The following is a 573,830-nucleotide window of genomic DNA, read 5'->3' on the forward strand; positions in this document are numbered from 1 at the left end:
AAAGCTCATTAGGATTCTGAAATGAAAAGCACTTTGGGTTTTTTTTTTTTTACTGCCAGGTCTTGAGTTTGCTGCCAAAAATGTGTCACAAATTGAAGCCTTTGACGTGTTAAAAAGCGGTTAGTGAAAGGTGTCGACTCTTAAACCCTCAGAACGTTCACACAGGCAGAAACAGGACATCAGGAGCTATTGTTGTCCATCGCAGCCCGGATGGTTCTGCTTGATTCACCGTGTTTTCTAGGTACGCGTGAGGCCTTTCACTGAACACGTCTTGCGACATGTGGTGGAGAGGAAACTGCTGTGGTTTTGGTTGCTGCGGAAACCAGGTGAGAACATGTGTGTGTGTGCGTGTGCTCTGGCGATGACATCACACATTCCATGACGTCGACGTGGCAACAGTGGGAGGCAGAGAGGTGAGGAGGCGAAGAGAGACACCTCAGCGCTCAACTGATCCTGTTTGAGCCGCAAAGATCTGTGTGGGAAAATAGTAAAAAAGGGGGAAACCCTGCTGTTCCCGATATTACCCGTTTGTTCCTCATGTTTTCTGCTTGTTCCACTGGTTCACCCATATGATCACAATGACACTCAGTGAATTATTTAAACAGTAGCTGCCCATTTTTCATCCCTGCATCATTATATGTAGTGAAGAGTTCCAAATGACTTCTGTTTACTGTAATTTACATATTTAATAACTTCACGAGTCATGCAATGTTGACTGCAAATTAAAGTAAAGTCATTTGTGTTTTATATTCAGCAGTGAGATGCTTTAAAATGCTATTAGAGGCATTAAAGTGATTTTTCCATGTCGGTATAAAATACTGCAGAGGATATTTGATGCATATTTTATCTTTTTATTTTCTTTTCACACATTTCCTGAGTATGTTAACCCTCGTTGACCCGTTGCAAAGTTTGAAAATGTGGGGGAAAAAAAACATATTTTTACAGTGAAACTTCTGATGTCCACATTTCCAACATTTTTGGGAAATTTTTGAATTTTTTTTGGTGGGAAAAAAATAAATGTTTCTTAAGAACATTCACAAAAAAATCAACCAAAATCCAGTGAATTTTGCTGGATTTTGGTTGATTTTTTTGTGAATGTTCTTCGAGCAAATATTAGAAATTTTACTGATGTATCTGTAATCATTTTAGATATTTTTAGGATTTTTGGAAGATTTTTGCTCATTTTTTGAAAATGTTTACAAGAATTTTCTTGCCAAATTTGGGGCATTTTTTAAAATAAATTTTTAAACGAAACTTTTAAGGAATTATTGGAATTTTCTTCCTGAAGGTTTTGCAAATTTTCAAAAAACTGGGGATTTTTTATTTTTTTTGCTGAATTTTTGGATTTTTTTTTCAGACAAGGAAGCAATATTTTTTTGTGCCCGTAAATGAACACAACAGGAGGGTTAAAGGTTAATTCAGGTTTGCTGTGTGTCACATTATTGTGGCTGCTGTGACTTTGTGAGTCAGACTAATTATATTCTCTTCTAGTGAAAAGCACAGTTTCCTGTAGCAGTTCTAAGAAGATGAACAAATCATTTTAAGCTTTTGTTTTCTGTCTGCCTGAAGGTAAAGACATACTCATTGCTGACCTCATCACCTGCGTGTTCGTTTTCACATGCTGGTTTGTTTATTTGTGTCAAGCAGGTTAAGTTGGGATGTAAAACATAATCTTTCTTTCATCGTTTTATGTTTTTTTTGTGTTTTTCTTTCTGTTAAGCACTTATATGCTATATGGATGAAGTTTATTATTAGAAAGTTTTTCAGATTCATTAGTGGTTGCTCCACAGCTGGGAGGGAGACATGGAGAATTTTTAAGTCTGGCATCAACGCCACAGTTTTCCTCATCGGTTATCAGCAGAGCAGTGAGCTCAGGAGCACCGGTAGCTTCCAGAGATATGTCGTCTTTCAGGATTTCCTGTCGTCTCTCTGCCTCCGTCTCCGAGTCTCATCTTCCATCTGACTCCGCTGCTCATCTGTGCACAGCTGAAATGACTAGCGATTATCTTCATGATGTTCCACGACTGCATTTAGCTGCAGCGTTTCCAAAAAAAGTCACCCTCCTGCAAACCAGCATGCAGAGAAGACGATGCATGTGATTAAATCAGATGCAGATGAAGTCCTGAATGCAGTCAAGACGTCAAGACGTCAGTTCCAGGCAGCTAATTTCTGTTTCCCCTCAGTCAGACTCCAAAACAATCGTTCTAAAATGATTAATATAAAAATAAGTGTTCTTGCTGTGGAGAGTTTCCAGTAGTCGTCCTTATATGTGCCGCTTTGTGTTTCTCCAAAACAGAATTTTTCAAGATTTCAGCCGTTGGAAAACGATACGATTGAACAGCCTTGTTTGAGGTTTGTACAGTACCTTCTTCCTAAAGTTCTACTAATTCTAAGAGATTAATGGGAAGTAGGCTTAAATAAACTGGAATTATACTTTAAAACTGTCAATTAGCATTTTATTCCACAAAAAAAGCAGATTCAAAGCAATTTGTCTTCTGACTGTTACTTTACACTTTGACTTACAGCAGTACAGTAGGATCACATTTATACCCATTAATAGCATATTTTTCTGCAATGAAGAAAAAGGCGTTGTTAATGACCATAATCTGCCAGAATAATGAATAATCAGTCACTTTTCAGTTGAAACTTGTGTGTCACATTCAGTGGTTTTTACGGCCTAATGTTTAATTACATTCATGCAGAAAAGTAATTTGACTGAAGAACAAAGAGAACCTGTCCAGGAGACAGACAAAAATATTAAATGTAATAGTAAGCTCATTTTCAATATTATTGCCTCGTGCAGCAATTTTAGTTGAGCGAGTCGCCTTATGTTATTAGAAGATGGAAAAAAATGTGAGATTATTCATGCAGGGCTACTTTCTGCCTTTAAACCCCTCAGATACTCTTTTATCACCTGCTTCCATCTCGTTTAACAGATCCAGAAGAAGCTGCCTGGTCGGTGGCTGTGATTACACTTTGATTGGAAGAAGCTCTTCCAAACCCTGGAAAGACTATTACAGACGCCATTCAGGTTCAGCTCGAGCTCGCAGCAGGTTTGTGCTGAGGATGAACCTCTTAAGCTGCTTTTCACAGCGCTAACAAAACAGCAGTATGTCCTGTGATGAGCTGATGAATGGCTGGTCAATGGATCTACAGGAGGCTTTGGTGCTTTAATCTCACCACGTCACCGCTGGAGAATGGACGAGAAAATGAGTGATAAGGAAAACGTGTGGGGAGGATATGCTGCTGTGGCGCTCTCTGGAAAGGACCAAATCACAGCGTGCACGTTAGCAACATACGGCAATTACTGTATGGATCCGCAAAAGTGCAAAGCCTGCTAGCTGTCTGGGAGGGTAATTGAATGGATTTGTGAGTAAATGAGCGAAACCATCCTCTTAAATTAATCCTGATTTGCATGCATTCAAATACATACTGTCATCAAAAACAATGTCAATAAAACGCATGGACTGCCAGCCACTTACCAGCAACACCAGCCCTCCTTTTTTAGTCCGTATTAATCCCCCTCTCCTGGCCCAGGGCCATGGCGGGAATATGTACTGAAGGAAGGCCACGTGCCCTCCCTCAGCTGCCTCCTAATCTCACCCCCAGCCACCGGCTCACTTCGACCCCTCGGCCCTGCCTGTGCGGTCCAGCCAGTCTTTTTCCTCTGGTTCTCTCCTGCCCCCTAAAGCACAGAGAGCAGCATAAACTCTGATAGTCACCGGTTGATTTCCTGGAGCATTTGTTTGATTATTTCTCCAGGATGCAACGTACAGCTTCATATGGATTCCCCTTTAAAGCATTTCGACATGATGAACTTTACATTACAATAAATTGTTTGGCTGTAATCTTCCTCATTGTTGCCGTCAGTTGATAAAAGAGGGAGAAATAGCGCTTGGCAATCAAATATTCCCATGTCGATGGTTCGCTGGCGTGCTTCTTTGAACCTTCCCGATTCACATGCATTCCTCTCGCAATAGGAGCTGTCACTTTGTGTGGACATTGTCCCCTCCGTGTGTGTGGCTATAGGGAGCGTCTGATGTCCACTCCGGGCCACTTGTCTATGATGTGAATGGGAAGACAATGAGACCCCCAGTGGCTCCCTCTCTCCGTGACCCGCCTGGGGTCTGATTTGCCTTGGCAAGGGGGACAGAGGCCCAAAACAAAGCTGAAGGAGTCTCCAGTGAAGGGGTTCAGAGGTCAGCCCCAACGCCCAGCTAACAGGTCTGTCCTCTAGTTTGGGCTCCTAAATGGGGAAGAGACACAGAGGCGCAGAGACAATGGGATAAAAGGAACCTCCAAAACCATTAAATTCTGAGGAAGTGATGGCCGTGAATGATGACAGAGACTGAATAGGGGCTCTTGAGGTGGGAGGTACGCTCCATTAATGACCATGGATGCTCCATTATGGCAGCCCTGGGAGGTGGTGTTGAGGTGGTACATTTTTCCCCATTAGGCCTCTCTTCTCCGAACGAGGAGACAATTCCAGATTGATGCAGGAATCCCGGTCGGGCCTGCGCAGACCCCCGCTGCGAGCCCTCAGTGCGTGGGGGACAACGCGACACCACACGGGCCCCTCCGGAGGCAGGACGAGTCAGATTTCTGTTTGCGTCATGTCAGGCCTTTCATAGCTCCCCCAAAGAACACTTTGATTGATGGACTTTCCCTTTTGCATTGAGACAGGATGTGGTCATATAGTTCATGACTTCAAAGTGTGCAAGATAATGGATCCGCTCCTGATTGGTGGCAGTTGAGCGTTGTCTAAGTTCTCTAAAGGCTAAAAGGGGCCCGTGATGTAAATGATGTTTCACTCATTACTCTCTGTCAGCGCTGATTTCAAGGACGAATCGTAAAACCTACAGTAAAGGACGAGACAGCTGAACACACACTTATTCCTCCATAATTTATTCAGGTGTCTACATTAAGATGATATCACCGGCATATGTTGCTCTGCTTTCCTTGGCATTAAGTGAACTCACTGTTCATCAGTTCTCTTAAGCTCAATCTGTCTTATGGGGACACGCTTATTATTTCTCAGATGTAAATGCCAAGTGTCTAATAAATGCAATATATGTAATGAAAGCCTCACTGCAATATTATTAAATGTTCTCAGCCACCATAAGATAAGTGAGTTCTTTATATGTCTGAGTACTGGCAAACATTTTACTCTACTTTCTCCTCCTCTGTGAGGTAAAACTCATTTTCCTTTCAGTTGTTTTCAACTGCTGTTTAATTTTAGTCATTTTCAGTTAAAGAAAATGTCTGGAAACAGCGACTTGAATGAAACAAAACAGCAACGGAAAACAAGTGTTGCTGTTTGTTTTCATTTCTTAACAATTTTGTTGTCATTTTCAGTCGCTGTTTGCGTTTATTTGGTCACTGTTTTCAGTTCTACAATTTCATTCAGCAGATGCTTTTATCCATCTGAGAGTAGAAACAACACAAGGAAGGATCTAGTCTGGAAGAAACAACCTGGATAAGAGCCATGAAACAAGCTGTTTTCAGTCATTGTTTACTTTTAATTCAGTCACTGTTTGTTTTCATTTTTTTGTAAATGTTTTCCAGTCATTTTCATTAACTGCTTACTTTCATTTCAGTCGATGCTTTTAGTCATTTTTAGTCACTGTTTGTTTCCGTTTATAAGTGTTTCGGCTATTTTCAGTGACTGTTTTACTTTTGTTTTGCCACTATTTTCATTTTTTCAGTTTTCATTTGTAAGTGTCAGTCATTTTCAGTTTCTGTTTGTTTTCACTTTGCCAGTGTTTTCAGTTTAAGTCACTGTTTACTTTCATTTCAGTCACTGTTTTCAGCCACTGTTTGTTTTCATTTTGTAAGTGTATTTCAGTCATTTTCAGTCACTGTTTACTTTCATTATGTCCTTGTTTTGAATTGTTTTCAGTCACTGTTTCAGTCACTGTTTGCTATTGTTTTGTAGCTGCTTTCAGTCTGTTTCAGTTGTTGTCTCCTAACACTGTTTTCAGTTGTTTAGAGTTAGTTTACCTTCATTTCAGTAACTTTTTCAGACATATCCTGATTCCACTGATTGCTTTTATTTAAAATGAAAAAACTACTTAGTTAAGTTTAGACACCAAAGTTCCTTTGTAAGGTTTAGGTTTATTTTTAGCTGTAGTGTTTTGCACCAGTTCAGTTGTTTTTAGTCACTGTTTAGTTTCATTTCAATCATTCTTTCCAGTGGTTTTCACTCACTGTTTTCAGTCGCTGTTGGTTTCATTTCAGTCACTGTCTACAGTCATTTGCAGTCACTGTTTTCCTTTTTTTTTTTGTCACTGTTTTCAGATTCAGTTTACTGTCATTTTCCATCACAGTTTGCTTTTGTCTAAACTAGAACAGTACTCAGTAAAGTTTTGACATCAAAGCCACTTTGTTAGATTTAAGTTTATTTCAGCTGTTGTTTTTGTCAGTGTTTTAATTTCTGTTTAGTCGCTGTTTTTTTTTCCCATTTCAGTCACTGTTTCCAGACAGTTTTGCATTGAAACATTACTAAATGTTTTACATGACTACAGGATAACAGATTTCTTTCTATGTCTGAGTAAATTTGCTCTCTTCTCCTTTGTGAAAGAAAATCTCGTTTTCCTCCTGAAACACTTCCCATCCCTCCCTCCACCTCCCACTTCCATGACTTGGACCCGATCCTGCAGCTGTGATGTCAAAAATAAAATTTTTCCTGCCTGGATCTTTTTATATTCCCACACCCAGACACTTCCGATCTGGGAACACTTCATCGCAGTGAAATGCTTGTTTCTGAAGGCTCTGGTTTTTATGATTTACGTGTTTGTTTTCATTGTTTTCTTGAATTTTGTGAATTAAAGCAGTGCCTGTCCTCAGCTCCTGAGCAGTTGGTATTATCATTTACTATTTAAGGGCACCGAAACGCAACTCAAAGCATATTTTTGGGCTTCCAAAATCCTGGTGACCTACAGCTCAATGCTGCGCCTGAATGCCTCCTTTATAGACTCACACTGAACCCTCCATGTAGACTTCTGCTTCAGTCTTTACTCTTCTATATTTGGTTGCTTGAAATGTTGTTCGTCTGAGATTCTGTCTCAATCTAAACTTTATTCAGTGAGTTCAAGGGTTGCACAGTAAACACTTAGTAGAGTGCCAGCTAAACAGCAAAATTAAACTAACTGAAACACAGCGTCACAAAAGTGTGCAGTAACTGTAGCAGTCCCCAGTGAAAAATGAATTATCTTCACAATATACACTAGAAAATTGAGAAATAGCTGTTTTCTGGTCTCAACTTTACTGTAGTCCTATATGTCCACTTCACGTGACATGTTTTTCTTTCACTTTGCTCGTACAAAAAGCAACAAAAACCGCAGCAGGAGCTGGGAGGTGATGTTGTATTTAATTAACATTCACTAAGGACAGAGAAATTTAAAGTAGGACTATTCCTTTATGTATTAGTTTTACACTGATGTGTTTTCAGTCATTGTTTTTGATTACTGTTTAGCTTTGTTGCTGTTTTCAGTCATTTTTAGTCCCTCTTTGCTGTGGTTTACATTAGAAAACTCCTCGGTGATTGTTAAGTCATCAAAGCTACTGATTCCAGATAATATTTGTTTTCTATAGTAGTTTTCTATCACTGTTTTCAGTAATTTTCAGTCACTGTATGCTTTTGTTTACATTTTTAAAAAAACCTTTTGGTTAAGTTTAGATACCAAAACTACTTGGCTAGGCTTGCATTTGTTTTCAGTTGTTGTTTTCAGTCACTGTTCCCAATCCATTTCAGTCACTCTTTGCTTTGGTTTACACTGGCAAAACTACCAAAGTTACTTGGAAAAGGTTTCTTTTCAGTCGCTGTTTGCTTTCATTTTAGTCACTGTTTGCTTATGTATTACACTAAAAAACTTTTGCGGTTAAGTTTTGACATCAAAGTTCCTTGGTTAGGTTTGTTTTTAGTTGTTGTTTTTTTTGCCAGTGTTTTTAGAACACTTCCGTCACCGTTTTCAGTCATTTTCAGTCACTGTTTGCTTTAAGCTAAAAAACTCCAAACTCCTGGACTCCAAAGCTACTAGATTTAGGAAAGCATCGCAGATTAGAATAAAAACACCTCTGCCAACACTAATCTCAAAGCTCTGGTTGTTTTCTTTGTTCACAGGGTAAAGACTCAGAAGAATAGCCAATAAAATCTCTGTGACATCCCACAATTTTACAGCCTTTATAGTGAAAATATCCTGTCATTCTTACATTTCCCTTGGGATTGATAAAGTATCTATCTATCTATCTATGTATCTATGTATCTATCTATGTATCTATGTATCTATCTATCTATCTATCTATCTATCTATCTATCTATCTATCTATCTATCTATCTATCTATCTATCTATCTATCTATCTATCTATGTCACACTGGGTTGGTTACTACATGTAGTACTTCAACCAACCATCTCCTAGTTGTAGCTTCATAATTGACTTACAGCTAATAGAGTAATATTAATCATTCTGTCTAACATAACAAGAAAGCGAACAAGCCTATTTCCCAAAGGGAACTACTCAATTACTATCTTTGTTCTGTTACATAATCAGACTCATTCATAACGTTAACAAACAGGAAGACAACTGATTGCTTAATGAACATTTCCATACACAGCCCTTGGGTTTTCCCCTCATCTGACTGACAAGGCACTAGACTCCATGTTTTCACTCCACAGAGTCTGTGTATGTTATCTGTACATTCAGATGTAAATCCAGATTCATGTTAAAAAACAGGAGCATGTCTAGACTGTAATTATGCAGCCACAAATAGCTTGATTTAGGGAAGCCAGCCAGATGTTTTACAGTAAGACACTTTAAAAGCAACACTTCACAGCTGGCTGTAACTGCTCAACAGTGCTGTCAGGAGGGCTCCACGTGTTTTTTTTCTGTTTTTTTTTCTTTCCATGCAGAAAAATGCACCAGTCCAGCCAAAAATAGGCATTCCACAGTGTGAGGAATTGCTTGCAGGATGATATTCTATAGCGGCTCTCCACAGCCACACGTGGCTCAAATCTTGGGCGGCAAACTTTGAGCACAGATAAGGAATGTGGCTCGCGGTCGCCAGCACAACACATTTAGAGCACACTTGGGCACATGCATAGATCGGGGTCAACAAAACAACCAAGCACAAGCTCCATGTATGTCGGAGCCACTTCTGCACACTCCTCCACTCCTCCTTCCGATGGCACTTTGAAGAGAAAGTGCACTACAGACTGAAGTGCACTTACGACATCTTTGGGGTTAAGTGCCTCGCATGTAGCTGCACAGAAATTAGATGCTGCGATACCGGAGCGTTTCTAGATGTAAAGCCAGGGTTAGCGAGCGTATAAACCAGTGGCTTTGTCTTCCAGTAGTTGTTCAAAAAGCAGCAGGAAGGCGCAGCGCATCCATTGGCATGAGGATTTATCTGATCAAAGCGAGAGCACTAAACCTTTCACCAAGGGAGCGCTATCCATCTGCAGATGGAGATCCCGGCTGCTGACAGAGTTAAACAGGCCGCACTGGGACCGACGGGGGCGAATCAACCGGACTGTTAACTAGCTGTAAGCATGCTAATATGCTAATGTTCATATGCTAATCACAATTCCCGCATTGGCTCGGGGATTTAACCCGAGTAATGAGCAATTTAACAAGGGTCAGGTTTCACCTCTGGGACAGGCAGGAGTGATGAACACAGCTGATTCAGAGCTACACCGACTGACGTAAACGCTGAGATAATTATACTACAAGACACAAATATGTTCAAGCTACCCTCGAGGAGAATTTACAGAACATTAGAGTGACTGCAATGCAAAACCTACTAGTTAAATACACAATATTAACCTTCTTGTTGTCCTGCGGGTCAAATTGACCCATTTTAAAGTTTGAAAATGTGGGGAAAAAATACTTTCACAGCGAAAACGTCTAAATTTTTATCATTTTTTTGGGGGAAATTTTTGAACATTTTTTGGTGCAGAAAAGAAATGCTAAAAAAATGCTTCAAGAACATTTGGGAAAAAAATCTACCAAAATCCAGCAAATTGCACTGGATTTTGGTTGATTTCTTTCTGAATGTTCTTGAAGAAAATATTAGAACTTGTGCTGATATATATGGTATGATTTTAGATATTTTTAGGATTTTATTGGAAGATTTTTATTCATTTACATTTTTTAATGTTTTTTAAATTATTTTTCCTAAATATTTTTTAATAGAACTTATAAGGGTAACTTTTAAGGAATTATTGGTATTTTCTTCCTGGAGATTTTGCAAATTTTTATAAATTTTGGGGATTTTTTTTTTGCTGAGCTTTTGGATTTTTGTCAGACAAGGAAACAACTTTTTTCGGTGCCCGTAAATGAAGACAACAGGAGGGTTAAAGTAGTAGTTTTGGAAAACATGCAGCACCTCTAAAACTCATGAATTGACACCCAAAGCCTAAAAAAAATGACAGGTACAGGGAGACTCTTAAAGATTCTGGTGGACAGATGTGGACCGAGTCAGGCTAGCTGTCCCCTTGTTTTCTCAGGCTCAATGCTAAGCTAAGCTAAGCTAATCGGCTGCTGCCAGAGTGTTGTGAAATGTGCACATATTAGAGTGATATTAATTGAACTCTTTGCAAGTTTGCAAAGAATGTCTTGACCCTCTGAATCCCAACCGGTTCAGTTCATTTTTCTCTGCGATATGAAGCCCTTTACCTCAATGGAAGCAGCACAGCCATGGCTAGAAGTAGAGAGAACACTGTCTTCCATACAGTATGACACACTGATTACTATACAAAGATATTTTACTACTTATATTTTTAATTTGTTTCCATGCTATTCTCTTATCTGCTCTGAGTCAACACAGCCTGCAGTTCAGCCAAAAAAATCTCAGAATTTTTTTTCGCACTAATGGCTTCATGGTTGTGCCAAAAAGCACAGAATTTAATTTATTTTTGGTAGATTTTAAAATTAGACATGTAGAATAAAGTGATTTTGATTAAATATCATGATTTTGATTATTCTGATTTTCCCAAAAAACACTTGTGAGTAGTTCAAGGTCTGCTGGAAAGTTGAAAATTCAAGGATTCTCTCTGTTTTTACAGTTTCTGTCTGTAACAAATGGTGCTATTTTGTGCAAATTAAATAAAAAGTACACTTTAAAATGCTTTAAAAATGTGGTGGTAGATCAGAGTAAAATATTAAAATGTTTGTAGTTTTTAGGTATACGGAATGTAAAACTCAAACAGAAACATGAAAAATAGTCTGTTTTTGAAGCCCTCCACAGTGGATGCTTCTTGTTTGAGGGTCTTTGTTTGTTAATTAAATTGGGAATTTGCTTTTGTGTCCAGGGCACTGCAGCATGCATAATTAAATTTTCCATCCATAATAACCCCAACCCCCACCCCCGTGGCTGGTGTCATGGCCCAGGAACGGGTGAACTGGACTTTCTTTGGATTCAGCTGTAATTAAAGCGGACTAATGGACAATTGGTTTGGTCTAATTTGCAGGACAGCACTGGTCTAAAACTCACCTTTGAACCGCGGGGCTTGACACCAGTCTGACCCACTAGTCAGCAGGGTGGAGCGCTCATCCATACTTTGATAGGCCTTTGATTTCTCAAGACTTGTTTGCACTGATTTGACAGACGCGCATTCATCGGTTATGTTGTCGCATTAAATGGTTAAAGTTGCATCAGTGACACGGGCGACACAACCTTGAATCCTCCAGTGATTTATCAACCTGCCTTCTTGTTTCAGGGCTGTTTATAATCCCATCTTCCTGCTAAAACATACATATATGAAAGGAGACTTTAACTAGAAATCTTTCCCAAATTGTTCCACCTTCATTTACTTTTTAATTATGCAAAGATCCAGATTAGATCCTGCAGCTGTCTGTGGTGTTAACCTCCAGACTGCAGAGGTTAAACTCCCGACTGGAGCTTTTCTCTGTGAGAGCAGTGAACAGTTTTTATTTCGACTCCTAAACCTCTGCTTCAAAATGCATCACATGACATATGACTTGCATGTATGGAAGTTAAGTCAAATGTCTGCTGACACCCTTAATGTTAGGAATGACGATGCCCTTGCTAATAAAGGCAGCACTTTGTCTTCATTAAGGAAATCTGACCTATTTGTGTTGTATTTCCTGCCTTATTAAGGTCTTCATGTCTGCTCATCTGCCCTCAAAGTCTCAGGTCTGAAAGTAAAGGATAAACTCATTGTTATTTTTTAACCCATTTAATTGATTATTTAATCAAGACAGAGTCTATATAACTCATCATCTATATGAGATTATACATCCGCAACGTACAGCTGCTAAACCCACACAGCCTCCAATGGAGTGCACTAACATGCTCATTAGATTTGTTTCACATTAAATCTTCTCGATTCCTGAAGGAAATCGCCTCGTGTCGATAGCAATCCGAAAGATTTACAGCCTATTGAAGACGCGCGTTAATGTATGGACATGTCATCAGATGTTCAGTGTTTACGGTCAGAGCACACAAACACAAAGCAAGTCGTCTGGAAACAAATGAGCATTAAACAGCAATCGAGGTAAACAGCTCCACCTCCCCACCCCACCCTGCCCCCCCACAGGCGCAGATTGTTGCGGGCGCTCGTTTAAAACGCTTTATAGGAAGACCAACTACAATTAAAAACAGCCCCGGGGAGTTTTTGGGCGGTTATGAGAGTGCAGGGATTAAAAAAACGGATGTAAAGGTTTATTTGGAACATCCTTTCTGACTACATTTTACATAGAATTTTGCATTGAGGTGATAACGGTGTATTTTATCAGCTGTTCCTGGATGTCAAACACATGACAGCAGTGCAGAGATAGCATAGGTTGTCATGGCAACCAGGTGAATCGCACACACTTGTCATTGTACTCCATGTCCCTGGCCAGCCTCCAAGAGCTTTACATTATTGTGTATTTACATCCGTTGTTCAAAGTTGCGCTGAAACTGAAACCGAAATCCACGTGACGAGACAACACATCAGGAAGGAGCAGCCTCACGCTTATTATCCGCTCCCATCCTGACAAAAGAACAGCTCCAGAGAGACGCAAACAGGAACTACACACACAGAATCCTGACACGTGCTGCTACAGAACAAAACCTTATTTACATCGACGTGCGTATGCTTTTTTGAGTTATGTCGTTTTCTGAGAAAAAAGTGCATGCTTGCAGGACCACATCTGGACAACAGCAGCAACAGATAGTCATCTGTTTCTGCAGATTAGCACGAGGGTTAAGTGTACCAGCACTGGGAAGACGTTTCTTTGAAATTAAAGGATGAATGATCCAGCTTGCATGGCCTTGATTTATGTGTAGTGAGCAGTGATGTAACTGGATGGATATGCACGTAAAGGTCCTGCAGGCCATGAGAACGCAGAGCCAAAACAAACACAGACAGATACTTGCAACAGCACATCAAGAAGTCACAAATTATCACCAGGAGATTCAAATTTTAATTAAATTTTGTAATCTGTGATTCTTATCTGCATTTCTATGTCTTCTGGAGGCTCTAAACTCCAGATCCTGAGCCTAAAATGCCACAAAAAAAGGGAGTTTTCTTTACTTCTTTGTGCTCTGTGGTTTTCTCTAGCAGCATGTTCTCCCGTACATCCCCCTATAGCTGTGGCTGTGGGCTTTTTGCGTGTTCAGTTTGAACAGCAGGGCTTATATCCTGTGTGAGTTTTGAGAAGCTGCCAGTGTGTGCGGACTGACAGCTGATTGCGCTATGGTTTAATCTTGTTAGGGATTTTCAAAAGTGCTGCGTCCACTCAGATGTGGAGATAGCAGCGCCACGCAGCCTTTGTGTGCAAAATTTCAACGCTCCCAAAAAAAAAGAAAAAAAAAAACGGGGGACAAAGGGCCCCCCTGGTGATGTCATTCCACTGTCAGCAAGCAGGAGGAGAGAGGGGGCCGGGACAGGACATACTGTGACCATCACTCCCCCCTCCATCAGCGCCTCACCCTGAACCAACGTACCCACCCTTTCTGTGAAGTTCAAGATCGAAATCCGAGTTGGTCGCACATAAATTCCAAATATTCATTACTTTAAATATCCCAAATCCGCCCACGGAAACCCAAATCCCCACAATTGATGCATATATGTCGTGCTTCTTATGATACGTGTCACTCAGGCAAACTTCCAGTCGTATTCAATTACCGTCAGTGTCGTGAAAGTGCAGCTGCCCGTTTGGATGTTTTTCCTTGAACTCCTATATTTATCAGGCCAGTGTCTTATCTGCACTCAACTCGCTGCCCATCCACACGTGACACAAGCTGCAGGATGCTGGTTTAACCCTCCTGTTGTCTTCATTTACAGGCAACAAAAAAATACTGGTTCCTTGTCTGAAAAAAAATCCAAAAATTCTGCAAAAATTTCCCCAAATTTCTGAAAATTTGCAAAACCTTCAGGAAGAAAATTTCAATAATTCCTTAAAAGTTTTATTTTTAAAAGAAATGCCCCACATTTGGCAAGAAAATCTTGTATATATTTTCAAAAAATGAGTAAAAATGTTACAAAAAAATCCTAAAAATATCTAAAATGATTACATATATATTAGTAAAACTTCTAATATTTTCTTTAAGAACATTCATAAAAAAAATCAACCAAAATCCAGCGAATTTCGCTGGATTTTGGTTGATTTTTTTGTGAATGTTCTAGAAACATTTTTAATGTAGCTACTCTGGTGTGACGTAAAGAAGGCCACACTTCATACTGATGTGTTTTGACCTTTACTTTCCTGCAGTCTGCTGACACCGTGAAAACCAGGACAAATAAAAATATGCAAACATGTCACAATTATGCAAAAAAATTCACATGTATGATTAAACTCCAAACTAACCTTCCATTGCTACGCAAGTCCCACATGTCAGTACAACACTGTGTCAGACAACACATGTGAACACAAAATAGAAAAACTATCAAAACAAATACAACCCAACAGTCACTTCACCTCTCAGACCGTGTAGAATGCCGCTCTCTGAAGCAACAATGGCGTTCTGCTCTGTAGCCGGGCTGCTACGACCCCGTGCTAAACCGCGGCCACGTGGCTTTTTAAAGGCGTACATTCACCTCTCTCATTGTGGACAATTATACAAATTCACACACATTTAAAATAAACACAGAAAACAACAACAAACTTGAAAAAGTCGCTGTCTTTTGACAGTTACGGTTTCTTTCAAAATGCATGCTCCCTCATAGCCTCCTCTGTGTGCTCAAGTCTTTGGACAGTTACATTTAGCATTGCTTTATTTCCACCACAAAATGTTCAGACTTCTCAAAAATGTTGAAAATGTGGACATCAGAAGTGTCACTGTGAAAATATATATTTTTTCTCCACATTTTCAAACGTTAAAATGGGTCAAAGACAACAGTTTTTTGCCGATACCTCAGCCAGCGTGCGAGTGTTTAATTCCCAAACATATTAAAGCCATTAGAGGCGTAATGTAGTAATGAAAGTTTATGGGTGCAATTTGTAGCCGTGGAGATTTTCTGCTCGCTAACTCACGTGTACGACATCTTTCGCTGACCTCTGACTCAGCTTAACCTCAACCAAACATGTGACACAAATTGAGTTTTGGCCTTTTGGCACTTGTGTCCTTTTTCACTTGTAATATGAGTTGTGTGAGGAATTGTTGAGCCAGCTTTACATTCCATGAAAACAGCTTCATAAATCTCAGCTGTGTGTGTGTGTGTGAACGCAGACAGATGTGTCCTAACTTAGCAAACTACACTGCGCAGCAACTCCTGTTTCCGAGAAACTGTACGTCACTGACTTCTCCCCATTTTTAGAGGGCGAATCAGGAGACGTAGCGCTAGCTTATGTTACAGTACGCTGGGACAAATATACGGGGATGAGCTCGTGTTGCCTACAAGCAGACATCTTACACCTGGTTTCAGATATAGAGCAGCGCACACATCCAAGTATTGAGGGGTATTTATGGGCATGAGTCATGTATGTTCATCAGAATCCGCCGTACATACGAGTCTTGCTGGAAACGTGTCAGCTCCTGTGGTGTCCCGTTTAAGTTCAAGTCTGTCCTCGCGACTGTAAATCATTTTCCCGCTACAACATCAGCAGGTCCCACCAAGCGGAGGCATTTACACAGATAAGATAAGATAAGATAAGATGAGATGAGATAGACTTTATTGAGCTCACAAAGGAGAAATTTACCAGAAAAGGACAAGCAGCCGGTGCTGTGAAAGTATGGCGTCCGACAGATAAAAGATAAACATCCCCTGGGGCCACGGGGCTTGAGCTGTGAATGGTGCTGGTATGCTCGACGAGCTGCCTCTTCCTACGCAGATCACCAGGAAGCTTTAACTCACTGACCTCCAAACTGTCTCTGTCTGTGACCAGATGCAACACAGTAACTCACCGATTCATATTCTCATTCTGTGTCTGACGCATCAGTTTGATCTGCATAGTTTCTCATCACAGAAATATTCATTCAGGACTTCATACATCATCACTTCAAAGTGCAGCTGCAACAAATAACCAGTTACTCGTCAGTTGTTAAATGAACTGACGACAATTTGGATAATCGATTAATCGGTTTGAGTCATTTTCCAAAATTCCAGGTGGGAATAAAAACTGCCAAAAACAGAGAAAAAAACAGAAGCTGTGAGAGCTGCTGTGACTGACTGCTACAAGCCCGTTACCGAACTCGAACCACATATATTCTGTGAAAATGCGAATTATAGAGGAAGAGGTGTGTTTAGGCCTTAAAACAGAACTTGTGCAACATATATAATGCAGATATGACTCATTTAGAGTAAGAAGAGCAATAACTCACGCAAAGAAAAAAAAAAAGATTTAAGGATGTCTCGATAATTAAGGTGAACTAGTCAAATAATCTTACAAAGCCAGCAAAAATGAAAGAGAACCAGCCAAACTGGATGAAATATAAGAAACGGAGCCAAGACAAAGCGGTATTAAATTAAATATTTATGAGTCCAGCAAGGAAATAACTATTAAAAATGTGTTTTAAGGCTGAATTTAAAAAAACGAGACAGTGCCAGCTGGCTAATATTGGAGGATTGCTATTAAACTTTCACCTTAAAATGAAAGAAGTGCTACCCTTGCATTTAACAGCTGAAGCACAGAAGAAATATATTTGAGGGAAAAAAAGCTAATAAAACTGCTGCACAGTCTCCAGGTTAAACACACGGTTAACCAGGAACTACGATGCCAGCCTATTCGTGGAAGTCTCCTCAGCGTGAGGGTACGGTGACGTGGGCGAACGCTCTTTGGTCACCTGTTGGAGAGCGTTGGCCGATGACTTCACGGCACCTCCTCATGTGAAACCCATCGACGGCTGCAGGAGGCTGGGCTGGCTCGCCGTCCTGAAACTTAGAAGTAAGAGAAGAGTGTGGGAGAGAGAGGGTGGCGTTGAAACCTCTCATTCTGATCATTACTAGAGCAGCCGAGCGGAAGCATCGTCTCAGGTTCAGCATGACAGGGAAGCGGAGGGTCTGTGGTGGGTGTGCACACGCAACCCGGTCTCACGGGGATTCGTGAAACTGTCACGTAAGTTTTAGTTTCGGTTTCGTGCGCACCAACACGATTTCGTCATGTTTTTCGTGCCGCTCACCACGAAATGTTTTTCGCTGTGGTAATCACATCTGAAAGTGGTTTATACCGGCGGATTCATGACGATCTAAGCTGGCCATCGGCGTATACTGCTTGTGTGATTGCGTTTGCGGCCGCCGGCCGCCGGACATTCTTGAAATTCCTATGCAAATTGGTAAGTGTACCACCGGCTTATGGTTAGGTTATGGTTAGGTTATGGTTAGGGTTATGGTTAGGGTTATGTTTAGGGACGATGTCATGCAAAATATAGCGTTGGATTCGCCACGGTTTTACATTAAAAATATAATATACACATTCTTTTGAAATACGTTCTGAGTGGCACGAAAAGTCCGCCGTTTAAAATACATTGGTGCGCATTTCGTGGTGAGCGGCACGAAAAACATGACGAAATCGTGTTGGTGCACACGAAACCGAAACTAAAACTTACGTGACAGTTTCACGAATCCCCGTGAGATCGGGCTGGCACACGGCTTCAACCAGGAGGGCTACAAGAAAAACTGTATGCTTTTTAATAAAAAAAACTGAGCCCTCTTCTGGCATCTGGACCCAATGATGACATAGCAGCTCAAGTCGAGGCCCTTTATTGACTGCGAAGTGACGGTATTGAGACAAGCGTAATGCAGGGGCTTCTGTTTGCAATAAGTGCCTTTCATTTATATGAGAAACAAGGGGCTTTTGAAGTGGAAAAAACACCACCTCTGCAATGCGTTCGTTAAAAAAGTTATTACACTTTTCCCCTGAAAGTTCATCATCGGGGTACCGAGTCACAGCGGTTCTAAGCAGGACCCCTGCACTGCACGTTTTACCCTCTACAAAGAGATCCGATGCGGACAAAGCCCACGTTTTCCCCATAAATACCTGAATTTGGCCAGTTAATGATGCCTGCACAAATGGCCCCCAACCAAACTAAACAGGCCCGATTGCTGGTTAATTTATTGGAGACAAGCGCCATACCGAGATCAAACGAGTCACTCTCGCTGGTAGCACCTTCACTGCAATGAATTTGCTGACCCCACAACCCTGTGCATTTTTCTGTAAGGGGCATGAGAGGCCGAGAGAGAGTCGCCCCGAGCAGGAAAAAGGGGGTCGGCTCACATGAGGTTTGGATTTGTACGATGCTTGTGTAGCCCAATAAATCAGCTTGTTAGGAAACTTTCTGTACACACACAGAAGCTGAGAAAATATCCGCATGAGAGCCAAGAAGCTGCAGGAAACACACACGACTGACAGCGATGTGTCCTGGGTAAACATGTCGCATTTCAAGAATGCAGTCCTCAAGTATTTCCACCTGAGATAAAAATACTGCATGCATGCACCCACTTTCTAAGCAGCTTTTTTTTCTTTCTTTTACTGGGACTATCCCTGAGTCAAGATGAAGCTTGAGTTTCATTACGAGACAGCTTTAATGACTAGGTTCAGGGCTTGGAATTCCCACAACCTGAACATATGAGGAGGATTTAGTTTGGCTCTTTTGTTCCTGACATGAAACGGCACATTGTTAACCGTGGCCTGCAGGCATAGTGGCCAGAGAGCACTGCAGCAGGTTAGGATCAGCAGCCTCTAGTTGTGCAGGGATTTGGTGTTTTATTAAAAAGTTTGGATGTGGCTCATGATTAACTAGTACTACGCTGTAAAGTATCCACATAAATGAAACTTTTGGACTCAATGCAGTCTTCCACAAGTTGAATTTTAGCCATATGTTACCTGGCCTGATAGCTTGATGGTTATGAGGGTTACAACAGGAGTGTAAACGCCTTAAAGCAGTGGCTCCCAGACTTTTACTGCATGTCGTTTCCTTCATGTCTTTCCCTTTTCACTGTAACGGTCCAGTAAGGGTCACAAAAGTCATTAAGTAGAAAACCAACACAAACCAGGGAAATCACAGAAGAAGCAAAATCAACGCTGAATTCAGTTTAGCTCAGCTTTCAGACATCTACACACCAGTGAGCTCAAGGCTAATTCATTGTTAGTGCATCTGTAAAGGTCTGTGTGATGCACATTGTGTCATTTAATGGCAACTCAAACTGCACCGAAAACTAACCTGGATGCTGGTTTTGTGCACTACACGTACGTATGTCAGAAATGCATTGGATTCCATAAACTGTGGAACACATTTTTGTCTTAATTAATCGGTCTTCCCCACCGAACGTCACCGAATTAAACAACAGGGCCATTAGACAAACTGCAAACACAGTAAAACAGGACATAATACACCCGCTGAACCTCACCCATAATTCAAAAGTTTGGGGTCTCCCAGACAATTCCATGTCGTCCATGAAAACTCACACTTTTATTCAAGGTTTTTCTAATCATCAATTAGCCTTTCAACACCTTTAGCTAACACAATGTAGCATTAGAACACAGGAGTGATGGTTGCTGGAAATGTTCCTCTGTACCCCTATGGAGATTAAAAATCAGCCGTTTCCAGCTAGAAGAGTCATTTGCCACATGAACAATGTATTTAACTTTGAGTATGATTATTTTAATGCTATCTTCACTGAAAAAAACTGCTATTCTTTCAAAAATAAGGACTTTTCTTAACTTTTGAACGGTAGTGTAGATACAGAACACTGAGATGCAGACGAGCACCACTAGACAAAAGCCTGATCCCATCTATTATAGCCACCCTTAACAAAAGGCCAAGGTGATCTGCCAGAGTAAAAAGAACACTGATATGTTGAACACTGAATCTCGTTTAAAATGGGCAGAATTTGGAGTTTGCACATTGAAACGTGACACTGAATCAATGAAACAGACACTCATGAATTTTTTTTAGCAGTGCAAGATCTTAATCAAACAGAAATTTATGTCACCACAGAGCCAAATAACACAAATACTGTATGCAAAACTTGTTTGTCACTGAGGTGTTCTGCTCTGCGGTGTTTTCCTGACCTGCTGTTTTGAAACAGATTTATTGGAAGTGATAGCTGTGGAAGTCTTTTGTTCAACCCCTGCCTGGTTTTGAGGACAACAAACACTCTGTGGCCTCCAGATCTTTTCTCAGTGTCAATAAAGACAAACTGTCACGTGCACCGGCCTCTCGCTGCTTCAAAAAAACACACTCCGAAGCTTCCTTCTGCGTAGCAACGGCCGTGTGTTTGTCTGCAGTTTGATTTGATGTGGGTGAATGTGTCAGGGTCACAGTCAGGTCTCCACCCCGCTGGCCACAGACCCCATTTTCATGGAAGACCCCCCTCTGTGTTATTGAGACATGCTAGTCATCTCCATTATGGAGCGTAATTAGGTTGTTGTGCTTATTAACTCGCATTATCAGAGGAGCCCTGAGATGTCTCCATGCGGCTGCTGGTGCGAGCTGGTTTTGCAGATGGTTGCAAATTCGTGTTGGCATCTTGCTCCCGGATTGGCAGGAAGACACAGATCAATGCACATTTTGTTTAAATTTACAACCTTTTCATCTTCCTAAAGCAAAACATCAGTGCGATTGCTTCTTTTTCATCCATTTCACTCATTTAGAAGTTGAATTATTGCCACCGTAACAAAAAAAACTGATTGGCTTCAGTTTATTTATGCTTTTGACAAAGACTTGACAAGAATGATATTTCATCACTCATAATACTTTTTATTTTTGTTGAAGTTCCTTTTAATTATTGCCACTTGATGATGCAATTGTGAATGACTGCCTTGTAATTTCTCCTTGGTGCTGCATTCAAGGGCACTTCTGATGTCCTAAACGTGCCAAACAGTGCTGCATTCAAGAGCTGCCACGTTAGAAAAATAAAAGCCAGGCAGCAAACAAGACCTCTAGAGCATATTTTAAGAACCACGTGATTTTTTTGAGGGCTTTGCAATAAAATATGAGTTTAATGAACAAAATCAGGGCATTTAAAGGGTATTTCATTGATTTAGTGTTGCAAAAAACACAGCGAATGAGATATCTTGACTTTAAATTCATTCAGCTAGAATGTGCATTTCCAAAACTTGGCATCTTTCAATATGTTTCCCAAAATGCAATGTGAGCATCTGTGTCTGTTTTTATTTGCAGGGTTTTTGTGAGAGATTCAAGGTCGCCGCTCTTAAAGACTCCTCGAGTCTATTTAAATGAACAGAACGACTTTGACTATACCTCGTTCAAACAGAAAACATCTGGAAAACAAGTCTGAGCAAAGTCTGTTCAGATGAGTCACACATTTCTGAGATATTTCTGCTCTTCGGTTGAATTCTGCGTAGATTAATAATAGGAGCCCTTTAATTTCAGCCCCGTCTTTCTTTAATGAACCTCCCACTTCGGTTAGTCTGTACCAAGGTGGTCCAAACATCCCAACATCTGGCCAACTTCCTCTGCAGTGAAGCATTAAGAATAAGTGGGGATGTGGATCAAGCTGCGTCTGAGTGAGATTTTCACACTCTTATTTCTAGCCAGGAGAATTTAACCCTCCTGTCGTCCTGTGAGTCAAAGTGGCCCGTTTTAAAGTGTGAAAATGTGGGGAAAAAATATATTTTAACAGTGATTACCACATTTTCAACTTTTTGGGGAATTTTTTGAACATTTTGTGGTGCAAAAAAAGAAATGTAAAAAGAAATGTTTCTTTAAAAATGAAAGAAAAGAAAATATTAGAACTTTTACTGATATATATGGAATCACTTTAGATATTTTTAGGAATTGTTTTGGAAGATTTTATACATTTACATTTTTATTTTTTTATTTTTATTTCTTGACAAATTTGGGGATTTTTTGTTAAAAATATTTTTTAAGGGAAACTTTTAAGGAATTTTGTTCCTGAAAATTTTTCAATTTTTTTTATAAATTTGGGGAATTATTTGCAGAATTTTTGGATTTTTTTTTTCAGACAAGGGAACAATTTTTTGGTGCCTGTAACTGAAGACAACAGGAGGGTTAAATGAACTTTGTCGGTCACGTCTGAATTAAAAATGATCTGGTAAATGAGTGCAGCGTGTTTGATAGAAACCTCGATCATTTACAGACTGATGCATTTGATCAGTTAAGCTCTCAGATAGCAGCTCGACGACTTCATCTAGATTTAAACACTCGATTTGCTCTTTTTAAAAGAACGGTAATGTCCTAAAATTGGCCGATTTGCCAAATGAGACTTTTTAATTAGCCAGCTAATAGCTGTACCTAATGAATCCATAGCTCTCTGCTCTCACAGAAATACTAAAAACCCTTATTTCTCTTTCTTGTACTTGTTAGGTGCCGTTTCAGTGAAATCAATTTGCCTTTAGGACAATACATAATTAAAATATATTAGTTTCCTGTTGTTGAGGTGCTCACACAGGCAAGTTCTTGCACTCGCTAGCGATGTGCAGAGCAGCTCTTCTCTTTGTTCAAAATCACTAGAATCAACTCATTTAGAAGATTTGCTCAAAAGATGCAGTCATTTAGTGGTTGACCAGAGCATTCAGTGAACTGAAACATGACCCCCGTGATCTCTGGATCCCAGAAGTGTTGACAAACTCCTTTTGTAGTTATTGGCATTTTAAAAGTGTCCTCACTGAATATTGAAGATGAAAGCTGGTTTTTAATGACCTAACTTGCCGACTGTCCCTCAAGGCTCATATTCACAATGTAGGACAATCGATCAATAATTTTGTTCCTTTGCATTGAAAATTGCAGTTTTAGGTGCTTATTTTTGGGGGTGGGGGGGGTTGCCTTTATTGCAGTGCAGTTGAACAGTTGTAGGAGGACGTGCAGCAAATCTTGCCATAGGTGGGGATCGATCCATGGCCGCTGCAGATCTTTGCAGTTTATTAGTGTTGCAAAATGCACTTAGACTTACTCACAACCGACTCAGAACTCAGGTGAACTGAAAATGTGTTTTTTTGTGTGGCTTTTTGTTGGTTTTATTAGACAGGCAAGGAGGGAAACGAATGGGAGGAAGACCTGCAGCAAAGGGCCATGAGCTGGAATGGAAAACAGGTCACTTTGTCGGGGACTACAGTCCCTGTTTAAAGGTGACCAGCTCAACCAGTTGAGCTATCCGAGTGCCCCGAACTGCTTTTTTCTTTTGAATGAATCATTCCCGAACAACTTCAGAATTTATGGCGTTTGATAAAATGACAGCATGTCCGGTCCTGGAAGTGAGGAATCATGAAGCCCATGTTTCAGTCCACTGAATGCAGTTGGTGCTCCTGCCAAGTACTGGATGCTCTGCTGAGTTCATCTTTCGAACAAATCTTCCAAATCAAAGGTGTCAAACATAGGGCCCGCGGGCCAAAACCGGCCCATCAGAGGGTCCAATGACTTTGCAATGTGTAAAAAAGATGCCAAATTTCAGGAGCAAATCAAGCAGTGAGACACTTTTGCACCCTAAAAATGTAGTTCTGTGAAAATGAATACTTACTGTGGAAATATTTAAAGACACTGAACGCTGTGCATTATAATGGAGTTTGCATGTTCTCCCTGTGAATGTGTGGGTTTCCTCCAGGTACTCTGGTTTCCTCCCACAATCCAAAAACATGATGAGGTTAATGGGTTATTCTAAATTTGCCCGTAAGTGTGCGTGTGATAGTTTGTCCTGCTTTAAATTCCTGTATTGTTTTTAAGTTATTTTCTTGTTGTTGTTGTTTTTCTTACTGTGAAGCTCTTTGGTCACCCATTGGGCTGTTGTAAAGGGATACATACAGATGAACTTTGATTGATTGATAATGTCAGTGAGCAGCTTCAGTACCAAAGGCTTTGGTTTGGTGGAACCCTGTTTTTGATGCAGTGCCACGACATTTTTTGTGGAAATTTTCTACATTAGAAAGGCAGGAGGGTTCCCAAAAGAGTTCCCATTTAGATTAGCATGTTGTAGTGGTCAGGATTACTACACATATGTAGAAGTGCATGTAAATTTTAAATATTTTCTCGCTCTTGACAAGCTGTTTTGATCATAAAGTAAAATACTGTAATGTTTAGCTCCAGATACCTGTGACTAAATGTTTTGTACCTTTGTGGCTACACTATGATCTGCAAGTTTTAATGTGTAAATGATAAACTGAGGTGTAATATTGTTGAAATTCCACAAGAAATTTCAGGTTGTTCGTAATATTTTGCTAAAAAGATTGAAGAATTTATTTATTTTTTGCACAGAAACTAAGGGAGCATTTTGGAGTTGTCATTATTTCTAGGTTATTAAGCTGTGATTTCACTGGTGGGAGATCAAATTGGACTGTATGTGGCCCCTGAAACTAACAGGAGCTTGACACCCCTGGTCAAAATGAACTGATTCTCCATAAGGAACTGCTTTGGACATCACTGGCACGTGCAACAGCTTCATCAGGTCTACAGAGTCCCTCCAAGATGGGCATGCTACATATTTATCACTATTTGGATAAAATTCTTCTTGTCACTCAGTCAAAGGTTCAGAGTCGATACAGAAATGCACAGGTGCAAACCTGAATGCCGTTGCCCCTCCTCAATGTGGGCAACTCTATAATACCAAGCTAAGGTCGTCATCCACAGTCAGACCTGAAGGATACAGTGTACGCCAGTCCGATGCAGGTCTCTCTTATTGACTTTATGAAGGAAGAGCCGCACCGGATCCTGGTTCTGACCTCGATGGAACCTGAGGAATGAGGAGCCGCCTGGCAGGTGAGGAGACGAGCACATGAGTCCCGGCGGTGGTTGAGTTCATTCGCTCTGGCGTCGAGCCCAGACCTCGGAGGGGAATGTGCAATCATAACAGAGTTTGCTAGAGAGTAGAAACCTGAAACCTGCTTCTTATAGAGTGTCGCTATAAAGATTAGATTTATCTTACCAGGAAACGGTTTGAGATCTGATACAGGGGGAACTTTTTTTTTAATCTGACTTTTATTTAATCAGACAAACTGTATCAGGAATATTTGATTACATGGTGCTTTACAGCCACATAAGATGCCCACGGACAAAATGCGAAATAGGTGTGAATATTGATGGATATATATGTATTCAGTAAATAAAAAACAAATGGAAGACAATACTATGAGCCAACACCAGGCCAAAACTGGTTACTACAGTTGGAGGAAGCTCAAAGGAGGCGGATCAGGAACAGATGGTGGTTTAAAGAAACATCATGGAGGACATTCTAGTCCAACATTAGACCATCTCCAGGAACTACCTCCATACCGGATCATTCCACACTTCAGGATTCACAGAAAGTTTTTATGTTAACGTCAGTGATGAGGAAGACATGTGTCTACTCAACAGTATGTACAGACCCTCATTTCCACACGTCTGCCTCTAACCCACCATAACTAGGATCCTTCCCCAACTTTCACCTTTAGTCGTTTACCAAAACTGCAACTTAACGCTGATTTATTCGCCACAATCATCCTGTAACCTAAACTGTGCACTGTAAAAACAAAAATCCGCAATTTTACAAAACAATTCTGCTCTATTTTACTGATGTTTTCTGCATTTTTTAAATACACGAAAATATTAATAAAATTACAAAAAATAGACAAGCAATTCACATGTTTAATGTAAAACAACAAGAAAACTCTTAACTGTGAATAATCATAAAACAGCCACTCTTAAAAAGAAAACAGATTTTTTAAAAATATATATAAAAAAAGACTGACTTACAAAGTATTTCCCTTAATTATTAAGTTGTTAAATTAATGTTTAATGCTGTAAATATTTCAAAAATGAGATAAAATCAAAGACAGTTAACAGAATGGGAAGTATTAGTTGTTTAATTTTACATAGATTTGTTGTTGAATGATATTTTTTCAAAGATTTTTCTTGCATATTTGAAAAATATTTCACAAATTACTGTTGAAAGAATGTGTTTTGTTTTAATAAATATAACAATCCTTCATTAAACATTGCAAAATCCAAAAAACACACGATTTCATGTGAAATTAAGGTCACATAATGTGTATTTATCACAAATGTAAACATTTTTACACACGTGGACAAAATTGTTGGTACCCCTCAGTTAAAGAAGCAAAAACCCACAATTCTCACTGAAATCACTTGAAACTCACAAAAGTAACAATAAATAAAAATTTATTGAAAATTAAATAATCAAAAACAGCCATTACTTTTGAATTGTTGATTGACATAATTACTTAAAAAAAACAAACTAATGAAACAGGCCTGGACAAAAATGATGGTACCTCTATAAAAGATTGAAAACTATTTGACCAGAGTGACATGATTAACTCAGGTGTGTCATTTAATTGACATCACAGGTGTTTCCAAACTCATAATCAGTCAGTCTGCCTATTTAAAGGGAGACAAGTAGTCACCCTGCTGTTTGGTGAAAAGGTGTGTACCACACTGAACATGGACAACAGAAAGCGAAGGAGAGAATTGTCCCAGGACATCCGAAAAAAAATGATAGACAAACATCTTAAAGGTAAAGGCTATAAGACCATCTCTAAACAGCTTGAAGTTCCTGTGACAACAGTGGCTCATATTATTCAGAAGTTCAAGACCCACGGGACAGTAGCCAACCTCCCTGGACGTGGCCGCAAGAGGAAAATTGATGACAAATTGAAGAGACGGATCGTTGGAATTGTATCCAAAGAGCCCAGAGCAACCTCCAAAGAAATTAAAGGTGAACTCCAAGGCCAAGGTACATCAGTGTCAGATCGCACCATTCGTCGTTGTTTGAGCCAAAGTGGACTTCATGGGAGACGACCAAGGAGGACACCACTGCTGAAAAAAACTCATAAAAAAGCCAGACTGGAATTTGCAAAAATGCATGTTGACAAGCCACAAAGCTTCTGGGAGAATGTCCTTTGGACAGATGAGACCAAACTGGAGCTTTTTGGTAAGGCACATCAACTCTATGTTCATAGACTCAAAAACCAAGCATACGAAGAAAAGAACACTGTCCCTACGGTGAAACATGGAGGAGGCTCAGTAATGTTTTGGGGCTGCTTTGCTGCATCTGGCACAGGGTGTCTTGAAAGTGTGCAAGGTACGATGAAATCTGAAGACTATCAAGGCATTCTGGAGAGAAATGTGCTGCCTAGTGTCAGAAAGCTTGGTCTCAGTCGCAGGTCATGGGTCTTCCAACAGGACAACGATCCAAAACACACAGCCAAAACACCCAAGAATGGCTGAGAGAAAAGCGTTGGACTATTCTAAAGTGGCCTTCTATGAGCCCAGATCTGAATCCCATTGAACATATGTGGAAGGAGCTGAAACATGCCATTTGGAGAAGACGCCCATCAAACCTGAGACAACTGGAGCTGTTTGCTCATGAGGAGTGGGCCAAAATGCCTGTTGACAGCTGCAGAATGCTCATTGACAAATACAGAAATGGTTTAATTGCAGTGATTGCCTCAAAAGGTTGTGCAACAAAATATTAAGTTATGGGTACCATCATTTTTGTCCAGCCCTATTTCATTAGTTTGTTTTTTTTAAATAATTATGTTAATCAACAATTCAAAAGTGATGGCTGATTTTGATTATTTAATTTTCAATAAATTTTTATTTATTGTTACTTTTGTGAGTTTCAAGTGATTTCAGTGAGAATTGTGGGTTTTTCCTTCTTTAACTGAGGGGTACCAACAATTTTGTCCATGTGTGTATTAGATGGTTATTTTGTGCTATATTCCTGTAATGTTTTACAGTGCACCAAAGCTGTCATTTAAAAATTAAATATAAATACATGGCTTTATATTAAAAAGAAAATGATCGAAGGTCAAGTGTTGAAAGCCACAGAAAAGCCAGATACTAAATTTAAAAAAATCAGTCATAGAGAGATTCTAACCTTCATTCACACTTTTTCCTGATGTTTGAACATTTATGCTTTTATGGTATTCATGAACACATTTAAAAGCTATTTTACACCTCTGATTTTAGCTCAGTCATAATAACTGTGTGTCTTTAATTTGGTTTTCCCAACCAAAAATGTAACACGTTTACAAAAAAAAGGAGAATGCTGATCATTTCAAAAACCTCGCAACAGTATTTACTTTCTGTTTACTTTTCTGTTTGCTTTCTGTTTTTCCTCTCCGTCCCAGTTGCTTCCTGCAGGATAAAACAAACATCCAGTCTCTGTGAAGAGCAAATGCGATGCTCAGACTGAATGAGCTTCTCAGCACGATGGGACTCGAGGTCTGCTGCTTAGTGTTTGATTTCTACGTACAAACCTGTGAAAGCTCCCTGTGGGCTGGTAGAAGGAGATTGATTGCGACATCAATGCAAACCACTGAGGTGCTCTGATGGAAACACTGTTTAGTGTGGGAGAAGTCAAGGTTAAAAGACTTGTGCCACAGTGGGAGCAGAGGATGTGGGAGTGGCACTCGACAACAAGCCTCCTCAGACAACAAAGAGGCGCAGACGCCGTCTTCTGACATTGCTGATCTGTCATTTACCAAAGATCACCCCAGAGGTTCTAGCCGTGAATGAAAACGTCAGATGGAATCTCTGTGTGGACCTAAACTGAATTTCAACAAGTTCAGCTGTAGCTGCTTTTGTTGAAACCTTTTTGTCCTGATATATATCCTCTGAAAACGGGCTTTAAAACGTGCCTGAGAGATGATAAAGGCCGTATCAGCTGATAAATGTTCAGCTTCTGTTCATGGTTTGGAAAGTTCATCAGGGATATCTCTTTGTGATGCAAACAGATTTAAGGTTAACCCTCCTGCTGTGTTCATATACGGGCACCAAAAAATATTTTTTCCTTGTCTGAAAAATATCCAAAAATTCTGCAAAAAAAAATTCCAATTTTTTTTTAAAAAAACTTGCAAAATCTTCAGGAAGGAAATTTCAATAATTTCTTAAAATTTTCCCTTAAAAGTTTAATTTTAAAAAATTATCCATATATGGCAAGAAAATTCTTGCAAATACTTTCAAAAAATTAGTAAAAATCTTCCCTAAAAAATCCTGAAAATATCTAAAGTGATTACTGATATATCAGTAAAACTTCTAATATTTTCCTTGAGAACATTCACAAAAAAATCAACCAAAATCTAGCAAAATTTACTGAATTTATCATTTCTTTATTTCCACCAAAAAATGTTCAAAGATTTCCCAAAAATGTTGAAAATGTGGACATCAGCAGTTTCACGGTGAAAATATTTTTTCCCCCCACATTTTCAAACTTTAAAACGGGTCAATTTTGACTGGTAGGACGACATGAGGGTTAAATGTGCAAAAATATCATGAATAAAGTGTGCTAGATTAAAGCCAGAACATCAGAGGATGGAAAAACGTTGCTTTGACTGCACAGCCCTTTAACTGTTAAGCATATTAAAGTCAGACAAATCCACCGTGACGTCACCAATTGGTGCACTGACTGTCCTTTTGAAGCCTCGACCTTTGACCTTTCCTGTCACCATGTAAATTTGTTGAAACCGAATGTGACAAGCAAAAGGGAGATGAGAGAGAGAACTGTGAATGCCAATATAATAGCAACCTGTCAATCCCGATGTAGCCACATCCTAAAACACAGCAAGCTTTAAAGTCTGTTTTCCTCTTAAAGGGACCACGAATTACAAAAAGAACATCATGCTGCATTAAATAAGGCTTAGAATGAGTGATAGAGACCATAAATGTGTGATAAAAATGCTTACTGAAGGAACAGATTAAAGGAGAAATAGCGCTATTTTCTCACTGACTTCTATATGATATAAAAGTACACATGAATTATGCTTAAGGCTTTTTAACCCTCTGAACTCACTGTGGGATCATTTTTCACTGCAAAATAACAACCTGTCCATCTATGAAAACAACAAAACCATGGCTAGAAGTACAGACAACTCAAAAATGTCTCATGTGCAGCAGGAGACAGTTATAATACCAAAAATCACACAAAACACACACTGAATTTTTACGAAAATTTAAAAACCTGAAATCAAAATACAACATTTTCATAAGTGCCAGCAGGCGTTACCCGTACTGGGAAAATAATTGGTGAAGCTACAGACTATAAATATTTCACTACTTAAATTTTTAATTTGTTTTCATGTCTGTCTCCGTTCTGCTCTGTGTGAACGCTGCCAGCAGTTCAGATGAGGAGTCTCTGAATTTTTTTAATGTGGCTGTCGGTCACAGCTGAGTCACTCATGGCTTCATGGTTGTGGTGAAGCACACAGAATTATTTGTTTTTCGCAGAATCAACTGAAACTGCAAGGTTTGTTTTTGCCAAATTTTAACGGAGACATGTAGAATAAAGATGTTTTGACAAAATATCCTGGTTTTAGGCATAGATTTGGCAAAATTTCCAGACAGAACCACATGCCACACTAAGAAATGTTGAAAATCAGATTGTTTTTTTTGTTTTTAAAGATACTGACTCTAATAAATAAGGGGATTTTGGTATTTTTGTGCTTCTTAGTTTGTTTTTGGACATGATTTTTAAACTTATCTGCAGGTTCAGAGAGTTAGAGTTCAGATTACGTCTCATTTTAAAGTAAAACAAGAACTGCCATTCATAAATTGTCCTTTTCACACTTTACACTTCATTTTTCACAGTATTTTACAGCAAACATGTTCATTGATGTTTACATTCCTGACAGCTTTTTAAGACATATGAAACTTTACTGTTGTGTGAGGGGAAATTATAGCTAAACACAAAACAAAATCAACAATTAAAAATGCACAATAAACTCTTTAAAAAACACAGTATTAAAGTATAGCTTTATGGCATGTGAGCTTATTGGAAAGTTCAAAGGAGAGTTCTACCAGTTTAATATACATATGAACCTATTGTAGAGGTTGTCAGGCTTTGTTCAATAATTTGACAGCTTTAGGGAAGAAGCTGTTGGAAGAGGTGGTGAGGAAGGCCTCGTAGATGCCACCAACTACAAGCAGCTGTGTCCAGATGATGTTTCACAGATCCTGCGGCTGCTCGGTTCTCCTCAACTTCCTGAGAAAGTGGAATCATTGTTGTGTCTTTCCAGTGACAGTGGAAGAGTTTACGGAGCAGAAGAAGTTTGAGGACTGTGCTCATAAATCCTGTTTTTGATCTCTGGGTTTCGTTTGGCTTCTCCGCCCTCTTTGAAGCGTGTTTTATTTAAATGTGAGGATGACTGTGGTGAGAACATCTGACTCTGGGTTGAGGCTTCTGAAACCTTTTCCTACATGTGCAACAAAGACCAGAACCAAGTGTGGAAAGGTTTTGGTGTGAATCTCTTCTGACTCCTCATTCCTTTAAATTTCAAAGAATATAATGTCAGGACAGCTGGTAAAGCCTCTTTGTACTTTGTGTTTGTATGCACACGTTCCAACTGTCAGTGTAGATTCTCGGCTATCCAGGTTACGGTAATCCTGGGAGCTGCAGATAAAAAAGCAGCTCTTTTAGATTCTTGAAGAAGTTTCACCTCTAATCCAAGAAGCTTCTGCACATCAAACTGAACTAGAAATGAGGAAGCCTTGTAATTAAGAGAAGTCCAGTTGCTTTTCTTATTGAAGCTCCAAAGACTTTTAAAATGCTAAATATTTAAAAGAATTTGAAATATATCAAGAAAATGTTTACTGCTAAGGCATCAATGAGTCTTGGAGGATTACGGATTTGCCTGTCAATGGTAACCTAACAGGCCAAAATGGGACAAACAGTCACTCCCACGTTGGTTACAGGTTTAGTCTGACACTGGTTTGTCTTTCTGGTTTAGTGTCTTCCACCAAGCATCTCTTTAAACTTAGAAAAGGCTCTCTGAACATCCAGACAATAAATCAGAGTACAGAGTGAATACATTAGATCCATGTCGATACCATTTTGGAAAATATTCTTCACTGTGACCTCCTGACCTTTCTCATGCCTTAAAAATATTAAATAGTTTGCATCAGTCGTTATGAGTTATGACAACTTCAAATTAATTATGTTCAACCAACAAACTAGAAAGGGATGAATAAAGTATCTATCTATCTATCTATAGTCTATTTATATATCTATCCATCTATCTATCTATCTATCTATCTATCTATCTATCTATCTATCCATCTATCTATCTATGTATCCATCTATCATCCATCCATCCATCCATCCATCCATCCATTATTTTATCATCAGTAGAAAAAAACAAGTGTTTCAGTTGATAACTCACAAAACTTAAGTTGCTTCAACTATTTTTTTCACATTATTTAAAAGGAATTCTTCAGTATATTGTGCTTAATTTTCATAATTCTGGACACAAGTTTTTACGTTGACAAAATTTTTAAAAATAAGTTGCAGTGTGGATCAGAGAGGGGATTTTCAATCTTGAACTCAAGGAAAAGAAAACCAAAGTTACCAAGCTGATTTCATTAAGTTATCTCAAGCTGAGTTCGTTTTAATTCAACTAATGCGGAAATTTGAGTTCAAATTACACAGAATGTTAAGCTTATACAACCTTTTTATGTCAACACATCCATCCATCCATTCTCTATACACCGCTTTATCCTCACTAGAGTCATGGGGGGTGCTGGAGCCTATCCCAGCTGACTCGGGCAAAGGCAGGGGACACAGTCTGTCACAGGGCTACATATACAGACAATCACACTCACATTCACAACTACGGGCAATGTAGAGTAACCAATTAACCTCAGCATATTTTTGGACTGTGGGAGGAAGCCGGAGTGCCCGGAGAAAACCCACGCATGCACAGGGAGAACATGCAAACTCCATGCAGAAAGATCCCAGGCCACCCCCGGGATTTGAACTGAGGATCTTCTTGCTGCAAGGCGAAAGTGCTAACCAGTATACCACTGTGCAGCCCTATGTCAACACATCAAAAATAATGTTGTAGCTTTAACAGCCTTATTTGAATCTGTAAATTATATTTCTATGCTACATCTTTCAGGCACATATTTAATGAAGTGGTGAGAATAGGAGCGTACATGAATCAGACCATGACTTTTTCTGCACCGTTTCCATTCATTGATTGGTTTGACTGGCATTGTTTGAATCATCTCACCAGGTTTTCTTCATCTGTGGCGTTGTAATGGCAGCAGGATGGAGACATACCACCACCAGCTGTTTATCTATTGATGAGTCCGCTCTTATTACTGGCATCTAAGCAGTGGATTTTCTGGAAATTTGGATGGAAACCTGGATCTGTCAGACATAGTGGAGGTGTATTCTTTTAATGTGTGTGTCGGGCTTCAAAAGCTCATGTAAATGTCTGAAAACCCCTATTAAATATAAAGTAATAAAGACAGTCCATTTTGCCCACTTCCAGACTCACCAGCAGCAGCAACCCATTACTGGCGAATCCCTGGAGGGGTGTAGATATGTGATAAAATCGGTCTAAAGCTTCAGGCTCTGATCTGTCTTTTACCTTACTTCCTTCTGCACCCCTTTAGCCCCACTGAGCAAACAGACGTTAACAAAAAGAGACTCCGACGGGGCATCAGGTTGTTGTTCCCAGAAACGGGGGGAAAATATATGACCAGCGGGCACTGCCACACATCAGACACAACGTAAGCATCATGCGCCTCGGCCCAGACAGCCACATCAAACGAGCAGAGCGGATGATTCCTGGCCTCCCTGAAGTCTTACTGTACTCTCTCCACATCTGCCTCGCTGAGCATCTTAAATGGATCTGCCCATTGACCTGAGCAGGCTTGTAAATCACTGTGATGGCTTCCAGAGGTGGGTTCTCCGCAAGGTAAAAGGGTCATAAAAATCAACCCTTCCCCTTTTTATTCACCGCCTTTAAAAAAAAAAGAAGAAAAGAAATGGGGACGCCTGATGCACCCTGATGAGATTTGTGGTTGCATGAAATATTTCTTGTGACAGTGTTGTGAGTGTAACCACCAAAAACTGACCCGCCTCGCAGATTGCATAATGATGATAAAAATGAATGATTTATTTCCTCCATTTCAGAGCATCTTAACGTCGCAGGTGTTGAAGTGCTTGTGAGGATCAGGATTCAGTTTGTGGGAATATATTTGCACTCATCAGTTTGTGTTTTCCTTTTGTGCCTTTGAGCACAAAAACAGCATCGGTACAACAGAGGGAAGAGGGAGTTTAAGTCTTAATTGGAAACAAATGAGGCATGAACACAAACAAAATGTGTTTGCGCCAAAGAAATCAGCTGATTAGCGAGCGAGAGCGGCAAACAGCGATTGTCTCCTGCATGCAGACGTCAAATAAAAAACACAGACTGATAAATGAATCTCATGATGTGCTAACATGAGATGGACTTTGTCAGATAGGTGCTAAAATGATGTTGGAGCAAATTGGGAACATTTTTCATCATTATTTCCTTTCACCAGTACAAAAACAGACCCTAAACCCCAAAAGCATTATGTTCCAGTCACCGTTTCGGCTTCACTTTCCAAAGTTTGCATCGCCGCTCTGTTATGGTTTGATGTCAGCAACTGTTTATCTCACGGTGTTTAACTTCTAATATGTAAACGACCTCATTTTAACGAACGTCAATTAGCATTTACATCATGAATTTAGTTGCCAAGTCAAACACTACACTCTCACACTTTGGTTTAAAGACACCCTCTGGTGAAAATCAAGCTCTTTGCTATGTTAACATGTCCATGCTGTTATTTTTATGTTAAGGAAGACACATCATGAACAAAACATATGAGAAATTCAGCAAACCAATGGTTGTTTCATATGCCACAAACCATATAAACAAATGTTCAGCTTGCATGATTGGACTATACATGTCATTATTATTCTTCCGGTTCAGTTACCAGGTCAAACACTGATACCTGCGTCATTCCATTATTGCAGTTTTCTCTGTTATGTAGTGTAGAGCAGTTTTAAAGTGTTTGAACAGAGTTGTGAGTGAGCTAGTGTGTTTGAGCAATAAAGGGTGAGTGTAGATCTATGGCATTATAAGGCAGGGAGGGACAACTTTAAAGGAAAACACTCCTAAATATGTAACTTGGGCACACAGAGATAAGTTTGTAGGGGTTTATTCATTGATCAGAGAAAACCCAATAATTTAGAGGAGGTAATTAGCAGCAAAAACGCTGCATCAAAGCAACAAACGGAGGCTTAAAATGGATCGTTATTCATAACCATTTGTATGACAGTTGACCGTTAACTAAAATGTAATTGTGGCGACAGTTCTGCTCTCTGGGTGAATTATTTTCTACAAAAGTGATCAATGTTACATTTAGAAAGAGGAGGTTTGATGGCTGAAGTCCCTCTACAGACATTGATTAAATCCCTAAAAACTCATCTCTGTGTATCAAAATTACACATTTAAAAGCGTATTGTCCATGAAAACACTCCCTTTCTGCCCTTAAATGACTTAGATGTAGCTCTACACTATTACTTCCTCTGTAGTGTGCAGATTTATAAAATCTCTTACTCTCTTTCAGCCGAATCCTCCCCACTCGCTGCACCTCAGCACAAACACTTTAAAACTGTAAAACTAAAACACAGTGACACATTGTAATATTAAAGTAATTTAGCCACATGGGTTCAAACTGGACACTGATTCTAAAGAAGAACAATGATACAGAAAGTAGCACTCTGCAAGTTAGGATTAGGATTTGTTCCTTAGCTTTGTTCCATATGAAACCCTGGAAGTCTGAATCTGTGTTTTTGAGGCAGTCTTTGTCGTTTAAAGGTGAAAATGGTCATCCATGGTGTCAGCGGTTTATTTCACGTATAAAACACACCATACAGACATGCTAACAAGGTAAAAAACTTGATTTTTTTGTTGTCTTTCAGATGCCAACCAAGCTTCAACTAGTTTGGGCAGCTCAAACTTTAAACCACATGTCCAATTTTAGTCTTTAGAGAGTGACAGAATATGCCCGTCTTTTTTGTTTCTTTAGCCTTTCTCCCATCGTTTTGTGTCATTTTTACAACTCAGGAAAGGCACTCTTCTAAATGGTAGTGTCTACAGATACAGACCCGTACCCGTAGCCTGTGGCCTACGAATACGGCACTTTCCATTTGCCAGACAGATACGGACCCATACGCGAGTCTCGCGAGTCAAGAAGCTGCTAACCACTGCAAACTGTTGAAAGGTAAGCAAAGGTTAAGGTTAGGGTCAGGTTTAGGGTCCGTACCTGTAGTACCGATGCTACGGGTCCGTACCTCCAGCGTCTACTGGGAGTCACGTGACCAGATCTCGCATATCTGATTGGCAAATGGAAAGTACGGGTCCGTACCTCTAGCAACTACCCTTCTAAATGATGGTTTTCAACAATAGAAGAACCACAGAATGATGCAATTTTAGAGGGGATAGTGCTTTTAACAGGTGACTTTTTGTTTCCAAAATAAATCTGCTGCATGCGTGAAATTTATTTTGTCTGATAATCAATATAAGCTCTTTAAATTGAAGCAGGCAAAACAAACTTAGTGCAGTAGTTTTTTTGGGGGGATATATCTGCTAATAAGGCCACTAGGTCAGCTCCCCTCATCATTAATAATGAAGGAAGTGATCATTTTAGCTCCCACCAGCCGGTTTGAAGCTGGCGCCCACTTACAGTAGTATCCAGGGTACGCAGCAGAAGGTCAAAGCCTGCAAAGAGGCCAGGTCTGAAATATGCCTGCGTTCAGCCTAATGACCCACAGCACAATTAACACTCCACAGCTCAGCAGGTCAGAGTGCGGATACGGAGGTGTTTATTGGCTGTTGGCTTGGCTCCCCTGGCGGACCCTGTCGCGCCCAGCTGATCATCTTCCAGACCGGAGCTGGAGGCGCTCCAGTCTAACACATGCACAGTACAGTGGAGCCCAGCAGCCACACAGAGGGAGGCTGACACACATAGCAGCACAGAGGGACCGATGAGACGCCTGAAAAGTGATGCTGAGGAGCTATTTTCATCCTCACGCGAGAGCTTTTGTTTCCCTTTTTTCAGACACTTTCTGTCAACAAACTCTTGCCACGAACAGCAGGCTCGAGGATGCTGAAGATGTGGAGGCTGACATGCACTGCAAAAAGTCAACATCTGACCAAGTCTATTCGTCTTATTTTTAGTCAAAATGTCTCATCCCACTTGATTTAAGATAAATTCACTAAACAAGCAAAATTTCAGTTAGATATAGGGACTTGTTTTAAAACAATGCATCTTAAATATCTTTTTAAGTCAAACAGTCTTGAAATTGTCTTGTTATTTTACAAAAACTCGAAATAAATTTAACCCTCATGTGGTGCTGCAGGTCAAATTAACACGTTTTAAAGTTTGAAAATGTGGAGGGGAAAAAATATTTTCACAATGACGCTTCTGATGTCCACATTTTTAACATTTTTGGGAAATCTTTGAACATTTTTTGGTGGAAAAATTAACATTTTTTTGTGAATGTTTCTTAAGAACATTCACAAAAAATCAACCAAAATCCAGCGAATTTCTTAAAGAAAAAATTTGAAGTTTTACTGATATATATGTAACCACTTTAGATATTTTTAGGATTTTTTTTGAAAGATTTTTACTCATTTTTTGAAAATATTTACATGAATTTTCTTGCCAAATTCGGGGTATTTTTTTAAATAAAACTTTTAAGGGAAACTTTTAAAAAATTTATTGGAATTTTCTTCCTGAAGTTCTTGCAAATTTTCAAAAATTTAGGGAACTTATTTTCTGATTTTTTTCAGACAAGGAAACAATATTATTTGGTGCCTAATGAAGACAGCAGGAGGGTTAATACATCTCAAATTAGGAGGTTACATGAAAGCAAAAATCTATTTTTGAGTGAAAAACTGTTTTGTTTTTTTTTTTAGCATATCTGGCTTATTTTAAGACACCTAAGCTTGACAATCCTGGTAAAACAAAGCTTAAAATAAGTTTCCCCAGCTAATTTTAAGATCTCAATATTCTAAATATCATATCTTATTTCAAGAAATCTCACCAAGCCATTTTTCACTTGTTCTATTAGCAGATTTTTTTCACTTATTTCTAGGTAAAAGTTCCTTGAAATAGGTTTTTTGTTCTTGTTTTGAGAGGGGCATTTTTCCAGTGTGTCTTTTTTTAGCATCATGGTGTGTTTTGTAGAAGCTGTTGGGGCCACTGGAAGCAGATTACTGGTCAGCATTAACGCAACTGGAGATCACCCTAAAGTTATATAATCACACATTCTGAGCTTTCATCACCTCAGCTCACATCCCACATGAGATGTCTGCGAATTATAATGTGACTGACCCATTTTCTGGCTGTAAAGTCGTGTCTTTTCCATCTTTACGGGCCTAATGGAGATGAGCTGCTAACTGGGTGTGACGGTGCTTCAAAGTCACAGGAGCTGTGTGACTTCAAATCCTTCCGTCCTTTATTGGCTCCGGAGTTCATGCTGTGTTTACTCGCTCGCAAAAGACAGAGGAAGGACGTTTTGTTTCGGGACAGCTGTTTAAGAGCTGTGCACAGTGGCGTGGGCACAAGGGCAGAAAACACCTGCACTCACGCACATCTGTCCCCGAAGATTCCACTCAGCTCGGCTCTTATCTAATCACGAGGAGCAGGACAGAAACCAGGGGAAGTCCCCTCAGATTTGAGCAGCTCGGTTCAGTTTTTCTTCCTCCCATGTGTTGATTGTGCAGACGCTGAATGTGCCAGACCCCGAGAAGCAGGTGCACCTCGCCGAAGCCAGATTTTAGACCCACTGTCTCCTAGCAACAACACCAGAAGAGGAGAGCACCACCGGCTCCGAGGGCTACTGCTATTTACCAAAACGTCCTCTGGCTTTGTTGGGCTGTTTTGATAAGAGAGAGAGAAAAAACTAGGCCACCGGTTCTTGTGGAGCAGACTGAGCAGGTTTACAGACAAATGAGTGTGTACTTGTTTTACTGGGCTTTGCAGCAGTTGTTGAGTATAAATGAGCAAAGCGTGCTTGTTAGCTTTCATCGGGCCACGGAGACAAGTTTTTTTTTCCCCCGGCCAGATGTCCTGCAGGCTGCCACTCCAGTCAGTTTTAATGCAGCTCATTATGCAACCAACACACTGCTGTCAGGTCATCGTGGTGTTTACTTCATTTTTTCTGCAGATTCTCACTATAAAAGTATTTACATTTAAAGTCAAACATCCAGGCTTTTAAAATAGTTTGATTTCTTGGATTAAAGCTGACAACGATTGCAAAATCAAGGAAAAAAGATCTCAGGATCTTTTCTCAGTGTTATTTCATCTCTGTATCTTGACTATCAACACTATTTATTACAACTGTTAATAGATTTTATTCCAAATTTACATTTTTATAACAGATTTAGCTTGTTTGGTTTTATATTATTGTGTTTTGGTGTATAAGTCTATGATTTGTGAAATACAAGGTGCTCCAAACACTGAATTAAATTGAATTAAAATTAGCTAAATTCAACTTAACTGGATTGTTGGTTGAATTATTGGAGTGAAAAAAAATCTATGTCCATTTGATGACATCAGAAAAACATTTTAATACATCATTCTGTCAGTTTCTCATAATTTCCTCAACATAACTGTAATTTTGAGATATAATTATGAGAGAAATATGACACATTTAAATACAGGGGTTCATTCATTGACCAGAGAGCTGCTTTAAGCCAAAAACAAATGAGAACTTAAAATAGCTTAGAGGAAGCAATTAGTCACATTTGCAGCAAAATGTATTAATCCTAGTTATAGTAATTAGTAGCATAACCAAGAGCATATTTTAGTGAGTTCACATAGGGTCAGATGAACATGCAAAAAGTGTTACTTTGGTTTAAATGGAGCGATTTCTTCCAAGTAAACAGTGTTTTTCCATTAATTAATAGTACCAAATTGCATTCTTCTTTCCTGGAAACTTTGCAGGAAATTCTGATGAAAATAACTGACCTCTGTGATTCTCTGAAAACTCTCCAGCTTCTTCAACTGCATCTAGAAATGCAGATTATCTGAGAGGTCAAAACGCAGCAGCCTTCCTCAGTTCACGAACCCCTGAACAATCAGTGGCCTGCAGGTGGAGCAACTCATGCTGTGCAGCCAAATGTTGTTGGAAAACCCCAGAAGTTTATTTTAAATTCTGGTAGATGTGCCAGAATTTCCAAAGATACTAAATGTGGCAGGGAGGATTGCACATAACACTGGGTGCAGCCACCGAAATGTGATGAGTTTAAATATGGCACTCATCATAAACATCGTTTATCTTCAACAGTACAAAATATACCTGGATCAAAGAAGAGTCATATATGTGTCTTTTTGGGCCCATACCCACATTTGTGATGTAATATTGCAGAAACAGCAACGCTCACGGGCAAAACGTACACTATTGTATATAGTTTGCATTGAAAGGCAACACAAATGGGCTACCATTCCAAAGAAGGCTCATAAATCTGCCAAAAATGACACACAAGGTCATTAAGATGACGACAACAACAATGTAATGACTGCTGTGAGGCAAAGGAATGTGATTTTATAAACATCTCAGGCTCTGGAAGTGTTTTAAGTCTCTAACAGCCCAACGTGGACGACGCAATCCATGTTACACCATGAAATGTTATCCATTGTCATCATGCCTTTAGCAGAGAAGCCGGTGCTTGATGTGAGTGCCAGCCTTTCTTTCTTATTGTGGGCCATCCCAGCAGAGATTAGGGGCCTGGGCAGCTGAATGGAGGCAAGAGGCAGCTTTTTTTTCTCTCTGGATGCTTTCACTCATCATGAATGAGCGTAATTCTGGGAAATGTGCCCCATGAACAGCGGAGGAAACCCCTAAATCCAGCAGAGCTCCCGAGGGGATCTGTCTTTGACAAACAACTTCCCCCATGAGTGCAACCAAGCCCGCGGATCAACGAGCGCTTCTAATAAAAACGGTGAAGGCGGGATCGTGCAATCTGAAAGGAAAGGTCAACTAGAAGTGATGCTGCAGGTAGTTTGTCTGCACTCTCACGTATAATATTTTGCTCCCTGATAATACACATAGTGTTCACAAAGGGGCATAAAAGATTATTTACAGCCTGTGCAGAGCTGTTTTATTCCTTTGTAGCACCTGAACAGGGAATAACAATAAAACAAACAGCATTTACAGTTCTAGCACATTCCCGTCTCCAAAGGTCAAACATCAAAAAGCTGCCGAATGAATGACACTGACAGATGCTGTCAATCCTGGCAGGGGTTATACAGCCCGCGGTTAGCAGAAGGGCAGGGGGTTTAGGACGGAAACAGACAGCTGAGTGGGCCCGATGTTCTCCAGAGCCTGAACAGCTGAGACCACGAGGGCCGAGGCAGGCAGCACAGAGCAGAGCAGAGCGGCCTCTGGGACTCGGCTTTTTGATGAGGAAAGCCTGCTGAGGGAAGGAGATGAAGCCTGTCTGCACACTTAGAGCTGCTCCTTAAGCCGAGTGGAAGCCATTACCCCAAAACCTCCACAGAATTGACAAAACGCTGAGAGCAAAAAGAACTTGCTTACAGGCACTCAGCTAATAGACAGCTGCGCTCAAAATAGAAGATAGGAGGCTCTGCGCTGTATCTGGAGAAAACAATGCACAAGCGTTATCACAAACAAGCCGTCCTGCATCTATTTCACCCGTAATTTTTGAAAGCGGTTTACAGTTGCACAACAGATATCCAGCAGTTGAGCTATCTGCAGCAACAAGCAAGTTGAGATTAGACAGACTGCACATTTCTGTTCAACAGCCTTAACAGCTTACATTCAATTCAGGAGAAGCGTTCACCGTGAGGACCTCCTGTTCCTGCAGACCAACGAAAAAAAAATCTGATTTCCAGAGTCAGGAATGCTAAAAGCTCTAAGACATACTTCATGGTCGGGCATCAAAGGATCTTGGAGGTACTCGAATGATCAAGCTTTCATCTCCACTCTGCTGGTTAAGTAAGCCTTGAGTGAATGATGGGAACACTTTGCACTGGCAGAAAGCAAAGCGCTTGGCGTACAGCAGCTCTATTTTTCATGAAGTTTGCAGAAAAACACAAATCTGACCTCAGGAGCAAATGCGTTCTCAGTGAACTCTCCCTTCACAGTAATATTAACACCTAAAGAAGTTTCACCTACAACCCTCTCAGGACAGTTTGGAGCACCGCAGGTAGCGTGGGATGTAAGTGATCTGAGCAGGGCCTCCAGGCAGACCAGACCACCTCAGCACAATAACTCACCGAGGGTCAAGATGAGCGCTCAGTGATGTGCTCAGTTACTCTCCCACCTCAGAACATGACCTCTGTCGGCCAGGATCGCTCCACTGGGTCCACTGTCCTTCCTCCTGATAGCTATCTGAGCAGCGACATCTGTTTTCAGGCTGTATTTACTAAACTTGGACTGCAGCAGATTCACAGGATCCCAGGAGGCTCCTTGTTGGGTCTAAAGGGCATTTCAGCATCCACAAGCCATAAAATGAGGCATGGTAGACATAAATGGGGGCTTTACGGGCTTTAAATGAGGCTGTCACATGCTGTGTAGTGTGTTAAAGTCTCGAAAATATTAGGGATACTTTTCTCTTTAAAACCGGTTTCATCAGTATTTTCTTTAGGACAAATGAAATGGATTTGTAAAGCTAATGCAATATGGTTGCAGGTGAACATATTCTTTGTTTTTAGCCTTTTACAGTGTAATCTTCAGTAAGAAAATTATCTAAATATCAGTTCAGCTACACCTAATTTTGCAAGAATATTTTCGTATAATTTAACCAAATTTTAAGACACTGACAGAGGTTTTGTTGCTTGGTGTTATTGGTCTGTTTGTCAGGTAACTACAACTAGTTAAATAATACCTTTTTGCTGCTAGCATGAAATCAATGCTGTCTTCAATGATCAAAATACAGACTATAATTGACGTTAAATAATGTGTGTTATGTTAGAAATGCTAACATTCTGATTAGGTTTAACACACCACTTATAAATAGCCTAAATAAATGATCTAAATACAGCCTAGCTAGCATTTGTTACGGTTAATGTAATGTCAACTTGTGAGCAATGCTAGCAACATTTCTGTTAGTGCTATAAAATCCTGTGAGACACGCTAACACGCCCTCAAATAAAATTCAAAACAAACACCACTTGTGTTGTTGATATCTGTTTTTTGTACTTTCTTTTCATCTGTAACACAATATTACCCCGTACAACAAGCTAGCAACAAGCTAAAAGCTTAAATGAACATTTAACATATTGGTACTTTTTGCACGTTGGCTAACAATATTATTGTCTTTAATAAATGGCATGAGACACATTCAACATATTTACTGGAATAAAACTGAACTTGTTAATGTCTCTTTTTGATAATTTCTGTATTTTCCTTGAGTCTGAGACCAACAAAATACAGGGTGACGCAAAAAAGGGAACTTTTTAACAGTCCAATAAAACTAAGAGTGATGGAAGAAAAATCTTTTATTCATAGTAATTGAAACCTTAAAACATGCCATTTAAGAAACAATGATGGAATTTTCATTTAAAAAAAAAAGAAATTACATCCTGTAGATGGCATCCTCCTGTACAAATGCATTCTTGAAATCTACCTGGGGCTATCTCAAGAGTAAAGTGTACACGACTCGACCAAGAACTCTGGATGAGTTAAAACAGAGAATTCAGGATGAAATTCACAGTATCCCAGCTGAGATGTTGCAGCGGTCAATGAGGACTCAACAGCAGATTTCAAGAATGCATTCATACAGGAGGGTGCCATCTACAGGAAGTAATTTCGAAAAAATGAAAATTCCATCATTGTTGCTAAAATGGCATGTTTTAAGGTTTCAATTACTATGAATAAAATATTTATTCTTCCATCACTCTTGGTTTTATTGGATTGTTAAAAAGTTCCCGTTTTTTTGTGTCACCCTGTACCATCATGTACAACCAGCTACTAACAAGCTAACAGCACATGTAGGCTAATTTATCAGCCTAAATGTGCTAGTAGCTTGTTGATTAGGCAAATGTACTAGAATTTTCCAGCATTTTAGTTAGCTTTCCAATTTTGTCAGACACATTCAACACATCTACTGGACTAAGATTAAACCATATAGTTGCTCTTAATATATATTTTTGGTATTTGCTGTATTTTCCTTAAATCTGACAATGTCAGCACATAAATCAAGGTACCAGTAAGCTAGCAGCACATTAGCTCACAAGCAATTTTAGCATAAAATTTGGTAATTTTTTTTTTTTTAACTTTTCAACCTTCTCTACAAACAACAGACTAAAGACAAAGTCAGTATTTTTGCTGATAATACTTCAAAATTTTTCAGCCTTTCAAAACTATTGCTGTTAATAGACCATGAAAATAAGTCTTAAATAGGTACACCAACAGTAAAGATGCACAAGAGATCATTTTATTCAAGAATATTGCGGAGCGAGAAGTGAGAAAAGCATTAATCTCTGGCAGTTAATCATTTTTAATGTTTACATAAGTGCATTACTGCCACAGCAGAAAAAGCAACACTCATCAGTATCATGGCAAACCATGGAAAGTTGGTTTGAACAAGACAAATTTTGTGCTTCAACAATTCATTTCATGTTATGACATACATTACCACGCATGACAAGAACCTTTTCGTTTTCTACTGATGAGTGATCCGTTTTTCTGTTTCTGTTATGGCAACAACGCACTTCTGTATTCATTAAATCTAAAATAAAGATGAGTTAAAACAGGTCAGAACATGAACTTGTGCTTTTACCTTTGACCCATTTACCAGAGGGCAACAGCTAAATCACATTTGAATCGTTTTGTTATCAGAAGCAACTCATGCATCGTACGCGTATAGTGTGATGGAAGCATTTGTTGCAAAACAAAACAAAGTATTATATCCATGTGGGTCACATGCAAAACAGGTTTAAATGAGGCAAATTATTCCATTAACAGATAATAAGTGGAACAGCGCAGAAAATTAAAACAGAGTGATAAAGTCACATTTTGTGATTGGTGTGTGTGTTATTCGCTAAGAGAGATAATTTAACAGCATTTCTTTGCTTGGTAACAGCCAGTCTTTGCACTTAACGATGATTCCAAGGATGAAGAGGCTGCTATGGCCGACCATCTGGACGCTGGACGTTGCAACACTCAGAGGTGAAGGATCATCTTTGGAGGAAGCATACTAAGAAGAGACTGGATGATGCAAGAGATTAATGTTGGTGAAAACAAAAGCAGACAGAGAGTTGGGTGTCGGCTGCACCACCCTCCAACTGCTTGTTGTTTAACCTGCCATAGAGGAGGTTGGTATAAGTGCATTTGCTGGAAACACGCTCTAGTTCGTCTGAGATGAATGTCTTTGGACTTCAGGATGAAATGAGATCAAACCTGTACAGAAAGCCTTGGAATTGAACCCCACTACCTTCCTGCTAATGACTGCTCAGCCCTGGCGGGAACACAAATGAATAATAAATCAATCACTTCACAGAGGTGCGAAGGCATGAGTCCCGTAGGGTAACAAATGGCTCATCAGAGCGCTGTCATCCCCGCTGACGTGGCCATGGAGAGGTGGTAAGGCCTGACCAGAGTCTCGCCATAAGATAATGAGAGGAGGTGATCGGGCTGCCAGATAAGGGTGAAAAACTCTGATGTGGCAACAGTGTCTGTTGGAGTAAGGGAAGCGTGTTGTTTTGAAAACAGGAACACAGGTGGTTACTCATGGCTGCATGCATGTTCAAATGATACACAAAACAGGTGGGTTTGCAACGGCTCACCTTCAGGACCACATTCCAGGTAAACATCAGTTAGAGATTAACACCACCGAAGAGCAGCTAGACCATATTCAGCTCTTACAAAGTGATTTATCTTCTAGTCTGAGTGAAGCAGAAGCTGATTGGTTAAAATCTGACTTGATCCGGTCTCCAAAAATGACTGATTTGAATCTTCACCTATTCCTGGCTCACCTGAGATGTTTGATAAGTGAAAAAAAGGCAGATAAATAAATTATCTGGAGATCAAAAAACAATGCCAACTGACACACAAACACACTCCTCCAACCTGCTCCTCTAGTTTCTACTTTATGTACCTAAATGCTGTTTTACGATTAATCAAAATAAGGCAACTATTATAAAGTGGTAACTACTAGCTTTATTAATTGTTAATGAATCATTTATTAAGGCTTTATAGATCACTAATAAGAGGCAGCCAAACTGATGAAAAACATTCTAGTCTTTCTATTGCTGGTAATTCATTAATGAAAGTTTTAAGTGTTTTTTGCTCCAGAGGTTAAAGGTTATTGGGTCAATGAGATTTTGCACAACCTGGAGACCCAAAAACCAGCTCCTATTAAGTGCTTAACACAGAACTACAATGCATTAATGAATGATGTATGAACCATTAATTCAGAAAACATTAAAGAGATACCAGTGGAAGCAGAAGAAGACGCTCAGTGAAGCCACCTTGAAAAGGTACAAGCAGCAAAAATGCAGCGGTTAAATGGAACGGAAAAGGACCGTCTGGATGAGGAGCATTTATTTTCAGCTGGGTGTGACGGGGTGCCGGGAATTAAATGCAAATATTTACTTCCAGCTCCGCACTTCCATTAAAAACTGGGGTCGCTCTCCTGCAGGGATGCTCAGGTCAAGGAGACCTTGGCGAGGAGACGCATGGAAGCGATGCAGATGTCTTTGAGGGCCGGCGGGCAGCTCACAGATCCGGGCAGCGACGAGGGGAGATCTGTCTGACTCTGCTGTGAATAAAACATGCCGAGACATGTCGGTAGCGACGATCGAGGAGGGCCCCTGCATTATTCATGTGGAGTAGCAGGCGAGGATAAGGTGGAGGTTGGGAGGGTGTATCAGAGGAAGGAGAAGGAGGAGGTACAAAAAAATAAGGAGGAAAAAAAAGCAGGGTGATGCGGTGTGCAGGGGCATGTGAAGGTGTAAGGGTGTTGCCAGGCTGTATGGACCAGAGAAGGTCGTCCGCCCAGCAACCGGGCTCAGCAGTTATCACCTCCCCGAGGCCGCTTCACACACAGACACCGATCTCCCTCTTCAATATCACAGGCTGATAGAGCGAACAGCAGTTTATGGTTTTGACACATTACTGGAGTCAAGATATTAGCGGAAGTTAAAGAGCAAATGTGCAGCCACGTTTAACAGCAAATCAATACCTTTACATTAAAAAGCCCCATTTGTGTGTGACAGAGAGCGATGAGGATGTCTTCGGCAGGGGCGGTGTTATCCCAACCTCGATAACCCCAGAGACGGGGTTCTCCCATAAGAGCTGAATCAGTGTTTTCCCTCTGCAGCGCAAAGCAGAGCAGAGGAAATGTGTTCCAGTCAGCAGCTCTTCTCCCAGTCAGGGAGAGGCCGACAGACAGCGCTACGAGCCAAAGCTGATGCTACTGCACCACCTGCAGGCCCAGCACCACATCTAGTGTGTGTGTGAGTGAGTGTGAGTGTGAGTGTGAGTGTGTGTGTGTGTGTGTGTGTGTGTGTGTGTGTGTGTGTGTGTGTGTGTGTGTGTGTGATGCAGTGTGTGTAAATAAGGCCACATGATCTTGACATTGTGAAGTTTCTCTGCCATCGTTACCGTATCGGTCAAAAGGAAAATAACACCAAAGAAAAATAAATGACTTCTTCCCACTTTGGGCGTGACCTGCCGTAGATGTGAACTATGTAGTGCTATGATGTGGAATCACATTTTTAGAAGAAAAGGTTCCTTCTTCTTCTTGTTTGTTTCACTTATTAGAATATTGCAGGATAGGAAGATGGCATGTGTAGCTGCTTGTGTCCGTTCCTTCCTCCTGTGACACGCCCTGCAGAGTTATATGTCAGGGATGTGCTGCACTGCACACACAAAAAAAAATGCAGTGTTAAACTACAGCAAGAAGGGCTGCAACTGATGATTAATGTCATTATTGATCTATCGTGAACGGAGTGCAAAAAGACGCCGTCAAAAGAAATCCCCTGAGGGTCGTTTCTTTAAAGAGAAGCAGTCAGTTTGCTAATTTTTGCCCTTTTACTGCTTTAAAATGGCTAGAATACGGTGTTTAATATCAAAATAGCTGCTTAATTGATTAATTGAGGAATTAGTTCAGCTCTTCAAGCGAAGAAATAACTGACATCAAGCCCTACGTGCAAAACCCAGTTCACCCATGAGTCTTTTTATAAGCTGGACGTGCTTTGCCGTTCCCTTTCTAGTAATGTAAGATAACTCTGCAGCACGGAGGAGGTGGAGAGGAGCAGCGTGGCCGGTGCCAGCAGGGCTCGATTACAGTAATGTGAACGCTCGGTAGCAGCTGGAGCTCCTCGGCTAAAGTCAGCAGCGCACTGCGCCGGCTGACACACCCCTCCCTTCCCTCGCAGCATTAAACATGCCCGCGCTGCCTGGTGTCTAATTCAATATAAATACACTCACATATCAGCCTTTGGGGGCAACACTGCAGAGCCAAAAGCACAGATTAAAGCGATTATCAGTGACATAATCTGAGATATTTTAAAATCAATAAATCTTCTTTTCTTTGCTCTCTGGCTACAGGCCTGAGATAGTGATACTCATTGATTTTTTTTCCAAGCACTGTGAAACTATCTGATGATGCAAATTTCATCAGCGGATGCAAATGCATTTGTTAAACTGATTGGCAGCTTATCTGTTCGGCATAAATAACACCACAGAGACCAGTCAGCTGCACAGAGTGTAAGGTAACGAAGTTTCTTTTTTCTTCCGATCACAGTATTCCTGATGACGCACATCACAAGAGAGGAAAACTGTTTATCTTATGATCCCGACATAAACAATACTTCTGTGATGATAATGAACTGCCAAGACTGTTTTGTTGTGATCAAGCGGCTCAACACAACACATCAAAACATCCCAGAAATCATGTGAGAGTGAGAAAACAAAATGACACATTCATCGGATTTCATGACGAATTACATTAAATAAACTTTTTAGCTTAAATGCAGACACTTTGGGGAATAAATATTAATTTTTCTGGTTAAAGTGAAGAGAAAAGACTGATAGCACTCTCATCAAGCTGTAGTAAGGAGACAGTTGGCACAGGTTGGCATAAAGGCTGGACACAGAAGGAAACTACTAGCCATAAATAGCCCCAGATCCATTCATCTGTTATTCAGATCATGCATTAGGCCCCAATAATAAGATGATATTGCATTTTGGGTCCTCTGTGTGTTTGGCAAGTAGAAGATCTACGTTATACTATTTGACAATTGTACATTTTACAAGGCTATGTGAGAGAGAACAGAGTCAGGTCTGTCAGTGTTGGCATCTGGTGGAAGCCATTTATCAGATTTACAAAGAACCAGGCAGAAGGAGACTGAGGAAAAGTTGCCTTCTGTTGCTGTAGTTTGAAAAGTCTAGTTGGCTACACTTGGACAGATTTAACAGACAGCAGATTTAGCGTGATTATTAGTAGCTATATATTCTGTTATTCTGTTGGTTATGGGATTTTATGGGTAAACTTTCTTCTCAAAAGCACCTGCTTCTCTTCTCTTTACTATTCCAATTATAAGTAATAATAGGTATGAATTTAAATAACTTAAAACTGGTGACTTTTTTCTATATCTTATAAGATGTTATGAAAATGTGTAACAGCTGCATGCTCATTTTCCTTTTTTTAATGCTAAGCTAACCGTCTCCTGCTTCCAGTTTCATGACAGCAGCATCAATTTCTGAATCTCACTTTATCCACCAAAACAAACACTCTTATTCCTCAAAATGTCGGACTGCTGCTTTGTTACCACCTGCGTCTTGTGTTTATGATGTTCTGTTCTCAAGCTAAAAGTTTTACTCGCTCCATTTTCTCCACAGACGCCATAAATGTGTGCAACAGCTGCATACTCGTTTCCCTTTTCAATGCTAAGCTAAGCTAACTGGCTGCCGTCTCAAAAAGTGTTACAAGGGTCCTCCAGGATTTCCACACTGTCATGCCCAGGACTTCCCATTACTAAGAATAAAAAACAGAACCATTTCACAATTTCACCTGAACAGGGCGAAACACAACAACTGGGTGAGACCACACACAGCCGGCCTGCCGCCTCCTTCTGTCGGATATTACTCAGTGACAGGATGGATGGAGACAAACCTCCACGCTGGAGACGGCGACCACAGTTGCACAGTCATCAGGACTCAGGGTTATGATTTATGGTCCGGCAGAAAGACAGAAAACGGTCGACTCCCTTCAGGACCTCCCTCTGAGGAAATTGCAATAGGCAGGGGGCATTAAAACTGCAAGTGGAAGTGAATGCGGGCATGACAGTTTTGTATACACGGACAAAAAAATAATAATAAAAAATCTCAAAATCCAAGCCAGCCATTAATCTGACCAGGCTTTGAGGTTATTCTTAGTGTAGAATGAGAGCATATATTGTGATTGGCCGGTCAAAAGTGGAAAATATCTTTGAAAATGTAGCACCTGCATCTAAAAATACACTTAAAATTTATATCAATCCTTATTTGTACTAAACTGAGGGACATCTTTCTGAAAGTATAGATTGATTCCACCTTCTTTTAAGCAATACTTGTGGTTATATTCATTGTTTTTTCATTACCTTCCATAACCTTTTGGCTTGCCAGATTGTTAAAAACCCATTTGGCTTCTGTTCATCTCCGATAAATTGCTGTATCCATTTCACTCCCTAAATTATTAAGAAGCTGCCATTTAATGGATGCTGATCCAGATGTTTCCAGAAGGTTTAATTGCCTTCTTGATGAATTAAAGTGTTTAAGTGATTAAAAAGACAAAACAAGAAGATGATATATAAACACATGCTGTTTTTTAACAGTCTGCCATCCAAAAAGTTGTGATTAATGCTCTTAAAGGGATTCATAAATTAGTTATTTACATTAATTAAAAGCTATAAGCCTCAATAAACCAGTGGTGAAAATATTTATTCAAGTTTTAAATGACATTTTGGAATTAAAATTGCATTTTATTATTATTTTAACTTTATTTTACTTCCAGATTAACATTAATAATACAAAACAGAGTTAAATAAATGCCAGCGTAGACATTAAAATAAGACTACATTGGCCACTGTAACGCATTTAATCTAACTCTGGCTTTAGCTGGTGTAGTCTTGAAGTGTTTTTGGTAATTTAAGTGTATTTTAATGCTATTTTCTGAGATTTTTATGACAGCAGAGTATCTCTGCATTGCAGAAATACGAAAAGATTTGAGTACTTCATGTCACATTAGGAGCAAAGACCAAAATATATCTACTAAATTCTGGATTTTCACAACAGCAGAAACCAACTGTCGGCTGGTAAAGAGCATAAGAAGACCGCAAAAAGCTTCTGTGATCATTTTAGATTTAAACTTAAAGCAGAGGCTGTGCCACATAGATGTGTCACTCTACGTTTGTCCAAAAGTATGATTCTGGATAGAGCTGCTCTGATTTGGAGCCGCAGCGTCCTGACAAGCTGCCGTTTGCACTTTGCGGTGCGTCGACCTGCAGCGGGAGGTCAACACGCTCGGCATCTTTTCTGTCGCCAGCAAGGAAATGACAAGCGCTGAAGCCGCATCTCACACTTTCTACTGCGTCATCTGACAAAGGCGTGAAGGGTGGACATGTGTGTGAAATATAAACAGCGACACCGTTGTGGCACACAGCGGGAGCAGCACAGGTGTGATAAACAACATGGCCGCATGCCGTTTAGGTTAGCGTGGTTCACACTCTCTCAGATCAGCCCTTGTAAATAGTTACAGTGCTGCTATGACACGTCTGGTCTGATGTGAGGCGAACTGATGACAAAAATATAGAGTTCAACCACCTGAGAAATAATAAACACCAAAGAGTCACTCCGTTTAGCATGCTAACATATTTATCACTGAAGACAAAGTACAGCTAATGGGTGGAATTCAGTTTGCAGATACTTGGTCTTAAAAGTAAACAGAGAAAAAATTCACAGTAAAAACTTCCACATTTTCAGGAAAATTTTTTGAACATTTTTTTGGTGGAAAAAAAAGAAATGTTAAAAAAAAGTTTCTTTAAGCGAGTTTCACTGGATTTTGGTTGATTTTATTCTGAATGTTCTCAAAGAAAATATTAGAACTTTCATGATACATATATAATCACTTTGGATATTTTGAGGACTTTTTTTCCAGAAGATTTGCATTCATTTTTTGAAAATATTTACATTTTTTTTTTATTTTTTGTTTTTATTTATTGCCAAATTTGGGGATTTTCTTTTGAATAAAACTTTTAAGGGAAACCTTTCAGGAATTTTTGGAATTTTCTTCCTGAAGATTTTGCAAATTTTGATAAATGTAGTGATTTTTTTTTTTGCTGAATTTTTGGATTTTTTTCAAACAAGGGAACAATATTTTTTGGTGCCCGTAAATGAGGACAACAGGAGGGTTAATTTCATCCACTAAATGTTGAAATCAGACCCTTAAGCATCACTGACGCTCAATAAAACCAACACGATCACATTAAATTAACTTTGTTTCATCAACTCAAGTCTGAACTTTGACTCTCTTTAAGCCAACACACACAAAAAAGTCCGGAAAGTATTTAGAGACATTTCAGTCCAAGAAGTGCTGAGCAAAACTCCATTATCTGAGGAAGACTGTGTGGTATAACTGAAAGCTCCAACAGCTACTAATGGAGCTGCAGGTCATCATTAATTGTATCTTAATCTATGCACAAATGATTAAAAGATATTAGGATGGTTCAATTAAACTCATAAAATAATCCTATTAATAGAAAAACAAATGGATTAAATAAAACTAGATAAAATAAACCATTTTCAATGATCGTATTTAATTAAAAAGTGGATAAGTTTCTATTTATTTTAGGTTGGAACAACTTTTAAAGACACTTCCAGCCTGTTTCTCAGATCCTCTGCTTTTTCCAGCACCTTAGAGAATAAAAACATTAAAAATAAAAGGTGCATTTGAAAAAGTTTGGTGCAAGACCTTGAAGTGTCTCTGCTAATTCTCAACAGGTTATTCAAAGGGGAAAAAAAGCCTGTACAGACATTTTACAGCTTAACAAATGCCTTCATTATTGACTGTTCTAGCAGTTATTTTCTAAGCTGAATAGATGCATTTTGCTGGTAAAATGTTGAACAAAATGTCAGTGGAGGTGACATTTTGCCATAAAATTCCAAAAGTATTTTCAATCAGTTGTTAAAATAGCTGTAAATTAATTTCCTACTGAATCAGAATCTGCTTTATTGTCATTTTACAGTGTATAAAGAAACTACATAAACAACATCCTGGGCGTACATATATGTATAAAAAAGGTGAAAGTATTGATTTATTATTGTTCATCAGAATATTCACACCTTCAGCAGGAACTTACACAAAGAAAATAATATAAAAGTGCAGTTTATCTTATTCAAATAATTAAAAACTGTCATTTTTTTGGATTATGAAAGGATCGGATCACTTTAAAATGTGATTATGGTGTTTGTTGTTCACTAAATTAGAAATAACAGGTTTCTTTGGTGTGAAATGTTCGCTTTCTCTGACAGTGTTTTAGAGGAACTTGGCCGGTGCCCCCTCACTGAAGTGTAGCAATACCTCCACTGACTCTTAGTTCCTGATAAAGCCTCGCCGGAGCTTTGCCCAAGCAAATAGTCGTATCTGCTCAACGGACCGAGATTACAGCACCCTTGGTTCACTTTCGCTGGCATGAAACGTGATCCTCAATGAGCCGTTGATGTTTTGACACGACTGATTAACTAAGACTCCGCCGATTAAAGCAACGTGCAGGAGGAAGTGGGATTGTTGGGGGGCTCCTGCATCTGTGTCAGTGTGTTTGTGTGAGGGGGAGGCTGGTTGGTTGGTTGGCAGGGTGGCGGGGTGGTCTCAGAGGATAGCCGTTGTCTTTCTCAGAAAAGTGAACTTGTCTCACCCAAGAGACAGATGAGCAATGTGTTAGGGCCTTGTGGTTTAAGGACAGAGCACAGTTCTCAGGCTGCTGCGGGGTGGGGGGGTTTTACTGGAATATAAGAAGAAACTCTTTCCTCGGAAATAACTGACAGTTGTGCTGCTTCACCGTGACACATAATAGTCCGAACGTCAAACTGTCAGGCGGCGCTCAGACTAAAGGTGAGCAGGCAGAGGAGGCACGTTTGTCCTCCAGAAGCTCAGAAACGTGAATATTTTTGCCATAAAGCAACAAGTTGTAACACAATAAAGCACACAAAGTCCTGAAACCTCTGCGTGGGCATGAGAAGAGGATGTTATCTGTGAGGTGTGACCAGCAACATAACTCACTTCCTGTGTTTTTCCCTGCCGGAGGGCCCCAAGAACACAAAGTTCTGCCACTTATCTTTGCCACAGAAGAAGAATTTCGTCAGAAATGTCCTGTTTTCTACCAATGCTGCTCATGAAAGTTAATGTGTGCCTGTTTTGTAATTGTCCCAACTGTTTCTAATCCGTGCAATCTTAAAAACTGCCAGAGGGTTTGAAAGTCATGTGTACATATGTCAGAAAGTGTAAAAACAGAAAAAAATCCTTGGAATAATTTCAACTTTCCGATTGTCCTTAAAGTACTCATCTGTGGAGTGTCATTCCATTGGGAAAATTAACCAGATCTCAGCTTAAAATTGTGATATTTCATCAAAATCACATTATTCCGCATGCCTCATTGGAAAAATGTTAAAAATCAACCATGTGCATTAATCAGATTCTGTGAAAAACAAAAAAACAACTGGTGATCTAAAGGTGAAGTCGACTGTGACCAACAGAACTGTGACAAAAATTCAGAAGTTTCTTGGCTGAATTGGGATGAACTACAGGCAGTGTCAACACAGAGCAGATAAAAGTATGTAAAATGTAGTAAAATACCTAAAGCAGGGATGTCAAACTCATTTTAGTTCAGCGGCCACATTTAGCCCAGTTTCATCTCAAGTAGGCCAGACCAATCTTTACTATATAATCAAAACGACAAAAGTCAGATTAAAAAAAAGACAAAAAAAACAGCAAAAACAAGACAAAATATTTAAAAAAAATGAGACACAAAACATCAAAAAAGCAAGGCAACACGAAAAAAAACAGAGACAAAAATTAGACAAACAAGTTACAAAGCAACAAAAAATAAAAGATAAAAACGAGACAAAAAAAACAAAATGGCACGCAAAACAACGAGTAAAGCAAAACACAGAATGACAAAAATAAGACGAAAAATACAAGCAAGACAAAAACAAAACAAAAATGAGAAAAACTTGAGACTAACGACAAAAGTCAAACAAAAAAACAACAAAGACGACAAAATATTACAAAAATGAGACACAAAACATCAAAAAAGCAAGGCAACACGAAATAAAACAAAAAAATAGACAAACAAGTTACAAAAAAACGAGACAAAACAAAATGGCACGCAAAACAAGTAAAGCAAAACACAGAATGACAAAAATAAGACAAAAACACGAGCGAGACAAAACAAAACAACAAAAAACGATAAAAACTTGAGACGAACGACAAATGTCAGACAAAAAAACAACAAAAAGAAGACAAAATATTACAAAAATGAGACACAAAATGACAAAAGAACAACAAGCAATCTAGTATTTTACTTTATGATCAAAATAACTCTTCAGGGTGAAAGTAAACAGGATTGGGTCCACAGGTTTGTTACACAGAAAACCCCGGAAGTCTGAATCCGTGTTTTTGAGAATGTCAGCGGTACACTGCAGTTTTATGGTAAAGATGGCTTAAAACTGCCAATTTTACACATGATGTATCTTCTGGCACATAAAAAAACAATATGGAGATGTTAAGGTGAAAATAATCTTGATTTTTCACCGATGGGGATCTTTAAAAAGAGAAAAGAAGAAAAAACTAAATGAACACCAATGTGTCCTTTCATAAATCATCTTCAGAGCATCAGATGAGGAATACCTTGATTAAAAACGGCCGTTATTCCTCCTCTACAGTCTCACAGGTTTGGCAAATCTACGACAAAGAGCACTAAAGCCGCTCTCATGTTTTACCTTTAATTTGCCACCCAGCTGTGTGTAGAAAAGACAGAAATAGAAAAACAACTGTCACGGTAACGACCAGCGTGACATAAAAGATAAACCGGGATCTTATTAAAATCCAAACAAATCCACACGGAAACGGTGCAAGAGTCGACTTTCCAACTGGGTCAGCGCCGAAAAGTGAGAAGAATATTTTTTTTTAATGTGCAGAAACGCAGGTGCAAGGAGGGAAAAGGAACATAAAACGGCTCAGACAGGAACCTACTGTGATCAGAAGTGCAACACATTTCATTTCTGGCGCTGTGCCTCTTGGTGTCTGTAGCGTTAAAATTATTATTTTTTTCCCTCTTCTTGGAACCAAACAACTCCTCTCCTGTCATCCATGAACATATCAGCTCAGAATGCAACGGAATTATAACAAAAGTTCCTTCAAGACAGGATGCTTCTTAATTTTTGTACCGTGAAGGCATTTTTTTGTTATTAGTAAGTTATGCAAGGAAAATAATGCAAAATTTAGAGGTTATATAAAGAAGAATCTTCAAAGCCATAAATTTCAAGGACAAAAGAGCAGCAGTCCAGACACTCAAGGATAAGATCCCACTCAGGAAATATGCCTCATATGATATAATATTTGCCTGACAAGGACCTGAAAGATCAAGTGTTGCCTCATTAAATTTTAACTTGCTTTAATACTAAAAACATCTTCAAGGCCATTGTCTTTTTACCTCTCTATGTTGCTTCTTTCCTGTATCTTCACTGCAAACCGTCAACACCAGTATTGAAGAGAATATCGTGAAATTATTCTAAATATGAACAGCCTCCAAGTTAAATAAATATGCATGAATTCACTCAAACTCACAGAAATGCAAATAAAAATGAAATAAGTTTTACTTTCGCGGCACTTTCTAAAATAGATTCATCAAATAAGTTTAAGGATTGATTAAAACACAACCTAAAGGGAATTAAATATACAACAAAAACATAAGATAAAGACAACAAAAAAGTAATAAAAATGACTTCTTGGCAATAACACTGACTGATAGCAACATAAAGCTGCAGAAACTCCATTTCTTTCACTCTTCATTCATTATATTTAACAAAGTGAGTCAAGAATAAAGAATCTGTAAACCAGGGAAAAAAAGCACAAATCTTTTATCTGTCATGTTGTTTTTCTCCTTCTATTCCCAGCTTTCAAAATATAATCAGAAAAAGCAATTGTCAAAAATCTCCTCAAGGCCAAGGATGTATTTCAACCTGGGAAAAAAATTTAATTAATAAAATGAAAGATTTCCACACCTGTGAAGGCTAAATAAACAGCCTTAAGCTCAGCAGCATCACTAGTTCACCTGCATTTCTCAGTAGCATCGTAGTAAAGGTGCTCTGCTCTGAATCACATGGTAGTAACACAGTTTTATTGATTAAGCAGGCCAGTAAGTAACTGTTGTTAGGGTTGGAAATAAAACTAAAAGGTGATGATGCCATCGCCCTGCATGGACACAAATGTGAAGCTGACTGGTGTAGTCTGCTAGCAGCTAACAGCTAACCCCTAGCAAGCTACATGTTTTTCACTGTTTTCAGGCAACAAATTAACAGAATTAAACATTAAAAATAATTGACTAACATAACTTCTGTTGGAGTAAACTCATTTTGCCATGTTGGTGTAGCTTAGCTTGCTACATTTCTCTGAGGGCAGCTTTAGTTATGTGAAACCTCGTTCAAAGCAGAGTAACTGCTAGCTTATATTGTCTACGTAGCTTTGCCAGAACTGTTTGGGCTCTATGGATCAGGGACACTTGGAGATATTTGGAAATATAACAAACTGCTGCATAACTTGGAGGAACCACCAGTATTAAATTTCTCTCAGGGGCGTTTCTGGGAAGAAAACGGACGCCATTCTCCTGCCATTTCGATGTTGTCGAGTAGCAGTCTTCTCTCTAAAATTGCCATCACTAGGCAAATTTTTGCACAAGATAGCACAAACATATCCCTGATTGACCCTAGCAGTCTTTCTTTTCCCACTGCAGTGTAGGATCCTGACATTAACTGCAAATGCACTAAAATTACAAATAATAGCTAGTACTCAGCATGACTTCAGCGCAATGACCAAACAGGAAATACAACAAAAGAGGTTTCCTACATTGGTCCGTAAGCCAAAACTATGTTCAAGAAAGCCAAGTTAAAGAGAACGTCCATCAGTGAAAAATGACTTAACAAGAGACAATCTTCTTCTCTCCAATGTCTCAATCAGCAATGTAAGATTCACCACATTCTTCATCCATCAACTACAACTTGATCCTCCACAACAACTGAGAGAGAAAGGCCAAAAGGGCAGAATAAAGTGCAGTTTCTGTAGATGCTAGCGCCACCTCTCGCCTGTCTTGAGTTCCTGCTATGGAAAGCTGCCGCACAAATCTCCTGGTGTCCATCAGCAGTTCAAAGCAACATATGAAACAGTCTTTACTACCACCACACTTATAACAGTCAGTCTAAAAATTTATCATATCAGTACCAGGCAGCCTCTTCACCGCCATGGTTTTACATTCAGCAACCTTCAAAAAAAAAACCAAAAAGGACAACAGTTTGCGTTTTAACAGCACTGGAACTTCCACTGTTGTCTTCATTTACAGGCACCAAAAAATATTGTTCCCTCGTCTGAAAAATATCCAAAAATTTAACAAAAAAATTCACCAAATTTATAAAAAAAATCCGCAAAATCTTAAGGAAAAAAAATTCTTTAAAAGATTCCCTAAAAAGTTTTTTTTTAAAAAATGGCAAGAAATAAAAATTGAAATAAATAAAAAAATATAAATATTTTCAAAAAATGAACAAAAACTTTCCCCACCAAAATCCTAAAAATATCTAAAGTGATTCCATATATATCTGTTAAAGTTCTAAAGTTTTCTTTAAGAACATTCAGAAAAAAATCTACCAAAATCCAGCGATTTTTGCTGGATTTTTGTTGATTTTTTGTCTGAATGTTCTTAAAGATTCATTTATTTTTGACATTTTTTTCTCCACCAAAAATTGTTCAAAGATATCCCCAAAAATGTTGAAAATATGGAAATTTTCAATGTGAAAAGATATTTTTTCCCACATTTTGAAACTTTAAAACAGGTTGACAGGAGGGTTAAAGCACCACTTTGTTATATAAGAGAAGCAAAGAATAAAAAGAAATTCTAACATAACCCTGCAGCTTCCACTGTCAATCTGTAATAAAATCTGAGCTGCAGTTTGGAGGTTTGATGCACTTTCATAAACTTGATCAGTAGATTTTTTTTTTTTTTTTTTTTTAAACTCCAGTCACACCTCGGAGCTGCGCTGTCGTGATCATGTTCAGGCGTGATAACTGCGAGGGGCTCAGAGGAAAGCTTGACTCGGTGTTAAATTAAACACAGCAGCCCTCCCCATTCATCTGGATGGCAGAGCTGCCGTCTGCGCCTGCAGCAGCCCACGATGCAGGACGAGCGAGAGCTTCTGCATGCAGGGTGTGAGAACAAGGTCGCCACTGCCCACTGAGGAGCAGAAGAAGTCAGTCACGAACAGGCAGCCTTTCTGTGAGCTTTCCATGCTCTACATGCATGTTTAAGCCGCATTTATTCGTTCTAAAGCATGCAACAGAAGCTACATGCCTCCACTCTGACGTTTTTTTTATTTTATTTTTTAAAACAACTCTCCCCCTCAAGGACTTCAAACCCACCCAGGTAAAAAAGTAATATACTGTAATGTACTAAAAATGTACTTAATTTTCTGAAAGTACATTTCTAGCACATTTTGACTTTATGTGTTAAAATAAAGTTAACCAAAAATATACTATAAATGTATTAATTACAAATATATTATTTCCTCAGTAGTACTTCAGTTTACTTAGATAAAGTACACTATTTAGTACTAATACTTAAATTCATATTAAATATATTCATATAAAATATACTAACACTGAAATATATATAAGTGTTTGATTAGTATATTTATTTATTCTGTACTTCAAATGTGTTAAATATAAGTTTAATGTCAGTGTATTTGCATCTACTTTTATCAAGTGCACTTTTAGCATCCTTTCAATAAGTTCACTTTTATAACACCTTTTTTCATATCATTGTTAGCACAGCAATGTTAAAGTGCACTTAAAATAAGTATATTAATAATTGAATACTACTTCAGTGGTAAATTAGTGTATTCTTCATAAGTACACTATAAACCAGAACAAATTCATCAGTATATAGCCATTTCTTTTAGTGTGCTAAGATCAGTTTAAAAGAATGTACAATAACAGTTAATTTCTGCAGCTGACCTTGTCTCTTCAACCTTTTAAAATAATGTATTTTACCAGCAAAATGCAACAATGCTGTTATGTAACAATACCTTTTCAAATTCAAAAAATATCCTTACTTTTCTATTTCAATTTTAAAATGTTAGCAATTAGTGCTATAAAGTATTTGGATTACTTCAACACCACCTTTGTTTTATGCAATATTTAAAAATCCATCCATTCTCCAAATTTAATGGTGAATTTTGAATAAACATGAACATCAACAACAGAGCACCTTTCAATTGGCCATGTGCTTTTATGTAATGCAGTATTCACCAGTATTTCTAATAAAAAAACAGTACAACCTTGTGTATTTCTTATCATCACATGGTACTTATTCCAAAGCTTGGATTGTTTCACTTACATTTGACAGCAATCAGAAAACACATTACACTGATGAACATATTAAGATGTGTAGATAACAGGAAAGTTGCTTTGCTGCTTGACAGAAAAATGAATCTTTTGAAAGTCTTTGATTTTGCATGAAAACAGTCTTGCAAAAGTATTCACCCCTACGATTTTGTTTGTATTTTGTTATACCACAACTGTTATAGTATAACTGTTTAACAGCACAGTCTTTGTGTGTGCTTGCCCATGTGCCTTATCATTTTTACAGATTTAATACTCTGAAGTTGCCATTTTTGGACATTGTCCACTAGTTTTAAGGCACACCAAGAATACACACTGATATGTAATCCCTATTTCTTGCAATTTGGCAGTGGTTTCAGCAATTTTTCTCAAACTTCCCCATTAACTATTTAATCTCTCTCTACATTATTTGGTAGAGGAATAACATATTGTTTGTCTCTTGATTGGATCAAAACACATTTCCTGTGGAACAGGTCAGTGGGCACCGCATAAACATTCCTAGATTCTGACACCTCAGACATAAAAGTGGAAGCAATGTTCAGTTGACTATCCTTGCAGAGCTGTCCATCAGTCTTCACAAGCTCCTTTACCAATATACAGTGCAATGACAAATCGCCTGCTCTGAATACTGACATGCAAAGAATTCTACATAATTTTCCATCCTGTAACTCCACTGTTGAGTTGATCCTTTTTTTAGACTTCTGTTACTGCTGGAATGATACAGTACGCCTTTTACAATGAAACGGTGATAACAAACAGTGTTCGATTATAACACTTAGCAAGTCTTTGATAGTAAGTTTTTCTAATGCTGACAGTTTGTGATGACAGGGATTACCAAAAACCCTGACATTTTCATCCAGGCTAGATGAATTAGAACTTGATACATTGCTGTTTAGGAGATGTGAAAAAATGCATTTCACCCCTTCATTAGCATCTACCATGTACTTTTCGGCTTTTTGTGTTAGACTCCTCCAGCAAAGAAATCTTTTAACTATTTGCTCTGGAACGTGTTGTCCCATGGAAGTACTGTAACAAAGTGCCATTAAATGACTCGAAGGAAAAAGCTGATGTGGCCCACAAAGGGCCCCAGTTCCTAACACTTGCGGCAAGGTGTGTCCAAAGATGGACACACAGACTTTTTTTTAAAATTTAATTACTCTTTTTTTTCTGTTCTTTTTTTTTTTTTTTTTTTTTTTTTTTTTTGCAAGAACGTAGAGTCTGCGTCTGACAGACAATTTTCAATGTCAAAATTGAAAATTTGCCTGTGGCGGACATTTTTCAAATTGACCCTGAAGTACTCGTGGCGCTGTGCTGCCGCTGATTGGTTACCCCCGAATGCAACCTGCTTGAATGTAGATGCTGAGGGAAGCGTTGTTGCAGTTGAGTTACAATGGCGCAGTTCAAGTTCGGGATGTTTTATTTTAGGGACAACACAATTCACGTCGAAAGTACTGACATTGTGACACCTCAGTACAGACAGCAGCTCGTTCAGGTATTAAAACGGCCGGACCTCTCCAGTGAAGAAGGATGGATACAAGTGTGCTGGGGCACCAGGAAAGCACCTAAAAACAAGGTGGCCGCAAAACTGCTCTTACTCGGAGGTTTGTATTGCTCGTGCATGGTGTGAAATATCTTCTGAATAAATATTCTTTCTACTAATGACTAAGATAATAGGCAAACTTATCATTCACAAGCTGCACTAGCTAACTAACTAGCTAGCTAGGTGTTAGCGGCAGACGGCAGCTAATGCTAGTGTAAATGGTGCTAACTTAGTGCAACTTCAGATGAGATTTTGTGTGAACATTTGTGAGCGTGCTGTGTGGAGAATGTTTAGCAATAATTGCCCACTGTAAAGAAAGTAACAATAAAAAATTGTACAAATTAGTTATGCTAGCACTTGCCAGCCACTACTGTTAGTGATGATTTGATAAAGAATTTGCCAGTGGCTCATGCTAATGAATGTTAATGTTAACCTTGTATGTAATTTAATTTTATGTAACTATGTTTATAAAAAGACCTAAAGTGACTTGTTGTGTATAATCTTAGATTGACTGTGGTGCATTTCACGAGACATACAAAATATCTAAAATATTGAGCAATGGTTTTGACAGTTTGTCTGATGTATGGTTGTGGTTACAGACAACTACAAGGAGTTGATGGGAAAAAAAGAAGCCTTCCTCCAGGATGAGGACATCTGGCACATGGCAGTTGCAAGGATCTCACCTTGTACCACAACACATGATGGAAGCAAACCAAAGGTTATTTTTGTTGCTTGTGTTGGTAGTTTCTTTAGAAAACACACTTTAATTAATAGTTATAGGCTATTGTGTAGCAACTAGGGATGCCACAATACCACTAATTTTATAGATAGTTCTGACGGCATTCAAATTTGTCTATAACAAAGTCGATAACAGTGTTGCCAACTATTTTCAGTGGGAAGTAGCTAAAGCCTGCAGGAAAAGTCCTGGATGTCGCGAGATAACGTCACGTGCTAATTTGCATATATATGATGGCATGACTTTATTACATATATACAAAATTTAAAAAAAATATATTTTAAATTAAGTTAAACTAAACTGACTGACCAGCGTTTATTTCAAGAGGCTCCTCAATGTGCATCCAAATCTGCCTCTTAATATTAAAAAACTGTTTATACAGGCTGTTGCATCGACTGTAACTGCAGTATCATGAACAGAAAGATGATCATGCACTGGAATAAATTCACTATTGTTAACTCTGTCTATTTTGACAAAACAAAATCAAACTCAAATAGTTAAGTTAAATCATTTAGAATAAAAAATGATGGGGATCAGTGATTGGTCTTTAGGCATGCACATTCACAGTTCATCCACGTCTGTGTGGCTGCTGATTGGTCCACTGAACGTGTTGCTGCTGCTCTGTCCCACCCACTGAACAGTCCACCCAGAGAGCTACATTAGCACTCATTCACTGAGAAATACTGGCGAGTCCCTTCAAGAAAAGTAGTTAAGGTCTGTCCAAAAAGTTGCTAGATATGATGCGAGTCGCTTTTTAAAAAAAAAATCGCTAAAGGGTTCTGAAAAGTAGCTAAATCTAGCGACAAAGTCACCAAGTTGGCAACGCTGGTCGAACATGAAAATAGAATATATCAATTATTTAGTAAAAGTCACAATATGTTGCTAACACACATGTGCACATATATTTTGATATACTGAGCAGTAATGAAGCTAACTGCTGTGTTTACATTTACACAGCAGTGGTTGCAGTGACAAGACAGTTTACAGCTTCATCACTTGTCACTACATGTTTATTAATGACCTCTTGCTGCACTAGCACTTACCACAGTGATTGTTTTTTCCTTTTGCCCTCCCTCCTCTCTTTGCATTTCACATCAGATTTAAACACCTGTACGTTCAAAATGCTGCTCCATTTCGTATCATACTTACCAAAGTCTTGATTCACTGAACTCCCTATTTGTAGGTTGGTTATGTTTTTCATATCTTGTCTCATCTTTTTTATGAGAAATGATATGAAGTGAATGTCACCCACTGAATTATTTTTAATTGTAACACATAAAATCGTTAATGAATTTATGACACTGTAATACTATGATGTTTTTTAGTTGAAATGTTTTTCTAAAAAAAATCTCTTCACCAGAAAGCATCTATGGTATAGTTCATATGTTGTTGTCATGTAATACATTCTTTCTCTTCGGTACAGAAAAAAAGAATTACTGCAACTCCCAGTCTCACTTCAGATGAAGATGAAACACAGATTGACCCATCACAAGTTCTTCAAACAAATGTAAGTATTTACGGGAATAAGGGAATATTGTGGGAGGATAAGATGTATTTTTCATTGTAAGTGGGTTTAGGTTTGACAGCAGTGCAGTTGCAGAAGTGGATGGTGGCACTCCAGCTGTGTTAGTTTTGAAATACTGACTGTTTAGTAAGTACAAAAACTACTACAACACACGACAAATTCTATGATATGAAAAGATAAAATTGTGAGTACTGTTCCTCTGGTGAAATATGGTCTGACAATACCTTAATAAGCTGTACAGTAGGTGATTGATTCTACAAACATCTACAAAGATGGATATTTACCCCTCTCTTGCCTTTGCAGTTTAACATTTTACTTTTTCTGCCCTTTGTTTAAGAAGCCGAAGATGACAAAGGCTGCAAGAGACAGAGCCCTTTCCCAACTGAAATCCTCGCTGCTGAGAAGAAATCCAACAACCTCCACCGCCTTGACAAGTGAAGATGATACAGACATAGACACCAATGTGGACTTATTTGACCCACCTCAGGCTTCGGCATCAACTGTAAGTATTTACAAAACACAAGAAATAAAAGTAGAATTAGGGCCCTATTGTTTCCGCGATCACAGACTCTCGGATGGAATTGCGGAATTGAGAAATAAAAACGGAATCTACTTTATAACACGGAATATCACGGAAAATGACATAATTTGACTGAAATGCTGTTATCGTGAGGAAGAGGAATGTAAACCCAGGGGGAATTTTACCAGAGGGACGGTAATCTGCGTGACACAGCCCCGAAATTCACCTACGCCCCCTCCCACTTTTAAACAATCTATGTTTCAAAACATGTTAACATGGTGAAGCGGCTTCACAATAATCCGCCTTTGCTTGCAAGAAAATTTAAGAAACACGACACTACACTCCAGGTGAGTCATACTAACATAGCATTGTTGACATTTTAATTTATGCAGGACCTCTGCCAAGGGGAAAGTGAAGAGGAGAGTGTCCTGATGGATCAGCCCAGATCCAGTGTTGACATGCAACAGGAAGTGATGGATGCTCTGAAAGGTATTCATACAAAGAAGAATTGCTTATGTTTTTTATGTCAGTAATTGTATCGATAGGAGCCTTATCTCTCATATCTGTGACTTGTGTTTTTTTCCTTAATGCAGAAATACCAGCCTTAGTCAAGTGTGTCAGAGATCTTATTACAACCATGAAGAGAGTGCCACCTGTCATGGACACTGACAGTAGAAGTTCTGGTTCTTCCAGTCCAGCTCCAGAAATGGTATGTTTTGCATTTATACACGTTTTGTAAATACTGCCTTTTTACCTCCGCCAGGAGGTTATGTAATCACCGGAGTTTGTTTGTCTGTTTGTTTGTGTGTGTCTGTCTGTCTGTCTGTCTGTCTGTCTGTCTGTCTGTCTGTCTGTCTATAGCATAACTCAAAAAGTCATGGACGGATTCTGTCCAATTGAGAGATGGCCGTGGTTCGGATCACCTCCAAAATCTAATCGATTCTTACTGGTGCTCTTCCGGACATCCTGTAAAAATTTGGTGAAAATCTGTCCATGACTTTTTGAGTTATGCTGTTAACAGACAGACAGACACACACACAGACAGACAGACAAACGACATGGCGGAGGTATGCGCTCTCCGAGTGCTTTTCTAGTTATTACAGTAAACATTTCATCCAAAATTGTTGTAAACTACATGACTGTTAGCAGTTTTGTCTCTGTAGTCTTGACCCACATTTTGCACGTACTGCATTTGATAGAAACTGTTTTTCCCATTTCAGCATGCAGTTGTTCAGAAATTATACTTTAATTCATTGAAGACCACTTGCAGAAATTACAACTTAACTAATATTTGGCATTCAATAGTTCGGCTCTGTCTTTTAAGAAATGCATTCCAGCAACGTATTCCTAATACCATTTCTAATAATTGACTAACTCTATTTCCTGGACACAGATTTCCCTGGGCAACACGGGGGTGCAGGTCAGCAAAATCTGTTTCCGAAGACTAAACCGAACAAGAATGTCCCTGTTCACACAGGACTTGGCTGTGCTCATCTTTGGGCGGGACGTTTTGGCATCCTCGACTCTCACAGGAAAAGCAAGGCCGACTGGAACAGCGAAAGAGCAGCTAAATCCGGAAAAGCTGAGTGCCCTTGTTGGTAAGTATTGGTTAAGTCTATTTTTTCTTATTATCATTTTGTTTTTATGCCTCTACCCTTGCCTTGGCCATAGCCAGAAGCAACATGTTTCAAATTGCCCTCATGTATGTTTGCCCCCTTCTTGCTAATGTGATAACTCTGGAAAAGCATGATTTGTAACACCATTTTATTTGTCCTTTTCTATTTTATAGATACAGTTATTGCTGAATTTCCAGGAACAAATGTGTCTGATGTGAGGGCAGTGATGCGGAGAAAATGTAACAATGAGAATTTTGTGAGCAAAAAGAAACAGTAAGCAGTAACATCAGTAACTGTTTGTAATCGTTTTTGTTTGTTTTTGGTGGACATACATTTTGAAAAACTGTGTCAATGTTTCACATGTAAAAGTTTCAAAAGTCAGTTTAATGTTCATCCCTGTCATTACTAGCTTCTCTGCGGTGCACAGCTAGCAGGGTAGTGCTAGCACAGCTATTGTTTCTTTTTCTTTTTTCCTTTTATTATTGTTTTTTAGTTAACTTGTTAGACTATGACTAAAAAGAATTCTCTGGGGTCAGATGATCCAAATTTGAATAAAAATGTTACGATGAAGAGAAACTGTTTGAAAATGTTGTTTAAGATGTTTTTAAAGATGTACTTAAATGTACTTTATTATGCACATTTTCCCTGTAATGCCGTGCATGTTCAAAATAAACTTTTTTCTACCTCGAGTATGTTCTAATTATTTTTTATGTTTACTTAAAAGTAATTTGAAATCCAAATTAATTATAAAAAATATATACTTTCTGTGTACTGTTGAAGTGTACTTTAATGAAATATATCTAGTATACTTTCTGCACACATAATTAGTGTACTCACAGTATATTATTTTCGATGTGCTAACAATGTACTTAGTATACTAATGATATATCATGAGTGCTACTTTAGACATAGTAAAGTACAACTTAGTGTACTTTTCTGTACTATTTTGAGACACCATTAAGATGAACTATAATATACTTAAGTACAACTTTTTAATTTTTATTTAATTTTTGTAAATATATTTAAAATGAAATGGCAACACATTAAGATTAAATTAGAAGTACATTTCCAGTATATTCTAAATTTATTAATAGTAACCTGAAAAGTGGATTAAAGTATACTGTAAATTGAACTAAAGAACATTATAAATAAGTACAGTATTAGTAGAGAAAAGTGCACTTAAGTATATTTAAGTTGATCTTAATGGTGTCTCAAAATAGTACAGTCAAGTATACTAAGTTGTATTTCAGTATATCTTAAGTATCAATAATGAATTATCATTAGTACACTAAGTACGTTTTTAGTACTCGAAAATAACACACTTTGAGTACAATAATTTTGTGCTCGTGAAGTTCACTAAGTGTGCTTAAATTTAGTATGTTAAAGTATACTTTTTTTCCGCCTGGGCACCCAAGATTAAACCACTTCACTTCCCCCGTCTCTGGCTGTCTGTTAGTGCAGTGATGCTGCAGAGGACACACCCATCCATCCTCACTCTGCTTTCTCTCTTTGACCCTGAGAAGTTGTGCTGCAGTGGCCACACCACAGTGGACCGCTTCCCTCTGCAAGAGCAAAGAAAAGGAAGGTTAGAGGAGAGAAAGTGAACTGAGAGGACATTACTGTTGCTCCTACTGAGGGATGAATGCAGGAGGAAATAAACTACAGTGTGGAAGGAAGGAATAATGGATTTGGGAGAGTTTTTTTTTTTTTTCTCTTTCTGATGACGATGAAAAGAGACGAGCACTTGTCATTGACATCATGCAATTATGTTTCTTAATGATCCATTAACGATGGCCGGGTTTGAGTGGTCATGAAAGGCAAAAAGAGGACGCTCTTTTTGCCTTTCATGACCACTCAAACCCGGCACAAATGAAAAAGCGCATTCAGTGAACGCACAACGGCACAAATGGGTGTTTTTCATTAGCGGAAAGACAAACGGCATTACTTGTCTTGCTGCTTTTATTTTGGTGTTTTTTTTAACTGCAAGAAAACCATTGATGTTGAATCACTTAAAGGATCAGTTCAACATTCAGAGAGTGATGTTTGAAAGCTTGTTTACGGAGATGGATAAGAAGAATTAATTTACTGCTTCTGTCCTTTCTTGTGTGTGAACTACTAATGAATTTAAAAAAAAACAACAACAAAACAACCCAAAACCAAACAGTAGTATTGCAGCAGCTGGGATACAAGCAACAAAATGCTGTAAAATAATTTTTTCATATTTAAAATACATTTTTTTAGCCTTAATTAGAAAAATATGTAATGTCTTTGGCTTTTCTTTGGTAAACTAGGGATATTTATATTTTAAAAACAATTATATATATACATACATACATATATCAATTCAATAAAAATATGAAAATAATGTCAAATATCTGTAAAATAATGATAGTAATGACATTTTGTGTTATTATATGGTCCCACATTATTATTGCAATATGTAAAAATACGGATTTTAAGATGTGGACGTTATTTGCACTCGTCAGGTTTTCTTTTACAGTCAACACGTAAATTAATTTTTTCCTGTTTGTACAAGATATTATCTGTAAGTGAACAATATAGGGCAAGTTATAAAATAAAACTACAAAACTTACGTACCATTTTTCCACTCTTTCGTACACACTGTTTTTCTTCCAAATAAGGGCAAATATTTGTAAAATAATGATTTAAATACAGAAAAAATGGTTCAATCTTCACTCAAATGTCATAGAAAGACCCCAAAAAGACAGTTTTGGCTTGTTTTTTTAAGGTTAACATGTAAATTAATACTTTTTTCTGTGATTTCTATAGTTATCTGTACTTTAACAAAACACACTCAAAAAATGTAAAATAACAGCAATCTATTTAAAAAAAAAAACCTTACTTTTTCTTTGGTTATAATTCTGAACAGTCAAACTCTGCTACTAAATGCTGAAACAGTTGGCCATAACACGTCCGTAGGAATACAACAAGATTATTGTGGAAATTATCGATCGAAACTGTAAGGAGCTGCATGCCGATGCCAGTTTCCTCTATGGGATCAGAGGACTGGATTCGGTGTCGCTCCAGTCTGGATTGTTGTAGCTGTGGTCAGCAAAAGGTGGAATAAGTCACACCTCATGAGCTGCAACCAAGCAGCCGTGGATTTTACATTCTTATCAGCAAATAAAACACCAACAACATTAAACTACTGGTGAAGTAAAAAATTTAAGTTTTATTATGTGGCCTAAAAATTATTTTTAATGTTGCAGTGTGGCTGCTGGTTGTATGAGGAAGCAAATATTTGGTCATTACAAGTTTTTCCGAGTAACTTTATCACTGTTAGATTGTGATGATGTGTCACTTGTGTGCAGAACTTGCTTCAGAAGACTTCAAGTTGCCAAAAGAATAAATTATTGCAGGCTTTAAGTGAAAGAGTAGTGGAAACAAACAAGCCAAAACTTTAAGAAAAACAACATAAAAACATATTTAAAGCATAAAAAGAATAAGTACTAACCAACTTAACGTTGCTTCTAGTAAAGATGAAGCTCAGTTTAGCTATTTTAATCTTATATATTGCAGTGCAGCTTTTCCTTTAGGGATCAATAACATCTTACCTTCACCTAAAACACGTGTCAACTTCTTCGCTGATGATGTTCTGTCTTATCGGTCTAAACTTCCAATAACTACTAACCTAATACAATGAATGCAGAGGGGAAAAAGCAATACTAGTTACTAAGTTGTTGTAAAATAAAAGTATAAAGTGGCAGAAAACAGACGTGTTTTATAAAAATTAAACATGCATATTAATTTTTGTTATCTATGAACAGCTTTGGAATTTGTCTAATTTTCTGTCCATTTTCTTTTTTCGCGTCGTTTGTTTTTTGATATTTTGAGTCTCATTTTCGAAACATTTTGTCTTGTTTTTGTTGTGTTTTTTTGTCTTTTTTTATCTGACTTTTGTCGTTTTGATCATAAAGTAAAATCTGGTCTGCTCTCACTTTTTACATTAAAGTTCATAAGTTCATTCCAGTAACACTGAAATGAGTATTAAATTCATTAGCTCACATTTCTCAGGAACAAAAAGTCCCTTTGTGTCATTGTGGTATCTTAATCTTCACACCTGATCTGAAATATTCTCTGCGCATTTTGTGGTTGAACATCAGAATATTTTCACATGAGAACAGCCTCTGAAACGAAACTTCCTCTCAGCCATCCGGCGCCAACAATAAGAGATAAGAGATGAAACCTGACGAGGCGAGTTGTAGAAAACAAGAGTTCTCCTTTTAATTTCTCCAGCCACAACTTACTGTTCATGTACAGTACAGACTCCCAATTTTAATTTGATTTTTTGCACACATCACAGTTTAAAGTTTTCAAATGAAAAATACAACACAACTATGAAAAAGAGACATATGCACAAATTAAAACCTATAAAAAATATAAAAACAGTACTCTTAAATCTCATTTCGACAAGTACCATTTCAATAACAAAACATTTAATAATGCACAACAGAGCAGACAAATTAAACTGAACCATTAGTTTTGTTTTTTAAATAGAAGGAAAAGACATCATTTTCATCATGCAGAGGATGGAATTAAATAACGAATCAAACAAAAATAATATATACTTCTCTATATATCTCTCTCTTTTAAATTTTTCAAGTCAAAGAACTCCCGTCCCTCATGTAGGGAAAAACAAGACATGTCTAAAAACACCGGGAGATCCACAATGCTTTCATTAGCTGCCATTGTCGCATGGCCTTTCATCGAAAACATTACATCTCAGCAACATCTTTTTGGCACGAAAAAGACGTTCATAATGGCAGTAGCATTTTGCATTTAAAAAAAGTGGGCGGAGCTGTAGCTCTTTTTCCATGAAAAAAAAACAAACAAACAAAAGAAAAGCAAAAAAAAAAAAAAAAAAAAACTGAAAAGAAAACATTCTGTGCAGCGACATCAGTCAGGAGAGTAAAGTGGTGTCTCCCCACAGCAGTGGAGCAGCTCAGCCTCACTGCAGCATGCTCTTGATAGTCTTGTTGGTTGAGTCATCGTTCAGATGTTTGGTTGTGTACCTGCAGGCAAGAAGGAAAACTGGACCTCAGTAAGACTCGACAACGACACACAAATGTATTATCAGCAAAACTGTGATTAAAAATTCAAAATCAAAATCCTCATTCGGCTGAAAATTGCCTCCTAGGGTTTATATTACCACATTGTGAACTCCATTATTTAAAAGTTAATACAGATGCATCAGTGTGGAAACAGCACTTTACTGTTGAAGCAGTTTAAACCAGTGGTTCCCAACCAGCGGGTTGTGGACCGGTACCGGGCCGCACAAAGAGAATAAAAACGGTTAATTTTTTATTCTATTTCTTGCGGAGTCTGCAGGGTGTTTTATTTTGAAAAATGACTAGGTTGTCTTTCCTCTGATGTTAAATTAAGCCATCAATCTGTCAAAATTAATAAAAAAAACCCAAACGTTTCTGGAGAGATTCTTTCAAAGAGGGAGAGACTTGATGCTGACAAGAAAATGTGAGTAAATATTTAGCAAAAACATGTAATTTTATTTGTTCAAGAATCTTTTTAAAAGTCTGCCAAGGAACATGGTGGAGTAATAATGATTGTTTCTGGAGTAATAATGATTGTCTGTCTGTGAGCAACATCACTCAAAAATGGACAAACAGATTTGGATGAAATTTTCCATTAAAGGTCAGAAATGACACAAGGACCAACTGATTAGATTTTAGCAGTGATGCAGCTTATAGTCTGGATCCACAGATTTGTTAGATTTCTGTATCATTGTGAGCTGGAGGCGAGGCGAGGCATCTCTGTAACTATGACAAGTGAACACTAAGGCTGGACCCGAATATCTGAATATTCAGTCGTGACGGTGGTATCCGGATATTAATTTTGAGATCCGAATATTCGGAAACAAATTATATATCTAGGCAGTAAATTATCCATAGTATGTAAAATCACAATGGTAACACCAATGGGACTTACAAAAATGTTGTTTCCATGTTTGTGTAAAATGAGAAAGAAGAAAAATTTTCTTCTTTTATTATTTTAAGGATTGATGGCATTATAACTGTGTCGTACTGCACCCAAAGTCTTTCAGAGTTCGCTCTACTTCTAGTTACGGTTTCATTGTTTCCATAGAAAATACTGCAGAGAAAAATGAGCCCAGTGAGGAAAAATAAGACAGGAACAGAAAACGCTCAAAACTCCTTGGATTTCGGAGGAGTAAGAAGAAAACACAAAGCTCTGCTGCACAAACTTTTTCTTTGAAGTTTCCTCAAAGTTCATTTAATATTTTGACCGTTTTCACCTCCAACAGTTACTTAAAACCAAAGACTTAAGGATGCATGAGGATATTTCCATCTCTGAAACATTGTCCGATAAAGGCTTCAAAATAAAATACCGGCATTTCCCCGAACATGAACACTGACAGGCAGGTATGATAATAATGATAAAGTTCGCTGATTTTATCCAGTGAACATGTACATGAAATGTATAATAGCTCTGCACCTACCAGCGGGTCAAGAGTAGGCTTAATATGTTAATTTCACTGCAGGAGAGACCTGATGCCCTCTGCAGTTAGGACAAAATATGCACATTTATTGTATATGTGCAGAAATCCAATATTGTGAATCCTATAAAGACTGTAAGCCTGAAGGCAGTTTAATTAACACCTTATAGTGAAAATAGAGTGCAACACACAGTGATGTAACAAGCATGTGCCCCTATAGAAACTAACACTTTGTAGTAAACTGCTGCTGCTGCTGTGGTGGTATTTGTATCTTAAAATGATTTACAGCACTTGAATGATGAGGAGTGGTGCTAATAAACAATGTATAAATTGATTCAGAATGGGACGATCCTATTAAAAAACACATTATTTTCTAATTAGTTGACATTTTACAGACCAAATGAGTAATTAGAAGTAAAATCAGCAGATAAATCATTCATTAAATGACTGTTTTGATGCTAATAACTCAGTGCAGCACAAGAACTTTCAGTAAATGTACTTTGTTACTTGCCACCACTGCACACATGTTAAATATTTTGTCATCCGCTGTCAGATGTGAGACGTCAACAACGAGAGAAAGTCTGTCAGTTTTTTCATGAAAGCATGCGGCCGGGCGGCGACAGTCTGCCCTGGGCCGACCGCGGAGACCGATACAGATGTGAGGTCGCCTCGGAAACGTCTGTCGGCTCGAGCAGCTGTGAGCGTCGGGTGAAATTTGGGAGACCGAGGGGACGAGGTGTCAGATGTAATCGGCCTTTCTGGAGAGGCTTCGACGGCCAAACCTCCGAATCAGACTCACAGCTGACCGAATCCCCGGCGGAGCGCGAGAGGAGGATGAGTCACCGCGCTGAAGGCGAGTACGATAAACCAGGAGGTCTGTCTGCTAGCCTTCTCATTTACACGAAAGTCTGAAGGACGGGGAAAAAGAAAAACACCGTTTCATTGAGCTGACCTGAGAGCGTTGAGGAGGCCGTCTACGCTGTTCGGAGGCTGATCTTTGAGGACTTTGATGCAGCCTTTCATCTGTGAACCACAAACAGCAGCATGTTAGCTTTAGAAGAAGATGTGAATTAGATCGTACACTGGAAAAAATGCTCTCCTCAAAACAAGGGGAAAAAAAACAAAAAACAAAAACTTATTTCAAGCAACTTTTACCTCGAAATAAGTGAAAAAAATCTGCAAATAGAACAAGTGAAAAATGTCTTGGTAAGATTTCCTGAAATAAGACATGATATTTAGAATACTGAGATCTTAAAATTAGCTAGGAAAACTTATTTTAAGCCATATTCTATCAGGATTGTTAAGCTTCGGTGTCTGAACCCTCCTGTTGTCCTCGTTTATGGAACCAAAAAATATTGTTCCCTTATCTGAAAAAAAAAAAATATCAAAAAATTCAGCAAAAAAAATTTCCCCAAATTTATAAAAATTTGCAAAATCTTCAAGAAGAAAATTCCTTAAAAGTTTCCCTTGAAGGTTTTATTTTTAAAAAATCCCCAAATTTGGCAAGAAATAAAAATTTTAAAAATGAAAATTGTAAATATTTAAAAAAAATGAGTTAAAACCTTCCAAAAAATCCTAAAAATATCTAAAATGATTCCATAGATATCAGTAAAACTTCTAGTATTTTCCTTAAGAACATTTGGAAAAAATAATTAACCAAAATCTAGCGAATTTTGCTGGATTTTGGTTAATATTCTTCAGAATGTTGTTAAAGCAACATTTTATTTAACATTTCTTTTGTTCCATCAAAAAATGTTCAAAAATTTCCCCCAAAAAATTAAAATGTGGAAGTTTTCACCTTAAAAGTATTAATTTTCTTTCCACATTTTCAAACTTTTAAATGGGCCAATTTGACCTGCAGGACAACAGGAGAGTTAAAAAAAGATGACTTCAAGATGGTTTGACTTAAGATATTTAGATGCATGTCTTAAAACAAGTCTCTCCATCTTACTGAAATGTCACTTATTAAGTGAATTTATCTTAAATAAAGTGGAATTAGACATTTCGACTAAAAGTAAGACACTTGGTAAGATTTTGAGTTTTTGCAGTATAGCACAGACTCTGCTGTACTCACATCGATTTTGGACGATTTGGCGAAAGCTCCTACAGGATGGACGTAGTCGTACAGGATGATCACCCCGACCATCACTCTGAGGCAGAAGGAAACCGTGTCCTCGCTGGTGAATCGGCTGCGATACTCCCTGACGTCACACAGAGGAGGAATTAGACACACAAAACCAAGAAGAAGACACGAAACGGGTGCAGGAAGCCACTTACGGTGTTTCCAGCATGACTTTACACACACTCGCCATGGTGCTTAAGCAGTCTGTCGTGTTCTCGATGGGGAGGTTCTTGTTCTGCCACCAGAGAGGAGGAATCAGTCGATGCTTTCACACAGCTGTTAAAGAAAGCTCCCTGCATGCCCTGAAAGTCTCACCTCTGATACAAACTTTGTCGTGCCGTCACTTAACGTCTTCAGCATGGGCGTGGCGTCGGCGTAGAACAGAGATATCCGATTGGCCAGCTCATTGTTGACTTCATTCTCACCCTCTGCCTGAAAAGCCAAAAATAAAATCATCCCTCTAAGTCAAGCACCATGACAAGTTATGTAGTAGATCCTGATAGAAAAAGAAAGAGATAATCCTCTCAATGAAAACACGAAAGAAACAGAAGACTTTTATTTTGAAAAAAAAAAAAAAAAAAAAAACACAAAAAGTTCAGAATAGAGGAAACAATGCCTCAGTGTTGATCTATCTGTTGGAGGCCAAATCAAATCAGCACCGACATGCATCGATATGAAAACTTTCTTTAACAGAACACAAAACAGAAAAGATGCTTGTCCAGCAGAGTGAATCTGAATCCATCACCGTCTGCAGTGCATGTAGCAGAGCACGCATCACTGCTGCGGAGTCAAGTGGTGAGTTTACTGTAAGTTGTGGACCAGGTTGTGAATTGTGTTGTTGGAAGGTTCAATCATTATCTGAATTTTTCACTCTTAAAAATGAAAATTGGTCAAGTTACCAATCCCATATCAGTCAGGCTCTTCCATATGTAGTTTATGAAAGTTGTGTTTTGCTTTGCACAAATAAAGACATTTCCATCAGAAAAGTAATATTGCTTTTTTTTAATCTCCAAAAACCGACATCATCATCGCCCCTACAAATCCAACATCACTCAGGCTCTACCACATGTGCCTGACGTTTGTTTTCCTTTACATAATGACATTTCCATCGTGAATTGATGCAGAAAAGGTGAAATTTAGAGCTTAAAGATTAACTAGAATGCAGGATTATTTGATGATTAAATGTGTGTGCGCACCACGCAATATTCAAATGAAGCCCACACCCAACAGCTCCCAGTGGAAATGACAGTTTATCAGGCGCAACAGAAGAAGAAAAAGGAAAGTAGAAGCACAAAAGTGGTCCTGTACTGATGCTCATGTGTGTACTGGTAAATCTGCAGGAATATAAAAGATATTTGTTCCAAATGCTCTTCATTGCGCTGATATTGTGAAATTATATTTAAAATCTGTGAATATAAAGGAGGCAGGAGACTTACAATGTTATCTGTAAATATTAGATTTTGTCTGGCAGCTTCAAATGATCGTGTTTGTGCCCATGAAAAGCCACTTCATTAAATAAAATCCTGACAGGAAAACGCTGCTGTAAACCGTGTGACCGAGCCCTCCCAGCTGACGAACGCGTCCCGCTGCTTTACGGCTTCAGACGGAGCGAGACACTGAAAACACCTGGCGGATCACAAAGAGTAAGGCGTTTCTAAATTTGTCCGCATATTTAAATAACAAGAACGTCTCCTGCCTTCACGGGGACGCTGACGGAACATGAATAATCGCCCCAAAGTTTCAAAAACGACTCACGTTTTAACAACTGATGACACACGCGAGCTCAAAGACTGTTTGAGCGGGACAGATGCGTTTCATCTCGAATGTCTGAATGATTCAGTCGTCTGAGCAGTGACTAAACCGCGTACGACGACGAGGGACGGCAGCCGGAGCGTCTTTCAGCGGTGACAGGTCCGAACCACAACTTGTCTGGGCCCATTTGCCTGATGGCACATTGTGGGTTTGAAGAATAAAACCTCCCCTCAGACGGGTCAGAACTGAGGGCAGTTTTCTGGTTTCCTGCACAGAGTATCTTCGAGACGCCCTTCAAACGCCTCAACAAAGACAGAGATCGGCTCAAGTGCGGCGTGAATGATACAGGAGGGCAAGCGGGTCTTCGAATTTATCATCTTCGAGAGCTGTTGTTCCCAATCTGTGCGACACTCCAACAGCGGTGTGCGAGCTGCTTCATTTTTAAGGCACCTGAGTGAATCTCGGAGGTTTAAGGAGGCTTTCACACCTGCGGTTTGTTTAATTTGAGGGGAAAAAATGACACCTAGACGCCACATTAAACTGTAATTGATTGGACAGTTTTGGAAGCTCGCTACTTCCTGGTGAATAAATAGACTGAATCTGCACCTGGAGCTCAAGTCGCAGATAAAAATCGAATGAATCAACTTTTTTGTCCCCAACCAGGTATTTTGACCATCTTAGCAGGAGAAAGAGGTGAATCTAAATCCATTAAAGCAAACTCAGCTTCATAAAGTGTCCCCAGTAAGAGACGAAACACCAAAACCCTGAAACCGGCTCTCCTAAACGGCCTTCACTCATCATTAAAACTACACTTGTGGCTTTGCTGCAATGACAGGGCAGAACGTCTGTGGTGAGGGATAATTGCTGTGTGGCTGCTGTTTTACTCGTTTTATTTTCTTTCTACACACATGGGTGTGATGCTCAGCAGGCCACATACTTACATCACACTATGATGTGCACAGAAAGTGTTTAGATGTAAAAACACTGGAATAAAAACACATTTTACACAGAGAGAGCTCTGTCACTTAGCCTGAAAGTCGCTCTCTGGTCGTCACTAACAGTAAAACTCATCATTTTGCATCACAGCTACATATTTAGAAGTTTTTCCCATGAAAATAATCCTTTGTTTCAGAGTAGAAATGCTCGGCTATGGTGCTCACTTCTTATTTTGTTCATGATATGTCCTCTAACATGTAATAGACACCATAGGGATGTGTTATTAAGGGAAAAAAAATTAGATTTTCAGTAAAGGGGGTGTTTAGTTTTACTGCTTCTAAAGTGTAGCAGAAACATTCAGTAAACAGCACTGATATAGCATCACCTTTTAGTTAAACTTGTAACCAAACAGCTGGTCTTAATACATTAGGCAGACACAGAGCAACACTTTCTGTAGTGTGGGGTTTTGTTAATGAGCTGTTGTGCTCTTTTAGGTCAGTTTCTGAAGCTTTAACCCTCTGAACCCCAAGTAGTTTTTTGCTCCTGCCATATGTTTACTCACTGTGAGCTCATTTTTTACCACAATATAAAACCCTGCACCTCTATGGAAGCAACACAACGACGTCTAGAAGCAGACAAAAACCCAAAAATGTCTTCTGTGCAGCATAACATGGCCAAAATACTACGAATCATTAAAAAAAAAAAACACTAAAGTTGACTTACTTTACAAACAATTAAAAACCTGGAATCAACATGTGTCACATTTTTAAGTGCCTGCAGGTGCTACAAATACTGGATAAGAATAGGAGCGCTACATACAATAGATATTTAACTATTTATACGTTTGATTTGCTTCCATGCTTGTCTCCAATCTGCTTTGTCCAAACAAAGCCTGCAGTTAAGATGAAAAGTCTCAAAAATCAGTCAGTCATGGCTTCAAAGATGAGATCAGTGGGCAGAATTTTAATTTTTTTATTGAATTTGATAACAGCTAATGGTTTATTTTTGGTGAATTTTCAAACGAGACATGCAGAATACAGCAATCATGATGAAATATCAGAATTTTATAATACGATTTTTAGCAGATGAGGTGTGCAAAGACTGTCAAAAAGTCACAAATATAATTATTCTTCCAGTTCTGCATTATCTGGATAATGGTGTAATTTTGTCGATTTATCAAAAAAAGATGCATGCAGAACATGTACTTTAAACAGCTGGTGAGTGTCTGCGTGCTGTTTAGTGATGATAGCAGGCGGTTCAAAACGTGTTTCCTGCTTCAGCTGGAAACGTTACAGCACAGAGTGGTGAGAATCTTTCAAAAACATTCGAGTTGTGGTCTGTAAAACCGAGACAATGAGCTGAAAGAGGCTAAAATGATCAAGTCTGTCTGTGACTTCAGTGAACTCACCGGTACGTTGTTGATCCGCATCCGGCTCAGCGTTCTCCTGTAGTAGCTGAAGTCATTCTGAATGGCAGGATTTGTCATCTGTAAAGAAATAAATAAATAAAAATGCATGTTAATACAGTGAGAGCTGGGGATGTGTGTGTAGGTGGCACAGCCTGCAGCGGGACATTCAGCTCCATCGTCATGACACAATGTTTTAGCCAACAAGGCAGAAACGTGGCTTTGGGGGGAAATGACATAAAAAGAACACTGATACAATAACAATTTTATTTGCTGAACTGGATTTGAATTATCTGGCACTCATCCACCCCCCCTTACATCCACGTCCCCTCTCCTCCTGTCATGAAATATTTAGATATTTTCCCCGTTACAGTGGAGGGGAGCGTCGGCAGAGTTCCTGACAACAGGGTTAACAGTTATAAAGCTGACGAAAAGCTACAAAGGGTCTCATTAAGGAGAGGACAAACGCCGGCTCGCTCTCTGACATTACACTGGAAAAAAACGCCCCTCTCAAAATAAGAAAAAGAACTTCTACCTTGAACTAAGTGAAAAAATCTGCAAATAGAAAAATGCTTGTGAAGATTTCTTGAAATAAGAAAATTTATTTTAAGCTATATTTTACCAGGATTGTCAAGCTTAGGTGTATTAACCCTCCTGTTTTCCTCATTTACGACACCAAAAAATACTGTTGCCTTGTCTGGAAAAAAAAAAAAAAATCTGGAAAAAATTCTTCAAATTTATAAAAATTCGCAAAATCTTCAGGAAGAAAATTCCTTAAAAGTTTCCCTTAAAATTTTTATTTTAAAAAAAACCCCTAAATTTGGGAAAATATCTAAAGTGATTCCATATATATATCTTCTTTAATAACATTTGGGAAAAAAATTTACCAAAATCCATCAGATTTCGCTGGATTTTGGTAGATTTTTTTCCCCAAATGTTCTTAAAGAAACTTTTTTTTAACATTTTTTTCCCCACCAAAAAATGTTAAAAAAAATTCCCCAAAAAATTTTGAAAATGTGGAAGTTTTCACTGTAAAATTTTTTTTTCCCCCCACATTTTTAAACTTTAAACCAGCTCAATCTGACCTGCAGAACGACACGAGGGTTAAACTTGAGTTTTCTTGTGAAATTCAACTCAAAACAAGATAATTTCAAGACTGTTAGACTTAACTAGATATTTAAGATGCTTTGTCTTAAAACAAAACTTGTCAAATGAATTTATCGTAAATCAAGTGGAATGAGACATTTTAACTGAAAATAAGACAAACAGACTTGGTAAGATTTTGAGTTTTTGCAGTGCAAAGCTGCAGAAAAAAAACCCCACAAGAGTCAGTTCACTTCTCTGACAAAATATAAATCATCTGGTTTCCAAAAAGGCGGGGGCAGCCAACCACAGAGCTTCTTTCAAACGTCAGCGCCAGTGAGAAGAGCTCGTCATGTGGCTAATTATCCTCATTCCTGAGCGAGCCTGTCACAGTGAAAGCAGCGCTGGCAGCATGCTAATCCCGCTACAATAGACTGGTACTCAGCCTGTGTCCACTGTGTCCACCAGGAGAGACGGGCTGGGAGGGGCTGCACGCCGCTCAGACACTTTAACTAGGTCAGAAGCCTACGCGCGGGTGTGAAAGATTGATGAATAGGCCTGGCATGCCACCTTGCACCCCCTACCTTGGTGTTTTTATCCTGCCAGCACGGGTAGTGGGCACTAATTGGGATGTCGCAGCAAATCGCCTCGGGGAGTTGGGGGGCATTTTTTGTAGGTTTCTGTGTCTATGGAGCAGGGGTTAGACCAACTGTCCAAACAGATGAGCACTCACTCAGTTATGCTTTTGACAATGTGCATTTGAGCGACACTCCCGGTGCTTTCTGGGCTGCACACCAGCAGTTTGTGTCTGAATTTGAGGTTTCCTCTGGAGATCGACTGATTACAGGTGATCAAGAAAGACAGATGACCAACATTTGGAACGGATATTCTACATCTGAGAGTAGATGCAACACAAGCAAGGATCTAGTCAGGAGAAAACAACCTGGATAAGAGCCATAAGACTAGTTCAGGTGTGAAAATAGGACCACAGGCAGTGCAGATGTAATAGGATTTTTTTTAAGGTGTTCAGTGAAGAGTTCTGTGGTTTTTAGTCTTTCCTTAAAGACTCAGAGACTCTGCAGATTGAACAGAGTTTGGTAGCTCGTCCTACCACAGAGGAGAAGATTCTACATTCAAGCCTGAAATTCGCTGGATTTTGGTTGATTTTTTTCTGAATGTTCTTTAAAAAAAATATTAGAAGTTTCACTGACATACAGCGCCCCCTATAATTAATGGCATCCCTGGTTAAGATGCGTTGATCACCTTAAAATAAATTCAGTTTATTGCAGAAGCATACTCTCACATGGAAAATAGTAGAAAAATGTATTATAGGAGAAGATTAGATGCCGTTTTGTTGGCAAAAGGGGGTTGTACAAAGTGTTAACATCAGGGGTGCTAAGAATTGTGTCACATGATTTGATGTAAAAGAATTATTTTTTAATATGTGTTTTTTTTCTCCCCACTGAATAAATGCACTTGAATTACAGGTTGGATTTTCCTCCTTTTTAATTGTGGTCCTATATTACTTAGGAAAAAAATGAATTTATTAGATATTTTTAAGATTTTTTGGAAGATTTTTATTCATTTTTTGAAAATATTTAGAATTTTTAAAAAATATTTTATTTTTTGCCAAGTTAGTTTTTTGAAATAAAATTTTTAAGGGAAACTTAAGGAATTTTTGGAATTTTCTTCATGGAGATTTTGCAAATTTTGCATAAATTTAGGGATTTTGTTTTTGCTGAATTTTTGGATTTTTTTCAGACAAGCGAACAATATTTTTGGTGCCTGTAAACGAGGACAACAGGAGGGTTAATCTGTGGCTGCCTTCTAACTTAGCCGTTAGCATAGCTTTAGCCACTGTGAGAGGAGCTAATTTCCTGGTTTGTGTTTCTTGTTCAGTTTTTGCTTCTTGAGATATACTTCAAAGAGTACAGACAGACAGAGAGAGAGAGGAGGCGACATCAGACCTGAAATAGCACATTTGATTCATCAATAATCGGCCAAGAATTCAGACATACCGATAATCAGAAAAATGAAAAATATCGGCCATGATAATCAGTCTATTCCTAGTTTCCTCCCTCTGTAATTTATAAAACCTGTCGCCTTATGCAGAACTCCGCTCAGGACAAGTTGCAAGGTTGTTTTCCTGCAATAACCCTTCTTAGCCATTCCACTGACATCCACAGAGCTGTAAACAGCAGGACAGTATCAGGATTCTAATTAAATGCTAATCATGCACTCGCCGGCTGCAGTTTAACGTTGCACAAAGCTAAAATCAATTCTGGGGCATCAGCAGCTTGTAGGGCGGCGAGTTTGTATCGCAGCAGGAAAGAAATATTTACAGCAACAGCTAAAAGGTGAGTTTGACACTTGGGGGATGTGTTGCAACAAAAAAAAAAAAAACTGAAAAAGACGGTCGTACTTTGAGCTCGTCGAAGCGCAGCGTGAAGTGCAGGATCTCGGCGAACTGCTTGGCCAGCGCCTGCTCCCGCTCCAGGTGTTGAGTCGGGTCGCTGTAAGTCTCGCTGGTCAGAGCTCCCAGGAGGCTGTGCAACGCCGCCTCTGCAGGGGAAAAAAAGAAGAAGACAGATTTGGTGTGATGAAGGTGCAGCACTGTCAGACGAATATATCGACTGAGCCTTTACTCATTTAATAAAAAGCGCTGCAGAGGCCTTGAACTGAGACACTTGAGCTGATGTGTGCGGTCGTCCAGGTCATCAGTCAGAGCTGCTGAGGAGTTTCACACTCAGGGGTTTGTCATTCGAGCAGCCAGGTAAGAGCTCGGCCTGCACTTTATGCAAAGGTCAGAAGAAAGAAGAAATGCTGCAGGTTTGGAGGCATAAAATACAGACCAGAGCTTACATGTCTGCTTCTGTTTCACTACTGACTAATCTGCAAATCATTTCAGTAAATCCTCAGTTTCAGAAGCTGAAATGAGACATTTTTTGATTAAAGAAAAATATTTTTATCACATTTATTTCTTAATTAAATGGACAGGAGTGAATCCTGAACACTTCTTTTCTCATGTTCCGTTTTAACCTTTAAAAGTTGATGATGTTGGATGACCAGACAATCCTATCAGGGTGTTTCCTGCATACAGAAACTTTAGATGTCACTCAAGCAGGTTTTCGGCAACAGCACAGGAAACTCAGTAGCACAAAAGTGATAAGGATGAAGAATTTTTAAAAAAAAAAAAAAACAGAGATTCACATTTTAACCTGTTTTGTTAATAACCATTTCATTTATACAAGCATTATAGACATTTTTGTTCACTAAATGGTTGGAAAGACCACGGAAATGCACAGATTTCTACCACAAAAGGCAACCCAGACTCATTGACTTTACTGTACTTTGACTGATTGCTTACTGTAAATGTGTAGTCACCACAAAAGCACCCATTATAAGCCAAGAAAAACTCTGGAAATTGACTAGCCTCAGGTTTAAAACTGTTGGTTTCCTGCAGCTGTAGGAAACCGAAACAGGCCTTTTGATTTAGTTGAATAAAGGAAATAAGCAATAATCATGCAAACTGTAATAAATAATCATCAGGTGCATAATTGTGTGGGAATGTCACCAGAAAAAAAACGCTTTAACACTTCAGTTTACTGTGAAATACCTAAAGACTAACCTGCAGCTCATGGGGTTAGACAGAACTGTGTGAACTCTTTTGGTTGTAACAGACATTTATAAATAAATTTAAGCAAAAACACTCAGATTTCAGCTCTAAAAACTTGAATATATATTGGCTTTCTTTGTCTTCTATCACAGGAAACTGGAGTTTTTGTTTTTTGAGCCAAACGAGACATTTAAAGACGTAAAATTGAACTTTAGGAAGTGTTTTACAGTATTTTAATAATATAATCATGCAATTGTACAAAAATAGTCTACAGTGTAAATAAAAGTAATTATTAGTTGCAGTCAAAATTGTTGAGCAGCTCATAACCCCTCCAAAAAACAGTTTAACCGAAACACAGCAACAGATCCTTGTTGTTTGTGGACTCTGTATGAGGCCAAGAAACGGCTCTCGCAGCGGATCACAGCCGCAGTTAGATATGCGAACAGTGCAGCCAGCTGAAGCATCCAGATTAGGACAGAGACAGATAATGGGGCAGTGGTGGTGCCCAAAGTGCCCAGGGCCCAGTGCCAGTCTCAGAGGGGGGAGACGGGGGGACTGTTTGAGCGGAGAGGCTGTCCGGCTCAGATGCAGATGAGACATGGGACTAATTATCTCATTGGCATGAAATGGTGAAGTGAGGAGGGGGTTGGGCACAGGATTTCATTCAAGCAAGATTACACTCATTGTTTTGACAGTAAGTAAATACAAAGCCTGTGCCATGCCTTGACATAACATACCCATAGACCCGTAATTAAGCATGCATGAGGAGCACCGGCAGCGAGACCAGGAGCAGATCAGCTGAAATGTGGTGAACGACTTCCAAGCAAGTGAGACTATTAGACAAACCTGTCGTCTTCAAACACCTAGTTTTCAAAAAAAGAACTGGAGAACCTTTAACGCCCAGAGGGAATATGTATTTATAGACGCAGACGTTGCTTAGAATTCAGTCTAGACGCTGCAGAGAGGCTTCAGCGGTGATATAACCCAGACAAGCTGAGCATCTGATTCAATAAGCTACGTGGAACCAAACGAGCACTTTAAATAGATTTATTCCAAGTGTATTTTACAGTTCTTGTTGATTACGATGCACATGTCAACATAACCCAGAAACGGGCCGATGCAGACAGTGGTCTACTTAGGGATAATCGTAAGAGGACTTTTAGAAGACGGACAGAGAGCTGGCAGTGCAGTGTGGTAAATTGAGCGCGTCTGCCATTCAGTAATGACTCCCATCTGCTTGGGCCAGCGTTTGCAGCGAAGCGGCTGATTAAAAATGGCCTTAGTAGTGCAGTTTTTTTTTTTTACCCTCCCCTTCCCGCATCCCAGTCAAAACAGAAGTTGAGATGGAGATGCTTTCAGGCCCTCAGAAACGAGCCGCTCTAGTATGTCGGGAAGTCGGGGGGGGGGGAGGCGGGGAGATGTCTGATCTCATCAGGTCATGGCAGAGCAGGCGAGCAGAATGCGAGCACATAGGCACTTTACTCACAGCGGCGGCTCAGAGGATGGCGGGACTTCAGTCTGGTCTGTACCAGCCTCTAAAGTTTATACTAATAGCCAAAGAAGCAGGTCTGGATTTAAGAAGCAGATCTGCAGATATTTGAGTCTCAGTGCAAAAACTAATAGAAATAGGATAAACATGCAACTTCTTTTTTTGTTTTCAGCCTCTCAGATGTAAGAGAGTAAAAACCTTTGAGGGTAAAAACAAGCAGTATGAAGATATCACCTTGGTGTCTCAGTAGGTTTGTACTTTGTGTGTCTGCAAGTTGAAATTCGGAAAAGCGTGCAGGAACTAGCAGTCAGACCAGGACAAATCTGTTCCTTGCATGCAGAGCAAAGTTTCAGTACCACACAATTACACATGCAAAGCAAAAGACCTGACAAGTTGCAGCTCCCCAGAATTAAAGGACAGTCTACGATCTAAAGACATGTCATTTAACAACACGCATGACAAAAAAGCAGCAAATTCTCAAAGATTACAAAGCTGAAACCTCATAATATCTGATGAAGTAAAAAATACTTCCATTTTGGCATTTTCTCATAAACCAAAAAGGGGTTTTCTTGTACAAATTAATTTAAAGACAATCACAACAACAAAAATGATAATTAAAATAAAAACAGCCAGTTTTGTTAATTAGTACTTTGTTTACTTCAGCATAATACACATTTCTGCTGATCAAACGGTCAAAAATCACAAGAAAATGCATCAATTGCTGTCCAAAAAGGCGACCCAAGTCATAATTCAGGAGTCCATGCAAGAACTAGAAGTCTGAGGAGGATAAATTGGTCCTCTGTTACCTGTCAACTTTCAGCTCCCCAATAAACAAAGAACAGTCCAAGATAGAAAGATATTTCATTTACTAACAAGCATAACAAAGAAAAGCAGCAAATCCCCAAAGTTTCAGAACCTAACACTTCAAATATCTGATATTTTTGGGTTAACAAATACAGAAATTTTTTGCATTTTGTCATAAACCAAACTATTAGATCAGGTTTTTCCTGCATAGAGGAATTCATGAAGCCCCTGAGGACAATCACAGACACAAAAATGACAAGAAATAAGAATAAAAATAGCCAGTTTTCTTAATTAGCCCTTTGTTTATTCAAGCATCATACGTACATTTTTGTTTAGCAAAGGATTAAAAATCACAACAAAATGCATCAATCGCTGTCCAATAAGGTGACCCAAGTCATAATTCAGGAGTCCATGCAGGAACTAGAAGTCTGAGGAGGATAAATCTGTTCCTCACATGCAAAGTAAATTACCTGACAAGCTTCAGCTCCACAGAAATAAACAACCACTTACAAAACTGACTAACTTCATGGCATTTATCGACCAAAAATGTCAAACTGTTAAATCCAGCTTCTCACGAGACAAGCTGGATATTTTTGACTGTTGCTCAGACAAAAGCTATATGAAGGCATCAGCTTGGATTCTGTGCTAATTTCTTACTAAAAGTGTGAAATTAAGTTTGACTTTAAGTGTTAAATTTCTTGCTGCTATCCTCTGTTTCTGTAAACATTTTGGGCTTTCTTTTAGGAGAGAACCGAGTCGCTTCATTTCAAATGCAAAGCTAATTACGTAAGCTGCTCTTCGTGGATAGTGGTGCTCTGGATCTCGCTCCACCAGCCTGTAGTGAAGGACTTTGAGCTCCATGCGTGTCAGGCAGGACAGCAGGCTGCCGAGGCCATCACGGCCCCCGAAGCCTAAAGTCAAGGCAGTGAAATGGAGCAGCAGCCGAGGCTGGGAGGTGACCTACTTTATTACGTAACAGCCATCGCCAGGCTGCCGCCGCCCACTGCTCCCACTGACTACCTTCTCTACCGCCACTGGGATTACTGGGGCGGAGGGTGTTCAGGCATAACCGGCTCCACCCCTCCTCATCCTACCCCTCAGCCTGGGGGTCATAAGAAGATCAGGGAGCAGTAAGCCTACCTCCCCACCCCCTTTGTATTCATGCTAATTAAACAACCTATAGCCCCTTCCTACAGAGGTCAGTGCAGCGCAAGCAGCACGGAGGGAAACGCAGGGCTGTGGGGGGTTTAAAAGCATGTTTATATAATGCTGGGGGTGCATGTTATGTATAAGTGTCGCATGTGTGTTGACTTTTGCAGCTCAGCAGTCAATATTGCAGATGCACATGCACACAATTAAGGTCATGCGTCTGCGCGAGGCCACGATAAAAGACCTTTCACATAAAGGACGCCGGCGCTCGTCCTTCAGGGCAGCAAGTTCGGCACTTGTTTGAAATTAAAACGTCACTGAAACACCTCAACTGAAGCACATTTCAGAGTGTCACACACGGCATCGCTCGCGTTTGAGGAAAATCTCACAGGACACCTGAGCTCGCTACGCTTGAAACGCTGCATGTCTGAGTCTGAGCGCCGGTGATGTAATTTTCCCTGGCCTACATAATAATGGCACTGTGGAGACGGCGCGGGCAGATACACACCTAATCTCTGGGAGAACTCGTAGAACTTCTTCAGCTTCCCCACCAAGGGAACCACAGCCGCCCACGCCTGTTCCTGTAACGCCTCATCGCTTGGATTCTGGATCGCCTGGAAGTAAACACAAACAGCCATGAGTCCAAACCTCACAGATAGCAGATTGTGAGTCACGGTATGATCGCATTTTATAGGTAAAAAGTGGGATTTCTTGGAATTCAATCAAATTTTAGGCACTCTTCACTCCAGCTCAACACATTTTACACATCAAAGTCGTATTTTTTATTTTTTTTTACAGGTTTTGGGGTGTACTAGTGTATATGGGAAAAGTCTTTTGTGGCTTTAAGGGAGCTCTGTGAAATCTTATGCATTGTCAGTTGTCAGAGTCGACTACAGGTCTGAAAATGAAACAGGTTTGCAGGTGTGGAGTTAGAAAGAAGAACCAGACGTCTGTAAGCCCGCCGCTCTTGAGGCTGGTGGCTCCCAGACACATTAGCTGCTGCTGCTGGTGGAGCGCTGAACGTAGTGCCAGGTTTTGACAAGGAAGGAGCACAGAATGTAAAAGATGATATCACTGATGCTGCTGCATCAATTTTTTATTTTTACGGTTCATGTCGAGTCTGATAAATTTATAGGAGCAGGGATTGCTAAAGTTCCCTCATCAAGTTCTTTTGGATACAGAAGATGGAAAAAAATCTGTGCTCCTGAAGTTGCCATAAAAGTTGAATATTTCAGGTATTTTTGAGGCTATCTGAGATATCCGACTACTTCTGGTGGCCACAAAACTACATTTACAAATGCTGGAAACCATCTGCAGCTTGATATTAAATGAATTTCACTGGTTAATCTGTAGGTCTGTACTTAAAAAACAGACAGAGGCAAGAAGTAGGAACTGATTTAATACCTATGCAGCCTTACTGAAGGTTATTCAATTAATTTTTTTTATTTTTTTTTAGTTTCAAAAAGAGATCTACTGTATTTTTGAGCCTATTTGAGATATCTGGTGGAAACAAAAATACATTTACAAACACTGGAAACCATTTTCAGGTGGATATTACTCCTTTCTAGCTGTAAACTTCTGTATATATTGTGCAATATTTAATTTTATTACCATTATAATTTTCCTCCCTGTTCCTCTTTCTACAGTTTTACGTTTAATTATTCTCCTCCATATTTCTAGGCTGAATCTGATATTAAATGACTTTCACTGGTTAATCTGTATGTCCACATTTATAAAAACAGACAGAGACAACAAGTAGGAACTGATTTAATAACTATACAACCTCACTGAAGCCTATTCATTAGACTATTTGGTTACAAAAAGAGATCTACTGAATTTTTGAGGCTCAAAATTAATTTTGTTCCTTCTTAGTTTGCATTTATAAGCATTAGAAATCCTCTTCAGCTGGATATTAAATTAATTTCATTGGTTTATTTGTAATTCAGGACTCAAAAAAAGAGACTGGGCAAGAAGTCAGAACTGATTAAATAATTACGTGACCTTACTGAAGCTCATCCATTAGATTTTTGTTGTTCCAAAAGCAGATCTACTGTTATATTCTGTTCATTTTTGAAGCATGGATCATCCAGGAGGACACGTTAAAAAAAAACATTGCAACATATGCTGCAAATTACTAAATTAAAAAATTATAAGGCCATCCGATCCAGTTACAGTCAAACCTACACTATTCCTGCTCATTAACTCGCTCTGTTTGCAGCATCAGAGTGCGCTCCGCTGTCCTTAAGATGCCTTTTCCGCAGCAGGAAAAGGCTGTCTGGTCTTTACTCTGCAGCAGGTCAGTGTGCTGTGTGGATAACAGTATCGGATGCACCTCTCTGATCGCCTGCCCTGCTCCCTTGTAGGCCTGCAGCTCGTCCAGGATCCCCTTGGCGTCCTTCAGCACCACGTCCACCTGCTCCCAAACCTCTCGCTCCGCTTCTGTGGGCTGAGCATCTGCAAGCCACGACAAAAACAACAAGGTCAGCGGGGCGAATCTGATTGGTATGTAATCCATATTCACCCCGGCTCAACATAAAGTAACATACGGCTCGAGGAAATCTATCAAATCCTACGATAACACAGAAAGTTTAATAAGCAACTTCCAATTATGTAAATGAAAGTTCAGTGAAATAATCTCGTCTTCCCACTGCTTCTCATTAAGCTGAGACGCCGCCCACTTTCCTGGCAGAGAGAGGGGAAATAAGGGCGAGATAAGAAGACAAATGGGGAGGGTTTATGCACACCCGCGTAGCTTTGTAACAGCTCTGGGTTGAGTTTTTATTTAGGCTTGCGAGAAGTGGCGGTGCAGAGTTGCAACTCTATGATCCTTTTCCACCACCTGAAGCTACAACACCTTGCCAAGTGTGATGACTGTAACAAACTTCTGCTTCTCTGCATGTGAAATACATAAAACACAGCTCATAACAGCTGCTACCGTCTCCCTGTTGCTTATGGTTTCATTTATTTTAAATTAAAATCATGATCTTTCTTTAATGTGAGCCCTTCTGAGCCGTTTTCCCTCTGAAAACGGTTACAAAGCTGAAAAAAGTGGCTAATTTAGGCAAAACTTCACAATACCGAGCAATGCTGCACGAATGCACTGGTTGGATAGAGAACTGTGATGTTCTTTTAATATAAAAATCACCTAGAAACAGCCTGAACTCTGTGAGAAGCTGTTTTCTCTAAAGGTATGACTGAGTCTCTAGGTTTGCCAAGTGTGAGAATAGTACGGTGCAGGTTCAAGCCGTGCTGAGGGGCCTCGGGCTACACAGCAGCTGAACTTCAGCGCTTTACATTTGAGGAGGGGGGCTCTGCTGCAGCTCTGCCCTGATTGATATTCTGCACACACTCCAGCATGGAAACGGCAGGTTGATGGAAAAGTGCAGCAGCTCCACTGGTAAATTTTGATTCTTTTGCCGCTGGGGGGGAACATCGTGTCAAAAGATAAGTAGAGAGTGGTAAAGAAAGAAAGAAAAAAAAAAAACAGGCTTTAGAGTTTGGGGTTGATAACGCTATGGTAAGATATTCATGTGATCGATATCAGGAGTGGGAGCAATTACTTAAAAAGAAACTCACTTTCAAAATCGAGGAAAAAATTGGGCTCCTGTTCCAGATCTGTGCATGTCAAAACTTTCAGTAGGTTCCCCATGTTATGATACCTGTTGAGGAAAAAGAGACATATCAATAAAAAGGAAGGTACACTGCAAAAACTCAAAAAAGTCTGTGACTCATTTTTAGTCAAAACGTCTCATCTCACTTAAGATAAATTCACTGAACAGGTGACATTTCAGCAAGATGGAGGGACTTGTTTTAAGACATGCAGCTTAAATATCTTAAGTCAAACAATCTTGAAATGATCTTGTTTTGAGTGGATTTTTACAAGAAAACTCAAAAAACGTTTAATACATCTCAGATTAGGACATTACATGAAAGCAAGAATCTATTTTTGAGTGAAAAACTATTTTTTAAAGCATATTTGGCTTATTTTAAAACAGCTAAGCTTGACAATCCTGGTGAAATAAAGCTTAACCCTCCTGTTGTGTTCATTTATGGGCAACAAAAAATATTGTTTCCTTGTCTGAAAAAAATCCAAAAATTCAGCAAAAAAAAAAAAATCTCCAAATTTCTGAAAACTTACAAAACCTTCAGAAAAAAATTCCAATAATTCCTGAAAATTTTCTCTTAAGTTGTATTTAAAAAAAAAAAAGAAGAAGAAGAAAAAAAAGAACATTCTTGCACATATTTAAAAATGAGTAAAAATCTTCCAAAAAAAAAAAATCATAAAAATATCTAAAATGATTACAGATATATCAGTAAAACCATTTTCTCTAATACCATTCACACACACAAAAAAAAAACAACCAAAATCCACCGAATTTTGGTTGATTTTTTTGTGAATGTTCTTAAAGAAACATTTTTACCTTTTCTTTTTTTCCCCCACCAAAAAAAAAAAAAAAACTTTCAAAAACTTCCCAAAAATGTTGAAAATGTGGACATCAGAAGTTTCACTGTGAAAATTATTATTTTTTCCCCACATTTTCAAACTTTAAAACGGGTCAATTTTGACCCGCAGGACGACACGAGGGTTAAAAAAAAGTTTTTCCAGCTCATTTTAAGATCTCAATATTCTAAATATCACATCTTATTTCAAGAAATCTCACCAAGCTATTTTTCATTTGTTCTATTGGCAGATTTTTTTCCCCACTTATTTCAAGGTTAAAGTTCCTTGAAATAAGTTTATTTTTCTTGTTTTGAGAGGGGCATTTTTTCCAGTGCAGTGAGCAGGAGGAGACACGCCGGTGTGTCCGCAGCATCTCTTAATGCTCTGCTTCACTGCTCTGCTGCCTGTTTGGACCCAGAGGTGCCCCAGATGTGCCCGCCGCTCATAGACACCAGCGCTCCCCTCGGACCGCTCTGTTGTGCGTTTCCTGGCTTTTAGCAACCAGATGTCAAAGCAAAAAGCCCCCAAAATACACAAAAAACACGGTTTGATTTCTTTTCCGCCTTGCTAAGCTTCTTGCCAGCATTCGTAAGCATTTACGGACAGTTGCATGCAAAGTAATCCATTCCACCGTCCTCCGCTGGGATATAATCTGTGTTCACGCATGAGGTACGCATTTGTTTGCAGCACAATAATGCATCCAATTAAACATTCATAAAAGAAGCTGTCATGTAAATGTGCGGGGGTAAGACGGTTCTGGTTGTGGAGCTGGTCGTTTCTGCCATGATTTTAAATTCACTTGATCGTCTCTGCAGAATCACAATGTCTTCAGGAAGTGCAGCGTCTTGGTCATAAGAGCTGAAGCATAACATCAATATTTAACATTCCTTAGCCATGCAAGCAGCGACAGTGCATGTGGTCCAGTAAGAACACCTCATAGTTAGGAGTATAGTGTAAGACCGCTGCAATGCAATACAGAGGATTACAGTACTTCACCAGTGACTAATCTGACTATCACATCATCCACTTCTTGCTCTTATTACACATTTTAATCAGAACAACGACCATCACACCTTCCCAGAGCACACAGTGTCTGTGTGATGAATACAACAGAAAACCAAAGGGTATTTAAAGGCACCCTGTGGAGCTTTTAATCACTTTACCTGAGCATGTTTCATCAGAATGAACATTTATGCAACATGTTTTAGTGAGAAACAGTGAATATAAACTTCACTTTGTAAGGAAACTCCACAGGACACCTGCAGCGATTTACATCAAGTTTGTTTGGTCGAGCTTTTTCAGTTTGACTCCAACCAGAAACTACAGGTGTAAAACCAGCCGAGCCTTGGTCCAACGAAACCATGTCGTCTGGATCAGGATCAAACTTAACCACGATTCACATCAGAGTGGAAACGGTTTTTGGATGGTTCAGACCAACTACAGTTAGTTACAGCACACTTTTGTCAGGAAAGTACAGCAGGAATGAGCTGCAGGGCACATGGGGAGACAAAAGTTTTTAACTGAAATGTGGTCAGAAAAATGTTGACACTTTCCAGGTATTTTCTGCGTGGGTGAGAGAGAGTTATTTAACAATATCCTGGATAGCACACAGAGCACTTGACACCGATTGTTCTGTAGAGTAGAGGGAGAAGCAGCCCACGTAGGTTACGATAACAGGATGAAGGTAGAGTTGTGTCAAATTCTAAACCTAATCAAATGCAAGCAGTAAAACAAAAATATGGACAAGGTGTGAAAAGGTCCTAAATTAAAATAACAAAAAAGAGGAGCTAAAACCAGCCAATATACGGCTTTTTGCTTTAAGTGCCTTAAACTATTTAGCAGCCTGAAGAGCCACTTAACAGTTATTGATCCCATTTACCCCTAAAATCTGCTTATGGAACTGCGTGCCATTGGGACAGATCACCCAAATCACAGTATTAATCAGAGCCAGAAACTGTAAAAACAGACAAACATGTGATTCTCAACTTTCTACTGGTCTCTCAACTACTCATTTGTGACGTGCAGTTCCATTAGAAAAAGTCAACAAAGACATGAATAATCTAACCGGATTCTATTAAAACAAAACATACAGTAAGACAGACAGAAAACCCCTGCACTCACTTTGTGACTTGGCTGCTAATAACAGCAACATCACCAAAAAAAATAAATAAAAACCAGGGATTTTTCAGCTGAACTGCAGGCAGTGTTTACATAGAGGAGATAGGAGACAAGTATGGGAATTTGAATTCAATTGAAATGTAAGTGGTGAAATATCTGTAGAATCTGCTTTCACCCCCAGGTACTGGTTCTTGGAAAATGCCGAACCTGTCAATACAAGTTTTTTTTTAACATTTTCGCAAAATAAATCACAAAAATTCAACTTTGGCTTTATGTTTTATGTCATCCTACAACCACTATACTGCACAAAAAGGCATTTTCCACTTCGCTCCACTTGGTAACGGCTGTGCGGCTTCTATGATAGGTGCAGGTCTTTATACCGCAGTGAGAAATGAGCTCACCATGAGTAAAAATGAGACGGCGTATATAAGCCTCAGAAACTGCTTGGAGTTCAGAGTGTTAACCACTAGATGAACGCAGGGGGAGTAGATATGATCCTGCACCAAAACCGAAGCTGTGCACCATGAGGTGAGGCCCATTGACCTAGAAATGACTAACCAACACCAAACCACGTCTGTGCTGCATTAATACAGGGGGCTCATCCTGTAAAAACTCACACTGAAATAGATTTCCCCCACTATTCGGCGTGATCTATGTTGATGGCGGCTCTGCAAATGGCCCATTTCGTGGCAGGTTATTGCTGTAAACGATCTTCAGGTGGATTGTAGGTTAAGAAAGATGAGACTGCTGAGGTTCAGCAGAGATACTAAACCCATACCTTCTTTGCATGCAGCACACAAACATATTGCACATCTGTACTCGATGTACACTTCAGCTACTAGTCATGCAATGAAAAGTGACATTCTCGCACTGCTGACTGCTATGTTGATCCTCCGACTCCTAGAAAGCACGGAGCCGATCTTTCTCGGAAACAGGAGGTCAGATCTGAGGCTGTTTGCGCACAAAAACAGCGACAGGCTCCATCACCCTCAGCGATGAAGAGATGGACAGGATGCACTGTGGGTGGGTGAAAGGCAGGTCAGTGATGAAGTTGGCAGGCAGATGTCATGTGAGATGAGTGACGGGTGAAAAGCCAAAGTGACTGAGCGAGGGCCGGTGGTGACGGGACAAATCATGCCAACGCAGGTGATTCTGGGAGACGGGGAGGTGCTGCGATGGAGCAAAGTACACACTCAGCAGTCAGCAGCAGAGGGTCGGATGGGCTGCTTTTAAAATGCATGAGATGTGTGGAACAGGGAGGGGAGGTTATGTGTATTCTTGAAACTTGAAAACCCAGCAGTGGGTCATGTCCTCATTTTTAAAATATTTGTGATGAGCAGACAATTTTTGCATGACTGAGTGAGAGTTTTGAGTTGGAGTGTACACAGACCGAGTTGACAGCATCTGCCGAGTGAAATTTTGAAGCAAAAAGCTCCTGAAATTCTCTGGTTTCTGCCTCTCGAATGTCAAGATTTTTTTTTGCATTTTAGTCGCTTATGATAGGACTGTTGTGGAGCAAAACAAGACATTTCCCACTGACATTTTAAAGACTAAACAGATAATAGAAGACTAAGAATTATCAGATGAATAAATAAAATATTTGCTAGTTGGAGCCATGCTGACTATTTTAGAATTGCTTTTCTTTGCAAATAATGCAATTTCACTTCAATATATTCATCATCAGATCAAAATCAAGATATTTTTTCTGCAACTGTGCATGAACAGTGTATTTTTTTTACTTTTATCTCCTTCAAAGGCCCCTTTAAAAACTGTGACCACCTGCAAAGACCCACCTGCCTTGTCCAGCCTCGTCTTATAACCCTCCACTAATGTGACCTGAATGTCTGACTGTGCCAACGCTGGCACCTCACGGCCTGTCGGGAAGCAGCACCTGATCCAGCCTCAGAAGGGATGAGGGCTGTCACTGACCTCACCCTGCTGGATGACGCGGGCACTGCCCACCTCCGCCAGGCCTCCTCCGGTCCTCTACTGCCACCTTTCAGCCGCTCGCTGGCTGGGAGTTGGCGGCGGTCTGGACTCGCAGCGCCTCAACGAGGGCACTGGCAGCCTCGTAGGCCCAGCAGTGCTCCCTCGTGCCGTTTGAAATGAGGTCATTTTAAGGACGGGGATTTATGTGGCTGCATTTCAAAGTCCAACTAGAGAACCTTCAAGTGCACCAGAAAAAAACAAAAACAAACGGCAGATTATATTTGTACACTGCAAAAACTCAAAATATTACCAAGTCAGTTTGTCTAATTTTTAGTCAAAATGTCTCATGCCATTTAAGATAAATTCCCTTAACAGGAGACATTTCAGCAAGATGGAGGGACTTGTTTAAAGACAATGCATCTGAATTTTCTTGTTAAGTCAAACGATCTTGAAATTATCTTGTTTTGCATTGAATTTAACAAAAAAAAATCTACATAAGTTTAACCCTTACGTTGTCCTGCGGGTCAAAATTGACCCATTTTAAAAAGTTTGAAAATGTGGGGGGAAAAAAAATCCCAGTGAAACTTCTGATGTCCACATTTTCAACATTTTTGGAGAACTTTAACATTTTTTTGGGGGAAAAAAAGGTTTAAAATTTTTAAGAGCATTCTGTAAAGAAAAAATATTTTTTGTGAATGTTCTTTAAAAAATTAGAAGTTTTATGGATATACATGTAATAATTTTAGATACTTTTAGGATTTTTTTGGGGGAAGATTTTTACCCATTTTTTGAAAATATTTACAAGAATTGTCTTGCCAAATTTGGGGGATTATTTTAAAATAAAACTTAAGGAATTATTGGAGTTTTCTTCCTGAAGGTTTTGCAAATTGGCAGAAATTTGGGGATTATTTTTGCTGAATTTTTGGATTTTTTTCAAACAAGGAAACAATATTTTTTGGTGCCCGTAAATGAGGACAACAGGAGGTTACATGAAAGCAAAAATCGATTTAAGTAAAATATTGCTTTTTTTTTTTTGCATATCTGGCTTATTTTAAGACACCTAAACTTGACAATCCTGGTAAAATATAGCGTTTTCCCAGCTAATTTTAAGATCTCAATATTCTAAACAACATACTTTATTTCAAGAAATCTTACCAAGCCATTTTTCACTTGTTCTATTTGCAGATTTGTTCCACTCATTTCGAGGTTAAAGTTGCTTGAAATAAGTTTTTTTTTTTTGTTGCTTTGAGAGGGGCATTTTTTCCAGTGTACATTTTGCAGCTTTTTTTTTTTTTTTTTAAATGTCAATTTCCCATTTGAAATTCATTCATTTAAGAATTGCATAAACATGAAATTATAAACCAGCTCTGACTCTGCAGCTTATGCGGGCTCGTGACGACGACGGCTCCGGCTTTAAAGAGACGATTTGTCCAACCGAGTGTAGCTGGTTGCTTGGTGATAGTGCAGTGAGAGGCTGGCTGGGGAGGCAGACACTGTATCAAAGATGGGGAACAGACGCCCCCCCCCCCCCCCCCTCCCCTCCCCCTCCCTCGGTGGCTGTACCCAGCAGTGTTGGCATGTCCTGGGCACCGCGACGACAGCCTTGTTGTTGTTTTGAACCCCCCCACTGAGCCATCGCGTGCTCGTAGTGAGGGAGGGAGGGCTGCTTCTAAGGCCAGGGGCAGAATCTGACAAGCCGGAGCCCGCGCAGCTCTCCCATTGGCTGAGAAGATCTACCCAACAGCTCACTGTATCCATGGAGTCAAAAAAAATTTGGTACCATTGAAAACATTGCAGCAGCCAATCGGACGCCAGCTCCGGGTGAAGAGCGAGTACAGTAGTAGTAAGGACTTGAAAGCACATGAATATATTAATACAGATGAAGTAATGCGCCAAAAACAGCAGATTAGTAGGGGAATGAAGTCAACTAGAAGGACGGAGAAATATTTAATTCCAGCACGGAGCACTTGGGGGTTTGATACGATTTGATTTTTTTGTGCAGCTCAGCAAATTTATATCACGATGATAAAATTTTTAACGTAAAAAAATACGAGAGGTGAAGATGCATGTCGTCACTGTAGTGATATAGCAATAAAATATCAAAATGATGGATATGTAACAGCAAAAAAAACAAACAAAAAACCCACGCTCTGAATGTGTTCAGGTTGCAGATGGTGCAGGGAGGTTGAAGCTTATTTGGCAAAGATGACACCAAAACAGTGCCACACCCATGCAGCAGCCTGACCTCTGGATGGCACTGCCTTTTAACGTCTCCCGGCTCCCGTGACTCCCCCTTTAATAAGCGGGCCACGGCTGAAACCGAGCACTGCGGCAGCGTCCTACAAACGCAGCTCGGGGGGCTGATGGCTGGCTGATGTGAGGGGAGGATAGTGCTGACATTCCACTACTCGGCTGCAGCGTGACGATCCACGTGCCCCGCTTGCTTTACTATGGAAGGAAAAACAACGCCCTCCCTTTCCCCCAGCCGCCAGCGTCACGTGGGTTCAGCCGTGGATGGGCTGAGAGCTGGCCTGGGGATGTGTAGAGGGGGGATGGGGCGAGGTAGCTGTGTGTATATGTCTGAAATCATGTGGCTCTGAGAAGGGAAGTGCTTCCTCTCATTTTTATTTAATTTTGCTTGTATACAACATTTAAATAAAATTGCAGCGTCTGTGAGGATGCGTGTTTGGTATTATTGCGTGTGTGGAAGGGGAGGGATTTGAAGCGTCACACTGCGGCAGAGGCGGGCAGATCCAGGCGGCTTTAAACTTGACCTAGATTCCCCGGGTGACACGCCACATCGCATTAGCCCACTCGGCCAGAGCTGGACCCGCCGGAGCTCGCTGACGCTGGCCTGATTCGACAGGCAGAAAATGGGGGAGCACTTCCCCAAATGGGTGCCTGCATGCACCTCCCACCTCCTCTTCCTCCCCCACTCCACCCCCCCCCCCCCCATCTCTTGAATCCTCCCCAGCTGACTAAAAATGGCTTAAGGGGGGTGGGATGCATGGCGACAAGGAAAGGGAGGGTCTAGCATTTGTTTATGGGGGTGAACCTGATTACCTCGTGGCCACGCCTCTGTATTGTTGCGCCCGGTAAACATCAGCTAATACCCCCCTCACCCAGATTCGGGCAAAAATAATAAACCTACAGGAAGACCGGATCATGACGGCAACGCTGGAGGTGACATCCAGATATCAGCTGTCTGATCTTACAACTACACAGAAAGCTAAAAATACCCTAAAAACAACTGCGATGAACCCAATCACCGGCAAAAAGCAACACATGAAGCTGCCGGTTCGTCCAGAGAAGCACATCAGAGAGGAGGATGAAAGCGGGAGCGCCTCATCCTCGGCTAAGCTCCTCTCCTTTTGGACGGCACCTGATGAAAGTTGGAAACCATGGCAACAGGCGCATACACAAGAGTCAGCTAAAACGCTGGCTCCATTGAAATGGAGCTGTGTGGAGAGGCTCTTAGCGCCGCTCCTCAGTCACACCAACACAACACTTTACGCCATCAAAAACACACACAGAGGGAGACGCTGACAGCCTGAATGGTGTTAATTTCAGATCAATGCGTTTGACTGATAAAAAGGCTGCGAGTAGACCTCCACGCCTCCGCCACATGGACCCGAGTGATCATATTCACTAAAAAAAGGCTGGAAATACTTATTAAAGGATGCGTCTAAAGAGTTCAAAGAGCCGTTTGTATGAACTTTGAGGCAAATTTTGATTCCCCGCTCTCTGTGCTGAACATCTGCCTCAGAAGGAAGCCCACCCCACCCCGCCCTGCCCTTGAGAGTCCTCTGACTCCTTCCTGGGATGTGTTAGGAAATCATTAAGGGGGGCATATTGACTCACTGTTGTTGGTCAAAGCAGTGCCTCCCTCGGGGCAGCTGCCTCCTAAATCCATTCACACACAGATCCTCCATTCTCCTGCAGAAACAGCCCCGAACCATCATTACTTGGCTGACCTTCTGCCTGAATGTGATTCACCAATGTCACTGCATCTTTACATCTCACTTTGTTTGTACAGTGAGCGTTCAGGAGCAGACCGGTTTGCATTAGCAGACGTAAAGCTAAATTAAACCTCAATTTTTAAAAAAAACAAAAAACAAAAACTGTGCAGCATCATGTTAAATATTATTTTCCCTAACAGAATTTTGGGTGGGGCACAGAGGAGGTTTTTTGGAGGGGATGATGAGCGTCAGATTGACGAGTGCCGGCGTTTTCTTTCAGCAGGAGGCGAGTGCCATCTGGAGGGTGAAATCAGCTGTGCACAGGAGGCGGGAATGATGGGAAGACCACTCCCAAAGCTCATACCGGCACATGCTGGCTTCATGGACGCCTAAATTTAGTAACACACATGACTGATGATAACATTCACAATAAACCGATTCTTTAGGAGACTGTCACAAAAGAATATAAACCTCTAACTTGTGTTTCATGACATTTTACTGTTATGAGGAGAAGCACTGATCCAAGAGCTCCATCCAGTGTTTATGTGCAGCCATTTCAGGCTCACACATTATTAACCCTCCTGTTGTCCTTGTTTACAGGCAAAAAAAAAAAAAAAAAAAAAAAATATGTTTCCTTGTGTGAAAAAAAAAATCCAAAAATTCAGCAAAAAAAATCCCCCAAATTTCTGAAAATTTGTGAAATCTTGAGGAAGAAAGTTCCAATAGTTCTTTAAGTTTCCTGGTAAAGTTTTATTTTTTAAAAAAATCCCCCAAATTCAGGAAGAAAATTCTTGGAAATATTTTTAAAAAATGAGAAAAAAATCTTCCAAAAAAAAAAAAAAATCCTAAAAATATCTAAAGTGATTACATATATAAACTAATATTCTCTTAAGAACATTCACATGAAAATCAACCAAAATCCAGCGAATTTCACTAGATTTTGGTTGATTTCTATGTGAATATTCTTAACATCTTTAACATTTCCTTTTTTCCCCGACCAAAAAATGTTCAAAAATTTCCCAAAAATGTTGAAAATGTGGACATGAGATGTTTCACTGTGAAAAAATATTTTTTTTCTACATTTTCAAACTTTAAACTGGATCAATTTTGACCCGCAGGACAATACGAAGGATAAAAAAGGCATTTCTGCATGCAAAGTCTTCATTCTACGTTTTAAACTAGTCTGCCAGGCATTAAGTTTTTCCAGGCTGCACAGGAATGGCAGCGGCCTCCTCAAGGAAACCTGTACAGGAAGTTACACGGTGTCAACCCTCCAGTGGCATAAATAATAGATAAGCGAGGAGAGGCCGGGAGCTTTTAGCTGGCATAACAAACCACTCTACATATTACACCCACTCAGACATATCATCTCAAATTACCTACTCAGAGGGTGGGGTGGCGAGCGTCTTCCATATGCCGAGTCACTGACAGTTCATGTAGGGAAAGACACGTGATGCTTTTATAATGTCTTCTAATGAGTTATTTTATAAAAAGATCAAAATGATACTTTTTCTCTCTACTAAACCACAATTTAAGTGGAATCGAGGTTACAAAAACTCTATTTTCTGCTTCATTTAGACAGTTAAAGCAGTACAAGGCTTCACCAGCTGAGGGCAGTATGAACCCAGTTATGACAGACGAGAAAAGCTTCACCTCAAGCTACTTTACCACACCTCCCCCTGGCTTACCATGGCTAATCCACTCTGTTTCTATTCACACAAAACTCAGGCTGCTGCATTAACACGGCCCCTTTCTCCATGTATAATGCAACACGTACACTGCTCCCCTGTACCGCCACAGGGCCGCGCGCTAACGAAAATAGCATGCCATTCAGGCTATTTTAGTGAATGGATTCGAGTTTAACCAAAGCAGCACTGCATGAACCTACACACACACACACACCGCAGGTCTCACTTGGGGATACGCTGACTTGGTGATCCTATATATGAACCACCTGAGGCTGAGCTGTCAAAAACCGGAGCAGCATTCCAGCACCGGGGCTCAGCCAATCGAATGATAGCTGTGCGTCATGGTAACAATCTCCAAGGAGACGCGGAGGAAAATACAACGGGGATGGGCAGACGTGCGAGCAGGAGGAAATGATGAGATGTTTAATGGGGTGAGGTGCAGAGAGACGACCTGGGAGCTAAAAATTGTTCCTAGAGTACGAGCCTGCAGCAGTCTGGTTTAAAATCAGGAGGTCATCTGAGAGTGTAAATCCACTAAAAGAAGGTTAAAACCACAAAGTAACCGATTAGTACACAAAATGAAAAACATGTAACGTGACTGTACATGTTGGATCTGGCAGCTTGTCGTGTGAGCGGTGACCCTGTGCCCTGTAGTTACATAAACACGCCGGCCTTGAAGGGGAACAGGAAGCCGGGAGCACCTGCATTACTCAATTCCTTTTTATGGCCCACAATGCACTTCATTTCCTAAGCCAGCATTACACATACACCCACAGCACGGCACATTAAGACTATAATAGGCATAGATGCACCACAGGCAGTCTTACAAAATGACATGTCGGTATCTGTGCACACGAGCTGCTAATACAGTCCTAAAACTCACCTGCTGATCACGTTTAAACCTCAATAAGACATGTCAATAAAGCAGGTGGTAATTTTGTTAACAAAAGTAATTACAGGAGGAGAAAGTATGTGAAAGTTCTTCCGTCATCTGACCAAAAGCAAGAGACTGAAGTGTACAGCAAGAGGAGGAACTGTCAGGATTCAGAATTAAAACAGGACCTTTATAGTTTTTAGTTATTTTAGTTCAGGGTTCACATTCAACCCAGTTTCATCTCAAGTGAGCCGGACCAGTAAAATCAGACCCTTTACATAAGCCTTTTTGTTTCAGTGCAAAAAGCACATTCTGAAAATATTAATTTTTAAGGAATTATCTTTCTACAAAACATAAGTTCAATTTTAGCATTTTTATGCCTCAGTTTATCATTTACTCATGACAACATACAGGTTACAGCTTCTACAAAGGAACAAAACATTTACCAGTAGTCACAGATATCTGGAACTGAATAATCTAGTATTTTACTCGATCAAAACAACAAAAGTCAGATTAAAAAAAAAGAAAGAAAAAAACTACAAAAACAAGACAATATTACAAAAACGTCACACAAAATGACAAAAACGAGACACAAAAAGACAAAAACATGAGACAAATGACATGAAATAAAACAAAAACGAAACAATTAGAGAGCATGTACACACACCCCTAAAATCTAACATATGTCTATTTTTCAAATCAGATCAGAAACTAAATGAGCTGCATTCTCTAAGCTCTTAACTAAAACTGCTGAAAATGACAGTGCAATAAATGCAAAATACAACTTTTGTTTGTGATGTCAGCCAAACTTTGCAATAAAAGCAATCGAGACAGCAGTTATCTGTTTCTTCCTCCCACTTCTACTGAGCACACATTAGTGTGGAAAACACGACCAGCGGAAAGAAAGCAAAATGACTGACTGACTCAACTGCCACTTAAGGGAAATGTCTCCATTCATTTATTCCTACAATGTGCACCAAACCGGTTTGAAACAGTGGGGAAAAACACGGACACACCACCGTGAGGGACATGCAGTATTACGACATTCTCAACAACTTTCTCTTCAAGCGCTGCAGCCAATTCAAATTAGGGGAGATAAGAGTTTCAGCCTCGAACAGACAAGAACAGACGTGTAAACAAATAACAGCAGATAAAAACCGGAAGAGTAAAAATACCCAAAAGGTCAAACTTTGCATTGATGGATAAAAATGCAAATGTTTAACATGTGGACTTGGGAGAAGGAATTTGAGGAAAGAGTCCCGTTTTTTGAGTATATGTACAGTCAAAAGACAATTTGTCACAGCTCGTATGAAGTTTTGGCAGTTTGAATTCTCTGTAGTGGAAATTTCCATCTGAGCATTTCCTCAGACTGTGTTTCTGTGTTGATCTGCACAACACAAAGACACAATATTACACTACACACCACACAACTTCATTTCAAAACTAACTGCTACTGCTGAAATCTCAACCCCTTGATAACTGAATTTATTTACAACTAAATTAAAAACTTTGTGTGTTTTTGCTTCCCAGCTGATGCTACAAATACACATAGAACAGGTAAGTAATAATTATAACAGACCTATAATAATTACGTTCCACTCTGGCCGGTCCTACGAGAAACCAGTGCTTGTAAAAGGTTCCTAGGTACGTATTGAATATGCACAAACCGGCATTGAGGGAATGGATACGCCATCTTTGCTGCAGTCTAAAGTGGTATGTTGCAAATTCACAACAATAGGGTTAAACCAGCTCTGGGTGAACTTGGATGTATTCCTGCACCAAACAAATACTGTAAATTTCATCCACTGTCACTTACAAATACACTGGAGCAGAGACTCCTTCACAGTCAGAGTGCTGAGCAGTGATAAATAGGTCAACGTACATATAATATTGACGAACAGAAAAGGTGCAGCTACAGGTGTGACTTGGTATGAGGTCTTACCAGCGATGGAGATGTGTGACTGGCAGTCAGGAGCAGGGAGGCCCGGCCTGGCAGGTGGCCCCGGGTCACAGTCCTCCAGCAGAGGTCAGCCTCTGGAACACATGACGACTAAGTCTTAATGACAAATTAGGACTGAAAACACCAACATTTATTCGTCAGACAAAACCCAACTGAGCCTCTTAACACTCGTGTCGGATCGACCCATTTTAAAGTTTAAAAATGTGGGAAAAATATATATTTTCACAGTGAAACTTCTAATGTCCACATTTTCAACATTTTTGGGAAATCATTGAACATTTTTTGGTGGGAAAAAAGTTAATGTTTCTTAAGAACATTCACATTAAAAAAAAAAAAAAAAAAATCCAGCGAATTTCCCTGGATTTTAGTTGATTTTTATGTAAATGTTCCTAAAGAAAATATTAGAAGTTTAACTGATATATATGTAATCACTTTAGATATTTTTAGGATTTTTTGGAAGATTTTTATTTATTTTTTTGAAAATATTTACAAGAATTTTCTTGCCACATTTGGGGGATTTTTTAAAATAAAACTTTTAAGAGAAACTTTTAAGGAATTATTGGAATTTTCTTTCTGAAGGTTTTGCAAATTTTCAGAAATTTGGGGACTTTTTGCTGAATTTTTGGATTTTTTTCAGACGAGAAAACTCTTTTTTGCTGCTCGTAAATGAAGACAACAGGAGGGTTAAACACACAAATTCGCTACAATCCCTGAGCGACTACTTTTGTGCATTTTCAGCAGAGAAAACGACACTTTACAACACTACTGATGCACACTTCACACACTGGTAACCACCATTACAAAAGACTGCATTACATCTTGGTTCCCCTTCAGTTAAACACCCTAAAAATCACACAAAACAGAGATAAAACATTATCAGAGAGGCTGCAGATCCATGTCAAATGTGCATTAGCAGGGTTGTTCCTTTGTCCTACAGTATCCACCTTGTGAAATATGGACTAATTGCAGTTTAAAAAAAAAAAAGCAAAGAAGGCATGGAACAAACAGAGTCACATAAAAAGCACACCACTTCCTATTGTGTAATACTTCCTCTGATTCAGTTCAGGTTTTCTACAAGGCTCCCTGCTTCCTCCTGTAAGAGAACGCTAAGACACAATTGCCTCAGTCTGGCTCATGAAATAAACAACCGGCTGAGGCTGCCAACTAAACATGTAGTTTACCAGAGATGAAAAACAAAGTTGAAATATTTAGGACTTAGTTTCTGTCTCAGATAAGACAACAGTCATTTAACAAGTCTCGGTTTTAAGATTCAACACAGTGTCGACAAGCCACAAGCTCTGCCCTGATCGAGAGTACGAGCTCAGTAGACTGTGGAACCATTACGACCACAGCACTTCTCTCCTCGCCAGCCTGCATACAAATGCACCGCGGTAGCAGCAGCGTCGGTCATGCATGAATGTGATCAGACTTCAAACCCTGAAACTTCAGAATCACCGGAGCAGTGAGAGTCCAACATGATGGAGTAAGACGCTGTGAAAAGAGCAAGCTACATGCTTAAAGGCGAGAGGAAAACTAGACGCTGAAATCGGAGAAACATCCTTCTGAATGTGACAAATGAGGGCGTGACAGCTTCTGTTCTTATCCCTCCGTCTTACAGAGGCATGTAGACGATCCATGACTTGTTCCAAATCCGAAAGGGCTGACATGACACAGGTGACATCTGTGGCAGGGCATCATGGGAGTCAGCTATGCATCACGCCGACAGCTGAGGGCCACGACATGCGGCCAAATCAGAGGTTGACTAAGCAAATAAGGTCACGGAGGTTACAGTCATGCCTGCAGTTTGTGGAGCAGTATGTTAGTGTTTCAGACTCATTTTCCTCCTTCAAGATTGTTTTTGTTAGAAACAGGAATAATATTTTGCTCCTGTAATTTCTTGGCTGTAGGCTTAAAAAGATGGAAAAGTTGAAAAACGCTGTCAGTCAGCCGTGGTTGTTTTAATCTTTTACATGTTCCCGTACAGGGCTGCATGGTGGTCAGCATCACTAGTTTGCTTCCCAGCATCTTTCTGCATGGAGTTTGCGTGTTCTCCCTGTGCATGAGTGGACAGGTCACCAGTCTGTCACAGGGCTACACATACAAACAATCACACCTACAGACAATTTAGCATGTCAGCATGTCTTTGGACTGTGGGAGGAAGCCGGAATAGAAATCAAACTCTCAAAAGTTAAATATAGCCAAAGACCAGCAGTCACACATGAGCTTTGCACAAATAAAATATATATAGGCAAAACTGTCTGCAAGCATTCAACGCCACCTCTAAGCACTAGTTTATACAGTTTTTAGTGCAATGGAAACCCATCGATTGGTACCAAAAAAGTGCAGCCAATACAGCCATCAATGCAAAAGACGATTCAGAGAATTAGCACAGAATAGTGGCATGGTCTGTTCACTTAAGAGCCTGCAGTCATGTTGGCGGCTCTGAAAACCTGAATGCACCATGGCACAGCTTTGAATGCTAACACCAGCAGAGCTAGCATGCAGATTTTAGCACGCGTTGTCATCATGTTCATCATATCAGTAGCTAGCATGCTAACACAAGTCACAGCTGATTGGAATGGCATTGGTTTGGTTAACATGCTGAACACAAGGGAGCAATTTCCATGGAAGTTCATCAAAACATTTCACTCTAAACCTGATGTACAAGATGGTTTAAAACACACAACCATCAGAAAAGCCAAAAATTGATGGAGTTAACCATCAAATAATATTTGTAGGTGACTAGGCAGGCTATAAATGGTCAAAACACACCAAAAAAAACCAACCCATACCTGCTAGTAGATCCTCACAGGATTGTCTGGATCAATATGGTTTGACCACAAGCACAAAGCTTTAAGGCTGCGTGGCAAGAAAACAAACGTAACTGTGCTGAAGAGATTGTTGTTTCTGTACAAAAAAAGTCTCCACAATCCAGTAAATAGTGAATATTTCTCTCTGAATATAAATGGTGAGCCAGTCGGTCAAGTAGGACTGAACAATGTGGGGAAAATATCTAACTGCAATAATTCTGACAGATAATGTGACTATGATTGGATCAAATATACCTTTTAAACCAAGATTCAGTTCAACATTAACTTTCCAACAGATTTAAAATGTAATGGAGCATTAGATCATGAGATACAATCAAAAAGAGACTGTCACACAAGGAGGATGGCATGAATTTGTCAAACTACTGACATCAGTTTAAACTCTGGGTCAGACAACCCACATAACACGTGTCCTAAACCGGAACCTCCGGGATTTGATGATTGCATTATTTCAAATGACATTGAAATCAATACATTTTTCAGCCCTAAAGTCAAACTACTGGTGCAGTTAAAAGGTCAAGCAACTGGGTAGATGCTTTTTGTGCTTTCAACAGCTAATAAGGCTAGCTGGGTTCTCCATCTTGTCTAAAATTCCTCTCCAGATTCTGCTCTAAATCTTTAATTAAACTGGTAACTAGACTGCAGCAAATGGCTTCAAACCATCCTCCTGCTTTTGAGGTTTATGGCTCATCCTGTATATGTAGGACTACTGCCATCCAGCTCAGTGCTGCTGCAGGCAAAGACCCGCATGATGAGATCATTCAGAAGTGGCTGTATGTGTGCGTTTGTGTGCAGTGATTCAACTTTGCTCATCCCTTCAAGCAACAATTAAACCCAGGATATTGGAGGAAACGCACAGCGCTGTTGACCAGAGTCACAGTTGGCTGTGGGGGTTCAGAGTTTGGCGTTTGTTGCCTCAGAGGCATCTACTCAATACGTGAGAAGTTCTTTATCCAAACAAAGACTTGAAAGAAGTCATTCAAGTGAATACCAACTCAGGGGAGGGCATGAGTAATGTAAAGACTTGAGAAATCTGCAAATCACAAAACTTCAGAAAAAACAGAAGTACGCTCCGAATGCTTGTGTTGAGCAGTTCTATTTTTATTCCTGTAGGATGAGAGGCAATATAACGGCACTAAAAGCAACTAACAGGGTCGTAAATTAAAATCTAAATCCGTGCTCTCGCAGTTTGCAGGAGCAATAAGTTAACATAGCATGTACACTTGTTGGGTTTCAATTTGCTCCACCACATGAAGGGCTCAGTAAATGTGGGCCAACATGTGTGGCCCTGCTGCCGACTGCATGTGCAACAAACAGCAAAACGTGCTGAATGTGACTGTGGAGCAGGCCATGAGCTGATCAATGGGATCTACATGTGGAGCATGTCCAGTTGTCATGCACACGGATAAAGGCACATGTTCATACGAGTCTTGTGAGCCGTGAACGAGTATGTTGAAAGATACTGAAACATTTGATTGCAACCGTTTTACCTGATTTTATTTTAATTATTTATTTTTATCTTATTTTATTTACCAGCGATTATTTGGTACTTGTTTTTATTTTGTCTGTAATCTCGACGGCATTGGAAATTAGGGAAACCTCAATGCCCCTTCGAGACTAAATAAAGGTTTGAATGAATGAATGAATGAATGGATGAATTTCAGACCTATTTCAGGTCTTGTTGCCCATGTCGGCTTAAAATTCAGTGTTGAAATGGATGAACTTGATGTTTTATCAACTACTGTTATCAAGATTGACCCTCCTGTTGTCTTCATTTACGGGTACAAAAAAATATTGCTTCCTTGTCCGAAAAAAATCCAAAAATTCAGCAAAAAATTCCCAAAGTTTCTGAAAATTTGCAAAACCTTCAGGAAGAAAATTCCAATAATTCGTTAAGTTTGATTTTTTTTTTAAATCCGCCAAATTTGGCAAGAAAATTCATGTAAATATTTTCAAAAAAAAAAAATCTTCTAAAAAAAATCCTAAAAATATCTAAAGGGATTACATATATACATAATCCACTGAATTTCATTGGATTTTGGTTGATTTTTTGTGTGAATGTTCTTAAATAAACATTTTTAATATTTCTTCCCCCCCCCTCACCAAAACAATGTTCAAAAATTTCCCAAAAATGTTGAAAATATGGACATCAGAAGTTTCACTGTGAAAATAGATTTTCGTCATACTTGTAATCATAAATTTTCCCCAACATAATGGCAGGATCAATAACAACAACAAGAAGTCAAACTATGTACTTTCCTTCACACTAGACAGGTGAGCTGACACACATGGTGTCACCGTTTATGAGCTGCAGATAAATCATTTATTACACGGTGGTAATAAAGCAGCAGTTAAATTATACATGAAAATATTTTTTAAAGGTTATAGACTGCTAGTTATTTGGACATTTTGATAAACTTGCTCGTAATTTAGATCTAATCTTTTGCATATTACAAATATTGTGGCTTTAACACGATGATGAAGCAGCAACGTCAGGCATCTCATGTTTGAAAAGGTCCAAGACAGCTCCTATAAGGGCTTTGTAGTGAGACTGAAGTCTAGAATACATAAATATCCCCACAGTGTAGAATGTTTAAAGCCCATTTTCAACACTAATAACTGTAGCCTTATGTAATTTTTAGGCTTAAGCGCGTATAATAAGATTGTCTCTTATTTTCAGCTAATTGTGGAGTCTTGCTGTAAAATGCAAGCTTTATAGAAGAGGTGTTTATGTTTGCGCAACATTTACCATTCAAATAATGCAGTGGAAAGCCGTGCTGTACTCCAAAAGTGGCACCATCCATGCAAAATTGTGTGTGGGTATTTGTGTGCATATGAGAAGGTGACAAGTGCCTCTGGAACAAAAAAAAATAAAGAAATAAAAATCAGTCCTTGCGGTGTCGGCTTCAACACCGCTGAATAAAACTTCCATTAAAAGTTGGGTTGCCATGACAACCTGCCCTACTGGCAAGAGAGAGAGGGAGAGAGCTGGCGACTGAAGAGGGGTATCGGCTGTGTTTCAGAAGTTACTGAAGCCCACAGAGCACAGCGGAGCCTCTGTGGAAAATCATTTCATTAAGAAAACTCCCACAGATCAGCAACACTCGCTGGAGCCGCTCAAACTGAAACGACACAACAAATGACTTGCTGAGGGCTCGTTTCACTCTGCTGGGTTCTAAACAATGATTTACACCATGCAGGGATATTATAATCAGCCATGCTGCCCTGCATACAGGTCCATCATCAACATTAGTCTACTATAAGACACGACAGAAGTGAGCAGTCTCCTGGGTAATAGTACCGAACTGTCAAGTTATTCATCTTGACCCTCGTGTCATCAAAACTGACCAGTTGTAAAGTTTGAAAATGTGGGAAAAATGTATATATATACACATTTTCACAGTGAAACTTCTGATGTTCACATTTTCAACATTTTTGGGAAATCTTTGAACATTTTTGGTGGAAAAAAAGAAATGTAAAAATGTTTCTGATGAACATTCTCAAAAAAAAAAAAAAAAAAAAAAACCCAACCAAAAATCCAGGGAATTTCGCTGGATTTTTGGTTTATTTTTTTGTGAATGTTCTTAAAGAAAATATTACAAGTTTTACAAACATATGTAATCACTTTAAATACTATTCAGATATTTGAGGAGATTTTTATTAATTTTCTGAAAATATTTACAATAATTTTCTTGCCAAATTTGTGGATTTTTTTAAACAAAACTTTTAAGAAAAACTTAAGGAATTATTGGAATGGTTTTGCAAATTTTCAGAAATGTGTGGAATTTTTTTTGCTGAATTTTTAGATTTTTTCCAGACAAGGAAACAATATTTTATGGTGCCCGTAAATGAGGACAACAGGAGGGTTTAAGAAACTGCATCACTTCTAAACAGTACTGTATTTGCTCTTATTTCAAATTTACAAACATACTATTTTGATTTTAACCTGGCAATAGCCAGATTAATAATTGTGTAGTACTTGATAGTACTCCACAATATCAATCTGGGACCGCTCCATGTAAATTCGTTCGGAGGAAAGAGGCACGGATTGGACAATGCAACCGTATGTCCCGCCTGTGACAGGTTTGTTTTTAGCCAATCGCGGGATCTTCACAACGAGCAGAGCCAATTGGTAGATTAAACTCTTACCAAAACCCGTAGGTAAAAAAGCACAAACATCTTTACCATCCAGAAATGCGCAAAGAGCCTCTCGTTGTTCTTCCTTCAAAGAAGCGATACGAGATTCGGCTAAAACTGACTTAATAGCAGCATCTACACAATCGTTGTCCTCCGTTGCCATGTTTGTTTTGATCTACTGGCGCTTGGTGTCGTCTAGAGTGCTGTTGTCTTCACACCCGGATATCCCGCCCCACACACGAATACTGCTGCGTGATTGGCCCGTGCCAACTTGGCTCTGTACGAACAGTGAAAGCGGGAGCGGTGCAAGATGCTTTCTTGAGAGATTTGTGAACTCACAAATATCGCGAGAAATCAACTTGCTGGCAAGGTTATTTTGATTTACTTTCCTAAACAATACAGCCCTCACAGCAGGAACTCAGTGCAGTAAAAGCCAGTCATTCCTGGGATTTATATCTGTCATTTTCTCTTCACATGTTCACCTTTATCGTTGATGACAGACGTAACCCTCCTTGACGTGGAGGACATCAGTGTTTGTGGAGAAATGTTCTGTCATTCTTCAGAAACTTTTTTTTTTACTACTCCTTGCTGCAGGGGTAAAGCTGCTCTGTTTTCTCCTTTAAAATACCCCAGAGGTGTTCTATTGGATTCAAGTCAGATGACATACTTGGCCTGGTGGTAGTTTTCTACTCTTGTGTAATTCTGGCAGTGTGCTTTGGAGTAGGATCATGCTGGAGTATTCCTCTTCTGAGAAGCCACTACAGACTGTTATTTCGTCAGCTAGTATCTTGGGAAGTCCACAAGGCTTCATGGTACCTGATAAATGCCTTTTCCCCACCACACTCCCAGCAGCCCCACATCATCACACTCTCCCCTCTGTGCTTCACTGTCAGGACAATGCACTCACTGTGGTTTGGTTCACACCAAACATGCTGGACCCCACCTGAACTAAACTAATTCATCTTGATCTCATGTGATTAAACCTCCTGTTGTCCTCATTTACAGGCACCAAAAGTATTTCCTTGTCTGAAATATTTTTTCAAAATTCAGAAAAAAAATACCCAAACATCAGAAAACTTGAAAAACCTTCAGAAAGAAAGTTCCAATAATTCCTTAAAATTTTCCCTTAAAACTTTATTTAAAAAAAAAATCCCCCAAATTTGGTGAGAAAGTTCTTGTAAATATTTTTTCAAAAAATGAGTAATAATTTTCCAAAAAAATCTCTACAATGATTACATATATATATCAGTAAAACTTCCAATATTTTCTTTAATATTTTCCAGCCCTCTGCTTCCAACTCCCTTTTTCCACCAGTCAACTCTGTATCGCCTTCACTATACTGTTATGCTAACTTACATACTGTTTGAATTTTACTGCTAGCTATATATGGAGTATGTTTAATGTCAGAGCCGTACATCATAAGAGTAAATTATGAGTCAGTTTTCAATGTTAGCTTATACTTTGTCTGTGTCACATATCCTGTCATGCATGTATCCAAATGTGTGTTGTGTTTTCCTTGCTTTCCCACCCCTCCCTCTTCTCCCATCCCTCCCCCTTGCCCTCTTCTGTCCTTCTCAACCCGCCCGGCCAGCAGGCAGATGGGTCCCCCCTATATAGAGCCGGGTTCTGCTCGAGGTTTCTTCCCTGTTAAAAGGGTGTTTTTCCTTGCCACTGTCGCCTTTGGGCTTGCTCTGGGGGTCAGGCATATGGGTTCTGTAAAGCGTCTTGAGACGAGTTGACTGTAATTGACGCTATATAAATAAAATTGAATTGAATTGAATTTAAGAACATTCCCCCCCAAAAAATCTACAAAAATCCAGCAAATTTTGCTTCATTTATAGGCACCAAAACATATTGTTTTGTATGAAAAGTTTTTAAGAATTCAGCAAAAAAATTCCTCAAAACTCTTCATGACAAAAATTTCAACAATTCCTTAAAAATTTCCCTTGCAAATATTTTTAAAAAATGAATAAAAAATCCTAAAAATATCTAAAGTGATTACACACACACATACATACATACATACATACATACATATATATCAGTAAAACTTCTAATATTTTCTTTAAGAAAATTCACAAAAAAAAAAAATCAACCAAAATTGAGCAAATTTCACTGGATTTTGGTTGATTTTTTTGTGAATGTTCTTATGAAACATCTTTAACATTGTTCGTTTTTCCAATCAAAAAATGTTTAAAAATTTCTCAAAAATGTGGACATCAGAAGTTTCACTGTGAAAACATTTTTTTCCCCCACATTTTCAAACTTTAAAAGGGGCCAATTTTGACCCACAGGACGACAGGAGGGTTAAAGAATAGGCTTCCAATATTCATCATTCTTCTTTACATGCTAGGTTTTGCACCGTGGCAAAAAAGTTTTTTTCTTCTTGAACGAGTTTATACTGTTTCCTAGACACTGTCTGAGGTGTCAAAGTCAGAAGTCTGTTGATAACCCCCATGCCACATGTGAAGCACTTTCCTGTCTGTTTTTCAGAGCTGGATTGTGAAAGTAACGCACTGTCTGTGACGTCATTTAAAGAGGACTACTGCAGCTCTGGTTGGAGGTACGATGACTCATTCTACACCTCCTGATTAAAGCTGCTGCTCTGTTTCGATTGATTCTGAGTTGGTCTCTGATCCGTGTAAATGTTTTCGTCTTTGCAAATTCTCTCAATCACATTTGTCATTTCCTCAGGGAATTCTTTTCCACGTGAAGCCATGATGCAGACATGCACATAGGCACAGACATTAGATGTAAGGCTGAGAAAGTTCTGGAAGTGACGGGCACCAAACCCAGGTATGAAACAGCTGTGTTCAGAAATTCAGTCTGAAATGGTTAAAGACATGAGGCTTCATTGTCTGGGGAAATCCTTTTTCACAGGACCATTCTGCTTGATTTACATTGGCAGGACAGTACAGAACAGTGCTCTTTTTATTCAAACTGTTTTTCTGTTTGCTGCTGTTACACTGCAAATTTCCCCACTGTGGGATTAATAAAGGTTTAATCTATCTAAAAATCACAGCATCATCTGAGCTGTCATTGACAAACAGTTTCAGTTTCAGAGTCCCCAAAGCAGGAGGGATGTGGTGATTGGGGGCAGTTTTTAAAATCTAAAAGTGAAAGTTAAAATAATGCAGGGGCTTGACTATTAACACTAAAAATTATCTGGGGCTGCAAGTGACAATTGCTGATTGTCTTTTACTCTGATTATTTTCTTGATTCGCGGCTTATCGTTTACAAAGTGTCAGAAACTGGTGCAGAATTTGCATCATGGTTCTCAGAATTCAGGGTGACGTGTTCAGTACGTCTTGTTTTATCCACCCAGCACACCCAAATCCAAAGATATTCAGCCGAAAATGACACAAAACAGAGAAAAGCAAACAATATTCAGAATGAAGAAGCTGAAATCAGACAATATCTGGGAGTTTTGCCAGAAAAATTATTAAAATATACAAAGTTAAACATGTAACAATCAGGAGCTTTTACAGCTTAACCAAAAGAGGAATGTGTTCATGCAAACAGCAAAAAAATAAAGCATCACTACAACACAGAGGTACATTAAACATGCCTATGTGATACACCAGGAAGCCTGCAAAATTTAGGCTTGATTAAATAATGTTGAGGCTGAAATTGGAACAGAGATCCACCTCGGGTTTATATGACAGTTTTAACACTGTGATGGAGGTTTGGTGCGGGGGCAGCGCTGCAACAGTTCCATGCAAAAACTGAATTTCTATCATGCTGATTCGCCATCTGTGGCAACACGCCTGCTCTGTGTCTGCTGACATGTAGGCGGCCACACGAGGATCTCATGCCCGTCTGGTTCAACATGCTATGATTAAAAATCGTCGTCACAAATCGCTGAATGTGACTGAATCTGCTTTAAGTGGCGGTGAAAGGAGAAAGCCCTCAACACTGCAGCCTCTTCTGCTGTCCTCAGATGAGAGCCTGAAGGGGTTTTCGGTGCATGTGTGAAAGGTGTGGGGGCAGGAGCGCACAAAGTCACAGCTTTTTCGCTTTTGAGTAGGCCATGTTATTTATAGCTTTATGTTGGGAGAGTCAATGCAAAGTCCACTTTGCTTTTTGACTGTGAAGATGCTGCTGCATGCAGCGAGGGACACATGAAAGCATCCTGTTGAAGGCCTTCAGACGGCCTGCCCACAGGAGGAAAAAACACACAAGACTGCTCTCTCTTCTCATTATGTGCGACGCTTAGGGCTTCAGATAAGCCGACATCACAGGACGGAAGTGAGAAAGTTGAGAGGAATGCTCGAGTCTACCGGCACAGATCACAAACTGGCACACACACTGACTCACACACATCACAGTCAGCACATCAAAAGTAGATTACTCGCTTCTGCCAAAGGCTTCAAATACAAACCGCCACGGCTAGGACCTCCACGTCTTATTCTGCTCATTTAACAGCAAACTATTAAATCAATGAGTGTGTGAACCACCCAGCAGGGAATATGTGATATGAATTAAATAAAGAGAATATAGTCAGCTAGCTAACCAGTAGAAGATCCTTGAGATTGTTCTGACCAAGGCAGCAGCACAAAAAACAACAAAAAAAAAAGCTGAAATGTCACAGATATGATCAAAAACATCATGTAAAGCTGATAAGAATCCATCAAAGTCAATGCTCTCTTTCAAGTAACATACAATCAGACACGCTATAAATGTGAAGTTCTGCTCTCTAAAAATTCGGTCATGTGCAGAAACCAGCAGTAACACTCTGAAGGGGGGATTCAGTCAGCTTTTCCTACTGAGTAACCCAAGTATGTCATCAATTCAACTCCGATCTGCTTATGGACAAGAGCAGACATGCAGTGGAAGGAGAATTGTGTGTACTCAAGAGGAAAAATGAGATAACTGCTCGCACAGACAGAAGTCCATAAACTCATTTCTGTATGAAGTGTCAAATTACCATGAGCTGAAATACGGTACATCACATGGTTAGACAGTGGAGAACGGCTGGGACTGTAGCTGAGGTGCCTGAATTAAAAAATAAATCTTGAAATTGAATGATGCTGGAGTCACCAGCTCTCCTGGATTAAGCCTCGTCATGATAACGGTGTTGGAGCAGAACAGGCCACATCAGTTAGAGGAAGGTAATCCAAATAACTGCACAAACAGCACTACGCCAGAGAAAGGCATCAATACGGCTCTTTTCAGCATAAGCCTCAGACGGCATGGACGCTCCAACGTAAACGCTAACAGACATTTGGCGTGACAGAGAGCTGCTGGTTTGACCCTGTGGTTATTTTCTGGGTTGGCAAGATGCTTCACACGCGGAGCCGTTTCCTCAAAGCAAACATCACAAAACAACCTGCAGGAGTGAAAAATTACACTCACAAAAGGGAAAAATAACTCCCAGTGCTCACAGCAGTCACACAGCTGATACTGTGAGAAGTATTAAATTCCTTGAGGCAAACGCTCGCTATCGAAATGTCACAACACTACAGTGAAACCACACAACGGTGCATGGGCTGGACGTGTTGGAACAATGACTCGACTAGACGGGATGTAGAGCGTGTGTGGACCCACTTGCTGCTGACAGCGTATAATGTAGTCTGATGGCAAACCTTATAGCGAGAATAACTGCAGTAACCCAACCTGTGACACTGGGTGTGCTGCTAGAGAAGGGTCCCGGCCCATCGGCGTCTTTGGGACATTCCTGTGAATCGATCCACTAAACCTGTCATAAGGGCTACTTTTTTTCTTCCATGTTTGGTCAGTGGTCACCATAAAAACACAATAATCTTCCTTGTTCTGCTGTGGGTCTGTTTTGCAAGTGTGTGAAAAAAACATGCGAGCAGCTCCTGGAAACATTATTAATAATTAAAACTCAGCAGCATTACGCTCGCGGTATTACACCATCTTCAAATGTCTAGAACAGAAAACGTTTGCTAAAGAAGGTCTGTAGAAAATCTTCCCTTGTGGGTTTGCTCTGGGGTTAAGTGGATCAGAGAGAGGTGTGCACATCGTTTTGTTTTCTGCTTCACTACTGGTTGTTTTGTTGACTATAAAAGTGCATTATTTTACAGTACAGCACATGAAAGTCAGCCAGCAAAAACTGATTTGTTACGACAAGATTACACCTTAAAAATAATTTTCCTGTTGCACAGTAACCAATCTATGTTTCATTTGTAGGAAACGTCATGCCTAAGCGCACCTGCACGCCTGTACCTGCATCAAACTGGGATTTATGAGCGAATACACGCTGCCAAGTGAGCCAAACTCTCATTTCTCGGTTGTTTCACAAATCAAGACTGTGAGAAAAAGAAAATAAAATAGAAAAAGCTCTCGCTCAAGACTACCTGAACCCAGAAATTACTCATCAGATTTTGTTGCATTTCCTGTCACTGTTAGAGTTGTTTTGCGATTGCTTCTGCAACCTTTACACGCAGCACTAATCAAAACAAGGAAGGAGCTTCAAAGTCACTTCATGCATTATTTCATCTGTTCACACCAGTGCAAAAAAAAAAAGAAAGCAATGAGACAATCAGGGCGCAACAAGTTTTACCACGTCTAACATCTCACAACAGTCAGGTATTGTCATGTCTTCCAGCTCTATACTGACAGGAACTATGACAGCAAAGACGTGTGGAGAGAAAATGTCCAATAAACAAAACAGTCTTTCAAAAATGCGCACATGTAAAGAAGACAAACCGCAAGAAAGGAAAACTCAAATAACCTGCAGGGATGTTTCTCATGCAGCAGTAGATAGATACTGACTTTAGGTTGGCTGACACTAAAAAAATGCAGAATTTCACCCTCTTTTCCACCTCATATAGTCCCTTTTAGAGCCATGCCTGAGGTCCTTGTTTATATTTTTGGTGATGCATGCAGGCAGAGGTCAAAGTGAACGTCTGTGAACTAACGGATGAGTCTGCAACATTTGGCTGACACGCACTGAAAATGCTTCTGCCATCTTGAACCAAGCATGGAGTAAGTTATTTTTCTAGCTGGCTTTAAGGTTGTAGACCTGCAAGAGGAAAGAGCGTGAGAGCTCGGAGACAGATTTAATGTAGACGCTGCACTTTCCTAAGACACCATTAACAAATCTGGCAGTCTGGACGTTTCACTTCCACTTTCAGCACCTATGCAGAGACTGGGTGGAGAGGAAATAACGTATACTTCCGTGCTATGGTTCTGAGGTTGCACAGATGAAAAATAATCTAATCTGCAGTGAAATATCTTTGAGTTAAGAAGATCCAGCATTGCTTTATGCTAGTTCTGTATTCAACAGCTGGATATTTAAGAAGTCCCTATAACAGACCATGCAGTGAATAAACTCTACTGTTGTCTTCATTTACAGGCATCAAAAAAAATATTGTTTTGTAGTCTGAAAAAAAAAAAACTCCAAAAATTCAGCAAAAAAAAAAATAAAAATTCCCCACATTCTAGAAAATTTGCAAAACCTTCAAGAAGAAAATTTAAATAATTCCTTAAAAGTTTCATTTAAAAAAAATTGGCTCGAAAATTCTTGTAAATATTTTCAAAAAATTACAGAAAAATCTACCCCCCCAAAAACCCTAAAAATACCTGTTTTGAAGTTTGAAAATGTGGAAAAAAAAATATTCTCACAGTGCAACTTCTGATGTTCACATTTTCAACATTTTTGAGAAATCTTTGTACATTTTTTGGTGGAAAAAAAAGAAATGTTTCTTTAAGAATGTTACGACCTGGCTTGTTTAGTGGGTAAAGGGTGGCAACATAAAAAGGCCAGATATTAAATTGGCGTTTTAAGATGTTTAACAAAGAACATTCACAAAAAATTCACTGGATTTTGGTTGATTGTAGCCTAGCCGCGCTAGACAACCCACGGCAACGAATTTAATTCTCTGCCAGGGAGGGTCTAGTTACCCTCCATAAGGCTCGAGGCTGGATTCTCCTAAAACTGGCCGGACCAATCACCATGAAGTGTAGAGTCAGAAGGCGGGCGTAACGAAGTGACGACAGAGGCGCGACGATTCTGACAGAAACAACCTGCGCACAATAAACAGTTATTTTTCGACTCTGCTTTGGCCCCAGCCCTTAAAGATTTGAAGCTAAAATTCAACTTGAAAGATAAACAAAGGACGGCACTGAAGTGTTTCATTGAGAAGAAAGACGTATTTGGACTTATGCCGACGGGATATGGCAAATCCTTAATATACCAGTTGGCTCCGCTAGTTGGGAAGCTAATGGGACTTAGCCACAATCCGCCGGTGCTCTTGGAACTACGTCAGCTTATTCGTTGCGTTGATTGGTTGTATACTTACCCAATTGCTGCAGAGGGATTTGATAGACAACCTTTTAGCCCGCCTCCCTCCCTGTCGAGCTTCCCAAGACCCTTGTGCCATCAGAAACATGGGATGTAGCATGGCTAGGCTTGGTTGATTGTTTTGTGTGAATGTTCTTAAAGAAAATAGAGGTTTTACTGACATGTAATTATTTTAGATATTTAACATTTTTTCCCCACCAAAAACGTTCAACAATTTCCCAAAAATGTTGAAAATGTGGACATCAGAAGTTTCACTGCGAAAATATTTTTTTCTCTCCACATTTTCAAACTTTAAAACGGGTCAATTTTGACCCCCAGGACGACAGGAGGGTTAAACTACCCAGCAGTAATGCTACTAGTTTGATCTCAGTGCTTTTAACCAATTATAGAATAACAAATGACAATGCTACACATGAGGATCCAGGACTTTTGCTTGTAAAAGGGTATTTTAAAACTGTTCCAATCCTACTTTTACTCGTGTAGATGAAAATCTAAGCTCATGCCACATGAGTCACACTTTAAAAACTGGCAGGATCTTTTGAAATGCACTGATCAGAACGAAAACCATCAAAGACAAACCAGCTCTGCACATGTCCCAGCTGCCAGTGTGTGCATTTCCTTTAATGCAGCTTTAATGATGCATCATTTGCTGCCTGTAACTGAGCAGTCTTAATCCAAGCCACACGGTATAAAGTTTAAAACCCGGTTCACAATCCAACCCGGGGACCAGACACAGCTGATAGCCTGGATTTAGGCGCATGTTATGGGTCGAGCGTGTAACATTCACTGCCTCTGGCCAAATAAAGGAAAAAATCTAGCTAGCAGCCTGACGCCTCCTTTGAGAACCCGTTTCTGAAAAGGGGAAGTTAACGGTACATCGAAGACATGTTTATATAATCACTTTAGTCGCTACTTGAATTTTACAGCAACTTAACGACACCTGGGTTTCATTTTTAACGTTCGCGATTCATTAATTTCGCCACCGACGAGCAGAATTTTAACACTCAAAACAAGCTTCGGTGAATGGCAACCAGTGGGTATTAAAGGCGGCAGGTGGAGGAGACGGAAAAAGAAGCGACAAAGTGTTAGTTTTGTCTCTTTTTTTGTTTTTTACCTTGATGCTCGTAGAGAAACACGGGAGCCGATGTGTGGATACCACGCTAGAAGCAGCGGTCCGGGCTGAAAGGAGAAGAAAAGCGATTTGCTGCCGCTGTTGTTTCCGGGTTGGTTCTCCGGCGTCACTGCGGCCGTCAGACCGGAGGGGGGAGGTGGTGGTGGTGGTGGGGGGGTTCGGTTTGTGTCACCTCTCAGCACGGTGTGGGGGCAACGACACACCTTCGCTATCTAACAATGGCCCCGCCCGGCCAGCCGGCACCCGCTGCTCAGTTTCAACGGTCACTTCTAACGGATTACTACTGAACTAGATTATAAATATGTCCAACAGCTGCTTTTATTAGCACTTTAAGACGTTGGAAGTCGTTCAGATAGACCTTCACAGAGCCAGAACTAGGAGGTTTATCAACTCTACCGAAGTGCCATCGAACAAGAAGCTAGCATAGAACCTCCAGGGGGCGCTGTTGTGTTATTTGACCCCCAAATTAGCTTAAACTCAATGTAAATTAGCCTAATTTGGAATTTTCTGAGTGTGCATTCACTAAATTTGACAGGAATTCATGTTATCGTAGAGGTTAAATAATTACAGCATCTTCTGAAAGACATGAAAAAAGTAGAGGGATGCAGAGGGAGAACCATTGCTAACCACCTTGAAATCAGTAAAATATATGTCCCAAGAAAACCCAAAATGGTCCACTAAGAATAGCAAAGGAAGAATTCTTATGATTATTTCCAAATGCACATGCTATAAATGTCAAATATCGATGTATACCCTGAATCCGACCTGAAATGTACACCAGACAACATACATCTGTAATGGTTAAATTGTGAAGATTTTAATTGCTATCAAGTAATAGACCAAATATTAGGCATATTTTATTACTATTAACTAATCACATGCATGTTTTCATTGGTAAATAACAACTGTCAGTGATGTTCATGATGTTAACAGTGTGTAAATATTCTGAACTAAAGAGATGATCATATTTGCACACAGCAGCAGCAGAGATGCAAATTAATTGCAATCTATTTATGGTGTGAATCAGACTGGCCTCCCCCATTAGTGACCTGAGGACTTTACTTTCAACCTTTCCTCCTCCTACTTTAAAGTTACTGCAGCGTAGGTTCAGACCTCCCCAATTACAGCCTGTAATATTGAAAATATGTCTGTTACCTGTTTTTCCTTTCATGCCTTGTGACCGTTGTGTTTGATAAACAGGGAGAGGCTTCTGGTTCAAAGGCTTCCGTCTCCACACGACACACCTGGTTGTAATTTGAGATCATTAGGATGATCTGTGACTGAAGGCCTGAGCAGAGTTTAGCTGCTGCTTGCTGATCAAAGATAAAACTGAAGCATTTGTCCCACTCATTATCCTCAATGTTGTTTGCTATAAGAATAAAATAAATGTGAAGAATTCTCAAAAAGCAGTCCAGCCTCCTCTCATGGTTTCTTTTGCTGTTTAAGTCTTCATCAGCTGACACCAATTAAGGCTGATTAAGCAGCACACCTGTCTCCACTTATGTGTCTCCGGAGCCTATAAATGTGCTTCTTAAGCAGCTGGTCAGATCTGTTTGATGAAAGAATCTACAAGTGGGATATTTGTAGCCCTGCAGTTTCTTCGTTTGGTCAGTAAATCCACCTTCAGCCATGGGGAGAGAGAAGACTCACGTCAACGTGGTGATCATCGGCCACGTCGACAGCGGCAAGTCCACTACCACCGGACACCTGGTCTACAAATGTGGAGGCATCGATCAGAGGAGGCTGGAGAAGTTTGAGAAAGCTGCAGCTCAAGTGAGGATGAAATGGAGCTCTGTAAGGAATGAGAAAAGAAAATCTAAATGTTTTATTCTAATGGAATTTGCTTCACAGATGGGGAAGACTTCCTTCAAATTTGCCTGGGTGCTGGACAAGCTGAAAGCCGAACGTGAGCGAGGAATAACTATTGATATTTCGCTGCTGAAATTCAGCACCCAGAAATACAGCATGACTATAATTGATGCTCCGGGCCACCGTGACTTCATTAAGAACATGATAACCGGGACATCACAGGTGAAGACACACTCAAATTCCAGCATTTTAAGTATGAATGAACTGCTTTGTTTGTTAAAATATGGTTGTATGACTGTCATTGCAGGCTGATGTTGCCCTGCTGGTCGTCTCTGCAGCTAAAGGAGAGTTCGAGGCCGGCGTTTCTAGAAGCGGTCAGACCAGAGAGCACGCCCTGCTGGCGTACACTCTGGGCGTGAAGCAAATCATAGTCTGTGTGAACAAGATGGACCTGACCGAGTCGCCTTACAGCCAGAAACGCTTTGAGGAAGTGGTGCGAGGAGTGAGCGGGTTCCTCAGGAAGATCGGCTACGACACCACAGCTGTACCCTTTGTTCCCATTTCTGGCTGGACTGGGGAGAACATGATCACTGCAACCCAAAAGGTGAAATGTTTGAGGCCTTAAATTGCCACAAGCTGATGAGCAATGTGTTAAATGATGAAATGTGTGCAGATGCCGTGGTTCCAAGGATGGAAAGTGAGACGAAGGGAAGGGACTGCATGTGGGAGAACTCTACTGGAAGTCCTGGACTCCATTCACCCGCCAATACGTACAATCAACAAGCCTCTAAGGTTGCCTCTGCAGGATGTATACAAAATTGGAGGTCAGACTGCTTTAGTCAGTTTTCTAGGTCTAAATTTATTGGGTTTGATTGATTAAATCAGGTCCAGGTGACTACTTCTACATGTTTTGATTGTCTTTTTCAGGAGTTGGTACCGTTCCAGTGGGTAAAATTGAAAGCGGCGTCCTCAAACCTGGCATGACCCTGATGTTCTCCCCCGCCAAGCTCACAGCAGAGGTCAAGTCCATCGAGATGCACCACCAGGGCCTGCAGACGGCTCTTCCAGGCCACAACGTCGGCTTCAACATCAAGAACGTGGCTGTGAAGAACCTGCGGCGTGGAGATGTGGCCGGCAACGCCCAGCAGGATCCTCCCTCAGACGTCAGCAGCTTTGAGGCTCAGGTTGGTTGAACAGATTGAATAACAGAACTTCGAACACTTCTCGTTCCCTCATGTGATGTTTTGCTCTTCAGGTGATCATCCTCAACCATCCAGGGAAGATCAAATCGGGCTACTCCCCGGTCCTGGACTGCCACACCGCCCACGTCACCTGTAGGTTTGCTGAGCTGAAGGAGAAGCTGGACCGTCGGACGGGTAAGAAGCTGGAGGACAATCCTCAGATCCTGATGTCTGGAGATGCTGCTACAGTCAAACTGGTTCCCATCAAGCCCTTGTGTGTGGAGAGCTTCTTCACATACCCTCCTTTAGGTACAGCATCTACTCTTCTGCAAGTTTTCCCATGTTGACTTCTACATCCTCCTATAACTTTGACTTTGCTCTCCAGGTCGCTTTGCAGCCAGAGACCTGAAGCAGACGGTCGCTGTGGGGGTCATCAAGACGGTGGTTAAAGACCAAACATCAAAACCTAAAGCCCAAGTGTATAAATAAGTTTTTCTTCTACCGGTGTTCTGGTAATTCTGCCTCAGGTGAACAGTTTTATTTGGTAAGATGCAGTTTTTGTGTTGTGACACAAAGTATTTATGTTTTCAAAGTTTATAGTATTCCTGTGTTAATATGAAACCCAGAAGAAGCTGGAGATTTGGATGGTGATTTTTGGTTAAAGTGCAGAATAAAGTGATGTGGAGAATAAATTTCTGTCTTTAATGGAGTTAAAAAGGCTGAAATGCTTTGACTAAGTTGCACCACTGCAAGTTATGTTAAAGGTTTTGAAACTAGTCTTCAGTCTAACTCAAATGGTTTGACATGAATCTGTTTGCTTTGTGGAAGAGTTAAATGAGGCAGAAACTGCAATAAAAGGAACTGAAGGGTTTATTTTAGGGCAACTGGATATATTTGTGAGCAAATGATCTTGTCAAGCACAAAATGAGCTAAGTTGCACTTTCCACATAACTTATTTAAAAAAAACTTCTGTTATTGCTTAAATAAAGTAACACTCGATGAAAATGAAGTGTTTTGCCTGTTTCAAGATTGAAATGCTAATTTTAAGAGTCATTTCTGGTGGTCTGAAGTAATCAAATTCCTCTTGAACTGTACATCTAATGTCCATAACACATTTAACCCCATGTTTATTTGAATTACAGTTGGTATGGTAGGCTTTACTGGTACTCTGACAAATCAAAACCCTTTCTTTAGCTGCATTGTTTAGGCTAGTTTTGAGAATTTCATTTTTCTTCATTGATGGATTAATATTTTTGTGTGTAGATGAATAGAAATGGAAACTGTCAAGATTGTGCAGCCCTTTACCTTCTATGTACTGTGTGTAGTTTAGAATTTTAGAAGTGGCATGTTTGCATGAAAAATGTACATGCTATAAGGTTAATTTATTCCTGAGGCTGATTATTATGACTAAGGCTAAATAAGTTTCCAGAAAACTCCTCAAGCCTCTTTTACTCATATTTTTGCTTGAAATTAATACATTTCAGTGATCAATGGAATCTTTTCATTTCCTTATTTAACAAAGTCTGTATCAGTGTTTTCAGATTTGAAGGTGTTCCTAAACTGAGCATAAATCTGACAAACTATCTGTAGTTTGATCCATAGCCCATGCATCATGTTTTCAGTTTATCATTCTGCATATCTACATGTAGAATGTCTCAGAACTGTGGCCATAAAATAAATGTGCATTGGTTTAAATCAAAGCCTTTTTTCTAGTATTTAGGGATAGAAAATTGTCTGTTTGCTTATAAGCTATTTATGTACTTCAAGAAATAACGGAAAAATATAATAAAAATTTAGTTTTGAACTTGAATGTTTATTTTCAAACTAAGCAAAGAAAATGATTTCATATCATACTACGCCATGGCTATTTTTTGGAAAAGCTTGTTAAATTTGAGCTAATTTGTACTTTGAAGGGAGCAAAAAGTGCAATTTTGTATGAAAATACACTTCTAAAGTGCGTGCAGGACTCAAGTACACCATTGTTTGGTTGCAGCGACTAAACGGACAAACTGGCATTTCTCCAAGTCTGTTATTTATCTTGAGCCAAACAATAACCTCAATAAGCTGCTTAAAGGTGTCCTTTCCCTGTCGCCTGTGAAATTCCAGCGAGAGGCAACAATAGATCTGGAGACCATGTAGCTCCCAAGTAAAACAGAAGGCTCAGGGTTTAAGTACAGCACTTTTAATGATACAATGGGTTGATGGGTTTGTTCCTTAACATGGGAAGAACTGCAAGTCAGTGAGGACCAGGTGAAAATACATCGGCTCCCCGGCCTTTTACAAAGTCCACCCTTCATCTGAAAGACTTCTCCGGTTCACAGGCAAAACCTGGAAATGCACTGAATCCAGTAACATGGAATGATATTACTCAAACTAAAAAAAAAAAAAAAAATTCAAGCTCATGAGGTTTTACAAGACACTGAATTGTGAACACAGGTTGTTGTGAAACTTCTAGCCTGTCAGAAAATCAAGTTATTGCTAAGATGTCCTCTTGAGTTTCCCGTACGTGTCGTTAATAGTGGCTTCAACAGCAGGATGCCTTTTGTGCAGTCCTGCTTCGTTTTATAATAGTGGCTCTTCAAACCCTGAGGTGAGCGTCTTTGAACGCAGCACTCCACTCATTTCCAGTCATTGTTACACCATGCACAGAGAAGGTCAACGGACTGTGGAGATGGCGTCGAGTTCACACACGGAGCAAACACACAGTGAACAGTGTAACAAGGAGTAAATTAGTGACCTACAGTGAACCACAGGCTTTGATATTCCACCACACAGTAGCAGCAGGTTTCTATACTGTAAAACAACCAGAATACGTGTACACACAAAGCAAGCAAGAACAAGGAGTACATTTAATGGAAATCTTTTCACCTCGGGGAGATCAGTGGGAGACTCCTGCCTCTTCGGTCAATTATGGTGGCAAACAGGGATGCAAGACACAAAGAATGACATGACCTATTTCACATTCCATCTCATATTTGTCCTTTTTCCAGAAATATAAGCTGATAATTACTTGAGGGCCAGTAAAATGAATACAGATAAAATTCAAACTCTACCGCCCTGATGCTTAATCTGACAGGCAGAGAGCAATGGTACATGTTTTGTACAATAAAACATGTATATACACTCACACACAAATATATATATTTACATACATATATACACAGGAACAGCATAAACATAGACTTTTAGGTAAGTGCTAGGGTTTTGAGAGTGGCTTCATCACAGCCGTGCTATAGGGTTAAGATAATACTGGTAGAGGAAGAATACACACATTCTTTGTACAGCATGGATGAGGCATCCATGGCTAGATGAGCCTTCTTGGGTTTCTTCTTTGTTGTCGTTTTTTTTTTTCTTCTTTAGGACGCTTGTCTTGTGACAAGGGGTGTTATAATAGCTATTTACAGGACCTCCCAATTTAGGGAGAGGCGTAGTGCAAGTCTTTCTGGCTGTCAGTCACTCAGGATGTGCACAAAAGACATGGGGAACACCCCTTTTCTTTCTGGATCTCCTTCAATGTGCCCGATCTGAGGGGAAAAAGGGGAAAGAAAGCGTGTAAGAAAAAGAGGTTTTTGAGAATTTTTGTGGTGCTTTAGTAAACAGTCAGAGGTCCAACAGCTGCTAGAGGTGTTTAAGTTGACTCACCCACCACTCCTGGTCCTCTTCTCCTGTAACTATAATCACCTCTCCTTCAACAAACGTCAGTTCGTCATCGTTGTCAGCCTGGCAGTCGTAGATCGTCTTCACCCGACGAGCTTTATTCTTCCCCTGGACATGCAGAAAAAACTAGATTATTAAAAGTTACACTCATACAAAACATCCTTTACATACCTGGTAAGTGTTTTTAGTTGGCTCTGAGTAAGAAATCAACCAAAATTCGCTGAATTTTGGTTGATTTTTTTGTGAATATTCTTAAAGAGAATATTAGAAGTTTTACTAATACATATGTAATCACTTTTTTTTGGAAGATTTTTACTCATTCTTTTGAAAATATTTACAAGAATTTTCTTGCCAAATTTAAGGGATTTTTTAAAATAAAACTTTTAAGGGACATCTTTAAGGAATTGTTGGAATTCTCTTTCTGAAGGTTTTGCAAATTTTCAGAAATTTGGGGAATTTTTTTGCTGAATTTTCTGGATTTTTTTCAGACAAGGAAACAGTATTTTTTATTGCCTGCAAATGAAAACAACAGCAGGGTTAAAACAAACCTTGGTATTACAAACTGAATATAGAATAGCTGCATGCATGTTACATTTAGACAAAGACATTTCTAAAAAGTCTGATATGTGCACTAATATTTGCTTATTTCAAATCTGACTTATTGGTATCACCTCATTTATCAGCCTAGAAGTAACACAAAATAGCAGAAAGACCAAAGAATTTTAGAATTTTGTAAAACCGACAGGCCTTTCAAACCCGCCGATGGGTTTTGGCGTCCTAGAGATTTAAAAGTCGTAGTTCAGTGACATATTTCATATCTGAAAAGACACAGCAGTCCTGATGAGTTTTAAACCTCTTTCAGCTTCATTAATTATACGATTGTGCAGAAATATATATCCATACTGTGTTTATCTTCCTGGGGAGGGGTATGGGTGTCTCTGCGGTCCCTGCTGGGGTCCCGTTGGTGTCTTCAGCAGCTTGTTGAGACGGAGCCGCTATATTTGCCTGCTGATTGGGCGACGGCGAGTCTTGAGGCTGCGGCTGAGTCTGAGGTGGAGGCGGAGGTTGCGTTTGAGGCCTCGGCGTCGACTCTCCAGGAGGCGGCCTGGGAGTCGACTCGGCTGTCCCGGGTTTGGGGGGGATGTCGGCCAGGTGGGGCTTGGGAGGGAGGTCTTTGAGCTGGGGTTTGGGCGGCAGGTCTCCCAGCTGAGGTTTAGGAGGGAGGTCGGAGAGCTGCGGCTTCGGTGGAAGTTCTCCGGGTTTGGGGGGAAGCTCGGACACCTGCGGCTTGGGCGGCAGGTCTCCTGGCTGAGGCCGCTCCGCCAGAGGAGTCTTCTGAGGGGTCTCAATCGCAGGCGGAGACTTCTGGAAGACCTCTGGAGGAAGGCTGCCCTTATCCATAGACGGATGGTGAATGGTGTCGATCTTACGCAATGCCACTGAAGACAGAAAGGAACATAAAGGAAATTATTATGACTCTTGAACTTGATTTATGGCTCTTATCCAGGTTGTTTTCTCCTGACTAGATCCTTGTTTGTGTTGTATCTACTCTCAGATGTGCGTCGCTTTGGATAAAAGCGTATGCTAAATGAAACTGTAGAACTCGTGAGTATATTGTTTGAGTCATTAGCCTATTTGAAAAGTGAAATACAACATAAACCGTACCTTTCTGAGGTAGTTTGGGAAGAACCCTTGGACCAAGTGTAGACTTCGTGTTGCTTGAAGTAGTGCTAGAAAGAGATGTTTATGATTACATGAAATAAAAAGCAAAATAAAGAAGAAACCTGCCTCTGCTCACCTAGAAAACATCTTAAAAAGCGATCAGAATCACACATTTCAGACAAGAAAACACTTTAAAATGCACACAGAAGGTCTCCCTCTGATACTTCGCTGTGTTTAGGAGTCTTCCAAATACAATTAATGTCAGAAATTTACATTTTTCTACATAAACAAACATGTGCACACATACTTTGAGCAAAAATTAGCAATTATCAATCAATGAACCATGACGAGCTGATTAATTACCAAGAACTGCTTTGTAGATTAAACAATTAGTTATGTGAATGAATATATTAAATGCCAATTGATTGTTGGGTTTGAGCATTTTTTTATATAAAAAAGTCACAATTCTCTGATTTCTGAGAAAATGTGAATATTTTCTGGTTTCTTTTCGCCCTCTATGACAGTAAACTGATGATCTCTGAGACAAAACCGGGCATTTGAGGACATTATTGTGAAATTTCTCACTGTTTTCTGACAATTTATAGACCAAACAACTTTTTGATGGATCAAGACAATAAAGACATGCGTTAGTTGCAGCCCTGCTGGTTTGACAGACACAGAAGTTCTCTCTCTGATACCTTTGCTGCTGAGGAATGCCTTCAAACTTGTTGGAAACCGGAGACATCTTACTGACCGGAGGAGGGGTGGAGTCGCTTCCTAGAATGTCAACATTAACGGCGACAAACACATCATTTAACACCATATCAGAACACTTAACGAGGAAATTAATTTGGTATAAATGTGGAAATAAATCAACATGCTGTGATGGTTAAAAAAACAATGAGGGAGGCGTCATCTGGCTGAGCTGTCCATGAGCCCGTGCTTTTTTTTTCTTTTTTTTTTTTGAGGTTTTAGTGAAATAAATCATGTGATCGGTGGCTGGTGTGACGGTATGTGTGACACAGAATGCACAAACAAATAATATCCATACCAAAGACATGAAATGAGTGACTGAAGCTTCATTTTTCACAACTTGGACTGTTTTTCTAACTAACCCAGAGTGAAACCAACATGTTTGTCTCTGAATGCAGTTTGAAGGTTTGTTGACTTTAGATTAAAGCTCGTGTCCGGAGTTTGAATCGCAGCGTCTCCCAAAACACTGGTGGTCCCTCCCTCTGATTTCGCCCCTTTATTTGTGCACGCGCTCTGTACCTGACAGGAGTGCCCGGAGTGCTGCAGCATCTCGCCTGTTTTGCTGTTTTCCCCTCTTCTACATTTAGTACATTTAGTAAATAATAAAGGAATTACGTTAGAATGCTGTATTGAGTCTAACTTGTCCTAATACCAAAATAACATGAATCTGCTAGGACGAACGAGTAAAGTTTCAATTTGTGATTACACTCGTGTATCCCTCTGGATGACGTTGTTTATCAAACTTAGTGCATTTACGCGTGTACATGTGTTACATTGTTTATTTATTTCTATCTAGAGTTCAGAATTGCATGACTCCTCTGACGAAGAGTATGTCCCAGACGGCCCAACATCTTCCTCCAGAGGTCGGGCATCTAAACGAAGCCGTCAGGCGGGCTATGGAGGCCGTGGTGGGGGAGCGACCCGAGCAACCCGAGCCAAAAAACGTCCTGCAGTCTCTTGGCCTGACAAGCCGTGGGATTGGTAACTTTTCTGGAAGTTGCTGATCCTGATGCTCTCTCCTCCACAAGCAAAACAAATGTGCGCATGTGTTGCGTAGTGCGTAGCTCGCCTAGCCTAGCTTAGCTAGACTTTGTATTCCCGTTATAAGGGATATACGGGAATACGGTCTAGCCCTCCTTCATTGACACATTTTGACAGGTTGTCAAGCTCCGAGCAGATCAGACCGAACCAATCAGAGCACCAGAGGCGGGAGTTAACGATGCGTCATCTTCAGGGCCGAGATTACCCATCTAACACCTGTGCACCTCCCGCATACAAACGAAATGGCGACCGCAACAGAGCGAGGTTTCTCTCGTGCGCTTTCCTCTGTTTTGCACGGGCTGAATTTGTCCTTAAAACTGGTCGCCATAACTGTTTGGACTACTACTTCTTCTTCTTGTTCTTTTAATTCCGGCAGGCTGTACGATAGAATGCGTAATGCTGCCCTCCACTGTTGAAAGGGAGAGCTTAGATTTTCCTCAGGACCCCTGTACGGCGAAGGAAGCTGTTAAAACTACAAAACATCATGGCGGAAAGGCAGTTGTTAGGTCGCTTAGTGATTGCGTCACACATGCGTTACGCTGATTGGCTCTCTCCAATTCAAGCTGTGATCGGTAGTCCCGCCTCTGGGCTAGATTTGGTTCAATGGAGCAGTTCCAGACTGACTTTATGTGTATTTGTAATACACAATATAAAGGCTGTCTGGTCCCCAGGCAATAGCTCGCCCACCTCTACATGGACTTGCTTGCTGTGCGCGTAACCGTTGATTGACAGCATGACAAAGCGGAAGCTCGAACTTGATTGGTCAGCAGCGACCGGCGCTTTTTGGAATAACATGGGGGTCTATGAGAGGAAGGCGGACCTCATAAATAAATTTTCATATCGCGTCATACTAACATTATATTATAGTATCGAACTAGACTAACACATTTAAGCTTTGTTAAACAATGATACATAAATTGAAAACAAACGGAAACTCCGGACACGAGCTTTAATTAGTGAATGTTTGTGGGTAAAATTGCCACTATTAAAGTTCTGAAATGCTTTCTTTGTGGTTTCTATAGTCAGAGCTACTGTAAAAAGGAGCTAAAAATGCCATTAATGTCTGCAAGTTATGTTTTTCACTATATGAAATGAGCAATTAATGCACAATGATAAGTTGATTGATTGTCAAAAACTGCCTGTAGAGCTGCAATAATTTAATCGGGTGTAAACTATTGACTCAAATGCGAAACGTTTTGATGACAGAATGATCGGTGTGAGCAATTGTATGGCAGAAAAGCAAAAATTCTCAGATTGAAGCATCTTCTCTGGGACAAAACAAGACACTTGAGGGTGCAACTTTGACTTTGGGAAACACTGATTGAAAATTCATTCTTTTCTGACATTTTATAGACCAAACAACTAATAGATTAGTCAAAAAAATAATCAACAGATTAATGGACAATAAAAACATCCATTAGTAACAACCCTACGATCAAATATTCTCTTCTTGTAGCTTTTAAATGACAAGAATTTGCTGCTTTTTTCTCTCTTAAATGATCTCACCTTGAGCTTTAGACACGTGTGAATGAATTACTATCATAGACAAATCTTCAAATTGCATTAAGAGACATAAAAAAGGAACATAAAGTGCGTAAAACTCTGGGCAAAGTTAAACAAAACCCAAACCTCTACAAACTGAAGTGTGTCAGACAAATGTTGGGCAAAAAATATGAACTCAAGATCCACTTCTGAGCTCTTTTTGGAGATTTGAACCACATCTTTATATGCAAATGATCTAAAAAGTCACAATACAGGTTGTAAATTGAGAGCTCTGGAAAAAAACTAGAAGTGGAGCTTGAGTTGTTTTGCCAAAATCTGAAAAAGAGCGTTTAAAAATCCGAGTGGAGCGTTGACGTCGTGGCGTCGGGCTGGAGCCTCGCCTGAGTGTGCCGGCGTCTCACCCCCAGTTAAGCCCCCTTTACTGTGTGGACTGTGAGAGAGCGGGCTGGGTGGGTCGGACAGGGTGCGTTTGTGTCCAGGAGGGGGGGGCGGAGGTCTCTTCTTGGACAGGGTGGAGCTGCCTCCTGGTGTGAGTGTAGAGGGAGGGCCGGATGGGGGAGGAGCTGGAGGAGCGATACATAAGACACATGAGGCGATGAGGCACCCACAAAAAGATAAAAAAGACCTTTCTGCTCAAAAAAACCCCTAAAATACACCCAGAGAAGGTGAAGATAATGAAGCATGGAGAGGAGAGGAGGAGCGCAGAAGAACAGGAATGTGAAATAATAAATGACTGTTTTGTTGGTGTCTAATGGGACTCCACTGGTCACTAATGTAGAGAAAAGTAGGATGGAAGCGGCTAATAGAGAGCTCAGCCAGAGAGGAATCAGCTGTGGTTTAGAGTTTACAGCTCAAGGATGGTGGGAAATGATTCCAGATGGATAAAAAAGAAAAACCATGTAGGCAAGAAATAATTAACTGGAAACTCGGCTTTTGCCTTTTGCCTACACACGTGGACAAAATTGTTGGTACCCCTCAGTTAAAGAAGGAAAAACCCACAATTCTCACTGAAATCACTTGAAACTCACAAAAGCAACAATAAATAAAAATTTATTGAAAATTAAATAATCAAAATCAGCCATCACTTTTGAATTGTTGATTAACATAATTATTGAAAAAAACAAACTAATGAAATAGGGCTGGACAAAAATGATGGTACCCATAACTTAATATTTTGTTGCACAACCTTTTGAGGCAATCACTGCAATTAAACCATTTCTGTATTTGTCAATGAGCGTTCTGCAGCTGTCAACAGGTATTTTGGCCCACTCCTCATGAGCAAACAGCTCCAGTTGTCTCAGGGTTGATGGGTGTCTTCTCCAAATGGCATGTTTCAGCTCCTTCCACATATGTTCAATGGGATTCAGATCTGGGCTCATAGAAGGCCACTTTAGAATAGTCCAACGCTTTTCTCTCAGCCATTCTTGGGTGTTTTTGGCTGTGTGTTTTGGATCGTTGTCCTGTTGGAAGACCCATGACCTGCGACTGAGACCAAGCTTTCTGACACTAGGCAGCACATTTCTCTCCAGAATGCCTTGATAGTCTTCAGATTTCATCGTACCTTGCACACTTTCAAGACACCCTGTGCCAGATGCAGCAAAGCAGCCCCAAAACATTACTGAGCCTCCTCCATGTTTCACCGTAGGGACAGTGTTCTTTTCTTCGTATGCTTGGTTTTTGAGTCTATGAACATAGAGTTGATGTGCCTTACCAAAAAGCTCCAGTTTGGTCTCATCTGTCCAAAGGACATTCTCCCAGAAGCTTTGTGGCTTGTCAACATGCATTTTTGCAAATTCCAGTCTGGCTTTTTTATGAGTTTTTTTCAGCAGTGGTGTCCTCCTTGGTCGTCTCCCATGAAGTCCACTTTGGCTCAAACAACGACGAATGGTGCGATCTGACACTGATGTACCTTGGCCTTGGAGTTCACCTTTAATTTCTTTGGAGGTTGCTCTGGGCTCTTTGGATACAATTCCAACGATCCGTCTCTTCAATTTGTCATCAATTTTCCTCTTGCGGCCACGTCCAGGGAGGTTGGCTACTGTCCCGTGGGTCTTGAACTTCTGAATAATATGAGCCACTGTTGTCACAGGAACTTCAAGCTGTTTAGAGATGGTCTTATAGCCTTTACCTTTAAGATGTTTGTCTATAATTTTTTTTCGGATGTCCTGGGACAATTCTCTCCTTCGCTTTCTGTTGTCCATGTTCAGTGTGGTACACACCTTTTCACCAAACAGCAGGGTGACTACTTGTCTCCCTTTAAATAGGCAGACTGACTGATTATGAGTTTGGAAACACCTGTGATGTCAATTAAATGACACACCTGAGTTAATCATGTCACTCTGGTCAAATAGTTTTCGATCTTTTATAGAGGTACCATCATTTTTGTCCAGGCCTGTTTCATTAGTTTGTTTTTTAAAATAATTATGTTAATCAACAATTCAAAAGTAATGGTTGTTTTTGATTATTTAATTTTCAATAAATTTTTATTTATTGTTACTTTTGTGAGTTTCAAGTGATTTCAGTGAGAATTGTGGGTTTTTCCTTCTTTAACTGAGGGGTACCAACAATTTTGTCCACGTGTGTACATGGTCCCAGTTTTCATTATTTAAAAGAAATGCCACCACCCTGCAAATGTGAGCTGTAAAAGGAGGAAACAACTGAGGGATACATGGGGCACACAGCCGAGTAAGGGGGAGAACATAAAACCAGGATATTCACTGATGTATGGTCGAGTGCCAGCCAGTGTGGCGTAGTGCGAATGAGAGCCAAGGAATGCCAAGTGTGGAGCTGAAAGAATAGAGAAACAAAAAAGAGAAAGAAAACAGAGCGAGATGAGGAGTGTGGGAGAGAATCTACAGTATGTCAGTCCTATAAAGAGCTGCTCCCACACACTGTAAAATAACAAGATGAAATCTTATCAGTGGCAAGCAAAGCAAAAAAGATAAGAGGAGGCACGGCGTGAAGCTGCCCCCCCCCGGGGAGGCAGTTTCTCCAGCACCCACTGAGAAAGAGAGAGAGAGAAAGAGAGAACGCCGCTAACGTGGAGCGTCTGAGGAGCTAGCATGTTCTTCTAAATGCCAGTCCTCTCATCCAGGCTCGCAATCTTATTTTTGCATAAATCAGACTTCAAAATCTACTTGTTTCCAGCGCTGTTTAACCCCATTTAAATGTTTGAAAATGTGAAAAAAAATACATAGTTTTGGTCACATTTTCAACATTTTTATGGACTACTTTGAAGATTTTTTGGTGGAAAAAAAAAGAAATGTGAAAAATATTTCTTAAGAACATTCACAAAAAAAAAATCAACCAAAATCCAGTGAAATTCGCTGGATTTTGGTTGATTTTTTTTGTGAATGTTCTTAAAGAAAACATTAAAAGTTCTACTGATATATATGTAATCACTTTTGATATTTTTAGGATTTTTTGGGAGGATTTTTATTCATTTTTTGAAAAATATTTACAAGAATATTCTTACCAAATTTGGGGGATTTTTTAAAAAAATAAAACTTTTAAGGAATTATTGGAATTTTCTTCCTGAAGGTTTTGCAAATTTTCAGAAATTTATTTATTTATTTTTTTGCTGAATTGTGGGACTTTTTTCCAGACAAGGAAACAGTATTTTTGGTGCCCGTAAATGAGGACAACAGCAGGGTTAGGACAGTGCATCTTAAACATCTCGTTAAGTCAAACAATCTTGAAATGATCTTGTCTTGAGTTGAATTTTTACAAGAAAACTCAAAATAAATTTATTACATCTCAAATTAGGAGGGTACATGAAAGCAAAAATCTATTTTTGAGTGAAAAGCTGCTATTTTTTAAGCTTGTCTGGCTTGTTTTAAGACACCTAAGGTTAAGGGTTGAGTTATTCTATTTAGCAACAATCGTGACCATTCATCGGTATCAGTGCCCAGTGGAACAAAGGAGCTCCAGGAACTAATCTCAGGGACTTTTAGTGGGTCAGGAACTAAATCTAGACTCTGGTTCCTGCAGTATAAAGACACACGAAGCTGATAAGAGCTGGAAGCAGAATAACTAGACAGTCCAGTTGTTCAGTTATGTCTCTGAAAATAAAACTGAAAAACTTTGGATTTGGAGCCACTGCAAGAGTTTCCCCCCCCAAAAAAACAAGAGCAAAACTGTAAATAAATGGCGTGTTTATCATCCAATATCCTGCAAATATTTGTCACAGCTTTAGTCACTGTGGACTCATTTCTTACTCCAATATAAAGTCCTGTTCAGCTATGGAAACAGCACAACCGTAACTCCAATTGAAGAGAACTCAACAATGTCTTCTGTGCTTTATAATAAAGTTACAATGGGGTAAAGAAAAATGAATGTTAAACTTCTCTGATTATTTGTTTCTATCACAAAAGGAGTCCTGCACAAATCTCCTGATGATAAAGTCTGTTGACACTAGAGCCCAAACAGCTAGTTAGTTCATTCACAAGAAAATCAATCAGCATTTTATTTTTGTAGCAAAAATGCCAAAAGATAAATACTCCCAATAAGTCAGATGTGAATATTTTGGGGTTTTTCTCATCTTCCACAGTAGGCACTATATTGTTCGGTTTAATTGTTGGTTGGATTAAAGAGCCAATTTGACCAATTCAGCTCCAGTTTAGGGCGTTTTTCTTGATTTTTATGACGGTATAGAAGAAACAATCAGATAACTGAGAAGATAATAGATTATTTCTCTGAACCTCGAGTTGTTTCTGTACTTTTTTTTTTTTACTGTGGGCTCATTTTTTCCTGCAATATGAAGTCCTGCACCTCTATGGAAACAGCCATGACTAAATGTAGAGAGAATTTAAATTTGTTTATTTGCTTTACAAAAACTAGAATTAACGTGCAACATTTTTCAAGTGCCCAAAGGTCTCACCAGCGCTGGAAAACAGTGGTGAGTCGACACACTACAGATTTTATTATAAATGTTCTGAAGAAACATTTTTAACATTTCTTTTTTTCCACCAAAAAATGTTTCAAGATTTCCCAAAAATGTTGAAAATGTGGACATCAGACGTTTCACTGTGAAAATATGTTTTTTTCCCCACATTTTCAAACTTTAAAATGGGTTAATTTTGACCTGCAGAACAACACGAGGGTTAACCTGAGGATCCAGTGTTTTGTATCCTATTGGCAAAGCTGCTGTTTACACGACTCAGCCCAAGGTCAGCTGTTCTTTTGCGCTGGAAACAAGTGAAATTTCACACCCCTCGCTTTAAGAAAAATAAGATTTCAATGCTCGACAATGGATCTGGACGACTTGTTAGGATGGATGTTGGCAGCGTAAAGTTATGCGATGTCTTCAACCAAATATCTGAAGCGTCTCCACGGAGGGAGGAGTGTTATTTTTAATTCTAATACTGCAGAGACGGCACACCCACAGGCCGCTCTGTGTGTACACGGAGCTAATGATGAAGTGTGGATTCAGCTTCCCTTTCACACGCCTGACTAATGACTGCTCCCCTGCCCTCTCCTGCAGCCATGTTTTCCTGAAGGTTTACTATGTAAGCAGTCTTAATGACACCTGCTTCCCGCCCTCTGATCTGTGTGCTGACAAATTACATACCACTGCGGGGTGTGTGGATCCGTGTGAGTGTTTGAGGAGATCGACTGAAGCAACAAAGAGGAAAACTTTCCACTAAAGCGATTACGCAGCATTTCTCTGGCCCTAATTCTGTCCTGGATATATAATCAAACATTGACAGGCATGATAAAGTCCATTTCACGGGCTATCTTCATCAGACACAGTAGAGCAACCTTTAGACCATCTGCGTTAGAGGCTGACATTTACAAAAGGAGGTATTAGCAGAACACCATCTCCTGATTTTATTGCCCGGCATAAACTACAGGCTGATAAAACTGAACGTGGGATGCACTCGGAGCAGGCATGTCTGACCTTTGCCCTGGTTCCTGGGCGGCAGCGGCGGCCCGTCGGCCACCGGGGAGGAGCTGAGGTCGGTGGAGGCGCTGTACATCTGGTTGGTGAAGGCGCTGTAGGACAGGCGCTGCTGCTTGTCCCTCTGGCTGATGAAGCCCGGCAGGGAGAGCTTGTCGTGGGGAGAGAGGCTGGAGGAGTGGCAGAAGCTCTGAGGCCTCGGGGAGCGGTCCTTCTTGATGGGACTCGGCTGGAGAAGGAGACAGAACAGATGAGACCGAGTTGGGGTCGGTCGGAGGAAAAAACAACTCGAGGATGTTCTCCAGCAGTGAAAGATTTGCTGTCAAGAAACATCCAGATGCTTTCAAATCTTTCACTTGTTTGTATCATTTCCAACTACACCTGTTTAACCCTCCTGTAGTCCTCGTTCACGGGCACCAAAAAATGTGGCTTCCTTGTCTGAAAAAAATCCAAAAATTCAGCAAAAAAATTCCCCAAATTTCAAATAATTTGCAAAACCTTCAGGAAGAAAATTCCAATAATTCCTTAAAAGTTTCCCATAAAAGTTTATAAAAACAAAACAAAACACAACAACCCAAATTTGGCAAGAAAATTATTTTCAAAAAATGAATAAAAATCTTCCAAAAAAATCCTGAAAATATCTGAAGTGATCACATATTTATCAGTAAAACCTCTGATATTTTCTTTAAGAACATTCACATAAAAATCAACCAAAATCCAGCGAAATTTGCTGAATTTTGGTTAATTTATTTCTGAGTGTTCTTAGACAAACAATTTTAACATTTCTTTTTTCTACCAAAAATGCTCAAAAAATTCCCAAAATGTTGAAGATATGAACATCAGAAAATTCACTGTGAAAATATATTTTTTTCCACATTTTCAACTTTTAAACGGGTCAATTTTGACCCGCAGGACGACACGATGGTTAGCACTAAAATTTAATGAATAAATCTTCATTATTCAAACTAATTTATCCAGTTTTAACCCTCTGAAACCCAAAACTCACCAGCAGCTTTGAAAAGCATGCTGTCTTTTAAAAAAAATCATCAAAATTACACATTTATTAGAACAGAATACAACAGAATATCCTTAATTAGAGATAAAAGGGGAAATTTTTAAAGTCACAGCAGCAAATCGTCAGTAAGAAAATCAAGAAAGCACAACTATAAATGAAAGAAGTGAGGTATAGATACTATATATGTGATATAAATAAGAAAAACAAAGGAAACTGAGAACATAGATTTAAGAATATATGAGTTAGAAACAACCTGCTCGAACTCCTGTGACACATCTGGAAACTTAACCAAATCTAATATTAAAGCAGCGATATTTCATTAAAATTTTATTATTTCATGTGTCCTAATTAAAAATTAACCAAAATCAAATTGTTTGCTCTAACCCAGATTGTGTTAAAAACTAAAAATGAAGTGTTCCTTGATGCAAAAGAGAAGCCAGTAGTGATTTAGCTTTATGATGCTACGGGGCTGTGACGTTTAAACCATTTGGGTGTGTCATCAGGAAAGTCTGTTACTAGCTTAGTAAAATTTAAAAATAGGTAGAGGAGTCAAGAAATGCAGGTTTCACATAACATATTCCTGACATGTTAACATGCAGTCTGGACGTATTTCATGCAAAAAAGGCAAAAAAACAGACCTAAAATCATACAGAATCCCCATTATTTGTTGTATTTCTGCATTACAGCGTTTAAATTCTGAGCTCAGTCGTATCTGAACATCAACCTCTCTCCGAGGCAGAACTATTAAATTCAGCAGCACAATGTAGGAGTGATAAAAACATCGATGCCGTGTTCAGACCTTATCATCCAGGTCATCGTCGCTCTCGTCCATCTCCTCCAGTCTGAGGCTCCACTCGTACTCCACATGGATGTGAGGGTTGAACTTCCCCTCTGCTGCCTGCACAAGCTGAAAATAACACAAACAAATCAGTTACACAAACGGCAGCTCTACCAGATACACAACACTGTGTTGGTTGTTTGCCGATATTCAATGTGCCAATATAGTCTAGCTCGTTTTAGCCGACTGTCGATGATTTATGCAAATATTTCCTCCACCCAGTCGCAAATGTTGTAGCAAGAATTAACAAATTATTATGCCTACTATTACCTACAGACATAATTTACAATGACATTTTCACATTCACGGCTTCAAAAACATGCCGCAATTATTTTTCTTTGTTACTTTTTAAAACAAAACCTTAAACCTGACAAGTGTTTTTCTGCTTGTTTCATTTTTTAGTCTTTATTGGCCAATTCCAGTGATGAAGCCAGCACCAATACACATCTCTAAATGATTTACTTGACAAATAAGACAGCAAACAATAAATAAAATGGGGAAGAGTAAGGACACTGACATCATAGGTTGCAGGAATACCATGAGTCCGGGTCAGTTCTAGCAGAAAACACACACTAGTTATTATTTGTTTCTACATTGAACAAAAATATAAACACCACAGGTCCAAATGCTCTTCTTTATTTGGCTTTGAGAAAAAGGAAGGAATCATATTTAGGTTAAATGGGGTTAAATTTAGGTCATCCACACCTACACTGCTGTTCAAAGGTTTGGGCTCACACAGACAGTTTTATGTTTTCCATGAAAACTCACACTTTTATCCATGTGCTAGCATAACTGCACAAAGGTTTTCTGCTCATCAGCTAGCCTTTGAACGTCATTAGCTAACACAATGTAGCATTAGAACACAGGATGCTGGAAACATTCCTCTGTACCTCTATGGAGACATTCCATTAAAAATTTCCAGCTAGAATAGTCATTTACCACATTAACAATGTCTAGACTGGATTTATGATTCATTTAATGTTATCTTCATCGAAAAAAAAATACTTTTCTTTCAAAAATAAGGACATTTCTGAGTGACCCAAAGTTTTGAACAGCAGTGTGCATCAGATGTGGCTTCACAGGACAATGATTAGACAGAGTGACCAGCACACACACACACACACACACACACACACACACACACACACACACACACACACACACACACACACTCCTTTGACCAGTGACTATAAAATGTCTCTTTAAAATGCAGCGTTATTCAAATGACACGATGATGCCGCAGATGAAAATAGAAAGACGCTGGATGCTGCTATGTTAGCTAATGCCCACAACTCCAGCATTTTGTAGCCTGACAAATCATTTCAGACAGTTTCAGAGGTCTGAAAACACAGCTCTGTCTCCCAAAATGTTCACCAAATACTTCAGGAAGAGAAGAACAACATCCCACAAGCAGCATCCACAACACTCATTAGCACTGTGTGGATCCATCAGTGGACACACTTGTGATTTCTGCTCCAATTATCCATTACTTAGTTGTTTAATCATGTCCATTTTGTTCTAAAGATGCTGTATGTTGGGAACAATAAATATTCATTCCTCTAGGCTAAAAAGAATGGATAGAATTTAATAAAATATCAGATGCTGCATGTATATTTTTCTTCAATATATATAATAATACAAGCAATTATCCAACATAATGGAGGAAACAAGTGCAGTTAAAAGCACTCAAATATTTATTAGAGCTTCTATACTTCCTGTAATGTAATTTTTTGTTTGCCTGCTCATGTTAGCGTTAATAACAATCATACATCCACGATTATTTCCACTCTGCTGCCACTGTTGCCTGCAGCTAGAGGCGGCAGACCTTTGACTGCCATCTAGTGTTCTGACTGAAGCGCCCGCTCACTGCTCAGTATGCAGTAAATCCAAACAGCTGCAGTCTAAGCTTCATAATTAAGTTCTTCTGAGCGTCTTTAGGTATTTTTGTGTTTAATTTTCAGTCGACATCCAGCAGCTCCATCTTTGCACTCACCGCCTCCTCGCACTGAGTGTTCCTCAGTCGCCTGGCAACATCCAGCGCCGTCTCTCCGTTCTGATTGGCTAAAGGGGCAAGGAGGGATAATCAACAGTTACAAGGGATGTGATGTGGATGACACGCACGAGAGGACGAACCCCGACATGTGACTCACTGATGTCGGTAGCCGGTTTGCCCCTCAGGAGCAGCTTGAGGCACTCGGGCTTCTCGTACATGCAGCAGTAATGCAGGGCGGTGTTCCCCCACTCCGTCTGCTTATCCAGGTTACCGCTGAGGAAACACAAAAACACAGGTCACACGCCTGAGGGTGCTTTCCACAGTCCTGCAGCTTTGGGTTAATGTCTTATCACCACAGGATTTGGAAGAGAAGGGTTGGAAACAACACTTTGAGCAAATAAATCACACACAGACACTGAAAAGCAAACCAGCACAGGTAAATAATCTGTAGATCGACTGCAGGAAAACGAGGAAAATGTTCCTAACGAGAGCCGAGCATGACATTGTATGAGCTATTAATTAATGAGAGGGTCCTGCTTCTTCCGTGGAGGCTGTGTGCAGTCGGAGCAGTGGTGGGTAAACAATTGAAAAGAGAGGAATAAATTAAGGCAGAGAACAAGTGCTTGACCCATTTCTGTTTGCCTTGTGGGAATCCGAGCTGCGGCGCTAAGCTTTCCTCTGCACTTCCACTGCCGTGTTCCCGACTGGAGCAGAGAACAAGAGAGGCTCACAGCAGACAGACAGGCAGATCCGGTTTGATGCAGCGTGTTTCTGCAGAACTGTGTTGTTTAATATGTAATTTTCCTCTAAATGCTCGTGTGTTTTCAGAAATTTGATTCACTAATCCAAAGCCGATCCACACAGTGTGCAGTGCTATATTCATTTTTTTTAACCCTCCTGTTGTCCTCATTTACGGGCAAAAAAAATTGTTTCCTTGTCTGAAAAAAAATTCAAAAATTCAGCAAAAAAATTCCCTCAAATTTCTGAAAATTTCCAAAACTTCAGGAAGAAAATTCCAATAATTGCTTAAAAGTTTCCCTGAAAAGTTTTACAAAAAAATTACCTGAACTTGGCAAGAAAATTCTTGTAAATAATTTTTTAAAAAATGAGTAAAAATCTTCCAAAAAAAAAAAATCCTAAAAATATCTAAAATGATTACATATAGATCAGTAAAACTTCTAATATTTTCTTTAAATTTTGCTGGATTTTGGTAGGTTTTTTGTCAATATTCTAAAGAAACATTTTTTGTAACATTTCTTTTTTCCCACCAAAAAATACTCAAAAATTTCAGAAGTTCCACTGCGAAAATATTTCCCCCCCCCCCGGATTTTTAACCATTAAAACGGTCAATTTTGACCCACAGGACGACACGAGGGTTCACACTGAAATTTAATGAATAAATCTTCTTTTTTCAAACTAATTTACCCTATTTTAACAACCTGCACTACAAAACTTACCAGTAGGTTTGAAAAGCATCAAAACTACACCTTTTATTAAAATAGAATCTGACAGAACATCCTTTCTTAGTCCCACAAGGGGAAATTTGGAACGTCACAGCAGCAAACTGTCAGTAAGAAAATCCAGAAAAGACAACCAGAAATGAAAGAAGTAAGGGATACACATCATATACACAACGTAAACAGGAGAAACAAAGGATACTGACCTGCAGGACAGCATGAGGGTTAAACTGATGTTAAAAACGTACCTGTTCTGCACCAGGAAGTCCACCAGGTGCAGCGAGGTCTGGTCAGCAGTCCGTACAGAGTAGTGCAGTGCTGTCTCTCCGGCTTCCTGCAGGGGGCCATCAAACACAGCAAAGACATGTTGAAGCAACCACGGCCAGCATCCATTCTGTATTCTCTCCCTCTCTGTGTCTCTTTCAGCATTTAAACAAGCCGCAGTAAACAAAATGGCTCCTAAAAATAATATTTCTGCACGCAAAACGCCGGGTTTGGTCCATTTTTGAGAGATTCTCGCATTAATTTCATGTGATTTCATGCGTCAAACCTGGATTTACACGCTGTTCTATTAAAGATGGAGGTAAAGGTTACATATATGGAGGGGGCAGGTACAGTCGCTGCATATGGTGGCATCTATAGGGTGGAATATGAGCTGCGTTTAGTCATGCCCTCCTGTCATGCTTGCATTGGAGGGGGTGGGATGTCACCATGCAGCCCTTCAGATGTACTGACAGCAGCAGATCAGATATCGGTGAGTCAGACTTCATAGCGCAGACACCAGCAGCAGCAGCAGCAGCAGCTCCGTCTGTCATCACACAATATCCTCTTTAATTCTGCTGCAGCATTGTACACTTAATTTTTTATCAGGAAACCACCACGTTATAAAACCTCGACCCATTTATGTCAGATTAGGTCTGATCACGCGTGTTGTTTACGGTGCAGTATCTTCGCCGTCCACTGCTTGTTCTTTAACTTTCATTCGTGCCTCGAGCAGCGGCGGCGCACGAGGCGAGGAGACAAAGAGAAAACAGGCAGAGACGAGAAATAAAAACCAGACACATGAACCGAGCGACCGCAGATGTCGCCATCTAAGTAAATATGGAATCAACGCAGATGATGCCCCGCGATGTGGCCGAGGGTTTGCTGGCTATCACCACCTGCTGGCGAAGCCATCCAGATGACTCAGTATTTTCCAAACGCTACACCCTTTTCCAGCCGCCAAATAATTCACCAACTGGCAGAGATGTGTCAGCGTTGGTCGTCCTGCTGGGAATAAAACCTCACATGAGGATGAACCACATGTGTCAGGAGCGTTCTGGGCTCTGCAGTCTAGTGTGAGATCATGGTGTGTGATGGAAATGTATTGTACGTTTGTCAGGAGACGTGGAGATCATTGAGGAGATCATGCCGCGCCGCTTCCAGGTATCATTTCACAATTCCTTTAAGTGGTATCAAGAACTGTAGATTATTTTTGACTTCATGTGCCAAGATTTCAAGCTTTCCTCCTTTGAAACCTGCAAAGCTACTCCTAGAAAATGGAGGGGAATTATATCATATTTGTGCTCCTCAAGGCTTGTGAAATTGCATTTTAAATATTCAGCAGCATGCCCTTTCAGAAACCATTTACTGTGTACCTCCATATAGCGACTTATTTATTATTCAGCACCCATCTGAACCCCCAGAACCACTGCTGGGTTTGAAAGGCATGCCATCTTGAAAAATTTACCAAAATTACACCATTTACTACAGAATAACTCATCCGATTTCCAACTTTATGACAGTCCTTGAACTAATAATGCAAGACTTTTGGTACTGTTAGGAAAATGTATGCGCAAATTTGTGATGTTTTATCAAAATCACTTCATTCTGTATGCGTCACTTTAAAATTTGCTGGAAATAGGCTGTTTTCAGAAACAAAACATTCTGGGAACCCGTCATTGCCTCAGCTGTGAACAACAGTTACTTGACAAGAATTCTGGGACTTTTTAGCTGAAGTGCTGGCTGTGTTCACACAGAGCAAACAGGAGACAAGCATAGTAAAACGTTTGAATCATGTAGAGTCCCCATTTTTATTGGCAACACCTATGGGCAGCATCAACGGGAAATGCTGTACACTGAGTCCATGTTTTTAATTTTCTGTAAAATATATACTGAAAGAAATTCAACCTTCATTGTTTCTTCATTAGTTATACTGCAAAAAGACATTTTTGAGTGGAGGTGAAATATTTTATACTGCAGTAAAAATGAGCTAACAGTGAGTAAAATGCACAGGGGATTATTCTACTATTATTTTCACAAGAAATCAAGTTTTATTTGTTCTCTGCTGTTAGAAAAATGCAGACAGTAGCTAAAGCTCAAACTAAATTAATTAAATATTCTATTTTAGTTGACAAACAGTTCAAAGCTGCACAGTATTCAGTTACCTACTGCAGAAGACAAGAAAAAACAGAAAATATCTGATATCATCTGATAAGCCAAAGCTGTGAATTTTTGGCATTCCTGCTGAAAAAGGATAAATTTACTGTTGATCAACTAATAAATTAACTGACTAGTTGTTTGTGCTCCAGTGATGAGTGACTAACAGTAAGACGTTTCAAGGGGGCTAATTTTATAATAGAAACTAAAAAGTAAAAAATAAATAAATAATTTTTTTGTTACGACGGATGGCATTACATGCACAAAAGACATTTTTAAGATATTTGTACTTCTAGCCATATGTGTGCTGTTTTCAGAGGTGCAGGACACAATACTGCAGTAAAAAAATAGAAAAAAACAAGACAAAAAAACAGATGCTTAACAAGCTAGTCTGTCGATATGTTGACATTTGCAGGATACTGGATGGTAGAGCAGATAAACACATGCATTTATATAAAATTATGCTAATGCTTTTGGAAAGTTTGTTAAAAAAAAAAGCCACCTAACAAACTCATGCAGCAGATCCTAATGCACAGCTTCACACTTATAGTTTCAGAGACATAACTGGACAACCGGACTCTCGCTATTCTGCTGAAACTGTGACTTTTTGGTAGCCTAGCCGCGCTAGACAACCCACGGCAACGAATTTAATTCTCTGCCAGGGTGGGTCTAGTTACCCTCCATAAGGCTCGAGGCTGGATGCTCCTAAAACTAGCCGGACCAATCACCATGAAGTGTAGAGTCAGAAGGCGGGCGTAACGAAGTGACGACAGAGGCGCGACGATTCTGACAGAAACAACCGGAAACAACTAGCCATGCCGTGCTAGACAACCCACGGCAACGAATTTAATTCTCTGCCAGGGTCGACAACAAAAACGACAACAGTCGTTGAGCTCCATTAGCACCGACTCTGAATAATCTTTCTGTTAACATGTCTGTAATATACTTGAGCTTCACCCATTGACTGTATAAATAAGGCTTCACCGAACTCCCGCATCCTCTGATTTTCGGCGCTCTAGGAGCCTATTCGTTGCGTTGATTGGTTGTATACCTACCCAATTGCTGCAGAGTGATTTGATAGACAACCTTTTAGCCCGCCTCCCTCCCTGTCGAGCGTGCCTAGACCCTTGCGTCTTCAGAGCATGGGTCTAGCGCGGCTAGGCTAACTTTTTGGTATTTCTGTGACTTTTTGGTATTTCTGTGACTTTTTGGTATTTCTGCTAAAAATGCTGCCACAATTTCTGTTGATGAACTAAAAAAATACCTAAGTAGTAGCCTGGGCTCCATATATGAGAGAACTCAGTGTCAAAAGTCTTTAGTGGGACTATTTTTTTCTAAACTGCTGCTTCTCACCACCACTGAAATCCCATTCACCTCTGCTGAGCCAAATCGGATGTAGAAATGTCAGGCTTTCTAATGAAAACTAAATGATCTTCATGCTTTGGTGGGTTAATGTGTGTTTTCTGACTCTGATCTACTCACCGGTCCTGCCTCTGGGAGCGGCTCCATCAGCTCCACTCCTTCAGCGTAGACCTGAACGAGTGCCAGCAGGTCCCTGGACTGAACCGCTTCAAACAGCTCGATCATTTTAGCTGCCGCAGACGTGCACGTCTTCCTCGCATACTTGTGGTCCACATATTTAGCGTTGATGAATTCCTTCCTCACCGTCCTGCGGGGCAACATGTTGTGTTTTTTTTAGCAGAAGAAGAATTCAGTGGGCTGTTTGGGTGTAAAAGTCCGACGGTACTTACATGTCACTGGAGGGAGTGGGCTTTGGTGAAGGGGAAGGGAGGTTTCCCTCCATGATCTCATTGAAACTACTGTTCCCTACATTCTTGGCCAGCTGTGGGGGGGGGGGATCACAGAAAAAAACATCAGATCACAATGCTGTTGACAAGCAGAGCAGCATTCGCGTGTTCTCAGAGACGGATGAGCCCAGTGGAGATGTTTCCCTGCTGCTTTGGGGATCAGATTCTGCTCCAGTCTGTGTTTCCACTGCTCCACTGCTCTTTCATTATTTCTAATATTTCACTAGAGATGAAAATAGTGAAGGGCGTGCCTCAAAAAAAGCTATTTATTCACTGGCTAGTGACTCACCAAGAGTTCTGAGGTTCCTAACTTGTCGAGCTCCATGGACTGGATGCGAGAAATGTGGACCCCCATCTCTCGGTGGATGCCGGAGCACTCGATGCAGGTGAGGATGCCCAGGTTGGTGGACAGCCACTTAGGGTCTGCAAACAATGACGAATACACATCGTGATTCAAAAAGCACCGTGAGCTCTAAGCTAGCGTTTATAGACGAATGTCAAAGTCACTGTGATCTTGGAGTCTGTAGTGTGCAGATTTTTTGGATTCAAGGAGGGCAGTAGTAAAAGTTGCCAACCCTAATTACAAATAGCAGTAAGAGGACATTTAAATACCCAGAAATCACCAAAATAACACAAGTAAACTTAGATCTACTGAACTCAGCTCAAATTAAACGACAAAAAGACGCCATTTACAAGAGCCAGAAACAGTAAAAACAACCAGTTCTTGATCTATTCATGTGGAATGTGCAGCTTTGACTGTAAATGTAACCAGATTTAAGATTAAACTTTGTTATTTCATCAAAATCAATTGATAAAACACCAAAAAACGCAAAGGAAAAATTGTTAAAAATTTACCAGTTGTACTAATCAGATTCTGTAAGAGAATAAAATTTTACATTCCACACTGCAACTGAAAAGTCATGATTCAATCAGCTGCGACAAACAGTTACATTACAAAAATTCAGAGACTTTTGGGCTGGACGGTCTGAACTTCAGGCTGTGTTTACAGACCGCAGAGAAGACAAATTAAAAATGTGAGCAGGAAAATAAAAGTGTGTCAAACCACCATTTTTCCCTCAGTATTGATTACATCTGAGGGAACTTGGAAAAATATTGCACATACTGATTCCACGTTTTCCAGTTTTGCACAGTAATTATTTAAAGAAAAAACAATCTACTTTTGACTTTTCTTTTTCATTGTTTATGCCATCTTAACTCTCCAGTGGACTTTATGCTGTGCAGAAGACCGTTCTGACTTCTTTATGTTGCAGTAAAAACGTGTTAAGACCCTCTTTGTCAGACAGAAAACACTTCAGGGGAAAAATCCGATAAATGTGTGCTTTAGAGTCAGTCAATTTGCTTTGAAATAAAGTACATGCTTGAACCAAAGCGTCTTTCTTCACAGCATTTATTGCTTTGATGTACTAATCCACTGCACTGTTGACCACAGTCACCTCACACTGCATTGCGCAACCCTGAACCAAGCAAAAGGCTCAAACACGCCGAGATGCAGCAGATCTGTGTGGCGACTAAACCGCAGAGATTGACCAGCGTCACCGCCTGCCGCTACGATGCAATCTGAGAGATTTAAGCCGGTCTTAAACTCGGCAGCGCTGGCCGTGACCTCGGCGATGCTGTGAGCCGAGGGGATGCTGTTCTGCCCGAATATGACAAGCGAACAGCAGGCGGAGGCTGGTGGAAATGACGGAGACAGCCCAAAAACCAATGAGTCATACACCGAAACACAGACAGCAGAGGAACACATTTACACACACATTTACACGACACAATGAACAGATGCAAGCCGGTGACGGGCCGCAAAGTGCATGTTAAGCACGACAAGTGACCTCTATAGCTGCTTAATGCTAAAGCTGCAAATCTGTGTGTCAGAGAGGGAGTTCCTGGGAGAATATCGAATGAGATGGAGACCTCTTTCTGCTCGTACCAGAGGGAGCCAAGAGGTGACCTTCGGAAGCCATTAAAATGACCTTTCAACCATGTAGTTAATTTTAAAGTGTCGAAGAAGCACACTGCAAAAAGTCTTAGCAAGTCTGTCTTATTTTAAGTCAGAATGTCTCATCCCACTTGATTTAAGATAAATTAATTAATTTAACAAGCGACATTTCAGCAAGATGGAGAGACTTGTTTTAACCCTCATGTTGTCCTGCGGGTCAAAACTGACCCATTTTAGTTTGAAAATGCAGGAAAAAAACAGATTTTCACAGTGAAACTTCTGATATCCACGTTTTCAACATTTTTGGGAAATTTTTTAACATTTTTTGGTGGAAAAAAGAAATGCTAAAAATGTTTCTTAAGAACATTCACAAAAAAAATCAACCAAAATCCAGCGGAATCCGCTGGATTTTGGTTGATTTTTTGTGAATGTTCTTAAAGAAAATAAAAGTTTTACTGATATACATGCAATCACTTTAGATATTTTTAGGATTTTTTAAAAAGATTTGTACTAATTTTTTAAAAATATTTAAACAATTTTCTTGACAAATTTGGGGATTTTTTTAAATAAAACATTTTAAGGAATTATTGGAATTTTCTTCCTGAAGGTTTCGCAAATTTTTGGAAATTTGGGGATTTTTTTTTTAGTAGATTTTCAGATTTTTTCAGACAGGGAAACAGTATTTTGTGGTGCCTGTAAATGAGGACAGCAGGAGGGTTAAGACATGCATCTTAAACAGCCAATCTTGAAATTATCTTGTTTTGACTTGAATTTTACAAGAAAACTAAAAATAAGTTTAATACATCTCAAATTAGGAGGTTACATGAAAGCAAAAATCTATTTTTGAGTGAAAAACTACTATTTTTTGAAGCATATCTGGCTTGTTTTAAGACACCTAAGCTTGACAATCCTGGTAAAATATAGCTTAAAATAAATGTTCCTAGCTAATTTTAAGATCTCAATATTCTAAATATCACATTTTATTTAAAGAAATCCTACCAAGCCACTTTTCACTTGTTCTATTGGCAGATTTTTTTCCCACTTATTTCAAAGTAAGAGTTCCTTGAAATAAGTTCTCTTTTCTTGTTTTGAGAGGGGCATTTTTTCTAGTGCATATCAGAGCTGGACGTCATCTGCTCAACAAAAGCTAAAATTCAACGGGGATTTCATAAAAGGAAACAACAGGAATCGAGGAGCTCAGACCCACATCTGGAACGTGGGTTGCGGCTGAAGCCATGTATACGAACGGATGCAGCAACCAGAGTATAGACATGACAAATTACCTCCTCTCTCTGCAGACTGCAGGGGTCGACGGAGCGTGTGTGACTTATATAACAACGTGATGTAATGATGTTGTTTCTCAAAGCCTAGAAATGTTTTTTTCCCCCTCAGAGCAGAAAGTCCTCCCGTCGGTCAGTCGGCGGGCTGCTGCGTGTGTTTATGCACACTGAGTGGAGTGTGTGTATGCGCGTGTTTGTGTGCGCGCGAAGTGTCAGAGGGCCTGAATGTGAACGGCACTCCTGAGTGCTGAGTCTTCGCTTCCAGATGCGGGGGAGGATCAGGATTGCGTTGTGTCCTGAATGCTAACAACACTAGCGCACTCCACACATACACACACACACACACACACACTCACTTGTTTGTTCAAGGCTGCTGGGGGATTTGCAGCGTAGCTTGTTCGGTTACCGTCTAAGTGAAGGACGGAGAGTTCAAGGCAGCAGTGACATTGCAAAGATATCAAGACTGGAGCGTGGCTTTAAATAAAACATTTGATTCAGAAAGTGCTGAAGTCAAGCTGTTTGTTTTCTCTGCAAGGTGACGGTTGACTAAGCACAAAACAAAGGGGATGCAGGATGCGCACATGTTTATATTATATGTATATATGTATTTATATGAACAGGAGCAGTACACACCTGTAGCTCCGCAGTCGCAGCACACTTCGTTGCCTGGCATGCGCAGCACGTCTTCTATGATGGCTTTAGTCAGGTCCTCTAATCCGTCCTCCCCTCCGCTGCTCTGCTCGCCGCGAAACGCCATGTTTAACGCCTCCTCCTTGCTGTTGGTCAGTACCGAGATCCAGCTGCAGGAGGGAACACATCATTAACAACATTACAAATTATATCAAGAATTGTTACGTGTCGTTAGTGTCCCTTACGGTTTTTAGTAAGCCAGCTAAAATGAACAATTTAAGGTTGCAAATTGCTAGTTTCGTCTGTCTGAACTCAATCTAAATCCCAAAATGCACAGAAGAGCAACAAATCATCAAAACTGAGAAGCTGGAAGTACAAAATATTTGGCATTTCTGTTTTAGAAAAGCTTAAACCATGATTAGCACCAACATTTAGCCAGTCTTAGCTATGAATTGATCTAATCTCTGCATGTGTGCCTCTCTCTGTTCTTTACATACTTGACAACTTTACATCTGATCTGCTATAGGCTTGGTGAATGTGTCACTGAGGACCAAAGGAAGTGTAGTTAACTCTGAAGTAGTTCAGATAAGCGCTGGCTGTTCTGGGGGTCTTTTTGGGATCCTAAATGGGCCTTTAGCTGCCTGTGGGCGGACCACACAGATCACGTTAAGTTCAGATATGAGAAAGAATAAGGCATCAATTTGCATAAACCCACAGAACAAATGCTCTTTCATTCACACATACAATGCAGTAATAGAAAGCCAGCCAAATCAGGTAAAGGGGTCAAACTGAACACGACATTCACCAGAAACAAAAACAATTAAAGCTGCAAGCAGCGATGGACGGGTCCTCGCATCCACGCTGGTCGTGAATCCACGCACGTCCACCAGGTGGCGCTGTGACTGAGAGTGTATGTCGGCCTCTGAATCGCATCTGGACCAGAGTCCAATCATACATTTAAAATTTCAGCCAGACTGTAGCATGTTCAGAGCAGTTATAGAGCATTTCCTGTCTATCCACCAGGTGGCGCTGTAACTCAGAGTGTATTTCACACAGTGGATGTGATGAGGGTTGGACTCTGATCACTCATGAAAAGTTTCAGGCTGATTTGATCATGTAGAGGCCAGTTATACAGCATTTACTGTCCCTCCATCAGGTGGCGCTGCGACTGAGAGTGTCTGTTGGCCTGTAGATGTGATCAGGATTGGATTGTGATCACACATGGAAAGTTTGAGGCAGATTGGAGCATGCAGAGGAGAGTTATACAGCAGTTGATGTTTCATGGCGAAGCATCAAAACGCTGATGGTCGCCATGGCCACGCCATTTGGCTTCTGGTTAAACTTTTGATAACTTTTCCAAACCAAGTCCTGCTGTGTGGACTGACAAAATTTCAGGTCTCCTGGAATTATCCCCTAGGAGGTATTAACTCTCAAAAATGAGAAAAATCATCAAAAATCTCACAATTAATCCAAGATGGCCGACTTCCTGTTGGGTTTAGGACATGGCTCCAAGAGGCTTTTTTGTGCGTCCTGATGTGCTCTATAAGCCTCCCAAACTTCATGGATGTAGGTGAAACGTGCTGGGGGGGCTGTTTGTTAAAAATACTGTAGGGGGCGCTATAGCATGTGCAGTGCCGAGATGCATACAGTGTTGTTCCTTGGGTCAATGGTGATGTGTGTGGTAATTTTTGTGAGCATTGGAGTATTCCTAACCTGTCAGAAAGGGCTTTGTTTTTCATGGCGATATTTGGTTGCTACGGCAACAGCGTTACATGAAATGTCACACCCTTCACAGTGTGTGATTGTCAAGAGGTGAAGACTCGACTGACCAATTTCCAGCATGATATCACCAAGTTTGGGGCCATTGTACCTGAAAATATAAGGCCTTAAACTTACTATTACCAACAGGTGGCGCTATGACTTTTTCAAAATTTATGAGTGTGGATGTGTTCAGACTGGACCTGGTATCCAGCATGTGAAGTCTGAGGCAGATAGGATGTTGTTCAGCTGAGATATGAATCGTTAAATTTTCATGGCGAAACATCGAAATTGGTTTGGCCGCCACAGACACGCCCTTTGATGACAAGTCACCATTTTCACTGGGATGCATCATCAATGTGTTTAGGCTGTTGTCACTGCATTTGAAGTGAATATGATCAACTGGGTAACAATAGGGCATGAAAGTGTAAAAGATGTCTATTTCCTGAAACCACAAGGTGGCGCTATGACTGTCAATGAATATCCCTGTGTGGATGACATCAGGACAGGACTGTCATCATACATGTAAAGTTTCAGGCAGATTGGAGCATGTTGAGAAGAATTAGACACCACTTCCTGTTTCATGGCGAAGGATCAGTTGTTTGAGGCTCCGCCATGGCCACACCTTTTGGCTTCTGGTTGAGTTTTTGATAACTTTTCATCAGAAAGGTCTGGTGCATGTACTGGCCAAATTTCAGTTCTCTCAGACTTATCCACTAGGAGCTATAAATTTTGACAAATGTACAGCAAATTCAAGATGGCCGACTTCCTGTTGGGTTTAGGGTGTGGCTGTGATTGACTTTTTGGTGTGTCCTGATGTGGTGCATATGCCCACCAAATATTGTAGCTGTAAATAAAACATTGTGGAAGTTGGCCTAATGACCACTGTTTCAATTTTGCAGGTGGCGCTATAGAGCCATTTTTTCACACATATGCGCAACTCCCATAAAATATCAAATTTTTCGCCAGTCCTGATGTGCACGCCAAATTTCACGCGTTTTGGTTCATGATAAGGCCGCCAAAAAGGCAAGTCATTTCCCGAGGAGCGATTAAGTTTGAAAAATTTACAGCAAATTGAAGGTGGCCGACTTCCTGTTGGGTTTAGGGCGTGGCTGTAATTGACTTTTTGGTGTGTCCAGATGTTCTGCATATGCCCACCAAATATTGTAGCTGTACATGAAACATTGTGGCAGTTGGCCTAATGACTACTTTTTCAAGTTTGCAGGTGGCGCTATAGAGCCATTTTGCCACGCACATGCGCAACTCCCATAAAATATCAAATTTTTCGCCAGTCCTGATGTGCATGCCAAATTTCACGCGTTTTGGAGTATGATAAGGCCGCCAAAAAGCCAATTTACTTTACGGGAGAAAAAAAAAAAAAAAAAAAAAAAAAAAAAAAAAATAATAATAATAATAATAATAATAAACCCTAGGGTTTCAATAGGGTCCTTGGCACCGCTGGTGCCTTGGACAGTCGGTGCCCTGGCACCGCCTGTCCTTCGCACCCTCGGTGCTCGGACCCTAATAAACTTACATCAACTTTTCTGACTTGTATTCCATGAAACTGGTCTTTTTCAACCCTCAGCAGTGCCTAAATATATGTTGTTTTTTTTTTATTAATTCCAAAATTATATTATATATGATAAGAAATTGAAAATACAGGTCCTAGAACTCCATATTTGTGACACACTGTTCAATCAGACAAGCAAAATTGTAATAATTCACCAAAATCTCTTTGTTCCACATGTCTCCTTTAAAAAACTGCCAAAAATAAACCACTTGTAATAAACCAGATTCTGTAAAAACAAAAATTCTGCGCTCCTTTTAGCAACTGTAAAGGCACTAGCAACTCAGGCATTTAGGATCTTCTCAGCTGAACTGCAGGCAGTGTTTACACAGAGCTGATAAGAGACGGAAGCAAACTGAAAGTGTACATAGTAAAATACCTACTATATATATATAGAGAGAGCCTTATTTTTTGCAAATGGTCACTCTTAGGGGTGCTTAAAAGATTTTGCACATGTCAATTCTAGGGTTTTAAATTTTTTGCAAAGAAAGTAATGGAAGAAATTCTACTTTTTCTTTACGTTTTAATAACTTTGCTATGCTGCACAAACTACAGTGTGTCGTTCACTTCTCTCTACTTCTAGAGAAAAATGAGGCCACAGTTAGTGGGAATGTGACAGGAGCAAAGAAACGCCCAGAAACAGCTTCGCCTTTAGTGGGAGAAATTAAAAACATTTTGCTTTTACGTTTCCTTGGCAGCCTATTTGTGCTCGCAGGTTTATTTTCTTCAACAAGGTGAAAGTCGCACAGAGGGACTGTGGTCATTAAGAATCACGCAAACAGGAAACGCCGTAGCCGCCTTTCAAACGCGACCACCTGCAGCTCTGCACGGCACAATCTGCTGCTGCACTCTACACACTGAACGGACACTCACACACTAACAAAGACACACACAGACACACACACAGACTGGGCTTTATGAGGCTGACGTCTGCGCTTCCTCTGTCACTGTCACTCAACCTCGTCTGTAAAGGCAGAGCTCAGACAGGGAGTGGGCACGTGCACCGATGCGTTAGATTGTCTGTTTATCTGTTCGTGTGAAAAACAAGATATTTTCATCCGCCGCTGCGTAGGTGTGCAGATGCTGAGCCAAAACGCTTTCATGTTTACTTATAATATGCATTATAATATGCTCCCGGCCTAATTGAGGGGGAGCGTGATTGCACAAAGCGGGAGCCCTATGGAATACTAAATATTTCAAGGGAAATCCCGGGAAGACGGAGCTGGAATTGCGTGACAGAGAGGAGCCGTGAGTCGAATCCCAGAGGACGACATGCAGGAGGAGACAGCATCACCAAGCAGCATCAGAGCAGGAACACGCCAGCCCAGAACAAAGCGTCACAAATCAAAGTGTGTTTCCAGAGAGTTTCAGTGGAGACGCTGGAGAAGATTCAGGCTGAGGATTGTTTTGATCTGATATGATCCATGTGTTTGTTAGGAGTCTGGAGAGGGATTACACGTTAGCTCCAAAATTTTGATTCTTCAAGAGCGAGGGGGAAAAAAAACTCACAGTTACTGTACGCTAAGAGGAAGTAGAAATACAGTGTTTGAGTGTGGGTTGTAGGGCTGCAAGGAACAATTATCTTCATTGTCAATTAATCTGTTGTTTAGTTTTTGATAGTTGGTTAATCTATGAAATGTCAGAAAAAGGTTATTCCACTATTATTCTGAATAAAACAGCATTCTGAATGAGTTACATCATGATAATAGCAAATGTAGTATTTTGTGAATGTACTAAATGCTCGTTTTATTCAGGTTTTCAGACTATTCTTTGATCATGTAAGCATTAAAAATTGGGATCTAGTTGCAGTTTGCAAGTAGTGCTGGAGTGAATACTTTAACTGTCAATTAATTTCTCGATTATTTTCTGGATTAAGCAGCTGTTTGGTGTATAAAATGTCTAAAATGGGTGAAAAAATGCTTCCCAAAATATATTTAGTTTACTCTCATACAGAAGTAAAGGAACCAGAAAATAATCAAATTTAAGGAGCGGGAATTTAAAAAAAAAGTTTTTAATTCTTAAAATATCCCTCAAATCGATTAATCAAAACAGTTTGATTTAAAAGCAAATTAAATCAAGTTAATTTAATGTTTTGTGTATGATTTTGTTTATTTGTTATCACTAATCATATATTTGCTCCTTTGTGTTTGTCTGAAAAATTAAAAACCTACTATGACCTTAATAGTATTACTAAAAAAAGCTTAAAGTAACATGAGAGTCCACTAAGTGAAGGCTGATTGATTGAATGTTAACATTTATTCATCCAAGCTTCTTAATCAATCAAATTCACTACACTAGAAGAAATGCTTTTTTTATGTGCCACCTACTTATTTACCATTTGCAGTTGTGCCTGTAAAACAAACTCATATGTAAATACATGAGTCTGTCAAGTGTCTAACCGTCACCTGAAGAGCGTCTATAGAAAAAAACTAAAGGGTGATTCAAAAATCTTCTGTTGCTCTGATCATGTGTGCCTCTGCCTGGCAGCCTGAGAACCAACAGTATGAGGTTACAGCGACCTGAATTACTCCAGACCACAAATCCCACAGCTACCCTCTGTGTCACCCACTCTCAACAGTCCCTCTACACTTCACAAAGTCAAACACTTCCTGTGTTCAAGAACGACAACGAGCAGCCGCCCACTAACTCCCCGTTAACAGAAACCATTAGCTCGAGCTCACAAATGTCTGAATCGGCCTCTGGATGTAGGGAGTTTCAGGTAACCTCAGTGTGATCAGCAGAAAATGACTCGATAACAACGTGAGCAGAATGGGGTTGTGTGGTTTTTGTTACTCACATGACAAACTCTTGTTCATCTTCAGCTTGGAAATGATATGTCCGGTTATCTGTGCAAAAAAGAAACCGTGACGTTTAATATGCAAACCTTACAACTTTGCATTTTATAAGATTAGAAGCAGCAGCAAGAAGACAGGAAACCGTTTCAACGCATCACTGCACTAAACGATAAAAAGTGAAAGCTGTGCTTCCAGAGATCCTCGTCATACTAACATGCATAGAACAGGATCGGTCAGACGTGCAGTGAAATGTGGAGCAAAACTTACGAGAAATGAGATCAAAGCATTTCCTGTCCTCAGAGCTGGGCTTCACCTGGCAGGTGAGCAGGTTGAGTTTGACTGGCTGCCTGTTGGACTGGAAGTACAAACACAATGAGGGTTACAAAAGAGACGCAAAAATCAAACACAGCAGCGCACAATACGAAACAAAAGGGTTAATTTAAGTTTCTATGCATCTATCGAGAGTATTAGTATAAATAATAGTAGTAATAATAATAACAATAATGATAAATGTTATTTGTAATACACTTTTCATTCAGACAAAGTCTCAAAGTGCTACATTTAAGATATAAAACAGATAAAAACAAAACAATCAGATAAAATCAAAGCAGTCAGATAAAATAACAATAAAACAGAAACATTCAGGGGCACGTTTAAGTAAAAGTTTTGTTAAAAAGAACGGTCTTTAGGCCTTTTTTAAAAGCATCCACTGTCTGGGGAGCTCTAAGGTATATATTAATATAGATTTCAGGTATATAAAATTAGATTTCAAATAGTTTAACAAAAGTCTGACAGTCTTCAGATCTCTCACATCTTCAACTGAGAACAACGTCTGCCCTCAAACAGGCGATCTGGAGTCCCTCAGTTTTAATGTATGTGGTTGAAGAACTCCTTTATTCATCACATATTCTGCTGCTTAACCAGGGTCACCGTGCTGCTAAAATAAATGTTCATTTATTTAAAAACATGTCTGTAATGTGGCTGAGTAATAAGGTCACATGCGCATTGTGATAGTAAATGTGCATTTAACTCTTTGATGGCATTGGGCTCAAGGATGCAAAATTAAGTTCAGTGTAAGCAGACAAAGTTGTACTGTATCCTAATGTATCACATCATGTGGAAACCCAAAGATTTTCAATTTATAATGACATGAAATCAGAGAAAATAAAGTTCATTCCATGTGAGAAACAAATATTTGTTGCTTTCTGTTTTGAGTGAAATGTCTCGGACCATCCTGAAACATTGTCCAAGTATGCTAGCTGCTCCTCAAGATCAACTGTGTTAACTTTAGCGAACATTTTTTAGCACTTTTAACAGCATCATGAGGTGAACTTTATCAAATATTTTGGTTTACGATGACATTCCCATCATCCTCAGCTGTACTGTTAACTTCTAAGCGCCAACATACTCGACTGCGACTGTGACACATTAAACATGTCAACCAAGAACCAACATTTTACACACGTTAGCATTTAGCTAATATCAGTTCAACTTCTGAGACCTGCTGGCCTGGCTGCAGACTCATACTTTGAGGTCAAATAGTCCTTTTTTCCCATTTCTTTTGGTTAGAAAAGCTTCAGTCAAATTCTCTAAATGCTAAGGAAAAGTCATACAATGTTTTCTTTCTTATCTTTATTAGTTCTGGTCTGACCTTCACAAAAGGAGATAAGTTGTCCCAAAATTCCTGACAGCAGCAACATTCAAAGCGAAGCATCACTCACAGCCAAGAAAAACATCCACCATCGCATGATTACGTAGCCTCCTGTAAGCGAGTCGGATTCTCTTCATAAGAACTCGCTGGTGTTTTTATGAATTCTCCTTCATATCTTTCCTTGAATTCATGCCGTTCAAGGGAAAGTGTTTCGGAAAAGTGATTCTTCTGACTGCTGCACCACAACCAAAGTCCGAGAGCAAAATACGGCTGTCACAGCTTCAGAGAAACAAAGTTGGTTCACATTGCTTGTTTCGTCCAACTGACAGCCAGAAACAGTCAATTAATTATTAATATACAGAAAATGCTCACATTCAGAGTAGCTGGAACCACCAGATGGCTGGTATTTTTGCACGCTAAAAGATTTGCATAACAGTTGTAGATAAATGTATCACCTCATGTGCGTATCATTCCACACTGCTTCTGTGAAGAAAGCTACTAAACTGTCACCGAGAGGCAAGCTGATCTCAAGGCACCCCCATTAAGAAACTGGACCATGCTCGCTGGGCTGTGTACTGTAATAATGGGCCCAGTTGGCACTTGTGTACCGAGCATTGTCTCCTGCCAGAGCCTGGGCAGAGGAAGGATCGGGGCACGTGCTAATGAAATGCTAACAGGCTGTGATGAGCCTTGGAGGCGGACTGGACTGCTGGCAAGGCGCCATGTCAACTAGAGTCACCTAGAGTTCAGCTGCCACGAGGGCCGAGGAAGAAAAAAGCTCAGAGTGGTGGTGGTAAACCGCCCCCAGACAGAGATATGATTATAAGCTGCAGTATGACTGCAACTCAGTGAATCCAGAGCAGTCCAGTCATCGCTCAGCAGAATGAAAGGACACACTGCAAAAACTCAAAATCTTACCAAGTCTGATTGTCTTATTTTTAGTTAATATGTGTCATCCGACTTGATTTAAAATTCACTTAACAGGTGATATTTCATTTTCAACATTTTCAACATTTTTGAGAAATCTTTGAATATTTTTTGGTGGAAAAAATGAAATGTTAAAAATGTTTCTTCAGAACATTCACATAAAAATCAATCAAAATCCAGCGATTTTCGCTGGATTTTGATTGATTTTTATGTGAATGTTCTGAAGAGAGTATTAGAAGTTTTACCGATATATATGCAATCACTTTAGATATTTTTAGGTTTTTTAGAAGATTTTTATTTATTTTTTGAAAATATTTACAAGAATTTTCTTGCCAAATTTGGGGGACTTTTTTTTTTTTAAGTAAAACTTTTAAGAGAAACTTTTAAAGAATTATTGGAGTTTCCTCCCTGAAGGTTTTGCAAATTTTTAGAATTTTTTTTGATTTTTTTCAGACAAGGAAACAATATTTTTTGGCACTCGTAAATGAGGACAGCAGGCGGGTTAATACATCTCAAATTAGGAGGTTACATGAAAGCGAAAATCTATTTTTGATTGAAAAAATCCTTGGTAAAATACAGATTAAAATAATTTTTCCCAGCAAATTTTATGATCACAATATTCTAAATATTATATCTTATTTCAAGAAATCTTACCAAGCCATTTTTCACTTGTTCTATTGGCAGATTTATTCACTTACTCAGTTCCTTGAAATAAGTTTTTTTTTCTTGTTTTGAGAGGGGCATTTTTTTCCACTGCACGTTTTCCTCTGAGGATCAGACAGAAATGTTGCTGTTCATGCTCACACCTTAGCATAAAAACCAAATGTGAACAATAAAACTGCGCAGCCTCACGTTCACATCAGTCATGATCATTACGCACTGCCAGAGTTTATCCTCCCTGCTGCGCTACAGCTGCAACTAAACTGTGTCTGCGGGTGAATAAGCCGCCAGAGTGCCAGATCCACCGGCTCATCCGACCCGCTGCCAATCCTCAACAGCGAAAGTAACTAACCTTAAACGTAAACACAGAAGAAAATGTTGGCTTTGTGATTCCATCTGGAATTCAAGTGCTAACAAACAGGTTGCAATATTGTTTCATTGTCTGAAAAAAAAATCCAAAAATTTAGCAAACAATCCCCAAATTTCTGAAAATTTGCAAAACCTTCAGGGAGAAAACTCCAATAATTCTTTAAAAGTTTCTTTTAAAAGATTTATTTTTTTAAAAATCCCCCAAATTTGGCAAGAAAATTCTTGTAAATATATTCAGAAAATGAGTAAAAACTCTCCCCCCAAAAATCCTAAAAATATCTAAAGTGATTACATATATATCAGTAAAATTTCGAAGATTTTCTTTAGAATATTCACATAAAAATCAACCAAAATCCAGTGAAATTCGCTGGATTTTGGTTGATTTTTTGTGAACGTTCTTAAGAAACATTTTTAACATTTATTTTTTCCCACCAAAAAATGTTAAAAAATTCCCCAAAAATGATGAAAATGTGGACATCAGAAGTTTCACTGTGAAAATATTTCCCCCCCACATTTTCAAGCTAAAACGGGTCAATTTTGACCTGCAGGACGACACCAGGGTTAAAACAAGTCCCTCCATCTTGCTGAAATGTCACTTGTTAAGTGAATTTATCATAAATCAAGTGGGATGAGACATTTTGACTAAAAATAAGAAACAGACTTGGTAAGATTTTGGGTTTTTGCATTGCAGCATTTCAGATTATGCAGATTCGGTAGCAAGGACGCACAACATGAGAGCAAAAATGCACAGGACCGTTGAATGCATGCACAGTGTTTCAGGTCAGCGATCAGATTGACTGTTTGACTGAGCCTGATGAGACACCTGCCACCGCTCTGCAAACACTTAGATACATTTACTGATTGTGCTGAGCCCCTCGGTCCGGTTGCTCTCTGTTTGAGGCTCGGCGGGAGCTTCTAACTCCGGTGTTGACACTGACGGTAATAACTCGGCTACGAATCCAGCGTTAAGATTCCCGCAGTGTCCGCGCAGGAAGGAAAACATCCCACTGCGTCTGCTGCACGGGAGCGTGGACGCCGCCGCCGCGGACGTGCCGGCGGACAGAGCGCGCTCACGTCTCGCTCTGAGATGAGTCACCGAGGCGCAGCAGGCAGCGGGGGGAGGGGTGGGGATGGGGGAATGTGTGTGTGTGTGTGTGTGTGCGTGGGGGGGTGAATGGTTGCCATGACAACCCATCTATGTCAATTCCACTCTTGCACAGCCTCCAGATTGAAAAAAAAAGAAGGCCCAATACAACCTCCCTGCATGATGTTCTCCCTTTGATCCATGCAGGCACTCTTGAGGGTCACGGGTTCGTGTGTGTGTGTGTGTGTGTGTGTTGTGCACTCACTGTGGCATGAGAGATGGTGAGGATGCCCCCCTTCACCGAGCACTGCCTCCTCTGCCACACCTTCCTCAGCCTGTATGGGGGGGAGGTGGGGGTCCACACATTAGTGAAGCAGCTGTCATGTCTTTGCTCTCTCTCTCTCTCTGTGTGCACTTTAAATTTTAATGCTACATGAACGGTGTGCCGCAGCACTTTCAAATAATCGCCGTGTGAGCAGCTCACCCATCGCTCTTCTTCAGCAGGTAGCCTTTCTTCTCACTCCCAAACTCCTTGTTTCCCTGCAGCTGGTGCATGCTGTAGCCGCCCTGCTTACTCTGCGAGTCCTGTGCACACGATACATGTGCGAACACAAGGAAAAATGACGTTAGACACCCACTGTGAGCGGAGAAGCTGCTTGAGCACATGCAACACGGATCGCACTACACACTGAGTCTCCGACATCAAAGTGCAGGAGCTCTGGTCAAAAACTGCGCTAACAGTAAACAAAAACACCTACAGTGCATGCTCTGCAACGCCCGGACAGGGCCAAACCACTCTACTGTCAAGCAGAACACACAGATGCCATCATGCTCAACATGCACCAGCACTTACTCTTCTAGACTTGATTCCAGACAAGCAGAAGGCAGAGGGGGGAGATAGAGGGGAGAGGTGTGAAAGATCCGGCTCAGGTGCAGGCGGTGAGTGTGAAAGGATGTGTTGCCTGACCGAAACCACAAACTTGTGTGTTTGTTTCCTAAAAAGTGGTGCTTACTCAGAAGAAAAGCTAAAAAAGAGTGTAAAAAGAGTGGTTCCATGCATTTGGGCTGACTGAGAGTGTGAAGTGAAGGAGTGAAAACGTACAGCCACAGCAGCCTGTGTGCTAAAAACAACAACAACATAAAACCAGATGACGGTGTTTTAAGTGTGTGTGTGAGTCGGGCTCTCCACTGAGCAGCCAGTGAGGCACAACACTGGTCACCAGCAAAGCCTACCACACACTGGCTACCAGCATGGTACAGCACTGGGCACTCGCTCTGTGCTGCAGGAGACAAGCTCCAAACTTGGTAGTGGCCAGAGTGAGACAAAATATGTGGCTAAAACGTGAAAAAGCGGGTTTCAGTGTGACTGGGAGGACTGATTCAGGTCTGCCGTGGCTGTTTTTAGGCCAGTTTAGCTCTGTTTGGGCTGGCCTGGCAAGAACAGGGTTTAATTTTGGCTCTGTGTGGCCGGATGTGACCTGCATACCTCCTTCTGATCCAACTGGAGGGAGGACTTGATCAAATCTCGCAGGGCAGTCAGCTGCTTCTTCTCCTCATCCTGAGTTTGTTTGATCTGCGCAGAAAAAAAATACAAGAGTGAGGGAAAGATACCAAGAGATTATTAGCTCTGTATACATGAAGCCATTTATTGTACTAATAAAATTTCCCAACACTGGTTCTCAGTTCTGCATTTTGTAAAAATGAGCGCTTATTGTTCCGTTGAGAGATGCTCTCAGTTTCTTTGGTTATTTTGTCACTTACAGTCCAACTCCCACACTCGTGTCCAGTTTCTGAGTTGTGTTACTTCATCAGATTTTGGCAAATTCACACATCCAGAAACCTTTTACAGGTGCTAGATTTAGAAAAACAAACTAAAGACAGAAGATTCCCTTGGTACTGATAGCTTCCAATACATTTAATTTAATAGAGCGCCTGATAATTGCATTCAGTTGGAACAATCAGCGGCGTGTGGAAATCTTTTGTCTGACTTTTCCAGGCGTTTCCATCTTTGGATACTTGAGGTTTACTAGTTTCCTGGAGATCCTGACTCATGACAGTTCCTGCAGATGGCTCAACTTCTTTTGTTTTTAAAACTGCAGAAGCATTATATTATGGAGAAACTGCTGCTTCAGGAGAAAGCACAGCAGCGCTCTGACAAAAAAGCGGCGGCTGGCTGTCGGTGTAAGCTCAACTTGTTCAAATGTTCGCCAGCGACCGAGTCCAACATTTGCTCTGCTGATCATTTCTAATGACTCGCATGTAAACATCTGATTATTTCGGTTACGTGCAGATTCAAATACGCCTACTGGAATCATATTCAAGCTCTACAAACTAGCTTTTTTCCAGAGCTTTACAGCACATATTGAAGGGTAAACACTATTCTAGAATAAACACAATGGAAGAGAAACGAGTATTTACATTGTAGAGATCAGCTGCCAGCTTCTCAATGTACTGCTTCAGCTTATCCGCTGTCTTCAAGCCATCTTGGAAGAAACTGGAGAACAGAGAATTCATGTGAATTTCACTGGCATTAATATTCATAGAGACATAGATCAGTCATTTATGAGAATTACTACTTAACAGATGTCATGCATTGTAAAGGGGCCACTATGAAGGTCCCACACAGAGAGAGATATCGGGGCGGTTTAACGTATAGCTGGGCTCGTTCTGGCACCTTTGGCTCTTGGCACAGAAATTTTATCTGTCCGAGTCCTCGGCAGATTTGCAGAGGTGCTTAGCACATCCTGAAATCCATTACAGATCTGTCAGCAGCACACACTCTGATGCAGCGGCGCCGCCACAAATCACCGCTAATGACCTCCCTCTCTCTTTCTCCACCCACTGCCCTCTTCTTCTTCTGCTTGGAACATACATCTCCCTTCCTCTTTTCATTACTGTCACCGTCACATGTCGATTCTGCTTGTCTTCCTTCAATGTCTGCGTTGAGGATCCCACATCTAGTCCTCCCACTCCACCTGGCTCTACGTGTTGAGTACTGTTGACCTTGCAACGTGTCAGAATGGACAGTTTAAGTGTTTATGCTGCAGCTATAGAAAATCCTTCACCTGGCTCGACATCTTACTCATTTGTTGCACTATAGAGCCAGAAATGTCTTTATGATATGTACTATTTAGTATGAAAACCAGTACTTGACACTCATGACTTTTCACCTTATATTTGCCACTTTTGCTGCAGAGTTTATGGAGTAAGTAACACAGCAGCAATAGCAGCAGGTACAAGAAGATGTTTAGCAGCTTTTCTTCACTGAAAAATAACTGAAGTGCTTCAGGTTGAACAGAAATTGCTTCCTTCTTCTCAGGCTGCCATCAGTCACGCTCTGCATCCAGTGTCCCGATATTTGTAATCCGTCACCAGTGCAGCGCGTCCATCTATCAAGGCCCAGGTTGAACAGATTAACTGCGAAGTATATTGTTTTGTCCCGGTGTTATGACAGGACATAGCAACGGCGAGAAAAAAATCTGTCATTCTGTCACGGGCCGGTGTAAGCTGCGGCTCTGGCACGGAGATCACCCACTTTATTTCACCGCCAAACCCCACAGCTGTCAGAACGTATCTGCATGATGACCTGTGCATATTTATGAGAGGTATATATTTTTATATATAAGCGACTGAGCACCCTCAAGATCTGTGAATCATACAGGAGATAGAAAACTGACATAAAGAGCTGCAGAGATGAGGATAGAGGCAGCAACCTATTTCTTCAACATGTTCTCAAATGTTCCTTAGTGGGTGTGATGTGCATGACGGGAGCGTCGCACATTTGGGTTAGGGGGATTAAGGTGGTACTTACTTGCACTGTGCGTGGTAATACTTAATCAGGTTCTGGAGGAGGTCCACTCCTTTCTTGGTCTTGATCTCGTTTACTTTGATCAGGTACTGCAGGAAGAGGAAAGGTGCACAGAGTTCAGCCAGGAGTTGAAACTCAGGGTATGTTTAAAGGATTTTTTGTTCTAATGAGGTATAACATGGCAGCGCTCAGACGCAGACAGCAAAGGCTCCTGCTTCGCCATAGACACTTAGAATATGAGCACTTTGCATTATGATAATCACATCCGAGTGCGCATATGCTTCATGAAGCCTTTGATGTACAAGCCAAGGCTGCCTTGACACTGTGAGAGAGGGGACCAGTCTGGTAAACACTGTGGAAAATGCCTTGCAGAACAAGAGAATACCATCCCTTTGCCTTGATCTAAATAAAGTTTCAAAAGAGTCATGAGAAGTATTTTACATTAGCATTATAAAAAAAAAGGCAATGCCTCCAGAGGAAATGCTTTGTAGGCTGTATGCTCAGTCTGAGTGTCTGAGGATTCAAAACAAATGTCTTCAGACGGCGCTCCCATCAAACAAACGAATAGAAGATTATCTTAAACTAATCCCAATGCGCGCCAATCCATAGAGATTTCCAAAGAGTCACAGCTAAAGACCACTTTCAGCTCTACAGGAAGAATTTAATCTATTACACAACACCTCTCTGAAGCTTCGGAGGGCAACGCACAGTTTCACTTTGCTCCTTACATCATGTGTGGATGCACATGTGTTAGCACACGCATGGACGCATGTGCTGTCCCTTTGTCTGCCTGACAGCGCTTGTTGGCCGGGAGATTATCCACATTTTGTCTGAGGCTTGTGTGGGTTCAGTGTTTTGGAGAGCGCTGCCGCATGTGCGTGTTTGGACTCTTTTGTGTGAATGAGCGGCGACGTTTGCGCTGCTGCCGCGTCTGGGCAGAATATAATGCAGCCTGCTGAGCCCTGCCTTTCCGCACTCCTTCACTGACGGCGTGGGATGAAAAGGGTGAGAGAGTGAGAGCATCCTGTAATCTGGTGATTGAGTAACATGGAGAGAGAGTGAGTGCGAGAGAGCACACGCAACTGAGAGAAATGAGGTTAAGTGGGATGAACAGATTGTACCACTGACTGCGGCCACTGCCCCACACAACAACTGTAGCTCTGATATTTCCAGCCTACATGACTGTTGATTCATGGATTATCAGACATTCTTAATTATCTTTTTTACATCTGTAGAGCACCTTCTTTACCTAGAACATGCCGCCAAATACAGACAAATGAGCTAGACATTCAAGGTGAATATAAATGTTTTAGTATATTTAAATATATTCATCACATTTATGGAAAAATATGCAAACTGCCTTAATTAATTTGTTATTCTATTAATGCTAATACAACCAGTGACATTTAAGCGATGACAACTACAATATGTAATGGTAAAAGCCGAATGGTTGCAAATTTATCTCATCTCACAGCACAACCCTCTGAATCAATGATAAAGATTTAAATTTCCATGACCCAGCAAGCCCATGAAACGCATTATCCGAGGAGGATAGACATCTCTGAATATAGATATTAATGACTTTATAGATGCATCAGCAGCTGCTGAGACATCCGGCTTTCTGAACTCATTATTTATGTTCTCTATGCTGATCTGTATTTGGCCTGAAACAGACCATACATGTACAGAAAAAGGAGAGTTATGTTCTCCTTGTAACGTCCTTTGATGTATTTTTTTTTTTTTAGACAAATGTATTCTTGAAACCACAGAGTCCTCAAACTAGCATTTACAGTGAGGCTGAGTTCAGAGACAAGTAGCCAAAACCACAAAGGACGGCTCAGAGGACTCATGCGGTGCCGAGAGGACACAGCTAATCAGCATCATACTGCATGTTAAAGCACAAGCATGCAAGGCTCTGAACATGATTTTTTTTTTTTTTAAAATCAAATCTGCAGCTGAGGAAGCCAACAAAAAGAGGAAGCCTAGTCCTAATGTAATGTGGGAGCTACAACTGGTTTTTGGCATCCTGCATCAACCGGAGGCGGATTGTAAAATTGGATAATGCAGTGACGGATGAGTGGGTCTTCGGAAATCATGCAAAGATAAAGCTGTTTCAAGTGCTTGGTTCAAACATTTTTCAAACAATGCATGAAATGGCAATGTGAGTGGAACGTTGGAGGAGTCACAGTGTTGAACTTGCAGATAACAATCACCAAAAACTACAGATTTTCTGGTCTTTATAAAGCTGTACAGTTCCACTGTTTGGCTTTGCTGTTATGAAGCAAGGAGATTTTTGTTGCACAAAAAAAATGCACAGTGTCACCAGCTGCAGAGAGAAAAGGCTAGCTGGTGAACATAGTGGGAAAATATATGTATCAGTCAAAGTGTCAGTGCGGTCAAACTTGTGCTAGCATCTCCAAACACTGAAAAGAACAACCACTTAGATTAGCAAAACCTGCCACTAATAGGGCTTAAAATACCATTAGATGAGGACTTAATATTAAATGGCAGCAGACACATACTTAGAAACAAATTTTAGCTACCAATTTAACTCGTTATTCCAAGTGTTGGCGTGCTAACCTGCTTCTGTAGTAAATTTGCTTTTTAATTTTGTTATTGATGTGGTCTACCTATAAAAGTACTGACATTCCAAATGCTAGCAGGCTAACATGCTACACTGCGTTGGTAAAAACACTTGTTAACCATCAGCATTTTTGCATAGTCATTGTGAGCACATTAGCATGCTGTTCTTAGCTTTTAGCTCAGCCTCACAGAGACATTACCACGGCTGTTATCTGGTTTCCATCATCTGTATTCTCCCCTTGTTTTGTGTTTAGCTTTAGCATTTACTGGAAAACATTACTGGTAACTAAATCTGACATGATCAGCCACACAATACGTTCTTTGTAACAGAGTAAGAAGTTTGCACACAGGTGGAAAATGTGGGCAAGAAAACACTTGAGAGCCACACTGAGAGGAGGGCAGATCAGCATGGCAGGGCACAAAAGACTGCAGTGAGTTTTCTAGTGAATAATTCACACAGCCAACAGCAGTGCAACAGCCATTGGTCCATTATGTAATTTGAGTAAAAAATCCTACCAGGATAAAACAGTGAACGAGGCGTAGGCGTCACCACCCACCACTCGAGAAGCTTTTGGCAAAGCGGAGTGAGCTCTAACAGTTTGTTCTGATTCTCATGGGCACAAAAAGCCTTCACATTTGTTTTACACTTAATTCTCGCTGTCAGATTTCTTTAAGTTTAGTCTTTGTGCACTGACACCAAAGAACGACGCAGTGTGTTCAGAGAACCAGAGCAACATCTGAAAACACTTAATTTAAAGGAAACCAGGTTGATTGTTCACCACAGGCTTTAATATCTTATGTCTGAACTTCTTTTGTGTTTCTAAATCTGATCCACTGACAGTTGGACTGGTGAAATACATACCTTTCCCCTGAGTTCATGTAGGTACAGCTGTATCTTTTGGCACAGCTGTAATCCCTACACGTGTTACAGATTTGATCTAATTTTTTCAAATTATCCAAAAGAAAAAAAAAAATCAGCTCAAGCTTAAAACCTAAAAGCAAATGGTGAAAGACTTTACATATGAAATGAGTTTAATGAGGCTGACTTTCTATTCATGTCTTATTTGAAGAGCGGGAGCCTTGACAGATGATATTCAACTTTTTATTACAGGACAAGGATATGGTTTTAGCTGCAATGCTGGTGTGAGCAGCTTACAAGAAAAGATATTATTTGTAATTATTGAATTATTGTATTCACAATAAGATGAAAGTGCACTTGAGAGTAATAGCACACAAGGCTGTGGTTTTGACAACACTAACCTGTGACCCAAACATGATGACTGCTATGAAGGTAGGGCTGAAGAAAATTTTAAAAATGTCTAATTTTTCTGAATGAATTTGGAAAACAGTTTAAACTCTGGCTTAGACACACTGCAAAAAACAATGGCTTTACGTCAGTGCAACCACAGCATGCATGCATGAACCTCGTAGTTTACATGAATCAATGGGCAAGCATACGCAACACATGAATGCTTCAATTTAATTACAACATTAGTAACTGCTTTAAACTATGATTTTGATTTGAAATTATTGGTCGGCCCTATCAGAAGCAGGACTCAAATGTCCTACTAACTTGATTTATGCCTTCTAATAACATGTGATCCACGGATGGGTGACAAATTCAGGGAAAAACCAACATGAAGTGTATTTGTAACATGTTGGGACACCACTGACATGCTGCCAGGACAGCTTCAGTGGTCCTTGCCCTTGAGTCTCTGGATCACTACAGGAGGACTGAACTCTATTCTTTCAAAACAATGTACTATACGATTGTGATATTGCCTCACAATAGTCCAAAATCTCCCATTGGTGATCTGTCAGACCAGCTTTGGGTTGATTTGCAGTCACCCTTTTTTCTGAGGAGACAACTGGACTTGAGCCATGGCAGCAGAATGCACTCAACAGCATAACAGAGGCACCACTGTAGGGGTCAAGGGTTCAGAGTTTTCCTTTAATGTGTCACCCATCTTTATCCCTCTATAGACTTTCTCAATAATGACTTCTCATCCGTTGGCCTTTACATTTACACCTGCTGTTAATAAACATTGTCAGTTTGGTTGCAGTGTGATTGAATCCAAATATAGCAGCAAGCTCACACTAGCAGCAAGTAGCCGACTTTTAAACGTGCAAGGTGGATATGTCCTTGACATTTTTAAATTGAATATCGTCCAGTGTATGTGGAGTGGATAGCTTTTATCTGCTTACCAGCTAAACCTGCAGGGCATGTAGGGCATAAGGATGTGGCAAAACTTGATGGTGAGCTTTGGTTTTGAGGCTTTTTTTGGCTTCTTGACTCGCTAAGTTTCATTAAGTTTGTGCAATATGGGTTAGGTGACATCTACAAATGACTGCAGACTGCTTAAGCGATGACATTACTCAGCAACTGTCAGCTGATAGCAGCAAGTCAATACCAACGGAGCGATCAAAACCCTGTCAAAAACACGGAAGTACTTTTCTCTGTACCTTTAATTTGAAAAATAGACTTTTAACGACTGAACAGCCACACCTAGCGTAAAAAATATAAACCATGTACATCTGCAGCATAGACTAAAGAAACGCCTCATTGTAGGGGAGATCATGGGTTCTCACAGTGTAGCTGCAGGTGTGAATGGTGTAACTGACTAATTTTATTCCTCACCTCACACATCTGGAGCTGAAAGAGACGCCGCTCCTTCTCCATCTCCTCTGCGATCTCAGCCCCGGTGATCTCGGTGCGGATCATCCCGTGCTGCTTGGCATGTTCTCGTTTCTCCTTCTCTATCTTTGTACTGAAACAGAAGAGATGACAAGTCACTAATTGGATGCATTTTCACTTCATGCAAGTAGGTTTGTGTGCAGGAACTTCTGCGATGCTCCTGGAGGATCCAAACCCATATTGCTGCATATTATCAACAGTGTTTGATCCATTATTCAGAGCTCTATAATTAACTGGATGATGCAAGCATGCAGTGTTACAGCAGCACATTTTAATTATCTACTTACAACTTGGCCTCGTAGTCTTTCCACGCTTTGTCAAAGGGCTTCTTTATGTCCTGCAGAAACACAGAAGGACAAGATTCAGCAAACTACAAAGAGCTCTCCATGGGGACGGAGTTATTTGTGGAGCTGGATCTCGACTTGAGGCCTTGCAAATGCCTCCCTCCGCTCGCGATTTACGGCCTGGATGCCCGGCGAGCGACCACGCCCCCCCCCTGTACCTCCAGCATCAAGAGTTCATGACCCACTAACTCGGCACACACCTCTAGCACAATACAAAGGCAATGTTTACATCTGCAAGATTTACAGTGCAACCTTTAGAAAGGCGAGTTATTCTCCAAGCCCTCCTCTGTCTCCCTTGAAGAGCTTTTTATCACGGGCACAGAAGCTGAGAGATGGAGTCAGAGATGTGCTGACGAAGCATCTATTGCCCCACTGCTGAGTCGTAACACTGGGGGGGGGGGGTCCGGAAGAGACAGCACTGGAAAAAATAACAGCAGGAAGAGAAACGGTTTCACTGGAAATCTTACCCCTTTCACGCCTTTCAAATCAACCCTTCAGCAGCGAGTCCAGGGTGAAGATCACATTGTGGCTGAGGCTCTGGAGCTGAAAGAGGAAACAGGAGGGAAGCATGGAGTTATAACAAGGCAAGGAAACAGGATTGCCAAATAAAACCACAAAAAGATAAAAACAAGCAATGAACCGATCTTACAAACAAGTACTGTCTGTGTAGCCAAAGCTGAATATAACTCATTCTTCTGAGCAATTGAGCTACATTGTTGTCCAAAAAAGTATTTAAATAGACACCAGTGAGTCGCATTGCTACACAGGATGTTTTTTTCTCTTCAATGAACGTCAGCACTGTAGTCTAATTTGAACCACAAATATACAAGAGTTTATCACTTACACACTTACGCTGCTGCCAAAACCACATATCTCTTAACCCTCTGAACCTCAAAACCTGTCGGCATTTTTAAAAAGCCTATCGTCTGTTTGAAAAATCCAAAATTACACAAGCTAGACACTGTAAGAAGATTCAGCCGATTTACATTTCTGTGGTGCAAAGTCATCACAAAAAAAAGATTACATCTCAGCTTCAGATTGTGAAGCTTTGTCAAAATCTCTTCAGTTTAAATGTCTTAGTTACAATTTTGCAAAACTAAACTAATAGAATCTGTACAAAACTAAATATTCTACGCTCCTCTGCGCAGCCCTGAAACTAGAAGTGATTCTGTTGTGAGCAACAGTCACATAACAAAAGTTAAGGGAATATTTAGCAGACCTAGGCTGAACCGCAGGCTGTATTTACAGAGGAGATAGAAGACAAGATGATACGAAAACAAATTTAAAATGTAAGTAGTAAAATATCTACAGTATATCAAATTGTTCCAGTACTAAGCACTTACGGGCATTTTAAGTTTTTGCAAAATAAAAATTCAGACAAATTCAAGTTTATTTCTTCCTTTCTTATGATTTATGGCATTATAACTGTGTCACACTATACATTTCGGAATTGTCTTTACATCTAGCTACGGTTCTGTTGTTTCCAAAAGGATGGAGGACATCACATTGCAGTGAGCAAAAATGTGATGGAAACTCCTTGGAGTTGAGAGGGTTAAGCCACTGAATATAGTTCCTATGAAGTTCATTAGTTATTCCTTCTGTAACAATGGATGAAACAATTGAACTTCAAAGCATCATTAATGTATTTTTTGCCCACTTGAGACGAATTATCACCTAATAAAGGTATTATAGCAAACATGCTAACAAATGGTAACTGCAAGCGGACAAAGCAGCATTAGTATTAATGTTGGGCCTCATTTCTGGCCACCTAATGAGTGCAAGTCCAATAGTTATTCTTGTGTTAATTGTTTTTTTTTTTTGTTAAATCAACTATCACAAATATCTGGTTTCCATGCTAAATGCTCTCCTATGCTTGCCAGGTAGTTAGTAACTTTGAGTGCTGTTGGGTGTCGAACAGGCAGCATGAAGTGAATTCATTACAGCATATTTTGGTGGATAAAAATGACAAATGCAACCAGTGGGTATGAACGAAAACAAAAGTGTTGGCTCTAAAACCAAAACAACAAGCTAAAAGATGCTAAAATGGTCTATACAGATGAGGGGAACTGCAGAGTCCGTGGGTTTGTCATTGTAAGTCACCTCTTCTCTATTACACACAGTTATTTGATATTTTATTGATGTGAAAATATTGATAAGTGCAGCTTTAAGGCATTATGTCTTCACTGAGAACTCTTGAGCTTTAGGTTAAGCATTTCAAGAAGCACACTGACGAGAAAAATGCAGGAAAACACCAGTCTGATCTTTTAACCTTCAGCACACTGCATGAACACATTCTGCTGACTCAACATAATATCAAAACTCCTGCTCCAAATCAGCACGAATGCAGGTCAGTCTGCAGAAGAATTAGCAAAAAGCTCGTGTTGCCTCGGCCATGCTCAGCAGCTCTAACCATTAGGATCAGCAAGGTCATTTACAACGGTACTAAGCATTTAAGTCCTTGTTGTCATTAGCCAAGTCCACGCAGACACACAGCAGCGGTCAAGGAAGTAAACAACGCCTAATGGGCGCTAATGTGCTTCTTAAGTGCCTGTCTTGCATATGGCTAAAGTCAGAATCAATCGCTCACTGGCCGGCTGCCGGTGTGCTCTAACAGCCCATCCTGGAAACTGCCACTGCCTCTTCTGCTTTCTCTAACCACACAATTCTCAGAAAGGAAATGAAAAAGATGCAGAAAAGCTGGCCGGATCTGTTAGTAAAATCCTTACATTGACGCTGATAACACATGTAGGACATCTAGGACAAGCGCTATTCATCAATACTCATTTGCACTACATGAGCATACCAGCTGCCCTCAGGGCGCAGTTATTGAAATCTGAAAAAGTCTTCCAATGACGCGCTCAAAATGAAAAAGATGAGGTTCACTTTGCAGCAATATACAGGTAGTGCTGAAAGGTGAGTGATTTAGTTTATGCATGGACACACACACGCAGAAACATATACACAGTTGCTGCCGGTGCTGCCAAGTGTATTTATGGAGTCTAATCTCGCTGTCAGCCACACAGGAAGAGAGAGAGCGAGCAGGGTCTGGCTCTTCTTCCAACAACAATCACTCACAGAGGATTCAAACAGGACACATTATTCAACAGAAACGTCAGGGGAATTCACAGTAGGCAGATAAGAGCCCGTCTGGGAAAACAAACAAAAAAAACCCCTCACCCTCTGAGGCCGATACATCTGCAGTCAGCTATACTGTCCGACTGCGATGATGGTTTTGACTGCGTAGGCGAATTTTATATTGTTTTGTGTAAGTGTAGAGATCAAGGTACATGTCTTATTCAGCTGGAACCTGCGCAAACAAATGTTCTTCTAGTGTTTTCTGACTACAGCTGTTCATTCTCCCCACCACATACCTACCCTCAACCCTTCACCTAATGTAATCCTAAGCTTCACCCTAAACCCAAATCCTAAAACCATTTAAACAAGTAAAGACATGAAAAATAAGCTGTCTGGACGTTGTTCCTCCCTCTATCCTTGACCGCCCACAAAGGCAGAAGCATTCAGCGGGACAGACTCTCTAAGCTATTCATTTTAATGATGCTGTGAGTGCAGACATGCGGCACTGACCAGGTTCTTCAGTAGGGCAGACAGCTCCTTGGTGAGGGAGGAGAATTTGACGAAGGCTGTCCCCAGGTCGGGGTTGTCCCGGCTGATGAAGTTGCTACCAAATTTGTCCAAAGCCTGGGCGTAGTTTTCTTCATTCTGGACGTGATCTGCGTTGGAAACAGAGAGCAAAGGCCAAAAAAGTGGTCAGTTTGTCTGCAGTGGACTCTGGCTGATGATTAGCACACTTAGCTTGGAGTGTAGAGGACTGGAAGTACCTTCCAGCTTTAACAACATCCTGACAGGATAATGGACACAAGTAAAGCAACAGAAGCAATGATAATGGTCACATTTTTACAGTTCTTTGGACAAAATTGTTGAAAATCTGCTTGTGTTTACACAGTTAACATGTTAGAAGTTTGGATCTTTTAAGAAAAAGTACTTAAACCACTTCCAACCTGATATTTTCTGGCTTTTTTCCTTCATTGTGGTGAGATAGAAGGGAAATGTGGGAAAAGAACCAAGGGCAGTGGCAAAGAGCAAATGTCCAGTCTAGTGGAAGTCTAAATGGGGGGATCATTTTTGCCCATGCCATATGCATCCTAATCACACAACCATGAGGTGTCACGTTTCAGGACTTTGCATAGCAGCATCTTTATATTCATCAAAGGTAAGGTATCAAATAAAAGCGCTGTCCTCGCATTAGCAAAGAAATTCAAGAGCTGATATTGAAAATCGGCATGCATCTGCTCTTTGTTGATGACATGATTCTGTTGGCTTCACCGGATCATGACCTTCAGCATGCAATGAGGTGGTTTGCAGCAACAATGACATTCAGCATCTCCAACAGGGCTCCAGACCAACTTCTTCCACTGGTAGCACAAGTGGGACCAACCTTCTCAGTTGGGTGTACCTCTCACCTTGGCACAAGAGAAACAATTCCCTTGTTGAACATCTTCTTATCGATAGACCCTAAATATACTGATGTTCCCTAAACGCCTCATGTTGCAGCTGCAGTAGATGCTTCTAGGTGGTTGTAGTGCACTTAGACAGGTGTGCCAGCAAAAGTTACTTTGGTTCTTGGGTTCACGAGAAACTGTAAAATGGAAATGGACAGACGGACTGGGTGTTGGGCGTTCTACCAGACCATTGTGAAGAAGGGGAAGCTGAGCTGGAAGCCATACTTGTCGATTTACCAGTTGTTCTACGTCATGAACTCTAGTTAGAAATTGAACGACTGAAATCATGAATACAAACAACTGAAATAAGTTTCCCGTCTAAGGTGGCAGGGCTCGGACTTTAGGAGGATGTTTGGAGCGGAGTCGCTGCTCGTTTTGCTTTAAAAAGAGCCAGCTAAGCCGGTTCAGGGATCTGATTAGGAGGCCTCCTGGGCATCATCCTTTGGAGGTTTTCCCTCCTGGGCAGAGCTATAACTCGCTGCAGGGATTATATATCTCATTTGGCCTGGGAAGACTTTGGGATCTCCCAGGAGGAGCTGGAACATGGAAACTGGAGAGCGATGTCCAGAATGCCTGCTGCCACCTTGACCTGATTCTAGTAAAGAAAATAGATGGATGGATAGTTTGGAAAACTTACCCCCTACCTGTTGGTCTTCTTTCTGACAAGACAACTCAATCACCACAACAGCAGATAAAATATATTTCTACTACTAGTGACTTGAACTGTGATCGCAACGACTGTCAAGTGTGTGAAAGATCGTAGACATTGAACTCTACTTTAAAGTCTGTCCGTAGGCCCAGATTGAGCTGAATAACCAGAGTTGTACAAAGTCTGATAAATTGGAGATGAACACTGCAAGTTTAAAAAATCTGGGGGTGTGGAGTTAAAAAAGTGAGGTTATTAGATTTCTGAAGTCTGCTGAGAACATAGCAGTCGACTTGGACTGTGGATAATATATGCATGGAATAAAAAAGGCTCTATATCTGGTCCTGCTGCCTTCATTTTGATCCGTTTTTTTTGTTTCAATGCTCAGAAAGTGGAGTCCTCTATTAAACTCCTCAGATTCCCAATCAGTCAGAAGAAACTTTGTAAGATGAGAGAAACATCTTCAAGGAATCTATGTCACCTGGACTGAGATTCTTTAAAACCAGGAATCTCCAAAACAGGAAGTATTTGTTGCAACAACAGTTTGAAAATCAGGAAAATGGGCTGCAGATAAAGAAAATACTTGTGTGGTACAGCAGTCTTTGTTCTAGCGATTTTTCTAATAAGACAGATGTGGCAGAAACGCTCAGACCCTTCAGTGGAAAGTACCTTCTTGTGAGCAGCAGCAGAAGCGAAAACAATAAACATGTGTTTTCGTGTTTTCTGATGAGTGCTGCTCCTCAGAGGGACCCTTGTTGAATAAGTTTTGACAATAGAAAGTCATCCTTATGTACAGTTAATGTCAGCGTGACAAGATGTGCGGTTCTCCAGGTCTGTGAGACTCTGCGGGAGCCGTCAGTCAAACTGCAGCATCCATCTGCCCTTGTCGTTAAGTTGCTGATGGCGGGGAGGTGTTTCCACTGCTGCCAGATCTGGAGAGGAGATCTGAGGGGGAGGTCAGGTGAGACAAGAACCCTGCAGAGCTGATTCTGCCGGCAGCCATTTTGAACTTTGTCATCGTGGATACAATCAAAACAAACATGGAGTTACTACTGAGGACAATCTGCGTTTTCTTCTTTGTACTTCCTGTCTATTCTTATATGACTTTCTGGGGGTTTAAGCAACCTGAGGGAAAAAACATCTGTATTCTGTATTTTTGGATGTTTGATTGTTTGCTTTAAAATCCTGAACAAATTAAGTTATTATACTCATCATTTCATAAAACAAAGCCCCATTTTAATACTATTTAAGGTAGGAATGCAACTACATTATTTTTAATCTACTTTCTTGAGTCAGAAAATGGTGAAAAATAATTATAAAAAATACAAGATTATGTCATCAGATGTCTTGATCTTCAATTTCCTTACATAAATGAGCAAAGAGACCACAAAATATTTACATTTAAGCAGCTGGACTCAGAGAAGAGGGACATTTTTTTTCTTTAAAAAAATTACCCAATGCAATTAACCAAATATTAAAACAACTGGCAATTCATTTAATAGCTGACAACTAATTGATTAATTAATTAACTGCTGCAGTTCCAATTTACAGTCTGTATTGTTTTCTCTATGCATTTACTTTGAGAAACTACATTTCAAAATAACATTTTTAATGGTATTCTTGTACCGGATTCAAATTGCAGCAGGTTGTTTATTGCTCACTGTCCGCGTTTTACACCAGAGCTGCATTAAAGACTAATTCCAGTTTATTTCAGCTTCTCATATCTCCTATTATTGTGGCTATTGTGGCTCTGTAGGTCATGCTAACATTGCATTCTCCTCTACTGTTACAATGTTTTTTAGAAAAGAGGAGTTAAACAAGTAGCGTATGTGGGGGGAAAAAACATCAGCTCCTTGCAGCTTTGCAAAAAAACCCCCCGATTTTTATATAAATGAAATGAAAGCGAACACAGAAATAAACCACCTGGCATTGGACATTTTCATCCAGAGCAACCTGATCTAATCACCCTGAACACTCATCCCCCGGTGCCCGTTTGTTTTCCACCGCTGCTGCTTCAATCTGTGAAACATGAAGTGGCGTTTATTGTGAAGCCGACACAGGAAACGAGATGCAAAACGAGGCAGTTATTTTCTGTATTTTGCTAGCAGGAGACAACTTGCTTTCAATTTCTGCAAGGCTAATGGGACAAAACAAGCAGCAGCAGTGAGCTGTTAGCGGCCAAGCTACAGGCTCCAACTCAACAAGCTAACCAGCTGCTTTACAGGATTCTGCTGTTGTAAAGAAAACATTCCAGGTTTGAATACTTTACCAATAATCAATCAGTTAATCAATGACGAGCCAAGTAGAGCACTCTGTTCCTGATGGCGTTAGAGCTGTTGTCGTCAGCCTGAAACGCAGATCAGTAAAGTATAAAACAGAAAATATACTAGAAGTGTGTCCAATGTGGGAATTTTTAAACTCTGGTTAGAAATCATTAAATCTTACAAAAGATTTTGTCATGGAGGCCCGTAGATAGTTAAAAAAAAATCACAATACTTTCTGCTCGTCTATATATCTTATTATTTAAATAAAAGTTCTGTTTAATTAGTTGGGTATTCAAAGGCAATTTGTTAATATAATTAATGCTATCTTTAATTTATGCTATCTTTACCGAACATTTCATTGTATTTAATGCACTTTACACTACAAAAACTCAAAATCTTACCAAGTCTATGTGTCTTATTTTTGCTCAAAATGTCTCATCCCACTTGATATATGATAAATTTTTAGTTTGACAATGTGGGGAAAAAAATATAGATTTTCACAGTGAAATTTCTGATGTCCACATTTTCAACAATTTTGGAAAATCTTTGAACATTTTTTGGTGGAAACAAAGAAATGTTAAAAATATTTCTTAAGAACATTGACAAAAAAATGATTTTTTTGTCAATGTTCTTAAAGAAAATATCAGAAGTTTCACTGACATATATGTAATCACTTTAGATATTTTTGGAAGATTTTTACTCATTTTTTTGAAAATATTTACAAGAATTTTCTTGCCAAATTTAGGGGATTTTTTTAAATACTTTTTTTAATGAATTACTGGAATATTCTTCTTGAAGGTTTTGCAAATTTTCAGAAACTTGGGGAATTTTTTTGCTGATTTTTTGGATTTTTTTCAGACAAGGAAACAATATGTTTTGGTGCCCATAAATGAAGACAACAGGAGGGTTGAGACAACGCATCTTAAATATCTGAAGTCAAACAATCTTGAAATTAACTTTTTTTTGAGTTGTATTTTACAAGAAAACTCAAAATACGTTTAATACATTTCAAATTAGGAGGTTACATAAAGCATATTTTATCTTCTTTCAAGAAACCTTACCAAGCCGTTTTTACTTGTTCTTTTGGCAGATTTATTCACTTATTTCAAGGTAAAAGTTCCTTGAAATAAGTTCTTTTTTCTTGCTTTGAGAGGGTAATTTTTTCCAGTGTACTACTGTTTACTTATTACTTATACTGAAGTTGAAATCAGTTTAATCTAACATTGTCTGAGTTGTAACTACGTTTTCAAAAAACTACAGATTTTCCTCATGTCGTGCCGACCCAGCGGAAAACTAGCTGCATCGTGTGGCACATAACAATTATCACTGTGAGTTTGTTTGACTGCTGTAAACTCATTAACCTGCTGCTGGCTGTTTTTCTCACAGTGTTTGTGTCTGAAATCTTAAGAGTTCCAATTTTAGCTGGATAAAGTATCTGGAGGGTGTTTATATGCACGATAGAAGAAGTCTTGGCTCCTTTCTTTTCTCGCTCCATCTATGTCTTATATTTGCATAACAAGATGCACAAAAATCCAGTCCTGTTTGAGTTTTAAACCTCTAAAACCAAAGCAGTTTCTGTGCTGTCTTTGGGGTTTTTTGGGCTAATTTTTCACAGCAGTCTAAGGTTATGCACCAAACAGGAGAGCCATGGCTACAAGTGGGAACTCAAAAATGTCTTTTGTGCAGAATAACCAAGTCAAAATGCCTTCAATCATAAAAAAACTAAAGTTGCATTTCATTGATAGTGCACTTTACAACAATTTTAAAAACCTAGACTCAATATGGGCATTTTGGCATGTTCCCACGGGTGTTACTAACACTGGAAAAATTGATTATTTTTCATACCAGAGATATTTTATTACTTACTTTCTAATTTCTTTTCAAACTCCTGTCTCCTCCAGGTGAACACTGCCTGCAGTTCAGCCAAAAAAATCTGTACAGAATTTTAATTTTTTTCACACAATCTGGTTAGAGCAAATGCTTTAATTTTGATGAATGTTCAAAGGAGACATTTTTATGAAATATCACCATTTTAAGATTAGATCTGGGCATTTTTCAATGGTGGCATGTCATAGATGACTAGTTCAGGGACTGTCAGAATGTTGAAAATCTGACTATTCTTTTTGCTCTTACAGCTTCTGGCTTTGATAAATGATGTAATTTTGGTGATTTTTTAAAAGAAAATCTGCCTTTCAAACCCAATAGTGTGTTTTGAGGGTCAGAGAGTTAATATCGCATGAAGTATTTGTTTCACTTTAACTAGATGCTGCGAGCCGCCAAGGAAACTAAAGACTGTAATAAATAGCTAACTTATTAAACAGCTGACTTCCAGCTGTTCCAGCGGTTCTTTGTTTCTCATCCTTCAGAGTCAAAACGAGAAAAAAAAGGTAAACTTGGTCTGTGGAGAACAAACAAACTTTTTTTGTGGGACAAACATCTGAAACTGTCAATTTGCAGGGAGGAGGCCGCTCTCTAAAGTATTCAGTGGAAAATTACTGAGGAACCATGTCACAGCAACGAGCAAAACAAACTCAGGTGTTGGTTTCTGGGACAGCCTGGAAACACACACAAAACACCATCTGTCCCACAAAAGGCAACGCTCCAGACAAAAAAAAGCAATCCTCATATTTATTAGAGATATTTAAGAAATCCTGGGCTTTCCTGTGGGGTTTCATTTTGGAAAGGGCTGTTAAAGCGTACCCAAACATGAGCCAAAGCACAGCGAGGACTGATAAATTTAGAAACAGGCGGTCTCACCTTGACCTGAATTGTAGATGGCCTTCACTGACTTCTTCACCTTCTGCAGGGAGGTTCGGTCCTGGTCCAATGCCTGGAAAAGAAAAGAAAAAAAGCGGATGCTATTAAAACATTTCTTCTCTTAAAATTCCTGTTGTCTTCATTTACAGGCACCAAAAATATTGTTTCCTTGTCTGAAAAAAAACCCCAAAAATTTAACCAAAAAATTCCCCAAATTTCTGAAAATTGGCAAAACCTTCAAGAAGAAAATTCCAATAATTCTTGAAAAGTTTCCCTTTAAAGTTTTATATTTAAAAAAATCCCCCAAATTTGGCAAAAAATAAATTTGTAAATATTTTCAAAAAATGTGTAAAAATCCTTCAAAAAAAGTCTTTAAAATATCCAAGTGATTCCACATATATCAGTAAAATTTCTAATATTTTCTTTAAGAACATTCACAATAAAAATCAACCAAAATCCAGTGAAATTCACTGGATTTTGGTTGATTTTTTTGTGAATGTTCTTAACATTTTTTTTTTTTAACATTTCTTCTTTTCCACCAAAAACTGTTAAAAAAAATCCCAAAAATGTTGAAAATGTGGACATCAGAAGTTTTACTGTGAAAATATATATTTTTCCCCACATTTTCAAACTTTAAAACTGGTCAATTTTGACCCGCAGGACAACACGAGGGTTAAGGAGACACAGTAAATATTTACACAGAAAGACAGCAAAGATATTTTCAATATTCAAATACTTGTTTTAATGGCGGAGCAAATATGAGGAGATTAGGGCAAAAGAACAACAGATATTTGTTCAGTAATTCAAAGCATGCATACGCTGTAAAGCCAGAGCTCTCCATACAGTGCTTGACCTGAATGTGACATAAATGATTATTTCACCACTGCTGACTGATGGAGCAGAATCTTTGTGTTCGCTCACAGTTAAAATAAATAGGCGGTATTTCCAATTTTGTCACAGTTTGGCTCTGCATTATTACAAATTATTCACAATGGAAACACACAAAAAATAAACACTGCCGCTGACCTATTGTTTCAGTAGGTTATCTGTCTCACTTCCCCGCAAGTTCAGAGATTAATGCTCAAGAGTTTTGCAGCCAAAGCACCGAGGAGTTGAAATAATGACCATTATAAACAAAAAAAACACACACATGCAGTAGATCATAGCACAAGTGGTTACTCATTTGATAATAACAACTATCTAACTGCACAAAGCGCGACCCTTGAACCGATTTCACCATCGGCCACCCCAGAAAATATGGCTTCACATGAGGAAAATTCATCATCATAAACATCATCCACATGCAAGAGAAACTCATCATGTGGCTGTATTGCTCAGCTTCCTGCCTGCCAGAGAAAATAACAACTACATCTGAAGTTACACCGCATTCAAACGCACCACATAACTCACACATCCCCGTTAGGACTCACAGCACGACTGACACGTCTGCACACGCAGTAAAACCAGCCAGCTACATGTGGGAGTTCTGCTGATATCGTAAATTAAGTGAAATGTAAGATTGTGATGACTTCTTGACTTGAATTTTGATCATAAAGTTTGACAGTTTTCAGCTTTTTCTTTGTCTCGTTAAACTCTTCTCTTCATCATAGCGCTGTTTTTCGCAGAATTCCTCATTCGTCTGCTTTTAAATCTCTCTAGATGCCCTTCTTCTATTAAGCACCATCTAACTTTTCATATTTTATCCTTGCCTCTGACTCATTTTGGCTGATATCGGGTATAAATAGTTTGATTGGTGGCTTCCAATAAAGACCGATCAGAAGAGCCAAACAGATGATGCAAAGGGCTGGACCCGAATATCCCGAATATCCGGATATTAATTTTGGTATCCGAATATTCGACGACCCCTCCCCCCCATCGGACATTACTGGGCGGAAAGAATATGCGACGTTACTGTCTTCCTTCTGCCTTCTGCCCACATCGGCTCATCTCGTCCTGTGATCACATAAAAATATACACGTCTATGACATATACACATGTCTATGTGATCACCCCTTCCTCCCCCCAGACGAAAATATTCGAAGCTCGTCTCTTCCCTTCGCCTTCGGCCCATTTCGGCTCATCCCGTCGTGTTCGGCTCATCTCCTCCGTTCATGTTTGTAAACACCACCCGAATGGCCAGGTTGCTGCCGACTCTGACGTCACGCTTCACTTCGTTGCATAAATACAAGACAAGATGCTGAAGACCTCCACTGTTTGGGAATTCTTCAGTTTAACTGAAGACAAAACCAAGGCAAAATTTGGACCAGAGACCAGACGAACGGATCCGAATATTTGGGCCGTCTACGCCACAAGCCCCGCCCCCTCCGAATATTCTTCGGATATTCGTCTTTAATAGGGCCAGCCCTAAAAATAACGAGAGGATTTATCCACACGCAGCTAAAGTGGCTGCGCCGCTTCCTTCAGGTGTCTAAAAAAAGACACAAAAACTTGCAACTTGCAACGAACGCTCCAAAATATTTAAAAAACACAAACAGGTAAATGACAACATTTCCAGCTGTGCACGATACTGTGGTTTATTGTCTTCTATAAATGCAGACAGAAACTATGCCTGCTTATGGGGTCGCTTTTTTTTTTTTGGTTGCAGGTTCTATAGAGTAAAGTTGGACTGAATTGAGTTTTATGACCATTTTCACAACAATTTTAATCATTTTAACAACTGATTACTTTGTTTGGGTGACTTTTTAGTAAGAAATAGTCAAAATAATCTGATTCCTGCTTCTTAAAAGTCTCATTTCTTTACTCCGATGTGACAACAAACTGAATATCTTTGGGTTGTGGACAAAACAAAACATTTAAGAACATCTTTGGAAACCACCGATCAACATTTTATAGTCCAAGCAACTGAAGAGTCTAGAAAATAAACCACAGATTAGTAAACAACGGCAGCCAAAGTGTACTGGAACAGATTTTTGTTGCTTCTTAATAATTTATTGTTCTAACTTGCTGTGCACAATTTATCTTTTACTGTAGTTTGCATTTTAGAAAATTATATTTATTTTAGCCAAGTTATAATCTAAGCTGTTCTCTCTAAACTGTTTAAACTGTGTCTGTAAAAAAAAGAGCGGAATATGTTGCACATGTTGCCTGGAGATAAATAAAAATCTGTCATATCACGACACTTCCTCATCTCTGTTTTTGCTTTAATGGTTGAATAAATGAATAATGCTGCAGGACAAGAAGAATTCTTCAAACAGACTCAGAAAATCCCCAGAAATCCTCAATCCTTTACTTTAAAACACACTAGGATGAGTCAAATTCTCAGTAAATGAGGATTATGATTCCTTCTTTACAGTAAATCAGAATAGTAATTGAAGAATTGGTCATCAGCAGGGGTAAGGTTTCTCTAAAAAGTGGTCCAAAGCTTCTACAAAACTGCAATACTTTACATTCTATCAAGGATTAGTCATCAGGGTTGCTTTCTGATACCTCTATCTGGTCCTACTGATGCTTTTTGAAGATTTAAACTGTAAAATGAAGAAGCAGACTGCGATTTATAACCATATTTGCCACTTTTATCAGATTTTCTTCAGTCTGAACCCATCAGAATAAGTGAAATAATGTCTTCTTCTGGTGCATTTGAGGACGTTCTGGGGCTAGAATTTTGTGTGAACCATTTGAAATCATCTCTAGTTTGTAATCTAAATAAAAGCCATTGCAACCAGCCACACCTAGAAGAAACGATCCTGCAGCCAGCCAGGAGTGAAACAGAGTCCAGCAACCATAATGACCTCATCCCCAATAAAAAAAAACACACTGATCAGTGGGCTTTTACTAGCAGGCGTATCACACTGGCACCTCCAAAAAATACGTTTAATCTGGTGATAAGCCCCCAGAGGATTCTAAGACGGCACCTTCTCTGTAATTACGTTATTTACCAGTCGTATTTCCCTGACTGCTATCTATAAAGACGGCTCAATAAAGCGAGAGGCACACGTTTATTTGATGGCAGAATATGGGACTTTAGTGCTGCACACATGGAGAAAACGGTGACAGCGATGCGGAGGTCAAGCTTTTATCGCTGCAGTTAGCTAAACAACCGGAAGACGCTGCAAAACAACAACATGAAAATCACCTGTCACACTGCACACCATCTGTCTGGAAGGCTTCTATTATCTGCTGCAGGAGAAGCTGCACTGCAAAAACTCAAACCCTTACCAAGTCTGTTTGTTTTGTTTTTTAGTCAAAATGTCTCATCCCACTTGATTTAAGATAAATTTACTGAACAAGCGACATTTCAGAAAATTAGAGGGACTTGATTTAAGACATTGCATCTTAAATATCTCGTTAAGTCAAACAATGTTGAAATGATCTTGTTTTGAGTCGAATTTTACCAAAAAACTCAAAATAGGTTTAATTTCGCTGGATTTTGGTTGATTTTTATGTGACTGATGTAATGACTTTAGATATTTTTAGCATTTTTTTTGGGAAGATTTTTGCTCATTTTTTGAAAAATATTATAAAAATATTATAATCTTGTATTATACAAATATAGAAAATATATGCAGAAAATATATTTACAAGAATTTTCTTGCCAAATTTGGGGGATTTTTAAAAATAAAACCTTTAAGGGAAACTTTTAAGGAATTATTGGAATTTTCTTCCTGAAGGTTTTGTAAATTTTCAGAAATTTGGGGAATTTTTTGTAGATTTTTTGGATTTTTTTCAGACTAGGAAAAAATATGTTTTGTTGCCCATAGATGAGGACAACAGGAGGGTTAATACGTCTCAAATTAGGAAATTATATGAAAGCAAAAATCTATTTTTGAGTGAAAAACTGCTAATTTTTTTAAGCATGTCTGGTTTATTTTAAGACACCTAAACTTGACAATCCTGGTGAAATATAGCTTAAAATAAATGTTTCCAGCACATTTTAAGATCTCAATATTCTAAATATCATAACTTATTTCAAGAACTCTTACCAAGCCACTTTTCACTTGTTCTATTGGCAGATTTTTCCACTTATTCCAAGGTAAAAGTTGCTTGAAATAAACTTTTGTTTCTTGTTTTGAGAGGGACATTTATTCCAGTGTGAGCTAATTGGATGACTTGCTACACTCAGGAAAAGTGGACACACGAGCCCGTCTGCATCACCTGTGTCTGCATTAATGGAATTATTTATTCTGGCAGTGCAAACATTTCACATCCGGCCATTTTAAACGGAGAGGACGAGACCATAACTCTGCCATGTTGGCTCATAATGGATGATAAACACAAGCAAGAACACCGTTACATCAAGGTCAGTCGGGTAAAAGCAGGAACGCACACACACAACAATGGGCTAATTAAATTTCACAACATAATTAAGCCGTCCTTGGCCTCCCTCGGACAGTTTTACATGGCTCTTCCCCAATTATGGCAGCGGTAGTTTGCCGCCGCAGGGCCCTTTCTGCCAGGGCCGAGCCCTTTGATCCCGCTGCACATGGGAACAGACTCTGCTGCCACATACCTCCCCACACTGCCTCATTACTTAGCCTCATGTCTGTTTGGCTAAACAGTGGTCCAAACAGGCCGGGGCTGGTATGAAAATTTAATGGTAGCCCTCGTCTTGGCAATGCTGTCTCTGTTGGTGGTATTATCCTGATGATTACTGTGATGGAAATCTTCAAACAGTAAGAAAACAAGCTTAAATGATGAAAAATACTCACTCAGAACTTAAAATCACGTCACATAGCTTCAAAATGGATTTTTCTCCTGATCACTAACGGATATCAAGCTAAAAAAATGGCACAGGAGGCTGCGACGCTGTTGTTGAAGGCAATAAAATCAGATCTAGGAAGTCCAGGTTGATTTTTTCATCATTTATCATAGCATCTACAAGGTAAAAACAGGATTACAGCATTTATCTTGCAAAGTAATCCAAGCAATGGGTGCTTGAATATACAACTTTATCATCTTGCCAGACATTTCATGCTTTTTTGCAAAACAACTCTGCCTTTTTGTACCTTTTTGGCTCCACTGCAGGAGTCACATCAGCATCCAAAAGCAAGCTAACACCTTGTTCATCAGCCACCGAGCCGACTCTGCGCTTTAAAGCAGATATTGTTAAAGTGTGTACAACTAACAGCTTTTAACTGACCCCAAACAACAGTTTTACTAACTTTTAACCGTCTGAACTCCAACATTACACCATTATCTGAGACAAAAACTCTAAAAACATGGGAAATATTTGGAGTTTCAACTACTTCTCTGTGCCATTCCTTATGGAAACTTCAGCAAATTTAAGCTTAAAGTCGTGCTATTTCGTCAAAATCACTTCATTCGACATGTCTCATTTAAAAAATTGCCAAAAAATAAGCTGTTTGCTTGAACTAGATACTGTAAAGATTAAAAATTGTGTGCTTCTTGCTGCAACTGTGAAGCCATTAGTAAATCATTTGCCACCAACAGTTAAATGACAAAAAATCAGGGAACATTTAGTTGAACTGCAGGCTGTGTTTACACGAGACAAGACATCTACTAGTAGAATGGAAACAAATTAAAATTGTCAACAGTAAAACATCCACAATATGTGCATTGGTTTTATTTTTGCAAACTGAATAATCAAATTCTATTACGACTTATGATGTTAAAACTGTCATACTCCCACAAAATACATTTCTGAGTTCTTCTAGCTATGACTGTGTTGTTTCCATAGAGGTGCAGGACTTTATATTGCAATGAAAAATGTCCCTACTGCGAGTAAAACTGCAACAGGAGCAACAAACACCTCAGAAACTGCTGATTGTAAGCAGCCACAAAGCCAAGCAGCACTAGTCACCACACTATCTAGGTCCATGTCGCACCATAAATGCTTGAAACATTTTGAAAAAAGCTGTCTCACTCACTTAAAGCAGTAATTCAACATTTTGGGAAATGGGCTTATTCGTTTTCTTGCCCTGAGCTGGATGTAACGATCAATACCACTCTCATATCTGTGCATTAGGTAGGAGCCGGTTAACTCGGCTTGTCACAACAAAGGGGAAAGGGGGATGCAGCTATTTAAATCGTGTTTACTGCACAGGTGAGAGTGGTATCAAATGTCTAATCTAACCCCCAGCGGGAAAGCCAGTAAGTGCATTAAACAGCTTCCTTTCCACCCAAAATGTGCTGCTGTGCTTTCAAAAAGACACACTAATTGTGACCCTGTTTGCACTCGCTTTTACAAAAGTTAACAAGCGGACATACTTAATTTCGAGTGTAAATAGTCCCCTCAAGATGCACAAACCACTTGCAAAGGAGGTGTGGGATAAATTCGACCACGTATTTTTAATGGTGTAAATGTCACCGTGTCCTTATGTAGCAAGGGCACAACAGGAAAATATGTCGTTAATGCAGGATGTGGTTATTGTGGGCATATCTGTGAGTCACAAGTGGCTTTGTCCTTTTAATGCCAACACCTGAAATAACCCCTTCATGTGTGTATTGTCTTGAGTGGGCGGCTCCTTCAGATCTGCTGCACTTAAGGCATTAGAGGAGATTTAATTTCCTACGACTTTGAACGTAGCATGCGCACATACAACCTCTCCCTCACCCCCCTCTTACCTCCCCCCTCTTAACATTTACGAAGAAACGCCCCCCTCCAGAAACTTGCGTAGCACTCGTGAAGTTGCCTACAGCAGCAGTATAATACAATAATACAAGGAATTTAGCAACCAAGGCATCTGTCTTTAGGTCCATTTGTTGTTTGAGCTGACGCCATCGCCCAAATGACTCGCCAATAATCACTTTTGTTTTTGCATTCTCGCGATCCAGTTGTCTTTTATTTTCTCTGACCTCAAAAAATGACTTTCTTTTACGGCTGGGTCCCCCTGGATCTTTATCTGCCATTATGTAAATAAAGATGAGCAAAACAAGTCGCCAGCTAACTACGAAGCTGTACCAAAGCAACACATACAGAAAACACGTAAGTCCAAGGCGTACGTAATCTACGTAACTAGGCCTCAGCCGGAAGATTTTAGATTGACAGGAAAGGGAGCAAACCAAACGCCTCGGTCCGAGCGCGTTGATTGGCTGATGTTTTTCAGGTCCTGCCATGTCCATAGTTATTTTTTTTTATTTATTTTTCATTTTTTTAGAAACCATACATACAAGTCCACTAAAGGTCAGTATATTCATTTTATGTGAATCAGACAAATTAAACAACAAAAACATCCTCCATAATGCCTTTAAGACAAGTTATTCCGCACCACGACTCCTTTCTGTTCTCCCTCTTTGAACGGACATTTTTCATTCAAATTTGGACATCAATAGCAATAACATGTACTTTTAGGTTAACGTGTCTGTTTTTATTATTTTTCTTCTAGTATAGCATTTTTTTCCATGTATATATGTTTCTGCATTTTTGTCACTTTATGTGAATTGCTGCCTTTGTCTCAACACTAATTTCCCCTCAGAGATGATTAAAGACCTCCACTTTTCTATCTATCTACACACCTCATGGTGCATTTTTCAATTTAGTACATCTTTATTCATTCATTTTACACTTTTTTGTGCATTTTGTATCTTAATCTATATTTCAATTGTGGTTTTGGTCCGTTTATGGCTTCTCTGTGCTAACGGAACAACAAAATTTCCTCTCGGGGACCAATAAAGTATTTCTAGTCTATTCTATACATTTGTCTGTTCGTACTTGAAACATTTTTGTGTTCTTAGCTTGTATGGCGAAAGACGTACATGTAATTAGGGCTGCAAATAGCAATTATTTTCATTTTCGATTGTTTTCTTGATTAACCACCAGTTGTTTGGTCTATGAAATGCCAGAAAAAGCTGGAAAATGTTGACTGGTGTTTCCCAAAGCCCATAATGATGTCCTTAAATGTCTTGTTTTGTTCACAACCCAAAGATATTCAATTTACTGTGACAGAGGCGAGAAGAAACCAGAAAATATTTACATTTAAGAAGCTGGAATCAGACAATTTTGACAGTTTTTGACTCTTTAAAAATGACTCGGACTGATTAATTGGCAACTAATCAATTCATTGATTAAATGCTGAAGCTCTAGACATAAACCGAGTCCTCTGACCTTCTATGAGAAGTATCACAGGTAAGAACAAGATCCAAACACATGTGGACACCTTGGAGACTTGGAGATAGACAGACATGTTGCAGGAGCCAATGAGCGCTACATTATAAGTAGAAACCATTCTTTGGTAAAACAATTTTGACTGCTGAAGAAGCCGGTCATGATGAATTGTTTGTTTGAGATGAAGAATGTTGGATTACAACTGCTTTGGAGCAATAAATGCATAGATTATTGAAACGCAAACTATCGTCTCGGGCTCTCTTCATCAGATATGATAAAGTTTGTCGGTATGTCAATTATTTAAGTCCTGGTGAAGCATCTCAGATGCTTCAAACATTGGCTTAGCCTCTACAAGTGCGAATGTGGCTGTGCTTTGGCTGTCCAAATTATCAAAACCAACTGTAAAAAGGATCTCTGTGTCCCCAAACTCCACTGTAAGAAATGTGTATCATCCGGTCACAAAAATGCAAACTGTGGTTCTGAACAGAGGATTTGTGTTTGGTTAATAGACCCATCTTTGAAATTTAATGCAGAAACATGGCTTCTCGCCTTCTGCATGCTAAAAGGGAGTTATTCAGTGGTTCCTAGCAGACGCCATCTAAAGCGGTTGGACATGTTGTGTTACACTGCAGCAGATTAGATCCTCGTAACAGCTGACACATCCACTAACAAGCCTTGTTTCCTCTCAAAGTGCCTCTTTGCGACATGCCAAACCCCGCCCTCAGCTGCACTCATCAGATCTGTGATTACTCCGAGGTTGTAGCTCTGTGTGCTGATTAGGACGAGCAGAAACAAAGCAGAGGCCGAGCAGGCGGACTGACCTCAGTGGCGCTAGCGTTGAGAGCAGCTGCCATCGTTATCCAGGGGTCACCCATAATCCACTCTGTTTGTGCTCTTAATTAAATATTCAGTCTTAACTCGAACAAGATTTGCTTTCTTAGCTGCTGTTGTGTTCACTTCGGTTCTGGTTGCACCGTCCAAACATTCACGCACCAAAAATCTGCTTTATATAACACTCATTTAATATCTGAATGAACATTGTCACATTGGCTGTTCAAGTTTAACTGATGTAACTTGGAGAGATGGTTCGTTAAAACAGTTTCTCTCTGCTTTAAAGGCAGGGAAAAAAAGAAACAAATCAATGAAATAGCACCATCTTGGCACATGGTCTTTGCAAACCCTTGGCAACAGGCAAGAATGCATCCAAATCCTGCTCTCCAAAAGGCTGACAACTATTCAATAAAGTCAAAGGATTGTTTTTATCTGCCAACAACCAATGGCAAGCTCCCATTCAACCCGGGGAGATTAGCGAGCGTGACAATGCCAAAACATCTGCGGCCGCTCGTCTTGTACAGCTACAGAGATGCACAGGGATGATGTGATTAGTGAGAAAATGAAGCAGAGGAAACGGGATGTTTCACGGAGGCTGTGAGCCACTCGCCTGACAAATATCCATCCTGGAGAGCGGTTTGTGCTGTGAAAGTCAACAGGTGAGTGTCAGAGTGCTTTTAAGAGGACGTTTGTCAGAGATGGAGCCAAAGAGGTCAAGGGCCGACTTCAAGGAGTTGAAGGGCGGCGCTCACGCATGGTGCCTCAGCAAGACCCGGTTTTATAACCAGCTGGAGCTCCAAGGTCAAAAGCAAACGCCCTTGAAAGTCCACAAACTGTCTAATATAAAAAAAATAAAGAGCCAGAATAAACATTTCTGACATTTGAAAGACACACATTCACTTCTGAAAGAGAAAATATAAATTATGGACCAGAATAAGTGATATTTGTGACGATTTAACAGCCACAGATGAGCATGGAAATGGGTCTTGCTTCAAGATAAAAAGACATTAAAATTATAGGCACACATTCTTTTTAATGCATGTTGTCTTGGCTTGTTCTGCTCAATAAACTGTCTAAAACCTACAGATTTCACAAAATAAGACTTAAATAAGATATTTAATTAGTGTCTTTTCTGATAATTTCAGTAAATGTAATATTTTTTGGAATAAGAATGTAATAATTTTATCTAGATGTCAGAATCTTGCTAAAAACGGCTATAATAAGGTATCACAGGCCAAGAAACGTCTTATAATAGATCAAATCACAAACATTTTCAGTACACTGTCTTGTATGACAAAGAATCTTAATTTCACAGCCTTTTGTTAAAAAAAAACTTACCTCAATAACAAATCATTAAAACAGTTTCAGTTAAATGTTCTTACATTCGACTAATTCATACTGTAATTCGCATAATTGTTTAATCTGTGAAATTTTTACCATTTAAATTATTATATTTAGCATGAACATGACAAGGTATAACTTTACTGGTCCTCTATAGAGAAAATTCTAAACGGACCAATAAATCACTGCATCGTAAAAACACAGCGTTATTGAATACCATGATTAATTTTACTAACTGTGTCTCAGCATAGGTATTTGTATCGATATTATGCGAGTAGGAGAGTGAACAATTTTGTGATTTTTTGCAGTTCAACAGCTGGAAGTGCAGCTAAACAAAATATTTTGTCAAAAACAGTCCATTGAAAATTTAAGTAAATCATAGAAATGCTACAGCAAGCAGGAAGATGAACTGTAGAGTCTTTTGACCTATTTTCTGACTTCTTACTGAATGAAATAGGAAACCAAAAATTTCTATGCAAGTTTTTTTGCACTTGACTATTGCATAGTCAAAACAAAAAATGGACAACCCATCTAAAGTGACCAAAGGGGTTCATGGAGCCGACTTCCTGGTTCCCAAACAACCGCACAAACATGGCGTCATGCCCAGGAGGTCAAAGCCACGGGGGGGAAACTGGTGGCTGAAGCGACTGGGCATGACTGACTGGAGGCTGTCTCAGCTTCACGCTTCCTGCCCGAGGCCTTATCCGTCCTCAGCAGCCCTGCTGCTTCCCCTGCAGCCGTCCTTTGACAGGAAGCAGGAAGCGTCCAGGCTTGTCAGTGTCCCGTCCCGGGTCTGCGGCTCTCCAGCTAATGACACTAACTGCTCTCCGCTGACAGTAGAAGAATAAAACAAACAGGCTCTCTGGCTGTCTGCAAAAGGGGTTTGTCTTTGTTCGTTCATCCTTTCAGCTCTTTGAAGTGCTCTACTCTCCGCCACGAGATTTGGCTTCACACCGGCGGACGGTTATGCGGTTACCAAGGAGACGTGATCCGGCCGTCTCACGCGTCGGCTCGACATTCTTCGCCCGTGGAGATTGCGGGAAGCTGCTCTGACTAACCGGCCAGCTTTCTGGGATCCAGCCACGACACTGTGGCACATTTTAAACTCCTCGGAACGGCTAATATGCTAATTAGTTCCTAGAAGCAGAAAACAGGAAAGGGCACAATTATCAAAGGACTTCCCCAGAATTCAGACGCAGAGGCTAGAAAACATCTGCACTGGCATTTTTAGAGCTAAAGTGACACAACAGATCATCATTTCTTTTAGAGTCATTCTCATTTCCTTTCTGGCCTCAGTGGCACGACAGCTGCAACACAATTACACCCAAAACGAGGTGTTTAAATTCACGCATATCAGAAATAAATCTGCTCGCTCTGTCTGAATGAAGAAGTCACATAAAAGATAAGTCCGTCTGTCTGTCTGTCTGCCTGCTGGTTGAGTCTATGTGGCATGACTCAAGCAGGAAGGGCGGGGAGCCGTTTTCATTGGCAGGAAACAAATGCACATCCCTTTCTCTGGGCCGGCAGCCGGCGAGGCCTTCAGCTCTCCAAGTGGAATGGGAAAAATGAGGGGATGTAACATTTCCAAAAGCAGCTGAGGTCAGATGGCCTATTTCTCACACACAGACAGAAAGCGAGCGATCGACTGCCAGTGGTTTTGGTTTAGGTTAAGAGGTGTATCAGGACGACCACAGGACTAAACGGTGTATCTGACATGGCAACTTGATAAAGGGAGGCTATACTTTAACACAGTTTTGAAGTTAAAAGTGAATTCTATTGGTTAAATCTGGTTAATATTTCCTCAGCTTGTCCATTCTGTGTGCAATGAATAACAGACATGCAACCCTCCTGTTGTCTTCATTTATGGGCACCAAAAACTGTTGTTTCCTTGTCTGACAAAAATCCAAAAATTCAGCAAAAAAATCAAATCCACCGCCAATCAAAAATGAATATGCTTTGTTGGGCTCTATAGGGTTAAAAGACAAGAGCATCCAAGAGAAAGCAGCGGTAAACAATCTGGTTTTCAATCTTGATTAAACCCTCCTGTTGCCCTCATTTACAGGCACCAAAAAATATAGTTCCCTTGTCTGAAAAAAAACCCAAAAATTTAGCAGAAAATTCCCCAAATTTTTGAAAATTTGCAAAACCTTCAGGAAGAAAATTCCAATAATTCCTTAAAAGGTTTCCTTAAAAGTTTTATTTAAAAAATCCCCCAAATATTTCAAGAAAATTCTTGTAAATATTTTCCAAAAAAATGAGTGAAAATCTTCAAAAAAAATCCTAAAAAATATCTAAAGTGATTACATATATATCAGTAAAACTTGCAATATTTTCTTTAAGAACATTCACATAAAAATCAACCAAAATCCAGCGAATCTCGCTGGATTTTGGTTGATTTTTATGTGAATGTTCTTAAAGAAACATTTTTAATATTTCTTTTATCCACCAAAAAATTTTAAAAAATTTCCCAAAAGTGTTGAAAATGTGGACATCAGAAGTTTCACTGTGAAAAAATATATTTTTTTCACATTTTCAAACCTTAAAATGGATCAATTTTGATCCACCAGACAACACAAGTGTTAAATAGGAATCCTGAAAAGCAGCATCAAAATAAAATGGTCCTTTTCTGAATCCGCATAAATTAGCTGGCAGTAACCTATGAAATGGTTTGTATTAGAGCCACTGATCTGATCTGAGTCATTTAATCTTTCCTAATCCAATATCATTCCCTAGATAATACAGGCTTCAAGTACATTAAAGTTATTGAAATCAGTCCAGTAGGGCACTGTCTGAAATGCAGTGTGCAGAGAGTTGGGAGTACTGTGGCTTGAAACGCTCCAAAATATATTAAAAACCTCTAAGTTTGACATGAATGTCAGAAAATGTCTTGTACATCAGCTGTATTACCTGGTTGTACCATCAGGTGGAGCCTCTTAGTGTTTAACACTGCAGCAACCCAAACAGGCTGGAGCTAGGCCTTTTGGCGGTTCTGTGATAGCAAGTAGGGAGGTTTATCAACAAACGGGCACCAAGGCAACGACTTTTGTGATGCTTCATGACCTCCAAGCAAAGATCGTGTATTTAAGACAAGCAGCAGTCCTACATCTCAGTGGCAACAGATCCAGTTTCTGAACACACACCTCGGTTTTAGGGCTGCAAATAAAAATAATTTTCATTGTTAATTATTCACTCATTTAACTGATTCTTTGTTTGGTCAAAAACATTGATTGGTCTTCCCCAAAGCTTTGGATGATGTCCTCAAATGGCTTGTTTTGTCCACAACTAGAAGCTGGAATCAAATAATTTTGACTTCTTTCCCTCTAACTATTAACAAATGGATTAATTGATTTATCGTTGCAGCTGAAATACAAGACACTGGTCTATTGTGCATGCTTTGAGATGGACTAGAAAGCAGTATAATAGCAACAACCACTGGTCCATGATGGTGTTTATGTGCACGTCCGCAAGGGAATACAACTCATTACAAACAAGCAGCTGCAGTGCAATCAATTCCAGTGCTTGATTCCACGTTTATTCGGCCTACACGGCTTACTGGGTGCACTGTAAGACATCACCTGAGCAATATTGTCCTTCTGATAATCCATGTTCTGTTTTAACAACCTGCCCAGATGCCATGTTGCCTTCAAGATCAACGAAAAGATCGCTGTACATTCTGCTTGTAACACTTATATTTGCGTTTCATCATCGATGCGTCGCCTTACTGCAGTCAGCTCTCGTTTCCCATCTGTGGCGACCTCCCATTTGCACTCGAACGTCCCACAAGGAAGTCCAAACCACAATGAAAGTTCAATAGCCACTGCTCTCAAACTGCATCGCCATGTCATCACACTGGAGTGTTCCTTTGACAAAGAATAAAGCAGCACTCTGTGTTGAATTAGCAAAGAAATTAGGACATGTAATGAAACGAAAACAAGAAAACTTGGATTGTCTCAGCTAGTTTTTTGTGCTAATATACTGTAATTGAGCACAGAATGTTGCTCACAGGCAAAAACATGCAAAACCAACAGTGATGTCCCACTGGTGGTGCAAAAATTCAATTAGTTTTCATCTTTTTTAGCTAATTTTGACCTGCTAATGTTGCTGCATTTTGCTGTACACCCTCCCAGACAGAAACCGCTCAGCTGCATGCTTTTCCGTGTTGAGTTTGGTGAGACCACACAGTGGATAAAGCCAACTTCCTGAGCTGCGAGGATGCCGATTCTCTGCTGCAGACCTCCAGAGACTCGTCGCAGGAACAGAAAGGCATGCATTCGACCGGTGAAAAGTCAAGCCGTGCATGCAGAGGTGTTACATTCACACATCGTTCGTCGACCTCCCTCTGCTGCTCTCGCTCAGCCCACCGCTTGTTTCGAGTGATGTTTTCACAATCACACCCACGCTGCTGCTGCTGCTGCTGCTGCTGCAACTCACCTAACATCAGCACAGGCAGCTTACCTTTATTTGTACTAGGCTCACCAGTCAGGAAGTCATTATTCATGAGAAGCAGCTGTTAGATTGTTCTGTTATCATCAGGAGAACGGTGGGAGAAACTCACAGCTGATGATTAAAAAATGACAGCCGGCATCCTCTTTCCGATGGATTTGGAAACAAACGGCAGCAGAGCAAAGAGGTTTGTTTGCTTCCGGGCAAACCTGAGCCTCAAAAGTGACAAAACCGCTTTCCATTTCAGGGCTGAAGCACAATATTACCAAGTGTTCCATTGGTAGAGGTTTGGGTTACAGATTTAGTCCATGAAATTTTAAAATAACAAGAAACAGGGCTGTTATTTTCATTAGAAATCTACCCACAAAGTATGTTTTGGACTAAATTATTATTAATTTGGTATATAAACTTCCTAATTGACAACTTTAACTCACAAAACACACAATTTACTATCACTAAAGCGATAAATCCTCCAAATTAAGAAGCTGCAAATAGGTAATATTTGGTATTTTTGGCTGAAGTGGTGTCCTCCTTTATTGTAAGATGACTCTAAATAATATAAAGCTCTAAACAGGCTTTAGAAAATTACTGAATAACTGAGTCAAGCAGGTGCTCAGAAACTTTAGAAACACAAATAACGCTGCATTCATTCTTTCCTCTTTCTCCCACGCCATAGAGAGGCGTTCTTTTTTAAACTTCCAGTTCATATAGAGAACAAAAAGAAGGTTTGTTCCCCACAAAACCCTCAAAAATGTGAAACAATTCCAGCTGAACTAACCAATCGATGATGGCGCTGGAGATAACAAACCGCTGCAGAATAACACAGCGGCTGCTTGTAGACGGTTTTCCGCTCGTATGTTGCAGATTCGAGAGTCACAAAGAGTTCCTGAACTTCGCTGAAAGTGAAAGTTAGGTGAGGTTTCAGTTGTTTTACACCACCTTTCTTGAGAATATTCATTTACTTCCCAGCTTTTTAAATTCTTACCTTAAGTTGTGTAAATGTTGGGCTTTTTTGTTGACCTTTCTAACAGAAGATGACAGAACTATTTTTAGCCATTTTTTAAGCTAGTAAGCCAAAATATTTGCTGCTTCTTGTTGCTCAGGTGTGAATATTTGATGGTTTTCTTCATCTTTTCTGAAACTAAACTGAATATCTTTGGGTTTATGAGTGTTAATGGGACAAAACTGGATATGTAAAATGGAATAACACCAGTGGTGAGTGTTTAAATGAGTTTATTTGGAAGGGATTAATCGATAATACCCTGTTTTTCGCAGCCAGGAACGTCTTACTGGTGTGACATTATGTTTAAATTCGGCCCCGACAATGGGAGATAATCCAAGCTCATTACATCCACATTAAACACTCCGAGTGTTTGCGTATTGATCAGTTACGACACACTAAAGAAGATATACCACGCCATAAGTCTTTGGGGCTGACTGGCTCGCTATAATAAACTACGCCGTGCTTTATTTCTTATCTTGGATTTATCATTGATCAGCTGATAAGCCTGCCAACTCTGCTTCCTACCAACCAGCCACCATTCTTGTAAATCTTTAAGGCCTTCTGCAGCCAAACAGCCCCTGATAAACACGCACTATTAGCAGCAACGTTATTATTCCAGCCTCAGAGTAACGTTCCTGCACAGCGCTCAGTCATGAGTCCTTGGCCCAAAGTCACAGATTCTGCAGAGAGCTTTACAGCATTCCTTGAAGTTTTGCTGCCAAAGTGTCTCGGATTTCACACTTTATGGGACTCCGCCGTGTGAGAGAGCAGCTATTCCAAAACCACAGGTGTATCCACTCCCACGGGCCGTTCGGATGTTCGGAGGAGCAACTGGACGAACAGAAAAAAGCCCAACAAGCGGCAGATTTTCCACACAGATTTTCAGTGTATGACAGCTTTCAGAAAGTGTAGCTTTGACAGCTCCTGTCATGATGCGGAAAGAGAAGTGACTTTCAACTAACGCTAAATGTCACCAGGAAAAGAGACAACAGCTTCTCTAAACCCTCCTGTTGTCTTCATTTATGAGCAACAAAAAATATTTCCTTGTCTGAAAAAAATCCAAAAATTCAGCAAAAAAATCCCCAAATTTCTGAAAATTTGCAAAATTTTCAGGAAGAAAATTTTAAATATTCCTTAAAAGTTTGCCATAAAAGTTTTATTTTTAAAAAAAATTCCCCAAATTTGGCAAGAAAATTCTTGTAAATATTTCCAAAAAATTAATAAAAATCTTCAAAAAAATCCTAAACATATCTAAAGTGATTACAAATATATCAGCAAAAGTTTCAAATGTTCTTGAAGAACATTCACATAAAAAAATCAATCAAAATCCAGCAAAATTTGCTGGATTTAGGTTGATTTTTTTGTGTGAATATTCTGAAGAAACAATTTTTTTCCACCAAAAAATTTTAAAAAATTTCCCAAAAATGTTGAAAATGTTTCACTGTGAAAATATATTTTATTTCCACATATTCCAACTTTTAAACGGGTCAATTTTGACGCACAGGAATACATGAGGGTTAAACTTATTTTGAGTTTTCCTGTAAAATTCAACTCAAAACAAGACAATTTCAAGATTGTTTGACTTAACAAGATATTTAAGATGCGTGTTGATTTTTTTTGTGAATTTTCTTAAGAAAAATATTCCCTCTTTCCACCAAAAAATGTTCAAAAATATCCCAAAAATGTTGAAAATGTGGACATCAGAAGTTTGACTGTGAAAATATCTTCCCCCCCCCACATTTTCAAACTTTAAAATGGGTCAATTTGACCTGCAGGATGACACGAGGGTTAAAGGACCGTCGCTGGCTTTCCTGCGGACATGAATGACCTCAACAGGCACTTGTGAGAAAACTCAACGCTGAAAATCTGCATCGACTGTTTAGCTGCAGCTCGCACAAACAAACACAAATGCACACAAATACACACAATCCAGGGCCAAACAGCATCAAAGCTCAGAGACAGAGACGCACTGTTTACCCCCGAGGACACGACAAGACAGCCGGCCGTCACAGGACAACGCTGTCTGCTGCTCCTGCAGGCCGGTCCTCCAGGACAACAACGTTAGCACTGATGTAATCACAGAAGAAGAAAAAACGAAGAGCGAGGAGGAGGAGGAGGAGGAGGACGAGGAGGACGAAGAGGATCTGTGGGTGCTTTGTTATTGCTAAAATAAAGGCACAAACCAAAAAAGGAGAAAAGCAGCAAGAACTACTACATAACAAACAAGTCGATATTAGCGATGTGAGTATTTGTATGAACACTACTGAGGCCCGGCAGCGCTTTGAGATGAATGCTAACATGCTAAAATAGAAAATGCTCCCTCAGATGCTTTTTGTAAATCAACATGTAAGACAAAGTAGAACCGAGGCTGACGGCGGTGTCATTATTTTCCTGTGTATTTGCTTGCAAACCAAAGCGAACAAGCTAAAACTTTCCAGTTGGTATTCAACTCCGTTTTTGTAATTTTCTTTCAGCGTAATATCTGGCACAAGAATTGCCCTCAAGATTAATAAAGTTTTATCTTATCTTACACTTAAAATATGGGCAGAGTTAAATGTAGAATCCTTGGAATTTAACATTTCTGGTTGTCTTTGAACTAACCATCTCTGACATGCCATTCCATTAGGCAACTTTCTCATGCTGAGCTTAAAATCACAATATTTAATAATTCAAAAATTCCCCAAAAATAAAGTGTTCGCTCTAACTAAATTCTGTACAAGAGAAAAAAACCTGCATTCCTCTGTGCAACCCAGAAACCATTAGTGACTCAGCTGTGATGAACACAAATTTGACAAAAATTCAGGAAGTTTTTGGTTGAAACAGGGCGTACTGCAGGCTGTGTTTACAGAAAACAGAGAAGAAAAAGGTAGTAAAAATGTTAAATATAAGTTGTAAAATATTTATAGCATGTAGAGCATCACTTCTATTTAAATTGGTGACACCTGAGGGAATTTGTCAAAATGTTGAACCTGTTGATTCCAAGTTTATTCGATTTTTGTGAAATTAGCTGTCAAAGAAATTCTATTTTTACGATTGACGTCACTTTAACTGTTATACTGCACATGAGACATTTCTGACGTCTCTCTGCTTCTAGCCATAGTTCTGCTGTTTAAATAGAGGTGCAGGATTTTATACTGCTCTGAAAAATGAGCCCACAGTGAGTGAAAATGTGGCAGGAATTGCTTCAGACTGAGAGGGCATACTCAGGTCGTAAATGCAGGACTTGTTCAGCTCAGTGACACACATTTTGTTGTCACCACCTTTCTGTGTGACACAACACTCACGGCTGACGTTCAGCCACACCCATGTTCATCAAATCACAGCGGGTCGGATTAAAGTTTGACGTTAAAACTCCGCCTCGGCCTGATAATGGCAGCGGATCAAAAATGAAGGGAATACCAAAGTGATTACAGTTTATTGTGAGGGGGGATGTGAATGTTTATAGCAAAGCTGAGATACATCAGTCATGAAAGCGTACATGCTGCACCAACAAGAGAAAGCGATACAGTATATGTCCATTTAAAAGGAAATCAGGCATATTTAAATTAAAATAATCAGCAGAAAAGCAGTAAAATATTTGACATTAGAAATATCCATGATTGCAGCCCAAGTATAATTGTGTGCGCAGACAAAAGACTCATCTAAATGCATCACACTTTGCTAGCTCCACTGATGGCATGCTGTTCTCCATCAGAGATTAAAATGGCTGTCGATGGAGGAGGACTTTAACACCCTCGATCCGAGCGAGGAAGGCCGCAGACACATGTGAACGCTGACCCACTCTTCCTCGTCTAAATCTGGGGGAATAGCAGGGGGATCAGAGCGTCAGAGCGGAGTCTGGTCCGCGGCTAATCCGCTGCCAGCTAATAGCCCTTGATGATATACGCAGTGCAGCTGTGGCAGGAAGGTAGGCCAACAGCTGTGGCCCACAGACCGATTATCAGATTTCAGCTACAGACAGCAAACAAGCCGACAAACAAGCAACACAACACGGTCGCACCTCCCGCTGCGGGAGACCGAACAAATTAAAAAAATACTTGAAGATTTACAGACAGAGATTTAAAGGAACATTCCCCTCTTTGGATGCTCTTTTATTCACTGTATCGTCATTTTGTGACATTCAGTGAATTCCTGGAGATGTTTTGTGTTAAATATCTACATATCACAACCATAAACCTTCAAACTATCTGCCTGCTAAATGAAGAAAATGCAGCTTCTCTAACCATATGTCTTGACAAGCCGTATTCCCAAATTCCTTTAAAACCCTACTCTTATAGCGATGTTTTAGAAAGATTTTACAATATGTGTTTAGGGAGAATGGTAAATTAAAAATAAATGAATGAATAAATAAATCAAACAAATACATAAATGATGTGATTTTTGCTGCAATTTGCAAACAAGCATGTTCCCATAAGTCTGGAGAATACGATTTATAGGCTGCAGCATCTCCATAACATCACAATGTTTCGTGAAAAAGGCATTTTGTGACACATTTCACCTTTATCAAAAAAATTACAGCTCCAGCAATTTGTCCATATTGCGATATTGATGACATTTCAATTAATTGTTCAACCCTAGTCCACATTATCATATTCAGCAATCATTATGTGAGGCTTCTAGTTGACTTAAAGGCAACAGGAAAGCTAAATAAATACAAAATGTCACTTGAACTGGTGGCAAAATGGCAGCAAAGTCCACCATAACTGACCAAATAAAGTCCATATTAACACTAAATCAATTCATCCCATTAAAAATGAACTGTACTGTTTTTTTACATCTGGTTTCACTTAGCAAACCGCTAACTGATAGACATAACATGATAAAAACTGCAAATTCATACTTAATTTTCATTTATCTTGGTTGACTACATGGTTAGCAATGCAGCAACAGCAACATGAATGTAATAATGTGCTTTTAAGGTGGAATAATGCTTCATTCTTCACAATTTGACAATTAAAATGAAGCTTTATGCTACATGCTAAGCTAGCAGAGCTCATCTTAGCTAAGTAAAATCCCTTAGCACTATTATGCTAGCAGCTAGCCTTTTACTAGCCGCTAAGTCATTTCCAAACAAAAATTCTCGTCAAACTAGTTATTTCTGCTAAATACTGACAGTCAATGAAAACATTTTATTTTTACTTTTTTCTTCGTGTTTCCTTTAGCACTTGTTATGTTTGTTAGAAAATTTTAACTGAATTTTTTTTGCAATATTCACTAAAATAATGCCAAAGAGGAACATCTTAGGTAGATAATGCAAATAAATATAAAATAAAACCTAAATTAACCTCCAAATCTCTCTAAACTGAAATGAAATCCCATTTCAGGCTGCATCAAAGCTTGTTTACTACATTTTCAAGTCAATGCTGATCTATAGATGAAGCCATGAAGTGCAGATGGATGTGGAGGGATGGAAAAACAACACTGAATGGAAAAACTATCGACTCTTCCAGCCCATAAAGAATTAATAAACAATTACTGATTGATTTGGATTCCAGTCAATGAAGATGTCCTTAAACCACTGACTGGGACGGAAAAGCAAAGAAAACACAAAGCAAGATAAAACCACACAATGAAAAGGATTTAAAATGATCTCTTTCACAAACAACACGTAGCTGATCACTTATTTATTCCTTATTCAGTTGCTTTCATGCTTCTGGCTTTTGTTTTTCTTCCACTTTAATCTTGTGCAGTCGACACAAACATAACGTGACAGCTACGTATTACGTCTATAGATGATGTGAAAGCTTCAAACTATTCAAGCTGTGAGTTTTTCCCACAGAAAGCCAATTAATAATATGTACTTGAGTCTGAATTTAAATCAAAATCTGAATAATTTCCATAGAAAAATATACACAGGTTTACTGTTGACAAGAGGAAAAAGAAATGAATAATGCATCACTATGTTATCTCAGCATACTTCGCACTGAATATGTCAAAATTAAGAAATGTCCACATTTTTATAGCCGCAGTTTAACTGGAACAAGATGTCATGTGAGCAACGCTGCCAAGGGATGAAAAATGCTCCCATTCTCTCACACTGTGTGATTCACTGGGTTTGGTGACACGGGGGACAAATGATGAATAAAAAGCCATAACTTCATTAATAATTGAATCTGACACAGCTGTGCTCCTCGCTGCAAATGTTGCAGAAAGGCGCCTTAAATAGCCGGCACTCAGTTTTGTTATGTAAAGCCAAGAATGATTAAAAAAAAAAGAAGAAAAAAAACCTCCTCCTTTTGAATTATTCATCGTCTTTGCCTGGTTTCTGGTGGGAGACACTGAAAGCTGTCCGATGAATCAAAGCAAACAGAGCAAGGACACGGAGGAAAACGATCGGATTCAAAGCTGCGACGCAAAATAAAAGCGCTCGACGCTTCATTAACAGACAAGCGGTGTTAATTAAGTATGCAGCAGAATGCTTTCCCCAACACATGAAGCTGTGACGAATGAAAATGAAACTTCCTTTCTGTGAAAATCCCTGAAAAAAAAAAAAAAATCACACTCGACTTCTGGGTAGTTTCCAGAAAGCAGAGAGCGAAAGAGGCCAGCTCGCCCTCTAAACCTAAATGACCAAACACACGAGAAGAAAGCTGGAATTATGTGTTATCTGTGCAGCCATTGTTGCAGCCGACTCCCCGCTGGTGGAAGCTACATGTGACGGGGCTGCTGGCCTCACATGACGGCGTGTCATCCGGGGATATGAGGCCTCAGGTGCTGCTGGGCGATCAGAGGAAGCTGCTTCTGAACCAACAACACTTCTGAGGCCACAATCACACAGCAGATTCCTTTAAAGGCTACAAATGGTGGTTTAACCGTAAACGAATATAGTTTTCTAGTTCACTTGAATTTCCCTCGGGATTAATATCAATCTATCTACTTACCAAACCAGTTAAAGCTACAATCAGTTGTCAGCTCTAAAACTTGCGCTAACTATTTGACAATTCATGTGTCAGTTTCAGTAAATTTTTATGAAAAAAAAGGTGAAATTCTTTGATTTCAGCTTCTCCAATGTGATAGTAAACTGAGCATTTTTGGATTTTGCACAAAGCAATTCATCTGACAACACCTTCCTGAGCTTTAGGAAACAATTGTTGCCATTTTTCATCATTTTCTGACATTTTACAAACAATTAATCAATCAACTAAGAAAATAATTCAGAAAACTAATCGACACAGAAAATAATTGTTAGCTATTTACTATTTACTACCACTGGTTATATCCTCTGTGCAATAACACACCACCGTACAATTACAAAGCATATTATACTGTTTTTACTTATGTGTGCATTTTGGGACATATTTTTCTACTCATGTGTAGTTTAAGGTCATATTTTTCCACTTATGTTAATATTTAAAGTTCATATTTTGTACTTATACTGCTGTTCAGAAGTTTGGTGTCATTTAGAAATGTCCTTATTTTTCAATGAAGATGACATTAAATGAATCAGAAGTGCAGTCTAGACATGTTAATGTGCTAAATGACTATTCTAGCTGGAAATGTTTAATGGAATATCTCCATAGGGGTACAGAGGAACATTTCCAGCAACCATCACTCCTGTGTTCTAATGCTACATTGTGTTAGCTAAAGGTGTTGAAAGGCTCATTGATGATTAGAAAACCCTTTGCAGTTATGTTAGCACATGAACAAAAGTGTGAGTTTTCATGGAAAACATGACATTGTCTGGGTGAGCCCAACCTTTTGAACAGTAGTGTATGTTTATCATATATTTTGTACTTGACATTTAATGGGAGTGATTGTAACGTAAGCAGTTTCCCCTCAGGGATCAATAAAGCATTTCTGACTCTGATTCTGATAAAACCAATGTGTGTTTCCAGGAACTGTTACAAAGCTGAATTATTTTCCACTTCATAGGAGCTGTGTCTTTTGACTACTTTGTCCTTTCTTGTGCAGAATGATTCCAGCCCTTTGATAAGAGGAGACAACACTAGTTTTGTACTTGTATAACACTGATTAAATATTTAAGTTTCAGCATGGAGTTTTAGGGTTGCTTCTTTCTAATCGCAAAGTTTATGATCATTTCTCACCATAACATAGAAAGAAGAAAATAATTTGGATAATAAATCCAAATTCTAGCAGTAAACAACATTGTCAGCGATAGTTTTAGGTATTAATACTGATATAAAACTGATAAATATGTAATTTACAGCTTTCAACCGTATACTTATTTAGTCGCGATTTAACTGTCATATTTTAAATAAACTTGAGACAAGAAATGAAATGTGATTTATGCTTCTTTCTATTGCTTTGGAGGAAATATCTACAAAGGGAAAATGGCCAAACGTCTTCAGGAACTGTTTTCAGTCGTCAGAAAAGGTGTTTCCATCTCCCAATAAAACACTTTAAGCCTTTTTCTAAAGTCGAAAATCATTTGTTTTTACTCAATATTCTTTCCATGAACACTTTCTAATGTAGCACTTCAAAATGCACACAAAAAAACACCATGAAAACACAGTTCTGTCAAAAAAACTCATCTGAAACTCTCGATTTATTGTTCTGTCGTATATCTCTTATGACAATCTTCTGCATTCCTTTCAAGTAATTTTTACTTGATTTTAATCTTTTTGTGTTACATTATGGCACATCATCTCATTGTGTTAAGCTAATCTGGATTAGTTTAGACTAAAAGCTGAATATCATGGTAAATGTTACGCTTCGTGTTAGCGATTTATGAATTTTACATTTAAAACTGGTAAACTTAGAAGGTAAAATCTGCTTAAATTACAGTATTTGCAGGAAAATTCACCATCAAGGCACAACAATATCTCAATAACACTATATAACCTTGTTAGTTGCTTGTTGCTATTAATGTTTATGCCTAAATACTTGATTGATCTCATCTTTTAATTTAATAAATAACACATTTTGCCTTTTGGACCGACAATCTAAAGGCATGTTTGCAGATCAACACTGACATTTTTTTAATATTTAGACATTTTTAGAGACTAAATATTAACTGGGTGAAATAATTAAGTTATTAGAATTCAATATGAGTGAATGAAGGAGATAACTAGCAGAGATAATGACTCCTTTGCAGAAACATGCCACTAATGTTTCTGCCACCAAATGTGATCGGTGTCTCAGCCTGACCGCTTCTGTCCACCGCATTAATCATTTAAAAACTGTTTTCAGCTTCAATTCTCCTCGTAATCTCTTATTTCTGGTGTTTTTCCACCTTTAATGGCACCTCACCTTCGCTCATTCTTTATCTGCATCAGTCACGTGAGAGTAAAATATGAAAAAAAATATATATATACAGGATATTCTTCTGGTAAAAACAAATCTCCACAGAGAAGCCAACGTCTGCTTACAGCTCATATGAAATGCTATTCTGTAAATAAACACTGCAGCTTTTAAAGAATGGCAAGAATGTTAAGCCCTATCCCTGCAAAAAAAAAAAAAAAAAGAAAGAAGGAAAAAGCAAATATGGGGACTGCATGATGACTTCAGGCGATAATTTTCATTCCAATATAAATACGCAGTGGTTTGGAATAAAACTCCTCATTCAGTTTCCTTCCAAACACAGGACAGCATCGGGCTTAAAACGCCGCTGCTGAAAAGGCCGTTACATAAAAGTAAAAAAAAAAAAAAATACAAAAGGCCTCTGCCTAATAGGTCAAGCCCAGCCATGCTTGAATGGAGCGACTGTGAAAAGTCAACATTTTTCTGGTGCAGCCCATGTGATGTGGTGCGAGAGAGGCACGCTCAAAGGAATGCCAATGCAGTGAGGGTTTCCCTTGTGTCGCTGCTGAGGCTCTCTGCGGTTTAGGAAAAGCAAACCCAGTGACGCAAAGTGCCATCTGCGGGGTAGAGACAATACATGGCCCCTCGAGGGAATAACAAGTGCCTGCTGCTAATATTAACTCACATCAGACGGCGTAATAACCCGCCGCGTTTTTGTGTAAGCAAGAGCGGGATTTAAAATTCTGTGCTGCTGAACAAACAAACACAATCTGCTTGGTGGTATTTTTAGTTAGCTGGTATATTTGGGGGTAAATATGGAGGCAATGATGAGTTTTACATGTTACAGGAAGTAGTTTGTGAGGAATCGGAGAAATCGATCCTGGGGGTCGGCTGATGAGGGAATCTGATGTTGAGTATTTTCATCCAAGTATTGATGCTGTTGAGACTGTGCGATCACGATGCAGTGTTCCATTTTAGTCAACAATGACAATTATTGATGATTTTTAATGATTTATTTATAACCAACTATTATGCTCCTCGTCTGTGGAACAAATTTCCTGAACACCTGAGGTTTGCTCTATTAAATCAAGCCTGAAAACCAGATCGTTTCCTGCAGCTTTCTCTTGGATGCTCAGTCTATTTTCGTGTCTTTTAACCCAATAGAGTCCAACGTACTGCTGGTGCTACGCTCGCATTTTCATTTTTGATTGGTGGTAGACTTGAAGCCAGATTAGGTAGATTGATCATTCTTTTTGCATATAAAATCTGGGGAGTTGCACTAACATTTCACACATTCACCAGGTCTCAGAGCGCTTTTTCATTGCAATGATGAGCTTGTAAAAATACACAATAAAGTGTAAATAACAAAAATCTTTCTAAACGAGACCACGGGATGTTGGCCAACTTTTGTACATTTAAAAATTTGAGGGACACAGCCCTGCAATTTCTGTATTTTGAAATATATGTGAAGAAAGCAAAAACAATTTTCTTTTTCTTTTTAGGTTTATTGCACTTTTAAGTAATTTATTAAGTAATTATATAAATATCATCCTTGAAAAACCATATCAGTCGACTTCTGGTCTGTACGGAGCAGGAGGGAATTGGAATTTGATCATCCTCAGTGCCAACTAGCCAGCCGCTTTTGGATGAAAAAGAAGAAATAAAACAGCAATCATCGTATCTCAAATCCAAATATTTGCTTAATTTTCTCTTTAGGTCAGCGAGAAATGGAAATTTGGCTCCAATTATTCAATTAACTGACCTACAGAAATTTAATCTGTAGCTATTTTGATGAATTTCATAGACTCCATAGCATTTAAAATGTAAAAATACATGGCTTATTTACTCATTAATGATGGGAAAGAGAATATTTTTGAGGGTTTCAGTCTAAAGAGCAGATATTCCAGAACATGACAAGGTTTCCGTCAGTTTAGGGTGGCTATTTTCTGCGAGTTGCCGGGCAAAACTTCATCGATCATCTGTGGGAGCGTTTGCTGCTGATCTATGGGAGACACCAGTGTTTACAAACAGTGACGTCACGAAGTCACGTGATTACCGCGCTGGCTGGCAAGAGGAACCAGAGGAACAATGGCTGACGATAAGAATGCGAACTATCCTTCCGTGAAATTGTCCGATTATGCTCAATCCTTATCACCTGAGGCCCGACAAAGACACGTGAGTAAGCTGAGATATCAGGGGAACAGTGAAACCTTGCCAGATCCCTACAATTTGAAGACTGGGTGGGTTGACGATCCTTCATTGTGGCCGGACATTTCCTTCACCGACATTTATTTTTACTTGATTGACACCCCTGGGCAGTTACCCACCCAAAAATATATAATTATGAATTAAAAATAATATATCTTCTGTTAATCTTCAACAAGATGTCAAAGAAACGTCAAGAAGTTGCTGTATTTTTTGTCTGCAGTATGGCTTCTATGTAACAGTAACAGACCCACAGCATTGGTGATCGAAAATAGGACAATTCTAAAAAACGATAGCTAGACGCATACAGAAACAAATATGGTTACAAATAGGAGGCTGCTGGCTTAAGGAGATGTTATTGAATAAGCTTCATTCGACTTTAGTACACTTTCATCGCCTAAAAAGCGATCGGTAACACATGACAACACTGAACCAAACCGAAAGTGTAGAGATCGCTTCACGCGAAGGAACGCTTCGTACAACTAACAACTACACATGATATTACCATTGTGGTAAATACATGTGAAATTTCATTCATGAAAAGCAATAACTTTACGTATTCGTTTCAAACCCGATATCGTTCTCGTAGCAAGCCGTTATGTTACTGGGTTCTTGCCAACCAGCAGCGGTCTTGTACCACGTGACCGTAACAAATGACGACACGCTGGCTTTTCCCACAGTGGAAAATAATAGTTATTTGAAGCCTCAATCTCCCGCAGTTCTGCTCGGACAACATAACAACTATAACAGCGTGTCAAACTACACCTGCAGAAAATCCTAACTCACGGCTTGACTGCCAAACACTTTCTGGGATAAACAGTGCAAACAACAATGGCTTTGCACTAGAGATGACAGCAAAGTAAAATCCAGACACACCGGCCAGCTTCCGGTCTGCCACCCACACAACAAACTCACACAATGCCCTCAACCTCCAGCAGAGCCAGAAAAGGGTATTTTTAAAACTCTACCCCTGCATCTTGCTGCTCATTGTTTCCTCATTTCTGCACCGATAAACTCTAAACACTAACTTCAGGGTGGAGGCTGGTGAGTCATGAATACTTCTGTGTCATGATGTGTTGATCAATAATTGACGAGCGGTTCCGAATTAACACGATACGATGCTGCAACAACTTTTTTTCCCCCTCCTTCTTCTTTGTGTCTTTTCTTTTTCCCGTGACTCGGTGGAAGCTCGCAAAGACCGACGACTCTCCTGCAGGGTCACCGCTTCCCCTCAGGTTACAGGATTAAATATTTACGCCGTACCTTTGCATAATTTACCTTGTCAACATACCAAGGAAATGACTCGGAGGAAAAAAGAAAAAAAACAAGGCAGCAGGAACATTTTAACCCTCGTGTCGTTCTGCGGGTCAAAATTGACGTGTAATAAATTTTGAAAATGTGGAGGAAAAAAATGTTTTACAGTGAAACTTCTGATTTTCAACTTTTTTGGGGAAATCTTTGAACATTTTTTAGAGGAAAAAAAGAAATGTTAAAAATGGTTCTTAAGAACATTCCCAAAAAAATCAACCAAAATCCAGCGAATTTCGCTGGATTTTGGTTGATTTTTTTGTGAATGTTCTTAAAGAAAATATGAGAAATTTTACTGATAAATGTATGTAAAAACTTTAGATATTTTTAGGATTTTTTTGATAAATTTTCACTAATTTTTTGAAAACATTTACAAGAATTTTTTTGCCAAATTTGGGGGATTTTAAAAAAAATTAAGAGAAACTTAAGGAATTATTGAAATTTTCTTCCTGAAGGTTTTGCAAATTTTCTGAAATTATGGAATTTTATTGCTGAATTTTTGGATTTTTTTCAGACAAGGAAACAATATTTAACAGTAAATATTTTCACAGTGAAACTTCTGATTTTCAACTTTTTTGGGGAAATCTTTAAACATTTTTTGGCAGAAAAAAAGAAATGTTAAAAATATTTCTTAAGAACATTCACACAAAAAAAAAAAAATCAACCAAAATCCAGCAAAATTCGTTGGACTTTGGCTGATTTTTTTTTGTGAATGTTCTTAAAGAAAATAGAAGTTTTACTAATATATATGTAATCACTTTAGATATTTTTTAGGATTTTTTTTTGGAAGATTTTTACTCATTTCTTGAAAATATTTACAAGAATTTTCTTGCCAAATTTGGGGGATTTTTTTTTTAAATAAAACTTTTAAGGAATTACTGCAATTCTCTTCCTGAAGGTTTTGCAAATTTTCAGAAATTTGGGGAATTGTTTTGGCTGGAATTTTTTGGAATTTTTGAGACAAGAAAACAATATCTTTTGGTGCCCGTAAATGAGAACAACAGGAGGGTTAAACCACCTCTTCTTCAGGCAAAGCGACGCTCCACAGCTTCATTCTGATGCCAGCGAGTGTCTACGCGGGGATCAAACGGGGTTGTTAATTTCATAAAACAGACACTAATCTACCAGCATGCATTGCTCCAGGGCCGGCTGTCCGCTCCTTTCTGCCTCTGATGGGTGTATCCCGGCTTTCAGGGCGCATCTTCTTGCCTTTTTGTTGAAACACTGACGAGCATGTAGCGCGCTCTTTGGTGCCAGTATAATGGTCTTCCTTGTCATGTGATCTCTGCAAAAATTCCAGAGCGGCTACTGAAGCCCGGCGCACATGGCGGCCCTCTTGAACAGATGTTTTTCGTTTGTGCTGCTGCAGTCTCTCTCTCTCTCTCTCTCTGAGCTTCGGAGGCACAGAGCCAGAGAGGTGATTCATGATGCGAGCCTTTTCCTCCTCGTTACAGTCAGCAGACTGAGAGCACAGCCATCCAGGTTGAGAATAAACATGATCCCCGGCTCTGTTTTGCTAGATTTTCTATCGTGGCGATGTAATAAAATCACAAAAGACCGTAGTGATGGACGGCAGAGAGTGCGTGCGTTGGCATTTGATGGAGGAAGGACTGGGACTGTGTTGGATTATGTGTGAGAAAGTGATGAAAAAGGCGTTTCTCAAAGCCCAAGATATTCAATTTAGATCATATAAGAGTAAACAAATAGAAGATATTTCAATTTAAGACGCTGGAATCAGACAATTTCACTTTTTTCTGGTATTGGGTGTGTGTTTTGTCCTTTAAACTAAGGCTGAAATGTATTTTCACAGTCGATTAGTTGTTAGAAAGTGATGAAAAAAGTGTTTTTCAAAGCTTAAGATAGTCAATCTATATCACAGAAGAGTCAATAAACAGAAGATATGTCAATTTAAGAAGCTGGAATCAGATAATTTGACCTTTTTTCCCAGGACTTGGCTCGTGTTTTGTCTGTTAAACTTTGGCTGAAATGTATTTTCACAGTCGATTATTTGATTAGTTGTTTAAAAATGGCGAAAAATGTGTTTCTCAAAGCCTAAGCTATTCAGTTAATATCGCATAAGAATAAATAAATAGAAGATACATCAATTTAAGAAGCTGTCATCAGATAATTCCACTTTTTTCCCCCATTCCTTGGCCTGTGTTTTGTCTTTTAAACTGTGGCTGAAGATTATTTTCACTGTTGATTTTTCTATTAGTTGTTAAGAAATGTTGAAAAAGGTGTTTCTCAAAGTGCAAGATCCTCAGTTAATAATCATAGAAGAGTGGAAAAGATGAAAATACTCCCAATTAAGAAGCTAGAATGAGATAATTTCACCCTTTTATTTCACCAAAGTAGCTGTTCTAGCTTAAATAAACCATCTCTGGCTGCTCTCCTACTTATTTTACTGTTTCCATGAGATCTGTGCAGCTATTTAGCTCCATGAAACGCAGCATAAATGGGAATTTTCTACTGTAATAAACTCTTAAAAGACTGTCGCGATGGACGACAAAGAGTGTGGGCTTTGGTAATTGTTGAAGGAAGGACTGGGTGTGAGTTTAGTTCTTTAAACTGTGACTGACAATCATTTTTACTGCTGATTATTCGATTAGTTGTTAGAAAATGATGAAAAAGACGTCTACCAAAGCCTGAGATAATCAATTAACATCATAAAAGAGTAAAAAACAGAAAATATTCACATTTAATGAAGCTGGAATCAGACAATTTCACCTTTTTTTTCCAAACAATTGCAGTTCTACTTTAAATGAACCTTCTCTGGTCGCTATTCTGCTCATTTTGATGTTTCCATGCCATCTATCATTAAACTACCCAAACTGCAGAAGTAGAAAATGAGGAAAAAGGCGTCTACCAAAACCCAAGACACTCAGCTAATATCATAAAAGAGGAAGAAAACAGAAAATATTCACATTTAAGGAAGCTGGAATCAGATAATTTCACCGATTTTTCTTCAAAAACGCCTGAAAATGATCAAAACAGTTGCAGCTCCACCTTAAATAAACCATCTCTGGTTGCTATTCTGCTCAATTTAATATTTCCATGAGATCCCTGCAGTTTATTAACTACATAAACTGCAGCATAAACTAGAATTTTCAACTGTAATAAACTTAAGTTTTTGGTATTTACTGAAGTAAGGACTGGAGCTGAGTTTAGTTCTCTAAACTGTGGCTGAGGATCATTTTTACTGTCAAATATTCGACTAGTTGTTAGAAAATGGTGAAAAACATGTCAATCAGAGTCCGAGATTATCAGCTAATATCATAGAAGAGTGAAGAAAACAGACAACATTCACATTTAATGAAGCCTGAATCACAATTTCACCTTTTTTCTCTTCTTTCCAAATGTTCAAAACAGTTGCAGCTCGACCTTAAATAACCCCTCTCTGGTTGCTCTCCTGTTTATTTTCCTGCTTCCATGTTATCTGTGCAGCTATTTAACTCCACAACCTGCAGCCCAAACGCTGATTTAAGCTTCTGCTCTACTTGACGGCTCCACCAAACCTGCACTCGCTCACGTCTGCAGCTAATCGGACGGGGAAATGAGGTCACGTTTTGGCATTAAAAGGGACGAAAGGTGTGCGCTCCCTCTGGTTGGATGCTCCATTTAAATCGTGGCAGGAAGGACGCCAGCGGAGGAGGGAGGCGGAGGAGGGAGACACATCACAACCCACCTGCCTGACCCGATTACAGCCGGAACGCGTGATCAAAGGGGACACGGCGTCTCACACGGGGGGTCGTTCCTCTGCAACATTTCGCCTATTTTTAAACCCTGGACCCGATTTGTGAAACGGTTAAATCCAGATCTGACTGCCGGAGACGAGAGGAGGTCTTTTCTTTCTCCCTCTCTGTGTCACACTCTGCTACAGCCTGGCAGCATGCTCTGAAGCTGCGAGTTATGTAATAGCGAGCACAGAGAGCTGCAGGCCTGAGTGCACATCCTTCTATTCCCTGCACTCTCGCAACCAAAGCCCGTCCACCCCCTCTATTATTACTCTACGTATCTGACGAGAAAGAGCTTCGAGACGTAGCACACGATATGAGAGTTCACCTTCACACACACAAACACTGCCTCACCAGCCGCTACATGGGGCAGAAATGTCTTTTCATGCTGCTGTTGCATCACATTTTTGCACTGGGATTAGAAAAAAAAAAAGCACCTTAAATTCAACAAGTGTACTTATTTTATTATTTGAGAGGTTGATATGCAAGATTATGGGATTTTAAAGCATCAGCAGTCCCTATAAATGGGAGGGATTGCCTTCTTTTTGGTGTTCTTGCATCAGATTTGCACTGGAATGAATGTGCAGCGATACAAAATTTTATTGTAATGGCAACACATGCAATTATTTCCTTATTTGAGAGCCTGATGTGCAATATAATGATGCATTCGGACCTCTGAGGGGATTTTAAAATGCATTCAAATGTCACTAGTCTCAATGTGAGCGAGAACTTTCAGTTTCGGATGGTATTACATCAGATTTTGCACTGACACAGGTGTGCAACATGAAAAACCAACGCATTCATATGCAAAAATGATGTTTTCTGAGAGGCTAATATGCAATTAAATGCACACTGCAGTCACTAAAGGGGATTTTATAATGCAGGAAAACACCATTAGTCTTTATTTGAAACAGAAATTTATTCAATTTTTGCTGCTGTTGCATCATATTTTGTACCTGAATTAGAAAGAAATCATCTTAAATTCAACAAGCACAAACATTTTATTATCTGAGAAGCTGATGTGCAATATAAAGGAAATTTGGGCCTCTGAGGGGATTTTAAAATGCATTCAAACATCACTAGTCTCGATATGAATGAGAAATTTCAGTTTATGATGATAAGATTTTGCACTAAAATAGGTGTGCAACATGAAAAACCAATGCATTTAAATGGCAACACGTGCAAAAATGATGTTTTCTGAGAGGCTAATATGCAATTTAATGCACACTGCAGTCACTAAGGGGGGATTTTAAAATGCAGGAAAACACCATTAGATTTCTTGCATCAGATTTTGCACTCGAATTTGTGTGCAACTTGAAAAAAAAAAGCTATTTAAAAGACAAAAAAATGCACATTTTTGGTTTTCTGAGAAGCTGATGTGCAATACTTTGATGCATCTGATCCTCTGAGGGGATGTCAAAAGAGAGTCAAACCTCATCAGCCAGTGCAAAATGTTTTCTGATGCATTTAAGACTCTAAGGGGATTTTAAAATGTATTTATAGTCTCATTATGAGGGAGAAAGTTCTTATTTTTTGTGTTGTTGCATTAGATTGCCATGTCTTGATGATGTCATGTTGTGTGGGTGTGTGAGTCAGTGTGTGTGTGTGTGTGTGTGCATGTGAATGGCTGTCTATATGTAGGGAAGGTGGAGAGTTGGGATTTTTATTTTTAATTGTATTTATTTATTGTCTTCTTTGTTTTTAATTCTTATGAAGCACTTTGTGTTGTTCTGTATGAAAAGTGCTTTACAAATCAACTTCAAACTTTAAGTTTAGATTGTCCACTTATATCGGCATGGAACATGAAAACACTGCATTTTAAGAGCAACAGGTGCAAAAAATCAGGTTGATGTGCAATATTTTTGACGCATTTGGACTTCTGAGGGGGCTCTAAAGGCAGTCAAACATCACCAGATTCTAAATGTGGAGGTAATTTCTGTTATTGCTGCATCATATTTTTGCACTAGAATGAAAAATAATGCATTTCAGAGTCAACAAGAGTGAATTTTTTTGTTCTCCAAGAAGGTGATGTGCAATATTTTGATGCATGTGAGCCTCTGAGGGGTGTCAAAACGCAGTCAAACATCATCAGTCTCCAAATGTGGAAGAAATGTCTGCTTTTGCTGTTGCTGCATCCTTTTTTGCCATGTAACATGAAACATAGTGCATTTTAGAGGCAAAAAGTGCAAAAATGCGTGTTTTCTTAGAGGCTGATGTGCTATCTGATGCAAATTTAGTCTCTATATGAGCGAGAACATGCATTTTTTGTGTTGTTGCATCAGGTTTTGCACTGGAATTTGCGTGCAACCTGAAAATAAGCCCATTTAAAGGCAACAAGTGCGAGAATTTTGTTTTCTGAGAGGGTGATGTGGAATTCAATGATGCATTTGGGCCTCTGGGGTGATTTTAACATGCAGTCAGACTCCAGCAGTTGAACTTAAGGTGGATTGCATGTAGAACTGCCTCTAAATAAAGTGCATCCCTGTTGAAATCTGGTGCATTTTCCTTCAAAAACACTAACAAAGCTGCAGTGTGTGCGGCCGTGCTGTCTAATGAAGCATCCTCACTCATCCATCCATCCATCCGTCCTTCCATCCATCCGTCCGTCCTCTGCAGGCTGACTCCGTGGCCTTACCTCCTCCAGCACATTCACGGTGTTCCTGCAGCTCTGCAGTCGGGTGGTGAAGCTGGATGTTGTCGGGGAATTGTAATCCTCTGTTGTCTCCGAGAGAAACTCGGACACCGATATTTGATCCGGCATCCTTTAACGGGGGGGAGAAAAAGCCCACGGGAGGGTCGGCGATGAATGTTCAGAAAGACAAAACCATGTAAGATTTAAAAACAGAGAGAAAGGAGTGGGAGTGTCGCAGAAAAACTGTGCAAAAAACTATGGAGATGATTAAGACGCGTCTTCTTCTTCTTCTTCTTCTCCGGTGACTTCTCAAATGACTTCACTGCTCCCCGGGGGCCACGGAGGAGGGAATTAGCTGGATTTCTACAGGCTCTGTCCCCTCGCTGTGCCTTTTCCTTCGGAGGATGTCTAAAAGCGACACATTTATAAATAGTGTCACTCTGCGTCTGACTAAACCTCGGAGGAAAAACCACCGTAAAGAATAGCGGATGCCCTCATTATGCTCTACAGATGTGCAATAAGCCGCTTGTCGTCAACACAGCCCGCCGTTACCAGCCTCTGGTCGGGATTTATCATAGTCCGCGGTGTGCCGAGGTCGTGTGGAAGCGCGGCGGGCTCCGGTGCTCCGTTCTTCAGCCGTAGTTTGTGGTTTTTAACGCCGAACGCTGCCGCAGACACACATTCACTGAAGCTCGCTGCTGCTCGGCCGCTCGGAGCTGCTCGGAGGCGGAGTCAAGCTGGCGGCGGGAGGAGCTGCAACTTCCGGTCAGCGGCTTCAATATAAAAGTTCGCTGCCACTCTTACAAAAATAGTTTTAAATGAATTGATGAAACGATGAAATTATTCATTTTTGTATTACTAAGTTAATTTTCTGTATACGATTTTAGATTCTTAACCCTAACATTTGACTTAATCGTATGAATTTGCATTTTATACTATATTATAGGCTCATAATCTTGCTGTTTAAGCATTTCAAGGTCTTAATCTACTCAGGGGAATTTGTGTTTTTATATAATACTGAAGGTTCATATGGGCAATATTTGAATTGGCCACGCAAATTTAAATCAGAAATAATATTGTAATGTATTAATATTAATATTTATTATTAATCTATTCCTAATTTAGTCAGATACATTTGCATACTATATACTATATAGTATATACTATATAGTATACTATATACTATATACTACATACTATATACCATTGTATATACCATTAATTTTTACATTGTTGGGGTGACTTTGTATTTTATATAATGTTGTATGTTATCTTAAATGTAATATTTACATAATATTTATATTAAAAATAGGTTCTTAAACTCAATATTTAAATTACTAAGGTAAATTTGTATAAGAAATAATATTGTAGAGCTTCAATTCAACATATTTTGGTTCACTAAATTTGTATCTTTGCACAGTTGTATACTTGCATATTATTCTAGGCTCTTAATCTTAATATTTGAACATTGTATGATCCTAATATGTTAATATTTAATATTTAATCTGGTCAACAAGTTAATCTGTATTTGATTTATTATTGTATGATCTTAACCATGATATTTATATCAGTGCTATGCATTTACAAAATGAATTATTCACTTAAATTAGTCAGATAAATTTGCATAATAATATTGTAGATGCATATATATACATTTATACCATATTTTCATTATACGAAATTACAGTTAAAACACTACAAAGGCTGCATCCTACCACATGAAATGCCCAACAGTTATTACTAAGAGTGACTTGTGTGAAAATAAGTATGTAAGTTAAACAAAACTGGGATAGTTCTTTGACAAATAAAACAAGGAAAGTGTTCGTCAATATATCATTTTATTTGGAACATAAAATCTTACTTCCGGCATTTCGTGTGTCTTAATGGTAGCTTCACGGATCGCTCTCCCACCCACCTCGCCTGGTTGACGGAGACGAGGAGAAGCTGTGCGCATGCGTGATGAGGACTGTGACTGCAGAGTAGCCATTGAACTGAATGTCGGCCTGCATCAGGGAGCAGCGGTGCGGAGAAAAACAGCAGTAATGTGTCATTTCTTCCCTCCGAGCGGCAGTTTGTGGGATGTTTACAGTTTTATCTATATTATTTAACGATTAGAAACCCGTCTGAGTGTTGTCACTTCAACCGAACTGCCTTCAAAAGCTGCAAAATCCAACATAACCTCTTTTAGCTAACATTATCTCCAGTGTTAACAGTTGATAAAGACACAAAAATCAGATTTCTCCACAGTATTTCTCAGTTTTATGTCTTTATATGATGCCAGTGGTCTGTTTTGGTGATAGCATCTTTTCATTTTAGTTCATTTTAATCACACTCAACCACATTTGTTAATTTTTCCAAGCTAACAGCTACTTTCAGTGACTTTGCACCAGTGACTCCTGTAATCAGACTTTAGCTTGTAGCTCATTTGATTAACTGTCACTTGGAGGGTAGTTTCAGTTTTAAAATAGTTTTATAGGGGTTCTGAATGAATCTGAATATATTAACGTCAGTGCACAAAGGCTGTCATTGCCCACAGATTGGATTTTGGGTCTTGAAAATGACAGTTTCTCATATTTCTGCCTCTGAGTGGGTGTGTGGTTGAGCTCATAGACATTTTTTTAATAAATTCAGTTCAGCTTCACTTCATTCAAAATCTGTGAAACATCATTGTCCCCAACAGAACTTGGTTTACTGCACGATATCACCGAATGTGTGTATTTATGTTGCAAAGTCTGGTTTTTCACATTTGCCACAGGTAACATAATCTACTTCCTTTTTTAAACGAACTTCCCGGCAGTCTGTCATTTAATCCACTTCATTTATTGACCTTTTCCTCAAACTTCATGGAAACAGAACACTATAGGACATCAGTATTTACACTAATCACCTTAAAGTTTGTTACATTGATTGGTTAATTCATATTAAATCATCAATAGTCGAAGTACAACCAGTTACTCCCCGTTTCATTCAGTAATATCCACTTTCACTTCCTTTTCAAAACTGCATAAGTGCAGCCTGAATCCACCACAGTGTGCCACAAAGGGATGTTTGGTAAACAAGCAGAAATACACACTGAAAATGTTGCATTATTATTGTTTTCTTCCACCAATCTCCTTCAGGAAAAGGCCTCTTTATTCTCTGATACAAACACAAACAAGAAGCGCCACCTTGTGGCCTTACTTTGGTATTTTTCTCTCAAAAGATTGACTCTTTTAAAAAAAAAATCGAAGAATTACTCAGGGAGTCCCACAAATAACAAATATGAATATTTAATAAACTTTAAGTATTTAAAAACACATGATATATAATTGGCATCAATCAACACTAATATGATTAATTATAGCAAATCAATAAAGAACAGGAGGCAAATTAAAGTTAAAATATCAGATGAATAAAAAAAATTTAGAATAAAAGAAGTACAGGACAAAAGGAATGGGTATCAAAACATAAATGTGGCAATAATGTTGGGTTACAATTAATGATTATTTCCATTGTCGATTAATCTGTCATTTACTTTCTGGATTAATCAACTTGTTGTTTGGTTTGTAAAATATCAAATAATAATGAGAAATTTGCATCAGCCAAAGATGACAAATGTTTTGTTTTGTCTGTAATCCAAAAATATTTAGCTTATTGACGTGGAAGAGAAAAGAAAACAGAAAATATTCACATTAAAGCAGCTGGGTTAGGAGAATTTAGACTTAGAAGATGAATAAAATTACTCAAACCGATTACTGACATCACAATAGCTGACAACTAATTGACAAATCATTGCAGCCCGACATAAATATAACCAAAAATGAGAGGAACATTTATAAAGATTTGATTTTTAAAACATTTTTTTCAATTAAAATGTTTATTGTTAATGAAGTGTCAATTATTTCTGATTCTTAATACATTTAGGAATCTTTTTTTTTATTAGTTATAACGTGTGTATGTGCATTTATATTTGAGTTGTTGATATTAAGGGGGGGCGGCATTTGCATGCCTGTGAGCTTTACTTTCCAAACGCGGACCGGAAGTTCCGGTTTCGTCATCGCTTTCGCTTGACATTTTCACTGTTAGCCTTCAGCTAGCTCGTGTTTTTAAGGTGAGTGAAGGCATTAGGAGATTTTTGACGCCTGGAAAAGAGTTCATATCCGTATTATCGACCAGAACGCAGGTGTGAAAGTGAACATTGTCGCTGACTGCCTGGATACGCTTGTCATCTCGCCCAAAAACAGCCTGTTGGCGTCAAACTTGTGCCGTGAGGGAAGCAGCAGCCGGACTTCAGACTGAATGGCTGAGGGCTCCTCAGGTAAACAAGACGACATGGTCATCAGTATCCCCCGCCACATGTGATGTCTATGAGTCTATATCCAAAATAGTGATCAAGGGCCATAACTCTGTTAAATATTATCGTACAGGTCTCATTTTCGAACTTGATCAAGGTGTCCATGGTGTGAAGCTACACACTAAATTTCGTGATCCTAGCTGTAATAGTTTCCGAGAAAAGCTGTCCCCTTCATCACGGACGGACGGAGGCCAAACCTATATCCCCCTTTTCCACTTCGTGGAGGCGGGGGATAATAACGCGTTGGATAAATAATTTCCCCCAACGGATAATGTCGCCAAAACAAGCTCTTAATACTATAATTAAATCAACACCAAACGAGTCTCTTTACCTACCTGATAATTCCCCAACGTCACATTTTGTAAAGCTATTTGTGTTAGCTAGCTAATATTGGCTAACATTAACTTTTAGTGGTTTATCATGAACACATTACACATTAGCTGCTAACATTAGCTTAGCATGCAGTTTCATGGGGATATTCGGAGCTGACGTGACTTCTGGGGACGTGAACTTTGTCATAGTGAAACAGCACACCTCATGTAGATGAAAATGACAGCTAGTTAACATGGAGCTACTTAGCTTTGTAGCTAGAATGACAGGTTTTTATATTTCAAATGTCTGTTTTGTTGTTGATCTACTTAAAGAGTTAAATAAATTGTTTCCTATTTTAGAATCACATTTTTATTAATTTAGTTGTGTAGACAATATTTTCTAGTCTTAATTTATTTGGTGTTAATGATTCTTCCAGATCAGGTCTCTATCAGCAAGCAAGTTTATTACACAACACCTTATAATACAGAGGGGTTATTCAAGGTGCTTTAACAGGCAAAGGTAAACATTTAAAACATGTAAAAAGTAAAATACAAAGGCCAGTAGAAAATAAAGATAGTCCAGACAAGTTGGATAAAGTGCATGAGTAGCTGAGTAAGAGTAATGTATAGAACAAAATGGGAAAAAAAAGGTTAGGTGTAGAGAAGTATAATGAAAGTATAGGCAGTTTAGATCACACTTTCTAAAATAAGACAGATTAATTAAAAGTTGTAGAAAAACAAATGTATGTAGTCTGATTTTTTTAAGTGGCTTTCAGGCATTCTTTGGAACACAGGTAATTTTGATGAGATATTGTTATATTAAATGTGACAAAAGTGCAGTTATTGAAAGGTAAATTGAGGGATCAACTGTGGCGCAACAATGGATCAAAATATTTCTGACATCACAGGCAATTTTTTTGATAAATTTAGTCACAACATACCATTTTAAATGGAATGTCATGGTGCTACAGGGACTAAATCGTATTCTGCAGAATCAAAACGTGTTTCAGACTTATGTGATTTTGTTTTCATAAGGTGTGTAGTTTAAGAGGCTGATTCCAATTTCTGATCCAAATTTTTAATAAATCATTCATAAAAGCAACAATCGCTAGGTTCAGTATGTTGCTCTCTTCTTGTATCACAAATAATTTTACGTTAAATAATGTTAAATTGTGTTAAAGAAATTTTTTTTTGCTTTCGTTTGTGGTTCTACTAGATGATAACAATTTTAAGGCATACTTTTGGGCTCTGATATCCTTTGAGGGAAGTTGTTGTTAAATTTAGAATGACAAAACAGTTATTCACAGGGGAAAACAAAATGAACATTCCTATTCAAAGTAGGGGTCGACTGATAAGGTTTGTCATGGCCAATACTGACACCAGTTATTAGGGATCATGGAGGTTTTTGCAGGTGAAATACAAAGTGTGGTGTTGAAACTACAAGCTGAAATGTAAAGCTTTGCTGAGGTGCCTTTGATTGTCTGTCTTTTTACATATGTTCTGGTGAAATAGAGCTTTTCAGTAATTATCTTTCAGTACTGATAACCTGTTAGTGATAGAAATGACACATAACCAGTCCAGTTATGTTGTGGGTAAGCTCTGGATTTGGAGAGATGGCTACACGTCTAACATCTAAAATAATGTCAAAGTTATAGTCATTAGTTTTTGTAGTACTGTATATTTACTGCAGCTACATTTGGTTGTTCTCACTGTAAACATATATTCGGACTTGTGACACCGTCAATCTCTTTCTGCTTCCAGACCCACCTGACCTCGATCCAGATGGGACGTCGCATCAAAAGCCACATCAGCACAAATCTAGAAGAGGGCGACCCAGACACAACAATGACAGAAACCTGAGCAGTGATGATTACGATCCGTCTCAACAATATGGACACTTTCATCAGGGCTTCAAACCCCAGTTTAACCACAATAATTCAAATTATGCAGAGCATTACCATCTTCCTTACCAGGGACAGGATGCAGCCAGAGGACGAGGCAGAGGTAGAGGAAGGAGAGAAGGGAATAGAGGATTAAATGGGAGTTTTGGGGGTCCAGACCCGTCGTGGCAACGACGATCCGGTGGTGGTAGGAAGTCTCTGAGTGGCTTTCAGTTAAGTTCTCATTCTACAGATGGACCCGATGCACCCAACTGGCGGAGAGAAGCTGTGCCACCAACCTGTGAAGACCAAGACGATCAGGCGAAGAAACCCAGAAAGTTTGGCCGAGAGCAGAATGAGAGAAGTTCTCATGTAAAGGAGAACAACGCGACAGTAGAGGGTCAGAGATCAAATGCTGCGAAGGGAGAAAACCTGCCTTTAGACTCCAGGGAAAGAACTCAACACAGCAGGGCGGAGTCTCAGCATGATGATCAACAGAGGAAACGCACCGACGTACAGCGACGACAAGGTCCGATCAAACCGCCCAAACCGGCGTCTCAAGAGGAGTCGGGCTCAGAGAGGGGAGCCAGCGGCCAGGATGACTCTGACCACGGCAGATCGTCTCAGGATTCAGCCTTTAAAGCTGGAAGGGGCTCTGGACGACACACACCACAGCAGGGCAGAGGAGGGCGAAGAACGAACCATCAAAACCACAAACCTGCTCAGAGGAGCTGGGACAAGATGCCCAAGAGCAAAGAGACGCAGACAGGTTAGACTTTAAATCTATTAAGTGTTATTTAGAGACTGAAGAAGTGATTCAATGAGCAGCTTTCAGGTTTCTGTTTGGGTTATTATACTAGCTCAAACTTTCAGACAATGTAGAACTTTGTAACCTATTGACTGGTGTTTTTATCTACCTCACTCGCTCATGATCCAAAATTAGATTTATTAGGAAGCTCTCCATCTAGTCCTTTAGTCTGTCTAACCAACTTTTTTTCATCACATACATATGAACATAAAACACTCCTCTAGCACTGTTTGTACTTGTTCTAGTGGTTCACCGAGTGAAACATAAAGCTTCACCTTGACGCACTGATGACTGCCTTTTATTATTATATACACACGTGGACAAAATTGTTGGTACCCCTCAGTTAAAGAAGGAAAAACCCACAATTCTCACTGAAATCACTTGAAACTCACAAAAGTAACAATAAATAAAAATTTATTGAAAATTAAATAATCAAAAACAGCCATTACTTTTGAATTGTTGATTAACGTAATTATTTAAAAAAACAAACTAATGAAACAGGCCTGGACAAAAATGATGGTACCTCTATAAAAGATTGAAAACTATTTGACCAGAGTGACATGATTAACTCAGGTGTGTCATTTCATTGACATCACAGGTGTTTCCAAACTCATAATCAGTCAGTCTGCCTATTTAAAGGGAGACAAGTAGTCACCCTGCTGTTTGGTGAAAAGGTGTGTACCACACTGAACATGGACAACAGAAAGCGAAGGAGAGAATTGTCCCAGGACATCCGAAAAAAAATGATAGACAAACATCTTAAAGGTAAAGGCTATAAGACCATCTCTAAACAGCTTGAAGTTCCTGTGACAACAGTGGCTCATATTATTCAGAAGTTCAAGACCCACGGGACAGTAGCCAACCTCCCTGGACGTGGCCGCAAGAGGAAAATTGATGACAAATTGAAGAGACGGATCGTTGGAATTGTATCCAAAGAGCCCAGAGCAACCTCCAAAGAAATTAAAGGTGAACTCCAAGGCCAAGGTACATCAGTGTCAGATCGCACCATTCGTCGTTGTTTGAGCCAAAGTGGACTTCATGGGAGACGACCAAGGAGGACACCACTGCTGAAAAAAACTCATAAAAAAGCCAGACTGGAATTTGCAAAAATGCATGTTGACAAGCCACAAAGCTTCTGGGAGAATGTCCTTTGGACAGATGAGACCAAACTGGAGCTTTTTGGTAAGGCACATCAACTCTATGTTCATAGACTCAAAAAGCAAGCATACGAAGAAAAGAACACTGTCCCTACGGTGAAACATGGAGGAGGCTCAGTAATGTTTTGGGGCTGCTTTGCTGCATCTGGCACAGGGTGTCTTGAAAGTGTGCAAGGTACGATGAAATCTGAAGACTATCAAGGCATTCTGGAGAGAAATGTGCTGCCTCGTGTCGGAAAGCTTGGTCTCAGTCGCAGGTCATGGGTCTTCCAACAGGACAACGATCCAAAACACACAGCCAAAAACACCCAAGAATGGCTGAGAGAAAAGCGTTGGACTATTCTAAAGTGGCCTTCTATGAGCCCAGATCTGAATCCCATTGAACATATGTGGAAGGAGCTGAAACATGCCATTTGGAGAAGACACCCATCAAACCTGAGACAACTGGAGCTGTTTGCTCATGAGGAGTGGGCCAAAATACCTGTTGACAGCTGCAGAACGCTCATTGACAAATACAGAAATCGTTTAATCGCAGTGATTGCCTCAAAAGGTTGTGCAACAAAATATTAAGTTATGGGTACCATCATTTTTGTCCAGCCCTATTTCATTAGTTTGTTTTTTTAAATAATTATGTTAATCAACAATTCAAAAGTGATGGCTGATTTTGATTATTTAATTTTCAATAAATTTTTATTTATTGTTACTTTTGTGAGTTTCAAGTGATTTCAGTGAGAATTGTGGGTTTTTCCTTCTTTAACTGAGGGGTACCAACAATTTTGTCCACGTGTGTACCGCCTGTAATTTAGTGTAATATTATTGCTACACCATTTTGGCTTTTCTTTTCATCTAAAAACTGTACGAAAACAGTGAGAAATGTCTGTGACAGTTTCAAGAAGTCCAAGGTGCTGTCTTTAAACGGCTTGCTTTGTCTGACTAACAGCATTAAACCCAATTGTGTTCAGTTTACGGTCACTAAAGGCAAAGAAAGGCAGCAGATCCTCATTAAGAGGCCGCAAACCTTGAATGTAAGAAGTCCTTGCAGATTAATTTTCTTACAGTCCACTTAAAAAATGAGATCTACATAATATAGATGTATGAAGAAGTGAATTATGGGTATTTGTGTGGATCACTGACTCTCCTGAACCTCTCGTGTTTGCCGCCCTCAGGTTGTCTGATTGAGCAGCTGTCGGAGGAGAAGTACGAGTGCATGGTGTGCTGTGATGTAATCCGGGTCATGGCGCCGGTGTGGAGCTGCCAGAGCTGCTTCCACGTCTTCCACCTGAACTGCATCAAGAAGTGGGCTCGATCTCCGGCCTCGCAGGCAGACGGTACGCCCTTTTAAACGCCCGTTTTTACGCTCGCTGTTTGCTCCCTGTGTGGCTTTCTGTAAGGCAGCAGCACAATAGAGCCTCACAGCATAACAAAGTGTAGACAACACCTGGTATGTGTGCTCTACAGAGATGGCTCCTTTAACAATGACTCATGCATTTTTACCTTTTGAAGCCACAGAGGCCTCATCAGTTTCCTAATATTGTTTTCAAACTGCATTATATAATAGTCAGTATTACAGTTTGGGTCCAAAAAATGTTAAATTTCTGCTGTTTTTTTCAGAGTCAGCTGAAGGATGGCGTTGTCCAGCCTGCCAGAATGTTGCAATGAAACACCCGACTTCCTACACCTGCTTCTGTGGTGAGTGTTGGTTTCATTCATGCAAATATATATTTATATATAGCCTATAGCTTCCATATATAATTCAGCTTAAAGCAGTCATCTGTTTGTTCCTGGCTTAGATAATAAATCTGATTATTGTCATTTTCAGTGACTCCTATCACTCCATCAAGGGAGTTTCCATAACATACTTTATGTCCAAGTATTGCATTAGAAAAAGTTAAATAAAATGGCAAACATCAGAAACCCCCAATCGCTGTTTCACTAAACGGTTTAAACACTCGCTGTGGTTCCTCATTCTTTTTGAAAAAGAGCTAATGCACATAATATATAGATAGAAACAACTTCTCCAAATAAGTTCTGATGTACTGAGCACTTAATTTACGTGACTGATCAGCTGTTTCTGTTTCTTTCACTGCCTGAAAAGTGGTCAAAACCAACTTCTTGTTTTGCTTCCAGCTTCTTCTCATCTATTTATTCTAGTTATTAGTAATGTAGATTTCACCGCCACCTTTTAACATCACTGTACCGCCTGTTTTATTCACAAAAGTTAATGGAAATGTGAATAATTTGCATTTTCTTTTTTAATTTGGTGCAACATTTCAATAGTTTGCTTTAAGTTTGAGTGAGAATGATATAGAAACGTGGATTAAGACTTGTCACGTCATTTACAGAAGTAGAAAAAACTCCTTTTATTCCGTATTTGATTGGCAGGTAAAGTGACGAACCCCGAGTGGCAGCGCAGTGAGATTCCCCACAGCTGTGGTGACATGTGTGGGAAGAAGAGGAGTGGAGTGGACTGTAATCACCCCTGTAACATGTGAGCCTTTAAAACACAAACAGGTGGTGGTCTCAGATGACAGTGTATTAAGGCAGCGTGTTGAGACTGGATTTAACTCTGAGAAAGACTCCAAAGTCAGCTAACAGTGGGTGAATGGTCTGTAAAAATATTGTTTGGAATGAGTGAGTAAGTGACTTTCAGAATGTGTAACTGTTTTAGAAAAAGTTAGTCACACTTTGTTGGCAGCTCAGTTATTTCACAGTGTAGGAGTTGCTGTTTTTATTTGATTTCATTGTTAGAGAAGACTGAGATATGCCTAAAAAATAATGTTAAGACCAACCTGTTGGTTCACTGTAGAAGGAAAAACTGGAGATATGATTTCAGATTTCCTGTATTATTAAATGTAAAATTTCAAGCATGCTGTATGTTTTTACTAAAACTTTAAACATCGTTCATCCCAAAACTGTGCTCTCCAGGAGGGGAGGTATTCTGTTTAACGATGTCGTCTTTCTTCTCAGTTTATGCCATCCAGGACCTTGTCCTCAGTGTCCTGCCTTTGTGACGAAATCATGCATCTGTGGTAAGACAAGGTACTAAACCTTTGATTGCTTCACATAATTTCATGTATTCGTGTAGTTGACTGCTTCAGTGCTCATTAATTGACACAAAAATTACTGTAAAAGAGGGAGAATTTGCATTAAGGCTCATTTTCAGCTGGTCAGCTTGAAAGGCAGCCTAAAGTCAGAATACTAATGACTAAACACACACCAAAGAGGAAGGCAGCAGAAAAGGTCCTTAGGCAGCTTGTGTTCTGATGCACTCGTCTTTGATTGTTAATAAGCCACAGCTTCAACTCTCCAGTGAAAGAGCAGCAAGTATTGATTTATCTAACATACGCTTGCAGTAAATTTGAATCTTTAGATGCCGTTACAGAGAATGACGCTGTCTTTTTATTGCCATGCAGTCCATGCTGAACCCCAATCAGTTCCTAAGAATTTTAATTTGCTCCTGTCACATTTTTCCGCACTGGGAGCTCATTTTTCACAGCAATATAATATAACACAACAGAAAAAGTCCTGTATCGCTATGGAAACAGCAGAACAGTGGCTAGAAGTAGAGGGAAGTCAAATGTGTTTTCTGTGCAGCGAACAGAAAGAAAAAAGAAAAAGAACAGAAAAGAAAAAACAAAAGTTGATTGTCTTGATTTTTTTTTTTTTAGTTCACAGAAATAAAAAGAAACACTGAAATCTACATGTACAACATTTCCTCAGTGTCCAAACGGGTTATCAGTACTAAATTAAAGGGTGGCCCCATAGATGGTCAATGTTTAATTACTTTCATGGTGATTTGTTTCGTACTTGTCTGTCTGCTGTGTATGAGCACAACCTGCAGTTCAACCCCGCTCAAGTTTAATCACTATCCAGGCACGGATGGTTTCATGGTTGCTGTGAGGAAATTTTTTGCTTTTTACAGAATCTGGCGAGTGTAGATGATTTATTTGTAGTGTATTTTGAAAGAAGGCAGGTAGATTAAAGTCATTTTGATGAAATATCCCAATTTTAAGCTTGGATTTGGTTTAAATTTTCACATAGAAAAGCACTTTATAGATGAATAGTTAGAGCTCAAGATCTGCCTGTTTTTAAGTTTCTAGTTATGAGAAATTCGGTAATTTTGTAAACAATTTTTTACAAGTAACATGCCTTTAAGCCAGGTGTAAGAGGCCAAAGTATACTCAAAGGTTTCCTTTGATTTTGAGCTTTTTTAATTGTAATTAGCTCAAGAACATTCTAGTTATGTTCTTTCATAAAGATTTGCTTGCTGAGCATACGTCTTTGTAAAAAAAAAGCCTCGATAACTTTCTAATTAAGAGTTTAACATGCTTAATCTGTATGTGTCAACAGGTATAAACTGTGTCAATCTGGCCTGTTACTCTGGCAACAAGTTTTGGGGTTGTGATGGATAAATATCTCCTTGTTATTTAGGGTTTTAATGTTCATTAACTGATCTTGTTTCAGTCAGCCGATGCGCTGCGGTCAGGCTTCAGCCCTCCAGTGTGACAAAGTGTGCGGTGCTATTCTCAACTGTGCTGAACACACCTGTGTGCAGGTGTGCCACAGTGGGACGTGTCAGCCCTGCCAGCTGCAGGTTCAGCAGGGTGAGTTTGACAGGACCTCTCTGTGTAAACACTGCGAGTTACAAATGAGCTAATAATGTAATGACTTTGTTTTCTGTATTTATCGCAGTTTGCTACTGTGGGGTCACGACTCGCTCAGTCCTCTGTGGCACTGATAAAGGAGGATTTGATGGTTCAGGACATTTCTGCTGTCAGAAAATATGTGGGAAGTCAGTCTGACTGCACTGCTCTAATGATATCCAGCTTTTCACCAACCAGGACAATGCCTGTTATAACTACAATCTGTCTTTCTGTTTTTTTCTGGTCAGGATGTTGAACTGTGAGGCTCACCGGTGTCAGCAGGTGTGTCACCGTGGACCGTGCCAGCCGTGTCCACGCTCGCCTAGCCTGGTGAAGACGTGTCCCTGTGGTCAGACACCGCTGAGCAAACTCCTGGAGCTGGGCTACTCTGAAAGGCAAAGCTGCTCTGATCCCATCCCCTCCTGTGGGAAGACCTGCAACAAACCCCTGGCCTGTGGCTCCAGCGGTAAGAAGGCACAAAGTTTGTAGTCTTATATTGTTCAGAAGACGGTAACTGTCTTTTGGACACATTCAGTCTCTGAAACTGAATCTTGAATGTCTGCTGATGTTCAGATTCTCATTACATACCAAAACAGGTTAGGAATGCAAACTGATTCTAACCTAAAGCATGTGACTTATCTAGGGATGTCCAATATTGTTTTTATTATTATCCCCCGCCATGCCATAGGCACGAAGGGGGATATTGGCGTCTTCACGTTCATCCGTCCGTCCGTACGTCCGCATTTCGTTTCTGGAGCATATCTCAGAAACTACTTGAGGGATTTCATTCATATTGCACCCAGGCCATCTCTGTATAGTATAGATGTGCCTTTTGGGGTGTATGACCTTGACCTGATTTTCAAGGTCATAGTGAGGCACTTCAAATATTTTTTTGTTTCCAGATCATATCTCAGAAACTACTTGCGGGATTTCATTCATATTGCACACACTAAGCCTGTTGTTAATGTAGATGTGCCTTTTGGGGTGTATGACCTTGACCTGATTTTCAAGGTCATTTTGAGGCACTTCAAAGAACTTTTTGTTTCCGGATCATATCTCAGAAACTACTTGACTAATTTCTTTCATATCGTGCACACTAAGCCTGTTGGTAAAGTAGATCTGCCTTTTGGGGTGTATGACCTTGACCTGATTATTTTTATTGTCATGACGATGTATCATTTTGTTGGTGTATCGTCCACTATAGATTATCTTGCACTTCGAGGCACTATATATACGGCGGGGGATGTTTTAAGCGGAGAGTGTTTTTTTTTTTTTTGTCGATATTCTCCAACTCTCAATTTCTAAATCTGATATCAATGGATGTCGATATATGTTGGCTGTTGAACAAATTTTAGGTAACATCACGTCTCTCTTGTCGTGGAATTAACACATCATGCCTTATTTTATTCTGATGCCCTGTTGGATTCATTCTCAAATGCAATAAGACTTTTCAAATGTAAACAATGTAAACTACTTCAGCTTAATTTATGGAAATAAAAGGCAGTATTTGCAAATCGCAAGTTTAAAATCTGATGGAGACACTTGGAAATAAATCCAAACCACAGACATATTGTTAGTCGGGCGCAGCAAAGTTTGTTGCTGCAACCACATTTGTTTACATGCTTCATGACACAGTTTGATGAAAAAAACGATAATATTGACCGATAGTACGCTTTCATGCCGATATCGTGTCGATAATATGAGTGGACTGATGTTATTGGACATCCCTAGACATATCTTAAAGCTTTTGTGCAATATATAATGTGAAAAATATTCCGTTAAAAGACTGGGATCTAACAGAACTGGGAGCAACAAGTTCTCTGATTAAAACTGTCTTTCTTGGTTATCTGTTTAAACGGTGACACATTAATGGAGTGATTTTGATGGCTTCTTTGCCCACAGAAATCCACAGAGCATTTAAAATCTTCAGAGTACTCAAAAAGAAACCAGCAAAATGTCAGGTTGTCAAGTTTAATTTGTCAAAATTTAAAGACTTCATGCTTTTCCATCATGTCTCATTAAGCCCTGAGACCGAAGAGTTTTTGGTGTGCAGATTTCTCACTACGGCATATTTTACAACACGTCATGATGGAATAAAATTGATCTCTGATGTTGTCTTTATTTGGACCCAGTGCTCATATTTGTGTATTTTTGTGTTGTTTTTCATCCATCGTCTTTGTTTTTTTTTAAAAGAAAGAATCTGCTGTTAATGCCTTCTCTGTGGTCTGTTGTGCGAGTGCAAACAGGATGTGCATTATCTTGAGCCCCCTCACGGTCTGACGGAGATATTGAACTTGTGCTATTTCAGACACCATCCATCTGTGTGAGAACTTGTGCCACGAGGGCAGCTGTGGACCCTGTTCTCTGACCTCCACTGTCAGGTGCAGATGTGGCTCCAAGACGAAGGTGGGCAGACAAACCAGCACAGCATTTATTTTGTCCTTGCAGTGCCTCAAACGCCAAAGATTTGACTCGTATCTTTATTTCTCAGGAGGTGCCATGTGCCAAAATCCAAAAAGAAGGTGAGATTTCAACACATTCGCGTGAAATGAGTCGATTATAACGACCCCACCTGCCTGACCTGTTGTCTTGAGTTTCACCTCCGACTCATTTTGCTCCAGATGAACTCGTCTTCACTTGTGAGAAGCGCTGCAGCAAGAAACGCTCCTGTGGCCGACACAAGTGTGGCGAGCTTTGCTGTGTGGTGAGTGTTCTGCAGAATCGAGCACAAAAACAAGCCTATCTCCTGTAGCGCTCAATAATGTGATGATGGAGGGGAAGCTCAGATCCCAGCAGCGTTTTTAGTGGTGACAGCTTTGTGACTTGCTGAGCCACTTAAGATGCGGTTGTGAAGCATTGTCACACAGCTGCGTCTGTGTTTTGTTCCTCCAGAAGGCACCCTATCTTGTCCAGCTTGACTAGAATAAAAGCTCTGAAAGTCCCTGTGTTTACTTGTGAGGTTTATAGAACTCGTACTTGATTTTCTCCTTCAGAGCAGTAGGGAACAGCGACTTTTTTTCTCAATTTCATCAGTCATAGGCTATTAACTTTTTAAATAACTGCATCAAGTGCACTACAGAGAGCGTCTTGTATTATGAAATGGCTCTCTTGAAGTTCTTTTCAGTGAAGCTCTGAGGGGCCTGATCGTGATTGTTTATAATCCTGAAGCACACATTACAAACACTAAAGCGCTATGTGTTATCACAAAACAGACTAACTTCTGTAACCCCACAGGGAAGCTGCTCGTATATAAAAATGTTGTACAATTTAGTAACATTACACGAAATACAACATAAGAAAAGATGAGCATGTGGTCTGGAATCACATGCAGCTGCCTATCGCAACCAATTTTAACATTTAATAACTTAAAATGACAGATAACAACTACACCGTTTGGACTAGTCATAGTTCCTCTGTGATGAGAATTTTTGTAGCAGATATCTGTCATGTCATGCTGATTAGTTACAGTTATGAATATCTGTGATTCAGTTATGACTTGTCAGATCATTAGTTACGGATATCTCAGTCGTCATTATGACTCTTATCATGTCAAGCTTCCCATTGGATACTGGTCCAAGAAAGTAATTGGACAGAGTTAGCAGAAATAATGGCAGCTGCTGTGATATTATTAGAAAATGCTGTGAAATAGAAAGAGCTCATCAGCAAGGAGTTAGTGGAGAGCAAGAGCTTGGTTTATTAGACATTAGACACGAGAATTTTGTCCTCGAGCTGCTCTGACATGACGCTGAAACTGCCTGTCATGTGCAGTTACAGTTGCATAGTTTGTTTGAAAAGCAAGTCACCTCCAGCTTCTCATAGAACTACAAATATCTGCAACGTCATGTCCTCTGGTCAAAACTCTAATTCAAGATATCTTTGATTGCACTTTGATTGTACAGAGTTCCACTTTAAGATGTATAGAACATCATTTTGACTAGTTCAAACTTAATCATTGAAAACGTTGATATCTTGAAGTGAAGGAAATGAAAGATACCTTAAGTTAGAATTCAGACAGGTCAGAAATAAACTGTAGAGATCAAATCTGGTCTTAATACTAGATGTAATTCCTCTGTAGATATCCACAATTCTCATTAAGCTGTCTAGTAGACATGTGTAATGAGTGACACATGGATGGTTAAAGTGTCCCGGTAGACCAATGACGTAGACTTTGTAAAATGCTCTCTTTTTAAATCGGAAGAATTGAATTGTGGATCTGCAAGACGTCTTTCTCCCCAGGGCTGTTGGCTCGTCCGTTTTCCTGTCCAGCAATCACACATCATCCATGCTGATAGAAGAGAGATACAGCTTATACCTCCTCTTCATCACTTTTCTCTTTTTAAGCCTGTTTTCTGAAACAGGATATAGTCAAGAAACCCACTTTATAATTTAAATATTAAAGTTTTTTGTTAGTATTGTTCATGACTGATTGCTATCATCTCCAGACAACAGCCAGACTGTAGCTCTGCCTCCAGTTTAGTCTTTTTAATCGACTTTGTACCGTCTGGAAGTGACACAAAATAGTGTCAAAAGTTTATATTTGGTGCAAATTGTTTATTTATGAGGGAGGCACTCAACCATATGGGGTGATGCTGTTGTTTAATTTATTTTTTTGTCCTTGTCCATCCAGAATGTGGAGCACAAGTGCCACTTGATTTGTGGCTACAAGCTCAACTGTGGCCTCCACCGCTGCCAGGAGCCTTGTCACCGTGGAAACTGTGAACCCTGCTGGCAGTCCAGTGAGTCCTGCAGTCATTTTCTCTCATCCAACTGTGTTGAATTTACGTCCCAAGTCTCAGAAGTACCGCATAGTTAAATGACTCTGTCCTTGAAAAAGATCTAGTTAGTGGATTTTATGTCACTTCTTCTAGTGTGTGTGTTTTTTTTTTTCTCTTTGTGGTATTGTGCTTGGCGCTCACGTCCAATGTGTCACGATTTGTTCTCTTTGTAGGTTTTGACGAGCTGACGTGTCACTGTGGGCTCTCTGTGTTGTACCCACCCATCGCCTGTGGAACGAAGCCACCGGAGTGCAAGAACCTGTGTACAAGACGACATGAGTGTGAACACCCAGGTAGGATAATGACAATAAATACTGCAGCTAAACACTACATACTGCTTGATTTTTACTACCAGCTATATGTGCAGCACATTTAATGCCAGAGCCGTACACCAGAACAGTAAACTATGAATCGCTTTCTATGTTAGCTTCTACTTTGTGTGTATCATCTAGTTTATAATACATGTATCCAGTTGTGTGTTATATATTCCTTGTTCCCCACCCTCCTCTTCACCCATCCTTCCCCCTCTCCACCCTTCTACCTCTCTACCTCTTCTGTCCCTCAACCTGCCGGCCAGCAGGCAGATGGGTCCCCCCACATAAAGAGCTGGGTTCTGCTCAAGGTTTTTTCCCCGTTAAAAGGGTGTTTTCCTTTCCACTGTCGCCTTAGGGCTCTGGGTGTTCAGGCATACGGGTTCTGTAAGGCGTCTTGAGACAGTTTCACCTCTAATTGACGCTATATAAATAAAACTGAATTGAATTGGATTTAAACACAGTCATTGTGAATGTTTTCCCAACATTTGCCTCTGATTTAGTGTTTCACAACTGCCACAGTGAGGAGAAGTGTCCACCGTGCACCTACCTCACTCAGAAATGGTGCATGGGAAAGCATGAGGTAACGTCGTCCGATCCTGTAAATTTTCATCATTTGTTTATGTTTTATTCTTGCAATGAACGTGACGCTCTTGTCTTTGACTCGCAGCAACGCAGCAACATCCCGTGTCATCTGCAAGACATTTCTTGTGGCCTGACGTGTAATAAAATGCTGCCCTGTGAAACGCACCGCTGCAGACGGATCTGCCACCGGGGCGAGTGCCTGGCAGAAGGCAGCTGCCAGCAGCCCTGCATCCTGCCTCGTCCAGACTGCGGCCACCCGTGCTCCGCTCCCTGTCATAAAGGCAGCAGCTGCCCACGCACCACCTGCACTGCCAAGGTACAGCACTGAGAACAGCTGCACTTCCACTGGCTGAAAAATGGGTTACAAAGTTTGTGCAGATGGTCTTTGTTACTCTCAGGATTGGATTCACGGGGAGCTGAGGCATATTTTCCCACCATCAAAAGTTTCTCCTCGCCGCAATAACTTATTTCCATGATGAGAAAATGTTTTTACTGAATAAAACCGATTCCATGAGTGTGGCACATCTCTGTTCAGCCGTCCAGCTGTGTGTTCCCTGTGTTCACTTTGGCTGCATGAAGGCGGCTGATGACATCTTCTGTAACGCAGTGCAACTGTCATAAATGGTTAACTTGGATGAAATAATAATATGTCTGTGGCAGCCCTCCAAACTCAAGAGCTCCACAAACAATGAGACCTTTCACAGCTGCAGGAATTCCTCTCGCAAGCTTTCGAAAAGCAACATTTTTGTCTGCTCACAAAGGCATTTTTTTCAGCAGCGTATGTCTCCTCAGTAGTGGAATCTAATCCTTTGTGTCGCTCACAGGTCGCACTACAGTGTGACTGCGGTCGAAGGAAGGAAACTGTAGTCTGTGCAGAAGCAGCCAATTCATATCAGAGGTCAGTTCCTGTTTTGATTTTGATTTTTTTTTAAATTTTGATTGAGTTGCAGTTGGGAAAAAAAAAAACTTGTGTTTTTGCAGGTATGCAGCCATCGCCATGGCCAGTAAACTGTCTGACATGCAGCTCGGTGACTCCATGGACATGGGGCTGCTGCTCACTAAGAAGGAACTGAAACAGACGAGGTAGAGTAATGGAGGAAATGAACGATCAAGAGTTTGAGCCAAAGCTGTCGAAGTCAGGAAGTAAAATGTTTGCTGAAAGTGATTTTTATGCTCAATTAGTTCAAGATGATCCATGTTATGAGGTCTGGGATCATGCAGCTTTAGCCCCTAATCAGTGATGAAATGTTTTTTAAATATTGTCCTTCGTAAGGTTAAATTTCATGGCCACTTGTGACTTATTTCTTTTGTTTGTGCTTTGATATTTAAATACTTGAAACACAGGATTACCTTCAGTGGTTTACAGCAGCTTCAAATGCAACTCAGAAATGAGCCGTATCCTATTTTTAAGTCACATCTCAGTAGAAATTGAAATAAATGAGGTGTGAATCGCATTCCTCTTCAAAATGTGATGTTTTTTTAATGTTTCTCAGCCTTCAGTGTGATCAAGAATGTGCCACTTTGGAAAGAAACAGGCGTTTGGCCGAGGCTTTACAGATAGACTCATCATCCGACCCCTTCAACGTTCGCTCAACCTCCGTCTACAGCGACAGCCTCAAAGAGGACGCCCGGTCTGATTTTGATTCTTCTCTTTGTTTTTTATGGTCATGTAAAACTGCCATTACTTTGTGTAGTTTTCCCTCAAATTTAGTTGTGATTAATGCACTAAAAATGCAACGTTTTACCGTTTGTCTTTCAGAAAAGACCTGAAATTTGTCACAGAGGTGGAAGAGGAGATCAAGAATCTTGTTGAGCTTGCCAATAAGGTATGACGATCACTTGCATGCATTTTTCTAGCTTGATGGTCCCAACAGTTGATCTGAGATGTTAATTTGAGAGCTGTCTCTAATGAGAGGCTCCCCCTAGTGGTTGTAACGGGAACACACTGCTCTTGAGCAACAAAAACTATCAACACCTGATGTTTGTTGCTGAGCATTTCAGTACTAGAACATCTTACAAGTTCAGCATTTTATTAGCCGCTTGTCTCTCTGCTGCATCTATTATGCACTCAACGTAATGCAGCATCTCATCAATATTTGATTGATGTCGATTCGTTCTGCTCCCTAAGGATGCTCATTGCATTTTCAAGACTGTCTGCACTAAGCCTGAGTCATAGCAACAAGGCTGTTTCATCTGAAAGGAAAACCTTCTAAAACAACAAACCTGCAATAAACTATTCATGAGCCCTAATTCTGACAAAATATGCATGAAGCTGCTGAACCCTGTACTGCTTATCTCATCAGCAGTTCAATTATGTGCTGCATCATTTGCTTTAATGGGCTGCTTCCTTCCTTATTAGTGGAGTTTTACAAATACAGTAGTTGTTTTTCCCAATATATTGACAGTTTTATCTCATTTTTTGCTCTTTCTTGTTAGGGTGTGTTTGGCAGCAACACAGTTTCAATATATTTTAAAATATATTGACGATAAACTTTACATTGATTCTGCTGTTTTTGTGGGCAGCATCAAATATCAGACAAGTATCAAATCCATTTACAGGTAAAAGCCAGAAAATTAGAATATTTTCATAAACTTGATTTATTTCCGTAATTGCGAACAAAAGGTATAACTTTTACATTATATGTAATCATTGCACGCAGACTGATGCACTTCAAATGTTTATTTATTTAATTTTGATGATCATAGGTGGCAACAAATGAAAATCCGACATTCCGTGGGTCAGAAAATTAGAATATTGTGAAATGGGTCAAGTTTGAAGACACCTGGTGCCACCCACTAACCAGCTGATTAACTCAAAACACCTGCAAAGGGCTTTAAATGGTCTCTCAGTCCAGTTCTGAAGCTTACACAAACATGTGGAAGACTTCAGATTTGACAGCTGTCCAAAAGGCAACCATTGACACATTGCACAAGGAGGGCAAGACTCAAAAGGTTATTGCTGAAAAGGTTGGCTGTTCTCAAAGCTCTGTGTCCAAACACATTAATGGAGAGGCAAAGGGTAGGAAAAACTGTGGTAGGAAAAAGTGTACAAGCGACAGGGATCACCGCGCCCTGGTGAAGATTGTGAAAAAAAACCCATTCAAAAATGTGGGGGAGATTCACAAGGACTGGACTGCTGCAGGAGTCAGTGCTTCAAAATCCACCACCAAGAGACGCATGAAAGACATGGGTTTCAACTGCCGCATACCTCGTGTCAAGCCTCTTTTGAACAAGAAACAGCGCGCAAAGCGTCTCACCTGGGCTAAGGAAAAAAAGAGCTGGACTACAGCTGAGTGGTCCAAAGTTATGTTTTCTGATGAAAGCAAATTTTGCATTGCCTTTGGAAATCGAGGTCCCAGAGTCTGGAGGAGGACAGGAGAGGCACAGGATCCACGTTGCCTGAAGTCTAGTGTGAAGTTTCCACCATCAGTGATGGTTTGGGGTGCCATGTCATCTGCTGGTGTCGGTCCACTCTGTTTCCTGAGATCCAAGGTCAACGCAGCCGTCTACCAGCAAGTTTTAGAGCACTTCATGCTTCCTGCTGCTGACCTGCTTTATGGAGGTGGGGATTTTATGTTCCAACAGGACTTGGCGCCTGCACACAGTGCCAAATCTACCAGTGCCTGGTTTAAGGACCATGATATTTCTGTACTCAATTGGCCAGCCAACTCGCCCGACCTTAGCCCCATCGAAAATCTGTGGGGTATTGTTAAGAGGAAGATGCAGAATGCCAGACCCAAAAATGCAGAAGAGCTGAAGGCCACTATCAAAGCAACCTGGGCTCTCATAACACCTGAGCAGTGCCAGAAACTGATCGACTCCATGCCACGCCGCATTAATGCAGTCATTGAGGCAAAAGGAGCTCCAACCAAGTATTGAGTACTGTACATGCTCATATTTTTCACGTTCATACTTTTCAGTTGGCCAACATTTCTACAAATCCTGTTTTTGTATTGGCCTCAGGTAATATTCTAATTTTCTGACCCACGGAATGTCGGATTTTCATTTGTTGCCACCTATGATCATCAAAATTAAATAAATAAACATTTGAAGTGCATCAGTCTGCGTGCAATGATTACATATAATGTAAAAGTTATACCTTTTGTTCGCAATTACGGAAATAAATCAAGTTTATGAAAATATTCTAATTTTCTGGCTTTTACCTGTACATAGCTGAATGTCTGTCTCGCTATAAACACATAAATAGGGTGATTGGAATCATAAAAATATATGATATAGCAGTCTGTTAAAGTAACGGCATTGTCTGTCTGTTAGTGTTTCTCATCACTTTGTGTAGACATGAACACTAAAGTGACCAAGAGAGCACGACATTTGCACTTCCTGCAGCATCGGAATAAGCAGAGAAGATGTTTTAAAATTATTAGACACCATTGAACAGAATAAAGAAATGGCAAGTAACATTTTTGGGACGCATCATAAGGAAAGAGACCCTGGAATATATCGTTAACTGGAAAAACTAATGTTAAGAGAGGGTGAGGGAGACAGAATGAAAATGATAGATGGACTGACATCATGGCTTTAAATGAAACTTTCAAGGGAAACTTGTAAAGAATTTTCTTTGTGAAGGTTTTGCAAATTTTCAGAAATTTGGGGAATTTTTTTGCTGAATTTCTGGATTATTTTCAGACACGGAAACAGTATTTTTTTGGTGCCTGTAAAAGAAGACAGCAGGAAATTTAATGTATGATGGTTCCGGCTATCGGTTGTCTGCCTTTCTTGAACAGCAATAATCTGCCTCGACCCTGGAAAACCCATATTGATTCATCCATAGTCAACAGGTCCAACCTCATAAGAGTACAGTTCTGACTTTGACGGAAAAGTGACTGATGTGTTCATTCAGACTTTAACTGTCAGATTAATAGAGAAGAGTCTGACGGGGACTTCAGCTGTGCCTTTAACTTTTAGCCGCTACACCCACAGCTTACATCATCTTCATATTATTTTCTGACCCAGTTGTTGTATATTCAGCTATTTTTGAGCTCCGTCAATCCTCCAGTGGACTTCCTCCAGCGGCTGCTTGTAGATTTCTGACAGGACGAGGCAGCCTCTTTAGTAGCTGTTTCTAAGCCAGAATAAATTAGTAGGTACCTCGCGGGGCAGTCAGAAACATAGGCTCCATTTATTCCGTTTTTTTTCCCCAGCTTTGTTCGATGCTTTGAGGCTCTCAGGAGTGAGGCTGTCAAGGTCGTTGTTGCTTTGGTTTTTTCTGCAAATGTAAAGGATTGTTTATCGCTAGCTGAATCTCTTTATGGAGCACTGGATCATAAATCAAAGCCGTGCTGCTCTGAAGTCTGCTTATTGAAATGTTTTAACGTGTTTCCTCAAGTCTTGAAATTGCTGCATACTGTGCTGCCTTTTTATTATTATTTTTTTAACCTTGGTCTTTTGTGTGGGCTCTGACTTTCCCAAAAACAAGGTTATTAAATCTGCGTCTCTACTGAAATGTTGCTGTAATACTCTCTAACTACCTTCTGACAGAGAAAGTGGAGCAATTTGATGCCAGTTGTTGTTTCCTCTGTGTTGTGTTCTGCTATAAAAAGTCAGATTAGATGTGCAAAGTGACCCAGAGTGCAGAAAGAAGGCCTTGCATACAACATGCTCACAAGTATATTCTTCAAACTCCTGTATAAAATCCTTATTGTGCTGCTGCAACAGCTTCCACAGTGGTTTGTAGGCCTGAAAGGCATGATTTGGACCCTGGCTGCAGGGATTTGCTCTGTTCAGCCACAGAAACATTAGTGATGCCGGCACAGATGTCGGGCAGTAAGGCCTGGCTCACAATCGATGTTCCGCTTTATTCCAACGGTTTTGGATCAGCGGAAGGTCAGCGTTCTGTGAAAGCCACAAAACAGAAAACACAAGCTTTTCGGACCCGGTATTGTCATGTTGGTCCATTAGGTTCCTTTCTGAAACTGCACGATAGATGATCTAGTTAAATATTGCTGATGCTCATGGGGTCACCTGCAAAATAAATAAAAAGCCAATGTAAGTAGACAGGGGTGTCGTAATGATAAAGAATATGCACCATATCATGATTTTTTTTTTTCAAGGTCGTTATAGCAGTATTTTTTTATTTGAATCCACTTATGTTCAGTACTGTCTTTACATATTTATCAGTAAAACTTCTCATATTTTCTTTAAGAACATTCACACAAAAAAATCAACCAAAATCCAGTGAAATTTGCTGGATTTTGGTAGATTTATTTATTTTTTGGTGAATGTTCTTCAGAAACATTTTGAACATTTCTTTTTTTTCCACCAAAAAACGTGGACATCAGAAGTTTCACTGTGAAACCATTTTTTTCCCCACATTTTCAAACTTTAAAACGGGTCAATCTGACCCGCAGGACGACACGAGAGTTAAGATGAAGCACGAGTAACAACTAGAAGAAGTCTGTAAAAGGACATATGTGTTTGTGTTGCACTGCTTTGGAGGTTCCTGACTGTGCCCCTGAATTAGAAAATATATGAAAGCTACAGTACAGTGGTGAAAAATAACAAAATATGCCACTGCAGAGGCCCATTTTGAACTTCACATCTGCTGCTTTGGAGTGTCAGCAACAACACTGACATCCTACCAGACTTGTATATGTTTCTACAAATTAATAATTGTCCAACACTGTAACGTCCTTGGAGGAAAGAAAGAAAGCCGCCTATTGAAGAATGAAATGTATTAATACTCTAATGGACGTCCATTACTGATGTCTACAGGGAAAACAGCCAAAGAGGAGCCACTGTTTCCCGCCCATGAACCGAGAACACCGGAAGATCATCCACGAGCTGGCCGAGGTCTACGCCGTGGAGAGCGTGAGCTACGACAGCGAGCCCAAACGCAACGTGGTCATCACCGCCCACAAGTAGGACCGTTTCCACATCTATTCACACGTTTATCACACATGTACATGCTGATTGTGGCTTTGAGGATGTGTCTGTGTGTCTGGATTGTTCGCAGGGGGAAGTCGGCCTGCCCGAACTCAACCCTGACATCTTTGATAGAGCGAGAGACGACGGCAAGAGCGCCTCCTCCCATCGCTCACATCAAGCAGCACAGCAGCAAGTAAGTCTGTGGTTAACCCTCGTTTGAAAATGTGGGAAATAGAATCTATTTTCACAGTGAAACTTCAACATTTTTGGGAAATCTTTGAACATTTTTTGGTGGGGGGGGAAAAAAAAGAAATGTTAAGAATATTTCTTCACCCTCCTGTTGTCTTCATTTACGGGCACCGAAAAATATTGTTTCCTTGTCTGAAAAAAATAAAAAAAATCTGCAAAAAATTTCCCCAAATTTCTGAAAATTTGCAAAACCTTCAGGAAGAAAATTCCAATAATTCCTGAAAAGTTTCCTTTAAGTTTTATTTAAAAAGAATAATAATTTGGTAAGACAATTCTTGTAAATATTTTCAAAAAATGAGTAGAAATCTTCCAAAAAAAATCCTAAAAATAAAAAGATAAAAGGAAATGTTAAAAATGTTTCTTTAAGAACATTCACAAAAAAATCTACCAAAATCCAGCTAATTTCGCTGGATTTTGGTTCAACTTTTTTGTGTGTGTGTGAATGTTCTTAAAGAAAATATTAGAAGTTTTACTGACATAGCTGCAATTACTTTAGATATTTTTAGGATTTTTTTGGATGATTTTTTTTACTCATTTTTTGAAAACATTTACAGGAATTTTCTCGCCAAGTTTGGGGGATTTATTTTAAATACAACTTTTAAGGGAAACTTTTCAGGAATTATTGGAATTTTTTCCTGAAGGATTTGCAAATGTTCAGAACTTTGGGGGATTTTTTTTTTTTTGCTGAATTTTTGGATATTTTTCAGACACAGACACAATACTTTTTGGTGCCTGTAAATGAGGACAACAGGAGAGTTAAAGAGTCTTGATTCCTACAAGAGCCAAAAAGAGCCTTCCTCTTCTTGCATTTAATTCATCTCCTTCTCAATTCTCCTCCTAGAGCTGCCGGTGGAAGTGCCTGGTCCAAGATGGTTAAAGAAGAGCCCGTAATAGATTATTTTGATGTCCAGGACTAAATGAGGAAAACTTCAGGATCTGCTCGAAAACCAAAAAAAAAAAAAAAAAAGAGTCCGAAACCGTTTTTCCATTTCATCGAAGATCAATATTAATCCCTCTGGCTTCACGAGCAAATACAATTATGTTTCGAGATATTTCAAAGATGTCATCGCCTCCTGAGAACGCCCACTCTTAGATTTATGTGAGAGGAGGACGTGAACGAGTGCTGAGTCGAGTGTTTCCCTTGGATTTATGTATTAAAGTCGATGGAGACTTGCACAGATTCTGAAGCAGGATCACTTTAAAAAGCCTCTGCCGTGTTTTCTTTACCTCCTTTGGATGCAGTTTAATGAAAAGCGCATTCTTCCCTGTTTAAAGGGTACAAATGTTGATGCGAATTTAATATCGTAGCTTCAGAATGCTCATAAAAATGGCTCAGGAGCTCTCTCTGGTTTCTCAGACAGCATGCCAAGCAGCTCCTCAGCCATGGGATATGTTTTGCTCCGTGTGCTGGTGTTGAGCCAACGGTTCAGTTCAGTAGTAAACCTGTGCTGATGGTTGGAGTGGGCGGGCTGGAGTGGGCTGCACTGCGCAAAGAAAGCTTCCATTCAAGCGCCCAGATGTGCCGCTTTCTGGAAACCGTTCCTCGGCAGACGGTGAAGGTATCCTGAGGTCGTCGTTGCTCGAGGACACTACGGCAGCATGCTGGTGAGGAAGGAGAGCTTAGATCCTGCTGTCCGGCTAATGGAGCGTTTTAATATTCAGTCCTGCAGCCTGAGAGCTGAAGATGCTGACTCAGGTTTGAGTCATTAATGTTCTGAGTGGACACACAAGATCTGCAGTTCTTCCACCTTAAATTGCTTTTTTTTTTCAACCAATATCGACTAGATTTCAAGAGGCTAACCAGTACTTTTTTGCTTTTATGCCATTTATATGAATACTGAAATTATTTGTGACTAAGATATGTTTTTTTGCTAAGAAAAAAACGGTAAAATTATCTATATTTCATGCTTTGTAATAATTCTGATTCAACAATGTATCAATTAATCATCAACTGTTCAATTTAGCATCGACTTTTATCAGAATTAAGTTAATTTTTCAAGAAAAAACATCTAAATTCTCTGATTCCAGCCTCTTAAGCTTGACTATTTTCTGGTTTCTTTGCTCCTAAATGAAAATACCCTGATGATTTGGCAATTGTGGAAACACTGATCTGCAATTTTTACTATTTTTTTGACCAAACAAAGTCATTTATTGTTTGACAATAAAAATGTTTTATAGCGGCAGCCCCAGTATATTACATTTCTGCAGCTTTCTTTCATAGATTTGTGGTTTTGTTGTAACAAGTGATCAAATATCAAATTTTGTATCATCCTTTTAGCGTTTTGATACCATTTTATAGAGGAAATAATGTTTAATAATTATCAGTAATTAAAATATTAATGAGAAATAAATATTCCATTGAAAATTTGCTAATAATTCAGAAACTGATAATTATCAAACAAGTGTGCAGGTAAAACAAAGAAATGCAATTTTCAGTATACATAAAGAGCACAGACATAGGTGTAGGTCTCCTGAAATATCTGGAAAATGTGCATTTATTCCCTTCCAAATTAAAACATGAAAGAATGAAGGACTTAACTGCTATTTTGCTGTTTTATTTACATCAATAAAGACATTTCCACCAAAAAATGACACAGGAAAGGACACAAATGGTGCGTAAAAACTCACCAGAATTCATGAAATGAAGTATTCTGTGATGCTCAAACACAAACCTTTCAAATGTGTAGTTGGGTGAATAAATGGATTTTGGTTCAGATTTTTTTTTATCCTTTTCCTGACAGATTTTTTTCAGTCTGACAACAAAAGAAAAAGAATGCGCATTAATGGCTCCTAACTGCCACTTATGGCTTAAGTAAATTGTCCATTAAAAGTGCAATTATCCCCAACTTATAAAGCCATTATGAGGGGTTCCTTATTAGAAAGTGGTTCAGTTGTGTTGGTTAGGGAGCAGGTGGTGCTGCTGCTTTGTTGCTGGACTGAGCAGCTTTTTTTTGTTCTTTGTTCTTTAGCTGGATTTTATTTTACAACATGTGGGCAACATCTCACTCTAAAAAAATAATAATAATTTAAAAAAATCCTCCAGCAACCAGCTTCTCTGTTTCTAAAATAATACAAAAATAATCATAAAAATGGGGATAATTTGATGACACTCCCTGCCACTGGTGATTTTTCATTATATCGACTCTCCAGCAGAGACCGCGCCTGCGCTCCTGCTCCCTTCCCGAACAAGGCTTCACCAATCCTGGCTCTGGCTCCATCCCCGGCTCGGCGTCCCACAGGCCAGCCGCTAATAAGTCGCCCGGCTGTCCAGTAATGGGGAAGTGATAGGAGGGGAGAGACGTGTGTGCGTGGAAAGAAAGCCGCGAGGAAGTTGAGGAACAGGGGAGGGAAAACGCAGCTCCACGCCGCGCCGCGCCGGACCGGACAGCTCCACGGAGACACATCCTACAGTTGCTGTTGTTGAGTAGCCTAAAAGAGAGAGAGAGAGAGAAGCGCATAGTGATGGAGAGAAAGGTATGGATGCTACCTTGTGATACATTAGCAGGCGTTTGTTTTCTCCACCACATCACTGCTGTGGATTCCGCATCCACCATTTAGAACAACTAGTCTTTCTGTATTTTCTTTATCCTGCCAGCCGGATTAGTGCGCACCGGAGTTTATTCGCTGTAATTTATTGTGCGTCTATAAAAAAATAAATAAATATAGGAGGAGAGGAGGGGGAGAAAGGGGGATTAATTCCAGCCTCGTGGTGGATTGTGATTTTTTTTTTTTTTTTAGAGCAGCACGGTGCACACAATGTGGTGCTGCTGCTGCTAGTGGTGGTGGCGGTGGAGGGGAGGGATGTGGTTGGGAATATTTAAGGGGACTGTAAGGCTTCAGCCCTGTCTGCATCATCTGTGTGTTAGTTGCAGCACCTCACCCCCTCCACCTCCCACCTCCTCCCCGTTTTGCAGCCGACGCAGACACCCACCAACGCGGCTTGTTAACCTTGACTGGTGTGGGAAACAGACACTTGAGGAGCAATGGGAGAAGAAGGGGGGATCCATCTTCTTTGGCTTCCTCTTTTTTTTCTTTTACGCATGCCTTTGATTCATTACCCTCCCTCCCTCATCTGCTTTGATTTTACAGGGCTCGCACACACACACACACACACACACACACACACACACACACACACACACACACACACACACACACACACACACACACACACACACACATATACGTATATACAGTCGTGTCTCATTTGGACCCACAAGTGTGCGAGTGAGCCGGAGGGTGCTTTGTGAGGAGAAAAGTTTCAGTTTCGCTGTTGATTTCGCTGCGGTGCTCCGATCAGCAGCAGCAGGAGAGTCTGGGCTCCACACAGCTGAGCCTCATCTACTTCTGCTGATCCCGAGGAAAATCTATTTTTTATATTAAAGCTGTAGTCAGCAGCGTTTTCACTTCAGCTGGCGCTAAAAAAAAAAAAAAAATCTTCTTTCACTGTGGTCTGTTGCCCGTGTAGAGAAGACATCCATGTGTGCAGTGACAGAATGTGTGTTGTGAATAGTTGCGTAGTTAATTAAGATATGTCATTTAGCAAAGTAATCTATGCACAAGTACATAATAAGTACTTATTTTTCTATTGATAATACTTGTATATACTTATATTTTCTCCAGTAATAAACTTGAATTGAACAGTTTTATCTAATAAATGTAAAAAAAGACAAAGATAGTCGATATTTCAGTTTCAGATTTTTGTAATTCTATAAATATACAAGATATTTTTAAGTTTACAAAGAAATCAATGTTTTAAAAATGTCATTTTCTGCTAATTGACACTAATGAATATTTTGTGAATCTTGGTGAGAAAATAAATATTTAAAACTTTAATTTTTGATGTGAAATTGCACAAAATATTTCTCATTACTATGTGTAGGAAACAGAAATAATGCCTTTTCTGTTAATTGACACTAATTATATCTCATTTTAGTAGTATATTTACAGCATTAAACCTGGATTTAACAGTTCCATGAAATTAACCGTGAAAAGGTAATTTATAAAAATGGATTAAAAGGGGTTTAAAAAGTATTGAAATAATCTCTAAAGTAGTTATTCAAATTTGCAAGTTTTTGTTGTCATTTTACATTAAACATGTAAATTCAGAGCCTATTTTAAGTTCAAAAACACAGAAAAAAATCGCTGCAGTATAACGTAAAAATGTTTTACAGTGTAGTCTTATTTCTTTTCTTTTTCTTTGTTGTTGAGAACTACAAAGAGCATTTTCAGCTCTCTTTTTCTGTGTCTGTTCATGGGCATTGATCTTATTTAAACATTAGTGAGGGGGGTACATAAAGCAGAAGGGGTCTGGCTGTCCTCCCCCAGGAAATTCTGACCATCACACAAACAATATCCTGCATTCCGGGGAATTTCTGTGCACCAATTTGTCTATTTTCTGTCTCAGTTTATGATTAAAATGTCTTTATTTATGTAAGGGAAAACACTAAATTTAAACACGATGAGTAAACATTACAGCATTTTGAAAATATAAGCCCTGTGCTTCTTTCATGTGGATTCTTTTGTGTGTCAGCACTCTTATACAAAAAGTATGATTCAGTCTCTGGCATTATTACCAAACTGTCTGAGGGAATTCTAATAACTTCTTATTAATAGCTTCTTATTAACAACTGAATTCAAAAATAATTTCAGCTATAAAATAGTGTTAGAAGAATGACACAAAATTTGCTCTTTTTTGGCAATTTTTTGCTACATAAACTACATGACAGAATGCTGTAGAAATAAGATAGCAATATCATTAGAGGGTTTAGTATGCAAGTATTGTCATAAACAGAGTCAGAAGTAGCATTGTAAACAGAACATTTTACCTTCCCTTCCCTGCTTTAAAATCTAATGCATAATTTCATGATTCATTAAAACTGCACAGAAGCAAAACAACATATTTCTTCTGCAATCTAATAGTGTGTCATGAACCATTGCTTTTGGTTTAATCAGTGGGAAAATGTAAGGTTATTGCTCCCTATGCTGTGTGTGATTAGAAAGAGCTACTGCTTCAAGTGTTTGTCTCTTAAGGATTAAAGTACAGCTTGGAGCCTGTTGGCCTAGCTTAGCATGAACCCCTGTGTGTGGAGAACCCAGACTGGATAACCACTAAATCACCCAAAACATTGTCTGTTTTTTGTAACTACTATATGTTTCCACTTGCCTCTAGACCTCAAGCTAAGCTAAACTAGCCTAACCCTGCCTGCATGCTAAGCAGGAAGCTACAACTAGCAGCCATATAGCTATATTTGAAGCTACAACTAGTTGCTAATGAGCTATATAGGAAGCTATAGCTAAGAGCCCGTAAACTAAATAAAAGGCTCCAACTAGCAGCCAGTGAGCTAAATACAAAACTACATCCAGCAATTAGTTAGAAAAATATGAAGCTATTGCTAGCAGCTGGTTAGTGTGGCTAACTACTCCACATTTCTAATCTTTATGCTAAGTTAAGCTAACAACCTGCTGTGCTAGCTTAATGTATAAAGTTGAAGCTGTATATTAACATTTCTATTGACTTTTAGGCTTCAGGCTAACTTAAGCTAGCCTGGGAATGTACAGCTTGCAGCCACTAAGCTACATATGAAGCTAAAACTAGTGGCAGTTAGCTACATATGAAGCTATAGCTAACAGCCAGTCAGCGTGGGTAACTCCTCCACATATCTAATCTTTGTGGTAAGTTAACTAACAGGCGGCTGTGTTGGCTAAATGTACAAAGTTAAAGGAGAATGTTACTGTTTCCACCCACGTCTTTACTTCAAGCTAAGTTAAAGTAAGTAGTAAGCAGTATGTGTGTGTCTAAATATGTAGCTACAGCTAACAGCAAGTTGGCTAGCTGTAGATACATATTTAGTAAGCAAACATAAAATAAGAATGGTTCAAATCTTGTTTTTATTATTTATGTATTTATTTGTATATGCATTTATATACGATGTCAGTGAACTTCAGAGGTTAGCTAAGCCGGCTACTCCACATTTCCAGTCTGTATGCTTCATCATATTGAACAGACAGTTTTCTCCATCTGTGTGCTAAGTGCTAAGCTAGCTGCTGTGCTGAGCTTAGGTTTGCATTAAGACATAAAACCGAAAGACACAGCTAGCGCGGATACTGATCAACTCATGCGTATGCAAACTCGTGTGTATTGAGTGAATGTAAAATCAGTGTTTAATTATTTATTTATGGTGTTCAAACATGAATTTATAAACCACTGGCAGTTGCTGAATTGTCGTCCCTAACCCTAACCCTAACCCTTGCATACGCACGAGTTTGAATACGCACGAGTTGACCAGGTACCGCTAGCTGGAGGTAGCTTGGCATGGTAGAATAAGCAACAAATAATCAGGCACACATCCCTGTGTAAATATTTAAAATGTAATTTTCTCAATTATTTTTTCATGTGTACTAAGCAAACAGGACATAGCATATTAATTAGTCAACTCTAGAAGTGCTGGTAAGTGTGGTTTGTTATCTTTTTTTTTTTACTGGTATGAAAGTCACAGCTTCTTCAAGTATCCAGTCTTTATGCTAGGTTAGGCTAACTAGCTGTTGGCTATAGCTTCATATTGAAGAGACGAACATGAGGTTAGTAGCTGTTACTGCCTTTCTTAGCTCTCAACAAGAAAACAGTAGACTTTTTTGCATAAATGTCCTTTAACAGCAGTTGAGTGTCTTCTCTGTATGGGCAACAAACCTTAAGAAATAGTCATAAAAGTCAGCTAGAGTTTTATGTCAGATACTAAGTTAGTTAAATCATAAATCATGGAAATAGGGTGAAGCATCTGACTAGCTTGGCATAGTAACCAAGAAATAATCCAACATTAACATAGCCCAAATAAACATTTATAGTGTAATATTTCAACTCTGATTTTTGTTTTATTAAGCAAAGGTGAAATGTATTAGTGATTTTTTACAGATATTTGGATTTTGCTATATTTGTGCTGAACCAAACTAGCCATTTCCCAATGTTTCCATTCTTTATGCAAAGCTAAGCTAACCAGCTGCTTGTTGTGGTTTGATATTTACATTATTTTACAGACATAAGAGTCTATCAATTTTTTGTGGTCACTGTCAGCAAGAGGCAAAAATGCATTTTTTTTTCTTTTAATATGAGTTAAACGTTGAAAACTAACTCTTTTTTGGGGTTTTTGCTTTTGAATCCTCACTTAGAATTAGTGTCTACACTGCTGGGTTTGACTATAATGGGATTAGGCCTCTGAAGGTCTTGTGGTCCTTACATTTTGTGTTTTTCATAAAAAGTGTTTGCTCATTTCAGCATCACATTCCTACTGTGTGGATGCATGCAAGTCATAAACCTTCGGGAAGGATGGTAACTTAATTATTATGTGTTGTTTTTTTGACAATGTGTTTATATGATTGCTGTAAATGCGTTGATTTTAGCCTCTCTTCCTCTTTCCTGCTCTGATTTCATATACAGCTCTGTTGAGTTGTGGCAGACTTGGTGACTCAGCTGCTTGCTGCTTTCAAAGAGTGCTATCAGATGCTCTTCATTTTGATGCTCTATATGAAAAGAACAACTCAGACACATGCATTTGGATGCAATTAGTCAACAAAGAATATTGCATAACTGGTGTTATTTCAAAAAACCTGCCATCTGCATGTTGATTTTCTTAGATTTATTCTCTCTGAAGTGATTCTGTTCATATTTCCAGTGTGGACAAACTTTTTCCATATAGTATATGTATTACATTTCCAGACAGGGATGTACGTATGTCCTAATTTTTCTCCTTTTTCCTCTTTGTACAGTGTTGATTTAGAGATACAGGAAGCTTTTGAGCCGCTCTGCACTTGATGATATTTATTGTAGAATAGCAAGATGCTTTTCAACTTCATGGTTGCCATAGAAGTGGTTGGTCCTTGTCGGCGCTCTTGCGACGAAGAAATAGGACTAAAATAGCTCAGTTTCAAACTGCAGTGTTCCCTGACCCAGCTGCTGGCACAGATATTCCCTTCAGTGTAAAGAAAAGGAGAACAGTCCCATTAGTATGCAAGGTGCCATCACAGCTTCTGAGGTCTGATAGAGGATCAGCTCCTTTTACAGTCTGCTGAATGCTTGACCTGGCTTTTTAAGGAAAGCCACACAGGACACCCTCCCTCGCACACACATGCGTACACCCCGGTCACTTTGTTCAGTTATGTTTGAAATTTAGTGTGGGACACTCATCAGCGTTTTACTGGGAGCACGACTGTGCCTCCAGAGCTTCTCATTAGTATGCCAAATTTTTCTTTTCACACCAGCGATGAGATTGATTAGACAGACTGGAAGCCGAACACATTTGGTTTTGTTTCCTGAATAGAGGGTCACCCAATTAAATGTTCCCTGGCTTTGTGTTTTGTGTTATTTGCGGGGATAAATGGACAATGGAGCACTTCCTTTTTTGGCTGGCGAGGAATGTGTCTGTTCAATGGCTGTTTGTTACTGCGGAAACAAATGAGCTTACAGTAAAACTTGGAGAAATTATTGATTTCACAGAATGGTAGAGGGGCGGCGTTGTGGTGCGGTGGTTTGCACTGTTTGGGTTTGATTGCAGATTGGGGCCTTTCTGGGTGAACTTTTCATGTTTTCCAAGCTTGTCCAAAGATGTGCATGGTGGATTAATAGATGATATTAAATTACCCATAACTGTGACTTAACCCTCATGTTGTCCTCATTTAAAGGCACCAAAAAAAAATCCAAAAATTCAGCAAAAAAATTCCCCAAATTTCTGAAAATTTGCAAAAACTTCAGGAAGAAAATTCCAACAATTCCTTAAAAGTTTCCCTCAAAAGTTTTATTTTTAAAAAATATCCAAATTTGGTAAGAAAATTCTTGTAAATATTTTCAAAAATGAGTAAAAACCTTCCTAAAAAATCCTAAAAAAATATCTAAAGTGATTACATATATATCAGTAAAGCTTCTAATATTTACTTTAAGAACAATCACAACATTTTTTGCAAATGTTCTTAAGAAACATTTTTAATATTTCTTTTTTTCCACCAAAAATGTTCAAAGATTTCCCAAAAATGTTGAAAATGTGGACATTAGAAGTTTCACTGTGATTTTTCTTTTCTTTTCACATTTTAAAACTTTAAACCGGGTCCATTTTGACCCACAGGACAACACGAGGGTTAAGTGACTTTCTCTCTGTTTGCGCTGTGATGTTCTGTACAGCTTCCCGTGACAGGAGTATTCATTTCAATCATTTCAAAAATACCAAATTATGGTAATTGCAGCCTCTGAAATGTGAAAATCTGCTGCTTTTCTTTGTTTTGCATGCTAAAAAAATCTATATCTTTGTTTTTTGTTGGAAAAAACAAGTAATTTAGAGACATCATCTCTGCCTGTCACTGTTTTCTAACATTTTGAGGATGAGAAAATAATCTCTGGGTTAGCGACAAATAAAATAGCCATTATATTTACATCATTTGGACACATTTTACAAAGGTTTTGCAGCATTTTCTGCCACAACAGCAATGCGGCGTTGCACACAGACATACCGTCTATCTATAGTCGCAGCACTGACGATGAATTTTATGCAACCTGTAATACCATTTTGTCTCAGCTTTGTAAACCTCCGCTGTGTTATTTTCACCGTAAGATTATAGATTTTTATGGTTTTAAACAGACCGCTTTGTAACCTATTTTCACATGGTGCCCTCCCAACAGATCACAACAGTGCATTTTAATCACTGTTATCTCACCTAAAGCTTTACTCAGGCTTATTTTTTCAGTCGTATCTTACTTTTTCACTTCTATATTGCTTCCTTTCACAATGTAGATAATGAGACTGTGCACTCGGCTCTGAGACAAACTGTCTGGGTCCTAATGGCGCTACAGTTCACCGAGCGGCTGGTTGACCCATTTAGATGCTAACGCTCAATACTGCGCCGTGCTCTGCTGTGGAGTTTGGTGCAGCTGAACATTGAAAACTCTCTGCAGTGTGTGTGTGCGTGTTGATGGTGGAGCTGGTGCTTACGCTTGCAAATAAATGTCACTGCCATTTTAAGTTGCAAGAGCTTTTAAATATTTATAGTAAGAGCACAAACAAAACGATTGTATAGATGATAAAAAAACAATCCTGCAGCCGTGGCTTCGGCTCAACAGACATACTCGTGTGGACGATGTGTTCAGTTCTGCAGCTAACAGAGTCATTTCATATGTTTGTTGTTTGTTTTTATCTTTCATTTTGGTCTATGATATGGCAGGAAATAGAGGAAATGCGCATTAACCGATAAAATTGTTTTAAAGATCAATTTTTTCCTGACCAAAGCATGAAGATATTCAATATAGTGTCTCGTAATTGCAGTAAATCCTCACATTAGGGGTCTTTTAATCTGAGAAATGATAACTATGAGTGAGAAACTAGTCTACAAACCAACTAGGGCACATGAGTAATTGCCTCTCTGTTTAATTTGGAATTGTTCACATTTGGGTTGTTGCTTCAGAATTTGTAAAAAAAAGACTCAATCTTCTGCTTTTTGTGCTTGTGATTGGAGTGTACCATTAGCACCCAGGGGAGTCTAGAGCCACTGACAGACCCACTCATGCAGTCACATTACTTAGTTCATTTATTCATTTATTTGCCCGTTCATCCTTCTATTCATTCATTCATTTATTATCCTATAGACTATAAATTTCAATTTAATATCAATACAACATGTACCCACACTCTTCGGTAGAATAAAGAGCTGCTAGTCCGTGTCTAATCTGAATAACAACAATTACAATAGACTAGCTTATTACTCCAGTCTGTGAGTAATGTTCACATACATCTCCAAACCCTCCCAAAATAGCGTAGCCTATAATTTATTGCATGGTCAGATGTGCTATATTTAATTCAACTGTGCCACTGGGTTCGTGGCTGGGTGTGGACTCCCCCGTGTGCTAATGGTTCAGTCCAACCACAAGCACAAAAAATGGAAATGGGAAATTAGAAAGCCATTTGTTAATTTTGTCTAAACTCAGACTGAGAAGTAACAACACAAACATGAACATCTGACAGTTAATTAATTAACGGATGATAAAAATGGATAAAGAAACCCGTTTCTTCATTTGATTAATTCTGATGATACAAACGGACCAAAGAGCTGCAAGGTGTGACATGGACCCACAGCTTTTGACTGATTTGTTGGATAATGTTTCTATCATGAAATTGATGAAGATACAGATTTTTGATATTGGTGACAGTGTATTTTAATTGGTTTCATTTTGCTCTTTACACCGCAACATTTCTGTGTGATTTAAGGAGCCTTAATAAGCAGCTATGATTTAGTGAAGCAACAGAGATGAAGTAAAATAGTTTGTGTGTAGCTTTTAATAACTAACTACTGTCCTTCCTCCTTCTTCATTTCTTTTGTTCTTATTAACTCTGCACCTTGAAATGATCACACTAAGGTGACATTTGTAATATTATCTGTCATTTAAGTGACTTTAAAGGCACCAAAACACTGTTGTCATGGCAGAACTTCTAATTCTTTCATAAAACATGAACTGCACTTCCCCTACAGTAAATCACATTACAGACAAAGCATTTTCTCTTCTGGGAAGCCATTAAACCTTAAGGTAACTGTGTTAGCTGCTGCTTCTCATGATTTTCTACTCTCTCGTTCTTGTTTAATCGTCTGTTTATGTGAATGTACAGTACATTAGCTCCGGTTGGTGCAGCTCGTGTATCACTGTTGCATTCGAGTCACAGAGCTGAGCATTGATTTTTCTAAAAATAAACACCTGTCAGTCTTTTAAAAACCCGGAAGGTCACTTCACAAATCCTCCTTTGGCGGTCTACATGAAAAAAAATGGATTATGGGACAGTAAAAAAGACTTTTAAGACTTTTAATACCTCATCTGGAACCAGTTCTGGCTCAATTTACACAAAATACACCATTCTTATATTACATTAGTATTTAATAATGCTGCTTTTAAAATATTTCATATTGTTTATGCAATATCATGTTATTGTTTTGTTTGTTTTTTTAGGAAAAGAGCAGTATCATTGGGCATTTTCTGCTACCTGTGTTCAGAAAAAGTCTTTGAGCATTTTGGAAATGCCTGTAGATCAGCAGTAAGAGTTGATAAACGATTTTCTTGCATTTTTAAAGCTTCATTGCGTATTAATTTTTAGGATATGCTCTTTGCAGTAGTAATAAAATTGAAATACAAGCTGTAGCTGAGACACTGTGTGCATACTTATGGATTTACTTATGACCCTGGACTTTTTCAGCATAAAAATTCCAGACTGTGCATGCCTCTCCTCTTCTCTGCAATCTGATTTTTCATCTCTTTCCATCTCGATACAACCCTGCACATACCGATCCTGCCCTCGTTCTGTCGGCTCCGTCTCCCGTCCTGCCCGGGCAGAGCGGTGCTGAAAGATCAGGGCTAATACTTAGCTTGGATGCAGCGCTGGAAAGATGAGGGTGAGGGGTGGGAGGTGAGGGGAGAACCGGAGTGAGTTTGTGCAGAGAATCCTGCCAGTTTTATTTTTCATCCTGTGGAATTTTTATATGAGGAGCCGGTCGGGTTTATTCATAGTGAGCGGCTGTTTTTCACTGTATATTTGTGTCAGACTTGATCCCAGTGACCTCACTGCTGACTAACACAGCAAACTGAGGCTTTTTCTCTCTCCAGAACTGGGGTTTCTTTTTACTTTTACAGTTTAAGCTCTGGAATAGTTCCCCTCTCAGTTCGGCAGCTGCTGCTCCAGTTCTGAAGTAACTGAAGTCAGCGTTTCTTTCATGCGATTGGCTGTTAGCTTTGAACGCAGGGCAGATTATGCCGTTGTCATGGCTACAGCAAACAGGAAATACCCCGAAGCAGGTAAAGCTTCAGGCTTCTCCCAGTGTGTTGTTTGTCGCTTGCAGGGAAACTTGGCTCATTACTGTCGCGTCGTTTTTCCATCTGCGTCTACAATGCCTCGTCTTTTTAGAGCAGCCAAGGAGCTGAACCATAAACGCTGTCTGGATAAAGATGCTTTGTCTCAAACAGTCCCTGAAATCCAGGGTTGACCCTAAACTCCTTATCAGCAGCTTCTTAGGTTGGGCGCTTAACATGCCATCGCAACAGAAATATCCACAGGAACAGTGCTGCTTTGTGCAAACCCCTTTTTCACCTTTTTCCTCGCAGCAAATCACTTTGATCGCAAAATATCAGCAGATGCCCTATTATTTTCAGCCATCCTGGGAGACTTTTCTCTCTCTCTCTCTCTCTCTCTCTCTGCAGGTTCCTCTTCATTACATATGCCGAGCTGCGCGAAATCAGTCCTGAAATGTACTTCTTCTCTCCCTAATCCCCCCTCAGTGAAGGTGCGGTGTCGCCTGCTTTGTACAGTCCCTTTGATGGTGGCTGATGGCTATTGAGTAGCTTTCCGAGAGCTCTGGCCTTTAAGCAGCTTGAGCTGGGTTTTGTCTGCAGCTCTTAAAATGAAGAATACGAGGAGAGGGGCCCAGTAGTGGGAGGCAGTCAGACTTTCTTCATGCCCTCAGTACAGTCCATATTCCCCCTTGTGCGCCCCATCTGTCTGTGACAATAATGTTGACGAGGGCAGGTTCGTGGTCTCTGGTATGTAAACGTTACCGCTGGGAACCGTGCATTCAACATCAGCACCGATTTAAAATGTTGCTCTTTGTATTCGGCTTTTTTCTTTGTGGAATTGTTAAATAATGGCACATAGCAAGGCCAAAGCTTTCTTTCTTTCTTTCTTTCTTTCTTTCTTTCTTTCTTTCTTTCTTTCTTTCTTTCTTTCTTTCTTTCTTTCTTTCTTTCTTTCTTTCTTTCTTTCTTCCTTCCTTCCTTTCTTCCTTTCTTTCTTTCTTCCTTTCTTGCGTGGTCGGCTAAACAGAACAAGACAATAAATTTACCTTCACCAAGCTTGTCTTACCCATTATAAACTTCATGATCTATTAGTAATTCTACTGGGATGTTTCTACCACTGTGGGATAATCTTCTCATGCAACTTTTGCTTGAGAGCCTTAAAGTTAGAGTCTGTATTTCTGGAGTTATGCTGCTGATTTTCTGTTCCTATACAACTAAACATCATTCTTATTTACATATTTTGTCTCCTAAAGGCAAGACTGTGGCATAAATCAAAGGTTTCTAGTTTTAAGGAGCCATAAAGTCTGCATTCGACGGTGGGAGGGGAGGGGAGGGTGGAGGCGAATGTAAGCAAAAAGACCTTCAAGACTTTTGGTTTCACTCATTAGGTTTAGGCAATAAAACTGTGTGGTTAGTTTTAGGGTGATATCCTGCTTTGGGTTAAAATGTGACCTTTTTGCGACATATTTGAAGTTTGAAATCCATTTTTTGGGCTACCGGGTGATGAATCCCTCCTCATCTAATATATGATCGACAACCGTAAAGCAGTAACGTAAATGACAAAGATAGATTGATTGGACGTGATTGAGAATGCAGTTTAGCTGTCTTAGAAAGTCATTTTTGGTTCCATGCAAAAGCACAAATTTGCACAGGTAGCTGGAATATTCTTGCGTGGAATTGTCTGAACCACTTGGTTGGTTTTCCGTTTACAGAACCAGAACTGTGTATGATTATTTTTGTAGAGCTCACAGAGAACAGCTACCATGTGGAGATCTGTACTAAATTTGGCAAAAAGAATCAACCGTTAAAGACCCCAAACAATCAATTTTCACAGCTGCTTACCCAGTTTGAATGATGCTATCCTATATTAAAGTCTGTGTAAAGTATTAATGAATACATGTTCACCGCAAGCAACCACTCAGCCAAATTTTAAAGATTAAAAACACTGCCAGTCACATCGAATTAATCTCCAAAATCTTGAAAAAATAAGCACTATTCTCTGCTCTGAAGCTCTGGAGTTGTGTCCACCAAAGTTGCTGATTGAGGGCTTTCATACCAGCTCAAGTGAACCGTGCAAACTGACCTGAGTTCGTTTTAATCAAATCAAACAGATGTGAAATCACAGATGCGCCTCATAGATCCGGAATGTTTTCATCACTTTGCAGCTGTGGACTGAGTTATCTGCTGTAATATACTGAGCACATGAGGCAACTTAAATCAACTGGTGTACATTTACTGCTGAAGATGGCACCAGATGTCAACTGGATGAGAGGATGAAGATCCGAGGGCGATAACTGGTGTAAAATGGTCACTGCAGTAGTGGGTGTTGGTGGTGATCATCTGTCCATCTCCAGAAATATCAGTCCAGCCTTTCTGTCTTTGATAAAGACGATTATGTCAGGATTTGAGTGTTAACGCTCCATAAATAATATCAGGGTTGATTTTTTTTTTACTTATTTCGCCTTGATTTTTTTACTGTTATGAAGAATACTTGCAACAACAGAATTAAATTTTATCTTCACCAAAAAGGTGTTTGTTTAACAGCTGAATAATCCGCTTCTGTTTTGGTAATTGACTGAAAAATGACAAACATTGCCTTGTTCCTGCATGTAACGTGTGATTATTTTGTGTTTTTCTCTGTAATATGTTGCTGAAAACTGAATATATCTGGTTTTTAGGCGTTATTTGTCAAAACAAGATAGTTGAAGGTACGGCGTTGTTCATTTTTTCTCTTATTTTCTGTTGTTTTATGAACCAAGATGAAGCAATAATTGTGTCCTAGACTGTGCCAGTTTGTAGTTTTTGTAATTTCACACAGTATTGGGGTTTTTCTTGGGTATTTCTTGGCATCCTTTGTGCTAGAACTTACTGTAAAATGACGGTGAAGCTGTTGTTGCAGGGTAGACACCAAACCAGACAGTTTGCTAACTACATGCAGGATGAGCTCTTTGTCCTCCTCATGTGGCCGAATAAGGAAGTGAAGAATTTTATAAACCCCTAAAAAGATGTTTAGGGAATAAGATCTGTCTTTAGAACTTGGCTCAAAGAAAAATTGCTCATCTGTTAAATCTTTTAACATCGTTTTGCTGCACCCCATGAGCTTTAATTCCCGTTCTGGATTATTTATCCTCAGAGCAGCCGGTTCCTGAATATGGACCCCAGCAGTCAGCACCTCCACGCCTGTTTGTTTGCTCCCCCTGTTGGTGATTAATGATACTGCTGCAGCTCCTTTACCCCCTGTTACCCCCTCTACCCCCTGTCTGCTACACACTGGGACATTACCATTTGGTGAGACTGACTGGCTTTGGTGAGGGAGATGGTGGGGCTCCAGCAGGGGGTACTCCTGCGCTCAAGGCTCCCTTTTGCATCGCCCGAGCCGCTCGATCTCTTTGTTATCGTTGAACGCCCACGTGTCGTTGCTGTAGAAACGGGAGATTGGCACAATCTCTGGATCTGCATGGATAAACTCGGTGGGTTGAGCTTTTGACCTTGCCGGAAATTGAGACGCGCACCTTGTGTGCCTGTATGATAAATGTAATTAAAGCCCCATCGCACGTGTTACGTAACACAAGGTTAATCTAACGTCAAGGAAGAGTGATTTTGTTGCAGCTCTTCAACTGCAGGGTGTACACGGATGGATTGAGGTGAGAGTAGAAAGGTTGTGGAGTGAAGGTTTGTGCTTCTTGAAGGCTCTCAGATTGAATTAAAGACGGCAGCAGTACACGCATCTGAGCAGCAGGTGTCACCACAAAGCAGACCCATGCTGCAAGGGAGGGCCGATGATTACCTATTGATAAGTTGATTCCAGCAATCTGAGATGTGAGGGAAGTGTGAGGGACAAATGTTTTGCTTTGCATGTTTCTGCACCTTTCTTAACATCTATAGCGGTATAGTTGTCTCTGCATCGTGTGCAGTAGGTGATATAGTTCTGAACGGGCATGGTCCTTTTAGAGTAGAATACAGAGTGGGCCATAAGTTTGCATACACAGGAAAAATAAACACATATTAATATGAGTTTTCCACAGCTGAAGTTATGCTTGCAGCTGCGTTGGTGATACGTTTCTTGAGATGATTTATGTCTCGTATCTTCACCTGATACACCATGGCCTTCAAGTGCCCCCAAAGATAGCATCAAATGCATCTTCTAGGGTATCTGAAACATAAAAAAATATATACATTTTACTTTTTTTTATGTGTGGAAACTTATGGCCCACCCTATAGAATAGAATAGAATAGAATAGAAACAGCCTTATTGTTATCATACATGGGGGCATGGCAAAAATATAAGTAGCTGCCTTTGGACGGTGCATTGGAACAAGCTAAATTAACGACAATAAATAATAAAATGTGCATATAAAACAAAACTATATTAAGAATTCAAATATATGCAACAAAGGTAGATATATACAGTACAGTGAAGAGGTAATGAAATCAAATAAAAACCAATAAAATAGAATAAATATGGGCAAGAGATTGCACATAAGCAGCATTACTAAAAGTAACATTATTGTTTTGAGTTCAGAAGTCTGATGGACCATGGGTAAAAACTGTATTTCAGCCTGTTTGTCCTGCGTTTTAAGAACCTTAGTCTCTCTTTTAATTGTCTCTGAGACGTGGTGCATCCTCCAGAAGGTCATGACCTCTGAACTAGAGGTCACAGACCCGCTACGGAGCTGTCCACACAATAACTGCACACTTTTCCTATTCTTGCTGTTGCTCAGAAACTAATCGACACTCTCTTTCCTGTCGTATATTCTTAGCACATTTTTTTCGAGCTTGTTTGAATACAGTGATGATTACAGGACATATTTTGTGCTAATTGACTGTTTAAACTCTTCCCGTATAATTTTCTTTCTACTCTTGACACCCGGTTCGACACTTTTCCGCTGTTTTCACACCAGCAGATCGGAGGAAGAGGAAACAATAACAGCGACAATTTGCCGTCATGTGTCACAAAGCCGAGCCCTCTTTGAATGTGCCCCGCTTCAACTCCTTTGTCATTCAAATAACCTCATGAATATTTCACTCCTGTGATCTGTCGGCTGGAAGAAGGGAGGGAGAGAACGAGGGGCCGACTTGAAAGAGTCGTAATGTGCGTGGTTCGAGTCGGAGTGATGACCTGTGTGGCGATGGGCGAATGGTTTGTCACGTCACATTGTAGGAATCACAGCACTCCAGAAACAGTCCAGTAAGTCCTTTCTGCCCTTGAAGGGATGGTGTGTGTGTTTTGTGGGAGGGTTTTTCTGCATTTTGTGGACCCTAATTACATGTGTCAAGCGACGCAGTCACCTTGCTGTGCGTTTGTTTGCCATTACAGTGTAGCCCACGGCCTGAGTGTAGCCTCTGGGCCGGCCACTGGGTGAAAGGTAAAAGCTAATGAGGCAAGTGGAGGAAATGCTTGTAACCTACGAATGCGCTCAAACACAGGAACCGAAGGTGCTCTTGACGTGGACTTTTTTTTTTCTTTTCTCCTCGGCTTTTGTGAAGGAGCACATTAGCTTCCCTCTCGTGCTCAAGTGGCTTTGCTCTCCTCAATTGAGAAAACGGCATCACCCTCCTCGCTCAGCATCACCACGTCACAGCTCCATCATACATGGCAGCCTGTTAATGATATGCGGCCGTGGCCCCTTTAAGAGCCCAATGTCCTTTTTTGAGAATGAGCCGGACCCGGAGTATGTGTGCTGACCTCTGGGTTGGAGGAATGGCTAACCGATTCTAACCTCGCCAGCCCCCGTTCAGACCAAACGGCAGCCTCGCAGCGCCGCATGCCCTTATCTACCAATGGAATGCAACAGCTGTGCGGGGGAGCGGCAGGGTGGGCTGGCTGGAACCCCCCTGCCAGACCCCCGCACTGCTTTTCTCCCCACCACCTCCTCCTCCAAGCGACGTGCCGGGCTCCTGAAAGGCAGCTCAACTAAAAAGTGAGCTAGACACACAGTGAGAGACTCGGCAGGGCTGCTGCACATTCAAAATAGAGGGGAGAGGGAGGGATATAAGAGAGAGAGAGAGAGGGAGAGAGAGAGAGAAGGAGAGTCAGGGACAGGCAGTGCTGAAAAGGAGAGCACAAAGAGAAGGAAAGTGGAGCAGGGGAGGGGAACAGGAGGCTGGGTGAAGGGAGAGGGAAAGACAAAAGAAGGAGAGAGGGGAGACATAGCAGGGTGAACGGAGGGGACTGAGCAAATGGCTACGGAGGAGACGGCGGGGGGAGCCAGGAAAGCCACCAAGAGCAAACTGTTTGAGTTCCTGGTCCATGGAGTGGTGAGTGGCGCTGTCCGTCATTCCCGTGAAGCGAGCTGGATCTCTGGCATGCGTCTTGTGTGCGCGTCCGTGTCCGTGTGTGTGTGTGTGTGTGCATGAGGTGGCGCGGCAGTCCGTGTGTGGTGAGAGATAGCTGGGGTAAAGCTGGCCATGTGAAGGTTATTTCCAGCTCCCCCTCTCCTCTGGATCCCAGCCTGTTAGGAGATGGCTTGAGAGAGAACAAGAAGTGGAGCAAGCATGGATGGATGAGGAGGGGGAGAAGGATGGGGAGCAGAGGATTTCTAGCACACACACACACACACACACACACACACACACACACACACACACACACACACACACACACACACACACACACACACACAAAAAGAAGGATAATTGTAGAAATAGAGGCTCAGCAGCAGCAGTAAAAAAGCAGCCAGCTCCCCCTTTGGCTAGCAGAGCAAGCACACTGAGCATGCTTCCCTGGGAGTCACAGACAGACGAGGGGGAATGACGAGTCCACTCAAAACAACACAGTCAGAGTAGCCTTCCAGGCGGCGTGTCGTTGGTTGGTGGAAGGATTTGAACCTGTAAGGTCACGAGACAAACGGACGTAATGTCGTAGATGGAACCGAGGCAGGCTGCCAATCCTGGAAATCACACAGAACAATCAGCCCCATTCATGTGGAGCTAGCATGAAATGTCAACTCAAGTGTTGCTCACGGTTAGAGGTTAGGCAACTATTACCCTGAGCCTCACACAGCACATTAATAACAGCACATGGAGTACAGTAGCGGTTTGTTTTGGTCGTGAATTTGACTGATGTGAAAAGAAAAAAGTCTCTCTCTTCCTGTTGGGACTTTTAGCACATTTGACTTTGACTCAAGTGTGTAAATAAACATGTAATTCCTGGCAGTGTTTCCCAACCTTTGTATGCCGGTGACCCTTTAGAACAAAGCCTGACTCTCATGCTGTGTCTACGCTCTGTTAAATATTTTAGTGCTGCAGTTAAGACTTGTATTTACTATCGCTTCACGTGCCAGCTGTTTTCTGATTTATCGTTCAGTCGGTGCATTTAAAAAAAACTATCATAACCTCTCAAAGCTCAGCGCAAAACCCTTAAATGTCTTGTTTTGTTTGTCCAAAATAAAAGAAAGAAAGAAAGAAAACACATGAAACCCCAACAGATGTTCAGTTCTATAGCAAACATATTCAAACTGAGGTCACTGGAATTACAGAATGTATAGAGATTTTTTTACAAACTGTTTTACTTGTAAACCAAGCAGAACGATCAGTCACTAATTGAACAATTTCCCAATTGCTACAGTGTTCACTAGTTCACTAGTAGTTCAGCTGTAATATTTTCTCAGTATTTTTTCTTAAAGAATCCGCAGTAGAGCAATGAAGGGCAAGAGACCAAATTAAATCAAGCTGGCTAATATGGCACCTTTAAAACAACCCGAGTTTTGTCCAGATTGCTGAAAATGTAAGTGAGGCAGCAAAAGAAATAAGTGCAATTTATGAAAGAGAATAAATAATATAAAATATTAAAATAATGAATAATAAGGTAACAAGTTATAAAGTCAAAGTTAATCTAAAATTAATATAAAATGCTGAAATTTAGGTCCATTAAGAGCTAACAAAAGTCATGAAAAACATGTACGTCTTGAGGGTTTTTTTCTGCAAATATCAATGGAGCTGGAACTTTTTATTTATTACTTTTTATTTTTAAAATAATGCAGCTTATCTGGCACAGACAATATCATAAATCTACCTTCTACTCTCTTAAATTTAATTCTGCAGCCACATTTTGGTTTCAGTTTCCTGGTTAAGCTGAACTGAAGTTCACATTTACACACATACTGAAACTGACGTCACTGCTGAGACCCTGAAAAAGGCTTTGTGGTTTATATTTGTTCAACTGAAAACTGCATTTCATATCGTTACTATTTTAATTAGTTATTGTATGAATAAACGAGTGACCGTTATGGACCAATGACGTGAACTTTGTCAACTGCTAGAGTCCGCTAGAGTCTACGTGGAATCACGAGCGCAGACCGTCCTCGTAGCTGCTACAGTAACATTAGCGTTCATGTGCAGAATAGATAAATGGTGCACGTTTGGAGCAATGTTCTTCAACTGGACCCAATGAGACTAGAAAGTAATATCATAATAACTGATGTTTGCAGCTGTTTGTGTGCGTCCACAAGGGAGTATAGTCAAGGCCTGAGTTGAACCAGTAACACGGCTGTCTGAGGTCGGTGCTAGGATGCTAATTTTAATAGCTTATAGACCTGGATGAGTAAAAGTACACAGTATTTTATAAGGAAAACACAAAATTTGGAGGAATGTTCAGAAAAGAATCAGAATTTTGTATAGTAGGGTTTTGTCTTGATTATTTTTTACCCTAAAAATCAACTGGCGACTCCTTCCAGTCAGCTTGTGATGCCATGTACGGTCCGATTCCTGGATTGGAAAGAGCTGAAATGATTAACAGAAGTAAAGGCTATTAGATTTTAGAAATAGTTTGCATAATCAGTAAGCAAAATTGCCTGAACTTCACTTTTTTTTTTGGCTTCTCAAAGTTGATGCTGTGTTGCTTTAGTGTCTTTTCTACCACAACAACCTTCCCATAGGAACCTTTGGTGGAACTGAGTGTGTTTCCACAACAGGGATGAGGGTCTGCATTAAATTTAGAGGGTAATTATTTTACCCAAATAGTCACCAGTACTTCTACAACAAGTACAGCAACTTTGGGATTGCTGAACATGTTGGATTGGTTGATATGCAGTTGGTGCATTGGGCTTCTACACATTAACAGAGGAAAGAATACCACAAATGGTCTGGAGAGGAAGTATTGGATAGCTGAATACAAAAAGTGCCTGTAAAAACAGCCGGCGCTTTTGCATACATCAGTGGAAATAATTTCTGTGAGCTTTCTCTTTAGATTGTGGCGCAATCACAGACGACCAAGAGTCTGTAGGAACCTTGAAAACATTACTTTGGATTGATATGCTGCATGGAAATTTTGGTTGTCTTTCCAAACAATTAATTGGAAAATAGTAATGGCCTAATTCCGATCATAAATACCCTTGTCCTTCTGTAGATGCTGCGGTTTCCATCGTCTGCTGAACTTAATTTTACCTTTGCACTGATCCTGAAACTTGGCATCTCTTCCAAACCCTCAAGTACACCGAGAAGGTCAAGTAGACTTGACAGTATGTGTTTGTCTAATCCTTTTATGCCTGAAAGTCCCAGAACTTGTTTGACAGAGTTCTGGTTTTAGATTTAACTCCATTTTAATCAGGGCTGATGTCGGCCGTAGTGACACCGGCTGGATTTATACACTGAAACAAGATGAGGTATTGTCTCTTTGACAGGATCGGTCATTACAGGGGCTTCGGTGCTGACGCCCTGCGCACAGAGACAGACTTTCGGAAACAATGGACCAGGTGATTGATGAGCCAGATGAGTGTGTCCTCTCAACAGACCAATTAACCTTGATGAGGCTCTGGCTGCTCCAAGCCAAATATTTCCCTCTGCTTATTTTCTCTCATGCCTGCCTCTCCCCTCTCTCCCTCCTCATTCCTCCTTCTCTCCCCCACATTTTTAGGCTGGAAAAGTCTCGTTGCAATAGTTGCGGCACGTTCCTCGGCATGTATACTGCAGAACGGAGAAATATTTATACTATGGGATATGGGGATGATTTGGCGCAGTGTGTTCGCTTGTGGCGAGCGATGACGTTTCCTTTTTCCCCCCGTGGGCGAACAGAGCAAAGCGAGCTTTTTCGAAGCACAAAAGCGGGCATGCACAGATGTGTTTACATACATAAAACATGTATAAATACGGCGAACGCAATCATAGTTGTGGCTACTCAAGGTCGTCGTGTTCCAGCCTCCCAGCAGCACCCGGGACCGATGGGTGGGCTGAGGTCTCTTCTTCCGTCTCTCTCATTATCCGCCTCACCTCCCCCTGCTGTGTTACTTCTCCGGCTCGTATGTGTGGAGGTCAGCGAGGGCCGAGGTGGAGGGAAAAGCCTTCGAGCGCTCTGCGTGGGAAAGTCCGATAAGTCAAAACACAATATGACACACTGTAGTTTTGTCGTCTGTGAATTCAGAGTGTGTCTGCGTGGAGAGAATGAATGTAAACTTCATCCTTTTTCTCACACCTCAATCGCTTCTTTAAAAAGTCACACTAGAAACTGTACTGTGTAATCTGGGATGAAGTTTTGCCAGTGGTGCCACAGCATTGAAAAGTTAAATCAAAAACTAAATTCAGCGGCCACTTGACTTTGCAAACACAAAGCCTCGGTTACTCTGGAACATCCACAGACCTTGCCACGTTCACTTTTCATTAAAATTGAAAGCTGTTCACGGTGTGTTACATGAAATATTGGGGACATTGTTTTTTAAAAAGCTGTTTTTGTTAATTTTTATAACATTCTTTAGCACAGTTTAGTACAATTTGCGACTAATATCTCAAAATCTCACCACATAAAGCCGTCAGTATGGTTAGATACCGATAAAGGTTCATGACATCTGCACAATTTGGATTAATTAATCCAGTTAATTAATCCAGATTTACCAGCAAAATTAACAAAAGCCTCAACAACAGTGGCATTTTATTTTGCCTTACTAATATATATCAGGACACACTTTCTAGAAAATTAATTGAGAGGCTGTTGATGCATAAAACAACCAGACAGGCATGCCTGTTTTGACTAATCCAGCTAATTAAATACCTCATAAATAAGGGTACATCATCGCATTAATGCAGCATTCATATACAATGCTGTTTAATACAGCATAAAACCGTCCTTAAGATTGATGTGCATCCAGGGATGTTACATGAACAGATACTACAATGTCACTGAACAATTAAGGCATCCTTAGAAATAGGAAAATAATCAGAGATGGTGAGTTTACAGTGAAAGCTTTCTCCCCCTTCTCCCTTATTATTGATTAATCAGTTAGTCAAAAAAGAGATCATACTTTTCAAAGCAAAAATGCCATCTGTATACGTGCGGTTTCAATGCTTTTCTCTGAATACGTTTGGGTTATAGTCAATGAAAATTAAGATTTGAAGGGATCACCTTGGTTTTTAGCCTTTTGTCACAATTTTTTTTGCGATTTTATTGACAAAATTATTAATTATTTAAAGATACAGTTTTATGGAAAACAAGTTTCTCACCTTGTTAACGTGTCTAATTTGTCTTTTTTTGCATCCTAGAGGACATATTATGAGTGAAATTAGCAATCGACGTCTTACAAACATGGATTCAGACTTCTGAGGTTTAATACGTAACATAAACCTCAAGAACCAATGCTGTCAACTTGCAGGGTGGAGCGTTCTTTATTTCACTTTCAGAATCAGCTTCCAGTCCAAATAAGTGCGGCTACATTACTCCAATGTTACAACTTGCCGTCGTGTAGTGCACAGTAGTACAGCGTTGAAGCAGAGTTGTAGGTGAGCTGGTGTGCTTGAGTTGGTGGAGGGATGGGTGGAGGTAGATGTGAGGGAACATCAGTGTAGAGTGACATTAAAACCATTTGAAGGCAGGAAGTGATTATTGTCATGGAGAAAAGCCTTCTAAATATGTAATTTTGACACCTAGAGATGAGTTTTTGTGTGTTTAATCAATATCTGTGCAATGACTTCAAGCACAAATGTGATAAAAAGTAATTTCTAGCTTCTCAAATGTGAAAAATGATGATTTTCTCTAATTACATTTGAATCAGACCAAACAAAAGTTTTAAAGACGTCACCTTGATCTGACGTTTTTCACTGTTTATGGTGAATCGACTTACTGAAAAACAATGAAAGCAATGCAGCCCTGCTTTGGCATGTATGTGTCTGACACGTGAATAAATGGAACAACTACAAAGAAAAAGAACAAATTCTTACTATTGAGAAGCTAGAAACAGTATTTTTTTTGTCATTTTGCTTTAAGTCCTTCCTTGGTCATGGATGAAACCCCTTAAAACTCATCTCCGTCTATCAAAATTACATATTTAGAAGGTGGCACAAGAGCATGACGGATGTTTTTGCTTGAGAAATGAGAGAAACTATCAACTAATCAAATAATTAATGACTCACCTAATCACTTCATCTGTAACTATTACGTCCGCTAAATCAGAATATTCAAATTAATGTTGTTTTTTTGAAGCTTTATTAGACAAAACCTTGATTTGTGAGTTTCCACCGACCGATCCTCATTCTAAATCACTGTTAGTAATGATTTCCATAATTACAAGCGTGTGATTAAAATCTGGAAGTAATATTCAAACAAGATTGCCGATTTGGACGGTAATGCTCTCTAATTGTTTCCCGAATGAGCCGAATTCATGAGGTACATTGTTCACTGTCACATCCCGAGCAGAGCATTTAGCAGCATAATAAAAGAAGCGAGGATTGATTTTGTCATAGTGAACTGAATATCTTATGAAACCAGTCGCATCCCACTGAAGGAACCTCATCCTCAGCTTTTTTTTTTAAATAGATTTCAGGGCTCCAATCGAAGCCTTTAAGGGACCATCCTTGTAACAACCCACAGATTCATATGTTTAGTACAGTGTGGGTTAAGTTTGGCCTCTTCAAATCCCTCCAGCCTTCCCAGAGATGCCAGCACACTTCTCAGATATCCATCCACATGGCAGATTCGATTGCTGGCTGGCTGGCTGGCTGGCTGGCAGAGCTCCGGGCAGAGTGTTGGAGTCAGTTCAGCAGGTCAGATTATAGAGTAGCGCTCATTGTGTGTGTGGATTTACATTATCCAGCTATGGTTTTCTGTATCCGTTATCGGGAAGGCTCGGGTTCTCCAGACAGACGGTTGTAGCAGCAGCAGCAGCAGCGGTGGTGGTGGTGGTGTGTCTCTGTCTGGGTGGGTCTGCACTGGAAAAAATGCTCCTCTCAAAATAAGAAAAGGAATGTATTTCAAGGAACTTTTACTTTGAAATAAGTGAAAAAATCTGCCAATAGAACAAGTGAAAAATGCCTTGGTAAGATTTATTGAAATAAGATGTGATATTTAGATTATTGAGATCTTCAAATAAGCTGGGAAAACTTATTTTAGGCTTTATTTTACCAGGATTGTCAAGCTTTGGTGTCTTAAAATAAGCCAGATATGCTAAAAAAAAAATAGTAGTTTTTCAGTCAAAAATAGATTTTTGCTTTCATGTAACCTCTTAATTTGAGATGTACACACGTGGACAAAATTGTTGGTACCCCTCAGTTAAAGAAGGAAAAACCCACAATTCTCACTGAAATCATTTGAAACTCACAAAAGTAACAATAAATAAAAATTTATTGAAAATTAAATAATCAAAATCAGCCATCACTTTTGAATTGTTGATTAACATAATTATTTAAAAAAACAAACTAATGAAACAGGCCTGGACAAAAATGATGGTACCCATAACTTAATATTTTGTTGCACAACCTTTTGAGGCAATCACTGCAATTAAACCATTTCTGTATTTGTCAATGAGCGTTCTGCAGCTGTCAACAGGTGTTTTGGCCCACTCCTCATGAGCAAACAGCTCCAGTTGTCTCAGGTTTGATGGGTGTCTTCTCCAAATGGCATGTTTCAGCTCCTTCCACATATGTTCAATGGGATTCAGATCTGGGCTCATAGAAGGCCACTTTAGAATAGTCCAACGCTTTTCTCTCAGCCATTCTTGGGTGTTTTTGGCTGTGTGTTTTGGATCGTTGTCCTGTTGGAAGACCCATGACCTGCGACTGAGACCAAGCTTTCTGACACTAGGCAGCACATTTCTCTCCAGAATGCCTTGATAGTCTTCAGATTTCATCGTACCTTGCACACTTTCAAGACACCCTGTGCCAGATGCAGCAAAGCAGCCCCAAAACATTACTGAGCCTCCTCCATGTTTCACCGTAGGGACAGTGTTCTTTTCTTCGTATGCTTGGTTTTTGAGTCTATGAACATAGAGTTGATGTGCCTTACCAAAAAGCTCCAGTTTGGTCTCATCTGTCCAAAGGACATTCTCCCAGAAGCTTTGTGGCTTGTCAACATGCATTTTTGCAAATTCCAGTCTCGCTTTTTTATGAGTTTTTTTCAGCAGTGGTGTCCTCCTTGGTCGTCTCCCATGAAGTCCACTTTGGCTCAAACAACGACGAATGGTGCGATCTGACACTGATGTACCTTGGCCTTGGAGTTCACCTTTAATTTCTTTGGAGGTTGCTCTGGGCTCTTTGGATACAATTCCAACGATCTGTCTCTTCAATTTGTCATCAATTTTCCTCTTGCGGCCACGTCCAGGGAGGTTGGCTACTGTCCCGTGGGTCTTGAACTTCTGAATAATATGAGCCACTGTTGTCACAGGAACTTCAAGCTGTTTAGAGATGGTCTTATAGCCTTTACCTTTAAGATGTTTGTCTATCATTTTTTTTCGGATGTCCTGGGACAATTCTCTCCTTCGCTTTCTGTTGTCCATGTTCAGTGTGGTACACACCTTTTCACCAAACAGCAGGGTGACTACTTGTCTCCCTTTAAATAGGCAGACTGACTGATTATGAGTTTGGAAACACCTGTGATGTCAATTAAATGACACACCTGAGTTAATCATGTCACTCTGGTCAAATAGTTTTCAATCTTTTATAGAGGTACCATCATTTTTGTCCAGGCCTGTTTCATTAGTTTGTTTTTTTAAATAATTATGTTAATCAACAATTCAAAAGTGATGGCTGTTTTTGATTATTTAATTTTCAATAAATTTTTATTTATTGTTACTTTTGCGAGTTTCAAGTGATTTCAGTGAGAATTGTGGGTTTTTCCTTCTTTAACTGAGGGGTACCAACAATTTTGTCCACGTGTGTATTAACCCTCCTGTTGTCTTCATTTACAAGCACCAAAAATATAGTTTCTTTGTCTGAAAAAATCTAAAAAAAATCTGCAAAAAATTCCACAAATTTCTGAAAATTTGCAAAACCTTCAGGAAGAAAATTCCAATAATTCCTTTAAAGTTTCCCTTAAAAGTTTTATTTTTAAAAAATTCCCCAAACTTGGCAAGAAAATGCCTGTAAATATTTTTCAAGAAATTAGTAAAAATCTTCCCCCCAAAAAATCCTTAAAAATATCTAAAGTGATTACATATATATCAGTAAAGCTTTAAATATTTTCTTAAAAACATTCACAAAAAAATCAAGAATCAGCGCTGGATTTTGTTTGATTTTTTTGTGAATGTTTTTAAGAAACATTTTTAACATTTCTTTTTTACACCCAGAAATGTTCAAAGATTTCCCAAAAATGTTGAAAACGTGGACATCAGAAGTTTCACTGTGAAAATATTTTTTTCCCAAATTTTCAAACTTTAAAACGGGTCAATTTGACCCGCAGGACGGCACGAGGATTAAGCTTCTTTTGAGTTTTCTTGTAAAATACAACTCAAAACAAGATAATTTCAAGATGGACTCAATTTAAGATGCATCGTCTTAAAACAAGTCCTTCTAACTTGCTACAATGTCACTTGTTAAGTAAATTTATCTTGAATCAAGTGGGATGAGACATTATGACTAAAAATAAGACAGACAAGCTTGGTAAGATTTTGAGTTTTTGCGGTGTGTCTGCTGGAAGTCTGGCCTGTTTTGGTGTCCGGCTTATGGGAAGTAGAAAAAGGAGGTCTCTTAAGACTGCGCAAGGTGACAACATTGGAGCAGGAGGCCCCCCGACCATATGCTGTTTTATCCTCTCCTGTTTGGAGACCCGTCTCAGTTGCAGTGACCCCCTGCATCCCATCCCCCTCGGCCAGAGTGACAGCAGCGTCTGCTCGGGCTGCTTATCACAGGATCTCTGCTCGGCCCATTTCAAAGGGCACATAATACGTCAGTCTTTACCCGTCGTACGCTGCCGTAATCTGTTCTGACTTATTAAACCTCCCCTTTGAATGCAGGCTCTTTTCTGTTTTGGCTGGATTTAATATCTAGTTTTCTTTATTGTGCCCTCCCTGCTGTTTATTTCCTCTTTGTTTGTTTTCGGCGTGTCTGCGGACGGTCTAAAGATCGCTTCAGATGTGTGCATGTATGTGCAGTAATCGGAGGTGACAAATGCTGGAAAAATGCGAGCATACGTGAGGTTCTGAAAGCCCTGATCTGTATCCTTCAGCTGTCCTCTTTCTCCAGCATTCTCTTAACAAATGGAGCCGCAGTTTCTGTGCCGAGACCTTTTCTTTGGTTTTGCAGGCTTGATGGGTACAAATCTGGGCTTTCACGACTCTGCACACCTTAAACAACAACATTCAGATGTACGTAGCTGCAATAGGAAGACTGCAGATGTTGTAGGTTAGAATAATCTTAGTTGCACTCAAATGGAAATGTAATTAAAGCAAACAAAAATGTGCTCAAAATGTCCCAATAATGAAGAAGACGATTAACAAGTAACGTCATATATGCTTTTCTGAATAATGGAAAGGTGCAGGAGAATACACATACGGTGTATTTAAAAATGTGGCAAGGATTTTCATATTTGTAGATCAATTTGTGCTCACATTGCAAATAGCTTTACTCAAGGCAAGGCAGCTTTATTTATAAAGCACATTCAATTACAGGGAAACTCGATGTGCTTTACATAAAAACATCCTAAATATGCACTCTGTGAGGCTCATATTTAAAATGTTTGCACTCTCTTTCTTTATTTCCGTTTTATTCTAATTTATACGTCTAACTCCGTCACATTTTGTTGGACATATTGACAGCTGTTACCGCTCTTTAAGTCAGGTTTAGTTTATTTCGAAACAGCAAATGTTGACCACAGATTTGAGGAACACTTTAAGGACAGAAACAGGAAACGAGACAATCATGCTTAAAAAATAAACAAATAGACCCACTCAGCCTGGATTACATGCCAAGTCAAAGTAGTAAATATTTAGCAAGAAGCTGAAATTAATCAGTGTTTTGGGGCAGAGCTAATGTAAAGAAGCAAAGCGGTCCAAGTCGTTGGAGCAGCAGCAAAACTTCAACAGAATCTGGTTAGTATAGAATATGACAGGATTTTAAGCTTGGATTTGGTTATGTTCTTGAAGGAAATTCAAGCTGCAAAGATGAAAATCTGATGATTTTGTCTTGGCAGTTAGTGGCTCTAGTAAATAATATGATTCTGGCCAATCTTTACAGATAGCTGGCAGCCCAACAGGTGTTAGAGTTTTATTCAAACAGTAAAACATTAAAATAAAATCTGAACCCAGCAGACGTACTAATATCTAGACAAAGAGATTGCAGACTAAGCTTCCATGCAATGAAATCACAAGAAAATACGACAAATATTTCACTTTCTAACTAGATTTCCTGAGTTAGCTGATTATAATTTGATTTAATGTGAAGTTATTGTAAAAACAATGCTTCATGTGAGTATACCGTCAACCAGAGATGAGTGGGGTATTGAATTATTCCAGGTAGCCCTATAAGCTGCAGTCAGTTCCAGCCGTTTTCAGTACAAAAAATCGCTAATATTTTATTTGTAAATAAAAATATGACGAGAAATACAGAGAATATTGGACGCGCATCGCGAGGTGCATTTCCTTGAAAACGACCTATTCGTGGATTATATACCGTCTTCAAGACATGTTTTGGACAAAATAGTTTACTGGTTTGTGTCGTCTGGATGTTCAAGGTTGGATTATGGCCGTTTTTTGTGGAATATTTTCATCTGTGTGTAATAATGAACCCGGAAATGTGAGTCGCGCTGTGTACGTTGAAGCCGTGTATAGAGAACGGATGGATGGATATTGGTTGTTTGTCGGACAAATGTGTTTATATTACCCGCTGTGGTAATCACATCTGAAAGTGGTTTATACCGGCGGATTCATGAGAATCTAAGCTTTCCATCAGCGTATAGTGTTTGTATAATTGCGTTTGCAGCTTCATACATTTAAGTAAATGCTTATGCTGATCTCAAAGCGTCCCGCGGGCGGAACACTGAAGCTTTACTCCTCTATGATGTGTAAAATACATCGTGAGTTATCACAAAGTCTAGATAAAGTTCATTTTTAGTCATAAAGGAAGCAGACAAAGTGGTGACCACAGCATGTAAGCCACTTTCTACGTACAATCCCACAATGCAACGTCACATTTTCCAGATGGTCAGCTAAGCAGATAAATCTGGATTATTGGTCGCTATTTAGTAAACTATTGCCTCCATTACAAAGAGATCAGTGAATGAATGAATGAAGAAGGGGAGTGGCTGCAGACACACATTTTCCTTCCATCATATAAGTTTTACAGGGGCTAAATAGTGGATAAATATATGCACTCACATGAAGGAGGGACAGCTGTAGTGGCCTTGACAGTGCTGCTGCTTGAGGGTTAGGGTCACAGGAATGTTATTACATTTAATGTAAGCAGAAAATACAGTGATTGAAATAGAAAAAAATACTGTAACTTCTTTTTTAGTGACAAAGTTTTGATGCAGAGCTCTTCAGGGAGCGTTTCAGTTTAGATTTAACAGTAGAGGCGCAGAATAAAGAATCGATGCATCAAATCAGACAGAAATGATCTCCTTGGTGTCTCTGATGGTTTTGGTACAGCTGCCCACTTCATCTGTGCCGACGCGTTATAAAATAAAATCATCTGCTTTTAATTAAACCGTTAAAATGTTGCTGATACATCAGTGTCTCGGTAGCATTAATAATAAAGAGTTTGAAGGCAGCCCGTATGTGTTTTACGCTGTAATATCTGAATCCTTCTTCTGTTCTTCTCCACGGATCGGTTAAAGTAATTTAATTTTAATTAGAGGACTGGTTATTCTCAGTGGAAGTGTTCTGGTGGGCTCCTCCACAGACAGCAGTCAGACGTTTCCTTTCTTTCGCTCAAACCCCTGCTCAGCTCCGGATAATAAACCGAGGCGGGAGGCAGCTGTTGCCATGGGAGTGACAAGCACAGGTGAGAGTTCTCCAGTTGTTCCCAGGCGTCAGGACGGCAGTGTGGGACTACGGGCTCTGACACTGTTTGCATTGTTTCCGAGGTGTGTGTTTGACTGTGCATGTGGCAGAGTTTACACGTTGTGAAAAATCTCCATTTAGTCTATTTTTCAGCTGCCAAACATGATTCTTGTTTAGAGAAGACAAAGAGAGCGAGAAGGAACACAAGACGTTTGCGATTGTTGTCGGTGCGGCCGCTTTTGTTTCTGGCATTTTGTGGAAATTAGAGTTAGTGTCTTTAAACAGGACAAGGCTCTGGTGTCACATTATTTTCACACCACAAAAAGGGGCCCGAATGACACGCTGCATGTTTCATGTCACTATCTGACAAACCAAAAATCCCTTCCTCCCTTTTAAAGCTTCACAGAGCAGTTTTATCTTCATGACTGTGGCCCGGGATGGAAACATTTCCAAACAGAAATCGTGTAAATTGACGTCACCAAATTGCGCAAAGCTGCTGTTGTTTGATTGCTGAAAGGTTGCCAGAGGTTGCCAAAGACGGGAGACAGGCAAAATATGTAGCACTGTGAACTCGCTGTTTGTGTTTTAATAGGTCAAGTCTGTGGCGTCTGGATTAGAAGCTCTTTGTTGAAGCTCTAATTCATGATTTTGTCAGAGTAGATAGGTGTGTTTACAAAAAAAAAAAACTCCCCACCTTCAATCCACCAGGAGGAAAAAAGCACAAAAGTTGCAATTGATCTTACTTTGTCGTATTTTTAGAAACCGCAATTTGTGGTTATAATTAATCAGAAAACACAGTGGAGAATGTTTTTATGACCTCTCTCTTTTCCGCTCTCCTCCCAGCGTCCTGGTATGCCGTCTGGAGCGAGGATGCCCCACCAGGGAGCTCCCATGGGCCCCCCCGGCCCACCGTACGGAGGGAGCCCGGCGGTGCGGCCCGGCCTGCCCTCCCCGGTGATGGAGCCCAGTCGTAAGAGGCCCGCCCCCTCCCAGCAGGTCCAGCAGCAGCAGCAGCAGCAGCAACAGCAGCAGCAGCAGCAGCAGGCCGTCCAGAACCGAGCCAGGAAGTGAGTCTGAACCCAGTCGACCCGCAGCTCCTTCCACAACACTGCATGGCTTGCTGAGTGTTTCCTCTGTGAGACTGCTTCTGTGTGATCTGTGACAACTAGACAACAAAGGCTGTGGTTGAACTTTTAACTTAATCTGGATGAACCAACAATTGGATTTTGCTCATATGGACATGGCAGTGAAATGTGAGTAAAAACTGCCGGGTACTGGTCCTGACAAAAATTAAATTTTAAGAGAAGAGAAAGATGGAACCACGTCTGTTTTGCCTTTTAGACATTTTTTGACTTAAAACATGAAACCTCTGAACCCTAAAACCTACTAGTTTACAAAGCATTTTATTTAACAAAACAGTAGCTAAAACAACACCTTTTTTTTCCAAGCTACAAACTTAACCCTCATGTTGTCCTGCGGGTCAAAATTGACACATTTTAAAGTTTGAAAATGTGGGAAAAATATATATATTTTCACAGTGAAACTTCTGATGTCCACATTTTCAACATTTTTGGGAAATCTTTGAACATTTTTTGGTGGAAAAAAAGAAATGTTAAAAATGTTTCTTTAAAAACATTCATAAAAAAATCAACCAAAATCCAGTGAATGTCTCTGGATTTTGGTTGATTTTTTAGTGAATGTTCTTAAAGAAAATATGACAAGTTTTACTGATATATCTGTAATTATTTTAGATATTTTTAGGACTTTTAAAAAGATTTTTACTCATTTATTGAAAATATTTGCAAGAATTTTCTTTCCAAATGTGAATGATTTTTTAATTTATTTATTTTTTGCTGATTTTTTTGGTGCCTGTAAATGAGGACAACAGGAGGGTTAAATGAGAGAGAATTGTCAGATTTTTAACTTATTTCTCTGTGTTGCACTATTCCATTGCAGAACTTAACCAAATCTCACATATTAAACTAAAAACTAAAAATAATCTTTTACAAAAAGTGCAAGAAACTGTAAAAAAATGTCAGAGTTCTGACAGTTCTTGAACTACTCATCTCTGACATACAGTTCTGTTGGTAAACTCAAATACATCTTACATAAATTTTACATGTCTCAATTAAAAATTTGCCAAAAATAAAGTGTTTGATTTAACCAGAATCTGTGAAAAACTAAAAATTCTACACTCCTCGCTGCAATAAATAAGCCACGAGTCACTCAGGTGCAACCTACTGTGAAATGACAAAAATTCTGTGATTTTTTTTTTTGGCTGAACCGCCAGCTGTTTACACAGAGCAGACAGGAAACAAGTATAGAAAGAAATTAAAATGTAAGTAGTAAAATATTTTAAATATGTAGAATTCTCTCTACTTCTAGCTATGGTTATAAAAAACCAATGAAAGGTTCAACGTACTTCAGATGTTCGTGTTGATATCACACCAGCACAAGTGTCAAAAAATCTTACATGGTCTTAACTAATATGATGCAGATCACGTACAATAGTTCTGAAATAAATAATTAGTCAGTGGACATCAAATTAATTTACTATAGTCAGATTTTTTAGAAAATGAATCATCAGTCACTTACAGGATTTATCACGTAATAAAATCCATAATCGCACTAACATGCTGAGGGTGAGCAGGTTTTATGTTTAGCGAGTTCACAGTTTTAGTTTAATGTGGCGGACTTTGCTAATTAGCTCTAATGAGGGCTGATGGGAATAAAGACATCAGTTTTATGGGTGTTGGGCAAAATTCGTACCCGATGATGGAGACAGAAACATTTAATTGATTCAACCTTTATTTAAACTCCGAGGACACTGAGGCTTCAGACCGCATTACATTACAGCGAGGTAAGACAATGAAAGATGCAGGCAAAGAAACTCTTAACTTGGACAAGAAAGACAGTAAAAATATTAAAAGGCAACAATAATTACAGTTTTTAATGAAGAAAAACAAATGAATCAGCCAAAACAAGCTAGAAGTAATAAAATAATAAACTAAATATCTGACTTGCATTAAGTATAGTAATGAGCCATGTTTTTTTCTGCAAATTAAGGATTTAAAGGCTGTTGACGTGTACTCAGTCGAGAGTAATTAGGGACTAATTACCACTGCTATAGAGCTACGCTACGAGTGTGGCTAATGAAAAATACTTAACTGGTTCTAGCTTCTCAGATTTTAAGATTTGCTGCTTTTCTCTTTAAATTCAGTTTAAATTAAATACCTTTTCATGTTGGACTGTTGGTTGGATGTTAAAGACTGAATCTGTTGCACATTTCCCCTCTTTTGTGGGTTTCCACAGTGACCGTAGCATCAGTACTTTGTAATTCCATGATTTCTTAAAGTCTTCCAAATCAGATCTCAAAAATACCACCGATGGAAAAGTGAAACCATGACCTTTGTGCGTCTTTTTTCAGCTCCCATTTCAGTTTACGTGTCCACCTTTGAAGCCTGCACATTGCCTCCCTCTCCCACTGCTCCGCTTTATGCATCTTTGCCTCGCTCACTGCTTTGTACCTCCACTCTTACCACCCCAGCCACCGCCATGCCTGAGTGTCTGCTCTCTGTTTGACCTTTACGAGTCTTCAGAGTCTCATTTCTACCTTCACGTATGTATATATATATATATATATATATATGTGGCGTCCACACAGCTGTCTGCAGACCTTCAGACTCGAGTGCTTGCTTTGGCTTATTGTTACACTGCGTACTGGGAGCTATCCGACTGCCATCTACAAAACATCTGAACATCAGGCACACACACACACACACGCTTTAGCTGGATGTCTATGAGGAGACGAGTGTGTGAGACGGGTTTGGTCATTAGAAAAGCAATCAATATGACACTCAGTGGACCTCTCTGTTTCATTCTCTCACTATCTGCAGCACGATTGATCCACTTACAATTAAGCGGGCTTGTCGAACAGGTCAAGGGAAATGTTGTCCTGCGTCGGGGCCTCAACCCCCAGAGCAGCCCGTCTGGCTGCGGAGGCTCTGATCGATGGTCCAGGGTGACCTGTCCAGGTGTCTTTGTCTCTTTCTGCTGCTTTTGTGAGAGCCTGCCTCGTCCTCTGGCAGTGCAGCTCCTCCATCCAGCTCAGGCCCCACGCTGCTGCCAGATGAGGGCCGGCCACCTGTGTTTGTGGTGTCATTGAGACCTTATGGTCCCGGCTACACTCGCTCTGCAGCACTAACGCCATCCTACGCAAAGCTGCTGCTAAAAATAGCGTTCACTTCTGGTTTGCTTAGCATAAAACGGTATAAATACTCAACCCTGTGCCCCAGAAAGTACATTCACCTGCTGCTAATTTGTTTTAATTTTGTGGAGACGCATAATAGGGAAGCAATGCATTTATGTCCTGCACATAAAGGCAGGTGGTTGGAAGGGATGCAGGCACAGGAGACCACTTGGAAAATATATTCATTTAACAACATTTTCAAAAACCCCTCTGGTGAACATCAAGTTTTTTCCCTTGTTAGCGCGTCCATATGGTGTTTTTTAAATGCTGGAAGACGCATCATGAGCAAAAAAAAGCAGTAATGGCCGAGGATTCACATTTTTACAGCGCAGCGTGTGGCTAAAAGTCTAAAAAACACAAATTCAGACAGTCAGGGTTTTATATATAACAAATCTAAAGAAAGAATCCTGTTAACTTGCAGGCTTTCTGTATCATCGTTCTTCTTCAGAATCAGTGCAGTGGAGCTACTCCAATATTACAGCTAGTGATTGTTTGGCATAAAGGAGTTACATCGAAGCCGTTTTAATGTAGAAAGGGATCGTTTCCATGGAAAAAAAGCTTCTAAATATGTAACTTTAATAAGCAGAGATGAGTTCTTAGGGTTTTAATCAATGACTGAAAAGGTAAAAATGTTAAATAATTGCCAATTCTAGCTTCCAGAATGTGAAAGTTTGATGCTTTACCTTGAACATATTCAGTCAAAACAACATTTGAAGATGTCACCTTGGTCTGTTGGCATGTATGTATTTCCTGTCATTTTACAGGCAAAACAATTAACAGATTATTAAAGAAAAGAAATGAAAATAATTGTTAGGCAAAGCTGTAATTTGGATGAATGTATCTGCCAAGTGAATGAATGGAAAAAAGAACAAACACACAAGAAGAGAAGAGATCTTTTCTGGTTCAAATTAAATTAAATTTCTTGTAGGGAGAGTTGAAAAACTATTACCCAGATTTGAATGTAGAGGCTTTTATCTTTGGGGTTTATCTCAAATGTGCTTAAAGGGAACTAAAAGCAGCTGCTGATATCATGCGGAAAACCCCGACTAGCTTATCTCACTGCATTTTTTTACACAGCCTATGTTTCTGATGGCTTTTTGTGCCAAACAATTAATTAATTATGGCTGCCGTCACCGTGCTGTCGAGGGTGAAACATTTCCTTAGCTCTCCTTTGATCGCGTCACCGAATCTGGGAGTTTCCTCGCAACAAACATTCATCATAATATAATATGTTGTAACACAGTGAAGTTGCCCAAACTGTGATGTATAAAAAAACAAAATTAATTGGTCACCACTGCTTTGAAGATTGCCTCAAAGCTGGCAGCCGTCTCGTCAGTGTGGTATCATGGAGTCCAAACAACCTTCCTCGTGTAGTTTTTCAGCTCCTTACAGAGTAATAGAACACCAGCGGTACCTCCTCCGAATGACACGTTCAAATCAATTTCAAAGTGTTGCACCTCACACCACACCCCGGGAGAATTTTAACCGCTGGCAGTCAGAAACAACAAGATTTAAAGCCGAATGCTTCGCTTCTTTGTTCCTAAGAAAGCAGCTTCATCCACATCCCGCTTGTTTTTTCTTTATTATTTTTTTTTTTCAATTTTGTCTTTTATTTCCCCTGAGTACCACACTACTCATGAACCTCTGAACCTTGTTTTTTGCTATTAATTTTGGTCTTTGCCCTTGAAGTACAACCTAAAAACTTTCCTCGCCGCTCATAACACATGGTTACCTTGGACACTTCAGGTTGCTTAGGAACGTCGCAAGGTTTAGGCGGTAATAAAACGGTGCCAGACCACGGTGTTGACCGAAGCCGAAATTTTCTGGTCAAGAGCACGTTTTTTTTTTTTGTAGCACTGGAAATGTTCAGAAAAGGCTTTTGTTTGCATGGTGTGTTCTTCATCTGCACCAGATTCTCATTGCTACCACAAACGCACCGCAGAATCATCCTGAGCTGAACCAAAGAGGTGAAGTCTGCTTGTCTGCCCCCCCCCCCGCGGTTCCACAAGTTCAGCGTGTCCATTATCAGTGTGTTGTCTGTCTCCGTGTGTGAAGCATGATTGTTTTGGTTCACTGAGAGACTTTGTTGAATGAGCGTGTCCCTCAAGACGAGCAGGACGCCTCCCGGGTCCTCCTCTGCCGCACATGCATGGACAGTTCCACGTCCGTCCCAGTGCCTGCCCTTGTCTGAGTTTCAGAGTTTGCACCTACTAACAGACCCTTGAACTTAACACACATCCAACACGCACAGACACACAAACAAGTCAGAACCACCAGGTGTTTCCCCCACTCCTCCTCCTCCTCCTCCTCTTCTGACTTGCTGCCACTGAGTGTGTGTCTCGCCGCGACTCTAATCGGACAACCTTCGAATCCTCACCAATATCTTAGGAAGCCAGTCGGATTCCCGGGAGCCAATGAGATGCCGGCGAGGCAGATGGACATGAGAGAGCCCCAATCAGATCCCACGCTCGGATCAAAGTAGGAGTTTATTCTGCTGCATGTCCGTTTTCTTTCCTTTGATGACTCTGGCCTATTTAGCCTTTTCACCTGAGCCCAGCACTCCCTGAATGAGTTGTTTTTTTCCCGGCCGAACACACGAGCAGGCCGTAGGAGCTGACTCCTAAGACGTAGTAGTGGTGCATGCTTTGGGCTGGAGCATGGCATGATGGGGACAGTTTTGTGCAGCTAGAGCAGAATAATAAATTAGACTCCGGTCTTAGACCATTTTAAGAGAGTGTAAAATGGCGGATTGTTTGTGTTTTTCCTTTTCAATGCACTCCTGGATCCTTCAATTCTCCTTGCAGCAGGCTTGTTTCAGTATTTGGCATGCTGATGTAACATACTGCTTCACAGACCGTTGCAGTGCTCTGTGACTGAAAATTTAATCTACACTGCAAAAACGCCTCCTAATTTCTGCAATAGAAGAAATTTTCCTTCAGCAATAGCACAAAATATGCAGTAGCTCTATTGAAATGTACAAAAAGCCCCAAAATATTGCACCTTATTACCTCTAAATGTAAAAGCTGTGGTTGTTTGATGTTGTTATTCAGCTTTTAGTTTAATTTTCTAGGTATTTAATTAGTTAGATTAACCAAAACCACACATTCCCTTTTTATTATCTTAGCGTGTCTTTCTAAAATGTAAAAGAATTCACAACATATGCCGATATCATAGTGTAAAAAATGACCCACACCGAAAATGTACCCCCTGATATCAAATAGAGAATCACGATGAGCAAATAGCTAAGAAATCAGGCCACCGTGGATGAATATCTAACATTTAAAGACGCTGTTAGACATTTTGGGAAATATGCCCAGCTGCTTTCTTGCGCAGAGTTAGATGAGAAGATCAATACCACTAAAATAAATATCAAGCTACAGCCAGGATGATGGAGAGGGATTAGAGAGATCAGAGTCAACACTGCAAATGCGGTTTGACATCTAACCAGAAGTGCAAACTGGAGGTAAAAAAATACACATAGGTGAAGATTAATGGGGTCGCATAGACAGTAAATCCTACAGGAATAAAGCGATGGAGGGAGTTTAAGATATTAGACTGTACAGAAGAGGTGACGTTCAGGTCAAACAGTGTCATTCTTCCATTCAATTTCATGCAAATTAAAACAAATGAGACATAATGAGTGAATTAGTGACCTTTTGATGCTCTGTAAAGTGGAGAACTGTGCTCCCGTTTCTAGTCTTCCCAGACTGAGAGTGAGATCCATCTTCTCGTGTAACTTTAATCAAGAATCAGGATGCTTTCCAACATGCTATTTAGCTATTTCACCGTCTAAATTATTTAAAAAGTCTTCAGATGTCCAGAAATTAGCTCAGTTTAATACCCTAAAACAGAACCACAGCTGATCGCTCTTAGGATGCAACACCCACAAGGCAGGATTCTTCATCTTTTGTAAGAAAAATAATCATCCTGAATGAAGTGACCTTTTTTTTTATTGCTCTTTTTGCAGTGTAGTGCCATCTAGTTGTTTTCAGGCGGTGTCCTCCTGCAGGCGCCGACACCTTGCATGAATATCCGGTACATGGGTGCTGCACATATCCCAGGTGTCCACAAATGAGGATGAGAATGAAATATTTAAGGAGATCTGACTAGAGGAGGAAGCTGTAGTGTTGTTTTTCTAATCAGCGTCACCTGGAAAGAAAGTTCTGAGAAAAGGCGCCGCCACCTTGGCACAGATTTTCTTATTGTTCCGAGTCCCTCCTGGGTAAGTATGAGATTGAAATAAAATGGTAAACAAATGTCACACAGCAGTAAATCAAACCAACACACATCCTCAAGACTCTGCACTCCTAAAAGCTCCCGAACGCACATCCGAGTCCTGCAGCCGAAACGGCCTCAGCGATTCTGCGGGGTGTGTGTGTGTTTATGTGTGTGTGTGTGTTTGTGTGTGCATGAGTGCAGTGAATACATGTCAGGCAAGAGATGCGTGATGTGACACTTTGTTGGCTGTTAGAGGCTCTCGCTCTCTCCAGGTGGACCGCTGCATTTCAGGAAACACACAAACACCAGAGCACAAACGCGCACATATCCACACACACACACTCAGACACACATACACACACACACACACAGCTGGGACGCTGGGGTGCTGGATATGGCCCAGCATTTTAGCAGATGGCCTGGGTGCTACGCTATCAGTCACCATAGTAACATGCTCTCTTTTTCCTCTTTCTCTCTGTCTTTCTCTCCCTCTCTCTAGTGCTAAGAGAAGGAAAATGGCAGACAAGATTCTTCCGCAAAGGGTGAGGCTGCATATTTTTACCTTTGTTGCTCTGTTTTCTCCCGTGTGGTGTGTTTTTTGCGTGCAGAGGCGAGAGAAATCCCGGTCGGTTTTTTGATGTCTGGGGTTCTTGGAAGGCGCAGAGGGCCGGATGATTATTCGTTGTCTCCAAATGTGAAGAGGAAGGAGGATGAGGGGAGCGATCAGGAGGTTTTAGGGCTTTATTTTTTGTTAAACGGGGTTCACTGTGTTGTTTGGAAGCAGGCTCATTGATTTAAATTGGAATAGGCGGCGGGATGCGAGCAGAGACACAAGTAGAAGCAGCAGAATCACCACGCTGCCACAGGTGAGTCAGAGCCGACTGAGGTTGCGATTTTTGGACCCCGTGGTCTCAGTTCTCGGCCCTGTGCCACGCCATCGCCTCACCACGTCCTGGCCGGCACACAGAGGGCTTTCACGCTGAAGCTGTGGAGGTCTGGAGGCTGCGAAGGCTCAGGTCTTATCCCCCAAACACAACCTAGACAGACTGATAGCAGCAGGCACGGCCGGGGCGCCACTCCATAATAATGAGTCAGGGACAGGGAATGTCTGCCACAGTCCTCCGTCAGCTCGGCCCGGCGAAAGGCGGCGAGATGGAGATAGGGGAGGAATGAGAGGGAACAATGAAGGCAGCCTTTTTAGACAGGAACATGAAAGAGTGAAGAAGAGGGAGGGAGTGAACTGGAGGAGTGTGTGTGTGCACAGCTTGGTAAGCAGCAGCAGCCTTGCTCTGAGGACTTTCATCGGTATGGTAATGTGTGAGTCCTGGCTGGTTGGCTGCACCGTCTGCATCTCATTCTGATCCCCCAGCGTCCCGAGGATGAAGCAGACCACCGTGTTAAAGAGGAGCTCATATGCTTTTCCTTATTTTCTGTCAAATATGTCATGCTAAAGTGTCGGATATGAATTTTAAATCTGGCCAAAGTTTTAAATAATCAGGTAAACGGATGTAAAAGTGGTCCCTGGGGATTTGGCGCTTGAAGCTAGTTGTATTTAGAGTATTTTATTTTCATTTCACTGGGGAATACTGTACTTCTTACACTACTATATGTATCTGACAGATTTAGATACTTTACAGCATTAAGATATGACGTTAAAAGCGCTCAGCAAATACAAGTAGAGCTCGAAATTAGATAAGATATGATAAGATACAATAACTGTATTAATCCTGAAGAGATTTCTTATGCTAGATAATGCTCAGAAACATACAGAATACAATCCCTAAAACTGAAAAAATAAGACAGAAGTATGATACATTACTGAAATAAAATAAGAAATCTAAAATAGGGCTAATAAATATTTGCTAATCAGTTATTTTTCATGCAAAATGTTCTATAATGCGTGATTTCAGCTTCTCAAATGTGATTTTTTTTAATTTTTATTCTTGCTGGCTTTCCTTTTAAATCCTTCCAAACATTTTAATTAACTGTTAATAACTTTGAGGTTCGGTGCGTTAGTGTTACCTTGGATAACTGTAATGCCATTTCTGACCATTTTCGTCTTTTTACAAACCAAAGTATCACTCTGCCAATTGAGAGAAGCATTAGCAAACATAAAATAACTTTAAAAACACCTTAAAACTGAACTGTAAAATGCTGCTTCATGCATCAGTAAGTTTCCTGACTATTTTTTTAATGCTTTTCAATGAAGGACTTTTACTTGTAATGGAGTATTTTTACAGCGTGGTATTAGTACTTTCACTCAAGTAAAGCATCGAAACACTTCCTCACTACACAATGCAGCAGCTGAGAAAGAAGATTAAGTGGAGAAAAAGAAGTTATTTTTACGTAATTGCCTTTTTTATGGGATGACAAGACATGAACTCCTCAATCACGTCACATAAATGCAGAATAAAGTAATTCTGATGAAGTATCAAGATTTAAAGCTGAAGTTTGGTCAAGTTTTTGAATAAAAAAGCTCGTCACAGATGAGTAGTTAAAAAATAAGTTGACGATATGATGATTGTTTCCATTTTTATAGATTCTGACTTGGATAAATGGCATCATTTTGGCATTTTGTTTGCCTTTCAAACCTGCTGGTGGACTTTTGGTTTCAGAGGGTTAAGATAATCAAATAAATCTCCTTGCAAAATAAATATTTTTGACAAAATAAGATGTATTTTTTCTCACCGTACAGCTGCTCCATTGGAAAATTACAGCAAAGTAGATGCAAAGTGCTAAAATGTCCTTGAAACAAGACAGTGGACCCCCTACCAGCACCAGCTTATCTGCTTAAGCCCTTTAGCGATATTCAGATATGTGAGGAAAATCCAACTTCTTAATTCAGGGTGTGAAACATCTGATTTAAAAAAAAAAAAAAAGAAGATTTTAATGAAAGATTGTGTTCTCTCTGAGCAGATCCGTGAGCTGGTGCCGGAGTCTCAGGCCTACATGGACCTGCTGGCGTTTGAGCGCAAACTGGACCAGACCATCATGCGTAAACGTGTGGACATCCAAGAAGCACTGAAGAGACCAATGAAGGTAATAAAAGCAAACCATGAACAGTGGAGCTTGTGTATCCTGCCAATCTGCTTTCATTTTTGCACCTCAGCAGCTGCTAAAATGTCTTAACCCTCCTGTTTTCCTCATTTTACGAACACCAAAAAATATAGTTTCCTCGTCTGAAAAAAATCCAAAAATTCACCAAAAAATTCCCCAAATTTCTGAAAAAAATGTGCAAAAAATTCAGGAAGACAATTCCAGTAATTCCTTAAAATATTCCCTTAAAAGTTTTATTTTTAAAAAAAATCCCCCAAATGTGGCAAGAAAATTATTGTAAATGTTTAAAAAAATGAGTAAAAATCTTCCAAACAAATCCTAAAAATATCTAAAGTGATTATATACAGCGCCCTTCATAATTATTGGCACCCCATGGGTTCTTTATATTCTAATAAATTCATTTTTTTCCTTAATAATATAGAACCACAATGAAAAAGAGGAAAATCCAACCTTTAATTCAAGTGCATTTAGTCACTAAGAAATACACACGTGGACAAAATTGTTGGTACCCCTCAGTTAAAGAAGGAAAAACCCACAATTCTCACTGAAATCACTTGAAACTCACAAAAGTAACAATAAATAAAAATTTATTGAAAATTAAATCATCAAAATCAGCCATCACTTTTGAATTGTTGATTAACATAATTATTTAAAAAAACAAACTAATGAAATAGGGCTGGACAAAAATGATGGTACCCATAACTTAATATTTTGTTGCACAACCTTTTGAGGCAATCACTGCAATTAAACGATTTCTGTATTTGTCAATGAGCGTTCTGCAGCTGTCAACAGGTATTTTGGCCCACTCCTCATGAGCAAACAGCTCCAGTTGTCTCAGGTTTGATGGGTGTCTTCTCCAAATGGCATGTTTCAGCTCCTTCCACATATGTTCAATGGGATTCAGATCTGGGCTCATAGAAGGCCACTTTAGAATAGTCCAACGCTTTTCTCTCAGCCATTCTTGGGTGTTTTTGGCTGTGTGTTTTGGATCGTTGTCCTGTTGGAAGACCCATGACCTGCGACTGAGACCAAGCTTTCTGACACTAGGCAGCACATTTCTCTCCAGAATGCCTTGATAGTCTTCAGATTTCATCGTACCTTGCACACTTTCAAGACACCCTGTGCCAGATGCAGCAAAGCAGCCCCAAAACATTACTGAGCCTCCTCCATGTTTCACCGTAGGGACAGTGTTCTTTTCTTCGTATGCTTGGTTTTTGAGTCTATGAACATAGAGTTGATGTGCCTTGCCAAAAAGCTCCAGTTTAGTCTCATCTGTCCAAAGGACATTCTCCCAGAAGCTTTGTGGCTTGTCAACATGCATTTTTGCAAATTCCAGTCTGGCTTTTTTATGAGTTTTTTTCAGCAGTGGTGTCCTCCTTGGTCGTCTCCCATGAAGTCCACTTTGGCTCAAACGACGACGAATGGTGCGATCTGACACTGATGTACCTTGGCCTTGGAGTTCACCTTTAATTTCTTTGGAGGTTGCTCTGGGCTCTTTGGATACAATTCCAACGATCCGTCTCTTCAATTTGTCATCAATTTTCCTCTTGCGGCCACGTCCAGGGAGGTTGGCTACTGTCCCGTGGGTCTTGAACTTCTGAATAATATGAGCCACTGTTGTCACAGGAACTTCAAGCTGTTTAGAGATGGTCTTATAGCCTTTACCTTTAAGATGTTTGTCTATCATTTTTTTTCGGATGTCCTGGGACAATTCTCTCCTTCGCTTTCTGTTGTCCATGTTCAGTGTGGTACACACCTTTTCACCAAACAGCAGGGTGACTACTTGTCTCCCTTTAAATAGGCAGACTGACTGATTATGAGTTTGGAAACACCTGTGATGTCAATTAAATGACACACCTGAGTTAATCATGTCACTCTGGTCAAATAGTTTTCAGTCTTTTATAGAGGTACCATCATTTTTGTCCAGCCCTGTTTCATTAGTTTGTTTTTTTAAATAATTATGTTAATCAACAATTCAAAAGTAATGGCTGTTTTTGATTATTTAATTTTCAATAAATTTTTATTTATTGTTACTTTTGTGAGTTTCAAGTGATTTCAGTGAGAATTGTGGGTTTTTCCTTCTTTAACTGAGGGGTACCAACAATTTTGTCCACATGTGTAATTCTTTTACATCAAATCCTGTGTGCCACAATTCTTAGCACCTCTGATGTTAATACTTTGTAGAACCCCCTTTTGCAAAAAAAACAGCACCTAATCTTCTCTTATAATACATTTTTCTACAATTTTCAGGTGAGAGTTTACTTCTGCAATAAAAATAGAATTTATTTTAAGGCTTTTAACACATCTTAACCAGGGGTGCCAATAATTATGGAGGGTGCTGTATATATCAGTAAAACTTCCAATATTTTCTTTAAGAACATTCTGGATTTTGGTTGATTTTTTTGTGATGTTCCTAAAGAAACATTTTTAACATTTTTTTCTTTTTTCCACCAAAAAAGATTTCCCAAAAGTTTTACTGTGAAAATATATTTTTTGCCCCACATTTTCAAACTTTAAAACGGGTGAGTTTTGACCTGCAGGACGACACGAGGGTTAAATTGCAATTTCACAGGCATTACATTTCAAGTCGTAATTCTGCGGAACATCCCTTTAATCTGCGCTGTTTGCCGTGCCCTTGTGTCAGCAGCAAAAGCGTAAACTGAGGCTTTACATTTCCAACACCTTCAACCCCGCCAGACCCGACGCCGACGACTCGGACGGCAGCATTGCATCATGGGAGCTGCGAGTGGAGGGCAAGTTGCTGGATGACGTGAGTTTTCTTATTAAAGACACTCGAACTGTGTCACATCTTCAATTTAAAAGCAAGACACCTTTTCAAAATACGGCCTCTGTGCGCAGCGTTATGTCATCCCTGCTGGAAAAATTCAGCGTCGAGTCAAAGGGCTGCTTGTCCTCTGAAAAATAACTGACTTTATAATCTTCTCATTTAGTATGAAAGTGTGCCGCTCTTTGATCTCGGAGCTGCTCTGGGTCGTCTCTGGCCCGCAGTCACGCTCTGTAATGATGTGCTCAAACGACTTCGGACGGAAAAGTATCGACTGGCTCGGAATATAAAACCGGTGATTGATGTTCAGAAGAGACTTTAGAGGGACTGTAGATGCAGCATGAAAAGCAGAATGGCTTCACATTTGTCTTGCGCTGCTGCAGAACGCCCTGACGTTCTCAGCAGTCCAGGGCAAGGCCGTCGTTTCACAGCAGCAAGAAGCATTTAGGTCTCACAAACCACAAATACTTCTGGTAGAGCTCGGAGGAAGTGGACCCTGAGAATGTCTAGTGTCTCGGCCCCTTGTGGGTTTTTGATGAGTAATGTTGCTACAAGCGCAGACATGGCGACAAGTGTTTTTTTCATTTGTGAATCTACTTTGGAGTGTTTCGTGTGTATAAATGTGCCTGTGCGACTGATTTTGGACATTAACTGACCGCCTCTGTGTGTGTTTTTTGTAGCCGGGGAAACAGAAGAAGAAGTTCTCTTCGTTTTTTAAGAGCCTGGTGATCGAGCTGGACAAAGACCTGTACGGTCCGGACAACCACCTGGTGGAGGTCAGCTCAAACACAGCGCCTTCTTCATAGAAAAAGAGGCTAATTTTAGAGCCACACATCCATGATCTGATCAAAACCAAACATTTGCAGATTTGTCTTGATAATCTGAGTTTTTGAGATGAAACAATGCACAAACAGTACCTTCAAATGTCATTAATGGTATCTAATTTCATAATTTTAAGAGCAAGAAACAGACATGCTAACATGCTCGGTAGCTAATACAGTGCATTATTAATCTGAGTGTTTGAACAGTGACACATTTTTGTTCCTTTCAGCCCCTTTCAGTCACTGGACACAGCATTGCTGTTTCAAAAATCTGATAAGCACATTTATTTTATACCATTATTTACTTGAAACTAAGAGTAAACTTATCAAACTGTCCAAAGACTCAACAGCCCTGTTTATTTATGATTTTCTAAACACTGAAAATTCATTAAATGTGATGATAATCAGATTTCTACTTGACCAAATATCAAATAATACAGCAGATTCTGACTGATACTCTTAGATCCTAAAAAATCATGGGTATTATTTATAATTATGAGTTATTGACGTTACCGTTGTGTTTATAATTGCATGCAGCTCTCTTGCTTTCAAGAAGCTCACTTGTATTCAGATGCTGTAATTATTAAATACACTCAGAGGAAAGATTATTATAAACAGCTGGGAGCAACAAGCTAAACTCCAGCTCCTTTTATCATTTTCTCAAAATCCTGTTAGATTTTTTATTAGTATTGAGTTTTGGGAAAATTTCAATTCGCATTAGAAGTGAAATTATAAAGCAAAGTGAGTGAGAAAGGTGTTTTGTGATTTTCAGACTGTTTTTTGCTCTCCCTGATGTTCTTGAACCAACATTGTACTAAAATGATGAAAAAGTCGACCTCAAATCACCTCGTACGTCCACAAGTACCGTCATCTGTGCAAATTTGTTAAAGAAAGAAATTATACTGGGTACGACCTGTTGAGGTTGACCTTGTGGCTTTTGCAGAAAAGACAGAAGTACGTTCATTCGGACACGAAACCGACACATTTAGAGGCTGTCAGATTAACAGATCAGAGTGCATGTCTTAAAGGGCTTTTTAGAATCAAACCTGTGTGTAAAACGCAGATGTTCACCTTTAAGGAAGCACTCAAAGTTCTGAAAGGTGAGTCAGAGAGTGTCTTTGTTAAAGACGACAGCTGTAGCCGGTAAACAAACACACAGTGGAGAGGTGAAATTTATTTGGATGGTGATGCGTCAGGATGCATCCATGGTACAGTTTTAACCCTCGTGTTGTCCTGCAGGTCAAAATTGACATGTTTAAAGTTTGAAAATGTGGGAAAAAATATATTTTCACAGTGAAACTTCTGATGTCCATATTTTTGGTAAATCTTTGAACATTTTTTTGGTGGAAAAAAAGAAGTGTTAATAATGTTTCTTTAAGAAAATTGACATAAAAATCAACCAAAATCCAGCGAAATTTGGTGGATTTTGGTTGATTTTTATGTGAATGTTCGTTAAGAAAATATTAGAAGTTTTACTGATATATATGTAATCAGTTTAGATATTTTTAGGATTTTTTTGAAAGATTTTTACTCATTTTTTTCAATTCAGATTTTTTTTTGCTTAATTTGAATAGTTTTTAAAATAATTTTTTTAAGGGAAATTTTTAAAGAATAATTGGAATTTTCTTCCTGAAGATTTTGCAATTTTTTTTAAAATTTGGGGAATGTTTTTTTGCAGAATTTTTGGATTTTTTTCAGACAAGGAAACAGTATTTTTGGTGCCCGTAAATGAGGACAACAGGAGGGTTAAACAGCGGGAGCAAGCTTTGCTGGCAGGCTTCCAACTGCAATTAAAAGGAAAATAAACAAGCTTCTTTTCAAACTTTTTTTTTTTTAGCATTATTAACCTCTGTGTCCGTCCTTGCCCCTTCTGCAGCCAAACAGTGTCTCTACTCCTCTGCCGCTTGTGGTTAGAAAATGACAACAACAGCAAACCAGAAGCAAATATGTTTGAGCACACCTCCGCAGAAAGGTCTAATCACGCAGCATAAGTTCACAAAATTAGCTTCACCTGTTCTTTTCCTGCGACGGCGACTCAAAATATCTGCTGTGAAGAATTTATTTCAGCTGAAACTGCGCTCTCTGCCCCGACAGACCTTTCCCACTGCAGGAGTTCTGCAGAAAAAGCGCAGGTGTATTTAATAACATTAGCGACAGTTGCTCTCCACTTAGGGGAGGTCCTGATATTCCACATGCCGGCTCACTGAAATAGCTTTCTGTGACACTTAAGATGTTTTTATTTACGCCTGAGCTTTTCCTGCGATGACAAGTGAAAACGCCCGCTGTGAAACAGGATGCTGCTTTGTTTTCAAGAGCTACAACAAAAGAACGCAGCAACAATAACTGTCCAGATACCCAGTATTACGGTTAAAGCGGCTTATTCGCCGTCTTGCCAAGAATTTAAGGAGAAAATTGATATAACTCTCGTGTGTGTCCTTTAGTGAATTTGTCACTGTGAGGCAGCCGGCGGAAACTCCAGGAAGTCAAGAAATATTTCACCACACAACCCCCCATAAAACCACAGCTTATTGTTTTTTTCACATGAGTTTTTGTAAAGATTAAAGGAGCAGCATCTGGCAGTATGTCAGTCTGGAATAAGAAAACTGGATTTGTTCTGTCCTGTCTGACTTTGACCACTTAGTAAGATGCACAAAGGCTGAGGAAACATTTAAATTAGCATGAGAAAGCCCAGGAGAAGAGAAGCAGCTCCATATCAAGATAAGCTATAGCAGTGGGACAGATGTTTTGAGTGAATAGTTCATACAGGTTTTTTTATTATGGGTTATATCTTTAAAAACATTTTGGATTAAACTGTCTACCAGTACTTTGGTTTTTCACACAACTGCTCAATCAGTTATGAAAGTAGAACAAAATATATGTTTTGTTTTGTGTTATTGTGACCTGCAACTACATACGGATTAGAAAATATTACAAATGTACTTCTGCTTGGTATTTCAGTTGGTAATGTGAGCTCAAAGATTAGGCTTTTTTTGTATTTCTTTTTTTTTTTTTTTTCTTTTTTGTGTCCTGTCCGGCAACAGAGCAGGCAGAATGAGGATCTGGCTGCTACATTGTGCCATACAAGTTTGCTTTTCCAAGGGGAGTTCGTAAGTATAAGACTCCCCTTGATACTATACAGTAATTTATTTAGATTGAATACTTGTTGATTAGTTAAATATACATACATTTGCCGGACCTGACAGGGGAAAGGCAGGAAGAAATAAACGAGAAAAGGAGAAAAAAACAACAACAAGAGGGGATAGTGAAGAGAAAAGGAAAAGTGCAAGAATACAATAGAAAATATTACAAATGTACTTCTGCTTGGTATTTCAGTTGGTAATGTGAGCTCAAAGATTAGGCTTTTTTTGTATTTCAGTTCACCCATAATTAGAGTTTGTTTGATCTACTTTTTTGGTTTTGATTTACGAAATTGCACAATGAGAAATAACAGTGAAAAATTCAGGATTTATTTATTTTATTATCCGAGATAATTTGAGTCAAACTTCGCCTCAGTGTGCAAAAAACACATTTTGAAATTAGTTTGATGTGCAATTAAAAAAAAAAGAGTCTGATATGCTATAATTTTACAATTATCTACATAAACATCAATATTTTCTGTTCATTTCAAGCAGAAATTGTTCAAAAAACATTGGTGATTTAAAGTGGAATTACCAATATGAACTACTGGAAAACACATATTTTGTAAACTAGAAATGTGTTGTCATCCCATGTGGCCAGAAACTAAACTAAACCTCAGAGAAATATTTGCTAGAACCAATAAAAATATGAATTTCCTGCAAACATCTTTGCAAATCTGCTGCAGAAATAGCATTAATCAACTGTTTAGCATGAATTTGACACAAAATTAGCTTAAAGCTCATCGCAAGTTTAACACAAAACTGAAATTAGCAAAATATGACCTTTCTGCAAATGTCCCAAAGGTCTGCTAGAAGCCTACAATGTTCATAAACCGTGTTGGCAAACTACTTGTAAACATGTTTTCCAGTAATATTTACATCTTTCCAGCAACAAATCCGATTTGATTTTGTCTTTGGACAGAGCCAGATTTGCTCACTGAGTTTGTTTCCAGCCTTTATGCTAAGCTACGTTAGCTTCATTTTTAATAGATATGACTGGATGTCTTCTAATAAGTGCATTTTCCAAACTGTCAAACAATTTCTTTAACAAGCTGCACGATATCTTTGATGCATCTCGTCTCATTTGGACGTTCAGAGCTGAGCAAAGTGCTGTTGGTCACTTGGTAGGTCAGTGCTTTGTCCATTAGTTACACAGAGCTTTTTAGGCCCCATAAACCAGTCAGTCGGACTCTTCAGCCCTGCAGTCAGGGCCGGTAACGACCTCTGTATCAAGCGAAGGAGATATGTTTACCAAAAATGTTTGAATTTTTTTATGTTCTGTCTGGTTAAATGACCCCAGTTAACCTGCTCCTATTCATGTCTCCATCGGATAAATGCAAAACAGTACAAATTGAGAGCGTGGACTTCCCTCTCTCTGCCTTAATAAATCGATTTTCTGTAACAGTAGAATGGAGCTTTTTCTTTTCTTTTTTTTTTTTTACATTTCCAACGCACAAGGTTGTTTAAACATGCAGACGTGAGAGAAAATAACTGCTTCCTTATTAAAAGCAACCCTTCGCTGCCCTTCACTTTGTATCTCTGCAAAAATGTACTGTGCTGAAAAACCCACTTCAGGAGTTTCAGAGTGAAAATTATGACTTCTCAAGGTTCCTCCTTTTAAGAAGGTATTTTAGCCAGGCACTCAGATGCTTCTCTTTGAATGATTTTCCATCAAAAGAATTTTGTTTCTACCTTGAGGTACAATCAGTGCTTAATCCGTTCTGAGTCAGGCATTGGTTGCAGGAAAATGTTACTCTGTACAGCTTTCCGATTCACTGTGCTGCAGATAGCGGTTTAAAGTGCTTTTCTTTTCACTTTCCGAGTAGTTAAGGTAAAATGGAGATGTAAATAACATCTGTGGTTGGACGCTGAAATGTGAGGCACAAATATGTAAACAGAAAGATCAAAGCACAGAATCTTTTGGAAATAGTTGTGTCTGACCAGTTCAGTTTTTCTGTTACTTCACTCTCAGTCTGCGCTGATTGTGTGTTCCTGCTGCTTGATAAAATCCAGCCTCACAGTTAACCTTTAGCTATCTTGGTTTCTCAGCACAATGCATGGCTAGTTGGCAGACATTTTACCTAACTTAGCGCTCTCGGTCAAGACGCATTGTGCAGATTCTTCATCTGCTCACATTCTGTCTTTAAAAAAAATCCCTGTTAATGACAGTTAGCCCTCCTGTTGTCCTCATTTACAAGCACCAAAAAACATTGTTTCCTTGTCTGAAAAAAATCCAAAAACTCTGTAAACAAAAGTCCACAAATTTCTGAAAATTTGCAAAACCTTCAGGAAGAAACTTCCAATAATTCCTTCAAAATTTCCCTTAAAAGTTTAATTTTAAAATTAAAACAATCCCCCAAATGTGGCAAGAAAATTCTTGTAAATATTTTCAAAAATGAGTAAAAATCTTCCAAAAAAATCCTAAAAATATCTAAACTGATTACATATGCATCAGTAAAACTTTCAATATTTTCTTAAAGAACATTCACACAGAAATCAACCAAAATCCACCAAATTTCGCTGTATTTTGGTTGATTTTTGTGTGAATTTTCTTAATGAAACATTATTATCATTTCTTTTTTTCCACCAGAAAATGTTTAAAGATTTCCCAAAAATGCTGAAAATGTGGACATCAGAAGTGTCACTGTGAAAATATATTTTTTCCCACATTTTCAAACTTTAAAATGAGTCAATTTTGACCCGCAGGACGACACGAGTTAAAGTCACAGCATGACCAGCATTCTACGATCACATCAGGAGATTTTGGTTCTACCAAAGTTTTTATTGGCAAGTTTCAGCCCTCCAATATAACAAGAATAAGCTCCTATTTAAATGAATGACTAGGCAGCCTTAACTGCAGCTTCAGTGTTCACTAGGTTATAAAACCAGCAGTACACAACCACCAGTCACATCTATAATTAAAAGTTTGGTGACTTTGCTTCAGAATAAGGTTTAAAAAGCCTAACGAGTTAAACCTCTGGTACCATATGCACAGTTCAGTGGCACCACACTTGAGTCAGTGCACCAAAAAAACATCTGGATGTTTCCCGGTTCACCGGTTTTAAAGCAGAAAATAGACTTTTTAGCATTGTAGAATTCACCCATAGAAGTTATTCAGGGTTCTTGAAGTGGTAAGTTTCTTCCTTATAATGCCTCTAGCTGCACTTTGTGTTTATTGTGTTAGCAGTTTCTCTATCTGAAGCTGGTAGAAATGCCATTATTGTTCAGGATTCAAGAATCTTGAACAATAATGACATTCAAGATTCAAGAACTTTATTGTCATACACACGGCAGAAACTCAGTGGTTCCTCTGAGTGATGAAATTCTCATTTTGCAAACTCCCTTCACACAACTGAAATAACAGATAAAATGAAAAAAGATAAAAATGAAGTAATAAAAATCTAATAAAATAAAATAAAAAATAAAACTAACTAAATCAGATTTTAAAAAATAGTAAAATAAAATGTAAAAAATAGAAAAGAAGATAAAAATAAATAAATAAAATAAGGTAAAAAAAATAGTAAAATAATTTTTTAAAATATTAAGTAAGATAAAAAAATGAATAAAATAAGATAAAAAAATAAAATAACAAAAAATAAATAAAATAAGATTTAAAAAAATACAATATGATTTAAAAATACTGTTGTACATGTTGTTGGATAAAGCTCAATTTTGACGGGATAAAGACCAATAATTATTTATTCTCAACGCAACATAAATGTAATCCGTCTAGTAGTTGTTCACTCAGTACCACAGATATCAGAGAAAAATTTGAATCTGTCCATGAATGTTTGTCATAAATTTCATGCCAATCCACCCAAAAGTTGTGGAGAGATTTTAGTTTGGATGAAAATCAACACTTTCTTCCTCTTACCAGCGCAGCTACATGACCAAATTTGACAATCTGGCAGCAAAAAGTGTGATCACATTTTGATTCTAATGTTGCTAAACAGTAATTGGTGCATGAATATGTGTCTTCACCCTTTCAAACCATCATGACGCAGGAAAAAAATGAAATCTTCCTGTTTTTCTGTTAGTTTAGGATCAAATAAGAAGCCGGGAAAAGTTTTCAGAGCCTTTAAAGCAGGAATTAATTACAGATTCTGATTAAAAACGTGTGAAACAAACAGATAATGAAGTGTGAAACTAACAAAGCGACTTCTTGTTGTGACAAACCAGCTGCCGGTGGTTGTGTTGTTAATACTTGCTGTGTGTTTTGTGCTTTCAGTGGCACCGTACGCCCACCACCCAGGAGACGGACGGCTTCCAGGTGAAGCGGCCTGGAGACGTGAGCGTTCGCTGCACTCTGCTGCTGATGCTGGACTACCAGGTGAGGGCGCCGCGCCTCCTAACACCGTCCAGAAATAGACTACAACTGTGTGACTGATCCACGCCACGAGATCAGCTGTAGAAGTGACAACCTGCAGGCCTCGCACGGCTGATAACCGCCGGCCTGCAGGAGCATTACGGTGCATTTAAGACTCCCATTTCAAACCTGACATCCGTCTCCGAGCCGGGGGGAATGCGATAAGGCGGCGAGATGTGATCCGGCTGATGTAAAGAGTCTGACGTGGGCGGTCGTAAGAAGTGTTGTAATGCGATTATGTGGTCTCTTACAGCCTCCCCAGTTTAAGCTGGACCCTCGCCTGGCTCGCCTGCTTGGCATTCACACTCAGACTCGCTCCTGCATCATCCAGGCCCTCTGGCAGTACGTGAAGACCAACAAGCTGCAGGACTCCCATGATAAGGAGTACATCAACTGTGACAAGTACTTCCAGCAGGTGTGGGGCTCAAACAGTGGCTGAAAATATGGTTTTAACTGGGGCAACCTGAGCAATGTGAAAAATGCTTGTCCTATCATACAGAGGGATGTTTTTGGATCAGTATGTTGTTTCTTAAACCCTCCTGTTGTCATCGTTTAGGGGCACCAAAAAAATACTGTTTCCTTGTCTGAAAAAAATCCAAAAATTCAGCAGAGAAATTCCCCAAATTTCTGAAAATTTGAAAAACCTTCAGGAAGAATAGTCCAAAGTTTCCCTTAAAAGTTTTATTTTAAAAAAATCCCCCAAATTTGGCAAGAAAATTCTTGTAAATATTTTCAAAAAATGAGTAAAAATCTTACAAAAAATCCTAAAAATATCTAAAGTGATTAAATATATATCAGTCTTCTAATATTTTCTCTAAGAACATTCACAAAAAAGTAGATTTTTTTGTGAATGTTCTAACGAAACATTTTTAACATTTCTTTTTTCCACCAAGATTTACCAAAAAATGTTGAAAATGTGGACATCAGAAGTTTCACTGTGAAAATATATATTTTTTCCACATTTTCAAACTTTAAAACGGGTCAATTTTGACCCACAGGACAACCCGAGGGTTAATGGTATTTATCATTATTATCACTGCAGATTTTTGACTGCCCTCGACTGAAGTTCTCTGAGATCCCTCAGCGCCTCACCAACCTCCTCCTGCCCCCCGACCCCATCGTCATCAACCATGTCATCAGGTACAGTTTCTCTCTTGAACCTTTCTATATTTTTGCTTCTGTGTATAATATAACATCCTGAACGCAACAAAAATGTCTTCTGTGCAGTGTGATCAGCTTATAATGCCAGAAAGCATAAAAAGAGTAAAAAATAAAGCTGAATTTCTTTGATTATTTATTTTATTCGTGTAAAAATTGAGAAAACCTAGAATCAGAATGCACAATATTTTCCAAATGCCCACAAATGTTACTACTATATATATATTTAAAAAAATATTTATTGCTTTAATCCGATATACATTACAATATACTGAATATACATTACAATGTACAAACAAAATCTGAACATGTATCAAAATTAATAATCAAATTAAAATAAAAACTAAATATTTAAAAACATTTTAAACAATAATTAAAATAAGGAAAAATAAAGGTTAAACACAAAGATACTGAATAAACAATGATCACTAAAACCATCCCATGTTACTAATATTTTTTAAAAATAGTGGCTCTGCATACTCTGCATGTTTTACTATTTATGTTTTTTAATTTGTTTTTATGCTTTAACCCTGTTCTGTGTGAACACATCCTGCAGTTCTGCCGAAAAGTCTCTGAATTTTTCCCACATGACTGTTGGGAGCAAATGAGTCATTTATGGCTTTAACATTATGCTTGGGATTAAAGAATTTTTTAATTTTTACAGAATCTGGTCAGAGCAAATGATTTATTTATGGCAGATTTTTAAATCAGACATGTAGAATGAAATGATCTTGATGGATGGATGGATGGATGGATGGATGGATGGATGGATGGATGGATGGATGGATGGATGGATGGATGGATGGATGGATGGATGGATGGATACTTGACTCATCATCTTATGTAAATTAAATAATAAGAAACAAATTTGTATTTCATGTTTTAATGCTGTGTGTCCTTGGAGTTTGTAGGGAAAAAAAGTATTTTCCATAAAATATTTGATTCGAATAGCTTTTTAAAGTGGAATTTTGTTCACTCTCTGTTTCTTCAAGCTTTTTTCATAATAGAAAAATGATGTACTGTGTTAATAAACATAATACAGAATATTTTAAAGCATAAACAGCACCACATACTGGGTCACTCATGAGCATGTTTTCTGAAGGTTTGTAACATACTATTACTAGGGACTGTTATTATTCAGGACACAAAAGAAACCAAACAAGAAAAACGAGCATCTATTCAGGGACACATTCAGTGGTCTTTTATGCAGTATTTCTTTTGACGATTTATCTAAAGCTCCCTCTCTATGATAATAATTAACTTTTTGTATAGCACTAAACTTACTAAGTGCTTTACAATAAAGGCCTACAATAAAAGTAGTAAAAAGCAGCAGTTAAGATGTAAACAACATGAAATAGATTGTTATAAGAATATCTCTGGCTGCTTCTGCACACGTCGACTTTTTAAAGTTGTGTTTTCTGCTGCTTTTGATTTACTTCTTCTCTGTTACTTTCTTTTCCAGCGTGGACCCCAACGACCAGAAGAAGACGGCCTGCTACGACATCGACGTGGAGGTTGAAGACCCTCTGAAGAGCCAGATGAGCAGCTTCCTCCTCTCCACGGCCAACCAGCAGGAAATCGCTTCGCTCGACAACAAGGTGAGATCAGCGTCATCGCCGAGCAGCTCTCTGAATCCGTTCCGTCCGGCTGTATGAAAACTCGTCTCGTTCCGCGTCACACGAGGCGATAAAACTGCTAATTTTACTGTGTGTTATTCAATAAAGGAGCAGTTTTATTGTGGTAGTTTGCTCGGGGTGGATTTCACACCTGACTGTGCTAAACGTGGGAGCCGTTAATGTTTGATCGAGATTTATGTTTGGACTTTTTAACTGACATTGTTGCAGAGGCTGAGCAGGAAGGAAGGGCGGACAAAAGAGCCGTGCAAAAATGCATTCTGTTGCGATGCTAAATACAAACACTGACAAGTGCTTTTTTCATAGTTTCCTTTTTCACCAGCAGGTCAACATTTTGGCCATTTCACGTTAGCATGCGTGACACAAATTTAGAAGCTCACCAGCACAGTGTTAATGATGCGAGACAAGAATCGAATCATCTACTTCTATGTAAATATAATTTGCGTTTACATATTTAGAGGTGTTCGCCGACTTAAATTCAAGACATTTTATTGTCACGTAGACAACAGTTAATACATTCTTTACATTCTGAGAACTAGTAGGGACAGAAAGGCCAACAATACATGACTGAGTCGCAGTAAAATTCTTAGTAGTTCAATAAATCGCTTAATGTGACCTTCACTTCCATAAGATATGCTGTGATTTTACTGGTACGGCCCACTTGAGATCAAATTGGGCTGAATGTGGGCGCTGAACTAAAATGAGTTTGACACCCCTGATCTAGACTGTGAATCTGTGATTTGACTCCCAGCTGGATTTTCTGCCTGTCATTCACCTGCTTCACCTGATTCTCTCCCCTATAACTAACAAATAAAGGCTAAAAATGCTCCCAGAAATAATCTTTTCTTTAAAAAAAAAGAAGAAAGAAACAAGAGACCTTCATTTTGATCTCCACTACACACCTGTAAGGTTCATGACTGCATCTTGCACTCTGGACCATATTTTGCTACTCATGCTCACAAGGATGATAAAATACCAGGTTTTGCAGCTGGCAAAAATAATAAAAACCTTTCAAATTAAAATCCAACACCCCTCAATAACTTCTACCACCTTTTTAATAGAGAACTGTGTTTTTTAAAGGCGCAGGACATAAATACAGAGTTATGATTTATACCTTAGTTTAGACAATATTTCACCATTTAAGAGGCATTTTACATTTTCCGTGTAATAAACTGCATATTGTAGAGTTGCCTGTTTTACCGCAAATATTGTTTATTGCTGTTAACTTGTCAATCATACTGTTATTTACAGATTACAGTCCTTGCAGTTAGTGTCATCTCTTCATTCTTTAATCTATTAAGTCACTTTCGCTGCACTGGTTTCCTCCTACTGTGACATAAAGTCTCTGTTTTCCACAGATTCTGTGTATTCACTGTTGGTAAAAACACAGAGATGATTGGACTGATTTAACTTCATTGATTTTTTTTTTTTTTTTTTTTGAACTGTTACATTTCATTACGGCACTTTGCAGATCCATGAGACCATCGAATCCATCAACCAGCTGAAGATCCAGAGGGACTTCATGCTCAGCTTCTCCAGAGATCCCAAGGGCTACATCCAGGACTGGCTCAAATCCCAGAGCCGAGACCTCAAGGTTCGATACGACTATTTATACTCACATTCCTCCGACAGCTGAAAGTCCACATGAAGCATCTTTTCCTTTACATTATGTGACATACGGAACATCCTGTGCCTGTTGGACGGAGTGGAAAATAAAAGGCAGAAGGATCAGTCATGAATGTAAACAAATGAAGCAGATGATGACGTTTTTATCACACGTCTGGCTGCAGCATGAAGTAACTAAACAAAACACACTGTTTGTTCATGAGTTCATCGGTTATTTATTGTAATCACTGCTTAGCAACATATTAAAAAAGAAAATAGCAAAGCCACAAGCCCAGCTAGCACCCCCTAGAGGCTACAGTATGAAAATATTACCTTTACTTGCTACAAATTACTAACTATAATTTATCTATTAAGCAAAGAAATGTGACATTTTCTGCAGGTATGTTTTTCTGAATTCCTGAAAGAAGTCCTTCAGTTTTTCTCACATGACTGTTGGAAATATTTAGTCAGTTATGGCTTCAGGGTTGTGCTTGATTGCAGAATTTTAGGGATTTTTACAGAATAGGGTTAGAGGACATGATTTCCATCCATTCTCTATACACCGCTCAATCCTCATCAGGGTCGCGGAGGGGTTGGAGTCTGACCCAGCTGACTGAAGGGTGAAGGCAGGAGACACCCTGGACAGGTCACCAGTCTGTCACAGGGCTACATATACAGACAAACAATCACACTCACATCTACGGGCAATTTAGAATAAGCATTTAACCTCAGCATATTGTTGGACTGTGGGAGGAAGCCGGAGTACCTGGAGAAAACACACACATGCACAGAGAGAACATGCAAACTCCATGCAGAAAGATCCCAAGAAAGCCAGGACGTGAACCAGGGATCTTCTTGCTGCAAGGCAAAAGTGCTAACCACGACGCCACCAGCAGCCCAGGAACTGATTTTTTTTTATGTCAAATTTTTAAATAAGATAGATAGATAGATAGATAGATAGATAGATAGATAGATAGATAGATAGATAGATAGATAGACTGTAGATAGACTCTAGATAGATAGACTCTAGATATATAGACTATAGATTGACTATTGATAGATAGATAGATAGATAGATAGATAGATAGATAGATAGATAGATAGATAGACAGATAGTGTGCAGATTGTGTTATTATTATATAGCCTTTGTTAATGATTGTGTTTCCTCCCTGGTAGTTAATGACAGACGTAGTGGGGAACCCTGAAGAGGAGAGGAGGGCAGCGTTCTACCATGAACCCTGGTCCCAGGAGGCCGTCAGCCGCTATTTCTACTGCAAGGTAACAAATCGAGCCCAACTTCCTGCGTCTCTGCCTCTACATGTTCACGTGATAATATACATGTTTTCCCTCTCCTCTCCTCGTCACAGATCCAGCAGAGAAGACAGGAGCTGGAACAGGCCTTAGCAGTCCGCAACACCTAAAGCAAAGGCCCTCCTGAACATCTGCATCCGATTTCAGAGCCGTGTGTGTGTTTGGATGTGTGTGAGGCCATCGCTGAAGTCTGGTGAAACCTTATACCTCGGAAAATACAGCAGTGTGAAAAAAGCAAGTACAAGAAGATGTTTTTGAGATACTTCTTTGAAACAGCGCCCACAGATAAAGGTGATGCACTCAAACAAATGGCACATAAAACTGAGATTTTGTAATAATTCTCCTCATCTGAATAGTTAAAGAACAATGGAAAAACTGAGGACACAACATCAGATCCATCAAATTAGATTAGATTCATTAGATTCCATTCTGCTATTCTCTTAGTTATTGAGGTGTTAAGATCTAAACAGCTCTCTATAAGGCTTGCAGAAAATGGGTTGTATGGTATGTCTCTAAATTATTTTAAATTAGCCGTTCCGCTATAAGACAAATCACCGACAGGTGGCGTAGTTTTCAGAAGACTGCCAGTTTGTCGTGGACTCGCCACCTCTGGAGAAACCATCCTCAGAACAGAAACCCAAAGTTTCATCACAGGATCTGCAGGTAAATCTGCAGCTGTTGGTGTCAAAGTGATGCGTCCACAATCAGAGATTACACAAATTTGACCTGCAGGGGAGGCAGGCCATGAAAAAAAAGCTTTTTCTATCCAAGAGGAACATTAGAGCAAAAATAGTTTTCAACAGTGAACATAGAGGCAAAGATCAGGCTTTTTGGGAGAAACGTGCACCGGACAGATGAATCAAACATAGAGCTGTTTGAATACGTTTGGTGCAGACCAAAGACAGATTTCCAGGAGAAGAACCTCATGGAAATGTTATAGTTTATCAATATGAAGCCTGTATGAAGCTTTCGACAGTATAATGATCCTCAGCACACGATAACAGACCCACCAATACATGTCTTAAAAAGAAGAAATGAAGCAGCCAAATTTAATCTCACATTTAAATCCCATTGAAATGCTCTGGAGCGGTTTAAAACAGGCAAGAAACTGAAGGGATTTTGCACCAAAATGGCGGACAGTTGAGCAAAACAAGAAGTTATTTCTGCTAAAGCAGGTGAAACTAGCTTCTGGTGTCACGGGTGTAAATACTTTTACCATAGAGAAGTATTAATTACAATAATTTGGGTGATTTTCTTTGCAATTTTGTTCAAGTATATCCACGTTTAACTATAGACGCTGTATTAATTGGGTCAAAAAAGCCAACATTTTCCATGAGATGTACTTTTTTCACACTACTCTATTAACTAGCGGCTAAAGCTAGCAGCTAGCAGCAAAGGTGGAGGTTTCAATGCACATATGCGTCTGTTCGTGTCTGTGGAGACGTTAAAATCATGTTTTCAGCCCTCAGAGGTCAATTCTTCTTTCCGTTTTGTAAATACATCACCAGAAAACTCAATCAAACTCTCATTTAGCTGCTCTCACACACTCTCAAACACACCGCTGTGTTTTCGGACTCTCATCTCAAAGCAGACAGAAATGTCGTTTCTTGTGGCGCTCTGGATGAGTCTTCACATTTTCTGTTCTCCAAATAAGGTTTTGTTAAAATTATTTTTTATTATCGGGGTACGGGGTTGGGGGTGTGATTCTAAGTGTGGCTGTGTGCGTTTTTTCATTTGTTCTCATTAGGAGAGAGTTTCTGAAAGGTTGATTAATTACACCAGCAACGTCGAGATTACACTGCGACACATTGGGAGGATGTCTGTGGACTCCATTCAACCTCCGGTGTGTTTCATTCACCAGAAGAAAAAAAATAACAGTATTAGTTACCGGGACTTGAAGTATTATCAGCTCGGTGTCTGTTCATAGTGTTTTAATGAAGGAGAAAACAAGTATCGATCATCACAAAAACAGCTTTTCTTTCATTAATCGTCGCAAAACAACCGTGTCGGGCCTTGCCCACTGATTTTCTTCTGTCAGAGTCACTCACTGCCTCTTTCTCGTGTCGTCTTTTTGCCAGTTTTATGTCCTGAAGGTGTTACCAAAGGTTGCAACAAAGAAGAAGAGAACATGATCACTGAAGCAGAAGTGGGTGAAAATCCAGACCTGGGTTGAAATTGCAAAAATGCCCTTTTGAGATGCTTTTCTTAACCCCTCAGTTATTCTAATGAAGGATTAAGCCCAAGTCTGCGGGGTTTTTGTCCATTTCTGCGTTTTTTTATGTTACACAAAAAAGAAAAATGAAGTTTTTTTTCTTTTTCTAGAGATGTGAATGTAAATATGTGTTTTTTTCCCCTTATGAGGGCCAACTGTACAGTATACGACAGACTATCTGTGTGTGTTTGTTTTGGGGGGATTCGGGGAGGGAGTGCAGTATGGGAGCTCCATGAGTTTTGAATTAGTAGGGCAGGAATGCTAGTGTTCCTCTGTGTACTATCTTGGGTTGGGGTGGTTTATTTTAGGTCCATCCCATGTCCATCGTGGGAGCTGGAAGCTGCAACAAAGAGAGACCTCCCTCCCTTTCAGTCTCAGTAGCTGTAACACATGATATAATCTGCACCAGTCTCATTTTACACCTTTTTTTTAAATGACACTTGACTTGTATGTATATGTTGTTATGTCAGATGGAGGACTTTATTCTCTGCAGTTTCTAGATGGAACCTTCTCGGGGGTTTCTTTGCACTGTGCTGTAACTCATTTGTCGGGACTCTCTTTGTCGCGGGTGAGACCCTCTTTATTATTCCAGCATACACGAAAAGTGATTGGACGTTTTCACGATGACCTATGCATGCTCAATGGACATTAATCAACACATCCGATGGGACAGTCTGTGTAAATATACAATGCTGGCATAGCAGTCTGTGTGGCGGGACTCGTTGCACTTGTCGAAATGCCTTCTGGAAACTTTTTTGCCAAAAATGACATGCCCTACCAGCAACTAACTGTAGGTGTGATTTTTCTGAACCGTTGTTTTGTTACTAGGACGAAGTTATATTAACTGCACTCTGTAGAGGAGAAACAGTAGTCATAGGTAGTATCTCGGTCCTGTGTCTGACCTCGGAGTGGTTTTTCTTTGTATGGCCAGGGCATTCAGATTGTCGTCACCGATTCACTAGCACCCTCTTGTGGAGGAAACTAGAAGCTGCAGCTCGTCGGCTTTGAGCTGCACGACATCAGAACAACCTGACAAAGTGTTAACAAACTACTGTCTTCTGTTACTAAACCCTGGCGTACTGTTGACATGTTTGTCCCGAACCCTGCATGTGTTTCTGAAGAGTGGGAGCTGCTCTTTCTCTCTGTTTACACTGTTGTCAGAGGGTCACCGACAGGAAGATTACAGCATGCATAATACTGTGTGTCTGTAAAGAGCAAAACTTGTTGGGTGATTCTACAGAAAAAGGGAAAACAGCTGTGACACTGCGAGACAGCCTGGATGTAAATAAAGAAGCGCTTGCCAAAGTTTGTAAATGCCACGACATCTAAAGTGTCTTTTTTTATTCCCACCTTCACGACACCATGTTCGTGTGGCCAGTTCCTTCTATAGGAGCTTGATGTGATGTGGAGTGTTTTGTGCTTTGCTGCAAGAATTTACATATTGATGTGTTAAACTGAGCCTCCTAAAGCTACACAACTTTGAAAAGCTTCACACAGAAGTGTTTTAAAAATGTTGTCGGTACGCCTTTTTGAAATACACTGAATTTAATCGTCTTTTCTGAAGCTAGAGCAGCAGCGACTGGAATTTTCACTTTGTAATAATGGAGTATTAACTAGGAATCAGTGATAAACAGGATATGCAGACACAGGGATTAAAGATGTCATAATATGCACATTTACAGGTTCAAAATGTTTTCTGGGATCTACTAGAATACTAAGTTTGGGGTCACCCAGACAATTTCATGTTTTCCGTGAAAACTCACACTTTTATCCATGTGCTCACATAAGGCTCAGACTGTATAAAAAACAAGGACGGAGCACCTTAAATGTCACTAATTGGTTTGTAGACCCTGCATGTTGTGAAATTCTGATGTCTTAGTTACCATGTTTTCTGGATTTTTCTTACTTTCAATTGGGTTTTAGAATTCCTGCTGTGAAATATCTGCAAAATTGAGTTAAATTAAGCATTATTCTGGTTCAAAAAGCCAATTTAATCTCTACACTGCTTAATAATAGTCCAAAAAAAGGTTCAAATCTGGCCTTAATGTAGCGATACATATTACTGGAGACTTTCTCTGTAACATGGCAGGCTAATTCGTTAGTGAATGAGCTGATTTGACATAAAGAGGCAGTGGGAAAGGCGTTTCTTTTCACCCCTGCAATCAAAACAGCATATTCCTGCCATGTGGTCACAGGGCGCCCGGTCTACATGACCTCCATAATTATGGCCATCATCAGATGCTCACTCTCCTACTTTTCAGCATGCTTTTAAGATATCACAAATGCTTTTCAGATTGCTGGTTTTAGCTGCCGAGTCATGAAAATCACCCTCTGCTATGCAGGAACGAGCGAGATGTTCTTCAGAACCGCGCATAGGCTTTTTATTGTTGGCTGACCTCACCAGGAGGAAGCAGGTGGAGGCCTCAGAAAGAGCCTCTTTCACTCTGCTGCTGCTGCTGCTATTCTCCCGAGCCGACCACCCTCACATGGAGACGTCTGCTGGGTGAGGGAGGACGAGGGGATGCAGTCAGCGAGGAGGAGGAGGAGGAGGAGGAGGAGGAGGCAGTGTGAAGTAAGCCAATCAGCCTGATGAAGGTAAACCAGCCATACCACGGCTGCCTCGCCCAGGTAGAAAGGAGCCTCCCCTCCTGGCACCGGCTTCACTTCTCCCCCCAAAGACACATGTGTGCAGAAAAAGTGAGGGAGGCCCGGGCAGGGGTGGAGATTTACTGACTTAATGCGAGGAGACGAGGCGGGGCGGGCTGCTTCGGAACAAACTGTTCACTGCCTCCAGGCGCTGCAGAGAAGCTTTTAGGCAAACTGAGAAGACTGCAAGATGTACGACTGTGAATATGAGCACGCTGTCATTACTGGCCACAAAATGTTTCTGCCATATTGCCTTTTCTTCAGCTCTGCCAAGCAGATAACAGATACCTCCAGGAATAACTGCCCCAGCATGCTGCAGATCCTGTAAACAGTTGCCTTTTGTCTAATTAGACTGAAGCAAGCACTTTTACACACTCTCAGCAGTATGAATGAACAGGCGAGTCTGAGCAGAAATATCTCTCTTTAATACCTCTTAAAAAGAACATATCTTAAAGAAAAGGCAGCCAATGGCTTCAGCTTGTCTCCAGTATTATTTTAAACATCTCCTCACAGGAAGACTTATGGCTCAACTTATTTTCTCAGGTAATTATTAACAATGAAGGCCTTTGTTCATTTATTACTTAAACACACAACCTCCTATATTTCTTTAAGTATAAATATTGTCGCTCGCTTCCTGTGAGAACGCGGCAGGAATACAAGTAAGAGCTCCTCAGTATGTCCGCTCAGGGAGCTGTGCAAAGTGACACCTCCATGACTCATAATTCATCACCGTCTAGACGGATTTAAAGTTGTAGACTCGTAAGTCAGGAGTTCTGCTGCCAGGTAGCAGGCAGAGAGGTTTCCAGCAGCAGGATACAACTTTAAGATGAGGTATCAGCACTCATCTGCTCTGCTGAAGAGTCCTTGAGCAAAAATGGTGCTGCTTTTTTAGCTGATCCTGACCTCTTTGCACCGTAAAAAAAAAAGGGATGAGCACTTCAGTACATTGATGAAAAACTGAAAATTCACCTTTTCCTGCTTCGGCATCCTTCAGTCCAGGCAGGATGTGTGAGGTCTCAGCGTTCTCCAGGTTCGGTTCTATGTGCTGTTGGCCTGTTCCTGCTCAAACAGAGCCATTGCTAGATGCGACCGTGACCCCAGACCCTCCAGGTTGCTGAGGACACAGCGGTGGTAGATGTCCTCGCTGAAGCGTGGGTTGCATGTTCGCCGCACATATTTCTGGATTAGAGCCGGCTCTACCGCTCTGAACACGTGCAGGCCTGAGTACCGGACGAATATGTCGTACACGTCCATGCTCTCCAGCAGCTCCTCGTTGTCCAGGATGTCAGCGGCCATCTTGGTCCGTGCCGTCATGTAGTCCGCGTTGTAAAAGCAAGCCTCGTCAAAGACTTGTCGGTCGAAGTGGCCGTCTCGCAGCGACTCGGAAGCAAAAGAGGAGGAGGCGGCGGAGGGCTGCTGGTCGCGGTACACCACAGCAGGGCTGTACTCCTGGAAGTGGATAGGGAAGAAGACCTGCCAGTTGCTGATGGCGTTCATTCTGCAGCGGTTCAGGAAGTCGGCGTTGACCTCTGTCCAAACGCTGGCCAGGAAAAACAGCGTGTCCACCGGGTGCTTCTTAGAGATGATGTCCATCAGCTTGACCTGTGAGGGAACCTCAGTCTTCACACTAATCCAGGGGATCTTCACGTCTCCATAGCGCTTCTCCACTTCCCCGATCATAGCCTTGATGCCAGCGAACACATCAGTCTGGCTGACGCGCTGAGCATCAAACGGGTCGTATATGAACAAGAAGGTCAGCAGAACATTGTCATGGGTGTCCAGAGTGTTCATCACGTACATGTCGAGGAAGTTGCTAACGTAGTCCTGATCCTGGGCCGTGACGGGAAGGATGACCTGCACCCGTGTCGCCTCTGTCACGTAAGGCATGGGGATGATCTCAACGGCACTCAGAGGTCGGAGCAGGTTCACCCGTTTGGCGATGACTTGGCTGTGGCCTTTCTGGGTGTAGGCCTCCAGTGCCAGGTCCAGCATGTACTCCATTCCCCGCGTGGGGTCGAAGCGGCGGTACCCGTTAAGCAGACGCCGCTTGCGGAAGCGCAGCTGTGGCTGGTAGCGCTCGTTGAGACGCTCGACCGCGATCTCCAGAATCGCGTTGACGTCGGCACGATCGGCCCCTCTCATCTCACACTTTGGAGAGCTGTCGACGCAGGAGTAGATATGCTCCTCTGTGAAGTACTCCCAGTTTATGACCTCAAAGCGGGTCCGGGGCTTGAAGGGAGGGTTGATTCCTATCGGCCACGTGACCCCGGCTTTACCCTCTGGTGTGAGGTCGCTCAGGTTGTTGATCTGCGTCTGAGGAGAACACACAGGTAATTTGTCAGGTGTAAAACCAAAGCCTAACAGGAACTACATTTAAACTCTGTAAAGACGCGTCTCTGTGGCAAAAAATGATATTTACATTTGAGTCAGAACAGCTGTAATCCACTATCATTAGCAGGTTCTCTAACTACATAATGAGGCTTCTTAAGCAGATCATATTCAGCATTAGATGACACTGGAATGTAACACTTCATGTCTGAGCAAAACACTCCTCCCCTGGCTTCCTGACTCACATAAATAATGTATCAAACAGGAGTTTCTCCTTTACCTAGAGGGTAGGTGTGGTGGAGAAACTACACACTTTCACATAAAACTTATCACATCACATGTGACTCACACAGGAAAACTTTTACTTGTTTATAGGTGTGAAAAAAAACAGGTCTCACTAACCTGCAGCTGCTGGATCTGCAGGTAAGTCCACTCCAGTTCTATCTGGCTGAAGCGTTTGTGTAGGCGGTACATGAGGTTCGGTTCAGAAACAGGATGAACTGTGAAGGCATTTTTAAACTGCGTGCTGTCTTCACGCTCTGGATCTGCGTTTTTACCGAGCTCAAAGTATCGGTAGGTCATCTCCTGTGAGTCACACAAACATCAACAAACAAAAGACATGTTAGCATAACAGACACTCCTGAATAAACTGCAGAAAAAGTGCATTAACCCTCCTGTTGTCCTCATTTACAGGCACCAAAAATATTGTTTCTTTGTCTGAAAAATCCAAAAATTCTGAAAAAAAATCCCCAAATTTCTGAAAATTTGAAAAACCTTCAGGAAGAAAATTAAGTTTCCCTTAAAAGTTTTACTTTTAAAAAAAATCCTCCAAATTTGTCAAGAAAATTCTTGTAAATATTTTCAAAAAAATGAGTAAAAATCTTCCAAAAAAAATCCTAAAAATATCTTAAGTTATTATAGATATATCAATAAAACTTCTAATATTTTCTTTAAGAACATTCACAACAAAAAAAAAATCAACCAAAATCCATCAAATTTCGCTGGATTTTGGTTGATTTTTTTGCAAATGTTCCTAAAGAAAACATTTTTAGCATTTCTTTTTTTCCACCAAAAAATGTTCAAAAATTTCCCAAAAATGTTGAAAATGTGGACATCAGAAGTTTCACTGTGAAATTATTTTTTCCCCACATTTTCAAACTTTAAAACTCGGACAACATGAGGGATAAACTGCTAAAACGACTACTTTTACCTGATGCACCTCTACACAACTGAGACCCAGGTAGTCAATAATGCAGCGGCCCAGCCACTCATCGGGTCTCACACTGAGGATGTCGTTTCTGCAGGTGTCCAGGTGAGGCTGGAGGCGGCCCAGCAGACTGCGAGACAGCAAATAGCCGTAACCCCCGTGGCAGTAGCGTGCTTTCTCCTCCCCGCCGATAAACTCCTCCGCCCGGCCCATGTACAGGTCCTGACCCGCGCTGAGGTGGCCCACCAGCTCCGACAGACGATCCGCCTGCAGGTAAGTGTCGTCCTGGGCCAAGAGGAACCAGTCGTAGTCTGAGCCGTAGTGCTGATGGAGGTGCCGCACCGTTTCGTACATGAGCCACACCGGCCGGTCGTCACCGTGGGCGACCACGGTCATGCCGTGAGGGACCTTGGGGCTGCGCAGGCCCGTGAAGAAGAAGGTGCGGTGGAAGTGGTGGGCGACGGTGCGGTTCACCGCCACGGCCAGCGTGTTGAGGGTGGCCCGAGAGGTCAGGACGCCCACCAGGAGTCGCTCACGGATGCCCAGTTCAGTGTGAATGTATCGAGTTCTGGAGGGGGGGGGGGGATAAAGGAGAAATCACAATGAGAACGTCAAAGAAGACTCAAAAGAGTGAGCTTGTTGCCATTACAGTAATATATACCACAACAGACACTAACTCAACAAAAAAATAAAGCACACTGCTCATTTTTGACTGTAAGAAGATTCACACAATCAGACATGAAAGAGGATGAAATCTTATACATCAGCAGGTCTGGTCTTCACATCTGAGCTCTTGAAGGGATTTGCCAGATATAATCTCTCCTCTATAGGCCACCTATACTGCACATCCTACTCAGTGCGTTTAGATTATTGCAGAGGAGGAATAAGCCTATTAAAGAGAGAATTAAGAAACGTAAATACCCTGGATTCAAAGTGTCTCCAGTGTCTTAAGACAAATCTGATTAGATATCAAGTAACATGAGGTGTGTCTTTAACAAATGTCATTCAACTGAGAGAAAAAAATAGTCAGTGGCTGCATGTGTTTATAGCAATTACATCCATTGTCGCTCATTTTATTGATTCATCTATTAGTTGCTCAGTCTATAAAATGTCAGAATGGTGAAAGATGTCGATCAAATGATGTCCTCAGATGTCTAGCTTTGCCTGCAACCCAAAAACATTTCGTTTACTGTCATAGAGGAGGAAAGAAAGCAAAAATTTAAGAAGCTAGAACCTGAAAATTGCACTCTTCTCTTGTAAAGTGACTCTAAATGATGAATCGATCATCCAAATAGGTGGTGATTTGTTTTAATAGTTGACAACTGAGTGCATAATCGATCATTTTGCAGCTTCCACGCCCATGAGGATTTGGAGAGCATGTCTATGGGTTTTAGTATAATGTAAACACCAGCAAACACTTCTCACCTCAGGACTTTCTTGTGTGGCTTGTTGGGGTCCTTGTGATAGGGTACAATCCGTGGCTGGAAGTCTTCGTCTCCAGCTCCGTCTCTTGAGTCTCTCTGGGCCTCCCCTTTGCCCATGAACAGCCTGCCATTGCCCAGTTCATCCCCACAGGAGTCATCTGTGTCCCCCTGAGTCCAGGACACCATGAGGAGGCTGAGACTGCAGCCCAGAGACAGCCCCAGGATCAGGGGCAAAGCAGGCCTGAACAGGGCCAAAAACGAGGACAGACGCATATCTGGCAGTTGTGAGCTTCACTTGATGAGGATGTCGCGGAAAAAAATGACTACCTACAGAGCTTTTACAGCCAACACTGCTGCCCTAGTTTAACATACGGTCACCACAAATGAACCAGTGTTAATGGATTTGGTAAAAAAAAAAAAAAAAAAAAAACTGACTGAAAACCTCCTTAGATATCAAGAGCTTTCCTCAGCATCATCTAGTGAGGTAGTAAAGTTGATTATCTGCACATGAAGCGAAGATTAGATGCGAAATTTACCTATTACAGCACTTTCTGTACAGTTTTATTTGTAATGTCATTACTGGAGATGCTTAAATTGCAAAGCTACCGGTTAAAACTACTTCGTGCCTCTGAAAGAACTAATAAATACCAACAGCTTAAATTATTACAGCGACTTAACCGCTGTCCACCTACCCCAGCTGGCTGTATTGTCACGTACCCTGTTTTTAGTGCTAACGTTATGTTAATTAGCTTTACTAATTTCGGCTAGCTAACAGCTACTTCCAAAGTCGACTAACTAACGTAGCTACACGCTAAACGTCACCTGGTAAAGTTGACGGTTTGAGTTAATCTGCTTATCGAGTGATGGGAACAAATCGAAGCGAGACGACTCAAAAGTTTTGAATCGGAAATTAGTACGGCTATCTGCCGGAGGAGCAAACATCAAAGAGCAGCTAGCAAGCTAGCATCGCGTCCGTTGTTGTTTTAGTGCAGATACGACGATCCATCTCCACGAACGCTGACATGAGGGCATAGATCCCATTTTCGTCGTTTCAAACGGGTTAAAAGCCGCCGAGCACAGCCATGCATATGTCGTCCATTTTCGTCAGTTTCTTGACTTCCTCGTAATATGAGTGCCACACACACACACGCGTACAGTGTAGGAACAGCCTCCCTCTCACATCGTTTTCAGCCTCATCATCACTGACTGTCTGCGGCTGCAGCATCACCTCTGACTGATCGCTGATCTACAGACCTGAGCTCAGCGATAAGATTTATAAACTGAATTCACTCGAGCACAATGAGAAAATGTCACGTTTAAAATTAACGCGTGATTATCGCACACATTTATCGACGCATGGATCTTTAATGCGATGTGAAATTATGCATTTAGAAACCTTATCAGTGTCTTCAGTAAGATCGATCCATCTCATCGCTGTTTTTTTTTTAAATCAGCTTGTTTGTTTGTTTGTTTGTTTTTTACTCGGCACCTGCCTGTTTGGTCCAAGCTGATAATTATATAATTTAGCTGATTTAAATTAGCTTCCAGTTTAGGCGTAAAGGGACATTTTACTGCAGTCCCGAGAGAAGAGGAGGGACCTTCTTCCTCACCGCCCTCTATGACCATATATGGTCCGTCTGGCGGTTTGGCGAGCGGCTACATCCACCCGGCGAAAAGTGGACACGAGACGTCGGTGTGCTCCGGAGACCAGCGCTTCATTATTTAGGTAAGGGCCGCTTTACCGGCGTTTGACAACCGCGACTTAAATGAATAACGTACACCGGCTTCCGTTAAAACAAACTCCGGCTCGTAAAACACTTGTTAGCCGTCTTTATACTTTGTCCTAGCTAGTTGGGCCTTGCGTCAAGTTAGCGTTAGCCGCTCAGGCCCGTTAGCTAGGAGGTTACCGCGCCGAACGTCTAGTTTATCAAATTTGTTGTTATTCGCTTTTTATTTTTAACATTCTGGGTTTATCAAATGACACATCTGTTTAGGTGTTGCCATGGGCTAGTTTGCTGTGAAGTGACAAGGCCGCCTGTTAACGTTAGCGGCATCCCCGTTAGCGGCTAACAGCTGAGCTATCAGGCATTATACCGAGAGGAGCCCAACGTGCGGGCAGGTGGGACTGGAAGGAACCAAAATGCGGTTCTGGTTAGCGTTACCACTATTATCACTGGGGTTGAAGCGCTGTATCGATGACCATTTTAGGCCTTCACTGTAGATCCATCGTTACAGTCGGCTGTAAGCTGTAGTTACACCATGAGTTCAGCTACCGGCACATTTTTTTGACAGTGGCACGCCGGTAGTTTCAGTCCGCGGGAGAAATTGGCCTCGCATCTCTGTCTTATTGTACCTCAGATATAACCAACCCATTTGGTTGAAATAGCTTTAAAGGCCCAATTAAACTCATAATGCAGTTCTCCTCCCTAAAAAGTGATTGTAGTCACTGTATTGTGACTGAAATGTTTTTAATGCATCAAAATGACTGATTATATTCATGTGAATTGTATAAGGTATAGGATAATTGCGAAACAGATAAGTCCTTTGTTTTCTGATTAAAACCATTCATAAATAACATTGATTAGTTGAAACAAGGATATTAAGCATACTAGATACACACAGCTTAAACGATGGAAAAAGATGCCTACAATCATTCTAAATGACACCATAGATTGCACAATAAACTGCAAACAATATTTGTTCACAATGATTCAGTTACCACAAACATAGTGTCATAGAGACTCACTTTTTATTGTCTCTAGAGACACAAAGTTCTGTGTATTTGTTTGTTATGAATATATAAACTTACAATTTTAATGAGGAGGATGCAATCTCGCCTGCAACAATCTGTTTCTGGCAGGCGATTGGTTTATGGCACAACACTGGCAACTGTGTACTCCTAATGCCACTTTATGTAAGCGATTACTCATTTTTACCCTGATTCATACTGTGATGATGTTTGACTGGTGTACAGAAAGGTGATCCCAGCATTTTGAAATCCTGACACAACAGAGATTCTGTGTACAATCTAATGCTTTTCCTGACATAATGTGGTATTAGTAGAGGGTGAGGTTGTTCATCTCTGTATTTCCTTTTGCTTTCTGCTGTTGAATAGGCTTGCACAACCATGCCATCTGATTTGGCTAAGAAGAAGGCAGCAAAGAAGAAGGAGGCTGCCAAAGCTCGCCAGCGCACCAAGAAGCCAGATGAAGTAAATGAGGAGGGTGAACAACCAGAACCTCAGAGTAACGGCGCAGAGAGCAATGGTGCGAGGACGATTAATCTCTCACAATCATTCTTGAGCTACAGTCATATTCTTATGTGTTGAAACTGGATAGTATACCACACGTTTATATCTGTCTATAGGCTCGTAACTAGCGTGAGCAAAAATTTTCAACAGGATTTTCTCCATTTCATTTCTTTCTTACAGGCATTGCTAGCTTAACGAAGGAGCTGGATGAGTTTGAGCTGAGGAAGACAGAGGCACGAGCAGTGACAGGCGTACTGGCCTCTCACCCTAACAGCACTGATGTCCACATAAGCAGCCTGTCGCTGACCTTCCACGGTCAGGAGCTGCTAGCAGACACCAGCTTAGAGCTCAACTCAGGCAGACGATATGGCCTTATCGGCCTTAACGGCACAGGTAATTCCTATCTCCAGTTACAACCTGCTAGCATCTTTACATCTTTATAAACACAAAAATAATCACCTATCTACACTGGTCTTCCAACTGCTCAATTTAAACACTTCCCGAAAGTTTTAGGTGAGCTTTTTTGATGTCACAAGTAATGTTGAGGTTTTTTTTCTGTACTTTTATCTGCCAGGTAAATCCATGCTGTTGTCAGCCATTGGGCATCGTGAGATCCCCATTCCGGAGCACATAGATATTTACCACTTGACCCGGGAGATGGCCCCCAGCGACAAGACGGCTCTGCAGTGTGTCATGGAAGTGGATGAAGCCAGGATTATGCTGGAGAAGGAGGCGGAGAGACTTGCCCATGAAGACTGTGAGTTACATGTGATACATCATGCAGTGCAAAACCATGCAGGGTGAAGTTCAGTTTTATCAGCAGCAACAGATGTGACAAAAATGTAACACTGAACATTAAATCTGTCTTGATGTTTCGCATAACTGTGCTGTAATGGTTTCGATTGAAACCAGTACTAATTGCCTTTATGTTCCTCTGCGTAGCTGAATGTGAGAAGCTGATGGAGCTGTATGAGCGTCTGGAGGAGCTGGATGCAGACAAAGCAGAGATGCGAGCCTCCCGGATCCTCCACGGCTTGGGTTTCAGCACTGCTATGCAGCAGAAGAAGCTGAAGGACTTCAGTGGAGGATGGAGGATGCGTGTAGCTCTGGCCAGGTGATGACTTGGAGCTTAGTATACTTCTTAGTGACATGCATCCATCTTTGACCCAGCGTAGGTTTGAATAGTTTTGCTTTTGCTAACTGTTCATGGTCTCTGTAGAGCCCTGTTCATCAAGCCCTTCATGCTGTTGCTGGATGAGCCGACTAATCACTTGGACCTGGATGCTTGTGTGTGGTTGGAGGAGGAGCTCAAGTCGTAAGTTTGTCTCCCACTTCAATTCTTGACTCATCCAGTTTGCATTGCATGGAATTGCATTTTAATCAACCTGACGGTTCTTTTCAGGTTCAAGCGAATTCTTGTGCTCATCTCACACTCTCAGGACTTCCTGAATGGTGTGTGTACCAACATCATCCACCTGCATCAGCGAAAACTGAAATACTACACGGTAAGAACACACAGCTGAAACCACTGCTTGTGCATTAATGGAAAATTAAGAAGCCACCGTCAGAATAGTTTGAAGGTCTTGAAGTATCTTGAATGAACTGCCATATGTGATCTCACAGTTCTAGATGAGGAAACTCAGGGTGAGCTGTTACTAATTATGTCTCTGTGTTATCCTGTTGGATGACCGTGCAAATCTATTTTTGTTTTAAGGGTAACTATGACCAGTATGTGAAGACCAGGGAGGAGCTGGAGGAGAACCAAATGAAGCGCTTCAACTGGGAACAGGACCAGATAGCACACATGAAGGTGAATGAGGGACACCATGTGGTGGAGTGTTTTTACTACATGGGTAGGAGACTTCAAATGAGCTCATGTCAACAGTTTTCTAAGGAAACTAATCACTTTGCTTAAGACAAGATGAATTGAGCCCTTTCTTTATAATGTCTCATATCATATAAAACAGCAAAGGTGGAAAGTGACAAAATTCATTCTCTGGTATAGAGTTGTTGAAAAGGAAGGAAATATTGTAAAATTTGTGGTATATAGTGGGCTCAAACAGGCAGTTTATTAAATTTTAATGAAATGCAACATTAATCTTCAGGGGAGAAGGCAGAAGTACCATTTCACACAGAAAAAGTCAACTAAATTAATCAAATGTCAGGATGTGGGCGGCTTACAACCTCGGCTAAACAGTTTCTTCAGGGCTTTTGAGTGTATCTGTTTTTCTTCTATGCTTTAGAGTGAATGAGGAGTTTCTATAAAACAACACTTGGACTCATTGTGCTTTTGTACTTTCCTCTCCTCCAGAATTACATAGCCAGGTTTGGTCATGGCTCTGCTAAGCTGGCACGACAGGCACAGAGCAAAGAGAAGACACTGCAGAAGATGGTGGCGTCAGGCTTGACTGAAAGAGTTGTAAATGACAAGGTAATGTAACTTCACTGATAAGCTTGAAATTGAGGCCCGGAAGCCACTGACAGCTTTACAGCCAGGCGGTTGTTTTCAGACTTCAGACCCAGTGATGCACATGTTGTTGTGGTCTGTGGTGAATGCGTTGTCAGGGCACTAATACCTTCCTGTTTCCCACAGACTCTGTCATTTTATTTTCCTCCCTGTGGGAAGATTCCTCCTCCTGTTATCATGGTTCAGAATGTGAGCTTCAAGTACAGTGACAGCACAGTGAGTATCCTGAAGGTTACAGCATCTTTTTCCAGTGAAATGTAGATCTGTTTCTCAGTGTGACTCATCCGTTTGTTTCCTGTAGCCACACATATATAAAAACCTGGAGTTTGGTATTGACTTGGACACACGAGTGGCTCTGGTGGGGCCCAATGGAGCTGGGAAGTCCACACTGCTGAAGCTGCTCATGGGAGAGGTGGGTTTATTTACCTACTACCAACAGCAATTTGCAGTTGTCTTCAGAGTATTTGGGTTTATTCCTCTTTTCTGTTTGTAGCTTCTACCCAGCGATGGCATGATCCGCAAACATTCTCACGTCAAGATAGGCAGATATCACCAGGTAAGACTCAGCCTGCTGTTGTGATGAATGTTTCCTGAGGATTTTGACAGGACGACTGAAATTAAGCACCTCCTATATACCTGTTTATGTTCCAGCATCTGACAGAGCAGCTGGAACTCGACTTGTCTCCCTTGGAGTACATGATGAAGTGTTTCCCTGAGATCAAAGAAAAGGAGGAGATGAGGAAGATCATCGGTCGCTATGGGCTGACAGGAAAACAGCAGGTAGGAAGGGAATGCTTTCCATAAACTCTCATTTGAATTTATTTATTTTTTCTCTGCCTAAAGCCATTCATTACATGTTTCCATAACACATTTTTATGCGCATTTTGAATTATGGCATGAAGGTTTAATGGAAATGGTACAATTTGAAAAGCTACCCGTTTCGGCAAAGGTTTACACACTCGAGATTGTTTGCGTGTTTCATTTTCTAATAAGTTCTGACACGGCAATCTCAGAGTTTCCGCTTATTTTATTGTCTTTGCCTCCAGACAACATGAAATGCATCCAATCCCCACTGAAATGAACAAATAACTGCTCAATTAAAACAAATCCTGAAGACTTTATTCCTTGTCTCTCATAGATGAGCAGTTTTGTTTCTTTGGTGGTTTGCAAACTAGTTTTGTCTTTTTGGCATTGTGGACTCTTACACTTCTTTCTGGTAACATCATACAGCCTGACTGACTCATTCCAGAGCAGGAAGCAAGCCTATTTCACAATTTCATTTTTGTCACCTGTTCAAATTTGCTAAAAACTGGCTTGCGTCTCTAAATCGACATCTGAAACTCCCTCTAGGTCAGTCCGATCAGGAACTTGTCAGATGGTCAGAAGTGCCGGGTGTGTTTTGCTTGGCTGGCCTGGCAGAACCCTCACATGCTGTTCCTTGATGAGCCCACCAATCACTTGGACATCGAGACGATCGATGCGCTCGCGGAAGCAGTTAACGAGTTTGAGGGCGGCATGATGCTGGTTAGCCACGACTTCAGGCTAATTCAACAGGTATGTTTGTGTCATTTGATGGATTAATTTAAGAACTGAAGTTGATTTAAGCTGCTGCTAGCATCATTGTAATAACTGTCTTTCCTCCAGGTGGCGCAGGAGATCTGGGTGTGCGAGAATCAAACCATCACAAAGTGGAACGGGGACATCCTGGCGTACAAGGAGCACTTGAAATCAAAGATTGAAAAGCAGCAAGCGCATGACATCTAAAGCCACATCCCACTGAGCCGCTCCTTTATCTTGCATCATGGATTTACCTGCAGCCTCCAGAGGGGGAGAAGCAGGAAGTGACCCGACCAGAACCAATCTATTATGCATCTTATTGGACACGTCTCTTGTACATGTCGTACTGTATCCATCTCGGTTTGACAGTTCTGCACAGCGCTGAACCTGACGCAATCCCTCGTCTCCCTTCACCTCAGGCTGCACTCTGATTGGCTGATTCACCTGAAGCATCTCAGTGCATTTTGGAATGCATTCCATTGTGCTGTCTTCATAGAAAAGTTTTATTTTTCCGAATGTTCTGTTTTATCCCATCATGTATGCAGCAGCTTTTAGGTCATATTTTATGAAATTTAAAAGTTGACTTTCTTTTTTTTTTTCTCCGTGTAAAAGAGCAGTTCTGCCTTATTTAACAATGTAATGCAATAAAAAGGTTTGTCTGAATAAACAGAACATGAAAACAGCACATTTAGCTTGAGAAGACTTTATTGTTAATTGTACTGAATACAGTGCTTGTATCCAAAAATCAAAAGCCTTTAGGGAAAATAAACTCTTACATCTCTGTAAACAAGAAGGAAAAACTTCAAAGTGATTAAAGAAGTTGCTTTGGGTTGTGTGTGGTGAGCCCTGATGGCTGCATAGATCCTACATTGCACTACAGCCTCTACACTACGCTGTGGGTGTGCACTGCTCGCTTTTGTAGCGGAAACAGCCGGGCTCTGAAACATTTCTTGGCATAATTCTCAACAAAAGGATAACATTGCAGCCATTTAAACATCAACTGAGGCCGGCGCATCACCAGGATGCAGTCCAAAGGAAAACTAGAATTTTTCAGTGTTTTTTAAATTTTTTTTTGTGAAAACTCAAATCCATGCAGGCATGAGTCCATATAAACCATTCTAAAGCTACTCACTAGCTTTGTTCATGTCAAATTGTTAATGTGAGCAATCCAAAATTTTTTAATTAATCTACAGCTAATCAATCATTTTAGCTAACATTAAAACCGATTGTATTATGGTGTTTAACTAGATGTTTTTACTTGCCCTAGTCTGACAAATGAACATCTGCTGATACTTCTGATATTTTTGTAACTCTTAAATATCAATATAGGTATCGGCTTAAAAAAATCAAGTATAAGTTGGGCCCCTGCTTGACATTTACTGCCACAGTGAGACGGAGACAAGAGCTACTCTCAAAGATGGCAATAATTCTTCATGTAAATCCAACAGGACATGAATACAGCTCAAGATTCAATGTAGGTAGCAAATTGATTCCTGGAAGACATCTGTCTTCACATCCAATACAACCGCATCTGGTTGAAATGAGAATTTTAAATTTTCATTTAATGTCTAGATATGTTTGTTAGTCGTTGCAGTCTGAACGTACATGCGGTGTTATATATTTCCAATATTTAGTCTGCCAGTCGGCTCCAGAAGGGCCAATCAGGAGAAACGCAGGTCACTCCGACCTATAAGGCTGCACATGAAGCTTTAAAGCTATAAAGTTTGTCAGGTGGAGTTTTCCAGAGACGAAGGGCTGCAAGTGTGTGCAATTAAATATTGATTACCGGTAATTCTATCTATACACAAGGCTCCCGTTTAAGGTTTCAACGTAGCGTGCATGATTGACGGGTTAGTGGCACTAGCTGCAGTCGAAACAGTGCAAGTACGAGGAGTGTTTTCGGTTACGCTGTTTCCCAGAGGGTCCTGGTGGCAGCATGTTTCATTCAGGGGCTGAAAGGGGGGCGGCGGCAGCAGCAATCACAGCCGTGCTCAGGTAGAGTATAAGTGGACCGACCGAAGGTATCGAGGCTCACTGGGCCTCCCACTCCTCGTCGGAGACCTCATCAATGGGAATGGTGCGAGTGTTACTGGCCCGAATGCTGCTGATATTGGTAGAAGACAGGAGACTGGCTATTCCAATCAGACTCACACCTGTGCCATCCAGGTTCACCTGAGCAAGATGCATGTGTTTCAGGAACTTCAGACCTGAGGGGAAGGTAGAAAACACAGTGAGGTTGTTTAAATCAGTCTGCTGTGGTCAAATGAATGGGATTAATAAAGTTTAGGGCTTAACCTTACCGTGGTCTGTGATCCGTGTCCGGCTGAGATTAAGTTTAACAAGCTGATTGCAGTGGATCAGACCTCTTCTTACTACTGTGTCTCCCACCCGAGTACTGGCTAACCCCAACACCTGGAGAACAGCAGAAAAATAAGTCATCAACACAAACATTTGGATTGAGATACTAGCGCAAGATTAAATACAACTCAGTAAAGATAGGACTAACAGATAAACAGAAAACAAAGAGGTTACTAAGATAATATACTATTTATAAAGGTAAGAAGTGTGCAGGATGGAGGAGTTGTTTTTTGTATGTTCATCAAGCAGTCATATGCTACAGTCAAAGTTTAGTGTCACTTAGAAATGTCCTTTTTTTTTTTCAATGAAGATAACATTTAATGATTCAGAAATCCAGTCTAGACATTGTGAATGTAGTAAATGAGTATTCTAGCTGGAAACAGCTGATTTTTAATAGAATATCTCCATAGGGGAACAGAGGAACATTTCCAGCAACCAACACTCCTGCGTTCTAATGCTACATTGTGTTAGCTAATGGTGTGGAAAGGCTCACTGATGATTAGAAAACCCTTATGCAATGATGTTAGCACATAGATAAAAGTGTGAGTTTTCATGGAAAACATGAAATTGTCTGGATGGCCCCAAACTTTTGAACAGTAGTGTATGTTCAAGCTAAGTCTTGATTTTGAAAACCACACAGGGGAGACAGAAGTGAGCTGTGTCTTCATGTGAATTTTCAAGCTCCAGCAGCCCATCTCTGACCCTAACATTTAATCCTGGCTACTTATAATCTCACACGATGAATATACTGTATGAGGTCTGGACTGTAGCAGGGTTTGATATGTGGTACTGAAAACAATATCATATATACAGTGAGACATCCTGATATTTGAATGGGGAAATTCTTAAGCCTGAGGTTAAAACTAGTCTTTAATATATGATATAACATCAGATGAAACCCGTATGTAGCACGCAGAATGAAACTAAGCTTATTAACAAATACCACTAACCTGTAGATTGGGCAGACAGGTGATGAGTCCGGCCACTCCGGGGCTGGTGACGGCCGTTCGGTCCAAACACAGCTCCTGTAGCTGCTGCAGGCCCTGCAGCGAGGGAAGCCCTGCGTTTGTCACCTGAGTGTTGCTAAGTGACAGCTTCTTCAGGCTGCACAAAGAGCACACGACACTCCCGTCAGCATCCGTTTTATTCATACGGAAACAAAAGAGCTCATGAAGCATGGGAGTCACCTGGTCATGGTGGAGAGCTGCTTGACTCCCTGGTCTGTGACCTGTGTGTAGTCAGTCAGGTCCAGCTCTGACAGCAGACACAGCTTAGAGAGGAATGAAAGTCCGCTGTCGGTCACAGAGTGGCGTCCAGGGAGGGTGAGGTGAGTCAGCTTTAGACCTGAGAGGAAAATAGAAACCTCACATTCAACACAGACTTTGGACCACTCCGTCTGCTTATTTTTTCAGGCTTTCTGAAGAAATCAACCAGTCAAATGTAATGCTTTTTAATACCATTTCAATGCTATACTGTAAAAAATTTTAATGCCATGAACTCAACAAATTACACAGGTTTGGCTTTTTGTAAAAGATGATTTTTGTATGAAAACTGTCCTTACACTTCACTATTTCTGAATCCAGAAACCAACCCTGGCCAACCACGGGCTGCAGTCATTCTCTGAATTCCACGTTTTCTGGCCATTTTTGCTGGAATTTGCATTTCCCCATTTCCCAGCTCTCCTCCACCTGGTCCAGACTTCCGGCCACTTTCCAAACATGCAGTTTTTGGCAATTGTACACGAACGGCCGGAACAATTATCACAATGCTTCGGCATGTTTACGCAGATGCACACATCTGACGAATCGCAGTCTACAATTATATATTATTATTGTCAAACAATTTTCTTGAAAACTGCAGAAAGAATTTTTAATGCCACTAACAATCAAATGTAATGGTTTTGAATGCCATTTAAGGCCTTAATTTTCAACCTAATGACTATTAATGCTTTTTAATGCCCTGCAGAAACCCTGTTTTTAATGCTCCTTTCTGCTTACGAACCTGAGACGATCTGAAGGGCGTGGTTGCCATCTATTACCGGGATCCCTCCTATACTGAGCGATGTCAGGGCGGGGTGGGAAGCGAGGTGCTCCAGAGACGCCTCGGTCACTCCTGTCCCGTCCAGGTTGAGGGTGTGCAGATTGGACATCCCTGCCAGAGCGGTCACATCCTTTACCTGGTAGAACAAGACACAAAAGAACAGTAAATTAACGCAATACTGAGACGAAAATCATCAATTTAGTGACTTAGTAGCTGCAGCACCTTAGTCTGCTTGATGCTGAGAAATCGCAGCTGCGGCACACAGGTAGGCAGCACTGCCAGCGTGGCTTCAGTCACTGCCGTCTGGTTCAAGCTGAGCTGAGAGAAGCAGGGTGGAGCTGACTGGAGATAGAGCACCATCCCAGCATCTGTCACTTTGGTCTTGTCCAGGGACAGGAAACACAGGCTCTTCAAACCTTCAAAGTGTTGACGGAAAGAGAAAAAATGTCAATAATATGTTAAATACAACTACTTAACAAAGCAGCTTACTTGGAGGCCTGGTGTTCTTGCACGTACATGTGAAGTGGTGTTACATAATCCGTTATCCCCATCTAATAACAGTCTGAGCCTTTGTTCAAAGGACTGTCTGAGAGTGTAAGAAGCCCAACCTGTGATATGCAGCAGACAAGAGTCGGTCAGTTTGCTACAGGAGGCCAGGTTGAGGTACTGAAGTTTGACCAGGCTGGACAGGATGGACAGGCCGGAGTCTGGGCAAAACAAGATCAGAAGATTCAAAAATAGCAGCGACTTTCACCAAATATTATGGAAACGTGACATTTAAAAAGCCTAGAAACTCCCTAGTCTAAAATGTTTTACCTGTGATGAGGGGTGAGTTGACTAGACTCAGATGCTTCAGCGCTATGAAAGCCCGCAGCTGCCGCAGGAGCTCGTTGGTGGAATAAGGGTAGCAATTGAGGACAAACTTCTGCAGCGGGCAGCCGAAGAAGAGCTCCAGGGTGCGTGGACGCAGCAGCCTCTCGCGGGACATGTGGTTGAGCAGAAGCTCTGCTAGCTCCGGGGTCAGGCCTGCCAGACTGCTGCTGTACTGCATGCTGGGAGCTGAGAGAGTGAAGACAGAGCCAAGAATCACCACAGTGTGCAAACAAAACAATGGGGAATCTTACAACTGATTATTCTCCTCTTTGCTACCAGTCATGAGGTGGACGGTTGCGCGGGTGGCCAAGGCACATAGGGACGGCACGTTTGGTGTCCTGAAGGGTCTTTTAGGTGGTGAAGGTTGTCCCTGGGGGGCATGGTGGTCTTCCTGCTGGGCAGCTCTCTGAAGACGCTCCACTGCAGCCAGACCTGCAGCTACAGGCGCCACGGGACCTCCGGCGTCCTCTGGGTCTGGTGCGTCTTCTTCAGGGGCCTCTCTAAGACACACAAACACAACTGTCCTTTAGCTAGTTCTTTAAAAACATAACGGCATCTTTATTGTTTTGTAACGGCCCAACTGTTCTAAACAACTGCTCTTATACTGTCTTGTCACTTAAAGGACCACATGGAGCCTCTTCTCAGCAAATTACTGAAAGTCTCAAGTCCCCAAAATGTGTCATTCTGTTGTATTACAATATGTGAGCCCAGAGAGCAGGAGAGAAGCAAACAGATATGAATACTGACACAATGACCCACTCAGTCAGCTGTTCTGAATGGCAGTCTGCAGGGAGGGGGCAGGACTATGCAAAGTTTGAGCTAGATGGCTGGTCCTCAGCGGGTATAAAGCATCTCAGTAAAACCGTTACTGCTTTGTAAGGCTGGGAGGTTTTCTAGTTGGAGGGAGCTTCAGGAATGTCAGAAGTAAATGTCTTCATATTTATAACAACCACAAAAGACAACTAAAATGGAATGTAACCATATGGAGCCTTTACTGTCTTCATCTGGTGGTTAACAGGGTGTGGCTATAAAACTGGCTAAAAAGCTGAGCAACTTAGTCTTTATAAATGAAAGTTAAATACATAATACATTTAAAAAATAAAGCAGGTTACTAGTGTTACTGGTTTTTATGGCGATAATATTTAAATGCGTGCCCTCAGTGCCTTCCAACTAATTTAATAAATATAGCTGCATGAGACTCCAAATTGCATCTGTAATCATACAAAACAGTATCACCTAGCATGTTCTTATATTACATTGGAGTCATTCTGTCTCGACACCCACCGGAGTCGGTTGCCTTGCTCTGGCCAGTGGTGCCGGGGCTCAAATCCTCCTCGAACCCTGTTCTCTGGGAAGAAAGGCAGCCTTGGCATTCCTGTGAAAATTACATAAGTGACAGCTGTAATCCATGAGAAGATTCTAACACCGACAAGCAGAAACCCTAAGTCGTCGCTAACATTCATCCCTCCTGTATTTTTACTGACTTTGCATTGGATAAAGAAAGCACACACCTCTAATGAGCATCTTTGGTTCTTTGGTTCTTCTCAGACTAGCTTCAACTGTGAGGGAGCTCGTTTCACTCTCTGTCCTGACACACATTCAGAATACTGTATCACAACCACGTGCTCTGAAATGCTCCATATGATTGGCCGGCCATCTGTAAGCACTGAGAGAACTCGGTTCTCACTGGTGGAGCTGAGCAGTTCTGACCCTGTGTACTGAATATCGGACAGAAGGGGGCATTCACCTACATATTTCCTAATCCTGAGTGACACACATTACTGGGGCAGAAAGTCTAATATTCTGCACATGAGGAAACTTCTGCAATATACGGTCTGAAGCTGAACGAAGGCCAGGGCCATCTGTTTCTCATATAAATGCATACAAGTTCCCAGTGGATGAACAATGGAGAGAAAAAAGTTTTTTAAAAAAAAGCAAGCCGTAGGTCAAAACAGCAGACAAAGTTTCTGCAACAATCCTAGAAACAGGGAATAGTACCGTTTAGCATGTGAGGCGGTTCTTCTTCTGCTTCTTGATCCTGGTCGACCTCTAGGCCGGGGTCCTCAGCATTACCGGGAACCAACCTCTGGCCTCGTCCTGTCAAACACCAGAAACATTATCCAGTTACAATACAGCCACTTAAATAACATTCAACATTCTGATTCGTTCATAAACCTAATAAAAAGTCCCAGAGGTTTGGTATACAGTGAACCCTCGTTTATCGCGGGGGTTACGTTCCAAAAAGAACCCGCGATAGGCGAAAACCGTGAAGTAGTCTGGTTTATTTTTTACAGTTATTATACAATACTGCACTTGGGGGAGCGCTGCAGCTGCAGCCAGGTGGACGCCGCAGCGGTACTCTTGCCTCAGAGAGCGGGCCGGCTGAATCAATTGGAGCAGTCGGGGTGGGGAAGGCTCGCACCGGCGCTCTTCTCCTGGGGAACGCGGCTGCGGTGGCCAGAGACGGCTGGGGACCACGTCCACTGTCCGGTTGATGGCGGGGGAAAAGAATAAGGCTGCTCCGTCGGCTCCGTCTTTCAGTGTCTCACTACATGGAGACCAAGGAGAGAAATGATCCAGCGCTCCACAGCAGGCAGCGCTGGCCTGTATGGCAGAGGAGACGAGGCGCAGAGACTGTTCACGTTGGTCAGTCCCTTAGCCAATCAGGATGCAGAACACAATGCACTGTTTAAAAAAAGCATAAAAAAAATGCACTAAAAAAATCCGTGAAACAGCGAAGCCGTGAAAGGTGAACCGCGTTATAGCGAGGGTTCACTGTACTGCAAAAACACAAAAATGCGTACTTAAAAAGCCAACGTGAGAAACTCCTACGGCGTATTTCTACAAAAAACATCCACACATGGAGCTTAAAATACTCAAGAGATTACACTTATGACAAGGCGGAACACACGATCTACACCTCTGATCAGTCTACTTATAGATTCTGGTTGAATTTCAGATGAATTCAGCAACAATATCACTGTGCTTTGTCCTCAACTGGTCCCACAACAAATAACTAAGAAATCTACATTAGTATGGAACCCAAACCTTAATTGCAAAGTTAACAGAAAAGGATAAAAAGAGCAGGTAGAAATAAACTGAAACTCTCCTTGAAGACTAAAATCATCTGTTACCGTGCTACTTGGCTTGTTGTCCATGGCAACAGCAGCTCAGGCTAAAGGGTACTGACGTAGTTCGAGCTGCCCGCCAAACCAACATGCCAAGAAACACGATTTCTCAAAATAAATTTAAAAAAGGGATAAAACTAATGGTTCCCACATAGACTTATAGGGTTGAAACATCAACAGGGAGACTCCCATGTTTGTTAGCTGTACTGAGGGAATTGTTTAAAGCCAAAAAAAAAAACACGTACGATGGAAAATCTGCCCTTATTTACTTGTGGCATTTCCACATAATTCTTACCCCAAAAGTGAGAAGGTCCAGACAGTGCAGGAGGAGCCCCTGGTATCCCTGCATAATTCACTGCCTCCTCCCACAGCTGGTTCGGTAGCATTGGCGGCACAACGGGGTCCTGCCCTTCTGCCCCCTCCTGTTCTACGATGTGCGGCTGAGGAGGCACAGCACATGGAGATGGCTCATTGTGGCCCGCTGACGGTGGATCTGCAGGACTTGGTGGATCCTGAGGAGTCTCTGGAGGAGTGGTCTGAATGCACAGTGCAGCGTTAGGCGTGAGGCCGAGAGAGCGCAGAGAACAGGCGAGCTCCGCCTCCCCGAAGCGCTTCCGTGGGAAACCCTGAAGGAGCGAAAAGGAGGGCAGGGAGGGGTGGCGTCCGGTGATGTGCTCCACGACGCTGCGTAGAGGGGCGTCGGCTGAGAAGCGTTCACGCATGGACTCACCGGACGGAAGCCGAATCTGCAGCAGATATAGAAAGTTTAACCCTCCTGTTGTCTTCATTTCACAGGCACCAAAAAAATACTGTTTCCTTTTCTGAAAAAAAAATCCAAAAATTCAGCAAAAAATTTCTGAAAATTTTCAAAACCTTCAGGAAGAGAATTCAAATAATCCCTTTAAAATTTTCTAAAAAAAAAAAAAAAATCCCCTAAATTTACCAAGAAAATTCTTGGAAATATTTTTTAAAAATTTGTAAAAATCTTTCAAAAAAATAAAAATATCTAAAGAGATTACATATATATCAGTAAAACTTCTAATATTTTCTTTAAGAGCATTCACAAAAAAAATCAACCAAAATCCAGCGAATTTCGCTGGATTTTGGTTGATTTTTTTTGTGAATGCTCTTAAAGAAACATTTTTAACATTTGTTTTTTTTCCACCAAAAAATGTTCAAACATTTCCCAAAAATATTGAAAATGTGGACATCAGAAGTTTCACTGTGAAAACATATTTTTTCCACATTTTCAAACTTTAAAACAGGTCACAAGGTTTAAGCAAGTGCAAACCAGTAATCTGACTGTATTGACGTCACACACAGCAAATCAGAAATGACCTTCTTTATATCCTCACCATGAGGATGCAGTTGTTGTCCACATTTGTCTGAACCTTCCCTCCAAGCTTCTGCCCTTCACCGCTGGGAGGAGACGTCTCAGCAGCAGCACTGGTCTGATTCTTCTCCTGTAAGCTCCTCCGATCCTCAGCTATCCGCTTCAACACCAACTCGCGCTCCTGCCAGTAAAGAACACTTAAAACCAAATGTTCACCTCTGAGATTACAAGTCAGACACGACGCACTAAAACATATTCTTCCTCGTCAGTAGCAGAAGTGCTGTTTTGGTGCTGCTGACCTGTTTCTTTTGTCTTCTCTCTGCTCTGGCTTCCTGAGCAACACGTTGTCTTTCTTTCTCTTCAAAGTCACTCTTGTCTTGCTTGATCCGCGACTCGACCGGAGGTGGATCTGAAGACAGGTCGCATGATTGTGACGGCCTCAGCACCAATGAAGGGCATGCTGGTAAAGACAGAAACAACTCTAATGAAACTATGCAGCACCCCAGACGATCCGTCCCTCGGGCTGTTCGCAAACACTCCACTGATGATTGTAAAGTCATCTTTCTAGGACACGAAAACAGTTTTGATGCAAGTCCATATGACATGGCGTACTACCTCTGCTGCCGGCGGGCGATGGATGTGACTCTGAAGTGCTTGCTGCCTCTTTGGGAGGGTTGAACGCAGAAAAAGCCGTTTCAGCTGGCTGTGACGACTGCTTGACCAACTTGTGCCGTGGGTACTGACCCTGTAAGAGCCTATCGAGGTACAAGAAAGGGACAAAGAAGTCATTTTCATCCACTACAGGGATATTACATATGGCACTTAATGAACTGTAGCTATTACACAGGTTTAAGAAGAGGGGCTGGAACCACTTACCACTCGGCTGCCTCTGCCACAGAAAAATGCCCCGCCTGCACAGCCGCCTCAATCTGCTCCTGTGTGAAACCCATCTCACTGAGGACGAGGAATAACTCCCCGATGGTCTGCAGAACAACATCAACAACGCTTTGTAATTAAACAAACACGTAAACAAGAAGTTCTACCAAACTTGGACCGCCCGGCGACAAAGATGACCCCTGTGACCTTGAAAATGAGGTCACGGTCACCAAATGCGAACTTGACCTGTGTCTTATTATGGTACACCTGTGTACCAAATATGGTGAGGCTACATCAATATTTTATGGAGTTATCGCGCGGAAACCAAATTGTTACAGACAAACAAGCAAGCAAGCAAGCAAGACCATGCAGCTCAAAACAATACCTTCCGGAAAACGATGTTTGCTGGCCGGTAACAAACTGCTGATCAAACTACTTCTGTGGTTTTTTTTTAATCTTATCACTGACTGCACAAACAGTGACTACAAGGGTGCAGCTTGTTTGTCTCATTTTGTCTTCATGTGTTAAAGAACAAAGAAGATCAGAGGGCTTGATTGGCTTTCATTCAGTCTGACCAACAGAGATATTGTTTATAATGACCTAATATGGTCTCTAATGTAGTTTTATTACTGTTTTGTTATGTCACATGCAAGTTTTTCACCACTTGTGACCTGAAAATACTCAAAAAATGGGTTTCAGATACATACCAAAATGGAATGTAAGAAAAACAGCAGCTACTTTCAGCTTATCTTTGCTTTTTGTGGTCAGTACTGATAAAGTTCTCCATAGTTTTACTGTTGCAAACCTGTGACAAAAGACCACCAAGGTCAACTACTAACCGCTAGCTTTCACTATGAGCCAGCATCGTCCTGAAACCTTGTTCACGCTTTGATTTTCACTTGTGCTGACTACAACACCGCTCTAGATACTGGCATATCAAAAGCGACTACAACTATCCAGAATACTGCTGTCTGCATTTTAATTAAAAGTAAACTGAGGAATAAAGTAATTTATGGTTCACGTAACCGACACTGGCTCCCTGTTGTCTTTGCACTTTAGCCTGTGACTCACAGCTCTCTTCTTTTTTGGGGGGCGTTGTTGCATTTGCTTTTTAATTGTAAAGTACTTTAAAATAAATCTGTGTAGAACATTAAATATACTGCTATGTAAATATAATGCTGGACAAACTTAGACAAATTTATTCAGAATAAACACCATGGTACTCTCATTTTTCTAATTTTCCTGTTACAATACAACTATCTGTGTTGTAGCATTAACTGCATCTTGTCATGTTTATTTCTAATATAGCTGATTTCTGTCTATCTTTGATGTTTTGGTTTTTGCTTCTAAATTGTAAAGCATTTTGAGAGGTGTTTTCAGAATGAAAGAAAAGCTAATTCATTTATTCATTCATCTTTAAACAGACAATTATGTTTTCCCACTTGTAGCTTCATTGTTAACTGTAGCTAGAATAATACACTGAACTGCATTAAATTTGTATCTGACATATCAGCACACAATACTAAGCTTTTAAGACATATCTGTCTAAACTATTCAATTTCTTTGGTAGTTAATTTTTTTTCCTGTTGCATCTTTACGTTCTATTACAATGACTTTCTATTTTTCTGTTACAGCCCTTAAAAAACTATTCACTTAAATTTAATCTAACGACACATATCTAAATTTCCTAGTAATGTCGCTGTATTTTTATATATCAATTCTGCTTTGTTTGTCCTTGGAAAATGTAAATAAACCCAGCAAATGTCAGCAAAATGCAATAAAAATGTTAGTTTGTGTCCCAAATGCTTAATAAGGACGTTATTAATAAGGATTGATAAGAATACGTAGCTGTGGCCTTTAATCTCAACACAAATGAATATTATGCACCTTTACTAAAATCTGTGCTGTGGCGAGGACTGATACTTGTATTTGTCCTTCAGTAAAGCTGGCTACAGTTTGGTCTGTAACACCAAGTTAACGTCAGTTCATAAAGTTTCCAGTAGTTAGTGAGCTTCTGTCATCGTAAATGCACCGACTCACAGCGAACACGGCGAATTTTAAGTTAACAACGGCCCCCGAGCTAGCTTGGAGCTAATGCTAAGTATGTTGTTATTTGCTACAGTGAGGTCCTGTCAACAAAAAACGTTAGCATGGGGGCTAGCAGTTAGCTGAGGAAGGCTAAAGCTAGCGCGGCTAGCAATGCTAATCTCTCATGCTCAGTGCGGTGTCAGGTGAAATGCAGGCGGGTCGTTTGGAGCTTACCAGAGAGGCAGCAGAACTCATGCCGCCTTTTCAAGGTTACCGCAGAAAAGACAAAGCGAAAGTGGAATAAATTTACAACTTTGTTGACTTCCTGGTTGTGTGTGGAGAGCAGTTGGCTATGCTAGCTGCGCTGACCTCTCCCCCCTCTGACTTGCAGATTGACAGAATATGAGGCAGAAAGCAGCCTATCAACACGGCGGAGAGTCCAGATTTTCTGCAGTGTACAAATCCGATCTGCTTCCCAATGACTGACGGATCCAAACTCCAATCAACTGCTGCTTGATCAATAACTCTGACCATCAAAGTCCAAATGTATAATCTGCGGAGGTTTGCTTATGCAGTTTGGTTGTAAAAGATGAGAAGCAGAATGACCGAGAATAAAAGTAAACGTTTAAAGTTCCCAAATATAAAAGCAGGACAGATGATTTTTAAAGTTAGCCACAGATCGCAAATAGATTAATGAGAACAGAGTGAAATAATCTTTATTACAATGACTGGATTTAGAGGTCCACTGGAGCTTCTCCTGTCAGTAGCATCAACCCGCCAGCAGGTGTCACTCTTACTCTGTAAACTGATGCTGCACACGATGGCAAAACTTTATTGTAATTTATAAATACACTGTCAAATACACCATCACTAATTAAACCGAATTAGTGATTGTGAAACAATAGAAAACATATCACAAAAAATTAAAATGTAAAATTAAAGCCAAGCTTGCGCACAGGGGATCCAAGGTATCATTGGATTTGTTGCATATTTATTTTGGTTCAAACTTTAGATCTAAATTAGTGAGATTAATTTAGAAAATTAATGTTGCTATAGGATTTTAGCCATAATATTTAGATAAATTATGTTAAATTTCATTGTTTCTAATACCGAATGGTCTAAACTAGTATATATCATTACATTAGTGAGGTAATTCTCCATAAATAATCAGCCTTAATGTGTATTATAGTCAGTTACAGTATTTTACATTGCTTTTGTTAAATTTTAATTCCTACTACTGTAAGTTATACTGATAAATCACACTATAAATAAAATTAACCCCAATATTTCTGCTTGTTAGCTTATTTGAATAATGCCAACTACAATCTTTTTTTTTTTTTACTGGAATGTGCTTTGAGTAATAACCTAAATGCACTGTGCAAAAAAAAAAAGAAAAGTTTTCTTTCTTTCCTTGCTTAGAATCTCATTTAGCTGTTTGTTAATAGAACTAAGAGTATTTGTAGTATTAGTAGGAGTAGTATTTAACTAAGTTATTTTTTGAATTTCAAGTTATGCGATCAAAACTATCTAGTTTTTATTTCACGCATAAACATTATCTGTCTGAGTTGAGGTCTTTTGACCTAAAATGATGAGTTCAATTGATTTTTAAAAGCATCAAAAATAGATGTCTAGCAGATATTCCATCACATATTGTTTGAGTTAAAACTCTTCTTCTGTAGCTCAAAGAACCTATTAACAGTGAAAACTAACTGTTTGTCATTTTAGATACATTAACTTGCTTATTTTGTTGCATAATGATGAAAACAGTGCAAACCATAAGCAACTTAAGTAGGACACAAATCATGAATAAAAACAAAATCTACAAAAAAAAATGTGAAAATGCTTTGTTTTTGTTTTTAAAGTACCAAAGTAGGAATCAGGTTAGCCAAAAAAACAACCTTTAAGTGACTACAGAAATTCTTTGTTTCATGCATTTGCAGCACTACTATAAAACAATTAGCAGCAGTAATAGCAGGTAGCATCACGAGCAATAAAACCGCTGTTAAGTGAGATAATAAACTTAGAATTGGACCAATTATGATAGGTAGACTGAACATCTGTCAAAGAAGAGGGAAAGCAGTTGAACACTGAGATAAAGCACATTACTCAAACTGGACAGATATGACCAATTAGATTTTACAAAGTTATGCTTTGAAGCTTGTTTTACCAGCAGCTTTAAATACTGAATATTTTACCCAAACTGATGGACTGTTAGGTGGGTTTTACATTGCATGTAAAAACCTAAGCATAATCAAAAACAATAAATATTCAGGCTATGTACTGTTGTTATGGTCATGTCTGGTTTAACCTGCTAGTGGCCACTAAAAGTCTGAATAATTTACTTTAAATTACAACTGTGTGAGTGTGTTAGTTCTGGCATAAACTGCTGTGAGGACCCACAACCTGGACACAGAGGCACAAGGTGCAGTAACACAATTTACTTTTTATTTTCATTTATTCACATACAAGCTTAGAAACCAGCAGGCTGTCAGTGAGCTCAAATAAGTCCAATAAGAAAAAATCTAAATGAATTCATTATCAGTCAGACAGAACATACACTAAAATGCTGTAGCTAAAGTGAAATATATGAGTGCAGATTGATTTTATGTCAGTGGCTGAGAATATGTGACTAATTAGTGGAAATGAGGGGCAGGTGTTCAAGCAGATGATGAGGTCGACCTCTGGTCTGGAGGGGAATAACAGGTTAACACTGGCAGGCATGAATAATGGGAAAAATGTGACCATTCTGAAACATATTTTATATGAATAGACAAAATTTAACTTAAAAAGATTAGATCTGTAAGTGGAAATTGTCATAGGCTGTGCAGATTGTACAGACATTTGAGACAGGATACATGAACAACATTGACTTAATCCAGGATTTCTGAAGACGTTCCTTCAAAAATGTTAAGGAAATTGAAATTCTTCACTTTGATGATTAATACCTCAACAGTATTTTGAGTGTAAATGATCAACCATTTATACTAATGATTAACTGCAACTGTTAATCCATTAGTCTATGCATAACTGTAAAAATAGCACCAGTTTTTCCATGACAAATCATGAATTCTTCAGTTGTTTTGTCCAACCAGCTGAACAAAACCTCAAGATATTAATTTTACACTCCCATTAAACAGAAGAAATGCAGCAAATTCTCGTATTCGACATAGCAGAAGCAGCCAAGATTTGGCATTTTTCTTGCCAAATGACTTAAATGATCACACTGAGTACTAAGTTCGGAATCAGCTTTATTGGCCTAGTATAAATATACAAACAAGAAACTTGACTCTGTTTTTCTTCTGTTATTCTTTCCTCTCAAAGTACTCACACAAACCACACAATCATTTTGAAAGGGCAGCAGGTTAAATACAGGAAATGAGTGTTTTACTATTACACGAGTAGAAGAGCATGTTTAAAGTGACGCCCCTAGCTTATTAATCTATATTAAAAGGCAGTTAGTTACATTGGAGGGTTAACTCCAGCCGGATAATTTATTTCTGACTGGTATAACTGATTCGACCTGCTAGGGGCACTGAATTATGAGACTTGTTGAGAATTTGCAATGACTATGATGATGACAAGTATGAAACATTGACAAATCGTCTTTAACGCTGGTAGATTAACTCTTATGAAGATTTTTTGTGTGTAAAAACGTAAATAAATACTTTTTTTGTTTGTTTTAATTTTTGTCAAATCACCTTCTGGACAGCAGTTCCTCAACTTGTGGTGGCACAGTGACGTTGTGGAAAAGAAAAAAACTAAACGTCTGGATGATTTTGAGTGTTTTTTAATTTTATATTCCACGTTGTGAGCATCACAACGGAACGACTCAGTCACGCAGGCCTTCTTCAGAAATATGATTCATAGTTAGCGCAGGCGCAGTAACTTCTGTCTACAGAAAGCGGCGTCAAGTTGGCAGAAATTATTAGGGTGTAACTGGAATTTGATGCTCAAAACGCGTTTGTAAAAAGTCAAAATTGTGTCAAACTGCCATGCAATATTTTTTTATTTTATAAATATTGTGAAATGATTTTAAAATGTTATATTTAGCGTTTTACAGCGGCAATTACAGTTGCTACGTTTCAAATTATTTTACTTAAAACTTGTCACCGGAAGTGGGCCTTTTTCAATTTAAGCGATTGACGCCGGTCAGACAGAGAGAGTTTGAGTCGAGTACCAGGCACCGGTGAGTAAATATTAAGCGATAATCTGAGTGTGACTATAAGCCTGACATAGAATTCGCTTTGTGAAAATGCGTTTTGCTTTGAACCGCTGTTTTTATTGAAGGTCATTGACCACTGTTGACTCGGGTTTTTCTGTGAGGAGAGGCGGCGTTGACAGTCAGCCACCAACTGCCGCACACGCATGCAAGTGTCCTCAGCCGCTGGTGCGTGACTTTGCTTTGTCTCCCGGCTTGTTAAACAGGTGAGATAAGCGAGGGAAACGTGGAATGCGTTCGGACTGGTGGCTTTTGTTGTCGGAAACCGCTTCCCTTACAGACTGTGGGGAATGTAACGGTATTGCTGGTGAACTTGCTCATCCTAGCAAGCTAGCGGTTACTCCTGACAACAGCCACGCTGATGAGTAACGAAGCTAAAGCTGGTTCATCTGGTTTCCTGAATAATTTGGCTTTCAACGAGGCAGTGTGGAAAGTAGGGGGTGTAGTCAGCTTCATTCATTCATTCATTCATTCATTCATTCATTCATCCATCGCTCGGTGGAACAACAGCAGTGCCTTTTGTGTCTCAGGTCAAGGGGTGACATAGTTGCACAGATCTGTCCCTGCTAAGTTAGCTTGGTTAATATGAACAGGATGTCTTCCAGGACTAGTTTATCTCTTATCCAATTAATTAATCAATCAATTCCATGGTCCAAGTAGCTTATTTCCTTGGCTAACCATCCAAACTCACAGCTCTATTTGAAATACTGCTGTGGCTAAGGATTATTTTTATTTATCTGGTCTTTAAAATGCATGAAAATGTTAATAATTGTGTCCTCAAATGTCTCGTTTTGTCCACAACCCAAAGATATTCAATTTACTATCAAAAAGGAATAAAGAAAATGGAAAATACCCACATTCACAAGCTGGAATCCGAGAATTTTGACATTTTACTCAATCAGTTATCAAAAAAGTTTACAGATATTCTAATTATTGACAACTAATTGATTCTTAGAATAATGGCTGCAGCTCTGATGAACACGGCAACCCAAAGATGGTCAGTTTACTGTCATAGAGGAGAAACAGGAAAATATCTACACTTTAGGAAGCTGAAACCAGACAATTTCAACGTCTTTCACGGGGGGGGGGGGGAGGTTAATCAATTATGTAAGTATTTACAATTATTGAAATTGTGACGACTAATCAATAATTAGATTTAATCGGCGAAGCTCTAATGAGCTGATATTTGGTTTACTGTCATAGAGAAGTAATGAAATGGGGAAAATATCCACATTTAAGAGGCCGGAATAAAGAATTTAGCCTTTTTTTCTGAAACAAACTCAAACTGATGAATCAATTTTTAAATGAGTTTGCAGTCATTCTAATAGTTGACAGCTAATCGCTTATTGGATTAGTCATTGCAGCTCTAATGAACAGATGTTTGGTTTGCTGTCATAGACGAGCAAAAAGATGGGGAAAATATCTGCATTTAATATATAATCGATGTAGCTCTAATGACAGCAACCAAAAGATTTAATTTTACTGTCCTACAGGAGGAAAGCAACCAGAAAAAGTTAAGTTTACACTTTGTTTAATGAAAGAATTACTCAACTGGTTGATTATCAGAATAGTTGCCAATTAGTGAATCGATGACTGCTGTTAAGTTATTTTAAATGATATAAACACTGAAAAATAGTTGATTCTCACATGTGAGGGGTTGGGACATTCTTGTTTTAGGCGTTTTTGTTTAATTTCCTGCTGTCCATTAACTTTTGTTCAAGTCATTATCAGGTTGTGGTTTGTGGAGTTGATAATCCGTGCCTTGTTAACTTACTCTAAAGTTTCTATAAAATCCATCCAGTGTTTTAAGAGCATATGTTGTGTCTCATCAGAGCTGCAGTGATTAACCTAATAATCATTAGTTGTCAGCTATGAGAATAATTGTGAGTTTGAGTTGGCAAAAATGTCTAAATTCTCTGATTCCAGCTTCTTAACTGTGGATATTTCCAGTTTATCCATTCCTTCATGACAGTAAACTGGTTATCTTTGGGTTAGGATAAATTAAGACATTTGAGGACATAATCTTGGGCTGTGGGAAGCTCTGATCTATATTTTTCACTATTTTGTGACATTTTGTTGATTGTACAACTAATTGAAAAATTGAGAAAATCATCAACAGTGGAGATAATTGTAAGTTGCAGCTGTGGTGTTGTTCTATTGACATGATAAACACAGGGACAGATGTTTACTGTACATGCATTTGCTGACTCATCCATGCATTATGCAACTTTATATATGACAAATAATTCAACAGAGCCAGGAAGCAGTTGCTGTTAAAGCTGCTTTTTAAGTCTTACCAGAAGCCGATGCCTTCAGTCTATTAAGACATAAAACGGAAATGCATCAACTCATCTCATTTGTGAGGCTGTGAGCAACAAGTGCTTGTTGTTTTGTTTGCTTCTTAATTACTGGTTTAACTCGGTGGTTGCACATGACCAAGGGAGAAAAATGTGATCGTGTTTCATTGAGCTTTTTCATGAGACGTGATGATTCCCGCCTCGCACTAATTACTGAAATGCTGCCATCGTGAATGTTGTTAGTTCCAGTGGTGAGTTTCCTGCAATGACGGGTCAATTGTCTGCTGTTAAAAGGTCTGTGACGCTGATTTATTTGGAAAGAAAACAGCAGCGTTCTGATGTTAACAAGGCTAGCAAGATGTATTATGATAATGAATAGATGCACAGACTGTTCTGACAGAAAACAAATAAACAGGAGTACTCGTATCTCACTCAGACCGTAAGTAAACCAACCACCTAACAGGTGGAGTAAATAACATTAATTGTGTTGCTACAGTGGCTCCTGTCCAGAGGCTATATATTAGGCAGCAAGTGAACAGTCGCTTTTTAAAGGTGACATCTCGGAAGCAGGAAATATGAGGAAGTGTGAGGGTCTGAGTGACTTTGACAAGGGCAAAATTGTAATAATTAGGGGTCAGAGCGCCTCCAAAACGGCAGGTCATGTGGAGTGTTCCTGGTATGCAGTGGTTAATAACTACCAAAAGTGGTCCAAGGAAGGACAAGGAGTGAACTGGTGACAGGGTCATGTGCGCTCAACCCTCACTGATGCATGTGGGAGGGCAAAGGCTGGATGTGTGGACAGATCCCACAGAAGAGCACAAGATACAAATGATAGAAAAAGTGTCAGTGTGCTAATCGTGACTCCTATCCGCTGCCCAAGGCACCTACAGTTGGATATGTGAGCATCACAACTGGATCATGGGTCAATGGAAGAAGGTGACCTTGTCTGATAAATCATGTTTTATTTTACGTCATGTAGGCAGCCCCGTTATCAGGGAAAGAGGTGGCAGCAGGATGCATTGTGGGAAGAAGGCAGGCGTGAACTAACTGTGACGTCACCCGTTGGTTTCAACGCCAAGAAAATGAAGCCCGGATTTTGCTACTTCCTGGTCGCCATTTTGGATTTTTTTGGAGCCAGTGACGTGAAATGCGTCATCAAACAGGCTGGACCGGAGAGCAACTAGGGGCAGGACCAGTCTATGGGCGGGCCAGACTGAGAGCTGAAGACTCTCTTATCCCGCCCACATTTTACCGCAGAGACTTCTGTTGCCCTAAAGGATCTGTCAATCATTCCAGGCAAGATTGTCTATCAAGTATAGCCACGCCCCCTGGGTCTGCCAACTTTAACGATTTATTTAAAATTCAGTATTGATTTATTTTAAGATCGGCCACCTGATCTCTCATTTTGACCATGAAAACTAACGAGAAACAAGACGACATGGTCATGAATATCCCCCGCCACATGTGATGTCTATGAGTCTACATCCAAAATAGTGATCAAGGACCATAACTCTGTTAAATATTATCGCACAGGTCTCATTTTCGAACTTGATCAAGGTGTCCATGGTGTGAAGCTACACAGTAAATTTCGTAATCCTAGCTGTGATAGTTTCCGAGAAAAGCTGTCCCCTTCATGTCGGACGGCCGGACGGACGGAGGCCAAACCTATATCCCCCTTTTCCACTTCGTGGAGGCGGGGGATAAAAATTCTGAGCTGGAGAAAATCAGTCTATCTAATTTTATTTTTTCCAGTGATGAATTGGGGTCTATGGAGCAAAAGCTTTTTGCAGCCAACCCTAGCGGACGGCGTGATATTGCAAGTTTTTGACACTTCCGGGTGGGGTTCATTTTTGGAGCCAGATGCTACGTCCATCTTTATATACAGTCTATGGAAGAAGGCAAGGCAGAGTGATGCTCTGAGCGATGTCCAGCTGGGAGACCTTAAGTCCTGAAAGTCACGTCGATATTACTTTGACTTGTACCTCCTGCCAAAACATTGCTGCAGACCATGTACATCCATCATGACGATGGTATTCCCTGATGTTGGGGGTCTTTTTTCCCCAAGTTCACACACCTTGCAGCTACTGCTCCACCGTGTGTGTGTGTCTGCATTTAACTATCAAAGTGAGGACATTTTGGCCGGTCCTCACTTTGAAACAGCCATGTTTGAGGGTGAAGACTTGTTTTTAGAGAACAGGTATGAATTGAGGTTTGGTTAGGGTAAGGATTAAGTTTAGGCAATCAGTTGTGAAGGTTAGGGTAAGGCTCTAGGAAATGCATTACGCCTATGGATGTCCTCACTAAGATAGAAGTACAAACATGTGTGTGTCCTTGTTTTTAGTTCATTCCCAATTAAACGGTGGAGTTTTGTGTGTAAAAGCTCATTCAGTCTGGGCTAAAGTTACATTACATTTGTACAGCAGAAACTAAAGGACAAATCCATGTTGGCCCCCATTTTGTTGCAGATATTTTTCACTAGTTTGAGTGACAGAACAAGGTCCAATCATTATATAACTGTGGCACTAGTTTTAACCTATAATTGATCATTTTGTGCAGGAGACCTGTTTAAAACCCCCTTAGGGATCACTGCAGGTCCCCACTCCCCAGTTTGGGAACCACGGTCCCAGAACTGTTGACATGGCTGATAGATGTGAGGATTTGCCCTCTGGCAGGATGGAGGAAGGATGTGAGTCTCCTCTGCTGACTCACCACCATCATCTCCATGTGCGCTCCAGATTATTAGAGAGGATATTTAACTTTGATATAAAGCCGAGGCTCTGGATAAAGCGATAATCTTTCCTGAGAGACCGTTAGATCTGAGTTAAGAAAACCTCGGTGGGATTTTTTTTTTTTTGTTTTACTTTCCAAAACGTGAGTGGTATGACAGCTCATAAAAACGTGGAATCTGAAGTGTTTGTCCTGGTGAATCTGACCTTATTTGATCTTTAGAAAAAAAAAAAAAAAAAAGAAGCTCAAATTCCACGGCTTCCTTTTGTCGCATAGCATTGTGCGGTGCTTGAATGCATCAGATGGATCCGTCTTATCTCTTTGATCGCAGCTTTTATTTGTTTTCCTTTGCCTCAGTGAAATATGTCAAACAGGCTTATTGTGAAGCGATTTGTGACAGCAGCAGTGTGTTTGGCTTCGGAGCAAGAAAGAAGTCGGAGTCCAAACATTTGAGCAGAGCGTCTCCACATTCCTGCTGCAAACTGCTTGGTCATGCAGAAGAGAAGGAAGGAAAAGAGGCAGATGATACGCTTTCCCCCCCCCCCCAAATTCACGGGCTCTCGGCTCTTGGTGTTTATTTTACTTCCTCTGCGCAGATAAACAGACCCACTATTTTGTCCATAAACACATCAAGCCTTGAAAAAATGGTCTTAACCTAAGCACTATTATTTTAGTCCTGTTTACTATTTAAAACCGCAGCGTTCACTCGCCCGGCTTTTCATTCCTTTTCAGGTTGTGTTTCCTGCCACACACACGTAAGCACATTACGTTGTTTCCCAGGAAATGAATAAATGGCTGATTTGTATTTGACCGTAGTATGAGATTTAGACCTTTGTTTTGGTTCTGGGAGCCTGGGGGATATTTTATTCCCGCCCTGTCTGAGTCTCAGGAGAGTAAATACAGTTATTACAAGTGCAGCAGGTCACAGCTTCATAATTGCTGTGTTTCTGTGAGAACTTAGCTTCACCTTTTGTCCGGATGCTGCAACCTGAGCAGCCTGCGATGCAATTTTGCCAAAAGGAGTTCACACCTGGACAGAACCAAAAAGTGGAGATTAATAAGACGTCTGCATGCACAGTTATATTAGGAAAAAATGAAATTTCAGCATTGCCGCAAATGAAAATTTTTATTTTGAGAATGTTAAATGAACATCGTGTGTTTTGCATACAAGTTCGAGTAGTTTTCCTGTTGATGCTTAGGTACAAGGTGCCATAAATGTTGGAGAAACGACTGCTCTTTCAGCCTTTCTGTTTCCGTTCTGGTATTGAAGCCAATCGCTTCAGTCACAACCTTAATTCTTAGTGCACCAAAACAGCCACAAATAGTACTTGCTGGCTGTTTCTACAAGCACATAGGAAATTGAACCATTGAGGATTGTTATGATGGAGTTCATGTTGTGAATAGTGATGTTGGAGAGAAGAAGGCTGCTCCAAGTTTAACAAAGTAACATCAATGCCCGCACAACAATTTTTCACAGCAGTTCAGAGGAACATTCACTGGAACAGGTTCATTTTTCTTCACTGAAAATAGCCATAAAAGAGGTTCGACAAGGGTGAAGAACTCCCGTGGAACCGGTTGGAACCCGCACAAAGGTTTGGGCCACCCTTAAAACGGCCCACAAGTTCCTGCAGTGGAAAATGCCTTATTGTCTACATTTGAAAAGCATTGTGTCTTATGTGTGCACCTGCTAGTGGGCCGTCACAATAAGAGGAGGTAGAATAATATGTTTTAGAATATGTTTTTTTCACTGCAGGAGCAACTTAACCTAGTCCCATCATTTAGGTAAATAGCTGGTTGCAAAACGGAAAAACATCAAATTGTAGTGATTTAGATAAAACTTTGAAGTTGCAGGCCTTATTTTAATGGCTTGTGTTGACGTAATGCTAGCATTTGCATGAAGCTTAATATTGTGTGTAATTTGAACTCAATTTTCTGCATTAGTTGACTAAATTCAAGACATTTAAGTGAAATAAATTGACTTTAACTTATTTTTTTTTGTACTTTGAGTTAAGGAAGTTCCCTTCCCCATCCTGACATGGCTGGACAATTTTAGACAGTTGAGACTATTAATTAAAAATACCTTTAATTGCAGAGGAAAGGCATTTTCTTCAACACAGTGTAGTTTGTTGGTGGAACGTAATTTCATTAGAAGATGCAAACTGTTGCATTCTTGGAAAATATCCATCCATCAGATATCTATAAAATATAAAACTGATGGTGCAACCCTAACAATAAGTGTACAGCTCTTAATTTCTCCTTTTTGCCCTATTTTGTTGTGTATTTCTTAGGGCTGTACCCGAATATCCGGATATTAATTTGGTATCCGAATATTTACCCCCCACCCCCACCCCCCCGTCAGACGTTACCGGGCAGAAAGAATATGCCGCGTTACTGTCTTCCCTCCGCCTTCGGCCCACATCGGCACTTATCGGCTCATCTCATCATGTGAACACATAAACATATACACATATGTCTATAACATATACACACATGTCTATGTGATCACTCCCTCCTCCCCCAGACGAAAATATTTGGAGCTCGTCTCTTCCCTGCGCCTTCGGCCCACTTCGGCTCGTCCCGCCGTGTCTTCGGCTCGTTTCGGCTCCTCCATTCGTGTTTGTAAACACCACCCGAATGGCCGGGTGGCTGCCGACTCTGACGTCGCGCTTCACTTCGTTGCATAAACACAAGACAAGATGCCGAAGACCTCTGCTGAAGACGAAACGAAGGCAACGAAGGTCGGTTTACACTGGGTTCAATCTGTCATCAGGAAATGTTGGCCAGAACTTTCTAAAAATGATAAAGGATCCGAATTTTCGGGCCGTCTGTGTCACAAGCCGCCGCTTCCGCTCCTCCGCCGCCGGAGAAACCACTATTCGGGCCAGCCCTAGTATTTTCTCGATATGCTGTGGGTGCTTTAGGATTGTGACATTATGATTACATTCCTGTAGACAAAACCTACATATTCAGAGCAACAGAAGCAAAGTGGAATACAATCTCATTGCTAATTTAAGTGCTTTTATTACAATCTGATGTGGAATTTTTGATGCCGCAGTTGATTATCTGAGGTTGTAAAGCTGCACAAATTAATATCTTTTCATAACACTGGATCTAATGAGTGCTTTAATACGTGTGAAATGACTTGTAATGGAAAACAACAGAGGATTATGACCGGCTCTGCAGAGGGGCTTGTTTTTTTTCAGCCTGCGACTTACGCTTTTCTAGTTTAACACTTGACACTCATCAGCTTTTGGCCCTCCGTGAACAAACACCCTCTGCACACCACCTGAATAGAAAAGCATCCACATGCACATTATTTCAGCATTGTTTGCAGTTCATGGAATGCTTCATTTTTGAGGAGGATGTGGAAATTTTTGCAAAAAACAGCCCAAATGCAAAACTACACCAAAGACCCAACAAGGGTGATGCTTGTTGTGCTCTGCTTCTTGATGCGTGCTGTATATTGCATGAGGCGCCACTCATTGACTTCTATATATAGCTGAAATATTCGCACTTGAACTTGAGCTTACCGATGCTGGCTGTGAACTTTGTCACAAATTTCTTGTGGATGTTTAGATGCAGCAGTCGGAGGGAAGATGTGCATTTGTTTCCTCGTCAAGGTTTAGCCTCCCACCGTGCTTTCAGACACCCTTAAACCTCTTCAAGGTATGAAAATATCTGAGTCATGATTGCCTTTTCTGGAGGAGAGGACAATAGGCAGGCGTTATGTAAAACAGTCAGGACTCAGCTGCCACTTTAATCCCTCTTCGCCCCCAAGACAGGTGCTGTCCTCAGTCCTGTAAGCACCGCCGCTGCTGCCCCCGCAGCGTCCAATGGGACAAAGGGCGAGATGAAGATGGACATAGATTGAGCGAGGGCAGCTGTTAGCTGTGTGAGAGTGGACCTGTTCCAGTGGCTGTGTGCACATAACGAGCACAGTCATGCCGAAGTTGCTGGACGCTGCCAAGCCCCTGAGTGAAGTGAGTGTGGCCACTGGCCTGTGAAGAGTGGCAGCAGGGAGGTAGGGACGTCTGCATGCTGAGAGGCTCAGGAGGTGGCTGGGTGACTTCTAAACTGCAGAGCTTGTTTCAGGCTGAAGCTCAGAGGCAGCAGAGGCAACGGCTATCGACATAAACCAAATCCCCAGGGCAGCTGTCAGAGGTCGATGTGACCGGGCCTGCACAGCAGATTTGTCTGGATGAGAGCACTGAGTGGGTTTCTGGTGAGTTTCGGTTAAGTTTCGGTTTTCTTATCTCTGCAGCTTCAGAAGTTTAAGTTTAGTCTTTTAACCTGTTGTGGTCACCTGTTCTCCCTTCTTGGATGTAAACGGTTTCTCTTGAGTGAGCTTTCCTTCACTCCTCAATAGCAAACATGGCCTGGTAAACTCGTTTTAGACTTGACTTCTGGGAGAAGAATACCAGGAAGCTTGGAGGGAGAATTTCCGAAATGTGTTAACACTTTATATAAAAGCTCAAACAACCGAAGGCGGAATGTTATTGTCTAAGAATTCTTGTTAAATGTTATTTTTGTGCTTCCATTTCATTCAAAATGTAATTGCAATATGCACAGGATGGTTTGGATGAGATGCAAATGTCTTTTTTTTTTTTTTTTTCTCTCTCTCGCTTCATTTAGCCAAACATTTGAGCCAAAACCTTCAATCTGGTTCAACAAAGTAAAGAAAGAAGACACTGCTTCTTTTCTGTGCAGGTTGGCGTAGTGAAAGAAGCATATCATCTGTCAGACACGGATGAGAAAAAGCTGTCAAACGTCCTTGCACGAATGAAGTCACACCTCTTTATTTAGCTGACCGCTGTGGATAATGCTATTATCAGGGCGCTGTTGGGATTGAGGAAAGCCCGGGACTTTGAAGTGGACTTCAATTTTAGCTGCTTGAGGCTTTAACTGTGTTTCTTTCCCCCCGCAAGACATGCATGTGACTCTGCAGTGGGCCTTCATCCCTGGGGACAAACACATATCTCTCACACACACACACAGATTCAGACTCCTTACGGGGTATTTCTTTTGCCCTTAGGCTCATATAAGCTGATGTGGAATGCAGCACTTGATTATTTGGCCAACGGGTAAGCAACTTGTTTAGATCACAGGTTGTTCTTTGTTCCCTGCAAAACACAATTAATCTGCCGGCTTTTCTGACTTTAGTTGGGATTAATTGTGTAATAGTTGTTGATTCCTCCATGACATGACGAGTTTTTTTTCTTTTTCCTCTGCCAAATAAAACCGAGGCTTGCCAGCGTGTAATTGAAGGAAAGTTTATCTGTACAAACGATACACCAGGTAACGAAAATAAACCAGATGATTTAATTATGTCCGACATCACTACAGTTAGTGAATTAGGCTGCATGTCATTGCTTTCCCACTCATTTTGTGCACACATATTCACAAATGGATAAACATCCTGTGCACATTTGTAACAGGCACCGAAAACATGCAGTTAAAAGCTCATCTGTGTTGATTTTATTTTGAAATTGAAATGAAAAAAGTTGAGGTATCCACACACTATTAACAGCTGATATTTCTTATTTCAACACACCATTTCCTCATTGCAAATGCTCAAAAAATTCTCAGTAAAGCTGCAGTGCCCTTCATGGGAATAAAGTTGCCCAGTATGTTAAAGAAAGCCAGTACTTATTGACTCACTCCCTCTACTGTTGTCTGTTCTATTAGATGCCATTCCACTGCTGTGCTGTGGTAAACAGGCTTTTGTGGACTTTTGTTGTGCTCACTTTCATGTTGCCCTTTGACTTTTAGTGTTTAAAAAGCCTTTTCTTACCAGCAGGTCACCTTGACTTTGATGTCGCAACATGGATTTATGCCACTGTTGTAGATTGAGAAACAAATTGTCATGGTTATTTTGAGACTACATACAGTATTTCCTCATGGAAACACTGTGCTAATGCTCATGTGATCTCTGTCATGGACCAGAAACGTTCTTACATGGTTTGATCAGGAAGCAACTTACGGGCTGGAAAAAAAAAAAAGTAAGCCAGCACAAGGGTGCAAAATAAACTACAGTTCCTCAAATGGTTACCTTATGATGGGTTCAAAAAAAGAGTTGATCCTTTTAAATGAATATGGAGTTTGTCACCATTGTATATACAGTCAGTCACTCCCATTAGTAGTCCAACAATTCCCAAAGTACCTTTTTATTAACAATACTTCAGTACATTTTAGCTATGTTATCAGGAGTTTAGTTGGACCACAGACTGCATGTCAAGATGGACAGAAAACAAAGATGTCCCCAGCTGGTGTTCACTGAAACTGAATCCAAGACTGGCTTTATGGTTAAATCCATCCTTTTAGACTGGAGCCATTACCTTCTAAATATGCGAGGCACAGTGGATGCAGGGAAGCGATACTTAAATCCCAACTAGAGCACAAATGCCTCCATACTGCACCATTGGTAGGTCAACGTGCTTTGCATGCAGTTGGCTTAATGCTAAATTGAATAGAAACTGCATCAAAATCAGAAATCATTAAGAAAATGATCATTTGTATACCGAAACAAGGAGATGTCAGAATTCTTTGGTCTGTTCATAAATGAATGAAATGGACAACAGATGCATGATAAATGAATCGAGCTAATGAACAACAAATATATTCCCTGCTCCTTTGACAAACGAGGACTAAATTTTAGCATAATTCAATCAGAACATCCAACGTTGAAGCAACTTGTCAGTCATCCAGACCAGCATGTCAAACAAGCTCTTTGATGCCTAAATCTACTGGAAAATATCTTTACTATGACAACTTGTGCACTCATCAGAGGGAGTTAATTTGTCTTATTACATCGTAATGGCTTGTGGAAAGTTATTACCTTTAGTATGTCATTGAAAACATTGATGCTTTTTTAATGGAAAGTTTGATCAGAGTCACAGAAACAAGCAACAAGGTGGTAATGCCCTTTTGAGGTACTTTCTCATTGACTTCAATTTCAAGCTGTTTGTCCCTCTAAAATATCTCCACTGTTTGACTTTTTGATGAAATCGTAATGACGTGGGAAATACCTTGACTTTCTCTCGAGATATTGACGTGTTGAAATGGAATGTCTCGGCAAATCCATAGAAATTGCAGAGTTTAACATGAACTTTTGAGCATATGTTAGTGTTCCCTTGAGGATCAGTTGAATTAACTTTGGTGATCTATTGGTGTTGCGGGTGCACGACTATGGGTCAAACATTTGGATGTTTTCATTAAGTCGACATTTTTTTTTTTTTTTTTTTTTCAGGACAGGGTTCAAGTCTCAATGCTACCATTTTGCTGAGCTAAATGCTAACATCAGTATGCAAGCATGTTCACACACAATCTGTAATATGACGATGATTTTCAGGTTTGCATTTCTGCATTACGATAAATCTAGCTCGTTGTGAGATGATTCTAATAGAGAGAAAGCAAAATTTTACTCTAACTTGCATGCAATCCTAGTTTTTTGTGGTTTTATGGGGTGATTTTACTTCTCCAGGACTGTAAAAATACATAGTCCAGTTGAGGAAAATCAGTAATCACAGCTGTCTGTAGGCATTTGTAGCCACTTGGAAGGATTTGTAAGTTGGCATTACAAGATTATAAATGGTTAGAACCTGCAAATCTGCTGTAATGGTTGGGTAAAGACCGATATTGATCAGTAGGGGTTGAATTACCACTTCCACCTTGAGGTTGTGTGTGTGTGTGGTAGACAGAGATAGATGAGTGTGTCTGAGCAGTAGCCTCTGACTCAGTGTTGAATGGGTCCTGGAGTCACATGGCTACTTGTCAGCAGGCTGGAGGAGGAAACCTAATCCTGAGGAGGAAGGCTGCTGTTATCAGTTGGTGCATGCTGCTCTGAGAGAGTCACTGTGCTCGAGGAGAGGCTCGACGACACATGATCGGACGAGACGCTCCACATCTCTAACTCCCGTTTGCTTTGTCCCTCTCTCTCTTTTCTCTGTTTGCTTTCTCGCTGCACTCTGACCAGCACCGGGTCTCTCTTCACGGCAGAGTTCAGAATTGCACTACAATGTCTACGGTGGCTTCTCTGCAGTAAGCACACAAAGGTAAAGTATGATCTTTTTTTTGTGTTTCTCGACCTGTTGCCATGATTTAACTCGTCTTCTTTGTTAAATACGTACAGCTTGCCATTTTTCTATTTCATTGTCTAGTTAATTAATTGTTTGTATAACTTAGTTCTTAATTGGGCTGTCAGGTGAAAGCTAATTGAACTAAACTTGATTTTTCCTGTTAATGTCACATTCTGTGCACTTTCTCCTGTATAGAGGAATTTAAATGCCCCCCAAGGAGGCTTCAAGGAAAACCACAAATGCCAAAATCATAACTACTGGGAATAAAAATAGCAATTCAGTTTCTTTAACCAGTTTTCTCAAGCATAGCAGATATTTTTGTTTATGAATTGGTCATAAAATACAGGAAACTGCATACATTTCTGTCAAATAAGATACCAAAGACTCATATCCTTTTCTATCTGCAAACCAATCATGCCTCGTGTCATTCATGGTCACCCTACAAACTCTAATTCAGTGCCAGGAAAAACCCTGCTTTCTTTAATATCCAGTTGATTTGAGGTGAATTAGAGCTGACTCAGCCTTGAACCATCGTGATTTGTAGCCAACTGTAAACACAGCCTGATCTGCTCCACAGGTTACACAGCAGAAAAAATGCCTTAAACAAGCTACTTTCTGCCCACTTTTGTTCTCGCGGCACAAACATGCTCTTCCAGTCTTATAAATCCCAAATTAGAGCCTTTTAAGAGCATGCTTTTTGGAAGGGATGGCTCTCAAAATGCTGTGGTTGATTCAGAATTGACCTTTTTATGGCTGCATCAAAAAACAGATCTCATTCTCTCAAGTATTTTTCTTCAACCACACTCTGTTCAACCCAGTTTTTTTTAAACGTCTGCTCCCATCATTTGCGTTTTCTTTGGTTCTTAAATAGGAGATAAGAGTGTTGATTATACATTACAGCATGACATTGTGTCAGATAAAACATTAAGGCCACAAATTATCTCTGTGCCACTTGGAGCCATCGCAGCAACACAGTCAGTGTTCCATGAAAAAATGCGTTGTCGTCTCTTGAAACATTCCATGAGTCACTTGCTGTTCTTATTTTCATAAGCTCTGTTCTTTAATGAAACTTTAAACTTCTCCTTTCTTCCCTGTCATTGTCCTGCTGTTATAAGTACAGGCCTGTTGAGGTTTGGACATTGTGATCAAGCTTCTATTTCAGGTCTCAGGCATCTTTATTGGCAGTTTGTGCGTTTATTGAGCTGTTCTTTAATTATGCCTTTCTGATAGAATTTGCGGATGAGCGTGCAGTCGGCGGTTGACAGTCACGTGCCAAGATGCAGACTGACGTCGGGCCCGACCGCGGCGTTTTGACAAAAACGCTGCCTTAAGACACACTTGGCCTTGTGTCATGAGTTCAAATCTGCCTCATAACCTCTGTCCCGTCGTCTGACTGTCTGCCCTCTTTCCCTTAATGTCATTACGAGCAGGCAGAGCAAAGAATTTTTAACGTTTTGTTAAACTTCAACATCTTTCGTCTCATGTGACCTTTTGTGTTGAAGTGCAGAGTAGGCATCTTTCAGGTGCACAACTTGTCTTGGAGGGAAAGTTGTTGTTTTGTTTTTTTTGGCAGTTGACCCTCAGTTTTTTTTTCCTTCCATTTTGGTGATGTTTTTCTGCTGAGTCATCACTTCCACGTTGCTAATGTGAAGCGCTTCATTGACTACCTGTAATGTGTGAAGCAGGAGAGAAATGCTCCCCTCTGAAGGTCTTTGTAGATTCTTAGTCACCCAGGTCATTGTAATCATAAGCAGTTCAGTAAAAAGCAACTTGACTTCTCCTTTTAGGTTCTTGAGGATGTTTCACTTCTCGTCCAAGAGGCTTCTACGGAAGAAAGAGCATCTTCAAGAACCTGAAAGAGAAGTCCACTTGCTTTTTACTGAAGTTCTCCTTTCAGAAAACATCTTAGAAGTGAGCAGAGCTTTTTCATCAGCGGTGGAAATGTAAACCACCTTTGTCAGGTACATTTCTACTCTCTTGGAAAAGATGAGTCACCGTTAAGTGCAGCTCACAGATCTTACAAATGAAAAAAATGTTAAATTGTCACCATCGTTTCCTCTGGTATGACGTAAATGTCAAAATTGTGGTTTAATTCTGATAAATGTAAGATAAGGTTGGTTTACCTCGCCCTAATATGACTGGACAGTAGATAAGAGCAAAGGAAGTGTAGTTCTTGAGAATCACTTACTCACCTCCGAGGGTTTGGCTCGTTACACAGTACATGGCCCCTTAAAATAGAGTTTAATTTTGTTTTAGCCTTTAGACCTAAAAAGCACCAGTTTTCCCATCAGTGAATGAACTTGCATGCAGTTTTTCAAACTCTGGCAGGAAGTTAGTCGTCACATCTTGGTGAACTTGCCACAGTTCTTATCTTGATTAAGTTCTGCTTGCAGGTCTCTTGGTGATTCTTGCTGCTAAAGAACCTCAGTCAGCACTCTGGCTGTATGTTTGGGGTTATTGTCAGGCTGCAGGATGGATTTAGGGTTGATCAAATAGTTTTGCATGATTTGATAAGAGTCCTAACATAAAAAGAGGCACAGTAGCTACAGTAATGTGTTTAATTAAAGCAGAAATGGTTCAGTATCTAGTTTTCTGCAGACATTTTGCTCCTAAAAGGTAGCATCTTCAGACAGGTGACCTTATTGTACAGTTTTGCCCTTCACGCTCTGCAGGAGGGACAGACGAAGCTCGTTATGTCGCGACAAACTGTTAACCTATAATGTCTCAATGTAGATGTTCAGACAATTGACGTTAACCCAGATTAGCTGGGCCCAGTCTGTGCAGCTTCTCTCCCTCACCTCTCTCAAGGTCGAATGTTACAGATGCTTGAAATGATTCCACTGGTTCTAGTTCTTTTTTCTAAAATTTTGCAGCTCCTCCTGACAGCCCTCAGTCTGCAGCCGCTACCTTCTTCCTGTTTTCAGACTCGCTTCCTTCTACAAGGATAGTTTTCCCCAAAGCCAACATTTGAGGCAGTGACTCAAGTTGAGCATGGAAATGTTTTAAAGTTTAGAAAAAAAAAACTATTCCAGTCTTTTTTAAGGAACACTCTGGAAGTTACCAGGACTGTGGATGACTCTGGTAAGATATGATGAATATCTTCCAGGAGAAACACAGAGCATCTTGTCCTCGCTTCCTCCTGCACTGTCAGCACTCATTCAGTCCTTTTGGTCACTTCAGTTCTTACACAATAGACAATCAGTTCCTTTTTATTTGATCCCCTGGTACTCTAATTGTATCTGGTGGCAGATGGAATGCATTTAAATAATTGAGGAACATGTTTTTTTTAATTCTACTTGCTAAAAAGATGGTTGCAAGTTATTGTTTTCCTTTTCTGATCATTGTTATCCTAGCGGTATTATTACAGACATGCCCTGAGGTAGATAAGCTGGTTCCCATGGTTTTCACCCAGGATCCCAGGGTTCTGTAACTTTATCCCTGTGTAGCCGGCCCTGCCTCTTCCACTCTGGTGGGGTCTAGGTTTACTGAGAAAGTAATCTTGGAGTACACGCAAGCTAACTCAGATTCCTCCATCACCATTAGTGCACAGATTGGAGCGTCTCAAACTACATTCGGTGCAGTGATTATTGGTTTGTCCGCTCTGTGTCTGTTTCTCGTCACTTTGCCAGGTAACGTCTGTGTTTGGCACAAGTTCAGGCTGTTCAGCTCCTACAAATGTTTAATCTCATGTCACTCATTGTACTTGAATAAAACATACCTCTAGAAAATCTCCTTGCTGTCAACAAGGTCACTGATATGATTGTGTTCAGGCATGAGGGAAGCTTATCGTTTCTTTGATAGCTCATGTCAGAAAGCAAGGCTGGCATTGGCAGAAAGGAACTTCAAAGTGTGACTCTGAAAAGTGATCCAACAGAGGTCCCGCCTCTGCTTGTGGACTGGAGGAAAACAGTTGTTTTGTTGCCAGTGAGACACTAAGACTTAAATTACAGCCCAGTTTTCTGGACTGTGTGGGTAAACTGAAAGAACTTAAAGGAGGACACTGAAGGTGAATAGGCAAAAATCCTTAACCAATAGACATCATCATGAAGCGTCCCAAGTTGACCATTCACAACAAGAGGAGTTTAAATATGCAAGTGAGGCATGAATTGTTTAGTAAAAATCCATAGTTCACTTTAATTTCAAAAAGGGAAATCAGTGGAACGTGGGATAAAGTTTTCACAGAGGGGATGTTTGGATCTGTTTTTATTGCTCTTATAGACAAATCGGAGAACGCTGCCAATAACCTGAAAAAGCATCCACTTTGGCCATGTTTTTTGAAATGAATGTTCTCTAAATCCAGCTGTGAATCATATGAGAATAAACCACTCAATAACAACATTCTGAATATAGGAATAAATCTGGAAAGTTTGGTTTATGCAAGTGCTACTGAAGTGGAGAAAAAAACAAATTTTGAGGGGAAAAAAACCACACTTTTAGTATACTGATTTTGATTGACATCTACTGATTCAAACGGATAATGCCTGCCTCCTTTCTGAAAGCCAAAGATAACATCTTTGTCCTATTTTTGCTGACCAACAGTTCAAAACGCAAAGATTTCATTTTCAATCACAGAAACCAAAAAGAAGTCGTAACCACTTTGTCACTTCTTTTGATTGGTGAAAAAAAAAATCAAACAATTAGCAGATGACAAAAATAGGTGCAGATTAATTTTCTTTCTGCCGCTTAATCAGTTGATGGTCAAGGGTTTAGTTTTGCTTCAGTGCCTCTGTGCTACACTTTCATTAACATTTTGTACTCTCTCTGCAAAGCTCTGCTGGTTTTGTGATCCCCTCTGGGCTCCTGAATTATTGTGCCTTTGAATCCCTGTGGTTATGTGACTCTGGAGTGACGGAGGAGGTGGAGGTTAGCTGAGGCGCGTGCCACCGCTTATCAAAGGGTCCTGGTGCACGGTGGCGTTATCTGCCTCTTATCTCACTCAAATGATTAATGACCTTGAGTGGCAGGTGCATTTGTGCTACAGGACTAAAAATCATTGAAATGAAAAAAGACGGAGTTTATTAAAGCCTGCTGTTCATCATAAATATGACATTCAATTTAGGCCGCTGTGTTTTTCAAGTGAGGTCCGGGTACTTAAAAGCACTCAAGGGGTCAATTACTCCTTCTAGTGCAGACAGTATTAGGACGGTTAAGTTTACATAAGCTCAAATAAAGTCTTAATGTTTAATATTTGGGTTAATATTTTTTGCTAGTAATGATTGTTTGACACATATAACCCATAAACGTCAGCCTGCACTTGGCAATGGCCTGCCAGGAATGTACTGGAGGAGTATTAAATTCCCGCTTGTCTAAGGGACTTTTGACTCATCTTCAGAAAGTAAATCACCCGATCGGCTAAACTGTGGTCATGCGACTAACTAGAAAAAATGTCTTCATTGCTCATGAACCTGCTGTAATATTTTAAAATTGGAACTTAGAGGCTTCAAGTGTTGTGACTTTAAGCTGAAAATCTGTACTTCTTACCCCATGTGCTGGAACATCCTCATATGCAGAGATTACTCAGCCACATCTGTTTCACTCTTGTTCACCTCGAGTTCCAAATCCTTGATCTAAGTCCTTGATCTCTACCTTTCTCCAGGTTATGCTGCCCAAAAGCTGTCTGAGTCCCAGTGAGAAAGAGAAGGGCTAAAGCCGCACCAGTCCAAACCAGCTTTCCAGCAGCGACTTCACTGCAGAGCCATGAGCGACCCCAGCGCTCCCAGCCAGATCACTGACGCCGTGGCATCGGTTATTCACGGAGTAAGTCCACACGGCCGCACATAGAAAGGCCTCAGTCAGGTCAAGCACTGTCGGGTCAGGTCACAGCATCGCAGGTCACGTGATGAAACGCTTGAGAGAGTTGGTAGCAAACCTGATTAAATGCTGCTCAGGTGATGACACTCGCGCTTAGACGTTTTACGATATTTTCATGCATAAGGCAGCAGCTCAGAGCTCACCTCGGTTTCAGTTCATGCTCTCCCTGTGCTGAATTTGTGCTGCATCAGCTTCCTCTGTCCTCTTTGGCATTGGAGTGTGTGTTTTGGACAGTGTAGTTTGCTCCAGCGCTAGAATGTGTACAAACCAAGTTGCATCCGACTCGCTGGCAACATGCAGCAGCTCTGAGGGCAGAAATAGTTCCCAACACTTCAGATGTCACTCCGCACAGAGAACTGTTGAAACCCCCGTCTTATTACAGTACCGGAGAATGTCAGCGGTTCCACAACTAAAAAGTTTCCTTCCTCTTTTTCTTTAAATCAAACTGTTGCCATTGTCGTAAACGGTAAAGTAATGAAAACCCACATGATGAAACCCCTGATTGCACGGGCTGCTGGTGGGATTGACGTGATAAACATGACTGGCAAAGCCCAGAGGACAGGCGGCCCGGAGCAGCCAAAAAAAGCAGCATTCTTCAACTCAAGAGGTTCTCAGCGGGCTCATCTTATGATTAGGACGGGCAAGCAGAGAATATCACAAGCCTAAAGGGAAAATCCACAATGAATTAGCTGATATTGGTAGATTTTATCAGTTTGCGGAATTGTTTTTGAGGAATTACTGGGGTTGTCTTTATTTGCTGATTTCAACTTTCTCAACAGCTCATGAGTTTTGTTTTTTTAACTTAAGGATGTTTCTTAGAATGGCAACCCATATGTCTAATAGTTCACAGTGCTGTAAGTTGTATGTGTAGGTGGGTGGAACTAGTGATGTTTAGCACAACAGGAACAAATAGAGATTTTCCACTCGCTAGAAAGTCAGAGGTCACTGACTAATTTCTGATGAGGCGTTTCTTTTAGAATGTAGGTATTCTCTGTCAAACATTTCCTTAGAAAAGCTTGTGGTGTTTATTTAGCCGCTCCAGAACTGTTATGTTCTTTTCACCGCAGCACCAATCTAGGAAGTGCCCACTTTCCCTTAGCTTTGCATTTTTGTCAGCATTCTGTCAACTGCTTCCTTTCAAATGTTGCACAACAGTGTGAGCACGCCGACAACCGCTGCGTCAACCTGTAAGACACCCAGAGGAAGAGGGGGGTTCCTCGCCAGACATAAACAACTGAAGTGCCGTTTGAAATCGAATCCCAGCAGTTAGGGCCGAGAATTCAAAGTACTTAGGAGACGCAAGTGGATCCATGACATTTAAGCGGTGATCCATGAAAGCTGTGCAGACAGACTGTGTGCACAGGACTCACTGGAATAGCATATTTTTCAAAATTCATTGGATTTGAATAGCATACTCCACCTTTAATTTGTGCCGTTTTGCCTCCATTTCCCTTTAACATAAACTTTCACCTGACGAAAATCAAACACAAAACATGTAATTGAATAAGGCTAAAAGAAATGACACACGAGGCAGCATCTTAGCACTAAGAACCGAAATAATGGAGAAAAATTACAAGTAAATCAAGGAATTAACAGTAACATGTTATAGTGCAATATTCATGACATTAAACTTGAAAACATAAATGCTGAATTATTCAGTCATCTAGTTGTGATAACCAATTCATTACTTGTAATATCAAGATCATTTATTAGTTTCCTTTTGATCACAATAAAACAAGACATAATCTTTACTCGTGCCCTATTTTATGACCCATTAAATTAAAAAGCATGAAGTGTACTTTTGCACATTTTTAGTACTTTTTCCTTTTTTTTAAGGAAAGTTTTTGTCGTCATATCTTCTTATTGCACAATCATCTGAAACCATCACTTTGCATTCCCCTGGAAGCCCTGTATGATATAGCAAAACTCCTAAATCTTAATTATCTTGTCATGGCTTTGTGTGGAAAGACTATCCGATGTTTGTACACAGCCCTAACTCTAAAGTGACCTGTGCACTTTGACTGTCATGCACAGGACTGGAAGCAGAAAGGAGTCAGAGGGACAGTAAATCTAGCACATGCTGTCTAAATATACTAACTAGCCAAATATCAACCGTCATTTACGAGGTTGACAGTCTGCTTTTAATTTAAAATAGAAATTAACCTACAGCTGAAGCAAAAAACGCTCCTGTTCCAGCATCTTCATTTCCATTTCTTGCACATGACATTTAGTTCAGATAAGATGAAAATCTTGTTACTGCAAAAATCAACATCATCGTCCAAAAGAAATATGGCCTTTTTGTAACTTTGGCCTCTTTGAACTCTAATTTTCTGGCAGAAGCTTTTTACTGTTGGTAATCAGCGTGTTTTTATTGCTGTTTGTTCTCACTAAGACATTCTACTACCATAAAACCCACACAGGCTCTGGACTAAAATCTCACTTTGCAATAATAAAACTTTCTAGCAGGTAGACTGGTTGATCCAGAAGCTCAGCGAAGATAAGTGTTTGACGGTGCCTCGGCGGTTATTGGCTGGACTGTTGACTCAAACTCTGCTAAGTTAATTATTATCTCCTTAACAATGTGAGCATGTATGGTCAGGGAGAGTTCACTATTTGAATTTTAAGGGCTAACATTGTGAAACTAAGGTTTGAGTAATGTCTTCTTCCTACGCTGAAGAGCTGCCCCGGTCATGTGACGGGTTCTAACTGAAATGGGAAACAGGTTGTTTTCCATAAAGGCGGCCGGCGCTTCTCGCTTTTACGTTTGACAGTGGAAAAACAAATACAGCTATCTGGGTATATTTTAGGCTGCGGTAAGAGATCGGATGGTAATTTCATGGACTACCTGTATTCGTTTAAGGTGAGTTTATTCACTTCCAGACCAGACGACTCGAGGCAACACGTGAGTCCAAAGCATGGTTTATTCTCTGTTTGGGTGTGTAATATTTAGTCTTGTTCTTATCTCTCCCAGTCAGTCAGTCATACATTATCCTAAATAGGACACGGAGCTTTTCCACACGTATGTTGCAGTTTGACTTTGGTTCTTGAGGTAAAGGTACCCTCAATGCCTTTTCTACAGCTGGTTAATGTTAAGTTTCGTTCTTGCGCGTTTGAGACGCACTTTTACTTCGTCATCAGCTCAGTGGCTTCTCTTTTCTTTTATCAGGCATTATAAATCTGAGGTAATAATTACTTCCTAATGTTATCTTAATGTCTCACTAGGTCGAGATAGTCACCCCTCTAATGTCAGCAGGTGGATTATGAAAGGTTTCTTCACAGGGGACCACTGAGACCTGTTCTCTCTGAATGCACAAAACAAGCCCCTAAGCAATCTTAGAAAATACTACAGATAAAAGCACTGATTGTGTTCAGCTCAGTGTGATTTACTTCTTGCGGCAGAGTTCAGTTTTTCACCTCTGACCTTGCAGAGAAATGTCAGTGTTGCAGAACTGAACCAACAGATTCAGTGTCTTGCTTCAGGGGACTTTTGCAGGGCAAACATCTGCTGCATCTCTCAGCTGTTTAAGCCAGTGATTGCTAACTTTTTGTCTCAAGAGTACCGGAAATATTCACTATTTTGGGAAATGTGCTTTTTTTTGCTTTCTTGCCCAGATTTGGATTTGAAGACTGGTAATCTTATGTCTTTATATGTCGATAAACACTGGAGCCAACAGCCAGTTAGCTTAGCTTAGCTTAGCATAAAGACAGGCCGCAAGGAGAATAGCAAACCTGACTCTGTTTAAAGGAAATATAATACACCCACTAGCACAAGTAACACGCTAATTTGCATCCTGTATATACGGATGGATTCAAGTGTAAAAACATCAGGTTGGGGTTTTACAGAGGTTTTCAGGTTGTCTTATCTTTGCTTGCAACTTCATGTTGATGGTCAAAGTCAAAGTCATTTTCCCTGGCCAAGAAAGGTCAAACAGTTCCTTTAAAGCAGTAGTCTATCATTTTGCAAAATCTAGTTATTTGCTTTCTAAATATTACTCATGTCTGTGCAGGAAATGGCAAAGTTAGCTTGGTGTATAACAGAACAGACGTGTTGATTAAACAAAAGAAACATAACTTACTCATTTTTGGGATTTAGAGGTGCTGGTGAGGGGATTTTACTTTAGAACAGAGTTAGATACAATATGATAAACCTTTATTAATCCTGCAGTGGGGGAAACTTGCAATATCACAGCAGAAAATGGGGTAGTACAAATATTTAAGAAATATCAGTAGAAAAATAAACCAAAAATATACATAAGTACTAGTTCATATTGCCAAGTTCCTCTGGATCTGGATAGTATACCCACATTTCCAACCTTTATGCTACTTTAAGTTTTGATTTAAAAAAAAAACAAAAAAGAAAACTTTAAACTGTATAGATGATGTCTCCTTAATGACAGTTCAGACTCATTAAAATTGATTCACTGATATATTTTAGGAAGATCATTTTCATTAATGAAATGAATTTACAATAGGAAGTTGTGAAGATCAGCTTAACTGTATATTTTGGACCCTGCTTTGTCTCTGACTCTTGACTGTCGGCCCTCCAGGTTGGACACTCCTGGTCTAACCTGTGAAATGACCCAGTTGGTCATGTCTCCATCCATATGTTGAAATAGTGAACTCTGACCTTACAGGTGCGGATGTGTCATTTAATGTCTGTGGAATGGTTTCTGTCTGTCTGGAAAATCCCCATCCCACCTGCCGGTTATCAGGATTAGTAATGAGTGGTTCACACCTCCTCCTCACTCAGTTTTTATTATCATAGTTTCACTCTTCCTGTGATATACATCTTACAGCTGCTGCATAACTTTCCTCGCTCAGTAAACTCGGAGCTTCTCAGCTGAATGTCCTCGACTTTGATAAAACTAATTGAAAACACCGTCTCTTGTGAAATGACAAAAATAACTGCTGCTAAAAGCTTACTTCCCAAAACAAGTATAACTGGAGTATTTCCAAACAGGAAGCACAAAAAGCTCATGAGTTTTTGATTTGATTTTCACATTTATGATGCAATAGGGCAGTTGTGAAAATCAGCTCTTGCATAATACAAGTTTCCCTGTTGGCTGAGCTGTAAACTGGGTTACAACTCCTGTGTTTTCGCAGAATAATCAGAAACCTTGTGCATGTTGCGCAGTGGGATTTCCCTGCACAGTCACGTTAAGATATGCAGCCACACGGTACAAGATCTCTGAAACATCCGCCGCCGCCGCCGCCGCCTATCCCCCCTTTACCCTCCAAGTGCTGACTGTGTGGGATTTGAGACTACTTCACGACACAGATAATCTCCTGCAGCCTCCACACGCTGTCCAGTGGCCACTTCATTACAGCTACAACACGGCACATGCACGTTACTTTTTAAAACCTGGCTGTGTTGCTTCACAGGATTAACTCACTTAAGCTAAAAAAACAAAAAAAACCCACAAACATTACAATTTTTTGTTAGTTTTTCTTCAGTCTGTTGGGACTGTTGATGTTTCTGCTAATTAGTTTGAGACATTTAAGTAAAAATTTCAAATGCATTGTAGTAAATATGGTTGACAACCAATGTTACTGGTCCACCATTTAGATCAGAGGAGTCGAACATGCGGCCCACGAGACGAAACCGGCCCACCAGAGGGTCTAATCCGGCCTGTGGGACAACTTGGTAAAAATTACAGAGAAGACATTAACTGCTAACTTTAAATTTGTAAAAGTACAAGTTGAAAATAACTTCTAGATAAGTTGTTTTGATCATAAAGTAATACTAGATTGTTCTTTTGACATTTTTGTAATATATTGTGCTGTTTTTGTTTTGTTGCCTTGTTTTTTGTCATTTTGTGTTTTGTGCATCGTTGTTTTGTTTCTCGCTTTTATTTTTTTGTCTAATTCTTGTTGTTAGTCCATTTTTTTTTGTCGCTATAAGTTTCTGTCTATTTTTTTGTTTTATTTTTGTCTTTTGTTTCTCTTTTGTTGTTTTGTGTCTCATTTTTGTAATTTTTGTTTTTGTTGTTTTGCCTTGTTTTGTCATTTTGACCATAAAGTACAATACTATATCGTTCAGTTCCAGATACAAGTGACTAAATGTTTTGTGTCTTTGTAGACTCTCTGACGTGTAGGTTGTAATGTATAAATGATAAACTGAGGCATAATGTTGATGAAATGGAATTTATTTTTCTCAAGAAAATTCAAGTGGTTCATACCATTTTGTAAAAAGATAATTCCTTAAATGTGAACATTTACAGACTGTACTCTTTTAGCACTAAAACAGAGGGGGAAAAAATTGGAGTTGAGAGATTTTTATGCTGTGATTTTACTGGTCCGGTCCACTTGAAATCATATTGAGCTGAATGTGGATCCTGAATTAAGAAGAGTTACTCTCCCCTGTCTTAGATCCAAACTAATATCTCAGAAGCTACTGGTTGTCCAGACATGAAACTTAATATAGATATTTATGTCCCCCCCTGGGATGATTTGTCATCACTTTCTTGAGCCCCCTCTTTTCCTGTAGCGCCATCATCAGGTCAAGATTTAAATCTGTTTATGATTTATGATCAGAAACCTGCAAACCTGACACGTTCCCTTCCCTTGATTTATCTTGCATGCTGTTTTTCACACTTGAATATTACAGTCAAAATTATCTTTATAATCATAATAGCATGCCAAAAATCAGCTAACCTCAAATACAGCCCTCTTTAGTCATGTTTACTTCTACAGTAAATAAATTCAGCCCAATTTTTGTTACCAGTGATGTCTCTTTCTGTCTAGCACGGGTCATAAATTGGTTTTTCATTATTTGGATTTATCGGAAAAGTAGATTAAATTAGCTTCCTGTTCTACAAATTGTCATAAGTGAACAGAAATTGTAATAGTGTTGCGTTACTGGAAGACTAATGACTGCTATAATAAGACTATCATCACAGTGATTAGATTAATAGAGAGTGCTTAGATTAAAATCTATCGATGCGCTTCTACTAATGAAGACTGACGTTTTTCTGACTGCACATCTTGAAATCTTGTTAAAAAAAACTTTCCAAGCAAAGCTGTTTTATTTAACTTTTCTGCAGTTTAGTGTTTTTTTTTTTTTTTTTTTTTTGTTCTCTACTTCAAATATGCATTTTAGTCATCAGTCAACATTTTAATCACATTTTATTCGTCGAACATATCTGTCAACATTATCCTTTCAAAACGCGTCTTTAGAAAAGTGTAAGGTGTTTTAGTTCCTATGCATTCACATTGCCCTTCAGAGCACATTGATTAATAGCACCTAGGTCAATATTTAGGCTTCATGAGGCAAAGTTAAAATGTGGAGATGAATGTCAATGTCAGGTTTTGTCCCTGGCTGTTCAAACACGGTTATTCCTTTGAGGCGGCGTTTGTCCTCAAAGGGAAAATGAGAGTCTTGTTTATTCTGCCTTGGCACAATAGGCAGACTGGCGAAGGTGGCAGGCTGGCCCGATAGAGCTCTGATTATGGCATCACGAGGCTTTGATAAGCAGGGGTAGAGAGGGATATCTGCTACCTGCAGTTCTTAACGGAGGCGTTGAGGGTCAGAGCTCCAGTGTTGTCATGGTGGAGGCCGCCGCCGCTTGTTGTCACCAAAAACTTTGATTAAAGCTCACGCTGCCATGAGCGAGGTAAGTCGCTGAAACTGCGCAAAACGTTGATCCTAGTCGAAGTTTTCCTTACTGTCTGGCCAGTTTTTTTTTTTTTTTAATTTTTTTTCTTGGCTCCGCTTGCCTTGTTTTCCTACATGGTGCTGGTTGTGGAAAATTCTCTCGCCTCTTTGAGAATCCCTCACACATCTCCCCCACCTCTGGGGATTCACTGTGAAACCATGATATGAATGAGGGCTCTGTAAAAATAAGCTGCTGGATCGTGTAGCAGCACATTGTGGGTTTTTAGTTATCTAGATACAGTATGTGTACTCTAGGTTTCTGGGCTAGTCTTCTAATTAAATATTGAACCGTTAAGGGGTGAAAGCACAGTTTATTTTTTCAATTTTAAAGAAATGTCTGCAGCAAAAAAATGCTCTTCCAATTATTAACTCTGCATTTATAGTTGAAAATAACTTTAATTGGCATTACGGCATTCTTATTTTCAGTGTTCCATTATTTGCCATAGAGGTTGCTCGCTCCTCTTTGAGTCTTCTTTTTCCAGAAACGTAAAACTATATTGCGAATGGACCCTTGAGTCAATATTGAATCTGTGCTTTTTTTACATATAAATCTCTGCTGGTCCAGAGTTCAGCGAACGGCCCTCTGCTTCTGTCACCTTTGTGTGGCATGTAAAAACAAGTCACAGTAAAACACTGAATGGTTATATGAGGCATGGGAATCACTTTTTCACGCCTTCTTGCACATGCCTGCGTTTATGCTGAGCCGTCGTGAATCCAGGATGAACTCTGGAGTTTCCTCTCATGTTTCCCTCTGTTGATTCACTTGATGAGCTTAATGTGTCAAAAGGACCTTTGTACGTTACAGGTGATGCAAAGCTAATGAAAATATGGTGGGAACTAAGGAAGCCGGTTTGCAGCAGGTGCATAAATCGCTGTCGGTTCTTGTTCGGAGTTGATTTTAAAATATTTGTTAATTTGAATCAATATTTCATTTCCACTTCTTGATATTTTTGTTTCTTTGGGAAAAGATATCCGCACCGCAATGTGAAAATTCACGCAGATTTGAAAGGCATGCTATCTTTCAAAAAATAATTGCCAAATTTACACCCTTTTCAGAGCTAGAAACTGTAAATATAATAGAATTGGTTTCTATTAATTTTTCCAACAGTCTTTGAACTAATCATGTATGATTCTTTGTTCTAAGCTGCTTAAAATCATTATATTTAGTCCAAATCACTCTATTCAATGTGTCTCATTCCAAAGTCCTGCTAAAATAAAGTATTTGCTCTGAGGAGACTCTGTAAATAAGCAAAAAATGTTGCTCTTCTTGGTGCAATTGGGAAGCCGTTAGGGACTCGGCTGAGAGAAGTCTTTTCTGCGGTCTCATGACAAAAATTCAGGAACTATTCAGCTGAACTGCAGGCTGTGTTTATACAGAGCAGATGGGAGACGAGTATGGAAACAAATTCAAATCTAAAAGTAAAACATCTGGAATTTATAGAGTCACCATTTAGTTTTCCAGTACTGGTAACACCTGTGGGTACTTTTTCGATTTTTGTAAAATAATCAAAAAAATTAAGATTTAGTTTTTTTGTTTTATGGCATTATTACTCTCATACTGCATGAAGAAATTTTTTTAATTCTCTTTACTTCGAGCCATGGCCCAGAGTTTAAGTATTAAAATCAAATCTTTAATGTGATGCTATCTTCAACTACTTCACATATAGTTTAGTAGTATAATTTAGTAGTTTCTGAGGGCTTGAGAGATGAATTTGACACAGATTTTTCTTTTAAAATGAACAATATTTCCTTCTGAAATAGTACCTCAAAACTACACTGTGCTTGCTTTGAATACGTTACAGTTCGTTTGTACTTTTCCAGCAGCCCGCTGAGCATAAACTGTAAAAGGTGTGAATATGACATGCAAAAAAGAAGCAGCTACAGGTGGGAAAATGGAAATTGTATATCATCACAGACTCTGTGTTGCTCCCTGCAGCCCAGAGGAAAACTTAATATATGACTGACATGTTGGGTGTCATGAGAACCGTCTAACGGAGCATCGGATGACTTGTGGCCTCTGAGTTTTGTCACGTTCGCGGCAGGATCTGAGCGCACCTGTATGGTAGCCATGGCAACATTCAGTCTGCTGTGAGGTGTCAGCGCCACCAGAAGCAGATCCTCTCGCCGTATCGCTGCAGTCCATCCTTATCACAATATCCCACCGGCAGAGCGGAGCACTGCAGGGTTCCTGCATCACGCTGCCAGAAAACAGATCCGCTGTCGCCCATGTGATTCCTGTCGCAGCACAGCGTGGAGAATGTGTAACCGATCAAAGCACATGACTATTGTTTGCAATTTAAAGCCTATATTGAAAAATGTATGCATGAGAGCGCTTGTGAGATGATGACCTGACTGATGTATTCACAGGACCAGAACTCCATCTAGTGTTGGTTTTAGTAAAAGGTGCTGGTTTTGTTTTAAGATTGAAAAAGCTCTCCAACTATTAATTATGCAGATTTATATTCCCATAGTATTTGAGTGTGCTGTTGATGGACTCCACAAAGTACTGCTGGAAAACATTAGAACTGACTGTTCTTGGTAGTAAAACAGTTTGCAAAAATGTATCAGAAGCCAAGTGGGAGCTATTGATGATAACGAAAACCCATTTTACGGTGTTTTAAGTTTTCTTAGCAGAGCTTTATTTGGCATTTAAGGTCTGAAGTTGTAAACTGCCTTTGCATATATTTAGTGCACGGTATGAAACTGAAACAGCAACAGTGCATTTCAGCCATTACTTAATCAGAATAGGACTTTTATTTGCTATTCCTGTATGGAGATCCATAGTATTTGGTGTAAAATAGGTAATCAATCATACTTTTTTTTTTTTTAGCTCATTGCAATGTTTTTTCATTGTGCTTCTTTACATTTTATATCCTGCCTAAATGGTCTTTTGCAAGTTTTCCTTACTGTCATTAGTTTTCTTTTTCTTTAACCAAAATCTTTTGTCTATTAAAAAAAAAAACATTTTCCTGTTAACTATTTTATTTAATAATACCTTTATATCAAGTCTTTGGCAATCAAGACAACTAGAAAAGAAGAACCCTGATGTAACCTACTGTGATAACATTAATATTGAGTTTCCAGACTTTTTTTTTTTAATGTATTTTCTTTGCATTTACACTTATTTGTAGTTTCTTATTGTGTTGTTTACTTATTTGTTCATGTTATTTGTCTGCTCTTGCAGCCAGAGGCTCCTGCTTCATCACTACATGGGTCTCCGCGCCCAGAAGACGAGGACGATGGAGACCTGAACAAGGCCTTGGGTGTCCAACGTTTCCAGCAGATCCTCAGCCCGGCTGCTGCCGTACCCGAGGAGCAGCACCACACCTACCATGAGGAGGACATTGAATGTGAGCACAGAGAGCAGCGTCCAGTCATAAGAATCTAAATCTAATGTGCTGCTGGTTCACCTTTGCGGTCTGTTTCTGCCGTATCTTCTCCGCAGACCACCGTCACTCGTCTCACCACATCCACCGGCCTCTGTCCAAACTGCCCCTCGAGGGACGCAGGAAGAAGAGCAGCAAGAAAAGGAAGAAGGACAAAGACCACAAAAGCAGCCATGCTCCCAGCAGCGGAACCATAGAGGAGGGGGAGGATGAGGAGGATGAGGAAGAAGAGGGGACCGAACCAAATTCTGCAGCGTCTGAATCAGAGAAAGTCAAAGATGTGGAGGTAATTGTTTGACTTCTTAGTAGTTGATGCTATTCATTTACCTGAGAATTTAATTCCTTTTGTACTGTTGTTAGTAAAATTATTCTGATGATAATATACCAAACACTATTACTTTCAAGTTATATTGATAGTGTTATTTTTTGCACATTTATGCAAAAGCTAGTACTGCACCTAAATGTTTTGTTTGATTTGTTTATTAATCTGCTGCTTATATCAATTTATTGATTATCTGCTTCTTCTATAAAATATCCTCAAGAGAGTGACGATTTTACTGAAGCTAAATGGGATATTTTGAAATTGCTGGTTCTTTTTTCTATTTTTTTTTTCTCTGATTATCAGAATAAAACACCCAAATATCAAGTTGACTACATTTGGAAAAACCAAAAACATCATTTTGGTGAATTTCACTTAAAACAAACAAATGGTTTCTGGTCATTTTCTTGATTTGAAAATTGATAATGGACTAAATCAATTTAAAAAAACTTTGAATCTTTTATTCTTGATCAAGGTTTTATGACCTCTGATGCACTGTATTTCAAATCTGTGCTAAAAATATTTAATCTTAACCTCCATCTCCCCTTTTATTTGTCCTGTACTGTCAAGATTTAAGTCCACCCAGCAATTTAATCATAATACTGTTTATGAGCTACCTGAAGCATTTTATACTCCATTAGTCAGTTGTTTTATCCTCAAAGGATCCATAACTGACCTCTAAAATGTGGTCAGTCATGGGGTTTTTATGCGATGGTTGTATGGATTCATAAAGTGTGGAAGCCTGTTAATGCAGGTTTAAGTGGGGGTCAAAGCGGTTGTTTCTCATTTGCATTAAAATGCAGGTGAATGACTGCTCAGTGCTGCGGTACAAATGGCCATGCTCTGCTGCCCGGCCTGATGGCTCGCTGTCGAAGCATTACCATATTTTCCTTTATGAATATTTCAGCATATAGTGTTAATCATTCATCAGTGGGTTTCATGCTTGGTGGTTGTTGTTATGATGCTTAACAAAACAAAACCAGATTTAACCTGAGCAGAATGTAACAGTAAATAGTATTCACTGTTACATGTTTGCAAGATTTTATTATTCGTTTTCAGCTTCTGTCCTCCTCAACATTCTGTTTTTGGTATTTTACGGTTGTATTTAACACAAGGAGATGAAAACAAAGCATCTGATTTGACAGCAAAATGATTGCAAAAATATTCTTCTTGCATCAATTAACTGTTGTCATGAAGTTGTGGAGGTTCAGTTGCTTCGATAGAAAATCTTTCTTTTCTAAGAAATCTCATCCGATGCAATATCTCCTACTGTCAAAAGCATGTTCTCCTTAATTATATTCACTTTTTCACATGACTTGAAGCTGTAGGAATGATGTTAGTATTTGTCGATATATACATAACTTCAGCTGACAGTAAACAACAATCCATAATTATGGACAGCAGCTTACACTAAAATTAGTACTGTTTCATTCTTGTTTCATTGGGTAATTGTGTAAATAGTGTTGCAGATGAATTCAAAAATAGACACACATCCCCCATTCTGTACATAGAAAATGAACCATTAGGTTAACACAATCTCAAATATAGAGTAAAGCATGCAGTAAATGGTAAGATAAAGTGTAGATGTGCAAGTCTCTATATTATATTTACAGATTCACCAGTAACATTTGGTTACACTGAGGCCCTTGAACACGACTGTTGAGTATGGAATTCCTAGACGTGTTTTCAGTGCCCTGATTTCTCAGTTTTTTTGGAAAGTTTACACAAAAAGCTGCTACTAAAAATTGCAAAATGAGGCTTTGGCCTTGGTGGAGAACTGAACTTTTTTTTTTTTTTTTTTTTTACGTAGCGTTAACTTGTGATGCATCGAGTTTTACTCCTCTAAAAACATTGCAGGTCTCTATATGTCAAAGAGTTGTGAAATTTTCCTTCAGTTCAATGAAATTGATCTCTGTGGAACCTGCATTGGATAAATTACTTTAGACGTGGAGTCCTATCTAAACGGCTTTATTGTATATCCACAAGCCTGTTCAGGTCTTCACTGTTTCAATGTCCTTGTCTGAATTCTGAGTTTGCTGTCTGTTCTCGCAGTAAGCAGCGCTCTCACGCTCTTCTCCCTCCACAGTTCTTTGTTTCCGATGAAGACTCTGCAGCCAAACGTGACAAAGAGAGTCCACACTCAGCCCGGGACCTGGACATCGTACCACAGTCTGGTGTGGGAGCAGATACTGAAGATGCATCTTCCACAGAGTGAGTCAAGCCTGCTTCTTTGCCTTTATATATAAAGAAAGGAACTGTTGGGTGTAGGATCATGCTTTACCTGCTGTGATGTTTCCAAAAAGCGTGTTTTTGTCATGTTGTTGAGAGACGTTTCAACCGGGCGACGGCGCTCAGTTTCCCGTCTGATTGGACGGTGGGGAACACGCTGTACGTTACCATGTCTCAGGCATGCAGTGGGCCTGCTGGGCATGATCTGCTGGACCAGAGTAGTCCTCTTGTTCAGACACCCGTATATCAGCCCTCACTACATACAGCCCAGCACACCTCAGCAGCCCCAAGCTCCGCCTATGACATTTACTTTTCCACTTGATGAGCTGGGATGAAGCTGCGTAGACATGTTTGGTTGTTTTCAGTCAACTGGAGAGCAACCACATCGTAGAGGTTTTGTTTTTTGTTTTTTTTAAAACCTCACTCTATAAAGGGAAGGTAGCTGAGTCGAGCGGATTGACTTTGTAAAAAAAGGTAAGTTCATTGTGTCTGTTTTGTGAGATTTTGTCCGGACAAAGCATTTGAAAGCACAATTTGTCATTTGCAGCAACAGGAGGCTGTATTATGTAGATCCAAGTCTCCATCTTCACTTTATCTGGGAGAATTTTTTAGAAACCTTAAGAGAAACGCCTGAAAACAACCATTTCATAGCTCTACATTACAACAACCTGTTTCTTTTGGCTGATGTTGGCAGCACAAGATGTGTTCATTTTGTGTGGAAGAAGAGTAAAAAGATGCGTCAAACGCCCCTTTTATAGGAGCGTGCACAACGAACAGAACAATTGTTTTGATACCCATTATCTCTTACAGGGATTTTAGGACAGAAGACAGATTAGATGAAACTTCATAGACTGCTGCACGCATTGACCTTCCACCCCGAGTTCAAATCTCAGCCCGCTACGTGGGCTGAGACAGTTCCTTTTTGCATCAACTTAAGAGCAGCAACAGGAGGCTGTATTATGTAGAGCCAAGTCTATCTTCACTTTATCTGGGGGAATTTTTCAGCAAACTTAAGAGAAACGCCTAAAAACGACCATTTCTCTGTCACGTGTTGATTTCTGAGCTACAGTTTATTCTCATCTTTCTGTTTCTCTCCAGTAAACCGGGCAGTTCCAGCCCGGCTCCCCAGTCAGCCCCACCTGAACACCCACCTCTGGCCCGGGTTTCCTCCGCCAGCCGCAGCTACGACCTGCAAGAGCGTCGGCGAACGGGCAACATGACGGGAGCTGAGCAGGCCAAGTACCAACGCATCCCCACTGATGAGAGTGAAGCCCAGACACTGGCCTCCGCTGACCTGGACGGCATCAAAAGTAAGTGTGGATGAACATTGGGCAGATGGGGGAGGGGATGATGATGGAATGAGGTCATTTTTATGGCACCTTGAGTTGTTTTCAGAGTCTGAGATTGTGGACGTCCCCTCACAGCTCTAGTTTATTGCTTAGTTTTTCCCAATTCTCTGATTCTCGTGCTGTTTAATCCCACACTCAGCAACTGAGTCAACATAGGCTAATGTTGCAGTTTAACATGACTAGAGACTACAAACAATACATACAAAAGGTCTGTCCTGAGACATTTATTTGTTTCTCACTGTGCTAAAATTTAAAATGCAATGGAATCCCCCTGAACTACAGTGTTTCTCTACAGTCTCTTTAGCAAAATAACATTTTAACCCACTTTAAACAAACATTTTATGTAAACTCTGTTATTGGTTTTCAATGTTTTCTTACTTGTTCTTAGCTGTGTTTCTGAGGTGTACTTTAGCCCTCACCACAAAGAAATCATTCGAGTAGAATTTAACAGTAAACAATCACATGACTTCTTGACAAGAACACAAGAAGTTCTTGTGTGTAAAAATGGTTGCTCATGGTGATGAAACTCGGATAACCATCATACAGCTTTTCTTTTTTTTCTCTCAGCTTTACATAGAACTTATTATTTTATCCTGGAAGTTACTGCTGTGGTTTGGTCTTTGCATTGTTTTCACCTAGAAAGCTAAAAAAAAACAAAAACAAGAAACACAATGCGCTTCCTGTTGAACACCAAATGATGTTTATCAGCTAAAGACCCAGATATTTCCTTCAGGAAAGCTAAAAGAGTGAATGTTAGACTTCAAATGAATGCTAGTGTTGCTTTCTGTTCACCTTGCCAGCTTGATAAGGTGGGAAATCATTATTGCCTGTGTAAATTTGACTTGGATCTTATTTATTTTCCCGGAAACGGAGAGACTGCTGTTAGACACTGATATTTTTATCATAAACACTGAAAACTGGAGGGAGCAGTTCTTTAAGTAAGGTGCACTGTCTTAGATTGTGATGCATGAATTGGTGGATAAAACCATATCCACTTGGGAGCATTTTTTTTTTTTTTAAGAAAACATTTGTCATTTGCTGCTATTCCTCACAATGTTATAATCTTTGTACCAGAAGTGTTGCTGTGGTTTGCCTCATCACCACAGTTTCTCCAGCATGTGTCTTCCTGATGGCATTTTGGGTATTTAATCATTTCCAACTTCTTTAATACAACTTAATCATTTTGTCAGTGTTGTTGTTGGACAGCAACAGTAAGGAAGTCTTGGCTTTGCACACGCTCAGATTCCTCCTCAGACTCTGGATGGAGGGCAGGGGCCTTCTCAGGCTTCATTTCGGTCTGCGCCCCGCTGCCCTGTGACGTTCCCGGCCCCCGGCCCAGCGTGGGGTTGTGTTCAGGGCCGAGGTGATTTGCGTCAGGGAGCCGACCCCTCAGCGGAGAGCAGCAGCTTATCAGAGAGTGTGGCAGACAGGCCGGCATTATTAAATTAGCCGTTCCTGCTGTCAGCTGAGGCCCCTGGACTGAGGCCCAAGCCAACATGGTGGCTAATTGTGAAACCTGGACCTCAGTGTCCGACTTTTAATCATTAGAGGAGTGAAACAAGGGGAAGAATTAAGTAGACCTGAAGGCCAAATCAAGAGGCCAAGGATGGAGGAGTGGGCTTGACATTGTCCAGATATTTGGTCATTATGAGGCTTAGTGGTAAAAATGTCGAGCCTACAAACAGGTTCATCAGCAGTTATTCTCTGTGTCTTCTTTTATCTGCTTCCCGCCACCGTAAATCATCCTGGGAAAGTGTCTCTCTGGCTGCCGCTCAACAATAGGAATTATTAGATCACTGTCCCTCCCCTTTTGTTCGACCTGAGCCAATTAACGCCTCTGCTCGCTGATGCTTTCTGATGGCTTCGGGCTCTGCGGGGTCAGGCGCCGGTCAAGAAATGGCAACTTTTTCCGATCTGTCAAAACTTCAGCCCAGGTTGCACACTCCCATCTGAGCAGCGAGGGGCGTCACGTAGCCGAGCGGCGGTGCCAGCTCTAATCCGACGTTGACCGCAAGCCCTCCTCTTCCTTCCACATCCACATGTTAGTCAGGCCTCATTTAGCTCCAGGTTCTGTCCCAAACTGCAGCCAGACATCATGGAGCCCTCTCAGTGAAAAGTGATGCTTGTAGGAGTGAAGCTGGAAGGAACAAGATAGCAGATCTCATAGTTTTGGGCCAAATTTTTTTTTTTTTTTTTTTTTTTTTTTTTAACCTGCAAGGGCGGGTTAAAACTTTGATGAAGAACTTCAAAAGCATCACTGTTGTTTACATAGGAATTGCTGATAACGGTAAGACACTTCACTTGCTCTGTTCGCTACAAGCTTTCGTGTCATTCTAGTACTGAGAAATTATATATCTTGTTTGTAAAATTTGTGAGAAGCAGTGTTAAGGGGGAAGTTTTGCTTTAATTTCTGTGTTCAAGTTGAATGAATTGGCGTGGGTCCATTGATCTTTGAAGTCCAACATCCGATAGAACAACTTCTGCTCAGTGTTGTGTCTGTGCCTTTCCCCACACCGTTTTCAATGCCTGGTGTGCTGCCAGCATGAGTAACTCTACTCCTTCCACTGGGACCGTAGAAACAAAAAGGCAAAGAGGCCTGAGACTACGTGGGGCTGAGATTTGAACTCGGGGTGGAAGGTCAATGCGTGCAGCAGTGTATGGAGTTTTATCTAATCTGTCTTTTGTCCTCCTCCAGGTCATCGTTTTGAAGATGTTCCTGCTGTGCGTAGACACCTGGTCAGAAAGAGCACCAAGGGACAAGTGGTGCACATCGGCAAAGACCACACAGAGCCGACCACTCGCAGCCGTAAGCAGGACCGGACCCCTCATGAGGTGAGGATTTGCTTATCATCCGTCTCCTTGCACACAGAAGCAGGACAGAGCGTCCAAGCATGTTCGACATAGCCGGACTTTCTTTACATTAGCTGGCTCGACAAAACCCTAAAATCCCTGTAAGAGATAATGGGTATCAAAACAATGGTTCTGATCGTTGTGCACGCTCCTATAAAAGGGGCGTTTGACGCATCATTTTACTCTTCTTCCACACAAAATGATCACATCTTGTGCTGCCAACATCAGCCAAAAGGAACAGGTTGTTGTAATGTAGAGCTATGACCGAGAAGAAGAGCGTTGTTCCTGCAAATACAACAGAGGATTTGCTAATTGTGTAAGTTCACGTCTATATATTTGACAACTTGGTGCATCTCAGTGCAGTTGCTTAGTTTTAACGTGACAGCTGCACATTAAAGCTCAAACTTCAGACATTCAAACATGATGCTTAAGAAGTGCTTTTATGTTTGACACTGCTGTACAGCATCAGTTACCATGGTGATACAGCAGGACAAAACAGTCACCTTTATTGTATTGAAAACCCTGACAACGTTCGGCTCAACATACCTTGCTAACCCAATAATCTCATTTTTCAGTAAATTCCTCAGGTTCCACGTAATGTGGACTTAAGTAGAGTTTGATTGTGTTCGTGGTGTTTTCAGCATCAGTTTTTTTGTCAGTTAAATGCTTTTTTTTTTTGAGTAAGAAGGTTTGGTAGATTTACTAGCAACAGAAGGACACTGTTAGGATCTTTAAATTTTCTTGCAATTTGGGATTTCGATGTAAACAAGAGTTGGCAACAATGAAATTTAGGAATATGACAAGAACTAACTTTGCTGATGTTAAAAAAAAAATGGTATTTTTAGATACTTTTTCAGGTTTTAGATGAGGTATAAAATTACCACTTTGTGAGTGTTTTTAAAACTATTTTTTTGACATGTGACATTACTTAAATCATGAATTAATTCTTAATCTGTAAAATGTATGAAAATTGAAAAAGCAAAAACATTCTCAGAGCTCAGACTAATAAAACAATAAACTAACTGACCACTCAAAGCCCCAAATACATTTAATTTAAAGAGAGATTAAACACCTACAGTATCTCATGATCATATTATTAACTGATCGTTCATAAAGCCACAAATGAAAACTTCCATCATGTCACTGATCAAAAGATTGGTAATATATCAACTTAACACAAGAAAAGCTAACTTATTGATCATTATTGATGTTGATAATGACTTGTTTACCTCTGGAATAGTGGTAAAACATGAGGAAATATCACATTATTTAAATGAATTAACCAGGTATTTATATGGTTATAAAATGACTGTTTTCAGTTCCATTCGGTTGTCTTTTCCAACTTTTAATTTTGCTCAAGTACCTCAAATGCAACCATAAATTGTTGCAAATCTGCCGAAATGTTTTCCCCCTCTGTCCCTCTCACATTTAGCTCTGCTCTGTCTCTTTTGTTGATGGGACGGGGAGGGAAGGAGACGATTAAAAATGAATGAATGAGTTCTTTCCTTTCACGCGCAGAAAGGAAAATAGAGGGGAGAGAGGAGCAGAGGTAACCAGACACTGGGAGCTCCAGAGAGGAGGGGGAGCTATGTTTTATTAACGCACACACACACAGATTCTCATACACAACGGGTCCCTGTCAGGTGTGTGTCACCTGTGGGTATGTGTGTGAAGGTGAGGGTCCCGTCGTTTGTGTCAGTGTTGAAGTCCTCTCCTGCACCGTTTCCAGCCGTTACCGGTGGTTCTGTACCGCTCTGCCTCGCGGCCAGAAGGCTTCCTGCTGGACATGGACTCCGGTCAAACGGTCAGGTACCAGAAGGTGAGGCTGGGTGACCGGCCAGCGTCAGGTTTGACCCGTCCGAGCGTGAATTTTCACACGCATGCAGCACAAGACGTCAGATTGAGGGGATTGTTTTCCAGCTTTTTTTTTTCTTTTTTTTTCTTTTTGGTCGTCATTAGACAGAGGACTGTGACTGACCAGCATGGTGTTGAATTAATCTCCTTGTAATTGGCACTGGATGCTGAGAGAGAGAGAGAGAGCTGATGAGGAACAGCAGAGTTTGTAGTGACTTGTGTTCAGACGTCAGTTTATGCATCTCTAGAATTGGGTCTAAAACTGTTTATTACACACTATAATGTAGGTGTGCAGCATGTTAAAGTTATTGCTATGAAGACATTTTCTACTGTATTGTCTTTCATTATCTATTTATATTAGGAGCTGACTGTAATGTGTCCATCAGGGCCAATTCCAGTACAAATTACTAGTAATTCAAACAAACCCATGAACTATATTTGTAGCCAATAAACATTTGCTGTAAATCTGAAGTGTTAAAATTTGGAATAATGCAAACTTCAACACCAAATTTTGTTGAAATACTTACATTAATTTATATTTGACATGTGCTCAACTGAAAGAACTTTTCAGCATTTATCCTTCAGTGCTGATTGGTTGTTGCTTGTGACGAAACCGATCACAGTGCTGTGGGTGGGATGTTGCTCAAGATTGGACTGCGCCAAATTACCTCTTTTAAAATTTATTTATTTAACCCTCGTGTCGTCCTGCAGGTCAAATTGACCGGTTGTTAAGTTTAAAAATGTGGATCTATATATATATATTTTCACAGTGAAACTTGTGATGTCCACATTTTCAACATTTTTGGGAGATCTTTGAACATTTTTGGTGGGGAGAAAAAAAAAAGTTAAATGTTTAAGAGCATTCACAAAAAATCTAAATTTTTTGTGAATGTTCTTAAAGAAAATATTAAAACTTTTACTGATATGTGTGTAATCACTTTAGATATTTTTAGGACTTTTTTTGGAAGATTTTTAGTCGTTTTTATGAAAATATTTACAAGAATTTTCTTGTCAAATTTGGGGGATTTTTAAAAAAAATAGAACTTATAAGAGAAACTTAAGGAATTATTGGAATTTTCTTCCTGAAGGTTTTGCAAATTTTCTGAATTTTTTTTTTTAATTTTTTTGCTAAATTTTTGGATTTTTTTTTTTTTTTTTTTTTCAGAGAAGGAAAAAACATTTTTGGTGTCCGTAAATGAAGACAACAGGAGGGTTAATGTGATATTCAGAAATGCCAATGCTGAATACTGGGTCTAATAATTGGTCGTTTGCTAGTTTATATACTCTCCTTTAGTCCACAGAAGTCCTTCACAACATTTCCATCTGCTTTTAGCTGCAGTATAGTGTTATTAACCATTATCATTAAATATTGCTTGGCAGTCCTATATGAAGAATGCACTAAAACCCTTATGGATCATTACTGTTAAAACTTCCAAATAATTCATTAATAAACCAGTAATAGGAATTAACTTTTGTGTGTTGAGTGATTTCAGTAAACTCACATGGTTTCCTGGTGAGCATGGTGTCTGTTTTCTGACATGCAAGTTGGTTTTCCAGTCAAAATGCTCCACTGAATCACTAAATCAACTTTGAGCGGACCGACTGACCAAAGTGCTTTACTTAACAGGAATGCTTTGGCACATGCTGAATGTGCATGTCATTCTGTGTGGACAGTACAGTCGTGTCTCACCGACGCTGGAATGTGTTTCCAGGTGTTTGTGGAGCTGAACGAGCTGACGATGGACAAGAACCAGGAGATGCAGTGGAAGGAAACGGCTCGTTGGATCAAGTTTGAGGAGGATGTAGAGGAGGAGACGGACCGCTGGGGGAAGCCTCATGTTGCTTCGCTGTCCTTCCGTAGTTTGCTGGAGCTTAGAAAGACCATCTCCCATGGTAAAAGCAAGGGTGAAGAGGGTATTTATGTTGGTGTTTTATGCCTAAGATCAGCAGCAGTTCATTAATGACTGAGTGTGTGTGTTTGCAGGTGCGGTGCTGCTGGATCTGGACCAGAAGACCCTGCCTGGCATCGCCCACCAGGTGGTGGAGCAGATGATCATTTCTGACCAGATCAAAGCCGAGGACCGAGCCAATGTCCTGAGAGCCCTGTTGCTGAAACACAGGTGACTGACGGCGCCCGACTGCAACAAACAAGCTGGCAGAGATTCCATTTACAGAGGAATTAAGTTCTGTTCCTGCAGCTGGACACAAAACATCTCATGGCCCCAATTTCATCAACTGTACAGCTTTCATGTAGTATATCTTTGGTTTATTGATCTCCTGAGGGGGGAAAAAAGTAGGTTTTACAAAAATCATTGAGGGGATAGAAAAGGAAAACCTGTTTCTAAAGATCAAAATGTTGGCTCTTCAATCTTTCCAGCTTTAGCTTTGAAATTTAACAAACCAAGAAGCAAAACGTGCGAAGGTCATAATTTGTCATGAAACATCATAAATATTTTGACTACTGTGCTTCTTGAAGAGGAAAATTTGCCTATACATATAGTTTTTATGAAATAAAAGTAAAGTTAAATCCATGAAGGTCTCATAAAAGTCTCTAAATCTGGCTGCCTGACCAGTTTATCAGTAGTGGTTGTTGCATGAGTAGAAGCTGTTAAACCGTCTTTTCTCTCACCGCTACACACTGCCTGCTCTTAGATGGCTTCATGCTTGGGCACTGCCTCTCCTCCTCCTCCTCACCCTCTCTCTGCCTCTCCCTGCCTCCCCTAGTCACCCGAACGATGAGAAGGAGCACACTAGCCATTTCCCCAGGAACATCTCTGCAGCCAGCCTGGGCAGTCTGATCTCACACCACCACAACGCCAACCACAACCACCAGCCGGAGCCGTCTGTGACCGACCCCCTGATGGGCGCCGTGATCGACACGGACACGCGCATCAGCATAGAGAAGAGCGAGATGCAGGTAAGTCTGGGTCTGGACTCTGGAGTGTTTGCCTAAAATCTCCCTCGTTTGCTGAGGAATCATCCCGATTTCCGTTCCCAGCAGAGGGAGCCGAGCGTGGGGCCCGGCATGCATCGGTCCAAGTCCAAACATGAGCTGAAGCTGCTGGAGAAGATTCCTGAAAATGCCCAGGCCACGGTGGTCCTTGTGGGTAAGTCACAAATGTTTTAAAACTGTAAAGTGCTTTGTTTTTGGTTTTCCCGTTTTATTTTCTGCACGTTGACCCTCTCTCTCTTTCCAGGCAGCGTGGACTTCCTGGAGCAGCCCACCATGGCGTTTGTGCGGCTGCTGGAGGCGGTGGAGCTGGAGTCCGTCCTGGAGGTTCCGGTGCCGGTCAAGTTCCTCTTTGTTCTGCTGGGACCTCCCACCACCAGCATGGACTACCACCAGATAGGACGCTCCATCTCCACCCTCATGTCTGACAAGGTGAGTTTTAGCAGTGATATGGATGTTTTTCTTTCTATTTTTAAAATAATTTATGATTAGAATTCCTAAATCGCATATCATAGTTACATAAAATGACACTTAGAGCATCACATATACATCAGTCCCTTTTTGATGAGACTGAAGCAATGATGTTTACTGTGGTGGTCATCCTAAGTGCTTCGGTAGAAGGAAACTGGACTTAGTTTTGGTTCTTGTTGATGTCTTCACGAACCGGAAAGAACTTAAAGATAACAATTCACTCTATGAACCTTATTTGCAGTTCTTCATAATATAAATGAATGGATTAAAATGTATTAGTTTGTATCTGTTCTTTGACGCACACAAACCTAAAGCCTATGCAAAAATAACTGAGTAAGCTTCAGATATGAAACATTTTTTTGTTACTCGATAACAAAACTGTCTTGTGATGCCAGTATAATTATATTTAAGCAGTTTATAACCAGGCATATCTGGACTTTTCTGTTCTCTGAAGTTGCCTGATCACAATATATAATACAGCTGCCTAAATGTAATTCAGGTATTGAAATAGATTAGAGAAATACTCAATATTCATACAGCGGACACAACAAGATACAAATGCTCAATCATTTTCTATGTAGTTTAGCTTATTTCTCATTTACTTTACCACAGAGCATTACCCTGAAGGTAACGGTCTTACATTCATTTTCTTGTCTACGAGAGCAGCCAGATGTTTTTATCACTTAGTCTATGAGCAGAGTTCAAAAGAAAGTGAAGTTAAATTGATTTTTTTACCACATAAGCCAACCTGCAATCCGCTATAGTTTAGAAAAAAATACAGTCAAAACTCCTCCTCTGCCTTTTTTTTATTGGTTAAATCTGTTTGTGTCTGAATCCAGCAATTCCATGAGGCGGCCTATATGGCAGACGACAGACAGGACCTGCTGAACGCCATCAACAGCTTCCTGGACTGCAGCATCGTGCTGCCGCCTTCAGAGATGGGAGACGACGAGCTGCTGCGCTCCGTCGCTCGCTTCCAGAGCGAGATGCTGCGCAAGAGGCAGGAACAAGGGGTCAAAGCAGCCAAAGAGCCGAAAAGCTTTGAGGAAAAAGGTGAGCATTTTCTTCTCCGTCACAAAATATGGAGGGTGTGATGGTGGGTTTGCTCGGGGCTTGACCGCTGTTGGTTGTGGGGTTCTCAAGGGTTGTGTAAAAAAAAAAAAAAAAATCACAATTTCCTAAATGAGGACTGCAAATTTACAGAACAAAATGCGGACAATCTAAGACTTAGATTAAGATTTATGATGAAAAATACAAACACAAACTTATTTTGACTTTTGTGATGCTCCTCTATTTTTAATGTTTTAATTATTAACATGCTATCAAATGCATATAAATTCTACAATTTTATAATTGTAGGTAAGGAAGAGGGTGATATTGTAAGAAAAAACTCAAAACTTCATTATTCTGAAAGATTATAGTCACAAATTTACAAGAAAAAATAATTTTGTTAGTTTTTAGGCAATAACCCACAAAGCTTTATAATTCAACCTTAACTTTGTCACACCACAGATGCTGCCAATGGCCGTGTGTTATTCCTGCAGTCGATGACTTAATCGAATTCTACTTTCCAATCAGATTTAGCAGGAAGGAAATATTAGTGATTTTACAGATATTCAAGCATCTTTGTTTTTTTCCCCTGCAATAGTTCTAATATGCTGTGGTAGAAGTTGGATAAATCTTTTCAGTGTTTTCACATATCAACATTATGTTCAGTGGTTTTAGGATTTCCATTTACCGTACTTCTGAGAATCAATCAGAAGCTGCTTCCTGACTTTCTGCTGTTGTAATTATTGCCCTGCTCTGTCCCGTCACCCAGAGGCCCAACTCACACCTCTGAAAACGTCAGACGACCCCTTACAGCGAAGTGGACGGCCCTTCGGTGGGCTTATACGAGACGTGCGGCGGCGTTACCCAAAGTACGTCAGCGACTTCAAGGACGCCCTGAACAGCCAGTGCATGGCTGCCGTCATCTTCATCTACTTCGCCGCTCTCTCTCCAGCCATAACATTCGGAGGTCTGCTGGGTGAGTCACCGTGTGTCACGTTTAGCGTCTCGTGTGGCAAATCCTGGTCGTGTTTTTGTGATGACGGTATTGATAAACGTGTGTGTTCATTGTGGTGATAATGGGTTGTTGGTGTCCGTTAGGTGAGAAGACAGAAGGTCTGATTGGAGTTTCTGAGCTGATTGTGTCGACAGCAGTGCAGGGTGTGGTGTTCTGTTTGCTCGGAGCTCAACCGCTGCTGGTCGTGGGATTCTCTGGACCCCTGCTGGTCTTTGAAGAAGCCTTTTACAGTGTAGGTTGATGCACTTATTGTGAATGTTACAAAAAAAAACACAATACAGAAACACAGCATCTGCAGTTCTGGGTTTCTGTAAACTGATTATTCTGTCCCAGAAAAATCATGTTTGGGACCATAAGATAAAGCTTTATTATTCCCGAAAGAAACTCTTGTGCCAGAAATTGGTCAGAAAAAACAAATTGCATAACTTAAGAAATGCAGTCCCTATAAAGTAGAAAAGCAGTAAGATAGAAGTACAATACAATGCTGAAATGAAATGGATAAACTAGATAAGGATAGAATAGAACAGTAGAAAATAATGCTGCATGACACTCAGGCATAAGTAATGTTACATATGATATTAAGATATTACACATGAAAATGAAACATTGCATCAAAAAAGAGGTTTAAATGAAATATTGCACCATACAATGGCAATGTTGTGCATGAAACTGAAATATTGCACTTAAGAAATGAAAATGTGAAACCTTGCACAAATTAAATGCTACCCCTGTTCTGGAAACTGATACGACACAAAGAAAGAAACTGAGAAAAGTAATGTTGCAAATGACAGATATTTTTGTGTTGAATTAAGTGTCCACTGTTTAACATTGTAACTGTGCTTTTTTCTAATGTAACAAAGAAAATAAACTGAAAAAACCCTGTTGTAGGTTCAATCATGAACATTTCTTGCATGCAATTTCCAGTTTTCGTCACCTGCTGAGTCAGAAAATTGCCCCAAAAACAAGAAAAACCACCACATGCAAGGCAAAAATCACACCTTTTCAGACTGATTATACTGTGAAAGCTTAGAAGCATAATTATAAAGTTATTTTTTCTTCATATCCTCACAGTTCTGCAAAGCAAACGAGATGGAGTACCTGACGGGTCGCGTCTGGATCGGCTTTTGGCTCATCGTCATCGTGATCATCACCGTGGCCTTCGAAGGAAGCTTCCTGGTGCGCTTCGTCTCCCGCTTCACCCAGGAAATCTTCTCCTTCCTCATCTCCCTCATCTTCATCTGCGAGACCTTCATCAAGCTTGGCAGGGTACACCTGAGACTTGAAATAACAACTCCTGATTACAAAAAGTTTTTGTTGGCATGCTGCGGGTTTACGCCGCTGATGCTAAACCGAACAGACTAATCTTTGGACAGCGTTCAGATTTCAGGGTCGAAATGAGTATGTTTTTCTAACAAGCGCACCTGAAATCTTCTGTGATGGATTGGCCTTGAAGGTTGAATGGATTGAGAGTTTAATTATTATCCTGGCTTATGATTTTGGAAGATTTTCTATTTTTAGAGTTTTATGGCACGAACTTGAAAGGCATTTGGCTACAAGCTAATCTCATTTTCCAGAAAGGATGGTTGCAATACCTAAAAGTGTGATCCTTCAACAGAAAGGAATCACAGCCTGTATCCATGTGTGTATTTGAACCTTATAGTCAAACATTGTGCTTTAACATCAAACCTTTGTGCACAGATATTCAAGGAGCACCCACTGAAGCGCTGCTCCCTCTCCAACAGCACCGAAGACGGCCCCTCGACAGAAAACATCACCCTGATGCTGAGCAACAGCTCTCAGCCTGTGATGGTGAAGATCCAGGGGGAGCCCAACACTGCATTGCTGTCTCTGGTTCTCATGGCTGGAACTTTTTTCATCGCTTTCTACCTGCGCAAGTTCAAGAACAGCGCCTTCTTCCCCGGCAGGGTGAGGAGCTAAAATCATTTTAAAACAAGTCAACATAAAGCAGAAAGATTTTGTAAGGAAGAATCTGTAGCTTTTAAATATTACAGAACCCACAAAAGTAATATATTTGTGTTAACATTTTCAATCATAATTAAGTAAAAAAAATAGTGATTGGATTGCATAAATTCAAAATTTAACATGAAAAAGGTCCATCAAGAGAATTATTTTAGGAAAAAAAATCTGAATTTCTGAGATTATAGCTATAAATTTACAAGGAAAAAGCTTGAAGATTTGGCTTCAAACAAAAAAACGATTTTTTTTTTTGTTTGTTTTTTAGATTGAATGTGCCTTTCTGTATTTTTATGTTCTGGCGTTGTGCATAAGAAGTTAATCCATTGGCTTTAAACGGTGCAGGTTTAGAACAAAGGTTAGGCGCTGTATCTGGTCCAGATCTGGAATGAATTGTAAACACTCAGTCTAAGAATCAGACTAATTCCTGGGTAGGTTTTCTGTGGTTCAGATGAGGAAGAATTTATGCTGTCAATGAAATCATAAGGTGAGTGATAACCTCAAACGGTATTCTTTTTGACAGTTTGGTCAATATTTGTGCCACACTTCTGTCACTGAAGTAAGAAATGATCTTTTGAGATGAATTTTTTTTGCACGAAGTTCCTTTTTTTTTATATTAAATACAATCTCTTTAATTTTCCCCTTATAGATATTGTCTAAGATAATTAGATGAAGTATATAATAAGATAAAGTCACTAATTTATCATAAAACTTCAATATGTAAGCTTCATCACACCACAGACGCTGCCACTTGTCCTGTATTATACCTGCTGTGGTGACGATCTAAACAAATCACAATTGCAGTCTGAAATGAGCAGTTAGGACATATTTATTGTTATTTTGTGTTTAGCAGTGGTCCTAGTATGCTGTTGTAGAATTCAGACAGATGACCTTTTGAAGACAAATGTCAGTGATTGTTCCAGATCAGCATTGTTTTCTGGGATTGTCCTCTCTTGTCTACTGTCTGTGTAATTAACTTTCCTTCAATCCGTCATAACCTGCAGTCCAGATGTGTAAATCTGATATTGCTTCATATAAATCACCATTTCAGCTCAAACTTCCTTTTCTGTGTTGTTCAGTTCCGCAGGGTCATTGGAGATTTTGGTGTTCCCATTGCGATCCTCATCATGGTTCTGATCGATTACTTCATAGAAGACACGTACACGCAGGTGACGATCGGATATTTTTCATTCAGACCACTGATATGTGTTATCTGAGTCGTGCTGCGTCTCATCGCCGTCTTCTGTCCAGAAACTGAGCGTTCCCAGCGGATTCTCCGTGACGAGTCCTCAAAAACGTGGCTGGTTCATCAGTCCTCTGGGCACCGACGGTCTGTTCCCCGTCTGGATGATGTTCGCCTGCTGTCTTCCTGCTCTGCTGGTCTTCATCCTCATCTTCATGGAGACTCAGATCACCACGTGCGTACCGCTGACATTTTAAAAGCTATTGATGCAAAGCTATTGTCTTTGCATTTTTGGATTGAAGTCAGTGTGTCTTCACTGAACTAATTGCATCTGTACCACATGAAGCCACCTTATATTGTTGAAATTCTCCAATATATAATATGTATCTGTGTGGCTCAGTAAGGAAAGCCTTGTCAAGATGTTTTTTGACAATTGTGATAAACAATGACTCAAACCATCATAATCCACACACCTTTATTTTGTCACAAATTTACTTTTATAATCCAAAATCACAAATTTACCCCATGGGGTTTTACAATCTGTGCATTACATGGTAAGCTCTGTCCAACAAGACCAAACTCCACCAGTTATAGAGATACTGAATGTATCCCAGAGTTTTTCCTCCATTTAGGATCTTTTTGCGCTCCACAAAGAGTTTTGTTTCAGCTGGAAAATCACCCGTCACAGCAAAGTATGAATCCAAAATATAACATTTTTCTTATTTGAACAAGTTTAGTTCAGTGGGGTTTGATTTATTCAAGCATAGTAGACAATATTCTTCATTAAAGGGTCAGAAAAAAAGAAGAAAATGTTTAGATTTCTGCAACATAAGGGAACAGACTCTGATCATTACTGTTGCTTTTAGTTTCCCTACTGAGGCCCATTCTGAGCAGAAAAAAATCCTGTGAACACATGAAACATGTCAGCCAGATTGTCTGATTTTTAGAGCATCAATAAAATACTGTCATGCTGTCCTGACTTAAAGCTATAAAGTTATTCTCATTTGTCTGTATCACTATTAATTTTAATAGAAATAAAGGATATTAAAGATGCCATTAACCCTAGAGAGGCTGCATGAATCAGTCGATGTGCCTTAAATAAAACTAAAGAAGAAACCAGTGGCTTTGCGTCTCAAACTAGAGTCTCTCCTGTCGTTTACGTCTGTTTGTCTTCCTGCAGCCTCATCGTCAGTAAGAAGGAGCGGATGCTGGTGAAAGGTTCTGGTTTCCACCTGGACCTGCTGCTCATCGTGGTTCTGGGTGGAAGCTCTGCTCTGTTCGGCCTTCCGTGGATGGCCGCCGCCACCGTCCGCTCGGTGACCCACGTCAACGCCCTCACCGTCATGAGTAAAGCCGTCGCCCCCGGAGACAAGCCTCGCATCCAGGAAGTGAAGGAGCAGCGGGTCACCGGGCTGCTGGTCGCCATCCTGGTTGGTGAGTGTCGCACAGCGAAGCATCCCCTCTTCTGTCTGATGGAATTCGTGCTTTTAATTCACGTGAAACCTCATTTTCCACCTCGTCTCGTCCAGGCCTGTCCATCGTCATCGGAGACCTGCTGCGTCAGATCCCGCTGGCCGTTCTGTTCGGCATCTTCCTCTACATGGGCGTGATGTCGCTCAACGGCATCCAGCTAACAGAGCGGATGATGCTGCTCCTCATGCCGCCAAAGTACCACCCCGACCACACCTACGTCCGCAAGGTGAGAGGAGCCACGTTCTACGATGTAGGCTGTGAAGACGAGTGTTTTTACATGAAGAAATGGAGATTTCATGTAGAAAGACTGAACTAAACGGTGTGCAGGGGGGGCTCTAAAGTCTGGACTCACAGGAACTAATACATATTTTCAAGAAATGAAAATTTTAACAACATTTTATTCAACATATATTTTTCTTTACATATTGAATTTAATATACGTTTGATAATTAATCAAATATATATTTAATATAATGGCCATATTTCATCTGTGGAGGCAAAAAAAAAAAGATAGTTATTGAGATTTCCTGTGTGTCCAGACTTTAGAGACACCCTGCAGTTCTAATAAGTCACTCTGCCTTTTAGTCATAGAATGAATAATGTAATGTCAAAAAGCTGCAGATGCTGTCTTCTAGCAGCAACAAATCAAAACCATTTTCAGGATTGTTTGAAATATGTTTGATTTCTGTAATTAAAAAATGACAATAATTCGTAATATAAATGATGTGATGCGATAAGATAGACCTTGCATTATTACAGTAGCAAAAAGGATAATGCAAATATAAGTATAAAAACAAACAAACGCACATAAGTACTAGTTCAGATTGTCTAAATTCATCTGGATGTGGAAATAACATTTATCTGAACATTTCTCCTTGAAACGACATTACAAGGCTTAAAAAATAAACACTCACACCTCCATGATTGAGCTAAACGCTCGTTTCTATTGCTTCTGAGAGTTGATGTCGCCGTCCTCTGCCCCCTCAGGTCCGTACGCTGCGCATGCATCTCTTCACCTGCATCCAGGTGGTGTGTTTGGCCGTTCTGTGGGCCGTCATGTCCACCCAGGCGTCTCTGGCCTTCCCCTTCGTCCTCATCCTCACCGTCCCCGTCAAGATGCTGGTGCTGCCGCGCATCTTCTCCGGCAGAGAGATGGCTTGTGTAAGTTTAACCACTGGGGGGCGCAGTGGGCTCCAATGCAGGACCACATCCTACCCGGCCCGTTCATTTATGTCCTGGGTACTAGACGTGTGTTTTTGATCTGTGTCTTTTGACGCATTTGAGCTACCCAAATAAATCACAATATGCCCGATGGAGAACGTCCAGGCCTTTTGAAATGATGTCTCATGTGACTGGGTGGAATGAGGGGAACTTTGTTTTCATGCTGAGACTAGATGGAGACTGCAGCAAAGGCTAACCTTCTCACTGTTGAGTTTAATTTATGTTCAGTTTAAGTTGCTTGTTTTCTTTTTGGCCTATTTTTATGTCAAAGTATTGCTTTTTGTGTTTTATTTTTCTTAAAATTCTGAAATTGTGACTTATCGTTTTGGCTCCAAAAGCAGGAAATCACAAAAACAGGAGGATATGCTTTATTTGTCCTAAAAAGAGTGTGATTGAAGGACATATTTGAATTCTGTGATTTGATAATTAGCTGATTTACCAGAATGGAAAATGTATCCACTCATAAACAATATACAATATTTATATGGGGATTTACACTGGAGTTTTGGAAATAATGACTGGATTATGGCATGCAGCTAAGGAGTAAATGCATCATTTACTGATTATAATGCTCCTTTCCCTTAAGATAATTAATTGAATGCTTCTGATAGACAAACTCCAAATTCAATTTAGTGGAAACTGGAACTAAGAAGAAAAGTTCACGAGGTTCTCAAATAAACTGTGGAAATGGTGTTCCCAAAACAACAAGTTCTATCTCATTACAGCTTATTTAACTTTTTAAAAGTTCAGGTTTTCAGCATTTTTACATTTATTTTACCATAAATTTAGGTTTGAGTTTTTTTTTTTTAGTGATGTTTTGCCATCTAATTGCTACAACAATAACGATTAACAAGGGAAGAATCCACTCTGCGTATTTAAACCGTGAAAATCAGAATTTGTGTTTAAATGTGTGCATGCTGCTGTTAACTGAGACGTGTCCACTGTGGTTTTTGGTGTCAAGGAGGTATTTTCTGTTGTTTTATGTCAAATTGACTGTCGTAGAAAAGCATAAATGACACAGCGAATGAGGTAGAAAACATGATTAGTTTACAAATTTCATGTTTCTATGAGTAGAACTGTGTTTTTATTGATCCGAGAAGCGATTCGGAAAGAAAACGGCTGAAAATGGCGCTTTCTTCTTGTTCATGTTTCTGATTCTGACGTCTCTTTCCCTCTTTGCAGCTGGATGCTGACGATGCAGAGCCGAAGCTGGACGAGCGCGACGGCCACGATGAGTACTCTGAGATGCACATGCCTGTCTAACCAGCAGCAAGCCCTCGTTTTACCACTTAAATCCTCTTGGCGGACACCAAAATCTATCACAACCAATGAGAGTTCTGCGACGAACTCCTTTCAAACTTGAAACGCTCACAGGAAAGAAAAAATCGTGCACCGCCGGAGGTCTGGTTGCTTTTGATCACTATTTAAGTAGCTTTTCTGCCGCTTAAACGCAATTTGTTGCTCAAAAACACGAACCGAGGGGTTTGTTAGCATTTGCTTACTCATGAAGTGCTTTTATTTAAAAAAACATCTATTTTGGGGGACAAGAGATTCCAAATCAAACGATGCGATCTCGAGCTCAAAATTATTAACCGTAGCTAGATTTTGCAAGACTGATTAATTTTTAGCCTTGAGAAGTTGCTCTGATTCACATTGAATATGTGGAGGATATATAGGATACATTCCTTTATATTAACAAGCTGAATTATTGCTATTCAAGTTATTTTTTTCACATTTTAACCTCACCAAGCGCCTTATGAAGGAAATAAAAAGGTATATTGAGCGGTGTTTTTATTATTTTTCCTCATTCTGTCTTATTTTAGACAGCTGATCACTTTACCAGAAACGCGAAGCTCGTAGCACTTTTCTAAGAAACCAAATCTGAACAATGACTGTATTATAAATAATCGTTTTATCCTCTTAGCGTTGCCTTAGGTCGCTTCTTAAATGATCTGTGGTTGATTTTTAGCCTGTCCTCCTTTAACCATTCATTTTTTGTACTCAAACGCAGATAATAGTTGAGCTTTTGTGTCACATCATGTACCTGCAATGAACTAAGATAACCAGCAGAGGGAGATGTTGCAGGACTGTTATGTTAATGTACCAAAAAAAAACACATAGAAATGCAATTTGTCGTTACACTAATGCCATAACATGTTGCTTCTCTTCATACAAACACTTTTATTTTGTAGAAAATAACGCAGTGGCATATTGAATATACTCTAAATGTTTAGGGCACTAAAGTACTAAAATGTAGTTTGTTCTGAGGTCTCACTGGGTGTGTTTGGGTTTATGGGAATTGCTGTAATTTATTAGGTTGTTTGTTCAAGTGCCAAATGTGTCGTGTAAATACTTTTATGATCAGAACAATAAGCTGCAGTTCAGTCATCTCATATCTTCTAACTGGTGTTTATGAAGGAGCCTAAATTGACACATTTTCATACTGCAAGTTTTTTATTAAATCTCTTTTTTTTTTTTTTTTTTTTTTTTTTTTTTGGCATTGACTAATTGAAACATTTCGCTCATGGCAACTTGGTTGACCAAAATTCCACGCAATCTGTGTAGACAATCTCAATATTCACGCATTGCTGAGAGGGAAGGCTTTTATATGTTCTTTTTTTTTAAGTTTTATGTCATGTTGCATCAGTGTGACATGGATTGGTTAAAGCTTTGACTGTGTCAAATATCTTACATTTCTCGGTCCTCTGTTACTCTCACGGATGCATTTCGGACACTACTTTTCCCGTCTCAGCCTGAATGACTGTGATCTTGTGCCTGTTTGGTGTCACAAAGCTGCGCGATATCTCAAGTGCCTGTGGGACCACGAAGCAATCAGCTGCAAGTGTCTTCTGTGTTTGTAAGGACGGCACACGTTGCAATAGTTTGCACTTTTGAGACACTCATGATTCAGACATCTCTATTATTTATCTGTTGCAATATCTGGCATCGTTGCTGTTTATGAAGACTTATTTGGGGGCGCCTCACTTGTTTTTAATGTTCAAACACACACGGCTGCACCTTGGCCACGACAATGAAGGAGATATTTATAAGAAGTGGGCAGTGGAGTTCAGTGTTTGTCTTGTGTCTGCTTATCGTGCCACTTGTGAAAGAAGTGAAGGTTAGACTGTGTCTGTCCACAAATCTGTCAGTCATGAAATGCTGATAAGACATGTGATCCATTTCAAAAGCAATACAAAGCCAGAGAGGCTGTTGCTGATGTTCCCTTGTACAATAATGGTTCAAATATTGATGACAAATAAAAGATATTTTCTATTTATAAGTGGGTTTTGTTGTATTTTTCATGTAAGGCAACTCGAAAGAAGATTTAAAATGACTCTCAAACTTTTAAACGTCACAAGGAACGAGTATTTTAAACTTTAAAAAGACTGAATGTTAACAAATTTGGGTGAAATACTGCTTTTAAAAAAAATATTTACATGTTGATGTTCATTTTAGGTTTAATTTTACCATGAAATAGTGACATTTTTGCTAATTTAAATAAGTAAATATGGTGTGATTGGACATTATTTACTACTTTTTTTTTACGATTAATGTGTAAATTAATACTTTTTCTGGGATTTTAGGGAAAATTTGTGAAATAACAGTAAAATTGTACAGTTAAAAGCTGCAAATAAACTTTTTAAGATGGTACTGATGGAAGAAAGATTTAAAAAGGTCGAAGCTGTTTGAATTGAGACTTGCTCACGACAAGTAAAAAGTCTCCAGTTCTATTGTTTCTCCTGCTGAAAAGAGGGCTGGATGTTGTTCTCTGATCGGAGTGGGCGGTCCGTCCACTTTCCCATCACTGTTCCGTTCTCAGGGAGGAAGATGGCTGCACTGCTGCTGTGGCTGCTCAGCGCCGGAGCTTTGTTCTTTGCCTCCGACGCAAACGAGGCGTATAAAAGGCTTCCCGAAGCCTACAAGAAAGGAGTGGACCTGGCTCTGGAGAAGCTCGACTCTCACGCAGGAATCCAGCATCATTTTCTCTTCTTCAGGAGCCTCCTGCAGTCAGGCATCGAGGTAGAGTTCTGCTTCTATTAGTCAGACTTTATCATCTGTCTGCTGTGGCTGAATCACTTCCTGTGATTTGTTGTGACTAAATCCTTAAGGGTCAAACAATGTGGGGATTTTTTTGAGGGGAAACTCCACTTTGCTATTCATCTGAATCCTTTTCTGTCTCCTCAGCCCGGCTTCGATGTGGCTTACATCCACCACCACTTCTACCTTAAAGCCACCAAGTGTCAGAAGGGAACGGTCGACTCGTCTGCTTGTCAGTTCAGGAACGACAGAGTAAGTTTCTGCTTCTCCTGAGCTCAGGAATGTGAGGATCTGCTCTAACTTGTGCTGCTCTGTTTCTGTGCGTTCATGCAGCCTCTGATCGACTGCGCCGTCTGTTACAAAACCTTCAGAGGGGAAATCGAACAAGAGCCCAAACCGTACGTCCACTGCGTCCACAAACCGGCTCTCACCGAGGTCAGTCCGCCACGCTTTGACCACACTCATGATTACAACAGCTCCTAATACAAATACAGCCAGAATAAACACATTTATGGCTCTGTTTTCTGGCTTACAGGACATGAAGACGACCAGAGTGGATCACTGCAACGCTCTGGGATACAGCAGAGGATCTCCAACTCTTCTGTCATCCACAGGAAATAAGTGAAACAGAATATTTGGTTTTTAAAAGGCTCGAATTAGTGCTAACTTCTCATTAATGTGCACCTCACCTCACACGTTTTCTGTCCGTGGTATCATCATTTCATTGCATTTGAATAAGCTGTTTGTGCCACTTCTTTAAAGAATTGTTTGGCGTAATAGTAAAGCTGCAGTTTTGCTAACAAAGTGTGAGCATTGGATTGAGTTGGCTATTTAACCTCATTTGGTTAAAAAATGTGAATGATTTATGTCCTACACATCAAATAAAAAGACATGCTTTTAATTTTTGCAAGTTTCTCTCACTTTCCTCTTTCCAAACCTGTCTGTATACTCCTTCTTTTGGAAATAAGTCATAGACTTATGCTTTTTTCTGTTAAAGAATCCTGAGTAAACGGCGGAAAGTAGCACATTTCTGAGAGATAATGTTCACCCGTGGGTTAATGCACGTTTGTTTTTGGGTTGCCTCAGTGTAAAATGGTCATAAAAATGCAGACACATGTGATCCAGTGTGACAATGAGGCCCATTGATGTGTTTTAATAGATTCTGGACAACAGTGAAGCTCTATGTGAGAGTAAAAGTCAGGACAGCCCTGAAGGAAAACACTGAAGAGGAGAGATGCAGTTTTAATGTGATTTAGCCCCAAAATTACACAAAAATGATCTAAAAATGTTGTGAATCTGATGCCTTCACAGACTCAGTGCTACAGTTTGTACAAGAAGATCACTTTGACTGATGTATTCTCTTATAAAATATTCTAGTTTTGTCATGATGTTCAATATTTCACACCTTAGTTTTATCTTGTGGCCGCTCAGAGTTACTGAATTAATCTAGAAAGCAGCCCTGCAAAGTAACTAAGTACATTTATGTTAGTACTGTACTTAATTACAATTTAAAGGTACTTCAATTGCACATTTTATACGTCTGTATGCTTCCACTGCCTTCAGAGGAAATATAGTACTTTCTATTCTGCTCTATTTATCTGACAGCGTTAAGTTATTTTAAGATGAAGATTTTACACAAAGGAAAGTACAACAAGCTTTTAAATAAAACACCTGGTTGAAGATTATTCCACTGGTTTTCAAACTTTCTGGCTTTTTACAGAAGGCTGTGTGTAACGGGAGTCACATTTCAGATATGAACGTCTTCACCAAATAATGATTATCCTCCAAACTTCTCCCATGATTCCATTTTGATGTATGCGTTTGTGATGATATACCTCAGCAAAAATCAAAGGTTAGAGAAAATGTCCAAGAACTGAAAATATTTTTCATCTTTCCTGGATTTAAAACGGTTCAAACCTGCAACAGAAACAAGCTGCTGATACACTGATGCTTAAATAATCATAATTTTATGATTATTGAATGATAATTGAGATAGATGAGTGTTATTTATAAGTGGAAGAGCTGGATGGACATTTTTCAGATAATATTTACTTACTTTTACTTGGATTTTTCTTATTTTTCATGCAGGACTTTAACTTGTGAGGCAGTATTTTATTTTTATAACTTGCTGTATTGGTACTTTCACTTAAAGTATCTGAAGAGTTCTTTTAATGAACTTTTTATGTCAGTACTTCTGTGCTTTTTCCTAAAGTAGGACTTGAACATTTTTTCTGTTTTCTTCTCCCACTGTTGCCTCTGGCTGGCATGTTAAACTCATTGGTCTCGGTGGTCGTGCTGCTGTGTGGGCTCTCATTGAGCGGGAATAAACTGTTTCTTTAACCACCACATACACTTTATTCCCAGTTTGTATAAGTGACCCACTTACTGTTAAAGCAACAACAAGGGGAGCGATGAAGCGAAGCCAAACACGTCCATTCACGCGCTGATCACCGCTGACCTTTCTGTTTGTCCTGCGGCTGAAGGCTTTTCACTGCATGTTGGGCCCGTTTCCAGCATTTGGGATTACTCAGCCTTCTTTGTAATAACCTTCAGGGATATGAGTGTAATTCCACTTTTGGCAGCTGCTTCCTCTGTGAACACCCCCACTGAGAGTGTGTTTTCCTCAGACAAGTTCTGATCTGTGCCCCCTGGTGACTTACTGGAAACTGGGGGTTGAAAGTAAACAGTCTCACTTGTTGCTGCTGCAGCCATAATAGGACTTGTTTTGGATGCGGGTATTGATCCCGCTGGAAGAGCTCAGGCTGAACCGAGCTGCTTCGCTCACACATTCACAGGAAGATGGCCGCGCTGCTGCTGTTTGTGGTTTCTGCTGCAGCTGTTCTGATTTCCAAGGCCCAGGAGCCCAATAATGAGCTGGGCGACCAGTACAGGAATGGAGTAGATCTGGCTCTAAAGCAGCTCAGCCTCCACGCCGGGGTTCACCACCATTTCCGCTTCTTGAGAAGTCTGCAGAAGTCTGAGATCGAGGTAAAGATCTGAGTTCTTGATTTGATTCAACAGTTCTTGACCTGAAGATTTAATGCGTCTACAATAGTTCATTTAATGTTGTTTAAAAGTAAGATAAAACTGCAGAATGTAGACTGTAAATAAATGAATAGATCTGGTTGTATGTGTGCCAGAAAATGACATTAAAAAGTGTTGGAATGCTGTAGTAGTCAAAAACTTTAAAATATGTGTAAAATTGTGAGGTTTTCAGCTGAGATAAATGCAGTAATAATGTTACAATAACATGATAAATGAGCAAATTACTATTTGTAAGAATTCAAAGGTTTGATGTGGACTTCTTGTGGGTTTTAAGCCTTTTTTAAATTATAGTCAACATGTGAATCAATACTTTTCGGATGTTCTTTTACGAGATATTATCTTTAATCTACCAAAACGGGGGAAAATTGTGACATAACAGTTTATTTTAAATTATTTTAACCAAATTTTACCGTTATCAAATCCTTAATATGCATGCTTTTCTTTCAAAATGGCAGCAATTATCTGTAAAATATCAATAATTCAACTGCTTTAAATGGCTTTACAGTCAAACCACGCAAAGGATTAAATTATCATTTGTGTCATTATACAGTTTTGACTGTTTTTTGAATTTGATTTTTGTTTGTTTTTTTGGTTATCTGTATTTTTTTGAGGGAAAATCTATAAAATAAGAGTAAATTGTTTTAAAAATGCAGCTAACAACTATTAAAAAATACTGATTAACTGAATGTCTTTGGCAAAATATGCAGATTTTCCATTCAAACAAAGCAGCCACACATTTAACTTTAACCTAAAAAAGACTTTAAAATGACTCCTCAGTCTCGTCCTCCTTCTCAGTTTGTCGTTTTCTCTCTGCCTGCAGCGAATTCTGGTTCGTACTTGTTTTCTGTTCTGGATCAAGTGCACTTTGAAACATCAAATGTCAACATGCTTTCAGTCGTGTTTGGTTTTGCCAAGAGAAAAATCCCAATAAGGAGAAGTTTCCACCCTCTTCCAAACTCTGACGTCTGTCTGAGTGAACAGAGAGCGTTTCTGGTTTTGAATTGGAAGGTTTCATCTGGATGAATTCACCACTGAGTTATTAACTGTTTTACTCCTCAGCTCAGATTGTACTATCATATATATACACTTAAACATGGGGGAAATGTGTTAAATGCTGCAAATGATGCAGAAAAACATAATATAAAACAAAAATAAACACCTTTGTAAATATAGTAACCCTCCCATAAATATGTAATTTACCTTAAATTCCACATTAAATTCAATTAAAATTAAGCCACATGTTAACATTTATTGTATTTTAACATCAGTGTACTATTTCACAGCTATGTTTTTGAGTAAAAAATCTAAATAAATCATGCAATATTTTTGAAATAAATAGGTTTCCTCACTTAAACCCAATAAAACATCAATACAGTGTTTATTGCACTCATTTTATGCACTAATAATAATATTTTTCATGTTTTCCTGACTGAAGGAGTTGGAAATAAATTGAAAATGACGTGAAAACTAAGAAATAAGTGATTCCTGAATGTTTCTATTCATGTGCTGAAGAGATTTATTTGTTATTCCTCTGTATTAGATACTTAAATAATGAATACAAATGTCTTTTTAAACAATAGCAAGCTCTGGAGTCTCCGGGTTTTCTTTGTGTTCCTCTCTGTTTCAGCTTTTTTTATGTTTTAGTGTTTTGTTTTTTTTAACACATACATCAAACTCTTCTCTGGTTAAGCCTTAATCTCTTTTGAATTAAGCATAATTTTCTACTGAAATCAGAAAATGCATCCATGCTGCCTCAAAACTGCAGAAAAAACAGTAAAATTATTCATTGTAGTGCCTTAACCTTAATATTTACTTAAGTTAATTTTCAACATTAATGACATTTCTCTACTAAAAAAAAGCTCTTTGGGTCAGCCTGTGTTGTTTTTAATGTCTTATATATAAATAAAGTTGCTTTATTTTGCTGCTTTGGCACTAAATCCCCTCTCTGCTCTGCTTCAGGGCGACTTCGGGATGAAACACGTATACATCCACTTCTACCTGAAACCCACCAGATGTGCCAAAGGAACGACTGACTCCAGCCCTCAGAGATGCCCCTTCAGGAACGACCGGGTGAGCAAAGACAGACGCCTTGCTGTCACATCTGTCCAAACATCTGCAGCGTCCTGATGCATTTTCTGTTTGTGTTGCTTCCCAGCCGCTGATGGATTGCGTAGTTTGCTACAGAACAGTAGAAAACGTGATGGAGACCCATCCCAAACCGTACGTCCACTGCATCCAGAGGCCGAGACTCACCGAGGTATTTTCATTTATTTCAGTTTTCAGCCTTTAGAACAGCTACTTTAGAGCCTCATTTTGAAGATTTTGGATAGTATAAAATATTCGAAATTATTCTAATGATACAGATATTTAATTTTAAGTTTCTCTGACACTTTGAACCTCATTTTTCCGAGTTTAATTGCAAACCTGTTTGTGTGCTTCCAATTTGTAAGATGGATAATAAAATCAGAATCATGTATCGCCCTTTATTTTAGTCTCTTGTGATTAAAGTTTGCATTTTGTGTCAGTTTTAGAATCCACTATTCTTTATTTTGCTCCTCTTGGTGCTTTTCCTCCACATTCTCCTCCTCTTTGACATGTTAACCAATCAAACTGTGGCCTCTGTGTTGCGTTAAATCATTTATTTTTGCCTCATAAGGGACAAAAACCATCTGGTAGAGCTGGTTGTTACTAACACTCATCTGTGTCTAATAATTCTGGGACAAAAGCAGAGAATTGGGTCCAACATTGGTGCTGTTGGGTGGTTTTTTTTCCGCAGGCAAATGACACATGTGCTTTTCTCTTGTTCCAGGAAATGACAACAAACAGGCTGGAGCACTGCAAAAAGATGAGCTACAACAGCGGCGCTCCGACACTTTTGGCTGTGAGCACCGGCTAAAAATACAATCCTGAATATAATATGTCTCGTTAGATAGTGTGTCCAACAGCAGAAGAGTCTGTAGTTGAGCTGCTGTGTACTTTCTTGACTATAGTTGCACTATTTTCATTTCCCTGCAAGAAAAATGCCACAAAATCGCCTTTAAACGCCTTTCTGCAGATAAACATAAAGTCATTGTATTCCTGATGTAGCAGAATCTAATAAAATCAAATGAAAAAACAACCGTGTCATGATTTTTTTTCACCATCGTACCGTCAAAACTGATCCGTTTTAAAGTTTGAAAATGTGGAAAAAAAACGTCTGATGTTCACATTTTCAACATTTTTGGGAGATCCTTGAACATTTTTTGGTGGGAAAAAAAGAAATGTTAACAATGTTTCTCCATCAATATGCTTAACTGTCATATGATGTCCAATAGATCCTCATCTGTGTTCACTTTTTTAATGCAATAAATTACATTTGCTTCTCATGAAACCACCGCATGAGCCAAATTCCACCACCAAGATTTGTTTTAAATGGACACGTTTTCCTCTGAAACATGTAATGAGGTTAGTGATGTGGAATTTACTGCCAGGTTTGCAGCTCATGCATGTGGCTGCACACAGCAGTGACCTTTTAAAATGCTTACCTTAACCACAACAACGGCATTTTGCCAGAAGTGCGGTTTCAGCAGAAAAGAAGTTGGGTGAGATGGAGGGGAGAGTTCACTTCTTCTAGTTGCATAATAGTTGTATTTCAAAATGCTGACATTTTTGTTTAAATGCCAAGTGATGCACATAGAATATACAGTAAAATGCCAGTTATAGCAGCATATGCCTTTTTATTCCATGTTTCTAACATCAAAATCCACTTACTGTTTATTTCAAAAACATACATACAGCGACCTAAGAGAGGTTGCTGCATGACTTTTATAACAAGTAAACCTGTGACAAGAATGCAGATAACACACAGTACATGCATTTTAGAGGCTTCACAGGTCTGAGATCATTTCATATTAGAACTAAAGATGCATTGCAGGTTGTTTTCCTCATTTGGGTTTATTCGGCTGTGAGTAATCTGAGTGTTCAGATCATGTTCTTGGTTCTACTCTGTCTGCAGTGGCCAATTCCACCGTACACGATAGTTTTAATGTTAAAGTTTGTACATTTGTAACAGTCAGATGTAATGAAAATGTCTTTGACTTTGTTGTGTGTATCAGTAAAGAAAATAACTCTTCATATTTAAATCATAGATGATGTTCTTGCAGCTCCACATTCAACCCAGGAGGAACCAGGGCTGAACTTTGTCCTCTGGAGACTTAAAGATGAGGTCGGATGAGTGTGAAAGAAATCTGCTGAAACCAGCGTCAGCTCGTTGCATCAATCTATTTCTTAAGAAAAGTTCACCTAAACCAGAGAAATAAGAGAAGTAAAAAAGCAGAACTCAAGGTGTCGTTGGTTTGCATAAAGCAAAGATGACACAACAAGAGTCAGCACAATGTAGAACAAAAGAAAACGGCGTCAACAAGAGGACATGGTCATCAGTATCCCCCGCCACATGTGATATCTATGAGTCTATATCCAAAATAGTGATCAAGGGCCATAACTCTGTTAAATATTATCGCACAGGTCTCATTTTCGAACTTGATCAAGGTGTCCATGGTGTGAAGCTACACACTAAATTTTGTAATCCTAGCTGTAATAGTTTCCGAGAAAAGCTGTCCCCTTCATCACGGACGGATGGACGGACGGAGGCCAAACCTATATCCCTCTTTTCCACTTCGTGGAGGCGGGGGATAATAATAATGTGCTTTCAGCTCATCCTTAAAGCCTTAAATACGATGGATAGTTGGATAAGAAGACAATACATGTCCCCTTCAAACATTGCCGGAACTAAATGCAACAAAGATCAGTGCTGATTACTGGGATCCAAAGATTCAATCAGGAGTTCTAACATGTCTTATGGAAATATGACAAAATCTGCTGGGGCAAAAACATACATACAGCGACCTAAATGATCAGTTTCAGTGATGTAGAAAGTTGTGTTCATCAAATTTCTTAGTGCTATGGCCTCTTAACTTTGTGTGAGTGATTGACTACAGCTGCTGACTCCTCTGAGCCAATTTAAACAGGATGCATGTGATGCAGTCATTGGACTAAACCACAAACAATACAGTGGGAAAGCCTGAGGTGGAAATCATTCACTTTGAGGAATCAGCAAAGACATGTGGAGCAATGTCAGAGCAGCTACAGATTCCAAAATCATCTGTGCAAACAACTGAAAGCATAAAATATATGATCCAGGTGTGTTACTGTCATGACCAGGAAGCAAGCGATCACCTGACTCTAGACGCTGATGCTTTGCTTTAAAAAAAAAAAAAAGTCACAGCCAAAAGGTGGATGCCACTGTGAGTCCCACTTTGGAAATTCTAGATTTCATTTAGATTTTTCAATGTTCTCTATAAATAAGGGAGTAACAGTCGAAACTTAAAATCTACTGTCACACTACGTTTACGATGGTTTCCATGTAACTGTTCATTTTTGAGGTGTGAGTTTAAGAATTTACAGCTCTAACAATAACCTTCTGTCAGTGTATAGCAGAAAAAAGAATCCATAGAATTATTGATCAATAGGTTATTTCACTACCACTTCTTGAGAATTGCCACATAAGTTTTCCAGTAAAAGGGGCATGTCGCTTTCACTCCACCCCAATGCAGATGATATAAAGATGCAGACATCAGCCACCAACTGCATCACATCTTAAACGTCTGACTGCTGTGGAACATTCAAGGCTGTGAGTACTTTCTACTTCTACCCTGATTAAATGATTCTGACATTACTATGAGAAAGAGATGCTGTTAAAAGGATATTCTCTGTTTTAAATGGACAGATGTTAGAGTTGAAATATACCCAACCAAAGATAACACAGCCATAACTGTAGCAAAAGCTCTCTGCAACCATTACTTTCCAACTTATGGTATTCCCGCCATAATTAGATCAGACAATGGTACACATTTGTAAATGCAATTGTGACACATTGCTCACAGGCATTGGGTTTTTCACTAAAAAATCACTGCGCATATCATCCACAATCCGCCGGCCTTGTAGAACGTACGAATCAGACAATAAAGAACAGGCTAGCCAAAACTATGGAAGAAACCAAGAGGCCTTGGCCAGATTGTTTATCCTTGGTTAAATTGTGGATGAGAATTACGCCTACAGGAGACACAACAATAACACCTTTTGAGATAGTGGATGGGAGACCTTTTCCACTTCCACAAAACAATAATCCACTGAATCATAGTGAGAGAGAAGTAACTTTAGCAGATTGGATGATGCATATGTTAAAAACGAGAGAAGTTCAGAGTTCCAATAATCTGCCAGAGTGTTCTTCTCCTTTGTCTACACAGAAGCTCCAGCCTGGAGACTGGGTCCTGATCAGAGTCCTGAGGAGAAAGAATTGGAAGTCGCCTCGGTGGGAAGGGCCGTATCAAATACTGCTGACGACACCCACGGCAATAAAAATTGCTGAACGGCCTTCGTGGATCCACCAATCGCACTGTAAGCTGATACAACTGGAAGCCGAGCCAGATCAACCGACGGGGTAGCGGTGGAAGTCCGATACAAAGGGGTCAGTAGCACAATAGGGTGCTGACGTCTCAATCCGGTGAAGAACCCAACTAATCCGCGCCCGACTTTAGAATGGCTCTCTGGCGACTTCTGCTAGTCGCAGGGGTGACTTTGTCACTCCTGTGGTTCCTCTTCCTCTCTCTCTCTCCTCTACAGGAACTCACAGAACTAAAAGGACCCATGAACACTCCATGGCAGCGACTTGGGAACAGAACTTCTGGTATAAAGCTATGAATTTTACAGCACAACAGAATAATGTCACCAATTGCTACGTGTGCTCACAATTACCTCATCATGCTACACATCAGACCTTTTTCACTCCTGTAGGACTTAATAAATCAGAAACAATGTGTATATTTGGTGAAAGCACACTCAGAATGCTAAAGCATTTCACTGGTAACATGTCATACTGGTTTCCAAATTGTACTATTCATGAGGAAAAATGGCTGGATCCCACTAATTTTTCACAGGCTACGAACACCACATTAGGAGTGGGAATTGCACCATTACGAACTAAAATTCCTTTCCCATTGTGTCTCCAACGCACCTGTGGCGATATGTACAGGCATCACTTACCAGGAACACCTAACTGCATCCATATAATATCACTTTCCAGTAACTCGTCTGCTATCTTATCATCAGTTCCCTTTATTGCAGGATTTAACACATCTTGGTGGTTTTCTGAAGATAAATATAGGACTGGAAGAAACATAACAACCTTTAATCTCGGACCAAAAATCTCCACTCCACCCGAAATGATGTGGCAATGTGGAGGACTTCTTTATTGGTATTTGCCATTTGATTGGTGCGGTACTTGTACCTTAGTTCATTTGCAACCTGCTGTAATTGTCATTACTGACCAACAATTGGAGAACAGGACATATATACACACACACCGAATCCAAAGCCGTGAAACTAAAGAAGAACAACAACCTGCTTTCAGTAAACCAAAACGTTTTCTCATGTCTTTAGTTCCTTCATATGGTACATCAAGATTATCCGCAAGTGTAAATAAACTTTGGTTTTCTCTTAATAATCTCACTAACGCACTAATCGACATAACTGATCAGCTAGAAAACGATCCTGAACTTAAGGCTATCAAGCAAATGACGTGACAGCAGAATATGTTTTTACAAGATGTTGTTAACTGAGCTTTACACTTCTTGATCATGATAAACAGGAGGGAATGTTAGAGTTGAATTTGAGAATATATTTATCATAATCAAGCCGTAGGGCATTAACTGATTGTATATAGTGTCTTTATAGAATAATCTTCATTACATACCCACACACACACATCTTGCTCCTCTAGTCAGTATATTTCCACTCTTACAGCTTAGCACACCCCCTTGTGTAACTCGAGCTATTTCTTATCTTATGCTATGTTTTCGTTTCTGCTTGTGTATAAAATAAACTTCGTATGGGAGCAGTCTTTGTAGCTCGCACTAATGTGTCTTGTTACACTGTGCTGTTACCCTTGCAAGTAAAAAGTTACAGTCTCCGTGTCTTTCTGGTTCGGTGAATATCTTCATTTGATATGTGGGAGCTCTCAGCGGAGCTACACTCTGACAACAGACCTCATGTATTTCTTCTGTTTCAGAACAATGAGCAGGAACTACTTGTCCAAAAATGACGAGCTCCGCAAGGGAGACTCCCTCTTTTCCAACAACAGGGAGTGGAAGGCAGTTTTCCAGGTCAGTAACTCAAATTTTGTCAATCCAGGAGTTTAGAAAAATTATAATAGCTGATCTTTCTACTTTTTGTGTGAGATTTCTTGGAGATGCATGTTCTAACAATCGTCAAATGTGTCTGTTTCCACCTGCAGAATGATGGCAACTTTGTCATCTATGGTTGGAAGCCTATGTGGGCTTCAGACACTGATGGATCGGATGCTGTCCGCGTGTGCTTGCAGGCTGACTGCAACCTGGTCATGTACAACGCAAGTGACAAGCCGAGGTGGAACACAAACACTTGGCAATCTCCCGCCGAGATGTGTCACCTTCAGCTGACCGATGAGGGCAATCTGGTGCTTTACAGAGGAGGTCAAGAAATCTGGAACTCTGCCACCTCCAAAGGCCAGAAAAATTGATTTAACGTGGCTTCTGAGTGCTTTGCAATTGAAATTTTTCATGATCCTCTTGCATTAACTCTACATTGTGGACACAATAAAAAGCACCTCTTCAAACTGCATGAATGGGTTTTTCTTCTTATCACAGTGAGTTGAATCGTAGCTTTCATGTTCTGCCTCTGTGACTCTTTGTTACACACTAGAGCCAAATTAAAAAGGAACTAGAAAAGCACTCGGAGAGCGCAGACCTCCGCCAGGCCATCTGTTTGTCTGTTTGTCTGTTTGTCTGTTAACAGCATAACTCAAAAAGTCATGGACGGATTTTCACCAAATTTTTACAGAATGTCCGGAAGACATCGCTCAATTGTACATAGTCCTTCAAAAAAATCCTGGATCCAGACGATGATCACCTCCAAAATCTAATCGATTGTTACTTTTGCTCTTCCGGACATCCTGTCAAAATTTGGTGAAAATCCGTCCATGACTTTTTGAGTTATGCTGTTAACAGACAAACAAACTCCGATGATTACATAACCTCCTGGCAGCGGTAATAAGAGATCCAATGCTACAAACTTAACTAGCAAAGAAAGTTAAAGTGGGATTCTATTTTGCAAAAATATGAAAGAATGACAACCCAATCGAAACATTTTCAGACACAATGCGTTGCTCACTTTACTGTCACAAGTTCTGAAAAGCCGCTTTCTCATAATTGTGGTGTTATTTTAAAAATTCAGTTCAGTATTCAGGTTAATATTTAATTTTTATCAGCTCTTACTCTGCAATAAAGTCCTAAATTTAAATGCTTTTGATTAAGTCAACACTCAGTCATCTTCTGTTTCCTTGTGCTGGACTTTCCTCACCTGAAGGGGAGTTTATCTTTTATTATATAAACATTTTGAGATAAATTGTGTAACGTGCAAACCCTAAAACCACCAGTGAACAGAATGTTTAATTGTGCAGCTCAGCCTCTATATCTGTTTCACATTTGCATCATTCTGCCTGATGGAAACAGTGTAAATGCACTGTTTACCAATTAAACCATCCATCCATTCTCTATACACCGTTTTATCCTCATTAGGGTTGCGGGGGGTGCTGGAGCCTATCCCAGCTGACTCGGGCGAAGGCAGGGGACACCCTGGACAGGTCGCCAGTCTGTGGCAGGGTTGCATATACAGACAAACAATCACACTCACATTCACACCTACGGGCAATTTAGAGTTAGCAATATGGGTTTGTCGTTCACAAGAAAAACTGACAAAACTATATTCTTGACAGTTTCAATATATCAGTTCTCAACATTGTCAGCAAAGTCATCAAATAACAGAATGTGTTCAAAACTGAACAAAAAAATAAACAACCATCACATCATCAAATTAATATTTGAAGAGTTCATTTGCAAAAACAGATAACTCCGTTTTGATCAATTTTCAGAAAACTTTATTTTTTAGTGTTTACTTGAGATAATATAGATGAAACTGAAGTTGAGTGGATTTGACTCAGTAGAAAAATACATGACAAAATAGAGAAAAAATAAATTATTAGTGTTATTATTATTATCTCAAGTAAACAAAAAAAATGAGTTTTCTGAAAACGGAGTTACCTGTTTTTGCAAATGAACTCTTCATTTACTAGTCCTGCCATCAGTACGCAGTGGAGCGCTGATCCTGGCTGATATGCTTCACACGAGCCTTTCACACTGTTGAGGGCTAATCTGGTCCCATTCTTCTTGAATTACTGCTTTTAATTCCTCTAAATTCTTTGATTTAAGCTTTGAAACAGACCTTTTGATAATCCGCTCCAGATTTTCAATGGGGCTCTTGTCCGTGGATTGAGCTGGCCACTCTAAGACCTGGATACTGTGCTCCTGCAGCCAAGTTCTTCTGGCCCCGGGTGTGTTCAAAGGGCGCTATCTTGATGAAGCATCCTGTTTTGACCTCGACAGAACAAAGTATGTGCAGAAAGGAGCAGGTGGGGTTTTTCTTTTAGTTGGTTTTTTTTGGCCTTTTGTTGGCTTTATTTGGCAGGTTAATAGAGAGGCAGCCAGGAAAGTAGGAAGACCTGCAGCAAAGGGCCGTGAGCTGAAATCGAACCCAAGCCTCATGTGTTGGGGACTGTAGTCCTGTTCAGTGGTCACCCACTCAACCAGCTGAGCTATCTGGAGGACCAAGGAGCATGTGGGTTTGGAGAATGTTGAGTTCAATGTGCCATCGCAGACAGTAAGATGACCAACACCAGCAGGAGTCATGCATCCCCAAACCATGATACTGCCTCCTCCATACTGGACAGTAGGTACTGTACATGCTGGAGAAAATGCTTCTCCTGGCCTTCTGCGTACTCTCACATTAGCAGGAGGAACATAAAGCTGGAAACTGAACTCATTTGACCAAACAATCTTCTTCCAATTCCTGTCTGTCCAGTTCTTGTGTGCTTCAGCCCAACTATGTCGGGCTGACCTCTGTCTCTCATTGATCAGAGGCTTCTTGACAGCCTTGTAGGACCTTAAGCCATGATCTAAAAGTCGGCCATGTACGGTGTGGGTGGAACACTGGACACCAGTTTGGTTTGACCACTGCTGCTGAAGCTCCTCTGATGTCATTCGGCGGTTTTCCTGCACATCCAGATCAGGATGTGGTCATTTCCTGCTGAAGAAACCCTTGGACGTCCGGATCTCGGTTTGACTCCCAAACTGTTGGTTCGTCTGTACTTCTGCAGAATGAATCCATCTGCTGAAGGACTGCATCTGCACTTCCTAGCTATCTGGTGGCAGCTGTAACCTTCCTGGCTGAGAATCTCTATTCAGGGGTGTCTCCTGCGATATGTTCCTTGTTTTATCCATTTTTGTCTCTGAAGAACTGTCAAATGTGCTGGCTTTATATAGACATGAAGCACGGCAACAAAAATTGTGTCTTTTAATAAAAAGCACGACCTTCATTTGTGGATCACTGGTACCAAAATGACCCAATGCTCAAAATTTCTGATGTATTTTATGTAACCAATCAATTTTAAGTTTCCAAAGGCTTTTGTTTAGGATTTGTCTAGTATTTTGGCTGTGACTGTCCTAAAAGAAATTGCATTTGAAGACAGATGAGTGATTCTTAATGCAATATTTCACAAATACATGGGGTGTCCGAAAACGTTTTTCCACCATTGTATGTGGAATTTTGTAGCAACCAAACAGTTGTGCAATAACTCTAAATATGTTTCGAAGCCTTCAGTAGGAATCCACAATGTAAAAAAAAAAACATTCAATGAGAAGGTGTGTCCAAACTTTTGACTGGTAGTGTACGTCCTTCCTACCTGTGTTTTTACGTTTCTCTTTAAAATAATTCCCGAACAGGTTCTTTTGGTTTCAGGTCATAAAACATGCTTGGTCAGGTAGACATTCATGGTGCCATATATAGATATCTCCCCAACAACCTTTGCACTTATACAGCCCTTTACTGTCACACTCCTGCCCCTGTGCTTCCCTGTGGGGACTATGCTTTCACTGTGGTTGTCCAGAACCCCAAAAGATTATTGATCAATAGGAAAATTTACTACCGCTTCTTGAGAACTGATATCTACATGTTTCCAGTAAAAGGGGCATGTCGCTTTCACTCCACCCCCAATGCAGATGATATAAAGATGCTGACATCAGCCACCAACTGCATCACTCCTTTCACCTCTGACTGCTGTGGAACATTCAAGGCTGTGAGTACTTTCTACTTCTACCCTGATTAAATGATTCTGACATTACTATGAGAAAGAGATGTTGTTAAAAGGATATTCTGTGTTTTAAATGGACAGACCTGATGTATTTCTTCTGTTTCAGAACAATGAGCAGGAACTACTTGTCCAAAAATGACGAGCTCCGCAAGGGAGACTCCCTCTTTTCCAACAACAGGGAGTGGAAGGCAGTTTTCCAGGTCAGTAACTCAAATTTTGTCAATCCAGGAGTTTAGAAAGATTATAATAGCTGATCTTTCTACTTTTTGTGTGAGATTTCTTGGAGATGCATGTTCTAACAATCGTCAAATGTGTCTGTTTCCACCTGCAGAATGATGGTAACTTTGCCATCTATGGCTGGAAGCCTGTGTGGGCTTCAGACACTGCTGGATCGGATGCTGTCCGCGTGTGCATGCAGGCTGACTGCAACCTGGTCATGTACAATGCATGTGACAAGCCGAGGTGGCACACAAACTCTGCCAAAGATTGCTGCAACATGTGCCGCCTTCAGCTGACTGATGATGGAAAACTGGTGGTTTACAGAGAAGGTCAAGAAATCTGGAGCTCTGCCGACTCCAAGGGCATGAAATGATGATTTAACGTGGCTTCTGAGTGCTTTGCAATTGAAAATCGTCATAAATGTCATCTTGTATTAACTCTGCATTGTGGACACAATAAAAAGCACCTCTTCAAACTACATGAATGTGTTTTTCTTCTCTTTGCAGTGAGTTGAATCGTAGCTTTCATGTTCTGCCTCTGTGACTCTTTGTTACACACTAGAGTCAAATTAAAAAGGAATAAGAGATCCAGCGTTACAAACTTAACTAGCAAAGAAAGTTAAAGAGGGATTCTGTTTTGCAAAAATATGAAATTTTAATTTTAATATTTAATTTTCATCAGCTCTTACTCTGCAATAAAGCCCTAAATTTAAATGCTTTTGATTAAGTCAACATTCAGTCATCTTCTGTTTCCTTGTGCTCGACTTTCCTCACCTGAAGGGGAGTTTATCTTTTATTTTATAAACATTTTGAGATAAATTGTGTAACGTGCAAACCCTAAAACCACCAGTGAACAGAATGTTTAATTGTGCAGCTCAGCCTCTATATCTGTTTCACATTTGCATCATTCTGCCTGATAGAAACAGTGTAAATGCACTGTTTAACAATTAAACCAAATGAATGTAAAATGTTTTTGATCCTCATCAGAATCTGTTTAAAGGCTGTTTTTGGTAAATGTATGTGAACGTGTATGAATAAAGAATTTTCAAATAATGAAAGTGGTCTCAGGCAGGAATATTTGAATGCATCATTTGGTGCAGAGTTGCAGCGTGCTTGCCTCGTCCTTGGATGCACCTCAGCTGCTCTGTGCACGGAAATGAACGACGTGATGAAATTCACAACAAAACACTGCATCTTTATATAAAGTGTTTGCACAGGGAGTGTTCTAGAGGCATGCTGCCTCTGCAACAAATAGATGGATAGCAGTTCTTAAGAAGTGATTCAATGCCTCATTTCCCAGGATTTATCAATTCACTGACAGTGTTTCATTATCACAGATTTTATTGCACAATCTAAAGGCAGTTAAGCTTAGAAAAGGTCAGATATGTGACAGAGTTATCCATCTCTCTCTCATGCCACAAAGAAAAGTTGTTCTCAATGAAAGAAAGTCAAATATCATGAGTGTGTAACAGGGCAGAGGAAAGCTTGTGTATAAACAAGGCTTAGCGTGTTCAGGTTGACTTTAAAGCACTTCAGGTTGGCTGGAATTTTGTTGGAAAGTTGCCGGGAAAATTCTTCAGTGGAGTTCTGACTTCTCCGAATTAATTCTAGTTTTACTTGTGCAAGGAATCAACATGCACAGAACACAGTTTGGCCAAGTGATTGGCAAAAGTGGAAAATAGTTGCCTTGGAAAATCCAGACTGACTTTATTTATGTATTAATATAAATACAAATAAAGGCAGTGTGGCATTGTGATGACAGGAGACGATTTCAAAAAGGAGGGGCTAACGAATGCAGCTTGAACGAGAAAGAACCAATCAGCGTAACAAGGATGTGACGCACAAACAAATCGACCTTGAAGTCCATGTAGTCCAAACAACAATGGCATGCAGCCGAGAAAGCGTCACGGTGAATGATTACTGCCGTTTTTGTCACAAAAATCTGCGAATACATGGGGTACTCTCAAGTACAACACTTATTTTTGAAAAGGCTACGCAACAAAAGACTCCTTCCGAACGATTAGCGGTGTTAAGAATAACTTTAAATCGGAGCCAAACCAAGTCGGTGCGTATGTGTAAAAGTTGCTTAAATTTACTCACAAGTTTGGAACGGGATTTTCCTCTGTACAAACAATGGCAAGAATCTGAAAGTAACGAGCCATCCACTGCCTCCTCATCGTCGGAAACGTCAAGTGAAAAGAGGCAACGACTAATGCCATCCAAAACGCCAAGAGACCACAAAAAGATTTGCTTTGGCCCCCCTCCTCCTCCTCCGGCATCATCTTCGAGGCGCTGAAGATGATGCAGCATTAACTCCCGCCTCCCGTGCTATGATTGGTCGTACCAAACTGTCCCGGGAGGGAAACACGATTCAATTCACATGGAGATAGGAGATTACATTGAGATTCAGTTTGGATTTTCCAAGCTAGGAAAATAGCATCATTTTTTTACAGGCACAAAACACAAGTTACCCATCTTGGTATGTGTTATCTCTAGTTCACTACCAGCAGGTGGTTGGGACTGGTTTCTTATCCTGCAACCTCCTATGTGGGTAGCTTGTGTCCTTGTTCCTCTTCACTCATCACCACAGTATGACAATGAACAAGAACATTCCATCAACAAATACAATCATTTCCGTAACAAAAGTAGACCGATGCATAGGACTGATGTTAGAAATTAAAGAACAACCGTGTAAAATTCAACATCAGCTTATAGTTCTGGGAGACCAAGACCACAGAGGATCATTTCCAGTTTGAAAGAGTCCCAAAGTCTTTGATGGTTGTCAGTGAGCCTCATAAATCTGAGCGCTCCTGTCTTGTTCACCACAAACTGTTCTCGACGTCAGATTGTAACTGATGTCAAATCACAGGACAAAGTGAATGAGAAAGGTGTTTTGTGATTTTAGTCTTTGCTCTCTGTGAAGTTTTTGGATCAATGTCTGCACTAAAATGTGATTAAAAATCGCTTCTCACTACTAAAAATGCTGCTACTTGTGTGTGTGTCTATCTGTTATCGTGCGCTTTGTTCAGACGTGACTGCTGTGGTGACTTTTATAGTAAAGTGAGCTCGGTGTTCAGTCAGACATTAGGTCAGCATGTTGCTGTTCTGTGGTGTGTCAGAAGGTCAGATTTCTAACACCTCTGTGGCATGTAAGGTCACATTTCATCATCTAAATCCTGAAACTGATGATACTCTCCATGCTGTCTGTGGGTTCCTGTATTACAATCATTTCTATCATCTCTAGATCCGTTTACTGAGCTGCCCACAGCTGCAACCAGCTCTCCTTGGAACTTAGATTTTCTCCAAATGTAGACATTTTAAAGACTAAGCTGAAGGCTGTTCTTTATTCTACAAAGTAAATCTGTCTTTTATTCACTCTATTTTAATCTAGTTGTTGTGAGCATATTGTATACTTTATCCTTCATGTTTATATTTTACTCATCTTTTAGTAGTTTTAGTGAATCTTTAAATCATTTTATAAATCTGTGTGCACTTTATCCACCTGTCTGTACTGTTTTTGATTAATTTATTAATTTTGAAGTAAGACACTAAACAGTACATATCGATCAATCAATCAATCAATCAATCAATCAAGAAAGACACAACCAGGATCTTGCTCATGGTCTGTTACAGTGAAAAACTGACATTAACTACTTGTAGGATGTACAGGGCGTTCAGGGGGAATTTAAAATGAAACAAATCTATGCAACTGCAGAAACTGTCCACAAGATGTCCCTGTATTCCTGCTAGTCTCATTATCTATGGACCTTATTACAGTTTTTCTCAGTCGCTTTGGTACATTTCTTGAATCTTCCTGGACATTTGCAAAACAGTAAGTGCATTTCCCGAAACAATTCGTACAAATAGCAAAACACCATGGATTACCGGCGAAAGCCAGTCTCTTGCTCAAACCCCTTACTACATCTCTCAGAAGTAAATATCTGTCAGTGAACATGTCAGTGCCATCGGAATGAAAAGTCCTTGTGGCGTTGCGTGTGGATAAGACAGTCAGATTGTTTAGTCATGTCGTCATTATTTCAGTGTTCTCTGGAGGGACAAGACCACATCATTGTGATACAGAAAGGAAAACAGAGCTGCATAGCACAAGAAAAAACAAAAGTATAAATGTGAACATAGGACAGTCTCCTTCGGGGAAACTGTACATGCAGTGCTGTAGGAATTACAGTTCAGTATTCCTACACTTCCTGACGTTCCTGTCTGTTGTATGGCGTCAAATTTGGGTCAAAAGTCGCGCGCGAGACAGAGTGTTGCGCGCGCTCTCTCTCGCGCACGAAACAGGTACCCTGCGCGAGCTGAAAAAAAGTCTCCACCGGCGCAAAAAACACTCTGCGCGCGAGGAGCCTCTTACACGCGTGGAGACGTTGCTACTAGTCAGTGTATGGTGCCATAATTATCCGTGGAGCTCTGATTTATGCGCGCGGGGAGAAGACTTTTGACCCTTTGTGGGCGAATACCAGTGCTCACCACAATCTCCCTATGATTAGCTGTCTGCGACAACAAGAACTCACCCCCCACGTGGGCACAGTCGGTTGGAGCCCCTTTGATGTTGCTGCCGCTATTCTGCAGCTCCGCCGAACACACACAGAACCGAGCCCGGATCTCCAACTGCCGGTGGGCGAGTGTCTCCACGTAGTTCTGGCTCTAACCGGGAGGTCTCAGTGCTCCATTGCGGGGCTGTCAGCCTTTAGTAGAGCGATTAGATGTTAGTTAGCTCCATTGCTAACGGCAGTTACCCAGGTGGACTGACCAGAATCGGCCCAGAAGCCCAGCGTGTCTACTCCAGTGATTCTGACAGGGAGTTTAAGAGTGATTCTATAATTAGGGGTACATTTCAAGTCCATGGGGTGTAGACACGCTGGGCTTCTGGGCCGATTCTGGTCAGTCTACCTGGGTAACTGCCGTTAGCAATGGAGCTAACTTCTCTGTACTAAAGGCTGACAGCCCCGCAATGGAGCACTGAGACCTCCCGTTCAGAGCCAGAAATACGTGGAGACACTCACCCACCGGCAGTTGGATATCCGGGCTCGGTTCTGTGTGTGTTCGGCGGAGCTGCAGAATAGCGGCAGCAACATCAAAGGGGCTCCAGCCGACTGTGTCATTTCCCCTCTTGTATACAGTGGCATCCCACGTGGGGGGCTGAGTTCTTGCTGTCGCAGACAGCCAAACATAAGGAGGTTGTGGCGAACACTGGTATCCGCAAACAAAGTGACAAAAGTCTTCTCCCCGAGCATAGATCAGAGCTCCAGGCGCGCAGGAGGACAGTTTCGTGAGACACTGGACGCACGGAGCTCGGTCTGCACACGCGGAGACATTGCCACGCACGCGCAGAGTGTTTTTTGCGCCCGTGAAGACTTTTTTCCGCTCGCGCGGGGTACGTGTTTCGCGCGTGAGAGAGAGTTGTTCGTGGGCGACTTTTGACCCAAATTTGACGCCATACTGTTGGACCACAAATTCTCATCCACATCACAAATATCTTCTCCTGCATCTTTGAGCGATTTCAGAAAACTCTAACTCTTCACACATTTCCCTTCTAAGAGAAAGTCAAGATTCACAATTTAACAATTCAGGACAGATTTAGAAAAGAAATCTAAAGGAAATGTGTAGAAACATCCCGGACATGTTTTGACAACTTGTATGTAAAGATTTATGCGATGAACTAATGCCTAAATGTTGTGGAGGGTGAGAGCATTCAGCAGAGACCCATTATAATGGATTTTGATCAGCATGACATAAGCAACTGATTATGTAGGAAACAGCAGAGAATTGTAGATAATCATTTGCATGGATGTACCAAAGCATTTGCAACTTGTTCAAAGAAATGAGAAACTGCTTTTTTGATGTGCACAAGTGACACAATGATGTGAAGATTGAACAAGTAGTTTTGTAGAATTTCAATTCTGATCTGAGAAATGCACCGAAGCGACTGAGAGAAACTGTGAAATGAAACAAATGTTTGCAACTGCAAAAACTGACCACAAGATGTCACTGTACTCCTACAGGCTTCATTATCTACATACCTCCTGATTAAATTTACCTTTTTGAGGAATAACTGCAGATTAAAGAACACTTGGAAAATCTGCCCAAATTTAAACCATAGCAAAAAAAAAAAAGAAAAAAAAAGTACGTTTCTGATCATCATTGTTACTGAGTGTTTCAGTGAGAGACCACTGGACGTCTGTTTGGTTCTTGATGACATTTCTCTTCACTTCATTAATTCGAACTGACTGTTGGGAAGAACCAAACATAATAAACAGAAACATAAATGCAGCATTCAGTATTTTATTCAGTTATTTTCATTCTTTGGAATATCAGGGGATAAATACTCATTCCCCAACATAATGAATGTCATGAAACAATAAATAATGTATAATATTGGGAATGATAACTGGCTGATGCAGGTTGGGGAAATCATAACCCAGTAGTGAGTCCTGATGCAGCTTGTGGATGGTTGTTTGATTCTTTTTGAAGGCTTTGGTGAAGTTGAAGGACATTCTGAGGGACCACCAGATAATCATGTAGCAGACTGTCTGTCACACCGAACTTACTGAGATGATTTTTAAGAAGACAAATGGTGGAATTGTGGACATTCGGATACGTTCTGTATTAGGTCTCTGTAAATGAGTTTTCGTCTTCATATTTCTCTATCATCATCTACACATTTACCTGTATCTTCATGACACACAAGTCAAAAAGTAAGCAAACATTACTCATCAACCATTTGTGTCAGATCTGCTCCTAAAACACAGAGGCACTGATTTTAATGATGGTGATGGAGAAAACGGTCAGTCTGGGGTGAAATCTGCTAACTGTGAAGGCCAAAATATTTGCTATACATAATTTTCATATGTATCAAACCATTCAGTGACCCCTTGTGACTTGTGGATGGAGGCCTTATCATTGGAAGAGACCTCCCATCAGGATAGAAATGTTTCATCACACTGTTGGGTTTGGGGTCCCTGTAAACAGACAGTTTGATTTAGTCATTTAAAGTACATTATACTTCAGATTAAAGGAAAACAAATACTTTCACTAAATTAAGGGCCTTAATGAGATGGTGACAAGAGAGAAAACACAGGGGTGAAGCAACAAGCAACCCCTAACATAAGTGACTGTATATTTATACTTACTGTGAAAATGATCTTTTTTTTTTTTTTTACTAACAAAGTATTAATTCCTCAGCTAAAGAAATTAATACAAAAATGATCTGAGCAATGAATTACAGCGAAGCTGGAACAAGATTGTTTTTCTTAGATCATTGAAAGTGAATTGTAAATCCAGATGGGTGACAAATGAAAGGAAACCTGACCCTTTGACCCTTGCACTGAGAATATCTGGTGGCTTTTTTAAGCTTTGGGGAACACTTTTCCAACATGATTTGGTTCCATTTGTCCTCCTAATGCAAAGAAGCACTAAAAATCCACGCAAAATTGTTCTCAGCGATCAATTGATTATGCAAAACTGGCTAAATAACCTTAAATCTGTTTACGGTTGTGATATATTTAGAGCAGATTTCCCCACTTTGTGCCAAAACTGCACCCAGAACACAAGCTTATAATGTTGACTACTCATAGTTCTGCTGGCTCTGCTCTCCATCCTTGTCATCGCCGCCACTTCTGAAACACCATTTCGTGTCCTAGTTGTGGCTCGTCTAGACATCACCACTGTGCGCTCCACTCTGCTCCTCGTGCCAAGAGTAAATCTCATTAACAGTGAGAGGGATTGGCAGAACAGGCGCTCATTCGCAGCCTGTCTGTGAGCACCGGCAGCTAAAAATAGAGGAAAGAGGGTGATTACTGTATAGATCTGTGATTACAACTGAACTCTTAACCCTCGCCGTCTGATTCTGTCTCCACTCAAGTGCTGACAGTGGCGGATGTACTTAAATATTTAGGAACAAAATAGCTGATTTAATGTTCTTATCAAACAAATCATGACATGCAAATGCTATGAAATGAAGATATTTAATGCAGCACGTTACATTCTTGCACAGGGACACAAATCAGATGTGTTTTGAACCTGAACCACTAGATGGCAAACTGGGTTTATACTAAAGAAACACAGTTCTCATGAAGAAATAAATACCTCAGGCTTGATACTTAGAAATCCAGACAGAGTACCGTATTCTTTCTGGATTAAGCTCAAAGGTTTTGAAATCTGGGTGGTGATTTAAGACAACAATGCATGTTTAAATACACACTGTCAGCTCTAATTCTTCTTACTGGGTTTGTCAGAGAATTATTCCAAAAAAGATTTAATTTGGAATAATGGTAAATCAACAAATAAAGGATTAAGCATTTGAAATAATGCTTGTGATACTTACAACAGAAAATATTCGTTGTTGTTGCACAGCTGAACGGTGAAATTTTAGAGCAACCTCTCTCACAAAGAATGAAAGTGCAGGACAGAAATATTAAAATATATAAAAGAAGTCATAAAAAAGTCACATAGAATGAATAAACTGGTGGCATAAATGTACAAAATCTTCAGAAAGGAGGTTAGACATGCTGAAAAATCTCTTTTATTAACTGAACAGCTCAAAAAAATTGCCCTAGGTCGTTGTTTTTCCTCTTTGGTAGCAATAATTTAATAAATACGGACATTTTGTGCAACATTTTGTCTACAAATTCCCATCAGGTTCAGTTCTCTCAGCAGATTTTACATAACATTTTTAGTCAGTGATGGAATAACGAAGTACGTTTGTTAGAGTGCTCCACTTATGAACAAATCTGACATACTTCTGATGTATTTTCATTCAGTGCAACTTTTCACTAAATATACGTATATCCTCTTTTTCACCGCTTTGAATCCGTCTAAACGCTGCAGTTACTTCTACATTACAACTTTTTATTCCCTTACTACACCTCCAAATGTGGTGATAAACTGAAGAATTTCTCTATGAATTAGGAAAACTGTTCTTCTTCTTCTCTTTTTTGCTAAAATTAACAATTTCGTGATAATCTAGTGGAAAATGATGCTTTGCTGCAGATTAAACTGCCCAGCAGTATATAAAAGCAGTTAAAATGAACTCATCAGCAACATTTATCCCCAAAAAACATCATAAATAATCAGAATGTAGTGATGAGAAACATTTTTTTACTTGTGATTCTTGAAGCAGATTTAGCTCATAATACTTTGAACATAATTTTAAAAATTTCTATTATTTAGCTTAAGCAAGGTTCTGAATTCAGGAGTTTTACTTGTATTAATACTTTTTCTTCAGTGAAAGATGTGAATACATCTTCCACTTGTGGCTTTTTATCTGACCTGAGATCAGCACTTAAAACCTGGACTCACATTCCCGTGTTTTCTTTTTATTTAAATTAGCTTTAGGCAATTTGATTGAATGAAATCTAATTTACTATGAATGAGCGCCATGTGAGCACTTTGTATTTCATGGAGTGACCTGGAATGACTCATTTGTGAATTAGTGCTTTCTAAATAAAATAAAATAGAATTGAATTAAAAACAATGAGCCCTTAAAAGTGGATTTAACTTATCTGACATGCGGAAAGGTTGGTGAAGACTGGGTTTGCTTGACGTGTAAAATTTAAGAAGTGAGTTCTTTCTCGAAACATTATTGCACTTTATGGCTCTAATGCTGATTATGTAAGCCTATTATTGTGTATTCTGATTAAAATGCAGCATTTTTCTTTAGATTTTTACTTCATTTTTAGCTACAATATCTGGATTTTTTTTTTAAATATTTGTAAATGATACATTTTTATTCATTCAGCATAATGTTGATGCATTGATCCTTCATTAATTTACTGTAATTGACTGATTTTTATTCACTGTGGCTCACTGCCGTTCCACACAGTCCTCATAGTTGGTGAGCAATCTGGATTCTCTAACTGCAACACAATTTATATGATGTTAAAGTACAGAGCACTCCAGACATTCACGGCTTCTTTCATTGCCGGTAAATACTGGTTTACCTCTACTCTTTATGATGCTTTTTTATTTAAAGATTTTTACACCAGTGATCTTCCAAACAGAGCCAGACTATAGATGCTGCTTCTTAAGGTACAAAAGGTCCTTTCTCTTTTTATTAACATATAAAAGCACCAGAACCTCCTGGTGCCCGGCTCCGGTTTTAGGGTTGTGACTGTTGTAGTTTTCTGGGGTTGAATCCAGCCTCTGTTGGTTTATGTTCCAATAAATAAGCAGCAGTAACCGCACCAGTCCAAAAATATTCACAAAGCAAGAAAAGAAGAAAAACAAAGACTTAAACTCAAAGCATTGTGGGACCTGACATGCTGAGAAAATGTGAAATATGAGAGAAAAAGGGTTTCCAAAGAGCTTTGACAGCCATGTAAAGACTGCATATCTAAAAGGCAAAAAACGTTTAAAGTTAAAACTAAAAGGCAACAGATGTAAAAATGCAAACCACAAAATGTCAGTATTAGGAAATAATGTGCAGTTTATCAGTGCTAAAAGCCAGAGTCATTCAGCATTTCTACTCTTTACAGACTTTGTTGTTCAGATCAAATTCGTCTGTTCCATTAAGTCCGTGTTTCATGAAGTCAGTTATCAGATAAGCCAGGCTTTGACAGTTAGTCTTTTAAAGCTCAGTTAATCTGGAAAATTATGCTGGGAAACTAAGTACGAACCTTATCCAGGGCACTCACATAGCCCATATATATGTATGAGATAGATAGATAGATAGATAGATAGATAGATAGATAGATAGATAGATAGATAGATAGAGCTTTGGCTATATGCTGCGGATCACTGTGTTGCTGGAAAACAAACTTTCTTTTTAGTTGCAGTTCTCTTGCAGACTGCACTGGGTTGTCTTCCAGGATCTTCCTATACGTTGCCACTCTCTATCTTTACAAGCCGTCCAGGACCTGCTGCTGAGTAGCATGCCAACTTCATGATGCTGCCACCACCATGCTTCACAGTGGGGATGGTGTTGTTTGTGATGATTTGCTGTGTTTTGTCTCTAGTCTTGCGGCCAAAACGTTCAGTTTTGATATCATCAAAACTGTGGGATTAATAAACGTTTAATCTATCTATCTATCTATCAGACCAAAGAACCTTCTTCCAACTGACTTCAGAATCTCACGCATTCCTTCAAATGAACTCTTGTTGAGATCTTTCTGTATGGAGTTTGCATGTTCTCCCTGTGCATGCATGGGTTTTCTCCGGGTACTCCGGCTTCCTCCCACAGTCCAAAAATATGCTGAGGTTAATTGATTATTCTAAAATGCCCGTAGGTGTGAATGTGAGTGTGATCGTTCGTCTATATATGTAGCCCTGCCACAGTCTGGCGACCTGTCCAGGGTGTCCTCTGCCTTCGCCCGAGTCAGCTGGGATAGGCTCCAGCACCCTCCACGACCCTAATGAGGATAAAGCGGTGTATAGAGGATGGATGATTTAGAGATAAGAGTCTTTGTCAATTCTTGTCAGAAGCAGCCAGGTTGCGGTTGAGAAAAACCTCCAAGGAGGGTGAATACTCTTATTTAAAATGATTCACTTGTATTTGACCTTAACCCTCCTGTTGTCCTCATTTAGAGGCACCAAAATATATTGATGTTTGAAAAAAATCCAAAAATTCACCAAAAAAATCCCCAAATTTCAAAAAAAATTACAAAACCTTGACAAATAAAATTCCAATAATTCCTTAAAAGTTTCCCTGAAAAGTTTTATTTAAAAAAATCACCCAAATGTGGCAAGAAAATTCTTGTAAATATTTTCAAAAATGAGTAAAAATCTTTCAAAAAATCCTAAAAATATCTAAAATGATTACATATATATCAGTAAAAAATCCAGAGAATTTCGCTGGATTTTGGTTGATTTTTTTGTGAATGTTCTTAAAGAAACATTTTTAACATTTCTTTTTTCCACCAAAAAATGTTCAAAGACTTCCCAAAAATGTTGAAAATGTGGACATCAGAAGTTTCACTGTGAAAATATATATATTTCCCACATTTTTAAACTGTAAAACGGGTCAATTTTGACCCATGGGACAACAGGAGGGTTAATGGAATCAGTTTACTCAGGCTGATTTGATTGGTTTATTCAGGTAAGTCAGTTTACTTCATGCAAAAGGCTCCTAATCTAACCTGTATATTTGTTCTGCAGTTTGGACTTGTTCTGTATTTGTTTTCCAGCTCTGACTTGTTCTCTGTTTGTTCTCCTGCTTAGCCACATGGACTCTTCGGTGCGCACATTGCGGTGCCTTTACGGTAATTGGCTCCATCCCTCTGCGCACCGTGCCTGGCAGGAGCCCACGGCTTGGCTTCAGATCCCCGCAACACTGACAATGAGGCGTGTGGAAGATGGTCGAAAAACGAGCTCTCCTTAAAAAGAGACGATTTGGGCCGTGAGCGCACAGGAGTCAGAGGGATTCATGTGGCTTCACTGACCGAGCTTCCCCCCCACACTCGCTTCGTTTAGTGTGAATGGACAGATAAGAACGAAAACCATTTCGCAACCTATTTTGCATGCAGCCTACATGGGCGCATGAAGTCTTTGGTATATTTTTCCACCCCGTTCCGCCTCTCCGGCTTTGCAATGCGCACGCTTGTAGTTGTCTAAAAGGAGGCGACTTGAGGAACGCTGGTTTTTGAGGCATTTAACATTTTTTCTCCACATTTGCAAGATGTTTTGAGCGCCAAAGGGGGCAGGGAGAGCGGCTGGTGTCGTCGGAGGGGGGTCTGTTCACTGCGCAGACGAGACGCGGACCGTCTCTGCGCTACCGCTCGTCTGGTCTCCTCCACGACAAACCACAAGACGCAGGCAGGAGGAGGAAGAGTGGTGGTGCCGGAGTGGAAACCTGGAAATATACGGCGTTAAAATGACGATGTCCGTCCCGGAGAGGAAATCAGGCTCGGAGGGGAAGGAGGAGGAGAGCGAGGATGAGAGTGAGATCCTGGAGGAAAGCCCGTGTGGCCGCTGGCAGAAGCGCAAAGAGCAGGTTAGTCGATTTTGTTTGTGGTTTTGAAGCCGGTTTTCCTTTTTTTTTTTTTTTTTTTAACTGAATCCATCATCTGCACGTCGGACGCACACACAGTTATTGCAAAGCTTCAGCCCGGATTAGGTGTTTTTGCACCATAAACCTCACACCGCTTAGCCCACATTCAGCCTGTTTCAGTGGGACACGGAGAGAAACCGTTCCTGTCTGTGGACCAACCTTCACTTTGTTGCCAAACAGGCGTGTGTTGAGTCATAAAAAGCCTGCAGCTGGAGGATTATTGCAAAATATATTCAACATGAAGGACACACACACACACAGAGAAGTGCAAAGTCAGCTCAGTAAACTCTCCCTGGATCGATTAACCGGCTGACTGAAAATGATTTGGCATCTGTTTCTGATAATGTTTAGGGTCATTTTTTTGCTCCACTGTCAAATATTACATCATCCTCTTAAATATAAGTACTTTTATTTTGTTAATGTCATTGTAAATTAGAGGTTTAGTGATTAATCACCAGCAGTTTTATGTGCATTCTCTTTAACATGAGTAATTTAATAGTTTATTTGTTTTTCACATCAATATATCATTCTACATATTAAGCCTGGAATGATTAATCGGTTAATTCTACTAATTATTTAATCAATTATTCGGTCTGAGTAGGTTTTTCATCTTAGCTATTAAACATTATGTGGAATCGTCATCTTTTAATGAGTATCTTATAATTTTTTTTACCTTCTTTCTGTCTGTTTAAACTAGATGTGAAGCGATTAATCAATTAATCACCAGCTACATTGACAGTCGGTTGATTGTTTGAGTCACGGTTTGTGCTCATATGCTAAACAGTACCTGTCATTCTTTTTATGAGATTATCTTTTGTTTTTTTTAAACTTCTTCGTAAATTAGAGCCGTAACATTGATAATCAAATATCAGATTAATCACCGACTGTTTAGACAATCGATTAATCGGTTTGAATAACTTTTTTGATTAAATGTCAAACAGTAGCTGGCATCATCCTCTTTAATGTGATTTTCTTTTATTTTTCACTTCTTCATATTATTATAAATCAGAGCTGAGATAATTATTTGATCAATGGTCAACAGTTCAATCAGTCACCGGCAATTTTAACAATCGATTAATAGGTTTGATTAAGTTTTTATGCTTAAATGCCAAACATTACCTGCCAGCATCTACTTAAATGTCAACGTCTTTGACTTTATTTTGTTTTATTTATGTTATTATAAATTAGAGCTGGAGAAAATTAAAGATTAATTGTCAGCTATTATATTAATCACCAATTATTTTGACATTAGATTAATCAATTTGAGTCCTTTAGAAAAAATCTTGAATTCCAGCCTCTTGAATGTGAATATTTTCTGGTTTCTTTTTATCGCTACAACAGTAAACTCAATATCTTTAGGTAGTGGACAAAACAAGACATTTGTCATCTCAGTTTTCCTTTAGGAAACATTTTCTGAACCAAACAACTAATTAATTAATCAAGAAAATGACTCACACATCATTGGACATCAGAAATAATCATTAGTTGCAGGCCGATTGCAAATGACATATTTACATTTTGAACAATATTTTCAAATGTCGGGACTTCTACAAACAAAATTTGTAAAATAGTTCATCAGGTAAACAAACCGGTAACACTAATTTTATTCATCATGATTTTTACTGGCGTTTGTTTCATAATTTGGCCTATTAAATGTCAGAAAATCCTGAAGAAATACTTTAAAATGTCAAACAAACAGTGAAAAGCATGCCGTTTACTGTCACATAAGTCAAAGAGAAACAGCAAGTCCTCCCACATGAGAGGCTGGAAATTGAAAAATGTTTTGTTTGGCATTTTTAGAAGTGCAAAGGAACACAAAACTGTAATTTTGTTGCTGCTTTTTTGGATGAAAAATACTCCAACAACAATTAATAGCAGCTGCAGAATAGATTTTATGATATTCAGCTGATCTATACATGACCTTTTCTTTTATTTTATATAACACAGAGTAACATTCTGTGACACTTTCTTCTTCAACCTTCGATGAAGAAAACCTCTCTGGGTATTAAGAGCAGGTCCAGACAAGCTGAGGATGAGTTCATAGGCAGTAAAAACGTCGGTTCATTCTTTCAATTTTATTTAACGCTCAAATGACTTGTCAGTCGATCATCAGGTAACAATCTTGAAACATAACTGATCGCACAAACAATTTTGCAAACTACCAATTAGGAGCTAGTTGTAGATTCTTAAAGATGTAGTTTTTCTTAATTTAGTGTGATTATAAGAGAATATTTGGTGGCTTTTGGTTACAGTAGAGGTCACATTGGCTTTGGCAGATTGTGCTAAATATTTTCAGCTATTTTCTGACTTATTATAGTCAGTTAGGTCATTAAATGACACATCCAAAGATGATCTGAATTCCTCCTTGTGGTTCTAGTGCTCAGACACAGAGTGCTGCTGTGTTGACTGTCAGGATCAGCAGTGTTTGGTCTGCTCAGACGGCACATCAGCATCATCATAGAAAATCACCCAGTGGCCTTGCATGAAGCTTCCTCTCCCATAAATAATCCAGTGTTTGCTTCATGTCAACAGCAGCCTATCTGTGGCATTCCCAGCTGCTGGATTCACTGCCGCTTTGATAAGACCGAAACGCGTCCACATTCGCTTCGCGATGAGCGTAAGGCGTTTGTAAAAACCGCCAGAATGCTCAGTTGTGATCCAAATGGACGAAACAGACGTGTAAATGTCACTTTATTGTGAAGCAGAGGGCGTCGCCTCCACTAACGGCTGCAGATAAGGCTGAGAATTTAAGGTTATCTCTGGCTCACACACAGCCTCCAACCACCTGACCTCGCTGCACTTTCATTGAGTTTTCTTGACGTTTTTTAAAAAAAAGAGCAAAAAAACAACAACACACCCACACCCCACCCCGCTGACTTTCCACCCATTGATTACCCATCTGTGTGCTCTTCTGTGCTGCCTCGACCGTCACATTTTCATTTGCGCTGAGAGCATCAGTTCTTTATGGTCAAATGGAAAAATCAATGTTGGAATACTTCTCCTGTGTTTGTGCAGATAATCAAGCTCAAAATGCAAATAAAACCAGTCATTTGTACATATTTAACCACTTTTCTGAGTGAGGAACACTCATTTTCCCAAACAAAACAAATGCACAAAGTTCCAGTGAATTATCGATTTTATATTATTGATTCATATGTTAATTTTCTGTCGATTGTGAGGAAATATTTACTTATAAAGTACCAGAAGAGTGAAAAATGTCCATCTTGGTGTTTTGTCCAACAATCCTAAATACAGAGAGTTTTCAGTTCACTGTCATATAAAGCTGACAAGCATCAAATCCTTACAAGTGAGATGTGGCAACTACCAAATTATTACCATTTCTGAATAAAATACAGTTTTTTTGTTCATTTTTAGAGCTGTCTAACCAGTCCGGTGCTGCAGCAGTTTGAGCATCAGACCTAAAGTCTGTAAACTAGGGTGGTATTTTATGATCATCAGTTATCTTTCATTAATTGTTTGATGAATTGTTTGAGAGAAGTTTCTAAAATGAAGAAAACTGTTCAAAGTCCCGAGATGAAGCTGTCAAATCAGCATCAGTTCATCCCTCTTGACCAAACACAGACTATCGATTTTTCTCAGGGACTCAGCAGCGCCGTCGTGATTGAAAAACACAAAGCTGAGTGAGCAGAATCACAATAGCAGTAAAGGCTGTTCTTTTTTGTGATCCTTGTGATTTATTGGTTAAAGTCATTCCTTGCTTTAATTTTTTAAAATGTGTTCGAAAAAATAATGTAGGACCGCAACATTACCCAAGAAGTTAATCAAACTTGCTGGTTACGCTCCTTGTTTTGTTTCCAAGACCAAATGAATTAAAATGGGTGGACAGCTGTGGCTCAGTGTTGCTGTAATCCAGTCCTCTTGCCCTCTTTGTTAACGCAACTTGCGAGGAAATCAGCACTGAAATGATTTACGAGTTCATGATTTGCATTTCTGTCTGGTGGCACGTATCGCCTGCCTGAGTCACCTGTGACTTCCCAGAATGAGGACATCCAGTCTAACACCGCACACAACACTGTGACTCACTAAATATTGCCGTTGAATCATGTGTTTGCTCTCGTAGATCTTTGCAAGATAACAAGTGTGACTAATATTTTTCTGAAGAAATATTGTGCAAAGTGATCAGGCAGATAATGAAGTGAGACAAGAGGCATTGATGCTTGAAGATGTTGTAGTTTGGTCCAATGATTCATCGCATTTATCAACTGGACCTGCAGCAGAAACCCAGAAAATCTGTTCTTCTACAACTAAACAGCATTCTCACTTCCATTTTGAGGGAATTGTGTTTTCTACTAGTTTGCTTTTGCATGTGACACATCAAAAATGCGCTTCTAATCAGCACATCTTTGCCGTTTACTTTATGGGTTGCTCCTTTTCAGCCGACCAATCATATCATAGACGAAGAGTAACTTGTTGCCCCCGGTGACCCAGAAAATGGATTAAAAGCTTCAAACATGTTGCGAAAAAGTCGCATAATCGCCCAATCCATGACATTTTGGGTTCGATTTCAGCCAAACTTGACCAAATAGTAAGTGAAAATGAAACTTAAGTCTCAGAATATTGATCCCAAACTCATGTTTGGTGTGGCTCTTTTAATCAGGAAGCATTTCCTTTTTAAGTTGTAGTCTTTCCTCTCAGGGTTAAAACCCGTTTCTTTCAAAATGTAACCGAGGAGGCAATTTAGTTGCGTAGGGGCGTAATTTTGGCTAAACAGGTTTGGCAGCAGTAACTGTAACTCCTACAGCCAGTTCAAGGCGGGACAGTTGTGCCTTTTTCCGTTGTGTGATGTATGGAAAGGAGAATGACAGAGTTGTTGTTGTGCGTCTAAGCGAGAAGCAGAATCATTCACAGAGCTGAATCCACGTCTGTGTGAAAAGGAGAGCTGACAAGGCCGGACAAGCCACACTAGACGCCGGCGACATGTGATGCAGCGCTGTTGCGTCACATGTCATTCCTCTGATTGATTGTGGAACGCCAGCAAACTACATTGAAGCCGTGAAGTCCATCTTGGGGAGGACACTGAATCCAAAGTGGCTCCTTTAATGGCAGCTCCTCATTGTGGGTTAAAGGTTTTCTCTGTCCATGTGTGCAGACTGATGTGGACGTTCTACTCATACTTCACAAGGTACATGCCGGTCTGTTCTTTTGATGGTCACATTGAACCTTCATATCAACACAGAAAACCACACAAATCTCCAGTCGATGTTTCTGAAAGGCTGGCTGTGACTTTGCACTTTTTATAGCTGGTATAGCAGCTAGTAACACATTGGACGGTAGCGTGTCATTTTTCCTGAGGTGTGATGGTCGCAGTGGGTGGATAGTATTGCATCTCTGGAGAATTTAGAACTTCCTACTGTGTGCAGCATCTAAGGAAATCATATACCAGTTACAGCACCTCCAAAGTCCAGCATCGACTACTTCAAGATCAGTGAGAGAGGTCCTGATCGAGTGTTTCCTTGCTCTCGTTTCAGTTGGAGCCATTTAATATTTATTATCCACTGGTGCTATATATTTCCAAGATAATACATGCTCCAAGTACTTTAGATCAGCTCTGATACCCAGTGGGCACTTCCATGTTGGCAAGCATAGAATAGGAGTTTAATGAGTAGAGGAGCGCCATGACAAAGACTCTTCTGAGGCTTAATGGTCTCTGGCTAGCTTATAGATGTTAGTTTGTGCTGCTGTAAACTAAAACAGTGCTCTTGGATTGTGTTTGCAAATAAAACAGCCAATTTAGTGATTTGTGGTTCACACTTGTATGATAAAGAATCAAACTTAGTCCCCTACTTACATTTTTCTATTTGAAAGTGCTGCGACTGTTCTGTTTCAGATCTTAGGATAGAGTTTGGGACATCACTTGTAATAACTCTTCAAATTAAGAATTTTAGATGTGTGGCTGATGCAGAACCTCTTTGTACAAGTTCTCCTTGTTGTAGACGTCATTTGTTTTCCTGACATTGTAGGAGTTTATTGAGTAATGGAGCACCATGACAAAGACTCCTCTGAGGCTTTATGGTCTCTGGTTACCTTCCGGATCGTAGTTCATGCTGGTGTAAACTAAAACAGCGCAGTTAGATTCTGTTGTGGTGTGGCTGATGGTTCTTGTACATTCTGTCCTTGTGTATTTGTTGTAGACACCATTTGTTTTCCTGACATGTGCAGTCAGCTCATTTGCCGTGCAAACAGTCCTTGTGGGCGCGAAATTTGGGTTGCATGCAAATGTCGACTTACATGGAGGACAAAATCCCATTTATTGTTGTGGACTCACAGACTTTGTCTTAACTCAAAAAGACTGATGCAAACTCTTACTTCTTTGTCGCGTTCAAACATAATTTTTTCAGTGTAGCTTGGTCTCTTAAAATGAAGACGTCCATCATGAATAAAATCTCTGAATTCCCCTAATATACACAGAAAAACATACCGTATGACTGAGAGAAGTGTTTTCTTGAGCATCACAGTAATCAATTGATAGCTGTAAGAATTGATGCTTTGAAGACAGGAACTTAATGATGTTGGTTTTCCCAAATTTAAGCATCTACAGACCTGAAGAGTGATTGTGCAGTGGGAGTAAGTATCCACCTGTCACACTGAGCTCTACTGCAGTTGAGCTTGGACAGCAGATTATCACCGCCCCCCTGTGATCCTGGTTCGATAAACCTCCTGATCTGGATCCACACCCAGCTCCTGCTCTGCAGCCCCTTGGCGCTCATTCCAGTAATTGCGCCTGCTTCTATTTCCGGGATTCGCGTCCATCTGCTCACAGGGAGATGGAAATGACTTGATAACTGACATATGAATGTGTGAGCCTGAATGTGACGGGCAGATGCTGCTTTCTGCACTCGCTTGTTAGTTGAAATCTCATCCACGTGTCACTGCTCACATTCATGTGTCAGGCAGACAAATATGTGCTGCTGTGGCAGGTTGGAATTAATACAGGACTACGTTTTCTGTATAAAACGCATCATGACATTTGTACCAGTGGGAAAAACACAGATATGAATTCAGTTTAACTTCTAGCTAATCTTGGTATTGTGCATGTTGGCTCCCTGTCATTAATGGATCACTTTAATTGACCTGAGCTTTAATTACACCTGAGCTTTTGAGTCTGCTGTGAAGAAAAGCCTGTAATGTCCTTTATTGATTGTAACACTCCTGTCTAATGTAATTATGTGACCATATTCAGGGTTTCCCCAAGAAACTGTTCAGTTAGCCACTAAAAGCTTCACTCATCTCAACTTTTTATCAATTTAGTCAGCAGATTATGTCCAAAAGAAGTTTTATTCTAATTAAATGTGGCATTAATTGTCTAAAATATCATTTCTGCTCTTTTATCTGAAGTTAAATGTATATAATTTGAAATGTGCAATTTTACATTCGCATTCGTTACTGTGAGTTCTGTGAGTATTTTTAATCTATTATGAGAACAGTTTGTTTAATTTAATAAACATTTAATCTCCTAGTATCCAAATGTTATGCTATTTTCAGGAATTTTCACCTATTATATGTACTCAAATTGAAAAGCTTGTAACAGAAAAACTGTGAAGCCAAAATGCATGAATGAAAAGCATTTTCCAGTTGCTCAACATGTGCATGGAACTAAAACACAACGTTAACTACATGAATTCAAACATGATTCAAAAAGTTAACCGTAGCTTAACTAGATTACCTAAAACCTGGTGGATGTTATGAGGATAAGAAAAATTGAACGCTACCCAACCCTTACTAGCCCTTTGTGTGGCTTTTGGATTTCAGAGATGTAGACACAGTACAAAATTATTTAAAAAAATAAAGTTTTCTAACTGTAATTTAAAAAAAAAAAGTGTACTGGTGTTTCACAGCTTTCCTCTGTTTTGTTAAATCACTGATAATAACTAATAAAATCACAGAAAATGGTATTAATTTACATGTTAGCTATAAAAAACAGGGTAAACTATAAATGAGGTCAATGATCTGTATTTTTATAAATAATAATTTATTGTTCTACATTGTTTGACTTTAAAGCTACACTGTTTTTTCAGTCGTTAAATCAGCAAAAAATATTGTAATTTTATGAATGTTTCCAGTTTGTTCAATTACAGATAATATCACGAAAAATCACAGAACAAAAATATTAATTTACTTGTCGACTGTAAAACTGTCCACATCAAAGATCTAAATGTATTCCTTTACAATACGTGGCCATTAAGTCTTACAGTTTTCCTGTGTCACCCAAATCATAATTTTACAGACATTTTTGTAGATTAGTTGTACGTTACAGTATTCCATCATTCTTCATTCTATTTTTATTGGCATCTTTTCTGCCGGATTTTCATTTTCTTTCATACAAATTTTATTTTTCACAGTGTAAAGAATCAGTTGCTCCGAGCTCTTTGTCACATCTCTATTAGGAAATGTGAAGGACGGATGACGGTTTCGGAGTTTTCATTCTTCTAGGTGATGCTTTGGTGTTTAAGTCAGAGGCCACAGTGGGGTAATTCATTCAAATAAAAGGCAACCTTACAGGGTTTTTGTGGCTCAGAATGGGCCTTTGGTGAGTCACTGTGTTTGACAGTAAACATGATCGGTCTGTGCAGAGTAAAGACGGTGAATCTATGTATTTTCCTTTATTTCTGACTATCTGATACAGAAAAATATCTTTCAAACGTGAGTAAATTAAACCCCATTTAACAAAATTAGTTCTTTAACTCTTGCTGTCGTCGACTTACCTTCAGATAAAACCTCTTTGGATCCATCAAAAACCTTCTATACAGTGAAAACCCTGCCTTGCACCTATCCTGGTGTACATCGTCTTGTCGACCTGCAGTAGTTTCTGGATGTTTTCCATGTCTGAGCTCGTATTTTTGAGCCATTAAACTCGGCAAATGAACCCTCACCGCAGAGCATTTCCCCTCCTAAGCTCATGTTAAGCTGTGGATTGCACTAAATGCCGCCTGTCCTGGGGGGTTCTCCTAATAACCGACACTCCATAACAATCCAGCAGCACCGGCATGCTGGCTGGTTTGACAGCTGTCCTTTGAGGAATGACTTCCACTCAGGTTTCCCTGGAGGGGAGTTGGGCCGCGGGTGCAGTCGGCTTTGATTCACCTGTTAACACGGTCGCTCTGCCAGCAGCCGCCCTCCTCCTCCTGCTGCTGCTGCTGCCGGATCACAGCTTTACTGGGAAACCCATTCACACTCTTTAATTCTGTGGAAACAAAAATAATGATTTGTTTAGATAACCCCTTTGATTCTTGGTTGTTCTCAGGGTGCTGGCAGCATCGCTCTAAGGACTGCAGTGCTGCTGTGGACCCTGTTTCTGCTCTGGTTCAGAATGAAATATCTCAGCAACTGTTGGATGGATTTACATGAAACTTTGCACAGACACTTTTGATTCACAGAAGATGAATCTTACTGACTTTGGTGGCCCTCTGAGTTTGTCTCTGGCACCACCAGCAGATCAGATTGTTCACTTATTTAGTCAAAAGGGTTGATATGAAGACATTAAATGAATCCTTTTGACTTTGTTGATCTCCAAACTTTTTTTCTTGCGCCATTTTCATGCTGACATTTTTAAATTTTGAGTAAAATGTCTCAGCAACTCTTGATAAATCAAAGTCAAATTTAATTTTCCCCTTAAGACAACTTGGTGAACCGTCAGTATTTAGTTTGGCTGCATCATTAGGGCTGCAACGCTTATTATTTTACCATATTTTGCTGTTTGTTTTCACACTTTTTTTGAAGAGAATGCCAAAAAATGATTTAAAAAAATCCATTTGTATTTCTTAAAGCCCAAGATTTAGTCCTTAAATGTCTAGTTTTATCCACAGCCCAAAGATATTCACTTTACTGCCATCGAGGAGCACAGAAATCAGAAAATGTACTCATGAAAGAAGCAGGAATCAGTGAATCTGGACAGTTTTTCTTTAAAAATTTCTCAAACTGATTAAGTAATTATGAAAATAGTCAATGATTTACTATATTTTACTGTTTTATTTTTTGATGAGAATGCGAGAAAATGGTGAGTAATATCAATCAGTGTTTACCAAAGCCTAAAAAGATGTCGTCAAGTGTCTCGTTTTTTTCCACAACTCAAAGATGCTCAGAAAATTTACCCATTAAAGAAGCTGGAATCTGTGAATCTAGACAATTTTTCTTTAAAATAATTACTCAAACTGATTAAGTAATTATCCAAATAGTTGATAATATATTTAATTAAATAATTACTGCATCTCTAGTCGTCATCAAGTCCAAATGTCACTTTGTCTCCGCTTGGTTTGCAGCTGTACATTTAGTGCTTATTAAATGAGTTTTTTTTTTTGCAGGAGTGTCTCTTGTAAACTGAAGCGTCACTAAGCCTTTCCTGTTGAACTCGCCTCCCTGTGTGGGAAAAGGAGGAACCTTCAGCTGATTATGACTGACTCGGTGACACTGATTGATTAAACTTTTACATGAGCGCTGACAGACTTTACAGCCCGGCCGCCTTTGACCTCTGCAGCTCAGATAGCGTTCTATTTTGGTCCGTGCGTTTCGTAGCCGTAAAACTTTTACTGCGCGGCTCTCAATCAGCGGAGGTGTTTTAGCGTCCGGTTGTAAATTAAAGTTGCTGCACCGTGTTGGTCACGTGAGCGAAGTGTGTGCACAAAGCAGCGCCTGCAAAACGGTTTCATTCGGTGTTTACTCATCGCTGAGGAAGCTGTTAGCTGCCGGTCCACCCTCTGATCATCAGACTGTGATACTGAGTCGAGAAGCTCATTTAGGAGAGCTGTGGCTTTACTGCAGCAGGAGAAAATGGGAGTTTTACTTTTAATGCCACTTATTGAAAGAAATCTTCACGGAGAATTTTCCACCAACAAGTTCATTCAGTTCAGAAAACCTGAGCTGTGCTGTTTTTGTCTTCTGGCTTCACTGCGCAACGCAAAGCAGATCAGTTGTTCCATCACATTATGAGTTTATGGCTTTAAGTTATTTCATTCCCCTCATTTAGAAATGCTTGTTCTCACGTTTCAGTTATGAGAAGTAATGACTTCAGATGTAAATTAAAATCCAATGTGAGCACTAAAGCAATAAATTTAGGTGTTTAAAACAGAGATCAAGCTACAGAATTAGTTTTTTCTAGTTTGTGAAGTGATGCAAACATTTGTTGAAATTAAAAATGATCAAATTACAATTATCCAGGAGCGTTTTACTGACTGAAAGTGGGTCTCATTTAGCAAAGTGTAGCAATGCAGGGCAGCAAAGAAAACTCAGACATATATGATATTTAACCCTTAAGATAAGATCTACTTTATTCATCCCGGAGGAAATTATTTTGCCGGAGTACAATACAATAAACAATAAACAAAGGTTAGTGGAATATGCACAATTACACAGATGTTAGTAGTAAAACAGAAATAACAAAGGATACAAAGCACAAAATGCAAAGTGTGTAGAAGTGTTTGTGTGAAGTGTCTAGAAAAAATAAAAATGAAGAAAATAAGATAACACCAATACAAGATGCATACTATAACTGTATACTAATAACCAGAAACCAATTGAATGAAAGTAAACGGATGTATTGCACTACAAATGTTGCACTTGGACAATGATAATAGAGATTGTGAGTCTGTTAGGGAAGTTTATTAGATAAGTGGTCAAAAGTGACCCGGTGAGGTCGTTTTCTTGCAATATCTTTCTAATGAAAACATTTTATCATTTAAGTTTCCAGCTATTCCGCAAAAAGGCAAGTTTTGATATGATTCCATTTAAACTTTGAAGTTACCTTTTATATGTTTAAAGAAATTGGACACAGACTTGGAGGGACGGAGAGCAGCAGAATCTGGTTTAACCCTCCTGTTGTCTTCATTTATGGGCACCAAAAATATTGCTTCCTTGTCTGAAAAAAATCTCCAAATTTCCAAAAATTTCCCCAAATTTTCAAAAATTTGCAAAACCGTCAGGAAGAACATTTCAATAATTCCATTAAATTTCCCTTAAAAGTTTTATTCTTAAAAAATCCCCCAAATTTGGCAAGAAAATCTTGTAAATATTTTCAAAAAATGAGTAAAAATCTTCCAAAGAAATCCTAAAAATCTCTAAAGTGATTACAAATATATCAGTAAAACTTCTAGTATTTTCTGTAAGAACATTCACATAAAAATCAACCAAAATCAAACGAGTTTCGCTGGATTTTGGTTGATTTTTTTGTAAATGTTCTTAAAGAAACATTTTAAACATTTCTTTTTGTCCACCAAAAAATATTCAGAGATTTCTCAAAATTGTTGAAAATGTGGACATCTGAAGTTATTTTCCACATTTTCAAACTTTAAAATGGGTCAATTTTGACCTGCAAGACGACACGATGGTTAAAGTGAAAAATAAACATATTTCAAACATGAAGTCATTATTATGTGAATAAAAATATAAAACAAATGATTATTCTTAACCAAGTTGACAAAGAATAACATTAAAAGACATTGATTCTTCTGCATTTTTGACCCACTTATAGAATAGTGTGGTGTCCATTTACCAACCATGCATCTAAGGGTTAAAAAAATGGAAATCTAAAGGACGTGTTTGTCAGACATCATGTGTTTACACAGAGGATATTTCTATGAGCTGAATGCGAGCATAAACGCCTAGTCATGGTTTTCCTGCATGCTGATTCATGTGGACTTTGACAACCAGCGTGCACATGGTTCCTCTATACGGCTCCTGGAATAATGCATGGAAAAGCACATGGCGTTCCTGTGAATGTTTCTGAAAGTCTGCTTGTGACATTTTGCAGGACACAGCATCTAATTACAGGTTGGCCTGTAGCAACGTGTGTCTGATTATTTCTGAGGTGTGGATGAAAGCCTGCAGGTTGTGTCGCTGATTGACTTCCCGTCCCAAACACTGTGGTCAGACATCGTGGTTGGATTTCTGCAGAAATAGGAACCTCCCACTGTGTTTGGGTGCCATCAGTGGAAAGAATGCACAAATCCAGCAGTGACTACTTTAACTTCAGCTCTCGTGGTGATGACTTATAAAGGTGTGAATCTGCTGCGGCCGCTCCTAGAAGGCAAACATTTGCTTTCATGGGTGTCTGCAGATGATTCAGTTTATGTCACATAGAGTCTTAAAGGTGACACAGGAAGAAAGAATTGGCTTTAAAAAAAAAAAAAAAAAGTAAATCCTGTGATAATTTAGCAAAAATGTTTTAAAACACATTGCTGCCTGAACTCCACAGAATTTATTGCACCTCCTGTGAGGATTGAGCTCCTTTCTGTGATGGATTTGTTTGACACAAGCTCTTGATTTTAGGACATTACACATAAATACTCCTGCTCGGCCAACCAGTTTGCTTTTTTTTTTTAGATCTGATACTGATTAATAGTAATCATGGAGATCTGTAAACGAAATTTGCAGTAAAAATATTGTTTTGCAACTCAAATTTTAACGCAGAATTCAGTTGAAATGCCTCTGTTTTGCATAATTTTTGTTTAGAAGACACCTTCAACACTTATTCTCCAGTGTTTATATACTATTATTCGTTAAGTTGAAGTAATCAGACAGAGCTGTAGGCAGGACGTTGCTCAAAACCACAGACTGGAAACTACTGATAGTGAAAGGCGGCTGCATCAGAGCCAAGGAATCACAATTATTTATGCGGAAATCGGCTTAAAAATTATACAGATAATCCAAAAAATGCTGATTATCAGGTCTAATAGTCGGCCAAACCCTTCGTGGGTCACCTCTAATAAAAGCCTGACTTCTGCTCTTGAGGATGAAATTTTTACTGCAACACTTTATTGTAGCTCGCTGGAAATGTCATATCAGAACGGTGAGGAAGTGCAAACTCACCACCAGACTGCTAATCAGGTTCACAAGAGTTTAAAACAAATCCCTTTAGAGTATTGTTTAATAATCAGAAATCAGTAAAAAGAATTACTCACATAATCTGAAAGATCTGATAATTGGCCAGACTCTTAGCTATTGACTGACGCTTGCTCTTGAGCTGGATTTATTTCTGCCAGACTTTATTGTATCTGTGCCAAAAATGTCATATCAGAACAGCGAGGAAGTGCAAATACACCGGCAGACTACTAATCAGATCAAATCACACTTTGTCATTTTGCTAGACATACAGCTGTAGGCAGAAGGAAATTGTTCTCTTAGTACATGGGGATCCAACATGCGGCCTGCGGGCCAAAACCGGCCCTCCAGAGGGTCCAATCCGGCCCTCAAAGTGTAAAAATTACAGAGAAAACATTGACTGCAGATTGTAAATTAATAAAACTATAAAATAATTTCTAGACTCTGACATAGTATAAAATGTGAGATTGATCATTGTTCTTTTGAGTCTCATTTTTGTAATATTTAGTTTTCTTTCTGTTTGTTTTTTTGTCATTCTGATCATAAATCATCGTTTTTTTGTCATTTTGTGTCTTGTTTTGTAATATTTTGTCTTGTTTTTGTTGTTTATTGTTGTTTTTTTTGTCTGACATTTGTTGCTTGTCTCAAGCATTCGTTGTTTTGTTTCTCATTTTTGACGTTTTGTGTTTCTTTTTTGTCTCGCTTGCATCGTTTGTCTATTTTTTTGTCGCTTTGTTTCTCGCTTTTGACATTTTGTATCCCATTTTTGTCATATTTTGTCTTCTTTTTGGTTGTTTTTTGTCATGTTGATCATAAATCACTGTTGTTTTGTCATTTTGTGTCTCATTTTTGTAGTATTTTCTTTTCTTTTTGGTTGTTTTTTGTCATTTTGGTCATAAGTCGTTGTTCTTTTGTCATTTTGTCTCATTTTTTTGGAATATTTTGTCTTGTTTTTGTCTGACAAAAATGTTTTTTTGCACTAAAACAAAGGGAAAAATTTGGAGTTGATGTTACTCATAGGTTATCGTGCTGTGATTTTGCTGGACTGGCCCACTTGAGATCAAATTGGGCTGAATGCGGCCTCTGAACTAAAATAAATTTGACACCCCTGGCGTAGTGCAGTAGCGTGGAACGTTCACCAAATACACAGTGCAAAAATAGAGTTTTAAAGCCAAACTTTTTAGAGTAATTTTGTGTTTTTTTTTTTTTTTTAATCTTTCTTCTCATGTTTCTGTGCTTGTGTATCATCATAAACCTTCCACAGTCACATTAAGAAGCTCACATCCCCGTGAGCAGTGGTGTGAAGTGTGTCACAATAAACGACAGGAGAGGTGGTGTTCCGCTCCTCAACACTCTTCTGACACTTTTCCACCTGCGTCTTCAACCCTCGCAGCGTTTTCCTGTTACAATTCTCAGCTCGGGGTCATGTGATCCTGTGACCCGGTAGTGAAACGTGAGCCGGCCAGACCTCTGGGGGTCATCAGATCTGTCGGTGGGACGTACGTGGAGGTGGTTGTCAGCGTTTTCCGCTCCAGCTGTGCGAAATGGAGCCGCCCCCGATTTTCTGCCAGTCGGCCGGGAAAGCTGGCGTGAAAAGGAGTCTCTGCAGGCTTTCACGGGGCTGTCACAGCGGTTCACATCACATGACATCCCGGCCTCCGAGGAATGCCTTCGACCTCCTCAAGCATGTCGCACAAGCAGCCGGCAAGATCTCTGAAAGACGCCGCTTTCCTCGAGTCATCTTCTGAGAGAATCAGCGTGCAAATGTAGACATGTTTTTTTTGTTTTTTCATTTTTCTTGCGTCGTTGGACTCGTGAGTAGACAGAATTCTGGCATTTATCACAGGAAAACAAGACTTAACAGTTCCATTTGGATTTACATAATTCAGACTGCATAATGGCGTCATTATTCATGTTTCTTTGTTTAGTGTCTGCTTTTGTGTCTGCTTCTAAATTAAATCAAGTGCACTGAAGGCGCCAGCAACTCAAATATTCTACCTTTTATTCCTAAATCTTTAGTTTTGTGCTTGTTTTTGTATTTAGTTTGGCGAACAGGCCAGCATTAGACAGCTTGACATCACATGAGGATATTTCAGAACAGCAACAATGGACGGTAGGAAGGAATTTATTTGGTTTGGATTTCAAACCTTCAGTCTCGCATTTCAGCGGTCTTGGAGGGAAAACCTGCTGCAGAAAAAACAAACAGATGTGAGCGACTAAACCAGAGCCGGGTTTAGAATAAGAAGGCATTGTTTGAAATTGTGGAGACTGGAACAAACCGTAAAACATGTTGGGGAGAAAAGCCTCGAGTGAAATAGCATCTCAAAAGCTGCGACTTGTATTCTTCTACAGGCGAGAAATGGATTTTCTGCACGAGGAATCAGCTTTCCGTAATCCCTCAACACAGTTTAGGAAAAACATGTTTCAGCAGCAAAACAATGACCAGGATTTGGCATTTTTAGATCGGCTTACTAGATGAGGTTCTACTTGGAGCTATGCAGAGCTTTGGAGGCGCAAGCCTACCTGTTGTAGCTGAAACACTATGTGAGAACTATGTGGAACAACAGGAAAAATAGGCGACTCTTTCGTGTTTCTGCTTTTGTTTGACCTTTTGCTTTTGCCCCTGTTGCGGAAAAGACAGAAGTCACAGCGGAGTGCATTGTTCCTCCTATCTAAACAATCTAAACACTCTCTGGTTCAAACCAACCTTTCAGTCAGTCAGTATTTGACCTGTGAACAGCAACGTCCCCCTCAGGTGATGTGCTGCTGGCTAGTTTGCTTCCCATAATCCTTCACTTTGCATATGTGGAGAGTTCCGCAAATGGACACCAACAAGGAACCACGAATCTGCAGAGTACTTCTCAGCTTGTGACATCAGTTTTATAATGCCTTAAGTGGCTGTTAAGTTTCGAGTTTCAGTGCAAGAGTTCTCTCATCTTGGACTTGGACTCATAACAGAAAGTCTGGTTTTACAAATCAAAGTCAAATTCAGCTTTGTTGTCAAATCTTCAGTATGCACATGACATGCCAAGAATCGAAATTATGTTCCCCTCTCTTCGTGCAACAGTAGACATTAAATAACACTTAGAAGGTTCTGAGATAATAGTATAAATTTAGAAATGTAATGTAGAAAATAAGATATGAAAGGCAAAAACTACGTAAGAGAGCAAAAAACAGGTCAACTAAGAACAAGGGAGCAGAACTAGAACCAAGCAACAATGTGTGTTTTTCTAAATTTGTCTCTTGCACCTTTCTCGCTTACGCATCTTCAGTGTTCTGAGTAGTATACCAGTATCTGACATCCACACCTTCTTTTCTTTTTTGTTTGGAAGAGTTGATGCACTCCCCATCTGCTGATTTGAGCTGTTTCCCTTTCTCCTCTTTAATGCCATTCATACTGAGCTGTTTGAGTGACTTTGTGCAGGATTTAAGTGAAAAGCCACATGTGCCTACAACATGTTGTGATTAAATTTGGAAATTTGCTGCTCTGTCTCCGCCCACACGTACAACACATAAAAAAGATGTAGGTCGCTGTCATATCTGCTGCAGTTTATGGGAAGTCATCATCATATGCGCGTTGTACTCAAACGGCAACAAGCCAAGCAGCATGCTGGCTGGAAATCGATTCAATGTTGAGCATATTTCAGATTTAAAAAATAAACCCGTTCTCGATAAAATATGTTAATTAAAAAATGCGCAACTGTAGCTCTGATACTGGCATCTTTCAGCTCCATCTGATTGGTTGCACATTATGATGAACAGTCTAATAAAACTGGAGAATAAATGTCAAGGAGTTCTCTTTTAACTAAGCTGAAATGAAATGAACAAAGGCATTTCATCAGAATTTGGTGTTAAAATTAGTGTTATTCTGAATTTTTTCTCCAAGATGTTTGTTTTTTTCCAGATATCGGTTAACGATTTTCCTTGATTACTAAAAATCTGCATTAGCCAAGAAAACATCTAAATATTTAGCAAAATGTAAATAAACAATGGGGATTTCAACAGATTTTTGTATTAGATTTTGCTATTCTAGATTTAAATATTTAATGCAAATGTACATTACTGTTCAGAAGTTTGGGGCCACTTAGAAATGTCCTTATTTTTGAAAGAAAAGTGTTTTTTTTAGTGAAGATAACGCTAAATTAATCAGAAATCCAGTCTAGACATTGTTAATAGGGCATATGACTATTCTATCTGGAAACAGCTGATTTTTAGTGGAATATCTCCATAGAGGTACAGAGGAACATTTCCAGAAACCATCACTCCTGTGTTCTAATGCTACACTGTGTTAGCTAATGGTGTTGAAAGGCTAATTGATGAATAGAAAACCATTGTGCAGTTATGTTAGCACATGAATAAAAGTGTGAGTTTTCATGGAAAACATTAAATTGTCCGGGTGACCCAAAGCTTTTAAACTTTAGTGTACATCGGTCCTAAATGTAGTCTGTTGGTCTCCTTCATTAGTAGTAATTGGTATCAGTCCTGGAAAAAGCATTGATCGACCGCTAATGGCAGCACAGCTAAACAGAGCACAGCTGGTCTTAACAAAGCTGTTCTGTTCAACCACAGACTATAGAAATGCGATCATCCCACAGCATTTACATCTCAGCTTGTCGTTAGTAATCAGTTATCGGAGTCAGACCCGGTGCACATTTGCCCACTAATACTGTAGACAAATTACATCATATCTGCTGATGATAAGCAGACAAAAATATCCAGCGGTGGAATTTCCAAACATTTAGGGGTTTACAAACACATCCTTGTGACTGTGATGCATTCACATGCAGGGTTATAATAATAGCATCAGCTTGCTTCCTGTTGTGAATCGTAACGTGAATCCTTTAATAAGTGTTTGCAGTCCGCTGACTGATTCCCATAATATGGGAAACCATACTATTTACACGAGCTGTTGTACACTGTAAAAAGGAATGTTCACTGTTTTTAACTAGATTTTGCGCCATTTAACATTAATTTACTGTTGTTCTCCCAGTTTTGTTAAACAACAGTTCATACCTTGTAAAATCACGAAAAAAGACGCTAAATTACATAAAAAAGACTGTAAATAATGCACATATGAAAAATATGTATTTTTACGTGATTGTAATACATTATTTTTCTTTATACAGCATTGAACAGGAAAAGTACACAACCTGACTGTATATAAATCAGCAAACATGTCAACATTTTACATATATCTGGTGTTATTTGAAAGAACAATTATTCCTGTTAAGGGCTACAATTCCTTGTTTTGTTAAATTACAGATATCTTTTAAAATCACAACAAAAAGTGTAAATTTACATGTTCAGTGTGGGGAAGAAAGGTTAAAAAAAGGAGGCAAAACTGTGAATAATACACTTTTATTCTTTCTTTACAACATTTGACACAATTCTTACTGCATTTAAATCATCAAAAATATCAATATTTTACATATATTTGCTGTTAATCATCAAAATATTTACTGTTATTTCGCAGATTTTGCTTGTTTGTGAAATTTCAGATAATATCCAGTAAAATCACGGTGAAAAAAATATATCATTTCCACGCTGATTGTATAAAAAGAAAGAAAACAAAGCAAAAACTGTACACATAATGTCAACGTTAAAAGTCAGCAATTTTACAAATGCTAATTGTGTTTTTTTTACAATACATGACCAATAAATTGCACTTTTACACTACGTTTTACTGATAATAAAGCAGCTAAAAATACAATTATATCACAGATAGTTGCTGTTATTTTGACAGCTTTTAATCAGTACAGTACTCCACTGTTTTTTTTACCATGCTTTTCTTTATAGTCTACAAAGCAAAAAGCCTGTAAAGACACTGAAACCGCAGTTACGGTCTGGCTGCTATCGCTCTTTTTTCCACCCTCCTCCTATTGTAAGCCAAAGGCCAAGGTTCTCCTCCTCCTCGGCGTTCTCTGTGACTTTGATCTGGGAACATGTGTGTGAATGTCGGCCTGTAAAAACATCATACAAGCCCTCCCGATGTCACAAAAAAGCCTTAACAAACACGACTCTCCTTGTAAAGACCTGTGTGCTTCAACTGTCAATAAAGACGGGATACCACGCGGGGTTTCAGGAGACTTTCCGGCTTCAAAGGGAGCTTTCTTTAGTTTGCTGATATGAAAACTGTTCAGGTGTTCATTCCTCTGCATTTGCGCTCCAGCAGATCATAGCTTGACCTTTGAAACCAAATATGTACATAATAAAGGGAATGGGTCTAGTAGAGAAGCAGCACAAACATGTTTAATAGCTTTAATGTGGAGGGAAGTATTGACAAGCGTTTGATATTTATTTATTCGCCCTAAAAGCTTAGATACGCTCTTAAGTGTTTCCACTTTTGCAGCCAAGTCTTGCAGAATGTACCGGTGATTGTTGATTTGTCGCTCGGATTTTAATTCCTTTCATTCGTTTGCTCTTTTTGCTGAATCAATAACGGAACAGCTGCGGGAAAATTGGAAGAATTTCTTGTTTCGACACTTGAAACCAAAGCGCCACTCACAGCTCAGAAGTGTCAATTAATGCAAACCAATTTTGCGATGTTATGACAATGAACACGCCGGGTAAAATGTTCAAATGGGATACAAGCAAAAACCAACAAATCCTTTATGAAGCTTTAGTCTGGCGTCGTTGATCATGAACCCCCTCTTCCTCCGGAGCAGAAATAACATCTAACTGGCTCTTCACAAGCTGAAATCAGATTTCCTCGCCTCCGTGAGTCTGCCGTCGTCCCTGCTCGGCACATGAAAGCTGATCTATATTCAGAATTTGAATGTGCCGTTTATGCAGATCTGCAGGGTGAAAGTAAAGCAGGTTGCTGTGATGCAGGAGCCGCAATTGAATTAGGAGAGCGTCCCGGCAACCATCAATCAGTCGGAGGTCTGATGAATTAAATATGGAGCTCATAAACAAAGGCGTCCATTCTGATAATGAGGGCTTTAGTTACTATTGAGGACACAGAGGTCGTGTCCTCCGTGTTAGAGGACTGAATGTGGTTTACATTTCATTAATTTAAGGGACAGACGATAGGATTTAAAAGGCAGCGTTTTGTTACCTGCACAGTAAATTGTATTAGGGATGAAATGCCATCTGCCTTCTCTATTTGGTCTCATTTTTCTTGACCCCTTTTAAAGTTTGAAAATGTGGAGAATGTATATAGTTTCATAGTGAAACTTATGATGTCCACATTTTTAACATTTTTGGGAAATTTTTGAACATTTTTTGATGGGAAAAAAGAAATGTTAAAAATGTTTATTTTCCCTCCTGTTGTCTTCATTTACAGGCACGAAAAAATATTGTTTCCTTGTCTGAAAAAAAATCCAAAAATTCAGCAAAAAATCCCCCAAATTTCTGAAAATTCTTGTAAATATTTTCAAAAAATGAGTAAAAATCTTCCAAAAATCCTAAAAATATCTAAAATGATTAGTGAAACTTCTAATATTTTCTTAAGAATTTTCACAAAAAAATCAACCAAAATCCAGCGAAATTCGCTGGATTTTGGTTGATTTTTTTGTGAATGTCCTTAAGAAACATTTTTAACATTTTTCTTCCACCAAATAATGTTCAAAGATTTCCCAAAAATGATGAAAATGTGGACATCAGAAGTTTCACTGTGAGAATATATACTTTTTCAACATTTTTAAACTTTAAAATGGGTCAATTTTGACCCGCATTTTAGATGTTTTTTGGAAGATTTTTACTCATTTTTTGAAAATATTCACAAGAATTTTCTTGAAAAATTTGGGGGATTTTATTTAAAATAAAACTTTTAAGGAGTTAATTGGAATTTTCTTCCTGAAGGTTGTGCAATTTTCAGAAATTTGAGGAATTTTTTTGCTGAATTTTTGGATTTTTTTTCAGACAGGAAAACGACATTTTTTGTTGCCTGTAAATGAGGACAACAGGAGGGTTAAACATGATTTTTGCACCTTGTTATTTCTGTGACGTCTTGTCCATCTTTATCATCAGTTCTGTGGCCTCCTCTCTGTCTCTGACATGCGAAGATGACGTCCTTTTTCTTACTACCTCTTCCAAAACTCTTCACCGCTTCTTCACAGAGCAACAGAATCCCAGAATTGACGCGTCCAAACAAGTCAAATGGAAAATGAGGAGAAACTTGCAAACATGCAGAAAATTGGAGGCTTTTCTTTCTTTCCCAGGACACTAACCCCATGGGAGTGTTTTTAGCTCGGACAAAAGCCATGTTCAGACAGACAGCAGCAGTGTGTGTTCAGTGGTAAGAGCTCTGGCAAAAAAAAAAAGGTTGTACTGGAAAGAAATTCAAGCTGGCTCAGCTTTTTGCACAATTTAGTGTTATAAGTGGAGGTGCTATGAGTGTATTAGCCTTTTAAATCCCAAACAGTTTCTGGGTGTTTGTTGTTCCGCTCACATTTTTATTCACTGGGTTCATTTTTCTCTGCGATATAAAGCCGTGCATTTCTCGCACAATGACTTTTGAGAAATAAAACAATGTTATAATACCATAAAACATTAAGAAATAAAAAACAAAAGCTGAATTTCTTCGATTTCTTATACAAAAACCCACAAAAAGTGCAACCAATATTGGAAAAAGTGGTGATTATATGTGATTTTGCATTTTTTATTGGTCTCCATACTTGTCTCCTGTCTGTATACACAGCCTACAGTTCATCCCAGTTCACCTAAATTGTCCACAAATTATTGTCGTGAGACTGCTGGTCACAGCAGACTAAATAATGGCTTGACAGTTGCATCGAGAAGTGCAGAATTTTTCATTTTTACAGAATCAGGTCAGAGCAAATTCTGTATTTTTGGTACATTTTTTTATTAGTTAGGATTTGGAGGAAATATGGCAATTTTAAGCTAAGATTTTGACCATCAGATCAGAGAGTTAAAAATTCAAATATTCTGTTTTTACATCTTCTGCTGTGACAAATTGTGTAATTTTTGTTTCCAAACCCTCTATTAGGTTTTGTGATTTAGGGGGTTGATGGATCAAATAATTTGATAATAGATTAATCAGTTTTAATCAAACTTCTCTGATTTTAGCTTCATCATTTGAATATTTTGACATTTAAGGCTGTCATCTTGGACTTTGGGAACTCTGATATTTTTCACAGTTTTCTCATTTAATCAACAGTGAAAATGATTGGTAATTGCAGCCCTAGCTATACAACCTCGTATGATTTAGATAACTTTGCAACATAAACACCACATTTCTGTTGTTCAACTTATTGTTATGATGAAAGATAAAAAATTCCAGCTTCTGCGATAACTTTCCAGGGTTGTACTACTCAGTGACTCAGTTTTACAAACCATTGTGTAATGTTGTGTCTTTAAACTCGCCTATCTCTCACTCAAACTGGACTTCCTGTGTCCTGTTTAATGGCACCTGAAGCCGAGCCGCCACACCCACAGAGCATTTGGCTATTTTTAAAACCTCTGCGTGGACGCTGTGACGACAAAAAAAGCACAGTAGTTGTTGCTGTCTTGTGCAGAAAGCGTGCACAGGTAGGTGAGGGTTAGATAAACAGACGCTGACCCCCCATGCGGTGCTTTCACTGACTCTACTATGGAGCTTTGTTATGTAAGCGGCACCAGAAAAACGACCGAGCTCGCTGTCTCCATGCTTGTCTGGCAGCAGACTTTTGTTTGAACACGCACTGAAGAGGCAGCTCAGGTTCACTCTCGCTTTCTCAGTTTAATCCCCCCCCCGGGAAGATAAAAAAGCCACACGATAAACACAACTCTGCTCTGATTCACATCCGTCAGCCTCCTCCTCTGTTTCGCCACATGGGACCTTCTTAACAAGCTTCATGTCGCCCACTTGACTAATTGAGGCCTCGTAAACCCGACTATAGCTGAAACTCGTGCTTAACTGCATTCTCGCACTCCTCTTAAGCGTTTTCTTCTGCTTCTCGGTGTTGTTTTGCCTGCAGTGATGGGCGTGTTACGAGCTAACGTCGGCCCCAACATGCGCGAGCACGCCGCCGCTGAGCCCGATCCAAGCTTTTTAACTGTTGCTGGCTGGCTACTTGTGGCTCAATAAAGGCTCTGCTGCCGACTGCCAAGCCTTTTGAGCTTTTACCCTGAGTCACCTCTTCTGCGTTGCTGGAAAGCTGTACTGCAGTAACCCCTGCTGGAGATGCAGATCAGGGGAGGAGGAGGAGGAGGAGGGGGGGTGCGGTTGACTCTTCCGTTCGGTTTCTAGTAGCAATGAAGCAAGCAGTGTGTTTGGATTTACAAGCATGAGTTGGGTAATCCAGTGGGCAGAAATTACCCCGCTTTATGGAGAACTTTAATACTCGCTCAGACGCTGCCAGGCCCTCTTAAGCTTCTCCGGGGTGAATTGCAGAAAGAGACAAGAAGGGTGCCAGTTTTGACTCCACAGTTTTTTAGGCAGCCTACTTAGAATTGATTTTAATATTCCAAGAGCTGGAATTCTTTGAAAAATCCTCCCTTTGGTGCCAGAGTTCTCGCTGTGTGGGTGAGCGAGTTTGAAGCTGTCGTCCTAAACTCTGAAACCCCACAAACTTTACCTGACGTCATAAAGGGCAACGAAATGCAAGAAAGAGCTCAGATTTAATGTGCAGCTCCTTTAAACTCTCTTTCTGAACGGATGTATTGTTAGTGATGCCGTTTGATGAACACACAACAACATATTCATGCTGCTGCAGAATAAAGAAGTACAGTTTTTGGAGGGCTTTGGGCTTCCTCTGTCAGCCAAAAGGCTCTGAATTGTGGGTAAGTCTCTGAAGCGAAGAAAGCAGCAGCACAGACATGCTAACTGAGGTCCTGCGTTTAAATCTAATGTCCTGGAAAAAATTTTCTAATTTACAGAATCAGGGATGTGTACAGACATTCGTTTTTTTGTGTTTATTTTAAGTGCAGACACTCACAGACTTTCACATGAAGTTTATTGCTAATAGAATTGCACATTTCACCGTTAAAGCCGCTGTAATCTGTATTTTATGTGTGAAGAAGTGAACAAGTAGCAATGAAATCACACAGAACTGAATTGTTTTCACCTTTCATGCCCTAAAAAATATATAAGAACTTGTGAAAAATTGGCAGCAAAAGTGCCAGAAAAGTAGCCTAGCCGCGCTAGACAACCCACAGCAACGAATTTAATTCTCTGCCAGGGTGGGTCTAGTTACCCTCCATAAGGCTCGAGGCTGGATTCTCCTAAAACTGGCCGGACCAATCACCATGAAGTGTAGAGTCAGAAGGCGAGCGTAACGAAGTGACGACAGAGGCGCGACGATTCTGACGGAAACAACCAGCGCACAATAAACAGTTATCTTTCGACTCGGCTTTGGCCACAGCCCTTAAAGATTTGAAGCTAAAATTCAACTTGAAAGATAAACAAAGGACGGCACTGAAGTGTTTCATTGAGAAGAAAGACGTATTTGGACTTATGCCGACGGGATATGGCAAATCCTTAATATACCAGTTGGCTCCGCGGCTCCGCTGGTTGGGAAGCTAACGGGACTTAGCCACAATCCGCCGGTGCTCTAGGAACTACGTCAGCCTATTCGTTGCGTTGATTGGTTGTATACTTACCCAATTGCTGCAGAGTGATTTGATAGACAACCTTTTAGCCCGCCTCCCTCCCTGTCGAGCGTTCCTAGACCCTTGTGCCGTCAGAAACATGGGTGTAGCATGGCTAGGCTACCAGAAAAGGGCAAATGTCTGAAAATGACACAAAAATTTTTCAGCTAATAAAACAGTTAAACATCAATTTTAGGTCACATATTTGGAAAAATGCAGATTTTCATGTGGATATTATGTCCAGTTTTGGCCTGTTTTATTGCTATTTTTTAATTGGTACTGATTTCTGAAATCTTAATTGAATTGAACTGAATTCTGTGATTTTACCACTTATCTGTAGTTTAACAAATCAAGAATTTTGGAAAATATCAATCAGTTACTTTAGTATTTGTAATTTTTTCAGTCATTTTTGTATTTTTTGTCAAACGACAGCAAACATCTCAAACACAATAAATTAAATTGAGTAAAAATGGTCCAGCATTCTAAAAGAACAAATTACCAAATGATTTTGTATTCAATATGTACAGTTTTGGCCTATTTCCTTTATAGTAACCATGTAAAATGAAGATTTTTTTTCCTGTGATTTTACCAATTATTTTCTGTCGTTTAGTAAAATGGGTAAAATGTCTAAAATAATAGTAAATTGTTGGATAAAATGCAGTTAAACATTGTTTTAAAAGCATTTTTTAAAGTGTAGTTCAGTACTTATTTTCTAAAGATGAACTGCTTTTCTTGAGCTGTAGGAGACCAAAGCAGAGCTGAAAGAAAAGTGAATATTGGACTCAAAAGCACCAAATACAAACATATTCATTACTGCAGTAATTATCCAATGGAGGTCTCTTACCTGTTTGCTTAGTTGCATCCAAGTGGTGACTTTTTTTTGTTGATTGGTAGTGTATAATAATGTGTAACAATACAGATGTGTCAGTGGAAAAAAGCACTTACAAAATGGAACAAGTGGTACAATGTTTGCCTGTGAAATGTAGTGGTGTGAAAGTTGCGTAATGTGGAAATGTAGAAACACATCAGGATTACTCTGAGTATCTGAGTAAATCCACTCAGTTACATTCCCACACTGACCACAAACTCATGGAAAGAATTCAGAAGCTTCTCACACTGCAGAAGAGGCTCGTTTTTACGATGGGAAAATGCGAAGTTTAAAAGGCCGAACACTGTGACCAGAACGGACTCTGAAGGAGACAGGATTCGGAAGTTTAAGGAGGAAAAATCCGTTTTAGCCCGAGGCGGTGGAAGAGAGGTGAAATCTGTTGATGTTATTCACTGAGAACAGTTAATTTCTTGTGAATATGACATAAACTGCAGTTGTAGCATCGATCAGTCGGCCCCTGAGAGGAAACGGGAGAAACGAGCTGCTGCTGATTCACGCAGATTTTCCACAATTATGACTCAGCATGAATCTATAACTCTGCCGGAGCTGTGAAATTAGAGAATCGGCCTGTTGTCGGCGTTATGCAAGAATGTTGGTCTGGAGGCATTTTTCCTGCCTGTGTGAAACCGTATATTGTTGCTGCTGCAGAGCTGATAAAGAAAATATGAAATTAGTGCAGGGGTCAGACTGTTGCTGCATGTCTGATTGATTCACTGCTGCGATATTAAAACAGAAACAGATTAAATTCTTCTAAACACAAGAGGACATTGTTCTCACAGGAAATTTATTTGCCCCGAGCAGCTTTCCTCTGGTTTAAAACAACAGATGATTAGAAGCAATGCAGTTATTTAATAGAAGGACGGTGAAGATCATGGAGGAATACTGTGCAGAAATTTTTTTTTTTGACTCTGCTGTGTGTTTTTCTATAGAATTCCGATAAGACGGGCGCTCTTTTGATCGAGGGTCTGTTTGCTTTATTAAAAGTGACGCTCAGCAGGTCAGCCTTGTTAACCTCAGGCTCCTCCAGATGGAAGAAGCAAAGCTTCACCACAGGAAGCAAAAAAATTGCTGCCACACATAATTTAATGTTATATTGAGGCTTTAAATTGAGTTTTTTCTCTAATTACGTCTGTTATTCTTGGAGTTAATGTGAAGCGGAGCACAAATATTTGACATGATTCACAGAAATCCCGTCTGATCAGAGTATAAATAACTCAGCCGGTGTGTCAGGACCAAAATATGTCAACAATAAACAGAATAATTATGCTTCTCTGTGCTGTGATGTGTTTGTTGTGACATTGTGAGTTACACTTTTATTATTTACCATTTTACCCATTTTTAAAGTCATTTTTATTTCCTGATTTTATTCCAATATGAGTAAATAATGTAATTTTTCAGTAAATCGTTGTTGATTTTGTGGACTTTACATAAAAATAACACAATAATTCTTATTCTTTGGGCTGCAGTGTGTTTGTGGTGACATTGTAAGCTTTACTCTTGACCTTTGATGAGTGTTTTCATGTCTTTCTCCTATTTATCCTGTAAAACCAGCATCAAAAGGCAAGAAAGATTAGATAAATGACCAGTTTCACTGCTGAAAATGCCAGACCCGTTAACACCGGTGGTGATAACGTGGATTTATCTCGCTGCTTTATCCAGTTTTAACCTCTTGTCAGTAAAGGACAGGCAGGTTGTAGCTCAGGTGAGATAAGACGGAGTGTTCTGTTGGTACTACCTGTTCTCCCTTATGCTGATTCACATGTCGGTCAGATTACACCTGCTACTCATTTTCTTCACACCAGATTAAGAGACGGAAAGATGCCAATCTCACCAATGCTAGAAGCAATAAAAAAAGACTTTTTGCCTCCGCACTTGAGGGTTTGTTGGCTGCATGAACATTTTTTTCTTCTCCTTCACCCAATAAATGTTCTAAAAGCCAGTCAAGGAGCTTTTATCTTCTGTCTTAAGAGCTTGAGCAGAACACTGAGTAAACACAGCTGCAGGTAGAGCAGATAAAATGACCCCAAAGCGCCCTGACCTTGTGTTTTTTCTCTTTTTTTCTCTCTCTCTCCCGTTTCCACTTTGAATACAAGAATGTTTGATTGGTTGAAATGCATGGGTGTGTGTTTGGAGGGGAGTCGGCCTCGACGCTGAAGGTTCTGACAACGCTCTGCTCAGAATTCACATCAGACTGAGTGGAGTGTGCAGGTTTGAGTGGAATTAGAAAGTCATTAGTGTCAATTAGTTGATGAGTCGACCAGCAGAGAGTTACCAGTTAGAAATGTGGTTCATTAGTCTCTCTTTAACCGTTTTGGTCTTAGAAAAAAGAAGCTATATGGGGTTGTTTACTGAGATATTTTCGCTTATACAGATTTATTAATTAACTTGTTCATTATTATAAATATTTGATTGCTAAATGAGTCAGATTTGTTAAGTCTTTTAGCTTTATCTCTGTATTTTAATTAGGCAGCAGTTCAGCTAAATGTGAATATCTATACATTTAAACCAAAATATACCAACACTGCAAAGTATTAAAAACTGCGGAGTCTTGGAAGTTGATGTCAGAGCTTACTCTTGTCATTCTTGGTCTACTCTCAATCTGTGATCCATTTCAGCGATCTAAATCAGCAAAATCAGGGAGAAAGTAACGTTACACACCGAAATTTGGCATATTTTATTCACTAAAAAGAGTTTTGTGCAAAAAAGCAGCTGACTATGATATTAAATACATGATTGTTCGTACTGGCACTGAAAGTTGCATGTATATTACGTTATGTTATTATATATTATTGGTACTATTTTCAAAACTAACATTTTGTTGAGTTTTACCTTTTAAATATTAAGGGTCCAGGGCACACGACTTCCACATGAGTATTGTTCATGAAAACAGCCTCATGTATGGTTTGTGTGTTGGATGAATACGCTTTTTTTTTTTTAAAGAATCATTAATTTGAAAGAAATACTGGAGCCTCTTTTTGTAAGAAACACATTTTTGTGTGTACATCCAGCCGAGCAAAGTTATTGTTTTCTTATTTTTATCAAAACTCTAGTTGTGCCAGTATTTCAGTGTGAATTTTTGAGGTTAAGCTGTTGCATTAATGCACATTATGAAGTCATTCTTTTACAGCTTTACTTAAGCCCAACCCTAGATTGTTAACATCTCTGACTTGAAGTGTAAATTAGTGTGAAAACAACACTGACACTGATGCATGCAGACACATGCACTGTCTATTTATATGTACATGTATATATAGGGGTGGGCGATGTGGCTCAAAGATCATGTGACAATCTTCTGTGAAAGTTCCCTCCTACAGACTTAGTCGTGAATATAGTTACCGAGAAACGAAAACCATCTGACAGATCTCTGCATCCTGATTTTTGCTCTGATTGTATCCTGAAAGATCTGTTCAGAAGTGGTAATCTTCACTTGTTTTACACTTTTCAGAAAATTGAACTAATTGTTACTATTCTAAGACTTTTTATTTGCCATTTGTGCGCAAACAGAAAGTCTAGATATGTAGGAGTTCTTGTCCCGGGCTCTCTTGGAGCCGAGTTAAAAAAAAGTAAATAATAATATGAACACCAGTCAAAATAGGAAGTACAGAAAATTTCAAAACAAAACATTCTGTAAGAGCAATAAAAGATAAAGTACAAAAATATGATAGATGAATCTGAATGCAAGGAATTAGTAATGTGCTAACAACTGTACAGGAACATGTAGGGGGTACTGCACAGGCTGTTTTCACTCCAAGGAATGCAGCAGAGTTATGTGTGGGTATGTGGCGATCGGCGTCCGTCTGTCTGTCTGTGTGCAACATTGCTCAGCAATGGACAAACAGATTTGGATAAAGTTTTCAGGGAAGGTCAGAAATGACACAAAGACCAAGTGATTAGATTTTGGCAGTGATGTGGCTTATAGTCTAAATCCACAGATTTCTTAAAGATTTCTGTATGATTGTAAGATAGCGACGTGTCACTGTAACTATGACAACAGGTGAACACTGCATCAGCTGTCTGCTGAAGATCACATGATTGTGATCCTACTGCAAATCCACCGCTGCAGACTTATCAGGACTTATCTGTTGGAAATGATACAAGGAACAACTGATTAAATTTTCAGTGTTTCCGAGTCCCATCAACTCCCGTCGCCCGCTACATATTTAGATCACGCGATTCGGTATCTGTACATAACGTACACATGCATAACACACACCTGTGTTCAGCGCAACAACATTTTTTATCCATTGGAAATGATACATCGACTGAGCAGCCCTTGGCGGAGTACTGCGGTCTTTGAGTGCTTGTCTTGTTCCAAATTTTGACTCCACGAGTTTCACTTTTTTCCAAATTGGTTCTTGATTTCCTTGATTACTAAAAATCTGCATTAGCCCTAAGAAAAAAAATCTAAATGTTTAGTAAAACGTGCTTTTCTTGTTTTTCCTGTCAGTCTCACGGTGGCAGGGGAGACAAAATGCCATGTTGTCTTCTGTTACGCATATGTTGTCACAAACAATCATGGTTTTGCTTTGTGGAGTAGGAAAGTAGGAGAAGACGGCACTGATATCAATGAGATGTATGATTCCTCTGAAGATCGTCCACAACATGGCATCATCCCTTCACCTGCTCTTACATGCATGTTGCATAAAACATTCACAGATCCACGCCTCTGTCTTGGAGGTAGTTGTGAGATCAAAGCTTTCTGTCTGAGGAACCTCCGTTAATGGGTACCGACCTTACGTAACGAGGCGGTTCAACACTTCCTATGCACATCACGTCCCAGAGAAGGCAGCTTCTTACTTCTCAAATGCGGTTTGCCATCTCTCTCCCGCTGGCCTTATAAATCTGTGCTTTGTCACGCTGACAATGGGAGCGAGGACAGCGTTGCTACTGTAATCTTGTATCCCTGGTACAGACTGAAACACTCCGCAGATGATTACTTCCGCCAAACCAGAATGGAAAGACACATCATTTGCAGAAACCAGACATTTTTTTTAATCTTTTTTGAACCCTGCCAGTGCAGGACTGTGTCAGGGCTGACTGTCTTTGTTGAAGAGTTGTTTTGTTGGCAGGGCTAATTTGATTTTATCAGAACCTTTTCATGAAAAATTGGTCATATTTTCTGAGCACAATAGGGCATGAAAGGCCATAAAAGATACTACGTAACTTGTGCTGTGTTTCAACATGTTTTGTGGCCCGTTGCTGTTGGTTTTGCAGCAGCTCTCCCATCTGCATCCATCTGCTCTGCTAGCCCGCCTCGCTTTGCTACATTCCTCTTAGTGGGGAGCTTCAAGTGCTCAAGAGAAAATGAACAAGTGAGACATGATGAGGGCTGATCCGTCTGAAAGCTCCCCTCCAGCCTGTGTGACCTTCTCTCGGAAAGAGGCCGAAGCTTTAGTGCTCAGTAGGGTCAAGAACCGTGGCTGCGTTTTAATTTAGATAATGTGGGATATGCAGGACGTTAATCTGAGAAAGCCACCAGACACATTAACGCGATTCGGCCTGATGATTAAAAATCCTTCACACCTATGTAATATTGTCATCTAAATGGGAAGTGAGGAGGGCTGGATCGCACATTTCCTTGTCGCAGCTGTTGAGCTTCACGCTGAGCCGCCGGTGAAGGTCAGCAGACGGTCAGCGACAGAAGAGGAAGGAGGAAGAAGGTGTGAGTCGGCTCATCACGCAGTCGGAGATCTGGATGGTGTCGATGACTTTGACACCATGAAGTGTGGCTTGTTTTGGTCATCAGTGAATCTTTTTGCAATGGAAAATGAGTTAAAAGGGAAAGGAGGTAGGGATAAATTAAGGGTAAAACATGAAGGTACAGTGTAATTAGAGGCCCTTACAGCCTTTGCAAGCAGCTGTATAATAACTTCTGTTGGTCTGGAGCTGTGAAGTGTTTGTAAAATGAATTCAACAGAAGCCCTGCTTTATAATCTGCAGATGTGTGAGGTTTCTAAGAAGCAGCTAGAGCCCAAAGAATGACAGATGCTTCCATTTTTACCCTTTAGTTAAAAAATGTATGTCCTTGAGAGTGTTCTAAGTAGGACTAACGTGACCATGAGATTTTAACGTAACTGTAATTTAACCGAAGGAACATTTCGCTCTGAATGTCGAGCATACCTGAAAGATTCGGACTCTCACGCGCTTGCTAAACTTGCAAAGATTGGTTTGTTAAGGCAGTGTTTCGGTGTGAAACCGTCATCAGGAAAATAGCTCAGTAAAAAGAAAGAAGCCAGGCAGCAAAAACACACACAAATCAAGCTGAATGAAAAAAGGAAGTGACAATCATTAATATTACAAGAAAAATATTTACATGACAGGTTAAAACTCTGGGGCAAGAATGCTTGAAGCCTGCTGCAAGGTATAGATGAGAAACATTGTGCTAATAAATGTATCTTTACATTTAAAGTTAGACAATCTGCATTAGTTTAAATGTCTTACAAAAAATGCAGTTAAGTGTCTTTTTCTATCTGTTTTGTGCCTTTTAATTTTAGATTAGTGGCACCTTTGATTGCCGCCTTTCAGCTGCAAATCTGCCAGATTGTGACTTGCAAGTTATTTTGCTCCGCTTTATCATTTGACTTAAAACCAAAATGAGTCCACAGCTGTGTTTTGGTGTTTGGTTTTGCAACTTAATCCATGATGGTAGTATCAACACAGCTCCAACGAACATGTTGGTGCGACCAACAATCTGTCAGGTGTGACTAAGCATTTTCTAGGATCTATGATTTAGCGCTTATGCCTGTAAGCATCTGTGTGCGTCCTTAACCAGCTAGATAAAATCACAAACCACCTTATTTCACTCGTTTCAAGCTAATGAATATTTAGTCACACATTGGCTGAGCTGCTGCTCTACAGTAACAGGGTGGAGACTAGAGGCTTCTCTGTGCACAGCCTCATAATGTAGTCGCTATATGAGGCGTTCATAGAACAGCAGTAACTTTTAGCATCTAGTGATAGTGTGCATGTGAAGCATTTAGGAGACATCTGTAAGTTGTAGCTTCAGTAAACGACTTTGGTTGCGCTCTCCTCCTCTAAACTGTGATTCTCTGCTTGCTCACTGATCGTCTCACGCCAACCAAAAGCACCAAGTAATTCTCGACTTTTGGAAAACACTGAGACGTGACTAAACGGCTAGCATAAGGAATTAAATTTGAGTTTGGCCAATGCATGACTGGACTTTTGGAAGGATCGACATTCCGAGTTGAGGCGCAACTCTGCTGTGTTGCGACAGCTGAGTGGGCGGCAGAGCAGCCCTGCTCCCTGCAGCGTCTCAAACCGAAGCCACGAGGAGACGGAAATACCAATACAATTCATCGGTACTTATAGTCAAAGAAGAGCTATTTTTTACTAGCTTTAAGTTGCAGATCATCCCCATGAAAAGCAACAGGTTGAATTTACAAACCGTTCATTTGCATCCTTCAAGATTACCAATGTGTGTAGGAACTGACAAACAAAGGAACTCTTAAAATGTATTATTTGGTGCTAAAAAGTGGGGTGAAAACTTTCTGGTGCTCCTAAATTACGTGCTGCTAACTGAAAAGTCAGGCTCACCGGTGCAAACAATGTGAAAATTTAGTCTGGAGCCTCTGTTAGTCAGAGGAACGTTGTTGGAACGCCGTCAGTAAAATGTTACAGTTTGGTGCCTGGAAATAAACAGTTGGTGCCATTTATTCATAGCAGAGAAGGAGACTGCAAACAGTGGAAAATGATGTCAAAGTTGTGGTCGAAATGTGACAGTTCTGTTAGTGTTTTATACAGATGAATGAAATGATTTCTGCAATTATGGAAAACGATTTTGGTCAGATCACATAACTGTGTATGTAATTACGCAATAAATGTGACAGACCAGCTCCTATTTTATTGTTTTTCTTATTATCCATGGGAACAGTTGTTGCATCCCACGTCAGTATTTGACAAAGATGTTTTCTTGTTGACTTCAGACCAGATGTTTTTGGTGGTTTTGTAATGCTGTTTTTAGACAGCTTTTAACTTTCTGGCACATATAGTTCTAGTAGCCATACTGTGTATTTAACTCTTGAACCTGTGTTGATTCTGAGGAAATACAGTTTCATTGTTGGTTGATTTTTTTTCCATTTGTTAGTTAAAAATATTAATAGACACACTGAAGCTCAAAGGATTGCATTTATGATGATGATATGCAGTTAACCAAAACAGCTAAACTCTCGATATGCAAGACTATAAATAACAATATCGAAGAATAACTAGTCATTATGCAATATGTTTGAAATAGTCACTAATACATTTTATGGCACTTGTCTGTAGAACTGACTAGCCTTTGAATACACCTGAATAGCAAAAATTAACTCAAAAAATGTGACAATTCTACAACTTAAATGATCTATCTATCCATCCATCCATCCATCCATCCTTTGGTTGTCTACAAAGATTGCATACAGACAGTTCGATGTTTATTCCAATGTTCTTATTTTTCCAAAAATAATGCTGACGTCAATATCTGTAGTTGTCATCAGCATGTATTCTACAAATTTACCTGTGATTAAACTACTTTATTTTACAGTTAGGAGCAGTGTATGGTCATTTTTGAGATTTCTAGCACCTAACAGCATGCTTAAGTTGAAGAGGGTGTGTCTTTTTTCCAGTATTCGCTCATCCACATTGCAGAGTTAGACATGATTTTCTCTGCCTCTCGCTTTTTCTGCAACATTTCAATCCAACTCTTTGATCCCGCTCCTCTTTGATGGCAGCGAAATCACGCAGAGGGAGAAATCACAAAGCAACCGAGTAAGCAGCGTGAGCCTCATTTCCATCCGTACAGCACACCGGCCTCGCAAGTATCTGGTACAGTGCGATCACTTGGGTGTAGCCTTTTGCTCCTCCAGGTCTGGTTGTTAAATATTAATGTAGTGCAGCGCATCAGCTCATCATCGAGGTATGAGGTGTAGGAAGAGGCTGGGGAGAGGCGAGACGCTGATGTCGGCGGAGACAAAGCTCTTTGTCACTGCGAGGTTTGGACACACACTGTACCAGACAAAGACGCTCTTTCATTTAAGAAGCCTCTGCAGGGAGAATCGCACTAAAAGAGCTGTCGCGCTGGAGTTCAGCCCTCTCCTCTGCCTGCCTGATAATCCACCTTTTCTCTTCTTAAGATAATTCACTGGCCTCCTGCCACGTGGAGAAAAGATCAGCCTCTGAGCCTCGACGATGAAACCGTCCCCACAGATGGTCCAGTTTGTAGTCGGATGGAAAGGAGAGGGTTTGTCTGATACCACAAGCAAATACAGCTCTGCACAGAAAGCAGGGTGTGTCTTCTACCAGCATACAATACAGACACTCAGCCGTCCTCATGTGCCTTCAGTGCAACACAATGAACGTCAAGAGCAAAGCAAATATCCTCCAAAATGAGCAGACAGTCAAATCAACATCCTTAGTTGCAACAAAATCCGAACATTGTAACAATGAAGGGAGGCTTTGCTGCGTGATTGTTGGTGTGTGAATCACATTCATTTTTTGATAAGGGTTTGTGCTCCTAAATCTGTCAGAAGGCTCAGATTTTTCAGTTTCTATTTTAAGTGCTTGGTAGCAGAAATGCTGAAACGTATCAGCTCTGCCTTCACATTGTCAGCGTGCGTGAAAGACAGAATGGATGGAGGCTGTTGCAAACTAAAGACGTTACTGTAAATGTGTGGACTCTTTGTCCTCCATATTTTGATTAGAAAGTGGAAAAACTGTAGTATTAAAGTGGTGAAAGTCAAGTTTTTAACCTCGTTAACATGCCCATATGGTGTTTATTTGCTGGAAGACGCACTATGAGCTAAATTAACAATCAGTGGCTGAACTTGTCCACTTTTAAACTGCAGTGTATTGATAACAGACCCAAAAATACAGACTTGTGGGATTTTACATGTAGCAAATCTGAGGAACAAATTCTGTCAACATACAGGGTGGGGCTTTCTATGTCAGTAATGTTCTTTAAAATCTGTTTCCATTTCAAACAAGTATGACTTTATTACCCCAGTGTTACAATTAGCCATTGTGCAGAGTAGAGTAGTTTTACAGTGTTTCAACTGTTGTTAACTCTGGCACCTGATTTTGATTTAGTTTTAGTATGATATCATAAAATATGAGGCATATTAACCTTTATGTAACATTTTAGTCATCTAATTTTAATCAACAGAAACTAAAGACATTTCATATATATCTATTTATCAGCGAACATTGAGAGGACACTTAATGAAGCTCTGTCATTTTTCAAAATGAGGAACTTCCTAATTAACAGCAGCACACCAGGTCCAACTGATGACTCTACTGAACAAGAGATACTTTGGTTAGCATCAACAGATGCAAGCTGTGAGTCCACAAGCGCCGCAGGTCACTGAAAAACACTTTGTATTAAAACAGTCATTAATTCATTCATCTAATCATCCATTTTTAACATTGTCATTCAGTTTTTATCTTTTGAAGGAAAGAGTACATTTCGTCAGAGTTTATGTCTGAAAATGTAACATTATATTAAGTTTTTATTGTGGAAAAACATGTTCTTTATGAATAGTTTTTGTTGTGTAGTGTTTTATTTATGAAATTGACACTGGTTTGGACTGAGTCGTGGGTGAGCTGGTGTCCTCCAGCTGCAGCAAATGGGAAGTTATGTGGAAGTAGAGGCAGGGAATTTATAGATTTTTAGAAAAAGTAGCAATGTAGAACTACATCTAAGCCATTTTGATTCAAGAGGTTTGTATTTTCATGAAGCAAAGCATCTCGATGTGTAACTTTGATACGCAGAGTTGAGTTCTTAAGAGTTTAATCATAAACTGAAAAGGGACGGAGATTAAAACAGCATTTTGTGCCACCTGCCCTCCTCATTTCCTTTTTAATCTCTTTTGTCACATCCCTGATAACAAAATTCCACCTCACTCCATCTCCGCTGTGCTCCTCAGTTAAGAGTGACACATTTATACTTCTACCAGTACCAACAAAGCAGTGGATTGTGGGTAATCTGCTGTGCTGATGAATACAGCTCTGATGGGATCTGACAGGAAGTGAAGATGCCAATATGCCTGATGATGAGATTTGGTTTTTCTGAAGATTGATTGTCCTGCATATTTCAAATTGCTTTACAAGTAGGACATCGTACGGAAAACATCACGGGACTGAGAAGAGCCCAGAAATAAATAGCCTGTTAAAGAGAGGTTTATGTGACGGAGATCCAGTTTTACCCGGCCCAGATGTAGATTTAACAAACATCAGAGTAGAAGTATGGTGTTGTTTTGGCATGAACGCCCTCCACGCCCTAAACCCACCTCCCCTACCAGCAGCCAATCGGATCCCACCGTCTCGGGTCCTGTTTACGAGTCTCACGCCACCATGACCGAGCAGCAGACCCCGCTCAGACCCCTGGGACGCCGGGACAGGGGACCGAGTGTTTCGCAACATCCCGGGAAAATAAACAAGAGCCGAAAACGTAGACGCCAGAGGGAAGCCGACATGATTCCTTCCTGACAGCTATTGAAGCAAAGGAATTTCTTCTGCTGTCAGCAAGTCGGTGCATTGTGCTGCCGCTCTGTAATACCAGTAATCAGATTATCATCTTCTGGCTGAGTGGGTGTAGTGAGATTATATATCATGTCTCCTCGGCTGCCCACCTCAGAGAGCAACGCAGCTGCACTCGTAGGCTGATGGGCAATCAACAAACCGTAGTGGCATTTTTTCTGTCAAGAAACTATCTGCGGAGGCAAAATATAAGAGCAGGCTTTGCTCTGATTGCTGTTTGTAGTCTGCTCCGGTTAACAAACCTCCTCCTGTCCCGTACAGAAAGCCTGTTTTGACTCCATTCAGCGTCGAGGCGAAGACGATGAAGTCAGGAAGCGTGGTACAAGTGGAGCTCTGTAGAATGTATATCAATGGTTAGCATTTAGCTGTAATAAGCAGTCATTTAGGTGGAGAGAGAAGCCCAAATAATAGCTGTTGAGCTGCCACCCCGTCATTAAACTGTGCATCAGTTCTCGGCTGCTCTCCCGGCTGACATTTTAGACACGATGATGATGATGATTGAGGAGTGTCAGTTTGTTTTTTAAAACTCCCTCAAGCAGAAATGAGAAGAAACAACCTCAGGCTAGATCGAATCTTATTAAATATTAATAAGATTAAAATGTGCAGATATCAACAACCACTATGATGCAGATCCACTTTGCATTTTTGATGACTTTGTCCACAATGAAAGTAAACTTACTGCACAAAAAAGCACATTAATTATTTAACCCTCCTGTTATCCTCATTTATGGGCACCAAAAAATATTGTTTCCTTGTCTGAAAAAAATACAAAAATTCAGCAAAAAAATTTCCTAAATTTCTGAAAAATTTGAAAAACCTTTAGTAAGAAAATTCCAATAATTCCTTAAAAGTTTAATTTTAAAGAAGCCCCCAAATTTGGCAACAAAGTTCTTGTAAATGTTTTCAAAAAATGAGTAAAAAGCTTTCTAAAGTGATTACATATGTCAGTCAAACTTGTAATATTTTCTTTAAGAACATTCACAAAAAAGTCAACCAAAATCCAGCAACTTTTTTGTGAATGTTCTTGAGAAACATTTTTAACATTTCTGTTTTTCCACTAAAAAATGTTCTAAGATTTCCCAAAAATGCTGAAAATGTGGACATCAGAAGTTTCTCTGTGAAAATCTATTTTTTTCCCACATTTTCAAACTTTAAAACGGGTCAATTTTGACCCACAGGACGACACAAGGGTTAATAATTCATCCTGCGGCACGAGAAAGACCCAGGCAGATTCATGAAGAAGTATTTTCAGCAACATGAAGGTAGGAGTCCTGCAACAGATGGGAGGTTTGCAGTGTTGGTGATGACAATGAGAATCAGCAGCAGATGCTTGTTTTGATCCATATACTCATTGATTCTCTTAGATTTGAGAGCAGTAATCTCGCTGTTTGACACCAATAATCTCCTCAGGTTGTTTCAGTCCTTCACTTCTCTGTTGTTTGTTGTGGTGCCAGTAAATAAATGAGAAGGTCAATAGACTGTCAGTTAAGTGACGGCTCAAGGACTGTCTCCAAATAATTGTCAGAACTGACGGAGCCGATGTTTGCTGTGGTGACTGGTATAAAAGCAGTGATTAATTATTTAGTCTCAAGTCGGGAGGGAAAAGTGTCAGCAGAGTAGGTAACAAAAGCAGAAAGAGCACAGATGTGGTCCTGTTTTACAGTGGAAACAAGCTTTTAACAGCATATTTACAGCTCTCAAAAAAGAGAGAGAGAGCTTGGGAAAGAAACAATCTAAAAACCAAAAGAATACTTGTTTTGTCAGAGAGACTTCACATGGATGTTATGTATTTTTCATTGCCACATGTGGAAAAACTTCATTTTTGCGGTTTTAAATTAGAACAGACAGCAACAAGTTCAAGGAAATTGCGGCTTAATAGCTTAAAAACACGTGTAAAAAGTTGTATATTTCTAGCTTGTTGCAAATGTTCTGCAGCATTTTATAACTCTGCATCCTGGATTTACTTTTATATGTAGTGGTCATTATGAGGAAATCTCCTGGAAGTCAGAGGTTCAGGGTTGCGGAAGCGGTAAAGACTTGTGGAAAAACACTTGTCAAAAGACTCCACAGTGACGGCAGCAGTTTTTTGAGGCGTCAATTCCTCTTAATGAATCCGTGGTTGTTATGCACAGTGGGGCTTGTGAGCAAAACGCTGATGTCTGCATGCTAGCAGTTGCTAATTAGCAGGAAACGCTACAGCTCAGATTTCAATGCATGCTGACATTCTGACAAACAGGCTGAGGTGAAGAAAGTTTACAACGATAACCATCTTATTTTAGTGTATTTGCATCAAGATTGCACAAAAAATAACAGACATTGTGATGATAACTTTATGTTGAAAAGAATAAGTTGTTCTAGAATGATTGTGGTGATTTTATATAGGATGCATCTACATGAAAAATGATTATAAAAAAGCACAAAAATTATGTTTTACTGTTCAGTGCAAACTGTTTGGGACCACTTCACTGTGTTTGGATGTAATGTGAAGCTTGGTGGCGCTGATTTAAATGATGAAACACATTAGTTGTGGGGAAAAACACTGGCAACACATATTTCTGGAAAACGCTGTCCTTTCTGTAGCTGTAATATTTCCATGCGACTGCTGTTGCATTTCTTTTTGCAGCCAAAGTTTTCTCTTCAGTGTTCCTCTTGTGTTTCTGCTCATTTTGCTGTGCTCATGTGGAGCCTGCATGTCAACAAGCTCCGTGTTTTGTGAATAAAGTGAAAGGAAAAACTCGGAGCATCCAGGAACCCTCATTATAAAGTAAATTATACTCTGTCAGACAGGCTTCTTTTGGAAAATGAGAGCTGTGCAGGTTTTCTTTTTGCACCAGGCAGCAAAAAAGGTGTTCATTTACCTTATTTCACATTCATTCATATTGTGTTGACGCTGAAATGATCTATTGTGCAAGCCCTAGTTTGCGTCATAACCTTTTCTGATTTCAGTGTCCAATCTTTGCAAATATTTGATCAGCTGTAATCCTGATGTGGTGAAGCAGCTACAGAAAAAGTCAGAGAATCACGAAAATGATCCTAGTTCATCCTGAGGGGGGACATGGCTGTGGGCAGCATAAATCTCTTCACCAAATTTCACTGCAGTCCGTCCAGTAGTTGCTGAGACTTTCAGCGTGGACCGACACACAAAGCTCGGCTCAGAACTAATAAACCTAAAGGGAGGTTACATCACACGGCCCAGCTGAGGCTGCAATATCCTGTGATGAACTGTCTTTGAGCTCTTAGCCGTCTCATGCAGCGTTAGAGCCCCGAGCTGTCTGCCAGATTATAGACCGAGCCGCTGCCTCTTCACTTCCACTCAGCTCTGCTTCATTTTAGTCTTTGCACTTCTTGGCGTTTTGGTGTCGTCTCCTCCATCTTGTGGCATGTGTCTCGCCTCGAAACCCCTCATCCACGATCCTCCTCACTGTCTCCGGCTAATCCATCCCTTCCCTTTTTGCACAAGCTTCTCTTTACGGTTCATCATTACGTTACAGTCGGCTGGCTGGAAGGCATCCATCACAACCTCAGTGCAGTGAATTATCTCCCATCTATCCGCACTGGTGCCTCCTCCTCCATTAATGGATGGAAACTGAATTTGATGACACTTAAATAAAGCATTATGCCTCGTAGACAGTGCTGTGCTCTGTTTTAACCCAGACACCCAGATATAACTTTTTATTAATGGACCTGACAGTGTCATAACTCAGTGAATGTGATGTTGTGGGGCTTTTAGCAGATATAGTCACCGCGGAGGTGAAGTCTAGTCAGTTCAGGCATGCTTTTCTGCTGTTGAGTGTTTTATTGAGGGCTTGATAATACTCTGCTGCTTTGTTTTTACAATACAGAGCTTTCAGGGACAATCAGCTACACTCAACAAAAATATGAACGCAACACTTTTGTTTTTGCTCCCATTTTTTATGAGATGAACTCAAAGATCTAAACCTTTTTCCACATACACAATATCACCATTTCTCTCAAATATTGTTCATAAATCTGTCTATATCTGTGATAGTGAGCACTTCTCCTTTGCTGAGATAATCCATCCCACCTCACAGGTGTGCCATATCAAGATGCTGATTAGACACCATGATTAGTGCACAGGTGTGCCTTAGACTGCCCACAATAAAAGGACACTCTGAAAGTGCAGTTTTATCAAACAGCACAATGGCACAGATGTGACAAGATTTGAGGGAGTGTGCAATTGGCATGCTGACAGCAGGAATGTCAACCAGAGCTGTTGCTGGTGTATTGAATGTTCATTTCTCTACCATAAGCCGTCTGCAAAGGCGTTTCAGAGAATTTGGCAGTACATCCAACCAGCCTCACAACCACAGACCACGTGTAACCACACCAGCCCAGGACCTCCACATCCAGCATGTTCACCTCCAAGATCGTGTGCCCCCCCTCCCCCAATAAAACAAAAGTGCACCTTTCAGAGTGGTCTTTTATTGTGGGCAGTCTAAGGCACACCTGTGCACTAATCATGGTGTCTAATCAGCATCTTGATATGGCACACCTGTGAGGTGGGATGGATTGTCTCAGCAAAGGAGAAGTGCTCACTATCACAGATTCAGACAGATTTGTGAACAATATTTGAGAGAAATGGTGATATTGTGTATGTGGAAAAAGTTTTAGATCTTTGAGTTCATCTCATAAAAAATGGGAGCAAAAACAAAAGTGTTGTGTTTATATTTTTGTTGAGTGTATATGATATATATATATAGTGGTTAAATTGACTGAATATGTAAAACCCATGAGGTCTGATTTCACTTGAACTTACTTGTAATTCGATACAATTGGCTCTCTTCATTCATTTTTCTCCTTATTTGCATGATGGGAAGATATTTACAAAGAGTAAGCTCCCTGGTTCTGCTGTTCTTATGCAATATCAAAAGACTGATTTAAAAAATGAAAATATTGAAAAAGCAATAATGACAAGAACATTCTGACTTCATGCATGGGAGGTTTTTAATGCTGCGAATGCGACATGCAGTGGAAATTGTAATAACTTGCTTTGTCAAATCAAATAGAAAGACTCTCACCTGACTTTTAAGTCCCTTTCAGCTATAAATAGCATCTTTGCATCTTTCAGTACAATTTTTCCTCTCATGCAGCTGAGCTGTTCTGTTGCAGCGTTTTGCCATTTTTTAGCAAAAATCTGACAACAATGGTTTCTATCCAGAAGCAAACAGCAGATAAACAGTTAGCCTCTAAATGATACACATATTGACACACTTCTATTCGTTACATGAACATAAACAAGCTGAAAATGATTGATAATGCTGCGATATAAATATATATATTCTGTAGCTACTTTAAACGCAGGCTGGTAATATATTTATGATGTGTTTATGGCTTGTTGCTTTTGCCCAAGTATCAGAAAAAATCAATTACTGCTGGTTTAGTGATGTCTCAGAATAAAGATGCCATTAAAGCAGTGCTTCAGGGTCTGCAGCTCTAATGATACCATTAAGTCTTACATTTGATTCTCCATTTGTCTACTGCAGGTCAGCCAAGGTAATGTGCCTGGTGTGGAAAGTGCCTCTCTGGCCATGGACACAGAAGAGGGAGTGGAGGTGGTCTGGAACGAAGTGCTCTTCTCGGACAAGAAGGTCTTCAAAGCACAGGAGGTACAAGCTCTAAAAACTTTAATCAAGCTCTAGTTTTTGAAGTGAAAATGTCTTTACATGAAAAAATACGGTTATTTTGGCAACTTTGTTTGGTTTTCATTTACTTTCATGTGGAGTAAGTAGGTTGAAATGGACAACACAGTGCATTTTCAATTTTAAAGGCACATAAAGTTGATTTTTTTCCCCAGTACTTTCTGCATGAATTATATCATAGTCTTAAGATGAAGGTGAGTTTCTCCTTGCCGATTCTTTTGTTGCCAGTTGCAGTCTCCTTTAAATGTGTTTCAAAGTCATATTCCAATACGTTGCCCATGTATTGTATACAAAAACGGGGGTTATTCCAATGGACAAACACTGGAAACATAAGAATACTGACTGTCACATGTTCTTTCAACAGAGCAGTTTTGATCCCCTTGCCAAGTATTCTAATTAAATAGCAAACTTTGGCTTTTACCAGCCAGTTGTTTTGGCATTTTGCTCACAAACCTCCTTAAATAATTAACTGATGATCTGAAGCCTTCCTGACTGATTTGCTGATTGGACAACTGATTACGTCTTATTGCTTTGTTGGCAAAGACTAGAAACGTGAACCAACTCTGATGTCTGTTGTTTAGGAGAAGATCAAGGAGATGTTTGAGAACCTGATGCAGGTCGAACATCCCAACATTGTCAAGTTCCACAAGTACTGGCTGGACATGAAGGAGAGCCAGGCTCGGGTATGACATTTATCTTTTTGTCCTGTTTTCCTCTCAAGCACACGCTTGTGATTTAACACTTTTTCTGTTCTCCATCTGTCTGCCTCAGGTTATATTCATCACTGAATACATGTCGTCAGGCAGCCTCAAGCAATTCCTGAAGAAAACGAAGAAGAACCACAAGACCATGAATGTGAAGGTCAGTGTTCAGTCACATATTACTGTGGTGGAGTTTTTGCGCCGTCTGGCCGGTGGTGGCTGCTCGGGGTACTGCAACAGAATCACCATTCACATCCATATTTCCAGCAGGATTAGAGATTATGTAACAGAACACCCTGGTGGCTCAGTCAGCTCAGACATACATCCTCCTAATGTTGTGAATTTGAAACCTTTTTTGCAGTTCCTCTCATCCTGCCTGGCTTCCATCTGTCAGACGATGTGCATATGCTGTTTTCCATTTGATAGTGCAAAGCCAGAAATAGCAAAAACAAAGTGTTATCATGGCGCTGCCTGGAGAATAAGGCAGAAACAAAGCATTTAATGTATTACACTACAGTACAGTTTATCTTGAGTAGTGTGTTTTTTCACGTTGCTCTGTTACACTTCATTTTAGGCTTGGAAGAGATGGTGCACCCAGATTCTCTCTGCACTCAGGTACAATAATGACTTCTCCAGGACTTTAACATGAGATACGTGTGTTGTCACAGCCAGAACATTAATAAGACGGTTTATTGTTTTCACCGGCAGTTATCTCCACTCTTGTGACCCTCCAATAATCCATGGCAACCTGACATGCGACACCATCTTCATCCAGCACAACGGCCTCATTAAGATAGGCTCAGGTCTGCTCCCAGCAGGGCTTTTTATGTTACTGCAGCTAAGAACATTCTCTGACCATTACCTCACTCTGTAAATTACTGGATGTGTTTAAATGTCTGTTACACAGAGGAATAAGTATCACAAATGTGCTTAATTTTCTTTTCAGTGTGGCATCGGCTTTTTGTTAACGGTAAGAAATAGATCATTTTGTTGTGGTAATAATTCCAGCAGTCTCACATTTATCTACCACTTTATTTCATTTCATGAAGCTGTATTCTCTGTATCTTCTCTGAGCAGTTTTTCCAGACGCCAATGTTCACGGTAAAGCGCGGCAGCACCGCGATGAGCAGAGGAATCTTCATTTCTTCGCTCCAGAATATGGATGTAAGTGTGATAAGTGGAGTTTGTGTGTAGATTTCCATGGCTAGATGTCTTTGTAATCTATCTTCATTCATCCTTAATTGAATGTTTGACCCCAAAAATGAAGAATTCAGTCACTTCTTTCACACAGGGCGGCAAATTTTTCTCTTCTCACAATAAATTTAACTTGATCGACGGCAGTATTGATGTTTAAAATGTGTGCTTTGCTCATAAAAAAGTCACACATTGTAAACAGGAAAGAAAATCACTTGGTTTCAGCTTGGGTCGTGGAGACTAGAGGCTTCTCTGTGCACAGTTGTATGTGAGGCGTTCAGGGAAACCCAATAAATTGTAGTGTCTATCGATAAGCAGATGTTTGACAAATGAGATGCTATGTGTACAATTGCATTATATCGACGAAGTAGTTGTAGAAAGTATAATTTTGATACTAATTTGTACATTAGCATGAATGTAAGACAAGATAGACCTGGAAGCAGAGCTCCTTATTTAAATGTGAAATTGCAATAAAAGTGTTTTGTTCTAAAATCAGTCAATAATCATAATAAATTTTAAAAATTAGAATTTTTGTGATAAGTTTGCATGCCAGCTTTTTGACTATATTGTAGCTCAAAACTTCGCATTTTTCTTTTGGGGTAAAATTTTCCTTGAAGTTTTCTATATTACACCCTCCTCTTTTGTTTCTCTCTTTTTTTCCAGCCTGTGAAGATGATTACGCTATAGATATTTTCTCCTTTGGCATCTGCGCTCTAGAGGTGAGCGAAACAGATCTAAAAGATTTCCATCTTTCTATATGTGCTTGTGTGTGTTAACAGATTATTTTATACCTCTAGATGGCAGTACTGGAGATCCAGGCCAACGGAGATACTGCTGTGTCCAAGGAGGCCATAGTCAATGCAGGTCAATCTCTGGAAGACCCTCTCATGAGAGTGAGTCTCAAAAATACTTCATGTCCTCATTATACACCAGAGCAAGCAAAGAAACATGGAGACAAACTGTCCCACTCTGCTCTGTTAACACTCGCCTACCCACACCACCTTGCTTCTGGGCTTTTTTCAGACCCCATGCTGGGACTTTGTGTAGTTTGAGTGTGTTTGTGTCAGTAAAACATGCCAGGAATTAAATTGAGAGCACTCAGTAAACTGGGTCACACTGTGCAGTTGTGTGCTTATGTGTTGCTGTTGCTTTTCTGCAGGAGTTCACTCAGTCTTGTTTGCGCCATGAAGCCAAACTCCGTCCAACTGCTCACGACCTTCTGTTCCACCGAGTCTTGTTCGAAGTCCACTCCCTGAAGCTGCTCGCCGCCCACTGCCTCATCAACAACCAGTGTGAGTTGCTCCTTGCCACAAGCTGTCCGCTCGACGCTCATTTTTAGACCTTCAATCGATGTTAAAGTTTTCATTTTTAACTTGCGAGCTTTAAATTGCACTAAAACCATCAATTCTAAATGACACTGGAGTATCTGTTTAACACATTACTCCTCTGCTATGTCTTTTTTACACTTTAAGGTCTGAAAAAGATGTGATTTTTTTTTTTTTTTAAATCTAATTGTTGGTTTAACCCTCGTGTCCTCCTGCCGGTCCAAAATGACCCGTTTTAAAGTTTGAAAATGTGGGAAAAAACATTTCACAGTAAACCTTCTGATGTCCACGTTTTCAACATTTTTGGGAAATCTTTGAACATTTTTTGGTGGAAAAAAAGAAATGTTCAAAATCTTTCTTAAAAACATTCACAAAAAAATCAACCAAAATCCAGTGAAATTTACTGGATTTTGGTAGATTTTTTTATGAATATTCCTAAAGAAAATATTAGAAGTTTTACTGATGTATATGTAGTCACTTTAGATATTTTTTGGATTTTTTTTGAAGGTTTTTATTCATTTTTTTAAAAAATTAGTTACAAGAATTTCCTTGCCAAATTTGGGGGATTTTTTTGTAGAATAAAACTTTTAAGGGAAACTTTTAAGGAATTATTGGAATTTTCTTCCTGAAGGTTTTGCAAATCTTCAGAAATTTGGGGAATATTTTTGCTGAATTTTTGGATTTTTTTTAAGACAAGGAAACTGTATTTTTTGGTGCCTGTAAATGAAGACAGCAGGAGGGTCAATCACATTCACTCTCATATGCATTTGATAAATTGTTGCTGCTTGTGTATGTTTGAGCAGCTTAATAATCCCCAAACCATGTTTTGCATCTGCAGATTTGCTTCCAGAGAACTGTGTGGAGGAGAAAACCAAGTCATTTGACCCCAACGCTGTCATGGCAGAGATTAAACACGACGACAGACAGGGAGTTCAGCTCAAGTAAAATCAAATAACTGCCTTCTACCTTGAGCTAACTGTGATTATTCAGTAGCATGTCAAATACAACACTCACTGTGCACCTCTGTCACTTCATCCTGTAGATATTCCCATGTGTCTCCTCTGGAACTCGACAAATTTCTGGAGGATGTGAAGTAAGTAGAAAACATCATATTAGTTGTTCTGTTTCAGTAGTTTTTGCTGTGATTTCAGCATGAAGCTGAACATTTTGTCTTTCTTTTTCTTCAGGAATGGGATTTACCCACTGATGAACTTTGCCTCCACTCGTCCTCATCCCGTCCCTCGAGCCCTGTCCTTGTCTCAGGAGCAGGTTGAGACGGTCAAGACGCCGACTCCTGAACCTCAGGAGACAGAGACGAGGAAGGTCAGCCCTTCAGAGAATATGTGAACACTGACTCAAGAAAACTGAAGAAAACCGTGTTCAATATAATATGCCATCTCAGCTGTTTAAACGTTCCAAATCCTAACATGACTGATTTAGCTGCATTTAGCAGATTTTACTGCCCCTACTGAATGTTTCACTGCAGTATAAAGTCTTGTACCTTTGTGGAAACAGCACAACCATGACTAGAAGTAGAGAGAATTAAAAATAGTCTTCTGTGCAGTATGACACAGTTATGATGCCCTAAATCAAAAAAAATACCAGCTGAATTTCTCTGATTATTTATTTTACAAAAATTGCAACAAAAAACGGGATCATTTACAGCATTTTTCCAAGTGCCAACACATGTTAGCAACACGTGAAAAATATATGATAAACTGTAGGTATTTAGTTATTTATATTTATAAATTGCTTGCCTGCTTGTCTCCTGTCTGCTCAGTGTAATCACAGCCTGCAGTTCATCCCAGTCCTAGTTGCAGCTGAATCACCAACAGCTTCAGGGTTGCTCTTTCTGTTTTTACAGTTTCTGGCTCAAATAAATGCCATTTTAGTGATGTTTTTTGAAAGACAACGCGCCTTTCAAACCAATCGATATGCACTGTACAATAAGGGAAAAATAACTGTGTGTCTGTTAGTTATTATTTTTCACTATACCAATTTTTTTGTCACCTAAAACACATTAACCGTTTCATACCTCACTGCGCCTTCATTTTCTGTATTTGTTACACTTTCTGTTTTCATTGCAGGTTGTTCAGATGCACTGTAATTTGGAGTCAAATGAAGAAGGGACCAAAACTCATGTGAGTCACACTGTATCACAGATGCTTTGTTCATTTCACTCCAAACACTTCAGTTGGGCTCTGAATAAAAACTTGTTTTGGGCTTTTTGTCCGTAACAATGCAACTCTGGTGATGGGTAAACATATGTCAGCTGATCTTAATTTGACCTTTTGATGTCCCTGCAGCTCTCTTTGTTTCTGAAGATGGATGACAAACTTCACAGGCAGCTTAGCTGTGACATCCTTCCAAGTAAGTTGACATCAGCTGTATACATCAGTCTGTCAAGGATAAGGCTGGGACTATTCAACAATTGTCTTATTGTCTAAAAGTTCCATAAAAAGATCAAAACTAAAAAAGATTACTTCATGGCTTTTTTCTATGACTCTCAGCCACATGCTCTTAGGTCCAGAAACATACAGTGTCAAAGTTGTTGCTTTTCAGTATTGAATCATTGTCAATATAATTTGGCTTTTTGGACAAGAGTTTACCGAAAAAGACTATTTCATGTCAAAATGAAAACAGATTTCCACACAGTAAGGCTAATTTCTTAAAAATAAAAAAATGTAAAATAAGTGATTATATTCAAATCCTTCAAGCCAGTATTTAGTAGATGCACCTTTGACTCCATTTACAGTATTGAGCATGTGTGAATAGGTTTTAATCAGCCTGTTATGTCTGGATACTGCAGCTTTATCCCATTTTTCTTTGTTAAACTGTCAGGTTACAGGAGGATCATGAGTAAACAGACTGTCTCAAGTCCAAATAATACATTTTTGTGTACATTCTTGTCTAAAAGACCTAATTTAACTGACCGTGATTCAGTGTTCAAGAGTAGTAAAACACAAAATGCTCTCTATTTTGTACATTTTTAATAGTACAAACAACAATAAATAGTGCATTTGTTAGGGACTATTTTCTTCTGTAGATTTGTTGCTTTTATAGAAGCAGGACGGTAAATGTGGAATCATCTTAAAATATTGAAAATATTTGTACACTGTATTGAAAGATTGTCACTAGTCTGTATTCTTTGTATGTTAAAAGTATTTGTACACAATTGAAGCTTGAAATTTGTTTTACTGTTTAATATCACAGTGCTTTATTTGCATTAGTTTGTTGTTGTTTTTCATCTTATGGCAACACATAAAGAAAATTGCTGTGCTCTTATAAAAGGATACTTTGGAATTGATTTTATTGCAGATCTTTCTCACTGAAATATTTCTTTTGAAACTTTCAGCGGACACCTCCAAAGACCTTGCCAGTGAACTCGTTCACTACGCCTTCATAAATGAAGTAGGTGCACCAGCTTCCTTACTTTCCTTGTTCGGAAGCATCATATAAGTGATGAAACGCGTTATGTTTCTTATTTAGCAATTACATGTATTGATTTTAACGCTGTGCAGGAGGACATTGAGAAGGTGGCGGGGTTCCTGGAGGACGCAATTAGCCGACACCGGGTCCGAGCGCTCGCCTCTGGGAGCACACAGTGAGGAAGGGGATCATGACAGCGGCTGGCCCGGACTGAGGGGCCCGGTGCGTCGACCACATCCATGGAGAAAGAAAGTAAAAGGGCAGCAGGCAGGATCACACAGTCAGGAACCGAGGGGGCAGAGGGAGCTGACCCAGCTGGGCATAAAAAAGGGGACAAATACAGATGGATGCTGAGCCTAAACAATCCCAGTGAGAAGGAGGAAGAATGCTGGTGCTGAGAGAGAAACCAAAGGCACCTCTGGTTAGAGGAGCGGAGGCTACATGGCTGAGACCAGCCACCCCACAGAGCAGTGGAACATTGACGAACTCCCTGTTTAAAAGGGCTATCATGCCTTAAGAAATCTTGACGGCTTAGTTTTTTCCATAATGCCACTATTCAGAATGGATGTTTTACTGACAGCTGTGTTTTCAAACGTACATTTTATTGCTCAAAGCCTCATTTCCACTCCAATGCCCACTTTTATTGGTGATTATTGACTTTGAACAAAATCATTCACTGAAGCCTCCCTCCCTTACAAGCCAGAACCGTTTATTTCCATCCACCATGTACTGTTAATACTCAATCATTTGACTTATTTATTTCTGTTTGTAACTGTGAACAATAGAAGCATTGCATAAGCCTGTTTTTCTTCTTCTTTTGCTTCATGTTTTTGACCTGCAAAGTAACACACCTCACTGCAGTGTTGGGTTGAAGGCTACTTCTCATGCAGCTAACCGTGCCACGCCTACGTGCAGTGATGAGCGAGGAGATGATGCCTCTCTTTTAGCCTGTAGTGCTCTTAAGGGTTTTCCCTGCAAAAGTGTTTTTGAAAGCCAAAGACTTGCAAAGTGCCTCATATGGCAACGTACTTTGGACGAAAAATTCACTAAAGGAACGGCATCGTACCCAGCTTAGCAATTTGGAATTTGACTCGTTCAGGTTGACTCGAGTTTTAACATCACATCCGATCTTTCATTTTATGAATTGGCCTGTGTGTGAATTTTAACATGAACTTGACACCTGGTGATGGCAGCTCCATTAAGAGCTGCAGCTGCTGTGTATTGGACATTTCTAACAGAGGGTTAGGGTTCTCTGCTGCAGTCAATATTAATGCAGGAAGAGCTGCAGCCTGTGTGCAAAAATTGGAATATAGCAGCGTGTGGTTTAAAAGCAAAGTCCTACATAAATGATAGGAAGGATGTTGGGTTTCTTATATTAAAAAATTGAATAACAATTTTCATAATGTTAAGAAATATCATTGCTATACTCATTTCTGTAGTATTCTCCCAAAACATCTGAGGATATTTGTTTTGTGAGTAAATGTAAAGGTCTATGAACGGCAAAATCTGTCCAAATCATTAGAAAACCTATGATTTATATCATGTCTGTAATTTCAAATTTGTGCTCAATATGCATATGAATTTAGCTTTTTCCATCAGGATTTTCATGAACTACAGATGCGAAAAGAACATTTTTAAAAAATATATATATTTCAGTTTGAACATGTTCATTTTGCCAGATTCACATCTCCTGTGCTTTTATTTCAGACAATATCAGTGTGAACCTGGGAATGGATTGTACTGCAGCCCACACAAAGACAAAAATAGAATACATAACTCCGCCAGAATTTTCTGGTCAAGAACCCAGTCTTGGAAGTGTAAAAAAAAAAACCAACCATTTGGGTGGATTTTTCCCTAACAAAACTAGACAATAGTCTGATCAATCTTCAGCAATATACTCTTCTCTATCAGACTTACTTAGCTCTGCTCCATTTGTTTTTCCGGGTCTGTAAGGTTCCAGTTTCTTAACAGTTACACTGCTGTACAGTCATTGCTTACAGTATTTACTACTATACTCTGTGTCATGCCTACTTATCAGTGTGTCGCTGAAGACAGAAGCCCTGAATTCTCCCCGACAGTCAGGCTGTGGTGTACATATTTGTTTATGGCTATCAAAGGGGCTTACTTTGGACAGACTTTTAATGCAAAGCGGTGCCACTATTGCTCTCATCTGATCTCGTACGCTGCATGTCTTAATAGCCTGCGACCATTCAAAACTTTGCATTTTGCCTTTGTCAGTCACAGTTCAGTTCCAGAGGGGACCTGACCAAGGAAATGAATGTTTAGAATGTGCAAACATAATAAAAAAACATCCATATCAGTCTTATTTTTTTGTCAGATGGATTTTTTTTTTCTCGTGACTCTGTTAAAGGAAACTTGCCTTTGAATGTGTTCTACTTAAACCTTTGTTAAATATTGTAGCTACTGCAATTAAATACATGACAATAAAGGAGATGTGACATGTTGGTTCTGTGTGAAATTATTTGGCTTTATTCATTTACAAGATTAATATTTAATAATGATCATGTTGCAGCCACAAATCTAAAGCATCTGCCAATACATGCTTTCCACCAGCATATGTTAAGTGTATTTTGTTGTAATGAATACATTCTCTAAAAAGTCAACTTGATTAGCGAGAAAATATTTTGGGAAAAAGGTCAAAACCTGATTGCTGTCAGTGGCCGTATGCGATGCCGCCTCGGCCAATGACCGGCTTGACAGGAAGCGCTAACAGCTTCATTAGCGCGACAATGCTAGCCTCTTTTCACCGTCTGCCGGTCCGTTCGTAACCCTCTGAGTGGCAAAATAAGTGAGTACAGATGCTGATGATGTTGTTAGAATGTAGATATATAGTTGCCATCATATATTTGCAGTGTTGTGGCTGTCAGTCTGTTTTTACGTTTTCAATAATAGTCGCGGTTTCAGGCTTTGGGGTCGCTTCAGGGCAGTTTAAGCTTTAGCTTTGATTCAACTTATGTACCTTATTGCTCACCAGTCACCTGCAGCGGTTTTCTTACGTAAATTAATCCATACTTACCTGTAATGCTGATGTGTTTGAAGTCTTAACCAATTTGTACTGTTATTGACCAGCGTATTCTGTATGTTTATTTCAGTTTCACACTTCTCTGTATTAAAATCCGTTCAACTTCCACACTGGCCTGTTCCTTGGAGGATGCGGTACAGGGGAGAGCTTAGCTGGCTGTGGACAGGAGTCCCACTGGGTGTAACAGTACATGAATATCACACATTTACGTTGGAAATAAATGTCCTTTAATTAGACATTGTCATGCAAAAGTTGGATTTCCCTTTAATGATGTTCAAATTTTTGTTGAGTGTTTTGTTGATGTTGGTTTCTCAATGTTTATTGACACAAACACAAACATTAAAACCTTTTCTGACTCACAAGCTGCAACAATTCACACATTATAAACTATCTTTCTGACTAAACTAAGATAAAAAGTGAAAAACAGTCTGATTCCTGCATTATGAATGTAAATCTTTTTGGTTTTTATGACAGTAAACTGAATATATTTGGGTTTGACATTTTATAAACCAAAACAAGAAATGAATTACTGGAGAAAAAAATCAACAGATTAACGGACAAAGAAAATGTGTTTTCCAACATATATGGCTGAATTTGAATTTGAATCTGCACTTTATTTTAAGATTTACAGTTATATAAAAAGTTAGTTATAAAAAATGTTGCCAAAATGTTTTTTGAACCTTACTGAATTTATTTGATTTTGATTCAGTTATTGGTTACATGCAGACGCTAATGAAACTAGTAGGTTACATCAACATTTAGCTATTGCACTAATTCAGGTTTGATATTATGATGTTCCAGACCTTTGCTTTAATACATTTTCTTAGAATGGACCACTTTGAATTCTAGTTGAATACCCCTGCTCTACTGGATTGCAGTTATTTTTTTCAAACTTGCCAACAAGTTTGTACAGGTCTCTAGGTATGTTTTTGAATTTTTGTTCTGAAAATCCGACCTCTCTGTCAGTTTTTTTGTCATTCAAAAAGTAGCGCTTGATTCAGTCAACCAATAATGTTGTGGGTCAGTCTGGGCCAAAAATGTCAGAGCAGATTTTTTTGCCCCAGTCCACCCCTGCCTGAAGCACATTTTATATTAGAGTTTTAATGTGTACAACTGAAACATCTGGAACTGTTCAAAATTTAGAACTGCAATTCTACCAACTAATTAATGTCATACAGGACAAAAATAACATTTTAGCTGGGAAATGTGGTCCATCATTGCTTTTGCAACTTGGCTGAGAAATGCATCTCGGAGGGAATCACACACACACACAAAAAGACGGATACAATTTTCAGTATTAACTGCTGCTTTTACACCCAAATGTGTGCCTTCGCAAAATCATCATCATCACAGCCACCAAATTTTACCTGTTAGGATCACAATTTATTTACACATATGTTATAATCCACATGCTGCATCTACATTTAGATCAGCACAAAAATAATAATAATATTAATATTGTGATTGTTTTGGCAGATGATATTATTAGGAATGATATATATATTTTTTTAATTTACTTTCCACTGAAAAAAATACAACATATATATTTATCATCACTGATTTTGATAAGGGCTGCACAGTGGAGTAGTGGTTAGCACATTTACTTTGAAGCAAGAAGATCCCCAGTTCAAATCCCAGCTTGGGCCTGGGATCTTTCTGCAAGGAATTTGCATGTTCTCCCTGTGCATGTGTGGGTCTTCTCCGGGTACTCTGGCTTCCTCCCAGTCCAAAAATATGCTGAGGTTAATTGATTACTCTAAATTGTCTGTAGGTGTGATTGTGTGTCTGTATATGTAGCCCTGAGACAGACTGGCAACCTGTCCAGGGTGTCCCCTACCTTCTCCTGAGTGAGCTGAGATAGGCTCCCGCACCCCCTGTGACCCTAGTGAGGATAAAGCGGTGTATAGAGAATGGATGGATGATTTTGATGAGGCATCTTCATTTATACTGGTATACTAGTTGTCACATATTTTACCTTTATAAAAAGGCAATTTCTTTGATTTGGATATTGCACTTGGACATATTTGAATTTTGGTAATATTTCGATCAAATGCTCTTCTTGTTCAGTATTTCATTTTATAAAATATATGCAAACAAAAAATTGGTAGTGAAAGTATAAATCTAACACTGTATGTTATTTTAAAAATATACAAATGAATCAATTATATTGAAAATATACATTTAAAATAATTCGATTGGAAACTAAACTTTTCAAGTGAAAATATAAATCTAACACAAATTTAATTCAATGTAAAAACTAACAAAAAACGTCATCAGAGAAATTAGATAAATTCCTAATTATATATAATGTTTAATCATGACATAATGATAAAGGATCGCGTTCAAAATTTTATCATCGCGAGAAAGTTTTCTATCGCGATAACTGCTATTGAAAGTTAGGAAATCTCGCGAGGGTTGCAGTGAGTGGGCCTCTCCAAGAAGGTGTGCTTCATGGCGGTTACGGAGACTGCGGTAAATAAATTCCTTGATAAAAAGACACAATAACTTTTTCTAGCTATAGTGTTCGTTGCGTAGTTAATAGGCGATGCCTGATAGAATTAATGTGGAACAAGTAATTTGTAAAACAACTGTTTCTCAGTGGGGAAAATGCAGCTTACTTCCCGCGCCATAGTAATGAATGGCTAACATTAGCTAATATGAGCTAGCACCGTAGGCAACGTTATTGTTAGCTGAATAGAAACCAGGCCTCGCTAATTATTTCGTGCTTCTAGTAGCGATTGCACAATTAAGGTTATCGAGATGTTGCAAAGATAGAGTGTAGGTAAGTCACAGATCGACTTTGGCTTAACATTTAATCGACTACGGCTTAACCTTAGTCCGTTACTGCTACTTTACCAAGCTAACGTATGCGAGGGTGAGAACGGTCGTTAGCATTCATGCGCAGCACGCTAACGTTAGCCGAGTAACATCTGCGGAACGACAGGCAGGCTACGTGCAGGTTTCAATGTAAAATGATGCTAGCTGCCTGTTAATTTTATTGTTAGTCTGAAGGCATTTTTTATTTCCCCTAGAATTTGTTGAATTGTTAAAGCTTCCCCATCAGTGCTCTTCCCCTTGGGGGCTTTCCTGCCTCAGTCTGGTGGACCCAGCGATTAGCGGGTTGCGTAGGTAAGGAGTTCGTCCGGTACCACCTGGTTTGAATCCGGGTCTATGTCCTGTATATGGTGGCATATTTAATGATAACCTGTGGTGACTGCTGCTTGCAATGCAGGATTGTTTTTACTGGGAAAATGTAGTTAAAGATATATAAAGGCAGGTGTTAATGCTCCACATTCTTGTTTCTCGGTTTTTGCATAAAAATGCTTATTTCTGATTTGCAGGGAGGTGCAGCTCTGACGATGGAGAATGGACAGAGCACAGGCTCCAAGCTTGGCCTGCCGCCTCTCACCCCAGAGCAGCAGGAGGCACTTCAGAGGGTAGGAAAATCATACAGCATTTGATTGAATGTCAAAAATAAATGAGCCCATTTTTACATCAGCTTAAGTAACTGGGTTGCAGTGAGCTTTCTGCAAGAGCTCCTAAATGTCCTGTATACAAGAAACCTTGCTTCTATAATTGGAGTAGTGAATTGAAGATACCTAATCATTCCTGGTTAAAGCCCTTACTTGGCCATGTGTGGATATTATACTGTGTTTATTCAGGTGTTTGCTTGTATGCATGCCCATTACAAAGATGGAAAGTAAAAAAGCAAGGTAATGGGGAGGGAGAAATAGGTCAATAAACATAGCAATATTTCCCCATGTTAAAAATGATATTTTCCGAATTCTACCTGAAGCTAATACGTTTCATAAAAAATTCATAAGCCTTACTCCCAAAATATTGCCATGGTGTGCACACACATGAATATACTCAAGTAATGTAAAATTCTTGCATGCGTATCTTAGTACTGATACAAAGACTGTTGTAGCGAAGATGTTTTATCAAATGTGCATTAATTTCAGAGGCTTAAATCAAATGTACTTGTTTTCCTTTTCCAGGCAAAGAAGTATGCCATGGAACAAAGCATTAAGAGTGTGTTGGTGAAGCAGACCATTGCCCATCAGCAACAACAGCTCACCAACTTGCAGGTGAGATGTGTAAAACTGTTTGGTACTCTGCCAGACAAAAAAGTGTTTTTAATGCACGTGCCACCAGTGAGTCTTGATTCTAGACAGAATATCTTAGCCTTTTCATGCTTCAGTATTTCAGTCCTCTTTAGTTTCAGACGTCGGTTTTGGATTAGCTGTTTTGGAAGTCTTACTCCCTTCTTCCACGTGCTGAGAGAAAGAACACGTGTAGACCATGTGCCCTTGCTTTTGCCTCTGCTTTTTTTCAGATGGAGAAGATCGTCGTGAAGGCTTTGGTTATCATGTTAAATGCTTTGCACTTTTAAAGGGGACTTGGTTATGTTTATTGCTGTGTGGTGATTTGTAATTTAGACAGGGGAGGTAGATCCTCAAACTGTATTTTGTTTAGAGGGAGGGTCTGATTATGGTGTTAGCCTAACCGCTTTTGTCTATCTAGCAAAGCAATGACCTTTTTGAAAAAGCAAAGCTAAGGGATATCTAACCTACTTTTCAGCACTTTTTTCATCTTTACTGTCTTTCAGATGGCAGCAGTGACAATGGGCTTTGGAGATCCTCTCTCACCTTTACAATCGGTCAATAGATTATTAAATTTTTTTTCTGTGCGCATTCCCAATGGAAAAGGACTGTTACCCTTCTTTTACTGGTTGCGTTGGCAACAATCCCTGCCTTTTTATCTAACCAAAGAATGCATATTTTGTAAGAAAACATGACTTTCTACAGCTAGCGTACCTGCGACCATATCTGCAATCCCGTGTGGAATGAATGACTGTCGTTAACTGTCGAAACACTTTTTTCACATTTTCTTGAGTTGCAATGGGAAAATTTGCTTTAGTATTTTTAATAAGAAGATAGCAAAAAGGCTTTTTAGCTGTTCACAGGCTTGTAAAGGATTTTCTAAGGGGTTTTTAAATGTGAGAAAAGTCACGTCTCTTTGAAAAATATGCATTTGCTCCTTTTAAGAAACAGAAAACTCTTGGCATGGGACAAAAGAGGGATAGCAATCCCTTTAATGGACCAAAATGAGAGAACTGTTGGGACAGGGATCTTTTTGGCCATCTCAAAGTCAAGTTTTTTTCTGTGAATGAACAAGTCATCTCCCCCCCATGTTATGAATTAGGAAACTGTTCCTTTTTGTTGGTGATACAGTAGAACTAGCAGAAGCAGACTGACTTAAAGGCATCAGTAAAACACAGCAACTTTCGGTGATTAAACCATCCCTCACCTTTAGACTTGAGAAGAATGTTTGAAATGCTTTCATCAAGACTTTGTATGGATTTCGTTTGAACTCCACGATTACTTTTGTTACCTTACTTGCATCCCTGGACTACAGGTCAGTTACTGAAGCCAAATATTTGTGAGGGCTGTGCATGTCAATCACTTCAGTGTGTTTTCCTCCATATGTCTGTTCAATAGTAACAGAATAGAGGCCATATTGTAATTATCACTGATGACATCAGTGTTTTCAACAGTTTTATATGTTAGTATTTTTTTTCCTCCACAAAGTTCTGTCCATTGATACAGTATCCCATTATTACCCTATTTACCTGTCCAGACCCCCAAACTTGGCCTCTAGCATTTCTTGGGGAAAGCAAGCACAGTACAAAATACACATTTATTATCTGTGTGTGTGTGTGTTTGTATATATCTACCTTTCTTTTACTCTCTAATGCTTATTATGTGTTGTTTTCCCCGGTTGGCAGGTGGCAGCTCAGCGGCAACGTGCACTAGCGATCATGTGTCGGGTGTATGTGGGCTCCATATACTATGAGCTTGGTGAGGACACCATCAGACAGGCCTTTGCCCCGTTCGGCCCAATCAAGAGCATTGACATGTCTTGGGATTCGGTTACAATGAAGCACAAGGTTGGTATCATGTCAGTGTTGGATTAAGATCGAGTTACAGATTAGAAAGGAGGCTACCCAAGTATTTAATGCTTACAAATGTTCTGTTATTCTTGAATGTTGTCTGACTGTGCAGGGGTTTGCCTTTGTGGAGTATGATGTGCCAGAGGCTGCACAGCTGGCTCTGGAGCAGATGAACTCGGTCATGTTGGGAGGCCGGAACATTAAGGTAAATTGTCTGGACATATGAGTAGGTCTTAAGAACAGATGGAGCAATTTAATATCCTTTTTTTAATAGCCATGTCTTCTTTTTGACATCATTTGATTAACATTTTTTTCAATTGACTTCTCAGTTATTGCTTAAATGAGTTGTGAAATTGCTCAAGTGTTTTTTCATTGTGTTAAAGTATGTAAAAACACTAAATTCTTTCTCTGTTTGTTTGTCTGTTTCCAGGTGCGTTGTGTGTGTGTGTGTGTGTGACTGTGTGTTTTGCCTGCTGTCTGTCTGTGTTGTGCTTCCATGATGTCATCAAGACTTGTTTTAGTGACCAATTCCAGCTGGATGCCCAGCGGCACGTGACGTCGCTCTGTTTCCTTGGTGTGCTGATGATGGGCTGCGCCTGGTTGGTGTTGCTTGGCCGCCCCATCTGTAGTACAGATCCCAGTCCCACTTAGATACTCGTCTTACGTAGGGAGCTAAGTTCTTTTGGGAAGAGAGGAAGCTGTCAGAGTGCGTAGCCACAGCACGAAACATTTGATGCGTTCCCCTTTCGGTGTAGCCACCAGCTCAGCAGGTCACACTGAGCATGTATTTGGAAATAAAGCTGTAGTTCCTCATTCGGCATTATTGCACGTGAAGTGTAAATGAAGTGATATTTGGTGTGACATACATTGTTTTGTACTAAAGCAATGAGAGCTATGATTGATCAGCAGTCAGATTCATGTTAAATAAGTAGCATAACCTATTTTCTGCACTCAGATAAATTTGCCAAAATTGAGAGAACTCTGAAAAATTAAATATTGTGCCCAGTTTAATGTTTTTGTACTAAAATTATTTAAATGATTTCTCGTCCCTGATGCTTCTTCCTGTCTGGAAAATTTTAGTGTTTTCTACCTGATATCCAGGATGACAGCAATTAGATTATAGTTCTTTCAGATCTCAGAAGCACTCTATCTGATCTTTAAGAAATGTAGTAATGATTGGTACTGGTCAGAAGACAGCATGACTGTAGGAGGCAGGTGGCTTTGACTGAAGCCGGTGGCTGCCGAAAGTCAGCGCTGCAGGGACATAGAGCTTTGCGGTAGTGCGTTCTCGGATGACGATAAAACCCCTTACTCAGTAGCCCTGCTGGTGTGATCTGTGCTATAGGTTGGGCGGCCAAGTAACATCGGTCAGGCGCAACCCATCATTGACCAACTGGCAGAGGAGGCGCGCGCCTTTAACCGGATCTACGTGGCGTCTGTCCACCCTGACCTGTCAGATGATGACATCAAGAGTGTGTTTGAGGCCTTTGGAAGGATCAAGTCTTGCACGTTAGCCAGAGACCCCACCACAGGGCGACACAGAGGCTTTGGCTTCATTGGTGAGCTCAGGGGTCCTCATTCGCTCGTGCTCTTGTGTTGCCGTCGCTCTGCTACTAATTGCTATTTTCATTCCCCTACAGAGTATGAAAAGCCTCAGTCAGCCCTGGATGCTGTGTCTTCTATGAACCTCTTTGACCTGGGGGGTCAGTACCTGCGGGTGGGCAAAGCAGTGACTCCGCCCATGCCCTTACTGACCCCCACGACCCCAGGTGGTCTGCCGCCTGCTGCAGCTGTGGCTGCAGCGGCAGCCACCGCTAAGATAACGGCCCAGGCAAGTATGAATCCCTTCCAAAGGGATTTAATGGCCTTCCAGGTAAATATAACCCAGAACTAGCTAGATATGACACCAGCACAGATAATATAGAAATAGACTTTTTACTAAGGTGACTGGGAGAAGGCCAGTTTTGTAGAGAGCATATAAAATAAGTAGCAGCTTTAACACAGTGGAAGTTTAGCAGCCCTGAAATTATGAATATTTTGGCCATAATCTATTTTTATCCAGTTTGTTGTGTTCTAAATACAAAGAAAGATGTCTTTCCTTTTGTACTGTGTACTTTATAAAATAATCTGATTTAATAAAGCTCCTCCCATTCACTGATTGAATGTAAAGGATACGAGCTTTTTCTTAGTGCAGACAAATGGACAGCTGTCTTTCAGTGTGAATAGTCAGTGATTATTCAGCTGTGCTCTTAGTAGAATGTTTTATGATTAGAAAGTTTTTAATGTTACTGTTATATATTTATGGCTTGCTAAGAATAGTCAGGGATTTTGTTAGGTGTTTAGGTTGAGCTCACTCTTTGTCATGCTTTGTGATCGTTGACTGTGCTGCCTTGTGCTGTGTTCTGTGTGTTTCCCTTACCTAATGTCTTCGGCCCCCCTCTCTTAAGGAGGCTGTAGCCGGCGCATCAGTCTTGGGGGCGTTAGCTGCGCCCCAACTTCTCGGTCAGCAAATGGGAATACCTCAGGCTGTTATGGCTGCCCAGGCACCGGGGGTCATCACAGGTATGTACCAAAACAGTGCTGAGTTTCAGGCAGGATTTTAATCTTGTGCTTTTTAGTGTTCCTTAAAAGTTACATAATGAACCATGATGTGTTTGACCCACTGTGACAAAACCAGTAATAGCCACACAATATGTCAACTGCTTTGACTTACAGTTCTCGACCTAAGGGTTATCTGTTGGCCTAGTGTTACAAAAGCAGCATACAGACCTAGAAAGAAAATAAAGACTGGGTTTATAATTGCCCTCCATTAAGTTGTAGGAGTTTAACTTAATGTGCACCCCTGTTACTTGAACTTAAGACTCCTCCAAGAATTGATGAGGTAGTTAAAATTGGAAGGGGACATTAAATATTTCATCTGTTGCAACCTGACATCTCTGAAGGAAGATGAGAATCACAAAATGCTTTACAGTGGATCACAGTACAGTATTTCTCTCATTTGTTTGGTGCAGCTGTCTGATGATTACAATCTTATTAGTCATGGCACGTCATTAAAGGAGGTGAAATCATCAAAGCATGTCTTCTATGCAATATGTCAAAGTTATAATACAATAAATTACATAGTAAAGAAAAAACGAGTAGATTTTTTTGGTTGTGCATAGAATTGACAAAAAAAGTTAATCAACATGTAAAAAAAAATCTGATTTTCACAACATATCATCAGTGTTAGAGAAAATGGTGACTATTTATGATAGATATTTTACTAGTTATGTTCTTGTTTTGTTTCCTAGCTGCTCTGTGTAAACATGGCCTGCACTTCAGACTGGTTTAGCCAGAAACTTGTCAATTTTTGCCACTTGACCATTAGTCGCAGTTGAGTCACTGATGGCTTCACGGTTACAATAAGGGAGTGAGGGAGTCTATCTTTTTTGCAGAATCTGGTTAAATCAAATTGCTTATATTTGGCAAGTTTTTACAAAATACATGTAGAATATAGTGATGTTAATTAAAAATTGTGATTTTTAAGCTTAAAATTGGTTAAATTTTTGCCGCAAATGAACTCAGGAGTCATCGAAAAGTTGAAAATGCACCGTTTCTTTCTATTTATACTCTTTCTGTCTGATAAATATTGTAATTTTGGCTATTATAGTTGAAAGAAAACATGCCTTTAAGTGGGTTTCAGAGGGTTATTGATCACTAATTTTCTTCTAGCCAATGTGTTGCACTGTCAGCATCACTCATTACGTGTCTGTCTTCCCTGAAAAGGTGTGACTCCGGTGCGTCCTCCCATACCAGTGCTTCCCCAGGTTGGTCTCGTGAACCCCGTGCTCGCATCGCCGCCAGTCCTGTCTAGTCAAGCTGGTGGCTCCAGCCAACAAGAGAAGAAGGAGGAGAAGGAGGAGATGCTTCTGGACGGCACGGGGCAGGAGATGCTGAGCGACCAGGAGCACATGAGCATCTCGGGCAGCAGCGCCAGACATATGGTGATGCAGAAATTGCTCAGAAAATCAGAGGTGACACGTGATTGTGGTGATTTGCAGCATTTATTTACTCCTTTTTGTTGTAAAAAATCATTTGTACTCATTGAATTTTGCTCCCCAACAGTCCACGGTGATGGTTCTTCGAAATATGGTCGGACCAGAAGACATCGACGACGACCTAGAAGGCGAGGTGACGGAGGAGTGCGGGAAGTTTGGCTCCGTAAACAGAGTCATCATATACCAGGAAAAGCAGGGAGAGGAGGAGGACGCAGATATCATTGTCAAAATCTTTGTAGAGTTTTCCATGGCCTCCGAGATGAACAAAGCGATCCAGGCCCTCAATGACCGCTGGTTCGGGGGTCGCAAAGTTGTCGCAGAAGTGTATGACCAAGATCGTTTCAACAGCAGTGACCTCTCTGCATGAAGTATCTGAAGCGGTTCACCAGCACCCATCCCCATACCTGTCGCCCATTTCAGCCACAGTCACTGCAGCTAAAGATATGGGCCTCTGAAACTTGTAATTATATTTTTATTTTGTTCTTTTTTTAAAAAAAAAAACATTGCTGTTGATATTCATGTTGAAAGCTCCACTGAGGGGGTATTCATGATAATATTTCTGTGTCCAATTTTTTTTTAGTTCTTTTTTTTTTTTTTTGCTTTGTGATCTGTGAAGACTCCCTACTGGTGCAAGTTTAAAAAATATTTTGTAATCCGATCTTGTACAACATATAGGTTCTCCTGGTTTAGCCCCTTTTTGTTTTCTTTCATGAAATTGCCGGGACATGTAAACACTTTTCTTTCTACAATTAAAGGTTATTGTTTGTCCACAAAATGTGTGAAGCGAATTATTTATGAACAGTTTTGAAGGCAGAATCGTTTGGAAGTATTGTTCTGATTGTAGAACATAAATATAGTCAACATACTTCAGAATCAAATATTTCATTGAATACAATAAAGTACACAAGCACTTGTTGATCTTCAGTATTTTAAAATTTTAATGTAGTGTTTTTAAATACACCTTGTGGTATAATAACTTGAACTTGCAGCAGAGATCTTCCTTTGTTATGGTTTTTGCTTGCAGAAAAAACTTGCATGGTTCGGTCTTTGGTGGTAACAAGTTCCTACAACCACATAAATGTAAAATTTTACAGTATGTGGTAAATATTTCCTTGATTAGAAACATGATTGCTAAATATGTCAAAACAGTTAAAGAATGATCAAAGTCAGGAAGATATGATCTTGGTCTGGTTTTATAAATTTATCCCTCAAGTTGCAAAACTGCACATAATGGTACAGTCAATTTCTGTTTAGTTAGTAATTAACAAGTTAGCTTGGGTGGTGTAGCAGGAGATTTAGCTCAAAGAAATGGAAACTGCAGTAGTGTTATTCGTATTTCTTCAGGAATATTGAACGAATTTATTGGTATAACGTTGGAAAAGTTGGAAGCTAACAGCTAAACGCCGCTAGGTGGAGCCAGACAGCAACTTGTGGCCTCTGCTACAGAGGCGCAAAGCGGCGGTGCTCCAGCTCAGACCTAGCCCAGCCCCCCACACGCCAAACCGGCCTGCCTCGGCTCAACAGGGGAGGTAAGCGCGGCTGTTGCTGAAGCTCCTGCTCACGCCACTGGCATTTTTCACCAATGTCGACCTAAAGGAAGAGTCACCGGGCATTATAGTCGGCCTATTTTGGAATACTGCTTCTACCCACAGTTTGCCGGTGTTTGCTATAGATTTCATTGTACCAGCGTTAGCTGCTTGGCACAAAGGCACATACTAGCTGATGTCGGCTAACTGCAACTAGCTCGCCCGTGAGGACATCCTACCGTACTCGGGTTAATCTCTGCTGACTCGCTGCGTGTGATGTGCTAGCTGTTTTGTGTTCGCCGTTTACTTATAACTCAAGTCAAGTGGTTCTGTTTGCAGTCGCCACTCATGACTACGGCAGTTAAAGCAGCGTTTCTGCATAGCTGGCTTGTTGGCTGCATGTTTTCCAGCTAGCCGCAGCACAGCTTCGGTTCTGGGGATGGTGGCGGTAGCAAAACAAGCTAACGCTCCTCCGTCTGTTTGAAGAAGTGAGCGCAAGAAGTGAGGGAACATTGGAGCCAAGTGGGAGTTCTCGATTTGGTGTATGTTCATTGTAAATCTGGACTGGATGACGCTACGACGGACCTGACAATCATTGAACACGACTCAGCTGAAACTGGGAATATCGCTAACAGATTGGACGGATTATTTTTGTGTCTCTAAGTGGATTTCGGCCTCCTGTTCGGGATCGTCGTGGGAACAGAGTAACTGTTTTGACATTGAGTGAACCCGCAAAATATCCTCTCCCCTGCGACCTTCCCCCCTGCTTCACCCTCCGATGCGGAGATTTCTGTAGCACCGGCAACCAAATCCCCCACGGCGGCCGGACATGCTGAAGTGTATCCCCCTGTGGCGCTGCAACCGCCACGTCGAGTCGGTGGACAAGCGGCATTGCAACTTGCAGACGGTTCCTGATGAAATATTCCGCTACAGTCGCAGCCTGGAGGAGCTTCTCCTCGATGCCAACCAACTCAAAGAGCTACCAAAGGTACGCCGAGAATACCTCCTCTGTGTCAGTCAGTAAATGTGTGTTAACCCCTGATTGAAGAGTCTGCGAGTGGGACTTGTGTGGATGTCAGTCTGGGTATAACTGTAAAAATCACCATGCACCACTACTCAGTTCCTCAAAGTTGGGTTTTATATTTACTGATTCTAAAGCAGAGGTCACTTGACAGGTGACATAAGCAGAAAAGCAGCTTGCATATCACCTGCCCAGATACTTCCTCCTTACCTGAGATGCATTCCTTCTTGCTTTGAATTTATTCTGCCCTGGAGTGTTGCAGTGACACCAGACAGGTTTGTTTTGCACACATTTAAGCAGACAAACACTGCTTCAAATTTAACTCATGGTGTTATAACTAGGTAATGCTGTACGTCTATGCATGATTGTGTGTTTTGATTAGCTTTGAGAAAATGAGAAATAGTGGAAGGAAATTGATCAGGATGATGGCATGTTGTCATGTTTAGATGGACTAACCCACACTGAAACAGCTGGGACACACCATGTTGCATATAGTAATGGCATCAATGGCCATTTGGATTGGACGCAGTGTGGGAAGGCATGCGTGGAATGACTCGCAAAGCTGTCCCCACCCACACTCCCACTTGAAATATGACAAAAGTTCGCTCTGCACAACCGAGTTTATTTTAAGGGGACCAGGATTGTTGTTGGTCTGTTTTCCTGCAGCTCTCCAGACTTGTGGGACAGAACGCTCACTCGATTTTCTACTTTTTTCATTTGGTTTGAGGCATTGTTCCCTGCTAGGACAAGGCACTGGTTGTGATTGTGATCTAGAGGGGAGTTTGTATGAATAGACTGGTCACTCTCTCACATTTCATGGCTTGGTGGTGAAAGGGACAAGTGGCACATTCACTAATGAAGATTGTTAACAACTCAAGGTCACCAGAGGCTGAAGTGTTGGCACAGGACTGCCTGTTACCCTTCTGGGAATCATATACAATAGAGCATTTTTTCTTTGGCCGGAGATGCACACAACTTCTCACTATTTCTGTGTTTTGACAAATATAGTTTCTACTCAAAAAGTGGCAAAATCTGAAGCCAACAAAGTCAGGCTATAGTCTACAGCCACCCAGAGAAGTTTTGGTTTCTTTTTTCTCACACGTTCTAGTGCTTGTTTTTAAGATCTGCCTCCCTTTGTTAGTCTGATGAAAGATAATTGCCCAGAGGTCACAGACATGCCTGTAGGTTTTCTCACAGACAGAAACATTCAATTAATTTTGATTGTTCACCTAATCTTACATGTTAATAATTGAAAACTGAGGCCTGCTCTTCCTGATGAGGCTCACCAGAAGGCAGCGATTTTCCTCGACTTCATACCTGTCAGACGTCCACGGTGTACCTGGCCTCTGCAACACAGAGTACACCCAAATACTTTCACACAGACAGCTAACTGAGACAGTCTCTCTGTGTGGTGCTGGCTTCAACCAGGAGACATAAATGCGTGGTGACAGAATGTCTCGTGTGGTTGCGGTGAATGCGTAGCGTGCAGACACAAAGCATATGTGCCCTCTGTGTTCCTCAGAGTCAGCGGGGCTTCAGCGACGAAGCAGTGTGAGAGGTCAGGCCCATACAGGGTTGGAAACGAGGGCACTGACTGTAGCATGAATGGCATTATCATTATGAGCCCGAGTGCCTCCATGCATTCGTGTGCCCCTTCCCCTGTCACTATGTATTCGAGTCAGGGATGAGTCTGTGGATTTACTCGTCAGTCTTTGGCTATTTTTAGATGTCAGTCTAACATCCCAGTTCGTTTTTGCTCATCAGTTCATGTACGAGGCAGCCTTTTATGATGAACAGTGTGGACATTTTGGCGTGCTTATTGGCTTAGATGCAGATTGATCAGCTCTTGAGGTGACACCTTCACAAATTGTCGTTCCTTTAAAAGGGTGGGCTACAAATCGTCATGGGCCACGCTGACCAGCAACCAGACCCCCTCAAAAAGGACTGTTTTGTTGTGACGTGTTGAAATCATCAAAATACGCAATTACATAATCAGCACAGCCATTAGATTCTTTCAAACGCGGTAAACTGCTTACTGTTTTTTATTTAATAATGAACAATAAAGCCGTCACAAGTTGTAGCAGTAATTAGTGCGGTGATGCTTGGGATGGATAGACCAGGATCGTATTGGTGGGGGTTTAACATAGTGAACAGATGGAGATTTAGATGTCCTGACAGTTTCTTAAGTTTGCTGTGACTCACCCCCACCGCACTACTCGCCAATCTTATGCCCTTTGCAGTAATGATGTCTCCATGTGCGACATCAAATGCATGTTAAGTTTGTAAAAGGGAAATTAAACGAGTGTTTCTGTCTGATGTAGGGCACAGACCTATCCAGGCAGTAGACACTACACCAAATAGTGGTAGCATGTGCAAGTGTGGCTTATGTGTGTGCACTGGGTTTAGAGAACCTTTTAAGTAGGCAGCTGGTCAGGAATTCCCCGCATGCCCATACATCCTTAGCTGCTAATGCTGCATCGTGGCTCTGCTTTCTCATTGCACAAAAACTAATCTCAGACAGTCCTTAATGGGCCTTTTGTTTTGCTCTAAGGTTGTTTATTTTGTGAGTTTCCATGTAGCCATTCTTATCTTCATATGAAGCTGTAATGCAGAAAGCATTGATCTCTTTTTTGCATTGTCTTTTTCGGTTTACTGCAAATTCTTTGAAAAGTTCTTGTTTTCCAGGGTTTTCAGCAGGCAAGTTTGCGCTCAAGTGATCTGAATGTCTTTTTGCTGCTTTGACAATCTAGCCCTGCCTCAAAGATCATGTTGAGGAAGAGGGAATTATCTTTTAGCCATTCTCAAGTCCCATGACGGGTTACAAAGAAGTCCATTCATCAGTCTGATTGGACCCCTTCCATATCCAATGTCATAGCTCTTCGTGTTTCCTGTGTTTCCTAGCCTTGACCAGACTTACATTAAGTCTGCAAGCATATCATGACTCAGATGATCATTTTAAAGTTTTTTTTGTGGGTCAGTTGCACCTGCTTAAAAACAAAAGGAGGTCCATTTTCAGAGTAACCAGATGGGCTGCAGGTGCAGAAGGCATTTTCCCAAATAAAAGCTCTAAAATGTGTGCATTACCCAGCATATCTTCTTGTTCTTGTTCTGGCTTTTCCATTGTTGAACGAGGGAGCGAATCCCTGATGGGTGTGTCTCCACGTCAGGCTTTGCGAAACAGGTTTTATGCATGCTGGGTATTCTTACCTAATGGAGCCTGTGAGGTGCAGTTGAATGTTTTTTTTTTGCCTCAAGACGGGCCAGAAATATGACAGCTGTTTGTAATCTAATAAGCAACTAACTCAGTTGCCTGTCATTGTTATCAGTGGTTCCATGACTGCTTTATTGAGTTTCCAATCTTATTGTTATGCCCCTGATTTCACAGCCTTGTAGGGTTTTGTTTAAAACGGGAAAATGAGATGTGTAGATACTTTGTTGTTTTTGAATAAAGAGGAAGTATGAGTCCATGATAAATAGGAAGGATGACTGAGCAGTCTTTTTAATCCTCAGCTGTCACCAGCGCCCTCAGTGTATGTGTGTGCACGTTAGCAGATCTGTGGCTAAAGGGTAGATTAGGGCTTCACCCGGCCATGAAAACGCCCCTCAGCACCACAGTTATGACCCCTGCATACAGGCCAGTGCGCCTCAGTGTACACTTCCTCTGGGATCTGCTTTTGGGCCTCTTTTCAAACATATAAATGCTCTGATAAAAATCTGAGTGCTTTTCTCTGGAGTCCCCTGTGTGTGTGTTCGGCTTCGGGTCAAGTAAAACCCAAATTGGCCGCTTCACTTAGCTCTGACTGAATGTGAATTGCTCTACCATTGTTTACCCAAGCTTGAATATATGAGTATTATGGCTTTGTTATACAGTATATGGCAAAATGATTGTGAGCTGTCTGATTTGAGAATGAGCATTGCTAAACCCATCTGCTTTACAGTTTATAATACAGATATGATAAAAGGATTTATTGTCGAAAGTTTGGTGTTCACAAAGGAAAGTTTGGTGTCCTAATCTAGGACATGTACACTTCACTGTGTCCTCACGGTGTACTGTTGGGTTCTGCAGTCTGTCTCCACTCCCTGAGTTTCCAGTTAACTATACAGGAGAGCCCTGGTTTGTTTCTCCCCAGTGACTTGCTGAACTAGGCTAGGACCAAAGATAAATTGCACCTGCCAGTGGCCTCTCTGCGGTAAAACCACATTGCTCCTCTGGCTCTTCTGCTTTTCCTGCTTTGGTAACACATGTTGAATCCAGTGGCACTATGCCTGTATAATAAGATAGCTTGTGTGAATGTTTGTCTTCATGTGTCAAGTCAGACTATAAGACTTCCTCAGTTTGTAATTGTAACCTCCACTACGATCGTGAGAATCCACAAGTAAACTGTTGTAATCACCCCATCGGCCTCCTGAAAAATTAAAAGGGAGAATGAGATCCAGAGCCAGCAAGTCTATGAAGAAACAGCAATGTGAGAGGCCTGTTTCTTTTTGATGCAAGAGCACATTCAGCAGGTTTCTTTGTCTGAACTGATGACCAGCTGGTCTCACATCCTGCCTGCCTCCCCCCCCCCCCCCCCCAATCTGGTGGGACAGAGGGGTAATGGGAGGTGCACGTGTGTGTGTGAGTTAGTGAGGGAGAGAGTGAGTATATAGTGGTGATGGGGGTGTGTTTTTATTCCGGAGATGGATTAAGAGGAGAAGGGGGGCCTCTGGCACCTCCACAGGAGGAAGTGATCTGGGAGTTGAGCTGAGCTCCACTGATCCTGAGTCCTCTGGGATGCTGGCGTTGGGGCCGTCCATCCATCCATGAACACTGGCTGACATGCAGTGTCAGGTGGGAAAGAAGCAGTCAGAGATGTGGTCACAGACCTAATAACCAGTCCTCTGGAGACGTCTGCATGGTGTATTGGATCTGTCTCTGTCAGACTGATACACACATACAGCCACCTTCCCACTCTTTCATTTTGAGAAATCTTGCAATTTTTTTCTGAGCCAGTGGCAGATTCTTTTGACTAAGTAATAGCAAACCTACAGTACAAAAGTAAGACTTGGATCCTATAAGACATGCATAAAAACCACCATCTGTTCTATTTTTTCTGTAAGTCTACACTACAGTTGTGTTAAAGTGAGTTTGGATGTGCTGTTCTGCATCTTTTTATGCTGCTGACCTATTTCTTAGTCTCAGAGGTTTTTTGGCTCTACTTCATTCAGCTCTTTTACAATAAATCAACAATTCTGGTGATAAAGTAGTAGTTTGTAGTCATTTTTCAAAACAAAATACCAAATATTGGCTGATTCCAGCTGTGTTTGCTGTTTTTGCTGCTTTTCTCTGTTTCATATCATTTTAAGTTCAACATTTTCAGGGTTGGACTGTTGGCAAGATGAGCAGTTGAAATGGCTTGGGGACCTATCTTGAGAACCTGACATTACTTACAATAAATTAAGAAAAACTAATTAAAGTTGGCAGATTAATTTATAAGAGAAATGATCAGTGCTGCAGTTTACAGTCCCTTTATTATAATGTTCAGGGTCCAAGCCTGTTTGTTTCTGATGACTGTCATCACAGTAGCACAGTGCTCATCAAACGATCCCCTACCTCCAGTGGGATTTGGACACTGCTCTGTATGCCGTTGAGTCTCACAACTCTCCCATGCACTCTGGCCTTGGTTTCAAGCCTCAAAGGTAAACACAGAGGCGAAGCTCCAGTGAATAATTGATGGCTATGGTGGCAGTGGCAGCTGTTTGGAATAGGGGAGAGTCTGTGGCTGTAGAAGCACTGTGATAGGAGGGGAGATCTGTTTGCTACAGGCACCAACTACACACAGACTAGATGTGCAAGGTGACGCCATTTTCTCTTTTTTGTCCCACTGTATTTATGTGTTGATTTCATCCTCTCAGCAGCCAGCGTTTAGAAATGTCAGAGCCTAAGGGCTCAGGTCTGCTGGTATCCAGGAGCAGGGAGTGGCACAATCCTTGCTACCAATACTCATGAACTGAAATCTGAAACAAGAGACAAACTTTTTGTTGAGCAAAGCAGCAAGTTTTGTTTTCCTTCTCAGCTGATCAAAATAGTTTTTGAGGATACAAGTAATATGCAGGTTATATCCTTAATCAGTGGATGATTTGTTGAGTCTAGAAACTGTCAGAAAACTATCAAAAGTTTTAAGTCAGATTTTAAATCTTCACTCTTTTGCTGAATCAACAACACACCACGTCCAAGAATATTTGATTTACTGTTCAAAAAGACAAACGCAGCAAATCCTCAAAACAAAGTTGGAATCAATTAATGCTTCGTATTTTTGCCCGAAACATTGACAAGTAGTCGGAGTAGCTCCACATTATTTTATAGCAACTTTGAGAATGGTTATCTGTTTTTGGATGTTTTAAAATGATAAAGTGTTGGTTAAGTACAGAAATATCTTTAAATCTGAAAACCATTAGAGCCCCAAGTAAACTATTTTTTTGGGGAATATAAACTTGATAATCTTTATATGTATAAGCATGCTGAATGTTGCAATTATACAGAATACAGGAAATAAAGCAGCCATTCTGCTTGAAAAGCAATGTGATAACACCATTTTTAATTTTCCCCAAGCTTCTTTTCTGCATTATATTCTGTGATAAGCCGGTATTGATCAACTGGTATACCACTTTTAGACCTCTGAAAGCCATGTTGCTAAATAGCAGCACAGTTTAGGTTATCCTCTACCAGATGTGAATTTTTCATGAGTAAGCTGCCTAAAGTTTTGTTTAGGCCACAGCTTCAAAAAGAGATCGCTGTCGCTGATGAACATATGACGTTTGGAGTGGTTAAATGAAACAGTGACATTTCTTTAGGGCTGGATGATGTTTCTGAACCTTTTGATCATACAGGAGCTCAGGAACCACGCTCGGTCACACAAATGGCCCTTTGAGGCTAATCTGTCAGGGTGCCGACGTCCCTGTGGGGGAATAGGTCACCCAGGATGGTATTAAAACCAACCACAAACAAATGCTGCCCTTTATCTGCTGGCCACACACAATCATTGAAGGCCTCCATCTATCTCTCTGAAACCTGATAGCCGTCACATCCTCAGCCCAGTGTACTTTCTGTACCAGCGGGTTTTGATGGGTCACTCTCTCTTACCTTTAGCTCTTTTATCTCCATCCAGTTAAGTTTTTACAGCTGAAGGTACCTGCTAGTTATAGAGAATGAAGCAGTGTTTTACCTCTTCACACGGGCTGCTTGTAATGGCAGCAGTAACGGAAATTGGGGTTTAACCACTTCATCTACACAGCAGCTACCACAACAGAGCAGCTCTGCTTTTATATGGTGTTTCGAAACAGGTGGCCGGGCCAGAATGATTTTCTGTCTGCGCTCGTCCTAGCGGCAGAGCTGCTTCAGGACGCACACAAAGCCATGGTTTGTTTGTCTGTCGGGCAACTTAGGCAGCCAGTCAATCAGCGTCTACGTTTTGGGCCCGCCTGATTTGTTGACGCTTGTGTTTTTCTTGTTGATTCTTTTCTGTTGGGAGCGTCTCTGCGAAGGGGAAGTGGGAATAATCAAGTGAGCCGTGGAATGCCCTGTTTTTGTGAGAACATCTCCACTCTGGACCTTGTTTTGTAGAGCAAGTGGTGAACCTTAATGTCCAGACTTGGTAACGGTACATTTGATGTTTGCTCTTAGCGGCATCCTAGCAGCGTTTCTGTTCTGTTCCCTGCCTTTCCCTCCTTTGCTATCTCTATCATATACAGATGCTCACCGGTCGTGTTTTCTGATATGGGATGTAAAGCACTTAGTTTCTCATAATCCTACAAGATGTGGCACCAACCCGTGAAGGAATGTTAAGCTTCAGATCTCAAGACTGATCTTACAGGAGCACAGGAATACACATGTGGGCGGCATGGCTCAGTGGGTAGAGTGGCCGTCTTGTAACTGGAAGGTTGCCGGTTCGATCCTCGGCCTGTCGAGCTCATGTCGAGGTGTCCCTGAGCAAGACACTTAACCCCTAATTGCTCTTGATGGGTTGTGGTTAGCACCTTGCATGGCAGCTCCCACCATCAGTGTGTGAATGGGTAAATGTGACATATTATCATGTAAAGCACTTTGGATAAAAGCGCTATATAAATACAACCATTTACCATTTACATGTGGCTGCAGCAGTGCTTACATTACATTACATTACTCCTTGTTTGACTCACCATCTCACTGTGTGTCATCTATGCTGGGCTCCAGAGTGCAAACATTTGGTTCCATTTGGGGAATATTTTTCCCCAACCCAAATTTTGATTGATGGTTGTCTCTAAACTATGTGGTGCTTTTCTGAATAGCAGGAATGTCACAGCTGAAACACAAACTGCATTTGTGTTCTGAAAGTACACAACGAGACTAATGAATTTATGCTTATAGAAATCAAACTATCTACATGCTACCTGCTTACTCATAAAATACATGTGCTGTGGAATAATAGACCTTTATGTAGAGCTCAGGATTTAGCATTTCCTTTCCACTGCAGCTATCTTTACTGAGTAATGATTTACAACTTATCTAAATTGTTGTGTCTACTTCTGACTTCCTTATTGATCACACTATTGATTTTGCCTGCCATTAGCCAGTATCACTTGTCGTTATTGAACCATGTTTGTCTTTATATGCAAGGAAACAGCGGTGTTGCTCTTTGGTTGATATATATTTTTGCTGCAGCTCAGATGCATTTGCAGAGGTAATTAATTTAATGATCGTTGTTTTATGAGTGCATTTTACAGCCTGTGTGCCAAGAGTCGAACGCTCCTCTGATGAATCAACTGCTACACCTTATTTGTTTACAGTTTTATGTAGCTTTTATCCGATTCCCCCCCCCCCATATTCCCTTACATTCTTCCAGTAAAAGACAATTTATGTTGCCTTAATCAATACTCAGCGCTCGATTTAAGGCCGAGAGGTCCGGTCGCCCAAATGACATTTTTTGAGCCACCAACATACGTCAATTTAGACATTTTTAGGAGCCAAAATCAACTTTTAGTGTCCAAAAAAATTAATCCTACTTTTTTTTCTTTTTTTGGGGGGATCCAGTTCCTCCTCCACGTCAACTTGTTAGCTGGAGCCGCCGAGCTATCACTGGTCGCTGGGCAAAGTGTGCTTTAAAACCCCCCACGGCCGTGAAAAGTCACCCACGAATGCAGCGCGTTGTCCGGAGCTTCTAGCGGGCGACTGGGACATTGACAGCCGGAACAGGTGCGGTTTGTCCCGGGCAGATGAGCGGCGAGGAGCGGCAGGTGTTAGCCGAGCAGCTTGCGGGGGATAACTAGCCAGCCGGGGAGTCTGTGACCGGGGAGAGCAGCCGGCGGACCCGCCGAGTTAAAAATGACAGCTCCGGTGGCTTGGTGCTTTCCGTTCGCGGTGCTCAGGCTCAGTTGGTGCTGTCCTCCGGATGCCGCCACCACATTCTGGGCTGGTTCTGGATCCGACGGAGTCCGCGAGATGTTAACGACGTTAACATCAGCGACAATAAAGTGTTCAAATTTGAAATTAAATCGGCGGAAATCCGCGGATCCGCGGAAAATTGCCATCCCTGAAACTTGGATTTGGAGGTCAGTAGCCCAAATCAAAATATTTGGGCCCCTAACCAGCGTGTTTTTTTTTTGTCATTTTTGGTCGCCAAAATCGGTTTTTAGTCGCAAATGGCGACCTGGCGACCGTCTAAATCGAGCGCTAGTAAGTTACAAAAGTGAGTGAAAGTACAAACATTTTATGCATTTTAAGTGGAACATCCTTTTAAAGGGTAAATAGATTGATTGGTTTCTTTTTTTCAGAATTGTCTTGCTTTGTTGCAGATCTGTCTTCTCTCACTTGCTGTGATTTTTGCAGAGTTATCAGTTTTCACTTGTATTATTTATCTGTGATGTAACCTGCTGATTTGAAGCGAAGAACATCTTATTATGAATTATGGGAGCTAAATGATGATTTTGAAACATTTACAGAGTGAAAATGAATGCAATTTTCCATCAGCTTGAACTAAAGTAGAGCCAAGTGAAATAAAGTCACTTCCAAACATTAAACAAAGATGAATAACCGTGATCAAAGTGTTTAAGCAGTTCTGCTACAGTTCCATACTGATGGATGTGCTGGAATCTGGAATTATTCACCCCAAGCAACACAGCTGCATAAAAGCACAGAGAAAACACTGGAACAGTCTCCGGGCAAATACTTTCTTCAAGTGCAGTAGGGGCTTGGGCCACCTGTGTGGAAGTGGTCTGAAGTTTTCAAAAGTGTGTGGACTTGGAATTTAACAATGATGCATGGTCATGGTTGGTTAATTGGTTTTTAAGCAAGCATAATACGACTGAATGTGTCGGTTGTGCCACATGACCGGTTGCAGGCCTCTAATAGAGAGGTGCTGATGGGTGAATGTTTGTGTGTAGGACGGGGAGAATGGATGTGAGAGGTCAATAGAGAGCACAGCAGGGTCCTTTGGAGACAACAAAGCAGCATGCACGCATGTGTGTGTCATGCCCATGCCAGCGATGAATAACAAACGAAGCTGTTACAGGTCTGTAGAAAAGAGATGGCAGCAGTTTGTGTCTGTGTTTGTGTGCGTGCAAGTGTGCATGTCAGCAGGCCCCCCGAGCACACATTTTTTTCATGTCTAATGCAGCAAGAATGCCCCCTTTTTTCTTTTCTTAGAATATGTAAAGCAGTTACCCATTTACTGAAGCTTTTACTTGCGTTGGTCACAACACAACGCAACAGCCAAATCTGATGACTGATTCAGCAAGTGTTAATAGACAGGGCATTGTTTACAGTAAAAGGTCAGTTATTTTAACTTGAGGAATTGCTACATTTCACAATACAACTCTTTGTGTTCTTTTTAGCTGCCTTCTTCTCTCCGGGGGGGTGACTTTCTAATAATATTTCTTCAATCACTGTTTTGCAAGAGTTCAGACAAACTTCACAAATATCTTTTCTAAGCTCATGCAGCTTTACAAAAAATATTGCCCTTTTGAACTCAGAGTTACACATCTCTGCACATGCTCATTTTAAGACTGAACCTTTTTTTCTTCCTGTTTTCATACACTTCATTCTAACGGCACTTCAGACAACTTTGCCTCAGATTTCCCTTAATATTATTTTTCTATAAATCTGACACATTTGGGAATAAGTGAGTGGCTTGGTTCGCTCTGTCTAATTAACTCGCCGTAGCTTTGTTTGCACTGCGGCACGTGACACCCAAGGAAATGCAGGCATGCCTGGAATCTCCAGGAGTTTGCCCTGCCCTTTGGAAGCTTTACTCACTCCTCTCTCCCTCTCACACACACACATGCACACTTGAACTTAGTCATTTCACATTCCTGTAGGAAAAGCACACACACACACACACACACACACACACACACACACACACACACACACACACACACACACACAGACACTTTACGTAGCACCGAAGCTTGCCTGCTCCACACAGCTTGCTTCAGCTGAATTCTCCAGCTAATCAAGCTTAATTTTGAGCTGCTCTTGTTAAATATGAGCCTCCTCATTCTAATGGTGTTTTAATTAAGCTAGCTCATGTTCTTCTGGGACTGTTCACACAACTGGGAATACTGGGAAGGAACTCGGCTGAAAGAATGAGCTGAAAAATTAATTTTAGCTCATTTTGCAGATACGGGCTTTACTATATTGATTTAAGATGTGCACTGATTTTTCTTTCAGATTAGGATCAAACTGATAATTTGACTTGGCTGATATATGGGCTGATAGTAGCTTATAGCAGATTTATTGATATATGTTGCCAGAAAAGTCGGAAGGAAGTGCAGCACAGAAAATGAATTTTTAAAGTGGTTAGAAACTAATTTGACCTCTGTCCTAAAATGCACAACTCCAGAAAGTATTCTTATGTTGTGGATTTTTCTTCACCATAGCACCTTACTTTCTTGGTTCTAGGTTGACACTTTGCTGTTCTTTTCTTTTGTTATTCATGGGTGTATATTTCCTATTATGTACAACAGACTACAGGAGAAATGGTGGGACACCATGCAGAGTTTGTGTCGTACTGCTTCACTAAAAGTCCCCTGAACTTTTAGATCCAGTGAGTACATTTATATGCAGTCAAAAACCCTTTCTTAACCGGAATATTAGCAATAACCCAGTCTGTTTATCCATGTAAACAGGTTATTCCAAATGTTTCAGAAACCGGAATATTGACCTTAACCCGAATATTGACTGCATGTAAACGTACTCGCGTAGACTGATGTCTAAGAACTTTTCAAGGAATTGAAGGTCCCTTGAGGCGTTTCTTATCTGCATTTCCACTCTGGTTTAAATCCCGTGGTTCAGAAAGTGACGGCTATTTTATTCTGTTATATTTGCATGCAATAATACAGAATGATCTGACAAAAAAAACTATTTTAAGGGCGGCCTTTGCAATGCCGTATCGCTGTCTTTCCTGTATAACTGTAGGGCTGCCCCCAAATCCAAACTTTATCAGGTTCAACTATTTTGGCCTCTGGTTTTAAGCTTTGGGTCTTTAATCTTCCTCACTCGCTTCCCACAACACTGGACCTGCATCACATACAATTAACCCACAATACCACCTTCCCTAAACGTAAACACTTTACTGGTAACAATAGTGTCACAACTTCAGGGTTCAGCTTCACTCATCAGTTACGCACAAGTACAACGCATGTCATCACGTGGATAAATGCACGCTCGACTCAAAGAATCTGAGTCGAATCAGAGCGCTTTGACTGATGCTTTGAAGTATCAACTTTCACAGGGCATACCTACTTAAGTGCTTAACAAATTCTTCACTTTGTTGTTGGTCTATAAAAAAGGATTTTTTTCCTGTAACTTAATTCTGTGCACAAATGAGTATAAACTTGTTTGCTGAGCAGGTTTTTGAGTAGTTAAGGTATAATGCCAGTGTGCCAGCCAGCCCTAAAGTACCTGAACTTTGAAAAAGTATTACTCTATTGGTCAAAACAATCTTATTGGAACGTTATTAAGACCCTAGTTTAGAGTTCAGAGTTCTTCTAAAGGTTCTTAGTTCCCCTAAAATGTTTCTGTGGTGGAAATGTGACTTATGGATGCAGGTTAGTCAGAAATGCTTGAGTCTGTGTGAACCACTTGCTGTAGCTTAGCAGTCTGATGACTCTTTTGAGCACAGCAACGCAGTAGTTAAGGTCAAGTACAAGTACAGATTGATATATGCACCATGTTTGGTTGGACTCTGTCACCTTATACTTTATTAGACAGGAAACATAGCATGCTGCAAAAGTACAAAATGTGCTATCTGTGCTATCAGTACAGTCTGTTTTTTTTTCTTTTTCAGGTGCTTCGTCAGGTTCTCCGCTAGTGTATTTTTAGATCCGCTATCACAAACCAGGTTCATGACATCGGCCTTGTAGAAGAGTGTTTTACACTGCCACTGGGGACCAGCATGTGCTTGCCTGTGGGCTTAGGGGCTAGTGTTTTGGTCGTTCCTGGCGTTGATCCTCACTGGAGTCATGTGGGATGGAATGTAGACAACTCTGTAATCATGCTGTCTCCGTGACATATTAATGATGGGGTTTGGCTTGTAATCCGAAGTAACGACATTATCTTGTGTCTTCTGTTGAAGATAAGTGTATGTACCGAATGACGTGCTTCTCTGTTGTAATATTTCTAGTGAAAAAGAATCTACAGCATAGAAATGAAATCATACCTGACATAAAACCAGATAACATCACAGTAGTGTTGCTCCTGGTTGTGATAATACGGTGCAGATGTTCACATGCTGTTTGTTATCTGTGGGCAGATAATGTGACCGAATCAAGCAGGGCTCAGTTTTCATTTCATCGTCAGCAGAGCGTCACTAGGGAGGTTTCTGCTTCCTTGTTGGCTTCTTGACTGCGCAAACGCTGGTCTCCAAGGTGATGGATCTCCCAGGACCAGTGGTTTGTGTGATGCGGGGCCACGTTTGTCCTGTGTTGTTAGGGAGAGACACCAGATGGGCTGGGGCTTCCCTGTCACTACAGACCTCCACTAGCTGTGCTCATACGGAGGCTGTTGCTGCTCCAGATCTGCTTGCAACAAAGCAACCTTGGCCTCTGCTCATGCCAGAGCTGTCAAACAGAAGTGAGAGAGGAGACCCGCTTTTCTCAGAGCCACACTTTGTCCTTGGGCTTTTGAAAAAGCAACAGCAGCAATGCAGAGACACTTTAAAGCAGCACCTAAAGTGGAGCAGTTATTTTTCCATTGAGGGTGGGATGCTAGATGGGTGAACTACATAGAGATGACTTTGTGCTGCTCTTGTAAGCCACTTAAAGGAAGTTGTGTTGTAGGCTTTTGCGCTTTTCTGTAGTCACAGTTCTATGAATATATATCATTCTAAATATATAATACTGCCCATTAAAGACAAGCTACACACAGTGGATTAAGTAGTTTAGCTGAGCTCTAATCTATTGGCACTTGGTTCTGTGCAAGTAGGACACATTGCCTTCACTTTGACCTTTTAAAATGTGCTTACTGTTTGTGAGTAAATAAAGAATATAACAGCAGGGGCCATTGTGTAATCCAGATTTGTTGGATCCCAGGAAAACTGACAGATGTTTTTCAGCTCATGTTTATGTAAAAGATGGGCTGTTCGTGCCACCTGATGAGGTTGCTTTGCTTCAGCCTCTTTGCCCGGACATAGTTTAATGCAGATTAATAAAGTCAACTTCTGAGTTTCAACACTATTTTCCGCATATTTCTGATTGTGTGGTGATGTAGTGGCATGTGTCATTTATTCTACTGAGTACAGATGTTACTTTTGAGGTATCCATCTTTCTGTACTGTAACTCAAAATCAATGCAACGTTGCTTATTATAATTACAACTAGCAATCAATGCCTGTTATCAGAGTCTTTTAATATCCAATTTACCAGCATAAACTGCCTTGCAGGGATGCTATGGTAACTGTGGTGTGAATAATGATTGCTATACACCGTGTCAGAACTTGGCAGCATTCAATCATGGCCGTTTGAAAACCAGCTTTGCCAAAAATGCCTGAATCGGAGACAAAAATGTGCTAGTCACCAGGTTGCAGGGAGACACTAGTGAAGCTGTGTCCGTTTCAAATAGTCGGGGGACATTCCTGAAGCAGAAGTGCAGAGAGCGAGACCTGTGTGAAGCCCGCTGCATGAGGGAGAATGGCCAGACGGTTACTGGAAAACGATAGACACCGAGCCACATGATACTGTGAGGGAGGCCACAACCTGGGCACATACAATGAGCCAATTGTACTGAAGCTGTTCCTGTGCACACAGTGCACACTGGCACTTAAGTCCTCTTTAAAGGTGTAATGCTGCTGATTAATTGCATGCAGCCATTGAGAAGTTTTGGTTGTATTTCTTACTTTTTCTGTTTCCAGTAACCTATTTCACACTATGAGCAGTAATAACAGATCATTTTTCTTCTTGCAAACTATTTTGACAGCTTAAATATTTTACCACCTTTCTTTTCTAAACAAATTTGTCTGTATATTTCTGCACATCTTCCACAGAGCCTGCCCTTCTGTTTATATTGAATCAAGCAGCTCCAGAGCCAAAGTCTCCCTCCTACTATAGCTAATGGTTTTGATTGTGCTATGTGTTGACAGTATACTAACCAGCCAGCAAATTACTTGTATATACAACGCCTAGGCCAAGCAGGGCCAGAGATGGTAGTCCCCTGCAGCTCCACTATGGAACAAACTGAGAGCTGGCAGACCGGCAGGCAGCGCATACCGGATCCAGCCCATCCAGGAAAGAGCCAAACGTCCTCTGTGGACTATAAACAATAGGGCTTCTGGTTTTGTCTCATGTTTGTGGGAACACAGAAAGAGAATGAGAGAGCATGTGATGGAGTCCCGGACAGGGGGTGGAGATGGAGGGCCTCCTCTACAGTTTTTGATCTTTCTGTGTGCTCATTCATTCCTGCTGTGTGAGAACATAGCCGGGGAATCTCAGACCATTACTTCAGTTGAACGGCAAAGTCTGAATGGCTGCAATGTGCACTTCCTTGTCCATTAATATGTCAACAAGTAAGTGTTGCTAACAAAAGTTAGGCCCATCCTTTTCAGTTCACTTTGTGGTCTTGATTTGCTCAGTCACTCTTCAGACCAGCCACCATTTACATTTCCAGGCAGTGCTGGTGTTGCTGGTGACACACCCTCTTTAGAGAGAGGCCTCTATATATGGTTCATCATGTGAGGAGCTGACTGCTCACTCTCTATCACATAGCACTGACTTTTAACGTGTTATATTGTTTCCGGCTTTCTCTAATGCAGAAGTGGGATGTTGTCAATAAGGTTATCGATTATTTTGCATTAGTGTTGTGATTGTTTTAGTCAGGTGGAAGATAAAGCATTATGAAACCTGAAGCGGCGGCAAAGGCAGGTACAAGAGCCCTGAAAAGACCAAGTTTAGTGCTTTCAGCCTTGCTGCTGCTTTGAATTTGGTTTGGATTGCAAATCTGCACTGGGACTCTGCACCAACTCGCTGCCTGCCTGTTTCTCTGTGTTTGTGTTAATCAAGTTGTGGACATGACGTCCCAGAACTGGTGGCGCAAGCTTTTCTATCACTGTGACAGTCTTAGTAACCAAAGCAGTGATTAGCCCACCAATACGGCAACGCTGGAGGGATTACTCGTCTATTTTTAAAATGCTGACTGGAAATCGCTTTACTGCACCAAGCAATCACCATTCTCACTTACAGAGAGCATAACCAAGAGTGCCACATTGTTTCCTGTTGCTAAACCCTACCAGTCAAAAGTTTGGATGCACTTTCTCATTCATTTGTATGAGGAAGTGTGTCCAAACTTTTGACTGGTAGTCTACATCTGTCTTTGGAAAGGCATGAGTGGTGAATGTAAAAAAACTGACCTTAAGAAGAATCCACAAAAATGTAATTTTAACTGCTTTCTATTGGGAAAGCAGAAATATAGAGAATTTAAAAAAAACAGTGTAGTACATATGCATGTGTCACAGAAGTATTCTTTAGTCTTTTGTATTTGTGTGAAAGGAGCCTCTTAGCCATACAGTGTCATGACCACCTGTTCATTGTCCGTCGTCTTCAGTCCTCTAGACAGACGTTGATGAAGGCTTTCTATTTATTTTACAATTGTGCGTTGAGATGGTAGTAGGATTCTTAAATCTGAGCATTTCAGCCTGACTGAATTCAGTCAAATCAACAGAAACATAATAGTGTTTTGTTAACACAACACAACTCAGCAGCATTCCCAGGAGGCAAAGCGGGTCGCCACTGTTGTTGTTTATTAACCATGTTGATTTTGGAAAAACCCTTGCACTCACAGCAGCTTAGTGGGAACACTGTCAGGCTACACTGTCACTCCAGTGTGTATTTTAAGGTCTTTATGGTCAGCCGCATTATCATTGTTTCAGTAGAGGGTTCCCCGTTTTCCCCGAGCAGCTCTTGTTTCCTTCAACGATCGGCTTTCCAGGCTTCCCCCTGTTTATGCAGACTGGGATGCTGTGACACAGCAAGCATAAATACACAAGTTTACTCGTATACACACAATGAGACACGCTCACACATAAACTGTGTACAGCCCCGGAGCCCGAACGCCTTCAGCTGAGACCGTCATCCATTTTTCACTGACTGTGACCTGACTTATCCTTACTAAAGAGAACATAGCAGCACAGCAAAGCCCTTGTTGTCTAAAGGGCAGGCAGAGCAAGAGACTGTTATTTATGGGAGCATTTTATAAGTATTAGTTAAGGGTGGATTTCTTTGACAGTCTCACAATTCATTTCTGTTTCTTGGTGCTTCAGGACTCTTCTTGGTGCAGCGAAAGAAAGAGAAGTGCTATATTTTGTACTTAAACCATGTGCCAGACCACTGACTCCCATCCTCCTGCGAGTGAAATAAAGCTGACTGTTCAGCTACATAATCTGAATGTTGGCTATTGTCTAATGGGAAAACGACAGAGGAAAAATGTAACAGTATGCAGCTTTTTTAAAACCAAGTTTTTCATTTTCCTTAACTGCAATTAACATTCTTTATTCACTCTTCCATTAACTAATGTTATTCATGGATACTTTTGGTGTTTGTGAATCAATGCAGTCATAGAATATTTAATCTGTTTTTAAAGCTGGTATAGTATTAGTTGGCACTGGTGCTGTCAGCGCATTAATCTAGGATGTTAAATTTAGGATTGTTTCATTACTTCATTACATTGCATGTTAGTTATCAACAGCAAAATCATAATTAAGAGCAAATTAAATACAGAATGCAGATTTTTTTTCTCAATTATAGCATTGTTTAAACAGTTTAAATGGACTCAGAAAGCAGAAAGCAAAGATACAGTTTGAATGACGTGGAAATGTAGCTCACACAGATGTCTAACTGGGGGAAAAAAAGCTATGTTTCAGAAAGCAGAGACTAGTTACCTGGATCTATTTTTAATGACTACGTGCAGCTTTTATCTCCTCTCATTGTCTTATTTTTGGACCAGATCTTAGCTGCTGTAATTCCAAGCTTTTGATACGTAGCGGTGAGCTTTTGGCCTGACTTTCGGCTGTGTTTACACCCCGCACAGATCAAAGACACCAGGACAGGTGTAAGCATTCTAAATGGAGTTAGTCAGGCTGTCACTCACACCGACCTCACCACGCCCTTCTCTCTGTGTGGCCCTTTTCAGCCTGGGGGACTGGAGCCGGATAAGGGTAGTCATGGCTGAAAGTGCCACTTATCTCAAACACAAACACCGCGGCGCATACATGCAGACTGTACCGGCAATTAATAGTGTTTGGTGTCATTTAGACGCAGACGCACGCCCACTTTTCTTAATGTGTCCTGTAGATTTTGCGTGAGAATATTAGTGGATTTAGCTGCGTTGTGCTGTGTTTGTGGATTTCTCACGCACCTGAGCTAGAAGTGTGTGTGTGTATGTGTGTGTGTGGGAGATGGTGGGTGAGAGCAGAGGAAGTGGAATGTAGGTTTACAGCCGTGAGTAGGTGGATGGTTGTATTGTTGGCTGATGTGTGTATGTGTGGGTTTTCTAGTGAGGCCAGTCTGAGCGTTGTACTCCACACTGCATATATAAACCACAGTGGACCAGACTAAGCCGCATAATAAATGTCATCTTTCATTTGTCAGAGTGAAGAGCTGCAAGTCTGTAGTCGGTTGAGATAATTTTTGGTGAGTAGATGAAGTCTTTGTCCCCATTAACGATGCCGAGTGTCCAGAGCACTGTGGGAATCCATTGTTTACCCCCCATTCTTCATTAATAATCCACCGTCACTTCTTTTCTCTCGGTCCTCTCTACTCTATACTTCGCACACAAGCTTCCTTTTCTTCCCGCCGCTGTTCTCCTCGCACGCCTTCTCTATCCTTCTCAGTCATTCCTGCCTTTTGTTGCCCATCACCGCTTTCCTCTTTCACCTCCTCGTCCCTTCATTTCTAGCCCCCGCTCTCTCCTCTCCGTGGTGCCCTCTTGGACAATGGAGGAATCCCCTGGCCGGGCTGCAAGAAGGGGGGCAGCTTGAGCCGGACTGTGACTGACAGCCCTGTGTGGGACCGGCTTGCTTGGCCTTTGTCCTTCTGCCAAGGAAAATGGAGGGAACCCAGAGAGGTGGAACAGTGGGAAGGAGGTGGGGGGAAGAAGACCAGTTTGGGTGTCATTCATGTGTACAAGTTTTGGGAACTCTGCAGGGGGAGGGGACGCCGCTTCGGCCAAGCAGCAGAGCAGCATAAGTCCGTGTTTCTGCATTAGCATTGGCCTTGAAATGGCTGCGTGTGTAGCTCCACACTCAGCAAGCGGAGGAAGCCTGATTCCTACTCCAGAACTACCAGAAGCTAGAGCAGTCTGTGGTCACTCATGTGCTGAGTTTACACCACAACAGTGACTGCTGCTATCTATAGAGGCGAGTGTGCAGTAATGAGCCTTTTCCAGTGACCGACCAAGGTACTCAGTCAACTAAATCCTCTCTGCTTTTTTTTATTTCCCGGGACACTGAAAGAGTGTGGGGCAGCACAAAAGCATGTGCTCTCCCCTCCCCTCTCTTTGAGCCCCTCACCCCAGTAGTGTGCATGCAATGTGTGTGTAAGTGTGTGTGTAGTTTGTGTGCATTGTGAGGGAATGGGATATTTGGAAGAGTGGGGACATGAGGACTAGGCCGACGGGGCAGATCTGGCACAAGATTAAGAGGCTCAGGAATGTGTGAATGGGAATTTCATTTGTGTGTTAGAGTAAAGAAAGAAATGTAATGACTGTTTGCAATTTGACTTTGACTGAATCTTGGGCTGATTTGTGTGTGGATCCACTGATTGAATTTCTCTCAAAGCAAGCTGGAACATGATCAATTTGGTTTAATTTTGCTAGATGCCAAAACTTTGTGTTTGTTTCTGCAGAAATTATACCGACTGCTCTTCTTCTTTAATATTTTTTAAGATATATTTTTGTTCAGGCAGCGTTTTTTTTCCAATTTCTCCATGATCTCCTGTAGTGAATGCACCCTGTAAGAAAGGCTGAATTAAGCTGTGTGTGTTTTTGCAGGGCGGGACGAGCCTGTTCTGTCTGTAGTCAGATGGCATGATTGGAGGGAAACTATAAGCTAAATGGAATCACTTGACTGGAACACTGCAGCCTCTGTAAACATCAGTCGTCTCGCTGCACCTACACTGAACTTGTACACAGAACATACAGTTTACTCACAAACACACGCACATTTGGCTTCTTGGATATCTGCAGTCGCATTTTAATTGGTTTTTCTGGAGTGATGTGAGGTCCACAAACATTAACATTCCTCCATGTGAATTTACAGTCTCTTCCAACGCACATAAACACACTCATAAACACTCTTAAACAAACATGAACACACAAGCATGTGTGTCAACATACTGCTCCTATCCCCCAGACACACACATGCTGAGTCCTACTACTGTAGCCAGAGTTTTTGGCAGCCTTAGCCAAGATCCTGTAAACACTAGTGTGTTCTCACTTAAAGACCTACAGCGCAGGGTCTCCTCTGCTTTGACTAAAGGATGACCGAAACGCACAAACACGCATGCACACACATACAAACACATCCTGAGGCACATTAACACACTCTGTCTTATCTGCATCGTCCAGCTTAGCTTACATTCCACTTAGACAAAGACAAAGCAGCCCAGCGTGTCCACGTACATGCGCCGAACTGTAGCGTGTCTTTAGCTTAACCTCTGCGTTAGTCTTACACCGCTCTGTTTCCAGGGTCGCTCATGGGTGAACAGGCTTGATTCACTCTAAATAATAAGGGATTTCCTAAATAAGTGCTCATACTTGAGAGCCCGTTTCACAGTAGCTTGATTTAGCTGCACGGTGGATGTTGCACAAGCTGTCCTCCCTTTTGGCCAGACCATAGTCCAAATGAATCTGTGCAGCTGGGTCAGTTCTCATGGCTGCTCTAACCACCTTTAATGGAATTTACCTGCTGCTTTTTTTCCCCTCCGAAACTCAAAGCACTTTAAAAGGGAACATAGATGCAACATTTGTTTTGATGTTTTGGCTGCCAAAGCTTTTAGCTGTATTTGGCAGTCTCTTTGGCCTTTTCCCTTTCTAAAAAAACCTCTCTGCCCGTCGAAACAGACATACTAGTCAAACAAAATGTTCCCATTACATTTTGCAGACTTGTCAGCTGTGAGGATTTGGCTCGTGTTGATTCCAAGTTGTTTTTTACATACCTGCTTTTCATGATTGTCCATCATCTTCAAGCACTAGAAAAACTAGTGAGAAGTATTCCCAAACCCTCTGAACCCTGGCGAGTTTTAAGGCATGTCTTCTTTACAACAAGTGCAATAATGACACCATTTATCAGAGCAAAGAAAGTGTAAAAATTAAAAGAATTGTCAGATTTTGAGCGTTCCAACAGACTTCAACAGTGACGTGCTGTTCCACGCAGGGGAACATACCTAAATCTAAGCTTGAAATTTCGATATTTTATTGATATCACTCATCTTATTTAAAAATTGGCCAAAAATAAAGTTTGTGCACCAATCAGACTCTGTAAAGTGGCAAAAATTCAAGGATTTTTTTTGGCTGAAATGAGCCGAAATGCTACGTTTACAGAGTGGAATCGAGACGAGCATCAAGACAAACCAAGTAAAATATCTGTAATTTTTTTTACACTATTGGTAACACCTGAGGGCAAATGGAAAAGTGTTGTACATATTGATTCCAGATATTTAGGTAATCAAAGAAATATAATTGTATTGTCTTTCATTTTTAATGATTTCTGGCATTACAAGCGTGTCATGTTGCATTGAAGATATTTAAGGTTCTTTCTACTTCCAGCCACGGCTGTCCTGTTTTCATAGAGGTGCAGGACTTTATATTGCAGTGAAAAATGAGCCGAAATATGTGACAAGAGCAAAAAAAAAAAATGCCCACAAACTCTGAGGTTCAGAGGGTTAATGTGGGCTGCGTTGACTTACATGCTGTATGTTACTGTTAGTGCTCTGAGACCCCACACTGCCCTCTGCTGACATCTATCATTTACCCACCTCCCCTCTCCTTTCTGCTCTATAGTAATACATCCTCCTGTTCACAGCTTCACTCCTTTCCTAACACAAACAACTCCTGTGAGGGCCTCATTAAAGCATCCATGCTGCAAAGTTGCAGAGGGAACAGTAGAACGCTGGTTCTCACCAATGTGCCGTCTCACTCTAAAAATGGTAACGCAATCAGAGTGGTGTAAAGGCTGGCCGAGCAGACTGCCGTGGCTCAGTAGCACAATAAAGAGACGGTGGTGGTACACTAAATCCCACTGCTCCCACTTGTTATTCCAGTTGACCCGTTGACCCGCATAACGCTGTTGCTTCTCCATTGTTTGATTTGAAAATACTATCAGTCGTTGGGAAGCTGCTGGGACAGTTTACACTCGTAGCAGTTATAAAATCAGATGCATTAAAGAACAGAATTCGTCGCATGTTACTTGGGTGAAGCATTTTTATTTGATTGAATAAGGCATGTAACAGTTATTTAGAAACCTACTGATATGATCAGCATGTCTAAGGAAATCAAATCTTAGTGTTCTGCTTCAGTGTTGGAGCTGGTTTGACGACTGGACGCAGCATCTGAGTTGCATCCTAGAAAAGCACAGACAGGCCAGTCTGCAAGAGGCCGCTCACGAGTGAATGACCATCTTTGTGAGTGTTTGTAATTACTTGTTCACAGGCATTATTGCATTACTGTCCAGTTTCCCACTCATCGCTGATCAAGCTCTGGGCAGCATCAAGAGTGGACGAGAGGAATGCATTGATGCAAAAGCTTTCGATGGCAGAACTGCTGATCGTCCGGTTGCCTTGCAAACTTTGCCTCGCTGCGGTAACTAAAAGCTCAATTAGTGTCTGCAGGGATGTGAAATACGGTTTGTAAGTTGTCCTGCTTGCACCGTGAGTGTTAAGGTGTTTTTCAAAGCAATACCACCCTCCAGCAATCTTGGAGTGTCACCTGTTCTGCCAGCCGGGTCGCCTCCCCACCTGAGGGCCAGCTCCCATCTGGGCTGGGCCCCGATCACATGGTCAGCTCCTGTTTCCTGTTCCTGCCATCTGATTCCTCTCACCTGCTACTTTGTGTGAGCCAACACCCTCTTTGTCTTTCTGGTTCTGCCCTCCTCCTGCATTTCCCTCACCATCAGCTGGAGGACTCCAATCTTCCATTCAGTCGCGGTGGCATCTTAAATATTGGGAAAGCACCAACAAGAACAGTCTTGCGTTACTGGCAAAACCTGAACAGATTCTGGGAATGAATACCTCACTGTTGTAAACCCCCCCCATCCAATCACAATACACATAACTGGTTAAGAGCAGGAAATGTCTGTCATCGAGGAACTGCGGCTCTCTTTTCTTTGGCAGCGTAATTGTAGAGCTGTCTCCCAGCATGTTATATTGAGTGTGTGTTTTTACACTTTGTCACACTGCGTCCTGACAATACCCATCAGAGAGTGTTTTGTTATCTGATTTTACCATATGTTTATGCAACAGCTTTGAGACACGAGTGTAAGAAATTTTTAAAGCTTTAACCACAGCAGAGACGAAGGAGTTAAGAAATTGTCTGCATTTTTCAGTTTGGTACATTAAATTGTGGTAATTGACACACAAATGAGTTTTTCATCGCAAGATTTTGCTGACAGTCTGAGGTTTAATTTGAATTAGGCTTTAGTCTCCACGCCTGCAGATGTCTGTGCATCCTGGAATAATGAGTTTATCCAAATTTGTTACTCAAAAATCTCTAGTCGGCAAGTTCCTTCAGAGTCTTCCTCCCTTGCAGAGCCTGAGAAGTCTTCCTTTTGACGGGGTGGACAGTGGCTCCTCTGTGGACTGATTGAGGGGTTAATAGCTGCATAGTTTTGGCTTGTTACTCTTGCTGCTCCTCGCCAGCCTGTCTTGTCCGTCCATCTGAACGGCAGATGACACACAGACACACACAGTGCGGCTGGCGGAGGAATGTTTCTGAATGCTGTCCTGTCCAACAACCGGGCTCTTGTGAAAGCACTTGGCACGACCACAGCCGCTGCACTCTCCTCAGCTCTCCAAACGAAAGCCACTTTGTTTGGCTGGCGTTACCATGGTGATGAGGTTTTTTTTTTTTTTTTTTGGGATATGAGGATGGAATGTTTTTAAACCAGTTCTGGAGACGCGCCTCAGTTGAATATACAGGATGTTTTGTGTGTTCACTTTGCAGTTATTGTTAAGGCAGTGAGGAATTTCTTCCACTGATGAACTGTGTAGGATGTTTAACCAAAACAACTAGTCGGTTAATCTATTAGATTGGAATAATTTATTCATTTTGTATGTCTGTCAAGCAAAAAACGCACAAATCATGTGACGTTTTACTCCTCCTTTTGTTTTTGTTTTTATAAACCAAATATATTTGGATTTTCAAGTCACACAAGAACAACCTCTCTGAACACGTAATTTAAAATTTTGGACACCGTGTTTTCTATTTTGTTATTAATGAAAAGGAAAAGAAAGGAAACTGGTAACTAATTGAGCCCTAGTATATGTGGTTACTTCATGCTTGATCAGTTCCTAACTTGTTTTGTCCACAAGCAGAAGATTTAGAGGAGTAAAGAAACCAGAAAATGTTCAAATCTACGATGCTGTAATCACAGAATTACGGCTTGATAAAATATCAAACTAGTTGATGATTCATTAAATAGTTGATCAGTTGACAAACTGTTACAAATCTAAAGATTAAATTGCTGTCTGTACACCGTTGGCCTAAAAATCCTCATTAATTTAGCAGAAACAATTAGTCAATGGACAGAAATGTTGGGCAACAATTACTTGTTGAGGAAATGTCAGACATTTTCATGTTCCATCTCTCAAATCTGATGCTTTTGTCCTACCGTACACTGTAGTAAAATGAACAGGGAAGTGAAACTTGAAGTGAGTACTCAAGGAGCTGTTTTATATTTTACATTAACGTGATATTTCTTGTCTCCACAGCCTTTTTTCAGACTACTGAACCTACGGAAGCTCGGCCTGAGTGACAATGAGATCCACAGACTCCCTCCTGAGGTGGCCAACTTCATGCACCTGGTGGAATTGGACATCTCCAGAAACGGTACACAAATACAACTCGACTGTCAACTTCAGTTTCTCTGCCAGATTTGATCGAGAAAAGCAGTAATCAAAGTAATGGGTGGTAATTCTGAAGAATCTGAAATATAGAACGTAGTTTGACTTATTGATGCCTTCAGTGAAAATCTACAGTGTAAATAGTCATGAAAATAAAGAAAAAAACATTATATGAGAAGGTGTGTACAGACTTTAGTGTGTAAGTTGAATTTCTCAGCTAATTTGTTTTAAAAAAAAACTGACTAAGCTAAAACATTTTCTGAAGTGGCCAATGGTGTGACAAATATTGGGAAGAAAAATGGTGACTCCACATGCTTTAGATATTTTACTACCTGTATTTCTTTTATCTGCTCTGTGTAAGCACAGCTTGCACTTCAGCCTAGTTCACCTGGAAAGTCCCTGAATTTTTATCCCATAGCTGACTCTCTCATGGTTAATAAGTATGTTTCTCACAGATTCTGGTTAGAGCAAAAGGTTTGTTTTTTGGCTAATCTTTAAATTACACTTTTTGAGTAAATTGATTTTGGTGAAATATTGTGATTTTTCAGCTCAGATATGGTTAATTTCCAGACAAAATTGAAAAGTGGGAAGGTTTAAAACCCCATAATTCTCTGATAAATGGCATAATTTTGATGATTTTTCAAAAGATAGTTTGCCTTTCAGACCGCCCGGCAGGTTTTGTGGCTCAGAGGGTTAAGCAGTAAGAGCTTTGCTAAATGAGCTAGGGAATCAACACACTAGCAGCACCTTTTAGATATTAGCTGGCCATCTTTGCTAGATTATCCAGTCCACCTCTAGGCATAGCGGACATTCATCCATGATTCTCTGTGCCCTTGAAATATGGCTAAACGACAAGAGAAGAAAAAGATTTGGCTGCCTAAAGAAGCCAAAAATAACTGCAGAATTTGCCCTCAGTCATACATGCTACAGAGAGGTAAGATGGAATTCCAGCCAGGCCTGCTGTATTATTTTCTGCACATATAGGTTGCCCTTTCTACGTCCTTGCATGCTGCACACAAACACAGCCATAGTGGCAGGGAGGGCCTCTATGGTGGATACGAGACATCTGCTCTGCTACACACTGCATCAAGTGCTGTGGGAGCAGTGTGCATTGGCCTGTAAGGGCCTTTCCCATCTGTCTGCCTGTCTGCTTCCCCGCTCCTGCTGCAGGACAACGCTGAGCCAGATCGGTGTGATGGGCTGCTCTGCTCAGTAGGGATTTCTTAACATGCACCTGCAGCATGCAGCATTTGACGCTCTTTTCCTGATCAGGCCACTGGGTCAGATTTCTTCCTGTGATTTTTCTATACCAGATGAAGCAGGGAAAAGTTAAGCTAGCATCTATGCCAGGGTGTCAAACTCATTCTAGTTCTGGGGCCCCATACAGCCCAATTTGATCTCAAGTGGACCGGACTAAGAAAATCAGAACATAACCTATAAATAAATAACGACAACTCTAAATTTTTAGTTTTGAGTGCAAAAAAAATCATATTTAAGAAATTACCTTTTTACAAAAATTCACGAACAACCTGAAGTTTCTTAAGAAAAATAAGTTCAGTTTCAACAATATTACACCTCAGTTTATCATTTACACATTGCAACTTCCAGATCACAATTTATCTACAAAGACACAAAGCATGTAATCTAAGGTATCTGGAACTGAATGATATTATTTTACTTTATGATTAAAACGACAAAAGTCAGACAAAAAAACCCCCACAAAAACAAGACAAAATATTACGAGACACAAAGCGACAAAAATAAGGCAAACGACACGAAATAAAACAAAAATGAGACAAAAAATGAGACAACAAAGTTACAAAGAGACAAAAATTAACCAACAAATAACAATAACGAGAAACAAAACTACCGTACAAAAAATAGACAACACAATCGAGACATTAAAAAAACATAATACAACAAAACAAGGAATAAAGCGAAACACAAAATGACAAAAAGGACTGTTCCGGCCAGCAGTATTGGTGTGCCGTCTGGTTTCTGAGGTGGTGTCTTTTTAGGCCTTTGTGTGGGTTCAGCTGTGGCTGTTTTGTGAGTCTCTCCAACACCCCAGCTGCCAGCCATTTCACCTGACGACTCTAGAGATGACGACCTGCACTGCAGTCCTGTTCTCCCCGCCTCCCGACTGTCCTGACCGGGCCGCCCTCCAGCTCTCCTCCACCTCTATCCAACTAGATGCAGCCAGTACCACACCTGCAAGCTATATATCTGCCACCAAGTTATTAGTCGGGACAGCTGGTATTTGTGACCAGTCCGCCCTGGTGCCTCTTTGTGTGTCAGGTTGTTATTTGTGTGATGTGTGTCTGTAGGTACATGTGGTTGGGTTGGTGGGTACTGCAGACACTATGAGTGAGTGCTACAGACAGGTTGGGCTTAGTGAAGAAGGCATTCGTTTTGAGTGTTCGTGACCTGTGTGGTCAAATGTCTGCGTGTTCAGAGGCACCAGTTTTGTTTAGTTTGTTTTTGCACAATTGTATTAGTTTTTGTTACTGGTGGTGGGTGTTGCTGATGTAGTTATGTTTAGTTGTTTTGTTTTGGGTTTAGATAGTTTGGGAACTCCGTTAGCCTTCGTTTTGTTTTATTCTGTTCTTTGATTTAGCAACACTCACCAGTCTTGTGTTCATTGTCACTGTTATGTTCCCTTTGCCACGAAGCAATAAATCCCTTCACCTAAACCAATTACATCTGGTCTTGTTGCATCCAGCCAACCCCAAGAGGTTGGATCGTAACGAGGACAAACAAAATGACAAAAACATGAGACAAACAACAAAAGTCAGACAAAATATAACAAAAATGAAACACAAAATGTCAGAAGAACAGTGAGCAATGTAGTATTTATGATCAAAATAACGTATAATGGTCTTGGAATTATTTTAAATTTACAATTTTGCAAATTTGCAATTTTCAGTTAATGTCTTCTCTGTAACTTCTACACTTTACAAAGCCGTCCCATGGCCCGGGTTGGACCCTCTGGCGGGCCAGTTTTGGCCCGTGGGCTGCATGTTTGACATCAGTGATCTATGCTGTTTGAAACTGTACAAACTATTTTCTTACCTTTTATATGTGGGAAGTTGAAAGTGCAGTGAGTGATTTCTGCTTTTAGAAAGCACTAATTTTAACTGGAATCTCCAAAATGCCAAACAACCATGCATATAGAAATGATATGTCGATTTAAAACTAATGCAAAAATGTTGCTTTTATGGTGAAACCCCATTTTTCTTTTTCTTTGCGGTCCAGCACACTTCCTCAGTCCATTCTGTCTAATTTACAAACTCGATGAGACAACCACCCCTTTGTTTAATGTATTTATAGTTTTATCCGTCTACAGCAAATGTTTCCTTCTTTATTATTTATGAGTTTTACCACACATGGGCAATGAAATGCTTTTAGATACAGATGCAGGGGTCAACTGAGCTGAACTTAGCCTTGGATGGAAAAATGTAATTTACTCTAAACACCTGATTGCACAGTTTTCCTTGATGGCAGAAAATGAAGACTTTAACCTCCACAGTACAACTTCCTGACTCATTTTTCTTTTCTCTTAAGCATCTGGTTGTGATTACAAGGAACTGAAAATGATTTGCTCTATAGAATTCAACCCCCCATCACTCTACATCTGTGTCCATGGCGCTGACTCCTGCCCTCCTCCCATCCTTTACTTTCTCCTGCAGACATTCCTGAGATCCCGGAGAGCATTAAGTTTTGCAAGGCCTTGGAGATCGCAGACTTCAGCGGAAACCCCCTCTCCAGGTAAGTAGATTGTAACAGCCCATCACTATTCATCATCACTGTGAGAAAAAATAGAAACATCGTACCTTCTCAGATACAGTACGTGGAGTAGGGGCTGTGCTGCTTTTACACATGAAACAAAGCGTGATAAGTGTAATTTCTTTGCTCTAATTACTTTGCTGGATGTGCAGTGACTTACTGACGTACTTGGCACGCATGTCTAAATGCGGAGTAAGTAGGGTGTGATTAAAATGCACGATAGCCTCATCAGGATACCAGTTCATTCCAATCTATCCTGTTGCACCCCCACAATGTTTAACTTCCTACTATAGAGCGGTGGACCAACTGGCTGAAGCTTTGCTGCTGAAGACTTTAACAGATGGGAGTATCTAGTGGTCCAGTATTCTGTGTGTGAGTTCAACGATCCCATGCAGTGTTCAACAAAAGCCTAACAGACTCTCTCCACTTTTCCCCCTCAGATTGCCGGATGGTTTTACTCAACTCCGAGCGCTGGCTCACTTGGCACTCAACGACGTGTCGTTACAGACGTTACCCGGCGACATCGGAAAGTATGTACACATTCACAATAGTAGAAAATGTGATGGGGTGTTATTTTTGGCATTTTCTTTGAAGCTGTATTTCAGAAACAGTTTCTATTTTCATATTTTAGTTATGTAACAGATTTATTTAAGCCATAATCTGTTTTGTTTTTTTTAAACTGCTGATCATCCCAATTGTGAAACACTGCTCTGAAATAATTTCAGTTCCTCATTAACTGAAATAATAAGTTTATGTGTATATACCAATTTAGATGAATCCATTAATCCCAAAGCCTGTCGACAGGTTTAAAAGGCATGTTATCTTTCTAATAAATCACCAAAATTACATTTCCAAAAACAAAAAATCGAGAAAGTATTATCAGATGTTGAACGTTCACACAGTCTGTGAACTACTCATTTGTAGCATACAGTTTTGTTGGAAAAATGAACCAAATCTTAAATGTTAAGAGACACAAAATGACAAATATGAGACAAATGACATGAAATAGAACAAAAAATGTGGCTACAAAGGGACAAAAAAGTGGACACAAAAATATTACACAAAAAATGACAATAGCAAGAAACAAAACTACAAAAAAGACAAACGACACAAGCGAGATAAAACATAAAACGACAAACGCTACACAAAACAACGAATAAAGCGAAACAAAATGACAAAAATAAGACAAAAAACACAACAGAGACAAAATTACATGTTTAGATTAAGCTTGACATTGTGACATTTCATCAAAGTCACTTTATTCCACATCTTATTACCTCCGCCAAGGAGGTTATGTGACACCCGGCGTTTGTGTGTCCGTCTGTCTGTCTGTCTGTTAGCAAGATAACGCAAAAACGCCTGGTCAGATTCAGATGAAATTTTCAGGGCATGTAGACTATGGTAAGAGGAAGAGCTGATTTAATTTTGTTGGCAATCCGGAAAGGATCCTGGATTCTGGATCACTTTGAATTTTTTAGTATGTGGTTTAGTATGTGGTCCAAATATGACAAAAACATCATAGGTTAGTATGTCATCCAACAAATTGGAACAAGGTGTCCAGATAGCTCAACTGGTTATTAAGAAGGCGATTCATAAACAGAACTGTGTCAGAGACGCAGGTTCAATTCCAACTCATGATCCTTTACTGCATAGGTTTCCTGTTTTCCTCTATATGTCGTCCAAAATGTGACAAATACTTCATAGTTTAGTATGTCGTCCAAAATGTTCTAAATCGTACATAAATGTATGTGAATACAGTGTTCCGTGGGAATGTCAATATCCTTGGCGGAGGTCTGCGCTCTCTGAGTGCTTTTCTAGTTTAAATATGTGACAAAAATAAACAGTTTGCACTAACCAGATTATGGAAAAAAAGTGAGTGACTTTTAGACTAAGTTGGACTGGACTGCACTGAATCAATCGAAGGAATTAAGTTTTAGTGTCTTTTTTTATGATTTCTGGCATCATATGGCGTCAGACTGCAGGAGAAAAAACGAGAAACTGCTTGGAGTATACAGGGTTAATCAGAAAACGGTCCCAGCTGTCAGCTTTAAGACGTGAGATTTTCCAATTAAAGTTGTCAAAAATTGTGAAAGGCCTCTTATACTAGATAATAGATTAATTTATAATCAGAAAAAAATGTTACTTGCAGCCTTGATTGTGGATATTACTGCTTAAGAAACAGCCTAGATTACATTTTTTGTCATAATTGTTAATGCTGCCTATCAATCACTGGTTCATGTTGTCTGACTGAAGCCTTCAGTCAGATCCTCGATATTTGGGAGCCTGAGCAGGTTTTCTAGGAGTGTAATTCTGTTGCCCAGTGGGCTCGGAGGCAGCTGGTCTCTGGGCTCTGGGCCACTGCTGTGCTCAGACAGATGGAGGAGCCCCTCACCATGCCAGGCAGCCCAGACGAACAGACCCGCCATCTGACTAACCAACCTGCCTCTCCTCTCTCCTCTCTTCCTCCCCCGTCCTCTCCTGCCAACTCCTGCTCCTCTTTTTTCTCATCGTTGCCTCCTTTTCTCTGCTGCTGCTCCTCCTTTTATAGTCTGGCCAACCTGGTGACGTTGGAGCTCAGGGAGAACCTGTTGAAGTCTCTGCCCACGTAAGTGTCATCTCCGCTCACTTTCTCTAATTTTGCACCATCTTCCATGAGAACAGTCGGCGTCTAGATCATTATGAGCACACACATTCTTTGGGTTCAACCTTTGTCACCTACATGTGCCACAGAGCATGACACAAACCTGTAGGTACCTGTAGCAGCACAGGTGTAAAGACATTCTTTACATGTGAATGAACGGTACGTCGTTACCCCATGCACAGCTCTGCTCTTTGTTCTCCCAGGACTCATATTTGTGTGACTTCACCACTTGTCATGTTGTATGCAGGTCGCTCTCCTTCCTGGTGAAACTGGAACAGCTGGACCTGGGCAGCAATGAACTGGAAGTTTTGGTAAATCAGCATCTTGCTGCTTTTAATCACACAATGAACATCACAAGTCATTCTGCTATCGATTGCACAAACACCCTCGCTTGTGTCTTAAAGTGATATCATATTTGCACACGCTCAGAGCGACACGTATCACGAAAGTACTTCTCACATTACCCCCACAGTAATTATGATCCACACCACATGTTTATTTCACCTAACACAGCAGAGGCGGTGTGTCAGAAGCAAGGTCCTGCCTGCACTGTACCGCAGAGTGAGCGCTGCTTTTAGCCTGGGAACGCCCACCTGTCTCAATAGGACAGAGTAAACAATGCCTCAGGACCTGACAGGGCGGAGGCTGAGCAAACATTTGACATCATGATGAAACCTTGCTTGCATGTCTGTCAGAAGCCGCTGCTCCACTGTAAGCCTGCTTGTTTTCATGTACACGTCATTAACTTTCAACTCATTTTGGGAGATTTTTGCTGCTAAACAGATCTGGGAACTTCTCTCAAATAGTCTCAGATACTCTGTTTTTTAAACCCGTAATCTTTGCTAGAAAAAGTGCTAATCAATTAATTTTAAAACTCTGCTTCCAGATAATTTCAGGCAATTAAACAATAAGTCAATTTTTCTATATACCGGTATCCATGTTGATTAACCCTTTAAAGGACACTCATTGAAATACCTTGGAAAAAAAACATTCCAAGAAATGTATATATCATCTCTTAGCTCAACTATTCAACCATAAAATGTGTGAATTTCGTCAACTAACCAACCAAAAATATGGAAAAGGACCGAACCACAAGTCCGTCCCTTTTTTCCAACTTCGGAGGAAAGACAAAGTTTGACATGTTCCAGGTGATTATTGGTCAGATGCCACGATGTTGTGTTCTGTAATGTTGAGTCATCTTCAAAGATTGGCTGGATGAAAGCCACATGCTTCTCAGCCTCACTGAGAGGCAGAGGTTTAATGTGTGTGGAAGTTACCAAATATGATAAAGAGTTAACCTACTAAACCCCAAGAGTTAGAAAATCTCCAAAATCTCAGTCTTCATGAGAGAAAGAAACTGTAAAAACGGAAGCAAATCAGCATATTTGAACTTTCTGTGAACTGCCCATCTGTGATGTACAATTTTGTTGAAAAAAAAATCTAAATCAAAGCTTGGAATCCATATTTTCCATCAAAATCACTTAATTCTACATGTCTCATTTGGGAATTTACCAAAAATAGCCATTTAACACTAACAGATTCTATAGAAAGCAACGACTTGTGCTCCTCTCTGTGAAACTATGAGTGACTCAGCAGCGCTTAACGGTCATGTGACAAAAATTCAGGTACTCTCCGGCTGAACTGCAAGAAACAAAAGTGAAGGAACAACAGACGCTGAAACAGAACTGAATAAAAGGGAAGCAGTTTTGTAAAGATCCAAAGCGGAGCTGTACTTTAGGCCTGCTTAACAGACCACGTTGTAACGCATACTGACATAAAATCTTTGATGTAGTCATCTGTAACCAAACAGTTTATAAACAGATTGCTTTCAGGCAAATGATTTCTGTTTTCTGGGGCCTCGACTTTCTAACGGCCTTCAGACAGATTCCAAGAAGCACTTCAGTGTGCTGTTCAGACCTCCAAATTGACTTTTCACCAAAAGTATTTATAAAAATAGCCAACCTCCTTTTTTTTTTTTTTAAAGCGTTGTCTTTGTTTGTCTCCGACTTATCTAATGTCTTTCTTTTAGCCGGACACCCTCGGTGCTCTCCCCAACCTGAGGGAACTGTGGCTCGACCGCAACCAGTTGTCCTCATTACCACCAGTTAGTACAGTTTTTTTTTTAATGCAAAAAAAGTGCTTTTAGATGTTTCAACTTGGCAGAATTGACTGCCTCCAGCCAGCTACTTTCCCTTTGCTTTTAGCTGTGAAAGTCATGGTTGTATTGGGCCCACATGGCTCATCCTAAGTGGTAATTTATTGTGTGTTTAGGAGCTTGGAAATCTCCGGAGATTGGTGTGTCTGGATGTGTCAGAGAATCGTCTGGAGGAGCTTCCCTCAGAGCTGAACGGCCTCCTGGCTCTTACAGACCTGCTGCTCACACAGAACCTGCTGGAGGTCATCCCAGACAGCATAGGTGAGAAATGTCGACACAGAAAAGTCTATTAGAAATTATATAATAGACAGAAATGGATGAAACTACAAAAGACACAATGTCATTGCAAAATCTGTGGCCATCTTTTCATTTCAACCCCCTTTTTGTGTCCATAAAATGACATTAATCATGACTTGTATTGCTCGTTTCGTATATTTTCAGTTTCCTCAAATGTAAATAGACAATTAAAGCCAAAAAAGCATCAAAGTTGCTTCATTCTCCTTTGTATCTTAGAAAGCTTTTTTTCAGTCTTTTGCTTTCTGTGACCAAAGTGTAAATTTTTGCTGCTCTGTGAAAGTTTTCCGCCTGATTATTATGCAGTGTTGATGAAGTGAATACTGAGGCCGGCCTAGTGAGGATTCTGTTAAACAAGAGCACCACTGCCCTCTACTGCAAATATAAAGGCAGTGAACAGTGGCACAGACTTTAATGAAAGCTTTCCATTTGGGTTCTTGCTGCGTCAAGTCTGCAGTAATAACAGTGTAAATTTCGGTCACTCATGTTAAACAGGGTGATGTTAGAGTTGTAAATATTGGTTTCATGTTGCTGCAGTTCCTTAATGACATTGTGATTTATCTCCAGGGTGCTTGAAACAGCTTTCCATCCTGAAGGTGGACCAGAACAGGCTAACCCTCCTGACAGATTCAGTAGGAGAGTGCGAAAACCTCACAGAACTCGTCCTGACAGAGAACCTTTTACAGGTATAAAGACGTAAACCGCCTGCGTCAACCTTGCTCTGACCCATTTGGAATTTATGCACGTCCATAAATATTTAAGTCCCATTAACAGCAATTAAGTTTCATTATTGATTCCATGATTGTTAATGTCCTCTCTTTCTCCCTCAAAGTCACTTCCACGCTCGCTGGGCAAGCTGAAGAAGCTGACGAACCTGAATGTAGACCGCAACCGGCTGGGTAGCGTGCCCAAAGAGCTGGGCGGCTGTGCCAGCCTCAACGTTCTCTCACTGAGAGACAACCGCCTGGGCAAACTGCCTGCTGAGCTTGCAGATGCCACCGAGCTGCATGTGCTGGACGTGGCTGGAAACAGGTACTTTTACTTATCGCCCTGAGCTGTTAATAATACACAGTAAAGGTTAAAGAGCAGAGTGAATATCTTAAATATAAAGATGCTGCACCTCCAGTTTTGCTCGTTTAATGTGATGAAGAGGAACAGTTCTTATGTAGACATATTGCGAAAGCTGCTGTGTTACGTCATAAAAACTTTAAGGGGGTTATTTCTGAGGTTTGAGAGTTTTGTGATTGAAGATTGTTTAAGATCACAGAAGTATCAGGTAGATCTTATTTAGTTTTTTGTTCCTGAAAAGAAAATACTGACTTGTCCTATCTCATTCCTGCTTTTCTTCAGATTACAAAACTTGCCTTTTGCCCTGACCAACCTCAATCTGAAGGCCATGTGGCTCGCAGAGAACCAGTCACAGCCAATGCTCAAGTTCCAGACGGAGGATGACGAGCGAACGGGAGAGAAAGTGTTGACGTGCTATTTACTCCCCCAGCAGCCTTCCCCGAGCCTAGGTGAGAATCATTTTATTGTAGAAATAGGAGGATTGTCTTGTTTTATGGTTGCCATGGCATGTAAGTTCGAGATGGGAAAATCTTCTGTACCAGTAGCTTTGATTATGTAACTAAATATTCAGATCGTTTATAGCCCTGCAGTCATTTTTTCCTCTCCTCAAAATTTGCATGGATTTGTATTGAATCTAATTTACCTACTGTGATTGAGGGACTTCAGGCACAAACCACAGATAGTGTCTCAGAGTTTCCGTATTCTGTTACTTCTGTCCATTCGCAAGTAATCTGCAGCTTCTTGCCCACTTTTACATCCTCCCCTCTTCTTCACTCTCCACAGAGAACCTGCTGCAGAACAGCGTAGACGACAGCTGGACAGACAGCAACCTGAACAGAGTGTCGGTCATTCAGTTCCAGGAAGAGACCAAGGCCGAGGAGGAGGATGACGAGGCCGCTGCAGAGCGACGAGTGAGGACACACAACAGTTCACGTTCTGTCCCCGTCGTGTCCCCCAGCTCTGAGGATTCTGACGATACTCAACCCCTCTGTTGTTGTTGTTTAGCCTAATTGTGATTGAATCCTGTACAACTTAAAGTGAAGCAGTCAAGTCTAAATGATTGGGGTTTATTTTTTATTGGTGTTGGTTATGACTTGGACTCAGGCTCTTGTGATGTATGTATGTGATTTAGGAGCTTCAATAAAAAACAAATGGACTTCTGTTTGTGGTTTATTATGACGTTTCACCTCACATACCAACTAGAGAAGCCTCATCTTAAAGAGCTAAACTCAGATGTCCAGTTGTGTTTTACTGAAGCTCCTAGGACTACCGTTAGCTGGATGAATGAGAAGCTACCCAGAAATATGTATGTTGTGTAATTTTTCATTCATTTGTCGTATCTCCAGGGCCTGCAGCGCAGAGCCACACCACACCCCAGTGAGCTGAAGGTGATGAAGAAGGTGATCGAGGAGAGGAGGAATGAAGCCTACACATCCAGACCTGATGGGGAAGATGAGTCCCTTGACCCACAGGTGCAAACATCATACTGTACAGTGATTATTATCATTGATGAACAACTTTTAGCATAGATTGCAACTATATTATTCCTCTAATTTTGCCTTGATGTACTGAAAATTGTAGGAGAAGCGGCTCAGTGACCTCTCCAATCAGAGCCACGACTCCCAGGTGTCCAACAGCACGCTGTCGGCCACCTCCCATGAGGACAGACAAAATGTGACGGTGGTCTCGCAGAAGGAGGACCTCGTGGACGGCCATTCCCCTCACGAGGAGGAAGACCTGGATGAGATGGAGGTGGAGTACATTGAGGTGAATGCTGAAAACCTCTCATCCATGAGAATCCTCTACAGCTCTTCTCATTGTGAACTTCTAAAATCTCCTCCCTTCCTTCCTTCCTCCAGCCCACCGTGCACTTCGCGGAAGAACCCATCATCCGCGGCGGCGACGAGGACGGCGAAGAGGACGGCGAGGATGGCGAGAGGACCGACGAGGAGGATGAGAGGCCGGCCTTCCCCGCGGAGAAACAGCGTCTGATCAGGAAGGACACGCCGCACTACAAGAAGCACTTCAAAATCACCAAGCTGCCCAAGCCCGAGGCCGTGGCCGCTCTGCTGCAGGGCTTCAGCCCCGACGGCCTCAACTCTCAGGCCGCCGAAGACGAGCAGGACGACGAGGAAGAGCAAAGCGTGGGAACCCCTCAGCACCACCACAGGATAGAGGAGATGGAGGACGGCCGGCATCAGGTCAACTCCAGTCAAGTGAAGGTAAAAGAGAGATCCCGACACTGGACGCAGTTTGGGAATGTGTGCGTAAAAATGGTTATATAAGTAGATAAAATCACACATCTGTACCTGCATCCACATAGATACAAATACGGTTTACTTATGAGTACATTACACACAAATCAGGACATATTTTCGCTTTGCTAATTGCCTCTTTGTAAACCCTGTTTGCATAGAGTGCCTTTACCACCTTGCACGTTGCGTTCAGTTTGGAGTGGGCTGCTAGCACTTCAGATGGATGTGGCGTTGCATGCAGACTCATCGTGGATAAATCGAGCTTAAGAGTTGCTAATTTCACCACAAACTCACTGGCAGTCTCACCTAGCTCTTTATTCTCGTGGCTGAGATAAATCAGCTACACGCCACTTTAAACCATTGATTCCATACAAGACGGCATTTTTAATCTCTGTCAACACAATTCTTCGATAAATCCAGCCTTTCTTGCACATCACCAGCCCAGTTCAGCACTAAACTTCTCACCATTATCAGCCACCTGCCGATTTAATTGAATAATGACATTTTCACACTCTGCTTTTGTAACATTGTGCGCGCGTGTGTGTGTGCTTTAAAGTGTGGATGAGTCGAGTGAAGTCCGCTCAGCCGTTGCAAAGTGAATCTCTTTGTTGATCATTAGCATTCGGGGAGATTTAATCAGATCTGTTGATTTATCCTGCTAATTGTAGAAATGCCTTTTTTTTTTTTTTTTTTTTTTTTTTTTTAGCAATGATTCGCTTACAAAAAATCAGTTTTGTGTGTGTTTATGGATGTGGGTCTGTTTGTGTGGATGAACTCGGGCCAACCAGAACATGTACTGGCAGAGCTGGAATGAGAGATCCAACGAGCCTTTGTTTGTGTCATAATTATCACGGGGTGTTAAGTTATTGTTATTATAATTCAAATTCAGTAAAATTAATTTTATTTAATAGCTTATTTTTTGCCGAAATTTTGTGTACCTTCTCCCAGTCTTTACATAAGTAGTCTTGTTGTCTACGTTCAGTCTTGAGATTGCTATTTGTGGTGTGGAGGCTGGGCTTGTTCTGGTTTGGGAGCTTTTGCCTTCTTTTGTCCGCTCTCTCTACACTGTATGTTGGGTTTGTTTTTTTTGCACTGTAGCTCAGTTCCTTGGTCTTGTCTTTCCACCTCTGCCTGTATTTGCTTGTTGGTGGCTGGGGAGTGAGTGTGGAACCACTTCTGCTTCAAGGTGAACCATCCCGGTGGACTTTGAAGTCCCACAACCTGCAAGCAGATAGTGGAGTGTCGAGTGTGTTGGGTGAAGTTTTACAGAAAGTGTGCGGAAAGTGTTTTTTTTTTCTTTTTCTTTTTGTGCGTATGTGGGTGTGTGCGTATTTTTATTTTGGCCTGACTAATCCGCATGCCTCTCGCTGGTTCCTGTCCTAACAGGGGGTGTCATTTGATCAAGTCAATAATCTGCTGATTGAACCTGCTCGAATTGAGGAGGAAGAGGTCTGTACCTACTCTTTCCCGTCCAACCTGTCTCTCTGTCCCTCACTCACCCACTCATTTATCCACCTGTATTCAGAAGTGGAGACAGAAAATTCACGGTTAATCTGAACCAATCACTAGGGAACCCCTAACCACAGCTCATTTACAAGAGAGCCAGTGTGGCAGAACCTGGATGCAGGACTGAAGTAAGCATTTATCTGTTACATTCATTTATTACTGGACAGCTGGAGTGTTGACACTGTGGTAGCAAACATGTAGGGAGAGTCAGACTAATATATTCACTGATAATGTGCAAAGCGACAGCATTTTCCCTTTATATTTTCCTCTTTTTGTTGATACAGGAAAAGGTTAAGCTTAAGCACTTGCATGTTTACTCCTCGAGAGAAGCCTGTTACACGGGATTATGTTTAATCTTTGCCATTTGTTTGTCCATCCGTTGCATAAACAGTGCAAGATAAATATTAAGAACATGCGCTCTTTATCGTTGCACGTCATGCATAATGACCAGCCCAGTGTGTTTTCTGTTGCACTGTTAGGGCAGGGTAAATGCTTGTTGTTGTTTTTTTTTTTGTAAAGTTCATGACCGCAGCTTTGCACATGCCACAGCACCTGAAACACGATGTATTTTTACGGCAACCTGCCAGATCTTACTAATATGTCGCCAACCCTGACCTTCAACAGTAATTATTGATGCCCACGGTTGTGTTATCCTCCTCAAGCTGAACCAAAATGTTTTCTACACACTTGTGCTTATTTGTCATTGTTAAAATGCTGGCAATGCTCCAGATAGCTGCAGCTCTGACTGTGCCCCCAGTGGTGAAAGTCTCAGTCCATCATCAGGTTCTGCTGCGCCTCTCCTGCCTTTCCTCTGCTTCTGCTGCTTTGCGCCTTTTTTCACCCTCTGTCCACGCTGTGTTGCCCTGGAATGAGTGGGCTGGTTGCACTTTGACGAACAAGTCTCCTTTACCGACTCCCTCCAGGTTTTCCTTCAGCATACAGGTATACAGAGGTGGATTTTGAAGGCCAATTCATGGTTTCCACATCTCCGTGTGCAGATCGAGGTGGATGCGTTTGTTTTTATATTACAAATAAAGCATGCAAATAGGTATGCATAGGTAGCGTTGTGGATCATATCAAAGACAAGTTTCTAGAAAGCTGGCTGTGACTTAGCACTTTAAGCTACAGACTGCAGTGTTTCACTGATCATTCCCAGTGTACCAACCCCAGGAAATGGACATAATACAGGCTTTCTTCCCATGAAGCTACAAATCAAAGCTCCTCAAACATCTAGAGTCGCGGGGCGCCTGTATAGCTCAATGTGTTAAGCAGGCGAACCATGTATAGGGGCTGGTCTCTGACGCAGCAGCCAGGGTTCAATTCCCACTTGTGGCCCTTTGCTGCATGTCTTCCCCCCCACTCTTCTCCGCCATTTCCTGTTTCTCTCACTTTGCCTATCAAAATAAAGCCGAAAATAGGCCAAAAAAGAATATAAAAAAAATATATCAAGAGTCGCCCGCTTCAATTATACATCTTTTAATGATGAATTAAAAAGATGGGGATGATTATTGTTTCTCATCACAAACTTTTGAGCACTATTTGCTCCTTGGCACATGCTGAGTTGATTTGCAGCGAGGGATCCAGCCAGACACTTGTGACTGGATGCTGCAGTTTACGTACCTTTGTGGACAGGTGGATGTGGAAATCATGAATAGGCCTCAACCCAGCTGCCAACCAGAAGAACAACTCCATATGGAAGAAGAAGTTCACTCCTAATAGTAATTTTAATACTGTAATCCTGTACAAATAACACTCGGCTATTATTTAAAATGAAAGAAAGAGCATGTTTGATATTTGAGGAATTGTGTTTTTATTTCTTTTGTGGATTTATTTCCATCAATTTTCTATTTGCATGATTTTTTTTTTAATGTCTGAAATATTGTCTTTGAACATTATTTGTTTTCACTCATCAGACTATTGTACGCTTTAATAATTTATGTCATCTCATTTCAATGAATGCTGGAGTCTCAACAGCACTACAGACTCCAAAGTCTGCTCCACATCCAGGACACTTCTCTGCTCTTTTTGACATTTCCCTTTCCCCTTCATCACTATCTCATTTATCTTCATTCCTCCCTTTTTTTGCATGGCTTGCAAGTACACAGAATACACACAGTGTGGTACAAGTTGTTAGATGGCGTCTACCCATACATACACAGCACATATTGTATTGTTTTGGAGTCTGGTTAAGAAGGGCTTCAGAAAGTGTGTTCAGTTTGTCTGCTGTCAGTCTGGTGGCTAAAGGTTGATGATTGATTTGACTTCAATAAGCTTTAAATGAAACCTGGCAAACTCAAAATCATCCACCCGCCATTCAAACTGACACAAGGCTCCCCACAGGTGTTTCTCTGTCCTTCTGTAGGCACAATTACAGGACTAACGCCACCTTCTGGCAGAAAGAGGGAGGTCACCCACAATCTAAACCATAAAGCCAAATAGGTGAAAATATGAGTGGTCATTTTGAATTTTGACAACAAAATATCATAATTGTGGGCTCCTCTCTTTGTTCAGTCTGCCTGGGTTGAGTGGTGTTTTATGGGGCTTCACTGCTAGTATTGTTGACTCCCCCCTCCTCAACTTGCAGCACACTCTGACCATCATGCGACAAACAGGCGGCCTGGGAATCAGCATCGCTGGTGGGAAAGGATCTACGCCTTACAAAGGAGATGACGAGGTAAGATGGATTCCTGGAGTATATGCAGATTTAAGATTTTATAAATCACAGGTGAGAAGTTTATTTTCTTGTGCCTTTAGGGAATCTTCATCTCCAGAGTATCTGAAGAGGGTCCTGCAGCCAGAGCCGGAATAAAAGTTGGTGACAAACTCCTCGAGGTAAAAATCATCCTGAACGCTCTCAATGTTTGTTTTTCTTTGCTCTCTTCCAGTCTTTGTTGTTCAAACTGTGTCCATGTTTGTGTCTCAGGTAAACGGAGTAGACCTCCACGAAGCAGAACATCACACGGCGGTGGAAGCTCTCCGTAGCTCCGGTGCTACCGTTTCCATGACGGTGCTGCGGGAGCGAATGGTGGAGCCGGAGAACGCCATCACCACCACGCCGCTGAGGCCCGAGGACGACTACTTCCCCCGGGAGAGACGGAGCAGCGGCATCACCTTCAACATGGAGAGCAGTCCAAGCGGGCCTCGGCAGCGGTTCTCCACCTGCCTGATCCGCAACGACAAGGGGTTGGGCTTCAGCATCGCAGGGGGAAAAGGCTCCACACCATACCGCACAGGAGACATGGTGAGCCGCAAAACATACCCTTTAAACCTATAAACATTTATAGCTGACAGGGTGACGAAAGAACTAGAAAGATCCTCCGAACCTCCAGCAGTTTCTGGTTTTATTTTTACTCACTCAGGGCTCTCTGCACTGCTCTGTGGAAACAGCACAACCATGACTAGAAGCAGAAGGAACTCAGAAATGTGTTTTGTGCAGCATGACAAAGTTATAACATCATAAATCACCAAAACTGAAGAAAAGAGACACTTGAATCAACACGTAGAACATTTTTAAAGTGCCCTCAGGTGTAAACAAACCTGGAAATGATGGTGTCTCTGCCTGCTGTCGATATTTTACTGCTAACATTTGATTTGGTTCCATAATTCGGCTGAGTCAAAAAGTTGAGGAATTGTTGCTTGCGGCTAAGTTAATAACAGTTTCAAACATTTTTTAGACAAGGCATGTAGAGTAAAGGGATTTTGTTGAAATATCACAATCTTAAGCTTAAATTTGATCGATTTTTATTTTTTTTCTCCCCAACAAAACTAGAAGTCAAACATAATTAACATAAAAACCATTGAAAATCTGCAGACTTCTGTGTGCTATTGCAATAAATGATGTAATTTCGGCGGTTTTTATACAATAAAATGTCTTTCTAACCTTCCTTTTAGAGTTCAGAGGGTTAACTACTGTTAATTCAGTGTTTCTCATTTTCACAGCAACACACTCTGATTCTGCTTCGACCCTTGCCTGACACAAATTTAAAAAGTAACATGCTTTTAAGGGCTACGACAGTTTACACATTCAGAATATTTAAAGCTTTCTAGCAGCGTGCAAATCTGACAAGTGAAGTCCATAACAGAGTGAGATCATGGGTGTCGCCTCAAGATGAAGATGACACTGAAAGCTGCAGACACGATCTCGCATATAAAGGGACGACTAATCAGATCTATAACGGGCGTGGTGTTGGAAGTTGGGAAGTGAAGTCACAACGCGTTTGCAGTAATGGTCTCGGTCACGACGATCTGTCTTTTAACGCTGCCTATTCTGGCCACAGCGTTTACAGTCGTCACCAGGGAGACGGAGATATGAATAGCCGGCCCTGACACTCGATAGTTCCGCTGTAATTGGACGGGGTGAGGCGAATATTTGGGCCAGAGAAACACTGCGCTGCCACTCATGCAGCTCCAGGAGCCCACAAAGAGGAAAGGAGTCATAAACCTATGATTTAGGTTGGCCTGACTGTAAGTCTTGCCTCTCTTTCAAAAGCTTTTTTGAAATGGATGCAGCGACTCGCCTGGTTGCTGCTCGATCTGAGGAGGTGCTGCTGTAGACTTTGCTCTTGCATGTGTTCACACGTTGTGTTTATGTGGCACAGGCCAGCAGCTCAGGTGGGTTTCATTTGGTTAAACAAATTGTGTAATTTGTCAAAGCAAAGGGGACAATCTGTCTCGGGGGTCATGCTTTTTAATGAGCTGCTGGCGCTGTGGAGTCCTAATGTGTCCTAATGATCTAGTGCTGTGCTGTTTGTCACACAGGGAGCGGTTTGTTCAGGAGCGCAATCTTGTATCTTAGTTTTGCTGCATTGTGGGCTGCTAATGTATCTGAGTAATCTCTCCTATAAATGCTGCTAGAAGTAATGAGAAAAAAAAATGCTATTTCTGTCTCAGACACTCACTGACTGCATAGTAAAGCCTCTACTAACCAGGCTCATAGTTAGCACACTGATTCATTACAGCACTGCAGGCTAGTTTTCTTTTTTTAAATCACCAACCCTGTTTAATTTTGTACAAGAAGGGAAGGCCATAAAAGATTTCTGATGCATGATGTAATGATTTAAGCATCAGTACAGCTACCAAGCATGGATATACACTCAACAAAAATAGTCTAAGGCACACCTGTGCACTAATCATGGTGTCTAATCAGCATCTTGATATGGCACACCTGTGAGGTGGGATGGATTATCTCAGCAAAGGAGAAGTGCTCACTGTCACAGATTTAGACAGATTTGGGAACAATATTTGAGAGAAATGGTGATATTGTGTACGTGGAAAACGATTTAGATCTTTGAGTTCATCTCATAAAAAATGTGAGCAAAAACAAAAGTGTTGCGTTTATATTTTTGTTGAGTGTAGTATGTTTTAACCATTATTATTTTTTAAATTGTTTTCAATCGTTAACGCTAGAAAATATTTATTTTACTGTAAAAACAATTAAATAATAAATATATAAAAATACCTATATACCGCAAAATCTTGCAATATAGCAAAAAATCCATGGCTCAAAATTAGATGTATACAATTTAAAAATCCGTGATGCAGTGAAACCGCTAAAAGTGAACCGTGATATGGCGAGAGACGACTGTACTAAGAGTTTTTCTTCTTCCACTGCTAACAACAACATTCAGTTGGAGAAAGAGCATTAAAATAATACAACAAGACAGCTTTTGCCAACAAAATCACTAAATCTGCCCCTGCTCAGAGTGCTTGGAAACTTACATGATGCTCAGATCATTTCAGATCGAAGTTATAAACACTTCTAGCTAAATATTCAGCTAATAGTTACTTTTACTCATTAAATAACATTATAGTTTAATTAACATCATGTGAGAACTCTATGCTGTTAGCAAATGCAGCATAAATGCCTGAACGCTGTACATTTCTCTGCCTCTGTGATAAAAGTTTTAAAATGTGCAAAATCTGTTTTCTTCTTTTCTTAAGTACCAACAGCAGAACCTTTAATAATTTAGGGCTCTGTTAATCCTGCAGCTTTGTACCCATCCCCAGTAGCTACAGCGCATTGACGTCATCATCTTCTTCTTCGTCTTGCTTGAAAACACAAATAACAGGTTTAAATAATAAGTTAAATGATAAGCAAACATGTCTTCTGTCTGGTTTTAGGGCATCTACATCTCTCGGATCGCAGAAGGTGGAGCGGCCCACAGAGACAGCACGCTGAGAGTAGGAGACAGGGTGATCTCTGTGAGTATTCCCATCACACATCTCCATCTGGATGCTACAGCATCTATTGTGGTGAAAGCACTCAGAAATAAGCCCTAATTGGATGCTAATCTGAATTATAAACGTTGATGCTGTTGTAGCTGTTAGACCTGGTACCGTTTGGCTTAGCTTAGGAACAGACTTCTAATGAATGTGCTTTATGTTCATATAAATCTGGGGTTCCTAATCTAACAAAATGCCAGAGAAACATTTCATTCATGCCATTTTTATTGCATGTGGTAATACCTCCATGTTTATCGTATAACTGTCAGAGTAACAGCACTGCATTCATCACTCGGGTTGAGTCTTGCCGTGTCTAAAATAGACTGAACTAAATTGTGTTCAGCTTTGAAATGATCTCATCCAACTCTAACATCATAGTCATGAGTTCCTGAGGTGTTATTCTAATATAAACTTCGTACTCATTTCCAACTCCAGTCTCCCTCAGTGCAGTTTTATAGTTGTTTTGGTTAAACAGGGCAACATTTAGGTTGTAGGTTTTACTGCTCAGGCTCTCCTGCATGTCCTTTCTTTGCTCTTTCATGTCCTCCTCTTATCACGGCTTTTCTTTCTGCATACTAGTAGCTCTTGCCTTGCATGTTGTCGTCAAGTCACACCATGCACACTTTTGCAGTTACTGTATTTCTGTAAATGATCTAATGATGACTGAGAAACTGCCCCTCCACAACACTGTCAGATCCTCTGTGCTTTTCACTGGGTTTCCTCTCCTCTTTCCTCTGGCAGTTTTTCTTTGTCTTTCTTTTCTTCTTTCTTCTTCTCACTCTCCTTCCTTCTGCATGCTCACTAATGCATTAAGTGCATCTCTTTGCCTGCTTGGTGGCGGGATGGTGTTGGGGTGAAGTGGGCTGAGCCTGTCGCCCTGCCGGTGTGGTAAACACGTGTTATCACAGCAGCACCGTGGCAGAGTTTCAGCCTCTGGTAAGAGCTGGTACTGTCGGGTCAGTGCTGACCTCTGCTTGTCAGAGTGCAGTTTTTAAGATTGTGCATTCCTGAAGCTACCCCTTTTATATTAAACTCTAAAAACGTTAACTAAACTAATCATGAAGTAGCTACTTTGTGACTAAAGGTGTTTTATAGACTTCCTTGATTGCCTTTGTTGACTTAAGGTCAAACTTTTTGGAGAAACTTCTGCTTGAGTTTTAAGTAAACAAAGGCAAGAAAGGGAGGGAACTGATTAGATTTAAGGTAGTGTCTACAGATACGGACCCGTACCCTTAGCCTGTGGGCTACGGATATGGCACTTTCCCCGGGAGTCACGTGACCAGATCTCGTGTATCTGATTGGCAAATGGCAAGTGCCGTATCCGTAGTCCACAGGCTATGGGTACGGGTCCGTACCTCTAGCAGCAACCATTTGCCAGACAGATACAGACCCGTACGCGAGTCTTGCGAGTCAAGAAGCTGCTAACCACTGCAAACTGTTGAAAGGTAAGCAAAGGTTAAGGTTAGGGTTAGTGTTAGGGTCAGGTTTAGGGTCTGCACCTGTAGTACCGATGCTACGGTCCGTACCGCTAGCGTCTACCGGGAGTCACGTGACCAGATCTCGCGTATCTGATTGGCAAATGGCAAGTGCCGTATCCGTAGTCCACAGGCTACGGGTACGGGTCCATACCTCTAGCAACAACCTAGATTTAAAGGTAGCAGCATGAGCGTTCTTCAGCTCACTTTAGGGGTAGTTTTGCTTGCTCGCAGCTTTTCTCCCTCAGGGAACTTTGCCAGCTTAAATTGCCTGCAGCGTCCTGCTCTTTTTTCTTCTACAAGTTCCTGCTGCTCTGTGTAGGTGTTGGGTTCTTCTTCCAATAACAGTACTCACTTTGATGCATTCACAAAATCAATTAGAAATCAGGATGTTTTAAGTACATCTTCCCTCTGAAGACAGACGGCATGTTTTTGCGCTCTGCTACTCATCGTTTCGTTGGTAAATGATGACTGAGAGCATCCTGGTGGGCTGACACCCTCCGTGGTTGGTTTTACTGTCGATCCAGATCAATGGTGTAGACATGACAGAGGCCAGGCATGACCAGGCAGTAGCGCTCCTTACCGGCACCTCCCCCACCATCACCCTCCTGGTGGAGCGAGACCCGAATGCACCAGGGGGCTCTCCAGGTCAGTCTCGAGCACGAGCCCACTCCCCTCCGCCTCCAGAACCCTCAGAGTCTCCGGACCAGGAGGAGGACGGACTTTCCCTTCACGGGAACCACCTGAGCCGGATGGAGGACGAGTATCCCATCGAGGTGACTGATTTCATTCCCCTTCTTCAGTATGTAGTTAGTTCTTACGTAGTTTGAGTAGAACACGCTGTAGAAACCTCTGTGAAATACTTGGTGTTAATGTTTGTTTATGTGGCCCCTACCTTATCCTTAACGCTGTCCAGTTCCAGAGAAGGTGGTGCATGGTATGAAGGCTTGGTCTAATTTAAATGGTGGTTTACTCTAGACTGTAGCCTGCTAGTAGTTATCAGTAACACACAGATAAGGCTGTTTGCTGAATAGAGATAGACTGTATGTGCGTGCAGCAGAAACCTGACTGTTTATTAGACTATAATAGTTGTAGATATGATTGTCCTTTGTGACCTGAAGCTTAATTTATTCACTTTTTTCAATGTAAATTTGAAATAATTTCAAAATCTCTTGCCTCTAATCCTGACAGGAGGTGACCCTGGTGAAGTCCGGCGGCCCTCTCGGCCTGAGCATCGTTGGAGGCAGCGACCACGCCAGTCACCCCTTCGGCATCAACGAACCTGGGGTGTTCATATCAAAGGTAGAACTTGGTAGAGTTGTGAGGTTCCTTGCTTGCCATTTTTGTGTTTTTGCGTCTCCTACTTATGTTCTCTGCATTTTCAGGTGATTCCTCACGGTCTGGCGTGTCAAAGTGGACTTCGCGTCGGGGATCGTATACTGGAGGTGAACTCCATCGACCTGCGTCACGCTACGCACCAGGAGGCTGTGCGGGCCCTTCTGGCCAACAAGCAGGAGATCAATATGTTGGTTCGGAGGGACCCTTCACCTCCTGGGATGCAGGAAATCATGATCCAGAAGCAGCCAGGAGAGAAGCTGGGCATCAGTATCCGTGGAGGGGCCAAGGGTCACGCTGGAAACCCCTTCGACCCCACGGATGAGGGCATCTTCATCTCAAAGGTTCTTAAACTATCTAAAACGGCAAATCTTTGCACCACACATTTAAATCATACACATATTAAGACGTTTGCGCCTTCCTCAAATGAGTTTGATCCATTCTTTTTAGCTTTAGCCAACCAGCTTGCTGAATGGCAACTTTATTTGACTCCATTAACCACTTGGTAAAAATAAGGATGCTCATTTCTGAGCTGTCTTTCTGACAGTATTGTTAAATTATGCTTAATTCTGATGAGTTTCTGGGTGTGCATTTAGACTAGTTTTAACATGAATTTATGTTTGATTGGAAATTAGTAATCTGGGACATCTCTTTTGTTTGCAGGTGAGTTCGACGGGTGCAGCAGCAAGAGACGGACGGCTGCAGGTCGGCATGCGTATCCTGGAGGTGAACAACCACAGTCTGCTGGGGATGACGCACACCGAGGCGGTGCGAGTGCTCCGAGCTGTCGGCGACTCTCTGGTCATGCTGGTGTGTGACGGCTTCGACCCACGAAAGGTGGCTGCTGTGGAGGTGAGACAGATGAGCTGTACAGAAGAAATGACCTCCGATGTGACTCTGTTTACGTTGACTGACCTATACAGGGGGTCCTCGGTTTATGACGTCCTCGACCTACGATGTTTCATCATTACATCGTTACTGGTTACATGGAACTAGTTGGTGAGCGGAGTGGAGGAATACACCGTCACGCAGTGCTATATGACGGCTTTGTTTACATTCGCCGGTTGTAAGCTATCTTGGATTGTGCTACATTTGCTAACATTTTTCCCTTCATTATGGCTCCCAAGTTTAAGTCAAACTCGTCTGATGCTTCGAAGAAAAGGAAAGCCATCTCCACATGTGCTGTCTTCACTGCAACACAAAAGCTGCAGCTAGTTAACACGCATGAGTTTAACTAGTTAAACTCATGCATGCAAAATGACTTGAGTTGTAGCAAACTTGACTTCTTTACTGTGACTCTTGATGCACATTTCAGAGTGAAACCTGCAACAAAACAGAATAAAACAACATAAATGCATGTAAATAAATCCTTTCAATTTAACCAGTGAGTCCAAAAATCTAGTGAATTACTTACAACGTTGCCTCTGTGGCGTTTACAAAGTAGAGTGCTCTGCATCCAGAAAAGCACATATGTGTGTAATGGTAAACATCAAATTAGCAGATAGGAAGGGACAACAGACAACTTCAAAATAAAGGCTTTTTCAAAATTAAAGTACATCGATATTTCTGCCTTAAGGGCATCACACCATGGAAGTGAAATAGATTTAATAAAATGCTCAGAACAGGGCAAAATGCTGACGAAAGTTGGCATTTTTAGATCAAGTTGGAAAAACGGTGCCACATATTCTGTTACCTTCTTGTAAAATGCTTCATACATGCATGAAAGGCATTGGTATTCGTGACTTTTGTGAAGAACTGATTGACATCGTGATGAACGTAACGGATTTGTTTACATTTTCTCTGGATTTCTGGCTTGCGGCAAAAATCAACTTCTCTCAATCTGTAGGAAGGGATCTCCAACGTAAGTCGAGGACCCCCTCTGTGTGTGTTTTTGGTCAGTTAGCTGGTTGTAGAGATAAAGCTGCCCGCTCTAACTCTCTGCGTTATTTTTTCCAGGCGTCTCCTGGCATCATTGCCAACCCGTTTGCAACTGGAATTGTACGGAAGAACAGCATGGAGAGCATCTCTTCTATAGACCGAGATCTGAGCCCAGAGGAGATGGACATACTACAGAAGGTACAGTGAAGATTAGGCACTGATTTGTGTATTGATTTTAACTGATTTGGTATTTTAATTACCATAGATAGATACCGACTGTGGGACTACTCAAAGCTTCAGGAACCCCATGTATGTGAAATGCAGAGCTTTCCTTTGTACATTTTGAAGTTCAGCACAGTTAAGCATCATCCAAACAGAGCCCATTTCCATGTGAATAGACGAATGAATCAAATGTTTGGTTCAGTGATTCTGTCAGCAGTTTGGTGGAGTTCTGAGCACAGCTTCACCCACTCCAGCCATGCACACCACACGCACCATCTTTTTACCAGAGCAGCCAGAATGCGCCAGCACAGTTGTTTGTTTGGTCCAGATTAGCTTTTGGGAGGCTGCCCGTCCTAAAGGAATGTAGGCATCTGTTTGTTTGTTGAAAAATACCCTTCTGTTGTTTCTCTGCGCACGTTTTTGATCGATTTGTCAGAAACACCTGTCAGGGCACTCGTATAGAAACAGCTCTGGTTTTCAGTTACAGACCGTGTTGATGCTGAGGTTTTTACAGGATGAAGAGTGGCTTTTTTTCAGCATTTTAAGACTCTTAAATGTTGCTCTTCTCCAGGAGTCTGAGATGGTGAGAGAGACGTCGCAGTGGGAGCGAGAAGAGATGGAGAAAGTGGTAAGAGAAAGTGAAAATCCACTTCTGCAAGAGGTGCAATTCTATGTCAGATCAGCAGATTTTTTTTTTCTCTATTATGGCTCAAAAAAACAAGTCAACCAAATTGTTCGGTGGAGCTTTAGACGCTCAGGTTTGTCTGTTAGCGGGTGAATGAAGCTTCCCCTCTGCACCCTGTGTGGGTTTTGTGTTTGACAGAACTGTTCCTGCAATGTCCCACCTTGCATGCTTTTTCTGCTCCCATAACTAATGAATAGAGAACTTTCTAATGTGTGCGGATTCTATCCTTTTCTTTCCCTTCTGTTTCTCTCTCTCCTTTTACCTCCGTTGTGTTTGGTGTGATACGAAATCATCCAATCATCCCATCTCCATACCACCTTCTCCTCTGCTGTTTTTCTCCACTTGAACTCCTCTAACACTTCTTTCCTACACTATAAATCCTCCATTTTCTTCCTTCACCCCCCTTCATTGCATCACCGTGTGACTGTGTGTGGTCGGGTGTCTTCCTTCTGTACTCTACTCCTCCCTTCCTCTTTTGGTGAAGGAGCGAATGCGCTTGGAGCGTGAGGAGGCAACTCGCCTGCTAGAAGAGGAGACTGAGGTGAGACACTCCTCATCGGCAGGACGTCAGACAAACTGTTCAGAACCGCCCTTTAACCACAAACGCCACAAAAATGCTGCTAGCGGATTTTACCATTTTACTTAATCCTTTGACGTTAAACAAGCTGGGTTAGTTTTACTAGAGAAGGCACTCAATAACTCTAATAGATGTCCAGGTGATGTAAAGGTAAAAGCAGGATATAATTAAGTGAATAATAATCCTAATAAACTCTTATAGCTCACTTATGAAGTGCTTTACAAAACATTAAAATACACAAAACATTAAATAAAATGGTAGAAGAGATATAACATAAGTAAAAGACAGTGCAACTTTAAAAAGACCAATAACCAAGCATCAGAGAAGGAATTAGAAGTTGTAGAAATGCTTGTTTGTACAACAGATGGATTTTAAAACCTTTTTAGGCTAAGAAATTGACTGACTGCTTATTTAAAAGTGTTGGGACTTAACAGTGAAAGCAGTCTTCATTAGTTATTTAGCCTGCACTGAAGGATCTTTAACAGTATCTGGGTTTCACATTTCAGGGGTCGAGGTGCAGAATATGGTGCTAAAAGTTCCAATATATAGAGTGGAGCCAGACAGGAAATGCATTTGAACTAGGGTTGGGGTTGATTGCAATTGATGCTTCGTTGGTGGAAGTAGGCAGACTGGATTATTGATGTGAGATTGTACTGTCGACGATGACACCCAGACTCTTAACCTGAAGGGAGGAGTTATCAGTGTGGAGAGAAAAGCTGTTGGTTTTGGATAAAGTGGAGTTTAGGGTGGAGTTTAGGGTGAACCAGGTTTTAATTTCAGCGATGCAATCAGTGAGTAAGCTGGGCGGGAGAGTGGACGAGGGTTCACTGGTGAGGTAGAGGTGGGTGTCATCCACGTATTACACTTGAAATCGTAATGCTGTAGTCAATTTTATGATTTATATACATTTAAAAAAACACTTCAGTTGCATCCATGACATCTTAAAACCCATAAAATTAGAATCAATATTTCTAGATTTGTACTTTTTAAGGGAGAGAGGTAGAACCAGGCTTTGATAAAGCGTTGATATTTTGGGTCTGCTCTTCAGTTTGTTATGAAAGAATGTGGTGTCATCATGCTAAGATCTAAAGAGACAAAGTTGTGGATGCCTGAGAGTTAAGTGCTCTTGACACTTTAAACAAGGTTGGAATTTTTTGTTCTTCGTAGACCAAAGACGGCTTCGTACGAGCTCTGAATCATGGTGGTGGAAATGTTGTAGTTTGGGATTTCTTCACTTCTTCATGGCAGCTTGTAGTCAATAATTTAACTATGAATTCTGCATCATATCAAAGGCTGCTCAAAGATAATGCGAGGCCATCTGTATCGAAGTTCAGCCAGAAGTCTCCGGTAATTAAGTCAGCCAACCAGCTTCCCCAGATGGAGATCCCTAATGCAGTTAGCAACATGTCCGTTGTAGGCGGCTGATTTTTGTGTTTGGCTTCGGTCACACGGAAAACAAACATTTAAATTGAATCATGTAGAAACGGCCTTTCTTTGGAAAGCTGCAGGGAGCTCATGCTAATTACTTCATGAAATGTTGTTCACAAGGTGTTTAGTGCAACTACTCATTTCCCTGAATCTCTACAACAAAAGATTGCAAAGTTAGAACATAGAAACTGAGGAAATTAGATGCCTAGTGATTCAGAAGTACAAGATTTCTTCAAGCAAAATTTCTCCAGTCAGTTCAAATCTACAGGATGTGAAAGTCTGGATCCTTTACTCACTTTTCTCTTTTGATTTTTACATACTTTCCCTCACAAAACTAATTAATTCTGAATGCATTCGACCTTGTTGAGAAAGAAACCTCAGCCTAGACCTCCTCTCACCTCTGTGTCTGTTTATTCCCCATTAGAACATTGGCACTGGACCTCTAAAACTTGACTACAAAACCCTGGCTGCCCTGCCCACCACCAGCCTACAGAAGGTCAACAGGGTGAGTCTGGCTTTATGTTTGAATGTCGTCCGGCAGCGGCGGAAGATAAACCGAGTGAATGAATCATTTTGCTTTTCAACGTGGAGCCCTTTCACGTCATAAACTGCTGGTATTTGGTGTGTGGCCTAAGTTGGAAATGGCCTTCAAAGCTCAGAATAGATCTCTGCGTGGAACCTGTCGCGTTTACATCCTTGGAAATTCAAGAGACCCAGAGCTGACCAGTTGCCCCTCCGGGAGGCCTTAACCCCAAGTCACCATGGTTGTTGGTGGCTCCAAGGCCAGAAACTACAACATATCAGGCCAATATGTCCACTGAGCTCAAGCATATATGACGAGACATGACTTGAATGGAAGGAAATAACGTAAATGATGGATAAAGAAGCTTGTGTGGAGACTAAACTTATTCAGGAAGAAGTACAGAAGACAACTCTGTGAGAAAGACAAAGAAAAATGGGGGAAATGAAAGGAGGCCGAAGCTCTGGCGGTGTCCTGGGTGGTAAAAGAAGTGAGTGTGCTGCGATGGGGGAAGGGGACAGCTGCCCGCTATCCACCGGCCTATCCTCGGCGATATTTTAAACCTGCATCTGGCTCTGAAGTGGACGGAGGCTGTCGGGTGGGTGGAGGGGGGGGATGCCAGGCAGACAGGGAGGGTGTCGTCAAAGAGGAGCAGACAAGAGTTTCAGTTCCCAAAGTCCTCGCAGGAGTAAGTTTGAGTGGACGTACAGCTCTGTCGTGTTACCATCCTACAGTGAGTACAAAGATCCTACTCTAGCAGGAGCTCACTCTGTCAGCTTTATTATCTGTCTTCTTTCTTGTATTTTCTTCTACTTCTGTCGCTGATTCTTGTCTCACTTATTTTGGTCAAACTATTTTAAACAAACTCTAAAGGACAGATTCTTGTCTTTATGTGAAAAGTTGCGAAAACTGTAACTAGAGCGGGAAAGGTTATTTTCTAGACCTCTGTCCTGTAGACAGCATTACAGCAGAACTTAACCTACATTTTCCATGCAGCTGTTCATACTCGGTGTGTTCGAGCTGGATTTGCTGCTCAGCCACGTGTTCCTGCTCACTGTGTTACAGAAACAGCGTTTGAAGAACAGAGACTCAGGTCGGAACTGGATTTGTGTATTTATAAAAGGTTTATACTCGACTTGAAAATGAAAATATTAGTGTTACAAGATTGCTTTTTTTGGCTGCACGAGACTGACAACTTTAATAGATTAGAAAAATGTTAAGATTTGTGAAAAAGGCTTCATTTTACTGGAGCTTATTTTGCAGTTAGCCTTAGGTTGTGTGTTACTCTTTTGAGTTAGCATCTCAGACATAAGCAGGCCATTTTTTTTAAAACAATGAAATTAATGTTGTTTAACGGTAATTAACACGTTTCTGAAGATTTTCCGCAATAGCCTAAGACGCGGATTCTTTTTTTAAACCCCGGTGTAAAATGGCTATATAAAATTTTGAGTTTTTATTCTCACTAAGCTATTTAGGTTGATTGTTCGGCTGTTTAGATTCTAATTAAACTGAATATTCCACTAATGTTCCCTTGTAGTTGTGCATATTTCAGTTGGCCAACTAGCCATACTTTCCCCTGTTCTTACCAACATCATCTGGTTTGTTTAATTAATGTTTTATTTGTCATGTGAACGCCTCGTTCTATCGTTACTTTAACCGCCTAATTGAAGACAGGTTTCAATATTTGCACGTTGTTCAAATACCTGTTAATATTTAAGTCTTTCATAATGTTTGCAAAACTGCATGTCCAAGAGAAAAATCCACATTTGTGGTCATGAGGAGACACACAATGACTTTAAGCTGTTGCAATTTCAGCTCCAGCAATTTATTAATTGATGAGTTGTCAACTATTGAATTAATCGGCAACCATTCTGATAATTTGTCAATCAGTTTGAGTAATTTTCTGATTCCAGCTGCTTGAATTTGATTTTTTTTTTTTTTTTTGGTTTCTTTATTTTTCTGTGGCAGTAAATATCTGAGTATCTTTAGGATGCAGAAGAAATAAAACAAGACATTTGAAGACGTGATCAGTTTTTTTCAATAAAGATAACATTAAATGAATCAGAAATATAGTGTAGACATTGTTAATGTAGTAAATGACTATTCTAGCTGGAAACAGCTGATTTTTAATGGAATACCTCCATAGGGGTACAGAGGAACATTTCCAGCAACCATCACTCCTGTGTTCTAATGCTACATTGTGTTAGCTAATGGTGTTGAAAGGCTCATTGATGATTAGAAAACCCTTGTGCATTTATGTTAGCACATGAATAAAAGTGTGAGCTTTCATGGAAAACATAAAATAGTTTGGGTGACCCCAAACTTTTGAACAGTAGTGTCTCTGTTAGTTGCAGTCTGCAGTGAAACCCCAATTCTGATTGTATACATGTCCAAAACATAATCTGAACATTGGAATGATAGCTAATGGTACAATTGGAAAAAGGACTAGTTGGAAAAAGCTTCTTACATGACCTGCATCAAATTCTAAATGCTGTCATATTCAGACTGACTGTGTGTTTTAGGATTGCAGTGTGTCTAGTCAGTTCTAATTGAATCTTTCTTGGAACTCTGGCTGTGCTTTTAGTTTCTGGTATTGTACATTCACAGTTCCCAGCACGGCTGCAGACAGCTCAGTGTGTCGGCATGCCGGCGAGCTGGCAGCCTAACTCTCCTCACTCACACCAGAACCCCAGCTGTCCCCCACAGTCTGTCGAAGCCAAAAGGCCACTCGTCCACATTCCATCCCACTGACCCTCATCGAGCTGACTCTCTTTCAGTCAGCATGCAGAGAGCCGCGTTACAATGCTCCTTGCATTCTTAGTCTGGCTATTTTGATTATCACCAGATATGTCAAGGCCACGTCACAGATTCCTCTGTAGTTAAGTGTGGTCATCTGGTGTGACCTGAAGAGTTTTTTTTAGGCTTTAGTTGTGTTGAAAAGCACCACAGTGTCGGGTTTCTCCTCTGTCACAGAGCATGTGTTGGTTTAAAAGCGGAATATTTTCTGTCCTGCAGCAGCCGTCCTCTCTGTTACAGTAGAAGCTGAAGGTGTGCTGGAGCCTGAACGTCTCGCAGCTCTGATAATATGTTTATTTAAAGCCTGACTGCAGTTATACGTCTGTCTAGTAACACGCAGAACCAGTGAAGTCTTGAATGATGGCTGCCGAGAAACTTATCTTAAAGGCTTCAGCAGAGATTTAGCGATGTGAGCGGCTCTTTTTTAGCAACGAGAGGCTTCTGTGTCGGGTTTCCATTTACAGAAGCGCATAGCAGGACACAGGAATTCCTTCTCCTGTCTTGTTTTAAATGATCTATTACTTTAACTACCTTATTTCTCAAATATTGTATTGATTTGCCTGTAAAATCTAATGAACATGTTGAACCTCTGTATTTTAGGTTTCCTTATGATGTGTAGTTTTGTTTTTCTGCCCTAATTCTTTGTTAAACATACATTTAAGTTTAGAAAATGTAAGGATTAAACCGATGAACATCGCTCAAACCACTATGTGCTTTTTACTTTACAAGAAGAGTTTTAAGTTAGTGCATTTCAAAAGCCCTTTCTGCTCAGGACTAGTATTACCTGGAGGTTTGTAGTAATTCATAATAATTGCTGAATTTGTTTACAAGTTGTTGTTTTTTCTGCAAGGCTTTTCTTTTCTTTGTGCCTTTTTTGTTTGCATCCGTCCTGCTTAAGAATTATGGAGGCTACGTTGGCAAATAGGAATGAAAGTTTGGAGCATTTTGGGACTAAATACAGAGACAGAAAGCTCAAATCCATCTCGATGGATTTGATTAGATGGATGACGTGGCAGCATCCAGTTAGGAACATCTTACTGTCTTTTAACAAGCTTAGCAGTTATTATGTGGCAGCCCATTAATCTGCAGATAATGTCAGTGAATAGAGCAAAACAGACTTTGCCTTTTGCTTATGAATGTGTCACACGAAACACAGACGTGGGTGGGTAGTTCCTGAAGTGCTTTAAGGTTCGTAGGTTGTACTAGTACTGTGCAGATTTAGTTTGTTGCCTTGTTAAACTCTGAGGTAGTGATGTCACAGTGTCTCCAGATCACAGTAATAGTAAAAAGATAGTAAAAAGTGGGATTGCCGGGTAATAGATCTGATCTTAGTTTCCTCTCGCATCTGTTTTTTGATCCGTTGTTTGGTCCACAGCTCTATCTCCCTCTGTCTTTATGTTTCAGTGAGTTCATCTTCTCCTGTCCATCTCATTTATGTCCGTCTACTGTATTTGTCCTCCCTCTTTCCTCTGCTCCTGCTCAGTTCTCTACCTCTGTTACTCTGACTGCTCCCATGGAGGCCCCCCTGCAGGCCCAGTTCGGAGCCCCTTTAGAGCCCCTTGGCTTCGGGTTGCCCACAAAGCCCATCGGCCACATGGACCCAGAGTCCGGTCTGAACACAGACCACGATTACCTCCTCGGAGCCAAGTTTTCCTCTAATGGAACCTCAACCGCCGAGAGTTCAGCCGCTAGCTCGACATCAACATTTATCCCTGAAGGAGAAGAAGAGGAGGAGGAGTGTCTGGTGGACTCTCAGCCTATCTGCTTCAAAGAAAACCCTTTCTTGGTGGCCAATCGTAAAGGAAAAGGTCGTCCTCCTGGAGAGCAGATCCTGTCGGGGCCTCCGGTGGGCTACGGCAGACAAGGCCAGCTGCAGCCCTGGTTGTTCAGCAAGGCAAGAAGCCTGCGTGTGGTTTGGCGGCAGCATGTTGTGTTACTGTGGCATTTGTTGTGTTGCTCACTTGTGTCCTTTGAAATGGAGCCAAAAAAAATCCAGACTATAGAGAAGGTTTAGCAATGAATGTGATCCAACAAAGTGTCTTTCACTCGTGCCGTAACATTCACCAGTTTTTTTTGTTGTTTTTACAGTTGAAAGTGTACAAGTGTTTCTCTATAACCTGTAACAATTAACTGAGAAAATAATCAGCAGAAAATTGTTAGTTGCAGCGCTGGACAAATGGCCCCAACAGGAGGGAAGTTGTCATATCTGATGAGGATTAATGTGGTTTAGTGCTTCAGTTTCTGTGGAAAGCGTTTTTCTTTGAGGCTGTATTAATCCCAGTTTAACCCTCTGAACTCGAGAACCTGCCAGCAGAATTGAAATGCATGTTGTCTTGACAGAATCAGCAAAATTACATTGTTGATTAGAGCCAGAAACCGTAAAAACAGAAAGAATCAACTCATTTTAAATTTTATCAAACTATCTGTGACATGCCATTTGGTCAGAACATGGAGCCAAATCTAGGCTTAAAATAATATTTCATTGAAATCACTAACTTTACACAGCTCAGTTAACCTAAACCATTTCCACCATCCAAATTAAGTCAAATAATAAATTGAAAAATTGTGATTCTGAGCACTACTGAGAAGCCATGAGTAAGAAAAATTCTGGGACATTTCAGCTGAACTGCAGGCTGTTTACACTGAACAGAGAGGAAATCAAAATGAAAAGAAATTTAAGAGTAAAATCTCAGTGGTATGTAGAGTGACCATTTTTCCAATGTTGTTAACACCTGTGGGCACTTAGCAAAAATGTTTTACATGTTGACTGCAGTTTTAGATTTTTATAAAACAAGTAATCAAAGAAATTCAACTATTGTTTTTTCTTTTTCTGATTATTGGTAATATAACTGTCATTCTGCACAAAATACATTTTTGAATTCTCCCTACGTCTAGCCATGGTTGTGCTGTTTTCATGGAGGTGCGAGATTTTATATTGCAGTTAAAAATGCGACCAGAACAGAAAAATCCCAAAAACGGTTTGGGTTTCAGAGGGTTAACAACCAGCTGAAGTGGTGCATGTTTTAGTCGTGAGCACAGAGCTTGTGGCATCTCTAGAAGTATTTGGGCACCTCGTCAGTACATAGTAAAGACCGAGAGGAATGTTTGAGCCGACAGCTGTGAGGAGGGTCATAAGTCAGGAAGGAACACGACCTGCAGGACCGACAGAAAAGTGCATGTTTATCAGCAGGAGCTTGTTGTTTGTTGGGTTTACCGGGAGATGAATTCACCACAGGACTAACCAGTGAATTTCACTGTCTTTGCACTCTTGCTGCTGCTTTTTTTTCCAGTGTACTAAGTAAAACTAAGAGCAGCTGTTAAGTGTTTTTGATATGTGTTGTTTCAGGCTCCTTCCTCTGACTTCACCAGGACGGACAGTCCCATCAGGGAAGCACCTTATTCTCCAACTATCCAACCGGTGAGCAGCACCAACACCCTCCAGTATTCTCCACCTGCTCTCGTGCCATTTTTTTCTTTAATTTGATCCTTTTCCATGAATCACTTCAGGCTCTTTAGCAGAAGTGTTTGACGGCTCTTGACCTTTCCTCCCACCCTTAGCCCAGCCACCACTCCTCCAACAGCTCCATGTGTTCAGGCAGGGAGACCCGCTTTGTAAGTGCGGCCCCCTCTGCTCTGGCGTGGATTTTCATTTTGAAAGCACATGCTGAGCCCTTTATTTGTCAGTGAAACATAACTAGCTGAGCTGCTACAGTCTGGCCAGTCTGAAAAGCATGCGACTGCTTCTCCGTGGCCGGCTGATGCTTTACCGTATGCGGACTGGATGTGCATTCATTGGAGATCTTTACCGGTTGACATTATTGTGTTTACTGACCAGCTATGGCTTCAGAGTTTCTCACAGGATGATAACAAGACATTTCCCTTGAGCAACACTATCTGTCGTGTAGCTTACAATTTACATATCCACAATAAAATGACCAATTTCCCACAATTGGTGGTGAAGTTAGCTCAAGGTAAACCTTGGTGATGTTGCATTGTGTGTCAAGTGTCTTTATGTGGCCTGGCATCATCCCAAAGAAGCCCCGCCGAGGTAAAGTTTAGTGCACTGCTGGTTGAAACTCAAGCAGACAGTGCTGATTCATGCTTTTTTTTTTTCATTGTCATGGTTTTTTTTTTTGCAGGCCAACATTCATTACACATCCACTCCAACTGCCAAGGACAACATCTCCTCATCAGTGAGTGTCTGAGCTCAGAAAGACCTGAAGAAATCATGTGTTTTATACTACAGAGGAGTTGACTGTATTTATATTTTCAGCTTGTGGTTAATGCGTTTTTATGCACGTTTTGAGGTACTGTGTAAGAGAAAGCTAATGGAAATGATAGTTTGAAAATGCATACCCAGTTGAGCAAAAGGTTTTTGCAATTTTGGAAATAAGTTAATGCACATAATCCAAGATGGAAACCTCTTTTCTGAATAAGTTTTAGATGTAGCAAATATTTAACTCGCATACCTGATCAGCTGTTTCCACTTTTTCGTTGTCTTCACCACCAGACAACAGGAAGCACAGCCAACGACAGCTCACCTGACAGAATAATTATATAAAACAATTTATGAAGACATTTCCGCATTTTTTTCTCACTCAAGGACAAGTTTAGTCTCTTTTCCTTCAAGGTTTTCTAGTGGTTGGCAAACAACTAAGCTGCATTCAAAACTTTTTAGATTTTTATTCTGATTGGGACATACTATTTTGTCTTAGTACTGCACATTAAACTTCAGAGTATGTAGTAAGAAATGAACCCCCACAACATATATGAGGTAGCTGCACAGAAGTACTAACTCTATCTCTGGCTTATTATATAGTATAGTAATGTAGCTTCTTCTACTCTGTTTATTACAAAATAATAAACAGAGGCTGTGTGGTGTGAGCTAACACCACACAGCCTCATGAATTCTCTTTTTAAAGCAGTTAAAGGACGCAAGCTAATTCACATGAAGTTTATTCAAATTTGCTTGAGTTATCTGGAAATAAAATAAATACTAAGAGCTCTAAAAGCATAGTTTTCAAAAGATAAGTTTCTCGTGTAGCCTTTTGGGAAGCCAAATCCACCTAATCCTTTAGATGAACATGTCATACCAAATTATACAACGTAAAAACTACAGATAGTTAGATTAATGCATCTCCACCGTTGTCTCCATTCATCTTCCACCAGAGTTTCGCTTAGCAAATCATTTGTTTTCTTTCTAGACGCGACCAGGTGCCATCCAGCCAGTGGGTCGTGTGCGGCCGAGCGCCTCCCCCGCCACGCCAGACGGCCACAGCCCCAACCCCTTTCAGCATGGCCCCTCCCCCTTCAACTCCCAGACCTCTGTAAGACCCCTCACCACCACGTAGGGCTGGTCTCCATCCATTCTAAGCTCTGTGCCGCCGGCCGTGACTGCATGGCCCCAATAGTAATCAAATGGTGTCTAACCGCAGTGCAGCAGCTACAGATTATTAAAGAACATAAGTGATTTTTGTTTCCAAAGAGGCTAGAACCAAAGACAGGAAGACACAGCTCTCTGTTACCTCCCGGCACACCAGGAGGGTTTCAAAGTTTGACCTACACCTGCAAACTAAGCGTTCAACCAAAGTCTAAGCTCTGGAATCGAACATAACTGACCAAAACTGCAGCTTTTTGAAGTTTTCACTCATCTGTTCTTTTGACAAGCAGCATGAACCCCTTTCAGACATGAACAGTCTGACGTCAACTGAATGTGTCTGCTGCATGTCTGACTGTGCACCCTGGTCACGTTTCCGTTAGTCACTCCGACGGTCTCACTAACTCAGACCTGGTAACAGTTTGTATCACGTCTAACACAGCATGAGTCTGAACTACACTTTGACACACACAAGCAGTGGTACTTCTAGTTGTTTCAGCACCAATAATCATCCAAAGCCATCACAGGCAGTTTTATATAGTTTGTGTGCCAACGTCACAACATCCCAACACACCTTTCTCCTTTGCTTTGCTCCACAATTTCAAATCTGTTAGGCTACAAAATGAAAAGTCCAAAATAGTGAGTGGAAGCAGACACGTAAAGCTTAGAGACTGATGATACTCACCACTGATGAAAGACATTAACAGGAGCTGAAGTTAGTTAGATCCATATGGTCACAGTTAATCAGCTGCAGTTAAAGATTTTGTTGCATTGTGGTTTCACCCTTAAAGAAACCAAAAATAAGCTTGGCTGCTACATGATCAGACAGTTAGAAAAGCTGCTATTAGTTTAGATTTTGTTTTGACTAACTTGAGAAACCTTAACGGAAAAGTGACCCGTGTCTGAATTAGTATTATTAGAAGACTATAATCCATTTACCATGTCTGAACGGGGCTGTAGTTACACCACTAAGTTAAGAAGAAGCTTTGGTTTCATCTCCCGTCTTCCTGGTTGTTTCACAAAGGTGCTCGTACAGAGAAATCTGCCATGGCTTTGAACTTTCCAGGCCCTACTGTCTGTCTTTCTGTGGCATACTCCCTCCTCTCTCACATGAAACCAGCCGCCATGCTGTTCACCTGTTCTCCTCCACAGTCTTCTTCAACTTTGCTGGTTTTTTCATAGTCTACCCTCTCCTCCATGTCCGTGTCTGTCTGTCCTCCCTTCCTCTTCTCCTCCTCTTTGCCCTTCTTTTACCATTTGGACCTATCCCACCCTCCATGACCCCTCGACCTCCCCTCCCAACCTGCAGCCTCGCGCCCCCTCCCCCACCTCGCCCGACGAGTTCCCCATGAATGTCAAGCAGGCATACAAGGCGTTTGCCGCCGTGCCTCGCTCGCTCGCAGTGCTGGAGCTGCCGCAGGTAGGCCGTGCTGCCCGGACTCCACCGGGTCTCAACAACTCAAGCATGCTGTGCTGACTGGTTGGTCTGGCCCCGCCCCCTCCTGACTGGAGCAGGCTGTCCTCGGTGAAGCCTGCGCCGTGTCGGAGGGCCTGTGACGTGCTGTGACGTGTGGAATGCGTTCATCGTTGGTTTTTGTATTCCACTGCCATCATCTGTCGTACTGGTGTTGACTCCTGGTCCATCCATCTGTCCATGTGTGGCTCGTGTACTAATATTCGATCCCCCCTGCTAATCAGTCTGCCTGCTCTGTATCTCTGTGTCTGCTCACCGTTTGTGTCTCCTTTTTGTCACTAACGCTCATTTCTCACTCTGCCAACAGGACCCGTACGGTTTGAGGAACAGTGTCCACCCAGTACAACCTTCTCCAGAGGTGAGTCAACAGATGGACCCAGAATGATAAAATACAGGGTGTCCATAAAGTCTCCTTACATTTTTAAGAATTTATTACAAAGGCAGTTGATAAGATATCTTAACCAGATTAGTTTTATTGTAATCAGTGGTTGTCAAAGTTTTTTCTACCTCATTTAATACACCTCACCATTAGCTGTAGCATAGCCTCATCAATGGTGGCGATGGCATCAGAAATCTTTTGCTTTAAGTCACTAATGTCCCATTTCTTTGTTCGATACTCGGTATCTTTAACATGACCCCATAGAAAGAAGTCCAAGGGAGTGATATCTGGTGAACGTGGTGGCCCATCCCTTCCAACCCAGCGGTCTGAGGAGTAGCCATTTATTAGGGTTTCAATTAACAGAACCTCTTTCACCAACAGGATACCTGAAACACACAATTTCAATGTGGTTACGAACTATAAACACTGATTACAATAAAACAAATCTGGTTGAGATATCTTATAAACTGCCTTTGTAGTAAATTCTTAAACTTGTAAAGAGACTTTATGGACACATTGTACAACATCAAGCAGAGCTGCCTGTTGGACCATATTGACCTGAATATAAGACCATATTTATTTCTTGATATTACACAAAAAGTGTAAGGTTGTGTTATATTTGTGGATGTGCTCACACCATCAGATATCCCTAATGATTATAGAGTTGCAGTGTTGCTTTATAGGTTGTGTGTTGCTCTGAAACAGGGGGATGATTAAGAAGCTAGTTTGCCTTAAAAGATTTTAGGAAATCAGTGCTTGTGTTAAAGAATGTCTTGCCAATGAGTTAAAAAAACAAAGAGAAACTCATTCTGACTGCTGAAATACAAGTTACGCCAAAGAGGGGTTTAAATTCTGCATCTTCAAACAAAGAGACGTTTAAAAAGGAGTGAGTTTTGTCTTATAATCTTATTTTTGGGCCAATATGCTGTTGAACAAATGAACATTGAATCTGCTGCTGTCTGGATGCGCTCACGGCGTTCTGTACTGACAGTCTGCTGATGACCTCTGTGGCCTTTTCAGCCTGAGTTGAACAACGAGGTGTTTGATGATGTCACAGACGGTCAGGAGGGAGTCGGTGAGGGTCTGACCGGCAAGGTCTCCCCCCGGCCCTCCCTCTCATCTGACCGTCGGGAGTATTTAAACCTGGCAGCAGTGCCTCGCTTCTCCAGGCCTTCCATGGAACTGCAGGTACCCACCGCCTCTGCCACAGCGAGGGCAGCCCCGTTCTTCATCGGGGCTGTTGGTGTGCTTGGCTTTGACCGGTGGTGGTGTCTCTGCTGACAGATTAAGAGACGACTGTGCTACTTCTGTCAATAATGTGACTCCCAGATAACTGATCTGAAATCAGTCTAATGGTGTTGGGTTTTAATTTGATGGCTACTTTTTGTCTTTCTTGTTGGACTGTGATACATTTCTCTTGCTCACTCTAATCTTTCTGCAAATGACTCTGCAACTACGGCACTTTATTTAGCTGTTTGGTCAGTTCAGAGTACTGCAGGTACTACAATCTTACCTCTAATCTTTTCTAACCCCTTCTTCAATCTGTCCCTGATTTTTCCGACACCCCCACAGAGTCCCTCTCCTGGTGGAAAGGACAGCCCAGAGCAGCGCTCTTTCAGGGACAGGCAGAAGTACTTTGAGATTGATGTCAAGCAGCAGACACCAGACAAACCCAAACCTCGAGTCTCCCTCGTTGGAGAGGACGACCTCAAGAAAATGAGGGAGGAAGAAGGTATGTTTCCACTGTCTTCCCTTTAGCTCGCCAACAACTAACAAAAACTTGTGAGCCAGTACACTTGTAAAGTGAGCAGTGATATTGCTCGTAATTTATGTATTAAGGTGTGCATGTTATGAGAAGTATGTTTTTGAATCTGACAGTTTAACAGCGTGAATGGAAAAAGACTTGTTGTTGTTTTGTCTCCAGTTAATGTCATCAAACAAACCCTCTGAACCCCAAAACCCACCAACAGGATAGAAAGGCATGCTATCTTTTATTTTTATGCAGTATTGGTTATTGGTATTAGTATGGCGATAGTACTTGAAAAACATTTACACACTGATTCCAATTTTAACTTATTTTGTAAAATGACTAATCAAACAAATTCAGCTTTTTCTTTTTTATGGCATAAGGCAATGTATCTTTAGTTTAAAAGATATTTTGAGTCGTCTCTACTTCTAGCCGTTTGACGAGAACAATGGCTTCCAGAAACTGCTGTGGGTTCAGAGGATTGACGAGTTTTTGTCTGGTTTCCCTAAACTAAATGAACAACCTAATCTCCCCTTTATCTCCCCAGCGAAAAAGTTTGAGCAGCGGGCACGGGAGTACCTGCTGGATGAGGATGAGGAGGATGAGGATGAGGACCTGGCCAAGCAGGTGGCTCAGATGAAGGCCACCGGCAAGGTGCTGCTGGATGGAGTGGAGTACAAGGTGGAGCCAGCGTCTGCCCCGTCCCGGCACTGCTCCACACCACCAAACTACAACGCAACACCACCCAGCTACTGTGGCAGTTCAGGGTGAGAAGATGCTATTTTTAAAAATGAAATCCCTCCTTTTTAGTTTCGTCTGCAAACTCATCGTTCTTTTCATGTCCAGGCCCTCCTCAGTTGATGGTAAAGGAGACTCTCAGAGGAATTCCCTGGAGGACAGCTTCAGGATGGAGATGAGGCCCAACTCCATGACTGGGTAATTACAATGTACAGGATTGTGTTTGTGAATGTTTTCATGCCGTGTGTCGCATCATTTATCAGTCCTGTCGCTGTTTCCTGTCAGTCTGATCCCAGTTTACCCCGGAGAGTCGGCGGCTCCCATCCGCACAGCCAAAGCAGAGCGCAGACATCAGGAGAGGCTTCGTATGCAGAGCCCCGAGCTGGCTGTGTCCCCCGACAAGGACCTGTCCCCAGCAGAGAAACGAGCTCTGGAGGCCGAGAAGAGAGCCATGTGGAGGGCAGCACGGTAAATGCAACACTTCCACGCAACTGTGAAGAAGACAACTAAGACTTCTTGTCTATTGTTGTGACAAGAAGCCAAGAAAAAATATGTTAACATAGAAGCTAAACACAAAACCAATCTTTGTAATGTGTAGTCTGAGATTCATTTAGAACTTTCACTAAATTGACTGAAACATTCACTTGTTTATTACAAGTTTAACAGTCTGCCTGTTGACTAAGCCTTTATTTGATTTTGTCTGAGCAGTCATAGTGCAACAGGTGATTGTAAATGTGAACATCTACAGACAACAGGACACAGATGTAGGGAAATAACAACCAAAAAGTACCAAGGATGGGATAGATATATTTTTTAAAAATAACCTCACATCATCTGTTGCATGTGTGCAAAATGTTCTGACATCTTTCAAACTAGTAGAACTGGTTATGGGGACAGTTATATCTAAAATCCCTGATAAAGTTTGTCAGGCTGGTCAGTGAGTGGGTTCAGTTTTTACCCCCCAGAAGATGAAATTAAAGTTTAAAGTAGATTTTATGTGTTGTGTAAACTATCCTGTGTGTGTGTTCAGTCTGTGTCTTTCTCACTATGGTCACATCTAAAAAAGGTCTTATTTATTATTCCTGGCTCTCCTAATTGTGTCGGTGTTTTACCTTCCATTCTGTGGTTTTCTTCTCTTCTTCTGTCTGTGTGCGTGTCTTCCTCTTCTCCTTCATACTCCTCCTCCATCCTGGTGTACTTTTCCTTCCACTCTTCCTCTCTGTGGTGTTGCGGGGCACAGGCCCTATGGCCTAGAGGAGGATGTTAGGCAGTATGAGCAGGACCTGGCTAAGAGGCTCTACCAGGCCCGAGTGAGGGCATCTCAGGGCGCGGCCCCCCCGCCCCCCACTTCCTCCTCTACCTCCTCCTCTGCAGCCTCCCAGCTCAGGTCTGCTCCTTGGCCCAGAGCCACCAGGGCCAGACGCACGGCATCGTGGGCGTGTGCTAGGGTGCTTTGGTGTTTTGCTCGAGGCCGACTTTGGAAAGGTCCAAGCAAGCACTCGCAGCGACACTGACAGTGCTTCCACTGCCTTTCTGATGCTGTCTTGCTTCTGCACGTCTTTGCCGTTTCCATCTCTAGCTTCCTCCTGATTCCTGCCTCTCCTCTCTCTGTCTTGTCTTAGCCCTCGCTCTGCAGCACTCATTTTCATTTGTGCCTTGCTGTTGTCTTTCACACCATTCTTCATACTAACACATGGCCTGCAGTAAGTTTGCAAGCTATCTGTGACTGAAGGGTAAACCTACTGGCAGTAGGTAGTCCTTTTCCTGGAATGCCCCCCTTTTTAATGTGCTATGAAATTAAATGGTTGTTTGTCACAGCAAACCAGGACAAGGAGCACCCAAAAGTAGTAGTGATGGGCCTGCACCCACCCATACAGGTGTATGCTTATCAGTCTTTGTCTTTATTGCTTAAAGAATTCCTTCGTTTTCTCAGAGCATTCATCAAATTGTGGCTGTTCCTCCTCTAGAATGAAGTCTCTGGAGCAGGACGCACTGAAAGCTCAGATGGTCATCGCCAAATCCCGGGATGGGAAAAAACGTGGGACACTAGACCAGCTGACGGAGTCGCCCTCGCCTGCCCCAACGCCCTCTCCCACTCCCATGGAAGGTAAGAAGCTGCTGTCTAGTGTAGATTTAGAGAAGATTTGTGTCACTCGACTTAGTATACAAGACTGTGTAGCAGAGTTCCAGCAGAAGAATGAATAATTAACATGTTCTATCTTGCTTGTCTAATCTGTACAAACCCAAGTGTAAAAACAACAATCTGTTCCTGCTCTTCATGCCTGTTTGAACACATTTCCTGTCTGTATTCTACAGAGCTCAGTCCTCGAGGAGTAACGTCACCAGGCAGGCTGGTAAGCGCTAAATCTTTTTCCCTCTTCCTAATTTCCTGACAGATTTTTCCATTTTGCCGTGTGTCTGGGTGATCAGTGTTCTCCCTTTGTACGACCTTGGAGAGCTCAAATTATCAAATATTTGAACAAGGCTACTACAGACTTTGCAGTTTGATTTAGGGAGAGAGATTTTTAGAGAGAAAGTGAACAGGGTTGTTTGTTTACAAGCTGGAAAAGAAAGAAGCTTCAAAACGCATTAACATGAATCCACCATCTTGCTCATTGTCACTGTAGCCAATCAGAGCTGAGAACACGCACTGCTCTCCCATCAAACGCCACAGCTGGCTGTTGAAATCACCCATCAGCCTCTTTGCCTCCCACTCTCCCTTTGCCATTTTCCTCATTCCCTTTTCTCTTATCGCTGTCCTTCTTTTCATATTTCCCTCCTCCACCATTTCCTCTTTTTCTGTACTTTGTCCGAGCTCCCTCCATTTCCTGCCCTTTTTTTCCTCTTACCCATCTCCCTCAACCTCTGCTCATTCCTATTTGCTATCCTTCTAGTCCCAGTCATCAAAGAAGTTTGACTACCGACAGTTTGCCGCCATTCCTTCTTCCAAACCAGTATACGACATCCAGGTATTGGCTGCATGCTGAGCTCCGGGGGCCTCCAGCCTCCTCCTCCTCCCTTCCTCCCCCCTGGCTTTCCCTGCTGCCTCTCCCCTCTAGTTTCTCTGATAACCAAGAGGCATCAGTGTGACTGCAGTCTAGGTTGCGGCTCAGTGATTGATCAGCACTTCCTGCTAGCGGTGTGGCTCACTAACTCTCACAACAACCAGAGACTTTCACTCTCAACAATGACGCATCAATTCAACCTTCCTCCGGCTGCCTCCCACCTTTTGGCTCACAAACATAGGTGCATCTTTAGCGGTAACCATTCACACCCATCTGTCTCACATCTGACTAATCAATCACAAACAATAACACTCCCCAGCTGCAGAGAACCAGACAGGCTTTTGATCCCACTAACCAGAATTGGTTCCGGGGGAAAAATGGCCCACAAGCTGCATCTCATCCACTCTCACGTTCACGTCCATCAGCTGTCTCGTTCCACGCATGGGTCGCATATCAAGCAGAGGAATAACGTTAAGTTTCCTCTCATGCTCTGGCTTTTGAAACACTCATCTGCTGAGGGAACTTCTCTCTGCTCTGGTTGAGGTAATACTCCTGTGTCGGTGTGTTTGGAAAGGTTTATTAAAGAGACAGGAGGGGAAGCAGGGAAATCCTGGACTTGTGCTGGAGCTGCAGTGAGCAGCGCTTGTTTGGAAGTGGTCTCTTTTTCTGTCGTCTGTGACGGTGTCAGTCTGCGCTCCTAAGTGTGGGGTGTTTTCTCGTTTCCAATTTGTTGCACAGTGGCCTCAGTTTGTTTGTATCCTCTCCTTGGTGGTTGTAATTTAATTGTCGCTGCTGTATGTAAGTGTGTGTACACTGTGTTTTTTCATATTCCTGCACAGTACTACCTTTACCAGTCAGAGATGTGTACAGTAATCTAATTAAAGGCAGTTTTAATCGTTCTTGTGTGTAACCGATCCCTTCCTAGTGCATCTGCAGGCTCGGTAGTAGGGAGCAAAATCCACAGTTGTCACCTTAAAATGAAGCCTCAGATTCAGCTGACACTAATCTGAGGCAGCAGCAGTCATAGCTACTCATGTCAGCATAAAATATCCTGGTTTAACCCTCAGCTCAGCAGTTTAGGAGGAATTGAGGACATATTTTGTCTTTTGAAAATACCCACATTATTTATCTAAAGATCTTAATTTTGTTTAACATGGGCACCGACATGAACTGTGACATTTGTCCTCTGATTTGGCAAACATGTTGGGTCCACGGACCTAAAAAAAGCCTCAGTTCTGCTGAAGTCAAGGATGTTATCAGACTGCTGAAGGTCATATTAGCCTCAGCTGAACTGAAGAACACACTGTACTCTCAACACTTCAACTGGAATAGCGGCATCAAGGGAATCCTTCACGGCCGGTATCATGGTCGTGAGCTTAGAAACATCTGAAAATGTCATTAATTATCAATTATATTACCACATTAAACATGTTATGTAGAACAAATGGCTTCCAGGCACGGACAACAAATGAAAATGTAGCCAAATAACATCTCTGGTTCGTCCACGTAAAGCCGGACCTCGACGTGCTGCTTGGTTTCTGGTTGTGTGTTGGTGACATTGGTGCTGTGCTGTTGCTCCGTCTGCTGTCTCTTTATGGATGTGACCGGCCCGCACAACAAACCCCGGAACTGATTACTTAGTTTAACACCCCCTCCTTTCATTTAACATGCCCGTTTCTCCTGGGGGGCTAGTTGAGTAGACGTACTCTGGCTTTTGTGGCTCTGACAGACTTGGAGCTTCGGTCCTGCCTGCTAAACCTGCAGTGAGCGGCTGTAAACTGCCTGATGGTCTCCTACGCTGCCACTACTCACATGGTGAAGGCTTCCCCTGGGAAACAGGCTGCTGAAACACCTCTGCTGCTCTGTTATTCACTTTCTCTCCTTTTTTTTTCCCCAGTCCCCTGACACAGCTGATGACATACAGTACATTGATGATGGCTCCAGCAACCCAGGTATGTACTGCTGCTTTATTTTTATCTCAGAGTACTAGAGCAGGCTTCACAAAAGGGCAAAGTCTGCAGACAATCTGTGTTACCTCAACCTCTTCTATCCCCTTTGATTCAGGTGACTACCTGGGATAAGAGGCTCCTATTGGTAGGATTCTGTGTGCATGTGTGTGTTGCTCTGTGTGTGGGGCTGAATATGTATGAGGAGAGTTTGTGTCCGGATGTGTGCTGGTTTGTACATTTACACGCTAACCTGCTAGTTGTGTGGATTCAGGTGTTAAGATGGGTGAGTCTACCTGGGGATGCTTTGCCATCTGCTGCCCTCCAGTTATGAAGCAGCTATGGATGTTAGTACTAAGTAGGGCAGTGAATGCTGAGCCCCCGGAAGGTCACGACAAAAGAGGACTACTTTTGTGTTGCCGCTCAATGCTTTACATTCCTACTGATCAGTAACAGATGGTACACTGGAAAGACTTTGCAGATGCAACACAAAGGAGAGATGATGTGACGACTCCTAGCCTGTTGTCCAGCTGTCAGTTTATGGTTGATCTGTTCAGCTGTGGTGCTTTTATGACGGGTTGTTTTCTGAGTTCAGGAATACAGCAGCTTCAATACAACACTGTAGCTGTGCTGTAGCATCGTGGACAGTTCCATTTAGCAGACGCTTTTATCCAAAGTGACGTACATCTGAGAGTAGATACAACACAAGCAAGGATCTAGTCAGGAGAAAACAACCTGGATAAGAACCAGACAACAAGTTCAAGAGCGATAATAGGATTTTTTTTTTTTTTTGCAGTCTGTCAAGTGCAAAGGTGTTCAGTGAAGAACAAGGTTTTTGGTCTTTTCTTAAGGACTCAGAGGCTCTGCAGATTGAACAGAGTTTGGTGACTCGTTCCACCACCAGGCAATCACAGAGGAGAAGAGTCTAGCTGTCAACCGGCCATGTAGGCCCTTGCCCTCCTCTGTCCCTCTCAACCCGCCTGGCCAGCAGGCAGATGGGTCCCCCCTATATAGATCCGGGTTCTGCTCGAGGTTTCTTCCCTGTTAAAAGGGTGTTTTCCTTGCCACTGTCGCCTTTGGGCTTGCTCTGGGGGTCAGGCATATGGGTTCTGTAAAGCGTCTTGAGACGATTTGACTGTAATTGACGCTATATAAATAAAATTGAATTGAATTGAATGTAGCCTATAGGTCACCTACACAGACATGCAGCTTGATGCTGTTCATTTGATCAGCAGAAATCTAAAGCATATTGCGAGGAAACACAAGAGTAGTCCTCAAAAGACTGCTGCCATGACCCTTGGAGGCTCCGTATTGTGGCTATGATGCTAACAATGCATGGGTTTGTGTGTGGGGAGTTCTAAATAGTTAACTTACCATGTCTGTATTAGTGAATGTTAACATGCCCAAAAGAGACCATTGTTACGCTGGACAGTGTGTTTGCATGCACTGTTGTAACTTCAAAATGGAATCTCTCCATGGTTTTAGCAGTTTCAATGAAGCAATATGCTGCTTGCTAATTCAGGTGTTTATTCTGCTCAAAGCTGGTGCAGCTCCACTTTGCATATGCATACAAGTGAAAACACCAGGAGAAGCTGACTGTAACCTGGTCTAGTGCATGCCAACACACTGAGTGGAAGGATGTTTAACTTCACCAGCATCAGCTCTGCTTAGGCTTTCAGCAGAGAGCCCACTGAGGCTGCAGGTTTAACCGTGCAGTCACCGGGCGCTTCACTTCTCTGCTCACCAGTTTTACTTGTTTCCAGCTGCTGCTCTGAATGTGGGGCGTCTCTCGCAGGTTTAAGGGATTCAGCCACTTTTCCATCATGAAATGCTCAACAGGAATAGTCCGTCCTTTTGTCTTCATCTTTCCCCTCCACAGCTGACAGCAGTTGTCACGTGGGACCAGCACGTATTGCAGAAGCCTCGTTCTAACACGCGCTCCGTCTGCTTTGCCGTCTTCTAGGGCAAACTGCGAGTGCTGAGGTCGAGGTTCCCGCCCCGCTGCCTGCCACCTCTGCCCTGGAGGAGATGGCCCTGTACAGCAACAAACGCAAACTGAGGCAGGGCCGTCGCAGCCTGGAAACCGCCGTGCCCACGTAACACCAAAATATACACACATTTACATTCAACCGTGGAACAGCGGTAGACATATCGGTGCGTCCACAGGAGGTGCAGATCCACCCAACACTACACACAGTGTCAGTAGAGCGAGATTTACTCTCCCATATATAACCACTGCAGAGACTATGATGCTAATAGTCGCCACATAGACACTCACTTATATCCTGCGTGCCAGTCTTGCCTTTACAGTCTGTGGGTGAGTTGGCAAGTTGTCCCTCATGGGGGCAAGAACGAACTGGTGTGGTTAGCTAGGATCGCTACTTACAGACCATTCTTCTTTTGTTTTTTGTTTGTTCAACATTCAGTTTGCCTACTAGAATCTCATCTATTTTAACTTGAGGTGATCGAAGTTTTTAGTTTGTTTTTTTAAAATTTCTGCGCCTTCAGTGATTTTGCTGTTTAGAAAAAAAACCATACTGGAAGAGAAAAGACATGGGTCATAGCTATACTAACTTCTTGAATGATACTTGTAGGCTTTCAGTGATTAGACTGTAAAAATGTCTTCTGTTTGTTGAGACTTGGGCGGACAGGTGTGTGTGTAAATAAAAATTGAAGAGGGAACATCCTGCTACCTTCATAGTCACACATTGTGGAGAGCTTTGAAAAAAATTAGTACATATCATTTTTGCACTGCCACTGATCAGCTTTTTAAGAACGTATATCTTATCTAATTTATTGTTTTTACCGTTTTACTCAAATTGAAGGCCTTTTTCTTTTAGATTTCACCCATTCAGTCCTTTGAGCTTCAAGAGGACGACTGAGGCGTGTCCTTTTATCCTAAACACGATTTTTTCAATACAGTTATGAGTCAAGCTTATCAACTAATTATCTGCATATCACTTTATTTTATTTAATCGACTTTATATACAGTTTTTTACTAGGGTTTTTGAAGCAAGCATGTCTATACATTAGTTTGAACAAAGCCTAGTTGTTGCACATTGGTTTCATAACAGTATAGGCTCATAAAATGCTCGTTTTTCTCGTCTCAGCAGACTTTAAAGGAGCCTCTGTGCACATTTATTAACTGTGTTACATTCCCCTGTAGAGTATGACTACACTGGAGGCAGCTGCATCGAGCAGGCGGAGAATATTAACGTTTGGGAACATGCATTTTAGCATCCTGTATTGAATAACGGTACTTACACCCTGCCCTGTTCAGACTATACTTTTTTTTTTTTTAATCAATGTGAATCATTCAGTTCTATCCTTGCATTATGAGGAGCTAAGCCACAGTGATGTGAAGGTAGCAGGTGTTTTATTTTTCTGTCTATGGTTAATTTAAATCTGATGCCACTGAAAAATCATTTATTGTGTGAATAATGTACAAATACCGAAAGGAAAAACACATTTTTGGGTTTGAAACTGAGCCAGTCTTGACCCAGACAAAGCGAGTGTCTAGACTGCTGATGCTTGTTGGTTTGGACAGGCTTGGTGCTGGGATGCTCTCTGCATGTATATTGGTTTGTTAATGGGAGAGCCGCGAGAGGCAAAGCCAACTAGGAATTCCTCTCAAGACATAGATCTCTTTCAGCTCACAGCTTGACACACTGTCAGTTTATGTATCTGACGGGTATTTCTGCAGAATCACAGCATCGTAGCATTTGTTTAATTTAATGTAGGGTCTTCTAATTACAGCTTTCCATGTTGCTCTCACTGACTGAAATTCAGTTTAACATTTGCAATGGCTGAGATCTTTGTTGTTTTTTTTTAAAACTTTCAGTAGGTAAATCTTTTTTCAGTTGGGTTTCACTACATTATTGATGCAGTGTTTCAAGTTTCTGTGTTTATTCTTTTGTCTTGAGTTCTGTTTGGGGGCTTTTACTTGCAAATAGGTTGGAGGGAAAGGGTCAGAAGTCCTAGGGTCGAGGGTTATAGCTCATACAAGACTGTAACTAGTGAATTTGTACAACCAAAGAAGTCTATTTTGTGGTTCAGGAATAATAAATTTTACTTTTCATTTAAGAAGCTGATTCACCGTGTCATGTCTTTTTTTTTTTTGCTTGAATGAATGAATGAATGAAGTTTGTAACAACGACAATGCACAGATTAAATGTACAGAAAGAAAGAAATTGAGCGGTTGGGTTTGGTGGACAGTGAAGACTGTTTAGCACCATGAATTTCCAAGTTACCTGGCAAGACAAACAGTTGTTCAATAGATGTATAACCAGGAAAAAAAATCTAATTGTGTGCCCTGTAGGAAGCTTCGTAGGCTCTCAGCAAAGAAGTTAGAAACCCCAAAAACCACAGACTGCTCTCTTCATGAGGATCTAATAAACAATTTCTACAAACTTTTCTAGATATTAAACTTGCCAAATGCACAACTTTTTGCATTAAGTCTACAGCTGCCCTTTTCGCAGAACAGCCCTGTTCTCCTGAAGAATAATGCTGATCTTGCTGCCTTGTCCCGCCTTGAAATGCTCAAATGCCTCTGCTTTGGTTGGAGGAGTCCTGGGCAGAGATGTCAAACGTTTAAATGGTAACAATGTAAAACACTTTGTATATTACCAGAACACCAAAGACATTTGACCAGAGATTCAGATTCATTCTTTTTTTTTTTTTTTATATATTTTTATTGGAGAAAAAATGACAATAATACAATACTTCCAATCACAAAATACAAGTCACCATATTTTTTTTAAACATAAACAGTCAGATTCGTTCTTGTGACATTTTTGATGACAAACTAAACGATTACTTTTTTTTCATCAATTTTGACTAACCTATTACGATTTTACCCCATTTTTGGACGACATAATAAACTGACATTTTTGCCCCATTTTCATGTGATGTTTTAATTTCTCTGTGAATCACTGCAGTCTAATGGAACAGCTGGAGTTGTAACATCTGTCCTAATATTGATCATGAAGTATTGATCAGAATACTTCTGGTTAGCAGTCATCCCTTTAGTTTTACATTAAAGTCTTTACTTGTGTTGTGAACTTTGGTACGAAGCAGAACATTTAGCGTCGCCATGGATACATGAGTGTTAAATTCTGTCCATGTTTCCATTTTGGGAAATGCAGTCCGGCAGATGAGTCTGTTTTTACTGACAGCCAGCATTCAGTCTGAGATATTAAGAATAAATAAATGTGCATCATGTGGAAATGAACAGGTTTTGTTTTTATTTATTCCTACAGCTGCTACAGGTAAAGCTCCAGAATGTGGAGGAATTTATTCTCGCAATCAGACAATAAATATGATGTAAAACTCGGGTTATTGTTGTTTATCAGCACAATACAAAAAGATTCATGTCAGACATACTCCAGTTAAGACTCCAGAATATCATGATTTATGTGCATTTACTTCAATAATCTGAATGTTCAGGTTAAGATTGTGCAGTGATATTTATAAGTTTATGACTCTGCACTGCAATATTATGATTTAAATTGACATTATTATAATAATATTTAAGGTCAGATCCTACAGTACTGAGATTAAGAAATCAAATATTCTATAAAATGTAAATACACTGAACTAATTTGGATATATTTAAGTGAGACTCTACCATATTGTTTGACACAAATCTCTAAAATCAAAATTTTAATCATTTTTACTCCAAACATTGACTGGACTGATTTAAATATTAAAATCACTCCTTTCTAATCCTCTGCTGTACGTTCAAACCAAACACACAAGTATCTGATTGAAAGAAGGTTCCAGAACACGATGATAGAATTCTAGACAAACTTTAGCAAAAGCTCCCTGAGAGTTTACAGGTTTTTATCTTAGATTTCTTCAGTAATTTAATGAGAGTTATCAGCAAAAACCAAGTGTTCATTTGATGAGCTTCATTTCCTCAAACATCCAGAATTGGAGCTCATATCTTTGGCAGCTGTAAGGTTTCTGCTCCTTCAAAGTTCACAACACAATGAATTCCTGAAACACTCTCAATGCTGGAGAGCGTTCGTGATGCTGAAGCAGTGACCAGTTTTTCTGCAGCCACTGAGAAAGAGTCTCACCACGTCCTAACATGAGGAAAAAGACTTTATGGAAGACGACAATGAGGAAAACTATCAGACAGCAGACGGCAGCATTCAAGCTGAGCTCTGAACATCTGATCTGGAACAGGAATTCAATAACGGCAGCATGAGCTTCATTTCAGTCTGTAGCTGCTGAATTCATGGATGAATCATCTGGCACTAGAGAGGAAGACCATCAAACATCCACATCAGCTGATGGAGGTCCAAGAGTCTCACCAAACAAACAACCTACAGTAAAGACCTCGAATCTGAATGGACGGCCTCCTATTCAGCCACGTGTGAACAAATGCTTCTAAGTTGATTTGTTTCAAAAATAAATCTAGTTTGAGTTCTAAACTATGCCTGTGTGTTTTCTTCTTTACGCCGCTGTTAACAGTTTAGGCTGTTAGATTGTTCCAGATAAGACAAGTACAAGATACTTCAGAGCCGTTCTACCAGGAGCCTGACAGAAGAACTCCAACAGCTGCTGAATGTTCCTGTGGTCCCCTCAAGGCTACAGGAGGAGTCCTACGAGGACGAGCCGGTCCACCTGATGCCGGCCAGTCGCTGCGGTTCAAAGCCAACACCGACTACGTGGACTTGTGCTGGACCACACGGAGGCCTTCAAACCAGACCAACAAGTTCACTGCCTGTCTGTGGGTGTTTGAGAGGTGAGAGGTTTGTGGATGCATTTTATTTTGTTTTATTTTATCAAAAAAAAAAAGGTTTGTGGATGCATGTGAACGTGTCTGTGTTGAAACAGCAGCTTTTGACTCAGTAACGCCGGTAAAAACCAAGAGCTCCTTTATTTGTGACTTCCTCTAAAAAAACTGATGAAAATAAGCTTGCCAGAGTGCTGACTGATAGCAGATTATTAAATGATGAAAATAATAGTTTAAATGTTCCTTTAAACAATCCTTTTAGGTCTACATTTCCTTTACACTGACTTCTTGGTATATGCACAAGTATTTTGGGTGGAAAATACCATTAAGCCCAATGTTCAAGGGTTCTTCTGGGAATACACACGTGGACAAAATTGTTGGTACCCCTCAGTTAAAGAAGGAAAAACCCACAATTCTCACTGAAATCACTTGAAACTCACAAAAGTAACAATAAATAAAAATTTATTGAAAATTAAATAATCAAAAACAGCCATTACTTTTGAATTGTTGATTAACATAATTATTTAGAAAAACAAACTAATGAAACAGGCCTGGACAAAAATGATGGTACCTCTATAAAAGATTGAAAACTATTTGACCAGAGTGACATGATTAACTCAGGTGTGTCATTTAATTGACATCACAGGTGTTTCCAAACTCATAATCAGTCAGTCTGCCTATTTAAAGGGAGACAAGTAGTCACCCTGCTGTTTGGTGAAAAGGTGTGTACCACACTGAACATGGACAACAGAAAGCGAAGGAGAGAATTGTCCCAGGACATCCGAAAAAAAATGATAGACAAACATCTTAAAGGTAAAGGCTATAAGACCATCTCTAAACAGCTTGAAGTTCCTGTGACAACAGTGGCTCATATTATTCAGAAGTTCAAGACCCACGGGACAGTAGCCAACCTCCCTGGACGTGGCCGCAAGAGGAAAATTGATGACAAATTGAAGAGACGGATCGTTGGAATTGTATCCAAAGAGCCCAGAGCAACCTCCAAAGAAATTAAAGGTGAACTCCAAGGCCAAGGTACATCAGTGTCAGATCGCACCATTCGTCGTTGTTTGAGCCAAAGGTGGACTTCATGGGAGACGACCAAGGAGGACACCACTGCTGAAAAAAACTCATAAAAAGCCAGACTGGAATTTGCAAAAATGCATGTTGACAAGCCACAAAGCTTCTGGGAGAATGTCCTTTGGACAGATGAGACCAAACTGGAGCTTTTTGGTAAGGCACATCAACTCTATGTTCATAGACTCAAAAACCAAGCATACGAAGAAAAGAACACTGTCCCTACGGTGAAACATGGAGGAGGCTCAGTAATGTTTTGGGGCTGCTTTGCTGCATCTGGCACAGGGTGTCTTGAAAGTGTGCAAGGTACGATGAAATCTGAAGACTATCAAGGCATTCTGGAGAGAAATGTGCTGCCTAGTGTCAGAAAGCTTGGTCTCAGTCGCAGGTCATGGGTCTTCCAACAGGACAACGATCCAAAACACACAGCCAAAAACACCCAAGAATGGCTGAGAGAAAAGCGTTGGACTATTCTAAAGTGGCCTTCTATGAGCCCAGATCTGAATCCCATTGAACATATGTGGAAGGAGCTGAAACATGCCATTTGGAGAAGACACCCATCAAACCTGAGACAACTGGAGCTGTTTGCTCATGAGGAGTGGGCCAAAATACCTGTTGACAGCTGCAGAACGCTCATTGACAAATACAGAAATCGTTTAATTGCAGTGATTGCCTCAAAAGGTTGTGCAACAAAATATTAAGTTATGGGTACCATCATTTTTGTCCAGCCCTATTTCATTAGTTTGTTTTTTTAAATAATTATGTTAATCAACAATTCAAAAGTGATGGCTGATTTTGATTATTTAATTTTCAATAAATTTTTATTTATTGTTACTTTTGTGAGTTTCAAGTGATTTCAGTGAGAATTGTGGGTTTTTCCTTCTTTAACTGAGGGGTACCAACAATTTTGTCCACGTGTGTATACCATTAAAGCAACCTTTTAGGTAAATGTTCCAGGATGTTGCGTAGAATATACCATCAGATAAACCTTTTAGGTCTACATTGGAAGATTTTAGAGTAGAATGTTACTCCAAACCATCCTTTAGGTTGACATTTAAGGTGGAATATTTCTTTACACCAAGACTTTTTGGTCTACCTTGAGGGATTTTAGGTGGAATATTCATTTCAATGAACTTTTTAAGTTTATGTTCAAGGACATTGGGTGGAATATACCATAAGTCCAACCTCCAAGGTCTACAGTAGTGATATTTAGGTGGAATATACCATTAAACTCATCTTTTAGGTCTCCATTGGAGAATTTTAGGTGGAATTTTCTATAAAATCATCACAAATTTTGTCCAAAAAAAAGCCATAGTATACGATGACGGGAAAAAAATCCATTTTTTCAACATGCATGTGACATAAGATAAAAAAATGTCAAATAGGAAGTGAAAAACGCTTTTTAGCAGTTTTCTTTGAAAAAAAAATCATCATGAATTTTTTTCCAAAAAAAAGCCATAGTATACTATGTCGGAAAAAAATGCCATTTCTTCAACATGTAGTAAAAACATGTCATATGATGAAATAATGTAAAGTAGGGAGTGAAAAACGCTTTTGAGCAGTTTTCTTTGAAAAAAGAAATCATCAGGAACTTGGTCCAAAAAAAACGCTACAGTATACTATGTCGAAAAAAAATGCCATTTTTTCAACATGTCGTAAAAAACATGCCATATGATGAAATAATGTAAAGTAGGCTGTGAAAAACACTATAGAGCAGTTTTCTTTGAAAAAAGACATCATCATGAATTTTGTCTAAAAAAACGCTACAGTATACTATGTCGAAAAAAGTGCCATTTTTTCAACATGTCGTAAAAACACGCCATATGAGGCGCCCATATAGCTCATCGGGTAAAGTGGGTGACTCATGTACAGGGGCTGGTCTCCGACGCAGCGGCCTGGGTTCGATTCCTGCTCGTGGCCCTTTGCTGCATGTCTTCTTCTATCCTGTCTACCTTCCCTGTCATTATCTAATAAAGGCAAAAATAAAATATAATAAAAACATGCCATATGATGAAATCCTGTAAAGTAGGCCGCAAAAAACACTTTTGAGCAGTTTGCTTTGAAGAAAAATCATCATAAATTTTGTCCAAAAAAAAGCCATAGTATACTATGTCAAAAAAAATGCCATTGTTTCAACATGTTGTAAAAACATGCTCTATGATGAAATAATGTAAAGTAGGCCGTGAAAAACGCTTTTGAGCAGTTTTCTTTGAAAAAAAATCATGAATTTTGTCCAAAAAAAATGCCATAGTATAGTATGTCGAAAAAAAATGCCATTTTTTCAACATGTCGTAAAAACATGCCATATGATGAAATAATGTAAAGTAGGCCGTGAAAAACGCTATAGAGCAGTTTTCTTTGAAAAAAAAATCATGAATTTTGTCTAAAACGCTACAGTATACTATGTCGAAAAAAATGCCATTTTTTCAACATGTCATAAAAACACGCCATATGAGGCGCCCATATAGCTCATCGGGTAAAGTGGGTGACTCATGTACAGAGGCTGGTCTCCAACACAGCGGCCCGGGTTCGATTCCTGCTCGTGGCCCTTTGTTGCATGTCTTCTTCTATCCTGTCTACCTTCCCTGTCATTATCTAATAAAGGCAAAAATAAAATATAATAAAAACATGCCATATGATGAAATCCTGTAAAGTAGGCCGCAAAAAACACTTTTGAGCAGTTTGCTTTGAAGAAAAATCATCATAAATTTTGTCCAAAAAAAAGCCATAGTATACTATGTCAAAAAAAATGCCATTGTTTCAACATGTTGTAAAAACATGCTCTACGATGAAATCCTGTAAAGTAGGCCGTGAAAAACGCTTTTGAGCAGTTTTCTTTGAAAAAAAATCATGAATTTTGTCCAAAAAAAATGCCATAGTATAGTATGTCGAAAAAAAATGCCATTTTTTCAACATGTCGTAAAAACATGCCATATGATGAAATAATGTAAAGTAGGCCGTGAAAAACGCTATAGAGCAGTTTTCTTTGAAAAAAAAATCATGAATTTTGTCTAAAACGCTACAGTATACTATGTCGAAAAAAATGCCATTTTTTCAACATGTCATAAAAACACGCCATATGAGGCGCCCATATAGCTCATCGGGTAAAGTGGGTGACTCATGTACAGAGGCTGGTCTCCAACACAGCGGCCCGGGTTCGATTCCTGCTCGTGGCCCTTTGTTGCATGTCTTCTTCTATCCTGTCTACCTTCCCTGTCATTATCTAATAAAGGCAAAAATAAAATATAATAAAAACATGCCATATGATGAAATCCTGTAAAGTAGGCCGCAAAAAACACTTTTGAGCAGTTTGCTTTGAAGAAAAATCATCATAAATTTTGTCCAAAAAAAAGCCATAGTATACTATGTCAAAAAAAATGCCATTGTTTCAACATGTTGTAAAAACATGCTCTACGATGAAATCCTGTAAAGTAGGCCGTGAAAAACGCTTTTGAGCAGTTTTCTTTGAAAAAAAATCATGAATTTTGTCCAAAAAAAATGCCATAGTATAGTATGTCGAAAAAAAATGCCATTTTTTCAACATGTCGTAAAAACATGCCATATGATGAAATAATGTAAAGTAGGCCGTGAAAAACGCTATAGAGCAGTTTTCTTTGAAAAAAAAATCATGAATTTTGTCTAAAACGCTACAGTATACTATGTCGAAAAAAATGCCATTTTTTCAACATGTCATAAAAACACGCCATATGAGGCGCCCATATAGCTCATCGGGTAAAGTGGGTGACTCATGTACAGAGGCTGGTCTCCAACACAGCGGCCCGGGTTCGATTCCTGCTCGTGGCCCTTTGTTGCATGTCTTCTTCTATCCTGTCTACCTTCCCTGTCATTATCTAATAAAGGCAAAAATAAAATATAATAAAAACATGCCATATGATGAAATCCTGTAAAGTAGGCCGCAAAAAACACTTTTGAGCAGTTTGCTTTGAAGAAAAATCATCATAAATTTTGTCCAAAAAAAAGCCATAGTATACTATGTCAAAAAAAATGCCATTGTTTCAACATGTTGTAAAAACATGCTCTACGATGAAATCCTGTAAAGTAGGCCGTGAAAAACGCTTTTGAGCAGTTTTCTTTGAAAAAAAATCATGAATTTTGTCCAAAAAAAATGCCATAGTATAGTATGTCGAAAAAAAATGCCATTTTTTCAACATGTCGTAAAAACATGCCATATGATGAAATAATGTAAAGTAGGCTGTGAAAAACACTATAGAGCAGTTTTCTTTGAAAAAAGACATCATCATGAATTTTGTCTAAAACGCTACAGTATACTATGTCGAAAAAAGTGCCATTTTTTCAACATGTCGTAAAAACACGCCATATGAGGCGCCCATATAGCTCATCGGGTAAAGTGGGTGACTCATGTACAGGGGCTGGTCTCCGACGCAGCGGCCCGGGTTCGATTCCTGCTCGTGGCCCTTTGCTGCATGTCTTCTTCTATCCTGTCTACCTTCCCTGTCATTATCTAATAAAGGCAAAAATAAAATATAATAAAAACATGCCATATGATGAAATCCTGTAAAGTAGGCCGCAAAAAACACTTTTGAGCAGTTTGCTTTGAAGAAAAATCATCATAAATTTTGTCCAAAAAAAAGCCATAGTATACTATGTCAAAAAAAATGCCATTGTTTCAACATGTTGTAAAAACATGCTCTATGATGAAATAATGTAAAGTAGGCCGTGAAAAACGCTTTTGAGCAGTTTTCTTTGAAAAAAAATCATGAATTTTGTCCAAAAAAATGCCATAGTATAGTATGTCGAAAAAAAATGCCATTTTTTCAACATGTCGTAAAAACATGCCATATGATGAAATAATGTAAAGTAGGCCGTGAAAAACGCTATAGAGCAGTTTTCTTTGAAAAAAAAATCATGAATTTTGTCTAAAACGCTACAGTATACTATGTCGAAAAAAATGCCATTTTTTCAACATGTCATAAAAACACGCCATATGAGGCGCCCGCATAGCTCATCGGGTAAAGTGGGTGACTCATGTACAGAGGCTGGTCTCCAACACAGCGGCCCGGGTTCGATTCCTGCTTGTGGCCCTTTGCTGCATGTCTTCTCTTCCCTGTCATTATCTAATAAAGGCAAAAATAATATATATAAAAAAACATGCTCTATGATGAAATAATGTAAAGTAGGCCGTGAAAAACGCTTTTGAGCAGTTTTCTTTGAAAAAAAATCATGAATTTTGTCCAAAAAAAATGCCATAGTATAGTATGTCGAAAAAAAATGCCATTTTTTCAACATGTCGTAAAAACATGCCATATGATGAAATAATGTAAAGTAGGCCGTGAAAAACGCTATAGAGCAGTTTTCTTTGAAAAAAAAATCATGAATTTTGTCTAAAACGCTACAGTATACTATGTCGAAAAAAATGCCATTTTTTCAACATGTCATAAAAACACGCCATATGAGGCGCCCGCATAGCTCATCGGGTAAAGCGGGTGACTCATGTACAGAGGCTGGTCTCCGACGCAGCAGCCCAGGTTCGATTCCTGCTTGTGGCCCTTTGCTGCATGTCTTCTCTTCCCTGTCATTATCTAATAAAGGCAAAAATAATATATATAAAAAAACATGCCATATGATAAAATAATGTAAAGTAGGCTGCGAAAAACGCTTTTGTGCGGTTTTCTTGGAAAAAAGAAATCATCATGAATTTTGTCCAAAAAAACGCCATAGCATACTATGTCGGGAAAAAATGCCATTTTTTCAACATGTCGTACCCCGTTCACCCTCCGGCACTGCTGTTCCCTCTGTCTCCAAAATGTGCGTAAGCAAGCATCGAAGTTGGCACACCGGTGCGCATATTCTCACGCCAAGTTTGTTTTTTATAAATCACAACCTTAGTGTAGAAAGAGGCGTATGCCAACCTTGATGCTTGATGCTTGCATACGCACAAAACAGGGCTAGAAAGAGGCGTATGCCACTTTCGTATGCACCGGTGCGCACAGTCTCACGCCAAGTTTGTTTTTATAATCACAACCTTTGCGTAGAAAGTGGCGTACGCAACTTTGTAGCGCTGTTTTGTGCATACGCAAGCTTTATAAATGAGGCCCCTGGATACTACACAGAGACACAAAAAGTGTGTTTGCTATCTGAAACTACATGCTGTCCCAAGGTGGAGTGGATGACAGTATCCTGAAGCACCTTTGTTGTCTGTCTTGGCCTTTTTGCTTTTCTTTGAGTTGTATCAATGTTGCTTCGTTGACATAAATCAAGAATTTCACTCCACATTTCCTCAAAAGAGGCTCGACTACAATACTGGACCAGTGTCTCTTTAAGTGCTTCAATAAGTTCAATAGCCTTAGCACTGTCCACTGTTTTAGACTGGAGCATGTCAACAGAACAAGAGATCCATCAAAATTCAGATCAATCTGAGCCAATATCCCTCTTGCTTCAATAGCTCTCTGTGGATGGTTCTCAGATGCGAGCTCCTCAAGCACCTGTAGTATTGCAGGCAACCTGTCCATAACATCGCGACATGCTATGTGCCTACAGGCCCAACATGAATCACTTAGCTGTTGGAGCTCCCTTGGTGCACAATCAAACATCTCCCACTGCACTTCCAGCCATTTGTTATGCACATATGACCCAGACATGAATACATACAGTCATTCCAATAATGAGAAGTTGTTTCCTGCATCTGCTACACTTTTTACAGCGTCTACTATAACTAAGTTCAAGCAGTGTGCACCAATTCAATTCAATTCAATTTTATTTATATAGCGTCAATTACAGTCAAATCGTCTCAAGACGCTTTACAGAACCCATATGCCTGACCCCCAGAGCAAGCCCAAAGGCGACAGTGGCACGGAAAAACACCCTTTTAACAGGGAAGAAACCTCGAGCAGAACCCGGCTCTATATAGGGGGGACCCATCTGCCTTCTGGCCGGGTGGGTTGAGAAGGACAGAGGAGGGCAAGGGGGAGGGATGGGAGAAGACGGAGGGGTGGGAAAGCAAGGAAAACACAACACACATTTGGATACATGCATGACAGGATATGTGACACAGACAAAGTATAAGCCAACATTGAAAACTGACTCATAATTTACTCTTATGATGTACGGCTCTGACATTAACCATACTCCATATATAGCTAGCAGTAAAATTCAAACAGTATGTAAGTTAGCATAACAAGTATAGTGAAGGCGATGCAGAGTTGACTGGTGGAAAAAGGGGAGTTGGAAGCAGAGGGCTGGAGGAAGGTCAGCAGCAGCATCCCACAGTGGACATGGTGGAGACTGAACCAGCTGGTGGAACATCAACCGCAGATCTGAAGCATCCAGCTCTGGGACCAGGGACACTAGGAGAAATAGCACAGGGGGAAACAGAGTGAATGTACTGCAATAACGGTATACATATTAAATGTAAAGGTAGATAGAGAAGGGCTCAGTGCGTCAAGAGAAGTCCCCCAGCAGCCTATAGGCCTATAGCAGCATGACTAGGGGCAGAACGAAGGGACGTCCAAGAGGGAGTCAGCTGTGCAAATGAAGACACATTCACCACAGTGAACACAGAAGGCATGTTTAGTTACTTCTTTTATTTTTGCTTGAACACCTGCATGTGCCCCACACATCACTGCCGCACCATCGTAGCCCTGGCATACAAGGTTTTGCTTGTACTCCAGCCATGCTTCTCAAGAAAGCATATAATCATGTCACTTAAGGCAGCAGC

The 573,830-nt window shown here is 40.2% G+C and overlaps 14 protein-coding genes and 1 long non-coding RNA gene across 47 annotated transcripts; 10 read left to right on the forward strand and 5 right to left on the reverse strand.

Moving 5' to 3' along the window:
* Positions 1-61,935: 61,935 nt before the first annotated feature.
* LOC127531358 (uncharacterized) lies at positions 61,936-67,416 on the forward strand. 4 transcript variants are annotated; one of them, XM_051940490.1, is made up of 8 exons: positions 61,937-62,391; positions 62,930-63,048; positions 64,490-64,573; positions 64,929-65,093; positions 65,504-65,600; positions 65,705-65,820; positions 66,589-66,709; positions 66,901-67,416. In XM_051940490.1, exons 1-8 carry the CDS (start codon positions 62,181-62,183, stop codon positions 67,002-67,004), a joined length of 1,017 nt encoding a protein of 338 aa, XP_051796450.1. In that variant the 5' UTR covers positions 61,937-62,180; the 3' UTR covers positions 67,005-67,416. The 4 variants fall into 4 exon arrangements, 3 of the variants coding, with proteins under 3 accessions (XP_051796450.1, XP_051796448.1, XP_051796449.1); XM_051940488.1 differs by having other exon boundaries at positions 61,943-62,391; positions 66,505-66,709; XM_051940489.1 differs by having other exon boundaries at positions 61,943-62,391; positions 64,932-65,093; positions 66,505-66,709.
* A 3,531-nt stretch (positions 67,417-70,947) lies between these two features.
* Positions 70,948-121,042, reverse strand: fam49bb (family with sequence similarity 49 member Bb). Its single transcript, XM_051940492.1, has 12 exons — positions 120,891-121,042; positions 104,525-104,616; positions 91,150-91,232; positions 89,906-90,027; positions 88,082-88,187; positions 82,938-83,077; positions 79,436-79,513; positions 75,655-75,771; positions 75,495-75,574; positions 75,292-75,418; positions 74,170-74,240; positions 70,948-71,760 (listed from the first exon to the last, which is right to left on the reverse strand). The coding sequence occupies exons 3-12, from the start codon at positions 91,220-91,222 to the stop codon at positions 71,697-71,699; spliced, it is 978 nt and encodes a 325-aa protein (XP_051796452.1). The 5' UTR covers positions 91,223-91,232; positions 104,525-104,616; positions 120,891-121,042; the 3' UTR covers positions 70,948-71,696.
* Positions 121,043-121,202: 160 nt separating this feature from the next.
* eef1a1l3 (eukaryotic translation elongation factor 1 alpha 1, like 3) lies at positions 121,203-125,659 on the forward strand. The gene is made up of 6 exons (XM_051940487.1): positions 121,203-122,939; positions 123,025-123,321; positions 123,391-123,541; positions 123,645-123,901; positions 123,973-124,207; positions 124,284-125,659. Exons 1-6 carry the CDS (start codon positions 122,538-122,540, stop codon positions 124,385-124,387), a joined length of 1,446 nt encoding a protein of 481 aa, XP_051796447.1. The 5' UTR covers positions 121,203-122,537; the 3' UTR covers positions 124,388-125,659.
* Positions 125,660-126,064: 405 nt separating this feature from the next.
* asap1b (ArfGAP with SH3 domain, ankyrin repeat and PH domain 1b) lies at positions 126,065-218,650 on the reverse strand. Its single transcript, XM_022196261.2, is given in 30 exon segments — positions 126,065-127,422; positions 127,541-127,663; positions 128,459-128,994; positions 129,221-129,285; positions 129,916-129,994; positions 132,916-133,077; positions 138,414-138,642; positions 140,228-140,335; positions 142,260-142,327; positions 142,417-142,532; positions 143,965-144,050; positions 147,617-147,803; positions 147,886-147,977; positions 148,232-148,365; positions 151,810-151,976; positions 157,929-157,977; positions 158,194-158,281; positions 162,883-162,952; positions 163,102-163,202; positions 163,471-163,479; positions 164,104-164,190; positions 165,036-165,111; positions 166,429-166,514; positions 171,647-171,776; positions 171,991-172,040; positions 172,515-172,535; positions 172,537-172,590; positions 175,633-175,778; positions 182,235-182,307; positions 217,958-218,650. Coding segments are annotated over 30 exon segments (3,393 nt in total). The 5' UTR covers positions 218,084-218,650; the 3' UTR covers positions 126,065-127,347.
* A 3,341-nt stretch (positions 218,651-221,991) lies between these two features.
* Positions 221,992-246,083, forward strand: nfx1 (nuclear transcription factor, X-box binding 1). Its single transcript, XM_051940480.1, has 24 exons — positions 221,992-222,044; positions 222,178-222,251; positions 224,360-225,247; positions 227,610-227,771; positions 228,055-228,132; positions 228,826-228,931; positions 229,411-229,482; positions 230,908-231,047; positions 231,136-231,235; positions 231,335-231,552; positions 233,395-233,492; positions 233,578-233,608; positions 233,708-233,790; positions 235,714-235,822; positions 236,035-236,154; positions 236,676-236,755; positions 236,843-237,073; positions 237,582-237,655; positions 237,739-237,840; positions 238,251-238,388; positions 238,517-238,583; positions 243,490-243,635; positions 243,731-243,835; positions 244,733-246,083. Exons 2-24 carry the CDS (start codon positions 222,233-222,235, stop codon positions 244,806-244,808), a joined length of 3,243 nt encoding a protein of 1,080 aa, XP_051796440.1. The 5' UTR covers positions 221,992-222,044; positions 222,178-222,232; the 3' UTR covers positions 244,809-246,083.
* Positions 246,084-247,044: 961 nt separating this feature from the next.
* On the forward strand, positions 247,045-308,700 carry smarcd3b (SWI/SNF related, matrix associated, actin dependent regulator of chromatin, subfamily d, member 3b). 5 transcript variants are annotated; one of them, XM_051940484.1, is made up of 14 exons: positions 247,045-247,365; positions 277,672-277,895; positions 283,466-283,555; positions 285,795-285,837; positions 288,212-288,334; positions 290,997-291,122; positions 291,818-291,913; positions 299,324-299,425; positions 299,715-299,876; positions 300,504-300,601; positions 302,082-302,217; positions 303,725-303,847; positions 305,035-305,136; positions 305,226-308,700. In XM_051940484.1, exons 1-14 carry the CDS (start codon positions 247,354-247,356, stop codon positions 305,277-305,279), a joined length of 1,491 nt encoding a protein of 496 aa, XP_051796444.1. In that variant the 5' UTR covers positions 247,045-247,353; the 3' UTR covers positions 305,280-308,700. The 5 variants fall into 5 exon arrangements, with proteins under 5 accessions (XP_051796444.1, XP_051796442.1, XP_051796443.1 ...); XM_051940482.1 differs by lacking the exon at positions 247,045-247,365 and adding an exon at positions 263,580-263,956; XM_051940483.1 differs by lacking the exon at positions 247,045-247,365 and adding an exon at positions 263,583-263,956 and having other exon boundaries at positions 291,000-291,122.
* A 1,731-nt stretch (positions 308,701-310,431) lies between these two features.
* Positions 310,432-316,474, reverse strand: chpf2 (chondroitin polymerizing factor 2). The gene is made up of 4 exons (XM_022196251.2): positions 314,988-316,474; positions 313,566-314,130; positions 312,758-312,940; positions 310,432-312,340 (listed from the first exon to the last, which is right to left on the reverse strand). Exons 1-4 carry the CDS (start codon positions 315,257-315,259, stop codon positions 311,066-311,068), a joined length of 2,295 nt encoding a protein of 764 aa, XP_022051943.2. The 5' UTR covers positions 315,260-316,474; the 3' UTR covers positions 310,432-311,065.
* A 117-nt stretch (positions 316,475-316,591) lies between these two features.
* On the forward strand, positions 316,592-322,945 carry abcf2b (ATP-binding cassette, sub-family F (GCN20), member 2b). Its single transcript, XM_022196253.2, has 15 exons — positions 316,592-316,712; positions 318,102-318,252; positions 318,417-318,629; positions 318,811-318,993; positions 319,179-319,350; positions 319,456-319,551; positions 319,639-319,741; positions 319,951-320,046; positions 320,548-320,667; positions 320,830-320,919; positions 321,005-321,115; positions 321,197-321,259; positions 321,355-321,483; positions 322,054-322,257; positions 322,348-322,945. The coding sequence occupies exons 2-15, from the start codon at positions 318,114-318,116 to the stop codon at positions 322,465-322,467; spliced, it is 1,839 nt and encodes a 612-aa protein (XP_022051945.1). The 5' UTR covers positions 316,592-316,712; positions 318,102-318,113; the 3' UTR covers positions 322,468-322,945.
* Positions 322,946-322,947: 2 nt separating this feature from the next.
* Positions 322,948-335,299, reverse strand: si:ch73-173p19.1 (uncharacterized). Its single transcript, XM_022196250.2, has 17 exons — positions 335,131-335,299; positions 332,869-332,975; positions 332,608-332,747; positions 332,292-332,452; positions 332,015-332,173; positions 330,955-331,405; positions 329,530-329,628; positions 328,816-328,906; positions 327,808-328,031; positions 327,475-327,717; positions 327,267-327,365; positions 326,881-327,074; positions 326,620-326,794; positions 325,806-325,962; positions 325,569-325,722; positions 324,561-324,672; positions 322,948-324,467 (listed from the first exon to the last, which is right to left on the reverse strand). The coding sequence occupies exons 1-17, from the start codon at positions 335,149-335,151 to the stop codon at positions 324,292-324,294; spliced, it is 2,763 nt and encodes a 920-aa protein (XP_022051942.2). The 5' UTR covers positions 335,152-335,299; the 3' UTR covers positions 322,948-324,291.
* Positions 335,300-339,030: 3,731 nt separating this feature from the next.
* On the forward strand, positions 339,031-392,283 carry slc4a2b (solute carrier family 4 member 2b). 6 transcript variants are annotated; one of them, XM_051940406.1, is made up of 24 exons: positions 339,031-339,082; positions 352,112-352,190; positions 357,811-357,971; positions 368,864-369,029; positions 369,125-369,351; positions 371,471-371,595; positions 372,712-372,923; positions 375,658-375,794; positions 379,379-379,559; positions 379,651-379,786; positions 380,391-380,583; positions 380,665-380,773; positions 380,864-381,048; positions 381,927-382,140; positions 382,907-383,113; positions 383,236-383,384; positions 384,224-384,418; positions 384,851-385,078; positions 386,206-386,295; positions 386,378-386,544; positions 387,490-387,743; positions 387,839-388,008; positions 388,770-388,943; positions 390,186-392,283. In XM_051940406.1, the coding sequence occupies exons 3-24, from the start codon at positions 357,912-357,914 to the stop codon at positions 390,264-390,266; spliced, it is 3,660 nt and encodes a 1,219-aa protein (XP_051796366.1). In that variant the 5' UTR covers positions 339,031-339,082; positions 352,112-352,190; positions 357,811-357,911; the 3' UTR covers positions 390,267-392,283. The 6 variants fall into 6 exon arrangements, with proteins under 6 accessions (XP_051796366.1, XP_051796367.1, XP_022051938.1 ...); XM_051940407.1 differs by lacking the exon at positions 339,031-339,082 and adding an exon at positions 348,212-348,361; XM_022196246.2 differs by lacking the exon at positions 339,031-339,082 and having other exon boundaries at positions 351,975-352,190.
* On the reverse strand, positions 386,768-388,821 carry LOC127531333 (uncharacterized). The gene is made up of 2 exons (XR_007938400.1): positions 388,697-388,821; positions 386,768-388,037 (listed from the first exon to the last, which is right to left on the reverse strand). It is a non-coding gene; the product is annotated as an uncharacterized LOC127531333 (long non-coding RNA).
* Positions 392,284-401,709: 9,426 nt separating the features above from the next.
* Positions 401,710-409,060, forward strand: LOC110952621 (uncharacterized). 2 transcript variants are annotated; one of them, XM_051940664.1, is made up of 3 exons: positions 401,710-401,754; positions 408,470-408,563; positions 408,695-409,060. In XM_051940664.1, exons 2-3 carry the CDS (start codon positions 408,474-408,476, stop codon positions 408,953-408,955), a joined length of 351 nt encoding a protein of 116 aa, XP_051796624.1. In that variant the 5' UTR covers positions 401,710-401,754; positions 408,470-408,473; the 3' UTR covers positions 408,956-409,060. The 2 variants fall into 2 exon arrangements, with proteins under 2 accessions (XP_051796624.1, XP_022051936.2); XM_022196244.2 differs by lacking the exon at positions 401,710-401,754 and adding an exon at positions 408,232-408,348.
* An 11,762-nt stretch (positions 409,061-420,822) lies between these two features.
* nrbp2b (nuclear receptor binding protein 2b) lies at positions 420,823-474,139 on the forward strand. The gene is made up of 18 exons (XM_051940386.1): positions 420,823-421,524; positions 464,869-464,991; positions 465,606-465,707; positions 465,796-465,885; positions 466,300-466,340; positions 466,434-466,528; positions 466,672-466,695; positions 466,803-466,889; positions 467,583-467,638; positions 467,717-467,812; positions 468,079-468,211; positions 469,083-469,185; positions 469,287-469,337; positions 469,432-469,567; positions 470,332-470,385; positions 470,551-470,614; positions 471,600-471,655; positions 471,766-474,139. Exons 1-18 carry the CDS (start codon positions 421,405-421,407, stop codon positions 471,850-471,852), a joined length of 1,518 nt encoding a protein of 505 aa, XP_051796346.1. The 5' UTR covers positions 420,823-421,404; the 3' UTR covers positions 471,853-474,139.
* A 2,938-nt stretch (positions 474,140-477,077) lies between these two features.
* LOC110954708 (poly(U)-binding-splicing factor PUF60) lies at positions 477,078-485,481 on the forward strand. Of its 5 annotated transcripts, XM_022199370.2 has the most exons (12): positions 477,083-477,188; positions 477,749-477,845; positions 478,058-478,153; positions 478,715-478,804; positions 479,326-479,376; positions 480,505-480,666; positions 480,782-480,874; positions 482,015-482,228; positions 482,310-482,542; positions 483,117-483,231; positions 484,435-484,682; positions 484,774-485,481. In XM_022199370.2, exons 3-12 carry the CDS (start codon positions 478,076-478,078, stop codon positions 485,071-485,073), a joined length of 1,584 nt encoding a protein of 527 aa, XP_022055062.1. In that variant the 5' UTR covers positions 477,083-477,188; positions 477,749-477,845; positions 478,058-478,075; the 3' UTR covers positions 485,074-485,481. The 5 variants fall into 5 exon arrangements, with proteins under 5 accessions (XP_022055060.1, XP_022055063.1, XP_022055064.1 ...); XM_022199368.2 differs by lacking the exon at positions 477,749-477,845 and having other exon boundaries at positions 477,078-477,188; XM_022199371.2 differs by lacking the exon at positions 477,749-477,845 and having other exon boundaries at positions 477,078-477,188; positions 482,310-482,500.
* A 696-nt stretch (positions 485,482-486,177) lies between these two features.
* scrib (scribble planar cell polarity protein) lies at positions 486,178-562,409 on the forward strand. 16 transcript variants are annotated; one of them, XM_022199366.2, is made up of 45 exons: positions 486,178-487,220; positions 512,678-512,795; positions 516,499-516,577; positions 517,036-517,125; positions 519,144-519,200; positions 519,484-519,547; positions 521,266-521,340; positions 521,508-521,652; positions 522,253-522,371; positions 522,518-522,717; positions 523,036-523,202; positions 523,537-523,664; positions 524,100-524,225; positions 524,335-524,520; positions 524,613-524,975; positions 526,395-526,457; positions 529,099-529,188; positions 529,269-529,346; positions 529,438-529,755; positions 532,635-532,715; positions 534,739-534,987; positions 535,403-535,513; positions 535,597-535,890; positions 536,210-536,398; positions 537,503-537,622; positions 538,218-538,274; positions 538,816-538,872; positions 540,761-540,841; positions 545,136-545,546; positions 546,999-547,070; positions 547,792-547,845; positions 548,857-548,979; positions 550,339-550,449; positions 550,811-550,861; positions 551,903-552,070; positions 552,455-552,614; positions 553,177-553,396; positions 553,476-553,565; positions 553,653-553,835; positions 554,608-554,754; positions 555,335-555,474; positions 555,684-555,721; positions 556,262-556,336; positions 558,270-558,324; positions 560,282-562,409. In XM_022199366.2, the coding sequence occupies exons 1-45, from the start codon at positions 487,062-487,064 to the stop codon at positions 560,416-560,418; spliced, it is 6,099 nt and encodes a 2,032-aa protein (XP_022055058.2). In that variant the 5' UTR covers positions 486,178-487,061; the 3' UTR covers positions 560,419-562,409. The 16 variants fall into 16 exon arrangements, with proteins under 16 accessions (XP_022055058.2, XP_051796750.1, XP_051796744.1 ...); XM_051940790.1 differs by lacking the exons at positions 545,136-545,546; positions 551,903-552,070 and adding an exon at positions 558,437-558,466 and having other exon boundaries at positions 486,179-487,220; positions 560,282-560,398; XM_051940784.1 differs by lacking the exons at positions 545,136-545,546; positions 551,903-552,070 and having other exon boundaries at positions 486,179-487,220.
* The last annotated feature ends 11,421 nt before the right edge of the window (positions 562,410-573,830 follow it).

Source organism: Acanthochromis polyacanthus, chromosome 20, assembly GCF_021347895.1.
Source record: "Acanthochromis polyacanthus isolate Apoly-LR-REF ecotype Palm Island chromosome 20, KAUST_Apoly_ChrSc, whole genome shotgun sequence".
NCBI classification, from domain to species: Eukaryota; Metazoa; Chordata; class Actinopteri; family Pomacentridae; genus Acanthochromis; species Acanthochromis polyacanthus.

Coding starts and splice junctions, on each gene's coding strand:
- LOC110954708 (XM_022199368.2), top strand. CDS start 477,168: ATGGCGGTTACGGAGACTGCG. Junction 478,805..479,325: donor AACAGCTCACCAACTTGCAG/GTGAGATGTGTA, acceptor ACTGTCTTTCAG/ATGGCAGCAGTGACAATGGG. Junction 480,875..482,014: donor TGGGAGGCCGGAACATTAAG/GTAAATTGTCTG, acceptor TCTGTGCTATAG/GTTGGGCGGCCAAGTAACAT.
- nrbp2b (XM_051940386.1), top strand. CDS start 421,405: ATGACGATGTCCGTCCCGGAGAGGAAATCAGGCTCGGAGGGGAAGGAG. Junction 464,992..465,605: donor AGGTCTTCAAAGCACAGGAG/GTACAAGCTCTA, acceptor TCTGTTGTTTAG/GAGAAGATCAAGGAGATGTT. Junction 469,186..469,286: donor AGACAGGGAGTTCAGCTCAA/GTAAAATCAAAT, acceptor TTCATCCTGTAG/ATATTCCCATGTGTCTCCTC.
- nfx1 (XM_051940480.1), top strand. Junction 231,553..233,394: donor CCTGGCCTGTGGCTCCAGCG/GTAAGAAGGCAC, acceptor GTGCTATTTCAG/ACACCATCCATCTGTGTGAG. Junction 233,791..235,713: donor GTGGCGAGCTTTGCTGTGTG/GTGAGTGTTCTG, acceptor TTGTCCATCCAG/AATGTGGAGCACAAGTGCCA.
- LOC110952621 (XM_051940664.1), top strand. CDS start 408,474: ATGAGCAGGAACTACTTGTCCAAAAATGACGAGCTCCGCAAGGGAGAC. Junction 408,564..408,694: donor AGTGGAAGGCAGTTTTCCAG/GTCAGTAACTCA, acceptor TTCCACCTGCAG/AATGATGGTAACTTTGCCAT.
- chpf2 (XM_022196251.2), bottom strand. CDS start 315,259: ATGCGTCTGTCCTCGTTTTTGGCCCTGTTCAGGCCTGCTTTGCCCCTG. Junction 314,131..314,987: donor CCACACAAGAAAGTCCTGAG/GTGAGAAGTGTT, acceptor CCCCCCCTCCAG/AACTCGATACATTCACACTG. Junction 312,341..312,757: donor TGCAGATCCAGCAGCTGCAG/GTTAGTGAGACC, acceptor TGTTCTCCTCAG/ACGCAGATCAACAACCTGAG.
- smarcd3b (XM_051940482.1), top strand. CDS start 263,879: ATGGCTACGGAGGAGACGGCGGGGGGAGCCAGGAAAGCCACCAAGAGC. Junction 299,426..299,714: donor TGCTGATGCTGGACTACCAG/GTGAGGGCGCCG, acceptor GGTCTCTTACAG/CCTCCCCAGTTTAAGCTGGA. Junction 302,218..303,724: donor TCGCTTCGCTCGACAACAAG/GTGAGATCAGCG, acceptor GGCACTTTGCAG/ATCCATGAGACCATCGAATC.
- slc4a2b (XM_051940406.1), top strand. CDS start 357,912: ATGAGCGACCCCAGCGCTCCCAGCCAGATCACTGACGCCGTGGCATCG. Junction 357,972..368,863: donor TGGCATCGGTTATTCACGGA/GTAAGTCCACAC, acceptor CTGCTCTTGCAG/CCAGAGGCTCCTGCTTCATC. Junction 380,584..380,664: donor TAGAGAAGAGCGAGATGCAG/GTAAGTCTGGGT, acceptor TTCCGTTCCCAG/CAGAGGGAGCCGAGCGTGGG.
- fam49bb (XM_051940492.1), bottom strand. CDS start 91,222: ATGGGGAACCTACTGAAAGTTTTGACATGCACAGATCTGGAACAGGAG. Junction 75,772..79,435: donor TGCGGATCAACAACGTACCG/GTGAGTTCACTG, acceptor TTGGCTTTTCAG/GCAGAGGGTGAGAATGAAGT. Junction 71,761..74,169: donor GGCCTCCTCAACGCTCTCAG/GTCAGCTCAATG, acceptor TCTTGCCTGCAG/GTACACAACCAAACATCTGA.
- eef1a1l3 (XM_051940487.1), top strand. CDS start 122,538: ATGGGGAGAGAGAAGACTCACGTCAACGTGGTGATCATCGGCCACGTC. Junction 123,542..123,644: donor GGATGTATACAAAATTGGAG/GTCAGACTGCTT, acceptor TGTCTTTTTCAG/GAGTTGGTACCGTTCCAGTG. Junction 123,902..123,972: donor TCAGCAGCTTTGAGGCTCAG/GTTGGTTGAACA, acceptor TTTGCTCTTCAG/GTGATCATCCTCAACCATCC.
- si:ch73-173p19.1 (XM_022196250.2), bottom strand. CDS start 335,151: ATGAGTTCTGCTGCCTCTCTG. Junction 332,976..335,130: donor TGAGTTCTGCTGCCTCTCTG/GTAAGCTCCAAA, acceptor GTTGTTCTGCAG/ACCATCGGGGAGTTATTCCT. Junction 332,748..332,868: donor GTGGCAGAGGCAGCCGAGTG/GTAAGTGGTTCC, acceptor GTACCTCGATAG/GCTCTTACAGGGTCAGTACC.
- LOC127531358 (XM_051940488.1), top strand. CDS start 62,181: ATGGCGCAGTTCAAGTTCGGGATGTTTTATTTTAGGGACAACACAATT. Junction 65,094..65,503: donor CTCAGGCTTCGGCATCAACT/GTAAGTATTTAC, acceptor TAATTTATGCAG/GACCTCTGCCAAGGGGAAAG. Junction 65,601..65,704: donor AGTGATGGATGCTCTGAAAG/GTATTCATACAA, acceptor TCCTTAATGCAG/AAATACCAGCCTTAGTCAAG.
- scrib (XM_022199366.2), top strand. CDS start 487,062: ATGCTGAAGTGTATCCCCCTGTGGCGCTGCAACCGCCACGTCGAGTCG. Junction 550,862..551,902: donor CAGTACAACCTTCTCCAGAG/GTGAGTCAACAG, acceptor TGGCCTTTTCAG/CCTGAGTTGAACAACGAGGT. Junction 554,755..555,334: donor TCTGCAGCCTCCCAGCTCAG/GTCTGCTCCTTG, acceptor TTCCTCCTCTAG/AATGAAGTCTCTGGAGCAGG.
- abcf2b (XM_022196253.2), top strand. CDS start 318,114: ATGCCATCTGATTTGGCTAAGAAGAAGGCAGCAAAGAAGAAGGAGGCT. Junction 318,994..319,178: donor GAGACTTGCCCATGAAGACT/GTGAGTTACATG, acceptor TCCTCTGCGTAG/CTGAATGTGAGAAGCTGATG. Junction 319,742..319,950: donor GAAAACTGAAATACTACACG/GTAAGAACACAC, acceptor TTTTGTTTTAAG/GGTAACTATGACCAGTATGT.